This window comes from Pinus tabuliformis, chromosome 3_1 (genome assembly GCF_031772625.1).
Source record: "Pinus tabuliformis cultivar Carrire ecotype Pingquan chromosome 3_1, CPIR1, whole genome shotgun sequence".
Classification (NCBI taxonomy): domain Eukaryota; kingdom Viridiplantae; phylum Streptophyta; class Pinopsida; order Pinales; family Pinaceae; genus Pinus; species Pinus tabuliformis.
Window position 1 is genome coordinate 304744768 of NC_142301.1, and position 547657 is coordinate 305292424.

Below are 547657 nucleotides of genomic sequence, written 5' to 3' on the forward strand. Positions count from 1 at the left end.
GTGCAACAACACACAACAGCCACATATTCTGCTTCTATTGTAGATAAGTCAATGGAACTTTGCTTCTTATTGAACCAAGATACCAATCAAGGCCCCATGTAAAATGCACCTCCACTAGTGCTTTTCCGGTCATCAACATTTCAAGTGCAATTTGCATCTGTGTATGCATGAAGGGTAAGATCTACATCTTTAGGATACCATAGACCAAAGTCTTGGGTTCCTTCGAGATATTTGAATATTCTCTTTACTGCCTAAAGACGTGATTCCTTTGGATTGTCTTGGAAACGTCCAACAATCTCAATTGCATGCATGATATTTGGTCTGGTACCTGTTAGATAAATCATACTTCCAATCATAGACTTTTACTCTGGTTGGTTTATTGCGGGAGAATCATCATTAGAACTGAGGCTACATCCTGTCATCATGGGAGTACATACAGGTTTGCAATATTCCATCCCATACTTCTTCGGAATCTACTTGAGATATTTTGTTTGTGAGATAAAGATGCCATATTTTGCTGGTTACACTTGTAGACTGAGAAAATAGGTTAGTTCCCCAAGTAAATATGTTTCAAATTCTTGCTACATAACAGAAGTAAAGTTTTGACTCATAGATTCTTCATTACTGCCAAAGATGATATCATCAACATAAACAACAATAATTAGCAGTTTATCATCCTCAATTTTTGTGTACAAGTTGTTGTCTATGGATCCTTTTGTGAAACCTTGTTGTTGAGGATATTTGTCAAGACAATAATACCATGCTCGCGGAGCTTGTTTTAGCCCATATAAATCCTTTTTGAGTTTTCATACAAGGTTTTCGTCATTCCCCAAAATGAATCCTTGTGTTTGTTTCAATATATACTTCTTCTTCTAGATCTCCATTAAGGAAAGCATATTTTACATCCATTTGATAAACTTGGAAATGTTGAAAAATTGAAAGTGCAAGACACATTTTTATTTCTTCAAGTCTGGCTACTGGTGCAAATGTTTCTTCAAAGTCTAAACCTTCTTGTTGAGCATAAACTTTACAAACAAGTCTAGCTTTATTCCTAATGACCTCTCTGTTTTCATTCAACTTATTTTTGAATATCCACTTTGTCCCAATAACATTTTTATCACGAGGCCTTGGAACCAATTCCCAAGTATCATTCTTTTCAATTTGATCAAGTTTTTCATCCATGGCCTTAACCCAACATTCATCTTTACTAGCTTGATCTACATTTTGTGGTTCAATGGTGGATAATAAAGCTAGATAAGTAGGAGATCCTACAAGGGTTCTTCTTGTTTGTACCCCATATTCCTTTTCTCCTAGAATTTGAGTTTCTAGATGATTCTTTTGAACATACCTGGATGGAGCCTTTTTTTTACCTAATGTGTCTTCTTCTGCTTCTTCATGGGTTTCTTATTCTATATCATTGTGATTTGATATGGGAAATCATTCATCATCGCCATCCTCTTTTGATGATGTTACCATTTTGGGATTTTTACATGCTTCATCAATCACAACATCAATGCATTCAACAATTTTTCGAAGTCTCTTATTGTAACATTTGTATCCTTTGCTTCTAGATGAGTAACCAAGAAGTATTCCTTTATCTTCTCTAGCTTCAAAATTACCAAGTTTTTCATCATTATTTTTTATGAAACATTTGCTTCCAAAAACTCTAAAATACTTTACAATGGGAGGCTTACCATACCAAAGTTCATACGGAGTTTTATCGCTATTCACACGAACATGAGCCTTGTTGATAATATTCACTGTGGTATGTGCGGCTTCACCCCAGAAGATGTCAGGAGTTCCAAACTCATCAAGCATAGCACGAGCCATTTGTTGAATAGATCTATTCATTCTTTCTGCCATGCCATTTTGTTGAGGAGTTTTAGCTACAGAAAATTATCTTTTTATGCCATGTTGTTCACAAAAATCAAAGAATTCATATTATATGTATTCTCCTCCTCGGTCATATCTAAGACATTTGATTTTTAGATCTAATTCATTTTCAACTAATGCTTTTAAGACTTTAAATTTATCAAAGTCTTCATCTTTTTGTTTCAATAAACTAATCCAGCACATTCTAGAAAGTCATCAATGAATAATATATAGTATTGTTCTCCACGAGGTGACTTTTTCCTTACTGGTCCACAAAAATTAGTATGTATAAGTTCAAGAGTCTTACTTCCTTATCCTTCTTTGGCATTGAATTGACATGACTTACATATGGTACTTTCTGGTAGGGTGATGTTGGGTACATCACAAACAACTTTGAGCCTGCTTGATTTGCTTATTTGAGAGAAGCTTAGATGTCCCAACCTTATGTGCCATAACCATTTTTCCTCTGCCTTGCCTAGGTAACATTTTTCTTGGCCACGTTTCAATATATATAGATTGCTCAGGGTTCTTGTTCCTTTTATTATGGTCTTTCCTGCATCAATTTCACGAACCACACATTCTTTTGATCAGAAAACCACCTCATTTCCTTGGTCACACATTTGGATAACACTCAACAAGTTATGCTTTAATCCATCAAAATACATAACATTACCAGCTTTAACCCTTTCTTTTAGAAAAATAGAACCTTTACCCTTAATGACAGCAGGTGATTCATTTCCAAAAGTGACATTCTTTTCTTTCTCTAAAGCATTGTATGAAATAAGTTTATATTTATCACCTGTCATGTGTTTTGAGCATCTGCTATTAATGTATCATTGATTTTCTTGTCCTTCTGCAAACAATGCTATGCCAAAGCTTTCATACTGTAACTCCTTCCTTTTCCATACCTTAGAATTTGTTAATATTTTCTCTTTTTGAGATGTTGCCTATAATTTTCTCCTACATTCAGATTCTTCATGTCCAAAGTTATTGCAAAATGAGCATTCAATTTCATATTTAAGAGTTGAGAATCTATTATAAGTGTTCTTCTTGACTCCTATCTCTTTCCTTTGTTTTCTTGCTTCTCTAGTCATGATGGTTTTGTATGCAACACATTAAGCAGCCTTATGACCAAAATTATGACATGAGAAACATTGTCCATTAAAGAAGAAATTTTTGTGATCATAGAATCTTCTGGTGTTGTTTACCTTTTGACTGATGCTTCTGTTGTTGTTCATCCTTGGATTAGAGTGAACATGATTTACCTGTGGAATGCCTTTATTCTTTTGTTGAGGACTGAAGCTTTGCTGACTGGTTTTTGCTGCATTTAGATAGATTTTGGTGGTGGTTGAAGACTTTTTTGTTTGAGATGTTTCTCCAGTGTATCCAAGACCTATCTTCATAAGAGGAGAGCATTGTACCTTGATAATTTCATCTAAGGTTTTAGATCCTTTAGCAAATCTAAGATTCAGAGTTTTTATTTTCTCAAGTTCCTTTCTTAGACTTACTACTTCACATTCTAACTTCTCATTATGCTTTTCCTTTTCTATGAGTTGATGCTTCAATGTATCTATGGCTACTTTGTTTTCTTCCAAGAAAATTTTGAGTTGAGTAATTTCTTCAAAGAAATATTTTTCCTCTAAAGCATCCACAAATTTATCATTAGACTCATTAGTATTTTTCTCAAAATCCATGAGTAATTTAAGATCTTGATCAGATTCTCCTTCTTCACTATTTGACAAGCCATCACTATCTTCATGAGTATAATAACTTATTCTATTGTCAAATTGTCTCCTATTACCTTTTGTAGTATCCTTCCCTTTGTCATGGTTTTCTTTATGAGGACATTTAGCAGCATAATGACCAACTCTACCACAAGCAAAAAATTTGAAGGGAAGCTTACCTCTGAACCTTCTGGTGCCCAGTTGAAGTTTCTTTACAAAGTTCACCTCATCTTCTTTTGATATATATCTTGATTCCTTGTGTTCTTCCTTTTCTTTTCCTTTTGCAAATGCTTTAAATGCGGCTTCCTGACTTCTGAGGGACCTCATTTCCTCATTTCAAAATCAGTCAAGATCTCGTGAAGCTGAACAACAGTAAGAGTCTGCAGATCCTGCTTCTCTTCAATGGCAGACACTTTTAAATCGAATTTAGGATTTAGATATCTTAAGATTTTAGCTATTAAAGTGGTGTCCTTTATTTCTTCACCCAGATTTTTCATGCAATTTACAATCTCATCTATACGTAGAAAGAAACTAGCAATACTCTCATCATTATACATTTTGAGAGTTTCATATTGAATTCTGAGAGTTTGGACTTTAGCACTTTTTACCTTGGTATCACCTTCAGAGCTTTGAATGATTTTGTCCCATATTTATTTTTTTGTGTTTAATTGCATAACTTTGACAAATTCTGATTCTCTAAGACTTCCCAATAATGCATTGACAGCTTTAGCATTGGTTTCATACGTCTTTTTTTCTGCTGCATTTGTGGGAACTATCGCTGGATTTTGGTAACCTCTTTCCATAACTTTCCAAACATATGCTCCAAGGGACTGAAGATAGGATCGGGTTCTTGTCTTCCAATATATTAAATTATTTCCATTGAAGAGTGGTGGTCTGATAGATGTTGTTCTGTCTTGATTGCTCATCTTGGGAGATCTTCCTTCAAGCAATCAAGCTTCTTTTGAAGGACCTTCTCTTATACCAATTGTTGGGAAAAATACCAAGAGGGGGGTGAATAAGTATTTTAAAAACTCACAATAATAATTTTCTTTTTTGAAATATGTACGCAGTTTTACTAAACCCAACTCGAGTATGTACGCAACTGTTGTAAAAGAAACTAGCATATGTTTAGTAAACATGTAAAGCAACTATTTCTTTATCTTTTAAAATTAAACCAAAATGTAAGAGATTTATCAGGCATTAGATAAGTAGTAAGCAGGTGTAGTAAGAACAAAATAAAGTATCACACATAAGCAACACACATGAACACCAAGATTTAAGGTGGAAACCCAATGTGGGAGAAAACCATCGTTGTTGTCGTCTTAGTATTCAAACTTATTAATATCAAAAACTTCTTACATTCTTGTACTGGTGCAAACTCATGCCAGTACGTAGGAACCCACCTGCTAAAGGCTACAACCTTCACTCGTTCTCCAGCTCCTACTAGAAGGGATCTCCAACCCCCTGATCTAATTACTAGCTACTACTGGCAGGAAGCTTCAACTTCCTCACTGAAGGCTCCAACCCCCTAATCTGATTACCAGCTGCTACTGGCAAGAATCTTCAACTTCCTCACTAAAGGCTCCAGCCCTCAACAACATCCCTAGACCATGTTTCATAAATTTTCACACTCGATCCACTTGCTTTAATACATCACAACTTGTAGATCAACTAAAGCAAACACCAACTTAATCCAAACATAACAATGAGATCATTGTAACAATAACACATAACTGAACTCAGAATACTGCATCAACACACAGAATCAACTGCAACCCTCATCATTCATATGCCAACATGAATACACTACTTCACTTAAGGAAACCCGTGTTTATACACACTTTTCTGTAGAGAAACCTACGTATAGATCTCAATATACTAAAACCTTGTAATTCTGAATCAGACACAGAGTTGACCACAATTATTCTGAAATATTTTGTTAGCTTACAGAACCCTCATATAGTTAGCAGCATCAATAATGTTTTCAACCAATCAACATGTAAACAAATTCAATTTCATCTTTCAATCAGTTCTACTTTAGAAATTATCACTCAACCCAGATTAGCATGAGGACATCATTGACAGACAATAGAGATACATCATCACTAATTAGGTTGATCAGTCATTTATGAACAAAAACCCTTCCTTTATGTACGCAACTTTGAGGAAACGAACCCGCATGTATACGCGACTTAACCGAGACAAACATGCGTACATATCTGCAAATTTTGACCTAAAATTGTGCAGCTCTTCATAACTTCAGAAAGACCCAGATCATAATATTCAGAGATAAAAACATGCGTCAATACTTAGATCTAGTCAATCCATGAGCAGATCATACAATGGAAAGTCATTTCAGATCTCATGATCCTGATCCATCATTGTATTCATCGGTGCATAATTATTTTAGATCTATGTGTCAACTATGGCCCTTATAATGAAAATATACTTCAAATTGAAGTAATCATCAAAAACCCTTTTCACATGCACACTTAGCACTTTGATCTTCACCTCCTTATATAGTTAGAGCCTTAGCCAATACCATAAGTCAAAACTACACTAGTGTCAGTGGTAATCTTGGATAGGATCAAGTAATCGTTACTGGCTCAATATTGTGGTCTAATACCATGGTAAGGACCCTTGGTATTCTTAAATTAGTGTGCCAACATGTACACAACTTTTCTTCTTTGTACCTGCATGTATACATGACTTTGCCTTGATGGACCCACATATAGATCTTCAACTATTCACCTTTATCAAACTTTTGATTCTAATCTGTAAACCTCTCTCCCATGATTCTATTATTATGTTCCATCACTCTATCACCTCTGAACTGACCTATGGATTCATCTAGTTACCATATACTTGTTCTATTACAAGTGAGTTGCCATCAGAAATAACACATGCATCATAATGCCAACAGAAATATAGTTTTTCATGCTCTACTCAAGATAAAAATTTGGTAGGTTACTTTATTTGATGTTTCTTTGGTATGTTACTTGATTTGAACCTACAAATATTGGCTCAACAGTAACAACGGAAATGTAAACTAACCTACAGACACAGGTTGACAAGACATTCCTATAGAATGGAAATCTAGTTCAAAATCCATTGTAAAAGAAAATAGTCTAACCAAAATCCACGATAAAAGAAAATCATCTAGCCAAAAAAAGAAAACCACATCAGAAAAGGTATTGAGTGTATGTTCTTCATATTGTTGCAGATAATGGAGAATATGTAATTTAGGAGAGAGTCAGTTCACTGGAGCCTTAGATTACGAGTTAGTTCCTACTTCTTAGGCAGTTGTTCTAACTTCCCTACTTGTGTGAAAACTATATATATATTTTATTGTAAGGTGAATGGGTGTAGAGTGTTCTGCTAGAGGTTGTCTCCAGGTGGAGCTCCTCACCTATGAGCTGCCCAGTTCGATTAATAAAGTTGATTCTTCAATTCTTAACATGGTTTCAGAGCTCTGGGGCTAGTGAGTCAAAGCCAATACACTTTGATAGCTGAGTGAGTGTTTAGGTGGTGGAAGAGAGGCCCCTAGTGGTTGGTGTGAAGAAGGCCTCGTATGGTGAGGAGGTAGAGCATCAAGGATTTTTTTTGTTTGAAGATTACTCACATCAGTGCTTTTCCTCAAAGAAGAAGGGTCTGATCAACAGACGATTAGGAGGGAAAATTGCGGATCTGAGAGGGAAAATCGTGCTGGTGCTGGTGAGGTTGTCGTGGTTGTGGATGCCTGTCAAAACAAAAGGAGAGGCACAAGAAAAAGAAAAGGTCAAATTGGTTGAACAACCACTTCCTGGAGGAGTTTCTGTTGTGCTTCATGGAGGTTGTCATTGGAGGAGCTATGTGGAGGTTACGAAATCACTGCCAAGCCCTGCGTGCTCTCTGTGGGAGCTCTTTTTTGAAATTGTATTCTCCGTGGGAGATCTAATCTAATCTGATCATTTTTTAAATCGTGGAAGTTTGTCGTGGTTGGAGGAACTGGTAAGCAGAGCCAATTGCTAGAGGTGATCTGTGAAGTGGTTGACGATCCAAAAGTGGCAGTCAACATAGTGCCGCGATTGAGGATCTTCCTACGGCAATTGTTGGGGGAGATTCGTCTGACTGCGTGTGGTGGAAATTGTTGGGAGGTAGATCACAAAACTCATGTGGTGAAAAGCATTTCTGAAGCAGCCCAGCCCAGTCTGATTGACGTGTTGCATGTGCACACACAATTTTCAGTGGTGCATTGGCGGAGGCTGAAGTGCATTGTTATGTGTTGCTCAAAGATGAAGTGCGTCAAAGTGCTGCTCAAAGCCAAAGTGCGCCGAAGTGATGCTCAAAGCCGAAGTGTTGATCCTAGTGGCAACTCGGATTGGTCATTGAACCTTCGATCTCGAATCATGGTGGAAACTCTCTCGGTGGTGCAGTGTGGCCATGGTATGTGATCACTTTTGTTTTTGATCCAAAATATTTTTTGTCATATTTTGTTGAAAGGGGCGCATTCAGAAAAAGGGGAGTCATTCTTTTAAAGAATGGAGAGTTTTGTTTAAAAAAAACAAAGGCGCTCCTTTTTTAATTAAATTTAAAAGGGTTTTGTTTTAATTAGATTGAATTGGGGCATATTGGCTTCTTCAATCAAGCTTGCATTTTGAGAAGGTGCCTTGAGATCGTTTGTTGTGGATCTGGGATAGATCTGGTTTTCTTTTGTTGGAGGTCATTTTTTTTACTGTTAAGATGAAAAATCATATGGCAGAGTCTTATCTGAACAAGAGCAATAAGCTTAACAGTTCCAATTACTCCAATTGGAAATTTAAGTTGCAGACCTTGTTGGAGGGGAAAAATGCATGGGTGATTGTAACTGGTGATGAATTGAAGTGTTGGACACAGATTGTCATTGATGTCAATATGACAATATTTGAGGAGCAAAAGGAGCCAAGAGGAGTAGAATAGAGGATGCAGACAGCCATTGCAGTAACAGAGGAACAAGCAGAGCTATAAGGAAGCAGACATAGCCATCAGAGGAGCAATGGGTGCATTTATATTATCAGGATCTATCGGGCCACAAAAGAATTATATGTGTGAAGATACAGGAGGAGGAGCACATATCATACATATGTGTTTTTACACTATCAGAGGCACAAAACCTTATATATATATATATATATATATATAGATATATATATACATACATTTATAATATCAGGTAGTAAAACCCATGTATGCATGCTTTAACACTATCGGCGGACAGAAAGCCCATATACATAGGCTTAACACTATCGGAGGCAGAAGACTTGGCTCTAGGGAAAATACACTATTGGAGGTGGATTGCAGACTTGAAACTCTATACATGGGAGTGTTGAGTTGTATCGGGTCCGGCACATTGCATCGCTATGAGGGGTCTACATTAATGTCGAGCCCTGACCCTGTGCGACTTTCGATCGCTGATAGCGAGTATCGCATCGGCACTTCGGAAGTGGGAGCTACAATATGTCAAGCGGTCCATTGCGATCGTCGATAGTGATATCGCATCGGACCTCCGCCAGGGGCAACTCCCGACTGCGATGCATATCCACGTGGACCCACCGCACATTACAAATATGACTTAATCTATGATCGCATCCGTCACATATCGCAAGCCGTAAAGCCTTGCCACATTGGAAGCACCCACTGTGATAGGCTGTGGACCCAATGGGCATATTAACTATGGTTTAATACCATATCACATCTAGTCCATTAGAGCAGTGGAGGATCAGCCGTCGACCAACGGCGGAGTCATGGGTCCAATATATAAAGGACCCCCGGGAGTCACGAATCACCGATTGCAATTTAAGCGAGGACCCAATACAGGAATAAGTGTGATTGTAATATTTCCTGAAGTCTGCCTTTTATTCTGTTTGACTGTTTTTTCTCATATTCTTTGTGTAATGGAATGTCTGGCTTGCGCGCGGTGTTTTAAGTTGAAAGGCTTACAATGGCTCTTCCGACGGTTCAGAAGGCTGAATGTCAGTGATAAGGGGTGAATCATGGCAATTATGATTGCGATTGGGACAAAACATCTCCGTTTAATTGAAAGAACTCTGTGTATGCTGCAATCATTTCCAAAAGGAGCACTGTTACGGTAAACCGGGAGGATGTGTTCTCCGTGGATCATTTGGACCAGTCTAATGAATCTATGTATCCCCAGAAATTCATTGAACTTGCATAGCACAGAGGAAACCGCAGCGACTGAGGAGGAAGCCTAAGAGGCGGTGTAAGCGGAAACGAATGGACAGAGGCATGGGAATGTATAAAACAATAAAAACGGAGAACTATTCATGCTGTTGTTGTGGTGAAGAACCAGAGTGTGAGGTAGCAGAAGCAACAGAGGTAGAAGAGGTAGCAGAAGCAGCGGAGGCTGTAGAGGCAGCAGAAGTAGCAGAGGCAAGAGAGTAGGAGTGAGAGAACCTTAGCTAAATAGAGTGTAGCAACATACCAGTTTATACCAAGGTTGGATTGGAGCCCAAGAGGTTGGAGCCTCAAAACTGAACAGGACTGAAGTCATTGGGGGTAGGTGCTCCTAAGTGCAAAACCACTACAAAACAGAGTTGGTGTTCTGGAGGTTGGAGCCTCACTAAATTCCAAGTTGGAGCTTGGCAACTATTCACAATCAGATATATACTTATATTGTATTTATTTCATTGCACTGTCTTGAGTTTTAATAAAAGCATTAATTCCAGCTGTTGATTTCTGTGTTCTGTGTATACATATACATATCTATATATGCTTTTGGAAATCACTAGAACAATTTAAAAAAAAATAAGAAATACTAATTCACCCCCCCTCTCAGTATTTCCAACAATTGGTATCAGAGTTGGCTTCTTCATACTAGCCTAACAGCTTGAAGAAGGATCCACAGCCATGATGAGAAATCACGAAGCATCAAGAAGACCTCCTTTGTTCGATGGAACTAACTTTGGTTTCTGGAAGAAAAGAATGACCTACTACTTAATGTCCCTTGGACCTGAAGTTTGGCATTTTGTTCAAAATGAATACCAAACAACTTCCACTCTTCCAACAGACCCAAACAAGAGGAAAGCCTACATCGCAAATGCAAAGGCCTTGAACTCCATCACTAGTGGAATCACTGATTCTGAGTTTACAAAATTCATGCACTGTACCTCTGCCAAAGAAATGTGGGAGAAGTTAGTTGGCTTGTACGATGGAGACTCAAAAGTCAAAAAGGAAAAGCTTCAAACTCACAGATGACAATTTGAAAGTTTGAGGATGGACGATGAAGAAGATATTGCAACATACCTCCTTTGAGTAGCTGAAGTGGTAAATTCCCTGAAAGGATTGGACGAAAAAATTGAAGAAAGTACCATTGTTCAAAAGGTATTAAGGTCTCTTCCAGACAGATTTGACTCCAAAATAAGCGTTATAGAAGAAGAAAAAGATCTAGATGCCCTCAAAATGGATGAACCCCATGGAATTCTCACTGCCTATGAAATGAGGAAAGGTGGCCCAAGGTCCAAAGATGCAACATTCAAGGCCTCAAAGTCAAAGAAGGGGAAAGAAAGGAATGACTGTAGTGATGAGTCAGATGTGGAATCCGAATTGGCTCAATTTGTACGAAAGCTAAAGAGAGGATGTAAGATTAAAGGCAAGTATCCTCTTATCTATTTTAAATGTGGTAAAATAGGTCATTATGCAGCAAGATGTCCTCATAAACATGACAGTGATGATGAAGGAAATTCTAAAAGAATGGCACACAAAAAGAAAGGGTTCAATAAGAAAAACTTCTTCTCCAAGCAAGATGAGTATGATGAGGATGAGTTTATGGCCATCAAAAAGAAATTAGATGAGGAAAGTGATCATGATGAAAGCCAAGAAACATTATTCATGGCACTCGCAGATGATGATGACTCAGGGCTGGAAAGAAATGTAGATGAACTGTTAATAAGTGCCATTGAAGAAAATGAGAAACTACGGAACAAAATCATTTCTCTCAAAGTGGAAAACAAGGAAATAAGAAGGAGAGAAGATCTCTTAGAAGCAAAGCTTAAAGAAAAAGAAAATACTTGTGAAGAACGTGGGGCTGAAATAGTGTCTCCGAGAAAGGAGTTGGAGCAAATTAAAAAGGGCTGTAAAAGCTCTCAAATACTTGAGACTATTCTGAAAAATCAAAAACCTCATCATGACAAGTCTGGAATAGGTTTCAAAGGAGAATCCTGAAGCACTAAGAACAGTGCAAAAAGCTATGTCGATGCACTTTCCTGCAATCCAAAAGATGAAAAAGTGTGTTATCAAAAGTGCATCCCAGATCCCAAGAATGAAGAGAGAATTACTCCAAAGAAGAATGTGGAGTTGAATCATGGACACTACAACAAATACAAACATGTACTCCACCAAGGGCCCATCGCAAATCCAAAGAATGAGGGAGGAGTAATTCCCAGGAAGGAAATCAACTCAAACCATGGTTGCTTCAACAAGTACAAAACCATCTTTCTTGGACACTGCTTTCACTGTAAAAAATTCGGTCATCAAGCCAGACATTGTATGGCTCGCAGAAGTGAAAAGAAAAAGCTAAAGGACCGAATAATCAACTCATATGCCCCCAAAAGGCAAGGACAAATCAAAACCTTCAATTCTTTTGATCCCTTGACCAAATTTGATCTAATTTGCTCTTTCTGCTACAATAATGGACACTATGAACAAGACTACCCACTCAAAGGAAGAAAGACGAGTAGCAAGAACTCCAACATGGATAAATGTAGCCTGGCTCTGTATGCTCAAAATAATGGAAACCAGTGGTTTGTGGATAGTGGGTGCTCCAGACACATGACAGGAGATAGAAGGAAGTTTGTCTCACTGAGAAAAAAGGAAGGGAATGTTTCCTTTGGAAGTGGATCTGGTAGAATTGCACGAAAAGGAACAGTTATTCTGATCAATGGAAAAGGAAAAGCTCAAGATGCTCTGCTAGTTGACGGACTCAAACACAACCTCCTGAGTGTTAGCCAAATCTGTGATCAAGGACATAAGGTTGTTTTCAGCACCAAAGACTGTGAAATAAGGAACTCTGCCTCAGGGGAACATGTGGCAAAAGGGGTGAAAACATAAAACAACATTTACATTCTGAACAAGATTCAAGAAAATAAATGCTACTTGAGTCAGACAAATGAGAGTTGGCTGTGGCACAAGCGACTTGGACATACAAGCTTCGAAAATCTGATCAATATCAGCAAGATCAAAGCTGTACGAGACATCCCAAGGCTGTTCAAACCAAATCAAGGAGTATGTGGTCCATGTCAACATGGAAAGCAGACCAGAACCAGCCACAAGACAAAGGAGCTCTCTACATCGAAGCCCTTGGAGATCATCCATGCTGATGTGTGTGGGCCAACTAGAAATCAGGGACTCCAAGGAGAAAGGTACTTTGTGTTATTTGTTGATGATTATACTAGAATGATGTGGATATATTTTATAAAGTTTAAATCTGAAACTTTTGAGTGTTTTAAGAATCTAAAAGCCCTTGTAGAAAATGAAAAAGATTCAAAAATTAAGTGCCTCAAAATAGACCAAGGGGGAGAATTCACATCAAACGAATTTAGTGAGTTCTATAATATTCATAGGAATTCTTTGCTGCCAAAACACCTCAGCAAAATGGGGTAGTTGAAAGAAGAAATCAAACAGTCCAAGAAATGGCAAGAACAATGCTATTAGTAGTAGACTTACAGCCTAGATTCTGGAGAGAAGCAGTAGGGACAACTATCTATACATTGAATCAAACTCAATTAAGACCAAATTGTGAAAAAAATCCTTATGAGCTATGGAAAGGAAGACCTGCTTCGGTGAAGTACTTCAAGATCTTTGGAAGCAAGTGCTTCATAAAAATAAATGATGGCTCACCCGGAAAGTTTGATTCTCGGGTTGATGAAGGGATATTTCTTGGATACTCTACACGGAGCAAGGCTTACAAGTGCTACAATTATAGAATGAAGAAAATAGAGAAAATTCATTACCCTCTTATCTATGATAGAACCAGAAACATTTGCAGAAGCAAGTAAGGATCATCATTAGGTAAAAGCCATGGAAGAAGAAATGTCCCAAATTGAGAAGAACAAGACATGGGAGCTGGTATCTCGTCCAAAGGACAAAAACATAATAGGAACCAAATGGGTGTTCAAAAAATAAAATGAATGAGGAAGGACAGGTTATCAGAAACAAGGCAAGACTTGTCTGCAAAGGCTATTCACAGATTGAAGGAATTGACTTTGAAGAGACATTTGCACCGGTGGCCCGTATGGAAGCTATCAGGATGTTCTTGGCATTTGCTTGCTCAAAAGGATTCAAAATCTATCAAATAGATGTGAAATCAACATTTCTAAATGGGGAACTCAAGGAGGAAGTGTACATGGAGCAGCCAGAAGGTTTTGATCTAACAGGAGGAAAGGACTTAGTCTGTAAGTTGAAAAAGGCTTTATATGGGTTGAAACAAGCTCCTATAGTTTGGTATGCAAGATTGGATCACTACCTACAACAACAAGGCTTCAAAAAGGGAGTGGATGGAAGTAATCTATACATAGAGACAGATGAAGGTAAGTTACTAGTTGCTCTTGTTTATGTCGATGATCTGATTTTTGCTAGTAATAATGATGAAATGAGCCATGAATTTTCTCAAAGCATGTCAAAAGAGTTTGAGATGTCAATGATAAGAGAGCTATCCCACTTCCTTGGACTTCAATTATCTCAAACCAAAGCAGGATTGTGTATATCTCAAACCAAATATCTAAAAGACATGCTCAAAAAATATGGAATGGAGGACTGTGCACCCATGAGCACACCTATGACCACAAACTGCAAACTAAGCAAAGATGATGACTGTGCTCTAGTAGATTCAACTCATTATAGGTCAATGATTGGAGCCCTTCTATACTTAATAGCTACAAGACCCGACATAATGCAGGCAGTAGAAATGGTGGGAAGATTTCAATCTGCTCCCAAACAATCCCACTTATTAGTTGTAAAAAGAATTCTTAGATACTTGAAAGGAACTTCTAATTTCGGTCTTTGGTACCCAAAGAGATCAACACTGACTGTCATTGCATACACTGATGCTGATTGGGCTGGAAGTATAGATGATCAGAAAAGTACTAGTGGAAATGCATTCTTCCTAGGAGACTGTTTAGTATCCTGACTCAGCAAAAAACAGTGATCCATATCATTATCCACGGCCGAAGCCAAGTATATTGCTGCAACAAACAGTTGTACTCAGATACTATGGATGAAGGAAGCTCTAAAAGATGTCGACATATGTACATATCAACTGATTACCATCTATTGTGACAACACAAGTGCTATCAGTCTCAGTAAAAATTCAGTGATGCACTCAAGAACCAAAAACATACCAATCAAGTATCATTTCCTCCATGAGCAAGTAGCTAAATAAAACATTGTCCTGGAATATATCAGTACTAAGGAGCAGATAGCTGATATTTTCACAAAACCTCTTCCTTGAGAAGCATTCGAACATCTGCGTCAAAAGATGGGGGTTATTTCTTTATCATCACTCAAGTTCATTCATAAAGATGTAGCAGGACAGGGGGAGCAGTTTGACAGGGGGAGTCCATATGCATTCCTTTGCCATTGATGTCAAAGGGGGAGAGCAGAAGAATATTGCCATCAATAACAAAGGGGGAGATTGTTGGACACAGATTGTCATTGATGTCAATATGGCAATATTCGAGGAGCAAAAGGAGCCAAGAGGAGTAGAACAGAGGATGCAGACAGCCATCGCAGCAACAGAGGAACAAGCAGAGCTATAAGGAAGCAGATAGAGCCATCAGAGGAGCAATGGGTGCATTTATATTATCGGGAGCTATCGGGCCACAAAAGAATTATATGCATGAAGATACAGGCGGAGGAGCATATATCATACATATGTGTTTTTACACTATCGGAGGCACAGAACCTTATATATATATATATATATATATATATATATATATATATATATATATATATATATATATATATATATATATATATATATATATATATCTATATATATATATATATATATATATATATATATAGAGTGTTGAGTTGTATCAGGTCTGGCACATCACATCGCTATGAGGGGTCTACGTTAACGTCGAGCCCTGACCCTATGTGACTTTCGATCACCAATAGCGAGTATTGCATCAGCACTTTGGAAGTGGGAGCTACAATATGTCAAGCGGTCCATTGTGATCGCCGATAGCGATATCGCATTGGACCTCCACTAGGGCAACTCCCGACTGCGATGCATGTAGGAATGTACAGGGTAAGTTCCTCAGAAAGAACACCAAAAGGATACCGCTCACAACCAGATCACAGATCAATACACCAGTATTTTTGACGTGGTTAAAACCCTCAAAGAGGGAAACAGTCCACGGCCTGTGCCAACGTGGCTACTATAGGCAATTTATTAATCAAAGAATGAAAATTTACATAAGCTTCTCTCATGCACGGATTACCCGAACAATGACCCTCCATGCGCTTTAAATAGAACTCATGGACCAATTGGGTGTCAAGCCACGGATCAAGTGTCAGTAATACCGAGGAGAGAGTGAACCGTCGGATCACTACATATCGTGACCGTCGAATTGTAAGTTACAAAATGTACAACGGTAAAGAAACACACTTTACCTAACTCTATACCTAACTCTATACTAGACCAAGTTGAACTTAACTATTTCCTATGTGTCGGAATATCCTAACATCCCCCCTTAAGAACAACTTGGGATAGGATTGAAGGATTTACAAATATGACACAATAGGAGAAGGAAGGAGGCACTAGAGCCTATCCCCCCTTAGTGACAACTTCCTGAACTCCAAGCATATATCGAAGTTTAGTGAACTTCGCCTCTGTGAGAGCCTTTGTGAAGATGTCTGCAACCTGATCATCTGTTGAACAATATTGCACTTCAAGAACATGGTCATGAATGAGCTTTCTGATGAAGTGCATGTGTAGTTCAATGTGTTTGCTGCGCTGATGCTGGACTGGATCTTTTCATAGCTGAATGGCACTTTGATTATCACACCAAAGTGTGGTTGGATGCTGTTGCTCAAAGCCAAACTCTGATAGGATTTGACGAAGCCACAAGGCTTCCTTACTAGCTTCCACGGCACCACGATACTCTGCTTCTACTGACGAAAGAGAAATGGTAGCCTGTTTCTTACAAGCCCATGTAATAGGTCCTGAACCAAGAGTGAAGACATAACCGGCAGTAGACTTCCGATCATCAGGGTCACCAGCCTAATCAGAATCAGTGAAACCAACTAATAGAGGAGCTGCTTTGGCACTGTAATGAATCCCAAACTGTACTGTACCTCGAACATAACGAAGTATTCTTTTAGCTACTTTCCAATGACTTTCACGGGGGTTTTGCATAAAACGAGCAACAAGGCCAACAGCAAAGGAAAGGTCAGGACGAGTATGGGTTAAATACAAGAGTTTTCCTACAAGTTGACGGTATAAGGTAGCATCAACTTCAGGAGAAGTACAAGAGACTGAAAGTTTGACTCCAGACTGAAAGGGAGAAGGGGCTGTCTTACAGTCTTCCATGTGAAAATGACAAAGAATATCACAAGCATACTTGGACTGGGAAAGGGAAATACCCTCCTTGGATTGCAAGACTTGAAGACCGAGAAAATAGTGTAAGTGTCCTAAGTCTGTCATTTCAAATTTCTTTTTAAGGCTAGACTTCACATGGTTTATAAGGTTGGGATCACTACCAGTAAGAATAAGATCATCAACATAAAGAACAAGGATGATAAGAGAGTTTCCCACTTTCTTGGTGTAGACAGTATTGTCAGAATAACACCTAGAAAAGCCAGATTCTAAAAGAAAGCTATCCATTTTGGCATACCAAGCCCGAGGAGCTTGCTTGAGACCATAAAGAGATTTCTTAAGTCGACATACAAGGCTGGAGTCTGTTTGGATGAAGCCAATGGGTTGTTCCATATAGATTTCTTCATGCAAGCCCCCCTGCAAGAAGGCAGATTTAACATCCATCTGATGGACTTCCCATTTTAAAGAGGCAGCAAGCGAAAGAACAAGGTGGATTGTCATCCTCACTTTCATCATCTAAAGAAGAAATGTTTTCAAAAATAGAAGAGATAGGAAGAGGTGGCACATCCGCCGGACTAGGCTCCCAGGCCGATTTATTTTCATCAAATTTTACATCTCTTCTAATGATAACAATTTTGGACTTAAATGGAATAAGTCTATAACCTTTTACATCTTCAGAATATCCAACAAAAGTACATTTCTCACTCTTAGGTTCTAAAGCTTTATGCTTTTCATCTGGAATATGGGCCCATGCTTCACTTCCAAAAACACGAAAGTGACTTACATCTGGTTTAATGGAACTCCAAGCTTCTTCTGGAGTGATATTCTTTAGAACCTTAGTAGGAGTGCGATTTATTATATAATTTGCACAATTAATTGCTTCGGCCCAAAAACTAAGACTGAGTCCTTTAGATTGCAGCATACAATTAGCCATTTCCTTTAAGGTGCGATTTTTCCTTTCAGCTACACCATTTTGTTGTGGAGTGTATGGAACAGTATGTTGCATTTGAATTCCATTTTCGGTGCAAAAGTTGATGAATGTGTTTTTAACATATTCTCCACCATTATCAGTTCTTAGCTTAAGAATTTGATGTCCAGATTGTTTTTCAACAAAGGCTTTGAAGGCCAAAAAAGTGTTAAATACTTCGCTCTTGAGTTTTAAGAAGTATACCCAAGTGCGTCTGGAGAAATCATCAATGAAAGTTAAGAAATACTTGCAGCCAGAGAATGAAGCAACAGGAAGTGGACCACATAAATCACTGTGCACAAGCTGTAAAGGGGCTGAGGCGTGCCAAGAGGCACGTTTTTCAAAACTGTCCCGATGATGTTTTCCGAGTACACATCCGGAACAAACACCATCTTTGCAAGATACCATAGGAAGACCTATCACCATATTTTCTTTACATAGATGTTGAAGGGAGCGATAGTTTAAGTGACCAAATCGCTCATGCCAAAGTTTGCTCACTTCATCATTATGAGCAACAAATACTGAGGGAAGATTTGATGACCCAAAGTTCTGAAACTTATACAACCTTGTGGAATCATCAGCAATACCAGTAGCTAGAATCTGTTTAGGATCTCTTAGATCCTTGATTACAACATCATGAGGTGAAAATTCAACAATTTTTCCTTCACCTGAATGAGTTATCTGATATACAGATAGAAGGTTGCAGGATAAGGTTGGAACACATAATACATCATTAAACTGACCATTGTCTAGATGAACAGTTCCAGTCCCTACAACATTAAGAGATCTATCATCACCAACATATATATTTTTGGTGTTACAATCATTTAAAGAAGAAAACATGGCTTTGTTTTTGGCCATGTGATAAGAGGCTCCAGAATCAATGAGCCACTCATGAGAATGAGAAGAAGAAGATACATTTAATGCATAACCAGACTGAGATGATTGACAACGACATGCAGAAAGTGCCATTCCTGAAGATGAAGTTGAAGTTGAAGTTGAAGAATGCTCCACATGGATGTTATGTTTCTTCATTGCGGCTTCCAAGGCTTCCATCTTCTTAAAGCATTTAGATTCTAAGTGGCCATCTCGATTACAAAAGTTACAATGTCTATCAGTCTTCTTCCATTTGTTTTTATTGGTCTTATCATTTTGCTGAAATGATCTTTCATTTTGAGGGTGAGTTTGCTTAGGACCCTTGTTTGGTTTAGGACCATTCTTTTTAGGATATGACTTCTTAGGATTCTTTGAATTTGGTTGTTGTTGGGCGGCTAACGCTTTCTTGGAAGAGTTTCCAAGATTAAGAAGACCAAGGTGTAAGAGTTTTTCTTGTTCTCTTATTAAAGAATCACAAAAAGAGTCAAAGGAAGGGGCCTTGTAGTCTTTTCCTTGACAAATGAAAGCTTCCCTTGTAGAATGGAAGGTGGAAACAAATACAGAGTAGGCTGGTCCCAACTTAGTAAGGATGGAGTAAATAAGGTTACTATCTTCTTTCTTAACCTTAACACCTTCCAAGAGATATCTAAGGGTCTTGAATTTGGACAAGAAATATTCAATGCAAGAAAAATTATTAGGATCCAATGTAAGCAACTCATTTTCAAGTTGATGGGCTCTAATTTCATTTTTAATCCCAAAAACTTTAGTGATTTGTTCCAATGCTTCATGAGGAGTATCAAGTTTTGCAATATGGAATCTAAGATCAGGAGAAATAGACATTCCTATCAAACCACATGCTTGATCTTGTCTATTTTCCCATTTTGCAGCCTTGTCTTCATCTTTTGGTTTCTTCTCTTGGCCTGTGGCTATTCTGTAGAGACCTTTACTTCTAAGTAAATCTTCCATGTAGGCTATCCATTGGAAGTAGTTAGTGCTGTCAAGAATGACTTGGCATGGACTTTCCATTTTTTTTTTTTTTAAATTGAAGCTGAAGATGCTGAAAGTAAGTGTTCCAATGGATAGATCTCGAAAAATTAGGCTGTTTTAAAAAAAACGGCTCTGAAAAAGGCTTCCGGATGAAGAAGTTATGGCTTTTTGAAAAAAAATTGTTGAAGTTGTCGGCAAAGTGCGCGAATGTGTGGGAATGAAAAAAAACACCCCCACAAAATGGAGATTTGAACCCAAGACCTCTACTCTCTTAAAATAGCTTTGAACCAATTGAGCTATACAAAAAATTTGAGAGAGAGAGAGAGAGAGAGAGAGAGAGAGAGAAAGAGAGGGGGGGGGGCCTTGGGTTGCGTGCTTGCCTTGAGAAAGCTCTTTTTTCCTACAAAACAAAAACACAAAACCCAACACGAATATGCAAAGAAAAAACAAACCTTACGGCTCAAAGTTAGCTTTACCCAAAAAACTAAATATTTTCAAAAAATTGAACCTTGCGGCTTAAAGTTAGCTTTAGCCGAAAAACTAAATATTTTTCTCAATGTTTCTGATTTTCCGAGATCACACTAAGGTGCAGGGAAAAGAGCATACGCATGAGAAAAATCCTTCCTTTCTGTTTCTGATTTGCCCAGATCGCACAGAGTCGCAGGGCAAAGAGCTTACGCAGAAATGAAAGATATAGATCCGGTTAAAAAAAGCTAAATAAACAGAAACAGAAATAACCAGAGAGAAAATAACAGTAAACTGCAGATAAACATTGTATACCTCCAGATCTTAAAAATGACGCAGATAGGGCTACCAGAAAACTTTTCGTGTGAAATGAAAGGGGTTCCTCACTGGAACAGATGCTTCGAACACAATAGAGCAGTCCTCTCGGCCCGAAAGCAGTCAGAAATAGTAGATCTAGGAAACGACAGCCGCATGCAGTTCTACCGGCTTCAGATTTGGATCACCAACGGACGCGGCCCTCAAATAGCTCTGATACCATGTAGGAATGTATAGGGTAAGTTCCTCAGAAAGAACACCAAAAGGATACTGCTCACAACCAGATCACAGATCAATACACCAGTATTTTTGACGTGGTTAAAACCCTCAAAGAGGGAAACAGTCCACGGCCTGTGCCAACGTGGCTACTACAGGCAATTTATTAATCAAAGAATGAAAATTTACATAAGCTTCTCTCATGCACGGATTACCCGAACAATGACCCTCCATGCGCTTTAAATAGAACTCATGGACCAATCGGGTGTCAAGCCACGGATCAAGTGTCGGTAATACCGAGGAGAGAGTGAACCGTCGGATCACTACATATCGTGACCGTCAGATTGTAAGTTACAAAATGTACAACGGTAAAGAAACACACTTTACCTAACTCTATACTAGACCAAGTTGAACTTAACTATTTCCTATGTGTCGGAATATCCTAACAATGCATATCCACGTGGACCCACTGCACATTACAAATATGACTTAATCTATGATCGCATATGTTGCATATCGCAAGCCGTAAAGCCTTGCCACATTGGAAGCACCGAATGCGATAGGCTATGGACCCGACAGGCATATTAACTATGGTTTAATACCATATCGCATCCAGTCCATCAGAGTAGTGGAGGATCGACTGTCGGCCATCGGCGGAGTCATGGGTCCGATATATAAAGGACCCCTGGGAGTCACGAATCACTGATTGCGATTTAAGCATGGAACCGATACAGGAATAGGTGTGATTGTAATATTTCCTGAATTCTGCCTTTTAGTCTATTTGACTGTTTTTTCTCATATTCTCTGTGTAATGGAATGTCTGGCTTGCGCGGGGTGTTTTAAGCTGAAAGGCTTACGATGGCTATTTTGATGGTTCAGAAGGCTGAACGTCAATGAAAAGGGGTGAATCATGGAGATTATGATTGCGATCAGGACAAAACATCTCTGTTTAATTGAAAGAACTCTATGTATGCTGCAATCATTGCCAAAAGGAGCACTGTTACGGTAAACCGGGAGGATGTGTTCTCCGTGGATTGTTTGGACCAGTCTAATGAATCTACGTATCCCCAGAAAGTTAGTGAACTTACACAGTGCAGAGGAAGCCACAGCGACCGAGGAGGAAGCCTAAGAGGCGGTGTAAGCGGAAACGAATGGACAGAGGCATGGGAATGTATAAAACAGTAAAAACAGAGAATTGTTCATGTTGTTGTTGTGGTGAAGAACCAGAGTGTGAGGTAGTAGAAGCAGCAGAGGCAGAAGAGGCAGCAGAGGCTGTAGAGGTAGCAGAAGCAGCAGAGGCAGGAGAGTAGGAGTGAGAGAACCTCAGCTGAATAGAGTGTAGTAGCATACCAGTTTATACCAAGGTTGGGTTGGAGCCCAAGAGGTTGGAGCCTCAGAACTAAATAGGACTGAAGTCATTGGGGGTAGGTGCTCCTAAGTGCAGAACCACTGCAAAACAGAGTTGGTGCTCTGGAGGTTGGAGCCTCACTGAAGTCCAAGTTGGAGCTTGGCAACTATTCACAATCAGATATATACTTATATTGTATTTATTTCATTGCACTGTCTTGAGTTTTAATAAAATCATTAATTCCAGCTATTGATTTCTGTGTTCTGTGTATACATATACATATCCATATATGCTTTTGGCAATCACTAGAACAATTAAAAAAAAAAAATAAGAAATACTGATTCACCCCCCCCCCCCAATATTTCCAACATGAAACTGACCCTAGCTACAGGTGGAACAACAGCAACAATCCAGGACTAGGAAAAAAGGCAGAATAAGGCAAAGGTGCTGCTCAGATTGTTTGTGAAAGATTGCATTATTCCTCATATTCGTGAATGTAAATCTGAAACAAACATATAGACAAATCTCAAGGACCTGTACGAGATCAAGAACACAAATCACTTGTTGTTTCTAAAGAGAAAGATTCTCTCTATTAAAATGGAGGAGAATGAATCAGTAGCAGCGTTCATCTCTCGTATCAAGTAGCTTAAGAATAAGTTGGGCGACATTGGTGAAACTGTGTCAAACATTGATTTGGTCATGATTACCATGAATGGTATGACTGACAATTACCAAATGTTCATCACTGGGTTGAATGTGAGAGAAAAATCCCCCAACTTTGAAGAATTGACAGGGATCCTAATTGAGGAGGAGGAAAGGCAGATGATCTTGAAGCCCCAAAGCTCAGATCTTGCCCTAATGGCAAAGAAGAAGCCCTTCAGAGGAAAGGCAAATGCAGCACTCAAAATCAAAGGAACCCCACAAAGAAAGCCACCTCCATCTCAAGATATGTCTTCAAACAGAAGTTATTTAAGACCAAAATGTTTTTATTGTGGTAGAGTTGGTCATATAGCTAAACATTTCCGGAAGAAGAAGTTTGATGAAGGTCAACAGAGACACAAGAAGCATGCAAGTCATTTTGTTGATGAAGAACAAAATCAAAATCTTAAATTGTTCATATCTGATTCTGCATTTTCTGCTGAGGATGATGAAGCAGAAACTTGGTTTGTGGACTTAGGAGCTTCCACCCACATGACAAGAAACAGGCATTGGTTTGAAAATTTCAAAGAGACTAGCAGTGGAGCAAACATCTATCTTGGCAATGATAGAGGGTACCAAATCAAAGGATATGGTAATGTTCCTGTTGTTTTGCCTAATGGAAATATTAGGCATATTCAAAATGTAATGTATGTACCCGGAATAAAAAAGAATTTGATCTTTTTTTTGATGATAACAAATCAAAATCTTAAGGTACAATTTTTTAAATCTTATTGTTTTATTAAAGATCTGTTGGATCGTATGAAGCCAATTGCATCAGGTGTTCATGTGGGATTTCTGTACAAGCTACATGTGAGAAGTGCACCACACCAAGCATTGACATCATCAGCTATGAATACAGAAGATTTATGGCATCAAAGATTCGGCCATATTAATTTCAATGACCTACAACTACTTATAAAATGAGGTACGGCCAATGGTCTCCCTAATTTAAAAAAATTTCATGTTGATTGTAAAGCATGTGCTCTTGGGAAGATGCACAAAGATGAGTTTCCTATAAATGTAGATAGAAAGAAGAGAGATATACTAGAGCTAGTGCACACTCATTTATGTGGGCCAATGCAGACGAGGTCATTGGGAGGTGCCTATTATTTCTTACTATTTGTTGATGATTGTACGAGATTCACTTGGGTATATTTTCTCAGAAAAAAGAGTCATACTTTTGAATACTTTAAAGAATTCAGAAGCATGATTGAGAAGCAGACAAGAAAATTCATCAAGATTCTCTGCTCGGACCAAGGGGGAGAATACAAGAAGGTTGGTTTCATCAAATATTGTAAAGACCATGGGATATTGCAATAGTTTACAGCACCCCACACTCCTCAACAGAATGGGGTTGCAGAGAGGAAAAATAGAACCCTTATGGAGTGTGCTCGCAGCATGCTAAAAGGTAAGAATTTGTCTAATGGATTTTGGGCTGAAGCAATAAATATTGTAGTATATTTGAAGAATAAGAGTCCAACAAAAGGTCTTGATGTGAAAAATCCTTGAGAATATTCACTAGGTTTTAAGCCTGCAATTAATCATTTAAGAGTTTTGGCTCAAAAGATTTTCTCATGTTCTAAAGGAGTATAGGAAGAAACTAGATTCAAAGGCCATTAAATGCATTTTTGTTGGGTACTGTACAAATTTTAAAGTTTATAAATTGTTTAATCCCTCTACTCATAAAGTATTTGCAAATAGAGATGTAGTATTCCATGAGTATGTTAATGATGGAAACCATGAGAGTGCTAATGAAGAGTGGCACATGCCTTTGCTGATGGAAGAAGAGAGTGATGAAACAGGAGACAGCCATGAGCAACATCAGTAGCAGCAGAAAAAGGAAGTGTATGGTACAGATGAAATTTCCAAGCCAAGCTCACTAAGGGATGATCATAATAGGTTTGAAGCCACTCCACCACTCAAGAGATCAGGTAGGAAAACTTAGTTACCAGCAAGATATAGGGAGAATGCTTTTATAACTAGTATGTTAAATGTTGTTGAACCCTCTAGTTATAAAGAAGCTAGTCAATATAATGATTGGAGGGCAGCCATGGAAGAGGAATATGAATCAATAATTAAAAACAATACTTGGTATTTAGTTGAATTACCTGAAGGAAAACAACCCATAGGTTGTAAATGGTTATACAAGCCTAAATTTAAAGTAGATGGGAGCATAGACAAATATAAAGCTAGGTTGGTTGCAAAGGGGTACTCGTGGAAAGAAGGTATTGACTGTGAGGAAACCTTCACCCCTGTAACTAAATTAAACACAATCAGAATGTTAATTGCCTTAGATACCAAACATCATTGGACAATACACTAGGTAGATGTGAAAGCTACATTTTTAAATGGGGAATTAAAAGAAGTGTATTTAGTGCAACCTGAGGGGTTTATTAAACAAGGGAAAGAACATTTAGTCTGTACATTGAAGAAAACATTGTATGGACTAAAACAGGCACCGAGGTCATGGTATGATAAAATTGATTCATTTTTCCTATAGCATAGTTATAAAAGAAGCAAGAACGACCCTAATCTGTATACCGTGTTTAACAAACAGGGGTGAATTGTTTTGATTTCTTTATATGTAGATGATCTTATCATTATAGGAAATGCAAATGAACTCATTAAAGAAATCAAAGAGCAGATGTCACAGGTTTTTGAGATGAAAGACCTTGGAGAGCTACACTATTATTTGGGTCTGGAAGTCTGGAGGGATTATGGCCAGAATTTTTATCATAGGGTAAGTATGTTAGGAGTTTACTGAAAAAGTTCAAAATGGATCAGTGCAAAGTTGCAGTAGTGCCTTTACAGAAAAATACCAAACTTCAGAATGATGATGGTTCTAAGGAGGCAGATGCAACATTGTATAGACAATTGGTTGGGAGTCTAATCTATTTGACTACAACTAGGTCAGATTTGGCTTATGCAGTCAGTGTATTGAGCCAATTCATGTCAAATCCTCTTGAGAGTCATTAGTTCCTACTTCTTAGGCATTTGTTCTAACTTCCCTACTTGTGTGAAAACTATATATATATATATATATATATATATATTTATTGTAAGGTGAATGGTGTAGAGTGTTCTGCCAGAGGCAGACTCCACGTGGAGCTACTCACCTGTGAGCTACCTAGTTTGATTAATAAAGTTGATTCTTCAATTCTTAACAAATATTAAGGTATTGAGTGTATGTTCTTGATCTTACCCAAGTTTATTAGCCTAAAGCCTATGGGAACCCACTCTTAACTGACCCCCTACCCTAGTCACCTGAATGGCTCCACTTCTAGCTCATTTCTCTCTAGGGTACGTCTATAGATGTTCTACTTGATCCTTCTGCAACGACTAAGGTGTATTTTACAATACTAGAGCTTGACTGCATGCAAGGAAGGAAATTGGCTACAATGCACAAGGATAATATGGATACTGAACAAGGAGGATATGGAGAATATTTTGGATATAATGATAGTAATAATGACCTTGTAATAATATTGCGAATATTTATTATTTAAATATAAAATGTGACATCTAATCATTCATAAAATCTAATGTTTAATGTAGCCAAGATGTTAAAGGTGATTAAAATTGATACACCCTATATTGATTAATTAAATATATAAGTTTTCATCCAATCATTCATAAAATCTAATGTTTAAGGTAGTCCATATGTTAAAAGTGATTAAAATTGATACATGCAATTTAAACTAGGGTGGTAGAAAATTAGTAATGCAATGGGATCCTATAACAATATATGTATTAATTATTTGAATATAAAATATATGTATTAATTATTTGAATATAAAATATATGTATTAATTATTTAAATATAGAATATGCCTTGTAATAGTACATTGAGTTAAATATGCTCATTAGAAAAAGCACCAAGAGCATCCATTTCCATCTTGTCAACTTGTGTAACATGGTTATGTTTGGTTAAAAAAATATTTTCCTTTCATATCTACAGAAATAGTCAAAGAGGCAAACTCAAATAGTCTTGCTGACAAGAATCACAAAATTTTATTGATAAGCATTGCAGGTGGGATGGGGAAGCCATCAACACTTCCTATTTGTAACAGGTGTATGTAACAGTGCACTGAATTACCTTAAAACAAATAGATGTAAAAAAATAAACTAGTGACAGCAAGAAGAAAGAAAAACATATGCTCTCACTGCTTGGAATTCTATAGCCATTGCTAAAGAACAAGGAGGATGGGGCCTTAAAAATATAATATGGTTAGAAAAAAATTTAGTCACAAATGGAATCTAGAAGCTTTCAGCAAGTGTGAAGCCTGTACTGCTTACTATTGGGATTTTCATTTATTTGATGATGAGAAAATTTGGTATTTGGCTAGGCAGTGACCTTAAAATTAGAGGATTATTATTATTAATTATTTCAAATGAATAGTGTAAATATAGCAACAAAAATTATGAGGGAGAATTTCTTAGGACTGTAGCAATTTATTTTACTTGCACAGTAGAAAACATCCAACAATGTGTTGTAGCTAGGAAAGAATTGCCTTGGAGTTTAGTTCTCTGGAGTTTGAGTTCTCCCAAAAACCTCTAGTTTGCACAGTAAACAATCCAGGAACAATTTTCACACAACTTTTGATAATGACCAAAACTTAGACTCTGCAAACCTAAGTATTGGTGTTATATTTACTATGCTTATGCACAGAATTCGGTGGTCTATAGCAGACCCTTTCATCAATTTGGTTGACTTTTCTCAGCTCTCTGTTGTATGATGTATCTTGTTGGAGGAAGACCTTTTCCACAGTTTGGTTGACATTACTCAATGCTTCTTTGTATCTTGTTGTAGGAAGATATATTTGCACTAAATATCAATTTCACTATGGAAGTAGTTGGAGTGCCACGACTCATAACTTTGTGAGAGAGGATGTGGTGAGGATTCTATGATTGTATTTTGAGCCAGTTCAAACCTCATTCAAATCCATTAACTCAGATGAGCAGATAATTATTGGTATGGTCAAGGATGTTTGAATCAAGTTGGGGGAATGGATCAGAAGGACAAGTCTCGCCATTGTTCTATTGGATGACTATTAGGTGGTGTTTGGACAAGATTTCATGCAAACAAAGAAGGAAGTTCCCATTCTGCACTTAAATAGAATGTGGATGCAAAGTTTAAATCCCAACCATGGCACATGGTAGCCTTATTTCAGATGTGAACACAAAAGATTGTTATGGTTTAAGAAATTTCATGTTCATGGTATACTACGAAGTGTAATAGTTAGGTATATTCTATATTATAAAAATGAAGTGTGATTGTTGTGTTGATGTCTCATTTGTTGTTAATGAGTTAGTAATAGTTTTCCCACATCATCTGCCACGTTTACTTCCCCAAATTGTTGAGTACTCCTAAGCTACTAATGCCAGAAGTGAACACTGAGAGGATGTAATAGGATCTTAATCCATTTATAACAGAGTTCATAAGAATTTTCTTATAGCAACACAATTAGAAGCATACAAGAGCAATTTAGTTTTCAAACAGTTGTCCCAACTCATAATTCTACAAGACAAAAAAACATTGCCACTTATTTCTACTATCAAAATGAAGGAGAATAACTTCACTGACTAGAATTTTAGAGAATGGCATATTAGATTGTATCTCCACTTTTCACAGTTATCCCAACTCATACTTATATAGAACAAAGAAAATTGTCACCTATTTCTAGTATTGAAATGAAGGAGAGTGACTTCAATAACTTGAATTTTAGATAATAGCATATTGGCCTACGTACTTCATAGTCTATAGGTGAGGATGTTGATAAGGAATGTTGGTGGTAGTTCAATATGTCCATGCATCAAGAGTCAAATTTATTAAAAATTAGAATTATTCTAAAAAATCATCTGAATATACCTTACAAATTCAAGTGAAATCCTTTAGTTACAAAGGCAATATGAGCATCCAAAGACAATGAATGACTTACGGGTATCATAGAGCCTTTTTCTCTTTAAACCTTGAAGCTAGACATGGAATATTGTAAGGTACCCACAAGATATCTGAATGTACCCACAGGATTTTGGGTCAACAACCTTCACACAAGGAGTGCCTTAATGAAACACATTGTTGCCAATTTATCTACAACTTATAGTGGTATGGGGGTATGCTATTGTAGTAGAATGACTTCTTATTATTATGGACATTTGATATATAATAACCACAAGCCAAAGAGGGCCCAAAAGGCATGAAACAATATTCACATGTATTTTTTCACCAGAAACAAAAACCATAGGGATGAATATATGAAATGTGCATCTTTTCAGTCACTGTATGGTGGGGATACATTAAGTAAATATCTATTTATGCTTGAGTATGTATAAGTTGGTTTATAAATACATCAGCCTTGAAAACTGTATAGTGGAAAACTATAGGTGCAAGAAACACCTATTCTAATTAATATTTGATCTTGGAGAACATTCTCACCATATATATATATATATATATATATATAGTCTTTGGATGGAGAGGCGTTTTGCAAAGGATGTGTTATCACTCAGGTTGTCCCTTTTGACTCATAAAGGGATACGGCCGAGGTAACCACAAACCAACTTTGGACTGCAGGCCCTAACCTGCCTGCAGTCAGAGAGGGCTCTCTCTTTATGATTTAGCTTTGTTGAAGGGGTGATTTTAGGCTAGTTATGATGCACAGGGGTTTGATTGAGTTTTTGGCGGGAAAACTGACACTTTCAGATAGAGAGGCTGAGTATAGTCTGAATGTTTCAAACCATTGGGCGTGGAGTCGAGGAGGGGAACTGCTGGTGTTTTTCCTTAATAACAGTGAGGGGGAAATGGAGCAAGATAACTGAAGCAGAAGCAACTTTCAGGTTCAAGGGATGGCAAGAATGCTAAAGAAAGAGAGGCAGTTAAGAATCTCTCCAACAGATTAGCAGAGGAAACAACAAGGCGCTACCTAGGAGCAGTTAAGAATCCCTAGATAATTGGTCGGCACAGGTGAACTGGGGTAAACATGAGCCAGAAGGAATTCAATGTTCATAACCAATTCATTTAGAAGAAAACATCAAGAAACAGCAGGAATTGAGCATAGAGAGTAATTAACTAATTCTAGGCTATTCTTTCTTCCTGCTATTTAGATAATGGCAAACACATAAACAGAGATAAGAGGCACTTATTGCTTCAGGCCGCAGCGCAGGAATTCCATCTCCAACTCTTCAACACATTCATCAACAACAGACAGTTCGCTCTCCAAGCTTTAAGCAATCTTTGATTACAGAAAAGTTCAGGTATACACAGCGAGTCTCTAGTGAAAATTATCAATTGACCAACCCTTAAAACTATACAGAGGGTGGTATATATAGAGCAAAACTCTCTGCAGAGTTTCCTTTATTACATCTTGACCTAATTAGGTCATAAAAATGACTACTTGACCTAATCCTATCTAGAAATAAATGCAAAGAATGTCTTGGGCCGTGCTCAGGGCCGATGTGTCAAAACTGAATGAATGGTGCTGTCCTCGGTGGCTTGCTGTAGTGCTTTCTGCAATAAATGGGTATGGGTCTCTGTTTCCTTGCTGTCTTGGTGCCTTAAATGTCTTGACGGTGATTTGAAGGCAAGGATGGGCTGATGCTTATTGATTTGATTTTCTGGGGGCTTCATCAATGTTCAGGTGCCTCGAGCCCCTAAAAAATCATGACTGATTCTTTCTGGCGTCCTTTCTTCCACTGATACTCTCTGACAAAATCTGGGTTGCTGATCTGCTGTGCTGCGTGTCTAATCACCAGTAAATGGACGTTGTTCGGCCTCTGTATCATCTGGAATTGTCTTCTGATCATTTTGGTATGTTCTGTGAAGAAAACGGATCATTTCTGCGCCTTTTCGGGCTTCCTGGGGCTGCATGGAGCGAAGATTCCTTGAAGATTCCCTAAAGATTCTCCATTTTGGCCCAAAAAATCCTGCGATGAGCGATTTGCGCTACGCAAATCGCTCATCAAAAACTACCTCAGAATTCGATTCCGGGGCTCTGAAGTGCGATTTTCGCGCCTCTGCATCCAAAAAGGGCTGATGACGTCAACATGATGTCAGCATTGTACGGCGGGTGACGTCAGCATGATGTCAGCATGGTGATGTGGCGGGATGACGTCAGCATGACGTCATCACGTACGGTCGATGACGTGGCAGGTACGGTGGCGGGACACATGGCAGTGATGTGGCAAGAGGCCACGCAGGCGGGTGACTGTACAGGGGGGTGACGTGGGCTGTTGACTGTGCAGGAGGTGACGTGGGCTGTTGACTATGCAGGGGGTGACGTGGGCTGGTGACGTCACCAGGCGGTAAGCGGTATGTGGCGCACCGCTTATGGAGGATGGTGGTTTCGGGAGGAGGGGCTCCGCCACAGCCCGGCGTCTGATGCGTGGCGGGAGTACGGCGGCAAAACCGCCGAACTCCCGGACGTTAAAGGCCGGGCGCGTCGGAGATAAGGGTGCCCGCCAGCCGTAGATCTGCGGGGCTGTGGATCGGACGGCTGGCGGCGGACGCGACGGGATATGGGGTTAACGGGCGGGAATATTCACAGGAATATTCCGAGTTTAATATGCGCGACGGGTGGGTTAGAACTTAGGGAAACGGGTTTAGGGGGTTTTTACAGCGGTGGGGTGAAATTTTACAAGGGGGAAGGTGAAAATATGGGTTTTTTTGGGGGTCTTCGGGGTTAAGGGAGAGGTTACTAGCTGACCAGATGTCAAACTAGCTCCTTAATGACGCGGATGGGCTAAAAATAGTCCCAGATGGACTGAGATTTCCCGGACTTAGTATAATTATGGCTATATTGCCAGGGAGGGGTATTTACATAGGGGGATTTATATACATGATGTTAATAGGGGAAGGGAAAAACTAATAGGGAGTTATATAATAAGGGTGATGAGAAAAAGAGAGATGTTAGTGAACTCCAGCCTGGGTACCTCCAATTGAAAAAAACTGCCTCAAACCAAAAATGGATTTCTTTATCAAAATTGGAACACAGTAGTGGCCCTTAGACCAGCCTACTCTTATGGATACTCTTTGGCCATCTGTAGCAAATATGGAGCATTGCAGCATGCATAGCACGACATATTTGGCATGTAAAACTGTCGATCATGAAAGATGATTAACCTGCTGCAGCAGGAGGCTAACAGTGGCTCCACTTGGGGATGGCTTTTCCTTGTGAAAAGTCAAGAACAGCAGGTCAGACTTCCTTGTATTCAATTGGTACTGTGTTCTGCAAATTTCTCTTGGCTGGCTGCCTTATTGATCCCACCTACCTACCTACCCTAACCAGCACTCACTTTGCTGTTAGGTAAAATGAAATAACCAATGCAGCCACTTAAGTAATAATAACATGAGTGGGCTTTGCTGCTTCTGCTTGCTAGTGATGCCAACTGAGATTTTACACTTTGTTATGGCTTTGTCAATCTTTGAGAAGATCAGGAAGCTACTGACCTCCTTTGCGGTGTTTAAATACTGTACAAAACTATCCTGCAACATGTATATACAATTTTTTGGTCGAATTAAAGAACTGTACAAAGGTTCAGGAACACTACCATGCCTTGGAGTCGGGAGATCATTGACAACTTGATACTGAGACTTGCAGCCTGTTGATGGCGATGTGCATTGATTTCTTTCATTATTCTGCCTGCCAGCGGATAGGTCATTCAGTACTTGCATAGGTGCTTGTAATTTATTACCATCTGGCTCGAATAGGGCCTGACTGATCTGTGCAGGCTGCAAAACTAGAGGCGATACCTTTGGAACAGTATCTTGATTAACCTCCAAGTGGTCAATAGCAACAGGTGGTGGCACTTGATCATATATAGCATGATAGTTATCCTTGATAAATTTAAAAGATTCAAAACAAAACGGTAAAGTTCCTTCACTGAAATCGGCACACTTTGCGTTTTCCTCCTTTTCTTCATAGCTGAGATAGGTACGCTGATCATTGGGTTCAAGTTGCTGAACCTGAACACTGCTTCCTGCCAAAATAGGATCTGATTCCTCTGCAAGGCTGATTTGGTTGTTAGGCTCATAATCATCATCATACAGATCGTACTTGGGCAGACAGTTGAAAGAAGAGAAGCTATTATATTCACACAGTATATCAGGAGACTGCTCCATCATGTATGGCTGGATGAATATGTCATCTGTTTTGTGGCAGGTTTGTTCATGAATGTCACTACTTTCCTGATGTGAAACAGATCTGTTCTGGTGCTCTGAACTTTCTACTTTCATTGTGATCAGCTACATCATTTCCTCTATCTTTTGTAACACGCTATGAAATCTTTCTTCTTGCTCTGCTTTGCGCTGTTCCTCCCTCCTTTTTAGATTTGCCTCCACGTCCACAGCTATGTCCTGCATCTGTTTCAAAGTGGACGGGCATATTTCTCTTAAACATAATTCCATTTCTGCGTCAAACGCTCTAGGATATTGCAATAGAGCTAAATCAAGGGGAGATCTTATATTTAGAGGCATGGCTTGATAAACTTGATTGAATCTGTCTGAAAACTACTGAACAGATTCATCTGGATGCCTTTCTAAATGATTGTATTCTTCGACGAGCAAGAAGAGATTACCTCTGATCATCCATTTATCAAGGAAAATCTTAGCACACTGCTGAAACTTAGAGATGCTCGCCTCAGGCAACGCTTTAAACCAAGTCCTAGCTTCGCTTTGCAAAGAAAGGGAAAATAGTCTAAGACTGACATCTTCATCTTCCACTTCGAATGTATTAAGATAGTCTTCAAAAGCCTGGATATGTTTCTGGGCAGTAGTGCCATTCTCTCCATCAAATCTAGGGAGATATTCAGGATGATTTGTCGGCAAGGGACCAAGCACAGGAGGCAAAATGAGCGGTTTATATCTTTCAGGAACTTTACGAGGCACAGGAGTATGTACAGGAACTAGAAGACTGGACTCTATTTTTGGTTCTTCCTTGACTGTATGATGCTCTTCAACAACATTTGAAAGCTGCTGCTCTGATGTGCAAGGAGGCTTTTCAACAATATTTTCCAAAGGAAAAACACGAAAATCTGACATAAAATCACTTTTAAAGTACAATATGCACAGCAAAATTTGGTGCAAGAGAAAGAACATGGTCTCTTGGATGATCATCCAAATCAAGAGCCTGATCTGCTTATATAATTCCTTCGGGTTCATTTCTCCAGCGGAGTCTTTATTATGAGGGTGATGTGGAGTCGCCAGGTGGATGATGTAACCTTAAAGTGTCTAATCTCTGTCCACCGTCACAGATCAGAGCTGAACATGAAAAATCCTGAAGAAAAGGAACACTTTCTCCAGAAAACGAGGCGAACTGGTCAAAATTGAGGATTTGCACTAATAAACACATGATTCATCTCCCCAGTGGAGTCGCCATTATGTTATCACTCAGGTTGTCCCTTTTGACTCCTAAAGGGATACGGCCGAGGTAACCACAAACCAACTTTGGACTGCAGGCCCTAGCCTGCTTGCAGTCAGAGAGGGCTCTCTATTTATGATTTAGCTTTGTTGAAGGGGTGATTTTAGGCTAGTTATGATGCACAGGGGTTTGATTGAGTTTTTGGCGGGAAAACTGACACTTTCAGATAGAGAGGCTGAGTATAGTCTGAATGTTTCAAACCATTGGGCGTGGAGTCGAGGAGGGGAATTGATAGTGTTTTTCCTTAATAACAGTGAGGGGGAAATGGAGCAAGATAACTGAAGCAGAAGCAACTTTCAGGTTCAAGGGATGGCAAGAATGCTAAAGAAAGAGAGGCAGTTAAGAATCTCTCCAACAGATTAGCAGAGGAAACAACAAGGCGCTACCTAGGAGCAGTTAAGAATCCCTACATAATTGGTCGGCACAGGTGAACTGGGGTAAACATGAGCCAGAAGGAATTCAATGTTCATAACCAATTCATTTAGAAGAAAACATCAAGAAACAGCAGGAATTGAGCATAGAGAGTAATTAACTAATTCTAGGCTATTCTTTCTTCCTGCTATTTAGATAATGGCAAACACATAAACAGAGATAAGAGGCACTTATTGCTTCAGGCCGCAGCGCAGGAATTCCATCTCCAACTCTTCAACACATTCATCAACAACAGACATTTCTCTCTCCAAGCTTTAAGCAATCTTTGATTACAGAAAAGTTTAGGTATACACAGCGAGTCTCTAGTGAAAATTATCAATTAACCAACCCTTAAAACTATACAGAGGGTGGTATATATAGGGCAAAACTCTCTGCAGAGTTTCCTTTATTACATCTTGACCTAATTAGGTCATAAAAATGACTACTTGACCTAATCCTATCTAGAAATAAATGCAAAGAATGTCTCGGGCCGTGCTCAGGGCCGATGTGTCAAAACTGAATGAATGGTGCTGTCCTCGGTGGCTTGCTGCAGTGCTTTCTGCAATAAATGGGTATGGGTCTCTGTTTCCTTGTTGTCCTGGTGCCTTAAATGTCTTGACGGTGATTTGAAGGCAAGGATGGGCTGATGCTTATTGATTTGATTTTCTGGGGGCTTCATCAATGTTCAGGTGCCTCGAGCCCCTAAAAAATCATGACTGATTCTTTCTGGCGTCCTTTCTTCCACTGATACTCTCTGACAAAATCTGGGCTACTGATCTGCTGTGCTGCGTGTCTAATCACCAGTAAATGGCCGCTGTTCGGCCTCTGTATCATCTGGAATTGTCTTCTGATCATTTTGGTATGTTCTGTGAAGAAAACGGATCATTTCTGCGCCTTTTCGGGCTTCCTGGGGCTGCATGGAGCAAAGATTCCTTGAAGATTCTCCATTTTGGCCCAAAAAAATCAAAAACTGCCTCAGAATTCGATTCCAGGGCTCTGAAGTGCGATTTTCGCGCCTCTGCATCCAAAAAGGGCTGATGACGTCAGCATTGTACGGCTGGTGACGTCAGGATGAAGTCAGCATGGCGACGTGGCAGGATGACGTCATCACGTACGGTCGATGATGTGGCAGGTACGGTGGCGGGACACGTGGCAGTGATGTGGCAGGAGGCCACGCAGGCAGGTGACTGTACAGGGGGGTGACGTGGGCTGTTGACTATGCAGGAGGTGACATGGGCTGTTGACTGTGCAGGGGGTGACGTGGGCTGGTGACGTCATCGGGCGGTAAGCGGTATGTGGCGCACCGCTTATGGAGGAGGGGCTCCGCCACAGCCCGGCGTCTAACGCGTGGCAGGAGTACGGCGGCAAAACCGCCGAACTCCCGGACGTTAAAGGCCGGGCGCGTCGGAGATAAGGGTGCCTGCCAGCCGTAGATCTGCGGGGCTGTGGATCGGACGGCTGGCGTCGGACGCAACGGGATATGGGGTTAACGGGCGGGAATATTCACAGGAATATTCCGAGTTTAATATGCGTGATGGGTGGGTTAGAACTTAGGGAAACGGGTTTAGGGGGTTTTTACAGCGGTGGGGTGAAATTTTACGAGGGGGAAGGTGAAAATATGGGTTTTTTTGGGGGTCTTCGGGGTTAAGGGAGAGGTTACTAGCTGACCAGATGTCAAACTAGCTCCTTAATGACGCGGATGGGCTAAAAACAGTCCCAGATGGACTGAGATTTCCCGGACTTAGTATAATTATGGCTATATTTCCAGGGAGGGGTATTTACATAGGGGGATTTATATACATGATGTTAATAGGGGAAGGGAAAAACTAATAGGGAGTTATATAATAAGGGTGATGAGAAAAAGAGAGATGTTAGTGAACTCCAGCTTGGGTACCTCCAACTGAAAAAAACTGCCTCAAACCAAAAATGGATTGCTTTATCAAAATTGGAACACAGCAGTGGCCCTTAGACCAGCCTACTCTTATGGATACTCTTTGGCCATCTGTAGCAAATATGGAGCATTGCAGCATGCATAGCACGACATATTTGGCATGTAAAACTGTCGATCATGAAAGATGATTAACCTGCTGCAGCAGGAGGCTAACAGGATGCTTAAAGTTATTGAAATACTTTAGTGTTTTGTTTAAAGCTTTCAAGTGTTCATCAGGTGATTTGGAGATATGAATTAATTTAATGGAAATTTTTATATATTTTACATTTGAATGATGTTCTTTGTTTTATAGATGATGAATCATGATGTTATTTTTTTGCGTATAATGATTTATTTTTGCTTTTGGGCTTGGCATAACATTTTAATAAAAAAATTGTTTAATGGTTTTTGTGAACATTACACTTATTTTACTTTGAATGCTACTTACAAATCTAGTAATTCTCAACTCTTGGAAACTATTGATGCAGGTTTCTAGATTGATTTGAAATTTTACTTGTGGAATATTCAGTGAGATGTCAAAATATAATCATGGGAAGAAACCATCAAGGAAAATGGATGTATTATCATACTTTCAAAAGCCTCCATCCAAGAATACACATTCTCATGTGAAAATGCATTTGATATCATATGTTGTATGAAAAATAGGTTCCTCAAGTGATCAAGGTGAGATAAATGCAGTTTCAACATAAATTGGTGATGAAAATGTTGAATATTTTTCCTTGGAAGGTGACACAATCCATTCACAGAAAAGGAAAAAGGGCCAGTGGACCAAAGGGAGACAATTCCAAGAAGATTGGGTCTCAAGTTTTCCATTTATTGAAGAAATACCTCCTACAAATGAGAATGAGGTTTCCACAGAAGTTAGATGTAATTCATGTAGTTGGAAAACTCGCAAGGTAGTGAAATTTCAGATGAAGCTAGATATAATACAGAAGCATGCAGGAAAGTTGTATGAAAAGAAAATTGTAAATGGTGAAAAAAAACTATTCTCAGATGGAAATATTCTGAGGAATGTCGACATATCCAATATGCAGAAGAATAAAAGAAATATTTAATAAGAGAGAGAAAACTTGAGGCAAATGGAGGAACCATCATATCTCTATTCGAAAAGACAATGGAAAGAAGTTTTTTATCCAAGACGATATAATTGAGCATTGTATTTCACATATTATCTAAGGGTCGTCCTATGACAGATTATCCAGATCACATGAAATATCTATCTTTTCTTCAAGTGTCAAACTTTCCATCTTTTCATTGGTCTATAACCAGTAGTTGGGAATGGGCAAGATATATAGCTCAAATAGAAAAGGTTGATTTGAAAGATAAGATTGCCAATGCTAGGTTTTTGGCATTTTCTTTAGATGAGGTTACGGCTATAGATAATACTTCATGGATCTGAATGAGAATTTGTATGGTTAATGACCATAATAGGCATTCCTATCTACTTGGGATTAAAAATATGACAGAGACTTCTACAGCTAAAAATATTTATGAACTCGTTCTTAATAGTTTGAAGGAAAGTGGTAAGAATCATTTAATTATTGCAAAAACGTCAGTATGTGTTGGAGCAGATGGAGCATCAGTAATGCAAGGAAAAAGGAGTGGCCTTTGTGTTAGACTACAATTATTAGCTTCACCATATATTCTTAATATTCATTATATGGCTCATAGGATGAATCTTGCATTTAAAATAGTAAGCAAGTTTCCACTAGTTTCAAAAGTTGAAGATCTTGTACGTGAGACTCATGCATACTTTTCTCGTAGTTCCAAATGATTTTTAGAGTTTCAACAATTTGCAGATGGTGTTACAGATAAAAAAAAATATTGAAAGATTTTGATACAACATGGATCTCATTGAATGGACCAATTCAAATACTATTTAGTGAGTTCAAATCTTTGGTAGGATTGATGTATGAAAATCTCTACAATGTAGACAAAGCTCAAGATATTCTTTTTTGACTAACTGATATAGATACATTATTGACATTGGATGGAATTATTCTTGTGCTACATGTTAGGTCCCTATACTACTAGTGTAACCCCTTAATGTTATTAGTACAACCCCCTTATTATTGTTGTGCCCATGTAGTCCCCATATTGTTATTATTGTGTGATGCAAGAGCATTCAGCTCAACAATTTCATTACATTTTAGTTAACTTAGGGGGTCTTGTGTTTTCAAGGAAGCTGGATTCCTATGTACGTAATCATTAATGTTTTGAGTGAATAGAATAGGAATTAATTAGATATTGTGAGGATATTTGTAAATGCTCTTGAATGTAGGAGAACATGAATGATGATGAGTGATGACAAGAGAGTTGGAAATCAATTATAAGTCTTAGACTAGAAAGTGGTGTCATGATTTGTGGAACTAGAGAGGATTCTTAGGGATAACTGGAGTTAAAATTGGACTTAGAGGATATTCAGGATTTAGTTCAGCAGATTAAGGATCTGAACCAGAATTGGTTAAACAGAACCTTTTGTATAAATGTAAGCCTAAAAGGCATAGTAGAGAGGTAGAGAGTCAGTCAGTTAGTTAGAGTGAGATTAGATAGGTTTGACTGTAAGCCTACGGGCAGGAAATAAAGGCCACTGATATAGAAGATCAGGCCAAGGAAGAAATTCCTGTGTAAATGTTTGTTTATTAATATAGATAACTTGATTCTGATTTTGTGTGATGTGTATTTGAATTATAAGTTGTGTGTGAACTTGAGTAATTCTACGTAACATAGGTTGCAGGTGTACAGAACCAGAGAAGAGGTGTAAAGAGGAGTGTTATGGCTTTACACATAGACAATACAGGAGGAAGCCTTTAATGTTACAGCGAAGGTGAAGGAAGTGTAAAGGTGTGAATCGTCAGGCAGGAGCAAATACACAGGCAGAAAGCTGAATGAGCTGTTACACAGAAAGAAATAGAAGAACGTAGTAGAGAAGCACAGTCATTGGATCAATTAGATAAACAAACAAGAGTGAGGGAGATAGATGGCTAAGATTAAGTCGTGCAGAATAAGTCAAGAAGATGGACGACAGAGATTAAACCCACGTGCTAGAAAAGGATGAAGCGGTCTCGCAAAGGGTAAGCAGTTTCTCACGCGGCCTAAAGGTAGTAAATGGTATTTCAGAATTCTATGTGATTAGCCTTAGCAGCTGACACATAGCACACGGAGGAAAGAGAAAACCACTTTTTTCACATGCCTTCATTCTGATATCAATCATTCTTAATTCTGCACAAGATTGTGCGATGACCATTAGATCAAGTGGGATTGATCAACAATGGAGATCAGCCAAGCTTGTTGGTGATGAGGTGATGTGACAACCATTGGATCAGATGAAGAAGATCAATGGTGAAGATCGTCCAGGATAGTTAATGATCGGTTGATGCGACAACCATCGGATCGAGGAACGAGATCAACGACAGAGATTTAATGCGCAAAGGAGAGCATCAATATATGTGGAAAAGGTTTGAAGAATGGCAGAAAGGTAAGGTTTAAGTGTGTTTATGAAATATTTCTATTATACGAGAATTATAATAGAAATAAGCGGAATCAATGGATTATGGTTTAAGTTTGGGTTAAACTGAAACGAGAGTAAAAGGGGTATGGTTAATATGCATGAGTAATAAAAGTTAACCAAAGATTATGAAGGGTTATAAGGTTCCGCTCAAAGGGTTGTTAAAGTCTAAACTTGGGATAGTTAGATGAATATATTTCCACTTAAAAACTTAAAATTTGATAAAGTGGGTTTTCATCAGATGTTATATTTCCGCTGGTTAAACCTTGATTTAAGAGAATTTCCTCTAAGTATGGAATTTCATAATTCTTGGGACACACATAGTGTGACATGTAATTAATTTGCATACTATGGGTATATGCGACTTACGCTGCATCATTGGAGTATATGCAGCTTAGGCTAGCATCATTTGGTATCAGAGCAAAACAAGGAAGTTCTGCATGTAAGAATTCTTTGAGAAAAATTAGAACAAAGTTATGTTGTAAAGGTGTGTATGCAGGCAAGAGGAGATCAGATTTTAAATCTAACAAACAGTAGGCACATAGAGATAAAGTGTAGCAGAATTGCAGATGCAAAGGAAGCAAAGAACAATCCATTCAAGGTACAGGTGAATGGTATAACAAGATCATGCGGAGGTCTTGAATGTAGTGGCATAAGAAGGTGAGAAGATTGGAGAAACCTAGAGCAAGGAGTGCTCAATTAGTTCCAGAGGAGAGAACCAGACAGATGCTAAAAGATTGAGCTCAGAGGAGAGAAGCTTAGTGAGGATGTGGGTAGAATTGCTAAGGGATGAAGAAAGCTGGTAAGATTTTCTGAATGAAAGCAGAATGTGGCAGAACCTTGAAGAATTATAATAGAGGTAAGATAAAGAGGACAGTTTTGTTCTTAAAAGGTGAAGATGAGTTGAAGCCTAGAAGGAGGAGAGAGAAGTGCTCAAAAAGGTTCCAGGGAATAGAGAACCAAGTGCTTGCCAAAAGACCAAGTATAAAGGAAAGTATGGTGAGGTGAGTGGCAGCAGGGAGGAATTGTTGTTGCAGAGGCTTTAATGCAGCTCATAGTAAGCGAGTAAGGAACTCATGAAGATAGAGAAGAAGATGGCTACTGATAGTCATAACAGAGATAACAGAGGTTCTAAGGAAGACCACAACAGAAGAAAAGTGAAGAAGGAGGATGCCAAGGAAAATGGAAAGAGAATGAGTCAAGAGGAGCGTGACAAGGAGATTGCAGAGTTAAAACAACAACTCAATGTATTAAGGATGATACTAGAGGAAGACCAAAGACAAGGTTGGGTCTTGAGGAAAAAGCCAATGAAGTGGTATAAGTTATAGAGAAGGCTACAACAGAAGCAAGTGAAGTGGCTGGTGGAAAAACTTAGAGAAACTGAGTTGGAAATGGAAGTTTCTATTTGTGAAGCAGAATAGGGTGAAGTTCTGGGTAAAGATGAAGACTGGAGATCTATGGAAGATCTTATGAATTATTGTGAGAATTCAAGACAGCAAGAAGACTTGAAGATTGAAACTTCAAGTGAGACCAAAAGGTCACATGATTTTAAATTTGATAATTTGTGTATGATTGCAGGTGAAACATGTGAAGAAAGACAATTTGTTGATATTGTCATAAAGGAGGAAGAAGACAGGAAGAATCTAAATTTTGTTCTGAAAGAAGATGAGATAGATAGGTCTCATGTAAATTTCCATACACAATTGGGAACAAGTTTTACTTTTCAGCATATTGCAAGGACTGAAAGCAGAGGAAGTTTGACTCATGATGATGGCCAAAAGCAAGAAGAAGTAGGGAAGGATATCAAGCAACCAAGTGAAGGATTTGAGGAGATTGAAGAGAAGACCATCAAAATATTTCTGAGTCATGTAGAGGGCTTGGAACAACAGGAGGACTTGGTGATCAAATCATCAAGTGAGATCATGAGGTCTTGTGGTTTTAAATTGACAAGTTGTGTGTGAATGCAGGTATTGCAGAAGACAAACCATCCTATGGAATTGTCTTGAGTGAAGCTGAAAGTTGCCAAGCAAAGTATGATGATGACTGTCTTTCAAATGAAGATCAAGTTGAGTTATTACAGTAGAAGGAGTTCATAAATTCCTTGCTTAGTGAAGGAAATATCTTCAGTAGAGATGAGACAGTTATATCTTATGATAAGGAATTTGTTATTGGTAAGGAAAAAGAGAAATTGATTTTCTTAAATGGCCAAAGGAAGAGTGATGGACAGACATCTAAAACTATCACAAAGATGGAGGATCAGAATTTTATTCTGATCAAGAATGAAGAAGTAGTGTCACCAAGAAATTATACTTGTGACAAAGAAGAAGATAGTGAGGATTGTACAGAGATTCTAGGAGAAATCCCAAGTGAGATGGCAAATTTATGGCATGAGTTAAGTCTTTTGGAGAAAAGGCTAGAAAACCAAAGAGTAAGTGTTCAGGTTGTAAATGTTAGAAAATTATATATTACGGAGCAATGGAACACATAAAATATTTCAGAAATATAAACACAGAAAATGCATAAAACAAGAGAGACATAGATATATGTGGTTCACCCAATTTGGGCTACGTCCACAGAGAAACAACCAGTCCTTCCTTTTATATTATCCAGCAAACTGAAGAGATACAACCTACAGCAGATCCACTGTAACACCCTCTTCGCTCTCAATCTCCTCTCTCTTTCTCACTCAAAATACAAATCTACACAGATGCAATACAATTCCCTCATATATAGTGAGGGGTTTCCTTCTAGGGAAAAAAACCCTAAATTAAACATAACTTCTACTGTCAGATCTCTGCCTAATGAACCGCCCAGATTGACTAGAAATTACTATACTTTTACAAGGAAATTTTACATCTATTCTTAGCTTCAGGGGCGCTGCCCCAAAAACCCCCCGCCAGGTGTTATAGACATTTTTGGGCACTGCAACCCCAATCATAAATGTCCATAAACCAAGGGCTCTTAAGTCCCTAAAAGTGTTGTTCCAACCTCTAAAAGAACAAGGTCAACTGATTACATCTTCTCCCAGAAGTTCTCCATGAAAAACTACTCAGAACTGGTCAAAACTAGACCATCTCACCTGCTCCATGGTCAAAGTGCGCTGCATCCCACCTAAATACTCATGGGAGGTGCGATGCATCTTGAAAAGCCCTTCTATGGGGTGCGATGGGCGAGAGTGGACAAATGGCAGGGTCAATCTGCAAGGTGGAGGATCATGGAATCTTCCAAAAACTTCTCCTGTGACACTTGCCTCTCTGCATTCGCCCAGGGATGAGTAAGAGATCATCAATCTCCAAGTGGAATCAAGAACTATCAGAGAGAGGACACTAATCAAATCTCAAAAGCTGACTCACCCCCCTTGCAAACATCTATATATGGATCCCTCATCCTAGAGATCCGGGGGCTGGAATTTTGTATCTTGCAAGGAAGTGCTGCTAGTTTCTTGGTGCAACATCATAGTGTTGGGTGATCTAAGCTTTTCATGAGGTGAAGAAGGGCTTTCTTGCTGAGAGGATAATGCTGGGTCAGAACAATTGGTTGTAATCCTCTTTGTTATTCTTGATTATTAATAAAGCTATTCAAGTTTTCCTCCACATTCTTGTATGATTGATGATATATGCATTTGTGTGGTCAATATATATCTGGTCCTATATTGTTTATGATAGTAGATCTATGTTCTTGGATAGTGTTATGCTACTTTGATTCTACAGGTGCTCTTTGAAGCTGGGTAGACGAGGAAGTGGGTGGCAAAGATCTATCAGAAGGGAGAGGAAACAAGCAAGGAACCAAGCGCAAGACAGAGGTTGGTCTCCTTTATTCCCCTCTTATCTACTTCTCATAAAGGAAAACGAAAGTGGTTTTAGTTTGTTTGTTTCTAAGGTAGCTACCAGCCTTAGTGGGACTAGCAGCTCTGCATAGACACTAGATTTCCCGATAACAAAATGGCGACTCCGCTGGGGAGCGAATAGATTGTTTGTTTGTCTATATTTGTTTTCTTTATAAACTTACAGATGGAGCCTGAAGTCAAGCCAGCTAGCCTTCGAACTGCATTTGCTCTGCAAGTGCAAAGTAGATCAACGCTGCTTTAGTCTATCTCCGGGTTTTGTTTATGAACTAAACAATTGATTTACAAGCTCTCTAATTTCCCTTGTGGTGGCTCTAGTAACCTCCTTAGATCTACCCCTATGATTGATTTACTGATTACCACTTGCTCGGCCTAAATCCCTGAACTGAGCTGCAAACTGTGACCCGGAACCCAGTTGAAGTCTCGTCCCTAGATCATCGCACTGTCTCTTCTCTGGAATCTGGATGCATCGCACTTCCCGAGTGTGGTAGGTGCGCTGCATCTCACTTTCCCTGTGTTACAGGTGCACTGATCAAACAGGACCTCTTCTGCTCTTAGATTTGGTTTTTGTGTTCACTCTTTTCAACTTTATTCAGGAGTTTTGCTGTCTGTAGTCGGTATACCTCTGCTGAAACCCCCTTCCTTGCCATTATTCCGCCTCTATTGTGCAAAGAACTGTAAATGTTTTTATGTATTGTGATCCATTTTCAGTTGTCTTTTACAAAGAAGTAGCGTAATTGAACTATCGTTTCTTGATTTGAAAGGGTCGCAAGTGTCATTTTCAGTCATAGAAGAGAATCCGATTGTTCTTGATAGTTGATTACACTGTTACTCTTGTATTTGATTTGAATTAGTAGTTTTTCAAGTGTCGAAAACAAGTTTTGAATTCCAAATCGCAAAGTGTCATCATTGTCTTCATTTTGTCTTGAAAAGAAACTTGTTAGTAATGTCGCTTTGAAAAATAATTCAGATTTGCGCTTAGCTTTCTTTTTATCATTCACACATTAAGAAGGCTAAAAACAAATACATGCATGTGCATTTGCATTTAGACTGTTTGTTGGTTTGATTTAGGACAGTGCATATAGTGTGTGCTCTCTGCTCTATGTTGAAAGAATATCATCTCTCTTTCCTTAGTAGCTAGGATTTTCATTGCAAAAAGAAGATTAAACTATTGTTTATCATCTTAGATTGCATTTTAGGAATTGTACATCTACATCACGCAGTGAACCTGAAAGGCAAATTTCTTAAGCAAGATCAACTGTAAAATAAATTTAATGAACCTAAAAACGCTTTGGAACCTAACGCACAACATTTAGAAGTCTAGGCTAGAGACGTATTCCGACATCGTAAAGCCTGGTAACTGTTGTTTTCATTGATGGTTGGGTAATTCCTCCACCTTGAGACGATAAGTGCCAGTACGGACTTGTGCTCCCACGTACCGTCGAGTATATATTGGGAGACCACAATAGGCTTTATCCTTTATCCATAGGAAGCCGTGTCTGCCGCTCTATCGATCGCAATGCACTGAACACAGCATTCGGGAAGATTGACTGTCGTACCATAAAAAGTATTCTGTAGTTTTGCGATTGGTTTGGTAATCCCTCTGTCTATATTTCTAGACCAGTCTCTTTCGTTCCTTTTCAAACTCCTTAAAGGAAAAGGTCCATCTGAGCACTTGTCACTTCAGGATCATTAAAAATCGAAGGCGACTAGAGTCATCTTTTGTTTTTTCTCGACTCTTAAAAATTGAAAAAACAAGTTGTGTCAAAGCGTCTAAAATTTATTTTAATCGGAATACATATCACCTTTCCTACGTTGGTCTTAGGTTGAGGAAAATGGAGTCCACCAACCAAGGAGTTCCCCTTGGAGGAAATCCTAGTCCTTTCTCCTCTTGGGGAGATGTTGGTGCGCCCCATATGGCCACCTTGTCGCTTCCAGGATTGACAATCGACTTGCCCATATGGCTCTTCTCAACCTCTGTCGTTCAGAACACCGTGATTCCTAAACAATCAAGTCAGCAACTAAACGATACCAGAGTTACCCCCCAACCTTCTACTTCATCCAATTCTTCCTCTCCTCCTTCCTCTTCGCTTGATGAAGCTGGTAAAGCCAAAAATCAAGTAACCGAGAAGAAGGAGAAGAAGAAGAAAGAGAAGAAGAAGAAGGAGCCAAAGGCAAAAAGGGGCAACCAAGCATCGTTTAGCGAAAATCCACACACTGCACTGTCCAGGCCTAAATTGCCATGTGTCATTTCCAAAGGAGACCACTATCATCAAGATTGCCCTTGCATCCCTCGGATCTTAAGGGACTGGTCTCCTCGTTTTCACAATCCGGTGTCATCAACCTCTGATGATCATGTTGAAAGTACACCGTCAACTAGTGAAAGTGAAGCCCCTGGACAAAAAGGAAGATGTAAATTTCCTTGTAAACTGTGTGAAGGCGATCACGCCGTCCACCGTTGTCCCTTCTTAGACGAGGCTAAAAGAGTTTTGGACGACTGTCCGGTTTCACCGTTATGGCTTCCTCCTGGATATAAGAAGCTCTTGCCAAGTCCGTCACTAGTTGAAAATCCGGCTGACACGCCCTTGTGGTCGGCCGAAGCATCTATCATTGAAGATAAACCATCTAAATCCACACCAGACGAAAGTCAAAAGGTCGAGGTGGCAGTTGACCCGGTCTTGCCTTCAGAGGATCCATCTTCAGATGATACAGTCACCGGAGAGAACAAAAACGACACCGTCCAAATTCTCTTCGTAAGCACAGACTCCGATGAACATGGGGGCAGTATACCTGTTCCTTTACCGTAGAAGGGAAGTTCGTTAGAGTCATATCCGGCCATCTATTCGGTCCCACCTCCAAGCAACCTAGTTGTTTCCTTCAATTGGAATCTACTAGGCAGACCCCATTTACCGGCTAGTGTACCATTTCGAATCATTGCTCAGATATATAAAATGGTCATGGCCGGTACCATCATAGATGAAGGGGCTTCTGTGAGTATCCTTTCCTCAACTGCTTGGAAAGCACTTGGTTCGCCACCGCTTTTTCCTGAAATGAGAAATCTAACAGGCTTTGACAAAGGAACCAGTCGACCATTAGGGATCCTTCCCAATGTGCCGATAACATTGAGAAGGAAAACCGTTCACATGAACGTAATGGTAGTCCAAGGACCCCTGGATTATAATATACTCCTTGGACGCGACTATATTTATTACATGGGAGCCATTGTCTCCTCACTCTTTAGAGTAATGTGTTTTCCGCATGAAGGAAGAGTGGTCAAGCTCATAGACCAGCTTTCATTCCCTGGTTCACACATAGCAAATAGTCATATACCAACCCTGAATGGTATTTTCACGCAAGGAATGTCTCATCAATCCCCAGTCCGTCCTCCTGATGAGCGCGAGTGATTCGGAGGATATGACTGAAACCCAGGGGGCATGCACCCTGGCCTGTTTCGACAGGAAAACCTTTGGTATAGGGTAGGTTTCCGCGGAGGATATATGACTGGCTGACACACCCATCCATTTTGGAAAATGGGATTAGACCGGAATAAGATACCTTCGTTAGAAGGTAGGCCTTTCCCGATAGAACAAATGTTTTGTCTGCAAATTGAAAGGTAACCTGGAAAAGGTAGGCCTTTCCCGATAAAACAAATGTTTTGTCTACAAATTGAGGGGTAACCTGGAAACTCTGCTTCACTATACCTGGGGGCATGCAGACCTTTTGGCATGCAAGCGAAGAGCGACCATTTATTTTTTTAAATTTGTAGGTCCTCTAACCCTCTAAACTCGTAGGATTGGTCATTTCCTAACTTGCATAAAGAAAGGATGCGGGGCAAAGCTTTAAAAAATACCATTTTTAATGAGACATCCTTATTATACGATTGGATTAATCGAGCAGTTTTAATGCGGAATTCAAGCTCGTTAAAAAATAAACATAAGCAATGAGCAAATGTTCCCCCAGAGTTTAAGCTCATTAAAAAATGAACCAATTTCCGGTAAATAACCATCGTGAATGTATTACCATCAGCCTTTGAAGCCTTGGTCGTGTTCTCATCATCACCTCCACTCTGTATTGGCCGATCATTCACCTCCATTTGATTGTTTACCCTTTTTGAGGAACAGCTGCGAAGAGTGATCCTGTTAGCCATCCTTGTGACACTGCCGTGATTGGAAAATTCCAAACCTTACCTGGAATCAGCTGCTACCCGAATTTATCACTCGTTCCTCAAAAAACGAGTCTCCTTTAAGCTCTTTTCAACTGACTCGTAAAATATGAAAAGATTGCCGAGCAATTGGCCTCTCCAACTCGTTAAAGGGACCGGAAGTGCTATCCCTCCTTTAGATTTTAATCTTTTTGGACTTGAGGGATCATTACACAAAAAGATCGAGCGCTTGTTTTGTTCGGCTCGTTAAAAGTACCGAAAATTCATCCCTTTTGTATTGTTTTATACTTTTTCGGACTCAAGGGATTATATGACGAAAAAGGATTATTGGAGTTTTCTTTACATCCCTTTTTCAGACTCTCTAAAATTGAAAAGGACCGAGTTATCCTTGTCGTTAAACTCGTTAAAACCAAATAGCGACAAACTTGTCCATACAGACAAGAACGAGTTTCACTATCTCTAGGCTCGTTAAAACATAGCGATGGGTTTGCCCGAAGGGAAAATTATAGAACAAGCATATGTTATCCTCCTCAATATTGACAAAAATAAAGAGGTACTGGTCAGCAATGACTGGGGAAAAATTGGGAAGAAAACTTGAAGAACCTTTATTGGTAGCAAGTCGCTCTTGAACATGACACTTTCACTCCGCATCCGAGTCGGGTTGGGTTGTTCCGTTCACTGGTCATATCCCCATTGGTCCATCACACCATCCATATTTGGGGTTAACGCTACCAATCCATCATGTCAGTGTCGTCGATATGTTCAAGAGAATTCGCTCAGAGAATTCACCTGGGTCTCATCCACTGCAATACATTTACGCTCCATTCTTTCATGACCACCACCCTGAATCTTATGTCGTCAAATCATTTTCACCTCCATTAAAATCATTTTCTCCGTTCTGTGTCATTGATGTGGGATTCACTAAGGCCCTCCTATGACAGATGGCTTCTTGTCGACATCAGCTCATTATCCAAGAAGTCGATCTAGGAACAACCCTTTCAGTACTTTGAAGCTTACATGCCTCAATGGAAAGTTTCTCACTTCCGGCGACAGGTTTACATCAATGGCCTTCGACCGAAAGATTTTGCGTGGTGTTCGACGCCAAGTCCCTTATTCACACCACGTGAATTGTACTGTAGTACCTTGAGGGTCATCATCATTATCGGTGATTCCTCTCACACCTGTTAACAGCTTACATCATTGGCTGGTAATCAAGCGATGTCTTTCCATGTTCGACTCCAGAACATCTCTCACATGGATCGACTTGTACTTTGAGTGAAGATCGAACGAGATTGAAGACCCCAGATCTAGTTTCATCCATCCGGGCTGCGATATATATTCAGGAAAATAAAGACATCAAATGTACATCATTGCTGCACAGATAATCATCCAATCCAAGGGATGATGGCTCTACCAAGATCATCAATCTACACTCAGACGATTGTCTATCTTATGTACATGTTATAGAAATTTTTGTGCCTTACAGCATAGAGCATGAAATGTCAATAATCTAAGGGATCCAAAGTCCCTAAACATGTTGTTCCTACTCCTAGAGGAACAAGGTCAGCAAACCACAGCACTTCAGATCAGTTCTCCACTGAAAAACACTCAAAAACAGGTCAATTTTGGATCAAAGTAGCTGCTCCACTAAGCATCTGCGCTGAATGTCAAAAGCTATATGGTGTACCTGCACTGCATAGCAAGTGCAACAAAGGCTACCTGCGCTGGGCGTACTTTGACACGTGGAGGAATCTTTTCTCAATGTGCCAGTGCCCAGGAAGCTTCCAAAATGACACTTGGATCAGAAGATTCGCCTAATGATGAGTTAAGAGCTTCTAAAACTCCAAGTGGAAGGTAGAAACTCCGAGTGGACTCAAGGACTGAAGAACAACTGGAGTTGAAGAGGACAACAAGTCACACATCAAGCTGACTTATCTTCACTCCAAAACTCTATATAAGGATCTCATCCCATGGGATCTGGAGGCCGGAATTTAGTGCAAAGAATTGTTGTTGGTTTACAGTTGTGAGTATTGGGTGATTGCTTGAGGGAGGTGAAGAGGAGATTTCTTTCCGTCGGGAAGGTGATGCTGGATTGGACCTCTCACGGTTGTATCACCGCCTGAACCTTACTTCCTTATATTAATAAAGCATTTGAGGTTCTTCTATTCGCATGTGTTTCAATGGTGTATTGTCTTACTTGCGTATTTGATTCATGCTAATCCTTGAATCAATTATGAATGCATGCTCCTTGTAGTTTCCTTTTCTTGTCTTGTTCGCAGGATCTCGTGTAGCTGGGCCCGTGAGAAGACTTGGAGCTGGGAGCAAGCGGCAAATAGAGGAGATTGGATCGACCATTTGCGCAAGACATCGGTAAGTGGATCTCTTCCTTTCATCTCTTGCATGTCATAAAGAAGTAACTTTAGATAGCTTTGCTTCAGCTGTTGCTAAGGAACTATCACCCTTAGAGTGGGATAGGGTCATTCCGTGTTGGATACTTTTCCCCACAACAGACTGGCGACTCCGTTGGGGATCGTGTCTTGTTGGTAGCTTGTGTTTCTTGCTATTCATTTCTTAAACAAAGGGAGTACCAAATCGAACTGCATCCGAATCCTTCGAATGCAAAGTAGAGGGCAACTACTCTAGCCCAGTGCTGGGCATGTTTATGATTTGAAGAGCTGATCCACAAGGACTCTTTTTAGCTCTTTGTGATAGTGTATATCTTCCTTAATCATCCTCTAGTGTATACTTGGCTGACAGCCTCTGATTTGGCCAAAAACCATTGATTTTTGAGCAAACTGTGACCCGGAATCTGAGAGAGACGAGAGTTGTCTCTTCAGTGCAGCTGCAGCAAAGGCTACCTGCGCTGCATGTCAGATTGACAGTGCAACACCTGCGCTGATCCAGTTTTGCCTTGTGCAACTGGGGTTCCCTCCTGTCTGTTGCCCAGTTTTCAATATTGTTTTTGCAGCCTGTTGTCAACCTGTATACCCAGCTGAAACTACCTTTCTTTGCCTTCATTCCGCCTCAGTTGTATGAAGAAACCGTGATTGTTCTTATTGTATTTCTTGCTTTCATTCACAGTTTCCCATAGCGAAAGTGAACTAGTCTTGCTGTGACCTCTTGGATCTAGACCTGTGAGAAAGTGTCGTTGTGATTCTAAGAGCTAGTTTATTGCTATTCATAGCTGCTTGAGCATTTGCTTTCGTTATATGGTTTGGATTTCAGTATTTCTCGTGTTTGAAACGAGTGAATCTTAAGGTGTTCTTTTCATTATTGGACAAAAACTTGTTTGCTTTCGCTTGAAATTGAATTCGAAATTATACAACAACTTTCTTTTTGTAATACATCAACATTAAGGAAGAAGAAAAGAAATACTTGCATTGTGCATGTGCATTTTGACAGTTTGCATGTCGATTTAGGAAAGTGCATCAGTGTGTGCTCTATGATCTGTTTGAAAATATGATGTCTTTCTTTTCCTTCAGTAGTTAAGATTTTCATAAGTTGAAAGAATTGAAAAAGCTTGCTTATCATTCTTAGACTGCATTTAGGAGTTGTATCATACATCACGTGGTGATCCATAAAGGCAAACTGCTAAGCAAGATCAACCTAAAAAGAACTGAATTTATCTAACAACGCTTTGAAACATAACGAAACACAGTAGAGGTCTAGGTAGAGACGTGAACCGACGTCGTTAAACATAGTGACTGTCGATCTCTACGAAGGTGGGTGATTCCTCCTGAGGGACGATAGCACTAATACGAACTTGTGCCCCCGCGTACCGTCGCGTATATTGGGGGACCCCTATAGGAACCGAGCCTTTATCCATAGGAAGCCGTGTCGGCCGCCCTACTGATCGTGATGCAGTGAACACAGCATTCACGAAGATCGACCACTCGTACCGTAAAACGTATTCTGTGGTTTCGCGAAAGGTTTGGCACACCCTCTGCCTAGAACTCCAGAGTAGTTTCTTTTGGCCTTTTTCAAACTCTATAACTGAAAAAGTCCATCCGAGCATTTGTCACTTCGGGCTCGTTAATACATCGAAGGAGACTAGAGTCATCTTTAGCTTTTTCTCGACTCTTAAAAAGTGAAAAAGCAAGTTGTGTCTTTTTAAGCGTCTAAAATTAATTCAATTCGAAAACACATTTTACCCTGTGCATTGTTGGTTGATCAAGTAATCCGCAACCGTGGAAGAAAGTCAATCGATGAACCGTCGTTCGCGGAGGCGTACGAGTCAACCGTCTTTGTCTCCGGAATCGAAAACAACTTGGGCAAAGCGATCTCGTTCAACTGGTTCCAAATCTCCTGTCAAAGTTAGAACAAGTGTTCCGACGACATCTGAGGTTCCGGTTACTCCAAACATTTCTGGAAACCCTGCCCCTATTGAAGAAGTTCAACAGCCCCAGAAGGACAGTAACACTGATCCTAGTCTGAGAGCAAATACTTGTGTTACTGAATCAGTTCCATCAGTGATCAGTTCAGAGAGTCTTGCTCCTCAAACAACTGTCGCTGTCGAAACAACCCCTTCTTCGGCACCAGAAATATTCTACAGACCTGACGGTCTTCCTCTTCCACCCGGTCTGATCGCAATAGAAGAAATTGTAGAAGATCCGCAAGCAACTACTCCAACACATTTTGGAGCAGGGATCACTCTACTTCCTACTGCATCAGAAGCTAGCCTATCACCCAGAGAAGTTCCTGAAGAATCACTAGGCAATCTATTGGATAGACTCAAAATGTCTGAACAACCGTCGACATCTAGGACTGTGCCAAACGACACAGCGACAGCAGAACTCCCTGCAATCATTCCGACAATGTTCGTCGGCATACCATCTGTCCCTAACTCTCAACAGCTGGAGGGGGTCCCTTCAGGGGCCATGACGACAGTATGGTCTGTTCCTGTTTGTTCTCCCGGGATAATACCCGGTAACTCCTATGTTGGAACTCAACAAATTGATCCTTTCGGGAATCAGTTTGGGCAATCCGGTCCTCGAGGTGTAATGAATCCTCTCGGTTCCGGACCACCACCGTATGGGGGGCAATATGCTTTTTCATTACCCCCTCCGGGAGGTTACCCATACGGGAGTTCACAACCATATTCAGGTTATACTGGAATAACTACAAGTGGTTGGATACCTATGCTACCCCAGCAACCAAGAGTTGTGTATTCTATGCAACAACAAATGCCTGTGACGAACATCCCGACGACACCAGCGATTGTAACCGTGTCGCAAGTTCAAACGGTGCCTGTTGTATGTCAACCTCAGTTTCCTCAGGTTGTAATGCAACAGCCCCTTGACCCTGCGACTCAACCACAATCGCCAGCTGGCGAGGCGGCACAAGCACAAACGGGTACCATTACCCCTCATCTTGGTCCAGTGGTTAGTATAGCACAACAACCCATGGCATCACAACCATGGTTGGTGCAGTATCAACAACCACAATTCCAGCAAGTGTACCAAGGTACCGAGCAGCAGATTTTTGCGAACAGTGGACAACCGTACATACAAAACGGTCTAAACCAACCACTTTACAGTGGGGTAGTCCACCAACCGTATCAATCGTACCAGCATCAAATACATTATGCCGGTATGCAAAGACCAACTGCTCAAGCGATCCCATCGTATCCTGGGTACGCTTCGCCTAACCTGAGTCAACAGCTGCCATTCGTGGCAACTCTAGAGTTACCCAATTTACATCGGTTGACGAACGATCCGATTGCTTATGCCCCTTGGTGGCCAGCGATTCCTCACAAACTTCCCTCGGACATTCCTAAATTCAATGGAAATCCAGTTGAAGACCCGTCGAATCACGTCATGACTTTTCATCTGTGGTGTTCATCGAACACTCTGAACGATGATTCGATAAGACTTCGCCTCTTCCAGAGGACATTGACAGGTCCGGCGGCTAAATGGTATATAGAATTGCCAAGAGCCTCTTTCGACAATTTCAGCTCCTTAGCCACGACTTTTTTAACCCATTTTCAACTACCAATCAGGTATGAAACAGGAACCGAGATACTAACCAACTTCAAACAGACGACAGCTACTCACATATCAGATCATATACATGAGTGGCGTCGTCATCGCAGGATGGTGAAAACATACGTTCCTGATCAGCTATTAGCTGAATGGTTTATAAAGTCATTACTTCCGGCTATAACGGAAGATGTGGCCAAGGGGGGAGTCATAACAGAGGAGCAAGTCATCGCTCGTGCTCAATATTTAGACTTAGTATATACTCAGTCTGGCACGCTCTACGACAAAATACCTGACGCCCCTAGACCTGAATTTTCAATTCCTCCCCCTCCTAAATCGAATATTGACTCTCATGCTGGAGATGGCGTGATTGGCACTGCAAGCGCGAAGTCGAAAAAGGCGTCACCTCAGAAAGCCCGTAAGACTTCAGATCGAAATGCCCATGAAAAGATTCTTGCTTCGGAAGTAAATGCCATATCAGCAGATAAAGGCAAAGAAACCAATCAACCAGGAAGCAAGAAGAAGCAAAACAAAGGGAAGAAGAAGCAATAGGATGATCCGTCACCTGAAAAAACTTCTTCGAACTCTCCTGAGAAAGGGAAAAAGAAATGGCCCTGTATGATATGTGATGAAGATCACAAGACAACAGATTGTCCATACAAAGCTGAGCTCAAGAGATTCTTTAAAAGTCCAAAGAACCCAGCTGTGTTGACTAATCCATTTCCCAATCCAGGTCAAAATATGGTTGATAGTGGAAATGCTTCCCCATCACAAGTGCTAATGTTATCGATCTCCAAGCAGCAAAATGATGCTTTGATTTCGACAAGGAACAAAGATTACGGAAATCCGCAACTGTCAAACGAAAAAGGTAAAGATCAACCTAGTAGTTCGACAACAACTTCGACAGAAGTTGTCCCACCCATAATGCCAGAATTAATGATAAAACCACCTAAGGGGGTAGTACACACGTCGACTTTTAATCCTCGTGCCAGAGCAGCGCAGCATTATAACATAGTAGAAGATTTGGCTCAATCGCCATCCGCTATGTCGACTCTAGAAGTACTACAAAATTGTCCATCCCAAAGGCAGGCATTGTTATCGGCAATAGGGGGGGTTGATCCTAAGGATTCTAATCTTGTGTCCTTTGATCACAAAGGGTATGACCCTCAGTTACCCGCTCAACTAGCTTTCCTTATTCAAGTGAAAGACCTCAACAAAACTGTTCATCGAACAATTATTGATGAGGGGGCATCGACATGTATTATGTCGATGAGTTGCTGGAAAACATTAGGGTCGCCAACCTTGTCAAGATCGTCGACAACACTAAAAGCATTCGACGGTAGGACATATACCCCTTACGGTATTCTAAGTAACTTAAAGGTTGAACTAGGTGGAAAAACAGTAGAAATTGATGTTGAAGTCATAGATGGGAATCTGGATTACAACATCCTACTGGGAAGACCATGGATTTATGCCATGGTAGCTGTTGTGTCGACTTATTTTAGGAAGATCGCTTTCCCGTTTGAAGGAGGGATTACGGTCGTCGACCAACAGAACTTCCTCCTTAATGGTTCACAAGTTACGGGAAGCATTCCCATGATCCATGAAAGCGACCATTCAATTCAAGATATAGGAGTAGGCCTGCTGAAAGACCCCACGATGATGGGGACTTTCTCGCTACCAAATCATATGTACATAGGAAATGTACCATTGGTGGCTACCTGCAACATGATATCCTCCACGAAGGTTGCAAAAGACAAAGTCGTCATGGATCGGGCAATGGTCTTGCACCCGAGCCCAATCGAAATATTGTAGCAATCAATGTTTCAGGCATGGGAGGTGAGCCCAAATCAATGCTCGTCAAGCGTTTGGGTAGACAGGTCAGGAGAATGTGGTACCCCTTTGGATCCTTGGTCACGAGTGCATGCAAGTTACGAAGGAATCCTACAGTCAATGTTGATTGAGGGGGCACCATGGGATGATAACCACCATCGTTCCCTTCCTCAGGAAGATACTCAAGGCGACCTATATCACCCTTCAGTATTTGAATTCCTAGCAAATACTGTAAATACGGTGGATTCCGAGAGAAACCTATCCAATATAGAAGAGACTATAGCCATAAATATCTCGACCAAAACAGACATTGTAGAGAATATTTATGTCGGCAAAGGTTGTTCCCCTTCAGAACAAGAAATATATAAAGCTCTTTTCCGCTAATTTAGAGATGTCTTTGCCTGGTCATATGATGAAATGCCAGGCATCGACTCGAGTATCGTTGAACATGAAATTAAGATGTATCCTGATGTCAAACCAGTAATACAATGGCTTCGGCAGGTGCACCCCAAGAAAGCCGCTGCTATTAAGGCAGAAGTTGAAAAACTCCTCCATGCTGGTTTCGTCTACCCGGTTCCTCTAACCGACTGGGTATCGAATATTGTCCCTGTTATGAAAAAACAAGGAACAATACGAGTGTGTGTCGATTATAGGGATGTAAATCAAGCTTGTCCAAAGGACAACTACCCTACACCCTTCATCGACCAGATAATTGATGAATGCGCCGGATGTGAAATCTTTTCGTTTATGGACGGATTTTCCGGGTATAATCAAATTAATATCCGCCCACAGGACCAGTCAAAGACTGCATTTATTTGTCCGTGGGGCACATTCGCTTATCGAAAATTACCCTTTGGTTTAAAGAACGCAGGGGCGACGTTTCAGAGAGCAATGAATTATGCTTTCCATGACATCAAGAACATCGTTCAACCTTATCTCGACGATCTCCTGGCTCATTCGCAAAAGCAGACTGATCATCCGCAACATTTAAGAGTGATATTTCTACGTTGCCGACACTACAAGATAAGACTCAATCCGCACAAATGTGTGTTTTGCGTCGGTTCTGGTCGTTTACTTGGCTTTATAGTCTCCAAGGATGGGATTCGTCTCGACCCTTGCAAGGTGCAGGCAATCATTAATTTGCCTCCACCTTCGAACTTGCTTCAGATTCAGAAATTCCAAGGGAAAGCAAACTTTCTGAGGAGGTTCATTCCGAATTACGTAGAACTTGCTAAAGGTTATACCCGTCTCTTAAAAAAGGATGTGCCTTTCGTCTGGGACTAGGTTGCGCAAGCTTCCTTTGATGCTCTGAAAGAAGCGCTAGTAAAAGCATCATTAATGTACGCCCCGGACTATCAAAGAGACTTTAACCTGTATCTGGCTACAGCAGATACAACCATTGCAATGGTTTTAGTTCAAGAAGTCGACGGAATTGAACACCCTATATATTATTTAAGTAAAAACTTAAATGATACAGAAAGTAAATATTCTCATGTTGAAAAGCTAGCACTAGCTGCTGTTCAAGCGATACAAAGGTTTCAGCATTATGTCCTCTTCAGGAAGACCACCGTATTGTCAAATTGCAACCCCATGACTTATATACTGTCGCGACAGTTGCTTGGGGGCAAATATTCAAAGTGGATAGCTATCCTTCAAGAGTTTGATCTAGAATTTGTGAAATCCAAATCAAAGAAAGCTTTAGTTTTCGCAGAATTATTATGCGATCTCCCATCATCGTCCAACGATGAAACGTCCAAAGAATCGATCGTGGACGAAGGTTTGTTTCTGATATCAGCAAGTGATGAGTGGTATGGAGATATAATAGTTTATCTCCAAACCCAAAAGTTTCGGCCAGACACCTCTCACTCAGAACAAAAACGCATTCGATACCAAGCAAAAGACTACATGATCGTCGGTGATACGCTTTACCGTCGTGGTGTCGATACGGTCCTGAGAAGGTGTCTAACCCATGAGGAGGCCGAAAAATCCCTGAATGAATGTCATTCAGGCACCTGTGGGGGGCATCAATCTGGATATGCTACAGCACAAAGAATCTTACGAGCAGGATACTTCTGGCCAACCATGTTCAAAGATTGCATAACCGCAGTTAGAAGTTGCCATGCATGTCAGATTTTTGATAGCAAAACCAGAAGACCCCCCGCTCCTTTACAGCCAATAATAGCTGTGGGGCCTTTCGCCAAGTGGGGCATCGATTTCATGCAATGTAACCCCACCTCGACCGGGGGGCATGGGTATATTATAGTCGCAGTTGACTATTTTACCAAATGGGCCGAGGCGATGCCTACATTGGATAACACTGGTGAAACAACAGCCCTATTCTTTTTTAATCATGTAGTCGCCAGATTCGGCGTACCACAGGCCATAGTAACAGATCATGGATCGCATTTTCGCAATCACATGATGGTTGAATTAACTGCCAAACTAGGATTGTCTCACAACAGCTCTACTCCGTACTATCCGCAAGCTAACGGACAAGTTGAAGCAATCAACAAGGTCCTGAAGCGCATGCTGCAAAGGATGGTTGGGGTTCACAAAAGAAGATGGCATTTGATCCTGTACTCGGCTTTGTGGGCCTACCGAACATCGGTAAGGAATGCCACTGGGTTCACACCGTTTCAACTGGTATATGGCCTCGAAGCAATCCTACCGATCCAGTGTGAAATTTCGTCCCTTAAACTTGCAATTGATCTCCTCCCCGGAACCTTAGAAGAAGAAGCTCGTTTCTTGGAGTTAATCCAGTTGGATGAAACCCGTCGTGATGCCGCCTTGGCCAACGAAGCCCATAAGAAACAAGTCAAAGCGCAATTCGACAAAAATGTCAAACCCCGTGTCTTCTCGGAAGGTGATTTGGTCTTGCTTTATGACCAAGAATCTGATAAATTGGGAGCTGGGAAATTCAAGTCCTTATGGATGGGCCCTTATATTGTTAAAAGTGTGTTAGAAAAAGGTGCCAACGAGTTGGTAGATTATGATGGAATTCCACTGGCGCAACCCCGCAACGGGTTGTACCTTAAGCGTTACTATGCCTGATAGTAACCTGTATGCTTTTGTTACATTTTTGTTTTCGCTAAAGCGTTTGTTCCGGTTTAAGTAATCCGCTTTTTAAACTTATTGCAGATGTCAAATCCATTGGAACCGTGGGTTGGATATGCTGACGGAGCGAGTCGTAGTTCGAGGAACCTATCCTCTGCAGCATGGGCCATTTTTGACCCAAGCGGCGAGTTAGTGAGTTTCAGGGGGGTATGTATTGGCCAATCAACGAATAACATCGCTGAGTATAGCACGTTGATAGAGCTCCTCTCTGATGCCATCACCCATGGCATACGCCGCCTAGTCGTCAGGTTAGACTCACAGCTCGTGGTACTACAACTCAATGGTACCTACTCTGTCCGAAATCCAGCTATTTATCGCAAGTTCCTAAGAGTTAAAATCTTGGAAAGACAGTTTGATTTTATCCAATATCAACACATTTCCAGAAACTTAAACACATTAACCGACTCATTAGCAAACTATGTGTTAGATAGACATTTGCAAAATTGATAAAAAGAGAAGCATCGTCGATGTTTCATACATGGATCACATAAAAACTGGAATAAACCCCGAAAATCAAAAATATATATAACTGTTTACAGTTTACATATAATGTTCTGTAACCAAGACAAAATCGGTCATACGACCCCAAAACTCAAAATGGCTAGGGGGCACCCTAGCCTAGTGATGCTCATGATAACATGCCACGGCCTGTGTGATCATGCGCAGAAGACGAGACCATCATCTAGGAACACCAGCAGTATGTCGCTGCAATCGCAAAGGCAACTCGTCAATCCGTACATCCGGAATCCCAAGGGTAAGACCCTCAACCTGTTCCTGCACAGCTGCAAGAGTCTCGGCCAAGTCAAGGTCACGGAGAATAGCTCTCCCTGGAGCCTCCCCTGCTGGGGCAGCGGCCGGAGCTCTCGGACGAACTACTGGACGAGCGGGACCAACATCTGCATGCACACATGAGTTTGATTAGAGTCTTGATAGAGTAAAGCACAAGGACATTATAAATAAAAAACAGTAAACAGTGATAAGGTCAAAATATTTACCAAGATCACCCCACTGCTCGCCATCCGATAGTACCAAATCCGGATCACCTCGAAAATCCATACCAATATATGGATACTCGGAAAAAGCCATATCCTGCCGCTCGAACCACCTAAAGAAGGCATCAGTAAAAGTAATCTGAGATTGACCTGCATGTCTAGCCATGTGGTCGACCCACCTCTGCATGCGTGGCTCAGTAGGAGATGGCAAGTCGAGAACAATGTACTGAGGTTGCATCAGGGGTATCTTCTCCAAAGCGAAGGCAGTCAAAACTGAACCGAAGCCAAAATTATTCAGTTTCCCGTCCTTTACTTTGGTCAACTGGTTTTTCATCTGAACCAGTACTGTGTCACACCAGTTAAAAACTTTCGGCTGAAGACATTCCAGGGCGTGCTGCACATAAGACCTGTTGGCAACATGAGGGGATGCGCTGTCGGCCATCCTACAAATCGTGTACAGAATAGACCTGAGAGACCTGTCAGTGATATCACGGATAGAAACCTTGCCGTCTCTGCTCAGCTGGGATCCCTCCCTACAATACTGACGGATATAATCTTTCACGGAATCGCTCCCTCGGGCCGAACCGGACAAGGAAATGGGGGCACCCTGCCTTGACAACCCAGTCAAGAAGTAAATGTCCACTATGGTCAAAGGGATGGACTTGCCCCTAATCTGGAACACTTGGTTAACAGGATCCCAAGCATCAAGCAGGTACTGCAGTAAACGTATATGTGCCCTCATGCTAGATATACGGAAGAATTTTAGCAAGCCACAGTTCCGCAACGCGCTCACGGTAACAGGATCATGGAGGGCAATCATGTCCTCCTCTTCATGCTCTCGTTCTCGCCACGTAAGAGTCATTCTGCTCCAATAAACTCTGCAAAAACAAACAAGAGGAGGAGTAAGATCCCTGACTCGGTAAAGAAAATGGCAAAATTCTCATGAAAAAGTATGCAACCAAAAAGTTTTCTGCGCCCAACGCAGGTAGGGAAGGGTCTCACCTGCGTTGGGAGACAAACTGCCTTTGAAAATGAAAACCCCCAACGTAGGTTTCGATATGGGGCACCTGCGATGATGGCAGAGCGCCCTAGAGAAACCCCAAGGGCTCATGGGGGCGGGAAAACAAGCATAAAACTGAGAAATAAGACCATGAAAAGATAGAGCTAGGGTTTAGCTCCTACCTGGTGGAAACGGTGCTGAAAATCGTCCACAGAATCTCCCGAAATCAGCTGGTGAAAAATCGAGAGGAAGAGGCACCTCCAAAGCTCCAACAAACCAAATGCACATGAAATGGTAAAATGAAAGGTAAAAACATCTTTTAATTGCTTTTTACGTAGTTCAAAGTAAAATATTAGTATTTTTACTTCATGTTATCCGTTTCTAACAAGTTTGTTGCAGCAATTGATGAAACAGTACTATCTCTGGAAAAGAAAAACTAGTCATGGTAAAATATGAATTTGACCTTATCAAACGAGCAGTTTTGGCAGAGTTCATGCTCGTTAAAAAATAAACATAAGCATGTGAGCAAGCTTTCCCCCAGAGTTCAAGCTCATCCAGAAAAAATGAACTGGTAAATAACCATTTGAGACTGTAAATTCATCAGCCATAAAAGCCTTGGTCGTGTTTATGCACCGTCACCTCCACTTTTCATTTGGCCGATCATTCACATCCACTTGATTGTTTACCTATTTTGAGGAACAGCTGTGAAGAGTGATTTCACTTAGCCATCCTTGTAATACTGCCGTGATTGGAAAATTCCAACCTGTACCTGGAATCTGCTGCTATCCCTGTTTATCACTCGTTCCTCAAAAGACGAGTCTTCTTTGAGCTCTTTTCACTGAGCTCAAATTTTGCCGAGTTTTGGCCTTCCAGCTTGTTAAAAGGACCGGAAGAGCTATCCCTCCTCTAGATTTTAATCTTTTTGGACCTGAGGGATTATTGCACAAAAAGATCGAGCGCTTGTCTAGTTCGGCTCGATAAAGATATCGAACATTCATCCCTTCTGTATTGTTTTATACTTTTTCGGCCTTAAGGGATTACATGACGAAAAAGGACCCCTGGAGTCCACTTTATGTACGCTTTTCAGACTCTCTAAAAATGAAAAGGACCGAGTTGTCTTTGTCGCTAGGCTCGTTAAAAATATTGAATAGCGACAAACTTGTCTTTAGACGAGAACGAGTTTCCCTATCGCTAGGCTCGTTAAAACATAGCGATGGGCTTGCCCGAAGGGCAGGTTATAGAACAAGCATATGTTATCCTCCTCAAGCTTGACAAAAATAAAGAGGTACTGGTCAGAAATGACTGGGGAAAAATTGGGAGAACCTCAAAGCTTAATGGTAGCAAGTCGCTCTTGAACATGACACTTTTGCCTCCGTAAATATCGGGTTGGGTTATTATCATTCACCGGTCCCTTCACCATGGTCTCGCCATACCATCCATACATGGGGTAATGCTACCGATCCATCACATCAGTGTCGTTATATGTTCAAGAGATGTCATTCAGAAAGTGTCAACCGGGTCCCATCCACTACCATACATCATATTTCATCCTTCCATGACCGCCACCCTGAATCATATTTCACAGATCGTTTTCACCATCATCACTAGCTCCGTTCCGTGTCACTGATGTGGGATTCATTAAGGCCCTCCTTTGATGGATCACTTCTTGTCGACATCAGCTCATTATCCAAGAAGTTGATCTAGGAACACCCCCTCAGTACTTTGAAGCTTGCATGCCTCAATGGCAAGTTTCTCACTTCCGGCGATAGGTATACATTAATGACCTTCGACCAGGAGACTTTGCGTGGTGTTCGACGTCAGATCCTGTATTCACGCCACGTGAATTGTGCTGCAATACCTTGAGGGTCATCATCATTATCGGTGATTCCTCTCGCGCTTGTTAACAATTTACATTATTGACTGGTAATCAAGCGATGTCTTTCCATGTTCGACTTCAAGAAATTCTCACATGGATCGACTTGTACTAGAGTGAAGATCGGACAAGTTTGAAGACCCCGGATCTAGTTTCATCCATCCGGGCTGCGATATATATTCAGGAGATAAAAAACATAGACATGTGCAGCAGATGATCATCCTACTAAAAGGATGATAATTAAAAGCAGAGAATTATCAGTCTATTATCAGACGATCGTCTGTCTATGTACAACAAATGTATTTATAAAGCTGAGCATGGGAAATGCCCGCATCAGCTAGATCATGAAAAGAAAGTATGAAAAGATAATGTATTGTATTGTATTTTGTTACAGGTCACCTCCCGACGATTGAATGAACTTCGGATCCTCCTAATAAAGCATTTCACCCGATAAACGACCTCATACTTTAGGGGGCAACTGTTATAGACATTTTTGTGCCTTACAGCATAGAGCATGAAATGTCAATAATCTAAGGGATCCAAAGTCCCTAAACATGTTGTTCCTACCCCTAGAGGAACAAGGTCAGCAAACCACAGCACTTCAGATCAGTTCTCCACTGAAAAACACTCAAAAACAGGTCAATTTTGGATCAAAGCAGCTGCTCCACTAAGCATCTGCGCTGAATGTCAAAAGCTCTATGGTGTACCTGCGCTGCATAGCAAGTGCAACAAAGGCTACCTGCGCTGGGCGTACTTTGACATGTGGAGGAATCTTTTCTCAATGTGCCAGTGCCCAGGAAGCTTCCAAAATGACACTTGGATCAGAAGATTCGCCTAATGATGAGTTAAGAGCTTCTAAAACTCCAAGTGGAAGGTAGAAACTCCGAGTGGACTCAAGGACTGAAGAACAACTGGAGTTGAAGAGGACAACAAGTCACACATCAAGCTGACTTATCTTCACTCCAAAACTCTATATAAGGATCTCATCCCATGGGATCTGGAGGCCGGAATTTAGTGCAAAGAATTGCTGTTGGTTTACAGTTGTGAGTATTGGGTGATTGCTTGAGGGAGGTGAAGAGGAGATTTCTTTCCGTCAGGAAGGTGATGCTGGATTGGACCTCTCACGGTTGTATCACCGCCTGAACCTTACTTCCGTATATTAATAAAGCATTTGAGGTTCTTCTATTCGCATGTGTTTCAATGGTGTATTGTCTTACTTGCGTATTTGATTTATGCTAATCCTTGAATCAATTATGAATGCATGCTCCTTGTAGTTTCCTTTTCTTGTCTTGTTCGCAGGATCTCGTGTAGCTGGGCCCGTGAGAAGACTTGGAGCTGGGAGCAAGCGGCAAATAGAGGAGATTGGATCGACCATTTGCGCAAGACATCGGTAAGTGGATCTCTTCCTTTCATCTCTTGCATGTCATAAAGAAGTAACTTTAGATAGCTTTGCTTCAGCTGTTGCTAAGGAACTATCACCCTTAGAGTGGGATAGGGTCATTCCGTGTTGGATACATTTCCCCACAACAGTACATGAAATTGAATTTATAAAGCTGAGCATGGGAATGCCTGCCTCAGCTAGATCATGAAAATATTATGAAGATAATGTATTGTATTGTATCTTATTACAGGTCGCCTTCCAGCTTGAAAAAACTTCAGATCCTCATGATAAAGCATTTCACCCGATATCAACAGATTAACGACCTCATGCTTTAGGGGGCAACTGTTATAGACATTTTTGCGCACTGCAACCCCAATCATAAATGTCCATAAACCAAGGGCTCTTAAGTCCCTAAAATTGTTGTTCCAACCTCTAAAAGAACAATGTCAACTGATTACATCTTCTCCCAGAAGTTCTCCATGAAAAACTACTCAGAACTGGTCAAAACTGGACCATCTCACCTGCTCCATGGTCAAAGTGCATTTCATCCCACCTAAATACTCATGGGAGGTGCGATGCATCTTGAAAATCCCTTCTATGGGGTGCGATGGGTGAGAGTGGACAAATGGCAAGGTCAATCTGCAAGGTGGAGGATCATGGAATCTTCCAGAAACTTCTCCTGTGATACTTGCCTCTCTGCATTTGCCCAGGGATGAGTAAGAGATCATCAATCTCCAAGTGGAATCAAGAACTATCAGAGAGAGGACACTAATCAAATCTCAAAAGCTGACTCACCCCCCTTGCAAACATCTATATATGGATCCCTCATCCCAGAGATCCAGGGGCTGGATTTTTGTATCTTGTAAGGAAGTGCTGCTGGTTTCTTGGTGCAACATCATAGTGTTGGGTGATCTAAGCTTTTCATGAGGTGAAGAAGGGCTTTCTTGCTGAGAGGGTGATGCTGGGTCAGAACAATTGGTTGTAATCCTCTTTGCTATTCTTGATTATTAATAAAGCTATTCAAGTTTCCTCCACATTCTTGTATGATTGATGATATATGCATTTGTGTGGTCAATATATATCTGGTCCTATATTGTTTATGATAGTAGATCTATGTTCTTGGATAGTGTTATGCTGCTTTGATTCTACAGGTGCTCTTTGAAGCTAGGTAGACGAGGAAGCGGGTGGCAAAGATCTATCAGAAGGGAGAGGAATCAAGCAAGGAACCAAGCGCAAGACAGAGGTTGGTCTCCTTTATTCCCCTCTTATCTACTTCTCATAAAGGAAAACGAAAGTGGTTTTAGTTTGTTTGTTTCTAAGGTAGCTACCAGCCTTAGTGGGACTAGAAGCTCTGCATAGACACTATATTTCCCGATAACACCAGGGGGGGGGGGGCTCCCCAAAGGTCGTAGCCACCCCCCTGGACCCCCCCTGCAGCGAATATTTTACGGGCGGCGTTGCTGCTCCATTTCGAACTGGGGTCCAATGTGGCGATACCTTTGAATACAAAAGATAATCAAGCTCCACACCCAACAGTAAAATCAGAGCTAAATGAGAATGAAGAAGTTCACTACAATGGATAAGAGCAGAAAGACATCATTGAAGCAGATGGTGTGGAAGAGAGACTTACTGACAGTATTGAGAATCCTTTGAAGGATCAGCATGCTGATGCGCTGATCAAAGAGGAAAAATCAGAGCAGCATACTGAGATGTTTCCAGAGAAGGAAGAGGTAAAGAGGCCTTATATTTTTAATTCTAATAATTGTTTTATGATTACAGGATTTGTTGAAAATGAGACAGACATGTTTCAAATTGAAGAGTCAGTTTTAGAACTGCAGAAGATTGGAAGTTGCTAAGACAGACATGCTGATAAGGAAAAAGGAAAGCATGAAGATACCATGCTTGAAGAAGTTAAATTGATTGTCAGAATCAGTCAAGGAAGTGAAGGACAATTACTGAGGGTTGTCAAAGAAGAGGAAAGAGAGTATGTTGGAATTGGAAAATAGCATAGTGATGTATTTGAGAGGAATCAAGTACAAAGGAAATTGGGGGACAATTTACTTTTTGAAAGTAAATTTCCAGATATTGAATAGAGGTTTTTTGGAAAGCAATAAGAGGGTAAGGATGAAAGGGCGGTAGTAAGAATCCAACAACTTCAAAGAGAAGACAGTAAACAACAGTTTGAAGATGAGTGGACAGAGTACAAATGGAAAATTAATTATGAGTTAAAAGTAAATTCGACATAGAGATTGAAAAAATAATAAGATTGATGATGAAAGTGCCTCAGAAGAAAACAACAGTAAGAAGACCAAGGAGTAGCAGAAAGAGAAAGACAGCAACAGAATGTGACAGCATAGTTAGTGGAGCAAAGAACCATATAGTGTGGAAACCTGGATGTTAAGTTTTGGTATGTTCTATGCTAGAGCAATTTATTTAAATTTTCATAGTTAGCAATCACATCAACATTAAGATAAACTGTAGATAGAACATAAATATAAATCGCAGAAGACAAGCCAAGGCAAGAGGACACAAGATATGGCACGAGCCAGGGACAAACCCCACAATGTGTGGGGAAACCCTTTGATCAAATCTTCTTTTATCTTCAAAGTTCAACAGAGAAAGAGAGAGAGAATACATTTACAACAGAAGTCAACACTTTGACTTATCTAGATCTGAGCATAGATCATCTCCTATAATGATGAGATCAGTTGAAGACATTCTACTTCAACTGATACCTATCATCGTGTTGCATCTCATCCATTCATGCTGCTCATGATCTCATAGATCACGCTACCCATACATCATGTTGTCCATGATCTACATCATACTGCCCATACATCATGTTGTTCCTTACTTAACTTGCCCATCATGCTGCATCTTTACTTCATCATTCCTTCCGCTCCTGGATTTGCTTCATCAATGGTGTGCCAAGACATTAAGACTGGGAGGAGGCAAGAAGACCAAAACTCCATGAGCGTGTAACTGTCTTCATTAACTGTGTATATGAGTCTTTATAACAGCGTTTAGTCATGCCTTGACCCAATACCTCTGTGGCTTCATACCTTGGCTGCGGCTAACTACGTTTACATACGTGACTGCGTTTCCATATATAACTGCAGGTTCTATGACTGCGTTCCAAACAGTGGGTTTCAGATATGACTGCGTGTTCCAAACTGTGGGGAACATATATGACTGCGTTTTCATTCCAAAGATTGCGGCTTCATTAACTGTGCGTATATATGTATGGACTGCGGCTTCATTAACTGTGCGTAATATATGTATGGACTGTGGCTTCATTAACTGTGCGTATATGTATGGACTGCGGCTTCATTATCTGTGCATATATGTATGGACTCCGGCTTCATTAACTATGCATATATGGACTGCGGCTTCATTAACTGTGCGTATATATGTATGGACTGCGGCTTCATTAACTGTGCATAATATGGACTGCGGCTTCATTAACTGTGTGTAATATATGTATGGAATGTGGCTTGCTGCGGCTGTTCCTTTTATCACTATGGCTGACTGTGGCCTAAAAACAACTCCACACCAGAAGCAGCGCGCAACAAATCACATTGTTTCGGTCAACGTTGCCATGCCGCTCCATCAGAACTGTCGTGGTTAATTACAACCTCCACTGAGACTTTGGACCCTGATCCAACCCTATTAAACTTCTTGTGTTGATGACTCTACACTTCGAACAATAGCAATCGTTCCCCCTGATATACTTCATTGTTGTCCCACAAGAGCCCATCAATACACATGTAGCTGAGCAACAACTACGAGCAGCTCGATACGTCCCCTGGATGCCCATTCACATGCACTCAAACTTGATCCGTCGCCATACATATTAAATCAACGCAAAGGTCGTCATGAGGGTCCATTGATTGCCCGTTAATTATGCTCAACGCATTTACACTCTCAATTTGGACAAATATGTAGATCACAGTCCGACTGCTACAGTGAAGGAAAAACAAATGCGCTGATCAATGTCAAAGAACTGGTTAATAATTTTAGCTTTGATCTCTAAGCGGAAGTTTGGCATTCCAATTCTGAACAGTGGTCTTGCCTTCAAACTGGACAGTTTGACGCCCCCCTTCAAATATGTTTGTACTGCAGCTAGGGCATTATACACTAGCATATACTCTCAACGTTTCTCCTTTTCCAAAAACCCAGACGTGGAGAGGAGATCACATGAAGAGTGTGTCTCAATGACATCAAATCCTCTTATATTTATACTAATGTGTAGATGATGAATAGACATGACATTTGGGCTTCTAGAGCCTACATAAGTGCTGGTCGGCTTGATAATAATTACATAAACAAAATAAATTCATATCTCCATAAATACTTATCGGAATCGAATGATCTTTGGATCAATCCTACACCTCTCGACGAGAGGGATCCAATAAAAATATCAACTGCCAGAAATAAGCTAACCCACATGGAGTTTGGCCCTAGTTGCCAATTTAACACTCCCTCTCAACTAGGGAGAACTCCATCCACTGATCCATATGTACGACTGTACTATCTCTGTCATTAGTGCCTTGCACTACTCTGCCTAGCTTTGCTGGCTCTACTCAGTTCTGCTGGCTTTGCTCTACTCTACTCAGCTCTGCTGGCTCGGCTCTGATCTGCTCAGCGCTGCTGGCTCTGCTAGCTCTGCTCTGCTCAGCGCTGCTGGCTCTGCTGGCTCTGCTCTACTCAGCTCTACTGGCTCTGCTCTGCTCTACTCATCTCCGCTAAACTATGAATAAGAAGAATTGATCGAGAATGAGTCATATCATTCTCCACTGACCTGAAGTCAGTCTCAGAGTGCATACCACTAGTCCCAGACCAGTCTCAACTGACCCGAAGTCAGCTTCATAGTAAGTACCACTCCTACCACTGGTCCCAGACCAGTATCACAATCTTAGAGAGTGTACCACTGGTCCCAGACTAGTCTCAACCGACCCGAAGTCAGCGTCATAGTATGTACCACTCTCACTGGTCCCAGACCAGTACTGCACTGACACGAAGTCAGTCTCGGAGTATGTACCACTGGTCCCAAACCAGTCTCAGCTGACCCGAAGTCAGCGTCATAGCATGTACAACTCCTACCACTGGTCCCAGACCAGTATCATTGATCCCAGATCAATGGAGGACATCCTAGCGTAGGGAGTAATGTAGATACAACGATGCGTCCATCGGTACTACTATGGTCCCTAACTTCATTTCCCTGCTCATTGATCAGATGAGAGGTACTTCCCATGAGTCCTAGACTACATGGGTAGGATGCCTCGACAGGAGAACTTAATCAATCCTGTCCTCACAGGAGAACACATCAATCCTGCTACAATCGCCATGGAGAACACATCAATCCAGGCTGCCATGGAGAACACATCAATCCAGGCCTCACAGGAGAACACATCAATCCTGCTACAATCGCCATGGAGAACACATCAATCCAGGCCTCACAGGAGAACTAATCATCCTGCTACACAAGAGAGCGTATCATCTTGTCCCACAAGAGAGCGAATCATCTTGTTCCAGTACGCACCACCAGGGGAGGGTGAGTCACCCTGTGGTCGTATGTTGCTCCAATAGAACTGCAAGCCCCCCAGAGCTCCCAGAGCTCAATGTATGCAACATGCAGGACCCTTTTACAAAGGTCTCTCGATGACTCCAAGTCGTTCGGGAAAATCACAAATTTGATCTTTCCTCAGGGCTTTGTCCTGTACATCATCTTAGTGCGATGGAGCCTCCTTGATCATCGACTTACCATATCCCAGATAAGGCAGTATTTGATGTCTATCTGCTGGAGCAATTGTCGAATATGAGATTCCTCAATAATCGAATCCCACCTCTAGTTGTCACAGAGAATCACAGTGGTATTCATCATGTGTACAAACAGCTCACTGAAGAGTTTCAACAACCAAACTGCCTCACAGAAGGCCATACTATCAGCAATGTATTCTACCTTGGTGGTGCTCAGAGTCACCGACTTCTGCTTCCTGCTCATCCAGGATATCGAGGCAGATTCCAAAGAGAAACAGCACTAAGAAGTGCTCTAGTGATCCTCCATACTGTCTGCCCACTCATCATTCGAATAATCATGTGGTTTCATATTTCCGGCAATGTATCTCAATTCATGATAGATTGTGCCCTGAAGATATCTTAGAAGATTCTTGACACCAATCTAGTGAGGCTCAACCAAATATGAGCTCACCATGCTAACTGCAACACAGATGTCCGGACGGAGGTTCTCCAAGAACATCAATGCGAATGAGTTTATGAAACTCAAAGGCATTTCCCAAATCTGGTACGACATCATTACCATATAACTTCTGAAAGTTAAGATCCTCGAGGTAGTCACAAGCTTGCAGCTTATCTTCCCACATTTTGAATCCAACTCCCTCTGTCTCCTATAAATGAGAGGGTCTGCACCTGTCTGACATAGGTGCCGGTACGAGAGGTTTATCATCCACAACCTTCGAGTAATGGTTTGGATCGGTTTCACTCCTAGTGAATCTCAGCTGCATTAGACAGCTATCAATCCTCTCATATTATGCCTGAGGTGTTTTTCTTCAAGCCATAGGGGGCTTTCTTCCACCTAAATACATGAGATTCCTTGATCATGATTCTCAAACTCCTCGGGTTGTTCCAAACCTGTGAACCTGCTGCATGAGGGGAATGGTACCCTTATAATATTTTCCTTTGGTACATTTCAGACATGTACCTTCATGCTTCCTTTTGAATTCAGGCATCCTCGTCACCATTTGACTCACAGACCTCTAGAGCTGAGTCAATGGACATGGTCCCCAGTGGACTTCCTGCAACTTGATACAACCCTGAACTCAAAAACATCTTTAAAAGATCTATTTTCAAACACGTACCTTTCCATCGATAAGTGCCACCCTGCAACCTTTGACTTCCATTTCCAAGATGGACATCAGGTTCGATCAGGTACATAAAAGAGATTTTGGGGTTCCTTGCTTTCGTGGTAGAGTTGACCGTTTCCTTGATGACCTGCATTACCAGTCATTCTTTTGATCATTGAAGATGTCCCAGGAATGATTGTTATCTTCATCAAGAGATGTGTCTCTGCCATTCGGACACTCCTTCGCATAACGGCCGAACTTATTTCAACAAGGCATCCGCCTTTCCTTCCACCCTTAGATCCGAACTTCCCAATGAAGTGATCTTCAGATGGACCATAAAAATCTTCCACTGCGCCATTCTGATAACATTCTTTGCTTTGAATTCACCCTCGGTGAATTATGAAGAACCCATTGATCGTTCTGTCTTGTCCCAACTGTCTTCGGTGATTTCTATTTCACTCTTGCTTGGGCATTGTCTTCACCTCAGCTCTGATACCATGTTAAGTTTTGGTATGTTCTCTGCTAGAGCAATTTATTTAAATTTTCATAGTTAGCAATCACATCAACATTAAGATAAACTGTAGATAGAACATAAATATAAATTGCAGAAGACAAGCCAAGGCAAGAGGACACAAGATATGGCACGAGCCAGGGACAAACCCCACAATGTGTGGGGAAACCCTTTGATCAAATCTTCTTTTATCTTCAAAGTTCAGCAGAGAAAGAGAGAGAGAATACATTTACAACAGAAGTCAACACTTTGACTTATCTAGATCTGAGCATAGATCATCTCCTATAATGATGAGATCAGTTGAAGACATTCTACTTCAACTGATACCTATCATCGTGTTGCATCTCATCCATTCATGCTGCTCATGATCTCATAGATCACGCTGCCCATACATCATGTTGTCCATGATCTACATCATACTGCCCATACATCATGTTGTTCCTTACTTAATTTGCCCATCATGCTACATCTTTACTTCATCATTCCTTCCGCTCCTGGATTTGCTTCATCAATGGTGTGCCAAGACATTAAGACTGGGAGGAGGCAAGAAGACCAAAACTCCATGAGCATGTAACTGTCTTCATTAACTGTGTATATGAGTCTTTATAACAGCGTTTAGTCATGCCTTGACCCAATATCTCTGTGGCTTCATACCTTGGCTGCGGCTAACTACGTTTACATACGTAACTGCGTTTCCATATATAACTGCAGGTTCTATGACTGCGTTCCAAACAGTGGGTTTCAGATATGACTGCGTGTTCCAAACTGTGGGGAACATATATGACTGCGTTTTCATTCCAAAGATTGCGGCTTCATTAACTGTGCGTATATATGTATGGATTGCGGCTTCATTAACTGTGCGTAATATATGTATGGACTGTGGCTTCATTAACTGTGCGTATATGTATGGACTGCGGCTTCATTAACTGTGCGTATATGTATGGACTGCGGCTTCATTAACTGTGCGTATATGGATTGCGGCTTCATTAACTGTGCGTATATATGTATGGACTGCGGCTTCATTAACTGTGCGTAATATGGACTGCGGCTTCATTAACTGTGCGTAATATATGTATGGATTGCGGCTTGCTGCGGCTGTTCCTTTTATCACTGTGGCTGACTGTGGCCTAAAAACAACTCCACACCAGAAGCAGCGCGCAACAAATCACATTGTTTCGGTCAACGTTGCCATGCCACTCCGTCAGAATTGTCGTGGTTAATTACAACCTCCACTGAGACTTTGGACCCTGATCCAACCCTATTAAACTTCTTGTGTTGACGACTCTACACTTCAAACAATAGCAATCGTTCCCCCTGATATACTTCATTGTTGTCCCACAAGAGCCCATCAATACACATGTAGCTGAGCAACAACTACGAGCAGCTCGATACGTCCCCTGGCTGCCCATTCACATGCACTCAAACTTGATCCGTCGCCATACATATTAAATCAACGCAAAGGTCGTCATTAGGGTCCATTGATTTCCCGTTAATTGTGCTCAACGCATTTACACTCTCAATTTGGACAAATATGTAGATCACAGTCCGGCTGCTACAGTGAAGGAAAAACAAATGCGCTGATCAATGTCAAAGAACTGGTTAATAATTTTAGCTTTGATCTCTAAGCGGAAGTTTGGCATTCCAATTCTGAATAGTGGTCTTGCCTTCAAACTGGACAGTTTCACGCCCCCCTTCAAATATGTTTGTACTGCAGCTAGGGCATTATACACTAGCATATACTCTCAACGTTTCTCCTTTTCCAAAAACCCAGATGTGGAGAGGAGATCACATGAAGAGTGTGTCTCAATGACATCAAATCCTCTTATATTTATAGTAATGTGTAGATGATGAATAGACATGACGTTTGGGCTTCTAGAGCCTACATAAGTGCCGGTCGGCTTGATAATAATTACATAAACAAAATAAATTCATATCTCCATAAATACTTATCGGAATCGAATGATCTTTGGATCAATCCTACACCTCTCGATGAGAGGGATCCAATAAAAATATCAGCTGCTAGAAATAAGCTAACCCACATGGAGTTTGGCCCTAGTTGCCAATTTAACACTGGAGAACAGCAACAAACAACAACAACAACCAAAGAAAAATTACATAACAAAGTATGGGATCCAGGAAGACAAAGGTCAGAAGCACATGATCAGGAGATCGTGATTATTTTAACCTTGGGAGTCTGATGCAGGAGCATTCAGCTCAGCAATTTCATTACATTTTAGTTAACTTAGGGCGTATTGTGTTCTCAAGGAAGTTGGATTCCTATGTATGTAATCATTAATGTTTTGAGTGATTAGAATAGGAATTAATTAGATATTGTGAGGATATTTGTAAATGCTCTCGAATGTAGGAGAACATGAATGATGATGAGTGATTACAAGAGAGTTGGAAATCAATTATAAGTTTTAGACTAGAAAGTGGTGTCATGATTCGTGGAACTAGAGAGGATTCTTAGGGATAACTGGAGTTAAAAGAGGACTTAGAGGATATTCACAATTTAGTTCAACAGATTAAGGATCTGAATCGAAATTGGTTAAACAGAACCTTTTGTATAAATGTAAGCCTAAAAGGCATAGTAGAGAGGTAGAGAGTCAGTCAGTTAGTTAGAGTGAGATTAGATAGGTTTAACTGTAAGCCTACAAGTAGGAAAGAAATGCCACTGATATAGAAGATCAGGCTAAGGAAGAAATTCATGTGTAAATGTTTATTTATTAATACAGATAACTCGATTCTGAGTTTATGTGATGTGTATTTGAATTATAAGTTGTGTGTGAACTTGAGTAATTCTACATAACATAGGTTGCAGGTGTACAGAACCAAAGAAGAGGTGCAGAGAGGAGTGTTACGGCTTTACACATAGATAGTACAGGAGGAAGCCTTTAATGTTACAACAAAGGTGAAGGAAGTGTAAATGCGAGAGTGGAGATCGAGTTCAGAACCAATGAAGATCGTCAGGTGGGAGCAAATACATAGGCAGAAAGCCGAATGAGTTGTTACACAAAAAGAAACAGAAGAATGTAGCAGCGAAGCGCAGTCGTTGGATCAATCAGATCAATGAACGAGAGTGAGGGAGATAGACGGCTAAGATTAAGTCGTGCAGAATAAGTCAAGAAGATGGACAGCGGAGATTAAACCCATGTACTAGAAAAGGATGAAGCGGTCTCGCAAAGGGTAAGCAGTTTCTCATGTAGCCTAAAGGTAGTAAATAGTATTTTAGAATTCTACGCAATTAGCCTTAGCGGCTGACACGTAGCACATGGAGGAAAGAGAAAACCACTTTTCTCACGTGCCTTCATTCTGATATCGATCGTGCTTAATTCTACGCGAGATTGCGAGATAACTGTTAGATCAAGTGGGATTGATCAATGGTGGAGATTAGCCACGATTGTTAGCAATCAGATGACGCGACAGCCATTGGATTGGATGGAGTAGATCAACAGTGAAGATCATCTGGGATAGTTAATGATCAGGTGACACGACAACCGTCGGATCAAGGAACGAGATCGACGATGGATATTTAACGCGCTAAGGAGAGCATCGATATATGTGGAAAAGGTTTGAAGAATGGTGGAAAGGTAAGGTTTAAGTGTGTTTATGAAATATTTCTATTATACGAGAATTATAATAGAAATAAAAGGAATCAATGGATTATAGTTTAAGTTTGGGTTAAGCTGAAACCAAAGTAAAAGGGGTATGGTTAATATGCACGAGTAATAAAAGTTAACCAAAGATTATGAAGGGTTATAAGGTTCCACTCAAAGGGTTGTTAAAGTCTAAACTTGGGATAGTTAGACGAATATATTTCCGCTTAAAAACTTAAACTTTGATAAAGTGGGTTTTCATTAGATGTTATATTTCTGCTAGTTAAACCTTGATTTAAGAGAATTTCCTCTAAGTATGGAATTTTCAGAATTCCTGGGACACACATCGTGTGACATGCAATTAATTTGCATAATGTGGGTATATGCGGCTTAGGCTGCATCATTGGAGTATATGCAGCTTAGGCTGGCATCATTGTGCCCCATAGAAGCCCACTATTGTTATTGTTATGCCCTTACATTATTATTGTTATGTTGGCTCTGATTACGTTATGACCCCTTGGACTCCTATATATAGCAAGGAGGTCTTGTCATTTGTATCATCCAAGAATTGTTCATTCGTGTAATGTAAAGGAGGTTTCCCCCTAAAAGAGGCTTATTTTGAAAGCGTTTATCTATTTTTTCTATCTTTTTGTGAGATGGTTTCATAACATTTGGTATCAGAGCTTGGATTCTAGGGATTCGCCACTCCAAACAGGTCTTCGTGGCATTTTTGCCATAATTTTTTTTCTACGACGTGTCAGAAGCTAACAAAAAAACCCATTTGAGCCGCAATCCCTCTTAATCACGGGTCTGAATTTCAGATCTTGTCTTGCTATATTTTCGGAGATATGATTTGAGGACGTTAGGATTTTTGCAAGCTCCAGAATTCTATTTCAAACAAGTCATCGTGGCATTTTCTCTATACTTTATTTTCTACAAAGTTGTAGATTCTGCACTTAAAACTCATTTGAGCCACAATCTTGGTGAAGCTTGGGCTCAAATTTCATATCTTGGTTCACTATATTTTCGAAGCTATAATCCAAGACATTTAGGGTTTCAACAAGCTCCTAAATTACATTCTAAACAGGTGACCTTGGTAAAATCGTCATAACTCTCTCTCTGAGCATCTTATTCAAATTTCATCAAAATTAACAAAAAACAGACGTGTTGAAATGTGGTGACAAGAATATTCCAATTTTAGTTTGTCCTTGAATTAAAATTGAGAATTAAAATTCGAATTTAGTCTCACCGGTTGCTTGGAAAATAATTAATTAATTCATCTTGAGTTAATTAGTTGGAGAAATTCAAGCTAGAAGTCTTTGTGAAGTCATGCAATAGTTATCCCTTAAATTAAGGAAGTTATCCCTTAATTAAGGAGATAAGGATGAGTTGTATTTGAGTTGTAATTAGTTAGCTTAGTTAAGTCCAGTTAAATTAGTTCCAAACAATTTGAGGAACTAATTGTGAGTTCAGTTAGTTAATGCATGCATGCATGAAACTAGTGCACTCCAAATAACTGAATATTCTCTCATAAATAACTCATGCATGTCAGTTCAGACAAAGACCCAGTTGAGATTAAAGGCAGGGACAATGTACTATCAGTTGCAAGAATTTTCCTATAAGAAAATCTCTTGCATGTAGAAGGAATTCATTCCTTGAGATTTGTGCAGTTTTATAGTGTGTTGGATTAGTGTGTGAGATCAGTGTCACACAAGATTATAGCTGGAACACCCAGGGAAAATAGTGCAAGGAAATAGGAGGCTTGGAGGGCAGAGGAGAAGGCATATAAGCAGTCTATTTTGTCTATGAGCAGTGTAAGGGATTGTACTGAGAGCTAGATAGCTGTGAGAGCTAAAGTTGTGTGTAATCCTGAGATATTTCCACTTGTATGATAATACAGATAGAGGGGTTTTTTAGCTAAGGCTTTCCCCAGAGTATTCTTCTGTGTTTCATAAGTATTGATTCTTCTTCTCTGTTATATGTGTTCTGCTTGATATTTCTCAAATTGACTCATCTTCCGCAAGTTTGATTGTAGAAGTAGATTAAGTATTTTTCTTTAGTTATATTGCATAATCAGGTTAATCTACAGTGAGAATTTCTACATGGTATCAGAGAAAAGGTGATCAGAGTTGTGAATAGTATACTGAGAAGGGAAATTCGAAGTTTGAAGTTCTTGGTTGTAGGTGAAAAATCAAATTCTTATCACACCTCAAAGTTCACCAATGGCGTTCAATGACTTGAGACTCGAGTATGCTCTGGATGGTAGCTTGAATTACATAGCATGGAAGGATCGCATGGAAGTGGTATCAGAAGACAATGGTTTGAAGGATTTCATTGATCAATAAATCCCCAAGCCAACTGCAGCTAATGCACAAGAATTGGCTTAATGGAAGAAGTGTGTGGCGAAGGCAAGAAGGATTCTTCTGGAGGGAGTTCAAGACCATATTGTCTTGAGTCTCCATGGGAAGGAGACTCTGTTTTCAATGTGGAATACATTGAAGTACCTATATCAGAATGATAGCGACTAGAGGAAACTAGAGCTCAAGGATAAGCTTCGGAAAATCAAGATGGATAAGGGCGATACTATTTCTACATATCTAAACAAGCTCACCACCTGCAGAGATGAGCTTGGTAGTGTAGGAGTAACTACAATCGATGATGATATGGTGAGCCTCGCTCTTGTCGGCCTTCCAAAGAGGTGGAATAGCTACCAGGACTCTGTGAATGGAAGGGAGAAACTGTCGGATTGGGAACGACTGTGGTTGGATTTGATGCAGGAGGAGATCAGGAGGAGCACAAGAGATGGTTCTTCATCTAAGCATGATGATGAAGAAAATCTGGCCTTAGCAAGTAAGGCAAGGAAAGGGAAAGGGAAGGCTTTCCATTCCAAATCGAGTTCTTCTCATGGATGGAAGAAGATTGACAAATCTAAAGTGAGATGCTTTAATTTTCATGAGATGGGCCATTATGCAACTAATTGTCCATTGAAGAAATCCTAGAAGGGATCCTCGAAAGGATCAGAAGGTGAGGCAATAGCATCTCAGTTCGAATTGGATTTTACCCTCATCACATGCATGGTTTCATTGATGGTGGGTTGTGTTTGGTATCTTGACAGTGGAAATCATTCCACATGACTAGTGATAAAAGTCTATTCAGTACCTTGGAGGAGAAAGACCTCAAGATGCGCATAGAGATGGGTGATGATGGAAAGTACTATGTTTCAGGAGAAGGCACGATTTCTTTTTAGAGGGAGCATGGAGCTCCTCTCACCTTGACTGATGTAAAGTATGTGCATGGATTGAAGAAGAACTTGGTATCGGTCGTGATGTTGGAGGACAAAGGTTATGATGTTGTTTTTAGTAAAGGAAAGGCATTCCTGAGACACATAGCCACGGGTCAGACCAAGAGGATTGGGATTTGAGTAAAGAATCTCTATAAACTAGAGGTAGATGATTGTCCTGCATTGAGTTCGAAAGCAGAATTGGTGTAAATCCAAGACATTGGCGAGTTATGGCATAGGCAGTTGGGCCACTTGCATATGGGGCCTTGAAGATAATGCAGTAGATCTCTACCAGACTTCCCAAAGGTAAACCTAAGAAAGTGGACACATGCAAAGGTTGTACCTTGGGAAAGTATGCCAAATCTTCCTTTCATGATCGAGAGAGTCAAGCTGAAGCGATCTTAGAGTGAGTTCATACTGATTTGTGTGGACCATTCTCGACAGCATCCACTGCGAAGCAAAGGTATTATGTGATTTTCATTGATGATTTCTCTCATAAATGTTGGATTTATTTCATGCAGAAGAAGGATCAAACCTTCTCAAAGTTTTGTGAGTTCAAAGCTTTGGTTGAGAAAGAGTCAGGGAAGAAGATCAAAGCCTTGAGAAGTGACAATGGTGGAGAGTATGTCTCTCAAGATTTTAAGGAATTATGTGTAGCTTAAGGAATTAAACAGGTGTTGACGACACCTCATAACCCACAGCAGAATGGGGTGGCCGAGAGGAAGAACAAAATGATTGTGGGGGAAGCTCAGGCGATGTTGTATGACCAAGTCCTACCACTTCATTTGTGGGCTGAGGCATGCAACATAGTGGTCTATTTGTAGAATAGAAGCCTACATCACATAATTGGGATGAAGACACCAGAGGAAGCTTTCTCCGGGAAGAGACTAGATGTGGGTCACTTCAGGATCTTTGGCTCATCGGTATATTGCCATGTGACCAAGGATGCCCAAAAGAAACTTGAGCCGACAGTTGAGTTGGGGACACCTGTGGGGTACACTGATACACCCCACAACTATTAGGTGTACTTGCCTACCATTCGGAGGACAATGGTTTGCAGAGATCTCAAGTTTGATGAGCAGAAGGCCATGCGAGTTTCCCTTAAGAGGGAGCTTCAACTAGGGGCTGTGGAGGAACTGTTGGTTCCTAAGGAGGAGGAACCTCAGACTGATGCAGAGCAGCCGCATGCAAAGGTTCCAGGAGTGGAGACATCCACTCAAGCAGAGTCTTCCAGAGAGGGACAGAAGCGCACAAGAGAAGCTGATATATTGTTGGCAGATACAAGAGAGAATGTGGGAGAACCATCTTCTCAGCGCAGATAGAGGAGGTCACCTGAGAGGTACATTGGATACATGGCCCTTGTTGGGGAATGTGTTGATACCAAGCCATCTTCCTTTGAGGAAGCAGTGCAGCAGCCGATTTGGGTTGATGCTATGGTGGAGGAGTGTGACTCCATAATTCAAAATAGTGTTTGGGATGTGGTTCCAAGATTTGAAGAACAAATCAGTTGTGAGTTCCTGTTGGCTTTACAAGTTAAAGAAAGCTACTGATGGTAGTGTGGAGAAACATAAGGCAAGATTTGTTGCCCATGGTTTCTCACAGGTCGAGGGGATCGACTATGATGAGACTTTTGCTCCTATAACAAGGTACTCATCTATCAGATCAATGTTGGCACTATCAGCACATATGGGTTAGAAGATCCATCAGATGGATGTGAAGATTGCATTCCTCAATGGCAAGATTGAGGAAGAGGTGTACATAGAGTAGCCGAAGGTTTTGAGACCTTCGATCATGAGTCGCATGTGTGTCGATTCAAGAGGGCTTTGTACAGGTTGAAGCAAGCACCTCATGCTTGGTACATCAAGATTGACAACTACTTCACCAGGTTGGGCTTCACAAAGAGTGAAGCAGATGCGAACCTGTACCACATCATGGTAAAAGGTAAGCAATTGATCATTGTTCTTTATGTTGATGATCTCATATTGACAGGTGATGATCAGTTGATCATGTCTTGCAAGGAGGACCTTGCAAGAGAATTCGAGATGAAAGACATGGGTCTCATGCACTACTTCCTTGGCATGGAAGTGTGGTAGAAGGATGGGGAGTTGTTTGTGTCTCAGGGAAAGTATGCCAATGAGATACTCAGGAGATTCCACATGGAGAAGTGCAAGCCCATGCAGACTCCTCTAGCAGGTAACTGGAGGAAGGAGGATGCTACTTCAGGAGTAGTAGAGGCTACTGTGTATCGGCAGCTTGTGGGTTCACTGATGTATTTAGTGAACACACAACCAGATTTGTGCTATGCAGTGAACTAGCTGATTCAAGCTATGGTTCAGCCTACCAAGATGTTTTGGAAGGAAGCTAAGCATGTTTTGAGATACCTCAGAAGTACATCTCAATATGGATTATTGTATAGACGAACAGAGGGAGTGAAGCTACAGGGCTTCACTGATGCAAATTGGGTAGGGAGTCCATCAGATCGGAAGAGCACATTAGGAGGAATTTTCAACCTTGGGTCAGCTGCAGTTTCTTGGTACAACAAGAAACAGAGGTCAGTTGCACTTAGCTCAGCAGAGGCTGAATACATGGCTGCAAGTTAGGCAACATGAGAGGCCATTTGGATGTAGAAAATTCTAGTTGGTTTGCTTGATCAGAGGATGGATCCAACTGTGATCTATTGTGATAATCATAGTTGTATCAAACTCTCTGAGAATCTAGTATTTCATGACAGTTACAAGTACATCGACATTTGGTATCATCATCTTAGAGACTGTGTGGTGAGGAGGATCATGTTGTTTCAGTATATTTCGACCGAGGAGAAAGATGCTGACATTTTGACAAAGGCATTGTCAAAGTGTAAATTCAAGTTCCATAGAGACAGGATCAAGGTGGCAGATAATCCCTCTCTTGTTGAGAGGGGGTGTTGAAATGTGGCAACAACAATATTCCAATTTTAATTTGTCCTTGAATTAAAATTGAGAATTAAAATTCGAATGTAGTCTCACCAGCGGCTTGGAAAATAATTGATTAATTCATCTTGAGTTAATTAGTTGGAGAAATTCAAGCTGGAAGTCTTTGTGAAGTCATGCAACAGTTATCCCCTAAATTAAGGAATTTATCCCTTAATTAAGGAGATAAGGATGAGTTGTATTTTAGTTGTAATTAGTTAGCTCTATTAAGTCCAGTTAAATTAGTTCCAAACAGTTTGAGGAACTAATTGTGAGTTCAGTTAGTTAATGCATGCATGCATGAAACTAGTGTACTCCAGATAACTAAATAATCTCTCATAAATAACTCATGCATGTCAGTTCACACAAAGGCCTAGTTGAGATTAAAGGCAGGGACAATGTACTATCAGTTGCAAGAATCTTCCTATAAGAAAATCTCTTGCATGCAGAAGGAATTCATTCCTTGAGATTTGTGCAGTTTTACAGTGTGTTGGAGCAGTGTGTGAGACCAGTGTCACACAAGGTTACAGCTAGAAGACCCAGGGAAAATAGTGCAAGGAAATAGGAGGCTTGGAGGGTAGAGGAGAAGGCATATGAATAGTCTTTTCTGTCTACGAGCAGTGTGAGGGATTGTACTGAGAGCTAGATAGCTGTGAGAGCTAAAGTTGTGTGTAATCCTGAGATATTTTCACTTGTATGATAATACAGATAGCGGGGTTTTTTAGCTAAGGCTTTCACCAGAGTATTCTTCTGTGTTTCATGAGTATTGATTCTTCTTCTCTGTTATATGTGTTATGCTTGATCTTGCTCAAATTGATTCAGCTTCCGCAAGTTTGATTGTAGAAGTAGATTAAGTATTTTTCTTTAGTTTTATTGAATAATTAGGTTAATCTATAGTGAGAATTTATACAAGACAGACTGTAGTTTTTTGGGTATCACTTTCAGAACCTAAGGTTGAAACAGTGACGCGTGACACGTCGTACAAGTTCACTCAACTAAACTAGTCTATAATTTGGTCATCGCGGGAGATTGGGCATAACACTTTCTTCAGGAATCCAATTGTGATCAGACTTGTGGGGTTAGAAAGAGGACTCGGAGAGCTATCACAAGCCGAAATTGCAGAACTTAAAGATCCGAAATTACAGAGTTACATTCGTTTCAAGATCGTGCTCCTAAAATCAAGAAAAAGTGATATGAGGAAATTTGATGGCAAGGATTCGGTAAATTGGATACTACAGATGGAGAAATATTTTGATCTACATGAGGTGAAACTGTTACAAAAGGTACATATTGCATATTTATATTTAGAACCCAATCAATTTTTATGGTATAAAGGGCTTTGTTCTCGTAAACCACTTGTCACGTGGTCAATTTTCACAAAGGAAATGATAGCACATTATGAGGATACAAAGAGAAACACCTTATTTAGTCAATTGATAAATCTCAAACAATAAAGGGTTACACTAGTGGTGAGCCCATAACCCACAGGTCCCAGGATCCGGTAAATTGGATACTACAGATGGAACAATATTTTGATCTACATGATGTACAACTATTACAAAAGGTACATATTACATCTTTATATTTAGAATCAAATCAATTTTTATGGTATAAAGGGCTTTGTTCTCATAAACCACTTGTCACTTGGTCAATTTTCACGGAGGAAATGATAGCACACTATGAGGATACAAAGAGCAACACCTTCTTTAGCTAATTGATAAATCTCAAACAAAAGGGTTCAATGGCAGAGCACATTGAGGACTTCAAAAAATTGAATATAAGGGTAAATGATATTCCATAGAAGCAAAGGATTGATGTCTTCATAGGGACTTTAAAGGATAACATTTAACATGAGGTTCGTCTTTGGGAACCTGATTCATTGGAGAAGGCATTCAGGTTGGCAAGAAAAATTGAAAGCGGAATTATGGAAACAAGGAATCCTACCACTCACAACTATAAATATGGAAGTGTTTTTACTCTTAGCCTTCCACAACCTACAAGTTTTACACCACAACAATTGGAAGAAAAAAGAGAAATAGGGCTTTGTTACATTTGTGATAGCAAATACACTAAAGGTCATAAGTGTGCTGAGAAGAAATTATTTTACATAGATTGTGAAGAGGAGGAAGAAAAGGATCAAGAAACATAAAAAGACAATGATATACACCAGGAACCAACCCCAGAGAAAGAATAAATGAATTTGATCATATCGTGTAAAGCATTGGCAAGAATTACCACTCCTCAAACTCTCAAGATAGAAGGACATATCAAGAAGAAAAAGGTTCAAGAAGTTAAAGATCACATCATGTTAGGTCCCTATAATACTAGTGATTCCCCCATTACTATTGTCGGTGTATCCCTTATTGTTATTGTTGTACCTCTATTGTCCCCATATTGTTATTATTGTGCCCCATAGAATCCCACTATTGTTATTTTTGTGTCTTTATATTATTATTGTTAGGTCGGCTTTGGCTATATTGTGACCCCTTAGACTCCTATATATAGAAAGGAGGTTTTGTCATTTGAATCATCTAAGAATTGTTCTTTTGTGTAATTTAAAGGAGGTTTCCCCCTCGAAGAGGCTTATTTCTAAGCGTTGATCTATCTTTTCTATCTTTTTGTGAGCTGGATTCATAACATTTGGTATCAGAGCTTTGGATTCTAGGGTTTCACTGCTCCAAACAGGTCATCGTGGCATTTTCGCTATAACTTGTTTTCTGCAATGTTTCAGAAGCTAAAAAAAAACCCATTTGAGACGAAACCGTTTTGAACTTCAAGGCCGAATTTCAGAGCTTTTCTCACTATATTTTCGGAGATATGATTTGAGGAAGTTAGGGTTTTTGCAGACTCCCAAATTACATTCCAAATAGGTGACCTGGGGAAAATCGTCATAAATTTGGTTTTGAGCATCAGATTGAAATTTCGTAAGAAGTTTCAGAAAGAGGATGGCCTATTATTTTCTGTATATCAGTTTTAGGTACTAAGGTCAAAACAATGACACATGGCACTTCGTACAAGTTCTTTCTACTGAACTAGTCTATAATCAGGTCACTGTGGGAGATTTGGCATAACTCTTCCTTGCAAAATCCAATCTTGATCAGACTTGTGGGGTTAGAAAGATTACTCAAAGGGTTACCATAGGAAGAAATTTCAGACCTTGGAGATCCAAAATTATAGAGATACATCAGATTCAATATCGAGCTCCTACAAAGTGAAAAAAGGTGTGTAGTTTTTTTTAAATTTTTGCATAAGCTTGGTTTGAAAAATTAGTTTGAAGGAATTCAAAGGGCATAGTGAAGAATTATTATTAGTAATTGATGCCCCGAAGAAATAAAATGGAAACACCTAGTAAGCAACCTGAAAGCTCTAGCATGACTCATGAAGAAGAGGAAGAAATGCAACATGATATATCAAAATTACGAGACCAAGTGCAACAAATTTCACTCGCACAAAAAGTAACAAAAGCTAAGATGGATGGTTTAAAGAAAGACGTAGAAGTTAAGATGTATGGCATGGAAGCTAAGATTGATGGTTTAAAGAAAGGCATAGAAGCTAAGATGAATGACGTGGAAGCTAAGATGGATGGCGTGGAGGCTAAAATGGATGGCATGGAAGCTAAGATGGATGATTTAAAGAAAGGAATGGAAGATTTGAAGACAGATTTGACAAAGTTTATACAAGAAATGCTTACTAATGGCAAAAGGGTAGTAAAGGAAACTCATCATGAGAATAAAATAAATGTTAATCATGACTTCATAGACTCTAATGTTGGATCGAAGAACCACCATGTTCCAAAGATCGATATGAGGAAGTTTGATGGCAAGGATCCTAGAACATTGATACTACAGATGGAGCAATTTTTCGATCTCCATAATGTGCAAAACACACAAAAGGTATGCATTGCAACTTTATATTTGGAACCAAATCATTTTGTATGGTATCGATGGCTCTGCTCTCGTCAACAAATTGTCACTTGGGCTATTTTTATAGATGAAATGATAGCACATTATGAGGATACAAAAAGAAACACTTTTTTTAGCTAATTGATAAATCTCAAACAAAAGGGTTCAATGATGGAGCACATTGAGGACTTCCAAAAATTGAATATAAGGGTAAAAGATATTCCATAGAAGCATAGGATTGATGTGTTCATAGGGACTTTAAAAGAGAACATCCAACATGAGGTTCGCCTTTGGGAACCAGATTCATTGGAGAAGGCATTCAGGTTGGCAAGAAAAATGGAAAGCAAAATTATGGAAACAAGGAAGACTACCACTCACAATCATAAACATGTAAGTGTTGTTGCCCCTAGCCATCCACAACCTACAAGGTGGACACCACAACAATTAGAAGAAAAAAGAGCAAAATGACATAGTTACAGTTGTGATAGAAAATACACTAAAGGTCATAAGTGTGTCGAGAAGAAATTATTTTACATAGATTGTGAAGAGGAGGAAGAAAAGGAAAAAGAAACATCAAAAGAAGAGGATATACACCAGGAACAAACCCTAGAAAAAGAAGAAATGAATTCGACCATATCTTGTAATGCATTGGTTGGAATTACCACTCCTCAAACTATCAAGATAGAAGGGCATATCAAGAAGAAAAAGGTAATAGTGTTGATTGATTCGGGAAGTACCCATAATTTTATTCATTGTACAATAGCCAAGGAATTGAATTGCTTCCTATATCCAGCACCAGAGTTTCAAGTGATGGTTGCAAGTGGAGGAACCATAAATTGATCAGGAAAGTGCCATAATATCAAGCTATCCATGGGAGAATATGTATTGAATATCCCAATGCTTTCCATTCCAATGGGTGGTGCTGATGTTGTATTAGGAGTCCAATGGCTACAATCCTTGGGTATAATAGCTTTTAATTTTCAAGAACTTTTCATGAAATTCTATTCAAAAGGAAAGGAAGTTGAATGAAGGGGTATTGCAGGGAAACCAGGAAAGATAATCAGCTCTAACGGAATGACAAAGCTTCTAAAGAAATAAAAATGAGGCATAATTGCACAATTATGTTCACTAGAGGTTTCCATATCAAAATCATCCATTTCTCCACATCTCCAAAAAGTCTTGGACAATCATTCCAAGGTATTTGAGACTCCCAAAGGCCTCCCACCTATTCGTGATCATGATCATGCTATTAATTTGATTCTAGGAAGTGTTACTCCAAACATCAGGCCTTACAGATATCCCTATGTCCAAAAGAGTGAAATTGAACGTATGGTTGAAAAAATGATAGAGGCTAGTATAATTCAACCTAGTCAAAGTTCTTTCTCTACTCCAGTAGTATTGGTTCACAAGAAGGATGGATCATGGTGCGTGTGTCCAGATTATAGGGAGCTCAACAAGCTCACTATTAAAGATAAATTTCCCATTCCTGTCATTGATGGATTATTGGATGAATTTCATGGATCAATTTACTTCACCAAGTTGGATCTTCGTTCAAGATATCATCAAATCAGAATGAAGACTGAAGACATTCCAAAAACAACATTTAGAACTATGAGGGTCATTATGAATTTTTTGCCATGCCTTTTGGCCTTACTAATGCACCTTCTACATTTCAAGGTTTCATGAATTCCATTTTCAAACCCTTCCTTAGAAAATTTTTGTTAGTATTTTTTGATGATATACTAATCTACATCAAGTCTTGGAAGGATCATGTCCAACATGTTGACATGGTGCTCAAACTATTGGAGGAGAAACAATTATATGCAAAAATATCCAAATGTTTCTTTGGAGTACAAGAGGTGGAATATTTGGGTCATATTGTATCTCACGAAGGTGTTAAGGTAAACCCTAGCAAAATTAAAACCGTTAAGGAATGGAAAATCCCCACATCCATAAAGCATCTACAAGGATTTCTCAGGTTGACAGGGTATTCTCACAAGTTTGTTAAGAATTATGGGAGAATAGAAGAACCTCTAACAACATTATTGAAGAAAGATGCATTTTCATGGACTCCAGAAGCAATGAAGGCCTTTGAACATATTAAAGAGACAATGTGCCAAGCACCAGTCTTAGCTACACCGAACTTCAAAAAAACCTTTATTGTGGAATGTGATGCCTCAGGAAATGGAATTGGTGTTGTTTTAATGCAAGAAGAAAGACCCATTGCTTTCGAAAGTCGTCCAATCAAAGGAAAGTATTTACACAAAGCTATTTCTGAGAAGGAAATGTTGGCAATACTAATGCACTTAAGAAATGGTGACCCTACCTAATGGGAAGACACTTCAAGGTATAAATATATCATGATAGTCTTAAATACTTTTTAGAACAAAGATTATCTTCAGAAGAGCAGCAAAAATGGGTCTCAAAGATGTTGGGTTATGACTTTGAAATCGTCTACAAAAAAGGAAAGCAAAATGTTGTGGCAGATGCACTCTCAAGAAAGGATGAGGATGTGGAAACATTTATTTGCGCCATTTCTATTATCCAATCAGATTGGATAAATGAAGCAAGGGATGAATGGAAGAATGACGAGGAAGTGTGGGAACTCGTTCAAAAGATACAACAAGATCCCAGTACATCTGATACATTTAGCTGGAAAAATGATTAGTTATGGTACAAGGATCAGTTATACCTATGTAAGAATTTCCAACTCAAACAAAAGATTCTTAGGGAATTGCACACCTCTCCCTTAGGAGGGCACTCAGGATTTCTAAAAACCTACCACAGGTTTAAGAAGGATTTTTTTTGGGATGGCCTTAAATCAGATATTCAAAATTTTGTGGCAGAATGTTTGGTTTGCCAACAAAATAAAGTTGAAATAATTAAGACCCCAGGACTATTACAACCTTTATCCATTCCAAGCCAACGTTGGGAGGAGGTTTCAATGGATTTTATCACAGGTTTACCCAAGTCCGAAGGAAAGAGTGTTATCATGGTGGTAGTTGACAGACTTACCAGGTATGCACACTTTTGTGCTTTATCTCATCCATTGAAAGCGAGTACAGTTTCTACTGCATTTATGGAAACAATTCAAAAGCTACATGGAAACCCAAAGATTATTGTAAGCGACAGAGATCCCATTTTCACTGGAAATTTTTGGACAAAATTATTTTCTTGTCTTGGTACTCAGTGAGCTCATAGCTCATCTTATCATCCTCAATCTAATGGGAAAACTGAGATCGTAAACAAATGTTTGGAAGGATATCTTCGTTGCTTTGTATCTGATAAACAGACATAATGGGTCAAATGGTTGCCTCTGGTTGAATGGTGGTATAACACTTCCTTCCATACTACAACAAAAATGACCCCATTTATGGCACTTTATGGATATCATCCACCATCCATCACATCATATTTAAGAGAAAATTCTAAGGTTCAAGAAATGGAAGATCACATCGAGCATCAGCAACAAGTTCTCCAACTCTTAAAGGATAACCTCACCTTGGTGCAGAATAGAATGAAACAGCAGGCAGATCAACATCGCAGCGAAAGAAGTTTTGATGTAGCTGATTGGGTATTCGTATAGCTACAACCATATAAACAAATGTCCCTCAAGCAAGCTAAGAAGGATAATAAATTATCACCAAAGTATTATGGTCCATACAAGGTGTTACGAAAGATAGGTACTATGGCATACAAATTGGAGCTTCCTGCAACTTCTTGAGTGCACCCAATTTTCCATGTTTCATGCTTAAAGAAGGTTATAGGTGACAAGATTCCAAATCAAACAATATTGCCTGAACTTGATGAGGAAGGAAAAATCATATTGCAACCTGAAGCAGTCAAAGAAACAAGAACTCGACAACTATGAAATCAATCAATTTCAGAGTATCTCATCAAGTGGAAGAACTTACCCATTGAAGATTCCACATGGGAGGATGAAAATTTTATACAGAAGCATCCTGAACTACTCAAGGGTTGAGGACAACACTTTTTTGAAGGAGAGGGGCATGTTAGGTCCCTATAATACTAGTGATTCCCCCATTACTATTGTCGTTGTATCCCTTATTGTTATTGTTGTGCCCCTATTGTCCCCATATTTTTATTATTGTGCCCCTTAGAATCCCACTATTGTTATTTTTGTGCCTTTATATTATTATTGTTAGGTCGGCTTTGGTTATATTATGACCCCTTAGACTCCTATATATAGAAAGGAGGTTTTTTCATTTGAATCATCTATGAATTTTTCATTTGTGTAATGTAAAGGAGGTTGCCCCCTCGAAGAGGCTTATTTCTAAGGCGTTGATCTATCTTTTCTATCTTTTTATGAGCTAGTTTCATAACACATCGAGCATTAAGAAATGAATCTGACCATATATTGTAATGCACTGGCAGGAATTACCACTCAAACTATCAAGATAGAAGGACATATCAAGAAGAAAAAGGTAATAGTGTTGATTGATTCAGGCAGTACCCATTAAGATATCGAAGGAATTGAATTACTTCCTATATCCAGCACCAGAGTGTCAAGTCATGGTTGCAAATGGAAGAACCATAAATTTCTTTGAAAAGTGCCATAATATCAAGCTATCCATGGGAGAATATGTTTTGAATATTCCAAAGCTTTCCATTCCAATGGGTGGTGCTGATGTTGTACTAGGAGTCCAATGGCTACAATCTTTGGGTATGATAACTTTTAATTTTCAAGAACTCTTCTTGAAAAATTTTTTAGAAGGAAAGGAATTTGAATTAAGGGGTATCGCAGGGAAACCGGGAAAGATAATCAACTCTAATGGCATGACAAAGCTTCTAAAGGAAGAACAATGTGGTGTAATTGCACAATTATGTTCGCTAGAGGTTCCCACATTGAAATCATCTATTTCTCCAGATATCCAAAAAGTCTTGGACAATCATTCCAAGGTATTTGAGACTCCCAAAGCCCTCCCATCTATTAGTGATCATTATCATGCTATTCATTTTCCAGGAAGTGTTCCTCCAAACATTAGGGCTTACAGATATCCCTTTGCACAAAAGACTGAAATTGAACGTATGGTTGCAGAAATGCTAGAGGTTGGTATAATTAAGCCTAGTCAAAGTTCTTTCTTTGCTCCAGTGGTATTGGTACCAAAGAAGGATGGATCATGGCACATGTGTCCAAATTATAGAGAGCTCAACAAGCTTACTATCAAAGATAAATTTCTCATTCATGTCATTGATGAATTATTGGATGAATTACGTGGAGCAATTTACTTCAGCAAGTTGGCCCTTCACGCAAGATATCATTAAATCAGAATGAAGACTAAAGACATTCTGAAAACAACATTTAGAACTTATAAGGGTCATTATGAATTTTTGGTCATGCCTTTTTGCCTTAGCAATGCACCTTCTACATTGAAAGGTTTGATGAATTCCATTTTCAAACCATTCCTTAGAAATTTTTTGTTATTATTTTTTGATGATATACTAATCTACAGCAAGTCTTGGAAGGATCATGTTCAACATGTTGATAGAGTGCTCAGACTATTGGACGAGAAACAATTATATGCAAGAACCTCCAAATGTTTCATTGGAGTACAAGAGGTGGAATACTTGGGTCATATTGTATCTCATGAAGGTGTTAAGGTAGAACCTCAACAACAACAAGTTATCCAACTATTAAAGGATAATCTCACTTTGGCATAGAATCGAAAGAAACAATAGGCAGATTAACATCGCATCGAAAGAAGTTTTGATATATGCGACTAGGTATTTTTACGAATACAACCGTACAAAAAATGTCCCTCAAGCAACCTAAGAAGGATAATAAATTATCACCAAAGTACTATGGTCCTTACAAGGCACTGCAAAAGATTGGTACTATGCATACAAATTGGAGCTTCCTACATCTTCCCGAGTGCCCCCAGTTTTCCATGTTTCATGCTTAAAGAAGTTTATAAGTAACAATATCCCAGTTCAAACAATATTATCGGAACTTGACGAGGAAGGAAAAAACATATTGGTACCTAAAGCAGTCACGGAAACAAGAACCCGATAGCTACGAAATCGATCAATTTCAGAGTATCTCAACAAGTGGAAGAAATTACCCGCTGAATATCCCATATGAGAGGACGTGAATTTTATACGAAAGCATCCAGAACTACTCAAGTGTTGAGGACAACACTTTTTGAAGGAGAGGGGCATGTTAGGTCCGTATACTACTAGTGTAACCCCTTATTGTTATTAGTATAACCCCCTTATTATATTGTTGTGCCCATGTAGTCCCCATATTGTTATTATTGTGCCCCATAGAAGCCCACTATCATTATTGTTGTGCCTTACATTATTATTGTTATGTCGGATCTTATTACATTATGACCCCTTAGACTCCTATATATAGAAAGGAGGTCTTGTCATTTGTATCATCCAAGAATTGTTCATTTGTGTAATGTAAAGGAGGCTTCCCCCCTCAAAGAGGCTTATTTTGAAGGCAGTTATCTATTTTTTCTATCTTTTTGTGAGTTGGTTTCATAACACTACATGAAATGAATGTCCTCGTGAAAATGTCTCAGAATCACACAATGTATATTGCCAAATACACAAATGCAAGAAAGTCAACATGCCTTGCATTGGATAATTTGTATATGATGCCAAACTCTTTTACTTGTCAAAAGTTTACAAGTTGGACTAAGATCATCAATATAGAAAATACTGAAGAAGAAAAAAATTGACGTTTGATGAAAATGGATACCATGTATCATAGTGCGTGGGTATATGGTTCCATTTCATTATATTAGTAGTAAGGGATGAATCACCAAAGATTTCTCTATGTCAAGAGACCAATTTGATAATATTGTGATTTTGGTGAGACAGAATTTGATAGAAATTGCAAGATCACTATCATCAGAGATAAGAAAATGATTTTCTCGAGATGAATTGTTGGATGCCATGTGTGTGTTATACCCTCAATATTGGAACAATTTTCAATGTCCAAAAACTTTAAAATTTTGATTTTCAAAAGGAGATTAAAATGTTTAGTAGACCACTTTTGCAAGAAAGTCTTGATACATGGAGAACAGATTGAAGGTATTTTAGATTCATCAAAATTATATCAACAAAGTGGATGCTTTGCTGAAACAATTTTGAAACAATAGAATTTTTTGGATAATATTAATAAAAATGGTGTTGTAGCAAGATTATGGACTACTTTAAGTGCTAGCCAATACCTGCAAGAAAACATATCAGAATATTTCAAATTAGTATATTTGTGCCAAACCATGATTTTTGGGATTAGCGGAAGATGAGAGAATTTTTAGTGCACTATCATTCTTGAATTCAAGGTTGAGGAACAAGCTCGATCAAAAATGTGGATACATGTGTAATATTATATGTAACAAAGTATGACATTAATAATTTTCCATATGAAAGAGCATTGGCTCTTTGGCGATCAGATTATGATAGAAAGGGGAGAAAAAAATATAACAAATTTCTCTAATGAACTTGATATAGAACATAATGTTTTGGAGGCTAATAATGACATTTCATTTGGAGAAGATCATGTTCACGATGTGGAAAATGAGGATCAAGATGAGAACTAGGAAATTGAAATACTCTGGGACTCTTATTTTGGTATACATGTTCCATTGATCATGCAAGATTACTATATGTCAAATTCAGGTAAAAATAGGTTCTATATTTTGTATTTTTCATTGTAAAATTGCAGCTACATTTCTTTGATGTGTTTTATTTTAAGATTGATGTTTCATATTTAATCATTACGTTGTTTGTTTCTTATCTATGACGGGAAATGAAGCTGGATTTGATGAGGTTGAGACCTATTTCTTTTCACATAGATAGTGTCTGACTAGTATTAAATGATAAATAACTAATTGAACAAGACTAACGCAAAACATCAATGGGCTCATTCAATTACATGAAACTACCTTGATGTCTAGCTCTGATATCTTGTAAAATTTTAATGGTTTGTATGTTGCTTGTGTTTGGGGCATTTTGTTGAGTTTTGAGTTTTGTTTTGGTCAAAGATTATGTTAGACCCTTGAATGCTTTTATTTCTTACTGCATGCTTAGATTCATAGATCTAGTTTTATAATTATGACCATTTTCTTTATATATTTGGTTCTTTGAAGAAAGTTGTTTTTATTTCCTTTCACTTTGTGGCATGACTTTAGCATCTTCACTTTTACAATCTAGTAGACTACTATGCTTATTTTATATTTTCTTGGAAAATAATAATTGATATTTGGAAATGGAAATGAGCCATGGGTAGCTAAGCGAAGAGAAAAAAGGTTTATGTGCTAGGTTCTTGCGCATTCATCATAGGAGACCTATTGACATGAGATCGACATTATTTTGTATAGAGTCTTATTAGTCATTTGTTAGTCATGCTTTCAAATCTTTCAGGTACTAATTTGTTAAGGTCTCCACATGTTGTTAGGACCATTAAGGGATGAGATATCATGATTTAGTCCAACTCATGCCCCGAATCTACTTTTTACCTATTGATGTAAGTCTTTTGTTACCACTTCTTATCACCAACAAAATTCTACCATAACATAACCCAACTTGAAGACAACACTTCTCATCTTCCTTTTACATAAATGCTCTATGGATCTCCCTACTATACTTTCCTGAGACCAATGTCCCTTCTTGGTAGGTCTCTCCACCATACCACTAATCACACAATAGACACACACTAGTAACTACCACATTCTATAAATATCTCTAGTCTCAGTTATTGGTGTCCCTGTCACACTCAACCAATATAGTCTTGCAGGTCTATTTTTTGTCATATCTTTATTTTTTGTTATTTTGTGTCTTTAACTTTAGCACCATCTTGTATTTCAACATTTTTAGGTAGTGAGCAATGGTTACTTTGACACAACACTAGCAACTCAAGTGTCAGCATAATTATTGATTACAAGAATGTGGCATTCAATATCGCAAAAGGAGTTAGTGATTTTTCTTTGTTGCATGAAGGTTGATTGAACTAGCATTGAATTGTTTCCTATCTAGTAGTGTTCATATTTAGTATTTAGTGTCTTACATGATCATGTTATATTTTTGAAAAGTTCAATTTTTGTCAGGGATATCTTTTTGTTGGGCTATGAAAAGGATTATATGAGGGGTCTAAGTGGTTAGGTGTTAAGATTTATAAAGGGTGTGATTTTATATTGGTACTAGAAATGAAGTTGGATTTGATCTTTGACTAGAAATGAAGTTGGATTTGATGAAGCTAGGACCTATTTCTTTTCACATAGATAATGTCCTAGTATTAAATGATAAATAACTAATTTAAGAAGTCTAATGCTAAGAAACAATGGGCTTATTCAAGTACATGAAATTGCATTGATGTCTAGCTCTGATATCTTAGAAAATTTTAGTGGTTTGTTTGTTGCTTGTGTTTAGAGGATTTTGTCGAGTTTGAAATTTTTGGTTTGTTTTGGTCAAAGTTTTTTTAGTCCATTGAATGCTTAGAGTTCATTTCATGCGTAGGTCGATAGATCTAGTTTTTTTATTATAATTATTATTGTTTTCTTTATATATTTGGTGGTTTGAGGAAAGATATTTTATTTCCTATCACTTTGTGGCATGATTTCAGCATCTTCACCTTTTAGAATATAGTAAAATATTATTCTTATTTTATTTTTTCTTGGAAAAGAATTATTGATATTTGGAAAGGAAAATAAGCCCTGGGTAGCTAAGCGAAGAGAAAAACAGTCTATGTATTAGGTTCCTATGCATTCATCGTAGGATACATATTGGCATGAGACTGACATTCTTTTATGCAATTACACTTTTGATGCCAAGGCAGAGCTGATTTTGCTGACCTGGGAAGAACAATGGCAGCTGATCATAATGCTAAGGAGGTTAGAATGTTGGTTTCACCAACAGTTGACCATGCCACCAATGGTAGTGGAACCAAAGGTCCTTGATCATTTCCTTCCATAATATTTTGTGATATTTTTTGTTCTTGTGTGTGGTTAAAGAAGTGCAACTTAACTCATGTTTCAATCATGTTGTTGTCATCCATATGCCTTGCAAATTTGGTCTCATGAAATAAATTGGGGTTTGATATGCATCTTGAAGTTGAGAGCTCAATCAATGCATCATTACACAAATATACATGCACAAATACAAAGAGTTGATGAGTCACCCAACCTTCATCTCTAGCTACAAAATGCAATGCACCTCACTTTTCACATTGCAATCACATAGGCCTTCATATTTTCATTCAATTTTGCAGAAAATGGCCACTCATCTGTAATACAATTTTTTTTTTTCCTTTTCCATTTTGTCTTATTCAAGATTTTGATTTTCCATTGGTTTGTATTACTTTTCTTTTCCCAATTTCTGATTCCCATTTGCTCTCAAGATTCTCAACATGTGATTCACAATTCCTTTGGATGCATAATATCTAGTTCAACTTCCTGAGTCCATCAAAACAAGGTAGGATAAAGACTTGTGATCCAAATATTGGGATTTGGCAAAGCTTCACTCAAACTATTGATCAACAAATTGCAGGGAACTTCCCAGGACACAGGGAGGATGAGGGTGTCTAATAAGCACCAAGGCCAAGTTTGAACCCCGAGCTTCACTAGGTAAAAATAAAAAGGTGTTATTCTTTTCAAAATGAGTTGGATATAGATTTAGTTATTTTTATACAAAAGATGAAAAGAGAGAGAATTATAAATCCATGTATTTGTATAGGGTGCCATATTCATTTTTTTATTTGGACCCTTTCAGAGAACAGCTACAGGAAATCAAAGCACTATATGTATTGTTCCATTTAAAAGCATTGCAAATTTTACATGTCTTTTTCTTTTTTTTAACTCACATGATTCTCTTTTTCCTGCTAGCTTCATATTTCCCCAAGACTAGACAACGTACTTGCATTATACACTTCAAGGTGAGCCTAAAACTAAGTTCATTGAATACTCTATTTAATTGTAAACTTTCTAGTTGGGATTTATCATACCATCTTGACAGTGCCCACGAATTGTGTTTTCCATACGGAAGATGTGCATAAGCTCCAAAAAAAATAGAAATATCAACATCCTCTTTCAGAACTTCTGCAGAAGCAAGAAGAGCCTTTTATGGCAATGGACTTTCTTCGCCAATGACATATTTGCAAGAAATTTCAGTCAGATCATCACAATTACATATCAACCTCAATGGATGTGCTTTCCTCTACTAGTATCTCAGAAGGGAGTGGCATCTTAGATTCTAGAGAGCTTAAAGGAAATATTTTCATTTCAGAGGAAAAGTGCCCCCGTGGTTACTTTTCTTTTGAGATTGACCAATGGTGATGGAACCAAAGGTCCTTGATCATTTCCTTCCATAATGTTTTGTGATATTTTTTGTTCTTGTGTGTGGTTAAAGAAGTGCAACTTTACTCATGTTTCAATCATGTTGTTGTCATCCATTTGCCTTGCAAATTTGGTGTCATGACATAAATTGGGGTTTGATATGCATCTTGAAGTTGAGAGCTCAATCAATGCATCATTACACAAATATACATGCACAAATACAAAGAATTGATGAGTCACCCAACCTTCATCTTTGGCTACAAAATGCAATGCACCTCATTTTTTACATTGCAATCACATAGGCCTTCATATTTTCATTCAATTTTGCAGAAAATGGCCACTGGTCTGGAATATAATTTTTTTTTCCCTTTTCCATTTTTCCTTATTCAGGCTTTTGATCTTCCATTGGTTTGTGTTACTTCTCTTTTCCCATTTTCTGATGCCCATTTTCTCTCAATATACTCAACATGTGATTCACAATTCATCTGGATGCATAAGATCTGGTTCAAATTCCTCAGCCCATCAAAACAACGTAGGATGAAGACTTGTGATACAGATATTGGGAGTTGGCAGAGCTTCGCTCATATTGTTGATCAAAAAATTGTAGGGAATCTCCTAGGACACAGGGAAGATGTGGATGTCTAATAAGAACCAGGGCCAATTTTGAACCCCAAGCTTCACTAGGTCAAAATAAAAAGGTGTTATTATTTTCAAAACAAGTTGGATACAGATTTAATTTCTTTTATACAAATGACAAAAAGAGAGAGAATTATAAATTCATATATTTGTATGCCATATTCATTTTTTGATTTGGACCCTTTCAGAGAACAACTACAGGAAATCAAAGCATTGTATGTATTGTTCCATTTAAAATCATTGAAAATTTTACATGTCTTTTTCTTTTTTTTTTAACTCACATGATTCTCTTTTGCCTGCCAGCTTCAGATTTCCCCAAGACTAGAAAATGTACTTGCATTAGACACTTCAAGGTGAGCCTGAAACTAAGTTCATTGCATACTCTATTTAATTGAAAAATTTATAGTTGGGATTTATCATACCATCTTGACAATGCCCATGGATTGTGTTTTCCATATGGAAGATGTGCATAAGCTCCCAAACAAATAGAAATATCAATGTCCTCTTTCAAAACTTCTGCAGGAGCAACAAGAGCCTTTTATGGCGATGGACTTTCGTCTCCAGCGGCATATTTGCAAGAAATTTCAGTCAGAACATTACAATTACATATCAACCTCAATGGATTTGCTTTCCTCTACTGTTAGCTCAGAAGGGAGTGGCATCTTAGATTCTAGAGAGCTTAAAGGAAATATTTTCATTTCAGAGGACGAGTGACCTCGTGGTTACTTTTCTTTTGAGATTGATCAAAATGGTAAAGCTAAGGATTTTAATCATTGCCAACAAAATGAGATGAATGAATCTTCAACAGGAACCCAATTATGTGATATTACTTGTTATGAGTTTGAAGCTTTTGTTGTGACAAAAGAGACCATTCAAAAATATTGCATACATTGCTGCTCCAAATCAGTGGCCAATATTACTATGAATTATGTTGGTGTGGGGAGTGTGTATGATATGATGAGGTCACCGGCTAGACTCCATTCTGGCTATTTTGAAGTTGAGGTGAGTGTTATTTCTTTCATGGTTCACTCTGGTATGTGAAGTTTCTTGACCAACATTTTTATTTTTTCCAAAAACATTCTCAAATGTGGTTGAGAAGATATCTTTAGATTCTGGAGATCTATAAGATGCAAGTTTTAACAAATGTTTATGCAGCTACTGAATAGAAATTTTTTGAATGGTCGTTGATGTGCTTGGATCATCACCATCTACTCTATATCTCCCTATATGTTTGAGGTTTTGTTTGCACTTTATTTTTCTTTACAAATGTTTGTTTGTAGGAATTTTTTTTACTAGTTTCCAGAATCAACCCGTTTCTTTTGGGTTGATAGATATCATGTGTTGCTCTTACATAATGCTAATATCGTGAAAGGAAAAAAGTGACAGCATCCAAGGTGAAATTTTAAGTTAATATATTGCCAACTTTTAGTAACTTAAAAATAAAAATAAAAACCTCTCAAATTTGTTTGATGTAAGGTGAATCTATCAATAATGCTTTTGTAATACCCTCCTTTGGCACTAGTTTTGAAAGAGAATTTCGACATTTACCAATGATCGTATAGTAATGAAATGATTTGGAGTGTTGTTGGCCAACTGTAGATGATTCAATGAGGGAATACCCACCAATATTGGGTTTCACTATATTTTTTGACCCGCCAATTTGCTCCTTGGTTCTAGAGAGCTATGGGAAGCATGCTTACTAGATTCAGCCCCAGTCTACCTGGACTCATGAGTCTAATTCAATTGAAGTCAACATTTGGTGTTAGAACAGGAAAAGTTTGGCATAAAATCAATTGTTTTGTTGTGCCTGAAGAGTTCACTTGCCAACAATTAGGGAGTTAATTCAATCAATGTTTACATAAGGGAAGAAACTGCCCATAAGGTCATTTATGCATCTTCCTTTTCCAATTTTTGAGATCCGTTGTGGTATTTATCCAATATACTCAATCCATGCTTGACATGTAGCCCTGGCACACCAACAATGTTCTTTATTTGCATATTTTGCACCACTTTTACCTTCAGAATTTCCTCATACTTTCATAGTGTTAGCTAGGGCACATGAACAAGAAATTTTTACCAAATTTTCTCAGTTGATTTTCAAAAAGAAGGGGATTGTCTTCAACTGAAACATTTGGGAATCATATTTTTCAGAGCTAGGGAAACTTTTTCCTAGAATTTATGAGTATTATCCCAAATTATTTAAGTAGAAACTGTAGTTTTTCTAAGCACTTTTCTAGATTTTTGTTAGTTTCTTTTACTTGCAAAATGTCAATTGAAAGGGATTTTTATCGAAGTTATTGCACACCAATCAAATGGGTCAAGTGAAATCTATCTTTTGTAAAAAAGAAATTGTACAGAGTTGCTTCATGGTGTTCAACATCAATCTAATCTAGCCTAGAAGCCATTAAGGTGGAAGAAAATTAGAGGCAAAAGGTTGTTGGAAATACTGAGATAGGGGTGAATCAGTATTCCTTTTTAATTGTTACTTTTACCGGTTAAATCAATTATGTTGGGAACACAAAATGAACAATAGGAATAAATGATTTTTATTAATATAATATTTATAATAAATCAGGTACAATATATATATAGGGCTCCAACCCTTGATGAAGACATCGATCTTCAATATTCCAAGCTCCAACCTATTGCCAAGCACCAACTTGGTCTTTTGTGAGGCTCCAACCTCTAGGGCACTAATCCTACCTTCTCAAGGCACCAACCTTGTGTTTAGAGGCTCCAACCCTTCTTTGGTATAGGCTCCAACCTAGTTTCTTGAGGACACTGATCCTCTAGGGCTCCAAGCCTATCCTTCAAGTAACCTACCTTGTTTGTTCAAGGCTCCAACCTTCAGGGAGCCAACCCTCTAGGCTCCAACCCACTGTTATATTTTTTCTAGATATGTTTTGATATTAATTCTCTGCTCCCAAAATCTTTTTCGTTGAATTTTATCAATATACAGTTTCAATGTAGTCTCCATGCTACATCATCAATGACAACTTGTCTTCATTTGAAGGATTCTTCACAATTCTTCATACTATCCAACAAAGTTTGCAAAGTTTACCTCATGATGATCTCAACAATGCATCATGATCTTCAATAAAGTCTCCAAGATCTGCTGATGTTTTTCAATAAGATATATGTGCTAGGTCTTTGCAACAGGTCGTTGTTTGTGCTATGGCTTCACTTCGGGTCTGATCCTTCCAAGATGAATCAGGTCAAAAGATTGTCCTCCCACTCTATCTTCAGCTTCCTTCTTCGCTTGGTCTTCGGCTTCTGTTGCACCTTCTGCATCTTCTTGACCTTTGACTTCTCGACCTTCAGCTTCCTCTGTATCTTCAAGTTCATGAATTGTGAACTTTCCTTATGCTCTATTTTTATGCCCGAGATCGATGCTCAGAAGTGAAGCGTTTTAACTCGTTTTTATACAAATTTCACCAATACTCAAAATATATGTTCATTTGGAAGGAGAGGCCGACTTATGGATATTCATCCAATTACTCATAAACTTGTTTTATTTATGGAGGATTTCATAGGAGAGACCATACCCAAAGAGGTCCCACATCCATGTCATCAATCGCAATTAAAACTTTCGGAGGTCTCGCAATCGCAACTCTTAACATCACTAATGTAACATGGCTGATATTCATACTGCCGATGAAATGGAAGTGATATAATATTAAACCATCGTCAATAGATTTATCGGGTCCATAGCCAATATCATAATCAGTATTCGGGTTCACAAGACTTATCGCAATTGGCGGTCGGGTTCACAAGTCTTATCGCAATCGGCAATCCGGCAGTGACAACCCTTATGATGTGCGTAACTTCCCTGATACCTGGACATGATATTACATAAAGGTATATTCTATGGAGCTATCAAGTCCGCATATTATATTGCAATCGGTGTTTTGACATCCCTTTGAAACTTGTAATTACTACGGATGCGATATTACATTAAGTCATGCTATAATGGTGCAGTGGGTCTGTAATGTTATTGCAATCAGAGGATTTGGATATGCATCCCTTATGATTTTTGATATGAACGTTCTGATAGGTAGACACGATATTTCATTAAGGTGAATTGTAATGGTCCAGCAAGTCCACATATTATATTGTAATTGGTAGATTTGTATGTGACAAGGTTTTAAGGTTAGCGATATGGCAGATGCGATATTTTTTACGGTGTGTTGTAATGGGACCATAGGGTCTGTAACTCATATCGCAATCAGGGGTTTGAGCATATTTTACATATATTAATATAATAGAACTGCCGATAAGATTTCTGTCGATGTTATATACTGTCGAAAGGGTTCCCATGGTTTATTACTTCCTCCGATATGGATCCTCCTATGTTCTCTTCTTTTCTCCTCCAATATCGTTGTTGCTTTTTGTTCTTCCGATAGCACTTACCCTTGGGCATATGCAATAACCTGCTTCCTTGATGGCTTTTGATGAACTCTTCCTCTTACTCTTTAGCTTCATGACTTCTCCTCTTTACTCTTTCTCCTCTTCTAATGGCTTCCAATATCTTTCCTCCTCAGTTACACTATTTCTATTATATATGTATTCAATCCTTGGATCCTCCATGAGCAGTATTATGATCAATGGACATCAATGGGCAACCACACATGTCACAAGAATTTTCCATAACAAATACTTCCATATTGACATCAATGACAACCTAGATTAACAATATCCCCCTTTGTCATTTATGGAAATATTCTTCTTCTCTCCCCCTTTAACATCAATGGAAAAGGAGTGCACAAGGACTCCCCTTGTCAAACTTCTCCCCCTGTCAAAATACTTATGTTCTTTATGACCAATAGATTTTTATGGGTATGTTACTCCCCCTGTCGTGGTGCATTTCTTTTTACTTGAGATAGAAGGATTGTTGCCTCATCATTAGCTAGCACATTATCCCCTCTTCATATCTCAGAACTTCTTCATCATGGCTTCAATAATGCTTAAAGATGCTCCACTTCAATGCTTCAAAGCAGACTCCAACTAGTCATACACTAAATGTCCAAGTCCAATTTTTGTACTCTTATACACCGTATTCTATTGTCTCCATAATCAAAATTAAGAGGCCTTCACAATCTAAATCAAGAGAAAATGCCACTGAAATTTTCATTCTCACTATCTTTATTCAAATCAGGATTCCTTTTCAAACTGATAATTTCTTCCATGGCGGCCATAAGTTTAGTGAGGAGATGTTCTTCGAAATCTTTTTCATTCTCTTCACCTTCTAGATATTCTTTGTCTTTAATGTCATCATTCTTATTTTTAGATTCCATGATGGGTTCTGGATTTCCTTCTTGCTTTCCATCATCTTCTTGATTAGTGGTCATGGTCAATGCTCCTTTTGAGTGAAGGTCATGAAGTTTGTCCCATATACCCTTTGTTGATAAACACTTTTCTAAATTGTCCTTTATAGAATCTGGTAACCCATTCAAGATTTCCTTCCTTGCTTTTTTATTGTACTCCTTGGATTCTTCATCCATCATGCTATCAGCAATCACTGATTTCCAAACTTCAATGCCTTCAATATTTAAGAAGTTCCTCATTCTTGCTTCTCATATATCAAAGTTTCCATTGAACCATGGAGCCTTTACAAATTGATTGATTTCAACTTCAGTGGTTGAGAGAGACACATCTTTAGGAGGATTGGAGACTTTCTTCCTTATTTTTTCCATTTGTGTTCTAATTGATCAACCTTCAACATGTTAGGCTTTTGAGTGAAGATACTGGTTCTGATACCAATTGTTGGAAATATTGAGAAGGGGGATGAATTAGTATTCCTTTTCAAATGTTACTTTTACCAGTTAAATCAATTATGTTGGCAACACAAAATGAACAATAGGAATAAATTCTTTTATTAATATAATCTTTATTATAAATCTGGGACAATATATATAGGGCTCCAACACTTGATAAAGACACTGATCTTCAATCTTCCAGCCTCCAACCTGTTGCCAAGCACCAACTTGGTCTTTTGTGAGGCTCCAATCTCTAGGGCACCGACCCTATTTTATCAAGGCACCGAGCTTGTGTTTAGAGGGTCCAACCCCTAGTGCTCCAACCCTTCTCTGGTACAAGCTCTGACCTGGTTTCTTGAGGACACCGATCCTCTAGGGCTCCAACCCTATCCTTCAAGGCACCTACCTTGTTTGTTCAAGGCTCCAACCTTCAGGGCACCAACCCTCTGGGCTCCAACCCACTGTTATATATTTTCTATATATGTTTTTATATTAATTCTCTTCTCCCAAAAAAAATTTCACTGAATTATGTCAATCTATAGTTTCATTGTAGTCTCCATGCTACATCATCAATGACAACCTGTCTTTATATGAAGGAGTCTTCACAATTGTTCATAATGTCCACCAGAGTGTGCAAAGTTTTCCTCATGATGATCTCAACAATGCATCATGATCTTCAATATATTCTCCAAGATCTGTTGATGTTTTTCAATAATATATATTTGTTAGGTCTTTGCAACAGGTTGATGTCTGCGATATGGCTTCACACCGGGTCCGATCCTTCCAAGATGAATCAAGTCAAAAAAATTTCCTCCCACTCTATCTTCAACTTCCTTCTTCGCTCAGCCTTTGGCTTCTGCTACACCTTCTCTATCTTCTTGACCTTCAGATTCCTCTTTCTCTTCAAGTTCACGAGTTGTGAACTTTCCTTATGCTTTATTTTTATGCCTGAGATCAATGCTCAGAAGTGAAGCGTTTTAACTCATTTTTATACGAGTTTCACCAATACTCAAAAGAAACGTTCATTTGGAAGGAGATGCTGACTTATGGATATTCATCTAATTACTCATAAACTTGTTTTATTTACGGAGGATTTCATAGGAGAGACCATACCCAAAGAGGTCCCACATCCATGTCATCAATCACAATTGCAACTTTCAGAGGTCTCGCAATCACAACTCTTAACATCATCGATGTAACATGGTCGATATTCATACTATCGATGAAATGGATGTGATATAATATTAAATCATGGTCAATAGATCCGTCGGGTCCACATCTAATATCATTATCGGCGGTCGGGCTCACAAGACTTATCGCAATTGGCGATCGGGTTCACAAGACTTATCACAATCAGCAGTCGGGTTCACAAGCCTTATCACAATTGGAAGTCTGGTGGTGAAAAACCTTATGATTTGCGTAACTTCCCGAATACCTGGATGCAATATTACATAAAGGTATATTCTATGGAGTGATTAGGTCCATGTATTATATCGTAATCAGCATTTTGATATCCCTTTGAAACTTGCGATTACTGCAGATGCGATATTACATTAAGTCATGCTATAATGGTGCAGCGGGTCCGCAATGTTATTTCAAACGAAGGATTTGGATATACATCCCTTATGATTTGTGATATGAATTTTCCAATAGGCAGACGCAATGTTTCATTAAGGTGAATTGTAATGATCCAGCGGGTCTGCATATTATATTGCAATCGGCAAATTTGTATGTGACAAGGTTTTAAGGTTAGCAATATGCTGGATGCGATATTTTTTAGGGCATGTTGTAATGGGACCATCAAGTCCGTAACTCATATCGTAATCGGGGGTTTGAGCAGAGTTTACATATCTTAATATAATAGAACTGCCGATAAGATTTATGTCAATATTATATATTGTTGAAAGGGTTCCCATGGTTTATTACTTCCTCCGATATGGCTCCTCTGGTGTTTTATTCTTTGCTCCTTCGATATCGTTGTTGCTCTTTGTTCTTCCGATAGCACTTACCCTTGGGCATATGCGATAGCTTGCTTCCTTCATGGCTTTTGATGAACTCTTCCTCTTACTGTTTCTAGGAAAACTAGTTTCTTGTCGAACGACTAGCCCTCTAGGTTTGGCAGCTACTCTAGAAACAATAGTTTAAAGCAATTCAATGATTTCTTCTATGTGTAATAGATAAGAGAAAGATAATGGAACCAACCTGGAACTTCCGCTTAATCCCTTGCTTGATCTCTCTCCCCCTTGACAGAGCTTGCAACTCCTCTCCGTACTTAACCCGCTTGGAGAGTACGTGCACAAGTATAGCAACAAAGAACTGTCAAAGCATCATGATCCACTACAACATAAACATTATAGAATAAGATATATAATGAACAAATGATAGCATTCACAAATGATAACATTCACAATTGCACAATCATATGGAAGAAAACTTGAAGAACTTTATTAATAGAAGGGAGAAATACAACCCAGTTGTTTGATCCAGCATCATCCTCCCAGCTTCAATCCCTCTTCACCTCATGAAATTGCAAGATCACTCCAATAATACAATGCTCTTTCCTCAATTACAAACTATCAACGCTTCCTTACAATTCACAATATTCCAGCCTTTAGATCTCTTAGATGAGGGATCCGTTTATAGATGTGTGCAAGGGTGTCAGTCATCCATGGGGTTTGATTACTATCATTCCACTTGTTACAATTGGTTCCACTTAGAGATTTCTTGGATCTCTTACTCATCCCTGGGTGAATTCAAAGAGGCAAGTGGCATAGGAGAAGTTTCTAGAAGATTCCATGAGCAACCACCTAGCAAACTGTCTTGGACATTTGTCCATCCTCGCCCATCGCACCCTATAGAAGGCCTAATCAGTATGCATCACACCCTGGCAGTGTACCACTCAGTATGCATTGCACTTTGCCAGTGGAGTAGTCATTATGGTTCAGTTTAGCCAATTTCTAAATGGTTTCTCAGATGGAACTTTTGGGGAATGATGTAATCAGATGACTATGTTCTTTTAGGGTATGAAAAAAAAATTTAGGGGTTGATGAGCCCTAGTTTATCGACATATAAGTTTGGGGTTGAAGTGCCCAAATATGTCTATAACAGTTGCCCCCTAAAGCATGAAGTCGTAAATATTGATGTCGAGTGAAATGCTTTATCATGAGGATCCGAGGTTTCGAACTGGAAGGTGACCTGCATAAGTTACAATACAATACATCATCATAATATAAATTTCATGATCTAGCTAAGGTAGGCATTCCCATGCTCAGCTTTATAAATTCATTTCATGTACATAGATCAGATAGTCGTCTATAGATGCAGACTGGTGATTCTTCAGATGTAGAGTCATCATCCATGGTTCGAATGACCATCTGTGCAGCACCTTTCTACATTTGATGTTTTTATATTCCTGAATATATCACAGCCTAGATGGATGAAACTAGATCTGGGGTCTTCAAACTCGTTCAATCTTCGCCCAATGTACAAGTCAATCCATGTGAAGAGATGTTCTGAAGTCGAACATGGAAATACATCGCCCAATTACCAGCCAATAATGTGCGCTGTTAATAGATGCGAGAGGAATCACCGATAATGATAATTACCCTCAAGGTACTACAGTACAATTCATGTGGTGTGAATATATGATCCGATGTCAAACACCATGCAAAATCTTTCGGTCAAAGGCCATTGATGTCAACCTGTTGCCGGAAGTGAGAAACTTGCCTTTGATGTATGCAAGCTTCAAAGCATTGAAAGGGTTGTTTGTAAGTCAACTTCTTGGATAATGAGCTGATGTCGACAAGAAGTTACTCGTCATAGGAGGGCCTTAATGTCTCCCACATCTATGACACGAAATGAAGCAAATGATTTTTGGAGGTGAAAATGAACTAACGACATAAGGTACAGGAATGGCAGTCATGAAAAAATTAAGGTTGGAGGTATTACAGTGGATGAGAATTTAACTGGATGGTGGTTTCTCAACTGAATGACTTCTCTTGAACATGTCGGCGACACTGAGATGAATTGGTAGCGTTAACCCCAAAAGGTGGATGGTGTGAAATACCAATGGTGAGATGATCGGTGAACGGAATAACCCAACCCAACTCAATAATGGTGATGAAGTGAAAGTGTCATGTTCAAGAGCAACCTGCTACCATAAGTTCTTCAAGTTTTTTCCCTTTTTCCCCAGTCATTGCTAACCAGTACCTCTTTATTTTTGTCAAGCTTGAGGAGGATAACATATGCTTGTTCTATAATTTTCCCTTCAGGAAAACCTGTCGTTATGTTTTAACAAGTCTAGCGACAGTGAAACTCGGTCTCGTCTAGAATGGAAAAGTTTGTCGCTATTGTTTTAACGAGTTTAACGACAAGGATAACTCGGTCCTTTTCATTTTTAGAGAGTTTGAAAAGGGACGAAAATAAAACTCCATGAGTTCTTTTTCGTAAAATAATCCCTCGAGTCTGAAAAAGGATAAAATAATACAAAATGGATGACTTTTCCGATCACTTTAACGAGCCGAAAGAGACAAGCTCTCGACTTTTTCTAAAGATAATCCCTCGGGTACGAAAAAGACAAGTGCTCGACAATCTTTTCATATTTAACGAGTCTGAAAAGGGTTTAAAGGAGACTTGATTTTTGAGGAACGAGTGGTGTCTAGGGTAGCAACCGGTTCCGGAGAATTTGGAACTTCTCAAAACATGGGGAATTCTATGAAGAGGCTGGCTAATAAGACCACTCATCGCAACTATTCCTCAATAGGGTAAAACAACCAAGTGAAAGCGTATGATCGACCAAAGGAATGGTGGTGATGGGATGTACACAACCAAGGCTCAAAACGTTGATAGAATGGCAGTCACGAAGTTTATTTAGTTGAATGTGGGTTCAATTTTTTTTTTGACAAGATTGAACCATGGGGGAACTATGCTTGGATTCAGTTTCATTTTTACACAAGCTTGAAACGAAAAAACTATGCTTGGAGTCAATTTCATTTTTACACAAGCTTGAAATGACAAAACTATGCTTGAAAATGAAAATTGAAAATGGGTTCATTTTTTGACAAGCTTGAACCATGGGGGAACTATGCTTGGATTCAGTTTCATTTTTACACAAGATTGAAATGAAAAACTATGCTTGGAATCAGTTTTATTTTTATGCAAGCTCGAAATGACAAAACTAAAATTGAAAATGAAAATTGAAAATGGGTTCATTTTTCGACAAGCTTGAACCATGGGGGAACTATGCTTGAGTTGGTTTGAATGCCCCCAGCATGATGAAAGGGAGAGTCTCTTGTAACCAGATGGAAATCACTGCGGTGAAGTAAGATGGTTTCATCCAGAATAGACAAAGGTGAATGGTGTGTCAGACCAATCACATAACCTACGGGAAACTTATCTTTACAACTAGGTGCATGCCCCCCAAGCTTCATTACATTCACCAGGCTACTCATGGATATCAGGTGGATGGAATGAAGGTTATTTTACGAGATCAAGTGAAAGACTCGACTAGAATTTTATGAGATCTAATCAAAGACTCGAGTTCGAACTTTGCTCCAAGGGTCCTTGTTTCATTTTTTAACGAGCTTGACACAAGACAAGGAACTCTGCTCAGATCCTTGGTTTCATTTTTTTACGAGGTTGACACAAGACAACGAACTATCCTCTGGGGATCCATGCTCACGACCCATAAGAGGTCATGAAGGAGAGATCTGGTTCCAATGCCCTCGGTACATAATGTACAACATCATTGAATTGATCGTCAGTTGATGTAGGTATGGAACAAGTTGCCACATAATTAACCTGTGGCGGGAATGATACCATTGTTATAAATGGACCATTTAGGGACTGTGGAGTATTGAAGAAGGTATGTTTTCATTGACTGTTTTGCCATATTTTCTCTAGAACTCATAACATCTTTGCATCATGAACTAGGTAGGTAATGGAGAATCATGACAAAATCTATAAAGATTTATATGCAACATAAAAACACTAATAATTACTATTTCTTATGCAGGAAAAAGGAAAAACTAAAGATTGCCGCTCCAAGGAAAAAGACAGGGCAAGCTAACCGTTGTCCCTTTGGCAGGGAACCATATGCAAACGAGACGATCTAAATTAAAACGTCTCAACCAAGGAAAGGAAAAGGAGATATCGACTCGACATAAGAAGACGACCGGATAACTGAAGGATTAACAGCCTGGCGAATCCCTCAGGATCCTTTGATCCTGAGGGATCACTGCTTTAACTAAGGGATCACTGCTTTAACTATTTTTGCATCCTTGATATCTCTGCTTCAGCTGTTATAAGTAGGGGCAGCACTGCTAGCCGGGGGAGACTGTTAATTTATCATGTAACTTTGCTTTGTACTTGAACTTTGATCATCGACTCTCGTCGAGAAGAGATTTACTGTAACTCTGTTTCAATGCTTTAATATAAATCTAGTTGTTGTTCTATCTGTGATTCTAGAATAACTTCAAGCGGTGTATCCCTGGAGGCTAAGGGCCCGGCCCTGGTGGAACACTTGCTCCTGTATTATTATCTTTGGTTCGTGTGTGGTTTGTATTATCAGCTTTAATCGGTAATTTGGTGTGCTTTGTTATCTTATATCGCAGCTCTGTTATATTTTACATATCGCTCTCTGCAACAGGAAAGTCGTATCGTGCATTCTGATCTTATAACGCATTGTTGTTCCTTTAAAGTCATTAATGTAACATCGTTGTTCTTTACAGAATGCTATTGCTGCTCAATTGCAGAGTAACCAAGCTGTAATCTTCTTAAATTGGTATTACTGTATTCGTCTATGGTTTATACTTCATACGATTGTTGTTCAATTGACATTGTTGTTCCATTATGAATTGTGATCGTTGCCCTTTCTAACCGGGATCAGTACTCATGGTATCAGACTCAGATTACTGTTTTCCCTAATATTTCTGTGTGTTGTATGTATTGTCTATTCTGACACTATGTATCTACGATTGGTACTACACGCTGTTCTATATTTTATTGGTACTTGGTTGCCATTCCATTTCTATTTGTTGTCTGATTTATCCTTTGAGTAAAGATTGATATTTGATTCCTGTAGGATAAAGTTTTTATACTCATTTCTGTAGATTAAGGTGTTGTTGTTCCTCAGACTTAGTTGTTGTTCCATTTCTTAGTTGCTGTTCCATTTCTAGTTATTTGCATTACTGATTGCTTCGGTGTGCAGAATGATCTGAAACTGTAGTGGGCATTGGAATTTGCTGTCTAGTCCCCAGATTGATGATCTGTTCCTTGATTACTTTTAGTTACATCAGTTTCCAAAGGGATGAGTTATTGTTACTGGACCCTTGACTGATAAATTGCTTAGTTTTCTGAATGAATGATTTAGGCTTCAAGGTATTTTGCTGTAAGTAGATTTTCTTTCAAGCATCCGTTTACTCTTGTATTTTCTTGAGCACTATACTACTAGCATTACTCTGACAAATGACAGCCTCAGACTGAGTACACTCTTTGAGATAACAAATCGTTCCTGGATTGACAAGTTAATGTGAGGTAATTAGAGGTGAAAAAGACCCTTTTTACGGCTCAACATTTTGGCGCCGTTGCTGGGGAAGAGTGTAGCCATTTGTTTCTTTTCTAGAGTAGTGTAAGAGCCTGCTAGGAAAGAGCTGGGTTTTAAAGACGGAAGGTAAGAACCTGCGTGTGGAGTATGTAATAGCCCTACTCCCCTGCCCGCTTTCCTGCAGATTTGTTACTGTTTGTTTGGGTAGAACCTAGCAGTTGATTTGTGTGCATGACTAAGCAGAAAAAGCCAAAAAAGAATCCCAAACCTCTACCCAAGCCTGATAAAGCTAAGGGGCTGGTGACCCTTGGCCAATCGACCTTTATAGACGAAATCCTTAAGAAAGCAAAATCTCAGCCTTCAGTAGGACCTAGAAAATTTATTTCTAGACAGCCTACTAGTTCCCTTCAGGCCACAGGATCATCATCTGTAGCCTTTGCTGAGGTGCATAGTCAAACCGAAGAGCAAGATTTTCAAGAAATTGAAAACTCTAGCTCTAAATCATTGCAATAAGGGAACCTTAGCAATCTCTGTGAAGGGGAGAAACAGGAGAAGCAGAAGAACCAAAATCTCCTCTTAGGGTAATTCAGCCATTAAGCAGCCCAGATAAGGGAAGTGCTACAAAAATCATTTATAACGAAATTCAAGAACCCGAACCCCCTCAGACATTAGGCACTCTCATCATTCCAGATAAAGGAAGTGCTGTCAAGGCCATTCCCATTAGAGCCATTCCCTCTCGACAACCTAGGAATACCCTCCTAGATATCCCAGAAGGCTATTGGCACATATTTGACCAAATGGCCCAGAATCAGCCTAACACCCAAACCTCTACTCTGCAATACCCCATTGTGGATACTGCAACCAATGCACCTATGAAAGCAATTCCTCTTCAGCATATCCCTACATTCCATGGCCTTACATCAGAAGATCCGGATGCATTTCTGTTTGAATTCGATGTGCTGTGTAGAGGATATGACTATACCACCGATCCCCAGAAACTGAAATTATTTCCTTCTACATTAAAAGGAGCTGCTTTGAGATGGTTTATGGGATTAGGTGGTGGTGTTATAAATAATTGGGATCAAATGAAAGAGTCTTTTCTAAAAAAGTATCAGGACTATTGCAGGTCTCGAGAATTAAAAGATGAAATATTTCAGATGGTAGCTAAACCAAATGAAACATTGGAAGAGTATGTTGAACGATTCCAGTATAATCTTCAAAGATCTCCTTATGCATCATTACCTTTACCTGATAATGTATTAAAAATAACATTAATTAGGGGAATGAAGGAACAATGGATTGAGACATTAAACATTATGGGGAAAGGAGATATTTATCAAGAAAATTTTGCTAACATTATTGATTTATGTATCAGGAGTTCGAGAGGCAGCACAAGACTAAAACTAGTAGAGCATGATCGATTTGTAAGAGATAATAGAATTTCGGCAGAAGGAGTAACTCGTGCAGAAATTGGAAATTTATTAGAAAATTTTAAAACTGACATATTGGGGACGCTGACAACACAACTTGATATTATGCAGGCTAAACAAAAGCAAGTAGAAGCAGAATAGAATTTGGCAATCTTCTATCCTAGATGCAGGAAGAAACACAGCCACAAGGAGTGTCCATTAGATGTAGTTCAATTTTTCACCATTTGTACAAAAGACTACTCCACAGAGAGCTGCCCCTCACTTCCTGGATTGAAAGCAGTATACAAGGAAGCAGAAGAAGAGCTAGAACCAGTGTATCTACTTAATCAGCGCCGTCAGTGGTAGCCGCGACAAACAGGTATGTTTTCAGACCTAGCTTCTTCTTTCCAGCCTCAGCAATACCATGCTCAACAATATAACTCAATGTGGCAAAATCAACCTCCCTTCCCGAATTGGTCACAGCAGTCATGCCCTTCATCATCTACATGGTTGAGTCAAGTAAGCCAACCCAATTGGCCAAATTTTCCCTATACCCCACCATATTGGCAAAACAATGTTTTTCCACTGCAATGGACTCCTCCTACTTCACAGAGTCAAACCTAGCAGACAAACTGGCAAAGACCGATGAATCAGCCAGTTGGAACTATCTCGCTCCCTCAACCTACACTGCCAGCTCTACAACAAAATCCCCAGTCTAATTTAAGGCCGCAACTCCCAGCCCAACCCAACCCCAATCCAAATAACAGACCAGTCCAGACCATTCAAATAATCGAAACATCAGAGACAGGAACCGATCTAAAGGAGTGTGATGACCTTCAATTAAGATCAGGGCATATCATTGAAACAGAGGGAGATAAAATAGTCCAAGTTGAAAATTAGTTACCTGTAGAACAACCGTTACAGGAAGAGGACGCGCCCAGACAACAAATTCATGATCCAGCAACCACATCCTCTCCTCCATTCCCAAAACTCTTAATTATACCCTGACCTATACAACATCCGGATTTTGACATTCTGGGAGAATTACAAAATTTGTACATAAAAATCCCACTCCTCCAAGCCATTCAAGACATTCTGATATATGCAAAGACTATCAAAGAACTATGTATAAAGAAACCAAGGAGGACAATAACAAATAACCCAAAATTCCAAGTAGTTGGCACTTTATCTGACTTACTATCAGGAAAAGAAACACCCGTTAAATATGAAGACCCAAGAAATCCAATAGTAACAGTACAAATCTATGGTCAAACCTTCTCAAATGCCTTAGTTGATCTAGGAGCTGCAATTAACATCTTAACAACCACTACTTGCCAAAAACTGGGCATTACCTCAGTAGAACCAACCTCCACTTTATTAGAACTAGCTGATCGATCTGTAGTTAGGCCAGAGGGCACACTACAAAATGTCATGGTATTTGTTGATTCCTGGGAATATCCGGCCGATTTTCTGATAATAAACCCCAAAAACCGACTTGATGGACACCCATTGATCTCAGGCAGACCTTGGCTCACAACCGTCGATGCTTATATTTGCTGTCAACAAGGAAATATGACCATTTCTAGGGGGACAAACATTAAGAATTTAGCTTTATACCCCCCAGCGCAGCCAAGTGTCACCATAATAAAAACTAACAAGCACCCCGTATCATACCTTACAGAAAATATTAGATCTCCATTAACCATACAAGAGGCCCTCGATTTCAAGGACCAAACAGAAGACGATGCCATTAATAATTTCATTAGCCAAGCCGAACCCAGATCCCACGTACAATGTCACATGATAGAAGCGGCATTTGATAATGAATTAGAAGAGGACCTTCTTAAAGACACGCATGATCATCCAATACCTACTACCTCTGTCTCGAATAGAAAAATTGTGGAAATTAAGCCAGGAAAGACTTTAAACATCAATGCCAACCTGACTTTAGAACAAGACAAGAAACTCATCCAGTTATTGAGGAAACATAAAGAGGCATTTGCATGGGACTACCCTGATATGAAAGGAATTGATCCCCAGTTATGTACACACTGCATTTATATAGAAAAGGATGCGAGACCTATTTGCCAACCACAAAGGAGACTTAATCCTCATCTAAAAGACGTTGTAAACGCTGAACTCCAAAATCTTTTAGATGTTAACTTCATCTACCCTATCTCCGATAGTAAATGGGTCTCTCCACTTTTTGTGGTACCGAAAAAGAATTGGAACTGGAGAATTTGTGTAGACTATAGAGAATTAAATAAAGCAACACAAAAAGACCACTTTCCCCTTCCATTCATCGATCAAGTATTAGACACTTTGGCAGAAAAGAAATTCTTTTCTTTCTTAGATGGCTTCAGTGGATACAATCAGATTCAGATTGCCCCTAAAAACCAAGACAAAACTACTTTTACTTGTCCTTGGGGAACATTTTCCTACAGAGTTTTACCTTTTGGCTTATGCAATGCTCCTACCACATTTCAAAGAGCTATCCTCAGCATTTTTTCAAACCTAATAAATGAAGGGCTCGAAGTCTATATGGATGATTTTACACCATGCGGAGATGACTTTGATCCGGCATTGGACACACTGGAAAAAGTCTTGCAGTGCTGCATTGCCACCAGGCTTTGCTTAAGCCATGAAAAATGCTATATGATGATGATTGAAGGGCTTATTCTAGGCCATTATATCTCAGCAGCTGGCATACAAGTAGATCCAGCCAAAATTCAAATAATTTTGCTAATTCCCACCCCTACCACTCAAACAGAGGTACGCAGTTTTCTTGGATTCTCTGGTTATTATAGAAGGTTTATAGAACATTATTCACATATTGTTGCACCTCTATATGCATTAACAGGTAATGTTGACTTTCTTTGGACAGAAAAATGTGACCGTGCTTTTCAAGATCTGAAGAAGCTTGTCTCCACAGCTCCAGTCCTTCGTGGACCAAATTGGAACCTACCATTCCAGATTTCGTCAGATGCCTCAGATACAACTATTGGAGCAGTCCTTGGGCAGGAAGAAGACAAAAAACCATACGCAATTTATTACATTAGCAAGAATCTATCTCCTGCTGAATTGAATTATACTGTTACTGAAAAAGAATTTCTAGCTGTAATACATGCTATCAATAAGTTCAGGCATTACATTACTGGATATCCTGTTATTTTATATACAGATCACTCTGCCATAAAATATTTAGCAAATAAACCAATCACAACTGGTAGAATAACTAGATGGCTGATTTTGTTGCAGGAATTTGATATTACAATCAAGGATAGACCCGGAAAAGAAAATCCTGTAGCTAACTTTCTCTCACGAATGCCAAAACCAGTGGATGCAACAACAGTTGAAGATCAATTCCCAGATGAGCATTTGTTTGTTGTCACTGTTAAAACACCCTGGTATGCTGATGTTGTGAATTACTTAGCAGTAGGTAAATTACCAAAACATCTGACCCCCAATGAACGAAAACAGATTGTCTAGAGAAGTGCTCGATTTTCTTGGATTGGGGGCTACCTGTTCCATACAGGAGCAGATATGCACATCAGGAGATGTGTCCGGGAGGATGAAATTTTTGATATTTTGAAAGCTTGTCACGACGGACCATGTGGCGGACACTTTTCCGATAAGAGAACTGGACATAAGGTGCTCCAAACAAGGTATTATTGGCCTACGATCTTCAAAGATGCAAAGGAGTTCGTTCAAGCTTGTGACAGTTGTCAAAGAGCAGGACACCATGATCAGGCCGATGAAATGCCCCTGAACCCACAACTGGTTATTGAACCATTTGAATGATGGGAACTTTATTTTGTTGGTCCAATCAACCCATCCTCGAATCAGAAAACATATATTCTGGTGGCAACAGAATATGTCACCAAATGGGTTGAAGCAGAAGCATTACCGAGAGCTACAGAGGATTCTGTCATACAATTCCTGTTTCACATATTTGTGCAATATGGGCTCCCAAGAGACATAATTACAGACGGTGGACCACAGTTTGTTGGTAATAAGATTGCTGCAACACTTAAAAACTATCATATCCAGCATAAAATTACTACTCCATACCACCCACAAGCAAACGACCAAGTAGAAAGCAGCAACAAAATAATAGAAGCAATCCTGACAAAAACCATTGCATCACATAGACGCGATTGGGCTGCAAGACTACCAGAAGCCTTGTGGGCTTACAGAACAACATGGAGAAGCACTACTGGCTATTCGCCATACCAATTGGTGTTTGGAAAGCAACCCATTTTTCCCATAGAATTTGAAATCCAAACACTGCGAACAGCACAAGAAGTCGGCCTAGATCTAAACGAGGCACAGATTAATAGATTACAACAGATCAATGAGTTAGATGAAATCAGGCTCTCTGCCCTTCAACATACCACATTAATCCAACAGCAGCGAGCTAAATGGCATGATGCTCTCATTAAAAACAAAGTCTTCCGCGAAGGGGACTGGGCACTCTTATACGATTCCAGGTTTCAGGATTTTCCCGGGAAACTTCAAACTCGCTGGTTGGGGCCATATGAAATCCAGAAGGTACATGATAATGGCACCTTAACTCTAGTCACTATTGATGGATCTGGACATACCTTTAAAGTAAATGGCCACCGAGTTCGATTATACCGCAAACCACTTACTCGGGAATCCTTCTGTCAGCAACTATGCGAGGACTCCGATATGCAAATTCTACAGGGGGAAGAGCAATCTTCCTCACCTGTGATTCATTAAGTGATTCACCTTTTTTATACTTTGTACATAATTTCTTTGTTCTGTATATATTTTTGTATTTCCATTGTTTTTCCTGTTGTTCTTTTTCTGAAGAAACAACATTTGTGTGCACTTTTGTCATTTTTGTTGTTCCTTTCCTAAAGAGACAGCATTTTTGTTTGCTATTCCTTTTTCAAAAGAACAACACCTTTGTTTCAGCCGTTTCTTTTTCTTTTTCATTTTGTTGTTCCTTTTCTAAAGGAACGGCATTTGAGTGTTCTGCTATTCCTTTTCCAAAGGAACAACACTTTTCATCTTTGCTGTTCCTTTTCCAAAGGAACGGTATTTGTGTGGTCTGCTATTCCTTTTCCAAAGGAACAGCATTTGAGTGTTTTGTTGTTCCTTTTCCAAAGGAACAGCACCTTTGATTTCCACTGTTCCTTTTCTAAAGGAACAGCACTTTCGATTTTTGTTGTTCCTTTTCCAAAGGAACAACATTTGGGTTTTCTGTTGTTCCTTTTCCAAAGGAACGACACTTTCTATTTGCATTTTCTTGTTGTTCCTTTTCCAAAGGAACTGCACTTTTCAGCACTAGCGTTTCTGCTGTTCCTTTTTCAAAGGAACGGCCCTTTTGGTTCTCTACTGTTCCTTTTCTAAAAGAACGGCATGTTCGATTTTTTGTTGTTTCTTTTTCAAAGGAACGGCACTTTCAGTTTTTGTTGTTCCTTTTTCAACGGAACAGCACTTGAATTCCTTTGCCCTTCCTTTTTCAAACAACAACATTCTTGTATTCCTTTTACTTATGCTTATAGATCCCTGCTGTTCCTCTTGTTTTAGGTCTTTTGGAGCACAGCTATACACTCATGCAATGGATACAAAGCTAGAGCATACTGAAATCAACAAATTATGTAAAATCGCTACATTTACAAGAAATTGTTGTGAAGTGATAAAGAGGAATGAAGAAAGGACACAATTATTCATTACTTTTGCTGTCATTACCCTACTAATACCGACATGATTGGTCATCTTTATCATGCTGGTTCTTTTTAAATTCCCATAATCTTCTTTGATAATTATTAAGGAATAAGAACAAAGGGGTTATATTTTTCTATTGAGATGTTAAGACTTCTTCCACCATTCCTACTCTTAAGGAGAGCCGAAACACCCTTTGTGTGTAAATAGGAAAGCATGTTATAAAAATAAAAAAAAGACGAATGTTTTGAATTGTCAAATGCAGAATAGGGGGTCTCATCAAGAGCCAGCCTACCATGATCATAAGGAAGAAAGTGAAGTGGAATTCCTACTATGGCCACCACACCAGGGATATGGTCCAAGAGGCACATCAGAAAAAATAAAGAGTCCTTGGAACAAGAGATCTCATCACGAGCCGGCCTGCCCACCTTTCACCCCTTCCTAGTGAATGGCATTATGACTTAACTGGTTACCAAGCCAGCATAATGACCTCCATTTTGACACTGAATAGAACTTCCTACGCATACACAAAGGATCATGGTTCCATGGGTGAAACAAACAACTCTGCCAAGGTTATGGACACCTGTTGGCAACAGAGCTCTGTTAATGGCATTGAAGTCACATTTCTTATACACCAATAGTCATCATTAATACCCTTCTTTGTCTTATACCTTGGTAATCTGTCAAATAAGACTGCATATCCCTTCTCCGAACCATTAAACACATGAAAATCCATTATAACCAATCATGACGACAAAAGTAGACAATGACTGCATTACACTCGTTATGCACGTCAGTTGTCCTATCCTCCCAACCTCGCATCATGTAACCACATTTTCTTATTTATGAAGCAACCCTATTATACACCTCAATTTCGGTAACCTGCTACCTTTGTAAACATGGCATCCTTGCATATGTTGTTCCTTTATGACCCTTGTACCAGAACAGACCGGCCCGCCGCTCCTTCATTTGACGACCGAGGATGGCCTATCACATTGCGGAGGGGGAGGGCTGACTTCATAATTTACGGATATACATGTAAAGCTATTACTCGTCAAATTATTACTCGGGAATAGCAAGGCTTAACGGTATCTTGTTTTGCATGCCTTGCTATTCCTAAGATATTTTCGTCTGTAACAATTAGTAAGATTTGAACGAGCATTGCGATTTTACTATTTTCTTCTGTGTTGCTAACAGTTCGAACAGCTTGTTGTTCCATTGCCGTTTCTGTGTTTTTACAGTGAGCTAAAGCATGGGAGGAAGGTCAATTCGAAGAGAACCACAGGTATTGACAGTTTCTGACGCTGCACGGGAAATCCTGGCAAAGGCAGGATGGTTAGTCTATCTTAATCGCGTACAGGAATCCAACGAGACCGTGGCAATAGAATTCTTGCAGAATTTACAAGAAAATCACTCCACAGTAAGGGGAAAACATATAACAGTCACCGATGACGTAATTGCAGAGGTCTCGGGACTGCCAGCCACTGGACCTGTGTGGACTCTGAAGAAGGAGAGACTGCAAAAGATCATGGAGATCTTCCAGGATGAAGGCCAGAACCTGACAGTCAGAGGAAAGGGAGAACCATGGGCAGAATTGGCGAGGATCATCTAGAGCTACATCACCTGTGAAGGCAGGAAAGATGTGGTAAGACCACGACACCTTAAACTCTTAGCTGTATTAAAAGAAAAATGCTCTGTGAACCTACCTGCATTTTTAAATTCATTACTGCATGATGTTGCCCAAAGCATGAAAAAGTCACAACATGTGGAATCGGTGGTGAGTCACCATGGGCTAATACGGCTGATAGTTAGCCACAGTTTGGCTCAGCAACAGAGCAGCTGGGAAGAACTACTTGCTATAATAGATGGGGCACCGACTCCGCCAGCCCCAAAACGCAAACACACTGTCAGTACACCAACTCGACCATCAAAACGGAGAAAATCAGTTAGATTGGCACGAATTAGAGTAAGGTTGGAAAATCCCCAAGGGGGTACCAGCCAACCTGTGGAGATAGACGACTCAGGGGATGAGCAATCCCTGCAATTGGAAGGAGAAGAGAATGAGAAAGAAGTAGAAGGAAATGAGGAAGGAGAGGCAGAGGAAGAGACCGAGCAACCTGAGCAGGTGGAGGCGGAGGCAGAACACCGTGAAGAGAATCCATTGCAAAAGGACGAATTGGCCAAAATTTTGGCCAATATGGGCAAATATGGCCAGCCTCCCAGCCCACCAGGCCTCTAGACTGAGGAAGGACCGAAAGAGCATTCTACTCAGGATAAAAATGCACCCAAGGAATTGTGCGACGAGGAAGAAAATGGAGAGAATAATTCAGTTCATGATGAAAGCATGACAGGAGAAGGAAATGATGAAGACATAGAAGGGGAACAATCCGCCCCCATCCAGACTACACCAGAAGAATTGTATGAAGAAGAGGGGTGGACAAGGAAGTTACCCAGGAAGTAACAGAGCCAGCTAGGGTTTCTACTCCTGAGAATCCTGAACAAAACATTGAAGGAGCACCCCAAGAGGAAAACCAGGGAATGGGTCAAGGTGATAGTCCAGGCCCGAAGAAACAGATAACTATTCCTTCTAAGGAAGCAGAGGAAATCAAACGATTACAGAAAGAACAACAAAGGTTGCTAAATGTGATAGCTCGACTTCGACAGCAAATCAGGGTTTTGAGAATGGGAAAGAGAGCAAAAAGAACTTTAGGGGAAATACATGTGGCTACTCCGGTGAGACCCCCCAAGAAAAAGATTCGAAAGACCCCTGTTCATCCTGCTATTCAAACCGCTGTCGAAGAACAGTCTGCTGGAACACAGTCTATTGTTAAAATTGCTGTCGACAAACGGTCTACTGTTCAAACCGCCGAAGAACACTCTACTGTTCAAACTCTTGTTAAAGAGCAGATTGTCATTCAAGAGCAAAAGGAACAGCATTCCACTGTTGCTCATATTGAAGTACAAACGGACGATATATTGGCCTGTGACAAGGAAGTTCAGACAGAGGCACAGCCCTCTGAAAGGATGCAGACTATGAATACAAGGCAACTCAATAGGAAGATTCAAGTAAATCTTCCACTGGCCACAACAAGTAGTTGAAAAACTCACGGAACAAACAGTTTCTCGAGAAAAGTATGAAGAATTGCAACAACAGCTAAGGAATGTCAATTTATCCGAGAGCCAAGCCTTTGAAGGATGGTGAAAAGAACAAGAAAAAGTCACAAAGGTAACTCATAGATTAGATGTAGTTATCAGACAGATGGATACCTTATGCTCTTTGTACACTGACGTCCTAGCATGTAGAGCCCCTGCCAAGAATTATGCCTTGTTTTTAATGGAACGATACTTGCAATTGAAAATTAAGGCCATCAAAGCAGGAGCCCCTATCCAAATTAATACCATTGATGATTTTATAAATTGTTGTAAGCATTATGGAGTGAAGGTTCAAATATTACTGTGTGAATTCTATCTGCATAACCTTGTGCTAGACCAAGACACAGAGTAGAACCCTGGCCCTTTCGTTGGGGATATCCAACTGTAGGCATTTATTTCATTTGGAGTTAATCAAATTAAATGGCTCAAAGCCTATAATGCCTTCCAAAGACAAGAAAACGGATTAGACTTATGGGTAAGAGCTGAGCCTAGAGATCCATTACAGTTATGGAACAAACATAGGAGCCTTATGAGGACTCCAGGCGTGATTGACGCGTTAAAACCCATTCATACAGCAATCAATCGGCAAGGGATAGAATACTTCTTTACCATTAAGGACCTTGCCGTTGCAGCTGCTAAATTTCGATATCAAACCTCTAATCCGAACATCCAACTCAGGGAACCATTTAATTACGAGAATTTTAAGTTAACCGCTGATTGTCTGAACCTCTATGGAGAAATTATCTTGAGGGCAGGGCCATCTTGATTAGGATATAGGTTTCGAAGTCCGATTATTTGGCACCCTGCTCCTGGATACCAAGCCCTGTATGAGATGCCTGAGGGTCAGACAGGCCATCTTTTTGAACACCTAGTTAGGCATCATGGCTGTAGGCCACCACATGAGATCCCATCTCTAGCCTACTCTCTCACTGCCTTTCATGTCAACCACAATGTTTTCATGAGGGCATGAAAAAGGGTAAGTAGGGGGGTGTGTGGAGTATTGAAGAAGGTATGTTTTCATTGACTGTTTTGCCATCTTTTCTCTAGAACTCATAATATTTGCATCATGAACTAGGTAGATAATGGAGAATCATGACAAAATCTATAAAGATTTATATGCAACATAAAAACGCTAATAATTACTATTTCTTATGCAGGAAAAAGGAAAAACTAAAGATTACCACTCCAAGGAAAAAGACAGGGCCAAGTTAACCACTGTCCCTTTGGTAGGGAACCATATGCAAACGAGACGATCTAAATTAAAACGTCTCAACCAAGGAAAGGAAAAGGAGATATCGACTCGGTGTAAGAAGACGACCGGATAACTGAAGGATTAATAGCCTGGCGAATCCCTTAGGATCCTTTGATCCTGAGGGATCGTTGCTTTAACTATTTTTGCATCCTTGATATCTCCGCTTCAGCTGTTATAAGTAGGGGCAGCACTGCTAGCCCGGGGAGACTGTTAATTTGTCATGTAACTTTGCTTTGTACTTGAACTTTGATCATCGACTCTCGTCGAGAAGAGATTTACTGTAACTCTGTTTCAATGCTTTAATATAAATCTGGTTGTTGTTCTATCTGTGATTCTGGAATAACTTCAAGCGGTGTATCCCTGGACGCTAAGGGCCCGGCCTTGGTGGAACTCTTTCTCCTGTATTATTATCTTTGGTTCGTGTGTGGTTTGTATTATTAGCTTTAATCGGTAATCTGGTGTGCTTTGTTATCTTATATCGCATCTCTGTTATATTTTACATATCGCTCTCTGCAACAGGAAAGTCGTATCGTGCATTCTGATCTTATAATGCATTGTTGTTCCTTTAAAGTCATTAATGTAACATCGTTGTTCTTTACAGAATGCTATTGCTGCTCAATTGCAGAGTAACCGGGCTGTAATCTTCTTAAATTGGTATTATTGTATTTGTCTATGGTTTATACTTCATATGATTGCTGTTCAATTGACATTGTTGTTCCATTATGAATTGTGATCATTGCCCTTTCTAACCGGGATCAGTACTCACGGTATCAGACTCAGATTACTGTTTTCCCTAATATTTCTGTGTGTTGTATGTATTGTCTATTCCGACACTGTGTATCTACGATTGGTACTACACGTTGTTCTATATTTTATTGGTACTTGGTTGTCGTTCCATTTCTATTTGCTATCCGATTTATCCTTTGAGTAAAGATTGATATTTGATTCCTATAGGATAAAGTTGTTATACTCGTTTCTGTAGATTAAGGTGTTGCTATTCCTCAGACTTAGTTGTTGTTCCATTTCTTAGTTGTTGTTCCATTTCTGGTTATTTGCGTTACTGATTGCTTCGGTGTGCAGAACGATCTGAAACTGTAGTGGGAATTGGCATTTGCTGCCTACTCCCCAGATTGATGATCTGTTCCTTGATTACTTTTAGTTACATCAGTTTTCAAAGGGATGAGTTATTGTTACTAGATCCTTGACTGATAAACTGCTTAGTTTTCTGAATGAATGATTTAGGCTTCAAGGTATTTTGCTGTAAGTAGATTTTCTTTCAAGCATTCATTTACTCTTGTATTTTCTTGAGCACTATACTACTAGCATTACTCTGACAAATGACAGCCTCAGACTGAGTACACTCTTTGAGATAACAAATCGTTCCTGGATTGACAAGTTAATGTGAGGTAATTAGAGGTGAAAAAGACCCTTTTTAAGGCTCGACAGGGACGATGGTTGACTAGGAGCTATATTTGGACCGGGAAATGAAAGCTAGTCAACGGTAACAATTTTGCCTTCATGTGGGAAACAAATCACTCGAAAGAGTGTTGAAACAATAGCTCCCATGTGATAAACATAGTCACGCCCAAGAAGTAAATTGTAATCTAAAGGTCCTGGGACTACCATCACGTTTAGATAAACGATTTTTTCTCCCAAAGTGATTGGTAAATGAGTAAGGATCCCTATTGGTCAACTGGTTCCTCTGTTAAAGCCCAACAGATTTTGTGTAACAGGCACAATCGGTGGCGAACCTAGCGCTTGCCAAGCAGTCGAGGAAAGGATACTCATTGATGCACCTTCATCTATTATAGTGCCAGATACAATCATATTACAAACATGTACTATGATATGGAAAGGCATATAAGAAGGAAGGTGGGATCCTGCCAATCGATTCAAATCAAAGGAAGTGACTAGACTACTTGGAGGGGGTACCATAGAAACGGGAGAATTAACCCCTTCAGTTATGAGAACTGGGGGATTTTCCTCCTGTCTTGATGGAACTGGTGGATTGCCTCCAAGCTCATTTGCATCTGAAGAAACAAAAAGAACTTGAGCAATATCATTTTCACTCTCTTCGGGAAAGGTACGATTAGTTGAAGGTGAAATCGAGTCGACTGCTGCCTCGACCTATTGATTTTGGTCGGGCATAGACTCATAGGATTCACTTTCAGAGAGAGTGGTTTCAACCGACGGTTGATTTAAGTCAGTTGGTTCATCACCTAGTGAAGGATTCAGGGAAAATTTCTTGTAATTAGATGGAAGTCGCTGCAGTGAAGCAGGATGGTTATCCAACACTCTTTTGGCTTCATCCAAATGGGGACAAAGGTGAAATGGGTGTATACCTTCACATAACCTACATGGAAGCTTGACTTTTCCTTTTTTTCCATGAACTTTACTATCACTAGTTGATGTTGTGTTACCAACATGATCTCTAGAGGTTGATGACATGGGATGGTGTGAACGGGAAGACCATTCTTTCAAGATCCGAGGAAAATAAGGACAATCTCGATGAAAATGGTCTCCCGCACAAATTATGCATGGATATTTAGCTTTGGGAAGTTTAATGGATGGATTTTCATCAGATGTTGCATTCAAAGCAATGGTTGCTTGGTTGCCCCCTTGCTGAATTGGCTTCTTCTTCTTCTTCTTCCCTTTCTTCTTCTTCTTAGCCACCTGGTTACTAGTATCACTACTTTCACCAAGCGAAGAGGAAGAAAGGGATGGAGAAACAAACAAGGAAGAAGGCAAAGGGTTAATTTCAATATCATTTGGAAGTGTACTCGATTGCAGGTAAATCATGGCATTTTGAACCACAGAGGTTGAAAACATCCATACTAGTAGGCCAATGGTAATTCTTGGAAGGGACAGTGTAGCCATATAAGCAGCACCAATATTTCCCCAAGAAGGAAAAGGACTAGGATTCCCCTAAAAAGGGATTCCTTGATCAGTGGACTCTGGATTCGTCGCCATATGTCTCAACCTCAGATCAACTAAGGAATAGGGATGTTATTCGCAGTTAATTAATTTTAATGACGCTTTGACACAACTTTGCTTTTTCAGTTTTTAAGAGTCAAGAAAAAGCTAAAGATGACTCTGGTATCCTTCAATTTTTAATGAGCCTGAAAGGACAAGTGCTCAAATGGACCTTTTCTTTTAAAGAGTCGAAAAGGAACGAAAGTGACTACTCTAGAAAATCTAGACAGAGGGATTACCAAACCAATCGCAAAACTGCAATATACACTTTGGTGATAAATTAAAGAGAAATTACCAAGGACTTATATATGGCAGTCAATATTCCTGAATGTTGTGTTTAGTGCATTGCGATCAATAAGGTGGTAGACTCAGCTTCCTATGGATAAAGGATATAAGCCTATTGTGGTCTCCCAATATATACGCGACGGTACGGGGACCACAATTCCATGCTAGCACTTGTCATATCAAGGAGGAGGAATCACCCAGCCTTCAATGAAAATGATAGTTACTAGTTTTTACGATGCTAGAACACGTCTCTAGCCTAGACCTCTAGATATGTTGCGTTAAGTTCCAAAGCGTTGTTAGGTTCATTGAAATTTATTTTAGAGTTGGTATTGTTTAGAGTTTTCCTTTCAATGGTTCACCGCGTGATCATGATTTTGAAATTCCTAGAATGCAATCTACAATGATAAACAATCTTTGTTTATTTTGAGCAATGAAAATCCTAGCTACAAGGGAAAGAAGATTATAATTCTTTCAAACAAAGAGTAAAGAGCACACACTAGTGCATTTTCCTAAATCATTTTTTCGCACACAAACTAAAAAAATGCTAAATGCAAATGCATTTATTTGTTTTTATTCTCCTTAATGTGAAAAATGCCAAAAAGGAAAACTAATGCAGCAAACATCTGAAATATTTTACTCAAAATGACATTTTCAACAATTTCTTCTTCAAAAGAGAAAGGAAGACTCCACAACACTTTTCAATTTTGAATAAAAATGCTTTCGACACTTCGAATAAAAACAAATCAAACCAAATACATGAAGAAAATTTCAATCGACTCTCAAGGGAAGGAAGAATCGATGACACTTCTCTTTTTGACAAAAAATGACAATTACGATACTTTTTGTACCAAAGCGACAAATCAATTTAAACAACTTTTTGACAAAGGATTGTAAATGATGAACAAATACACAAAAACATTCACTAATCCTAATCTAATGGAGGCTAATCTATGTGATGCAAGTAGGCTTCAGTAAGGAGGCACTGTTCATAAGCAGCAAAACAACTAAACAAAACTGAAAACAAGGTCAAAAACCCCCAATTTCTAGAATGGAAAAAGGGTTCAGTCAGTCATTGCACCTGGGCTTCACAGAAATAGGGATGCATCACACTTACTACACTCAGGAGGTGCGATGCATACTGGGTTATAGTGGAAGACAGTGCGATGGTCCAGGGAGCGCAACTGAAATGGGTTTTGGCTCAAATGTGCAGCTGTTTTCAATGAGTTAAGCTGAGCTTTGATGGACAGTAAAGAGCAAAGTATAGAGGAATGTCTTGAGAGGTTACTGAGCTACCAAAAGGGCATCTAGATGTGCTTGTAAGTTGAATGTTTAATTCATAAACTAAACCATATATTGACTGAAGCAGCATTCATCTACTATGCAATTGCAGAGCAAGAACAGTTCAAAGGCTACTTGGCTGACTTCAGACTCTGTCTATAGTTTATAAAACAAACAATAATAGCAAACAAACATCTATTCATTCCCCAGCAGAGTCGCCAATTTGTTTATGGGAAAACTAGTGTCTTGTCGAACGATTAGCCCTCTAGGTTTGGCAGCTACCCTAGAAACAACAGTTTAAAGCAATTCAACGATTTCTTCTATGTGTAATAGATAAGAGAAAGATAATGGAACCAACCTGGAACTTCCACTTAATCCCTTGCTTGATCTCTCTCCCCCTTGACAGAGCTTGCAACTCCTCTCCATACTTAACCCGCTTGGAGAGTACCTGCACAAGTACAGCAACAAAGAACCGTCAAAGCATCGTGATCTACTACGACATAAACATTACAAAATCAGATATATAATGAACAAATGGTAGCATTCACAAATGATAACATTCACAACTGCACAAACATATGGAAGAAAACTTGAAGAAAATTATTAATAGAAGGGAGAATTACAACCTAGTTGTCTGATCCAGCATCATCCTCCCGGCTTCAATCCCTCTTCACCTCATGAAATAGCAAGATCACTCCAACAATACAATACTCTTTCCTCAATTACAAACTATCAGCGCTTCCTTGCAATTCACAATATTCCAGCCTTTAGATCTCTTAGATGAGGGATCCGTTTATATATGTGTGCAAGGGTGTGAGTCATCCATGGGGTTTGATTAGTGTCATTCCACTTGTTATAATTGGTTCCACTTGGAGATTTTTTGGATCTCTTACTCATCCCTGGGTGAATTCAGAGAGGCAAGTGGCATAGGAGAAGTTTCTAAGAGATTCCATGAGCAACCACCTAGAAAACTATCTCGGACATTTGTCCATCCTCACCCATCGCACCCTATAGAAGGCCTAATCAGTATGCATCGCACCCTGGCATTTTACCACTCAGTATGCATCGCACTTTGCCATTGGAGCAGTCAATATGGTTCAGTTTAGGCAATGTCTGGATGGTTTCTCAGATGGAACTTTTGGGGAATGATGTAATCAGGTGACTATGTTCTTTTAGGGTATGAAACAACTATTTTAGGGGTTGATGAGCCCTAGTTTATCGACATATAATTTTGGGGTTTATGTGCTCAAATATGTCTATAACAGTTGCCCCCTAAAGCATGAAGTCGTAAATATCGATGTCGGATGAAATGCTTTATCATGAGGATCTGAGGTTTCGAACTAGAAGGTGACCTGCATAAGTTACAATACAATACATCATCATAATATAATTTCATGATCTTAGTTGAGGTAGGCATTCCCATGCTCAGCTTTATAAATTCATTTCATGTACATAGATTAGATAGTCGCCTGTAGATGCAGACTGGTGATTCTTCAGATGTAGAGTCGTCATCCATGGGTAGGATGACCATTTGTGTAGAGCCTTTGTACATTTGATGTTTTTATATCCCTGAATATATCGCAGCTCGGATGGATGAAACTAGATCCGGGGTCTTCAAACTCATTTAATATTCGCTCGATGTACAAGTCAATCCATGTGAAGATATGTTCTAAAGTCGAACATGGAAAGACATCGCCCAATTACTAGCCAATAATGTGAGTTGTTAACAGACACCAGAGGAATCACCAATAATGATCATGACCGTCAAGGTACTATAGTACAATTCACGTGGTGAGAATATGTGATCTGATGTTGAACACCACACAAAATCTTTCAGTCGAAGGCCATTGATGTCAACCTGTCGCCGGAAGTGAGAAACTTGTCATTAATGTATGCAAGCTTCAAAGCACTGAAAGGGGTGTTTCTAAGTTAACTTCTTGGATAATGAGCTGATGTCGACAAGAAGTGACTCGTCGTAGGAGGGCCTTAATGTATCCCACATCTACGACACGAAATGAAGCAAATGATTTCTAAAGGTGAGAATGAATAGACGACACAAGGTTCAGGAATGGTCATCATAAAAAAATGAAGGTTGGAGGTATTGCAGTGGATGAGACGTTAACTGGATGGTGGTTTCTCAACTGAATGACTTCTCTTGAACATGTCAGTGACACTAAGATGAATTGGTAGCGTTAACCCCAAAAGATGGATGGTATGTGTTAGGTTCCTATACCAATAGGTGTCATATTTCATGATTGACTGTGCAAATGCCAAATATGATCATCCTTTCCATGCTGCAAAGGTTCCATATTTTCCAAAAAAACAAAAAAAATTTAAAAAATTTAAAGAGGGTATGCCTTAAAAGAAAAATCAAAAGGCAAGAAAAATGAATTGGTCAAGAAAAAGAAAGAAAATGAACCCCAAAGAAACACCAGGAAAGTGGCTAGTCAAAATGCCACTACTATACTACTTGTTGCAAAGAATTTCAAATCATGTAATCAGTGAATTTATCACACTTGATGGATGGCCCAACAGCTCAATCTTGGCCAGTCCATGTTTAAATTTCTTGTTTCAGCATTAGAGAATAAGGTATGTTCAAACAGTTCAAGCTTGGCAGATCACTAGCTAGGTAGAGGAACAAGGGTGCTCAACAGTTGAATCTGAGCCCCTGGAAGAGATAAGGGCAGACTTAGATAGGAAGGCAGTCAAAAGAAAAAGAAAGAAAGGATTTGCTAGTTCAAATGCACCCAAACAAGATGAAGAAAAAATGTTAGGTGTAGCAGAATGGGTAGGTAATTCTGGTGTTGCAGAAGCAGGTTGATGATCAGTTTTAATGTGATCTATCTCATAAGTATCACAAACATCATGGCAAAGTGGCTAAACAGTTGGAGCATGACTAATTTCCCCTCCCATTTCCCCAAGAACACTTACTAACATCCCCTCAAGGACATTGGGATCTGCTCAGTGGTCCTAACTCATTTCATTTTATGAGAAATACTAAGTGAAACTTTGTGTTCACTTGGTCAAAACAAGCCACATTTCTTGTGTAAAATAATCACTTCATTTCCCTTTCATTTCCCTAAAAATCTAAGTTTAACCTTATAAACTTAGCATTCTCCTATCATTTGTCATATTAACACCCTGACTTTATTGTATAACTCCTATATAAAAGTTTCCCTACCCCTACTATGTATAAATAACATAAAAACCCAAAAAACATTATAAATATCCCGCCCCGACCTAATATGGCTATATTTTAATTTTCTCGGGAGTCATTGGTCCACCTGGGGCCAATAACAACCCACCACGTGTTCCACCGGGATTTGTTTGACCTTTGGTTTAACAAATAACCATAGCTCGCCGCGCAATAGCAGTGGGATTTAATTAACGTTCGGTTAATTAAATAACCATACCCGCATACCCCGATAACCAAAGTTTTATAACCCGGCAATACATATAAAACGTTAATATTTGGTGGGTTCCCGCGCCATAACTGCCCGCCACCTTACCGTTCCGTCAACCGTTGGATCGGGCCCTCCCCATCCAACGGCTCTCGTTAATATCGGAGCCGCTCCAACGTCCGAAGATTAGCGCCCGATGAAAAGCGGATTTCCCGCCATACCCCGAGGCGCGTGTCATCAGCCCATTGCATCGGGCCCGTTCTGCCAGAAACCGCTCCCGTACATAATGCAGTGTGATAGAAACCACAAACCACCCCCGCCTCCCGCTAACCACGTCATCCGCCCACGTCAGCGCCCGCGTCACTATTTCGTCCACCGTGTCTGCCATGTCATCTACCATATCATCCGTCCACGTCATCCGCCACATCACCTTCCATACCCCGCTACAGGACAAAGTTACGTCATGATGACATCATCCCAAAAAAGTGCCAAAAAGCCCGAAAAAGCCCAAATTTGTTAAAAAGTCGTGAAAGTGATGGTTTTTTGTTTATTTCTATTTGTTGTATTGCGGAGACTGTGCATGTGAATTACGTCCAATTCGCCACCAACACTCCAGTCCGCCACCCAGGCGAATTCACTCTACAAACCTGGCCCCCTCAGCTCAGTCTGCAACCACATTTCGCACCACACGCCTGTAAAACAGGTATTTACTCGATAGTCGCCCATAAACCCTGTTTTTACGAAATTTCTCTGTTAAAAATCACCTGAAGAGCTAAATTCGAATCAAATGCACTGTTGCCTGCAAACCTCTGCACTTTAAGTCACTGTTTGACCATTGTTACCAAAGAAAGCCCGCAAATTCTGTTTTCCTCTACAAATTGCCCATTAGACTGCAATTCAAGCCCATTTTCGCCGGCAAAATTTCCAAAAAATGCCTAAATATTGACTTAAAATTGTCAAACTCACTTACAAAAGAGCACCATTTCCTCTGTTTTATCCAGCAACTGATTAAACTCTACAGACCTTGTCTTTTCCTTTGAATCTTACCCAGTGAGGCCATTTTTATACAAAATCAGTTTGCAAATTCCTGTGAAAAACCACAGAGCCACTCCTCTGTTGTTCTGTTGTTACACACCCCAAATTCCAATTAAAAACACAGACAGTGAACCATGGAAGCTCCAGTGGCCTTGAATGTTGCCCCCTTAAATGCACCACATAGGGAATTGGAATGGATACCCCTTGCTGACAGGGATTTCCAGATTAAGGATATGATGGGTGAGAAACCTCACCTGCAAGCCTTTTGTGAAGTTAGAAACAGCTACAGAAGCAATACTGATGTCTTGGGAATTTGGGAATCCAACATGCCTATCTATTACCTCCCTTCAGTAAATGTGCTCCCTGATTTCATCCATTTATGCTGTGAAAATTATGAACCCACACAAAGAGCAGTTATGGCTCCATCTGGGACTGTACTCTTCTATATCACTTCTCAATCCATAAATGAGATGCTGAACTTTAAGCCCACTCAGTCTCTGGCTCCTCTCACCATGAAATCCTTGCCTGACCAAGATGCCAAACTGCCCAGTTCAGAGATTACCAGAATAGCTCAATTATTCATGGGACCAGAAAGCCAGCCCAGGAATCTACCTCCTTTTAATCAAGTCCGGTTCAATGAAGCTGGTATACTCATTACTGATATGATTTCCTATATTCTGGGTTTCAAAACCAATGAGCATATTGATGAAACTGTTTTAACATTAATGTCCATATTCACCCCAGGACAGCCCCCTGCTGTCAAGTATGATTATGCCACCTTCATAGCAAATAAAATCCATGAGAAATTCATGAATTTGGAGAGAGAAAGAGTGTTCAAATACACATCCTACATATATCATTTGTTGTTGTACTATCAACCTGATAGTTTCCAAGTTCCTCTTAAAAGATTGGACCTCAAAGGAGAAAGGAGGTCTGTGATTTTCTGGACCTTAGTTTTCCATGAAGTCCACAACTCCCCATATACATATTGTGAGTTCATAGACCTGTTCATATATCCAGCCACTTCTTTGTTGATAACAACTCCTCCTGCCAGGCTCTCTGCTGAAATGCAGAAAATTTTACATCTCTCAAAGGAATACAGTATTGGTGACTGGTATTTTTACCAAAACCACACAGTGATCAGAATTTATGGCTATCAATTAACTCCCTACAAGCTGCCGAAGTATGTCCCTATGAGACTCTTTGCCCTGGAATACTACCAGCAATTTAGTAGTTCAGACTTGACTAATTTCTATGGTGCTAGGAAAAAAGCATAGCATAGAATAAGACATCAATTGGGCCCTTTTATCTTCAATAAAAGGGAAGAAGCTTGGGAAGAAGCAGATAAGATATTGAGAGATCAACTTATGCTGAAACAGAGTTTTCATTGGTCACCATATGACCCTGAACATTTTATAGGTTTTAGAAGAGTCAAAAACAAGCTTACAGGATATGTGCACCACAAAATCCCTGAAATTGAACAATATGCTAATCAACAGGAATGGGTAGAAGGCACACTAGTTGAAGAGCTTATTGAAGAAGAGAAATTAGAAAAAGCAATGAAAGAGCTTGAAAAAACACTTGACCTGGACTCTTTTGGACAGGTCCCTTTCACATTGCCTCAACACATTGGAGCGGGCACATCATCTGCCACAACTTCACAACAACCTGCCCAAGAGAGTGCTCCACCTGTAGGGAAAGGCAAGGAAGTACAGCATTCACAGCAGCAAGATACAATGGCAGACTGGCTAGATACAGCAAAGGAGCAAAGTCAAGGGCAAGGTCCTTCGACACAAACAAAGGCACCTGAAATCCCTGTGTTACAAACTCCTCTCAATGAGGAAAGAGCCAAGAAAAGGGACAGACAGGAGGAGACACCTACAGGTGGATCGGCAGAACAGCAAGGGGAAAAGAGGCAAAGGTTGAATCCTTACTCTGAGGAAGAATTGACAGAAGAAACAGCAGGCAACTTAAGGGGTGAGGAAACAACTGAATAGCAAGCTCCTCCAATTTTGGAAACATCAACTAGCTCATTCCAGCAAGAGCAAGAGAGGCAGCATGGTGTGGAGGTTACATCCACCAAGCAACAGAGCAAGCAAGGCTCAGATATCAAAAAATCATTTACTGAAATAAAGGCCAGAAATGAGCCAGTAAGGTTCCAGCTTTATAATCAATTACTGAGAATGGATCCCACCAATCAGCAAAGGCTAATGGCAGCCTATGATATCCAAGAAGGGAAAATGATCCTTAGTCACTTCAGGCCTACAACGCAACAGCCGCAGTCAGCTGCCGATTATATCAGGACCAATCTGGAATTCCTCGCTAAAGACATCCACCCAATGGACCAGATTGAGTTACATAAACAAACCGGAGAAATGGTATACTCTACCTTGGCAGACAAAGCATTATTGGCTCACAGACTATAGAATTCATTGCACAATACTTCTGCCCAATTGGAATTGGAAAAGGCCTCCTCATTAGCCAATGATAATAGAATTAAATCCTTGGAGGAAATTATTATCGAGCTAGGACATGATCCCAAGGATCCCAAGGGCATACAGGCCTTAATAAAAAAGAAAGAAGAAGACATAGCAGCCCTCAGAAAGTAGTGCAAGCTACCAATTACAATGCATCCTTAGACCACAGAAGTTGCACAGCAGAAAGAAGAGGAGGATGTGGTAAGTTTGCTAATGAGGATGAATGAGAGACTGGCAGAAACAGAGAAAGCCTTGGAGGTAGCACTGCAAGGAAAACAGGGAGAGTTGGCCTCTCAGCCAGCTCAAACAGCTCCAATTCTTACAACTGCTCCTCCTACAATCACCACAGCAGTCCCTCCCATTGTCCCAGAATCAACAGCAAGTACCTCAACTACAGCAACAACTATAGCAGTACCAGACACCAGCCTGAGCATGGAAGATATGATGAAGGAAATAAAGGCTCTAGAACTCCAAATGGCAGAGTTAAAAGAAGCCAAAGAAAAACTGGCCAAGATAGAGGTGAATTATGATAAATCAAAAATAACTGTGGCTGAAAAAACAAGAGAAGTGAAGGCCCTAGAGAATAAGGTAAAAGCCTTGGAGAATGACCTTACTCTTCACAAAACTCTGGCAAAAATCAAAACAATCTTATGGACTAAAATTGGCCAGTCCATCACTGAACAATGGACATCAATACAGACTATTCATGACCAGATTGAATTGATAGGGATAGCTCAATTTGAGACTCAAAAAGCCAGAGCATTATTGGCAAACAAGCCCGAACAAGCCAATAAACTAATTCATTTTTTGAATACTCGTACCAGAGAGCAGCTAGCAACTCTAGATATTCAGGACAAAACAGGTACAATTTTGATAGTAAAAAAGGTGCTAACCATGAGGAATTTTGTGCAGACTTTAGAAAGAAAGTGCCAAGAAATGCAGACAGAAATAAATGCCTTCAGAGAAAAGTTTGCAATGTTGCAAAGCAAAGGGTTACCCAGCTTATTGACCAGCAATGGGAGACTATTGACACATGAAAAATATGCTCACAGGGTAAATACCTATGTTACCAATCAAATTACAGCATCATCAAGCAGCACAGAAGAGACAGTACCTCCCTCTGGACAGAGTTTATATGACAAATTAGAAAATTTGTTCTACATTGAACATGAGATGACACATCTTTTTGAAGTCCAGCCCAATTACTACAGGTATACTGAAGCTGATGAGACATTAATTAAACTACAAAGACACCAGTTGCCAACAGATCAATGGTGGCAGGGCATGCTTGAGGTTTTACCAAGGTAATTTTGGTTCTCTTTCTTTGATCATCTGCATTAAAGCAAATTACAATATACGGGTCACCTATCAGAAAACCAAAATAACAAAGGAAGGAATTCACGCTAGAATGCGTTAAGGCAGAATCAAGCACAGGTGACAGGGCCGTGACAGCAACTCGGGAATGCAAATCAAAGAGACAGCTATCAGCCGACTAATTGGGTCAAAAAGTCAAGCATAGCAGACCACCTAAGGCAGCCAGTACAACGTAGTTACTTCTTCATTCATTACGCGTTGTTTTCAACATCATTTATTGCCTTTGAAGAAGTAGATGGATAAATTTATTGCCTGATATTTTCCCTATGGGATATTTTGTAACTCTTTTTTATAAATACCTCCTTAAGAGATGTATTGTTGTTGGCTGGTGAATATCATTTTGGACCTGCGCTGTAATTTTGAGAAACTTTCTGAATAAAGATTGCTGGAATGCTTTGCTGGTGAATTTTTTGGTGGTGGAATTAATGGCAGAAGAATATGTTGCAGAATTCTCGTGTTACTTCATGGATCAATAAGTCCTTTTACCTTTGTTTTAATGTTCCTATGTTTATTTATCATCTATATATCATGTTCTAATTGCAGGAAAAAAAAGAATAACCCAGAATTTACTTTGCTGTACTATGTGTTCAATTCCTGTCAATTTTCATGTTTTCTCTAGGACTAGCATAGGCAAGAATTCTTGACTACTCTTGTCTCCCTGGTTCTTACACTCTAAATATCATCAAGGAATTCTTAACTGCTCCCTGATAATGTTTATTCAATTTCCCTCTGTTAGCATAATGAAAGATTCTTGATTGCCTTTCATTCCCTGACTTCATTTCATCTTATTCCAGCCTGAAAGTTGTTCTGTGTTTAATTATCTTGCTTTGTAGTCCTCCTTTTGCCTAAGAAACCATTCCAGAGGTTTATTTTCAACTAACTCCATTAACCCAATGGTCTGAATTTCTCTTATCTTGCAGCCCTGTTCTACTGAATGTCACCTTCCAAACACCAAACAAATACCTGTGCTTCATATCTAGCCTAACATATAACAAAATAAATCTAAATCATAAAGAGAGAGCCCTCTTTGGTTGTAGATTGGCTAGAATCTGCAACTAAAAGACTGGTTAGTGGTTACCTCGGCCGTATTCCCTTTTCTCAAGATCTTTTAGGGAACAACCTGAGTGATAACATCATTGGCGACTCTGCTGGGGAATTGAATGACTGTATTTGTTACAGCTATCTATTTTCTAAAGCTACAGATGGAGCCTGAAGTTAGCCAGGTAGCCTTTGAAACTGTTTTTGCTGTGCATTTACAGGAGTAAATAAAAGCTGCTTCAGTCAATCTCCAGTATAGCTTTAGGCTTTAAAACAGCTGTCTCAAAAATTCAATCAAGTTTCCCTGTATTTCAAAAAAGATCTTTAGGAAAGTTCAAAACTTTTGCAATTCATACTTTCTCAGAAAAATATTGTAAAAAACAGTGTCCTTTAAACATTTCTAGAAAATACCAAAAATAGATCTAGAAGCTGGCTCCGAAGAAGAAAGTGCATTACACTAGATCAAATCCCAATCCTGACCCTCCAGCTATTTTTGAAAATCCTAACTTAATCTCCAAGACCTTAAGAAGACAAGAAAGTCTAGAAAATTTTGCTGATGTAAATCTTGATATACTTCAGAAAAATTTGATCCAATCTCCTCCTGGAAAGCCACCAGTCCTTTCTACTGTTGCTGCAGCTTCTTCCAGTTCACCGTCATCACTTCAAAGCACCTCTTCCACTCCCTCATCCACCCCGTTTATCCCAACTGTTATCCCTGTGCTACCAGTTGTCCCATTTATACCTGTAAATATGGCAAACCGTTATGCTCCTCTACAGTTGCCTGCAAACCCAGGGGCAATGCCTCAAGACTATCAAAGCAAAATAACATATTTTGATGGCACTAGCTCCTATACAGCCCAGCAACACACTAAGAAAATGATGGACTACTTTGAGAACTATGAAATTGATGACAACGATGTCAGAATGAAAATTTTTGTTCAAAGCTTAACTGGTGAAGTAAGGACCTGGTTTAGGGCACTTGGTGCAAACACAATTGCTGATCTGGATGCCCTGTACCAAACCTTTTTGAACAGATGGGAAAAGAAGAAGGACCCATTGCATATCCTATCAGAGTATGACAGTTTAAAAAGAGGCCCACAAGAAACTGTCCAAGACTATTGTGCTAGATTCAACAATGTGTACAATGCTATCCCTCAAAACCTTAGACCTCCACCTGACTTAGCCTTAATCAAATTCCCTGATGGATTTGACTCTGACATGGCATATCAGCTAAGAGAAAGAGCTCCTGCCAGCTTGGAAGACATGCAGAGCATAGTTGTTAGTGTAGAGGCAAATCTGATCTCTAAAAGAGCCCGAGCTAGAGCTGAAAGAAGGACTACTTTCAAAGAAGAGCCTTCAGCATTTGAACAAAAACTAGATGCAATCATCAAAGGCATGGATAGACTGGGTGATAGAGTGGAAACCATTGAAAGGAAATCTTCTTGGGAGGGTCAACCAAGTAACACCACTAGGAATCCAAACTTTAGAAAAAATCAAAATCCTAACACCGGGAAGGCTGGCCCTGATCAGAATATCAGACCTCCATTTCAAGAGAACTATGTCGAAGCCTCAACCTCTAGTGAGCCAACAGAGGACACCCAAATCAACCTAATGGGTTTAAACAGTGAGCAACAAATATTTCTAACACAAGATGACCAAGAGGCTCATAATTTCAGTCAATTTCAAATCAAGTCCTGAGAATCATTTGATTTCAGAGAAGGTTATGATGCAGTGGTCTATAAGGTCCATAAACAATACAAATTAAGAAGTAGAATGGTAGATTTGCCTGAACCTAACAAGTTGAAAGATACCAAACAGCCTAAGAAAGCTAAGGATAAAACTGTGCTAGCAGAACTCCCTGTTAAAACAGACCTCAACCCAAAAGAACCCACAGTTGAGGATATATCAGACTTACAGCCCTCAAAAAATCAGCCATCTACATCCTTTCCTTCAAAATAAAATGTAAATAGCTCTCCTGAAAACAATTTCAAAGCAGATTTAGGTCATAACAGCACTCATGATGAAGAAAAAACCACTGAGAACACAGCAAGAAAGGAAAACCTTGCTGCCTACAATACAAAGATTCAAGTGGAAAAACCTTTCAACCTAGAAACAGAAATAGGCAAGTTAAAAATAGCAATTCCACTGTCCGAATTGGCTAAACATGAGGTTTATAGGGAACAAATCAACAGGTCACTTCAAATATCAGAGAATAGAGATGCAGTCAATGTTTTAGATGACCAACCAGAACTAATTTTTGGTCCTGAGGTAAATGGTAAAACAGTAGATGGAGGAGTTCCTCCATTCTATGTGAGCTTAAACATTCATGACAAGGTGTTGCATAATGCAATGTTTGATTCAGGAGCTTCCCATAATCTAATGCCTAAGTCTGTGATGGAAAGATTGGACCTAGATATCACAAGGCCATACAAAGACTTGTTCTCATTTGATTCCAGCCAGGTCAGGTGTCTAGGCCTAATCAAAGATTTGTGTGTATCTCTAGTGCAATACCCTGCCAAGACAATCTTGATGGATGTGGTGGTAGCTGACATCCCACCTAAATATGGCATGCTTTTGTCCAGATCTTGGGGTGCAAAACTACAAGGATCCTTGCAACTAGATATGTCCTATGCCACCATTTCAGTCTTTGGCCAGCCAAAGAGATTGTACCGGGAAACATTGATGAAATATGTGGTCAGTAGTCAAGAGAAACCCCAAAACTTCCCCATTTATTCCATGCATTCAGATATGGATTCATTCATCTTATACAATGCTGAAAGGTGTCCCAAAATTGATGTCAAACTCCTAGAATCAGCACAAGCAAAGAACATAAATGAACAATCCAGTGCTCAAGATCAAAAAATTGTTGAAGTGATTGATGCAACAAATGAACAAGACATACCATATGAGCTACAAAATCCAAATCTGCCCACTGAGCAAGTTTCCAAAACTCCTAAGGCTAGTGGTAATCAAGAAATCTTATGGTACTTAGAGTTTGATGGGTCAGTGAACAAATTAGGAGCAGGGGCAGGGGTTTGGATACACAACATGCAAAATGACCATGCTCAAGGACATGCATATAGGCTAAATTTCAGATGTACAAACAATATGGCCGAATATGAAGCCCTTTTGCTGGGACTCAAACTGATTAGAAGTCTAGGGGCAACTAAAATTTCAATTCTAGGGGACTCAAATTTGATTATCCAACAGATAAAGGGAAACTTTGTTACTAATGATCCTAGGCTGAGAGCTTATAGAGGGGCAGCCATTGAAATACTCAACACCTTCTTAGAATTTCAGCTCACCAAAATTCCAAGAAACCATAATTTACATGCGCATAGTTTGGCAACTTTTGCCAGCACTTGCAAGCTGCCATTTGAGCCCAACCACCACTTCACTGCTGAGATCAAACACAGACCTGTTGTTCCAGATAATGTAAAAAATTGTCAAGTGTTTGAAAATTATACACAAATCAATAATTTCTTGACTTTGAAAGAGGAATTCTCAAGTACAAATATAGACACAAGCACCCTTTGTGATCAACAGCAAATAGACAAAATTGAGCAAAATATATCAGCTGAAACAGCAAATCAGATTTTGCATCCAACAATTTTTTCCAACAAAAATTTACAAGAGCTGAAACAAATGGACCTTGATGAAATTACTGAAGGAGAAGCTGAAGTAATTGAACTGAAAGATAACTTTTTTCCCACAGGCCTGACTCCCTTGGAGGATATATTTGATTCAAATGATATTCCAAGAAAGCCAAAAATGTAGCCTCTAAATGCAGAAATTGAAGACTGTAACATAAGAACTGCACAAAATCCTAAAATGATAAAATTGTCCAAAGCCTTGCCCCTAAATCAAAAACTAAAATACATTGAGCTCTTTAAAGAATTCCAAGATGTCTTTGCATGGAGCTATGAGGACCTCAAGTCCTATGATACTTCGGTCATCCAACACACAATACCTTTAAAAGAAAATCAAAAGCCTTTTAAACAAAAGCTGAGAAGGGTTAATCCAGTCCTCCTTCCTCTCATTGAGAAAGAGGTCAAAAGAATGTATCAAGCTGGAATAATTGCACCTATCAGGTTCTCAGAATGGATTTCAAATCTAGTACCCACTAGGAAGAAAACGGGAGAGATAAGACTGTGTGTTGACTTAAGAAATCTGAATAAAGTTTCTCTCAAAGACCATTACCCCTTACCCAAGATGGATCAGATTTTACAAAGGGTAGTAGGGGCCTCTAGGATCTCACTGCTAGATGGATTCTCAGGATTCAATCAGATCTTAGTTCACCCAGATGATCAAGATAAAACTGCCTTTACAACACCTTGGGGAACCTTCAAATATGTCAAAATGCCTTTTGGACTTAAAAATGCAGGGGCCACATTTCAACAAGCAATGGACATAGCCTTTGCAAAAGAGATTCATGACTTCCTAGTCATATATCTTGATGATCTCACTGCTTTTTCTAAATCAGATCAAGAACATTTAGAACATTTAAGACAAGTGTTCCTAATTTGTAGAAAATATGGCATATCATTGAACCCGAAGAAATCATTGTTTGGCCTAGAAGAAGGAAAACTCCTAGGTCACATAATTTCAAAAGATGGCATCAAAATTGACCCGGACAGAATTCAAGCTATCCTCCAAGTGCCTCACCCAAGCAACATCAAAGAATTGCAAGCTTTCCTAGGGAAGATCAAATTCTTAAGAAGATTCATTCCCAACTTAGTTGAACTAATAAGACTGCTAAATAACATGTTGAAGAAAGATTCTAAAGTCAAATGGACAATAGAAGCCAAACAAGCCTTTGAGGAAATCAAAATAGCTTTGACTAAAACACCTATCCTCACAAGCCCTAAGTTTGATAGAGATTTCATAATCTTTTCCTTTGCATCTGAGCATACTATTGCTGTTGTTATATTAAAAAAAGATGACCAAGGATGTGAGAAGCCCATTGCTTTCTTCAGCAAAGCACTTAGAGATGCACCACTTAAATATCAAATCATGGAGAAACAAGCTTATGCCCTTGTAAAGGCCATCAAGGATTTCAGAGTTTATATCTTATACTCTCATGTGATAGCCTATGTCCCAAATGCTGTGGTCAAAGACATTCTAACTCAATAAGGAATTGAGGGTAAGAGGGGAAAATGGATAGCCAACATTTTGGAATATGACATTGAAATCAAACCAACAAAGCTGATAAAAGGACAAGGTTTAGCTAAATTGATGACTGAAACCAATTTCCAGGCCCTTGACATCAATGAACTGGATAACGAGCAGGAGATGGCAACTCCACATATCAATCAAGCCTTCTTACAATCACCTTGGTATGCTGATATAGTTTATGTATTGTTAAACCTGCAAGCTCCTCCAGGGTTATCCAGAACTAAAAAGAGATTCTTAAAAATGAAAGCTTCAAAGTTTTGTATTATAGACAATGTTTTATTTTGGAAAAATCATGAAGGTATTTTGCTCAATTGCCTAACACAGGATGAAACTGACAAAGTGCTCAAGGAATTTCATGCAAGAGACTATGGTGGACATTTATATTGGAAGTCAACAGCTGATAAAATTCTAAGAGATGGTTTCTATTGGCCCTCCCTGTTTGCTGATGTGAAAAAATTTGTAGTTTCTTGCCATAAATGCCAAATCTTTGAAGGCAAGAGAAAGTTGTTACCTTTACCTCTAAAACCCATTTCCACAGAGAAACCATTTCAACAATGGGGTTTAGATTTTATTGGAGAAATTCATCCTTCCTCCTCTGGCCAACACAAGTGGATTTTAACTGCCACAGACTACTTCACCAAGTGGATAGAAGCCATCCCTTGTAGGCAAGCCAATGACTCAATCATCATGCAATTCTTAGAAACCAATATCCTATCTAGATTTGGTTGTCCAGAAAATATCATAACAGACAATGCTGCTGCCTTTAAATCCAAAAGAATGATCAATTTCTACCACAAGTACCATATTACCTTAAGCCACTCCACAGCCTATTACCCTCAAGGTAATGGTCTAGCTGAATCATCCAATAAGAGCTTGATCAACATCATAAAGAAAGTATTGGAGGAAAACAAAAAGCTTGTTAATGCACTTTGGGCAGACAGGTTAACTACAAAAAGATCTATTGGAACAAGCCCATATGAATTGGTTTATGGCATGGAGGTTGTATTCCCTTCATCCTTGGGAATCCCTGTGATCAAATTGCTGCAAGAAATACAAGCAGAACCCAATGATATCCAAAGAAGAATCAATCAAACTATTCACTTGCAGCAGACTAGAGAGGAAGTGTATCAGAGAACTTAGGTTCTGCAAGACAGACTCAAGAAGATTTTTGACAAAAGAACAAAAGCAGAGGATTTCTTCATAGGAGACAAAGTACTGAAGTGGGATTCTAAGAGGGAAGACAAAGGAAAACATGGCAAAATTTGATTTCCTATGGAAAGGCCCTTTTGTCATTCAATTTGTACAAGGAAATAACACCTATTTTTTGAGAAGTTTGGATGGTACAGAAGCTGAGGAAGGGCCAGTCAATGGGCGAATGCTCAAGCATTATTTTGATCCTCTTTTTTAACATAACAGGACTGTATTTTGTACACAAATAATGTCTATTTTAGCAGTTTATTACAGCAATAAGATAGGGAATAGGATGCAACAAATTTTGAGGAAAAGGGCAAAAAATTGTGCCACCTTTTTGTGTATATTTTGAGTTTATTAGAAGAAATCAAGAAGAAAACTTGGGAGCTAAAAAATGATGACTAAATACTCAGACAAACTGTCATATACAGAGCTGTAATTGATCAAATCAGCTTATGAGAAGGGGCATGTAGATTACAAAGAAACAGTTTGTTGGTCTACAGCAGAAGGAAGTTTCAGATTACAGCAAGAGTTGAAAGTAAGGCCATCTGACCTGCTATTCTTGGCTTTTCACCTGGAAAAGCCATCCCCAAGTGGAGCCACTGTTAGGTTCCTATATCAATAGGTGTCATATTTCATGATTGACTGTGCAAATGCCAAATATGATCATCCTTTCCATGCTGCAAAGGTTCCATATTTTCCAAAAAAACAGAAAAAAATTAAAAAATGTAAAGAGGGTATGCTTTAAAAGAAAAATCAAAGGGCAAGAAAAATGAATTGGTCAAGAAAAAGAAAGAAAATGAGCCCCAAAGAAAGACCAGGAAAGTGGCTAGTCAAAATGCCACTACTATACTACTTGTTGCAAATAATTTCAAATCATGCAATCAGTGAATTTATCACACTTGATGGATGGCCCAACAACTCAATCTTGGCCAGTCCATGTTTAAATTTCTTGTTTCAGCATTAGAGAATAAGGTCTGTTCAAACAGTTCAAGCTTGGCAGATCACTAGCTAGGTAGAGGAACAAGGGTGGTCAACAGTTGAATTTGAGCCCCTGGAAGAGATAAGGGCAGACTTAGATAGGAAGGCAGTCAAAAGAAAAAGAAAGAAAGGGTTTGCTAGTTCAAATGCACCCAAACAAGATGAAGAAAAAATGTTAGGTGTAATAGAATGGGTAGGTAATTCTGGTGTTGCAGAAGCAGGTTGATGATCAGTTTTAATGTGATCTATCTCATAAGTATCACAAACATCATGGCAAAGTGGCTAAACAGTTGGAGCATGACTAATTTCCCCTCCCATTTCCCCAATAACACTTACTAACATCCCCTCAAGAACATTGGGATCTGCTCAGTGGTCCTAACTCATTTCATTTTATGAGAAATACTAAGTGAAACTTTGTGTTCACTTGGTCAAAACAAGCCACATTTCTTGTGTAAAATAATCACTTCATTTCCCTTTCATTTCCCTAAAAATCTAAGTTTTACCTTATAAACTTAGCATTCTCCTATCATTTGTCATATTAACACCCTGACTTTATTGTATAACTCCTATATAAAAGTTTCCCTACCCCTACTATATATAAATAACATAAAAACCCAAAAAACATTATAAATATCCCGCCCCGGCCTAATATGGCTATATTTTAATTTTCTCGGGAGTCATTGGTCCACCTGGGGCCAATAACAACCCACCACATGTTCCACCGGGATTTTTTTGACCTTTGGTTCAACAAATAACCATAGCTCGCCGCACAATAGCAGTGGGATTTAATTAACGTTCGGTTAATTAAATAACCATACCTGCATACCCCGATAACCGAAGTTTTATAACCCCGCAATACATATAAAACATTAATATTTGGTGGGTTCCCGTGCCATAACTGCACGCCACCTTACCTTTCCGTCAATCGTCGGATCAGGCCCTCCCCATCCAATGGCTCTCGTTAATATCGGAGCCGCTCCGACGTCCAAAGATTAGCGCCCGATGAAAAGCGGTTTTCTCGCCGTACCCCAGGACGCGTGTCGTCAGCCCATTGCATCAGGCCCGTTCTGCCAGAAACCGCCCTCGTACATAAGGCGGTGCGATAGAAACCACAAACCACCCCCGCCTCCCGCTGACCACGTCATCTGCCCACTTCAGCGCCCGCGTCACTATTTTGTCCACCGTGTCTGCCATGTCATCTGCCATATCATCCGTCCACGTCATCCACCACGTCACCTTCCGTACCCCGCTACAAGACAAAGTTACGTCATGATGACGTCATCCCAAAAAAGCGCCAAAAAGCCTAAAAAAGCCCAAATTTGTTAAAAAGTCGTGAAAGTGATGGTTTTTTGTTTATTTCTATTCGTTGTATTGCGGAGACTGTGCATGTGAATTACGTCCAATTCACCACCAACGCTCCAGTCCGCCACCCAAGCGAATTCACTCTGCAAACCCGGCCCCCTCAGCTCAGTCTGCAACCACATTTCACACCAGACACCTGTAAAACAAGTATTTACTCGATAGTCGCCCATAAACCCTGTTTTTACGAAATTTCTCTATTAAAAATCACCTAAAGAGCTAAATTCGAATCAAATGCGCTGTTGCCTGCAAACCTCTACACTTTAAGTCACTGTTTGACCATTGTTACCAAAGAAATCCTGCAAATTCTGTTTTCCTCTACAAATTGCCCATTAGACTGCAATTCAAGCCCATTTTCGCCGGAAAAATTTCCAAAATATGCCTAAATATTGAGTTAAAATTGTCAAACTCACTTACAAAAGAGCACCATTTCCTCTGTTTTATCCAGCAACCAATTAAACTCTGTAGACTTTGTCTTTTCCTTTGAATCTTACCCAGTGAGGCCATTTTTATACAAACTCAGTTTGCAAAATTCCTGTGAAAAACCACAGAGCCACTACTCTGTTATTCTGTTGTTACACACCCCAAATTCAAATTAAAAACACAGACAGTAAACCATGGAAGCTCCAGTGGCCTTGAATGTTTCCCCCTTAAATGCACCACATAGGGAATTGGAATGGATACCCCTTGCTGACAAGGATTTCCAGATCAAGGATATGATGTGTGAGAAACCTCACCTGCAAGCCTTTTGTGAGTTTAGAAATAGCTACAGAAGCAATACTGATGTCTTCGGAATTTGGGAATCCAACATACCTATCTATTACCTCCCTTCAGTAAATGTGCTCCCTGATTTCATCCATTTATGCTGTGCAAATTATGAACCCACACAAAGAGCAGTTATGGCTCCATCTGGGACTGTACTCTTCTATATCACTCCTCAATCCATAAATGAGATGCTGAACTTTAAGCCCACTCAGCCTCTGGCTCCTCTCACCATGAAATCCTTGCTTGACCAAGCTGCCAAACTGCCCAGTTCAGAGATTACCATAATAGCTCAATTATTCATGAGACTAGAAAGCCAGCCCAGGAATCCACCTCCTTTTAATCAAGTCTGGTTCAATGAGGCTGGTATACTCATTACTGATATGATTTCCTATATTCTGGGTTTCAAAACCAGTGAGCATATTGATGAAACTGTTTTGGCATTAATGTCCATATTCACTCCAGGACAGCCCCCTGCTGTCAAGTATGATTATGCCACCTTCATAGCAAATAAAATCCATGAGAAATTCATGAATTTGGAGAGAGAAAGAGTGTTCAAATACACATCCTACATATATCATTTGCTGTTGTACTATCAACCTGATAGTTTCCAAGTTCCTCTTAAAAGATTGGACCTCAAAGGAGAAAGGAGGTCTGTGATTTTCTGGACCTCAGTTTTCCATGAAGTCCACAACTCCCCATATACATATTGTGAGTTCATAGACCTGTTCATATATCCAGCCACTTCTTTGTTGATAACAACTCCTCCTGCCAGGCTCTCTGCTGAAATGCAGAAAATTTTACATCTCTTAAAGGAATACAGTATTGGTGACTGGTATTTTTACCAAGACCACACAGTGATCAGAATTTATGGCTGTCAATTAACTCCCTACAAGTTGCCAAAGTATGTCCCTATGAGACTCTTTGCCCTGGAATACTACCGACAATTTAGTAGTTCAGACTTGACTCATTTCTATGGTGCTAGGAAAAAAGCACAGCTTAAAATAAGACATCAATTGGGCCCTTTTATCTTCAATAAAAGGGAAGAAGCTTGGGAAGAAGCAGATAAGATATTGAGAGATCAACTTATGCTGAAATAGAGTTTTCATTGGTCATCATATGACCCTGAACATTTTATAGGTTTTAGAAGAGTCAAAAACAAGCTTACAGGATATGTGCACCACAAAATCCCTGAAATTGAACAATATGCTAATCAACAGGAATGGGTAGAAGGCACACTAGTTGAAGAGCTTATTGAAGAAGAGAAATTAGAAAAAGCAATGAAAGGGCTTGAAAAAACACTTGACCTGGACTCTTTTGTACAGGTCCCTTTCACATTGCCTCAACACATTGGAGCGGGCACATCATCTGCCACAACTTCACAGCAACCTGCCCAAGAGAGTGCTCCACCTGTAGGGAAAGGCAAAGAAGTACAGCATTCACAGCAGCAAGATACAATGGCAGACCAGCCAGATACAGCAAAGGAGCAAAGTCAAGGGCAAGGTCCCTCGACACAAACAAAGGCACCTGAAATCCCTGTGTTACAAACTCCTCTCAATGAGGAAAGAGCCAAAAAAAGGGACAGACAGGAGGAGACACCTACAGGTGGATCAGTAGAACAGCAAGGGGAAAAGAGGCAAAGGTTGAATCCTTACTCTAAGGAAGAATTGACAGAAGAAACAGCAGGCAACTTAAGGGGTGAGGAAACAACTGAACAGCAAGCTCCTCCAATTTTGGAAACATCAACTAGCTCATTCCAGCAAGAGCAAGAGAGGTAGCATGGTGTGGAGCTTACATCCACCAAGCAACAGAGCAAGCAAGGCTCAGATATCAAAAATGCATTTACTGAAATAAAGGCCGGAAATGAGCCAGTAAGGTTCCAGCTTTATAATCCATTACTGAGAATGGATCCCACCAATCAGCAAAGGCTAATGGCAGCCTATGATATCCAAGAAGGGAAAATGATCTTTAGTCACTTCAAGCCTACAATGCAACAGCCGCAGTCAGCTGTCGATTATATCAGGACCAATCTGGAAGTCCTCGCTAAAGACATCCACCCAATGGACCAGATTGAGTTACATAAACAAACCGGAGAAATGGTATACTCTACCTTGGCAGACAAAGCATTATTGGCTCACAGACTGCAGAATTCATTGCACAATACTTCTGCCCAATTGGAATTGGAAAAGGCCTCCTCATTAGCCAACGATAACAGAATTAAATCCTTGGAGGAAATTATTATGGATCTGGGACATGATCCCAAGGATCCCAAGGGCATACAGGCCTTAATAAAAAAGAAAGAAGAAGATATAGCAGCCCTCAGAAAGCAGCTCAAGCTGCCAATTACAATGCATCCTCAGACCACAGAAGTTGCACAACAGAAAGAAGAGGAGGATGTGGTAAGTTTGCTAATGAGGATGAATGAAAGACTGGCAGAAACAGAGAAAGCCTTGGAGGTAGCACTGCAAGGAAAACAGGGAGAGTTGGCCTCTCAGCCAGCTCAAACAGCTCCAATTCTTACAACTGCTCCTCCTACAGTCACCACAGCAGTCCCTCCCATTGTCCCAGAATCAACAGCAAGTACCTCAACTACAGCAACAGTTACAGCAGCAACTACAGCAGTACCAGACACCAGCCTCAGCATGGAAGATATGATGAAGGAAATAAAAGCTCTAGAACTCCAAATGGCAGAGTTAAAAGAAGCCAAAGAAAAACTGGCCAAGATAGAGGTGAATTATGATAAATCAAAAATAATTGTGGCTGAGAAAACAAGAGAAGTGAAGGCCCTGGAAAATAAGGTAAAAGCCTTGGAGAAGGACCTTACTCTTCACAAAACTCTGGCAGAAATCAAAACAATCTTATGGACTAAAATTGGCCAGTCCATCACTGATCAATGGACATCAATACAGACTATTCATGACCAGATTGAATTGATAGGGATAGCTCAATTTGAGACTCAAAAAGCCAGAGCATTATTGGCAAACAAGCCCGAACAGGCCAATAAACTAATTCATTTTTTGAATACTCATACCAGAGAGCAGCTAGCAGCTCTAGATATTCAGGACAGAACAGGTACAATTTTGACAGTAAAAAAGGTGCTAACCATGAGGAATTTTGTGCAGACTTTAGAAAGAAAGTGCCAAGAAATGCAGACAGAAATAAATGCCTTCAGAGAAAAGTTTGCAATGTTGCAGAGCAAAGGGTTACCCAGCTTATTGACCAGCAATGGGAGACTATTGTGTTGGAAATAATACTGAGAGGGGGGGGTGAATCAGTATTATCACATTAATAAAACTTTTTTTTTTATTTCCATAATCAGATTCATATATGCTACTTCCACAACTTCTTATGATTAAGTTAATTGATCTTCAATGAGTGCATTAGAACATTATCAACCATATTATCAGTTAACAGATGCAGTAACATAGAGTAGATCATCACACATAAGGCACACACATGAACACCATGATATAAGGTGGAAACCCAATGCGGGAGAAAACCACCTGCTGCAAGTCATCTCAATCTTCTTCTTAATAAGAAAATCCTTTTACAATATTTTGTACTGGTGCAGTCTTATACCAGTACGGGAGCTACAACCCCTTTGCTCTTGTACTAGCCGATCCATTTACTAGTACGCAGGCTGCTACCTGCTACAATGCTCCAAAGATTTCCTTTAGCTCTTGTACTAGCTTAGATACTAGTACGTAGGTGCTGGCCTACAATCTTTTCTCCTCCAGGTACCACATTTCATCAATTTTCAGACTGGATACACTGAAGCACAACACATAATCTGAAAGGCCACATTTCATCCAATTTTCATACTGGGCCCAACAACATTGAAGCTCGTAATCAAACAACCTTCTGAATCACCCAATCACTAGATCAATACATATACAATGAGAGTTATCAATCAGATCTAGTCCACCAGATCATATAAGGATAAGTCATTATGAACCTAATCCATTCATCTATCAATACATAAACATTTAATCATTCACTGCTGTTATCAGATCTTAATACCAGAAACCAGACATCACTTCAAAACCCAGAACACAACAATAAATAGGGGCAGCTAAATAGATTTCATGAGAAGTACGCAGCCTCACCCATATAGCACCTGCGTAGAAGTACGCACTATTTCCAACTGCGTTCCTGCGTACCCACGCACTGTGCCTCACGGACTTCCTGCGTACCTGCGCTTTGTGTCCAATGAACTGCCTGCGCACCTCCGCAATTGCAGCGCTTCTGCGCCTGCGTATCTACGCACCTGCAGCGCTTCTGTGTCTGCGTATCTCCGCACTTTTCTTTCATTGTACTTGTGTACCTGCGGGTATAGATAATTTCAAGACTTCAAGAATAACCCAGACTGTCAGATCTACAGATCTGAACATGCGCTGAGGAGATATCAACCCATTAGTAGATCCGACTTGTAGTTCTCATTTTTCTCCTTGATATTGATTCAATTCTCTCTCACAAACCAATTACAAGAATTTCAGATCTAGCTTCACTTAAGATCTTCTAATTTCACAAGTGTCTAGCCAAATGATCTCCTTTGCTTTATATAGGCAAGCTCTCCCTAAAATCATGGATCAATACCATAGATAACCAAAACATGGGGCTCAATAATAATAATAATAATATAAAACAATACCACGGGCCAAAACCATAGAATCAAGAACGGCGGGCTAAATACCACGGGCCAAACATAAGAAACCCCACGTGAGCACGCTTCTCTGCCTTGAAGTGAGTGAACTGGGGTCCGCACCTTTTACATGGTGTACCTGTGGGTATGTACGCACTTTATGTATGACATGCCTGCGGGTCCGCGCCTTTTGTACTGTGTACCTGCGTACCCCTTATTTTCTTCAATATTTGAGAGCTGATCATCAATCTCTGCTACTGTCCTGAAGTACTGTGATCTATCACCTGTATGGGTTGCCATCAAGGGCAACACTTTAGCCATAATGCCAACAATCTCCCCCTTTGGACTTAATGGCAAAGCTTACTTGTGAACTGTCATCTGATCCCTTTGAACTGTCCTACATCCATCTCTTCTGTGGATTCATCTGAATGTATACAAGTGAGATGATCTTCTATGAGAGGGTTGCCATCAAGTACAACACATGCATCATAATGCCAACAATCTCCCCCTTTGGACTTGATGGCAACAACACCAAATCACTCTCCCCCTTTGACATCAAGGGCAAAGGGTTTTGCTCCCCCTAAGAACATGCTCCTCTTGACTATAAACCAGATCTGTTGAAATCTCTGAATGAGCTCCCCTTTTGTATATGCCATGGTGCACCAATCTGATAATGCTCTTTCTGAGAACAAGCTGAAATGTCTGCTTTGCTATATAGTGTTGTTCATGCTCAAGCTCCCCCTGACTGTAAGCAAGGTCTGCAAAAAGATGTTCTACAAGAAGAACATGACTCTATATATCATAAAAGACCTTCCTATCACCAAAGACTTAATACATACATCCATCATCCAACCAAGTGGGGATACATCAGGAACTAAGTACATTACATCTTCATCCCAGGAATAGTGGGGAAACCAACATAGGTCGTTGCATGACCTGAAGAGATGACTACAATAGATAGAGACACACTATTACATCATGAGTTGTGATATGACATTTATAACAAAGACCAATCACCTAAGATAAACATCAGCAACAACACTGTATGATCTGCTCCATAACATCTTTTATCATAAGGAGAAACACCAAAGCCATCCACATCATCATTTGGGAATATCTGCATCAATCAACATATGTACGAAACAACCTATCATCATATAGGTAAGAGCTTATCATCATCATGTCTCCAACAATGCAACTTTGAATAATCAACCATGAATCCAGCCAACAATCCTCATCCATATATGTGCCAAGAACAATAAAGACTCCATGCAAGCACCATTAGAGAATCAACCACAAATCTAATCCAAGAACCATGTGAACAACTCATAGCAAGATGAATCATAAGCATCGTCACCAAGTACCATAATGCCAACAATGCATTAAGAACATATGCTCCCCCTAAACTGGTGCCATCTGTCAGATCTTATCAACAAGAAAAGTCAGCCAATAAATGCCTTAAGACAGATACGCAGTTTCTCATTATATGACCTGCGTGGCTCCCCACTTCGTCTTTCGCTCCTCTGCGTATCCCCGCACCTGACTTTCTATGATTCTACGTATTCACGCAGACAGCCTTCTACTACAGTGCGTACCTACGAACCTGTGCCATCAATCACACCGCGTACCTCTACTGTGGCCACGCACCCTCAGATGCTATTGCGCCGTGTATCTTTACTGTGCCTCCGCACCTGTACCTCTATCACGCTGCGTACCTACGCACTGGGACTGTACCTTCGCTGCGTATCCTCACACTTTCACTGTGTATCACCTGCGTTCCTCCACAAAGGAACTTTCGCTCTGCTGCGTACACCTGCACTTTCACAGAGAATCGTCTGCGTACCTCTGATTAGGACCCAATTAAGTGGTCCTCCAAGGTGCCTCTGACAGCTCGAGAGATCATACTTCATAGACTCACTTCCAACTTCACTTTCCCTACTACCTTTCTTCAAACAATCATATACGCGATTGCGCAGTATCCAACTCGTGTATATACGCGACTTTCCTTTATGGAGTTTGCATATGAGATTCAGGACACTGAAGTTTTGTATTTTCAGCTCCCTCTGATTCTGGTATGTCTGTACGTTGTGCTGTGCCGCCTTTTTCTTACTGTACTTCCTTTTTCCTCCATATCTTCAAGCGTGATGATGACATTTTCTCCTTTTGATATGGTGCCCACACTTTGTTCCTGCATTCCTTAGCTATATGTCCAAGCTTGTTACATGCATAACATCTTACATGTTTCATATTCCTCCTGTAACAGTCAGCAGCTTTATGACCATACATATTGCAAGCAAAGCAATATCCATTAAAGTACCTTGAATGTGATGATCTTTCTGCATAATGGTCTTGAACCCTTCTTCTTCTACATCTAGCTGCAACATGTCCAAGATTATGACATACATAACATTCAACGTTATTCATAGGAGGAATAAAGGATTTTCTTTGAGGAATCTCTTTCCTTGGTTGATGATGAGATTGATCTTTCATTTCTTCGTTGATCACTTTAGATTTCTCTTTAGAGTTCCTTGCCTCACCTTGTGAACTAGATTCACCTTCAACAGATTCATGGAAACCAAGACCAGTCTTTATAGCAGGAGACCTTTGACTACTAAGAATATCATCCAAGACTTTAGAACTATCTTGAAATCGTAAAAGCTTATCCTTTTCTTCTAATTTACCTTTCAAGATATTTACCTCAACTTGAAGTTGTTCTTATTTTTCTAGATATTGCTTCTTCATGTCTTCTTCAGCTTTCCTTTCTTCTTCCAACTGATGCTTTAGCTTGAGAATCTCCTTTTCTTGTTCTTCATTCAGATCCTGTTGCATTTGACGAATTCTGAAGGCACATTCTAGCTGAGATTTTAAGCTGATAACTTTGTTTCCCTGTTTTTCAATATCTTGGACTAGATCTTTATTCTGCTTCTTTGATTCTTCAAGATCTTCCTTTAGTGAGCGGATCGTGGCTTCAAGATTTTCATAATAACTGGATCGATCTCTGAGCTCCTTGATTGTTGTGTTCTTTTCAATGACTTCATTTCTTAGTGATGTTACTTCATCCAACAACTTTTGATCTTTGTCCTTAAATAGCTTCCTTACCTTGCTTCCTCTCTCTTGATGAGCTTTTAATTCGGCAGTTACCCTTTCAAAAGCACAGTTCCTTTTGTCCAACAGATCTTGCTGAGTTCTAATTTTGTATGTAAGACTTTTAAATTCTGCCTCAATTTGATATCTTTCTTGCTCACCCATAAGAGCGAATTCAGTAGTCTCACTATCACTTTCATCTTTTCCAAAAGGAAAGATATCTGGAACATCAAAGGATAGTAAATTCATACCTGATAGTTCATCTTCATTCTGAAATGATTCTGAATCTAATTCTGAATCTGAAGAGCTTCTTATACCTAATCCCCAATCGATTCTCCCACTGTCATAGTTCTTCTGAGATGTCTTCTTCTTCTTAGTTGCTTTCTTCTTAAGCTTCTTTCCCATTGTTCCACGGATCTCCTTCAAGCGATCAAGCTTCTACCAAAGGACCTGCTCTGATACCAATTGTTGGAAATAATACTGAGAGGTGGGGGTGAATCAGTATTATCACATTAATAAAACTTTTTTTTTTTATTTCCATAATCAGATTCATATATGCTACTTCCACAACTTCTTATGATTAAGTTAATTGATCTTCAATGAGTGCATTAGAACATTATCAACCATATTATCAGTTAACAGATGCAGTAACATAGAGTAGATCATCACACATAAGGCACACACATGAACACCATGATATAAGGTGGAAACCCAATGCGGGAGAAAACCACCTGCTGCAAGTCATCTCAATCTTCTTCTTAATAAGAAAATCCTTTTACAATATTTTGTACTGGTGCAGTCTTATATCAGTACGGGAGCTACAAACCCTTTGCTCTTGTACTAGCCGATCCATTTACTAGTACGCAGGCTGCTACCTGCTACAATGCTCCAAAGATTTCCTTTAGCTCTTGTACTAGCTTAGATACTAGTACGTAGGTGCTGGCCTACAATCTTTTCTCCTCCAGGTACCACGTTTCATCAATTTTCAGACTGGATACACTGAAGCACAACACATAATCTGAAAGGCCACATTTCATCCAATTTTCATACTGGGCCCAACAACATTGAAGCTCATAATCAAACAACCTTCTGAATCACCCAATCACCAGATCAATACATATACAATGAGAGTTATCAATCAGATCTAGTCCACCAGATCATATAAGGATAAGTCATTATGAACCTGATCCATTCATCTATCAATACATAAACATTTAATCAATCATTGTTGTTATCAGATCTTAATACCAGAAACCAGACATCACTTCAAAACCCAGAACACAACAATAAACAGGGGCAGCTAAATTGATTTCATGAGAAGTACGCAGCTTCACCCATATAACACCTGCGTAGAAGTACGCACTGTTTCCAACTGCGTTCCTGCGTACCCACGCACTGTGCCTCACGGACTTCTTGCGTACCTGCGCTCTGTGTCCAATGAACTACCTGCGCACCTCTGCAATTGCAGCGCTTCTGCGCCTGCGTATCTGCGCACCTGCAGCGCTTCTGTGTCTGCGTTTCTCCGCACTTTTCTTTCACTGTACTTGCGTACCTGTGGGTATAGATAATTTCAAGACTTCAAGAATAACCCAGACTGTCAGATCTACAGATCTGAACATGCGGCGAGGAGATATCAACCCATTAGTAGATCCGACTTGTAGTTCTCATGTTTCTCCTTGATATTGATTCAATTCTCTCTCACAAACCGATTACAAGAATTTCAGATCTAGCTTCACTTAAGATCTTCTAATTTCACAAGTGTCTAGCCAAATGATTTCCTTTGCTTTATATAGGCAAGCTCTCCCTAAAATCATGGATCAATACCATAGATAACCAAAACATGGGGCTCAATAATAATAATAATATAAAACAATACCACGGGCCAAAACCATAGAATCAAGAACGGCGGGCTAAATACCACGGGCCAAACATAAGAAACCCCACGTGAGCGCGCTTCTCTGCCTTGAAGTGAGTGAACTGGGGTCCGCACCTTTTACATGGTGTACCTGCGGGTATGTACGCACTTTATGTATGACATGCCTGCGGGTCCGTGCCTTTTGTACTGTGTACCTGCGTACCCCTTATTTTCTTCAATATTTGAGAGCTGATCATCAATCTCTGCTACTGTCCTAAAGTACTATGATCTATCACCTGTATGGGTTGCCATCAAGGACAACACTTTAGCCATAATGCCAACAATCTCCCCCTTTGGACTTGATGGCAAAGCTTACTTGTGAACTGTCATCTGATCCCTTTGAACTGTCCTACATCCATCTCTTCTGTGGATTCATCTGAATGTATACAAGTGAGATGATCTTCTATGAGAGGGTTGCCATCAAGTACAACACATGCAGCATAATGCCAACAATCTCCCCCTTTGGACTTGATGGAAACAACACCAAATCACTCTCCCCCTTTGACATCAAGGGCAAAGGGTTTTGCTCCCCCTAAGAACATGCTCCTCTTGACTATAAACCAGATCTGTTGAAATCTCTGAATGAGCTCCCCTTTTGTATATGCCATGGTGCACCAATCTGATAATGCTCTTTCTGAGAATAAGCTGAAATGTCTGCTTTGCTATATAGTGTTGTTCATGCTCAAGATCCCCCTGACTATAAGCAAGGTCTGCAAAAAGATGTTCTACAAGAACATGACTCTATATATCATAAAAGACATTCCTATCACCAAAGACTTAATACATACATCCATCACCCAACCAAGTGGGGATACATCAGGAACTAAGTACATTACATCTTCATCCCAGGCATAGTGGGGAAACCAACATAGGTCGTTGCATGACCTGAAGAGATGACTACAATAGATAGAGACACACTATTACATCATGAGTCGTGATATGACATTTATAACAGAGACCAATCACCTAAGATAAACATCAGCAACAACACTGTATGATCTGCTCCATAACATCTTTTATCATAAGGAGAAACACCAAAGCCATCCACATCATCATTTGGGAATATCTGCATCAATCAACATATGTACGAAACAACCTATCATCATATAGGTAAGAGCTTATCATCATCATGTCTCCAACAATGCAACTTTGAATAATCAACCATGAATCCAGCCAACAATCCTCATCCATATATGTGCCAAGAACAATAAAGACTCCATGCAAGCACCATTAGAGAATCAACCACAAATCTGATCCAAGAACCATGTGAACAACTCATAGCAAGATGAATCATAAGCATCGTCACCAAGTACCATAATGCCAACAATGCATTAAGAACATATGCTCCCCCTAAACTGGTGCCATCTATTAGATCTTATCAACAAGAAAAGTCAGCCAATAAATGACTTAAGACAGATACGCAGTTTCTCATTATATGACCTGCGTGGCTCCGCACTTTGTCTTTCGCTCCTCTGCATATCCCCGCACCTAACTTTTTGTGATTCTGCGTATTCACGCAGACAGCCTTCTACTATAGTGCGTACCTACACACCTGTGCCATCAATCGCGCCGCGTACCTCTACTGTGGCCACGCACCCTCAGATGCTATCGCGCCGCGTATCTTTATTGTGCCTCCGCACCTGTACCTCTATCGCGCTGCGTACCTACGCACTGGGACTTTGCCTTCGCTGCGTATCCTCGCACTTTCACTGTGTATCACCTGCATTCCTCCGCAAAGGAACTTTCGCTCTGCTGCGTACACCCGCACTTTCACGGAGAATCGTCTGCGTACCTCTGATTAGGACCCAATTAAGTGGTCCTCCAAGGTGCCTCTGACAGCTCGAGAGATCATACTTCATAGACTCACTTCCAACTTCACTTTCCCTACTACCTTTCTTCAAACAATCATATACACGATTGTGCAGCATCCAACTCGCGTATATACGCGACTTTCCTTTATGGAGTTTGCATATGAGATTCAGGACACTGAAGTTTTGTATTTTCAGCTCCCTCTGATTCTGGTATGTCTGTACGTTGTGCTGTGCCCCTTTTTCTTACTGTACTTCCTTTTTCCTCCATATCTTCAAGCGTGATGATGACATTTTCTCCTTTTGATATGGTGCCCACACTTTGTTCCTGCATTCCTTAGCTATATGTCCAAGCTTGTTACATGCATAACATCTTACATGTTTCATATTCCTCCTGTAACAGTCAGCAGCTTTATGACCATACATATTGCAAGCAAAGCAATATCCATTAAAGTACCTTGAATGTGATGATCTTTCTGCATAATGGTCTTGAACCCTTCTTCTTCTACATCTAGCTGCAACATGTCCAAGATTATGACATACATAACATTCAACGTTATTCATAGGAGGAGTAAAGGATTTTCTTTGAGGAATCTCTTTCCTTGGTTGATGATGAGATTGATCTTTCATTTCTTCGTTGATCACTTTAGATTTCTCTTTAGAGTTCCTTGCCTCACCTTGTGAACTAGATTCACCTTCAACAGATTCATGGAAACCAAGACCAGTCTTTATAGCAGGAGACCTTTGACTACTAAGAATATCATCCAAGACTTTAGAACTATCTTGAAATCGTAAAAGCTTATCCTTTTCTTCTAATTTACCTTTCAAGATATTTACCTCAACCTGAAGTTGTTCTTCTTTTTCTAGATATTGCTTCTTCATGTCTTCTTCAGCTTTCCTTTCTTCTTCCAACTGATGCTTTAGCTTGAGAATCTCCTTTTCTTGTTCTTCATTCAGATCCTGTTGCATTTGACGAATTGTGAAGGCACATTCTAGCTGTGATTTTAAGCTGATAACTTCATTTCCCTGTTTTTCATTATCTTGGACTAGATCTTTATTCTGCTTCTTTGATTCTTCAAGATCTTTCTTTAGTGAGCGGATCATGGCTTCAAGATTTTCATAATAACTGGATCGATCTCTGAGCTCCTTGATTGTTGTGTTCTTTTCAATGACTTCATTTCTGAGTGATGTTACTTCATCCAACAACTTTTGATATTTGTCCTTAAATAGCTTCCTTACCTTGCTTCCTCTCTCTTGATGAGCTTTTAATTCGGCAGTTACCCTTTCAAAAGCACAGTTCCTTTTGTCCAACAGATCTTGTTGAGTTCTAATTTTGTCTGTAAGACTTTTAAATTCTGCCTCAATTTGATATCTTTCTTGCTCACCCATAAGAGCAAATTCAGTAGTCTCACTATCACTTTAATCTTTTCCAAAAGGAAAGATATCTGGAACATCAGAGGATAGTAAATTCATACTTGATAGTTCATCTTCATTCTGAAATGATTCTGAATCTGATTCTGAATCTGAAGAACTTCTTATACCTAATCCCCAATCGATTCTCCCACTGTCATAGTTCTTCTGAGATGTCTTCTTCTTCTTAGTTGCTTTCTTCTTAAGCTTCTTTCCCATTGTTCCACGGATCTCCTTCAAGCGATCAAGCTTCTACCAAAGGACCTGCTCTGATACCAATTGTTGGAAATAATACTGAGAGGGGGGGGTGAATCAGTATTATCACATTAATAAAAAAAAAAAAAATTATTTCCATAATCAAATTCATATATGCTACTTCCACAACTTCTTATGATTAAGTTAATTGATCTTCAATGAGTGCATTAGAACATTATCAACCATATTATCAGTTAACATATGCAGTAACATAGAGTAGATCATCACACATAAGGCACACACATGAACACCATGATATAAGGTGGAAACCCAATGCGGGAGAAAACCACCTGCTGCAAGTCATCTCAATCTTCTTCTTAATAAGAAAATCCTTTTACAATATTTTGTACTGGTGCAGTCTTATACCAGTACGGGAGCTACAACCCCCTTTGCTCTTGTACTAGCCGATCCATTTACTAGTACGCAGGCTGCTACCTGCTACAATGCTCGAAAGATTTCCTTTAGCTCTTGTACTAGCTTAGATACTAGTACGTAGGTGCTGGCCTACAATCTTTTCTCCTCCAGGTACCACGTTTCATCAATTTTCAGACTAGATACACTGAAGCACAACACATAATCTGAAAGGCCACATTTCATCCAATTTTCATACTGGGCCCAACAACATTGAAGCTCATAATCAAACAACCTTCTGAATCACCCAATCACCAGATCAATACATATACAATGAGAGTTATCAATCAGATCTAGTCCACCAGATCATATAAGGATAAGTCATTATGAACCTGATCCATTCATCTATCAATACATAAACATTTAATCAATCACTGCTGTTATTAGATCTTAATACCATAAACCAGACATCACTTCAAAACCCAGAACACAACAATAAACAGGGGCAGCTAAATAGATTTCATGAGAAGTACGCAGCTTCACCCATATAACACCTGCGTAGAAGTACGCACTGTTTCCAACTGCGTTCCTGCATACCCACGCACTGTGCCTCACGGACTTCCTGCGTACCTGCATTCTGTGTCCAATGAACTGCCTGCGCACCTCCGCAACTGCAGCGCTTCTGCGCCTGCGTATCTGCGCACCTGCAGCGCTTCTGTGTCTGCGTTTCTCCGCACTTTTCTTTCATTGTACTTGCGTACCTGCAGGTATAGATAATTTCAAGACTTCAAGAATAACCAAGACTGTCAGATCTACAGATCTAAACATGCACTGAGGAGATATCAACCCATTAGTAGATCCGACTTGTAGTTCTCATGTTTCTCCTTGATATTGATTCAATTCTCTCTAACAAACCGATTACAAGAATTTCAGATCTAGCTTCACTTAAGATCTTCTAATTTCACAAGTGTCTAGCCAAATGATCTCCTTTGCTTTATATAGGCAAGCTCTCCCTAAAATCATGGATCAATACCATAGATAACCAAAACATGGGGCTCAATAATAATAATAATATAAAACAATACCACGGGCCAAAACCATAGAATCAAGAACGGCGGGCTAAATACCACGGGCCAAACATAAGAAACCCCACGTGAGCGCGCTTCTCTGCCTTGAAGTGAGTGAACTGGGTTCCGCACCTTTTACATGGTGTACCTGCGGGTATGTACGCACTTTATGTATGACATGCCTGCGGGTCCGCGCCTTTTGTACTATGTATCTGCGTACCCCTTATTTTCTTCAATATTTGAGAGCTGATCATCAATCTCTGCTACTGTCCTGAAGTACTGTGATCTATCACCTGTATGGGTTGCCATCAAGGACAACACTTTAGCCATAATGCCAACATATTGACACATGAACAGTATGCTCACAGGGTAAATACCTATGTTACCAATCAAATTACAGCATCATCAAGCAGCACAGAAGAGACAGTACCTCCCTCTGGACAGAGTTTATATGACAAATTAGAAAATTTGTTCTACATTGAACATGAGATGACACATCTTTTTGAGGTCCAGCCCAATTACTACAGGTATACTGAAGCTGATGAGACATTAATTAAACTACAAAGACATCAGTTGCCAATAGATCAATGGTGGCAGGGCATGCTTGAGGTTTTACCAAGGTAATTTTGGTTCTCTTTCTTTGATCATCTGCATTAAAGCAAATTCCAATATACAGGTCACCTATCAGAAAACCAAAATAACAAAGGAAGGAATTCACGCTAGAATGCGTTAAGGCAGAATCAGGCACAGGTGACAGGGCCGTGACAGCAACTCGGGAACGCAAATCAAAGAGACAGCTATCAGCCGACTAATTGGGTCAAAAAGTCAAGCATAGCAGACCACCTAAGGCAGCCAGTACAACGTAGTTACTTCTTCATTCATTACGCGTTGTTTTCAACATCATTTATTGCCTTTGAAGAAGTAGATGGATAAATTTATTGCCTGATATTTTCCCTATGGGATATTTTGTAACTCTTTTTTATAAATACCTCCTTAAGAGATGTATTGTTGTTGGCTGGTGAATATCATTCTGGTCCTGCGCTGTAATTGTGAGAAACTTTCTAAATAAAGATTGTTGGAATGCTTTGCTGGTGAATTTTCTGGTGGTGGAATTAATGGCAGAAGAATATGTTGCAGAATTCTCGTGTTACTTCATGGATCAATAAGTCTTTTTACCTTTGTTTTACTGTTCCTATGTTTATTTATCATCTATATATCATGTTCTAATTGTAGGAAAAAAAAGAATAACCCAGAATTTACTTTGCTGTACTATGTGTTCAATTCCTGTCAATTTTCATGTTTTCTCCAGGACTAGCATAGGCAAGAATTCTTGACTGCTCTTGTCTCCCTGGTTCTTACACTCTAAATATCATCAAGGAATTCTTAACTGCTCCTTGATAATGTTTATTCAATTTCCCTCTGTTAGCATAATGAAAGATTCTTGATTGCCTTTCATTCCCTGACTTCATTTCATCTTATTCCAGCCTGAAAGTTGTTCTGTGTTTAATTATCTTGCTCTGTAGTCCTCCTTTTGCCTAAGAAACCATTCCAGAGGTTTATTTTCAACTGACTCCATTAACCCAATGGTCTGAATTTCTCTTATCTTGCAGCCCTGTTCTACTAAATGTCACCTTCCAAACACCAAACAAATACCTGTGCTTCATATCTAGCCTAACATATAACAAAATAAATCTAAATCATAAAGAGAGATCCCTCTCTGGTTGCAGATTGGCTAGAATCTGCAGCTAAAAGACTGGTTAGTGGTTACCTCGACCGTATTCCCTTTTCTCAAGATCTTTTAGGGAACAACCTGAGTGATAACAGTATGAACGACCAATGGTGAGATGACTGGTGAATGGAATAACCCAACCCAAATCAATAATGGAGATGAAGTGAAAGTGTCATGTTCAAGAGCGACCTGCTACCATAAGTTCTTCAAGTTTCTTCCCTTTTTCCCCAGTCATTTTTTACCAGTACCTCTTTATTTTGTCAAGTTTGAGGAGGATAACATATGCTTGTTCTATAATTTTCCCTTCGGGCAAACCTGTCACTATGTTTTAACGAGTCTAGCGACAGTGAAACTTGGTCTCGTTTAGAATGGACAAGTTTGTTGCTATTGTTTTAACAAGTTTAACGACAAGGATAACTCGGTCCTTTTCATGTTTAGAGAGTTTGAAAAGGGATGAAAACAAAGCTCCATAAGTTCTTTTTCGTAAAATAATCCCTCAAGTCCGAAAAAGGATAAAATAATACGAAAGGGATGACTTTTCCGATCACTTTAATGAGCCGAAAAAGACAAGTGCTTGAATTTTTCTTAAGATAATCCCTCGGGTCCAAAAAAGTATAAAATCATACAGGAGGGATGACATTTCCAATCATTTTAACAAGCTGGAAAGGCCGACACTCGACAATCTTTTCATATTTAACGAGTCTGAAAAGGGTTTAAAGGAGACTCGATTTTTTAGGAACGAGTGGTGTCTAGGGTAGTAACGGGTTCCGGCGAATTTGGAACTTCTCAAAACATGGTGAATTCTGTGAAGAGGCTGGCTAATAAGACCACTCATCGCAACTGTTCCTCAAAACGGGGTAAAACAACCAAGTGAAAGCGTATGATCAGCCAAAGGGATGGTGGTGATGGGAGGTACACAACCAAGGTTCAAAAGGCTGATAGAATGGAAATCACATAGGTTAATGGGTTCATTTTTTGACAAGCTTGAACCATGGGGGAACTATGCTTGATGGGTTCATTTTTTTTTTTTTACAAGCTTGAACCATGGGGGAACTATGCTTGGTGGGTTCATTTTTTTTTTACAATCTTGAACCATGGGGGAACTATGCTTGGAGGGTTCATTTTTTTTACAAGCTTGAACCATGGGGGAACTATGCTTGGATTCAGTTTATTTTTACACAAGCTAGAAATGACAAAACTAAAAATTGAAAATGAAATTGAAAATGGGTTCATTTTTAGACAAGCTTGAACCATGGGAAACTATGCTTGGATTCGGTTTCATTTTTACACAAGCTCGAAATGAAAAACTATGCTTGAGTTGGTTTGCATGCCCCCAGCATGATGAAAGGGAAAGTCTCTTGTAACCAGATGGAAGTCACTGCGGTGAAGTAGGACTATTATCCAACAGCTCTTTGGCTTCGTCCAGAATAGACAAAGGTGAATGGTGTGTCAGGCCAATCACATAACCTACAGGGAAACTCATCTTTACAAATAGGTGCATCCAGAATAGACAAGGGTGCATGCCCCCTAAGCTTCGTTACATTCACCAAACTACTCATGGTTACCAGGTGGATGGAATGAAGGTTCAAGTGATACTGTTGATGTAAATGGACCATTTAGGGATAATGATTGACTTGGAGCTATGTTTATACAGGGAAATGAAAGCTGGTCAACAGTGACTTTCTTGCCTTCATGTGGGAAACACATCACTCGGAAGAGTGTTGAAACAATAGCTTCCATGTTAAAAACATAGTCGCGCCCAAGAAGTAAATTGTAATCTAACGGTCCTGGGACTATCATCACATTCAGATGAACGGTTTTCCCTCCCAAAGTGATAGGTAAGTTAGGAAGGATCCCTAACCGCTGACTGGTTCCTTTGTTAAAGCCTAACAGATTTTGTGTAACTGGCATAAGCGGTGGCGAACCAAGTTCTTTCCAAGCAGTTGAGGAAAGGATACTCAATGATGCACCTTCATCTATTATAGTGCCAGACACGATCATTTTAAAAACTTGTACTATGATCCGGAAAGGTACATAAGAAGGAAGGTAGGATTTTGCTAGTCGATTCCAATCAAAGGAAGTGACTAGACTACTTGGAGGGGGTACCGAATAAATGGGTGAATTAACCCCTTGAGTTACGAGAACTGGGGGGTTTTCCTCCTGTCGTGAAGGAACGGGCGGATTGCCCCCAAGTTCATTAGAATCTAAAGTAACAAAAAGAATTTGAACGGTATCATTTCCACTCTCTTCGGGAAAGGTACGATTAGCTGAAGGTGAAATTGGGTCAACTATTACCTCGACCTGTTGACTTTGGTCGGGTATAGACTCATAAGATTCACTTTTAGAGAGAGTGGTTTTTACCAACGGTTGATTTAAGTCAGTTGGTTTTTCAACTAGTAAAGGACTTAGGGATAGTTTCTTGTAGCCAGATGGAAGTTGCTACGGTGAAGCAGGACAGTTATCCAATACTCTTTTGGCTTCATCCAAAAGGGGACAAAGGTGGATGGAATGGTTACCTTCACATAACCTATATGGAAACTTAACCTTTCTCCTTTGTCCATGAACTTTACTATCACTAGTTGAAGGTGTGTTACCAACATGATCTCCAGAAGTTGATGACACGGGATGGTGTGAACGGGGAGACCATTCTTTCAAGATCCAAGGAAAGCAAGGACAATCTCGATGAAAATGGTCTCCCGCACAAATTATGCATGGAAATTTAGCTTTGGGAAGTTTAATGGGCGAATTTTCACCAGATGATGCCTTCAAAGCAATGGTTGCTTGGTTGCCCCCTTGCTAAATTGGCTTCTTCTTCTTCTCCTTCCCTTTCTTCTTCTTCTCAGCCACCTGGTTACTAGTATCACTACTTTCACCAAGTGAAGAGGAAGAAGGGGAGGGAGAAACAAACGAGGAAGAAGGCGAAGGGTCAACTTCAGGATCAACTGGAGGTTGATTTGATTGTGGAGAAATCATGGCATTTGGAACCATACAGGTTGAAAACAGCCATACTGGCAGGCCAATGGTAAGTCCCAGAAGGGATAATGTAGCCATATAAGGAGCACCAATATTTCCCCAAGAAGGAAAAGGACTAGGATTCCCCTCAAAAGGGATTCCTTGATTGGTGGACTCCAGATTTGTCTCCATATATCTCAACCTAAGATCAACTAAAGAACAAGGATGTTATTCACAGTTCAATTAATTTTAAAGACGTTTGGACACAACTTTTCTTTTTCAGTTTTTAAGAGTTGAGAAAAAGCTAAAGATGACTCTAGTCTCCTTCGATTTTTAATGAGCCTGAAGTGACAAGTGCTCAGATGGACCTTTTCTTTTAAAGATTTGAAAAGGAACGAAAGAAACTACTTTGGAAAATCTAGATAGAGGGATTACCAAACCAATCGAAAAACTGCAATATACACCTTGGTGATAAATTAAAGAGAAATTACCAAGGACTTATGTACGGCAATCAATCTTCCTGAATGTTGTTTTTAGTGCATTGCGATCAATAAGGTGGCATACTCAGCTTCCTATGGATAAAGGATATAAGCCTATTGTGGTCTCCCAATATATACGTGATGGTATGGGGAGCACAAGTCCGTGCTATAACTTGTCATATCAAGGAGGAGGAATCACCCAACCTTCAATGAAAATGATAGCCACTAGTTTTAATGACGCTGGAATACGTCTCTAGCCAAGACCTCTAGATATGTTGCGTTAAGTTCCAAAGCATTGTTAAGTTCATTCAAATTTATTTTAAAGTTGATATTGTTTAGAGTTTGCCTTTCAATGGTTCACTGCATGATGAAGAAAAGTTCAATCGACTATCAAAGGAAGGAAGAATTCACGACACTTCTCTTTTCGACACAAAACGACAATTACGACATTTTTTGTACCAAAGAAACAAATCGATTTAAACAACTTTTCGACAAGGGATTGTAAATGATGAACAACTACACAAAAACATTCACTAATCCTAATCTAATTGAGGCTGATCTATGTGATGCAAGCAAGTTTCAGTAAGGAGGCACTATTCATAAGCAGCAAAACAACTAAACAAAACTGAAAACAAGGTCAAAAACCCCCAATTTCTAGAATGGAAAAATGGTTCAGTCAGTCATCGCACCTGGGCTTCACAGAAATAGGGATGCATCGCACTTAGTACACTCGGGAGGTGCGATGCATACTGGGTTACAATGGAAGACAGTGCGATGGTCCAGGGAGCACAACTGAAGTGGGTTTTGGCTCAGATGTGCAGCTATTTTCAATGAGTTAAGCTAAGCTTTGATGGACAGTAAAGAGCAAAGTATAGAGGAATGTATTGAGAGGTTACTGAGCTACCAAAAGGGCATCTAGATGTGCTTGCAAGTCAAATGTTTAATTCATAAACTAAACCAGATATTGACTGAAGCAGCATTCATCTACTATGCAATTGCAGAGCAAGAGCAGTTTGAAGGCTACCTAGCTAACTTCAGGCTCTGTCTATAGTTTATAAAACAAACAATAACAACAAACAAACATCTGTTATTCCCCAGCAGAGTCGCCAATTTGTTTCTGGGAAAACTAGTGTCTTGTCGAACGACTAGCCCTCTAGGTTTCGCAGCTACCCTAGAAACAACAGTTTAAAGCAATTCAACGATTTCTTATATGTGTAACAGATAAGAGAAACATAATGGAACCAACCTGGAACTTCCGCTTAATCCCTTACTTGATCTCTCCCCCCTTGACAGAGCTTGCAACTCCTCTCAGTACTTAACCCACTTGGAGAGTACCTGCACAAGTACAACAACAAAGAACCGTCAAAGCATCGTGATCTACTACAACATAAACATTACAGAATTAGATATATAATGAACAAATGACAGCATTCACAAATGATAACATTCACAATTGCACAATCATATGGAAGAAAACTTGAAGAACTTTATTAATAGAAGGGAGAATTACAACCCAGTTGTCTGATCTAGCATCATCCTCCTAGCTTCAATCCCTCTTCACCTCATGAAATATCAAGATCACTCCAACAATATAATACTCTTTCCTCAATTACAAACTATCAACACTTCCTTGCAATTCACAATATTCTAGCCTCCAGATCTCTTAGATGAAGGATCCATTTATAGATGTGTGCAAGGGTGTGAGTCATCCATGGGGTTTGATTAGTGCCATTCCACTTGTTACAATTGGTTCCACTTGGAAATTTCTTAGATCTCTTACTCATCCTTGGGCGAATTCAAAGAGGCAAGTGGCACAGGAGAAGTTTCTAGAAGATTCCATGGGCAACCACCTAACAAACTGTCTCGGACATTTGTCCATCCTCGCCCATCGCACCCTATAGAAGGCCCAAACATTATGCATCACACCTTGGTAGTGTACCACTCAGTATGCATCGCACTTTGCCAGTGGATCAGTCAGTATGGTTCAGTTTAGGCCATTTCTGGATGGTTTCTCAGATGGAACTTTTGGGGAATGATGTAATCAAATTACTATGTTCTTTTAGGGTCTAAAACAACTCTTTTAAGGGTTGATGAGCCCTAGTTTATTGACATATAAGTTTGGGGTTGATGTGCCCAAATATGTCTATAACAATTGCCCCCTAAAGCATGAAGTCGTAAATATTGATGTTAGGTGAAATGCTTTATCATGAGGATCTGAGGTTTCGAACTGGAAGGTGACCTGCATAAGTTACAATACAATACATCATCATAATATAAATTTCATGATATCGCTGAGGTAGGCATTCCCACACTCAACTTTATAAATTCATTTCATTTACATAGATTAGATAGTCATCTGTAGATGCAGACTAGTGATTCTTCAGATGTAGAGTCATCATCCATGGTTCGAATGACCATCTGTGCAGCAACTTTGTACATTTGATGTTTTTATATTCCTGAATATATCGCAGCCCGGATGGATGAAACTAGATCTGGGGTCTTCAAACTCATTCAATCTTCGCCCAATGTACAAGTCAATCCATGTGAAGAGATGTTCTAAAGTCGAACATGGAAAGATATTGCCCGATTACCAACCAATAATGTGAGCTGTTAACAGACGCGAGAGGAATCACCGATAATGATAATTACCCTCAAGGTACTACAATACAATTCATGTGGTGTGAATATATGATCCGATGTCAAACATCACGCAAAATCTTTCGGTCGAAGGCCATTGATGTCAACCTGTCGCCGGAAGTGACAAACTTGCCTTTGATGTATGCAAGCTTCAAAGCAATGAAAGGGTTGTTTGTAAGTCAACTTCTTGGATAATGAGCTGATGTCGATAAGAAGTGACTCATCATAGGAGGGCCTTAATGTATCCCACATCTACGACACGAAATGAAGCAAATGATTTCTGGAGGTGAAAATGAACTAATGACACAAGGTACATGAATGGAAGTCATGAAAAAATGAAGGTTGGAGGTATTACAATGGATGAGAATTTAACTGGATGGTGGTTTCTCAACTGAATGACTTCTCTTGAACATGTCGGCGACACTGAGATGAATTGGTAGTGTTAACCCCAAAAGGTGGATGGTATGAAATACCAATGGTGAGATGACCGGTGAACGGAATAACCTAATCCAACTCAATAATGGTGATGAAGTGAAAGTGTCATGTTCAAGAGCGACCTACTACCATAAGTTCTTCAAGTTTTTTCCCTTTTTCCCCAATCATTGCTAACCAGTACCTCTTTATTTTTGTCAAGCTTGAGGAGGATAACATATGCTTGTTCTATAATTTTCCCTTCGAGCAAACCTGTCATTATGTTTTAACGAGTCTAGCGACAGTGAAACTCGGTCTCGTCTAGAATGGACAAATTTGTCGCTATTGTTTTAACGAGTTTAACGACAAGGATAACTCGGTCGTTTTCATATTTAGAGAGTTTTAAAAGAGACGAAAAGAAAAGCCCAAAATTTCTTTTTCATAAAATAATCCCTTAGGTCTGAAAAAGGATAAAATAATACAAAAGGGATGACTTTTCCGATCACTTTAACAAGCCGAAAAAGACAAGCGCTCGACTTTATCGTGAGATAATTCCTCAAGTCCGAAAAAGTATAAAATCATACAGGAGGGATGACATTTCCAATCACTTTAACGAGCTGAAAAGGCCAAGCGCTTGACAATATTTTCATATTTAACGAGTTTGAAAAGGGTTTAAAGGAGACTCGATTTTTTAGGAACGAGTGGTGTCTAGGGTAGCAATTGGTTCCGAAGAATTTGGAACTTCTAAAAACATGATGAATTCTATGAAGAGGCTAGCTAATAAGACCACTCATCGTAATTATTCCTCAATAGGGTAAAACAACCAAGTGAAAGTGTATGATCGGCCAAAGGAATGGTGGTGATGGGATGTACACAACCAAGGCTCAAAACGCTGATAGAATGGCAATCACAAAGGTTATTTAGTTGAAGGTGGGTTCATTTTTTTTCGACAAGCTTGAACCATGGGGGAACTATGCTTGGATTCGGTGTCATTTTTACACAAGATTGAAACAAAAAAATATGCTTGGAATCAGTTTTATTTTTATGCAAGCTCGAAACGACAAAACTAAAATTGAAAATGGGTTCATTTTTTGACAAGCTTGAACCATGGGGGAACTATGCTTGAGTTGGTTTGCATGCCCCCAACATGATGAAAGGGACAGTCTCTTGTAACCAGATGGAAATCACTGTGGTGAGGTAAGATGGTTTCGTCCAGAATAGATAAAACACCTCTTTGGCTTTGTCCAGAATAGACAAAGGTGAATGGTGTTTTAGACGAATCACATAATCTACAAGGAAACTCATCTTTACAACTAGGTGCATGCCTCCCAAGCTTCATTACATTCACTAGATTACTCATGGTTATCAGATGGATGGAATGAGGATTCAAGTGATATCGTTGATGTAAATGGACCATTTAGGGATGAGATTGACTTGGAGCTATGTGTGCACCGGGAAACGAAAGCTGGTCAACGGTGACTATCTTGCCTTCATGCGGGAAACACATCACTCGTAAGAGTGTTGAAACAATAGCTTCCATGTTAAAAACATAGTCGTGCCCAAGAAGTAAATTGTAATCTAACGGTCCTGGGACTATCATCATGTTCAGATGAACGGTTTTCCCTCCCAAAGTGATAGGTAACTTAGGAAGGATCCCTAATGGTCAACTGGTTCCTTTGTTAAAGCCTAACAGATTCTGTGTAACTGGCATAAGCCGTGGTGAACCAAGCGCTTTCCAAGAAGTTGAGGAAAGGATACTCACTGATGCACCTTCATCTATAATAGTGCCAGACACGATCATTTTACAAACTTGTACTATGATCCGGAAAGGTACATAAGAAGGAAGGCGAGATCTTGCTAGTCGATTCCAATCAAAGGAAGTGACTAGACTACTTGGAGGGGGTACCGAAGAAATGGGAGAATTAACCCCTTGAGTTATGAGAACTGGAGGGTTTTCCTCCTGTCTAGATGGAACAGGCGGATTGCCCCCAAGTTCATCAGAATTTGAAGTAACAAAAATAACTTGAACAGTATCATTTCCACTCTCTTTGGGGAAGGTATGATTAGCTGAAGGTTAAATTGGGTCAACTGTTGCCTCGACCTATTGACTTTGGTTGGGTATAGACTCATAAGATTCACTTTCAGAGAGAGTTGTTTTGACCGATGGTTGATTTAAGTCAGTCATTTTTTCAACTAGAGAAGGACTCAGGGTTGATTCGGGTTTGCTGCCCAAGCCCAAAAAATTGATTGCTACAAAGATTCAATGGGGCTTGGTGGCAATACCTCGCAATGATCCTCACTATCAAAATGATCGGAACTCTTCTTAAACTCAGACGATGTAAAAGAGATCATTTGATAGGTTTCCACTATGTCCACTTCCGCGAAACTAGATGGAGGTGGGAGGGAAAAAGTACCCATTAAGGAAGCGTCTTTGAGGAGACCTACTCCAACATTTTGAAGTGATTGTGAACTCCCATGGATCAATGGAATGCTTCCAGTAGCTTGTGAATTTTTGGGAAAAAAGGCTAGTTGGTCAATGATTGTTATTCCACCTTGGAAGGGAAATGCAATATTTCTAAAATATGTAGACACAACGGCAGCCATAGCATAAATCCAGGGCCTTCCTAGTAAAATATTGTAATCAAGGTTTCCATCAATGACCTCGACTTCAATTTCTAATGTCTTGCCCCCTAGTTCAACTTGCAAGTTAATTAAAATCCCATACAGAGTGTACGTTCTTCCATCAAACGCTTTTAATGTTGTTGATGATCATGACAAGGGTGGTGAACCAAGAGTTTTTTAGCAACTCATTGACATAATACAGGTAGATGCTCCCTCATCAATGATGGTTTGATGAACATTTTTATTGAGGGCTTTTATCTGTATAAGGAAAGTGAGTTGGGTCGGTAACTGAGGCGTATATCCTTTATGATTAAAGGCCACAAGATTGGAATCCGTTGGATCGATTCCACCTATTGCTGATAACAAAGCCTGCTTTTGGGAGGGACAATTTTGCAATACCTCAAGTGTCAACATAGCAGATGGTGATTGAGCCAGATCCTCCACTATATTATAATTTTGAGCAGCTCGAGCACGAGGATTAAATGTCGATTTATGTACGACTCCCTTTGGTGGCTTTATAGTTAATTCAGGAATAATGGGTGGAACAACTTCTGGCGAAGTCGTTGTCGAACCACTAGGTTGATTTGTAGCCTGGTTGTTTGACAACGATGGATTCCCATAATCTTTATTCCTTGTCGATATCAAAGCATCATTTTGCTTGTTTGAGATGGATAGTATAAGCACTTGGGATGTGGAAGCATGATCGATAACAACCAGATTAGTTTTTGGGTTTGGAAACGGATCAGTCAACACCGCTGAGGTATTCGAAGCCTTCAAAAGTTTTGAAACCTCAGATCGATGTGGACAATCTCTCGTATAATGCTCCTCGTTACATATCAAACATGGAAAACGAGGAGGTTTCTTTGGCCTAGTAGGGTTCTCAGATGATTTTTCAGGAGTTGAATTCTCCTGTTTCTTCTTATTATTTTTCCCTTTCTTCTTGCCCCCTGGTTGCTTTGGATTTTTTCCTTTGTCAGATGACACGGAATTAATCCCCGAGGCAAGAGTTTTGTCATTTTCATTCTGACTAGAAATAGCAAGAGCTTGACCAGATGGACCCCTTGCGGTTTGCGTGCTTGAGGCACCAATCACACCGTCACCGGCATGAGAGTCCCTATTTGATTTAGGAGGAGGTGGAACAGAAAATTCTGGTCTAGGAGCGTCAGGAATTTTTTCGTAGAGTGTGCCAGACTGAGTATAGATCAAGTCTAAATATTGGGCACGAGCAATGACTTGCTCTTCAGTGACAACTCCTCCTTTCGTCACGTCCTCAGTGATAGATGACAATAAGGACTTAATAAACCACTCAGCTAAAAGCTGATCAGGAACATACGTCTTTACCATTCGATGACGATGCCGCCACTCATGAATATGATCAAATATGTGAGTGGTCGTGGTCTGTTTAAAATTGGTAAGGAGTTCTGTTCCAGTTTCGTACCTAATGGGTAACTAAAAGTGGGTTAGAAAAGTAGTGGCAAGGATGCTGAAGTTATCAAACGAAGTTCTAGGCAATTCAATATACCATTTCATTACTGGACCAGTAAGCGTTCTCTAAAAAAGGCGAAGCCTAATCGAATCATCATTTAGGGTGTTAGATGAGCACCACAAATGAAAAGTCATTACGTGATTCTATGGATCTTCACCCGGATTTCCATTGAACTTAGGAATATCGAAGGGGAGTTTATGAGGAATCACTGGCCACCAAGGGGCGTATGCAATTGGATCATTCATCAGCAGGTTCAAATCTAGTAATTCTAGATTTGCTACAAAAGGAAACTGTTGATTCAAGTTAGGTGAAGCATACCCAAGATAAGATGGAATCGCTGAGCAGTAGGTCTTTGCATACCAGCATAATGTATCTGATGTTGGTAACTTTGATAAGGTTGTTGGACATAACCGGTATAGTGTGGTTGCTGATAACCGTTTTGAAAATGCGACTGCCCATAGCCTATAAAGCCTTTTTTCTTAGGTCCTCGATAGGCTTGGTATTAACCAAGCCTAGTTTGAGCCTGTAAAACGAGCCCAAACTGAGGTTGGGTTTACTGGAATTATGGTTGTTGGTATTGTACCAGCCATGGTTTTTGGACCATTTGCTATTGCCCAATACTGGAAGATTGACCAAGATGAGGATTGACAATACCCGTTTGTGCCTGAGTCGTTCCAGATAAAGAAGCACTAACCTAAGGTTGTGATTGGGCCATAGAGACAAGTGGTTGTTGTATCACAACCTAAGAGACTTGAGGTTGAGACACAACAAGTTGTGCTTGTGCTTGCAACACAGTCATAATAGCAGGTGTAGTGGGAATATTCGACACAGGTTGGATCGGTTGTGTTGAATATACAACCCTTGGTTGTTGTGGCAGTATTGGTATCCAACCACTAGATGTAATTCCAATTTGACCTGAATTTTGTTGGAAACTCTCATATGGTTGTTCCCCAGGAGGAAACAGTGAAAAGGCATACTACCCTCCATATGGCGGCAGTCCAATGTTTAAAGGATATATCGGTCTTTGAAGACTAGTCTACCCAAATTGATACTGGCATGCAAGATCAAATTGCTTAGTTTCAACATAAGAAATACCAGATGGGACTCCAGATGAATAAATAGGAGCAGACCATGTTGCCGAAGCAGCCCCTGAGTGGACTCCAGCTAGTGATTGATAACCAGCCGGAACAGATGGTATACCAGCAAACATTGTAGGAATGGCAACAGGAAGTTCTGTCGTAGCTGCATCAGATGACACATTCCTAGATGTTGATGGTTGCTCAGACATGTTTAGTCTATCCAAAATACTTCCTAGCGATTCGACAGGAACTTGCAATGAAGGATGATTAAAAGGACCAAACTCAGGAGCAGAAGGATACGAATGAATCCCAGTTGCAAAATGTAACGAGGTACTAGATGGGGGATCCTCTACTATCTCCTCTATAGAAATCATACTAGGTGGAAGAGGTAGACCATCAAGTCTGTAAAATATTTCTAGAGCCGAAGAAGGTATAGCTTCTGTAGTGACAGATACTGAAGGGGTGACACCTTCTGAATTCTGAAACTCAACTTCCAGATGTTCAGGTAAGTGAACTTCAGTCTCAAAGGGAGGTTCTTGAACAACTACTGGTTAAAATGTAGCCTCGGTTTGAACTAAGATGGGTTCTGGATCAACTCTAGATGGAGTTGTTTCAGGTACATAAGTGTTTATTGCTACACAAGGATCAATTCTAATGTCCTCTTGTAACTGCGGAACTTCTTCTCTAAAGGCAGATATACCAAAAATAATTGGAGTAACTGGAATCTTTGACGATGTTGAAACCAAAGTTTCAAATAAACTAGATGAATTAGACTCAATTAAATGAGACTGCTTTGTCTAGATTGGCTTCACTTTTGGAGTCAAATATGGTTGACTCGCTAGTCTCCGCGAATGACGAGGTTTTATCAACTCAAAATTAAGGGGAAAATGATGTTATTCCAAACTCAATTAATTTTAATGACGCTTTGACACAACTTTGCTTTTTCAATTTTTAAGAGTCGAGAAAAAGCTAAAGATGACTCTAGTCTCCTTTGATGTTTTATGAGCCTGAAAGGACAAGTGCTCAGATGGACCTTTTCTTTTAAAGAGTCGAAAAGGAATGAAAGTGACTACTTTAGAAAATCTACACAGAGGGATTACCAAACCAATCGCAAAACTGCAATATACACCTTGGTGATAAATTAAAGAGAAATTACCAAGGACTTATGTACGGCAGTCAATCTTCCTAAATGTTGTGTTCAGTGCAGTGCAATCAAAAAGGCAGCAAACTCGGCTTCCTATTGACAAAGGATTTAAGCCTATTGTCATCTCCCAATATATATGTGACAGTACGGGGAGCACAAGTCCGTGCTAGCACTTTTCATATCAAGAAGGAGGAATCACCCAACCTTCAATGAAAATGATAGCCACTAGTTTTAATGACGCCAGAACACATCTCTAGCCTAGACCTCTAGATGTATTGCGTTAAGTTCCAAAGCGTTGTTAGGTTCATTGAAATTTATTTTAGAGTTGATCTTGTTTAGAGTTTGCCTTTCAATGGTTCACTACATGATGTTGATTTGAAATTCCTAAAATGCAATCTATAATGATAAACAATCTTTGTTTATTTTGAGCAATGAAAATCCTAGCTACTAGGGAAAGAAGATTACAATTCTTTCAAACAAAGAGCAAAGAGCACACACTAGTGCATTTTCCTAAATCAACTTTTCGCACACAAATCTAAAAAAAATGCTAAATGCAAATGCATGTATTTTTTTTCATTCTCCTTAATGTGAAAAATGCCAAAAAGGAAAAATAAATGCAGCAAAGATCTGAAATACTTCACTCAAAGCGTCATTTTCGACAATTTCTTCTTCAAAATAGAAAGGAAGACTCCACGACACTTTTCAATTTTGAATAAAAAATGCTTTCGACACTTCGAATATAAACAAATCAAACCAAATACATGACGAAGAGTTCAATTGACTATCAAAGGAAGGAAGAATTCACAACACTTCTCTTTTCGACACAAAATGACAATTACGACACTTTTTGTATCAAAGCGACAAATCGATTTAAACAACTTTTCGAAAAAGGATTGTAAATGATGAACAAATACAAAAAAACATTCACTAATCCTAATCTAATGGAGGCTGATCTATGTGATGCAAGTAGGCTTCAGTAAGGAGGCATTGTTCATAAGCAGTGAAACAGCTAAACAAAACTGAAAACAAGGTGTAAAACCCTCAATTTCTAGAATGGAAAAAGAGTTCAGTCATTCATCGCACCTGGGCTTCATAGAAACAGGGATGCATTACACTTACTACACTTGGGAGGTGCGATGCATACTAGGTGACAATGGAAGATAGTGCGATGGTCCAGGGAGCGCAAATGAAATGGGTTTTGGCTCAGATGTGCAGCTGTTTTCAATGAGTTAAGTTGAGCTTTGATGAACAGTAAAGAGCAAAGTATAGAGGAATGTCTTGAGAGGTTACTGAGCTACCAAAAGGGCATCTAGAAGTGCTTGCAAGTCAAATGTTTAATTTATAAACTAAACCAGAGATTGACTGAAGCAACATTCATCTACTATGCAATTGCAAAGCAAGAGCAGTTCGAAGGCTACCTGGCTGACTTCAGGCTCTGTCTATAGTTTATAAAACAAACAATGACAGCAAACAAACATCTAATCGTTCCCCAGTGGAGTCACCAATTTGTTTGAACGGTTGCTAAAGCGAACTTTTCAACATAAGAGTACTTGCTTTCTATATCATTAAGATTGCGACTTAAATAATATATACGATGTTCAATTCCGTTATCTTCTTGCACTAAAACCATAGCGATGGTTGTATCTGTAGTGGCGAGATACAGGTTGAAGTATTTTTTATAGTCAAGAGCGTACATTAATGATGCTTTTATCAGGGAATCTTTTAAAGCATCAAAGAAATCTTGCGCAACATGATCCTAGTGGAAGGGTACTTTTTTCAAAAGACGTGTATAACCTTTAGCAAGCTCAGCATAATGTGGAATGAACCTCCTCAGAAAGTTAGCTTTCCCTTGGAGTCTCTGAATCTGAAGCAAATTTGAAGGTGGAGGCATGTCAAGGATTGCCTGAACCTTAAATGGGTCAAGTCAAATTCCATCCTTAGAAACTACAAAACCAAGCAATCGACCAGAACCAACACAAAACACACATTTGTGCGGATTGAGTCGTATCTTGTAGTGTCGGCAACGTAAAAATATGGCTCTCAAATGTTGCGGATGATCAGTCCGTTTTCACAAATGAGCAGGTAGATCATCAAGATATGGTTGAACAATGTGTTTGATGTCATGGAAGGCGTAATTCATTGCCCTCTGAAAAGTTTCCCCTGTGTTCTTCAAACCAAAAGGTAATTTACGATACGCGAATGTGCCCCACGGACATATAAATGCAGTTTTTGACTAGTCCTGTGGGCAGATATTGATTTGATTGTATCTGGAAAATCCATCCATGAATGAAAATATTTTGCATCCGGCACATTCATCAATAATCTGGTCGATAAAGGGTGTAGGGTAGTTGTCCTTCGGACATGCTAGATTTACATCTCTATAATCGACGCACACTCTAATTGTTCCTTGTTTTTTCATCACAGGAACAATATTCGATGCCCAATTAGTGAGAGGAACAAGGTAAATGAAGCCAACCTGCAAAAGTTTTTCAACATGAAGTCATGGAATCTTCTAGAAACTTCTCCTATGCCACTTGCCTCTCTGAATTTGCACAAGGATGAGTAAGAGATCCAAGAAATCTCCAAGTGGAACCAATTGTAACAAGTGGAATGACACTAATCAAACCCCATGGATGACTCACACCCTTGCACACATCTATAAACGGATCCCTCATTTAAAAGATCTAAAGGCTGGAATATTGTGAATTGCAAGGAAGTGTTGATAGTTTGTAATCGAGGAAAGAGTATTGTATTGTTGGAGTGATCTTGCTATTTCATGAAATGAAGAGGGATTGAAGCTGGGAGGATGATGCTGGATCAGACAACTGGGTTGTAATTATCCCTTCTATTGATAAAGTTCTTCAAGTTTTCTTCCATATGATTGTGCAATTGTGAATGCTATCATTTTTTCGTTATATATATGATTCTGTAATGTTTATGTTGTAGTAGATCACGATGCTTTGACAGTTCTTTGTTGCTATACGTGTGCACGTACTCTCCAAGCGGATTAAGTACGGAGAGGAGTTGCAAGCTCTGTCAAGGGGGAGAGAGATCAAGCAAGGGATTAAGCGGAAGTTCCAGGTTGGTTCCATTATCTTTCTCTTATCTATTACACATAGAATAAATCATTGAATTGCTTTAAACTGTTGTTTCTAGGGTAGCTGCCAAACCTAGAGGGCTAGTCGTTCGACATTTATCACACCCTATAGAAGGCCTAATCAGTATGCATCACACCCTAGCAGTGTACCACTCAGCATGCATTGCACTTTTCCAGTGGAGTAGTCAGTATGGTTCAGTTGAGGCAATTTCTGGATGGTTTCTCAGATGGAACTTTTAGGGAATGAAGTAATCAGATGACTATGTTCTTTTAGGGTATGAAACAACTCTTTTAGGGGTTGATGAGCCCTAGTTTATTGACATATAAGTTTGGGGTTGAAGTGCCCAAATATGTCTATAACACTTACTCTTTGGCTTCATGACTTCTCCTCTTTACTCTTTCTCCTCTTTTGATGGCTTCCGATATCTTTCCTCCTCGGTTCCACTATTTCTATTATGTCTGTATTCAATCCTTGGATCCTCCATGAGCAGTATTATGATCAATGGGAATCAATGGGCAACCACATATGTCACACGAATTTTCCATCACAAATACTGCCATATTGACATCAATGACAACCTAGATTAACAATATAGTGAATGGATCTATGCCCATAGTGTTTTCTAAAGAGCATTCTTTCATCATTATTAAACATAATCAAAATTGTGCTTTCATTGTAGATGGTTCTATAGTCGTGTTTGTGAGAGATAATTTTTTAATCCTAAGAATCCAAGTGGGGAAAAATAATGTAGTGTGTGGCACTGCGATAATGCTTTCTGATCTTGATGAGAATCAGAAGTATGCTTTCATCATTCAAGGTTCTATGTTTGTGTCTGTGAGAGAAATTTATTTAAGCCTTAAAATCCAAGTGGTTAAAAACAATATGTGAGTGGCATTCTACCCATAATATTTTCTAAAGAGCATGTTTTCATCATTCTTAAAACAGAATCATAATTATGCTAGTATTGCAGTTGCTTGATTGTATATTCTTGATTACCTAATTAAGAGCTTTTTTAAATTACACTAGAATTTGGTTAGGTGATGTGTGACTTTTTTAAAATTAGTGAGTTCTATACAAGCAAACTTTTCTAAGATTTGGAATTAATTTATATTTTAACTACTTCAAGAGAAACCACGGTTGTTACTTCAGTGGATCTGCAAAGTCATTTTCTTCCAATTATTTTCCTTTCCTTTTTGAAATTAGGAAAACATGTATTGGAGATCAAAGTTATGAAAGCTTATAAAATTGATGTTGTTTCAAAGAAGTATTCCAAGAGGTTTTGTTCCATTAGGGGCCTGGAACAATTCAGCACAAAAAAAAAGGTCCTTTTAGTGGGTGGTCTCACTTAGGTTAGTTTTACTATTTACATAATGAATTGTTATTTTGTCATTCATTTGACATTTTTGTAGCATTTTATGATACCATTGAACAATTTTTTTCTTGTATATTCATGAGTTGTCCGCCTTGTTAGCTTTCCTTTTCCAAAATGTTGTTTATATAGTCACTTTCTCCATTTCCTGTTTTAATATGGTTGTTTCATTCATTTTGATAGAAAGTTTACTGTTCAATTCTTTTTTTGAACTTTTATCATAGAATGATATAAGATTTTATTACCCAATTGCTCATTGTCCATCTTATTTTTTATTGTTTGTATCTTTACAAAATCTTTTCAAACATTCAAGGCATCTTGTAGGAAATCATGGTATATGGTTGGCATAGGTATCGTGTTGTCATCAATGATTGATTAACAATTTGGAGGCTTTGAGACTATCTTTTGGACTTTATGTAAATTATAGTCAAGTGGACTCCACATTCATGTTGTCTTTGCCCTGCCATATAACTTAGCGTATTTAAATTGAGTTGAAATAGTTGGCTACTGTAGATGTATCTGGAACAGTGCATGCGTAGTGCTTTGTATTGAAAACTGCTCAAATTGGATGTAAGGAAATGGGAGGCTTCGATATTATTTTTGTATTTTGTGTCAGTATATCCAAGTGGATTCCACCTTATTTGGTAGATACATGTCTAAATTGAGTTGAAGCAGTTGACAATGTTTGATATTACAAACTTCTCAAATAGGATGTAAGAAATTGGGTTTAACGAAGTTATTGTATATCTTACATTGCATCTTTCATATTTTGTGTTGATTCTTGACATTTACTCTTACATATTTTAGGTTTTATTAGATCCTTTGGATCCAATCATCTACCTTCAGGATTAGTGTTAACTTTATAGGTTACCCAACACATGAAAATTGCATACTCTTGTGTAGGAAGTTATGTGATATGAGCTAGATTGGAGATCCTCTTGCATAGGAAGGTAGGTGATATGAGTTAGAGTGGATTGTTGTTTGTCATTGTAAAATATTATCAATACATGATGTTCCTATCAACCCACAAGTCAAATTTGTGAGAGTTTCCTTGTGTGGAAATTAGATAGAGCAAAGAAAAAGGTTTCAGTGTGAAACAACTTTTTTAGAAGGATCTCACAAAAATTGTATGTGTAGTGCAATGAGCTACTTAGGTTGATTCTATTATTAATTATTTTTTTGTGGTTACCCAAATGACCTATGGTTAGGATTCTGGCCTACACCTCTCTGAATGTATTCATTTCAAGGTCCATGTTCAACCCATGTTATAATAATTAACTACAAAGGTAATCATGAGAAGTTTAGTGAGTAATGTACCATTAGTTTTTCTTTTAAGCCTATTGCAATTTTACAAATCACTGAGAAAACGAAGCCTGAGCTATACCATTCGAAACTGGTTTTACCCAATTTGGTTTATAGGGTAAAAATCTCTTTTGTGATGTTGTGAAGGCTTCAATTATTCCTCTGTATGCTTGTGACAATTATGGTTTAATCTGTTGTTATGATTTAATTAATTTCTAGTTGTGATAACCATTTAGTATTTGCTAGTGAGGATTATAAGAGTTGAACTACATTATCAATAGAATCTTTATTTGTGGAGTGTAGAGTGGGTTTTGAAGCCAATTTCCAACGAGTTGGATTGTTGAGCACAAGGATTCTTGTGTGTGGTGTCATTTACATATGGCATCTTTCAATTGGACTTCATCCATTCACAATTCAATTACCCACAACTCATTACCTTTTTCTTTGACTTGTGGATTCACTGGATGGTTGTTGAGTGCAGCGTTGGGTTTCCCACAGTGTCCATAGACTCTGTCTCACAGAATGATTTCTCTTTCACTAGATCGTGGGCTTAGTAATCGATTTTTATTCTTAATTGACAGATATCTTTATTCGTTGGTTAATTATAATTATTTAGCACAATCCCAGGCTGCTTTATTGATGACAATTACCTTCTTTCTATTATTCTTGTTGATCTCAGTTCGAACAAATTTGTTAGAGATGCATTTGTTGGGCTTGATCCCACCATTGTGGAAACCTTCAATGAGAGGAAAATTGCATCAATTAGTGCAAAACATGATATCATGGATGTAGCAAAACTCATGGATAGTTGAGAATGCCAAACACATTCTTGAGGTAACTCTTACCTCTAGCTGTTATCGGGAAAACTAGTGTCTATGTAGAACTGCTAGTCCCACTAAGGCTGGTAGCTACCTTAGAAACAAACAAACTAAAACCACTCTAGTTTTCCTTTATGAGAAATAGATGAGAGAAGAATAAAGGATACCAACCTCAGTCTTGCGCTTGATTCCTTGTTTGATTCCTCTCCCTTCTGATAGTCCTTTGCTACTTGCTTTCTTGTATACCCAGCTTCAAAGAGCACCTGTAGAATCAAAGCAGCATAACACTATACGAGAACATAGATCTATTATCATAAGAAATATAGGATCAGATGTATATTAACCACACAAATGCATAAAACATCAATCACACAAGTATGTGGAGGAAAACTTGAATAGCTTTATTGATAATCAAGAAAGAGCAAAGAGGATTACAACCAATTGTTCTGACCCAGCATCATCCTCTCAGCAAGTAAGCCCTTCTTCACCTCATGAAAAGCTTAGATCACCCAACACTATGATATTGCACCAAGAAACCAGCAGCACTTCCTTACAAGATACAAAATTCCAGCCTCTGGATCTCTGGGATGAGGGATCCATATATAGATGTTTGCAAGGGGGGTGAGTCAGCTTTTGAGATTTGATTAGTTTCTTCTCTCTGATAGTTCTTTATTCCACTTGGAGATTGATGATCTCTTACTCATCCCTGGTCGAATTCAGAGAGGCAAGTGTCACAGGAGAAGTTTCTGGAAGATTCCATGCTCCTCCACCTTGCGGATTGACTCTGCCATTTGTCCCTTCTCGCCCATCGCACCCCATAGAAGGGTTTTTTGACATGCATCGCACCTACTGTGTGTATTCAGGTGGGATGCAACGCACTTTGCCTATGGAGCAGGTGAAATGGTCCAGTTTTGACCAGTTCTGAGTAGTTTTTCATGGAGAACTTCTGGGAGAAGATGTAATCAATTGACCTTGTTCTTTTAGGGGTCGAAACAACACTTTTAGGGACTTAAGAGCCCTTGGTTTATTGACATTTATGATTGGGGTTGTAGTGCCCAAAAATGTCTATAACACTAGCTCAAGATTGTTTTCTTCTTTTGAAAAGAGAGAAGTCAGTATTCTAGGGCTATTAAGGTATTGCAATTATCAATGTATGTCCATATTATAAAGCTCTGAAAGCTCTAATGGTTTCTTACATATTTTGGGGACTGGCATTAGACATCCTCTTTGCATTGTTTGACTTATTTTCCTATATATTTCCATCTAAATTAGCCTCCCATGGTCTTTTATATCTTTATAGAACTCACATTTAGATATCCCCTTTATGTTGTTTGTATTTTTTTCCATATAATCTTTCATTTTTCTCTCCCCCCTTCAAGAGTTTGCATTCAAAAATCTATTTTCTTATTGATTTTGTTTTGTTTCTTAAACAATGTTTCCTAAGGTTTAGTTTTGTCTGAGTTTTGCAGTTTGACATGTTTTCTTTTGGCTCTATTCAGATTGAATAGGAATTTAGCTCATTTGAAAGATACACATGGGACTTCGTGAATTTCAAGCCCATTGTGAACAAAGACAAGTATGCAAGGACCATTCCTATGAATTCATCCAAAGCAGAAACTATTAGCAAGGGTCTAGTGAAGCGAAATTTCTGATTTATTGGCCCAACAATCATGTACTCCTTCATGCAAGTTGCAAGTCTAAATAATGATCATCTTGTAAATTGCTCAGACAAGAAGAATGCCTTAGACTATCCCAGCAAGGGTGCTACAACTAGAGTGAATTCCAATAAGAAATGTTACAAATTCAGCTAACTGTAATATTTTTAACTAGGCTATTGTGATGCTTATGACAAAGATTGCTCTTAGTGAAGATCCATCTCCATATTTGAACAAATGTGAGTGGAAACCCAATGATAGAAGCAGTAGTTGGTGTGCATTCTTTGATTGAATTCTTTGTATATATTAAGTGTTTTACTCTATACAAAAGTAATTTAAAACAGATATCCATATCAATGCAGTAGAAGCTCTGAATAAATACAACAGTTTCAGTTGTGTTTATTTTTGTTCTTTTAAGATTTTTACAGCTTGTTCTCTTTAAACCACCATATGTTGGGAGAGGATCTTCAGTTTCACCCGTGTGTCGTAATGGTGGGGATGTAGTAGTGCTCTTTACCACTAAGGAAATGGAATTGTACTTTGTTGATGATAGAATTGGTTAATCTTATTTCTATGAATGGTTTTTACCATAATGAATATGGCCTTATTGTCTTTTCATGTGTCTTATGTTCCATAATTGCTCTGTTTTCCTTTTAAAAGTTTTGTTTAGAGCTTTATCACTGTTAAATTGATTTTTAGCTCACAAAGCTCTGAGCTCAAACAAAGATTCTTAGTTCGCAAATCTTTGAGCTCAAATTTAAGGCCATTTCCATGAGAGATCTTAACTATACCAACTACATAATTCTCCATCATTGCTAAATTGAACTTTAACTCACAAACCTCTAAGCTCAAACATAAGGCCATATTCATGTATTAGGTATTGAGAGATCTTCATTATACGAACAGTACAAATCTATCAATGGAATACATAACGAATTTTTATTTTTTACTATTCTTTTCTTCATACAAACATAAATCCATGCTCTTGGAAGTCTTCAAAGTACCAACCATACAACTTTGTCAATGTACCAAGCATACAAATCTGGCAATGCAAAAGATAGCAGATTTCTAATATGTTTTATTAGATACTAACTTGCTGTCAATGTACCACCTATATAAAACTGCCAATGCAAAAAGGAAAATTTTTTATATGTTTTATTAAACATTAAAATTCCTTATATGTTTTATTATCCTTGAATTTGTGAGGTATTTGTCAATGTCCCAAGTGCCACCTTCAGTTGTACCTATAATACCACTTAAACTCTCATTCCCCATAAACACCAAATGATTCAATCCTCACTGCTATAATTTCATAAAGAGGCTTTATTATCATATATTGAACAATGGCAAATTTAACAAATTGGAAGAACCACTGCCCAAGCCTCCATGGCTTAAAGAAATATTTCAGAGGGAAGGGTTGCTTGAATTCCCCTGCCTCTTCATGAACTCAATAGTTATTTCTTCCCCATCTAAGCAAGCTATGAGATATATTCCAAAACAATACATGGCAAAGGACTCATAGCAGTCTTGCTGGATTTCAACATCAACATTAATTGCAGGTTTCGCTAATGAGGAAAATGATTCAACTTAGGATTCATGTAAGCTAACAGATGCTCAAAGAGAAGAAAAATTGAAAGAGAAAGTGCAATAAGTACATAAGTGCTAGTAACAATGATTTCCCACGTGTGGAATGTATTCCCTTCTCTACTGAAAAATAATTCAACAATCTTCAACGAATTTGTATATTTTGCAATACTTCCCTTGATTATGTAAAATTACCATTCCCCCCTCCCTCCCATTGAATCAATTGTTCACAAGTCAATCTATTTAGATGCACAACTCAATTTCATTATTGACCATAAATATTTGCGTTGCCTTAAACCAAATTGTACATTGAATATTAAAAGGGGTCACCACAATTTTTTTATTTTTGACTAGAAAAGTTAGCTTATATTTCAAAATCCTTGCAATAATACTTGATCATTTATATTCAATACATCAAAACAAACTAGTTGGATTTTATTTCTGGTAAACCATCAATCTGTAATAACCCTAAAAAAGTTAGAAAATATGGCAACTTCTACAATAACCTTCTTGTGTACATAGGTCTAATTTGGTTTTTGACTGCCACCATAGCAAGAATGAAAACAATACAAAGCACCTACAAAAAGAGGCCATGAATCCACATATATATGACCAAGGGCAATGGTATTACACACATAACAATCAATTGTTTTGGAGATATATCTTTTCCTTTTTTTACTTGGAATGAAAGAATGGAAAACCCCAGAGTACTTCCACTAATCCACATCTATATGACCAAGGGCAATGGTATTACACATATAAGAGAGGGAACAACATTCAATTTTTTTGGAGATATATCTTTTTTTTTCCTTGGAATGAAAGCATGGAAACCCTGGAGTACTTCCCCACATTTCATGGATGGTAAACCGGGAAAACCATTGGTCCTAATCATGGGATCTCACCCCAATGGAATTGAACAGAGTTAAATCAACAACAATAGTAAATAACTTCATATGACACGTCTCACTCTACTCTAGACGACCGATCCAACACTTGGGGTTAACATTTTGGAGATATATCTATAAATAAATCCTTTCCATTACCCTACATGTTGTACCCTTTAATTATGGTAGTCCATGATGTCACATATGTGTAACTATTCGTCAAACAATATCGGTGTACAAAATTCATATTCCCATATTTAACATTTATGCCAATGAGTGTATTCTCAGCGAAAACATTCAGCGTGATCTTATTCTTCAATTTGATCTGAGAGGCCACATGACCCTGTAATATGGCAGACCACATGCAAGGTAGTTGATAGCTTGCCCATATTTGAACATGGTTTGTCGTATATCTGTTGAATCCTAACCCTTTTATTGTGGGGTAGGAGGGCATTGAAGTATTATTTCCAAGCAGGGCGTGCTCAGGAAGATACAGAGGGTAAACCCTGATATCTGAGAAAGGACTAGTGGTATTATCTAGGTTAATGCAAATTATGTATTAATTTCTTGCAAGCTACAACAAGGAAACAACAATGCTTGGTACAAATTGTTCTTTCCAAGTAGTCTGAGTTCAAGAAGATATGAAAGGTAAACCCTAAGATTCGAGCTAGGACTAGTGGTACTAGGTAGGTCAATGAAAATTATGTATTAATTTCCTGCACGCTATAGCAAGGCAACAATAATGCTTGGCAAAAATTGTGGCTACATCTGAGAGGCCACATGCCCCTGTAATATGGCAAGCCCCATGCAGGGTAGTTGATAGCTTGTCGGTATTTGAACTTGTTGTGTTGTATATCTGTTGAACCCTGGCCCTTGAATTGTGGGGGAGAGGAGGGCATTGAAGTAATCTTTCCAAGCAGTGTGAGTTTAGGAAGATATAAAGGGTAAACCTTGAGATCTTAGCAAGGTCTAGTGGTATGAGGTAGGTCAATGAAAATTATGTATTAATTGCTTGCATGTTACATCAAGGCAACAACAATTCTTGGTACAAATTGTTCTTTCCAAGCAATTTGACTTTAGGAAGATATGAAAGGTAAACCCTGAGATCCGAGCAAGGACTAGTGGTACTAGGTAGGTCAATCCAAATTATGTATTAATTAGATGCACACTATAACAAGGCAAAAATAATGCTATGCACAAATTGTGGCTACATCTGAGAGGCCACATGCCCCTGTAACATGGCAGACCCCATGCAATATAGTTGATAGCTTGCCAATACTTGAACATGCTTTTTTTATTAGATTGATAGTCTGTATCCATAAAAAAAAATTAGGGGTGAATCTTAGCCCATGGGTGAAATGACAAACACTCTAACTTGGAACTAAACCACCCATTGCCTTACCAAAATTATGTGTGTTGGTACCAAGTTGTAATAAACACACTAATTATAATATAACAAATAAAACAATAAATGAATTGAAACATATTTACTAAAGTACCTGACTAACCTCTCAACCATTGTGACCAGGCAATGTTAAGTACACCATCACATGGCTTTGTAATTATATCATTCATCTCATATCCTCCCTTTTTTTTAATACATGAGAAATATCTTTATATTCCATATGAGGAATATACATATTTCAGTCCTCGAGGGATTGCTTAGACAATAAGGCTCATAGTCATTACAAGAAATACTCATTATGAGTTGAACACGTTTTCACATGTAGGAATTCTCCCTACCACCTACGCTAAACCTAATTGACTTTCCATGAGAAATATCTTTATATTCCATATAAGGAATATACTTGTTTTGGTTCTTGATGGATTGCTTAACAAGTCTTGAAGTCATTACAAGAAATACTCATTATGAACATTGTTAGCCCTTTACAAAGTCTTTATTATTCAGTGAAAGATTTGCCAAGATCCTACAAGATTTTATAATTCAGTGAAAGATTCACCGTGATTTTACAAGATAAGATAATTTGGTGAGAGATTCACCATGATTTTACAAGATAATATAATCTTGTGAGATTCGCCAAAAAATATATATATATACATATTATATTATTGATAAAATCGCCTTTCATGTTTCCATGTATCAATGGGGATTCACCCATTTATTATACATATAAATTTAGGGGGTTTCTTAAAATTTTCTATGGAGCTTAGGTGCATTCCTTCTGTAGGAATGAGTACATTACTTTATTGGAATAAATAGGTCCTCCCTAATTAAGAGGGGGAGATAGACACATCATTATTGTCGTCACTTGGGAAGACAAAATAGAAGATAGGGTAAAAATATGGCATCTGATGCTCTTTGAGGATGTATTAGGGCATCCAAGATAAGAGTAGTCGTTGAGGACCCATATTCTTTGAGGACTGGGAATCCAAGATAAAATAGTCCTAATGGAACACACCCTAAGAACCTGGGTGGGGTATGTTCCCAGAGAGACAATGATGAGGGTGTTTATATATCATTGGTCTCGTTAGCATTATGCTAAGATATCGTAGAGAGATAGATTTGTTAGTCAAGGCCTTGCTATATGACAATTTTGGTTGATATGATGCTAAACATATGGGTTACCAATCCAACTCTTCTTATGAGAAATTCTTTAGATTGAGAATGACCAAGTACCATTATGAATACCTCCCTAGTTAAGAGGGAGTGTTGAAAAGTAACTAGGTTAGGTCTTCATAATGACGTTTAACTATGATTTTATGTAATTTATGTAAAGAAGAAAAATAAAATTATTATTGTAATGCTTGTCTCATGGGTTTCATGAGCAAGGAATTTATTTTTAGTGTGACTCCCATTGCGAGTCCTTAGGATTGGTCATAAAGTCAAATTGAGTCAATGTCATGTATGAAGGACCCTTCTTGGGTATGTTACATTTTTGTATGAGTCATTCAAAGAGTCAAAAGACCCTCCAAGACAAGCACAAGCAACTCCTAGCAAGTCGACTTCAAGATGAATTAAATGATCTCCTCAAGTGACATGTCGGCTCACACCCAAGTCAAGTCGGCTTATTTTGACAGGAAACAACTATAAATATGAGTGCTCAGCATCATTTCAGAGGCATATTTTTGATCATCACAGTCTAAAGTGTGAGGTACAACAAGTCTGCAATAGGAAGTGTGAAGTCTCATTAAGGAAGCCTCTCCCCAAGCGAAGAAGGAAGGACTAGAAGACAAGGTGTTTTTGAGTTGATATCACTTCACACGTGCAAGATTGCAGGACTATTTTCTACAGGAAAAGGATCGAAATACTTCAGTCATCTAGGTAGCTGAATTGCAAAAGGAGAAGTCAAGTTAAGCAAGGAAAGGTCTCTACCCTAAGCGAAGGAAATTAAGGCACAAAAGAAGGCCAGCTACATGTACTAAGGCCTTTGAATTAGGGTCAAGGAGCTACAGGTCTAAAGCAAAGATAGGGAATCCGAGATCTATAAGGTAGCTGAGACAGAAGTAGAAGGAGAAGGCAATTGATTATTTTTTGTAGAAATTCCTTGTAGATTCAAACTGCAAATTGTAATATGCTAAAACAATTGACTTGAATCTACTCTACTCACCAGCAGAAACAATAATGGATCAATGAAATCACGAAGCATATGAGAGAAGGAATTCAATCAACACATTACACAATGATTTTCTCGGGAAAGCCACAGCTAAAAACCCTTGTTATCTTTATATTGCATTAGTCAAAGAATCTGGATGAATACAATATGCTCTGCTCAACCTGCATAAGTATTTTCTATCCTCTACCTGACTGATTATCTTTGGCCAATACTTAGCCAAATTCCTAGCCTTCCAAGCTCCTACTTCCTTTCCCTCACAAGCTCCACACACAAACTTGTGCTTCCTATTCCTTGGTCTCACCAACTCGTGCTCACCGAAACAATAATTAAGCTTGTGCCTGTATTCCTCCTTTTAAAGGCAATTCAAATGGCTAAAATTAGTGAGTTTTCTAATTAAGGAATGACTTATTTTAGGCCTTTTTCTGATTGGATGCACCATCTGTTTAATTTAGATGATTTTACAATTGATAGTACATTATCCCTAAACTCTAATCTCACCTGGGTCTTTCTTTGATCTGACATGCATGAGTTATTTATGAGTGAATCTTCAGTTTACTGGTTGAGCAGTGTTAGTTACACGCCACTACTACAGGTTACACCCCACTATTGGATATCCCATTAATTCCTCCATCAGTTGGAACTAGTTAAACTTAATTAAATAATTACAACTCAAAAGAACTCAACCTGGGCCCCTATAATTTAAGAACCACTCCACATGACTCTAAATGGACTCCCAACCCAAATTAATTGAGCCAGCTAAATCAAATTAACTTAGTTAACTATTACAAGTTGCTATGAGAATTAGAATTACAATTTAATTCAAGGACAAATTAAATTATGATTTTTCTTAATATTATTTTTAACATTTCTTGTTGCTATTTTCAACACTCCCTCTCAACAAGAAAGGAATTCAACTTATATCCCGATCTGGTACCTTTGGAATGTTCTGCATGCAACTCTTCTCATTGTTGTTGTTGCTATTACACCATCTGAAACCAAAAAGCATCCAAATAAAATAAATTGAATCAATTGTGTCTACAATTGTCTACTGGGAAAACGGTGATGTTGATGACTATGCTACTGAGCCTCTTGCTCTATTGTTAACACTGCTCTACACTCCTCAGAATATAACCGACACTGATCCTCCTGCTACTAAATATTGTGGGCCCTCGTAGTAAGGTAATAATCCATGAGACAAACACACCTCAATGGACCCTGCCCAATTTCTGGAACTCTTGGACTAAGGTTTCATATCGCCCTACTTCACACCTAGAGGTATGGCTGCATGTGCTCCCTCTGCCCACTTGGCTCAAAATTTCCCCCTACTTGAGGTCTCCACTTGGTCTCCTCTCTGCTTCTCCAATTGTGGCTGCTCCACAACTTGTTAAGACTGCTTCTATGGGTACTTATGCACTGTTTCCGTAACTACTGAAATAATGAGTCTGATCTCCCCATTTCGTGAAGTACTAGCTTCCATAGGTATACTCCCTCTGAGTCTCGATCTCTCTATGGGAAAATCTCTCTAATCCCTCCTGGCAACTTGCATTGTCCTGCATATTGCCACTGGGCAATTTGCATTGCCTGTGTCATTGCAACTAGTTCTAGAAGTGTCTCTCAGGTACTAACTACAACTAGTTATGAGTTGTCATCTGGATGATTGCCTACACCTACTGACACTGAATTTGCTTCTATGATACTGTCAGCTCCTATAGCAAAGGTGGCGGTCCCGCTACAACAATCTGAAACTTATCTGACTAATCTCCTTGTTGCAACTACGTTGGACCCTACCCAAATCTCTGCACTTCTGGGACTAAGAATCTACATCGCTCCACCCCACTCCTAGAGGTATAGGTGCATGTGCTCCCTCAACCCAATTGGCTAGAAGTCTCCTCTTACTGGAGGTTTCTGACAAGTGCTCTTCATCATCATCCTCCTAGTTAGCCCAACTCCCAACTTGTTGTGGCTTCCTCTTGAGAGCTAAATCATGCTCCCTCTCAACCACAACATCTCTAATCCCTGCCTTGCTCCTCAAGGTTATGCATGCCTCTTCCTCTAATGTGTAGAGGCTCTCAACCCTGACACCAAATTTCTTGAGTTGACATGAAGCAAGATGCTTGAGGTAGGCCTTCCCATCTCTGAAGACTACCTCATACCCATTGTTTTCAACCCTCAATTTCTTCATCCGTTCAAGTTTCTTGGTTTCATGGCTATTACCGAATAGCTTATTGAGATTCTTCCACATAGAAAAGGGAGACTCTTTGCCATGTAATTTCAATACTATGTGATCTCTCACACCCTCCTTGATGATTCTCCTGGTTCTTGCTACACTCTTCTTCTAATCTACTAGATTCTAAGCATCAGATGTTGGAGGCTTCAGGATATCATGATCTATGAATTCCTTCAGTTGATTATCATCCAACACTGCCTCCATCATGTCCTCCCAAGCAATGTAATTCGAGCTACCCTCAAGGACATACTCGAAGTTCAATCCATAGCACAACATCCTGCTAACTCTAAAAAATGATTCTGCAAATTCTATTCACCTGCAATGACAACTTCAGATTCTTCTCTTATATCATGATTTCAACTCTGATACCATGTAGAAATTTCTACAAATCTAGCTTTGATACCATGTAGAAAATTCTACAAATATAGCTCTGATACCATGTAGAAATTCCTTGTAGATTCAAACTGCAAATTGTAATATGCTAAAACAATTTACTTGAATCTACTCTACTCATCAGCGGAAACAATAATTGATCGATGAAATCACGAAGCATACAAGAAAAAGAATTCAATCAACACATTACACAAGGATTTTATGGGGAAAGCCATAGCTAAAAAACCCTGTAATCTGTATATTGCATTAATCAAAGAATATGGATGAATACAATAATATGCTATGATCAACCTGCATAAGTATTTTCTATCATATGCCTGACTGACTGTCTTTGGCCAATACTCAACTAAATTCCTAGCCTTCCAAGCTCCTACTTCCTTGCCCTCACAAGCCCCACGCACAAACTTGTGCTTCCTATTCCTTGGTCTCACCAACTCGTGCTCACCAAAACAATGATTAAACTTGTGCCTCCATTCCTCCTTTTAAAGGCAATTCGAATGGCTAAAATTAGTGAGTTTTCTAATCAAGGAATGATTTATTTTAGGTAATTTTCTAATTGCATGCACCATCTGTTTAATTTAGATGATTTTACAATTGATAGTACATTGTCCTTTGTTAAACACACACATGGCAGCAACAGAATATTAAAGATAAGCAGGAGAGTACATTTATTATTAACAAATGATATACATTTATAGTACATGGTGTGACCCTTGGATTCATATTCCAAGTGGTCTCTTGGACTCCTTTTGGTTGTTCAGCTTCCACACCAACCCTTAGAGAATTAGGTGTCCAACATTCCCCCCCTTAATCCGAAGGGTTATGTGTGAGTCCAAGAAGAGAGCTGTAATACAAAATGTGCAAAAATGCATGGCAGCACTAGGCTAAATGTGCTTTTTGAAATGTTGGTATAAAGGGAGGTGGTTTAAGGATGACCACCAACACTGGAACGCTTAGTGTAGTTCCCAGAACTCTTCCAAGTCTGGCATGAAGCTCAAGTCTTCTGCTAGAGGAAGTGCTCCTAATGTTTCGAAGAGGGAAACCTTCAACCATGAAAGGGAGGTCTCACCTTGCATAAAAGGAAGAACCTCAACCTAAAAAGGGAAGTCTCAACCTGTGATGGTTTAAGGATGACCAACAACTCTAGAATGCTTAATGCAATTCCTGGAACTCTTCCGAAACTGGCAAGAAGCTAAAGTCTTATACTAGAGGAAGTGTCCCCAATTCTTTGAAGAAGTATCACCGACTGAAGGCATGCTCAGGGGCATCTTTGTCTCTGGCTACAACTCTAAATCTGGTATGGTAGGTTGTGGCTCAGGCTCGCTTGATGTGACTTTGAAGCTTGTAGATGACCATCATTTCCCCCTTGTCAGATACAAGGTGAGATGATGAAGAAAACTCAACTACAAGATTGTTCAATACTCTAAAACAAGTTCTGACATGTGACTAAAATATCTTCTTGGTTGTTGATGCCCACTGCCAAGAAGTGATCCATCCAAGATGAATCTTTGTTCTTGCAGGAGTGTTATAGACATATTTGGGCACTGCAACCCCAATCACATATGTCCATAAAACCAAGGGCTTCTAAGTTCCTAAAAGTTTTGTTTCATATCCTAAAGGAGCAAGGTCAGCTGATTACATCATCTCCCAGAAGTTCTCCCTGAAAAACTACTCAAAACTGGTCAAAACAGGATCATACAGACTGCCCAGTGCTAAGGGTGCAATGCATCTCACCTGCCACATGCAAAAAGTGCGATGCATACTGGAAAGCCCTTCTGTAGGGTGCGATGAGTGAGAGTAGACAAATGGCAGAGGCAGTTGGCTAGGTGGAAACCCCGAGAATCTTCTAGAAACTACCCATTTGACACTTGTCTCTCTGAATTCGACCAGGGATGAGTAAGAGATCATGAAATCTCCAGGTGGAATCAATAATTATCAGAGAGATGACACTAATCAAAACCCCAAAAGCTAACTCACCCACCTGCAAACATCTATATATGGATCCCTCATCCTAGAGATCCAAAGACTAGAATTTCGTATTTTGTAAGGAAGTGTTGTTGGTTTCTCTGTGCAACACTGTATTGGTGGGTGATCTAAGCTTTTCATGAGGTGAAAAGGGCTTTCATTCTGGGAGGATGGCACTAGGTCAGACCAATGGGTTGTAATCCTCTCTTCTACTACTTCTATCAATAAAGCTATTTGAGTTTTCCTCCATATTCTTGTATATCTCTAAATCTTGTATTGGTATATGCATTTGTATGGTTAATATACATCTGATCCTATATTGTTTATGGTTATAGATCTCTATGCTTTGATGGTATTATGTTGCTTTGACTCTACAGATGCTCTTTGAAGCGGAACAAGTAAGGAAGGAGTGGTGAAGCTCTGTCAAAGGAGAGAGGAAACAAGCAAGGAGCCAAGCGAAAGACTGAGGTTGGTACTCTCTGCTTCTCTCTCATCTATCTCTCATAAAGGAAAACATAAGTAACTTTAATTTGTTTGTTTCTAAGATAGCTACCCGTCTTAGTGGGACTAGTAGCTCTGAATGGACACTAGTTTTCCTGATAACAAAATGGCAACTCTGCTGGGAAGCGAATAGCTTATTTGCTTGTTTATATTTGTTTGCTTTATAAACTACAGATGGAGCCTGAAGTTAAGCCAACTAGCCTTCGAACTGCATTTGCTATGCAACTGCAAAGTAGATCAATGTTGCTTCAGTCCATCTCTGAGTTTTGTTTATAAACTGAACAACTGACTTGCAAACATCCTAAGTGCCCTGGTGGTAGCTCAAGTAACCTCATTAGATCAACCCCTATACTTTGTGTTTATTGCCTACCATTTGCTCAGTCTAAACCCCTGAACTTAGCTGCAAACTGTGAGCAAAAACCAAGCTCAGTTTCGTCCCTGGACCATTGCACTGTCTCCCATTGGCAGTATGGATGCATTGCACCTCCCGTGTGCTGTAGGTGATATGCATCCATGTTTCCCTATGTTACAGGTGCGATGATCAGATAAGACTGTTTCTGCCTCCAGATTTTGGTTTTTTCTTCATTGTCTTCAGCTTTATTCAGTAGTTTTGTTGTCTGTGATCAGTATATCACTGTTGAAACTCCCTTCCTTTGCATTATTCAGCCTCCATTGTATAAAGAATTGTGAATGTTTTTATGTATTTTTTTCCATTTACAGTTCTCTTTTGGCAAACAGTAGCTTAATTGAACTGTCGTCTTTTGATTTGAAAGTGTCGCAAGTGTCGTTTTCAGTCAAAGAAAAGAGTCTTCCTCTTTCTGATAGTCGATTACACTTTTGCCATTGTATTTGATTTGAATCATCAATTCTTTGAAGTGTCGAAAGTAGTTTTCAAGTTGAAATTGAAAGTGTAGCTCTTAGTCTCCCTTTCATTTTTCAAATTCGAAATCGCAAAGTGTCGTCTTAGCCTTCCTTTCGTTTTTTGAATTCAAAATCGCAAAGTAGTCTTCCTTTTGTTTTTTGAATTCGAAATCGCAAAGTATTGTCTTAGTCTTCCTTTCGTTTTTTGAATTTGAAATCGCAAAGTGTCGTCTTTGTCTTCCTTTCGTTTTTGAAAAGAAAATTGTTAGTACTGTCGCTTTGAAAGAAAAATAGTTCAGATCTGTACTTAGCATTCTTTTTGTCATTCACACATTAAGAAAGCGGAAAACAAATACATGCATGTGCATTTGCATTTAGACTGCTTGTTGATATTGATTTAGGACAGTGCATCTTAGTATGTGCTCTCTGCTCTATGTTGAAAGGATTTTACTTCTCTCTTCTTAGTAGCTAGGATTTTCATTGTGAAAAGAAGAGTAAATGATTGTTTATCATTTTAGATTGCATATTTAGGAATTGTATATCTACATCACGCGGTGAACCTTAAAGGAAAACTTCTTAAGAAAGATCAACTGTAAAATAAATTCAATGAACATAAAAGCGCTTTGGAACCTAACGCACAATATTTAGAAGTCTAAGTTAGAGACGTATTCCGGCATCGTAAAGCCTGGTAACTATCGCTTTCATCGTAGGTTGGGTGATTCCTCCTCTTTGAGACGACAAGTGCCAGTACAGACTTGTGCTCCCATATACCGTTGAGTATATATTGGGAGACCACAATAGGCTATATCCTTTATCCTTAGGAAGTCGTGTCTGCCGCCCTATCGATCGCAATGCACTGAACACAACATTCAGGAAGATTGATTGTCGTACCGTAAAAAATATTCTATAGTTTTGCGATTGGTTTGGTAATCCCTCTGTCTAGATTTCTAGAGCAGTCACTTTCATTCCTTTTCAAACTCCTTAAAATAAAAGGTCCATCTGAGCACTTGTCACTTCAGGCTCATTAAAAATCGAAGGCGACTAGTGTCATCTTTATTTTTTTCTCGACTCTTAAAAATTGAAAAAGCAAGTTGTGTCAAAGCGTCATAAAATTTATTTTAACCGGAATAACGTCACTATTCCCTCATTGATCTTAGGTTGAGAAAATGGAGTCCACCAATCAAGGATTTCCCCTTGGGGGGAATCCTAGTCCCTTCTCCTCTTGGGGAGATGTTGGTGCACCTCATATGGCCACATTGTCCCTTCTAGGACTGATAATTGGCCTGCCAGTATGGCTTTTCTTGACCTCTGTCATTCAAAACACCGTGATTCCTGAGCAATCAAATCAGCAACCAGATGATACTAGAGTTACCCCTCAACCTTCTACTTCGTTTGTTTCTCCCTCTCCTTCTTCCTCTTCGCTTGGTGAAGCTAGTGAAACTAGAAACCAAGTAACTAGGAAGAAGAAGAAAGGGAAGGAGAAGAAGAAGAAGAAGCCAACGGCGAAAGGGGGCAACCACGCATCATTTGGCTAAAATCCACACACTGCACCATCCAAGCCTAGATCTCCATGTGTCATTTGCAAAGGGACCACTATCATCAAGATTGTCCTTGCATCCCACAGATCTTAAGGGACTGGTCTCCCCGCTTGCACAATCTAGTGTCGTCAACCTCTGACGATCATGTTGAAAGTACACCATCAACTAGTGAAAACGAAGTCAATGGACAGAAAGGAAGATCTAAATTTCCTTGTAGACTGTGTGAAGGCGATCATGCCCTCCACCATTGTCCCTTCCTGGACGAAGCTAAAAGAGTCTTGGACAACCGTCCTGCTTCACCGCAGCGACTTCCTCCTGGATACAAGAAACTCTTGTCGTGTCCATCGCTAGTTGAAAATCCGACTGACACACCTTTGTTGTCGGCCAAATCACCTATCATTGAAGATAAACCCTCTGAGTCCAAATCAAACCAAATTCAATAGGTCGAGACGGCAGTCGACCCAATCTTGTCTTCAGAGGATCCACCTTCAGATGATACTGTCACCAAAGAGAATGAGAATGACACCGTTCAAATTCTTTTCATAAACACAGACTCCGATGAACATGGGGGAAATCTACCCGTTCCTTTACCGCAGGAAGGAAGTTCGTTAGAGATTTATTCGGTCCCACCTCCAAGCAATCTAGTCATTTCCTTCGATTGGAATCTGCTAGGCAGACCCCGCCTACCATCTAATGTACCATTCCAGATCATAGTACAAGCTTACAGAATGATCATGGTTGGTACTATCATAGATGAAGGGTCTTCTGTGAGTATCATTTCCTCAACTACTTGGAAAGCGCTTGGTTCGCCATCGCTTCTTCCTAAGATTCGAAATCTGACAGGCTTCAACAAAGGAACCAGTCGACCGTTAGGGATCCTTCCAAATTTGCCTATAACTTTGAGAAGGAAAACCGTTCATCTAAACGTGATGGTAGTCCAAGGACCTTTAGATTACAATCTACTCCTTGGGCGTGACTACATTTATAGCATGGGAGCTATTGTTTTCTTGCTCTTTTGAGTGATGTGTTTTCCACATGAAGGCAGAGTGGTCTAGCTCGTAGACCAGCTTTCATTCCCTGGTTCACACATAGCTAATAGTCAAATGCCATCCCTAACTGGTATTTTTACGCAAGGAATGTCTCATCAATCTCCAGTCCATCCACCTGATGAGCGCGAGTGATTCGGTGATTGTGACTGAAACCCAGGGGGCATGCGCCCTGGTCTGCTTCGGCAGGAAAACCTTAGGTATAGGGTAGGTTTCCGCGGAGGATATATGACTAGTCTGACACACCCGTCCGTTTAGGAAAATGGGATTAGACTGGAAAAGGATTCCCTTGTTAAAGGTTATGTGATTGGAACTGACAACAGTCACCTTTGTCCATTTCGATGGACATCGCCAAGGAAGTGTTTTGTCTGCGACGCGGATGGAGCAATCTTGCTAATGCAAGAACTTCCATATGGTGACCTGGAAACTCTACTTTATACCTGGGGGCATGCAAACCTTTTTGCATGCAAGTGAAAAGCGACCATTTATTTTCTTAGTTTGTAGAATCTTAACCCTTTAGACTCATAGGTTGGTCATTCCTAGCTTGCATAACGAAAGGCTCCGGAGCAAAGTTGCGGATGGGGCAAGCTCCCTAAAAAATGAGCCTACTGATGAGACATCCTTATTATACGACTAGCACGAGTAGTTTTACACGAAGTTCAAGCTCGTTAAAAAATAAACCTAGCAATGAGCATATGTTCCACCAGAGTTTAAGCTCATTAAAAAATGAACCCACCTTCAGTAAATAACCATTGCGATCGCATAATTATCAGCTTTTAAACCTTGGTCGTGTTCTTACCATCACCTCCACTCTTTTTTAGCCGATCATACGCCTCCATTTGATTGTTTACCCCTTTTGAGGAACAGTTGCGACGAGTGATTCTATTAGCCAGATTCTTTACACTGTCGTGATTGAAAAGTTCCAAACCTTACCGGAACTAACTGCTATCCGAAAACATCACTCGTTCCTCAAAAAACGAGTCTCCTTTAAGCTCTTTTCATCTAACTCGTAAAATATGAAAAGATTGTCGAGCAATTGGCCTCTCCAGCTCGTTAAAGTGATTGGAAGTGCCATCCCTCCTCTAGATTTTAATCTTTTTGGACCTGAGGGATTATTACACAAAAAGATCGAGCGTTTGTCTTGTTTGGCTAGTTAAAACTATCGAAAAGTCATCCCTTTCGCATTGTTTTATACTTTTTTCGGACTTAAGGGATTATATTACGAAAAAGGAATACTGGAGTTTCCTTTTCGTCTCTTTTTAGACTCTCTAAAATTGAAAAGAACCGATTTATCTTTGTCATTAAACTCGTTAAAACAATAGCAACAAACTTGTCCATGCAGACAAGAGCGAGTTTCACTGTCGCTAGGCTCGTTAAAACACAGTGACGGGTTTGCCCGAAGGGCAAATTATAGAACAAGCATATGTTATCCTCCTCAAGCTTAACAAAAATAAAGAGGTACTGGTGAGAAATGACTGGGGAAAAATTGGGAATAAAACTTAAAGAAACTTTATTGGTAGCAGGTCGCTCTTGAACATGACACTTTCACTCCATCACCATGATTGAGTCGGGTTGGGTTATTCCGTTCACCGGTCATATCACCATTGGTCCTCTATACCATCCATTTTCGGGGTTAACGCTACCAATCCATTTCAGTGTCGCCAATATGTTCAAGAGAAGTCACTCAAAGAATTCACCAACCCAGCTTATGTCTCATCTGCTGCAATACCTTCATGCTTCATTCTTTCATGACCGCCACCTTGAACCTTGTATCATCAGATCGTTTTCACCTCCACAAAATCATTTGCTCCGTTTCGTGTCGTAGATGTGGGATTCATTAAGGCCCTCCTATGACGGGTCACTTCTTGTTGACGTCAGCTCATCATCCAAGAAGTCGACCTAGGAACAACACTTTCAGTACTTTGAAGCTTGCATGCCTCAATGGCAAGTTTCTCACTTCCAGCGACAGGTTTACATCAATGGTCTTCGACCGAAAGATTTTACGTGGTGTTCGACATCGACTCATGTATTCACACCACGTGAATTGTACTGCAGTACCTTGAGGGTCATTATCATTATTAGTGATTCCTCTCGTGCTTGTTAACAGCTTACATCATTGGCTGGTAATCAAGCGATGTCTTCCCATGTTCGACGTCGGAACATCTTTTCATATGGATCGACTTGTACTTTGGGCGAAGAACGAGTTTGAAGACCCCGGATCTAGTTTCATCCATCCAATCTGCAATATATTCAGGAAAATAAAGACATCAAATGTACATCATTGCTGCACAAATAATCATCCGAGCCAAAGGATGATGGCTCTACCAGAATCATCAGTGTGCCATGTTATCACTCAGGTTGTCCTTAAAGCTCCTTAAAGGATACGACCGAGGTAACCACAAACCAATCTTTGGACTGCAGGTCCTAGCCTACCTGCAATCAGAGAGGGCTCTCTCTTTATAATTTAGCTTTGTTTTGGGTTGATTTTTAGGCTAGTTATGATTTTCTTGGGTTTTGTTTTGATTTTGATGGGATGGAGGATTCTTTCAAACAGAGTTGGGATGCATAGTGTGAGAAGTTCAAACCATTGGGCATGGAGTCGTGGATTAGGCGTGCTGTTGCGTTTTCTTGGTCACAAGAGGAATACAGAGCAGAATAGCTACACATAAAACAATATCTAGCTAGAATAAGGATGGAACGAAGGTCAGCGAATGAAAGGCAACTAAGTAGCTCTCATTATGCTAACAGAGAGAAGGTGAATGAACATTTATATAGGAGCAATCAAGGATTCCTAAACAACATTCATATATGAAGGACCTAGTGTAAATATGAGCAAATCAGTATTCATATTCAGGACTAATTCAGAGGAAAACATAGATAAATCACAGAAATTGAGAACAGAATACAACTAAGTGAGCTCTGAACTATTCTTTCTTTCTGTTATTTAGATAGTGAAACGATGATGGCATAAAACATATAAACTGTAAACAGAGATAAGAAACACTTATTGGGCTATGTAGAAGCGTTAGGATTCCATAGTCACTCTTCAGACATTAAAACACAACAGTTAGTTCATCTCCCAAACATTCCAGCGATCTTTGATTATAGAGACTCTCAGAAAATACAATGCAAGTCTAGAGGAAGTTATCGACCAACCAACCCTTTTTTCATAACAGAGGGTGGTTTAAATAGAAAAAATATCTACAAACAACAGATCTGGGATAGATCTCCTCAAATAAATGCCTTTAACCTAATTTGTACAGAAGTAAATGGCAGAAATATCTATCTAACAGCTGCGCTGGGGCAACTGGCATCTCAAAATATCTATTACAGCAAATCTTAGGCAGATCTTAGGAAAATGAGTGCTTTAATCTATTTTATCTTGAAGTAAATGCTTAAAACATTTATCTAAGTGCTGCGCTGGGGCAGCTGCCTCAAAAATGGATCAACATTTGTCCTTATGGCTCTGTGCTGGCTCTTTTAGCCATAAGTGTGCTTTAAATTCATTCATCTGCACCTGCAAGTGGTTCTGCTGCCTTAAGTGGCCAAAACTGTGAGTTGGTGAGCCTTTATGGCTCAAAGCTGCTTTATTGACTTTGTTGGGAGGCTCTTTAATGATTTCCTACTTTGGGTTCAAAGTTTGCATTGAACACCTTCACTGATACACTTTGTCGCATCCTGATACACTTTGGCACTGAATCTGGGCCTTTTCTCACCGCTGATACTCTTTAAACTGTCCCATCGCCCCCTTCTGCCTTTTAATGCAAAAATAACTGCTGCTAATGTCCTCCGTGGCCTTTGGAACACTATCGGCGCTGGCCGATCAAAAATGGTACTAAAAATGATGAACAACTGCTAACTGGCGGAAGACTGGATGCTGGAGGCACGCCGAGGCCAAAATCCTGCAATTTGGAGCTATTTCGGGCCTGGAGCGATCAAATATGGACTAAAGAATGCCATGTTTCTTTTGGAGGCGGGGCGGGCACGGGCACCGAACTGTTTAAAAGAAAATGGCCCTTTTCCCTCTTATAAGGCAAAAAATGCTTTAAACGTGAAAATCCATCAAAATTGGGGCGGGAGTGATTACTGTTCATAAGATTGAATGCTGGTCGTTGGATCCGGCACGGGCCGATCCAACAGCTGGCGATAAATCGCATCGGGGCAGACCATTGGTCCCAACACATAAAACCTTCGAAATGCCGCAGACCCGAAATGCATTATAGGCTCCCTTTTGATTTAGATCGGGTCCGGCCCATCGGCGAACCCAACTCGGCGGATTTTAATAAAAATGATAAGCGGACCCGAAATGCTTTTACAGGCCCACTTTATCTCTTTTCGGGTCCGAGCCATCGGGACCCGCATATCGGCGGATTTACAATTGAAGCAGGTCTGCAGACCCGAAAACCCTTAACACTGCATTTATATACCATTTTGGGTCCGACCCATCGGGAGCCTTCTTTTCGCTGCACTAGGGGCCCTTACGGACCCGAAAAATTTATAAGCCGCGCCTTTATAATATTTCGGCTCCGCTGGTCGGAGCCATATACATGGGGTGATCGCCGATATAATATGGGTCGTTGATCTGGGGCCCAAAAATGGATGGTTGTGATTAATTCGGGGATTCGGCAATCGGCGGGGTGGAGGGCACAGCCTTTACATATTGCGATCGCCGAAATGGGCGATCGCCGAAATGAAACAAACTGTGGATGAGTGGGGGCGATGGACGGCTGTGATCCAGTCGGCATATCGGCGATCGGCGGCCCATTATAACCCATGCCTTAACCCCGAATATTTGCGATATGCCGATAAGCGATATCGCATCGGCCATTGTTGATCAGACATGCAAAAAATGTTGTTGTTTCAACACAAGACCTCCCTCCCGACTGCGATATTGCATCGGAGGGGTCCAAAAGACTCTTTTTTACATCGGAGCAATTTATTATAAAAAAAGGCAAGGCAAATGAATTCGGAGGTGTCTCCTTTGGCATGTTAAATGGCTTATAAGGCATCGGAAGGGGTCCGATGGCCCAAAAAGGAGGAATTCATGCCTTGGAAGGATTCCAAAGGCACTTGGGAGGATTTCAAATGGATTTGAGAAGGGTTTAATGGCCAAAAAAGGGGTTTATGCCTTAAAAAGGTAAAACAAGGCCAAAAGGATGATTTTTATACATATGAAGGGAAACTATGCAAAGGAATGAGTCCTTATGCATTTGGGAGATGGTTAGAGGGGGTATTGAGGGCTCTTGCTAAGTTTCAGATAAACTTAGCAATTCTCGAGGATGTATATGGTTATCTTTCAACCAGGGGGAGGGGATAAGTATATAGGGGAGTAATATACATAGTTTTAGTAGGGGAAGGGGAAATAGATAGGGAGCTACATAGTAAAGTTAATAGTTAATATGACAATGATGAGAAAAAGCGCTAAGTATGATGTCTTAGGCTATCAATGGGGGAAAATGACTCATAGAAGCAGTATGGACTTTCCTTGAGTGAAGCAGATCTTCACCAAGGCAAATGATATGGAGAATGATGAAACTAAGAGGTATCAAGCAGATCTTGACCTCTTTAGGGGAAGTTAGTGAGTGACTTGGGGAAAAAGGAAGAAGGGAGGAGTTAGACATGCCTCGCTTGAAGTCCTCCAAATGAAAAATGCCTCAAACCAAAAATGAATTGCTTATCAAAATTGGAACACAACAGTGGCACTTAGATTAGCACACTTTCAAGGACAGTTCTTTGGCCATCTGTAGCAAATATGGAGCATTGCAGCATGCATAGTACGACATATTTGGCATGTAAAAATGTCGATCATGAAAGATGATTAACCTGCTGCAGCAGGAGGCTAACAGTGGCTCCACTTGGGGATGGCTTTTCCTTGTGAAAAGCCAAGAACAGCAGGTCAGACTGCCTTGTATTCAATTGTTGTTGTATTCTGCAAAATTCCCTTTGGCTAGCTTATTGATCCTACCTACCTACCTACCCTAACCAACACTTACTTTGCTGTTAGGTGAAGTGAAATAGCCAATGCAGCCACTTAAGCAATAAAAACATGAGTGGGCTTTGCTGCTTGTGCTTGCTGGTGAGACCAACTGAGATCTTGCAATTTGATATGGCTTTGTTAATCTTTGAGAAGATCAGGAAGCTACTGACCTCCTTCGCTATGTTTAAACATTGTACAAAACTGTCCTGCAACATATATATACAATTGCTGGGCCGAAATAAAGAACTGTACAAAAGTTTGGGACAACTATCATGCTTTGGAGTCGGGAGATCATCAACAACTCGATACTGAGCCTTGCAGCCTGCTAATGGAGAAAAGCGTTGATCTCTTTCATCATTCTGCCTGCCAGCAGATAGGTCATTCAAAACTTGCAGAGGTGCTTGCAATTTATTACAATCTGGCTCGAATAGGACTTGACTGATCTGCGCAGGCTGCTCCTCTTCTTCTTCTTCGAATAACTCAGATGGCTGAAAACAAAGAGGCAGGGGATCCACTTGGATCATTTGATCATATGCTGCTGCTTCTAAGTCTTCCTCAATCTGATATTCGATGGCTCTTTGGGGCTGCAAAACTAGAGGCAATACCTTTGGAACAATATTTTGATTAACCTCCAGGCGGTCAATAGCAACACAAGGTGACACTTGATCATACACAGCATGATAATTATCCCTGATAAATTGAAAAGACTCAAAACAAAATGGTAAAGTTCCTTCGCTGAAATCAAAATTTTCTGCGCTTTCCTCCTTTACTTCATAGCTGAACTGGGCAAACTGATCATTACATTCAAGCTGCTGAGCCTGAACTTCGCTTCCTACCAAAATAGGATCTGATTCCTCTGCAAGGCTGATTTGGTCATTAGGCTCATAATCATCATCATACAGATCATATTTGGGCAGACAGTTGAAAGAAGAGAAGCTATTATATTCACACAGTATATCAGGAGACTCCTCCTTCACATATGGCTCTATGAATATGTCATCTGATTTGTGGTAGGTTTGTTCGTGAATGTCACTACTTTCCTCTTGCACAACAGATGTGTCCTGGCGCTCTAAACTTTCTACTTTCATTGTGATCAACTGCATCATTTCTTCTGACTTTTGTAACACACTATGAAGTCTTTCTTCTTGCTCTGCCTTGCGCTGCTTTTCCCTCATCTTCAGATTTGCCTCCACGTCCACTGCTATGTCCTGCATTTGTTTCAAAGTGGACGGGCATCTTTCTCTCAAACGAAATTCCATTTCTGGATCAAAAGCTCTTGGATATTGCAATAGAGCCAGATCAGGGGGAGGCCTAATATTCAATGGCATAGAGAGATAGACTTGATTGAATCGATCAGAAAATTGCTGAACAGATTCATTTGGACGCCTTTCTAACTGATTATATTCTTCGATGAGTGAGAGGAAATTGATTTTAATCATCCATCTATCAAGGAAGAGCTTGGAACACTGCTGAAGATTAGAGATGCTGGCCTCAGGCAATGCTTTAAACCAAGTCCTAACTTCGCCTTGCAAAGAAAGGGCAAACAGTCTAAGACTAACATCTTCCTCTTCCACTTCAAAGATATTAAGATAGTCTTCAAAATCCTAGATATGTTTCTGGGCAGTAATACCATTCTCTCCATCAAATCTAGGGAGATACTCAGGATGATTTGCAGGCAGAGGATTAAGCACAGGAGGCAAAATGAGAGGCTTATATCTATCAGGAACTTTACGAGACACAGGAGTATATACAGGAACTATAAGACTGGGCTCTATTTTTTGTTCCTCCTTGGCTGTATGATGATCTTCAACAGCATTTGAAGATTTCTGCTCTAATGTGCAAGGAGGCTTTTCAACAACATTTTCCAAAGGAAAATCATAAAAATCTGATATAGAATCGTCTTTAAAATACAATATACACAGCAAAACTTTATGGAGAAAAAACATGACCTCTTGGATAGTAATCCAGGTCAAAAGCCTAATTTGCTCATATATCTCTTTTGGGTTCATTTCTCCAGTGGAGTCTTTATTATGAGGATGATGTGGAGTCGCCAGGTGGATGAATTATCCTTGAAGTGCCTGATCTCTATCCACCATCACAGATCAGAGCTAAACATGAGAAGCTCTGAAGAAAAGGAACATTTTCTCCAGAAAACAAGGCAAACTGGTCAAAATTGGGGGTATACAGTAATAAACAAATGATTTCAGGTCCCCAGTGGAGTCGCCATTATGTTATCACTCAGGTTGTCTTTAAATCTCCTTAAAGGATACGGCCGAGGTAACCACAAACCAATCTTTGGACTGCAGGTTCTAGCCTACCTGCAATCAGAGAGGGCTCTCTCTTTATAATTTAGCTTTGTTTTGGGTTGATTTTTAGGCTAGTTATGATTTTCTTGGGTTTTGTTTTGATTTTGATGGGATGGAGGATTCTTTCAAACAGAGTTGGGATGCATAGTGTGAGAAGTTCAAACCATTGGGCATGGAGTCGTGGATTGTTGCGTTTTCTTGGTCACAAGAGGAATACAGAGCAGGATAGCTACACATAAAACAATATCTAACTAGAATAAAGATGGAACGAAGGTCAGGGAATGAAAGGCAACTAAGTAGCTCTCATTATGCTAACAGAGGGAAGGTGAATGAACATTTATATAGGAGCAATCAAGGATTCCTAAACAACATTCATATATGAAGGAACTAGTGTAAATATGAGCAAATCAGTATTCATATTCAGGACTAATTTAGAGGAAAACATAGATAAATCACAGAAATTGAGAACAGAATACAACTAAGTGAGCTCTGAACTATTCTTTCTTTCTGCTATTTAGATAGTGAAACAATGATGGCATAAAACATATAAACTGTAAACAGAGATAAGAAACACTTATTGGGCTATGTAGAAGCGTTAGGATTCCATAGTCACTCTTCAGACATTAAAACACAACAGTCAGTTCATCTCCCAAACATTCCAGCGATCTTTGATTATAGAGACTCTCAGAAAATACAATGCAAGTCTAGAGGAAGTTATCGACCAACCAACCCTTTTTTCATAACAGAGGGTGGTTTAAATAGAAAAAATATCTACAAACAACAGATCTGGGATAGATCTCCTCAAATAAATGCCTTTAACCTAATTTGTACAGAAGTAAATGGCAGAAATATCTATCTAACAGCTGCGCTGGGGCAACTGGCATCTCAAAATATCTATTACAGCAGATCTTAGGCAGATATGAGGAAAATGAGTGCTTTAATCTATTTTATCTTGAAGTAAATGCTTAAAACATTTATCTAAGTGTTGCGCTGGGGCAGCTGCCTCAAAAATGGATCAACATCTGTCCTTATGGCTCTGTGCTGGCTCTTTTAGCCATAAGTGTGCTTTAAATTCATTCATCTGCGCCTGCAAGTGGTTCTGCTGCCTTAAGTGGCCAAAACTGTGAGTTGGTGAGCCTTTATGGCTCAGAGCTGCTTTATTGACTTTGTTGGGAGGCTCTTTAATGATTTCCTGCTTTGGGTTCAAAGTTTGCATTGAACATCTTCACTGATACACTTTGCCGCATCCTGATACACTTTGGCACTGAATCTGGGCCTTTTCTCACCGCTAATACTCTTTAAACTGTCCCATCACCCCCTTCTGCCTTTTAATGCAAAAATAACTGCTGCTAATGTCCTCTGTGGCCTTTGGAACGCTATCGGCACTGGCCGATCAAAAATGGTACTAAAAATGATGAACAACTGCTAACTGGAGGAAGACTGGATGCTGGAGGCATGCCGAGGCCAAAATCCTGCAATTTGGAGCTATTTCGGGCCTGGAGCGATCAAATATGGACTAAAGAATGCCATGTTTCTTTTGGAGGTGGGGCGGGCACGGGCGCCGAACTGTTTAAAAGAAAATGGCCCTTTTCCCTCTTATAAGGCAAAAAATGCTTTAAACGTGAAAATCCATCAAAATTGGGGCGGGAGCGATTACTGTTCATAAGATTGAATGCTGGCCGTTGGATCCGGCGCGGGCCGATCCAACGGCTGGCGCTAAATCGCATCGGGGCGGACCATTGGTCCCAACACATAAAACCTCCGAAATGTCGCGGACCCGAAATGCATTATAGGCTCCCTTTTGATTTAGATCGGGTCCGGCCCATCGGCGAACCCAACTCGGCGGATTTTAATAAAAATGATAAGCGGACCCGAAATGCTTTTACAGGCCCACTTTATCTCTTTTCGGGTCCGAGCCATCGGGACCCGCATATCGGCGGATTTACAATTGAAGCGGGTCCGCGGACCCGAAAACCCTTAACACTGCATTTATATACCATTTCGGCTCCGGCCCGTCGGGAGCCTTCTTTTCGCTGCACTAGGGGCCCTTACGGACCCAAAAACTTTATAAGCCGCGCCTTTATAATATTTCGGCTCCGCTGGTCGGAGCCATATACATGGGGTGATCGCCGATATAATATGGGCCGTTGATCTGGGGCCCAAAAATGGATGGCTGTGATTAATTCGGGGATTCGGCAATCGGCGGGGTGGAGGGCACAGCCTTTACATATTGCGATCGCCGAAATGGGCGATCGCCGAAATGATGCAGACCGTGGATGAGTGGGGGCGATGGACGGCTGTGATCCAGTCGGCATATCGGCGATCGGCGGCCCATTATAACCCATGCCTTAACCCCGAATATTTGCGATATGCCGATAAGCGATATCGCATCGGCCATTGTTGATCGGACATGCAAAAAATGTTGTTGTTTCAACACAAGACCTCCCTCCCGACTGCGATATTGCATCGGAGGGGTCCAAAAGACTCTTTTTTACATCGGAGCAATTTATTATAAAAAAAGGCAAGGCAAATGAATTCGGAGGGGTCTCCTTTGGCATGTTAAATGGCTTATAAGGCATCGGAAGGGGTCCGATGGCCCAAAAAGGAGGAATTCATGCCTTGGAAGGATTCCAAAGGCACTTGGGAGGATTTCAAATGGATTTGAGAAGGGTTTAATGGCCAAATAAGGGGTTTATGCCTTAAAAAGGTAAAACAAGGCCAAAAGGATGATTTTTATACATATGAAGGGAAACTATGCAAAGGAATGAGTCCTTATGCATTTGGGAGATGGTTAGAGGGGGTATTGAGGGCTCTTGCTAAGTTTCAGATAAACTTAGCAATTCCCGAGGATGTATATGGTTATCTTTCAACCAGGGGGAGGGGATAAGTATATAGGAGAGTAATATACATAGTTTTAGTAGGGGAAGGGGAAATAGATAGGGAGCTACATAGTAAAGTTAATAGTTAATATGACAATGATGAGAAAAAGCGCTAAGTATGATGTCTTAGGCTATCAATGGGGGAAAATGACTCATAGAAGCAGTATGGACTTTCCTTGAGTGAAGCGAATCTTCACCAAGGCAAATGATATGGAGAATGATGAAACTAAGAGGTATCAAGAAGATCTTGACCTCTTTAGGGGAAGTTAGTGAGTGACTTGGGGAAAAAGGAAGAAGGGAGGAGTTAGACATGCCTCGCTTGAAGTCCTCCAAATGAAAAATGTCTCAAACCAAAAATGAATTGCTTATCAAAATTGAAACACAGCAGTGGCACTTAGATTAGCACACTTTCAAGGACAGTTCTTTGGCCATCTGTAGCAAATATGGAGCATTGCAGCATGCATAGTACGACATATTTGGCATGTAAAAATGTCGATCATGAAAGATGATTAACCTGCTGTAGCAGGAGGCTAACATGCCACACAGACGGTTGTCTGTCCTATGTACATGAAAATGAATTTATAAAGCTAAGCATGGGAATGCCCACCTCAGCTAGATCATGAAAATATTATGAAGATAATGTATTGTATTGTATCTTATTACAGGTCACCTTCCAGTTCGAAAAACCTCGGATCTTCATGATAAAGCATTTCACCTGACATCAGAAGATTTACGACCTCATGTTTTAGGGAGCAACTATTATAGACATATTTGGGCACTGCAACCCCAATCTCATATGTCCATAAAACCAAGGGCTTCTAATTTCCTAAAAGTGTTGTTTCATACCTTAAAGTAGCAAGGTCAGCGGATTACATCATCTCCCAGAATTTCTCCTTGAAAAACTACTCAGAACTGGTCAAAACAGGACCATATAGACTGCCCAGTGCTAAGGGTGCGATGCATCTCACCTGCCACATGCAAAAAGTGCGATGCACACTGGAAAGCCCTTCTGTAGGGTGCAATGAGCGAGAGCAGACAAATGGCAGAGGCAGTTGGCTAGGTGGAAACCCAGAGAATCTTCTAGAAACTGCCCATTTGACATTTGCCTCTATGAATTCGACTAGGGATGAGGAAGAGATCATGAAATCTCCAAGTGGAACCAAGAACTATTAGAGAGATGACACTAATCAAAACCCAGGAAGCTGATTCACCCACCTGCAAACATCTATATATGGATCCCTCATCCTAGAGATCCAAAGACTGGAATTTTGTATTTTGTAAGGAAGTGTTGTTGGTTTCTCTATGCAACACTATATTGGTGGGTGATCTAAGCTTTTCATGAGGTGAAAAGGGCTTTCATGCTGGGAGGATGGCTCTGAGTCAGACCAATGGGTTGTAATCCTCTCTTCTACTACTTCTATCAATAAAGCTATTTGAGTTTTCCTCCATATTCTTGTATATCTCTGAATCTTGTATTGATATATGCATTTGTATGGTTAATATACATCTGATCCTATATTGTTTATGGTTATAGATCTCTATGCTTTGATGGTATTATGCTGCTTTGACTCTACAGATGCTCTTTGAAGCGAGACAAGTAAGGAAGGAGTGGCAAAGCTCTGTCAAAGGAGAGAGGAAACAAGCAAGGAGCCAAGCGAAAGACTGAGGTTGGTACTCTCTACTTCTCTCTCATCTATCTCTCATAAAGGAAAACACAAGTAACTTTAATTTGTTTGTTTCTAAGATAGCTACCCATCTTAGTGGGACTAGCAGCTCTGAATGGACACTAGTTTTCCCGATAACAAGGAGGTTTGTTTCTAAAGCATTTGTTTGAAGAATGAGTGGTTTTATGACAGTGCTTACATGGATGAAGATCAAAACAGTGATCTTTCAGATGGCCAACTCGGTCACAGTGTTGGCATTTCACAATCTGTCGCTGTGGAAGAGGGGCAGAATCTAGAACAGTTGAAGGTGAACTGTCATGAAGGAATCCAACACTCTGAAACTGGATGGGCGTTGAGTAATCTGGAATATGAAAGGACACATCCTTGTCATATCTAAGACCAGTTCTGTGCTTGTTGTGGACAAGCTCTTCCCAAGGTCTGATGATTGGCTTGGGAAATGCAGACTGAATTTTTGCTTCTACATGTAACTTTGTTGCTTTATTGGTCACTGGATCTGAATCAACTTGCTGCTTATGGGAGTCTATTTCATTGTTCTGAACAGAAACAGGTTCAGAATGATGACTCCTCTGTTTTAATTCTTCTTGTTGTAGCTGAGATTCAAGCTCCAAAAATTCTATCTTTTCTTGTGTATACTGCAGATAGGTTTGGATGTCAAAGAGAGTGTCTTTGCTGACTTTAATTGTGCTTTCACCAGTAGATAAGATTAGAGTGCTTAATAACTCTAATAATCCATGAATTTTCTCCATTATTCAAACAATCAAATCAATAAATGACCAAAAATGCACTTGTAGAAACAATAATGGTTTTAGAAAATTAATTTGCCAACTTTTCAACATAAATTAATTTGCATTGATGTCTGCTCATGTTCTCACTTCACAATGTCTTGTGCCTCAATTTCTACACAGCAAGCCTGATATTGTTTCCTTAACAGAATGTCCAGCTTGACAGGTTTGCAGCCCACAGGCTCTTCTTTTCCAGCAATAACAAGACCCCAATAGAAATGAGATTAGCTTCTATATTTCATCGACCATACACCATATAACACTAACACTCGTGCACAATAGCCTTCAATGCATTCAAAGTAGCATACAGTAGTTCCAGGCCGTGGAATTTCAATCTTCCCCACTCAATTTTGAATAAAACATAAAACAACATAATCCATACCTTTCCACCTATTCTCTAGGCTCTGCTCATTCCCCGAGATTACCTTTATCGCAATCGCTCATCGCAGTCCACCTTGGTCACACCACATCTCACCCCTTCCGCATTCGATATGCGACTATCAGAAGTGTTTAAATAACGCTTAAGGCTTTAAAACGAAATCACTCAATCTTTAACACATTTGCCTTTAAAACCCGGGACACACCACTTTATCGCAATACATAGAAATACACTGGAAAACAAAGGAAAACCCCTCTCCGGCAGCATAAGCCGGACTTCAAAATTCATACACTCGCTTCTATAAATATCGTTGAGTCTGTCTCTCGAAGCCTTTCCGCTGCACCGCTACCCCCTAATTTCGATCTCCGATCAGCGCTTATCGCTATCGACTATCGGCTATCACACCGTCCACACCTGGCCTCTTCCATTTAAAAGTTCCAATCTGACATGACTTATGGACTCGATGGGTTCCAAGTTGCAGTGTATAATTTGTCGAGTCCGCTCCTAAATCACATGTCGCATATCGCACTTAGCTCAAGACTAATGTCTCCCTTTGATGTATTTCAATGCAATATTACTTGTTCCACTCTCGCGATTTAATCATGACCGTTGATCTTCCAAATCTAACAATTGCTATGCATAAACTCTTCACCTCTCCACTCTTCTCTTTGCTTATGTTTTACGCTATTTCTTCAACGTTTCACTGTGCACTCCCTCCTGAGCTTGGACTTTGATTCTTCTAATGGATTCATCGATCCATTATGATCCTCCTCTTCATGTATCTCTCTCTGTGTAATCGCCGAACTTCACCTGCACACATCTGGAGCAGCCTTCTTTGCAGCTGGCTTCTTTGTTGGGGCAGCTAGTTTAGCAGCCTTGGCTGGCTTGGCAGTAGGAGCCTTTGTAGACTTGATGGATGGAGCAGCATTCAATGGATACCAAAAGTTTGAAGCAGAGACCACGAAAACGTTTTAATTCCCAAAGAACCTGGTCAATCAACCAATAGCAGAATACACGTAAACTTACCTTTTCACCAATTCACAGCTTTCGCACAGTTTATATTGGAGTCGTGCTTTGGAGGAGCTCCGATACCGAAGTGTGAACAGAAGTGGTAGGGACCAAAGTGTGAACGAGATAATACTACGGAGGAGACAATGATATAGTTAAGCTCAACAGATGACACATAGGCTAGGGCAGGCAAGGAGAATGTGTGGCGTTTGAGTTTCAATAGGATTCCCAGGTTTGAAAGTGAAGAAAGACCGAGGCTGTGGTGCCATTCATGGGTGAATCGATTTCGATTTCGGATGGGACTCTTTCAACTTTTTTGTGGATATGAATTTGAGACTGATTCATTCAAGGCTTTGAAGACGCCTCTTCCAGCGTAGGTACGCTTCTGTATTCAAAAGGAATGCTTGCCATTACCAGAGGAAAAATTCAAGGTTGCCTTAGAGGTAATAGACAGATAGGCTTAGATGGCAGAGTCCTAAATTTGACGAGACCACAAGTCAATTCCAAACCAAACTCAAATTGGAGCAGCTATGAACCAGATGATATAGTGCTCACAATAATCTCAACGGATATATAAATACAACCGAAATTTACTGCAGGAGTAACGCTATAACTCAACATATAAACTTTGAACTTCAATTAACACACAGAGAAGAGTGTATATACCAGGATTTCATGGGGCAGAGAGCCAAATTTATGTCTTGCATTCCAATCGGATGCAAATAGATTCTGGAAAGCATATTAAAGTGGTTCACGAAATTCAAGGTATGGTATAACATTTAACTCTCGACCAACTCATTCGACAACAGAGATTTTATAGAGATGGCAGTCTAGAATAGAGGTACAAGACTGACATGTATAGAAAGGCCACAGAACAACAAGCTCACATAAACAAGTGGCTCATACTTGAGTAGGGCAGGAGATCGCCTGCTTTGATACCATGTTAAACACACACATGGCAGCGACAGAATATTAAAGATAAGCAGGAAAGTACATTTATTATTAACAAATGATATACATTTATAGTACATGGTGTGACCCTTGGATTCATATTCCAAGTGGTCTCTTGGACTCCTTTTGGCTATTCAGCTTCCACACCAACCCTTAGATGATTAGGTGTCCAACATCCTTGAACTCTAATCTCAACTAGGTCTTTCTCTGATCTGACATGCATGAGTTATTTATGAGTGAATCTTCAATTTATTGGTTGAGCAATGTTGGTTACACATAACTACTGCAGTTTACACCCCACTACTAGATCTCCCACTAATTCCTCCATAAGTTGGAACTAATTTAACTGAATTTAACTCAGTTAAACTTAATTAAATAATTACAACTCAAAAGAACTCAACCTGGGCCCTTAAGATTTAGGAACCACTCTACATGACTTTAGATAGACTCCCAACTCGAATTAACTGAGCCAACTAAGTAAAATTAACTTAGTTAACTATTACAAGTTGCTATGAGAATTAGAATTACAATTTAATTCCCAATTTAATTCAAGGACAAATTAAATTAAGATTTTTCTTGATGTTATTTTCAACATTTTTGACTTTAAATAGAGGTCAAAACAAGAAGATTGGTGTCTTGGTCTTGGAGAGGTTGAATAGGTCAAGGGTCTTGCTATTTTTCAATTGAAGTCTCTATAAAAAGAAGAATTTGTGCAAGTTTTTCTCTCAAGTGGAGAGGTTTTGGCCGTGGCGAATAGCCTATATTCTGTGTCTCTTGTCTCTTTAATGTTTATGCATTGGTAGCAGTTTGATGAAAGAAGAACACAATAATAATCTAAAGAGAAGAATCTAATCTAAGAAGTAAACAACATTCACAAACAGTTATCTCTCATAGAAATCGCTTAATATTTGATGCCCTAAATTTCTCAACAAATATATCTACCATGTTTGCCATTCGATAGAAATCCTTGTAGAAATCTTTGTCATTCGCTGTTGTCCTTCATCGTGTTGCATGTTCAATCTTTGGTTATCATTCACAATCGCAATTCACATCAGCAAGAAGACCGCTCTGATACCAAACATGATCTGGAATCTCTTATTTACCAGCGTTATCCAAGTAATTTCTTCAATTGATGTTAGCAAAATTGCATGAAAGAGTATGTAAAAACCACATGTGCAAACACTTAAACATGAAGTAACATAAAGGAGACCATAAATACAATGCACACAAAATTTTGATAATGGAATTCATCTAATGTGGACTACGTCTTTGGGCCCTGCTTCAATAGTGGGAAGGTCGATTCATTCATCTCATAAAAAAGAAAGGCAAGTACATGGCAAAAAAAAAAATCATTATACTTCCAATTATGTGAGTAACTTGAAATTTGACTGCTCAAATAACAACAATGACAACTCCAGCAATTTTGTCTTGCCCTCCTCAAACTTTTGACTGTAAACATGACCTACTTCTGAAAGGCACATTCTTCTCTCAAACTTTGTCCCCAACAATTAATGAAGAAGGCAAGTTTCTGCCAGAACCCCTGAAATATGCTACTCATATGCAAACACTAATTGAACCATTGCTATCCTTGTGAAATTTTGGTTAAAATAAGTATAAACTCAACCCCATTCTGACATTGTCAATTATGGCCCCTTAGGGACTCTTCAAGACTCCTCATAACATCTAAAAAAATTATTCTTGAGAATATTTTAAGAAATGTTCCCTAAAAATATTTCCCTTGATCTACACACCGCAAGATTCCTCCTACCCCTGGTTCTAGCCCTATGTCAAGGTTCCACTACCCTGAATTCTGGCCTCCCTCTTACATTGGTCGAATAACAATTAAATAAAGATTAAATATTGTTTGGGCATTGCACTTTACAAAGCCCGCCCGCGTGTCATATTGGTTGGCATGTTTTAATTAAACCATTTGTTGGGAGGAGGTCCCGAGGTCAAGCCCACGGGCCTCCCCCATTATAACTTTGTTTTAATATGGCTTTACCATATATATGATATGTTACCATCTAGTTTTAAAAGCCAAAACATTAACCTTTTGCCTCAATTTTTTTTTCCTTTGGTAGGTTTTGACTTTTGGTTTTATATGGGTTTGTTGGACCATAACCATTTTAGTAATCATTTTTATAATAACCATGGCATATGGTTATATAATAATCATTTTTATAGTTTTAAAATGTTTTTTTTTTAAATAATAATATAATCATATTTGTTTTCATATGTTTTTTTGTTATATATAAGATTTTAATATTAATATTTTTTTTTAAGGAGGGCATCCAATAGGCAAGAGTAGTTGAAGAGATTTCTTGAAGATGTGTAAATCCAAAAAAGAAATGGTCCTAAATCCACATACCTAGCGAACCTCCAGATGGGGTATGTGCCTTGAGAGACAATGATGAAGGTGTCTATAAATTATTTGTCTCCCCAGCGTTATACTCTAATATAGTGGAGATATAGAGTTGTTACTGAAGGCTTTGCTATATGACAATTTTGGTTGATATGATGAGATGCACTGATATAAGTTGAAAGATAGCTTATGAGATGGCTTACCAATCCAATTCTTCTTATGGAATTCTTTGGTATGAAAATGTCCATGTACCTTCTATGCATTATGAATACCTCCCTAGTTAAGAGTATTGAAATTTATAACTAGGTTTGGTCTTCATAATATCTTATGTATTCTTGATTTTATGTATTTGATGTAAAAGAGAGAAAAATTATTATTATTATTTTATAGCATGGGTTTCATGCTCTAGGTCAATTTGTTTTTAGGTCAAGGACCCATTATGTGCTTCTAGGGTTTTTTTCATAGAGTCAAAAGAGTCATTGTTGTATGTAATAGACCCTATTAGGCATCTTGTATTAAGTCATTTTGACAGAGCATTCAAGCAAGTTCAATCTAAGGAAGGAAGAAGAGTGAAGAACAAAAGAAGGCTAGAAGATAACAAGAAGAACCAAAATCTGAAGTTTCTCTATCCATCTCTCTCACACATGTGAAGAACTAGGGCATCATTTTGTTGCAGCAAAGTCCAAATTGCAGTCATCTAAAGGAGCCAAAGTTTGGTATCAAAAGAATCAAGTTTGGACGTCGAGCTACTAAGAAGAGAGAAGCACTAAGCGAAGGGAGAAGGAGACCCATTTTACCATATTACTTCACACGTGCGAAATTGCAGCGACTACAAAAAGGCCAAAAAATTGCAAATCTGAAGAAGGGAGCGAAAAAGTGTTGCACTAGTCGAAGTTGAGGATTTGGATAAATTTGACTATAGTTGACTTTATTGAAGCTAAAGTGCATTGAAAGGGGTTTGACTTGGTCTTGCAGGGGTCTATGTCTTGGGTCTAAAGGTCTTGGAATTTGTCATTTGAAGATTCTATAAGAGAAGAATTCTTGTGGGTTTTCCTCTCTAGGAGAGGTTTTCATTTGTTTGATAGTTGTTTGATGATTAGAAAATTATAATAACACCAAAAGAGGAAGCTAATAATCATAAGAACTACAAGTAGAAGTAAAAGAATATCACAAACAGTGATCAAAGTTAAAGAAAATCTCCCCTAATCTAGCTACCCTAGATTTCTCAATAAATCAAGCATAATCACCCTGCAGCCAATCAACTATGTGGGAGTTCAGGGCACTACCTATGTGGAATATGAACATAAAAGTCTGCGAAATAGCTTTATATTATGAATATCATAAAGATAATAAAAGATGTCAAACCAAACTGCCTACGATTTTAGAGCATAAATAAATTGGCAAATCCAAATCCGCTCAAAGCGTAAAAAGCAATCCATTGTATGTGATGGAAAGGTGTTATAAATCAATTCCATTCACATGATAATGTTTAACTACTTGCTTTTTCTCTAGCCTTTTTCTTTTTTTATATTTTATGCCTTCTTTCAAACTATTTCATACATTTTTTCAAAGGCCAGCCGGAGAAAAGAAACGCTCAAGAAATTGTGTTTCTGTATTATTTTATTTCTTAGAAAAATAGCACCCTTCCGTAATGTTTCTGGTAACATAGCAGCAAATAATCTTCTGTCGTTTCTTACATACCATAGAGTTAAACTACCTAAAATTGCCAAAGATCATCCAAGAAAGGCAATGAATCCACCTAACATACATATCTTCAACAAGCTAGGTCCAAAGGACATCCTAGAAAGGCAATGTAATCCACGTAACATACGCATTATCTTCTTCATTGAGTATGGAAAGCATTTAGGCAAAAGCCTTTTTTTTCGTAACTATGCAGTATCCTATAAAGCTACTCCATAATTTCATCACAGGACGCTTGTCGTAGACACCAAGTTCTTAACAGAGAAAACCTGAAAGGTTTCGTTTGGGAGAAGTTAGACTTCAATTTATGAGACAAACAACCACTAGTGCACACATTTAGCTGATCACTCACAGTTATCTCCAAAACGAGACCTCTTGAATCAATGAATAAATTAATAACTGTTTGCGTAACAACCAAAAAGCAGCATTTAATTTCCGAGAATAAATGAAAAGGGTTAGACGGGCAATCCATTACATATTCTCTTTTCGAAAGCCTAACCAAGAGGACTGTACATAAATGAGATGATGCATATAATTTATTAAAACAATTAACAATAAGCTCTTTTCACTGATGCAAAAATGCAATCCACACTTTGAATGGATTGCATTAAAATCAAACTGAATCCTGGACAGATGGAGTCCCTGCAATCCAACTCCAAACTCCACCCGAGCTTCGCTTCTGTGTAGCACGTGCAGCAGCTTCATCCACTGCAGACTTTTCACGTCGAAGCAACTCTACCTCCTTCTGTAAACCTTCAATTGACAGCAGCTTTTGCTTCAGCTCTGCAACATCAACCTGCATTGAATGAAAAAAAATGAAAAAAATCATCTATTGGATCAGGCATTTGAGTAGAACACATAGCAGCCACTCAGATGTTAATAAACGTGATAAGCCATCTTGATTATTAGATGACAATCCTGTAAGTAAATTAGCATACCTCTAGTTTGAAGCACCTTGACTGTTCAGTAGCAAGCTGTCCACGTACAGATTGCAATTCCTGATGAAGAAGCACAAATCCATTCAATAAAAACCGAATGTTTCCTTTTAAACTGAACATCAGGGAAACACCACCATGTGGCATCATCGTCAACCAGAATTGACATGCAAATCAAAGCATAATAAGAGAAGGAGAATTGATTTTCTTTTACCTTAATTAACTCATCGTGTGTAGCTTGTGCTTCACTAAGCCTTTGCCTGAGGCCAGAGTTCTCTGTTTGCACAGTTAAAAGTGTGGCTTCCAAGTCCTCTTTCTCTGCTTTTAATGTTGCTATATTCCGTTGTCTTGTTTCATCATTCCTTTGATGCTGCATGCGCTTTCAAAACCAGGCTTAATTATGCAATCAAAAGACCAAGGAATGAAGTATTTGCAACAATAAATCACCTATTGTTTTACCAGCGACTCTAAATTTGATTTGTCCATAAGGATCTCCCTAACTTTGCTTTCTTGCACCACAACTTCAGCATCTGGACGCCTGATACCATCCAATCTTGGCACTACCACTTTGGGTACTGCATAAGCAGCTGCAACTGATGCAGCCGCAGCGGCTGCTGCTGGGGATTCTACAATCTTAGGCTGTGCTGTCCCCTTGTGACTTGGTTTTAAAATGTTTACCTACAACCAAAGTAAATTCAATTCCATTAGCATCTAAAACCCTGGTCAACTGTAATGTAAGCAAACTTTGCAAGACTAGAATAATGAAAGCTCTTTGCTCCCTCTTTAACCAAATCATTTGTCCAAAATATCAAATCGAAAAGAGGAAATAAAAGACTTATCTCTTAAATAGCATTCTCAATGAGAAAAAATAAAATCAGGCCTTAAGATCAACCAAACTTCTATCAAACAAGAAAACAACATGTCTGAGAAGACAATCAAATAACCATGCCTCATGGATTATAAAACGCTGTTCAAAGCTAGATGTCAGCAACATACATATTCATCATTGAAGCATATGTGATCCAGAACCTTGATACTTCAACAAGATGATGGCATCACGACATAAAACGAAATTAATTCATTTTCCCTTCAAATAGCTAGCAAAATTTCAATGATCAAGATTGAAAATCATACACTTTAACTTTGTTTTTTTTCTAACACATTAAATTAACATATGAACAAAGCTAAGTTGTCAGGGTATCTGGGTGTGCAAGAAGGTGTCCAATATGGCACTTTTGAAACAGGGGGCAGGGTAAGTCAATGCATAGATATAAATTTAGCTATGTGGAAAAAAAAATAAAAAAATTGAAGTTAAAATAAAAACCTGACATACCCTTGTCCCCTGTTAAAAATAAAACCTGTTGTTGGAAGCATTGGATTCATTCAACAATTTTGGCTGCTCGATCTACTTCATCCTAAGCATGGGAGGACTTTGTTGGTGAAGATGTAGTCAGAAGAGTGACATCCATGGGGGTTGTTGGTTGGAACCCCGAACACGTCTGAAAAGGGCAATGGCCAATAGAGTTGTGAAGAGCTCTGTTGTAGCCATCTTGAGCATATGGAAGGTTTTCATTCCAGGTATGTGGATGTTTGACCTGGAAGTGTAGAGGCACCCTTCTAGGTGAGGTGAATGTCTCTGGACAAGCTTGTCCACATGTTTATATTTTTGTAGAGAAAGCTTCTGCTAAAGCTGTGGTGCTTATAATGACCTTTTGTTCTCCTTCTGGCCAAACCATGAAGAGGGCAAAGTTGGACGCATGAGAGACTACTTTTTGGCACTGGTTTGTTGATATCAATGAAATTGTGGTAGTCACAACTACCGTTGGTACCCTATAGAGCTGACCCCCTAGAGTAACAATGACACTACGTCGATGGGACTCATAGATAGCATGACATTTCCATATATAAGGTTGCCCTTGAAGAACATCACAACCTTCAAGTGGGGCAGCATCACATAGTACCTTATCTTTGAAGGGCTTGATGTCATAGGACAAGCGGCATTGTTGGCTGACACGGATGTCTCATCCATGGCTCAACCAACCAATGGTGTATGGTTGGAGGCGTGGCATTGTTGGGATCTTCAATCTCTCAATGACCTTGGTTGAGATCGGGTTCTTCTGGCTCCCACTATCAACAATGAAATGTAGTGGGGTCCCTTCACCCTCATCAGTGAATGGAAGAGGCACTCCCCTCCTCAAGCTCCTCTAACTCTTCTAGTTGGATCTCCGCAATTGCAATGGTAGCATTGGGTTCTGCATCAATGATCAACTTTCCTTTATCCTGTTTTGAATCAGAAACTAAGCTAATGTCGGTTTTTCTCTCTTTAAGCTCAGCGTACAATGATTGTTTCAAGTAGCATTCATCAGTGTTGTGCCAAGGCCTTTTGGGGAACTCACACCACTTTCCAATGTCCTTCAACTTCCCATTACCCTTCTTTGTCTGTGACCTGGGTTGGCTATCTTGAGGTTGGCTCTCCTTGCTTTGTCCCTTGTTCTGTGAGTTATGGCCTCCTTTTCCAGGCTTCTACTGCAGTGGATTTGCAAACCCAAACTCCCGCTTATTCCTTTGGTTCAATTTTTGCTCTAGTTTGACTACATATCGATAAGCAGCTCCTAGTGAGGGCATATCCAAGAAATCCATCTCCATTTGGATGTACCGATGCAAGCCATTACGGTACTTTAAAACTAGGTGTCCCTCAGAGTCTTTGATACCAAGCTTTGAGCGCAAGGTATGGAAAATATTAGTGTACCCTAGCACTGTCTAGTCTCTCTCTTATCATAGAATTGTCCATCACATGTAACGGTTATCAAAGTTTCCTACAAGGTAGAATTCCCCCTTAATGGCACTAGCAAAAGCGGCCCAAGTGGAGCTTGCATTCAATATCCCATACCCATCTTCATTGTGTCCCTCCCAGTAACCTTCCCACCAATCTTTTACATGGGGAAGGGCTTTCAAAAGCATGAGGGTAATCTTCTCATTGTCAAAAAAAAAAAAAAAATATGAAAAGAGTAATAGCCTTCTAACAAATTTAGCCATTTCTCCAAAGCATTTGCATCTACTTTCCCTTCAAATGAGGGGATATCATATTCAACTAGTACCTTGAAGGGTGTTGCACCTCTAAAATTGCCACTTGTTGAAGATGTCTCAGTCATTGTTGGCAATCATCAAAGGATTTGGGCAAAATTGTCCATCATCTCATTCCTTTGTTGTGTGAGTGCTTCCTTGAGAAACAACTTGCTAAGATCTCTTGCTCTGTTACTCCTCTTTTGTTTCACCATGTGAGGTCGCTTGGGTTGGCAAGAGTGGTTGCCCTCGAGTGAAACTAGCTTGAGATTCAACTCTCTATACCCTGACCATGTTGGGGACATGTGCTGGAAAATGACAACGAGCAGATTGCTCTGATACCACTGATATGAGTTCTCTGATGAATGAGACTAAATATTGACAATAGATAACATCACAATTGCATAAAAGAAATAATGTAAATGAAAAAAATAATATCAGAAGAGCTTAATTATTCTTATTAAAAGGTAAAAATGTCATAAGACCACATCATGCGAAACTTCCTGCCTTTTATAATGGTGAAGGCATGTATTTATATTATTTAAATGTGCCTTTCTACCTAGTGTCATGCACTTTTGTTATATTTCAAATACCATGGGTATTTACTAGTGGTTACAAAAAACCATGGGTGAATACCATAAATCACTATGGTAAAAACCAATGAATGGTTGTATATGGTAAATGCTAATTGTACAATTAGATTTTTATTTTGTTTTCTTCCACCTTTGGTTTACCCAAACCATGGGCTTATAAACCACCAACATTAGAAAACAATTATTGACAATGGTGATTCACCAACATCCACGTAGATCAAGATTGCTTCTCACTTCAATCTGAAACTGAAATGATAAAAATAAAGTTTATTTTTGTGCTTTTGAGTTTATGAGAGTTATTAAGTAGTTATGGATTAAGGTTTTGTAAGATGGACCTTGTAGCATACCCATCCAGCAACTCCTAGCCACATGGTGAAGAGCCATTAAACGAGGCATTAAAATTCTGGCCCTCAAGAGACCTGTAACACCTTGTTTTCTCTCATTCTGTAATTGTAATTATGACTTAGTGTCATGTAAATCGTGGCATCGACATTTTGGTGATTTTGTCTTGATAGACTTTGATTTTTAAATGGCCAAAGGTCGATATGGTCAAAGACCATAACTGGCGAAAATCTGAGTAAGTTATGGTTGTGACCAAAAGCCAACGAATATGTTGCCAAGGGCAACAAGATTTGACCAAAGGACAAGATCAGAATTTGCTCTAATACCAAAATGAAACAAACTAGTTGATTCATATCACAAATATCCAAAATAAATAGAATAGTATAAAAAATCCATCTAGATCAAAATATTACACTAAATAAAATATGAGCCATGCTGATAAAATATAATGAGTGTTAGTTTTCCTGCAAACCTAGCTCCCAGCACATAATTCCTAGCAGATCACGATCACTGATCTATTGATTAATTGCACAGCTAGGTTCCTAATACCATAAATTCAATGAAAGCAAAAGTATACCAATCTCAATCACAATTACACAACAGATTCTGCCCAATCAAATCAGTTCATCACTAACTTGATTCATAACCTACTTGGGCTCCCGTTATGGGATAATGGGCAAACTCGGGAAATACATGTACAACACTAGAACTACTTCAACTAATGAAGCCCTCCTTAGCTGATTTGGATCTTCTTGATACCCCCTTCCTCGAACCCAAGAAATTTAAGATGTCTCTCCCAATATTGTTCTATTGTATGGTGTGTCTCTCCCTCTCCTTAGCCTTGCTTTTAATCTCCAAAGTGATTGACGCCCGAGATTAGATCTTGCCTCATTTGAGATCTATGTTGTAGGAAACGTGGGCCAGGGATCGTTTCCTCTTGAAAACTGGGATGAAATGTTGAAACGCGTATGGTACGGGCCTGAAACACAATTCAGGCCTGTACGGCTGCGTTTTTGGCACAAAACAAGTGTTTTTAATCTAATTTTTTCTTTTTTCTTTTTTACTTTTTTATTTGGAGATTAAATTAATTTGTGGATGTTTTTAGATGTCTCTTGCAAGTTATGAAAAGACTCTCACGTCATTCACTCTAGGGCAAAAAACTCTGAATTAACATCACTTCTACCATCAGATCTTCCACCTAATGAATGTGTTGGAAATACTGAGAGGGGGGTGAATCAGTGTTTCTTAGCAATTAGTAACTTATTAATCTTTTCAGAGCATTAATTAATCTTTGGCATCAATTCAAAACATAAATAAATAGTAGACAATAGACACAAGAATTTTTAGGTGGAAACCCCTTCCGAGATAAAAACCATTGAATGCTTCTCTAATAATTTATGAGTACATCAAATGCTTCAGCTCCAACTGAAAAGGGAAGCCCCAACTCCCTAGTACTCTAGAAAAGCGTTCAATTTTCCATCTCCAACTGGAAGGACGCTCCAATGCCCTAGTTTTATCAGTAAATGCTGAAAGGATGCTCCAACACCCTAGCAAGCTTCAACTTGCCCTAGCACCACCCTACCACCCTGAAGTGTTTTCAGGCTCCAACCTGAAGGTGACTTCAACCACCTGCCTAGCACCACCCAACCACCTTGAAAATAATGATAAACTTGACAACTATTGCCGGCTCCCGTACCAAGGACAATGACCCACTTACAATGATTTTCAATAAGACCCTTTCTGCCAATACCTCTAATGATAAACAGATGATAAGGTATGGAGCAAATTTAAATCCTTGATGCTAACATACTTCAACTGTGAAGACTTTACTATTGAACCACCTAATGATTGAACTGCCCTTACTTCTGATCCTGTTCTAAATATCTTAAGGCTTGGGTTTACCGTCAAACTGAACTCTTTACTGCAAATGATAGAACAAGACAACCTTTGCTGCTATATTGAGCTGCTACTGAACACCTTGAGGCATACTGTCGTAAAATGATGTAACACTAAAAACCAACCAAAACAATCCCTTACCAAAAATGTTGGACAGTGTAATGGTTGTAAGAAGATGACCAGAAGAAACCTTCACTGCTTCATAATGATTGAAGATGAAACTCCTGAACAATAATGAGAACCCTTTCTGATTGCTGCAACAACGGTATTATATGGAAGCCAACTAGTGATACAATACTGCCAAGTATACTCTGTTGTAGGTGATGCAAGCCCTTATGAACAGTCCCTAATCGCTGATTCAACCCTCCAAATGATTCTATTCCAGAATGCCTATTGTAACAACATTAATGATGATGCCCAGATGATATCCTTCCAGCTGTAAAACCTTTCCACACTCTGTTCAATAGTGTTGCAAATGCAGAGTGACACTATATATTGTACCATTGTTCTTTCACTCATAATCAACTTGAATTTCAGAAATTAGTTCCCAAGATAAACATTTAGTATACATAATCTTGCTGCAACAAATGATGACACTTTTCCTTTGCTTCAAGATGATGAAAATACTTGACAATACTACTAAGCATATACTTATGATCAATCTCCAAACACTGAGTCAGAACTTGATTCCTCTGTCCTTGTTGTCGGTGGTTTGTCCTCGGAGTTTGCATTAATAATGTCAAGTGTAATTGCAGCTACAAGACTTAATAAGGATGGAGCACACCTTTGGAGATATAAGCTTTGAGGAACAGGTATGTCACTATAAGATGTAGAACGCTGCTTAGTGAAAGTGACAGAGGTCGGCTTATCTTCTTCTATAGGGTTGAGAAAGTATAAATATAATCCTCAAAAACACCCGCATCCATCTTATTCACCCATACGACGGCGCCTTTAAAGTTCTTACCATCATACTTCGGTAATTCATTTTTGATTTTAAGATGGTTCCTTCCGGAAGAATGAGTATAATATTGGCTTCCTTCGAAGTGAATTTGGGGTATTTGTTGCTTCTCACGCCTCAGGAAGTCATGCTCTAGAGAAGTCTCCCCTTCTGGAGTCTTGGGACTTTGTGTAGCTAAAGGTGGATCGGTCTCTCCGAAGCGTCGGCTCATCAAGTTTTTTAAGAGATATCGTTGGCCATCTGGTCCTGCTTACTAACTGACTTCTCGACGCTATCCAGGCGTTTATTTAGCTTGTTGATGTCCTCTTGGATCTTTTTCATACCGTCATTGTTGTCGCTCGTCATTTTGTTCCGATTTTTTTTTGAAGACCCAATTTTTTTTTAAGTATTAATAATAATAATAATAATAATAATTTTTTTTAATTAAAGATATTAATTAATTAAATTACAATTACATATATATATATATATAAATTTTATGTGATTATATATTATATACGTATGTATTATATAACTTTATCGCATATGTATAATTATAACTTTATCGCATATGGTTTGATTAATTTTTAATTAACCCCACTTCGCTGAATGATCACGTATGGTTTGATTAATTTTTAATTAACCCCACTCCGCTAAATGATCACGTCACCCGGTCCCCGACGGTTGACCCTACCCTCAGCTCGGATATCAACCACGACTGCAACCCAACTCGGCCACAGCAATCGATGGCGGTCGCAGGTCAACCCTCTGCGTGGATATCAAACCACGATTGCAACACCAATGCAATCGACGGCAGTTTAGAAAACCTGTGACGGCACAATGGTTGGCGGTTTTAGTTTGGCGTATGCTCAATTGACCGCAGTAAATTTTCTCCCCACGCTATTTTTCGTCCACGCCGCAAAGCACAGGGATTCCAATGGTTCCTACAGCAGCAACCGCGGAGCAAGCCGAGGATTGGAGGTCGTAAGGCCTAACGGCCAGTGGACTGTCTTGGGCGTCACCAGACGGTTTTGGCTCTGATACCACTGTTAGAAATTTAATTCTAAAGTACTGTAGACTGATAATAAAACACCAAGTAAATTCTGAATGTAATATGTTTATATATATATTGATAAAAATTGAATGATGTTTACAAGGCTGAGGCAGTGCTCCTTAAATAGGAGTTGGCTGGCCATGCTTAATCAGAGAGACATGTCCCTTGGGGACTAATGTCTCTTCATGTAACTAATTATTTTCTAATTAATTGATTATAACTAATAATTTATTTATTTAAATAATATTTTAATATTTTAATATTTTATTTAATTGTCATGACTTTAAGTTCATATCAAAGTACAGTCTCAACACATACAGATCATCAACTGAAAGAAAAACAAGCACACAAGTGACAGTTATTTTTGGACTAATGTCCCCGGAAAAACCCAATGCGGGAAAACCGGTGTAGCTACCTAAGGGTTTTATTATTAAGCAGTTTCAGAATACAATCTGGGTGCCAAAAATGGCTCACCCAACAAAGAGAGCCCTCGGCAGTAGTACCTCTCAGTCAGAGATAGATATCAGCCCCAATCTGCCCCACGAAATCTCCTAGTGTCAGCCTCTAGGGTCTGTGTCAGCCTCTCTGGCCCAGCGTCAACCTCTCGGGGCTTTGCGTCAGTCTCTGGAGCCTCAGTGTCTCCCAAGCTGGCCCTCCTCAAACTCTGCACAACTCCTCGCTGCCTCTGCGTGGCCTCTGGTGGCCTCTAGCTGGCTTTGCGTCAACCCTCTCCCAGCTTCTGCATTAATGCTCCTCGTACTATCTTTGCCTCTCTGCTACTGCATTCACTAGCCCTCAACTGCAACTTTGATCACTCCTTCGATTTCTTCAGCAAGCCTTGCCCCAGAAAATCGAATTCTTGATCAACTCGATGTGTTCTCCAAGTGACCCTCAAGCCTCCTCTTATACTTTTCTCGTTGAAAATTCAACGGCTGAGATTAAGTCCCTAATCAACGGCTAAGATTAGATCTGGCTTGATCCATGACTTTTGGACCATTCTAACTCAGTTTTATATTAATTCACATTAATATTTTATTTTCCCTAAGTTTAGACTTAGGGGCCCCATTAAAAATATTAATTATTTTAATATCTCCCAAACTGGTTAGATTCTGCCCAAACCAGTGTTGCGGGGGAGCGCCTCCCCCCGATCCCGCTCCCAATCCGCGCTTCGGGCAGGAGCGACTCGGGAGCGCGCTCCCTAAAAAGAAAACGCTCCCTACCTTTAAGGGAGCATTTTCGGGAGCGTTTTTCCTTTTTTGTAATTTTTTTTTTTGTAGTGATGTTCCAAATGCAATTTTTTTTCAAAGAAACAAATAAGTTTTGAGTGGGGCAGCTTAATGATCAAGTCTATGGCCCTAGTATTGATATGCGATTCATGGTGATGTTAAATTCTTAAAGTAAAAGTGACATTCTCCTTAATCTTCATTTTCATCCTTTTACTTAAATTTTTAACATTACCATGAAATGACTTAGGATGTTTGAGAGTGGTTCCAACCTCATTGGATTTCATATGGAGAAAGTAGAATTTTAGATTTCATTCAAAATCCAGCAGACTTACCAGTTTTTCAGGATTTCAGAATTGCAATGTTTCCATTGAATTTTGTCATGTATTAGGGTATGGAACTCATATTTAATCAAGAGCACCAATCCCTCTATGTACCCTGATGTTAGTGACATTGGTTGTCGAACTCCTCTATCATGACCCTCCTAAAAATGTACGCATCACTCAAACAAAATCTTGACTTGACATGCTATGCTTTTTCTATCTTATGTTAATGCTTAGAGGGTGATATTAATGACAAAGATCCCTATACAGATACAAAGCTAATGATAAAGATACCTCTGGATATTAATGCTTAGAGGGTGATATTAATGATAAAGATCCAGATTTTCCAACAAGACTAAAAAATTAGACATTTCTCGTGGTGGCAAGAGGCCCAAACATAAGCAATAGATAATAGATTTACTTGTCTTTTCTAGTTTCTAGTAGTTTTTATAACTATTGACTCTTTCATATTTATTATGATATTTTTTTAAACAATGTATAACAATTTAAGTTTGAAGATGGCAATTATAACTCATTAGTAATGAATTATGAATATGATGCTTCATGAAGGTTGAAAGTTGTTTCATTTCATTTTATAACATTTCATTTCATGTTAGATATTATTTGTTGTAATGGTTACAATTAGCTTACAAGTACAACTTTGGTGATCAATGATGATAAATGTTATATATTGAATTTTGAAAGCTTGAAACTTTAAGATTGATGAATCATGAGACTCAATATGTTGTATGTTACTAACTTGTGGACATGGTTGATGAAGATTATAACTTCTAGATGATTGTTGTTATATGGTCAATCTATGGTTTTTTATGTTTTTTTATATCTAATTCATCATTCTACATGTTTTTGTTGACATGTATGTATCAAAATATAAAAATATATATATATTATATAAAAAAACGCTCCGGGATTTGCTCCCAAACCGGGAGCTTCTGAAAATGTCGCTCCCGCACCCGTTTTCGCTCCCGCTCCCCGCTTTCGCTCTCGCTCCCAAGTAACACTGGGGCCCCAAACCATTTCTGGGTATTGGAGATCTCACGTGCTTTAGCCTCTCCACCAATTTTCGTGGCTAGAGCACATCCGATGCTACCCCAAATCAACAATGGCAACACATGTACTCCCTCTGTGATCACTGCTCCCCCTGACTCCATGCCTTTGATATTCCTAATCTGCTTCCTCTCCCCCTTTGGCATCAATGGCAAAGGGTGACTCCCCCTGACAATTTTCCTATAGTTGTGAACCTGTAACCTGCCTTTTCTCCCACTGTCTACTTCATTGAATAAGGAGTATTTCAATGTGAGCTTGGGAGAATCCCAAGCTTTTGTCAAAGATACTCAAATGTCTCACGCAATAATGGTTTGCTGAAGATGTCAGTTATTTGTTCCTTTGTCCCAATATAAACCACTTTAATGTTTCTCTCTGCAACCTGTTCTTGAACAAAGTGATATTTGATAGGAATGTATTTCGTTTTTGAAGGCATGACGGGATTTTTGGAGATGCTTATTGTGTTTGTGTTGTCGCAGATTATCGGAATGGGCTCATTAAACTCCACCTGAAGATCCTGCAATGTTTGTTTCATCCATAGAACTTGAGTAGAACATGTTGTTGCTGCTATGTATTCTGCTTTTGTTAGGGATAAGGAGACTGAACACTGCTTCTTGCTTAACCATGAAACAAGAAATCCACACAGATAGAAAGCTACTCCACTGGTGCTTTTGCAATCATCAAGGTTGTCTGCCCAATTTGCATTTGTATAAGTTGTGATGGTTAAGTAACAAGTTATTCCATTTTGGATGTCGTAAGCCAAAATCTGTTGTTCCCTTGAGATATCGAAAGATTCTCTTCACTGCAACGACATGAGATTCTTTCGATGTTGCTTGGAAACGTTCTATCTGTCCAACTTCCTACATCACGTCTGGCCTGGAAGTTGTCACATACAATAGACTACCAATCATAGATCTATGCATCCTCTGTTTTGCATCTTTGGATATATCATCCATGCTCAACTCGCAACCAGTCACCATTGGGATGCTAATCAGTTTGCAATCCTCCATCTAAAGATGTCTTCCTGAGATATATGAAGTCCCAAGAAGAAAGTCAACTCACCAAGCAAAGACATCTCAAACTCACTTTGAATATCTAGTGCAAACCTCTTGCTTAACCTATCATCATCACTACCAAAGATAATGTCATCCACGTATACTTCAATCATGGTCAAACTGTCATGTTCAGCCTTTACATAAAGGTTGTTATTGGCACTTCCTCTTTTAAACCCTTGTTTCTGCAAGTACTTGTCAAGACGGGCATACCAAGCACTTGGAGCTTGTTTGAGACCATATAATGGTTTCTTCAACCTGCAAACATAATCCTTCTTGTCAGTGAGCAGAAATCCCTCATGTTGTTCTATATAGACTTCTTCTTCTAATTCTCGATTCAGAAAGGTTTTTTTTACATCCATCTAATACACCATGGTCTTCCCCGGACATGCATACGCCAAGAACATTCTAATGGCTTCCATCCTGGCGACAGGTGCAAATGTCTCTTTGAAATTTATTCCTTCAACCTGTGCATACCCTATGCAGACCAATCTTGCCTTGTTCCTGGTAATCTATCCATCCTCATTCAGCTTGTTGCTGAAAACCCATTTTGTGCCAATGATATTTTTGTCCATTGGTTCTGGAACCAATTCCCAAGTATCATTCTTTTCAATTTGACCCAACTCTTTGTTCATAGTTGCTACCCAATGTTCATCATGACTAGCTTCTTCAAAGTTGCTAGGCTCAAATGTGGCCAAGAGCACAAGATGGGCTTGTTCTGGCATGCATATTTGTTGGTTTCTTCCAATACCTATGCCTTCATTCATGTCCCCACTGATCTGATTTGAAGGATGGTTCTTTTGATACAATTTCTTGGGAGTCTACGAAGGTGTTTGTTGTTCATTTCTTGTCTCTTCCTGGTTGGCAATTGTTTCCTCATTTGATTGGGCTTTCTCTTTGACCTTTTCTAGTTCTACCTTTCATGTCTTTGGTTTGCCTGAATATAAGCTTCCTTGGTTCAATTTTTGGTCCACGAGCTTCACCAAACATTACATTGATACTTTCAACTATCCGGTTGAGTCTCTGATTATAACATCTGTATGCTTTTCTTTTGCATGAGTAACAAACACAGATGCCTTCATCTACCCGAGAGTCAAATTTTCATGGCGTTTGGTCTTCCCTTTTAATGTAGCATTTGCTTCCAAAGACTCAAAAATGTTTGACATAGCTAGTCTTCCCCTCCATAGTTCATATAGAGTCTTATCACAGTTGTTTCTAAGCAATCCTCTGTTCAAAATGTATATTGTGTTAGAAAATGTAAAGCGGCAGCTATTATATCTTATTTTCCTTAACCTTGATAGTGCTTGTGAATCTTTAGTTATCTTCTTTAGTTAGATATTTCATCAAACAATATCAAGAACAATAACATCAACAAAAAGAGGACACAAAAATAGGCTCTATTAATTTTAGTTAACAATGGCATGTTCTATGCTTAGCACAATTACTTCAATGTTCCTTTAGCAACCCGATGACAACTTCCAAATTAGATTTCCAATAGAAATCACATTAACCATTAATCACATTGACAGTAAAAGTAAAAAGAACATAAAACAATATGCAGAAGACAAGCCAAGACAAGACAAGAGAACACCATATTGGCGAATGCCAGGGAAAAACCCCAAGATGGGGAAACCCTTTGACCAAATCTTCTTATTATTAAATCAAATGTTCAGCAGAGAGAGAGTACAGAATTCAAATTGACTTGCCAAATTCAAAGTCAAAACAACCCTGTCAAAATCTGCGGTCAACTGCAATCAAATCAACCCTAACCAAAAAGTCAAAGATGGTCAAAGCAGTAATAGGATGTCCTCAAAACAGCTCGGTCTTCCCCAGTCAAAATCGGCCTAATCAGGAGGTCAAAGTCAGCCCAAAACAGTGACAAAGTCAACAATCAAACTTGGTCAAACTGTTGTCCTAAAATTTGTGGCCAACCTACAATTTGGTATGTGGTCAAAGTGCTCAGATTACCTCGATTCTTGTGCCAAAAGATGCAGCCTGCCCAAACAGATAATCTCCCAAAAGATTGAAGTAAAACTCTCTTTGGAAGGTCAAATTCAATGCTTTTCAACACTAGTCACACTACAGAATTTTATGAGATTTTCTGCCACACAATTTAGCTTTGAAATTCGTCCTCCTTGATCCACACGTGTGAGAGAGAGAGAGAGAATGCCCAATGTTGTACGAACCAATGAGAGAAGGAGAGAGAATGTGTGAGTGATTATGATGCCAAATGAGGAGAAAGGTCACTTGTATTTATACAAGTCGTTGAGGGTGAAGTGACACATCCATTGGGCTTTCTGCGCCTACATGATGATGTGGCTGACCTTGACAATTTGCACATGTGTGGGCATAAATTCAAAATTACACTTCTGCTTGTCCAAATGAGATGATCTTTATATCAATTTTGGTCCTCTCGAAAAGAGGAATTTAATGCAATCATCATCTTCATCATATGAGTTGTCCCAAGGTGGAATTTGGCCCCAGCTGCCAATTTTAACACTCCCACTCAACTAGAGAGAATTCACCCTACCAATCATTGATCATCATACCATCCTGTCGTCATGTACCATCTTTCTGTTTCATCTCATCTCTACTCTACTGAACACTGATATGAATAATGAAGAAGAATCGATCAAGAGTGAGTCACAAGACCTTACCACTCTCCACTGGCAAATGTCAGTCTTGATCCCAGATCAAGTTGTTGAACACCATGCATCCTAGACATAGGGAGTACGAAAGTACACGATGCGCCCAACAGTAGTGGTATGGTCCCTATCCACGTTTCCCAACTCATTGGCCAGATGGGAGGTACTTCCTGTAAGTCCTAAACTACATGGGTAGGATGTATGTTGGGGCATGAACAAGAGAAGGTGAACCATTCATCTTGCACATATGCCATAGGAGAAGGTGAACCACTCATCCTATGCATATGTCAATCATAGGAGAAGGTGAACCACTCACCCTACACACAATCAACCATCATGGGGTATCACAAGGGAAGGTGAACCACTCACGCTGTACACAACGTACCAATAGGGGAAGGTGGACCACTCACCCTACACAAAGTCAACCATCACGGGGTATCACAAGGGAAGGTGAACCACTCACCTTGTACACAACGCACCAATAGGGGAAGGTGAACCACTCACCCTATGGTCGATAATAGCTCCAAGAAGTACCTCAAGCCCCCAGGAGCTCCCAAAGCTGAGTGTCCAAACTCAAGCAGGACCCTCCTAGGAAGGGCTTTCACGATTCCAAGTCTCTCTCGGAAGGCTAAGAATTTGACCTTCCCTAAGGTCTTCGTGAGGATGTCTGCGACCTCGGACTTGCTCATCAGTTATGATGTGTTGGAGCCTTATTGCTCCCTGTTGTAACATATCCGGGATAAAGTGGTACCTTATATCAATGTTCTTGGAGCAGTCGTGGAACACGGGATTCTCCGAAAGGCGAATCCCACTTTGGTTGTCGCAGAAGATTACGGTGGTATCCAGTACGTGCTCAAATAGCTCACTAAAGAGTTTCCTCAACAAAATAACTTCACAACAGGCCATACTAGCTGCAATGTATTCAGCCTCGTCGGTGCTTAGAGTAACCGATTTATGCTTCCTGCTCATCCAGGAAATTGAAGCAGACCTTGATGAGAAGCAACATCCAGACGTGCTCTTACGATCCACCACACTTCCATCCCAGTCAGCATTAACATATCCATGTAGCCTCAAATTCCTAGCAGTGTATCTTAGTCCACAGTTGATTGTGCCACAAAGATATCTCAAGAGATTCTTAGCAACGATCCAATGTATGTGATGAGGCTCAACTATAAATTGACTCAAAGTATTCACACAGTGAAGCATATGTCAGGACAGGAGTTTACCAAGAACATTAGGGGCCCCACAAGTTGTCTATATTCAGAAGGGTTTGCCAATTCAGGCCCAACAACACTTCCACATAGCTTCTTGAAGTTGAGTTCCATCGGAGTAGACACAGACTTGCAGTCCACCATCCCACATCTCTCGAGCAGCTTCACAATGTATTTTCCTTGAGAAAGGAAAATCTCACCTGGCTTTTGGTAGACCTCCAGGCCTAGGAAGTAATGCATCAAACCTAGGTCCATCTCGAACTCGGAAGCCAACTCCCTCCTACATTGATAAATGAGAGGGTTTGCACCTATTAGAAAGAGATCATCCACATAAAGGACCAAAATGAGAGGCATGTCCTTTTCAACCTTGAATTATAGGTTAGCATTAGCATCGCTCCTTGTAAATCCCAGCTTCATAAGATAGCTATCAATCCTCTCATACCAAGCCCTAGGGGCTTGCTTCAACCCATAGAGGGCTTTCTTCAACCTGCACATGTGTGTCCTTCGATCTTGTACTTTGAACACCTCAAATTGTTCTATGTAGACTTCCTCCTTAAGTGAGCCATGTACGAAATCAATTTTAACATCCATCTGGAGTAGGCTCCATCCTTGAGAGGCAGCTAGAGCAATAATGGATCGAATAGTGGTATATCAGGCAACCAGTGCAAATATCTTGTCATAGTCCACTCCATTTTGAGAGAAGCCTCGAGCAACGAACCTGGCTTTATATTTTTCAGCACTCCCATTAGCTCCATGTTTGATTTTGTAAAGCCATTTAGAAGTAACCACAGACTTGTCCTTGAGTCAAGGAACCATGTCCCAGACATCATTCTTCATGATAGATTCATATTCCTCATTCATCGCATCCTTCCAGACTTGGTGTTTTATGGCTTCGTCGAACGTACATGGCTCAGATCAAAGTTGCGGGGGAGCACTCCCCCCCCCTCGCTCTCACTCCCAATCCGCGCTCCGGGCGGGAGCGCGCTTCCGATAAAAAAATTTCCGCTCCCTGCCATAATCGGGAGCGTCGCCCCCTGAGCGAAAATTACAGCTCGGGAGTGATCAGGGAGCAATCGCTCCCGACCGCTCCCAAGCTTTAAATTTTTGTTCCGAGAGCGATTCGGCCGACGACGGGAGCGATCCAGCGGAAAGAAAGAACAAAGAAAAAAAAAAATCGCGGATGCCAAAAAAAATCAAATTTAAAAAAAAAAATTATGTTTTAAAAACACAATGGGTTAAAAAAAATTTCATTATCACTTGAATGAGAGCAAGAGCAAAGGAGTGAGGAGAAGCGAGGAGCAAGCGCCGAGGAGCAAGGAGCAAGCCTGCAAAGAGGTAAGTAACTTAGTAATTTAGTTAGTTTAGTTAGTTTAATTTAGTTAGGTAGTAATTTAGTTAGTTTAATTTAGTTTATTTAGTTTATTAACTATATTTAGTAAAAAAATCATAAATATAAATTAAATTAATAAATTAAATTAATTTGCAGATTCAAAAGCCTACAAATATCAAACATCATGGACTTGGCTATATTTCTTGGCATTTTCCTCTTCTTCGTCCCTTTTATAATTATTATGGTGCTAGAGAGTAGGAAACGGAGGGGCCAAAATGAAGAGGGGGATGAAGAAGCTGGAGAAAGTGGATTTGATGAAAACCCCGGTGAGGAGGAGCTGGAGGAGGGTGAACATGACTCTCAAAAAACTAAACAAGACCAAACCCCATTGTGGAAATATGTTAACAGGCCTGAAGCAGGGAGAGGGGGTGGAACCACTAAATTTCATTGCCCCCATTGCAACAATGATTACACAGGTTCATATACCTGTGCCAGAAAACACCTCTGCGGGAAAAGGCCATGGGATGGAGACAAACAAATAGGAATCAAAACTTGTCTAGCGGTGTCAGCAGCAGATAGAGCCAAATACATAAGGGAAGAGGAGGAAGCCCAATACAAATCAAAAAAATCAAAGGGTTTCTTTGAACCAAGCTCACAATCACAAGCACAAAGAACTCCTTCAGCGTCCTCCCAAGGCAGTGGATATGGAGGCACAGGGTCATCAGCTTTAAGGCGTAGAACCATATCAGATTTCCTTGATGAGGGGTGTAGGAATGATGTGGATTCAAAGGTTTACAGGTTTCTCTATGCATGTGGGATACCATTCAATGTTCTTCGCTCACCTTATTGGCACGAAATGGTTTCTGCCATAAATGATGCCCCTAAAGGATACAAGAGCCCTGGGTATGACAAGGCAAGAACCGTTGGACTTGATCATGAAAAAGCGAAAATATCACATTCTTTGAATAGAATGACAAGTTCTTGGACTAACCATGGGGTGTCCATTGTATCTGATGGATGGACAAATGTAAAAGGCAAGCCATTGATAAGTGTTCTTGTTGTCTCTGTTAGTGGTGCCATCTTTCTAACTGCACATGATTACTCAGACAAGTTCAGGACCGCCATCAACATTGCAGAAGCATTACTTGAAACAATTGACCGTATTGGGCCATACAATGTCATCCAAGTCATCATTGATAATGCTCCTAATTGTAAGGCAGCGGGAGCAATTATTGAGGATAAATGCCCCAACATATTTTGGTCTGGATGTTTGGTTCACACATTGAACCTTCTGATGCATGATGTTGTCAAGAACAAAAATGCACAATACAAATGGATTGGTGATTTGTACAAGAAAGGCAAACAAATGATAAAATTTATTACAAATCATAGCAATACCCATGGCTTTTTCCACAGTCACTCGAGATTGGAGTTGTTGAAGATTGCGAAGACCAGATTTGGTAGCTATTACCTCACCTTTAGGTGCCTTTTGAAGGTAAGAGAGTAATTGGCTAGCATGGTATCAAGTCCACATTGGCAGGTATTAAAGGAAAGGGCTACAAATGCAGCTGACAGGCGAGGTTTTGAACTAGTGGAGGAGGCCGCTCTTGATGGTCAGTTTTGGACAAGTGTGAGGCAAGTATTGGATTTCACCAAGCCCATTTATCACATGATTCGGTTTGCAGATACAGACAAACCAGTGATTGGCAAGGTGTATGAGCAGATGGATAACATGTTGGGGCAAATAAAAGATATTGTTCATAACAGAGATCTCGAGTTATACAAACTGATTCATGATTGTGTGCGTGAACGGTGGAATAGACTTAATCTTCCACTACATTGCTTGGCGTATATCCTTACGCCAAAATACTACTCTACATCTTGGTTGGGCCAACCTGCACTAGGCGGTGGGATTAGGACCAAACCCCATTTAGATGCAAAGGTAACTAGTGGATATTTGCAAGCATTAGAAAATTTGATACTTGACAGGGAGGAATGTGCAGCTGTGCGCCTTGAAATAGGCAAATACTTCAGTGGCACTGGTTTGTTTGGTACCTTCCATGCAATGGAAGACAGAGACAGATTTGATGCTCTCACATGGTGGGAAACATATGGCGGCCATGGACTTTTGCCAAAATTGGCAAAAAAAGTTCTATCACAGGTTGTGAATACTTCTTCTGCAGAGAGGTGTTGGAGCACCTACAGCTTCATACACAATGTGAAAAGAAACAGACTCAATGAAAACCGAGCAGAAAGCTTGGTTTATGTGCACTACAACTTGAGGTTGTTGAGTCATTACTGTGATCGGGCTTATGAGGATCCCACATATAAAATTTGGGACAATCACCCAGAGGATGACAATTTGGAGGATGGTATAGTGCATCTTGAAGAACTGGAAGAGGAACTTATAAGGGATGAAGATGAAGCAGCTGCAGCTGCAGCAGCCATGCCACCTCCACCTCCACCATCCAATAGCAGTGCTTGAGGTCCGAGTCTTGTTCCTTTGCTGTCGCCACCTCCATCTACACCCTCACGTGGAGGGCATGTGCCTTCTATTTCTAGTCATCGATCTGTGCGGGAGACTCCTAGAAGACCACCACAACCTGCTTATACTCCTGGAGACTCTCGTGGCAAGGGCCACATGTAGATTTATAGTTTACTTGTCTTTTCTAGTTTCTATTAGTTTTCATAACTGTTGAGTCTTGAGTCCTTGACTCTTGACTCTTTCATATCATAATGATATTTTTTGTAAACAATATATGACTGTGACAATGAAAATTTGAAGTTTGAAGTTGGCAATTATAACTCATTGGTAATGATTGTGAATTATGAATATGATGCTTCGTGAAAGACTAAAGTTGTTTCATTTCATTTCATTATTCATGTTTCATTTTATAACATTTCATTTCATGTTAACAGTTAGAAGTTAGGACTTAGAAATATCTAAGATATTATTTCTTGTAATGGTTAAACTTAGCTTACAAGTACAACTTTGGTGATCAATGATGATAAATGTTATATATTGAATTTTCAATTTTGAAAGCTTGAAGTTGAAACTTTAAGATTGAATTTGATGAATCATGATTCACGAGACTCAACATGTTGCAGTTGTAATATGTATTTTACTAACTTGTGGACATGGTTAATGAAGATTATAACTTTTAGATGATTGATGTGATATGGTTCAATGATCAATTTATGTTTTTTTTATGTTTTTTATATCTAATTCATCATTCTACATGTTTTTGTTGACATATATGTATCAAAAATTAAAAAATATAAAATATATATATATATATATATATATATATATATATATATATATATATATATATATATATTTTTTAAAATCGCTCCGGGATTCGCTCCCAAACCGGGAGATTCTGAAAATGTCGCTCCCGCTCCCCGCTTTCGCTCCCGTTCCCAAGTAACATAGGCTTAGATTGAATAATAGTACTCATAGCAACTAAGTACCCTTGATACATGTTTGGCTTCTTGCTTTCACGGAAAGTCCCTCTTAGAGCAATATGTTTCTCAGCATCTTCGAGAGTATCTTTGAGCCACAACGGTCTTTTCCTTGAGGTAGAGGGATCAATAGGTGGGGGATCAATGGGATCCATCAGGCCTTCAACATCAGGCATAGGTTCATCTGAAGGAGGTTCATCTTGTTTTTCTGCAACATCATTATTATTGTCCTTCCTTGGAATGGGGAGATCTCGGGACTTCCCAAGGGCAGTATCTTCATCGAAGGTGACATCAAGGCTAACTTCCACATCTCTTTGTCTAGCCACAGATTCTATATGCTTTTGAATTTTCATTGTAGCCCACAAATATACCTTTCTTCCCAGATGCTTCCAAATTGTTTCTTTTCTCTTTAGGCACATGCAAATACACGGAGCAACCAAATATTCTAAAATGAGAAACATAGAGTATCTTACCAGTGAAAACTTCTTTAGGTGTCTTAAAAACCAGTGCTTGATGCAGGCTCCTATTATGAACATACACGGCAGTGTTGGCAGCTTCTCCCCATAAAAACTTCAATCAACTTTGATCATGGAGCATGGCATAGATGGCTTCCATGATTGTTCGATTCTTCCTTTCAGCAATGCCATTTTGCTCAAGAGTGTATGGAACGGTAGTCTCCCTCTTAATGCCAACCTCTCTGCAAAAATCGTTGAATTCATTTGATTCATATTCGGTTCGATTGTCAATCCTCAATATCTTGATCTTCTTCCCTGTTTGATTTTCCACCAAGGCTTTGAAAGAACGGAACCATTTGAACACTTCGTCCTTCTTCTTCAAGAAGTAGATCCATCTTTTGCGAGAGAAGTCATACACAAAAATTGCATAGTATAAGCATCCTCCCAATGATGTTACAGGAAACATACCAGATAGGTCAGAATGGACCAATTGAAGAATATCGAAAGTTTTACTTTCACTTCAAGGGAATGGTCCCCTTGTAAGTTTCCCAACTGCACAACCCTAACAAACTCCTTCATGGTTCATGTTGAACTCGGGCATACCTGTGACCATCTTCCTTACCCCAGGTAAGGCATTGTAATGAAGGTAAGACTTTCTCAAACTTGATAGAGACCTTCAACCCTAAATCCAAGTATAACCTTTCCATCCATGAATGTTACCTTGAAGCCCTTATCTTCCATCGTAGAAATAGACACCAAGTTCTTCTTTAAATCGAGCACATACAACACTTCTTGTAGATGAATGGTTTGACCTTGATTCAAGTGAAGAGTGACAGTACCTATTCCTTTCACCAGATAGGCAGCATTATCTCCGAGTATGATTTCCAAGTCAGTCTTCTTTTCAACCAAATTTGAGAGGGCCTCCTTGTACCCAATGAAGTTCCTTGATGCTCCACTATCAATGAACCAATGATCCAAAGTATCCGAAGGAGAGGCAATAGATAAAGCGGAAATAAGATAAAATTATTTTTGTTCTCCTCCAACATTACTTTCCTCATACCTAGAATTTCTTGTCCTTTTGAGACATCAACCATTTCCATCTCAAGCAGTAGGAGCATTCCTTTTCCCTTTGTTGTTGAACATGTTGTTCCTTTGACTGCGATTACCTTTGTAATTGTTGTGATTGTTGTTGTCATCATCCCTTGGAGTATCCTTCTTTTGAGGACACTCTCTAGCATAATGGTCAAACCTGTTGCAATTGTAGCACCTTCCTTTTCTTCCTTCTTTGAATCCCTGCTTCAATTCTTGACCTTGTCTCTTTGGACCAACATTGTTCTTCCTTTTAGCATGAGAGGAGAAAGCAGAAGGTTCATTTCCATTTGAAGGCTTGTCTCTCTTCATCATCCTCATCTCTTCTTGAGTGCATCTAGCCAATAATTCATCGAAACTAGGAATCTTGTCATTGTTGAGAATGGTGGTGTTAAACACATCCCATGCTCTTGTAAGACCTTTGAGAGCAATGAGAGTGAGCTCCCTGTCAGCAACAACTTCTCCAATAGATAGAAGGTCATTCTTGATTTCTGTAATCCTCATGAAGTAGGATTGGATAGACTCCCCTTTGTCCATCTTGATATCCTTCAACTTGTTTTTGAGAAAGAGGATTTGATTTGCATTGTTCACTTTGAACATCCCAACCAACTTATCATACATCTCCTTAGATGTTTCTAAATTAGAAATATAAGCAACCAAATGCTTTTGAATAGAGTCTATAATGATTCTTTTAGCTTTGACCTCACCTTTCTTGTATTTTGTCTTTGTAGCAACAGGTGCATTTGAAGGAGGCTCCACCACTCTTCCCTTCACATAGTCCATGGCATCATGCTCTTCCAAAGTCAATTCCATAGTCATCTTCCATGAATGATAGTCAGATTTGTCCTTGAGCTTATCCTCGTTTGAAGTAAGATGTAGAAGCCATTGAAACTAGATCAGATAGATCTCTCTTAGCGATTGCTTTTCTCTCTCTCGCTTGGGCTTTGTCTTCACCTGTGCTCTAATCCCATGTTAATTTTAGTTAACAATGGTATGTTCTATGCTTAGCACAATTACTTCAATGTTCCTTTAGTAGCGCAATGACAACTTCCAAATTAGATTTCCAATAGAAATCACATTAACCATTAATCACATTGATAGTAAAAGTAGATAGAACATAAAACAATATGAAGAAGACAAGCCAAGACAAGAGAACACCAGATTTTGCGGATGCCAATGAAAAAACCCAAGACAGGGAAAACCCTTTTATCAAATCTTCTTATTATTATATCAAATGTTCAGCAAAGAGAGAGAGTACGAAAGGCAAATTGACTTGCCAAATTCAAAGTCAAAACAGCTCTGTCAAAATCTGCAGTCAACTGCAATCAAATCAACCCTAACTAGAAAGTCAAAGATGGTCAAAGTAGCAATAGGATGTCCTCAAAATAGCTTGGTCTTCCCCAGTCAAACTCAGCCTAATCATGAGGTCAAAGTCAGCCCAAAAAAGTGACAAAGTCAAGGATCAAACTGTTGTCCTAAAATCTGTGGTCACCCTGCAATTTAGTCTGCACCCAAAGTCCTCAAATTACCTTGGTTCCCGTGCCAAAAGATGCGGCCTTCCCAAACAAATAATATCCCAAAAGATCAAAGTCAAACTCTCCTTGGAAGGCCAAAGTCAACACTAGTCAAACTACAGAATTTTCTGAGATTTTCAACCCTGCAATTTAGCTCTGAAATTTGTCCTCAATCCACATGTGTGTGAGAGAGAGAATGTCCAATGTTGTACAAACAAATGAGAGAAGGAGAGAGAATCTGTGAGTGATGATGATGCCAAATGAGGAGAAAGGTCACTTGTATTTATACAAGTCATTGAGGGTGAAGTGACACATCCATTGGGCTTTCTGAGCCTACATGATGATGCGGCTGACCTTGACAATTTGCACATGTGGGCATAAATTCAAGATCACACTTTTGTTTGTCCAAATGAGACGATATTTATATCAATTTTGGTCCTCTCGAAAAGAGGAATCTAATGAAATCATCATCTTCATCAAATGAGTTGTCCTGAGGTGGAATTTGGCCCTAGTTGCCAATTTTAACAAGCTCTCGGTCAGGGCAAAACCCCTCCAAGGGGAAAACCCAGAAACTCTTCTCTTCGTAGAATTTGCTTCAAATGAGATACAAAGACCCTTCTCCCATTACCAAGTCATCCCTTCTTCAAGTCCTTCCGTTTGAAAAATCTAGGGCATAACAATTAGGTAATTTCTCTTTTAATGATAATTGCTTGTGAATGCTTTTTAATTCTTTAGATTAGGATCTTCTCTTTACTTAGATTATTATTGTGTTCTTCTTCATCGAACAGCGACCAATGTATAAACAATAAAGAGACAAGAGACACAAAATGCAGGCGATCAACTAGGACCAAAACCTCTCCAACTTGAGAGGAAAACCCACACCGAATTCTTCTTCTTATAGAGACTTCAATTGACGAATACCAAGACCTAGACCCTTGACCAAGAGCCCTCCAAGACCAAATCAACCTTGCCTCTGATATTTGCACCTTCAGCTTCAATTCTTCCTTGACTCTACTTCGACCCTTTCACTGCACTTCACTTCTGCAATTCTGAAATTTTTGGATTTGTAATTCATACTACAGAAACCCTGGATTAATTCGATCATGGACAAAACTTCTTCCCTTCTCCCTTGCTTGGATGTGGGTTACTTGTTCTTCAATTCGGCTTCCAATAATGATCCTTTCTTGCTTGATTTCGGCCTTCTAGGACAGTTGTAGCATCTCGGTCTAGACTGTAGTAAGGAGATACCTTAACCCTTCGCACGTGTGGGAGATTTAATCCAAAACAAGCCCAAACAATTTGGTTTTTCCTTCTCTTGTGCTTCTCCTTCCTTCGCTAGGCTATAAGACTTCCTTTTATCCCTTGATCGAGTTTCTCTTATGCTTGAGTATGTGTCTTTCAAATGAGGTCAATGGCTCTATATAGGCTTCTTGACACATCCTTTGAGGTCGACTTGAAGTGTCCTTAGGCCGACTTGCTGCTCCATGAGGCTAACTTGTTTGTAGCACTTGGATTTGGTCTTGGAGGATCTTTAGACTTTTACAATGACTCCAATAAATATGTAGCATGCCCAAGAAGGGTCTTCCATACATGACATTGACTCAACAGACTTTTATGACATGATGACTCATCGTAAAGGCTCACAATGGGAGCCTTAACTAAAAATAAAATTCCTTGATCATGAAACCCATGATTCAAGCATTACAAAAATAATTTTATTTTTCTTCTTTACATCAATTACATAAAATCATAATTACACATGTCATTATGAAGACCGAACCTAGTTACACTTTTCAACACTCCCTCTTAACTAGGGAGGTATTCATAATCCATACAAGGTACTTGGACATTCTCAATCTGAAGAATTCTCATAAGAAGAGTCGAATTGGTAACCCATCTGTATAGCATCATATCATCCAACATTGTCACATAGCAAGGCCTTGACTAACAGCTCTATCTCTCCACAAGATCAGAGCTCAATGCTGGTGAGACCAATGATGTATAGACACCCTCATCATTGTCTCTCCCGGAACATACCCCACCTAGGTTCTCTTAGAGTATGTTCCACCAGGACTATTCTTATCTTGGATTCCTAACCCTCAAAGAATATCGGTCCTCTATGACTACTCTTATCTTGGATGCCCTAACTCATCCTCAGAGTATCGAATGCCAGATGTTTACCCAATCCTCCATTATGTCTTCCCAAGTGAAGACAAGAATGATGTGTCTATCTCTCCCTCTTAATTAGGGAGGATATACCTATTCCAATGAAGGAATGTACTCATTCCTATGGAAGGAATGTACCTAAGCTCCCTCTTGGCTTAGGAATTTGCTTCCAAGTTTCTACCAAGTTAGAAACTTGTTTCCAGACTCCCTCTTAATTAGGGACCTACAGCAGCTCTCTAGGTGGAGATGATGGGGCAACCAATTGCTTGAAGAACTCATGATGTCATGAAATTCTTTTCTTTATTCAGGAGTCTTCATGTTTTGGGACTTTTTCGTAGGGCACAAACCATCAGCCATGTCATGATTCCTTTCATCGAAAAGTGATACATCAATTCATATCTGCCATTCCTTCATGCCATGTTGCCTTCTTCATGCCATGTTGCCTTCTTCATGCCATGTTTCCTTAAGGATCTTTCATCCTACTACATGGACATCCTTGGTGGAAGATATCCATAGCTCTTCCCTTGGCAACCCCGCATAAGCCCATTCAGATATCATTCAAAAAATAAGGAATGAACATTAAATCAAAATTATCATGACATTTTCTAGTTCGCATCAGCATCATGTATACACATTGACACATCTCCAAAAGATATATACTGTCAAGGGTCTCTTTCTTTTTCAGACTTCATCAAAGTATTCATATCTTTCATGGAGATATCCTAGTCAAATTTCTCAATCCTCGGATGTTGATTTCCTTTTCCATAGTTGCATATTTCATGATCTCTTCCTTTCTTTCTTCACACATTTCCTTCTAGGAACTTCCAGTCATAGTTCCTTCAATTTTGTCAACCACCTCATATACCATATGAGGACATATTATGTTGATTTCATTCAGACAATGTGTGACCCATGCCTTTATGCATCCTTTCAAAGGAGGAGATCCTTTCTTTTGATCATGCTCTCGAGATAGAGCATTTATCCATGCTACCTGCAACCATATGACATGACTCTATAATATCGAATACAAGCATACATACCTCATTTTCCTTTATGTCATCTTAGACTTCCTTTCAACAGCTTCCTTGATTGAAAGAACTTCAATCCCTTGATCTGCTTCACCTCTTTTGTCATCATACCATCATCCCATGAATTCCACAAGTTGGAATTCTTGATGAAACCCTTGCTTCCTTTTGATTGGCGAACCTTTCAATGAAGATTCCAATAGAGGATCCTGAGTATCCTCATCTAGAAAATGTTCCCTTTTGACTGATATATGATGAGCTTTGTGCTGGAGGACCTTTTTCTTCTTTTCCCATAAGTGTTTCTTATGGTTCTAATGAGGTTACCAAGAGCTATATCCTTCCATGGGTGACTGCCATAGACTTCAGCTATCTTTCATGCTTTTTTATGATGATGTCACGAGCTCTTGCTTTTAATGCTTCTATGATGTCATGATGCATCCTATCATTTTCCTTGGTGATTCATGATAGCCATATCTTACAACATAAAAACTTGAAAACGGGAACTTGAAAAGAACTAGGTGAGGAAGACTATCTCAATCATAGTAGAGATCTCTTACTTCCTCTTTCTTCAACTTCTTCTTTTCAGCTTCCTCCACTTCTTCAGTGAAATGGGTTTCTTCTCTAACTTTTTTGTTATTGTCCTTCTTAAGCTTAGGACAATCTCTTTTGTAATGCCCATATTCTTGACATCCATAACATTGAACCTTGGCCAGGTTCTTCTTTTTTCTGAGGACCAAATTTTCCAAACTTTCCTCTTCTCTTTGTAATAGTAGCATATGTTTGATTTTGCTCACTTGATCACACATCAGTTTTAGCCTTCATCTTGGTTTCTTCAATCTTGCATAATGACCATAGATCCTGGAATGGAGTAGCTTCTTTCTTCCCATAAATACTTTAAGTGAAGTTACCCCACTCCTCTGCGGGTTTTATTAATATGTAGATTTCTTGACAACAACTAGGGTGCCAACCTGGCTCACCCAACAGAGATTTTTACACGGCAGTAATACCTCTTATGGGAGACAGATATTCAACAAGTCTGCCCCACGAAAATCCTTCTGGCGCTTCTCCAAGGCTCTGTGTCAGCCCTGCTAGCCTTAGCATAGCTCTAGAACCCTCTGCATCAGCTTTTTGCCTCTCTGCGTCAAGTCTCTACCCTTCTGCGTCACCCACGGAGGCCCCTCAGCCTCTGCACAGTCTATAGCTACCTCTATGTGGTTCTTGTTGCCTCTGTGTAGCCTCTCTATCTCTACGTTGACCCTCGGGCACTATCTTTGCCTCTCTGTGATGTACTCACTGCCCCTCGCTGCATCAAATCACTTGTTCAAATTTTCTCAGCAATCCCCACTCCAAAAAATCGAATTGACTGACCAATCTTGGTGTGTCTCCAACTGACCCTCAAGCCCCCTCCTATACTATTCTTGATGAGTCTTCAACAGCCGAGATTAAGTCCCTAATCAACGGCTAAGATTAGATTTGGCTTGATCCATGTCATTTAGAACATTCTCACCCAGTTTCATATTAATACTCATTAATATTTTAATTTTCCTAAGTTTAGACTTAGGAACTCTATTAAAAATATTAATTATTTTAATATCTCTCTAACCAGGTGGAATTTCCCCAAACCATTTATGGGTCTTGGAGATCTCATGTGCTTTAGCCTCTCCACCAATTTTCATGGCTAGAGCACATCTGATGCTACCACAAATCAACATCAACCTTTCCTCTGATATGTGCACCTTCAACTTCAATTATTCTTTGACTCTACTCCGACCCTTTCACTGCACTTCACTTCTGCAATTTTGAAATTTTTGGATCTGCAATTCATACTGCAGAAACCCTAGATTAATTTGATCATGGACAAAACTTCCTCCCTTCTCCCTCGCTTGGATGTGGGTTGCTTGTTCTTCAATTCGGCTTCCAATAATGATCCTTTCTTGCTTGATTTCGGCCTTCTAGGATAGTTGTAGCATCTCAGTCTAGACTGCAGTAAGGAGATACCTTAACCCTTCGCACATGTGGGAGATTTGATCCAAAACAGGCCCAAACAATTCGGTTCTTCCTTCTCTTGTGCTTCTCCTTCCTTCGCTAGGCTATAAGACTTCTTTTTATCCCTTGATCGAGTTTCTCTTATGCTTGAGTGTGTGTCTTTCAAATGAGGTCGATGGCTCTATATATAGGCTTCTTGACACATCCTTTGAGGCCGACTTGAAGTGTCCTTAGGCCGACTTGCTGCTCCATGAGGCCGACTTGTTTGTAGCACTTGGATTTGGTCTTGGAGGGTCTTTTGACTCTTACAATGACTCCAATAAATATGTAACATGCCCAAGAAGGGTCTTCCATACATGACATTGACTCAATAGACTTTTATGACATGATGACTCATCCTAAAGGCTCACAATGGGAGCCTTAACTAAAAATAAAATTCCTTGATCATGAAACCCATGATTCAAGCATTACAAAAATAATTTTATTTTTCTTCTTTACATCAATTACATAAAATCATAATTACACGTCATTATGAACACCGAACCTAGTTACACTTTTCAACACTTCCTTAAATCTGCATCAAAGTGTTACACACTACCAGCTACAACATTACTACTCGATCTGCAACTTCGACCCTGCAATTTTGGCCTTGCAGTTACTAAAGAAACCATCAGCGCCCTCCTGGGACATTCCAAGAGCAAGACAGTTCTTCCTAAGGTCAGCGAGGTCTAGACAAAGTTTCTACTGCAACTCGGTCCTGTAAATTTGGTCTCTTTTTGCAGCCCAGAAACCCTAGAATTTCACACGTGTCAGAGAGAGAGAGCCCAAAAACCAATAAAGTTCTTCCTTCTTCCTTCTTCCTTCTCCTTGATCTTCGTTCTCCTTCTTGTAGCTACCCAACTATAGATCAAACTTGTGAGTGAGTGTGTCACAAATGAAGTCGAACCGATCCTTTATATAGCCTTCTCAAGGGGTCGAATTCCCTCCTTTAGGCTGACTTGATGATCCCAGGGCCAACTTGTACTCTTCAAGATTCTAGGACTTTCTAGACTCAAAAATAATTCTTTTTACTATTACAAATTGCCAAGAAAGGTCTTATAAGCATGATGTTGACTCCATTGACTCATGACAATAAATCTTAAGACCTAATAAAGCCTAGAAGCACAAAGAACATGCTTTTACCTAGAAGACCATCAATAATGGACATGAAACCCATGCTTTAACAATAATAACTTTCTTTCTTCTTTTCCTGTTTGTTAAATAGGATACATATTGAAATGAGCACAACAATTATGAAGACCGAAACTAGTTACATTTTTCAACACATTGTCGTATCAACTGCTTGAACCCAATATTTGTTGTCCAATTTTGAATCATTCAACATTGTTTTGGTCATTTCTTCTACAGTTCTATTTTTCCTTTTGACGACTTCGTTTTGTTGTGGTGTCCTAGCTGTTGAGAACTCTCTTTATTCCATGTTCCTCACAGAAGTGTTGAAATGCTTTGGAGATGAATTATCCACCGTTATCCGATCTCAAACATTTGATCTTCAAATCAGTTTCATTTTCAACCATTTCCTTGTAGATTATAAAACATTCAAATGCTTCTGAATTTTTCTTCAAAAAGCTGACTATTGTCATCTTAGTATAGTCATCAATCATTAGCATGAAGTACTACTTACCATTTAGTCCTTTAGTCTTCATCAGTCCACATAGATCAATGTGTATCAATGGTTTTGAAGTAGAGTGTTCCTTGGTCTTGAATTCAACTCTTGTCTGTTTTCCATGCTTGCAATGTTTACATGTAATGCTGGTTGGTTTTGAGATGTGTCGCTTTTCTCTCATAGTGTCCTTTTTACTGATTCTAACAAAGTTATCAAAGTTTATATGTCCCATCTGTCTATGCCAGAGCCAACTTTCATCTTCTTTTGCCAAGAAACAATCTTGTCAATAGTCTCGTACAAAGTATATATGTTGTTTGGAGTCCTAGATCCAACATTTGACTTATACTCAGCAAACTATGATTCATATTTTCAATGAGAAGGACATCCTTTGTTGTAGCATCCTTGCCTCCAAGCTTGATTGTACCTGTTTCTATAACGTTTGCAAATCTGTCATTTCCAAAAGACAATGTTCCATCCTTTCCTTTTTTCAGAGATATACATTTATTCCTGTCTTTGAGCTCTAAAAATCCCTGCCCAGAATTTATTTGCAAAGCTTTTAAAGTCAAATCAAAATTCAACCTTAAGAGAAGGACGATTTTTGAACCCTTATAGCTTCCTTAAAATTTTCTTCTTCTAAATCTTTGAGCCTATGGCTGGGTGAGATCAAAGCCCAGGCCTGCGGATTGGTAAAATTTGAAAGAAATTTCCCTTGAAGTAATTACCAAACTCAAAAACCTCCCAGCATTTTCAGAATTTCAAGCTGTGTCTTTAAGCTTTTCAGCTAGAAGAGAAATAATTTCACACTGTGCTGTCTTCACAGAAATTTGTATTAATCGGGTCAATGCTTCAAACTACGATTTCTTGCCCATTCCAACAATGAAAAGCCCTCGATTCCTTCAGATCCACAACCAGCGAACCTGCAAACAAAAAGAATTTGAAACCTTACCCTTTCCTTTCTCTTATGCTTTCTTTTCTCGGCACCTGTTGAAGTCACAAAATAGCTAAACGAAAATATATATACAATGAAGAATGTTTATAAAGATTAAAAGTATTTTTGCAAGTTTTAAAAATAAAAAATTTAACATATATATACATATATATATATATAAAATTTAATAAAGTATTTCAAAAAGATCGTTTACAAGATTTTACAAATATTCTCAAAATATATATATATATATATATTTTAAACAAAATATTGAAGAAAATATATTTAAAAAATTTTAAAATAAAATAGTTTACAAAATATTATTTATAAATATTTACAACTATAATCTACAAATCTAATCTATGGGTATGAGGACATCTCCGCCCATGGATCAGATAAAATAGCTCTAGAAATAGCAAATAGATCATTTAAAGCTCAATAAGTTAAAAAATTTGAAATATAATTTTTTCTTTTAAAATGAATGGCAAAGAAAACTCCCCTTTAAAATTTCCAAATGATCAAGACCTCAAGATATCCACCACGAGTTCTCAGTCATTACGTGCTAAGTAAATGGGTGGTTCAAACAAGAACTTTCCCAAATGCCCAGCTCGATTACTTGGTTGATTCAAGCAAGAATTTCCCCAAGTCATCGATATCTATTTGATTTCTACCAAAACAACTTCAACGAATCTTGTTAAAATTCAAAAGGAATAATTCACACAATGATAGAAAGCCCTAGAGATTCAAACAAGAACTCACTAGGTCTAACTAATCAACAATGCTCAAATCCAAATATAGATGCAAACAAGCAGTTATAGATCAAAATAGCTAATGAATTCAACAAGCATTTAACACCAGGTAGAAATTATAAGCACATGATGATACACATTACCATAATAAACTGAGAAGACACCGTAGTATAACCCCAAAGTCTTTGCTTTTATTGCACAAGAAAAATTACAGAGCTTCAAAGCCAGTACATTGTCCAAAGATCAGATGATTTACAATGAGGAGCATATGCTTCCTTATATAGAAAAAATGAGAGCTCTAGAGACTCTTCCAAGTGAAAAATGGCTAGATCCATGAAGGTGCACAAATTTGACTTGATCTTGGTTGATTAAATGCTTGATCCATGTCGAAATAATCTCCACCGTTGATTGCTTAAGAAAAAATTCGAATTCCTTAATGAAGGCCTTTTTCTTGGTCCAAAAAATATTTTTCCCGACTTTTTCTCCATGAAAAAATCCCATTCATTTAACCAACTTGGACCATAAATTCGATTTTTATTAAAAAATCAATTTTTCTGGGAATTAATTCCTATTTTCTAGACCAAAAATATTTTCTTGAATTTTTGCTTGCTTGATTTGTGGAGATTCCTTTCTTGGAAAGTGCACATTCCCTTTTTTAATATTTTTCACTTGGAGAGAATTTATTTTTTCTCTCATTTTTATTTTCTGACCATTTTCTAGCTAATATTTTTGTCGTTTTTTGCCAGAAAACCGAAAATAAAAAATAATCATTTTTTACTCAAAATTAATTAATTTTCTAGCTTTAAGATTTTAATTTATTTTGGTCAGAATAATTAATTAATTGACACTAAAGGGTATTAATAAATTTTTCCACCCTTAAATATTTTAGCCATGGTGTCTAAATATGAGGGACCATGCACCAAAATATCTTTTTACATCAAGATATTACAATTTCAACCCTCAAAGGGGGAACACCCGTTCGTTATAGACCCTCAATATAATACCCAATTTTGTGACTCAATATAATTTAGTAGACCAAATGATTTGTAATAAAATAATTTAACCAATTAGCTTAAATTATTCCCAAATCACTTTTACAAAAGACTCGACTAGAACACTAGGAATCACCTAAGATCTTGACGACAAATTCCACCATATCTTTGGGGTGAGGCTGGAAGGAAAAACTATGTTGATCATTCGTGTTTAGAAACACACATGAATCTATGAGATGAAAAACCTCCTAGGGTGAAAATCGTCACTAATATAGTAGGGTCACCTACATACACATGGTCCTATTAGCATCATTTATTTTAAAACATTTGCATAATGGGTTTACAACTCTAACAAACTGTCGACTGATGATGATGAATCCAGGATGATCTGAATACTCTAGCATGATGGACTTCCTTTGCGAAAATGTGTACTGCTATAGGGTAGTTGACACGGAGTGGTCAACAATTCCCTTGGGGGAGCGATTAGTTTGCAGTCTTTAGCCAAATGTCCTAAGTTATTGCATTTATGGCATTCTACTTCATTGCTTAAATATCCAAACCTGTTATAGTTTTGCATGTAGTCCTCTCGAAAATTTATGGGATATCATTCCTAAATGACCTTCCAAAATTGCTTCTGTTCCTATCATAGCCCTGGCAGTTTACAGCTTTATGTCCAAAATTTCCACGGGAATAACAAACACCAAGAAAGATGGTTTGATACCTGAGAGGGGGAGACCTCCTTCGTGAAACTGTTCTCCAAGAGCCTTCTTGTTGATTTTGTGTCTCTTGATCCTTTTATTCTACTAGACAACCTCTTTTCTTCTTGATAGATCCTTTAGTAATCTCTTCATAAGATTTATGTCCATCTCCTTTTTTTGTCATAGCGGAGATAGAGCCTTTTACGAATGTTTCCATGTAGCCCAATCATGTCTTGTCATTGTGCAAACTTTGACTGTTGATGAGTTCATCCAATGCTATGGAGATATTTGCAAAGTTTTGTTGAACATTTTTTCTTTCCTTTCGTAGAGAGACAGGTTTTCCCTTGCCTAGTTGCTTTCTTCGAATGCTTTCCTGAGTGATTCTTCAACTTTTCTAGCTTCTTCCAACTATACTTTAAGGCTAATGATGGTTTCATTCAATTCTTCATTATTCTTGTTGAGACTTCTAGCCTGTTCTTTTACTTCTTTTAATTTAGCTTTCAGAGATTTGACGTTTCCTCTTTCAACCTAGAGATCCTTTATAATTTTGGCCATCTCGTTTTGAAATTTGACTCCAACTAGAAGGACCAGGGTTGCAGGGGAGAACCCACCCAGCCCCCAGGAACCCACTCTCGAATTGCACTCTGCTCGAAAGCGGATAGGGAGCGTGCTCCCTTAAAAAAAAAAAATTGCTCCCTAGTTTTTAGGGAGCAGTCGAGGAGTGGTCAGGAGGAGCAATCACTCCTGACCGCTCCCTGTTTTAATTTTTCGCTCCTGTCGGCGAAAAGGTCATGTGGCGCAAGGGGGAAGGTCGGGCAGCGGACAGAGAAGGACAGTCAGTGGACAGGGAGGAAAGGGAGGGAAGGGGATGGGTAAAAAGGTTAAAAGGCCCTCTCCCCTCCCATTATTTATCATTTGTCTTTGTTGGAGAGAGCAAGAGAGAGTTTGGAGCTTGGAGAGAGCAAGAGAGAGGAGCTTGGAGCTTGACTTGAAGAGGGAGATTGAAGGAGCTTGCAAGAGAGATTGGAGCTTAGGATTGAAGGCCAAAGAGGTAGAATCTACACTCTAATCTAGCATTTTTGTTTTTTTATATGTTCATTGCTAAATAAAAATGTTCTCTTCTCTATTTCCCATTCCCATTCCTCCATTTTTTGCAGACTCAAAACTTCAAACATCATGGCTATATGGCTTGGCATTCTCTTGTTGTTGGTTCCTTTTTTTGTTATTATGGTGTTGGAGAGTAGAAGGAGGGTTGATCATGATGAAGAGGATGAAGAAGTGGGTTATAGTGGATTTGATGAAAACCCTAGAGAGGAGTACCTTGGTGAGGAGGAAGAGAGTGGAGATGATGAGGGCACAAAAACTAAACAAGACCAAACCCCATTGTGGAAATATGTTTCTAGGCCTGAAGCAGGGAAAGGGGGTGGAACCACTAAATTTACATGCCCCCATTGCAAAAACACTTACACGGGTTCATACACTCGTGCCAGAAGGCACCTCTGTGGGAAAAGGCCATGGGATGGAGATAAACAAATAGGAATCAAAGCTTGTGTAAGTGTGTCAGCAACACAAAGAGCCAAATACATAAGGGAAGAGGAGGAAGCCCAATACAGATCTAAAAAATCAAAGGGTTTCTTTGAACATAGCTCACAATCACATGCACAAAGAACTCCATCAGCATCCTCCCATGGCAGTGGATATGGAGGCATAAGAACAAACATCTCTTTAAGGCGTAGAACCATATCAGATTTCCTTGACGAAGGGTGTAGGAATGATGTGGATTCAAAAATTTACCGGTTTCTCTATGCATGTGGGATACCATTCAATGTTCTTCGCTCACCTTATTGGCATGAAATGGTTTCTGCCATAAATGATGCCCCCAAAGGATACAAGAGCCCTGGGTATGACAAGGCTAGAACCGTTGGACTTGATCATGAAAAAGCAAAAATAGCACATTCTTTGAGTAAAATGACAAATTCTTGGAATGAGCATGGGGTGTCCATTGTATCTGATGGATGGACAAATGTAAAAGGCAAGCCATTGATAAGTGTTCTTGTTGTGTCTGTTAATGGTGCCATCTTCCTTTCAGCATATGATTACTTGGAAAAGTTCAAGACCGCCATCAACATTGCAGAACCATTACTTAAAACAATTGAACGTATTGGGCCATACAATTTCATCCACGTCATCATTGATAATGCTACTAATTGTAAGGCAGCGAGAGAAATTATTTTTCTCTAGGTATTTGGTTCACACAATGAACCTTTTGAGACATGATATTATTAAGAACAAAAACCAACAATACAAATGGATTGGTGATTTGTACAAGAGAGGCAAAAAAATGATAAAATTTATTACAAATCATAGCAACACCCATGGGATTTTCCGCAGTCGCTCAAGATCGGAGTTGTTGAAGATTGCGAAGACTAGATTTGCTAGCTATTACCTCACCTTCAGGCATCGTTTGAAGGTAAGAGAGTCATTGGCTAGCATGGCATCAACTCAACACTGGGAGGTATTAAAGGACAGGCTTCCAAATGCAGTTGACAAGCAAGGTTTTAAATAAGTGGAGGAGACCTCTCTTGATGGTCTGTTTTGGGCACGCGTGAGGGAAGTATTGCAATTCACCAAGCCCATTTATAGCATGATTCATTTTGTGGATACAAATAAACCAGTGATTGGGGAGGTGTATGAGTAGATGGATAGCATGTTGGGACAAATAAAAGATATTGTTCAGGAAAATGATCCCAACTTGTATACAATTATTCACAGTTGTGTGTGTGCATGATGGAATAAACTTAATGTTCCACTACATGCCTTGGCGTATATCCTTATGCCAAAATACTACTCTCCATCCTGGATGGGCCAACCTACACCTGGGGGTGGGGTTGGGATCAAACCCCATAAGATCCAGAGGTATCTAAAGGATATATGGAAGCATTAGGCAAGTTGATCCCTGACAAGGAGGAGTGTGCCAATTTGCATCTTGAATTAGGCAGATACTTCAGTTGCAGTGGTTTGTTTGGTTCTTTGCATGCAATGGAAGATAGAGACAGGTTTGATGCTCTCACATGGTGGGAAGCATATGGTAGCATGGGACTTTCGCCAAAATTGGCAAAAAAAGTTCTCTCACAGGTTGTAAATACTTCTTTTGCAGAGAGGTGTTGGAGCACCTACAGCTTGATACATAATGTGAGAAGAAATAGACTCAATGAAAATCAGGCAGAATGCTTGGTTTATGTGCACTACAACTTGAGGTTGTTGAGTCATTATTGTGATCGAGCTTATGAGGATCCAACATATAAGATTTGGGACAACAACCCAGAGGACAATAATTTGGAGGATGGCATTATACATCTAGAAGAATTGGAAGCAGAACTTTTCAGAGATGATGATGAAGCAACAACAGCCATGCCACCCCCACCATCCAGTAGCAGTGTCAGTGCTCAAGTTGCAACTATTGTTCTTTTGTTGCCGCCACATCCATCTACATCCTCACATGGAGGGCATGTCAATGTGCCTTCTAGTTCTGGTTGTGCGACTATGCAGGAAGAGACTCCTAGAAGACACCACAACCTGTTCAGAAATTAGACATTTCTCGTGGTGGCAAGTGGAAGCTGTAGATAATAGATTTACTTGTCTTTTCTAGTTTCTAGTAGTTTTTATAACTATTTGCTCTTTCATATTTATTATGATATTTTTTGTAAACAATATATGAAAATTTAAGTTTGAAGTTTGAAGTTGGCAATTATAACTCATTGGTAATGAATTATGAATATGATGCTTCGTGAAAGTTGAAACTTGAAAGTTGTTTCATTTCATTTCATTTTCTAACATTTCATTTCATGTTAGATATTCTTTGTTGTAATGGTTACACTTAGCTTACAAGTACAACATGATGATAAATGTTATATATTGAATTTTGAAAGCTTGAAACTTTAAGATTGATGAATCATGAGACTCAATATGTTGTATGTTACTAACTTGTCGACGTGGTTGATGGATATTATAACTTTTAGATGATTAATGTTATATGGTTCAATCTATGTTTTAATGCTTTTTATAACTAATTCATCATTCTACATGCTTTGTTGACATATATGCATCAAAATATAAAAAAATATATATTATATAAAAATTCACTCCCAGACTGGGAGCTTCTGAAAATGTTGCTCCCGCTCCCACTCCCAAGTAACCTTGGGAAGGACGCTCCAACCAATGTTTTAAAACTCCGACTCCGACTCGGAAACGGTCGAGGGTCAACTCTGACTCCGACTCCAACTTGGTATCGACTCCGCCGATCTGATTTCAATGACTCGGTCATTGTAAAAAATACATTAAATATTTTTTTTATAAAAACAGAATTTTAAAGATTTTCATTCACGTTTCCAAACACAAAGCTTTAGAATATAGAGAGAAGACAACATATGATCAAAGTAGGCTCATGAATATATCCATTATATCAAAATGGCACCCAGTGCACTGTCCAATACAAAGTTCATACTTAGCCACCAATGCCAAGATTCTTTTCTGCCTCAGCCTAAGGACAATCACTAGACTACAACAACAATAATACCAATTCTCTGCCCCTAATGAAGTCTCAAAACCCTTGATTTAATTTTGGTCAAGCTCCAGAACAATCAGAGGTAAATATGTATTTATTAGTCCATTGCCAGAACGTTTGCCTTTTTAAAAACATTGTATGGCTCAATGCATTGTTTCAGTTTTCTAATTCATGCCACTAGGATAACCATACTTTGGCCTTGTAATTTTCAAAACTTTCTCACAGTGATAGATTACTTTAGGGCTATAAATATGCAATAAACAACAACCCAACCATTGATATGTAGGAGGCAGAACAACTTTTGACAAATGTGCTTCAGGATTTTTGTCAAAGAGCCTAGTCGACCAAGTTGTTATCGAGCCGACCGAGTCATTACCGAGTCGGCCGAGTTGTTACCGAGTCGACCGAGTCAATGACTGGCTCAGTAATAACTCGGCCAGCCGTTCCGTTTCGGCCACCGAGTCGACCCAGCTAGGCATTGGCTTGATCTGACTCGACCGAATCGGAGTCGACTCGGCCGTTTTTTAAAACAATGGCTCCAACGCCCTAGTTTTATCAGCAAATGCTAAAAGGATGCTCCAACACCCAAGCAAGCTTCAACTTGCCCTAGCACCACCCTACCAGCCTCAATTGTTTTCAGGCTCCAACCTAAAGGTGACTTCAACCACCAGCCTAGCACCACCCAACCACGCTAAAAATAATGATAAACTTGACAACTATTGTGGGCTCCCGTACCAAGGAAAATTACCCACTTACAACGAATAAGCTCCTACAAATTTATGTGGGATCTCGTACCAGGGACAATGACCCACTTACAATGATTTTCAACAAGACCCTTTTTGCCAATACCTCTAATGATAAACAAATGATGAGGTATGGAGCAAACTTAAATTCTTGATGCTGACATACTTCAATAGTAAAGACTTTACTGCTGAACCACCTGATGATAGAACCAATGTTGCACTAATCGTTATTGGGATATTATCGGCGCAGGGAAAAAATTGGAAAAAATCGTAAAAATTGGGAAAAAATCGGTAAAATCGGGAAAAAATCGTAACATACAAAAATATTCATTTTCTTGCAATTTTTTTAATATCTAAAGCATCTACAACATAAAATAAATACATTGACACATAAATATGATAAAAGAACTAATATATAAGATGTTTAATATCATTTCTAGTGCCAGATCACACATAACAGTGAATCATGTCCTGAATAGTAAGTCCTGACTCATGACTCAGAACTCAGCCTCAAAATATCAACAAAAAATATAATAATGTATCTCATATCATGAGTCATAATGTCATATACAATGAAATGAACCAAATAACTAAAGTCTAATACCACTGATTTCCTTTGCCCCTCTAGATGTAGATGTCGGTGGAGTTGGCAGTAGACTCTGTTGTGCTCTAGAAGCTGAAGAACTAGGAGCTACAGGAGGTAGACCACATCCTCTACTTGTGACAGGGGTAGCTTGGGTCACCTCCTCCTCCTCATAAAAAAATAAAATAAAATTTCCCACGATTTTTTCCCAAAAAATCGCGATTTTTTCATAAAAATCGGCAAAAAAAAACCCCAATTTTATCTTCTTTTTGAAAAAATCACGATAAAACGATTTTATCACGATTTTTTGGTGATTAGTGCAACACTGGATGGAACTTCTCTTACTTCTGATCATGTTCTCAATATCATAAGGCTTGGCTTGACTGTAAAACTTAACTCTTTACTGCAAGTGAAAGAACAACACAACCTTTGCTGCTATACTGAGCTGCTACTGAACACTTTGAGGCATACTGTTGTAAAATGATGTAACACTAAAAACCAACCAAAACAATCCCTTACCAAAAATGCTGGACAGTGTAATGGTTGTAAGATTATGACTGGAAGAAACCTTCACTGCTGCATAATGATTGAAGATGAAACTCCTGAACAATAATGAGAACCCTTTCCTGACTGTTGCAACAATGGTATTATAGGGAAGCCAACTGGTGATACAATACTGCCAAGTACACTCTGCTGTAGGTGATGGAAGCCCTTATGAACAGACCCCAATCACTGATTCAACCCTCCAAATGCTTCTATTCCAGAATGGCTATAGTAACAACCTTAATGATGATGCCCAGATGATATCCTTCCAGCTGTAAAACCTTTCCACAGTCTGTTCAATAGTGCTGCAAATGCCAAGTGACACTATATACTGTACCAGTGTTCTTCCAATCAGAATCAACTTGAATTTCAGAAATTTGTTGCCAAGACAAACATTTAGTATACATAATATTGCTGCAACAAATGATGACACTTTTCTTTTGCTGCAAGATGATGAAAATACTTGATAATACTACTAAGAATATACTTATGATCAATCTCCAAACACTGAGTCAGAACTTGACTCATCTGTCCTTGTTGTCAGTGGTTTGTCCTCAGAATTGGCGTTAATATTGTCAAGTGTAATTGCAGCTACAGGAATTAATAAGGATGTAGCATACCTCTGAAGATATAAGCTTTGAGGAACAGGACTGTCACTGTAAGATGTAGAATGTTGCTTAGTGGAAGTGACAGAGGACAGCTTATCTTCTTCTATAGGGCTGAGAAAGTATAAATATAATCCTCAAAAACATCCGCACTTCAGAAACCGGTTACTGTATCTTCTCAAGTGAATGACGAATTAATAAATGACCCCCTGATCCTTGACGTTGGCCTGCAATGAGGAAGTATGCCGAGCAATAAACAATGCAAGCAATTTCCCAGAGCTCAAATTGCTTTAATCCACAGGTCGAAATCATTTCCAGGGCTTATACCTCAGCAGGGTTCCATTTTCTTGAAGAGGTCAGACAGTAGATAAGTACCACCAAATATCAAGATTGGTAGTTCAGCCGGGCTCCTTTTGGGTTCAAAAGTTGATGATCGCAGGATTTCAGAAGTCTTCAACGTAAACCAAGATTTTCTGAGATATAACTTTCTCTGCTCTTGACTGAAAACAAGAATTCTAGCTCATCGAAGTCTCTCTTGTGCTTAGAATTGATGACCGCAGGGACTTCTGGAAGAATTAAACAGATCAACCGAAAATGTGACGTTCTTTGCAAAAGATACCTAAGTAAAGCCGAAATTGCTGATGAAAAGGGCTACATTAGATCTTCAAACAAACCCAAATGAATCCCATAAGATATGTCAATAAACCCTCACTGCTTCTGAATCAACAGACCTGCAATTAGTTGCCCAAACGAATCCCAAAACTAATCAAAAACAAAACAAACCCTAGCCTCTCATTAGATAGATCTTTCCTCCATAGGGCCAAGTACAAATTCAGAGCTTGATCACATAAGAATGTTCATTAAGGTCATATCCTTTAGAGGAGGGAATAATGCCTTTTTATAGTTTTCTCATGGATAGAAAGGGGCTTACAAAGGAGAGTCGTCGGAGGAATTTTAGGGGCATAATCCCTTTTGAAATTTTGACTTTTATTTAAAAATGAAGCCCAAAAGATGAGGTTGCTACCCTTTTTGGAGTTAGGATTTAATTCTTCTTTGAAACCAAGACCCCTTGTAGATAAAAAATAGTCCTTAAAGCCCTTCAAGAAATATGTTAACTTTAAAATTTGATGAAATCCCAACTCCCTTGATGTGAATGATATGTTGGCCAATGAAGGATTGCCACATCATCCTCTTGTGGGGCTTTTGCCCACAACTTGGGTCCTTCTTCAAATTGGCATAACTCACAAACCGTGTGAGCTTTTAGGGCGTGCCACATACCACTGGAATCAGCGTGACGAGGAGAATCCAATAAGGATGATCCGGATTGGAGACATCATGAATTTCCATGTCATTTTGGTCGACAAAGGCAGGGCATCTCCTAGTGCTACTTGGGTTGGCATCAATGACAACTATATATCAACAGAACGGCCCAAATTGACTACGAAATTACAATATTTTACAAGGCAATTTTTCTGTAATTTTTTATTTCGAGGTCTAAAGAGCGGGGGTAGCTATTCTTTGGAGCCCCCCCTAGCACTAGTGGGGGGAAGCCCCCCCACACACCCCCTGTCAAGGACTGGGATCCAAACGCGGGTAAAATAAGACCTTTGAATCAAGAAGATAATTAGGCTCCACACCCAAATCTATATATATACACGTGTTTCCCCGTTTCCAAAATTTGTGGGGGTCATGTTTCGTACCCGTACATGTTTCCCCATATCATGCAATTTAGCTTGAGATCAAGGGCTAAGATTAAAACATAATCACTAAAGTAAATAATTTATTTTTCCTAAGTTTAGAGTAGCTCCAAAGCCAACATAATAATTATGTGTTTGTCCTAAGTCTAACTTAGGCTAAGTTACAAATGCAACTTGCTCACACTAGGGCAAGTGTTCTAAGGAGATCTTTGGCAACTTATGCATGCCTAGACACTTAGGCTTATGTAGAAGTACCTGCCCAAGCTACAAACATCAACACTCCCTCTTAGCGAAGGAGGTACTTTTGCCACCTAGAACTGACTTCGATTATGGAACTGCATCTATTGCATCTGATGCTGAACTAGAAGCCTTCCCTACCATTTGGTCTTGAAACATCCTCGAAATCCTACTCTACTTGGCCTAGTTTGTTATGTATAAAATTACTCTACTAACTTAATTAACTCCATTTTTAGACTAAGGGGCACGATCAAAGATCATGCCCCCTCATGTAATGGCTCTTGGGCTATATTTAAGCATGAGCCCTCATTCACTGTAATCATCCTTCAATTATTAATAAAATATATATGTATTTATGTTTATTACTAAGCATGTTTACTCCATTTGGTATCAGAGCAAGTTCGATCTCCTCATCAGCTGCAAAATCACTCAACCACTCACTGTTCATTGACACTCCTGTCTAATGTCATCCCCACCAATTTCCTCATTTGTCTCGTTCATTTCCTTGTCCGAACCATTGTTCACGTTGTTTGACCTCGACCCACAGCATCGCCAATCTACCCAGCACACTTCCGCCCGACGCTAACCATGTTCTCCTGTTGTTGTGTCATCTTCGTCCTTGTTCACTGACCGTCACCAACACTTGACTAATCTGTCGCTAACTCCTTTCTCGTCTGCCGCAACCTCTATCCGACATCCCTACTCGACCGTTGTTATCCTCGTCCACCGCAACCCCTGTCTGACATCCCCAATCCCGCACCAATTGTTGTTCCGACTGGCCATCAACTAGCCGCCATCCTTATCGACCTGACACCCCTAGACCGGTTCACACAGGCAGTCGCTGAGATTCTCGAGTCGTTGTTTCATCTACCCCGTGTCTGGCCGCTAACCGACGTGGTCGTTGACCCTTCGATCTTGTCTATCCACCTACCACCCATTTCAGTTAATTCAAAACATATGCGGTAAATTTCATTATATAGTTGTTATATAAATTTTAATTAATGTTTATATAAATATTATATAATGGAAGGACTTAGCCATTTCCGAGACAAAATTTCTAGCAGTTAAGGAGAAGTTAGAAGAAACCCAAAAAGTCTTTTAAACATTAAAAGAAAATCTAAGTATTGCAAGTAATCACATGAAGCAGCATGCCGACCGACACAGAATAGAGAGAGAATTTGAAGTTGGAGAATGGGTATTTGTTAAACTTCGGCCTTACTAGCAATTATCCCTAAAGCAAAAAAAACAAAAAAACAAATTGGCACCAAAGTTTTATGGACCATATCAGATTAACAAATAAATCAGCCAAGTAGCATACAGCTTAAGCCTTCCGAATAATAGTCGAGTTCACAACGTTTTCCATGTATCTTGTTTTATAAAGGCAGTGGGCAACAACAATCAGCACAGACAACGCATCCAATATTGGATGATGAAGGCAAGTACATCTTACAACTAGAAGGAATTGTTACCACCAAGGAAAGGAAGTTATGATCTCAAGTAATTAAAGAATACCTGATCAAGTGGAAGAACCTACCAGAAGAAGAAGCATTTCGTCAACAACACCCATCGTTACGCATGCTTTGAGGACAAAGCATTCTTTTGAGAGGCAATGTTATGTATAAAATTACTCTACTAACTTAATTAAATCCATTTTTAGACTAAGGGGATCATGCCCCCTCATGTATTGGCTCTTGGGCTATATTTAGGCTTGAGCCCTCAATCATTGTAATCATCCTTCAATTATTAATAAAATATATATGTATATATGTTTATTACTGAGCCTATTTACTCCATGGTTCCTAGAAGCCACCTACTTCTAAGCATCCCGTACGGACATCTCATACCAAGAGACCTTCTTGACAGATTTGGAGGAATCTATCGACTACTCCTCCCCTCATGAACCTGAAGGTCGATTCCCTCTAAATTGTGCAACATTCGACATTTCCCATTCCTTATCCTTTGTCACCTCTCTGCTTCTTCTTATGGTCCCCATGCTAAGTCCTTCTATCACCCACAAGAAACCTACGAGTTATAGATCTGCAAAATCTTCCTCATGGATCTGTCTCGGTCCTTTGAGATATCCACAAAAAAATTTGCTCCCAAACCCCCAACTAGTACAATCTCTGTCTCTCCCTCTGAGCGCTAACATCCGCCAATCTTGTTGGCAAGCCCCATGGGTATTGTCTTTCATACCACACTCTATCAACCATTACCAACTCGTGCCCGATGCGGTAGATTGCCTACCCAGTGACTTCTTTCTAGCCACGTAGCTACTTGACCATGCCCAATGCGGTAATCTACCCATGGCACGATCATTTGCATCCTGACTACTGCACCCAGGGAAACTGTTGACTTACTGCCAACATCTTACCCCTTCACACCCTCCTACACATGTTGACTTGTAGCTCTATCAGCTCTGGCTTCCTGTTGGCTAAACCATGGTGCTATTTGATCCCACAACAACACCTAACTCATGACTATGACGTCCACTAGTAGCCTGATACCTAAGTCACATGACACGAGACACGGAGGACACGTAAATACGAGTATTCAATACGAAACACAGCGACCTGGAAATAGGACACGAGGGACACGTTTTATATATATTTAATAAATATATATATATATATATATATATATATATACCGAAATATAGTTTTTTATCCATATTAAATTGCAAGTTGCAGCTTATCTAATCAAATTAAAATATAATTACTTCTCAAAGTTCATAGTTCACTTTAAAAAAATAAATAGAATCAAAATTTACTATTTAGAAATTAGAATGTGATATGCTTGGTCTTGATTCTTGAATATTCAATGTTCATTGTTCATGTACAACTTACAAGCACATAAGAAAATAACTAAAGTCTAGTCCTATTGATTTCCTCTGCCCCTCTTGCGAGAAAATGCCACAACTTTCCCTTTCCCTCTAGATGTAGATGTTGGTGCTAGTCGAGTTGGCAGTGGAGTTTGTTATGCTCTAGAAGCTGAAGAACTAGAAGTAGGAGCTATAGGAGGTAGACCACGTCCTCTACTGGTGGCAGGGGTAGCCCGGGCAGGTGGTGTCACCTGGGAACATTACAATCTCCCAATCCTGAAATCCTGAAAAACTGATAAGTCTGCTGCATTTTGAATGAAATCTAAAATTCTACTTTCTCCACATGAAATCCAATGAGGCCGGAACCACTCTCAAACATCCTGAGTCATTTCATGGTATTGTTAAAAATTTAAGTAAAAGGATGAAAATGAAGATTAAGGGGAATGTCGCTTTTACTTTAAGAATTTAACATTACCATGAATAGCATATCAATACTAGGGCCTAGACTTGATCATTAAGCTGCCCCACTCAAAAATTATTTGTTTCTTTCAAAAAAAATTGCAGCTTATGCAGGCAACATTTTCTATCAACGGAATACGCGTTTTCCAGAAGCAGGACACGACGAAACTGGCGAATACCTTTTACATTTTACAGGACACGATGAAGAATGTTTTCGACATGTTTTAGGGCCGTTTTCGTGTCCAGCATGTAAAATACGGGACACGGGACCTTGGAGGACGTGTCCTGTGACTTAGCCTGATACCTATTAGGCACATTCCTCGCAAACCTGCACTCGCACAACTCGTTGCAACCTTGCTTGATGGTGGATCTATCTCCAGTGTTGTCCACGTGTGTGGCAATCCTCTACACAACTCTGATTGAGTAGCGGCTATGTCCATGACACCCAACCCTCTCTGCCCCAACTGTTGCAATCTATAGCACTTCATTCCTTGTCTGTCAGCCTGTCAGTCTTCTCCCTACATGACCACCCTTAATTTTATACCATCTAGGTATAACCAAATGCATGGAAACACACGAGGCAAGACAAAGTGACCTTGAACCTGAGACTCGTACGAATCACCTGGGACACCACAAATAAAAGTACCAAAGGTATCAGTGCACATGGCAACAAGCTGACAACCCACTGTGACCAATGCACATTATTCTTTCAACCTCCCTGCAACTCAAACCCCTATTGTGTCCCTGTGCATCAACTCTACTTCCCACCTGCGCACATCCTTTCCTCCACAGTCTGATGTTCCACACAATCTTTCAAATCACTCTGCGCTCTTATTCACGCTTTGTCATAACTTTGTGGCCTGTCAACCTTAGCCTACCACTCAAGCCTCCTACTCATAACACACTCATTCAAATGAGATACAAAGACCCAATATCTAGACCAAGTCTTTCTCTCAGCACTAAGTCGTTCTTCAAGTCTTTCCTTGAATCTGCACCAAACTGCTACATACTGCAACTTCGACCTGCCAGCAACAATACTGTTATTCGATTTGCAACTTCGACCCTGCAATTTTGGTCTTGCAACTCCTGAAGAAACCCTAGACCAGTGTCTTCCTGGGACCTTCCAAGAGCAAGGCAGTTATTCCTAAGGTCAATGAGGTCTAGGCAAAGTTTCCTTCCTCCCAGCCACAAGATGTTGCACTTCGTCCTACTGCAACTCGGTCCTGCAACTTCGACCTCTTTTTTGCAACCCAGAAACCCTAAAATTTTGCACGTGTGAGAGAGATAGAGCCCAAAAACCAATAAATTTTGCCCTTCTTCCTTCTCCTTGACTTCCGCTCTCCTTACAGCGACCCAATGATAGATTCAACTTGTGAGTTTGTGTGTCTCAAATGAGGTCGAACTACACCTTTATATAGCCTTCTCAAGGGGTCGAATTCCCTCCTTTAGGTTGACTTGATGATCCCAGGGCCAACTTGTACTCTTGGAGATTATAGGACTTTCTAGACTCAAAAATAATTCTTTTACAATTACAAATTGTCCAAAAGGGTCTTATAAACATGATGTTGACTCCATTGACTCATGACAATAAATCCGAAGACCTAATAAACCCTAGAAGCATGAAGAACATGCTTTTACCTAGAAGACCATCAACAATGAGCACGAAACCCATGCTTTAATAGTAATATTTTTTTTCTTTTTTCTTTCGTTGTTTATTGCATAGGATACATATTGAAATGAGTAAAACAATTATGAAGACCAAAACTAGTTACATTTCTCAACACTTTGTACAACATTCCACCTACAAATAAAAATTTTCTATCTCATACAATCATGGCCGAACCAAGCCTTGACAGCCCTGTACGAACTTGGCTCCTTGTGATTCTAAAATCGCATACGATCACGGTCTAACTAGGCCCCGATAATCTTGTACGAACCTAGCTCCTTATGATTTTAAATCAGCTTTATCAGAGGTTACACTCTGATACCATGTTAGTTTTCCTGCAAACCTAGCACCTAGCACTTAATTCCTAGCAAATTACTAATCAATTGATTAATTGCAAAACTAGGTTCCTAATACCATAAATTCAGTTGAAGCAAAATATACCAATCTCAATCACAATGACACAACAGATTCTTCCCAATCAAATCCTACATGACTATCTGTCACAGTGGTTGCAGCCTGGTGCTTCCTCGAGCCGCCACCCTGACTAAGTCCTAGTTGCCTGCACTCACCTTATTGGAATCTTCTATCTGCCAATTGTTGTCATCTGGGTGGGTGTGACAACCCATTGAGGCTATTGACCACCCCACTATATTTTTTTTCGTTCATGCCTTTGCAACTGAAATCATTTGTATGGCCTTTTTAAAAGATTGGTCATCATACAATGTACGACCTTCGTACAACCTTCCACCTACAAATAAAAAAGATCATGGCCAAACCTAGCCCCAACAATCTTGTACAAACCTAGCCCCCTGTTTTCTCAGAGGTTACACACAAATACCATATTAGTTTTCCTACAATGCTAGCATTTGGCACTTAATTCCTAGCAAATTACTAATCCACTGATTAATTGCACAGCTAGGTTACTAACACCATAAACTCACCGGAATCAAATATACCAATCTCAATCAAAATGACACAACAGTTTTTTCCCAATAAAATCATTTCATAATTAAGTTGATGTAAAACCTACTTGGGCTCTCATCCTAGGATAATGGACCACTAAGGAAATACATGTATGACACTGGATCTGGATCAACCACACGGTCCACACCATTCTAATAAGTATAAGGAATAATCTTCTACCAAGAGATTTCATTAGTGAAGAAACATGTGGAATGCATTATCAATGTATTCTCCTCCACCATCAAACCAAAGACATTTGATCTTGTACTAACATTGAGCTTCAACAAGGCTTTTGAACTCCTAAAATGTAGCAAACACCTCATTCTTGAATTTAATGGTGTAAAATTATAGAAATCAAGACAAATCATCAATTAAGGTGAGGAAGTACTAGCTTCTAGTGTTTTAATTGAATTTATATTCAAATTTAAATCTCAGCAAAGAACAATGGAGTTTGGGCATTAAACTTTATGTGCAAAACAAATTAAAACTGGGTGGGGCTACATGACACAAATTTTCTACACTTACACAGCAAATATTTAATAAGGTGCAAAAAGTGTAACCAAAAATACCTAATATCAAAAGTCATCCTATTCCATCAAAAGGACTTACTTTGAGATTTGAAGATAAATACAATGAGGAAAATATTGGGAAAAGTGAGTGACAAAGCATGACATATTTATGGATCAACAAGCTACTTGTTTAGAGAGCACCCTACCAAGGATGTAGAGCTTTGTGCATCATGGAGGAGAGATTCAAGCCCTAATTGACATGTGGCAACTAGGGTTCCTATTTGGAGGATTGGATATAGATCAAGGATGTCTGGGATTTCATTAGTATTCTTGCAATGGGCAGTTGACCTAATGGAGTACATTGCTTTGAAGGAGAGGTGGAGTCCATGGAAGCTCATGGTGGAGTGGTGTGGACTTGCCTCTTGTAGCTACATCACCTTGGAGTCATTGTTTTGCACAACACCACCATTGGAGCATGACACTTGTATTCTCGAGAGGATGTCTCACTTGTGTGGCCTACAAGGGCTCATATAGGTTGCTTGTAAGGGCTTAGGCCCATAGAGTATTATTGGCCTCCCTCACCTATCATATAAATAAAGGAGAGTGTTTGTCCACAGCATATTCACTCACACACTTGTATTCACTCTTGCAATGAAATGAGACTAGGAAAAGAGAGTGCTCTCTCTCTCTGTGTTAAGGTTTTTCGGTCCTTTGGAATTCTTGGAGTTCCAAAGTTAGGGTTTATCCTTTAGTGATTGGACATTAGGGTTTCAAGATAAAATCTTCGGGTAGATTTCCCAAGAAGAAGAGAAGAGGAGGGTGTCTTACTTTGGAGATTGTGTTGGAGAGATTTTTGCATTTGGATCTCCCTGGTTGAGCTAAGGTTTGATGCTATGTTGCAGGAAATGGCCCCCAAGCTAGCAAACCAATACTCTAAACGCCAAAACACAGCTGAAACGCTTGGGTGGCATTTACGGATTTGGAAACACCACTCAAACATTTTGGTGGTGTTTTAGCCCAAATCTGCCCATTTCTACCTAAATTTGCCCCATTTTTGTGACTTTTTTGCTTCACTCAAGAAGGGTGTGGGGTTGTTCTATGGCCATAAAAGATTTAATATACCACTAAATTTTATCTCTAATCACTCCACAAACTAATTTGTCTTTAATCAATCCACGCTCTAGTTTTGCTAAAAAATCGCCTTGTTCTATTTTTGCTAATGTAGATGAAGAAGAGGATTATAAAATATGTAATTGTATTTCCCATTAGCTCATGTTTTATTTCATTTTCAGCACATATAGCCACATATAAAGGCTGATTTTGGATGTAAAGCCTCATGTATAAACTTTAAAGGCTGATTTTCGAAACTTGGATGTACAACCTCATCTATAAAGGATAATTTTGAATTTTGAATCATGTAATCATCTATGAGAGTTATTATAGACTGGGTTTTCTTTCTAAAATGTCATTTATGTGTCTCATTCTTTTTTTCTTGCAAGATAATATATTATTAACTTATTTGTAAAAAAAATTACATATATACATACACACATACATACATACATACATACACATATATATGATGTTTTGCCTGATGTTTCCATTTTCCGAAGGTCGAGTTTCTAGCCGTACCCGTTTCGGAAACTTCCAAACATTTCAACATTGCATGCAAATTAGGTTTGATGATTTACCCTAGCTGGGCCTTTTTGGATAGTTAGATCTGTTTGAACTAGCCTTCAAAAAGGGCTATGGTATGTACTTGTACTACATCTTGAGCTTATGAATTAAGTTTCCAACTATCCACATCTTGTGTTATTTTCATATTTGAATTTCAGCTGTATATGTTCTTTATGCGTCACTATTTAAGTAAAACGGCTAAGTGATGTGCTATTTGACATCCAAGGAAGAATACAAAGGGCTGATATTACTATTCTTATAATGTTGTAATTACAGCTATAAAAGTGCATTTTCAGTTATTGGTTGAGAAGTTGCCCTAGAAGAAGTTGAATCTCTCTTTATTTGGTATCTTTTCAACTTGAAGTGCCGGGAAGTTTGGGGTAGTTTGAAGTGAATTATTGTGATCTTTCAATTGTTGTTTTATACTCTAATTTACAGTAGTCCTAAAAGAAAACTATTCTAGGGATAAGATCTGGGAAACCTTCTAGGCAGAAGGTGAAATTTCAGTTTTGCATTAGTTGCCAAAGTGCATGAAATTTCCACAAAGGATAGGTCGACCTTCCCCTCAATTACAATAAAGTGTAATAATGGTGTAGCTACCCACCACTATGTTAAATCAGAGGACATAACCCTTACTTAATAGCAGTCTCATGCTCCTACAGGACAGAAGTCTCTCGCCCTATTTGCAGACATAAGTTCACAGTATTCCTCATCTCATCCACCTGATTTGATCACTCATCCTTGGACTATTTTATTCAGCTATGAAGGCCACATCATATGGTTCAGGTCTGACTTTCTTTAGAAGATCAGTTTGAAGTATCTCTCTCTACTGTTGATCTCTGGTTAGGGCAGAATTTGTCTGCTACGATTTGAGAACTGAATTACAGACTTGATTGAGCAGTCTCGTTGGTATTTGGACAATGGTTTGAATCATCATTCATGGCAAGTCAGTTATGACTTTGATTGTAATCTCTCTTTCTCTCTGCTGAATATTTGATTTTGATAATAAAAAGAATTGATCAAGGGTTTTCCCCATCTTGGGGTTTTTCCCTGGCTTGAGCCAATCCTGTGTTCCTTTGTCTTGGCTTGTCTTCTGCATTTATTATCTGCATTCTTTCTTTAGTTACTATCAACGTGATAATGGATTATGTGATTGCTAATGGATCTAAATTGGAATTGTAAATGGGCTAATATGAATCATTGGAGTAATTGTCCTATGCAAAGAACGTGTTAACAAAATTTAACATGGTATCAGAGGTTAGGTGAGGACAAGCCCAAGCAAGAGAGAATGCAATCACTAAGAAGTTTCCAAGGATCGACCTCTTATCTCTGAAGAGGTTAGCCAAGAATATTCGAATAGTTCGATCTTCTTTTCAAAGTTTGGTACGATGATTTGAATTTGGTTCTGTGACAAGAAAGTTCAGTTGAATTCAATCCTTAAGCAACCAAGACTTGAGTTACTGAAATAACTTTTTTACCCTCTTGAGCAAAGATCAATCATTTCCAAAATGGCTCACATACTTCAGGATTGTAATTCTTTTGAAGTCGGTATTTCTGGCTATGTTAAAATTGGCAACTAGGGCCAAACTCCATGTGGGTCTTCCTATTCATGGCAGCTGATATTTTTCTTGGATTCCTCTTGTCGAGAGGTGTAGGATTGATCTAAAGATCATCCGATTCCGACATGTATTCATGGAGATATGAATTTATTTGTGTTATGTGACAATTCATCAAGGTCGGCCTACAACCAAATTACCCCCATCTATCCTCAACGTTTTACTATAAATAGAGGTGGCCTTCAAGTCATTCAGTCACTCATCTCTTGTGATTTCTTCCTCTCCACTCGCTTGGGTTCTAGTGGAAGGAGAAGTCACCAAGAGTATACGCTACCCTAGAGGGAGTGCCCTAGGCTCTACGCTGCCCTAACGTAAAAGTCCAAACGTAGTCAATGAAGTAACCTTAACGTTGTCATGGAAGACAGCCCTTAACAAGGTCATGGAGGAGTCTAAGAAATGTTCCTACGTTGTCCTAAAGGAGAACTTTCTACGCAGCAAGGAGAAGCCTATATACGCTACCAATGGATGCTCCAAAAGGAGCCATAGCTCTAGTCTTCTTCTCACAAAGTTAGACGTAGTCCTAATGAGAGGATATACCCTAGACGCGGATAATAATGAGGGCTCTTCCCTGTCAAGGAAGGAGCTCTATAAATGCTGTCCTAATAGAGGATGATCATCACATTGATAAGAAGGCTTATCACAGTCATAGGAGAGGCTTTAACACAGGTAAGGAGATGCCCTAGGAGCAGTCACAAACTCAGATGTGTGGAACAGGTCTGGATACATTATTGAATGGATCTGACTTCTTGTTGTCTACCTTGGCATCAATGATAAGTTAACCTTGCATGACAAGTAGCAGTATCCTATCTCGGCATATGTATAGGCAGCATACCTGTAGGTGTTGTCTTATCTCACAATCAAATGGATGGAGCAGAAGGCCTTAGGACCTATAACAAGAAGTAGTATAGTCTTCACATAGCTACAGTCTTGGGTGTAAGATCTCGGTGACTAATGCAGTCACGGATGGAGCAGAGATCCATATTATAGACGACAGTTTAGGATGTCCTTCTCGGAGGTTTGATATCTCAGATGAGGTATAGTAAGGTGCATCTGCTATATCATATTACAGCTAGTTGCTTTGCTACGCTGCAAGCCATAGCAAGCAGCTAAGGTTGTTCCATGACAGTATTTCCGGGTGCAGCATGAATGGTGCAGCATAGTGATGAAGTGCATCACAATGATGAGTGCAACAAAGTGATGATGAGTGCAGCCTAGTGATGAAGTGCAGCATAGTGATGAAGTGCAGCACAGTGATGAGTGCAGCATAGCGATGATGAGTGCAACATAATGATGATGGATGCAGCATGGTGATGGACTCACCTTGGAGAATCCGTTGAAGAATGAGATCTGATAAGTGTGCCTTCACCTAAGTTCAGATCTACAGTTCTTGTCATCAGAACTATTGTGTCATCTTCATGGTGAAGATCTCAGATGTCTGATCTTCTACCTTGTCAAGTCAAAGTGTTGACTTCAAATGTATATGTACTATCTCTCTCTCTACTGAACTATTGAACAATATAAGAAGATTTGATGAAGGGTTCCCCACATTGGGGTTTGTCCCTGACTGGTGCCACATCTTGTGTCCTCTTGTCTTGGTTTGGTTTCTGCGATTTATGTTTATGTTCTATCTGCACTTTACTATCATGTTGATGTGATTGCTAATCTGGAATTGATATTGAGCTAAATGGAAAAATTGAAGTAAATTGCTCTAAGCATAGAACATACCTAAAATTAACATGGTATCGGAGCTGAGGTGAAGACAAAGCCCAAGCAAGAGTGAAAGAGTAATCACTAAAGACAGTTGAACAAGGTCAAAGGCTCAGTGGGTTCCTCATCCCTCTTCCCATCTGAAGACAAGCTCTGGTCATGGATGGAAGATGTCTCTGAATTTGACATTGGAAGAGCGAGAAGTGTTGGATTACGTGAAGGGTAAAATCCCTGAGCCTCCATAAAATGCACCAACTACAAAGAACAAGTACGCCCAGGGTGGAAGGAAAGGCAAATGCCTTGCTTACAATAATTTTGGCCATTATGCGAGGGAGTGTCCGAATAGTAGGGACACATCACTTGATGATGATAACAATCATTCCAGGGGCATCTTCAATGATCGGAGGAATGACAAGTACAAAGGCAAAGGAATAAAAGGAATGCAGGTCATCAAGGAAATGGCCAACTCTTCAAGAAAGCAAGGAAATCCACATATGAAGAATCAAATGTTGTTTCTGATAAGCAAAAGAAGAATTAACTTATATTAGCCCTCTCCACTTCTTCTCCTCTGGACTCTTTGGGAATCTGGCTTATTGATAATAGTGCTTTAAGGCACTTCATCGGATACAAGGAAGCTCTCTCTAATTTGATAGAGAAGGAGACAACCGTGGAGATTATTCTTGGAGACGATGCCACCTATCCTGGAAAGGGTGTAGGGAATGTTACCCTTCAATTGAATAAGGGTAACACGATTCATTTACAAGAAGTTCTTTATGTACCTAATCTCTAGAAGAACCTAGTGTCCATTTCGGCAATGGAAGTCAAAGGTTTCAAGGTGGCATTCATCGATAAAAAGGTACGTGTTGGAAAAAGGAATTTTCAAGATACTTTTACTCTTGGGTTCAAGGTTGGCAATTTGTATCAAGTTGCAGGAAGTCCAATGGAGACCATGTCGTGTGTCACATCTCTTCTATGGCACCGGAGATCTGCCCATCTTCATTGTTGGGCCCTACCCGATGTGAGACAGAAGGTGACAAGGATGATGCCTGAATTCAAGAAGAGCATGGAGGTACATGTCCAAGATGTACTGAAGGAAAACCTCAAGGGGAGCATTCCCCTCATGTAATAGCAAGACCATAGATATGGATCATCCTGAGGGGTTTAAGATTCATGATCAGGAATCTCATGTATGCAGGTAGAAGAAAGCTCTCTATGACTTGAAGCAAGCACCCCGAGCGTGGCATGAGAGGATTGATAGCTATCTAATGAAGTTGAGATTCACTAGGAGTGAAGTCAATCCAAACCTTTGCTTGAAGGTTGTGGATGATAGACCTCTCATACTGGTACCTTATGAGGACGACCTCTTTCTGACAGGTGTAGACCCTCTCATTTGCAAAAGTAAGAGGGAGTTGGATTCCGGATTTGGAATGGTGAACTGCAAGCCCGTGACTACCTCGATGAAGCCTAACTTTAAGAAGTTATGTGGTAGTAATGCCGGACCTAATTTTGGAAATGCCTCTGAGTTTCATAAACTCATACTAGCATTGATGTTCTTGGTGAACTCTCGTCCGGATATATGTTTTGCAGTTAGCATGTTGAGCTCATATATGGTTGAGCCTCACTGGATTGGTGCCAAGAATCATTTGAGATATCTTCAGGGCACAATCTCTCATGGATTGAGATACACTGCTGGAAATGTGAAGCTGCATGATTATTTTGATGTTGATTAGGTAGGCAGTGTGGAGGATCGCAAGAGCACTTAGGGCGATGGTTCTTTGTGGGTTCTGCTTCGATATCCTGGATGAGAAGGAAGCAGAAGTCAGTTGTTTTGAGCACAGATGAGGCCGAATACATAGCTGTGAGTATGACCTCTTGTGAAGTTATCTGGTTGTGGAAGCTCTTCTGTGAGTTGTTTGGACACGTGCTGGATACCATCATGATCTTTTGTGACAACCAGAGGGGGATTCGATTGTTGAGGAATCTCGTGTTCTATGATCGCTCCAAGCATACAAACATCAGGTACCACTTTATCTGGGATATGGTACGATTGGGAGCAAGAAGGCTCCATCACTCTGGGACTGATGTGCAAGTCGTCGATATTCAAATGAAACCCCTTGGAAAGGTCAAATTCTTGACTTTTCGAGAATGACTAGGAGTCGTGGAGAGACTCTCTCCTGAAGGTTCAGTATAATATGGACATTGAGCTCTGGGAGCTTCGGGGGGCTTGGGGGTACTTCTTGGAGAGATGAGCAACCATAGGGTGAGTGGTTCAGCCTTCCCCTAATGGTCTGTTATGTAAGTAGGAAGAGTGGTTCATCCTTCTCCTGCCGAGATACAATCATAGGGTGAGTGGTTCAGCCTTCCCCTAGTGATTTGTTGTGTGCAGGGTGAGTGGTTAAGCCTTCCCCTAGGATACCCCTAGCGACATGTAGGCAAGATGAGTGGTTCATCCTTCTCCTGCTGAGACATCCTACCCATGCAGTCTGGGACTCATGGGAAGTACCTCTCATCTGGCTAATGAGTAGGGATAGGGACCATAGTAGTACCGATGGACTCATTGTGTATCTACCATACTCCCTATGCTAGGATGATATTGATCTGGGATCAATTGGAACTGACTTCGGGTCAGTAACAGTGATATAACTCACTCCCTTTTCGAACTGATTTCCGATCAGTAAGAGTGGTATGATACACTCTCTTTATTTGGAACTGATTTCGGATCAGTAAGAGTGGTATGATACACTCTCTTTATTTGGAACTAATTTCGGATCAGTAAGTGTGTATGATACACTCTCTTTATATGGGATTGACTTCGGGTCAGTAGAGGATGGTATGGTACATTCTCGATCACTTCTTCTTCATAGTTCAGCAGAGCAGTGCAGGGCATTGATGGCAGAGATAGTATGGACTGGCAGATGGATTAGCAAATGGAGTTCTCCCTAGTTGAGAGGGAGTGTTAAAATTGGCAACTAGGGCCAAACTCCATGTGGGTCTTCCTATTCATGGCAGCTAATATTTTTCTTGGATTCCTCTCGTCGAGAGGTGTAGGATTGATCTAAAGATCATCCGACTCCAACATGTATTCATGGAGATATGAATTTATTTGTGTTATGTGACAATTTGTCAAGGTCAGCCTGCAACCAAATTACCCCCATCTATCCTTAACGTTTTACTGTAAATAAAGGTGGCCTTCAAGTCATTTGGTCACTCATCTCTTGTGATTTCTTCCTCTCCACTCGTTTGGGTTTTGGTGGAAGGAGAAGTCACCAAGAGTATATGCTGCCCTAGAGGGAGTGCCCTAGGCTCTACGCTGCCCTAATGTAAAAGTCCGAATGCAATCAATGATGTAACCTTAACGTTGTCATGGAGGACAGCCCTTAACACAGTCATGGAGGAGTCTAAGAAAGGTTCCTATGTTGTCCTAAAGGAGACCTTTCTACGCAGCAAGGAGAAGCCTATATACGCTGCCAATGGATGCTCCAAAAGGAGCCCTAGCTATAGTCTTCTTCTCACACAGTTAGACGCAGTCCTAATGAGAGGATATACCCTAGCCGCAGATAATAATGAGGGCTCTTCGCTGTCAAGGAAGGAGCTCTATAAACACTGTCCTAATAGAGGATGATCATCACATTGATAAGAAGGCTTATCGCAGTCATAGGAGAGGCTTTAACACAAGTAAGGAGATGCCCTATGAGCAGTCACAAACTCAGATGTGTGGAACAGGTCTGGATACATTCTTGAATGGATTTGACTTCTTGTTGTTTACCTCGGCATCAATGATAAGTTAACCTCACATGACAAGAAGCAGTATCCTATCTCGGCATATGATTAGGCAGCATACCTGTAGGTGCTGTCTTGTCTCACAATCAAATGGATGGAGCAGAAGGCCTTAGGACCTGTAACAAGAAGTAGTACAGTCTCAGCATAGCTACAGTCTTGGGTGTAAGATCTCGGTGACTAATGCAGTCATGGATGGAGCAGAGATCCGTATTATAGAGGACAGTTTAGGATGCCCTTCTCGGAGGTTTGATATCTCAGATGAGGTACAGTAAGTTGATGAGTGCAGCATAGTGATGAAGTGCAGCATAGTGATGATGAGTGCAGCATAGTGATGAAGTGCAGCATAGTGATGATGAGTGCAGCATAGTGATGAAGTGCAACACAGTGATGAGTGCAGCATAGCGATGATGAGTGCAGCATAGTGATGATGGATGCAGCATGGTGATGGAATCACCTTGGAGAATCCGTTGAAGAATGAGATCTGATAAGTGTGCCTTCACCTGAGTTCAGATCTGCAGTCCTTGTCATCAGAACTATTGTGTCATCTTCATGGTGAAGATCTCAGATGTTTGATCTTCTATCTTGTCAAGTCAAAGTGTTGACTTCAGATGTATATGTACTATCTCTCTCTGCTGAACGATTGAACAATATAAGAAGCTTTGATCAAGGGTTTCCCCACATTGGGGTTTGTCCCTGGCTGGCGCCACATCTTGTGTCCTCTTGTCTTGGCTTGTTTTCTGCGATTTACGTTTATGTTCTATCTGCACTTTACTATCATGCTGATGTGATTGCTAATCTGGAATTGATATTGAGCTAAATAGAAAAATTGAAGTAAATTTCTCTAAGCATAGAACATACCTAAAATTAACAGTCTATGACTTGCATTTGTTAGATTACATCATTTCTGACCCACTCCGTATTCAGACAGGGTTTCATCTCTTCAGAAACAAGCGACAGGCATCACTATATTTGGCATCAGCAATGCCTCGTTATACCTCTGTCCACGGTATCATCAATACATATTCATTCTTCTATGTTCTGTGGCTCACCAAAGTGGATCATTTCAATGGTATGGTGGTATCTCACTTTGACTACATATCGACTTCATATATACCTTCTCAAGAAATCTGCTCAAACCCCAAGATGTGATTCTTTAAGGCTTGTATTCTTTAATTTCTCTAAGTGAAGTCTCCAAGGCTAATTGCAGTGGTCAAATTACAATTGCAGCACTCTCCTTTGCTATGATGTCTAGAATTCACTAAGTATACATATATGACTGTCAGAGAAAATTGAGCCGACCTGTACTAGTCCAAAAGTGAAGCAAATATATTTGAATGTTTCGATCTCATTCTTCAGATTGGCCCGAAGTCTTTTTTTGTTGAAGACTGGACATAAGAGTTTGCAAAATCATTTCTTCTAGAAAGGATCACTGTGAACAAACTAGATTCTTATCTGGCATATACTAATGGCAACAGAAAGATCAGTATTTCTCGTTTGGGAATTCGGTCCTTGGAAGTTAGTTCAATTTGAAGGAATAATATGACACAAGTATGTTAGTAATTGTCAATGTTTTTAAAACCGGAACCGGTGACCGGACCGGTCCACCTAATGAACCGGTTTACCGACCGAAACCGGTCTAACCGGCACTGGTTTGGTCTAAACGAACCGGTTTTAAAAAAATACATTAAATAATTAATTTTTAATGAAACAAAACTATTTTTAAGATGTAAAACCATGATTCCAAGCCAATAGAGACAAAACATGCAAAGTTTGCTCATTTATATACCATGTAAAGGTGAATATATCAAAATGGCACCGAGTGCAATACATATCATCGACAAAATAGCAAAATACATAAGAAATGAGGCTCTAAATGGCCTATAAAGTCCAAAAACAATGCTTCAAGCTATGAGGCCATTGGCCTACTACAAGTCTAAGTGTACACATGATCAATCATCAAGTTCATCACCACTACTAGACACAGGATCATCATCAGGAGCTACATAGACATCATCTGGTTCAGAGGCTGAGCATAACTCAGCTTGATCTGCAACCTCAGTATCAATGCCACCAATGACAATAGAAGTGGACCTAATGGAAGCACGAGTTTGTCGACCTGCATGACTAGTGCCTTCCATTGGTTCTTTGCCTTTCCCTGATGCCGCTACTGATCCTGGTTCTGATGCCACCACATAATCTGCTTCATCCCCTGCTAAAGCCATGTCGATATCAAAATCAGCCTCAAGCACAGGTTCTTCAGTCTCCTCCACCCATTTTGATGTTGGATCAATATCGTCCAACACAATGGGATCTAGATCAGGAGTTTTGCTCATCATTTGGAGCTCCGATTGCATTTATTGTTTACCCCCAAACCATGAAATCCTGAAAACCATTAAGTCTGCTGAAGTTTGAGTGAAATCTAAAATTCTAGTTTCTCCATATGAAATCCAATGAGGTCGAAACCACTCTCAAACATCCTGAGTCATTTCATGGTAATGTTAAAAATTTAAGTAAAAGGATGAAAATGAAAATTAAAGGAAATGTCACTTTTACTTTAAGAATTTAACATTACCATTAATTTCCAACATTGTTAGGGTTGAAACACCCTTAGTTTCCCCCCAAAACCCCTAAAACACAGTAAAAAATATGCTTTTTTAACTTTATGGTGGGCATGCCTAAAACCGGCCGGTTTAGGACAGAACCGGCCGGTTTGATACAAACCGGCCGGTTCCGTCCTAAACCGGCCGGTTTTCACCGGTTAGGGCAAAAAAATGGCGAAATGGCCTTTCCAACCGGGTTTTTTGGCCGGTTTAGACCGGCGGCCTTGCTAACCGGCCGGTTAGACCGGTAACCGGTTTTTAAAAACGGTTTTGAAAACACTGGTAATTGTAAAGTATGCATTGAAGCTTCAATGTCATTTTCGTATGTGGATTGCAGTAGCTTACACTCTGGTGTAAGTTCATCTCAGACAGGGACAATCAAGACAATAGCAATAGTAAGGCACTGTCATATATTAGGCCTGTAGCATCTGTGAGAGAGAAAGTATCAAATTATTCACAAAAGTTAATTCAATGTTCCAGCAAAGAAGAAAATAAGTGACACATCATTCACCAGATCTTAAGCACTAACAATGCGGCTGAAGATATCATCCCCAGTTTTTGTACAGTTCCAAAACCAAAAGAGATAGCAGTCTTATATATTGAAGTAGGATCTTGTCATCATTTGAGAAGGTAAACTTTCTCTAATATGAAGGTTACAAGAATGTCTACATAAAATAATACTGTTCCCGATAAATAGCCTGTGCTCTGTGGTAAAGCTAGAAAGATGACAAAAATAAATGCTTTTGTTTTTGTGAAGGATTACTGTGCAGTCTACATCTTAGATTGTAAGCACATATATGTTGCCTGAAATACAGTACCTTCATCTTACATATTAAGATCATTTGAGCAGATCTAAGCATGAGGATGGCAAGGCCCTCATTAGTGCTGTGTCCGGGATCTAAGCCATTTAGTGTCAGTAATAGCTACATATGTGTCAGATCTTATTATGCAGTGAAACAAGTGGCTCTTGATGCCTTGTGTGTCAAAACAAGTAGAACTGATGATTTGCAGCTAAAGACAGATGAAGAAGGACTGTAGTATTGACAACAGTAAGGGCAACAACTGGTACTTGTTGTAACCCATGAACTACAGGAGCAGCTGGCAGTAAGAGCAGTGGTTGCAGTGGAAGTTTATATATATATTGTACTGCAATCTTGTTCACAATCGAAGCTGTGAACAATACAGTCAGATAGCTTATCTCTTGAAAATGTATCCTCTGTGTAGAAACTACAAAAGAAATTGCAGCAACCTTGATAAGCAATGCAACTCTCCTGAAGCTTTAATTTTGAAAAACAGATAGAAGAAAAAGTGCATGGCACTGTGGAATAGTCTCTTTTGTGAATACCCTCTTCAGCATGAAAGTTCATGTCAGATTCTGTCTTAACAAGTACAATAAGCAGGAGACCCTGATTTTGACATTCGGGTTGCATTAAGTCAGGACCTTGTGGAAAATAGTGTCATAGATATGGACACCTGAATACAAAAGAACCTTCCTTATAAATGAATCAGTTGTCTCGTGAGGGAAGATCGTGATTGAAGGCCAGATGATCACCTTAAGAGGAAGCTATAAAATCCCTGGATTAATAACCAGTTGCAGATGGTTGCATTGTAGGATATTCATAGGGAGCTCTGATCCGGATCTTGGGAGGAGGCCCCCAAGATCTGAAAGATTGAAATGGATCTTGGGGTAGAGACCCCCAAGATCTAAAAAATTTGAACTGGATCTTGGGGTAGAGACCCCCAAGATCTGAAAACTTGAATTGCCATAAGAAAAATAGGAGAATGCCCAATAAACAAAACCACAAAGAAACTTTTATTTAAAATAGTAATGAAAAGAAACCAGCTAGGGCGATGGCAGCTTATCTCTGAGAAGAGATGTGGTGGCTACATGGCTCTGAACTGTAAAGGCTACATTGTGGCGAACAATCTGTCTTTTTACAAAATGTGACTTGTTACTTATAGTATTTTTCAGTTACAATACCACGGGTCAATTCCATGGATGGATTTCACAATACCACGGGCCAATTCCATGGGTGAATTAATACCATGGGTGGATGTCACAATACCATGGGTGAATGAATACCATGGGTGGATGTCACTTACAATACCATGGGTGGATGCCATTTACAATACCATGGGTAAATTCCATGTGTCAATGAATAAGATGGGTGGATGAGTACCATGGGTTGATGCCATTTTCCATTCGGATCATTCCTCCCTCCTTAAGAAGCAATGGTCCCCATTGCGTAAAGTTCCCTCCTCTGAAGCCTTTGTTGAATATGAAGAGCCACTGAAGATAAGGGTTTTATGTGGTTAACCCATAACCATGATGAACGAAGATCCGAGGATAGAGATACCTTGTAATGCTTGCGACCAACTGTGATGATGACAGTGTGCGGCCTAGCAAATGGACTTCGATGAAGTGTGGGTTTGTGGATGACCCATAACCATGACAAATGAAGTGTGGGTTTGGGATACATCTATTGATGATGTCTGATTGATGACCCTCTCGTTTATAAATGTAAGAGGGAGTTGACCTTTTAAAGCCAAAATGAACATCCTAGCCCAAATGCATTATTTCCTGCACTTAAAGGTCTGATGAGAAGGGCTGCTAGTCTTCATATGAGATCCCTGATGTTCTTGATAATCACTCTATCAGTGATATGCCTCGCGGTGAAAGCTCTGAATCAATCTATGGATGAGCCTCTTATATATTGAATAACTACTTAGTGAGATGGAATCCAAGTGTCCTTGGATACTCTCACATTGGCTCAATTGGCAGTGTCATGAATGGAAAGAGCACTTCTAGTGCTATTCAGTTGCTTTGGAAGCATTATTGAGTTTATATGTATATAATAGCAAGTTGTTGAGGAAGCTCTTTAGGGAGCTATTTGGGCATGTACTGATAACCACCATTGTATAGTGCGATAATCTTAAGTGAGATTCATTTCTCAGAGAACACATGTTCCATGTCAGCTCCTAGTATTGGGTACTACCTTATTTTGATATGGTATATTGGAGAGCTACCAAGCTCGATTATTGATGAAGCAGATTTTCCTTCGTAAAGAGATTATCTTCAAACAAAGGCTAGGAGTCATGGAACGACCCTCCTGTGAGGATCATGCTTGAGTTGGACATTGAGCTCTGGTAGCTCCTGGGGTCTTTGGGTACTTATTGAGCTATGAGCGACCATAAGGTGAGTGGTTCACCTTCCTCTATTGGTGCATTGTGTGCAGGGTGAATGGTTAACCTTCCCCTGTGATACCCCATGATGGTTGACATGTGTGCAGGGTGAGTAGTTCACATTCCCCTATCGTTGATGACATATGCATAGGATGAGTGGTTCACCTTCTCCTGCAGATACCCCAGTGAGAGATGCATATAGGCATATGTTGACATGTCGGTGGGACATGGTTCATCATTTCCCCACATGTAGGATGCTCATTCCCTACGACTGGTGGTTGACATGTCGATGGGACGTGATTTATCATTTCCCCACCTATAGGACCCTTCCTATATGTTGACGGTGCTGGACCCGCCAACATATCAAGGGGATCTCCCCAGTAAGAAGTCCCAATCAGACCTCAGACCGTTTGGTGTAGGAGTCCCAGCAGTGGGTCGTAAGGTAATGCCTTGACCGCAGTGTCGCATAGAGACAACTAAGATAACTTTGTCAGTAGTAAGGGTGTCACTGATGCAGAGAGTCAAGGAATGTGTACGAGAGGTTCCAACACTTCGAAGGGAGAGGAAGATGAAGGTGAGTTCTAGGTTGAAAGGGATCAGTCCCAACTCAGCTAGGAACACACCACACAAAGGACATGCACAACTTCCGGCGGAGCAGTCCACTCGGATGCGACAATCACAACATACAAGGTACAATAACACGAACAGCACTCACGGATCAGTCTGAGACGAGTGTGACGGTTGATATAGCAAGGTTCATGAGAAAGGTCTGTCTGATGTCCAGCAGAGCAGTCGACACGGACGGTGACAACATTAATAACATATGCAACACATTAACAACAAGATTCATATAATTGCATACAAATCAATTCATACACAAGTACGTAAGTTAAACAACATATATCATTAAGGCAATCGAAACAGTCCAACTACAATAACAACATATGCATGAAAATGTGTTGGCTCTTATTATATAAAGAAGTGTAAGTCACAATCATACAATACATCCATGTAAACCTGCTAGCCCCAACAGTGGAATGTTACAGCCACATCCACCTGCTCCTCCAAAGAGATGTACTAGCTCCGTGCAGTGGAGAAGCCAAGGCGCGTTACAATACTATCCAAGCCTTCTTCAAGATAGTCTTAGTAGAAGCTTGGCTAACCAAAAGCCTATACAATGAGTTATGAGGGACTATTTATAGCAAAGGGTGGGGTGACCCTTGACATTCCCCTTTGTGATAGTTCAACTACCCTCATGACTCTTCACCTACTCTATGATTGTTACATCCAACTGTTGACACTTGACATGACTCAACATTACAATGCACATGTACTCATGTGAGACAACATGGCTTGAGCAAGCCTTGCAAGACATCACTGACACTCGGTCCGCTGTGGTGAGACCAACTCTTTGACATGCTTGTGATGGTGAAGCTGGTGAGTTGATGCCAAGCTTGGTCGTCTGTGATGGTGTGCATGCACCTCATGGTGACATCTTGCTGAAGAGAGAACTCTTGCTTTCGTTGCAACCGGTGCATTGGTTCGGCCCCTTCATCCAAGTTCCAACTCATCTGCTAACATGTGCATGGTCTTCTTGGGTGCGACTGAACTGGCAGCACACTAATGCATAATGTCCATGTTAATCTTCAAGTGTGTGCTGGTGGTCATGCGCATCAACTTGCCGAAGTACCCGTTCGGCTCCAGTTGGACCTGCTTCTTGTTTTCGCCTTGGTGAGTGTGTTGAATGGGTTGGATTGCATGCGTGCACACAATGACATGCATGTTGCTGAATCCCTTGCATGTGATCAACCACACTGCTCACCATGTCTGCTTCGTGTTAGCTGCTCGGATGGATCTTTAACTTGTTCGGGCATAGTTTCATCCGTGAGCGCACGTTGCGCCCATTGTTGTTATTGATCCTGCTGCAACTCATTCGTTTGTCTGTGCAGCTTCATGTTCTTCCTGAGTTGTTGCTTTAGTACATCCAATTCCTTCTTTGTTACATCTTCTACCTTCGCGCAATCTTCATGTCGCGCCATCACTCCATAGCCGGAGTCTCCAAAGTTGCTTTCATCATCAATGGACCTGCTTGAGCTTGCAACCTTGTTCCGCCTCCGTGTTGTCAACAACCCTCCTCTTGCATTCGTTGCATTTGGTATGCTGTCTTCAGCTGTTGTTCATGATGTTGCTCGCTATGATGTTGCCGCTTGATGTCCTTGTCTACGAACAACTTGATGTCTTCGTGAGTAGGCAAGCTCATAAACACTTGATCGACTGCATCCCCAAGCATGCTCTGAACGGTGTCCTCGTCTCTGCTCTCCTGGAAACCATTGTACCTGTACTGCTAAGAGGCAGATGAACACCTGCGATACCTGGAGACATGGCAACACTCATAGCAAGCAATCTATCAGTCGAAAACCAAAATGAACATGAGAACTGACTTGCAACATACCTGGGTGAATGATCATGAAGGTTGCGCAATTTTGGCTGGGAGGTCGGGAGACCGACTGCCAAGACTGCTCAAGGCACCGTCTAGGCTACTGGGAGGCGGTTGACTGCTGGAACTACGCAACGCACAGTCCAATCTGGCTGCTGATTGCTAGGATTGTGCAATGTGCAATTCCAACTGGGAAGGACTACTGGCCTAGGGACAGATCTGTGCAATTTCTTGGGCCAAGTAGCCACTATCCTCCAGAAATGTGCAAAACAGTCTTGGAGGCCAGTGTCGGGCAGGAATGCGCAAATCTGGAGAGGAAGGTGAGCCTTCCTTTCCCAGATTGTGCAATGCAGCCTTGGTGAAGGCAAAGCCCAGGCCAAGGTTGGCCCGACTTGCCGACAGGCGACTGAAAGCAAGCCAGTGAATGCATCGCGACACTAAGTGATAGCAAAAGTGATTGACAATGCATGAAAAACATGAATGAAAGATTCAGCAAACAGATCAACATGCATGTGGGTGAGGCAGTTCGCCGGTTGGGCGAACGTCCGTGCAAAACAGTTTCATGCATGCGACAGTAGTGAGATAGCAACGAAAACTGAAACAGAGCTAGGACAAGCTAGTATATATGTAAACGACAGCAAGCGTTCAAAGAAATCAAGCAAACAGTACTCCTACAAGCGAAAACACAAAAAGCGACAGAAATGCAGCACAAGGCATGGGAAGCGAGCTTACCCCAAAACAGTTGAGTTGAATGTGCCGACTGCTCCTAGATGTGATGTGGGATGTCAGAACTGCAAGGTTGATGTGAGGAATGAGCTCTGCAACGTCCGGTTGATGATTTTTGATAACATTGAGGTTGTGACGTGCATGCCACGAATCTAGGGGAAGCGACACTTGGTGGGAGGTTTCAGAATTGCTCCTTGCATGTAACCTCCAACTACTAAACATAGATCCCTGAAACAAGGGATGCCTTTGCATGCTGCCTTGGGAGAAGCAGCCCATGCATGCAAGTTTGTTTTGCTCAGTCCCGGAGGGAACTGGTCAACTCAGCTGCACATGCAAGAGACTGAAATACTGCTCGAGAAAAATGCGCATTTCTGGCTGGGAGCTGGGCTAGCTGCCCAAGAGATTTGCACAATTTTTGGGTAGAGTAGCTGACTGTTGCCTAGATTTGCGCAAATCCTAGGCTGAACAGCCTGCTGCTGGGAAAATTTGCGCAAATCCTACTAGGAGGGTTGGCTGGCAGGATTGCGCAATCCTGGAGCCCAGCAGGCTGTCAGAGAGGATTGCGCAATTCCTGGAGGGAAGGTTGGTTTCCCTCCAAAAATGCGCAATTTTCAAGGGGAAGTTGCTCAGCCTGCAGCTGGACCAAGTCTGGGTGAGCAGCCTATGAAGGGAAAAGATCAAATTGTGATCGGCAGGCTGCCTTTGAGCAAGAAAGACACTGAAGCTTGAGGACTTGACGAAGCAAGTCAAGTTGTTGTGAAGGTTGGTAGACCGTAGGGAGGCTCCAAAACAGGATAAGGCAAAATTTTGGAGGGTGGTTGTAACTGCTACAACACTACGATTGATTGTTGTGACTTGTGTTTGTAGGATGTGGTTTATCCTTTCCCTACATGTGATTGTAACTTGTGTTTGTAGGGAGTGGTTCATCCTTTCTCTACTCTCAGTGATTTGCATATGTAGGATGTGGTTCGTCCTTTCCCTACGTGTGATTGTGATGTGTGATTGTAGGATGTGGTTCGTCCTTTCCCTACATGTGGTTGTGAGCAGGATGTGATACATTCTTTCCCTGCTATTGATTCAATATCATCCTACCCATGTAGTCCGGGACACATGGGAAGTACCTCTCATCTGGCCAATGAGTTGGGAAAAGTGGTTAGGGACCATAGCACTACCGATGGACGCATCGGGTACTGTCGTACTCCCTATGACTAGGATGCTTGGTGTTCTTCAACTTGATCTAGGATCAAGTCTGATTGAGGTTTTACCTTTGGACTGACTTTTGTCAGTAGAGAGTGGTAAGGTCTTGTGACTCACTCTCGATCAATTCTTCTTCATTATTACTTCAGTGTTCAGCAAAGCAGAGCAAGCAAAGCAAAGCAAAGCAAAATCGAGATACAGAGATGGTTTACGATGGCATGATGATCAGTGACATAGTTGTTGGTTTGACAAGTGGAATTCTCCCTAGTTGAGAGGGACTGTTAAAATTGGCAACTACGGACAAATTCCACTTTGGACAGCCCCTTTGGGGAAGATAATTATAGCATTAAATTCCTCTTTTCGAGAGGACCAAAATCGATCTAAAGATTATCAAAGTTGGATAAGTAAAAGTGGGTTTTTGAATTTATTTTCCCACACGAAAATTATCAAGGTCAGCCTTATCTCTATATCAGCTCAATAGGTCCAATAAACACGTCTCTTAACCCTCTACTGAATTGTATAAATAGAGGTGACTTTTTATCTCATTAGACACGAAAAAATGAGCTTTTGATCTCAGAATACCTCTGCGATTCGGACAGCGAGGTTGAGGCAGTTTGAAGGCAAGGAGGTCAAGCAGTTTGAGGGGTTTCTTGGTGCTAATTTGTGATACAGGAAAGCCGCAGGCCTAGGGCATCTTCAGCAAAGGCTAGAAAGGCTGTCTGGGCTATTTTTCTTAAGAGCATTTCCATTGCCATATCAGGCCGCTGGCTTAGAGGTAAGATTTGAGACCTTTTGCGCTTGATTTATTGCTTTGAGTTTGGGCCGCAGGAAAAGGTTTTACTTCAGCATGTTTAAGGCACTTGTGGAAGGGCTAATGGGCCAATTTGGGTTCTTCATCTCAGCCACAGTTAATGAGAGAAGGCCGCAGTTAAATCAGAGGACATAACCCTTGCTTAATAGCAGTCTTATGCTCCTACAGGACAGAAGTCTCTCGCCCTATTTGCAGACATAAGTTCGCAGTATTCCTCATCTCATCCACCTGATTTGATCACTCATCCTTGGACTATTTTATTCAGCTATGAAAGCCGCATCATATGGTTCAGGTCTGAGTTTCTTTAGAAGATCAGTTTGAAGTATCTCTCTCTACTGTTGATCTCTGGTTAGGGCAGAATTTGTATGCTATGATTTGAGAACTGAATTACAGACTTGATTGAGCTGTCTCCTTGGTATTTGGACAATGGTTTGAATCATCATTCAGGGAAAGTCAGTTATGACTTTGATTGTACTCTCTCTTTCTCTCTGCTGAACATTTGATTTTGATAATAAGAAGAATTGATCAAGGGTTTTCCCCATCTTGGGGGTTTTCCCTAGCTTGAGCCAATCCTGTGTTCTTTTGTCTTGGCTTGTCTTCTGCATTTATTATCTGCATTCTTTCTTCAGTTACTACCAATGTGATAATGGATTATGTGATTGCTAATGGATCTAAATTGGAATTGTAAATGGGCTAATATGAATCATTGGAGTAATTGTCCTATGCAAAGAACATGTTCAAAAAAATTAAAATAAACCCTAAGTTGTACTTGTTGAGAAGGAAGAAAAAAAGAAACCCCTCGGCATGAGACCAAGTCAGACTTGCTAGTGGTGATTCTAGCTTGCAGTCTTTGGTGGAGTTAGCATTTTTCTTGGTTTTCCCTAGCCAGGGTTCTGGAGAGCTCACAGGGTTGTACCAGCTTGTGATAAGCTAAGAGTATATACTCAAATTTCATCTGTTATCTATATATATGAAGTTTCAGCTATACAAGATTGTGTTATCACAGATTTGAATTTTAGATATCACTGTCTTCATAGTTTGATCATTTTCAACACTTATATGTCATGTTCATTTGGCATAATTTAAGGCTGAAACCGTTAAGGAATTTAACATTTATATTGCAGATAATATGATAGATTCACTGTTGTAAATCTGCATTAATTCAATTGATTTCAGATCTAGTTTATACATGAAAAGATTGACCCAAAAATTAAAATGCTGAAACTTGTTGGCATATATTTGGTATCTTCACTGTTGGATTGCCTATTGTGATGTGGTTGATGTGAAATGAAATATTCTCTGCTCTTTGCTGCTGTAATTTATAATTCAGTTCACCCTTAAGGCTGATAATTTATTGGAATTAGATCCATGGAACCTTTAAGAAGGTGAAATTTCTGAATTAGCAAAATAAACCTCAATTCATGAAATTTCTACATACTCCTTACAGCGCACCTCATTAAGAGCCTCAACTACCCAAGGGAAAATAAGGTATGTAAACATTAAAATCAGGAATTTCCTTGCTGCAAACTTCATTTCTTCACATACCTCATTGTTGTATCTTCCATTGTACCCACCAAAAGAAATTACAATATCTTCTCCATTAATTGAAGTAGAAACAAGACTCAGGCCCTGGGAATCCAAAAAACACTTCAATAAGTCCTAAATATATAATCAGCAACTCATGCATGAATTCCTCCATGTCCAACCAGCATTTTACAATCGCAACAAACTGTACAAGTTATAATAAGGTTAGTTCATATTATAACAGTAACCAAGTCAAATCTGGGGCGAGAAGGCTGATCACCAATCCAGTAGGACATGTGAGAAGCTTTGTATGGGAATTGGGGACGAGCAGTGACAAAAACATAATGCAAATATTGGCACTGTGAAAGGGTTTAGAGTTGGCAAAAACTTTGGGTATCAAAAACCTTGTATGAATGGGATATTCAAGCTTAATTATCAGTATTATGGCACATAGAAAGAAAAAAAAAAAAAAAATTGTGCTTCTATCTTCATCACATTAAGAAGCAGATCTATAAGCCTTATTTCATACCTGTGGCCTTTTTCTGCACTAAATCAAGAAGCCAATCGGTTGATAATAAAGCAACAGACGTGGACAAAGTTCAAACAACATATACATTTAATCAACTTTGATGACTTGGACACTAAGTTAAAGCTTGACAACTTGTAGAGTGACTATGATTTCCCTGCCAGATTTCTGTTTTTCTGATTGTCTGCAGGTCTATGGCACTCCCAGCTCCAAACATTAGAAGTATGAAAATACCTCCACAATGGCATGAAGGACCAAGACTCAAAGCAATAATTTTGGAGAAACTCAAACATGTAAGGAACTAGGTGGCAGGTCAGTACAAGAGAAAACAAAATGAAGACATACAAATAGTTGTGTTACCTGATCCACAGGATTTGGACGTTGTATCTATGGATCTGCATTTCAGATCCAGACCCACCAAGATCCATGAAGGATTTGCCAGCAAGAAGGGCCGGCTCTAGCTAGAAAAGGGTCCTTGAACCCCGAAATGGATACATGTGTCTGAAAGGGATCCACATTTTTAAAATGGATCCAGCAAAAATGAAAAGGGATCCTGCTGCCAGTTAACCCCACGCCATAGTTTTAGAAACTGGAACCGAGTTTTGACCAGCCCACCTATCTAATCAGGTTTTGAACTGGAACAACATCGAACCAGATTCAATGAACCAAGTTTGAGAAAAAACCATAAAAGAATTAATTTTTAATGAAAAAAATATTTTTAAGATTTCAAACCATGATTCTAAACCATTAGAGACAAAATATGCAATGTTTGCTCATCTATATAACATGTAAGGGTGAATATATGAAAATGGCACCGACTGCAATACATATCAACAACAATATTCATAATCAATGAGGGTCTAAATGGACTCTAGAGTCCAAAAATAATGCTACAAGCTATTGGATCACTGGCCTACTACAAATCACTGATCAACATGATCACTCCTCAAACTCATCATTGATTCACCACTACTATAAAGGGGATCATCAACAAGGGCTACATAAACATTATCTGGCTCAAAGTCTTTAGATTCGGATTCCTCAACCTTATAATATGGTAGAAATTGAAAAAGCTTAACATGACTAAGCAATGATTTTGGATTGAGTGAAGGCTTCATCTCCTCAACCTTATAATATGGTAGAAAAAGCTTAACATGCCTTACCAATTATTTTGGTTTGAGTGTAGGGTACATTTTTGTTTAAGGCCATTGCAAAGGATTTCAATCAATACCACTATCAACATCAAGGTACATAAAGGGCTTCATGCCCTTGATTAAATGCCAATACCATACCCTGATACATGATAGGATTCAATAAAAATGTTGTAATCCTAACAATCTAGAAATCCTGAAAACGGCTAAGTCCACCAAATTTTGAGTGGGATGCGAAACTTTACTTTCTCCATATGAAGTCTGATAAGGTTGGAACCACTCTCAAACATCATGAAATGATTAATGGTAATGTTAAAAATTTAAGAATTTAACATTACCATTGATTGCCAGCATTGCTAGGGTTGAATTAGGTTTTATGTTTATGTTTAAGGTTTAGGGTAGGAAGGGTTGGTTTACAGCAATGGGGGGCTGCTTTGGGATAGAAACAGACCCTTGTCTCCTCCAAAACCACCTGAAAAAACTACCACTAGGGATCCCTGACTCCCCCAACACGTGAGATCTTGTTCAGGCAGTTTGGTACCTAACTAGTACAAACCAACCCTCCAACTAGGTTTTTCTACCAATTCATCACCTAGGCCTATCCAACTGACTGGTTTTAACCAGGTTACCAGTTCAGACTCGCCGGTTTTTAAAACTATACCCCACATGTGCGGATCCCAAAGCTAATTTGACTTAATTTTAGTTATTTGCAATTTTTTAAGGGTTTTGGCCCCTAGATTATTTTACAAGAACCCCTGCCCCACTTCCAGGATAGCAAAAAGTGCTCAATTGTCTCTATGAATGGTTAGACTTGAAAGTTTGAGCAGAAAGTGGTCGTTAGTCGACTCAACAGTCAACATTGAGCAGTGAATAGTGGGAAGGGGATTCATCGTTCAATTTAATCAACTATTAGATGCACCTACAGGTAATGTAGTGTTAACTCAACAGTCAACATTGAGCAGTGAATAGTGGGAAGGGGATTCATCGTTCAATTTAATCAACTATTAGATGCACCTAGAGGTAATGTAGTAAATATTAATGATACTATTCTACAATCTGAAGTTTCAAAATTTTATGCTTCATGTTTTTGTGGTTGTCAATTGTCTAGACTCTACAATGTCTTTTTGTGGCTATTAATTGTCTATATTCTACAATCTAGACTTTTGTGGCTATTAGCAATGACAAACTATTTGTTTCAATTCTTGTGCTTTTCCTTTTCCATTATATATGTGTGTGTGTGTGGATCCATGTGGATGTGCATATTCCATCTGCATAGAAGTGGATTGTCAATCATTTAGAAAGACGTGTTGATTGCCTCATGGTATCTATTTATCCATACTGAAGTTGGGTCACCCCGTGATCCTCTTATATTTGACAATGAGTAAATTAATAAGTAGATTTAGAAGGGCATTGTTGGATTGACATGTTCTCATCCTGAGTATTGTTGGATTGACATGTTTTCATTCTAACGTCTTAAATTTAAACCTAAATTCCCAAGAAGTTTGGTTAACCCATGGTTTTCTTGTTTAAAAATACTTTAATAATATAATCCACTTGGATTATGGTCTACATTTGGATATAGGGAAATTAGTGCTCAATGGATATTAATTTGCTCCCTATGGCTTCAAATCATACATGGATTAAACCAGTGTTGCGGGGGAGCGCCTCCCCCCCCTCGATCCCGCTCCCAATCCGCGCTCCGGGTGGGAGCAACTCGGGAGCGGGTCAGGAGCGTGCTCCCTAAAAAAAAAAACGCTCCCTGCCTTTAAGGGAGCGTTTTCAGGAGCGTTTTTCTTTTTTGCAATTTTTTTTTTTTTTTTGTAGTGATGTTCCAAATGCAATTTTTTTCAAAGAAACAAATAAGTTTTGAGTGGGGCAGCTTAATGATCAAATCTATGGCCCTAGTACTAATATGCGATTCATGGTGATGTTAAATTCTTAAAGTAAAAGTGACATTCTCCTTAATCTTCATTTTCATCCTTTTACTTAAATTTTTAACATTACCATGAAATGACTCAGGATGTTTGAGAGTGGTTCCAACCTCATTGGATTTCATATGGAGAAAATAGAATTTTAGATTTCATTCAAAATCCAGCAGACTTACCAGTTTTTCAGGATTTCAGGATTGCAATGTTTCCATTGAATTTTGTCATGTATTAGGGTATGGAACTTGTATTTAATCAAGAGCACCAATCCCTCTATGTACCCTGATGTTAGTGACATTGGTTGTCGAACTCCTCTATCATGACCCTCCTAAAAATGTACGCATCACTCAAACAAAATCTTGACTTGACATGCTATGCTTTTTCTATCTTATGTTAGTGCTTAGAGGGTGATATTAATGACAAAGATCCCTATACGGATACAGAGGTAATGACAAAGATACCTCTGGATATTAATGCTTAGAGGGTGATATTAATGACAAAGATTCAGATTTTCCAACAAGACTAAAAAATTAGACATTTCTCGTGGTGGCAAGAGGCCCAAACATAAGCAATAGATAATAGATTTACTTGTCTTTTCTAGTTTCTAGTAGTTTTTATAACTATTGACTCTTTCATATTTATTATGATATTTTTTTAAACAATGTATGACAATTTAAGTTTGAAGATGGCAATTATAACTCATTAGTAATGAATTATGAATATGATGCTTCATGAAAGTTGAAAGTTGTTTCATTTCATTTTATAACATTTCATTTCATGTTAGATATTATTTGTTGTAATGGTTACACTTAGCTTACAAGTACAGCTTTGGTGATCAATGATGATAAATGTTATATATTGAATTTTGAAAGCTTGAAACTTTAAGATTGATGAATCATGAGACTCAATATGTTGTATGTTACTATGTTACTAATTTGTGGACGTGGTTGATGAAGATTATAACTTCTAAATGATTGTTGTTATATGGTCAATCTATGTTTTTTATATCTAATTCATCATTCTACATGTTTTTGTTGACATATATGTATCAAAATATAAAAATATAAAAAATATATATATTATATAAAAAACGCTTCGGGATTCCCTCCCAAATCGGGAGCTTCTGAAAATGTCGCTCTCGCACCTGTTTTCGCTCCCGCTCCCAGGTAGCACTGGATTAAACATTCTAATCAGTTTCTATATGACTCACCCATTAAGCTCTTTCACTATCTTTGAGAGGGTAATATCACTATGTGATCTGTTGAAATATGTAACTCAGTTCAGTCTTCATAATGACATGTGTAATCATGATTTTATGTAATTGATTTAAAGAAGAAAATAAAATTATTTTGTTATGCTTGAGTCATGGGTTTCATGCTCAACGAATTTTATTTCTATAGATGAAGCTCCCATTGAGAGCTATTAGGTTTGGTCATCAAGTCATAAAGTCTATTGAGTCAATGCCAAGGATTGAAGACCCATTTGGGCATGTTTACATTGTAAAAAGAGAAGTTATTTACCCTCGAAGACCTTGTCACAAGTACCTCATCCAGTCGGCCTTCAATAGAGATGAAAATCATTCTAGACAAGTATGTTGGCGTAGTCACAAGATGAAGTCAGCCTATTTTGATGGACAGTCCACTATATATAGTGAGGACTCAACCTCTATTATGACACCATTCGACCAAGCATCAAAGGATAGAAAAGAAGTTCGAAGATCACAAGAGAAGAGGCTAATCTCCTAGCGAAGGAAGAAGGATCATAACCAGGTTGTTTCTGATCTGTTTCGGGTTAATATACCTCACACGTGTAAGAAGAATTGGTGCTATCTACTACAGAAGGAACTGAGATATCACAGTCACACCAGGTCAGATCAAGGGAGAAAATCAAGTTGGTTCTCAAGTCAAATTGCAGAAGGAGGAGTCTCCATCTACAGCGAAGTGAATTAAGGGGAAAATCTCTCGCACGTGCTGCAACTAGGGTTTCTGAAGAGGCCGAGAGTTACAGGTCTGATTCGAGAGTCCGAAATCTCAAGGGTAGCCATGATCCAGAGGAAGGCAAGTCAGTTTGACTAGTGTTGACTTGGGCAAGAAGAAGAAGCAGTGAAGAAGGGTCTTGTGACTTGGTCTTGGAGAGGTTGTTATGTCAAGGGTCTTGGTCTTGGTATTCGTCACTTGAAGTTTCTATAAGAAGAAGAATTCATTTGGGTTTTCCTCTCAAGTTGGAGAGGTTTTGGCCCTGGCTGATCGCCTACATCCTGTGTCTCTTGTCTCATTATTGTTTATGGTTTGGTAGCTGTTTGATGAAGAAGAACACTATAATAATCTAAGTCAAAAGAAGAACCTAATCTAAAGAAGTAAAAAGCATTCACAAGCAGTTATCATCCAAGAGAAATCACCTAATTCCAATGCCCTAGATTTCTCAACATGATCTACATGGAGTGCAAACTTTATCTGTTGTAGTCTAGCATATTTTCATTTTTCCATTTTCAGAGTTCTTTTCTTATCTAGAAAATTAATTTTATATTTTTTAACTAAAAAATAAAGAACATGTCAATAAGCATTCACCACTCAATCAGCGTATGAGTCTACATGTACAAACTAGTATGCTTGCCTCTGTTTGCCTGCTTATTGTATCATTAATTATCTATTATTTTCTGAATTATGTCAAATTGTCAAAGATGTTATAGCCTATAGGGACTACCATGATGTGTTATAAAGTTAAACTTGATCAATGATTTATAATTGATCATATTCATCATTTTCCCCACCTATGACTGGAAATATAATCTCTTTTAATTTTTTTGTCATATTGATCTTTGTTTCATAATCAAATAACCATATAAGTATTTACTAATTATCATTTGCTAGTCATCACAACATATGCTCCGTTTTACTTACAACAATTTGAAATTCTCCACATACATAGTGTTATAGACATGGAACCATTACAACAGAGTGAGGAAGCAAATGTACCGCATAATTCCACTTTCAATAAAGACCCAAGATCTCCTTTATGGCAATGCGTAGAAACTCTCAAAAAATTATGATTCATACAAATGGAGAAGCAGTGGATGCAATAATTACTAAAATGATACATACACTAAGGGTGAAGAGCCATCTCAATGGGTTGACTAACACAAGGGTATCAATAAGTGTTGGTCCAAAAGATGCAAATGGTAAGCCTAAAATATGGCATGTATATTTCCACAGTCAGTAACATAATGTTGGTGAGAATTTCTGGAATCCTGTGTATTTTGTTTGAAGAGCCCGATGTTTCAGGTGAACACTTCACCCATCTTCATGGGCAAGAAGCTTAATTGATGATAGGAAGAGTGCTTGACCAGGATATAGAGAGAATGGGGAAAATAGCCATAAGAGAAAGTGAGATTAAAGGGAACGTTGCACAAATGATAAATTTGACTAAAACTATACGAAGAGAAATAATCAATTAAAATTGAAATTAAATTATTTAATAATTTAATATGATTATTATTGAAATTATCCAAAGTTTTGTTAGTTATATTAAAATTATTAAATTGAAAAAAGAAATACATATAAATAAAAAAGATTAAAAAATGAATTAAAATTAAAATTAAGATATTTAAAAATTTTGATTGGTCAAAATTCAAAAAGGGGGTCAAACATTTGAAATGGCTAAGAATTAAAAACTATTATTATTTTATTAATTATATCAAAGGTATAATTAATTAATATAATTATTGGATTTATAATTTAAGGTTATATTAATATTATAGAATAAAATGAGAAAAATACAGAAATAAATCAAAAGGAATAAATTTGAATTACAATATATAAAAAATTTAAAATTTGTTATTTGGAGTTAGTCAATAGTCAAAAAGGTCAAACATTTGAAATGGTTAAGAAATGAAATATTATTTAAATTATTAAATACTATTATTTTATTAATTATATGAAAGATGGTTAAATTGGAAAAGGGAATTTAATAAGCAAATGCTTTAAATTAATTAAAAATTACAATGAGGAATAGAAATGACTATGTAAAGAGAAAAAAAAAATATCATAAGAAAAAATCTACAAGGAAGGGATTAGGAAGGGTTAGAATTTAAATTAGAGGGAAATGGTTTAGATGATAAGAAATGGATGGTGGGTTTCCAAGAATGGCTTAATTGGTGTCCATCATCCCGATGTTTTTCAATTTCAAGGGCTTCCCTAATGACCCTGTTGGAATGGTATGGGGCAGAAGCTAAGATTTTGGTTTTGTCAAAACAAATAAGGTGTTTGGTAGTATGGGAGTGCTCAGCAATGGCAGATTTTGCAATGCGGTTGTGGAAGGTGTCAGTCATGTGTTTTTTCAACCGAGCTTTAAAGGATCTACCGGTTTGTCCTATGTAAGTCATTCCATCGGAACAGGGGATCTCATAGACTCTGGGACCTAACATAGGGTCATTTTTATCCTTGGCTGATCTGAAGAGCTGGTTGAGGGTTTTCTGGGGCTTGAAGAAGGTTTTGATGTTCTTTTTAGAAAGGATCTTGGATAAATGATCGGTAACCCCTTGAATGTAAGGAAGGGTTACTTTGGCTAGGAAGGTTTTTAGGACGAGGATGGAAACCAGAGTGGAAAGCTTTGTTAACCTGGGAAGTGGAATAACCATTAGACTTGAGAGCTTTGCAGAGATGGGCTTTTTCCTTGGCAAAGGATTGGGAGAAGGAGATTCGAATGGCTTGGGTGACAGGGGTTTTAAGAATGGCATATTTTTTTTGCAGGATGGTGGTGGGAGTTAGCATGAAGGTACCTATCAATATGAGTCTTCTTTCAATAGACTTGGTGAGTTAGGGAACCATCAAAGAGGTGCGAGACAAGGACATCTAGAAAGGGAAGGGAATGTTCACTTCAAGCTCCATAATGAACTAGATGTGGGGGGAGATATTATTGAGATGGGAAAGAAAATCGTGGAGCGCAGGTACACCATGGGACCAAATGACAGAGGTGTCATCAAAAAAACGCTTCCAACATTTAAGTTTAAGGTGGAAGGTCTCAAGGGCCATGGTTTCAAAGTGTTCCATAAAAATATTAGTGACAACAGGGGAAAGGGATGAGCCCATGGTTGTGCCCTCAGTTTGTTCGTAACAAACCCCGTCAAAGGTGAAAAAGGTTGTGGTAAGACAAATTTTGATAAGGTTGAGAGTTTCGGGATCTACAAGCTTGGAAATGAGATCAAAGGCGTAAGGAACTAGAATTTTGGTAAATAATGAAACGACATCAAAGCTAACCATGATGTCATTCTCATCAAGCTTAAGGTTCTTGATTTGCTGGATGAAATTGCAATCTTTAATGAAGGAGGAAGAATGGCCAGAATAGGGACAAATCTTTTTGGCAAGGAATTTGGAAAGGGCATGGGTGGGACCTCCTATAGCGTTGCCAATAGGTCTAAGGGGGATATCCTGCTTGTGAATTTTAGGTTGACCATAAATCCTAGGGGTAATGGGGTTAAGGGGGATAAGAAGTTTTTGGATGGCTGGGTCAAGGGATGAGGACTTAATGGCTTTGGTGACCCTGTTGGTAACAGATTGGAGGGGGTTCTTAGTTAAAGGTTTGTAAGAAGAGGAGGAAAGGAGATCAAGCATCTTACAATGGTAATCCGAGGAATTCATAACAACTGACGCATTGCCTTTATTAGCTTTAAGAATGAGAATGTTGGGGTTGGAATTGAGCTGACAAAGGGCTTAAAAGTCTTCCTTAGTAAGGTTAGACTTAGGGAGCTAGGACTCAGGAGTTTCGAATAATGCATCCACATTCTTGCCGAAGCTCTTTCGCTACATGGGAGGGAAGGTAGTGGGAGATGGATTCAATGGAGCATATAATATCCTCAAAGAAAATGGTACGAGGAACAAGGGAAAAGTTAAAACCTTTCTCAAGAAGGCTTAATGAGGGGGCATCAAGCTCAACAGAGGACAGGTTAACCACTTTGGCATTACGAGAGGAAGGAGGGGGGTGACAGGAATTTAGGGGGGTAGAAGAGGAGGAAATATTATGAAAGGAATTAAAATAATTAGGATTTTAGGTGGTGATAGGACTAGAAAGAGGAAAGGAATTAGGAGGGAAAGGTGAGGAATTAAAATTAGAATTATCAATGGACTTAGAAATACCATTTTTAAGATTAGATGTAATATTAAAATTGAGATTAGAAGAATTATCAAAGCTAGAGGAATTAGAATGAGAATTATAATTTGGATCAGTGTTGTATTTAAAATAAGAAAAAGAATTTGAATTATGGTTATAATGAAAATTAGAAGAAGAAAAAGATTTATAAATAGAGGCATGGGGACTCAAAAAGGCATTAACGAAATTAGGATAATTATTATTAAAAAAATTGAAATTTGAATTACAACCATTTATTGAATAGTCACTAAAATTAAGGTTAGGAGAAGAATTACAAAGGGAGGACACATTATTAGCAGCAGAAATACAATAGACAGGTGAGTTATTAGGGTTGGTCGTATCCACGAGCAGAGAGGGGGAAAGATTGGACTCATTGAAGGGACCGGTGTGATTATGCAGGGAGGGAGAAGCTTTCAGGGAACTGTCGAAGGCAAGAGGATTGACACAGGATGAGGATGGGTCAGCCACAGAAAAAGAAGACGCTAAGGAATCTAGCATCCCTTGAGATGTTGGGTAACTCGACGTCGCTAGAGTATGAGCCTTAGGGCTAAGTGATGAAGGAAGAAAAGACATGGTTGATAGCAATGGGTCTGAAGATGGGCTTCCTTCATAGGAGGAGTAGTTAGGTTCAACAGGAGAGGGTGAGGGTGACGCTACAATAACTACAGATGAAGGAGGGATGGGGAGACATAGGACAAAATTGCAGAGAGAAGAATGAGGTTGTAAAGGTAAAAAGGAATCATGAGGGATGGGGGTGGAAATGATTAACAAAGATATATAAAGAAATTTACTAAGGGAATTTGGAAGATTGAGATTATCATAAGACATAGAAGAATCTTTAAATGAAGAAGGCCAACGAATCTTCTTCTGATATAAAGATTGAAATTTCCGGATTTGCTTTCTATTCGCAGATTCTTGAGAATTGGAGGCCGAGATAGCAAACCTGCCATCTATAATAACCCAGAGATCAAATTTTATGACAGACGAAAGTTTTAAATGTAACTTGTATAATTTAGATGATAAAAAGGATACAATTGACCTGATATGACGAATTTCAGCTCTGAAAATAGCGTGTTGTCACACAAAGTGTATAGGCACCGCGACAACGCTCAGAGTAAGGGTTGTCACTCTTAATCCTTACTCACTCCATTTAGACTCTCTACTAGACAAGTCAAGGGGGGTAGTCCCTAAGGTAAATGGGTGAGGATAGCCTGTGAAATACAAGGTCTAGGAGACTTAAAGATGGAAAACTTGACGAATGTAAATGAATCTCGATTAACTCAGATGAATAGATTCAACGCTAATGCAACCAAGACACGACCACCAGATAGAAATGATTATAGACCAGTGCCTTTAATTTGAATTAACCATAGATTAAGTAAAAATACAAATTATCCAGAACAATTTTCTAATATGTGACGAATAGTGGAAATCATGAATGATCAATATAAACGCCCAAAACTGTATAATGCAAGAGAAAAATGATTTTCATTAATGACCCAGATCTAGAATTTAATTAACTTTCTCCTAGAGCCAATATAAATTTTAAAACACTAGTCACACTCTGACCATAGAAAAATCATGCAAATTTCATTTAATCACCAAATAATGCTAAGGAACTTCAAATTTAAATTTTAATTATTCCTTAGGCAATAACTTCAATGTGATAAATAAATAAGTCGAACTGAATCTAAGGGCTAAATTTTAAGATTTTAATGGGCCATAGGCCACATTAAAATATTTAATGTAAAAGTGCAAATCCATTTAATTTAATTCCTTCGTTACCAAAAAAATTGTTTTTTTTTAGATTTTAAAATTTTTAGAATTTTTAATTTTTAGGATTTTTTAATTGTTTTCGATTTTTAACTTTTTAGATTTTTAAAAATTTTAGGATTTTAGATTTTTAAAATTTTTATGATTTTCTAAATGTTTTAGATTTTTTAATGTTTTTTAAACAAAAATAAGAAAAATCAAAATCAAAAAATAAAAATAAAAATCAAATCAAAATAAACAAATCGACAAAGAGAAATATAATGAAATGATTTAATGAGAAACCTAAAAAATAAAATAAAAATCTAACTCATAACAAACAAAAGAAACCAAATCGAAATTTTAAAAAAAAATGAATCTGACTAACACACACACACACACACACACACACACTCATGTCACACACTCACTCCCTCACCAATGCCGTAAGAACTAGTGTCAAAAAACCACAAGTCTTTAACAGTACAAATGAAACGGCATGATCTTGGATAAAGAAATTATAAATCATAAGTTAAAGGTTCGGGCTCATGACATCAATGTCTGTATTTTTCTAAAATTGATTGATTAACATGTGTGACTTCAAAGCTCATTCAAAAGATTAAGAGGAAAAATAGTCACAAGTTGTCTGAAATGATTCCTATGTTTTCCTATGTCCATTATTTACTGTCTTGCTATGCAAAATCATTCTCGCTTGTGCCATTTGATTTTGTCTTTATTTATATGAAAGAGCATATGGGCTGAAAACTCATGAATGTGTTGGAAAATGCAATATGGCAGATATGAGTTCAAATTTTCCTTATTCCTTAATGCTTACTTGTGAATCTTATTTATCTTCTTGTGTTTATTTATTAGATCTTTTCATCAAACAAATATCAAGATCAAAACAGTAAAGACAATGAACACAGATATTAGGTTCCAAGCCAGGGCAAAACCCCTCCAAGGGGTTAACCCAGAAAATCGCTTCTCTTATTATAGAATCTGCTTCAAATGAGACAACAAAGACCCAAACCCTTAACCAAATCTTCATCCCAACACCAAATCAGCCCTTCAAAGAGCCCTAATTAGGTCAAAGTCAAATCAAGTCAACCAGAGACAAACCCTTCTAGAACTACACCAATCTCAGAATTTCTGCCCCCCTGCAACAGAATTTCAGACCTGCAGTTACTTCAGAAATTTCAGCCCCTGTAGTTGCTCCAAAAAATGTTATGAATATAATTCATAACAAGTAAATAAATAAAATAAATGTAAATATTAAACAATCAAATATTGATTATGTTAAATAGTCATTAAGTGAAAAAGCATGTCCAAAAGACATGCCCAGTAACGATAGGACATTTGCTTAGGTATATATATGCAGGTCCTCATTGTAACATTCATCACTTGTACAATTTTGTATATAGTAAATTATTATTACAAATACCTTGTGTATTTTTACATTCAAGCCTACAAGCTATCAGTTTTGATGCTTCAGTGGTATCAGAGCCATGGCGCACAATATAATCATGCGGGTCTTTGAACGTTGTTCGCCGCACAATGTGCCATTACGTTCACATCTTGATTGCGTTGAGCAATTTAATAAAATTCAAGAAGTATTTCAGCGATTAGAAAAATCATGTGCAGAAGTTAAAGCATGTCTAAAGGAAATCAATAATAAGGAAGATGATAGCGACAATGAGGAAACAAAACAAGGTGAAGCAGGAGAAGAAGATTTTGACCAGAATGATGATAATGAAAATGAAGATGTTGCAGAAAATGATCAAGATAATGATTCCAATGAAGCTGATCTTAATGTCAAAGAGGATGAAGTTATTGAAAATACAACACTTAAACATGTAGAATCTATAAAAGAGGATGTAAATATAGTTGTAGAGGATGAAGAAATCAAGATTACTGATTTTGATGATGAACAAACAGAAACTACAGTTGAAGGGTTACCACCACCTATACGAATGCAAAGTTCATGGAAGCAAGGACTAGAACAAAAACATGGAAAAGGGAAACTTTGTGTCAATCGTTACAACCCACTTGAGGCCTATGTTGGTAGTGAAAGTATTGGTGACGAGATCATAATTTATGGATGTGATAATATGAATCGAGCTTTTGATGGAGATGTAGTTGTAGTGGAGCTCTTGCCTAAGGATTAGTGGGATGAAGGGAAAACAATGAAAATTGTAGAAGATGAAGAAGATGAAGACGAGGAGGTCCACTTAGTTCCGAATAGTGCTAATGATGCTCCTCGTGATGCCATTTTGGAGCAGAATTCCAAGGGGTTTGAAGGTCATATTACAGCCCGTCCAACTAGGCGTGTTATTGGTATAATTAAGCAGAATTGGCATTCATATTGTGGGTCTCTGGAGCCAATGCCTATGCCTGCAGGTGGTGGTGGAATTGTCAACGCTTTATTTGTATCTATTGATTGCAGATTACCGAAAATCCGAATTCAAAAGCGCCAACTAGGAAATCTCATTGACAAGCAAATCATTGTATTTGTTGATTCATGGGATCGGTATCACGGTATCCATCTGGTCACCATGTGCGGATGATAGGAGAAATAGGTGATCGTGCTACAGAAACTGAGGTTTTGCTAATTGCAAACGACATCAACACAAGAGCAATTTCTGAACAAGTTCTAGCTGGCCTGCCACCCTTGCCCTGGACATTACAACCAGAAGATTTGAGTGATCCTCACTGAGAGGACCTATGCCACTTGAGAGTATTCAGTGTGGATCCACCTGGTTGCAAGGATATTGATGACGCACTATGTTGTCAAGGACTCCCAAATGGAAATTTCGAAGTTGGAGTCCACATTGTTTATGTTACAAATTTTGTTCTCTCGGGTACACCTCTTGATGAAGAAGCTTCGGAACAAGGCATGTCTGTTTACTTGGTTGAGTGGAGAATATATATGCTCCCAAAACCACTTACTGAAGATATATGCTCCCTCCGTTTAGATGTTGAAAGATTGGCCTTTTCAGTTCTTTGGGAATTTGGAAATGACTCCTTCAGCAAATATTTTTCTGTGAGATTTACCAAAAGTGTTATCAAGTCACGTCCAACATTGTCTTACATTGGGGCTCAAGCACGGATGGATGATAGTCAGTTGGTTGATCCTCTAATAGTCGATCTATGCAGTATGAATTCATTAGCAAAGATCATGAGGGCCAGACGGATTGAAAGAGGAGCTCTGACTCTTGCATCTGCAGAGGTTAAGTTTGACATAGATACTGAAACGCATGATCCACTTGATATTGGTATTTATCAAATTCGTGAGGCAAATCAAATGGTTGAGGAATTTATGCTAGCTGCAAGTGTTTCAGTTGCTGAGAAAATATTAAAACACTTCCCTTTGTGTTCAATTCTAAGGCGTCATCCAAGTCCCACGCCAGAAATGCTTGAACCCTTGTTGTGCATAACGGCATTTGTCTATTCGTTGGGCTTTATACAAAAACAAGAGCTTCCTAAGTACTATGCGAAGGAAATCCCTCCTCATTTTCACGACAGCGTCGACGTTCCGCAGATCGTGACCATTGTACCCCTCCATAACCCTGTCTTTAGTCAATCGTATCCCTACGTCTCTCAAGCGTGGTCCCTGTCGTCGGTCAAGCGTAACCCTGTGTCGGTCAATGTGTTCCTGTCGTCGTATCATCATCATACTATATCATATTACGAACTTAATAAGTACAAGCCTAATGGGAGAGAAGATGATGATGGTGCTAAGATGTGGCAGAGTTTAGAGCGTCAGACATAATTAATTGCCCAGTTGCACACAATCATGAAAGATGTTAAAATTTTCTGTGGCACTCAGAGGAAAATTGAGAGGTTGCGACAATTACTTGCAGGTCTCATGAGTGAGCTCACCTACTTTGAGGATCCAATACCTTTACCTTTGGATCCTAAAGTCCTAATCACTGGGATAATACCAGCAGAACACAGCTAGAAACTAGTTGTGTACGATGTCACACCCTGCCCATTTGCTGTTAATTTAAAAAAAAAAAAAAAGACAAAAAACAGTTGTTGTCATCGTCACAGGGTATGCCCGCGATCAAACGTTGGATCATAGGTACCTGATCCCCGGTGATACATTAGATCAATTAAATATGGTCATGACGTAAATAAGTGGTGGTTTATATATTTGCGGTTAAATTCTACCACAATTCGATCGTTGTTCCCAACCTACGCCACATCAGTAGAGAACAAGTCCTGTTCAAACCCGTCCATTGGTCGTCCGTTAAATCGAAAGCCGATTATTGGTCAATCCAGTTCAAAGACGACTTACGACCTGGCCAACTATCGTGCACTTTGAACATTTCATATCAACATAACTTTATTTATATATATATATATAGATAGATAGATAGATAGATAGATATTTTAGATAATATATAGATATATTTTTTAATAATATATATAGTTTTTATTTTTAGTTTTAAATTTTATATAGATATATATTTTAAATAATATATAGATATATTTTTTAATAATATATATAGTTTTTATTTTTATTTTTTATATATATATATATATATATATATATATATAGATATTAATATTATTAAAAAAAAAAAAAACTAGTTCAAGACAACATTACTAGAGAATTCTACATGCTAAGGTACCAGTGACCAATTATTAAAAATGACGTGAGCCAGATGAAGACAATTATTCGAGGTTAAGGTGAAGGAAACTGCCAACAATACAACTTTGAGGACAAAGCTTTTGAAGGAAGGGGCTATGTTATGAATATAATTCATAACAAGTAAATAAATAAAATAAATGTAAATATTAAATAATCAAATATTGATTATGTTAAATAGTCATTAAGTTAAGTGAAAAGGCATGTCTAAAAGACATGCCTAGTCACGAAAGGACATCTTCTTAGGTATATATATGCAGGTCCTCATTGTTAACATTCATCACTTGTACAATTTTATATATAATAAATTATTATTACAAATACCTCTTGTGTATTTTTACATTCAAGCCTACAAGCTATCAGTTTTGATTCTTTAGAAAACTCGCACATGTGAGAGAAAACTAGGGCAAACCTTTGATTTTCCTTCCTTCCAGCTACTACTTCCTTCTTCCTTGCCTTTCTTGTCCTTCTTCCTCAACTTCACACTTTAGATCGAGTTCCTTGATTGTAGATCGAATTGTTGAGCAAATGAGGTCAAACTGCTTCTATTTATACTCTTTTGTGTGGGTCGAATACCCCTTTTTGGGCCAACTTGTCTCTGCTAGGGCCGACTTGTGCTAGGAGGCTTCTAGGACTTTTTTAACTCAAAAATAAATTCTTTTACCAGGTACATCTTGCCTGAAAGGGTCTTACAATCATGATGTTGACTATCTTGACTCATGACAATATATCCTATGACCTAACAAACCCTAGAAGCACAAAGAACATGTTTTTACCTAGAAGACCATCAATAAAAAGCATGAAACCCATGCTTTAAAATAATAACTATTTTTTTCTTTTTTTGTTTGTTACATAAGATACATATTGAAATGAGTACAACAACAATTATGAAGACTGAAACTAGTTACATTTCCAACACTCCCTCTTAACTAGGGAGGTATTCATAATTGTACAACCAGTACAACATCATTCTCAAACTGAAGAGTTCTCATAAGAAGAGTCGGATTGATAAGCCAATTGTAAGCATCAACATTATGACCAGCACTATCTTTAAGGCCTAACTAGACAAGCTCAACTTCATTCAAGAGCATTATGTTGGGAGGCTTTACGTGTGATACCGCACTACCTCTACAAGGCACATACCCCATCCGGATGTTCACAAGGTATGTCCTTTTAGGACTATTCTTATCTTGGATTTTTAACCTCTAATCCTCAAAGAATATCAATCCTCTTCGACCACTCTTATCTTGGATACCTGTCCCATCCTCAAAGAGTGTCAATACCTTTCCTTTCTTGGATGCTCTATCCTCAAGGAAACCACAAATGCTTATCCAATCCTCCACCATTATTTCTTCAAGGCCTTCACTTAGGCTTAAGATACATATTGAAATGAGTACAACAACAATTATGAAGACCGAAACTAGTTACATTTACAACACTCCCTCTTAACTAGGGAGGTATTCATAATTTTACAATTAGTACAACTATCATTCTCAAACTGAAGAATTCTCATACGAAGAGTTGAATTGATAAGCCAACTGTAAGCATCAACATTATGACCAACACTATCTTTGAAGCATAACTAGACAAGCTTAACTTTATTCAAAGGAATTATCCTGGGAGGCTTCTACAACGCACATACCCCAGGGCCCATCCAAATGTTCACAAGGTATGTACTTTTAGGACTATTCTTATCTTGGATTTTTAACCTCTAATCCTCAACAATATCAATCCTCTTTGACCACTCTTATCTTGGATACCTGTCCAATCCTCAAAGAGTGTCGATACCTTTCCTTTCTTGGATGCTCTATCCTTGAGGAAACCAAAGATGCTTTTCCAATCCTCCACAATTCTTTCTTCAATGCCTTCACTTAGACTTACGGTTGTTAGTCCTAGTCAAGTGCATGACACATGAAGAAGAGAATGCACATGTGATGTCCAACATCACTCCCTCTCAACCAGAGGATATCCCCATTCCCTCTTGATTTAGGGAATAGATCCTTGCTCCTATTCAAGGAGACTCCTTTGCTCCCTCTCAAATCTAGAGGAGATTCCAAACTTCCTTTCTATTTGGGAAGTCAACACCACAAGCCTTATAGCTTGTCTCCATAAGAGTATCAGCTACTTGTTCTTGATGCATGGCTCCCTCTTTCCTTCGCATCTCATTGTATCGAGCTTGCTTCCTTCCGAGGTATCATGGAGCCATCTTCTTTCTTTAATCTTGTGACAGGATCCAAGTCATCAATCTTGCACATCACTTTCATCTTGTCACCATCAATGAAGGCATTATATTGAGCCTTTCTAAACTCAAACTGATCATAGCTTCCTTATGAAAGTGATCTCCTTGTTGTTGTACGAACTTGACCTTCAAGTTATCTTCTCGCACTGCTACCTTTCAATCCCAAGATAAAAACATCTTGACTTCATAATTATCAGGACCATATCTTCAACTCACACAGTTGAACTTGCCACAATTGTTATCGTGTATTCCTGCAATATTCTCCAAGTAGCAAAACAATATGTTAACCAGATAACCAACAAGAAATATTAATATTAGACTTACCTCATCAAGATGACCTTCTCATCAAGGCATCAACATCTTCATGGTCCATCTCCACACGAATCTTCCTTCATGCATCAAAGTGCCCAAGGATCGAACTTGATTACCAAGTTACAATTTTCTTTCGGAGACTATACTGGATGTTGATCATTATTCTATATAATCTAGTGAGAAAGTCTTGATCCTTTATTCATTCTAGAGTAAGTCAAATTCTTCTTTTAAGCATCATATAACCATACTAAGCATATTTCATGACCAACTTCTTTTACAAGATTCTATATGCATGAATCCTACCCAAGAGTTACTTTAAATATGCAATTCTATGATTTCATTCAATCATCTAGCTATATGCCTTAAAACGATCTTGCAACTTGACCAACTGAATTTCTTCATCCTTCAAGAGTATTGTTTCCATATTATATGGAATACATACTAACCTTGTCATAATGCTTCTTACAAGAAGCTTCCAAAATGATGGTTCTTACGGGATCATGATGATCCACCTAAGCAAAACGACAACCTCTAACATAATATTAGAGAATGCCTAGAAAATATGAAAAATATTCCAATTTTAAAGACTAGATGATTCCTACAAAAGCAACTCAATCAAGTAGACTCTAAATATGCTACTATCACATGCTTCTATCTATGATGTTATGCAAAAATCAGGATTCTCTTAGAGAAAACAACAATGCATGTTACTCTAAAGGAAAGACCAACTTCTTAATGAACCTAACAGGGAGGATGCCTTCTTCAATAGTAAAGATCATTGACATCTTCTTTCTTCAGCTCCTTCTCAGGTTCTCCCATCTCCTCAGTTGTGTGAGCTTTATTTCTTTCTTTTGTTGTTCTGCCTGTTTAGACAGTCCCTTTTAAAGTGTTCATATTCATTGCACCCCAAGCATTGAACCTTGGACATATCTAGCTTCTTCTTGGACTTTCCAAACTTTCCCTTCTTCATCTTCTTGGTCCTCACAATGAAGGCTTGAGACTGCTTGTTTCTTCCAAGATGCATTGAGCCCACAACTCATCAAAAAGAGTTGAGTCTTTCTTAGAGTAGATGTTCGTTGCAAAACTGCTCCATTCTGGTGGCAAAGAATTTAGTACACATATGGTCATTTCGGAATTAGAAATTGTCTCCTCAAGCCTCTACAACTGATCTCTTATTTGAGAAATCTTCATTAGAAAGGAGGCCATATCCTCATCCTTTGACTTCTTCATTTTATATAGTTTATTTCTCAAAGACATTTTTTGACCTGATGTATTATTTCATGTTTTGTAAGTGTCAGGTCAATCCTTTTCTTTCATGCTCGGAAATTTGTTGAGCCAACGAGCTTATTTTTTTCCTTGCAGAAAGAACACATATGACCTGTAGATTCAGACATTAACAATATGATACTTACTTGTCAATCAAGATTCTTCCCTTCTCTGACGATGTCTCCAACTATCTTGAGGCTTTCAAGATCTTCAATGAGACTTTGATGATGTCCTAGAAAGATGTCTTCTAGGATACTTTCAACAACAACTTCAAAGAGTGATAAATGATACCAAGATCCTTTGGTGCTTTTTTCAAAGATGTTCTTCCAAGTAGGTTAGATCAGCAAGATTCAATCATGCATCAGCTAGCTACCAGCTACACCTTTGTTCCTCAACTTCGATCCTGCAACTTTGATCTGCACCTTTGATCTTGCAATTGCTGCAGAAACCCTACTTCTGGTACAAGATAGTCTTTAAAAGTTCCTCCTTTAAGCAAGACAGATCTTTCCAAAAACAAAATATATGCTCTTCTAGAACCTTGATACTACAACTCGGTCTCTTGCAATTCAGACTTATAATTTTGACCTTCCTTAAGGCTTGTCAAAACCCTAATTCTTCAAACAAACCCTTCTTTGTGTCCACAAGATGATCTTTCTAGCTGCCTTCTTGTTCACCTTAGCTCTGATACCATGTTGGAAAATGCAATATAATAGCTATGAGTTCAAATTTTCCTTATTCCTTAATACTTGCTTGTGAATCTTATTTATCTTCTTGTGTTTCTTTATTAGATCTTTTCATCAAACAAATATCAAGATCAAAACAGTAAAGACAATGGACATAGATATTAGGCTCCAAGCCAAGGCAAAACCCCTCCAAGGGGAAAACCCAAAATTTTCTTTTCTTATAGAATCTGCTTCAAATGAGACAACAAAGACCCAAACCCTTGACCAAGTCCTCATCCCAGCAACAAATCAGCCCTTCAAAGAGACCTTCTAATTAGGTCAAAGTCAAATCAAGTCAACCAGAGAAAAACGCTTCCAGAACTGCATCAATTTCAGAATTTCGGCCCCCCTGTAACAAAATTTTGGACCTGCAATTACTTCAAAAAATTCAGCACTTGTAGCTGCTCCAGAAAGCTCGCACGTGTGAGAGAAAACTAGGGCAAAACTTCGATTTTCCTTCCTTGCAGATACTGCTTCTTTCTTCTTTGCCTTTTTTTCCTTCCTCAACTTCACACTTTAGATCAAGTTCCTTGATTGCAGATCGAATTGTTGAGCAAATGAGGTCGAACTACTTCTATCTACACTCTTATGTGTGGGTCGTGTTACCACTCAAACTAGCAGGGGTCCTAAGAGGGGATCCTATAGAGAAACTACTAGGTCAAGGGGCAACAATGGAGCGATAGCCCACTGTCACCTCAGCTAAGGCTCCCTGCTCTTTACAGACTTTCACCAATGGGAGGAGTCCCGATATGAGAGGAATCACAAGAATAGATGGATCAATGATAAGATATGGGGTGATTCCTAAAGCCTATTCACAAGAGAGGCTCAAATAATTGGCTTGCTTGCTTTGAAAGCAAGGTGATTAGCTCTCTAAGAAGGGCTATGAGGATACCTAGACCTAGGGTTGGAGAATATCCTTTAACAAGAGGTATCCTAGACCTAAGAATCCTAAAGGAGAAATGGCTTCTATGTGACCCTTGTGGGATGTGAGTTACAAAGTTGTGGGACCACAAAGAACCCAAGTGGGCCCAAACTAGGTCAAGGATATGGAGTTGATCAACACTAGAGGGGCTTGACCTGTTTAGGGAGGAGAATAGGATCAAAGGACAAATTTTCTTTTGAAATACAAATGCAATGACCCAAGTGAGGACACTAACCCAAATCAACCTAGGGAAAGAGATGGTCTTATGGCTAGGGCTTGCTATATCTCAGGATTCCACCGTCGGATTTGCCTCAAACTTGGAGGACCTCTTGAGCAAACTCCAACGCAGTAGTGGACCAAAATTCAAGGGTTTTGGATGGCTACAAGGAATTTTGCTTGATGCCCTAGGTGACCCTCTAGGGTTAGGCCTAGAATTGGGAAAAATGAAGAAAAGAGAGGTAAATTTGACCACCAAGGGGATGCGAGGATTAGTGCCTTGCTTCTTGGGCTTAATGGAGTCAAGATACACCTAGATCGAGAATTTTCATGAGCTAAGGAGCCCTAATTGACCTTCGCTAGCCTTTCCAAGGGAAGCAACTAGGTTATTAGGGATTTATACTTCAAATTTGCAAAGGAGATAAAGTTTCGAGGTCTTTCAACCTAAGAGGTGCCTCTAGGAACATTCACCCAATCCCTCAAAGAGCAACACATGCATTAAATCACTTATTCAAGGTCTCTAGAAGAATTTTGCATTACTTTAACCCATACAAGAATAATGATAACAATAACATGCATTAGACAAGTAAGATAACAAGAATAGCATTTAAAGTTCACTTACATGAGAGAGAGAGTATATCCATTCATCAACTTCGCATTAGAAAGAAGCTCCAAAGACAATAGCGAAAATCCAAACATCATAGTGCATCAAGAAAACTCCAAAAATTTCATCCCAACAACAAGTGTGAAAATCTCTCAAGAGATACTAATCCAATCCAAGTGATGATGAGAGGAATGAATGAGCCTCTCATCTATTTATACAATCCATAAGGGGGTTTGAATAGCCTAATTAGCCTAATAATGCCCCAAATAATAAAATAATGTACAATAATGATATAACTTGGTGACAAGCCCACCAAGATAGCTCCAAAATAGAAAGATAAGCCTCTCAAGAGGGCAAAATAGTAAACATAATGAGTTGTTGGGCCATTGAGAAGGCCTAGTGGAGTCCAAAGTGTGTCAATGTGTGAGAATAGGCTCCAAACATAGTGAATGAGGGGTTGGCCCCTTGATATCCAAGCAAGTCACATGTGGTGTCCCCAAGTGGGTGTGGGGGCACAATGACATCCTCATGGGTCTCCAAGTGGATCGATAATGCCTGTAAACCATCTGCAAGGGCTAGGATGATGACATAAACCCTCCCTTTGTCTCCCGTGATGAGACACATCCTCATCTAGACCCTAGAACATTTGTCAAGCATATGGTGCAAGTGTGAAGAAGCCGGTTGGGCATGGTGATTCAGGTGCATCATCCTCATCCAAAAGGTGGAACAAGAGCAATCACTGAATGGTGTTGGGGATTCATGAAGTGCTCTCTGCTATGGTGGAGGCCCATGGCTCTCTACACTCACCCTACAAGTGCCACTATGGCCCTCTGGAGGGCTTGGACCCCGTATAGGGAGACCAAACCCCAAATGGAGACCCATCTGCAATCCTACATAAGATCCAATGCATCCCCTCGCCTTCCAATACAACAAATCATTAGAGTAATCAAGTAAAAGAGCTTACAAATCATGAAACACAAGTGGACACTTCATAATGGCATGCCCTTCCATAGTGGGCTTTGGCATGTACAGGTGTCTCCAAGCTCAATAAGGGGGTTAACCAAGGACCCTATTAGGTGGTTTCAACCTTTAAAGGGGGTGACATGTCCATGGTACATCCATCAAGAGGTAGGTGGCATGTGATATAATGATGGAATGGAGTGGAGATCAAGGGAAAGGCTCCAAGTCACATGTCATGGTACAAGGGTAGCTATAATAGGGGAAGCCCACACTTGGGTATATGAGTGTAGGAGGGAGTAATCATGGTACATAACTTACCTGACCTTTGTTTTTCCACCCTTCTTCATATGCCTTTTACTTTTGATTGATTTTTCTTCATAACTGCTCGAAGCTCCAGGAATTGAGAACATGATGTGTAGGATACAGCAGTAGATACCCCCTTTAAGGTTGGGCAGTTCATTGCCCACCAGAGGACTGGACAGTCATGGGTTCCTTAATGTGGAGGGGGCTCATCTATAGGAACCAGGGTGATGGCCATAGATACGGAGTAGAGTTCATGTTTGGCTTTTTCCCACGTGCTAAATGTGTATGTCCCGACAATCTTTTGCATTTTATGGTACAATTTCCTGTTGAGAGTGGCCAAATATGCTTTTTCTTTTGTTTTTAGCTACATCAACCTCTAGGGCATCATTCCAGGCCCAACCCAAGGTGTGGGCAAAAGGGGAGGGGGGCGGGGGGTAGGTTAACCCTTTCTAGACCCAGTGGGCAAATGTGTACCCAAATGGGAAAAATGAATAATGGGGTTAAAATGAGCGGAGGGGAGTGATGTATATGGTGTCAAGAAGTGGGACCACGCAACCAAAATCAGGATTTCCCATGTAGTGCCAGCCCTAAAGCTAATAGGCGGTAAAGGAGATCCCATGGCACTAAGATACAAGACTAACCACCAAATTGGGTAGAGGAGACAAGAGTATAGACCTAGCCCACTCTTTCTGATGAAACCCCCCACTAATCCATGCCCAAAAGTGTCCATGATATGTAAACAAAATTACTCAACTATACCAATGAAAGGCCATACCTTCGAGGTCGAGAGGCCCACCTTCAAACATATGATCATAACAAATGAGTGAGAGACCACATGGCTGGCTCAGGTGGTGGAGATAGCGGCACATTGAGCTATCCGGTGGCTACAAGGGGCTGCTAGATGTCGGTTGAGGACCATCTAGGAGAAAAAAATTATCCTATGTTACCACCCACGAATGGTAGGTAACAGTTCGAATACCCCTTTCTGGGCCGACTTGTGCTAGGAGGCTTCCAAGACATTCTAGACTCAAAAATAAATTCTTTTACAAGGTACATCTTGCCCGGAAGGGTCTTACAATCATGATGTTGACTCTCTTGACTCATAACAATATATCCTATGACCTAACAAATTCTAGAAGCACAAAGAACATGCTTGTAGAATACCATCAATAAAGAGCATGAAACCCATGCTTTAAAATAATAACCTTTTCTTTTCTTCTTTTGTTTGTTACATAAGATACATATTGAAATGAGTACAACAACATATATGAAGACCGAAACTAGTTACATTTCGTATAGAATGCAACCATCATCTTGTGATGGTAAAGTTACAAATAGACTATATAAGAGTTATGATTAACTATGTTGCTATTCTACTTCCACTCTTATATTAACAATTAATGAATAGTTGAATTGTTAGGAGTTAAACTACAGCATGTGCATTAACTCTTCAAGTTTAAACTCCACTCTTATATTAATAATTAAACTTTAATAAGTTATGTTAAACTATTAACCTTGAAATGTGTTGAGAAATAGATGCATGTAGGAATTAGGGTTTGATTCCTCTTTTCTTGATAATTACTTGTGATTTATGTTGGCTTCTTTTACTTCTTTATTATGTTATCTTTCATCAAGCAATTACCAAATTAAATGTATGAAGATCACGAGAACAAGGAACACAAGATATAGGCACTTAGCGGGGGCAAACCCCTATCTAGGGGAAAACCTAGTCCAACTCTTCTACTAGTAGATTCAAATCAAAATGAGACAATCCAAGACCTTTTTGACCCTGAAAAAATACCTCCTCCAATCACCAAGTCAGCCCTTCCTTCAAGTAGATGATCTCTGCCAAATCCTCTAAGTGTTAGCTCCCAAATACAACTTCAATCCATAATTTCAACCTCCGAGTTACCGAATTCTGGCCCTGCAGTTACTTCAGAATTTTGCCCCTAACTACTCATCCAAAAACCCTAGAAGACTTCGCACGTGTGAGAGAGAGATGCCCAAAAACTTCGATTTTGTCTTTCCTAGCTTCTTTCTTCCTTCTCCTTGCTCTTCGCTCTTCTTTCTTGTCTTCAAGTTGCAGATCGAACTTGTGAGTGAGTTGATGCCAAATAGGTCGAATTGCACTTCTATTTATACTACTTTTGTTGGGTCAAATAGCCCTAATCTAGGCCAACTTCATCAAGATATGGCCAACTTGGTGTGGAGGTGACAAGTGACATTTTTGACTCAAAAATAATTCTTTTTACATGATACAAAAGCCCAAGAAGGGTCTAATAATTGTGACAATGACTCTTTTGACTCTTGACAAAACCTAGAAGCCTTCAATGGAGGCTTTGACCTAGAAAATAAATGTAAGAGCATGAAACCCATGCTTCAAAAATAATTTTTCTTTTATAATAAAATTTATTTTGATAAATATATTACATCATGACTCAAATACAATTATGAAGACCGACACTAGTTACATTCTTCAACACTCCCTCTTAACTAGGAAGGTATTCATAATTACATATATACATAGGTACATGGAAGATCTCAAAATGATATGATCTATGAAGAGTCATAGCACACACAATGTTATAAATTAGATACCTAACCAAGGTATCTAACCAGGTGGGACTAAGGTGTGTTCCAAGCTTTGAGCCACTCTAGGTACCATCAAGCTTAAGCTCTAACACCAACCCAGGGACCTAGGTGTGTATTCAAGGTCGGAGCCCCAAGGCCAAGGCTAACGCCACCCTCCCTACCTCGAGATCTAGAGATCATCACAAGCCAATGAGATGTCGCCCCAAGATGCTTCATCTCTCCATATCTATTAAATCTGTAATATCAACCAATCCAAGCATGCTTCTGAAATATTCGAACTGCTTATTTGGAAAAGACTTTGTCAACACGTCAACTAACTATTCATCTGTCGAAATATATTGTAACTTCACAACCCCATCCTGCACCAAACTTTTAATGTAGTGGTACTTGTTATTGATATGCTTCATCTTGGCATGAAACACGAGGTCTTCAGACATCTTGATGTTGCTTTGATTATCACAATTTATCACTGTAGGATCTAGTGGCCCTCCAAACAAATCTGACAAGAGTTTTCTTAACCAAATTGCTTCTTTTCCTACTTCACATGCAGCAACATATTCGGCTTCAGCACTACTTAAAGCAATAGGATCTTGTTTTCTACTCATCCATGAAATCATTGTGGATCCCAAACTAAAACAGCCATCGGTAGTACTTCTTCCATCTGTCTCACTGCCACCCCAATCAAAGTCGGTAAAACCTATTAGTTTAACTTCCTTTCCATCATACTTCAGGCAGTGATGAATTGTTCCACATAGGTATCTCAAAATGTGCTTGGCAGTTATCCAATGGTCATGATGAGGCTCCAACTGAAATTGACTAAGAACATTCACAGCAAAACATATATCAGGTCTTGTGTTTACCAAGTACATCAAAGAGCCCACCAACTTATGATAACTTGTAGGATCAACGGGACTAGAGTCGAAGCTTCTCAACTTCTTTAAATTTGTGATCATGGGAGTAGTCATAGGCTTGGAATCCATCATACCGAACTTTTGTAACATCTTGATTATATACTTTCCTTAACCAAGATATATCTCACCGGGTTTCTACCAAACTTCCAAGCCCAAATAATAGTGCATAAGTCCCAGATCTTTCATTTCAAATTTAGTTGCCAACAACTTCTTACATTCTAGAATTTTGTGCTCCACGCCTATAATAAATAAATCATCCACATATAAAAGTATAATAACCAGTTCATTCTTCACTATCTTGATGTAGAGGTTTGCATCAGCAAAAATTTTGACAAAGCCAATCCTTAAAAGATAGGCATCCATTCTTGTGAACCAAGCCCTAAGAGCTTGCTTCAAGCACTATACAGCTTTCTTTAGTCTACAAACATGAGTTTCCCTGTTATTTATCTCAAAGCTAATAGAAGTGTACCTGGCAATGGGAGCAAAGGCTTCTTCATAATCTATTACCTCCTTTTGAGAGAAATCCCTTGCCACAAATCTTGCTTTGTATTTGTCTATGCTTACATAAACGACATGTTTGATCTTGTAAATCCATTTTGAAGTGACAACAGACTTGTCACTAGGTCTAGGAACAATTTCCCAAACCCCATTCTTCATGATAGATTGATATTGAAGCGAACAAAGTTCCTTCTATAGATTAATTATTCCAGAAGACTTGGAATATGAAGTTATCCATTGAGGATATAAATATTATATTAAATACATGAATAAGAATGAGAAATAGAATGATGATTTACAATGAGAATGAGAGGCTTGCTTATATACCAAGTAAGTGTCTCTTCATGGAGAGTCATCTCTCATTTAGACATGCCTCTTCAACCTAACTACTGATTATTATTAACTAATCATTATTTCAATTATCCTCGTTACTTATATTTATATTATTTATATATTTTATTCGTAACATTGCCTTCTTCCTCAAAAAGCTTTGTCCTCAAAGCTTGTCGATGAAAAAGGCTTGATCTCTTTTTTCAGCTTCAAATGACTTTCTCTCTTGGAACAAACATCTTTGTTGATACAAGCTGATATGATCTTCTAAGTGACAAACAAAATTTTCGCACTGAGAAGGGATCAGACCATCCCAAATTAATCTTCTTGGTAGTATTTTGATCACTAGAATTTTGTAATGACTTGTCATCATAGGGCTCTGATACCAATGAAGCGAACAAAGTTCCTTCTACAAATTAATTACTCTAGAAGACTTGGAATATGAAGTTCTCCATTGAGGATATAAATATGATATTAAATATATGAATAAGAATGAGAAATAGAATGATGATTTACAATGAGAACGAGAGGCTTGCTTATATACCAAGCGTCTCTTCATGAAGAGTCATGTCTCATTTAGACATGCCTCTTCAACCTAACTATTGATTATTATTAACTAATCATTATTACAATTATCCTCGTTACTTATATTTATATTATTTATATATTTTATTCATAACAGATATTCTTCCTGCATTGCTTTCTTCCATTCTTCTTAATGAGAAGCTTCTTCAAAGGTAGTTGGTTTTGCTTCAATTAACATCGTTGGAGCCAGCCTAAGACAGGCTCTGCGCAATTCCAAAAACCAAGACAAAGGCCTTGAGCTCCCAGATTGCGCAGTGCATGCAGTGAAGTGTGAGATCCAGGCAGGGGGAGCCTAGATCTATCCATGGGAAGTGTGCAAACAAGCAGATATGAAGGATGATGTAAGGATGAGTGCAAATCTGACTAAGTGTAGATGTATGCATGTAAAACAAGTGCAGCAATGGATCAAACTGAAGGAACAGGAGGCATGTGAAGGGAGTCGTCGCACGGCGACCATTGGTGCAAAAATGGGAAAACTCATGCGACACTTGGGGAAGGCAATGTATAACTTGAAACAACACTTCTACAAGCTAAAACAAGTTGAAACGCAAGCGGCCGTTCAAAAAAAAGTGAAATAGCACTCTCACAAGCTAAACAAACAAAAGTAGCGAAAAAAACAGCAAAAGGTGATAAAAGAAAAACTCACCCTGAAAAGTGATGAAAATGCTCTGAAGGCTCCTTGATCTCCTAGGGAAGCTAGAGCTTGATGATCGAATGTATAAGTGAGCTCTAGAGGCATCCATTACATAGATTTGAGCAAAATGGAGTTCATGACACGTATGCTTGAGATCAAGGACAACAACGACACTTGGCAGAAACTTCTAAAGATGTCAATGTGTCACCTTCGGGAAACTAATAATAGATCCCTACTTCCTAGGGATGCTTTCCTCTTAGCTTCTTGCTTTTCGGGAAAACTGCCATGCATTGCCCGGAAAGATTGCACAGTTCTGGGAAGGACCGGGCAACTCTCTGGTTCATGCACTGAGTAGTCTTCTAAGCAAAGTAGGTTTTGCGCAATTTCTAAGCTAAGTGGCTCTCAGCTGCCTCTCAGACTCTGCACAATTTCCCAGTTGAAGGCAGGCTGTCAGCTGGCTCTGCGCAATTCTGGAGCTGAAGGCTCACTTGCTGGCTTGGACTGCTCTGCGTAGTTTCCCAGCTAAAGACAAGTTGCCAGCTGGGTTTGTGCAATTCTGGAGCCGAAGCTCACTATTAGGTTGCACTGTGCATTTCTTGAGTAAGGTTGGTTGCCCTCAAGGATTGCACAGATCATCAAGGCAGTGCTAGAACTGGTTTGCAACCAAGTCACGGGGTCAGCTTGTGGTTAGACGACAAAGCAAGTAAGCAAACACAAGCTATAAAGCGAAAGATAAAACTCAATGAAAGCACAAGTACCTGGGCAGTGTAAGACAAGCTGTTGAGATTTTAGTAGGGAGGCTCCAAAACGAAGTGAAGGCAAATTTTTGGAGGGTGGTTGTCGCTACAACATTGGCGACACACTGGTAGAACTCCAGCTCTCTGTATGGACCTTGTCTCGTGTAAAGCGAGTCTAATTCTTCTGAAAGTATTGTTCGATTCTTTGATCATCATGGTTCCTTCACTAGCTTGAGTTAAAGATATAGTCCCTACCATTCTCTTGATCGGTCAGCACACATACCAAGCCAAGCCAAATGAGTTGTTTCGATTAGGGATGAGAGGTATATTGATGCACAAGTAATATAGATTGTTAGAGTTTTAGTTTCATCTCTGGTGTTGCTCCACAGCCAGCAGGCTGGACAGTACCCCGGCAGAGTCACTTCAGGAACACAAGCATCACTCTACTACCAGCGAGCCTGGATAGTACCCCGGCGGAGTTGCTTGCTTCACCTCCCTGCGCAAGAAGCCCTTCTCTTCTTTCACCTTTATTTTTTTTTTATTTTTTTTATTTTTTCATTTTTCAAAGAACTGTGATTAGGCACATATTTATTTCATGAGGCGGAAGAGGGAGGAGGTGACAGTTCAACAAATGGGTTCGCAACTTCTCCCACCTCGTCCTGCGAAGCTAGAGATGCTTGATGAGAAGAGGACATAAGGTCATTTGTGACAGCAACCTTGTCTGTCTTAGATTTGGAAGCTCTAACACCAACGTAATGTTGGGAGGGATTCGAACAATTCTAACTCATGCAGATTTTCAGATACATGGAGAAGATATTGAAACCTTTCTTCGAGAAATTTCCAATCAATTTCATCTTTAGGTATTTGAAAAGCGAGATTATAGAACCGGTCTCAAAATTGTGCAATAGATTCATCAGGTGCTTTCCGTAATTTCATAAGTTTTTTATTGAGTCATTTACAGTCATAATGATAAAAAGTACGGATTAACTCTCTGATCATGTGATCAAACGAGTGAATAGAGGTTGTGGGCAATGTGTGACACCATTGGTCAACATGCCCTTCGAACGTGTAAGCGAACAGCCCACAGGCAATGTCATCCAAAGGGACTTCATTCCTCTGACAAAAGCCTAAGAAGGCAACTCTGTGTCTCAACAAGGCTGCGTTGCCTTCACCGTTGTTTTTTATTTGTGACAAGTCATTGATGACATCCTCCGACACTTCGAAATCATGTGCATGAGAAAAACATGCCGGAGTTGAGATTGTAATGTAAGTCATGAATGATGTGTAGAGATTCAAAACAAACTTTGAGGGCTCAGTGTGTCATCTGGCCCTCCTAGCGCTAGAAATGTTGACGGTAATGGACCCGATAAAGTCCCAACTAGACCTCAAACCGTTTGCAGTAGGAGTCCCAGCAGTGGGTAGTAAAGTAGTGCCTTGACTATGGTAGCGCACAGAGGTACGTATGATAACCTTGTCGGAAGCAAGTGTGTGACCTTGCAGCGAATCAAGTGAGATGCATGGGGATTCCAAAACACAAAGGGGAAAAGGAAGTGTGTCCCTTAGAAGCTTGTACTAGTACGCAGCCTGAAAGAAACACACGAGCAGAATGACATCACAGACTAGAAGCGGAATAGTCCACAACCCAAAGTGACGGGTTAATACAACAACACGTCTTCAACAAGATTCATACAATTGCATACAAAATAGTTCATACACAAATGCGTAAGTTAAATAACAGAAATTGTTAAAGTAACCAGAATATTCAAACTACAATAACAACATATGCATAAAAACGTCTTGGCTCAGTTATATTATTAAGTGGAATTTCCATCCATACATACACCATTGACAGCCACTAGCCCCAATAGTGGAACATTACAGTCAACACCACCTGCTCCGCCAAAGAGATGTACTCGCTCTACACTATGGAGACGCCAAGGCTCGTCACAATACTCTCCAAGCCTTCTCTAAGCAATGCCTAACCAAAAGCTTGGCTCTCAAAAGCCCATACTATGAGTTATGAGGTACTATATATAACATAGGATGGGGTGACCCTTGACATTCCCCTTTGACTCTTTAACTACCCTCATGACTCTTCAAATCCTTTACAAATAACTCTTTATATTACATAGTGACTGTTCACATTCCACTAATGACACTTGGAATTTCACTTACAATATATTTACAAATAATAATACAATTTCCACATATACCCATGTGGGACAAAATAGGCTTGAGTCAGCCTAACAAGACAAACACCATCACTCGGAAGCTTGGGGAAAGACCAACTCGACAACATCCTCTTGATGGTCTTCGGTGACAAACTGATACCAAGCTTGGTATTGCGCTATTGTGTCCCTGTACTGTTTGGTGATGTGTTTCTGGAAACGGACTCTTGCCTCCATGGCTTCCGAGTATATGGTTCTGGAACATGTGTCCATCTCGTCCTGAAGCACATGCAGCATGGTGTAGACCATGACAGGACCACCAATGTGCTTCTGCATGTTTGGTGCGCTCAACTCCAAGTCATCCCTGGTGGCCTCTCACCTTAGCTGCTCCATGTACCTGTCGACCTCTAACCGGACTTGGTTCTTGTGCTTAGCTTTGGTGAGGGAACCTGCATTTGTTCACTCTCTTCCTCAGCTGTTGGCTTTTTTGGCTCATCAACCTGTATTGGCATTGTTTGCTCTGTCATTGTGCCTTGCCTTTGTTCTTCTTCCTGTTTCTACTTATTTTCCTGTTCTCTCCTTCTCAGCTCTCATTCTTCTTTCGGTTCTTGTTCTGTTTGCTGCGATCTCAGTTCTATTACCTGCAAGCTCTATTTTTTCTCTCTTCCTCTGCTCTATTGTCCATGTCCTTTGCTTCCTTTTGCTTTTGTTGTCAAAGTTGCGTGCATGAAGATTGAATCCGCTTTCGCTCTGCAGCTTTGTTCTTCCCTTATTATGTCAACAACTTCCTCTTTCCCTGATCCGGTACTGGTTTGCTACCTTCTGCCACTATTGTTGATTTTGCTGCTATGTTAGTGTTGATTCATTTTCTATAAATAGTTGAGTGTCTGCATGTATTGGCAAGTTAACTGGCGCTTGCTCAATTGCTTCCCCAATACTGCTTTCAGTGGTCTCTCTTGAAGCGAGCTCTCTTTGGTGCCATGGTACAATGATTGTTGGAGAAAAGTGCTTCAAGAGTGTGGTACCTGTGGGATAGAAACGACACTCGTGGCAAGCAAACATTAACTTTTACAAATCTAACTTCACAACATCATCAAGCAGTAATCAGGGCATCTAATGAGATGAATTGTGCAATTTTGACTGACAGGGGTGATTGACTGATTGTGGGAATTGTGCACTGTCCAGTCCCAGTAGTCAGTGAGGAAGCTTGATGACTGGAACTGCGCAATGCGCAGTTCAGTCTGGGCCAGGGCCTGGGAGAGACTGCGCATTGCGCAGTCTCAGTGACCAAGTTGGGAGACTGGCTCCTAGAACTGCGCAGTGCGCAGTTGGAGCCAGCCTAGGACAGGCTCTGTGCAATTCCAGAAGCCAAGGCAGAGGCCTTGAGCTCCGAGATTGGAGTTCCAACACCCATGCAAGCAAAATATGCCAATTCACAGCCTACATGTGCGAGTTACTAAAGAATCCCTATAGGTAACACTCTAGCTCCAAATTGGGCAAGCGATAGCTTGTTGGGAACATAGTTTTAGAAACTGGAACCGATGACCAGACCGATCCACCTAATAAACCGGGTTTCAAACCAAAACTGGTCAAACCAAGATGGGTCAAGTCCCAATGAACCGGTTTTTTAAAAATGCATTAAATAATTAATTTTTAATGAAAAAAACTATTTTTAAGATTTAAAACCATGATTCCAAGCCAATAGAGACAAAATATGCAAAGTTTTCTCTTCTATATACCATGTAAAGTTGAATATAACAAAATGGCACCGAGTGCAATACATATCATCGACAACATACATGAGCAATGAGGCTCTAAATGGCCTATAAGGTCCAAAAACAATGCTACAAACTATGAGGCCATTGGCCTACTACAAGACTACAAGTCCACACATGATGAATCATCAAATTCATCAACACTACTAAACACAAGATCATCATCAGGAGCTACAATGACATCATCAGGTTTAGAGTCTGAATCAGCCTCATTTGTAACCTCAATGGTAACACTACCACCAATAACAATAGAAGTGGACCTAATGGAAGCACGAGTTGGTCGAGTTGCACAACTAGTGCCTTCCATTGGTTGTTTGCCTTTTCTTGATGCAGCTACTAATCCTAGTTCTGATGGCACTACCAAATCTACTTCATCCCCCCTAATGCCATGTCAATATCAGAATCAACATCAAACACAGGATCTCCAATCTCCTCCACCCATTCTGATGTTGGATCAATATCGTCTAACATAATGGGATCTAGATCAGGGGTTTTGTTCATCATTTGGTTTCACCTTAGTCGAAGGTTGTATTGCATGAAAACAAGATCATTTAACCGTTTTTGTTCCAAACAGTTTCTCTTCTTCGTGTGTATGCACTCAAAAACAGACCAATTGCGCTCACAACCTGAAGCACTGCAAGTTTTGTTGAGGACTCTAATTGCAAACTTTTGCAATTGAGGACATTGGTCGCCAAATGACTCCCACCAATGTGCTGCAAAGAAAAAGACATTAATTAGTAACTTAGTTCATTTCATTACTTATTTACAAATTACAAGTATTTATAGATAATTTGAATTGTAAATTTGTAAACAATTTAACTTGAAAAGAAAAACAAATTGGAATTGCTTACTTAGTTGATCCACATCTTTGCCAAGTTTTTGCCAAAGGTACCAGCTACCATACTGAAAAGAGTAAGTTGTTTATGTATTTCCAACTGGTCTGCATGGATAGGGACCATGCGCTCCAAGCAATCAATCAATCCATCTCTGACCTCCCCATCCTACAGATCTCCTAGCCGAGCTTTATAATGATACTTTGGGTTCAAAAAATACCCAATTGCATGTATAGGACGATGGAGTTGATTGTTCCATTTGTTATCAATGATCTCCCATATACGGCCATATTTAGCTAACTTATCCTTGTAAGTTGCATGTATTTGCTCCTTTGCCTAATCCATAGCCTCATAAATGTAGCCCATGGCCAATTTTTCCCCATCCACCATCCTTAGCACCTTAACAAGGGGCTAGGTAATTTTCACAAGCTCTGCAGACCTTTTCCAAAAATAATTGTCAAAACTTTATTTTTGGTGTCTTTGCCATCTTGGCTACGAGCCCACTGAGATTCAATCCAATCATCAAAAGAAAACATTTTCTGTAAGTTTTTTTCTTGAGAATTGAGACATTGCAACGTGAGAAAGTGAGTTGCAAATCTCGTAATTGCAGGCCTAACAAGCTCTTTGCCCTGAGGGTTTTTCCTCATTAGGCTCAATACCCATGGGTGGTTGTAGATGTATGTTGTAATGCACTTGGCATGCTCTACAGTGTTTTGTACCCACTCCACTTTGCGTATTTCCTCAAGCATGAGATCTATGCAATGTGCAACACATGGAGTTCAAAATATGGTCTTATATTTGGACTCGAGCATCTTTCCAGCAAGAACATGTTGAATTTTCTAAGTTTACTTAGTTAGAAACCCTCCATGCATTTTATCTGATTTATTCCTACCTACTTGTTATTTTCCTTAACAAGTTATTTACAATGTAAATACTGAAAATAAACACTAGTGCATGCTCAACATATTACAGATCAACAACTAAAAGAAACAGAAACAAACACACCATTTGACACCATTACTTTTGGACTAATGTCCCCAGAAAAACACAATGTGGGAAAACCGATGCAGCTATCTGAGGGTTTTCTTATTAAGCAATATCAGAGTACAATTTGAGTGCCGACACTGGCCTACCCAACAGAGAATTTCCTTAGCAATAATACCTCTCAGGTTCTGACAAATCTTCTGGCTGAAACCCTGGATAATCCTTCCAATAGCCTCTCTCTGGACTACGTCAACCCCTCTCTGCGTCACGCTGGCCCTGCGTCACCCCGGATGGGTCTACGTCAGCCCTAGGATGCCCTGTGTCAGCCCTCTGGCCCTCTGCATCAGCAACGTTGGCCTCTTTGAGGCTCTATGCAGCTCTCAGCTACCTCTGCATGGCCCTGTGTGAGCCCTGGTTGGCTCTGTGTCACTCTCCTTGGCTACTGCGCTGCTCTCCCGGCACTATCTCTGCCTCTCTGTCTCTCTGTACTCAATTGCCCCTTAGCTGCATCTCCCAATCACTAATTCTATCTCTGTTAGCAAACCCCACTCTAAAGAATAGAATGATTAATCACTCTGGTGTGTTCTCCAAGTGACCCTCAAGCCTCCTCTTATACTTTTCCTATTGACATATCAACGGCTGAGATTAAGTCCCTAATCAACGACTAAGATTAGATCTAGCTTGATCCATGTCTTTTGGACCATTCTAACACAGGTTCATATTAATACACATTAATATTTTATTTTCCCTAAGTTTAGACTTAGGGACTCTATTAAAAATATTAATTATTTTAATATCTCCTAATCTATTTAGAATCTGCCAAACCCTTTCTGGGTATTGGAGATCTCATGTGCCCCAACCTCTCCACCAAATTTCGTGGCTAGAGCACATCCGATGCTACCCCAAATCAACACTCCCTCTTAGCGAGGACTGTGCTCTAGCAATACTCCTTGCTGAGTATAACTCTGATCATCCAGCATTGGTACCTGTGTTGATGCTAGGCCTTCCTGCCCAACATCCTTTGCACTGCTACCTCTTGTACTGTTGCCCATGGTTCTGCCACTGCCACTGTTGCATCTGTACAACAGCGCCCTCTGCATCCGTGCTGCCACTGGTCCTTCCTCCCAGCATTGCACCTCCTCTCATCATGTTGCATCGTGCTACCCACTGCTGCACTGCAACTCAGTTACTAAGAAGTAAGTAACTGATCTCCCAATCTAACCTCCCTATTGGGCTAGAGACACCCACTGATGTTGAAGCTCCCTCTATCGCTGAAAAGTTCTCCCTCTCTGACCTTTGCGCTGTTGCAACAACTCCCTGCATCTCACACAGTTGCACAGCTCTCTGTGTCATCCTACACTGGTGCAACACTCCTGTGCCTCTCGCACTGCTACAGCCTGCTAGCCTCGCGCTGTCTCGGGACTCCTGCACTGTAGCTCTCTCTGTCACTCCATCCGCATCCATCTCTACCTGACTCAGCCAGTCCTGCTACTCCTTGTCGGGGCTCCCGTAGCAAGGTCTAATCCAAGAGGCTGGGTACCTCGAGGATCCTGCCCCTCATCGCCTGTAGTCCATCTGACTACAGCTCGATGTCTCCCCACTTCCACTCAAGTGGCGTGTGTGCACTCATGGCACAGTCATCATCTGTCTCCACTTCCTTCTTTGCCCTTGTTGGTGTTGCCTTAGTCTCAAAAGACTCTCCCTTACTCTTCTTCCTTCGACACTAGGTCGCATAATGACCCAGCTCCCCACAGTGGAAGCACTTGATCTTGGAGAGATCTTTCTTCTTCCGCTTTTCTTACTTTCCCTCAGATGTTAGGGCCACGTCTTCATCCTCTTGCTTGACTTTGATCCCCTTGCTGCTGCTACCCGTCTTCGACTGTCATCTGATCTCTTCCTGGCGAAGAGCTGCCCACATCTCCTCCCACAGTGGAAGTGTCCCTCTGCCCAGTATACTCTGGACAAATGCCTCCCAGTCTTCTGAGACAACATTCAGGGTTGTCGTCACCATCAGCTCCTGATCCAGTGTCGCCCATATAGCAGTCAACTGGTCTCGCATCTCATTCAGTCGTCAGAGGAAGGTGTTAATCGATTGTCCCTTCTTCATCTGATACGACCTCATCTGATTCTCAAGTAGCATTCTTCTCTGCACAAAAGTATGCTGGTACAGCTTCTTGAGAGCCTCCCACATCTCAAATGTTGTTTTCTTCTCGGCTATGTGTGGTACTACATGATCCTTGACCTCGTCAAGGATAATGCTCTCGGCCCTTGCCATCGCCTCCTCGTACCTGTCATTATCACTGGAGTCGACCGGAATAGCTATTACCTTCAAGGCGAAGTTCTTGACACGATTCCTATCAAGCACTGATAAGATTCTGGCCTTCCAGACTGTGAAGTTTGATGCTCCGTCCAGTCTATCCTGGTCTCTTACTCCGTGTAGTGCCATGATGCTCCTCTACTTCCCTCCTGGAAGTTCTCTATTCGACTCCTCTAAGTCTCTACTTCCTGTCTCGAAGTTCTCTTCTGGACTCCCTTTAAGTCCCGATTTCTCTCCTGGAAATCCTTCTGCCGCTTGTCGAGATGCCCCTACTCTGATTGTCTTGTGCAACTGCACTGTTGATCCGAGTTCCTTGGCTAGAAACCCTCGGTAACAACTCCTTTGGCCCTGGTCTGTCAGGTACTGTTCTGACTACAGTACCTCACCAGCTCCACTCTGCAATATTCCTACAGCCTTCTAGACCCCAGCAACTGCCTATCTGTGGACTGCGTCAGCCCCTCTCTGCCTCACGCTGGCCCTGCGTCACCCTGGATGGGTCTGTGTCAGCCCTGGGATGCCCTGCGTCAACCCTCTGGCCCTTTGCATCAGCAACGTTGGCCTCTCTGAGGCTCTACGCAGCGCCCGGCTTCCTCTGTGTGTCTCTAGCTAGCTCTGCATCACACTCCTTGGCTTCTGTGCTACTAGAAACAGCTTCTGACACCTCGGGACAGTTGTTTTCTGCTGCTATTGCTCCGCTCGGCTGATGTCTTTTAGTCCTTCTATGATTTGCAATCACGCTCTGATACCATGTTAAATTTTTTAAGTTTACTTAATTAAAAACCCACCATGCACTTTATCTGATTTATTCCTACCTACTTGTTATTTTCTTTAACAAGTTATTTACAATGTAAATACTGAAAATAAACACTAGTGCATGCTCAACATATTACAGATTAGCAACTAAAAGAAACAGAAACAAACACACCATATGAAACCATTATTTTGGACTAATGTGGCCGGAGAAACCCAATGGGGGAAAACCGGTGCAGCTATCTGAGGGTTTTCTTATTAAGCAATATCAAAGTACAATTTGGGTGCCGAAACTGGCCTACCCAACAGAGAATTTCCTTGGCAGTAATACCTCTCAGGTTCTAACAAATCTTCTGGCGGAAACCCCGGATAATCCTTCCCGTAGCTACTCAGCACAAGTATGCCCCAAAAACCCCAGCATCAGCCTCTCCCTGGACTACGTCAGCGCCTCTCTACCTCACGCTGACCTTGCATCACCCCGGATGGGTCTGCGTCAACCCTGGGATGCCCTGCGTCAGCCCTCTGGCCCTTTGCGTCAGCAACGATGGCCTCTCTGAGGCTCTGCGCAACTCCCGGCTACCTCTGCGTGGCCCTGCGTGAGCCCTGGCTAGCTCTGCATCACTCTCTTTGGCTACTGCGCTGCTCTCCCGGCACTATCTCTGCCTCTCTGTCTCTCTATACTCAATTGCCCCTCAGCTGCATCTCTCGGTCACTAACTCTATCTCTCTTAGCAAAACCCCGCTCTAGAGAATAGAATGACTGATCACTCTGGTGTGTTCTCCAACTGACCCTCAAGCCTCCTCTTATACTTTTCTTGTTGACATATCAATGGCTGAGATTAAGTCCCTAATCAACGGCTAAGATTAGATCTGACTTGATCCATGTCTTTTGGACCATTCTAACACAGATTCATATTAATACACATTAATATTTTATTTTCCCTAAGTTTAGACTTAGGGACTCCATTAAAAATATTAATTATTTTAATATCTCCTGATCTGTTTAGAATCTGCCCAAACCCTTTCTAGGTATTGGAGATCTCATGTGCCCCAACCTCTCCACCAAATTTCGTGGCTAGAGCACATCCGATGCTACCCCAAATCAACAGAACATAGTTTGAGGCATTATCTGTGATGACCTGCACAACAGTTTCCTCCCCCACTTCCTGAATAATCTCATCCAAAAGCTCAAATAGAAGGGTTGCATCCTTCACCTTATCATATGCATCAACTGATCTCAAAAACATGGTTCCTTGAAGGCAAGAAACAAGGAAATTAATGATAGTGTGGTTCTTTCCATCAGTCCATCAATCTGACATGATGGAACAACCTGTTTTGAGCCATGAATCTCTATACTCAAGCGAAATACTCATCAATGGAAGAAATCTCTTTTTGCAAAAGAGCTCCCCTCAAGTCATGCATAGTAGGTCCTTTGAAACCCTTTCCTGTAGCTGTAACAGAGTCCCACATAGCTTGGTAATAAGGTGAGCGAGCAACATAAAATGGGATATCTGCTTCATACCATCATCTAGCAATGTATTGATAAGAAGTTTATTTACATTGTTTTTTCCAATGTTGATCCAAAGTGGGTTGACGACTTGGCTGGGAGGAAGTGGGATTAGCAGAGGCAGTGGTGGCAGAGTGTGATATCCCCAATTTGATTTTTTATTTAACAGGATTAACTAAGTTTACTGGGGAAGTGTTAAGCATAGCAAAATTTTGTAATTTGAGCATTCGAGACATTTTTGGTACATGGGACTTAGGAGAAATCGAAAACTTCAATATTAGTAGAATATGGGGGCCACCCCTCATGGAATACGCACCCCTTAGAGGAAAAATTGATTTTGTGGAAAGGAGGTCGAAATATTTGGACGAGGGACCCACAAGGAAAGGTGAGGCAACAATTTTAAATAGAGGGTTGAAGGCAGCATTGGGTACCTTTTGATAATTTGACATTAACACATCGTTGCTCTAGTTGTTCAGCTGAGTCACAAGTGTTGTTTAGCACCAGAGATTCCCAAGGGGAAATCTAACCCTCTTCTTCGGCAGACCACGAGTGCCACCCTAGGGAGGTATTGTCACGACTTTGTGGAGACTTGGGGGACTAGTCTCAGGTGGTATGACTTGCCTTAGCTTCAGCCTGGACGCAAAAGAAGAACCACACAGTTCTTGGGTGAAGTGGGGTACTAAAATTAGAGGCTATACCATTATTGGGCAATTCCTTGTCCAAATTGCAGGTGAAGGAAGTTAATTTATGGGAGTTGAGAGTGCCCTTCTCAACAAGATAGATTTCTTTATTTGGGCCTGCGTAGATTTGTCCCAGGACTATGCAATCATTGGTGGAGTTGGTTGTGGGGAGGCTTGAGAGAAGGATTTAGGAGTTGAGCTGCTGGGATTTCATTTGGAGGGCCATTGGAGGAGGATTGTTGTAGTTTGGAGAGCAGAGATTGATAGGAGCAGCCACAGTAACAGAATTCGAATTTGGTGGAGGGCCAAGGAGAGAGACGCATTAGATTTGGGAGGGGCTTCTTATTATTCATTTGGGGACCCTTGCAATTGATACCTCCCATGGGGTTAGGTGGCACGAGTTATTTAGTTGGTACCTGATAGGGTTGACTAGGTTTTTGGATACATCCATGGTCGGGAGCATAGTTCAGCAGGGGTTGTGGTTTTCTAGAGGGGCTCGAGGGTTGGATCATCGTTGGGACCCAGGTGGGACTCCCCACCACTCCATGGATTGGGTCAGTCAAGGTAGTAGCAGGATGGTGGATCCAATGATTGGAATCACCCCCATTTTCATATTCCCACCAGAGTTTTGGGCAACACCCATGATAGGTCGAGCTGACAGAGGGGCAGGAAGACTCCATGAGTTGTCTTGGCATGTTGGCCGTGTGTGGGGGCATAGGATGATCAGTGTACCTTGGTAGGAGGTTGTCAGAGGTGGTGGCATCGACAAGCCACCAGATAGTTCCTTGTATGGAGAGGAGGATTTCCCATGTATATATGGGGCACAATGGTCGCTAAGGAGTAGCACCTTAGGGACACCCCCACAGGTACATAGGGAGATTCACATGTTAGATCTCTTAGGGAGGATCAGGAGGGGAGATCCACTTATCCGAGATTATGGAGATCCATTCATTAGAGGACCTGGTGATGTGACTATAGAGGTGATGATGTCAGTCAGGTGTAAGCCAAAGCGTACTATCACAGCTTTAGGCCATGACACCCAAGGATGCGTAGGAGCATCCAACGTTGAGCAGTGGTTGGCAGGTGGACATGGAGGTGCATTGTGGTGTGTCGTAGTGTGTTGGATTGCGTTGTGGAGTAGGAGGAGCAGCTCACATCACATTGAGTACAGGGATACTTGGTGGTATGCAATGACATATGGTGCAACACAATGGGCTCTTGGAGTGTTGCCTCCAAGGAGACTTATGGGCATGGACGTTATATTTACCATCAGGAGCAGCTCACCTTGGACCAATGGGGACATTGTTGAGCATCTAGGGACAACATGTTCAGTGGAGACAGGTCTTCGATTGGGTTATCAGCAGATCCGAGGCGAAGGGAGGGACGTCCATAGGGTTACTCTTCAGTATCCCGACAGACTCTTGGTCATACCCTTGGGGACTTACCCACCTATCACGCTCCAGTATTGCTTACAGTCACAGGGCATTTGGTTGTTGCCCTTTGATGCTCTCAGTACAGGCAATAGGATATGGGAGGCTCACCCTAGGCAAATGGATGAGACACAATGTGTCATGGGCAAGAGGGAGACTCTCCAGTTGATACATTTGGTGGGTGCACAAGCCGACAGATACAAGCTTAGGGATGGCGTGGTTTACTGTCGAGGTAGCATATGTTCCACCCCTGGGCTCACACTTGGGGGAGATGATTGTGAGGGAGCTGCATGATGCACTTTCAATGAGATAGTTTGAGGCATTATATGAGCATGAGGTGTAGTGGATGATAGACCTCATCTACAGGCAGATGTTTGGACTCCAGGTAGTATCGGGGTGCGCTTTCAGGAGGTAGGATCATAGATTTCACAATGTGGCATGGCAGGCGCAGGGCAATTTTGAGTTCACCTAGTTGATTCACGACATGCAAAGTCTATACATTGATTACATATAGGGAGCAAAGATATGGAACATGAGGGTTCCAACAGTCATCAGGACTATGTCGCAGCGAATCTTGTTATGGGATCTGGGGATTCAGTCAATTGACAGGTCACTCCACTTTGTGATGATCAGAGACATGGCAAAGGGTGATCTAGTTCACCTTGGATTTGACACATGGGGGATCACTGAGACCTCCACTGTATGGCGAGGCAGATTTATCTTGTTGTTGCTCAGGATCGATATTGGCAGTGGATGGGTAGACATTGGCATCATGGAGATGCCTGGGCAAGATGAGCTTGGCCTTCACAGATTTTTTGCCATCAGGTCCCAGGAGAGGAGGGTACAGTCTAGTCATGATGGGGAGTATATCATAGTTAGAGTGGGAGATGCCTAGGCAAGAGCTTGGCCTTCACAGATTTTTCGCCATCAGGTCCCAGGAGAGGAGGGTACAGTCTACTCATGATGGGGAGTATATCATAGTTAGAGTGGCGCAACGCCAGCATGGTGGCACCCTTCTGAGACTAGTAGGGGACCCGAGCATGGAAGGTTGGTCACCAGGATGATATCTGGAGAAGCTCATGTGAGCGAGACTTTATCTCCACAGGGATTGGGTGGTATCTTCAAGAGTTTACTCTTGGAGTGTATGAGATGGACTACTTGGTAGGGTCGCTTCGTGAGGGGTTGGACATGGTGCCACATTATCATGATTCCCTACTCATTGATGGTATGCGAAGGGCTTTTGGTACTTATACCTGGTAGGGTAGTGAATGGAGCAAGGGGAGCTTCATGTTGGATAGGATGGCTTGGGATCCTGGTATTGAAGGATTCCTTCATGACAGGACAGTGTAGAGGTCGGGGACGATTCAGTGGCACATCTGGGACCCTGACATATTTTGCAGTGACAGTGGGGATCAACAACCAGAGAGCGTGCTTGTTCAAGCATTGCTTGAGGACAAGTAATTTTTGGCGGGGAGGACTGTGATATCACCAATTTTGATTTTTTATTTAACAAGATTAACTAAGTTTATTGGGAAGTGCTAAGCATAGCAAAATTTTGTAAACTAAGCATTGGAGACATTTTTGGTACATGGGACTTAGGAGAAATCGAAAACTTCAATATTAGTAGAATATGGGGGGCACCCCTCATGGAATTCGCACCCCTTAGAGGAAAAATCGATTTTGTGGAAAGGAGGTCGAAATATTTGGATGAGGGACCCACAAAGAAAGGTGAGGCAACAATTATAAATAGAGGGTTGAAGGCAGGATTGGGTACGTTTTGATAATTTGACATTTACACATTGTTGCTCTAGTTATTCAGCTGAGTCACATGTGTTGTTTAGCACCAGAGGTTTCAAGGGGAAATCTCACCCTCTTCTTCGGCAGACCACGAGTGCCACCCTAGGGAGGTATTGTCACGACTTTGTGGAGACTTGGGGGACCAATCTCAAGTGGTACAACTTGCCTTAGCTTCAGCCTGGACGCAGAAGAAGAACCACATAGTTCTTGGGTGAAGTGGGGTACTGAAATTAGAGGCTATACCATTATTGGACAATTCCTTGTCCAAATTGCAAGTGAAGGAAGTTAATTTATGGGAGTTGAAAGTGCCCTTCTCAGCAAGACACATTTCTTTGGTTGGGCTTGCATAGATTTGTCCCAGGACTGTGCAGTCATTGGTGGAGTTGGTTGTGAGGAGGCTTGAGAGAAGGATTCAAGAGTTGAGTTGTTGGGATTTCATTTGGAGGGCCATTGGAGGAGAATTGTTATAGTTTTGAACCAAAATGGATCTTGTATCAAACCTCCAAGTCTAAAGTCTTCATTTGATTTCATAGCGCAAGTGAAGGAATGGCGGAAAACAGGGTGAAGTGGACAGCGAAGTATTGCTGCACAAGAGCCATCGGATTGGCCAGATCAACAGCCCAGATCAAATCGAAGATATCGCATCGGCGGAGAGGCCAGCGGAGTACATCGGAGGCGGCCCTAAGGGAAATGCGACTGCGATCGGCGCCACAACATGGACGATTAATCGAGCGCGCAGATCAACGGCGGAGATTACATATCACATCGCAGATTTGCCAAAGGGAGGACTTACCGCAGGCCAAAGACTTTGCGATATGCGCGGACCCGAAGAGGTTTATAAATGCGGCTTTATGTTATTTGAGTTCCGAGGTAAACGGTATTTCGAGTAAGCTTCAGGCAGTAAGTGATATTGGAAGGGCTCCGCCCGATTCCATACACTGGCGGACACGTAGCACGCCGCAGGAGAGAGAAAACCGCTTTTTCGGGCAGGTAATCTCCATGCAAGTGGGCCACCCGAAATGGTTATCAGCCGTTGGATTGGAGATCGTAGATCAACGGTGGAGATTGAGTGGACTACTTGATGTTTCGGGTTGGATGCGAACCGTCGGATCAAAGGCAGATCAACGGTGTGGAATACAAAGGGATTATGACCCGTAGCCAATACGACTTGCGATTGCGACCAAGGTGGACCCAAGAGGATTATAGGGCGGACTTTATATCGTTTGAAGTCTGGCTTTGGCGTTTCAGTTGGATTTTCCACTATTTCAATGTATTTCCGTATATTCCCTGCGTAAACGGAAAAGTGTGTTCTCAGGGATTTTCACCCACGCTCGGTCCTTTCCGTTTGTAAACAAGTGGCCTGAATGCCTTGAGCGTTATTATTATGATTGTTTAACGTTCAGCAGGGAGATGAAGGGGCAGTGCCGGGAGCCAGAGAGCCGAAGAAGGGGATTGAACCGACAGTGCCGATAGGCTTAAAAGCCATTCAATGGCAAACAAAGAGGGGGCAATTGAAGACAGTCACAGAAAGACAATCAGTCAGTCAGATTGAGGCAGATTGAATAGAGGAACAGGACAAAGGGAGAGTCTATGCACTCTTTTAGACTCGAGGTTTTCGAGCGGATCCCTCTTTGATGTCACTGTTGGTTGAGACTCTGTTTTTGAGCTCACTCTTGTAATAATCTGTTCTTGAAGACATAACATAGAGGTCGACACTGAAAGCTAGACCAGGAGAGGTAGCCAGGAAGTCTAGTGAACTCCTTGATTATTTGTTGTGTTGAGATGTGTGTCTATTAAGTTTTCTGACTATTAATTGTCTATATTATTTGCAATCTTTTCGATCCGTTGCACTAAGTAATATAGGCATTTTCCTACATGAGTTTGTAATACCTTTTCTTCTTGATTTAGTATCCATTTTGGATCAAGTGGTATCAGAGCATTTGGTTTTGGTTTTGTTAAGGTTAGACAAGTTTGTGCTGGATTTTGAATACTAACTAGATTAAAGCTCAGACTAGGAGAAGGAGAACTTGTTGAGGCTAACCAGAGATTAGAAGAGTCTATTCTCATAGGAGAATGGCAGAAGAAGCTCCATTGGGATCAGAATCTCAATTTATAGAAAGTTTTATGACAATCCGAGCTATGGTGGAAGAGATGTATCTGGAGTTTAAGAAGGGTCGAGGTGAAAGCACTGCAACACCCAAACCAAACAAAGGAGCAGAGGAACCTTTTCTAGTTGCCCCTCCAGAAGGCAAAGGGAAAGGGGAAATGCCTCCTCCACCATCTCCTCCATCATCACCTTCGTCATCCTCATCATCTTCTTCACATAACACTAGCTCTTCTAAGAAGAAGAAGAAAACTTCCTTAATCAAATTAGATGTGAAGTTTGATTTGCCAATTTATGATGGAGAACTCAATGCAGAAAAGCTAGATAATTGGATAAGACAAATTGATGTATATTGCAAGGTACAGAGCATTGATTCAGAAAGGAAGAAGATTCAGTTGGCTAGCCTTCGACTTGGAGGAACTGCACTAGTATGGTGGGAAGGCAAGACACAAGTTGATCTACAAAAACATGGTAAAATCATTTCTACCTGGAATGAATTTGTTTCTGCCATCAAAAATAAATTCTATCCTTTAGCTTACATGCAGCAGGCAATGATGAGTTGGCAAACTCTTTGTCAATTGAAGGGTCAAAGTGTACAGAGTTATACTCAAGAATTCAGGAAAAGAGCTTTAACTCTAGGTATATCATTAGATTCACCTGAGACTTTATTGAAGTATATAGGTGGTCTTCATAGCTATTTAAAGCATACTATTCTCATGTTTAATCCCACTAGCTTAGATGATGTATCAGTTCAAGCCACACATCTAGAAGCTAGAGGTAAGAATGTAAACCCAGAGGTTGGGAAATCATCTAAATATTCTATAAGCAAGAATAAGGAAAAGAAGAAACTGAAATGGAAGGAGAGGAAAGCAAACATTGTAAAGAAGGATAAACCTTCATGCACTCATTGTCAGAAAGAAGGACACGATGAGGCACACTGCTGGTCTTTGCATCCAGAACGGAAACCTAAGAAGTTCAGTGGAAAGGAGAGAAAGAATGCTGCTGCTATTCAGCAGGACTTGGGATTAGATTCAGGCGATGAAACAACAGTTACAGCCATAGGTATTAAAGGTAAAGATTCTGAAGCATCCACAAGTAATTCTTCACAATCTGTTGATAATGAAAATCATGAGAGGGAAAGAAATAAGCTTTTTCGTATTAGAGTAATTTCCAAGCACAATAAGATTGATACTTTGTTTGATAGTGGATCACAAGTAAATTTGATTTCTGAAACAATTGTAAAGAAGTTGGGATTACAAACAAAACCTCATGAGAAGCCATATCCATTAGGTTGGGTGTGTGATAAAACAAAGCTACAAGTAATGAGACAATGTAAACTTAGGTTTGCTATTGGATCAACATTTGTAGTTGAGGTTGAGTTAGATATAGTTCCATTGGATATATGTGGTATTGTTTTGGAAAGTCCATACCTGTATGATAGGAAAGCTATTTTCTATAGAGCTAAGAATAAGTATCAACTCACTAAAAATGGAATAGAATACATTGTAAGAGCTCATAAACTCAAAGGTAACTATTCTCTCATAAACTCAGGGCAGATGAAAAGAATTGTGAATTCAAGTAAGCAATTTTTACTAATGGTTGTAAAGGCAAAGGATCCTGAAAATCCCAATGCATTTGAAGGTTGTGATTCTAAACAGAAAGTTGATTTAGTTAAAGTTGTTTCAGAGTATGATGTTCTATTTCAAGAACCTAAAGGTCTGCCACCCAAGCGAGAAATAGTACATGATATTTATTTACAGCAAGATGCTCCATTACCTAACATTGGAATGTACAGGTTATCAGCTTTAGAGAATGCAGAGATAAAGAAACAGGTACAGGAGTTGCTCGATAAAGGGTTTATACGACCAAGCACATCACCATGTGGATCTCCAACCATGCTGGTGAGAAAGAGAGATGGTTCGTGGAGAATGTGCATTGATTATAGAGCACTAAATAAAATAACGACCAAGAATCGTTATCCTCTTCCTCGTATTGATGATTATTAGATCAATTGAAAGACGCAGTTTACTTTTCTAAGTTAGACTTGCGAAGTGGTTATCATCAGGTCAGAGTTGCAGAACAGGATGCATGGAAGACTACTTTCAAGACAAAGCAAGGACTGTATGAATGGTTGGTTATGCCTTTTGGCTTAACTAATGCTCCTGCTACATTTATGAGAGTCATGAATGATGTACTCAAACCATTTATTGATGATTTTGTAATTGTTAATTTAGATGACATTCTTGTTTTTAGTAAGACAAGGGAAGACCATGTAAAGCATGTAAAGCAGACTTTAGATGTTTTAAAAAGAGAAAATCTCTCTGTAAAACTATCAAAATGTGAATTTGGCAGAACATCTTTAAATTATTTGGGTTATATTGTAGGGGGTGGTGAATTGAACATAGATCCCTCTAAGGTTGAAGTCATTGTGAACTAGCCTAAACCCAAATCTGCTACAGAGGTTAGGAGTTTCCTAGGGGCAGCACAATACTGGAGAAAGTTTATTGCTAACTTTTCTTTGATTGCAGTTCCATTACATGCTTTAACAGGATTGAAACAGGTGTTTAAGTGGGGAGGCAAACAGCAAAAAGCCTTCGACACCTTAAAGAAAAAAATCAGTACAGCGCCAGTACTAGCACTGCCAGATCTTCAACATCCATTTGAGATTGAGACAGAGGCCAGTGACTATGCCATGGGAGCAGTGTTGATGCAACACGGAAAACCCATATGTTATCATTCTGAGACATTTAATTTTGCATTAGTTAATTATCCCACATATGATAAAGAATTGTATGCATTAGTACAAAGTGTGAAAAAGTGGAAACATTACCTAATGGGTAAAGAAACAATCATACATATAGATCATCAACCACTTCAATATTTGCACTCACAAACTAAATTGCAGCAATCAAGACATTATAGGTGGATGGGTTTTCTACAACAATTTCATCTTGTCATCAGACATAAGAAGGGCATACACAATAAGGTTGCAGACATGTTATCAAGACCAATCATAAATGCATCTATTATAGTTAAGCATAACTCAGTAATGCATGAAAGTAACATTGAACAATATGCTCAAGATGTAGATTTTAAAGATATATATGCAACTTTAAGTCATGGCAAGCAAGTAGAAGAATTGGATTATTATGTAAAGGACCAACTCTTATATCATTTGGGAAAGTTATGCATTCCACAAACTGAAAGAGTTAACATAATTCGAGAAGCACATACTTCTCTCATATCAGGTCATTTTGGTGTAAGTAAAACAGTGGCACAATTGCAAAGGTTCTGTTATTGGCCAAGAATGCATGAGACAGTTTCTAGATATATCAAAGGATGTACTATGTGTGCTACAAGCAAGCCCAATAATAGGAAATTAGGCTTGTACACTCCACTTCCAATTCCTTTTCGTCCTTGGGAAAGTGTTTCCATGGATTTTGTTGGGGGATTGCCAAAATCTAGGAAAGGTCATGATTATTTGTATGTTGTTGTGGATAGGTTCAGTAAAATGTGTATTTTGATACCATGTAACAAGCAGGTTACAGCTGAACAAACAACAAAGTTGTTCTTTCAGAATGTATGGGTTCATTTTGGGTTACCCACTTCTATTGTATCTAATCGAGATTCTCGATTTGTTGGGAAGTTTTGGTCAAATCTATGGGAGTTGATGGACACCAGGTTGAAGAAGAGCACAGCATTTCATCCACAAACAGATGGTCAGACAGAAGTGGTCAACAGGACAGTGATCCAGTTGCTCAGAGGCTATTGCAGCAAGCATCCCAAGCTTTGGGATGAGCATTTGTGTTATGTGCAGCATGCTTACAACCGTGCCAAGCACTCTTCTACTCAGAGATCTCCTTTTGAGACTTGTTTTGGTTTTATACCAAAGTCTCCCTTGGATTTTGTCTTTGGTAAAGACATAGCAGTTGATGGACACAGTGATGTGGACAAAGCAACCAAGTTCATTGAACAAATCCAAGAAATTCACTAGGCAGTACAGGAACAGCTAGAAAGAAGTCAAGCCAAGTACAAGGCAAGACATGACAAGCATCGAGTTGAACATATTTTTCAAGTTGGTGATCAAGTCTAGTTGTACATCAGCAAAGACAGAATGCAAGGTGAAGGTAAGAAGCTAAAACCAATAAGGTATGGACCTTTCAAGATACTTGATAAAATTGGTGAAAATGATTTTCGCCTTGATTTGCCAGCTTATATGCAGATCTATTCAGTTGTTAATGCAGAAAACTTGAGATTGTATGAACCTTCATTGATTGAAGATCCTGAAGAGCAAAGTCAGTTGCCTTCTATTGGGGATTTGTTGCCTGAGTATCTCAATGAGTTACAGGAGGACACAGTTCTGGACAGGAAGGTAAGAACTACGCGTCAAGGGGATGTTGAGTACCTGAGAGTAGGACTCAAAGGTTCAAATCCAAGCAAGGCACGATGGATAGAAATTGGACAAGTGAGGGAACTGTATCCTCACTTGATCGATGCCTAAAACCAACTTTTGGTGGTCCAAAAGCTTTTCAGTGGGAAGGCGTGATCCAAAATGGATCTTGTATCAAACCTCTAAGTCTAAAGTCTTCATTTGATTTCATAGCGCAAGTGAAGGAATGGCGGAAAACAGAGTGAAGCGGAGAGCGAAGTATTGTTGCACAGGAGCCGTCGGATCGGCCAGATCAACGGCCCAGATCAAATCGGCGATATCGCATCGGCAGAGAGGCCAGCGGAGTACATCGGAGGCAGCCCTAAGGGAAATGCGACTGCGATCGGCGACACAACGTGGACCGTTAATCAAGCGCGTAGATCAACGACGGAGATTACATATCGCATCGCAGATTTGCCAAAGGGAGGACTTACCGCAGGCCGAAGACTATGCGATATGTGCAGACCCGAAAGGGTTTATAAATGCGGCTTTATGTTATTTGAGTTCCGAGGTAAACGGTATTTTGGGCAGGCTTCAGGCACTAAGTGGTATTGGAAGGGCTCCGCCCGATTCCATACACTAGCCAACACATAGCATGCCGCAGGAGAGAGAAAACCGCTTTTTCGGGCGGGTAATCTCCGTGCAAGTGGGCCACCCGAAATGGCTGTCAGTCATTGGATTGGAGATCGTGGATCAACGGTGGAGATTGAGCGGACTACTTGATGTTTCGGGTTGGATGCGAACCGTCGGATCGAAGGCAGATCAACAGTGTGGAATACAAAGGGATTATGACCCGTAGCCAATACGACTTGCGATTGCGACCAAGGCAGACCCGAGAGGATTATAGGGCAAACTTTATATCGTTTGAAGTCCGGCTTTGGCGTTTCGGTTGGATTTTCCACTATTTCAATGTATTTTTGTATATTCCCTGCGTAAACGGAAAAGTGTGTTCTCAGGGATTTTCACCCGTGCCCGGTCCTTTCCGTTTGTAAATAGGTGGCCTCAATGCCTTGAGCGTTATTATTATGATTACTTAACGCTCAGCAGGGAGATGAAGGGACAACGTTGGGAGCCAGAGAGCCCAAGAAGGGGATTGAACCAACAGCGCCGATAGGCTTAAAAGCCATTCAATGGCAGACAAAGATGGGGCAGTTGAAGACAATGACAGAAAGACAGTCAGTCAGTCAAATTGAGGCAGATTGAATAGAGGAACAGGACAGAGGGAGAGTCTGTGCACTCTTTTAGACTCGAGGTTTTCGAGCAAATCCCTCTTTGATGTCACTGTTGGTTGAGACTCTGTTTTTGAGCTCACTCTTGTAATAATCTGTTCTTGAAGACATAATATAGAGGTCGACACTGAAAGCTGGACCAAGAGACGTAGCCAGGAAGTCTGGTGAACTCCTTGATTATTTGTTGTGTTGATGTGTGTGTCTGTTATGTTTTCTGACTGTTAATTGTCTATATTATTTGCAATCTTTTCGATCCGTTGCACTAAGTAATATAGGCATTTTCCTGCACATGAGTCTGTAATACCTTTTCTTCTTGATTTAGTATCCATTTCGGATCAAGTTTGGAGAGCAGAGATTGATAGGAGCAGCCACAATAACATAATTCGAATTTGGTGGAGGGCCAAGCTATGAAGGGTCAAATTTTGAAGTTTGGAACCAAGGGAAACCCTTTCTGGGTTTTTCTAGGTTTTTGAGAAGGATCTCATATCTAAAATTGTAAAATTTTTTGGGCAGATTTGAGGGGTCAAACAGGGGTCCCAACTCAGCCAGCAACAAGAGGAGCTAGGGGAAATTTGGGCCGAAATTCCGAGGCCAACATTTGGCCAATTCCTTTGTGAGTTTTTGTGGGTTTTTGTGGGTTTTTGTGGGTTTTTGGTGGAGAGCTCGGGGTTAATTTCCCGGAATTTTCCGACCACCAAAGGAGGCCCTAGCAATAGTTCTTCACAGCCAACAGCATATTTCTTGACAATTTAAACTTGGAACCACTCTCAAACATCCTGAAACAATTAATGGTAATGTTAAAAATTGAAGTAAAATTCAAGAATTTAACATTACCATTAATTACCCAGCGGCATTTGTAGGGCCCTAGGGTTGAATATTAGACTGCCCCACTCATAAATTATTATTAAAAAAATGCATTTGGAGGGTCCTTGGTTGCATTGCACAAAACCAGCTAGTTCTATAAAATGAAATCAAGGACCCCCCAAACGCAATTTAACCAAAAAACAATAATTTATAAGTGGGACAACCTAATATTCAACTCTAGAACCGGCCAGTTCGATACCAAACCAACCTTTTCCAGTTCCAAGCCACCAACCAAATGGATTTTGGGGTCAAAACAAACAAACCAGTTGGTTCCATTGATTTCGATACAGTTCTGATAACAACATTAGGATATGATTAACAAAACGAAGAAAAAAATATCGAAAGTGGTTATAAAACCCATAGCCTTCACTACCAAATTTCACATATGTATGAAAGTTTTAGCAATGAGCAATTTCCATTATTCCTCCTACTATCCCTTTAAAGTTTCCGCTAGTGCTTCCCAATGGATGAAGAAATCTCTACATTTCTTTCTTTATGCCAACAAATATGGGAGCAAAGGTTTTCACAATGTCAATTGGAATATATGTCGTACTCCTAGATACTAGGAAGCATGGAAATAATTAAGATGCACACCCAAACCCAATCCCTTGTGCCAAATGCATTACCAAGTTGTTGGAAAAAAATGAAACCTGAAAGGTGCTTCTAAGGAATTGGACTCATCTAACTATTATATTTCCTACAAACCTAGCACCCGACACTTAAATTCCTAGCAGAAAAATTTATTTATTGATTGAAATGCATAGCTAGTTATCTAACACAATAAAATTCAGCAAAAGCAAATATACTAATCTCAATCACAATGACACAAATAGATTATGCCCAATAAAATTTGTTCATCATTAACAAGGACTTAGAACCTAATTGGGATCACGTCCTAGGATAATGGCTCAACTGAGAAAATACAGAAAACAAAATAAACCTAGATTTGTTCTAGTAGATCTACACTAGATCGGTGTTTGATATTCTCAGCAAATCTGGATCTCCAACCTCTCTAAACTCCTTCAGACCCGACACTCTAGAGTCTGGAGTATCACACTCCTCCTACTCCTTAGGCCAATGCCGCTATATGGTGTATCTTCTCCCTCTCTCTAGTCTTGCTTTTATAACTTTACATTGCGCTAAATCCCTAACCCTAATCCTAATCTTAAAATGATTAACAATCGAGATTAGATCTTGCCTCACTTGAGATTAATGGCTAAGACTAAAACAAAATCACTAAAGTAAATTACTTTACTTTTCCTTAGCTTCTTTTAGCTGAATAAACCAACATACTAATATGTGCTTTTTCTAAGTTAGACTTAGGCGGAGTTACGTTAGCAACTTCCTCACACTTGAGCAAGTGTTCGAAGGAGAATGTGGGTGACTTTTGCACGCCTAAACACAAATCTTATGCAAAAGTACTTGCTCGAGTTACAAAAATCAACACTCCTGCTTAGCGAGGGAGGTACTTCTGGAAGAAACTCCACTTGGATTTGCCTCCAATCCCACCACATCATCCACTATTGTAGCTACTCCCTCTTAACTGGAAGGCTTCCCTGCTACCTGGTTTAGAAGTTGCACTGAAGACATGTTTCTCCTAACCATGCTCCTAAAAGTCTTAACATGCTCTTGAGCATCCATCAATGTTAGCTCATACCAATTGGTTCCAACAAATGTGGAAAAGGCCTCTTGCATATCTTCCATATTAGAAAACTGAGTCCTCAGCCTCAACTCAATATTTAGAGCCTCTTGCTCATTCTCTATCACTAACATCGATCTTATGCTAAGTCCTTCTAGCACTACTATGGGTCTGTCTCAGACCTTTGAGACACCCACAAACATTGTTGCCAATCCCCCAACTGGCACAATCTCCCTCTCTCCCTCTAAGGACTAACCTCCACCAATCTTGTTGGCTACATTGTTGGTACTAACCTTCGTACCATGTTCTATCAGTTGAACCCTGTTCGTACCTCTACTCACAGCCTGTTGCAGCAAATCCCCTGCTCTGCAACTCCTTGTTGCCCACTGCATCACAAAGTTACTCGATCATGCCCAACACGGCACTCTACCCATGGCATGATCCTCTGTAGCTTGTCTTTATGGCACCACCCACATTGGACCTTGTCGCTCCCCTATGACTCACTATATTGCACTCTACATTGTGCAACCCTCTTACACAATCTCGACAGCCCTACACATATCCCTCATGCTGTCTGTCGTTGCTCGGGCTTGTCCTTGGTTGCTCGAGCTATTGCCACATGTAGATCCTTAGCCCTATTCAGCCACTGCACCCGACCCAACACCCCGCACACTTCCACAATTGTCACCGCTCAGACCCTATGGCTAAGTACTCCTTGTGGGCTCTCTATCATGGCTGCAACTAGTTTGACGCAGCCTCCTGCACCCGACCCAACAGCCCACCTGCTTACCTATGACTACAATCTATGCGCTTCCTCGCTTGTCAACTGCAGTTGCTCCAATTCTCGGCCCGATTGTGCCTGACAGCCCGTCACTGCAGCTTCAACTAAGTTACTCGACCACATGCGTGGTGGCTACTAAACCTGCATTGACGCGGGTTTGGTTGGCTCTGACAGCACTCTTCCAGACACAAACTAACTATGACGACAATTGCCCTTCTATCGGTCTTTTGTGTGCCTTTTCCCTCGTGATTTCTCAACGACTAAGTGATGTCAACTAGTCTAGCCTGTGTTGCTTCCTTCTTAGTGAGTTGCCACCTTGTGCTTCTTGTGGTTTTGTTTTCATCGAGTGCAGGCTTGCTTACGGGCCACAGTTATGCCACTGACGATTGTTGACCATACCTTCCCATATCTCCTAGCAAACAACACTCGAAACTACGTCCTCCTTCGAGATGATGCTGGCAGATCCTTTTCTGCCAATTGGACTGTCGGCCACCCCTTCTTCGCACAGCTGTGTTTTCTATTGGCAACAGGATCTGACCCTTATTTCAACCACTTTGTTTCTTCCATGACTTACACAGCCTTGTCGCGTGTGCATAATTTATTCAACCCCTAAACAACATACAAACTGGTTTGTATGACCCTTTTTCAGTCCTTAACAAAAAATGGCTTCAGGGCACTATACGACCGATTTACTTCGGTCCTTAAAAAAAATTCTTTGGCACAATCATCATCAAACCTAGCCCAATGGTCATATACAAGACCTGGCTTCTATGATTCCGAGATCAACTTTCTTCCGAGTTTTTGCTCTGATACCGTGTTAGATTTCCTACAAACCTAGCACCCGACACTGAAATTCATAACAGAAAAATTTATCAATTGACTTAAATGAACATCTATGTTCCTAACACAATAAAATTCAACGGAAGCAAATATACCAATCTCAATCACAATGACACAAACAGATTTTGCCCATCAAATCATTTCATCACTAACAATGACTTAGAACCTATTTGGCCTCTCATCCTAGGATAATGGCCCAACTGAGAAAAGACATAATAAATAAACTTGGATATGATCTAGAAGATCTGCCCTAGAAGATCTGCCCTAGATTAGTGCTTGATCTTCTCTACAGATCTGGATTTCCAACCTCTATGCACTCCCTCAAACTTGGCACTCTAGAGTATCACACTCCTCCCAAGGCTAGTGTCGTTATATGGTGTAACTTCTCCCTCTCCTTAGTCTTGCTTTTATAACTTTACATTGAGCTAAATCCCTACCCCTAACCCTTACCTCAAAATGATTAATGGCCGAAATTAGATCTCGCCTCACTTGAGATAAACGGCTAAAAGATTAAAACAAAATCACTAAGGGAAATTACTTTACTTTTCCTAAGTTTATTTTAGTTCAATAAGCCAAAAATACTAATATGTGCTTTTTCTAAATTAGACTTAGGCTAAGCTACATTAGCAACTTGCTCACACTTGAGTAAGTGTTCTAAGGAGAATGTGGGCGACTTTTGCACACCTAGAAACAAGCCCTGTGCAGAAGTACCTGCCCAAAAGCTACCAAAATCAACATTAAGAGCCCTTTGTGCAAGAAATCTTAGATAGTTCTCAATTTGAAAACTCTCTTTGTCACTCCAGCCTATGTGAAGATGAGAGGACGCTTGCTGGTTAGAGTATTAGTCCACATGCTGCAGTTGTCACCCAGCATTGTAACATTGTATCATGTATTCCTTTTGCGTGTATTATTGGAATATAAGATGCATTTTCTTTCACACGCACACAGATATATATATATAGCCCAAGGGATTCGCTCAACCACCTATCAGCAATGTTGCTGGGCACTTGGTTAGTTTGTATACCAATAAGTTTACTAGGGATGCCATCCTCAAATGTGGGGAAGAATCCCTTGAATTTCACTGTGACGTTTTCTTTGGGAAAAAGATAACATATATAGGCATGGTGAATAAGGGATACTTTCACAAAATATATTAATAGAATCAAATGAAATACAGGTAGTATGAAACCTATGGCTGGTGAGGAAGCATGGCAATCTACAAGATAAAAGTCTGCTACAAAGAGAAGGAAAGTTATCTGTTACAATTTAGGCTAGTGATAAAAACAGGAATTGTAGGGGTATGTATGTCTTAGGATAAAACAAATACACGTGGAACAAGAGTAATAAAAATAACACTTGCAAGTTGCCAACAGACACAGATTTTATAATAAGTGTCTACAAACTTTCTGGCCACACGTGAAGCAGCTATGATGTTCATATAAATAGCATTAAAACTCCTTTGTAGCTTTCAAAGAAAGGCCAAATTTCAAAATTCTTACATATGACTTGGATATTGATTAGAATACATATTTGTTGGAATTTCATGATGTGCAGTAACCTTGAAAATATCTTTATCTTTAAAGTTTTAGGCATTGATGTTACACCTAGCTAAAACAAGACCTGAGATGAGAATTTCACAGAATTTAAATAGAGATCACCTCACTAGCAATTGGTACCCTTCCTTCCACAGTTGTTACCACAGACCAAACAAGCTTAGACATATTTAAAACCAGCGTCTCAGACACACCTGTTAAGCATCAGCATTTTGAGTCTCAGGAATATATTTTGATATGAACCTAAGAGGAAGAACATTAGTCACTAACAACAAGGAAGATTATAAATAACTTGAAAATATTGAATTCAGAATACCTCAGAAAATATATGTAAATAAAATAGATGCACTATTGGGAATCAACAGGCGAATGTTTGAGATGTGGCTTGAACCTACCACTCTTATTATCTCCACCACCTACAATATACCAATTTTCACCTACTGTCACACCAGCATGTCCAGCCCTAGGAGTCACCAGATGACCCTGTAGTTGCGGTTGAGACCACTCCATCTGGTAGATAGCATCACAGCTAATCAGAATAAAGATATATTTCAATAAAAAGGGAAAGAAAAGAAAAGAAAGGAATAAAAAACACATTACATCATGACAACAGAGCTCTATCAAAAAAACAGCAAACACAGAATGAAGCATAGCAACACCATATTTCAAGACATGCACAAAATACCAAATCATATATAGGAAATGTTTAGCTGGTTTAAGTTTGGTGTCCACATTTACTCAATTTTAAGGAATCTATTTTCCTTAATATGGAAATTTTATTAAAATATATAATGTATTTAGAATTGATTTAAACAATATGTATGCAAGTGAAGAAGGCTACAGTATTTATAGTATACCCAATAAGAAACACTGTCAAAATATTGAATGTCTAATTGACAAAAATATGAAGACAGATATAAACCATACACAGACAAGACCAAACTCTTGTCATTTAACATGAATGTGTCCACCAACCTCCAATCAGCCACAGCCCTCTTCCTCTTGGCCAGAGACAACACAAGGTCCGTTATCCTTTCTCTGCTATGCTATCTCTCAAAAATCCCTCCAGTGCTCGAGTGTAGGCATGAACAGTCCGAACTGCTGATTCTCTCTGGGGATACCTGGAACCAGTAGACCTTGGTTCATTTAGTCATTTGCAATCAACAGTCAAATAAGACAAGTGGGCAATGCTAATTCAAGCTTCCTAGTCTGTCTACTCACTCTACAGCCATGAATTCTCCTGAAATGAACCTAATCTGTTTTCTACCAGCCACCAACCTGCTTTTGCCTACCACCCTACCACAGGCTCATACAGCTCTCAAGGACATGGGCTTCTTCTGCTGGTTATTGGCAATGGCAGCCATGGAAAAGCATAAAGGTTCCTTGCAGCATGAGGAACAGTAGAATAATAATAATGGAGGAAGAGACTTTCCTAATGAAACTACACATTATATCCATTCCCATGCATGAGGAATACATGTCTTCCCCAAGGATGTGACAGATTTGCTTGGTGCATATAAGTCTAAGGCAAGCGGGAAAGCTTTTTAGTGAAGCATGGGAAAAAATATAGTACTCTACCAAAGGACATGTCTCAAGGACAACTCACCCATGGGCCCCTTTTCCTCTTCCCCTCTTATGCATTCACAGTCCCTTTAGTTAAGAAATAGTGCAAGCACAACACAAGAGAATAATCAGCGGAAAAGGCTTCAAACCATATTCAACAATCTATTAATCCAATGGTATCAATATATCATACATGGATGTAATCACCTCATAAACTGAAGTGTGCCAACACAATAATAACTCATAAATAGATAAGGATGACACCTCATCAAAGATAAGGATGACAACTCATAAAAGAGGTGATTTTGAACTTTGTGATTGTCTAAGGACTCATAGGCTAACACATATGCCGCCCCTCCAGCAACCTTTTGGGTGGTTATTAGTTATTACATTATCCATTAAGTTTTGGTTATGTAACATTTAAACCTAACACCCCATAACCAAGCCCACAACTTGGACTCATGACCATTCACTAGTCAGACTTGTTACCTCCTGGATCCACACACGAGACAGTCCAATTTTTCAAGTACAAACCCTAGGGGAACTATCTCAAGTTCTACCCACTCTTACCTCAATAGAACCTGCCTTCTCTTTAGGCCAGCTCTCCTCCAGCACAAGGAGGATTTTGCTAATATCAAATGAATAATATATCTAATATCACAGATCTGAAAATTAGATTAGTGATTTGTGTTTAATGATCTTTAAAATATAAAGTGAGAACACAAGCAAAACTGGATAACTTGTCCTTTGAACAAACAGTTAAAGCAGTGTTGGATGAAGAAGCTTAAGATAAAGGAAATCAGCAAGCTATGTGTACATAAGCATCATAAATAAAATCAAAACATATTGATATGAGGGACTACATGATAAGCTCATTATGATGCTCAATCATTTCCACCTCAAAACCAACATATAATGTAATGAATGAAGCGAAGAGATCAGAAACAGCCATCAAATAAGAATGAACAGCAGTCTTTACATTCATTAGCAAACATTAATTGCATCATGGGACAAATAGGGCATGAATACCTCTCCAATACACCCTTCTCTAACACCAAAACAGCCCATAGGAAATGTGTAACATCTCTGAAAATAAATATATATACCAGCACATTTTTATATGGTAGGCCTGGCTTCAATATAGTTTATAGTATATACCCAGCACAAGACAACATAATTCACCAATACCTTTCCTTCTTCATAACCTGCAAATTCACAATGTCCTTGGCCTTCTAGGGGAGATTCGCTATAGTTGAATTTCTGCCTTCAAGGTGACAAGAGTATCCTTTTTATAGAGCTCCTCTTCAATTAATTTCCAATAAAATATTATTTGGAAATTGGGAGGCACTAGAATACTTTGAATCCATCTTTCCTTCAAGGAATTGTATTAAAATACAACAGAAAAGCCTAAACATTTTCTTGGAAGAAAGACACTCCGACTAAACAGGCCTTCACTATCAAGCCTTTAATGCCCAAATGTGTTGGAAATGTACCTTCACACGAGGTACACAACAATGATGAGAATATTTTGATACAAACTAGCTGAAATTTATCTGAAAACAAGGTTTGTACTGCTGGAAACAGCTTCCCAAAATGCCCCTGCATTTTGAGGGGTAACAGCTCCTTTGCCTTGGTCTCTAAGTTAGTAATACTTACAAAGCATATTTAAATTTTATATTATGCAGTCATTACAACTCAGCCATCCTGGCTTGATACCCATAAAATAAACCACCTCATTACACATAAAACATGATTTATCTCGATCTTACATCTCACAGGTTAGATCTGCTTTTATGCTTTTATAGGAATGGTCTTTGTGATCCCACTTTGTAAAGACACTGATGTACTTAACAGTCCCATTGACCTATTTGTGGCCATTTGCTGGACATTAATTTAAATAAAAAATGATAATTTAAAAAATAAATAAATTCTGATCTTCACTATTATAACCTAGAGATCAAACCTAGGCATTACAGTAAAGTTTGGAATTAATTAGATATCCTTACATCATTCTCAACTACCACCTTCTAAACGATCGTACATGATCTCTTACACCATTCTCCACTTTGCCCTACAATTATACAACCTAGGTACTTAATCCAAGGTATCATAAACACCCTTGATCTTGTTTTGCCATCAAATATCCAAGATGTCACCAATGTATCTATTAATAGCATCTTGTTTATATATAAAAGCATCAAGTTGTTTCTATGTAATGAACAAAGTTCGTATACACACCAGAATACTCGAAATATTTGGTATATGTAAATATCCATTATAGGATAGCAATATATTTATATAGAAATGTACAAAAGATATGAGATGATTTGATTGCAACTGAAGGTCCCGTTTATATACCTAGGTAGGTACCCATTCACGAATGGTCATGACCTTAGAGACATGACTCTTCAATACTAATTATTAATTAATTATTCATTATTTATGATTGTTATTATTTATATTTATTTATATTTATTTATATTATTTTTATATATATTTTATTCATAACATTGCCTTCCTCTTCAGAAAGCTTCATCATCAAAGTTTTTTTCGCTGACAAGGCGCACCATATGTTTCTTTCTCTTGGTAATCTATTTGTATCTTTCAGAGTTCTTCGAGTTGTCATCTTCTTTGATACATGATGATAAGATCCTCTAAGAGATAAACAAAATTGTCGCACTGATAAGGGATCTAACCATCCTAAATCAATCGTATGTGGAATCTTTCAACTACAGGAAACTTGAGACGAATTGTTATCACCGAACTGAATTGTGCAAACTTCAGTATTCTTTGGAACATAAGTTTTATGTTATGAGAGATACAAATATGCAGACTGATTGACATGTCTGCTCTTGTGATTCGGATGTTTATAAGGAGTTCTGGTGATTTGATCTCCCCTTATCATGTGTGTGGTGTTATCAAATCTATTCAAACAGTGATGGAAAATAAAACATACAGTTAAAAGACAAGCGGAGGAAACATGAAATTAAATGATTTACTGTTGAAATAGATAGTAAAAACCTAAAATATACAGTGAAGGTAAAAGGATACAATAAAGAATAGTCAAAGTGTATCATTGTTAAAGAGTATCAGATTGAAAACCAAGTCAAGTAAATCAGCTAGCATGAAGACAAACATCAGGGAAGACAGTTACAAAGCATACAGATTCATGTAAAAGTGAAGATAGATGAAAAAACAGAGCAATGAAAGCAGTGTTACAGGGGGGTGCCTCCCCCCCCCTCCCAATCCCGCTCCCAATCCGCGCTCCGGGCGGGAGCGACTCGGGAGCGGGCCGGGAGTGCGCTCCTGAAATCGCTCCTGAAAAGGGAGCGATTTCAAGAGCGCACTCCCTAAAAAAAAAACGCTCCCTGCCTTTTCGGGAGCGTTTTGCCTTTTTTGCAAATTTTTTTTTGCAATGATGTTCCAAATGCAATTTTTTTTCAAAGAAACAAATAAGTTTTGAGTGGGGCAGCTTAATGATCAAGTCTATGGCCCTAGTATTGATATGCGATTCATGGTAATGTTAAATTCTTAAAGTAAAAGGATGAAAATGAAGATTACTTTTACTTAAATTTTTAACATTACCATTGAATGACTCAGGATGTTTGAGAGTGGTTCCAACCTCATTGGATTTCATATGGAGAAAGTAGAATTTTAGATTTCATTCAAAATCCAGCAGACTTATCAGTTTTTCAGGATTTCAGGATTGCAACGTTTCCATTGAATTTTGTCATGTATTAGGGTATGGAACTCGTATTTAATCAAAAGCACCAATCCCTCTATGTACGTTGATGTTAGTGACATTGGTTGTCGAACTCCTCTATCACGACCCTCCTAAAAATGTACACATCACTCAAACAAAATCTTGACTTGACATGCTATGCTTTTTCTATCTTATGTTAATGCTTAGAGGGTGATATTAATGAGAAAGATCCCTATACAGATACAAAGCTAATGACAAAGATACCTCTGGATATTAATGCTTAGAGGTGATATTAATGACAAAGATCCTGATTTTCCAACAAGACTAAAAAATTAGACATTTCTCGTGGTGGCAAGAGGGCCCAAGCATAAGCGATAGATAATAGATTTACTTGTCTTTTCCAGATTCTAATAGTTTTATAACTATTGACTCTTTTATATTTATTATGATATTTTTTTAAACAATATATGACAATTTATGTTTGAAGTTGGCAATTATAACTCATTAGTAATGAATTATGAATATGATCCTTCATGAAAGTTGAAAGTTGTTTCATTTCATTTTATAACATTTCATTTCATGTTAGAAATTATTTGTTGTAATGGTTACACTTACCTTACAAGTACAACTTTGGTGATCAATGATGATAAATGTTATATATTGAATTTTGAAAGCTTGAAACTTTAAGATTGATGAATCATGAGACTCAATATGTTGTATGTTACTATGTTACTAACTTGTGGATGTGGTTGATGAAGATTATAACTTCTAGATGATTGTTGTTATATGGTTCAATCTATGTTTTTTTATGTTTTTTATATCTAATTCATCATTCTACATGTTTTTGTTGACATATGTGTATCAAAATATAAAAATATAAAAAATATATATATTATATAAAAAACGCTCCAGGATTTGCTCCCAAACCGGGAGCTTTTGAAAATGTCGCTCCCACACCCGTTTTCACTCCCGCTCCCAAGTAACACTAAATGAAAGTAAACATGGAGGCAGTAAGGGTTAAACAGAGATGAAAACACTTTCACCAGCAACAATGAAGTTTATCCAAAGTAAAAGTGAAAAATAGTTAAAAGAAATTTAAGGTTAAAAGATGAAATCAAAGCAGAAATGGTACATTCTTCAGAAATTTCCTGTTTAAGTCATAGTTTTGCAGAAACTATTGTGGCCAATACAAGATGCATTTGGAGAAACTGAAGGAGGTTTGTGTTCCTAACAGGCCAATCTACAAAAACCTATCTCACTTTTTAAACAGGTATTACCAAAAGTGAGATAAGTGCATGTCTTCACAACCTATTTTTCGGACTGTGTAAAGTCCTGTTTTTGACATCTTTTTGCAGAGAATATTGTGAACAGCTGGAGCTGAATTTTGGGAAACTGAGAGAGGTTTATCTCAAAAACATACTTATCTACAATAACCTCTTTCAATTTTTACATATCTATCACGGATTGAGATATACAAAGGTATCAATGGACCCTAATCTTGCAAAATTGCTGGAGCAGAATGCACAAAGAAAGGATGCAGTTAGTGATTGGGATGCCTCATCATCAATTAAGAGTTGCTATCAAATTCGACTTTCTCTTCTTTTATCACCATAAATCCATAAAAATAGTGCCAAATAGATTCATTAGTTTTGAATGTCCTTTATTTAAGTTCTATTAGTGTAAAACAGTTTAAAATATTTGTAAAACCAATCTTGATATTTTTTCAAGATATTTCAATTTAGAATTTGTATAAATACTTCTTCATTTGAAGTATTTTGTGTGGATTCAAAGACATTTTCTTCTCAAGTTAAGGAGCTATTGTAATCAAGACTGGATTGGCTTGCTGGATAAGGAATAAAGTAAAGACATTTCACAGGATTCTTGTGTAAAGCGGAAATCAAATAAGTATTCTCTATCTCATGTTTATTACTGTTTCTCTTCATGTTTATAAATATTCACATGTCTCTGTGAAATCTGAATGGTAAACAAGGAATGATATTTCAGAATTAGCTTTAATGCTCTCTGTCTTGATTGTTTACTTTCTCTATGTTTTCTGCTAAACTATCTTGGTTTGGGAATTCTTAATTGCTCCCTTACTTCCGTAGTTTTCCCCCCTAGGTCCATAGTAAAGGATTCTTAGTTGCCCTTTGCTGTTGATCTCCTTCTGCTCTTCATCTTGATCTTGGTCTAAAGATTCTTCATTGCCCTTTCACCCTGGTTAGGACTACCTCATCCATTTGAACCTACAAATTTTCTTTTTGTTGTGCTAGCCTGCCTTGTGAACTCCTCCTTTAGTAATTGATCTAATCCAGTTAAACCACTCTTTGATTGACTCCATAGCCCAATGGCTTGAAAGCCTGCTCTGTCCATCTGTTCTCAGAATTCCACCACCCAATCAAAATCAAAACCTCATGAGAACTAAGAACTAACCTAAAATCCCACCAAAACAAAGTTAAAGTATAAAGAGAGAGCCCTCTTTGGACTTAGGTTGGCTAGAACGCGAGTCTAAAAGATTGGTTTGTCATTACCCCGATGATCTCTTTCCTTAACCTTGGGAAATTATTGGGTGCTAACATGTTGCTATTTCCTTATTTACTTTAGGTGTCAATGTTGTTGAGTTGGTTACAAAACCTTTACTTGGAATGTTCAACGTCTAAACTGCAGCATCTGAGTGTGTTTTTTCTTCAACTGGCTTCTCTCCTTCTTGAGTTGTAATATTCACTGGATAAGTATTCATTCCTTTTTCTTCAACTTGAATTGCTACATTTGAAGATTTCGACGCTTCCTTCTCAATAAATTGTTGTAACTCGTTTTCCAACGACTTCGTGTCCTTCTTAAGCTTCTTAATTTATGTTAGTAATTTTTCACTGTGGTTTTTAAGCTGAGAAACTTCTTCATTTTTGTTAGCAATGATTTTTTCAACTTCTCTTTGCATATTTTGTAGTACTTTTTTACCTTCTTGAAAAATTACTTTTGAAATATCTTGTATGTCTTCTGGTGTTATTGAATTTGGCTTCAATGTAACATCTTGTAGTTTTATATTTTTTTTCAATTAATCTTGATATATGAAAATGTCAAAAACTTATTTTTCGTATTTAGGATGAAAGACCCTAGAGTTTCCATCTAGGGTGACCCCAAAATAATGTCACCTTGATAGCTCCATAAGGATCGAACTGAGAATTGCGATATAAATGTATAATCCCCAATGTTTAATTGTAAATCAGTTATGTCATATTGTTTTTTATCCCAGCATTTTAATTTTTCGATTACATTTGACTCAGGAATCACCAATTGGTTAGCAAGGTTAGGGTTTATATAATTTTTTTCTTCGGCAGGAGAGATAGAAATAGTAATATCTTTTCCTGCAAGAGTCCCCTTAATTCTAAATAGCACTGGAGTATAGCTGAGTGAGGTTTCTAAAAATATTCCACTGTTAGTCTCCATTTTACTTTTTTGAGTATGAGCTTAGGGTTTAAAAGTAACCCCTTTTAATATTTTTAACTTTATACCTTTTAACAACTTATATTTAAACAACTTTATTATTTGCTTGAAAATATGAATTCACCTTTATATCTTCTTTTATTCCAACAATTATAATAAAGCTTGATCACTTCTATCTTTGGGAGAAAATTATTCTTTTACTTTCCCCAAATAACCCTTTGTCTTTTCATTTACCATGCCTCTCCTTAACTTTTAAAAATCGTTTTTGTTTTCCAAATTTCAATTCTAAAGAGGCACAAAAATAATCCCTTTTTATTCTCTTGTGATATTTTACTAGCTAATGTGACTATACCAAACAGTCACTATGCTCCTCATAAATGGTTGTTTTTTTTTCAATCACTTTAATAACCTCATAATTCCACGATTAATTGCAGAGATTGATGTGCAAGAGCAGCAATCATACAGCTATACACAATTATGGTGGTTCGTACAGGTGTGTGTAGAGATTGATGTACAAGAGCGGCAGTCATACAACTATACACAATTATGGTGGTTCATACAGGTGTGTGCAGAGTTGGCGAGTGTAAGACTGGGCTCTGGTAAGCGATTGACATTGTTCAAGTTAGGATGCATTGAGTTTGTGCAAGGCAGAAACAGAAGAGATTTGCAATAACAGGCTCAGTGGTCGGTTTGCTTTGGCGCAGCCGCAGATAGCAACATTGTAGATTTGCAGCGATGGCCATTAGTTTCAGGCGGGCTGCAATGAGGGTTTCTGTCAAATGCATTGACTATGGCGGCAACGGTGGTTGATTGAACAGTAGCAACGATAGCATCGTGCTTGGTGACGGTTTGTGCAGCCCGTCAGCTCCAGCAGCGGTAGGTCATTCAGCGGGCTTTTTTATTTTTATTTTTTATATATGTATGTAACCTCTTGTTTTTTTTTTAATTTTTCTTTAAACTTTTTTATATAATAATAATAATAATATACATACTCCCTTTCATATATATATATGGACCTTCTCTTTTTTCTAATAAATAGTAGAATTTTCTTTCTTTCTTTTTCTATAAAATACTTTTTTTCTTTTTTTAATTCCTTTCTATTTTTATTTTATTTTATGTTTTAAACGACCAACAGCCTTATTGCAGAATGGAAAACCTCCCAAAACTTGCATAGCGAAACGCTTGACTTGCAATGGCGACGGCAACGGCAACAAAGTTGACGAAGGGTTGATGGCCAAATACCAGATCACACTGGCTCTATTCAGTGGCTAAGTTGTCAGAGGATCGGAAGTCATTGTCATAGTCTTGTATTTGATGATGAAGCCCTATAAAAGTATCAAGCACACATTAGTGCAAGTCATTTTTTGGTTGTCATTGATATAGCTCCATTGTTTTATCTGAAGGATGTAATTGTCGAGTCCATGGGATCTTTGAAGTCAGTTGTTTTCTTCAGCCATGTAAAATATTTATAAAGACATGTAATTTGTGGTCAAGTCCTTGGTCAAGAGTCAGTATTGTGATCCATGAGGTGAACCTTTCGTCAAGAAAGCCTTGTTTGCAGGTTGATGATGAAGATAATGCTCTGGGGGAGCATATCTAGCATGTGCTTGTTGATCGGGTGGATACCATGTTGTTGCTTGAGGAGAGATGCTTGATGGATGTGATTGTTGCTATGAATGTGTTGGTTGAACAGAGGACGATGTTGTGCATTTTGAATTTAGGAGAAATTGTTACTACTTTGGTTGGGAAAGTGTTGTTGGTATAGTTGTTGTTGTTGCTTAAGTTTGCTCCTGCTAAGATACATTTGTGAGTTTGATGTTGCTAAGTTGAGTGATGTTGATGTTGTTGGTGCTTACGATGTGTTGCTGCTATCTTGGTTTGAGAATGATGTTGATGTGAATGGAGTTGCTAGTTATTTTTGTTGTTGCTGCTTTAGAAGAAAGAGTGTCGTTGCTCATGTTATATTGTTGTTGATGCTCATGTTGCTGCCTTGATTGAAAGCGAGGTTGATATAGATGGAGCTATTGCTTGAGTTTGTTGATAGTATACATCTGCTTGCTACTACTACCATGATATGGATATTTTGTTGTTGTTGCTTCAGGAGAAAGAAAGCCCTTCACAAACTTATTGTTGCTACTGCATAGTGTGTTTCTATGAGGAGCGAGAGAGTTGTATTGTAGTCAGATCCAGCTTGTGTCCAGGGGGAGTTTTTGTTAGTTCCATTATTGATGGGATGAACCCTTTGCCATTGATGTCAAAGGGGCAGTGCATGAGGAGATCAGATTCAGTGGTCAGTATCAGTTGGATGGCTCAGTTGGGATTGCCATCAATGCCAAAGGGGGAGATTTTTGGCATTGATGATGCAGATGTTGGTGCAGCGTTGTTGGTTGGCATTGAAGTCAACCTGGTAGCCTAATGGATTTGTTGGTTTGTGCCACCAGTTGTGTAGATGATTGGGTTACATGAGGCTTGAGTGTATGTGTGTGCGACAAATGGCTCTAGAGTAGCTTGCCTTGTGTGTGGTTTATCTCAGATGTTATGATGTGTTGCTATGGCAAATGCTTGGCTTGTTAGTTGCGGGGTATGTCCCTAGGAGAGTTGTGGAGAAGGTTGGCAGAGGTTTTGAGCGAAGTTTCCTTGTTTTTCATATACTTTGCCAAAACTGCATGGAGTCAGTCTCATGCATGCAGTTGTAGGCTTTTAACCGCACGGATACAGTCTTATGAGTGCGGTTACAACCGAATGTTTTATGTTTTGTAAGTGCAGTTGCAGTTGTGATTAAGACTTGGTTTTTCCCTGGTACTGAGCATGATTACAACAATACCTTGTTATTTTTCCTTGGTATTAACATTACCATGGTATTGGTATGTGTGTGGAGCAGGTGGCACATGGCATTGGTTTAGAGATTACCATGGTACAGGGGTCCTAGGTATTGACATAACAATGGCATTTGCCTGTGGTATTGGTTTGGAAATTACCATGGTACAGGTGTCCTAGGTATTGGCATAACCATGGTATTTGCCCATGGTATTGGTTTGGCATTACCATGGTACAGATGTCTTTGGTATTGACATAACCATGGTATTTGTCCGTGGTATTGGTTTGGAGATTACAATGGTACAAGTGTCCTTGGTATTGACATAACCATGGTATTTTCCTGTGGTATTCACTTGGAGAATTGTTAAGGATATTTTGGCTTATACTTGTGTGAGAAAATAGTGTTGTTGAATTGATTGATGGAGTGAAAGTGTGAGTGGGTGCTACAGTTTTTGTCCAGCATATTGCATATCTGTAGTTGTGTTTGAGTAGGCGGTGCATATCAGTGTATCATTTTCAGATTGAGATCAGAGTAGCTGTTGGGTTGCTCATGTTGAGTAGATTTGAGAGCCCAGTCTAAAACATTTTGAAACGTGGTTCGCATGGAGGAGTTGGAGGCGTAGAGACTTCGTGCTTACAGAGACTAGCAAACAGTGATTAGAGGAGGAGAATCTCAATCCAATGGTAGTTGGATAGTCCAATGGTTGTTGGGCGAGGCTCGTTGGTTGTGGAGGCTTCCAGTAGATGTTTATATGTAGAGTCATGTGAGTAGGTACTTCTCAGTTGATGGATGTCAGCACACTGTTGTAGGATTCAAGTCTTTCAACTAGTGGGTGTTAGCCACTCCATGTACAAATTTGTTCAGCTATTAATAGAAAATTTGAGCAACAGCAGCAGTGAGTGGTTTTTTGCCCTAGAGAGGGTTTTCCACCAAAACACCTATGTCATCTTCTGTGCATGTTTTTGATATTGTTCATGGTGCATTTACATAATGATTTTATGTCTGGTTTATATGTTTAAATGATGGGTTAATGATTCTTGGTTGTTTTTGGTAAAAATAATTAAAAAGTTAATAAATCCTATCACTACTGATTCACCCCCCTCCCCTCTCAGTAGTGAGCATATTTCCAACAATTTTTATATATATTTTATTCATAACATTTTGAATCTTTTTCAGACTTTATTGTCTGGTTATTTATCCTATAAGACCACAACAAAGAGCTAGCAAGCAATCTTGCTTTTAATTTTGAGTTGGTCACACTCACGGCTGAATCACACATCTACACTATTTAGGTGCCTATTTTCCAACTGTAGATTTCCAGTCATCCATAAGCTGCAATGATCCAGAAGTCTCAATTCTAAACCATTCACATCACAGAAGCCTTAACTCTGAGATATATTAATGCTAAAACAGATGCTACGATGGTTAAATTCAATATCTTTCATATAGACTTGGCTGCATTCCTTGTCAATTGGGTCTAGCTCAGGTGGTTGAGAGGAAGAACAGTTATCCTCCCCACCCAAGTTTAAATCCTGCTAGTGACATGTTTACTCTTTGTGAGGCAATTGTGGTTGACGCTCTTCTTGAACCATGAGGAATATCTCACCCTTGCATAGGGGCTGGAGGGTGGAGTATATCATTGATTCATTACATCAACATGTTTATTAAATAAATATAAACTAACCTTGAGTGCATTCAAGCACAGTATAGAAACACAAATATCTGAGGACCTCATTTCTCCAAACATACATTTAATAGAGGCATCCGAGCACTGTATATAAATAGAACAATAACCGAGGACACCATTTCTCCAAACATATATTATAAAACCCATATCCTTTTCAATTTTCAAAGACCAAAATTTCTCTACTTGATATTTTGTAATTACTAGCATTAGGTGTGCCATCCAAATTAGAGGTAACAGTATTAATCACTTACAGTCTGCAAATCAAGGACATGTAGATCATTGAAACATGTAGAATGAGAACCGCCTCCAAAGACCAAAAGATATCGATCTAGGTGAACAGCAGCAGTGTGATCAGACCTTGGTGCTGGAGGCAGGCCCCTATAGAAAAGTATAAATGAGCATTAGAGAACATTCTCCCCCAAAATCTGCTTCCTAAAGGATACAAAAATATCCCAAAAAATTGAAAAAATAGCATACATATCAAAATGTCATCTTAGATAAGACAGCACATCATTAACTAGAAAGACTTGAAAAGCCTTGCTTACACAGCTTCAATGGCATCCCATGTCATCGTTTCCAAATCAAGAATATGGAGATCATTTAAAAGATGCCTCTTTGAGTCCTCTCCACCAAACATAACCAAAGTAGACCCAACAAGATTCACTGATTGCCCTCCACGTGCCAACTGAACAGATCAACAAATGCATGCACTGTAACCACTGATATTGGAAGAACATCTCCCATTATGCTTGAAATCATACAACAAACAGAAAAACGAAATAATGACAGGAAACATACTGGCGGTTTTCCATATGACTTCAATATAGACCATGTATATGTCTCTGTATCAAACGCCCTAACTGAAGAAAAAGTAATGTTAAACACAACATTAGGGATGTTTCAACTGAACTAAAGTTTAAACATCATACAGAATGACAATAAAACAACAGGTTGATAAAAAGTGGGAACTTAAATGATCTGTCAAAAACACATAACATGTCAAAGGCTATAAATAGTAAATACAACAGAAAACCTAAACCTAAAAAGTTTATTTCTAACAAAAGTAAATAACAAATAAATAAATCACATAAGTGGATCAAATCCCACCTCCATGTCCTTCAATTTTAAAATGCCCAAATGGGTTGGACCCATTGGAGAGGAGCAAGGACTTTTTCACCAATGGACAAAGTTCAATTCCCATGAGGGTTGTTCCTGGCAATGTTATCACAACGAGACCAAGCTGGTTAGAACCGGCCGGTCGGACCGGTTGGAGGAAAAAACCAGTTCTGATCAGTCAACTTGACCGTTTTTGGCCGGTTCAGTACCAAACTAGTCGATCCCTGTATAGAACCGGCCGGTTCGGTACCGAACCAGCCAGTTTTGTACAGTGCTATCAAGGATCCTTTGAAGGCAATTTTTGTTTTTTGAAGTGACTGGGGAAGCCTAGTATTTGACCATATTGCCCTACTAATGCTATGCAATTAATGGCAAGTAAAAGTGGCATTCTCCTTTATTTTTCATTTTGTATTCTCCACTATCTTTCATTTTCATCCTTTTACTTAAATTTTTAACCTTACCATGAATTGACTCAAGATGTTTGAGAGTGGTTCCAAACTCTTTGGATTTCATATGGAGAAAGTAGAATTTTAGATCCCACTTAAAATCCAGCAGACTTGACAGCTTTTTAGGATTTCAGAATTAGGGGGCTTGCAATGTTTCCATTGGATTTTATCATGTACAAAGGTACGGAACTAACATTTAATCAAAAACATCAATCCCTTGATGTACCTTGATGTTAGTGGCATTGATTGTTGAACTCCTCTATCATGATCCTACTAAAAATGTACGCATCACACAAACAAAACCTTGAATTGACATGCTAAGCATTTTCTATCTTATTTTAATGCTTAGAGAATGATATTGATGACAAAGGTCCCAATAGAAGCAAAGATTTTGATGATATGTAGGTATTTGTTGTAGCATGATTTTTTTGGATGCTAGAGGCCATCTAGGGCCTGTTGATGTATTTTTGGTTCAGAGATGGATTGCACTCGGTGTTATTTTGGTTATGTGCACCTTTACATGCTATATAAATGAGAACTTTTGCTTATTTGTGTATATTATATAAAATTTTAAATGGTTTGGATTCATATGAATGCACATGAATATATATATTTTCTTTAAAATTTGAACATTTTATGTGTTTTTCGCTTGTTTTTTGGTCCGGCTTTTTACTAGTTCCCGGTCCAGGGGGGCTCTACCAGTTCGATGACTTGTCCGGTTCTGATAACATTGGTTCCTGGAGCCATGGCATCATCTTGACGTAGTGATTGACAATGTAGTTGCACCCAAAGAGATTATAATAATCTTGTGACCTGTACACACATAAGTCGATCAAAACCCAACCCAATATCCTTCAAATTTTTAGCCCCAAGGATTAGCTCAAGTGATCATAAACCAGACATGAGATCTCTCCCCCAAGTTGGGAAGGTCACAGACTTGACTCTCTTGATCCCCTCAAGATTAGGTGGTTGGAACATAGGCACAAGAGGTTTACCCTGGGTACCACCTGTATACATAGTGAAGTCTCCAGCGCTTTCCCATCCATGATTATATGGGGAAAAAAACAAATCAACAAAAGGCTGACATATGACTGTCGAAAAATTGCAACTACAAGTTACACAGACCAGCATGTTAAGCCTTATAATAGAAGCAAAATTGTGCCAAGTTTTCACTTAATTATCTATTTAAAGAAAGCTACAAATAGACCACCTGTCACAGTATCAGAAGAATCTTTGGTGTGCCCACCCAGAGCAAGAAGTTTGGTGTCCCATCGGACCTGCGTAGTCAAATTGTTCAGTAAGCATATATAATAAGAGAGGCATCTCTTTAAAAAAAAATCGATATAGAAACACATATCCATCTTCTATGTGACACACTAACCAGACTATGCCCAGCGCAAGGAGGTAAAATTGCTTGAGAATCAGCTTCAACAGAGGGTGGAGAGCCCGGATCCACCTTTGGTTCAATCTTAGACCACCTCAGAGTCTTTAGATCTAGCATCTGCACTGGAAAAAATATCCATTAACCCATAGAAAATAGGAAGAGTTGCAAACTTTCAAAAGATGCACGACAAACATACAATTTGGAATTTTTCCCGATGCATAAATCCCTCAAAAGATAAGGTCATAATCTCACACCCCTCAGAATTCAAAAACCAACCTGAATATCATTTAGATAGCGTCCATTACAGTTACCGCCAATAACATACATTTTTCCCTGCACCACTTCTGCTGCGTGCTGCCCAAAAACAAACACTGGAGTCTCAAATAAGGGTTCGAATCAAGACCATAGGTTAGTCCAGTCCAAATTTTCCACAACCATACGATGCATCTCAAAGTAAAGGACTTGTATATTACCAACAGGCAAATGATGGCATATGTATGTGAAAAGAATAACACATATCTCTTAAAATAACCTGCAGCCCGCTACCCCTTCCCCCCACCCCACCTCCAACCAAACTCTCTCTCTAGATAGATAGATAGATATATGGAGAGAGAGAGAGAGAGAAAGGCATGTGGACATACAAGAGAGAGGTATACGCATACACCAACATCTGTATGTGCACACTGCATGCATCTCAACATGCCTATGGTGCCTGAGAAAAAAATATATATGTAATTATTCTGATGTCGACAAATGACCAAATATAGGTCGATGGGACTAGACAGTACACTGTACAACAAGTCAAAATGGCAATATGCAAGTACCGAAGGCAACCCTTAGGCACAAAAGACAAATATAAATAAAAAGAAAGAGTACAAAGGGGTAAGCACAAGAGGTAAATCCTATAAAAGAATTGGGAATAGGCAGTAAGCTTACTCACAAGACACGACAACATCGAACATGGATGACATGGAAATAAGAGTATTTGATGCAGGACACAATCCCAAAAACAGGACAAGAAGGACATGTTGTAATATATATATATATATATAACCACAAAATTGTCAATTGGGGTTATCTAGGGAAATTGGGCAGAATAGTCGTTATCTTCCCCCCCAGGTTCAAATCCCCACTAGTCATATGATGAGCTATAATGCCTTGTTAATTATTGCTGTAATGGCTTTGTGCCTAGTGAACTCTTAAGTGAGTATGCCTCTGGGCTGGCCTGGTACCAGGAACCGCACTCTAGCCCTCGAGCTGAAAGGGAGGCTGATTTCTTTCCTTGCAAAAAAAAAAAAAAAAATATATATATATATATATAACCACAAAATTATTAACAAAATTACAAATACAAAAAGGAAATATAGACATAAAGATACAATCATGTTTACAAAATAAAAAATTTACAAAACACTTGGAATCCCTTCAAATCTTGATTTTACCTTTCACCTGCACAATGAGAGACCATAAGAGCTCTTTCTGTGCAGCTGAAAGTGAGAACATGGCAATATAAAAAATATTTTTAGAGTCAAACAGGCAGGACATGTCTAGGGCATGTATCCTACACATGTTTGGTGTGTGTCCTGTCCTAGAACAGGACACATGCCAAACAAGTGCAGGACACATGTCCTAGTGTGTCACATGTCCGACATGCAGAATATGGACAAAGCACCCTGGGGGACATGTCCTGTTACTTAGGCAGTAAGCCAATGATTGAAGAAAATACAGATGGAATGGCAACTTCTACTTGATGCTGGCCATGAATTCGTCCTTTATATTAAATGAAAATAAAGCATGACAGCCAAAGCAACAGCTCAAAAGAAACATCCTTGATCCAACCTCATAGCGAACTGTTGGGGGCCGAGAAGATAAGGGTGGTGCAACCCACTGGTCATAAGCTCGGACTGATAGTAGACCTTCCAGTACAATATCCTTGTCTTCTGACTCAACAGAGTCTCCATTTTCTTTTGAAATCCCATTAGAAGCTGAAACGGAACTTTTTTCCTGTGCAGCAGAGGCTATTAATGGATTCTGTGACAAAGTATTACATGCACATCATATTATATCAATAATTTCACTTTCAATACAGCAACAAATTCCAATATGCTGACAAAATCATGTTAGTACAAGGTGATGGGTTCTCAGTCAATAATTATATAATTGATCTAAAAACACAGCACAATTCAACCTCACCAGGTACCAAGAAGACCCAAAAAAATATGGAAAAATGAATAGATTGCCTCTACTTCATCGTAGTTTAGTAATGAATATGACATTTAATAATTTTTGGGAATAAACATGCACTAGAATATTTGCTCACAACCTGTTTTTCCAACTTCAATACTTATGAAGCTTAATTCAATGAATGAAATCATTAAAATAACAACCAAATACTTGAAACAAGTTATTTATGCTTTAGTTTTCCTTCGTAAGGAACATGCATAAGGGTATATATGGTTACACTGTTACAATGAAAGTTTAATGAGCATGCAAGCATAAGAGTACCTATAGTAATTTAATTAAGCACACCAAAGAGAAGGCGGTTAGCACAAAACTGTGAATATTTCACGGCAATTCAGACGATTGATTTCGTGAACTTAAAGAGCTTTTAAATTAGTTCATCCTCTTTCTACACTGGCATACTCAAACACCTCAACATGCTTAGGCTGACAGAACGGCCCTTACTTTCATCAACTTTTTTAATAAGTATCAGTACAACATGAATCATTGCACACAACTCAGAAGTTTTGACATAGATATTTATTAACAATCAAAAAAAGCTTAAGATATTCAGATTTCGGACCTACTTCAAAGACAAGCTAAAAATATTTCTTACCATATATCAGTAATTTGAGAATTAAGTTTCTCGAGAGTTAAAATTAGAAGAGGAAAATATTCCAACCCATTATTGCACATGTGAAAAACATAAAACTGATATTTTGGGAATTGCACAAGTATTTTATTGTGATCAACAAATTTATGCTATTTGAAGAAAGGTCCGCAAGAATAAGCACCATTCAATGGCATGTAGATATAAACAAATTGATAAGTCATTTTTGTAGATTGATTATCACTTCTCCCAAGATTGCATTCCCCAGTAAATCTGGTCACATCCCATATAGAAACCCCGTTTTTCCTTCTTTTTTCCTTTTATAGAGGGGATGCCCAAGGTAGTAAGGTACTCTTTCTTTTGTTATTATTGTATTTTTAAGACAGATTTATCTCTTTTGGTCATTGGTGGACATGAATATCATCTCATTCCAAGCATATCACCGCACCCTCAGGCCAACCTCCCCTGTTATTTGCACTCAAAAGGTGGGGGGGAGAAACATGGCACCAAAGTAATAAAAGACATCTGTACCAAGGTCTATAGTTAAATAATTTCTCATTGTCTGATGTTAACGTTGAAATTTTAGTACAACAATGGAACCTCCCCCTTATTTACATTCAAAAGGTCAAGGGGAGAAACAAGGCACCAACGTAGTAAAAGACATTTGTACCAACGTCTACAGTCATAATTTGCCATTGCTTGATGTTAACGTTGACGCTTCATTACAAGATGCCATAGCTTCGCTTCAGATTCATTGACAGACTATTTTCCTTCACTGCAACAAGTTTTAAAATTCATATAATATAAAAATTTGAATTCAAAGTAGTTAGCACATACGTCAACAACCAAAATGGAAAAATGCCAAAATGAGAAAATTATTCCTATATAGCCAACCAATCCTCGTTACAAATTTCTATCGTCTCAGTGAATACTCTCAAGTCAAACTTGGCTTGGCATAGAAAGCAAGCCAAACTGGCTCTTTAGTGAGTCATACCCACTCCCACCAATTCTAATTCACCACTAGCAAGTTTGACTTGGGATTACTCATCAAGTTTTGACAGGTTATGTGCTTGTCTCAGAAGTCCAATGAAAAACTAAGTAGGCCCCTTTATAAGTTTATATAACCCCAAGAGCAAAAATAAATTGCCATTCAGCTCATACAGAATAACAGGTTCTTTCTTCAGTTTTTCCAGAGTCCAAGCCAACTTTTCCTCTATGGCCTCCCTGAGTTTTACATTGAGCCATGTTTTGTAACTCAAGTATGATACATACATACTATAAAGTAATAAACTGTTGTCTCAGATTCAAGGCTAATCCAATAAAGGCAAAGCCTCATTAGGTTAAGCTCCATCATCATAATTTTCATCATCATCTAGTCCTATGCCATCCAATGTGTGATGTCCCCAAATTTTGGATTATCTGGTGAGGTGGTTAGGAGTGTTTTCCAAAGCTTATGTCAACCTGATCATTGGAGCAGGATAACTCCATTGGTGGGCCCGGAGGGTTTTAGAGGAGTTTTATGGGTCCGACTAGGATCACTTACAATATTTCATCATCGGCATCAATTCCGCACATTTTGCTCTTGGTTCTGTTGCATTCTGACGATTTCCATAAAATGGCGTTATTAATAGGCATATTTTAATTAATTATGCTTAAGGTGTTGTTTCAGGCTGATTACTTGGAAAAACACCTTAGTGTAATAGCGCGTTGGAATCAGGGTGAAAAGATCTATAGGACAGAATGATAAAAAGGGGCTTTGGATGGCCAGTGTGACCGCAGATGGATTCCGGCATTAAAAGTCACTTTATTAATTAAAGAAAGGAAAAGTGCTTTTAAATATTTAATTGGAGGGAAAAGGTAAGTGAATTATAAGAAAATAAAAAAAAAGGGGGGGAAGGTGAAGGTGAAAAGGAAAAGGAAACCCTAAACTCATTAAAAAAGGAAAATGAGAAGACTCTCCTCATTCGTGCATTTGTGAGTTTGGAGAAAGAGCTCTTGGAGAGAGTTTGAAGGAGAAACATAGGGTTTTGGAACCCTAGCCACCATAGCAGACTTCGGCGTTGAAACTAGACACCCTAGTTTGGGGGAGAGAGTAAAATCACTCAGATTTCACCGCTGAGCTTCAATGGAGAATGAGATTTGCGAGAAAAATTGAGGTACCCCGGTGTTATCAATTGATTTTGTGAACTTATTGGGTATGTTATATTTCATTCTTTCAGGTTGAAGAAGACCAAACAGCTGCATTGAATTCCTACCCATGGAAAGGACGATTTGCTGAAGAAGTGAATAAATGAGAGGCTGGGACATATTCCCTACAGTAGCTGATTTCAAGGGCCGAAATTACTAGTCTTTCACTAGCAGATTGGAGCAGGAAAGTCAATTCAGCCCTTTGTTGTTGATCCTGTTCAAGTTCCTCTAAATTTTCTGAGTCAAATCCCTCAACAGGAAGAGGGTTTACCTTTATATTCCTCATGGTACGAGTTCTGGTTAAAGAGGTAAGATTTTCACTGTGTAAGGAAGGACGAGATTCTCATTTCTGACCGTGACTGAGTCTATAATCTTGAGGCCGAGTTTCCTATTGTTTGACTGAGGCCGTGGCTCCCCTCACGTGCTGGACAAGTTTCATTGTGCTTGGTTCTATTTGGTAGCAGACTTGAACGTGTGGGAGACTCATAGACCACATCTCATCTTCTGCCCCTGTCCACGACTTCCAGAATCAGCTTTTCAAGGGACGAGACATATTTGAAGTGCCTACGCTGCTATCATATTACTTTGCAACAGCATGTTATCTCTGAGTTGTATCTTTGTGAGTAGCTGGTAGGAGAGAAGTTCTATAGCTGTTGTTTGTGCAAGGATGTGTCTGGACCAAGACTAGAGACCAAATCAAGTTGAATATCAACCCATCTTGCTCGGAGATTGAACGTGGAAGCTGTTGGTGCAATTTGCATATGACTGGGACGAGTTTTAGAGTGAATAACACTGCTGGACATGGCCAATTAAAGGGCTTATATGTATGGTTGCTTTCCCTGAAAGGCACTGATAAGTTGGAGGCATCTTTGCTGAAGCTACATTACCAAGTTCCTCTAGTCCAATGTGTTTCCAATGTATTCGCACAGTAATGAAACAAAGGGACTGTTATGGCTCTTTTCGTTGTGATGAAGTCAATGTACCAATACTTGTAAATTTTTGAGTTGTCATAAAAAAATATAGATGTGTTTTGGTAAATTTGTGGGTTCATATGAAGTAGAGAACACATTGTCCAGCAAACAAAATTAAAAGATATATCTACAGCAGTTTGCATGTGACATGTTTGACAAAATTTCTAGCTGAGATATTCAATGAAAAAACTCAGAAATTTTTGGCCAATTGGGTAGTTTCCTTGTTTGGAATCTTACAGTGGTATCAGAGCATTGATCTTGGCTCAGCGGTGGGTTATCTTTGAAAAGCCAAGTTCGAGGGCTTTATTTTGAAGGTGCCAAGATACAATTGTTGCGTTCAAAGGGTAGATTATAACAAGGAAAAAAAAATATGCTTCCAAGTCAAAAAGAATTGTTGGCCCAAAAATTTGAAAATTATGACAAAACCTTTGCAAAGGTGATAGAGCACATGGAAGCATGGGTGTCATCAAATGCAATAAATAGAAAAAGGAATAGCAAATCCAAAGATGAAAAGGTAGTCAAGGACCAAGAAGCAAGGATTGAAGATGAAAACCATGACCAAGCCTTCCATAACAAATTGAGAAAAGTCACACCCATTAAAAATGAAGTTATCACAGATTCACCCCAACAGGTTGGACTGAGAATTTGGGATGAAAGGGAATCAGAAATTGCTACAGAATATCTGTCTTCACTTAGCAAGATTGTTGATTTAGATGAGGAATACAAAGAAAATCATGAGGCCACAACAATTTATGATGATTCCCAAGGGGTGTGCAAAGATGATAACACACAAGTGGTCGACCATGCAAATTCAGTCCCATCATTTGATGAGGTAAATGTTGCTCACCAGTCTACTTATGCCTATAACTTGGAAACCCAATTGAAGATGAACGCAGACAAGATTAAGGCAGCCACGAGGCAATATGATGATGCATTGGTATTGGTGACAGATTATTGTTGGAGAAGTGCAGTGGCACATAACAGTTTAGGAGGAGAGCCTTCACTTGCAGATTTTTAGACTCTCAGGAAGGCATTGGTAGAGATGAAATCTAACTATCTATACCTCCTTTGAGACAGAGATCACATTCATGCTAACTGAAATTTATCATGATGAGTTAGTAGGGAAAGAGGAGGAAGTCGACAGGCTTACTTATGAGCTTGAGATTTCCCAGGAGTCCTTGAAGAGCACTCAGATGGCCCTTCAAGAATCAAAGTTGCAGGTTGACCAACTTTGTATGGAGTTGAATTGTGTACATTCTTATATGGCAACCATCACACAAGAGGATGTTAGGGACACTCATGATTTGATAGAGGAGCCTCCTGTGATAATGGAGCACGAGGAGCACCCAGATGAACTGGCACTTGCAGAGAGGCATGTTCCAGAGGTTTTTGATTATACACCCACAGGATGTGGATACAATATATTTTAGATGAGGATACATCCATTTGGGATCCAGGTTCGATTGATATGAGTGGAGTGGATACTGGAGACCCTGGTTGGCATTGGGATCCAAGTGGGGTTTTCAATCATTTACCAGGTGTGAAGGATGACTATGGCATTAACAAGGTGATTGACCCAGTGACCAAACATTCACGTTCCTTCACACTTCCATCAAAGTTATGGTCAACACTAGTGGCGAGTTGGTTTGATGCAGGAATGTGCAGGCTTCAAGAGATGTCTTGGAACATTGTTCATGCATGGGGTTGCAGGGTGGTCAGCATGCCCCGATAGGAGTTTTTCAGATGGGATGGCATTTGTATGCCACCAGATAGAGTAGTATATGGGGATGATGTTCTTCCATTGATGTATTGGAAACAGGAGCCACCGAGGATCAGCACAACAGTGACATCCCCATTAGTCTATGAGGAATCATGCCACTTAGGTTTTCCAGGACAGAGAAGGAGATCTGGCTCACATCATGGTGTGTCCACTAGTAGCATGGTAGATACATTGGCGCAGGCAAGATATCAGACAGTACAGGGTGTGTCGGCAGTAGTCGGTAATACCCAGTGGGGTATAGGGAGATGCCATGGTGTGCATAGGTATGCAAAGGGGTATGGTGATGCATGGTTTTATGCAGTGGTGTATGGTGCTGCATAGTAGGATCTCAGAGCATTGCTTTTGGGGAGATAGATTGATTGGGACATCGGGCATACTAATGGGCCTGGCTTACCCAAGATCGATGAGTGGATGGATGAGCATCAGGGAGCATTACATTCCTCGAAGTTTGATCTTCGATTGGAACATCACCTAATTAGAGTCAGAGAGCAGGATACTCGCAGGACTACCCATGGGTATCCATATGGGTTCTTGATCACGCCTTTGGGATTGACCCACACATTTGTCACTTTCCAATTCGGCATATTGTTGCAGAGGCTTCTGTTGTTGTTCTTTGATGCTCTCATCACATATAGCAGGACACATGGAGGTCACCTGAGACAATTGGGTGAGACATAGTGTGTCGTGGACAAGAGAATGACTTCCCAGCTATGGCATATGGTCAGAGCGCAAGTTGACAAATACAGGGTTAGAGATGGTGTGACCCACTGTAGAGGCAGCGTATGTTCCGCCCCCAAGTACACACTTAGGGAGATGATCAGGAGAGAGTTAGTTGCATGACACACCTTCAGCGGGACATTTTGAGCCATTGTACGAGCATGGGGCACAATGGATGGTAGGCCTCTTTTATAGGAAGGTGTGTGGGCTCCAGGCAGTAATTGGGTACATCACCAGGAGACGGGATAGCATAGTCTGTTGTGTGATTAGGCAGGAGCAAGGCAGTTTAGCATGCACCGGATTGATTCATGATACATGGTGTATGTCTATTGGTTGCATACAGGGATTAGTGATAAGGCATGAATGGGAGCCAACTGCTAGTAGTAATTCGTCGAAACAGTCAGTTATAATCAGAGTGGCGCAACGGCAGCATGGTAGTTCCCTTTTGGGATTAGCATGGGACCCGAGCATTACAAGTCTCGATAGCTCAACTACCATTATGGATGAGTTGGTCTTTACAGGGGAAGACCACTCAGATCTTCCATTGGACTTCAATTTGGTAGAGAGCGTTTCACTTCTTAGCGATTCATTGATGGTATTAGAGGAGGTAGGGGTTAGTTCATGTGGACGAGGACCCTTCTCAGCAAGAGTTGGATCGTACATTTAGAAGTTCACTCACGAGGTGCATGGGATTGGTTTTTCGGTAGAGCAGCTTCTTGAGGAGTCGGTCAGAATTTCACATTTTCGAGATGCTCAACTTATTGGCAGTATGCAGAGGGCCTCTAGTGTCTATTCTTTGTTGGGGAGTGAGTGGAGAGAGAGATGCTTCACGAAGATTAGTACGGTTCGGGACCCTAGTATTGACTTGGATCAGCTTGTGGAGTGGCAACATTCGATAGCATTGCTTGAGGGCAAGCAATTTTGGGGAGGGGAAACTGTAATGTCCCCAAATTTTGGATTATATGGAGAGGTGGTTAGGAGGGTTTTCCACAACTTATGTCAGCCTGATCATAGGAGCAGGATTACTCCATTGGTGGGCCCGAAGGTTTTTAGAGGAGTTTTATGGGTCCGACTGGGATCGCTTACCATATTTCATCATCGGGATCAATTCCACATGGTTTGCTCTTGGTTCTGTTGCATTCCGATGATTTCCATAAAATGGCATTATTAATAGGCATATTTTAATTAATTATGCTTAAGGTGTTGTTTTGGGCTGATTACTTGGAGAAACACCTTAGTGTAATAGCTCGTTGGAATCAAGGCAAAAAGATCTACATGACAGAATGATAAAAAGGGGCTTTGGGTGGCCAGTGACCACAGAGGCAAATTAAGCATTTTCCAGCATTAAAAGTGATTTTAATTAGTTTTAAAAAGTCACTTTATTAATTAAAGAAAGGAAAAGTGCTTTTAAATATTTAATTGGAGGGAAAAGGTAATTGAGTTATAAAAACAAAAAAGGGGAAGGTCAAGGTGAAAAGGTAACCCTAAACTCATTAAAAAAGGAAAATGAGAAGACTCTCCTATTCGTGCATTTGTGAGTTTGGAGAAAGAGCTCTTGGAGAGAGTTTGAAGGAGAAGCATAGGGTTTTGGAACCCTAACCACCATCGCAGACTTCGGTGTTGAAACTAGACACCCTAGTTTGGGCATGAAAGTGAAATCACTCAAATTTCATTGCTAGCTTCGATGGAGAACAAGATCTGAGAGAAAAATTGAGGTACCCAGGTGTTATCAATTGATTTTGTGAACTTATTGGGTATTTTCTATTTCATTCTTTCAGGTTGAAGAAGAACAAACAGCTGCATTGAATTCCTACCCACGGAAAGGACGATTTGCTGAAGAAGTAAATAAATGAGAGGCTGAGACATATTCCCTACAGTAGCTGATTTCAAGGACCGAATTTACTAGTCTTTCACTGGCAGATTGGAGCAGGAAAGTCGACTCAGCTCTTTGCTGTTGATCCTGTTCGAGTTCCTCTAAATTTTCTGAGTCGAATCCCTCAACAGGACAAGTTCTGGTTAAAGAGACACGATTTTCACTGTGTAAGGAAGGACGAAATTCTCCATTTATGACCGTGACTGAGTCTTTAATCTTGAGGCCGAGTTTCCTATTGTTTGACTGAGGCCGTGGCTCCCCTCAAGTGCTGGACGAGTTTCATTGTGTTTGGGCTGTATTTGGTAGCAGACTTGAACGTGTGGGAGACTCATAGACCATGTCTCTTCTTCTGCCCTGTCCACGACTTCCAGAATCAGCTCTTCTAGGGACAAGACATACTTGAAGTGCCGACGCTGCTATCATATTACTCTGCAACAGCGTGTTATCTTTGAATTGTATCTTTGTGAGTAGCTGGTAGGAGAGAAGTTCTGTAGAGAAGTTCTGGGGGCTTGAAGAGAAGTTCTTTAGCTGCTGTTTGTGCAAGGACGTGCCTGGACCAAGACTAGAGACCAAATCGAGTTGAATATCAACACATCTTGCTCGCTGATTGAACGTGGAAGCTGTTGGTGCAATTTGCATATGACTGGGACGAGTTTTAGAGTGAATAACACCGCTGGACATTGCCAAATAAAGGGCTGATATGTATGGCTGTTTTCCCTGAAAGGAACTGATAAGTTGGAGGCATCTTTCCTGAAGCTACATTACCAGGTTCCTCTAGTCCATTGTTTTTCCAATGTATTTGCACAGTAATGAAATAAAGGGACTGTTATGGTTATTTTCATTGTGATGAAGTTAATGTACCAGTTCTTATAAACTTTTGAGCTGTCATAAAAAAATATAGGTGTGTTTTAGTAAATTTGTGGGTCCATATGAAGTAGAGAACACATTGTCCAGCAAACAAAATTAAAAGATACACCTACAGCAGTTTGCATGTGACATGTTTGACAAAATTTCCAGCTGAAATATTCACTGAAAAAACTCAGAAATTTGTGGTCAGTTGGGTTGTTTACTTGTTTGGAATCTTACACAATGACACACCAACCAAGCTTTTTGTAGTTATAAAATACTCTCCCTTTCACAATTCCAAATCCAAAATACTCATGCAACATAACGGCATTTAAATTCATAATTTACACAACATTAACTCATTATAAAGACAATGGACCACAATACTTATCCTTATAGAAATAAGACACCAACTGCAAATGCCGTACATTCCACCCAACCATAGACTCTGTTGCAGTTAATCTTTCTACAACAAGCCACCCCTGAGCTAGGGCTACAAATCCAGAAGGATGGTTACTCCTATGGCTTGTCTAAACCTCTCATACTACCCAATTCCAAGAATTTGCACTCCATTCATTCTTACAGAACTCCAATTCACCAGCTCCTTTCCTCTTCAACCTGTACAACCCAAAGAAGGGGATCCCCTTCTCTGCAATGCAGTCCCTCAAGCTATCCCACTTCTTTCTTAGGCTCCATTATAGACTGGCCAGTAAATCTCACTGCTAGGATCTCAAGGGATTCTCAATTGTCATTAATTGTCCTCAATTATAATAATTCTCCATGCACACAGAGCATAATCCCTCACAGGAGTTCCTTTTCCATAATTCCATGACAAATATGGCATGGTAACTTAGCATTCAGACCATATTCCCCCCATACAATGATGGACAATAATCCTTTGCATAACAAAAGACCATGGGTTATATTTGCATTCCCACAATTAACCACATGGCTCCCTAAGAAGCATATGTTACTACCTTGGCAACTCATCTCAAAGTTGATAGGACTTAGGATATCAAAAAGTCAATGACTCAGGCTTAGTATAAAATATTAATATTAATATTTGGATGAGTTCTCCAAATGAGGTCAAGTTCCTTTATATATAGGCTTCTTGTGAGGATCGAATAGCCCTAATGAGGTTGACTTCATCTTTGTAGGTGGACTTGTGTTCTTGCTGGCCGACTTGGTCTTGGGGGGAGACTTTTGACTCTTTTGACTCATAACAAATTCTTCTTACATGATACAAAATGCCCAGTAGGGTCTTTTACATATGACAATGACTCTGACTTTATGACAAACCCTAGAAGCACACAATGGGTTCCTAGACCTAAAAACAATTTGACCTAGAGCATGAAACCCATGCTAAAAATGATAATAATAAATTTTCTTTTCTCTTTACATCAAATACATAAAATGAAGATTACATAAGTCATTATGAAGACCAAACCTAGTTAGATATTTCAACACTCCCTCTTAACTGGGAGGTGTTGTCGTTGCTACAACACCCTCCAAAATTTTGGCTTACGCTCAATTTCGGAGCCTTCCTTGGTCTTGTACATTGTCATCATAAACTTTGAAACTCATTCCATATGTTTTCTTGAGGAGTTGTTGTCCCTTTTGCAATATAGGCAATATAGGCAAAATGTCGTATTTTCGCATGTTAGCTGTCGTATCATGTATATAAGCCTGTTATGGCGGTTTCAAGAGGTCACCTTTGTGTAAATGAGTTGTTCTAACCATGTAAACATATGTCGCATTCAATTCCAAAGTTTTAAGCATTGTCGCACAAGTGACGTCAAGGTCATCACAAAGTGTATCTTAAGTGTCGCACTTGTCGTAAGTTGTCGTGTTGTCGCAAAGTGTCGCACTTGTCATAAGTTGTCGTAAGTTGTCGCAAAGTGTATCTTAAGTGCATCTTGCGCTGGATTTAAGGTTAAGCGTAAATGAATGTGTATCATGGCTAGATGATTATGGTTTTCAAGTTTAACATTTTGTTTACCAGGATAGAGTTGCAGCATGGTTGGAACAATAATTTATGGCATGTGTTCTTGCCAGTAGGCGTGACCTTCTTGTTGCCATGCATGTTTCACAAGTAAGCATTGTTGTTTCTGCACAACTCTTTATGTTGGTTCTAATCGCTGACATCTTTGTCTTCGCAGGTCAGGAACTGCTACGGTGGTTGCATTGGAAGTTTGACTTCACATGACCTGACCTCCTCTCTAGTTAAATTAGGGTTTTAGGGTTTAGAATAGTTAGGTTTTAGGTTTTGCTTATTAATTTGCTAATTAGAGTTTGTTTATCATTAGAGGTTGCTTTTATGGCTAAGGTTTAGATATGCTTTGTCATGTTTTCATTATCATAGGAAGTTAGTTGTTGCATGACATTAGGAATTTAAGCATGCATTCATCTTTTGCATTGCATTCTGTACATAAGCATGGCATGGCACTCTTTGTTGCAGTTAGCTAATTTCATCCATGCATTTACATAGCATTGCATTGCATTATAACCCTGCCTGCTGCATTACATCGTGCATACATCTTCTTGCATAGCATACACTAGTTGTTGAACTTAGCCTTGCATTAGCTCTTTTGTGCATGCCACTACATGAGCCTTGACAAGCCTGGAGCTCTTCAAACCTTTGGTGTTGTGACTAGCTTTCTTACACCTGTTTGCACATGCTCAAACCCTAAACGAACTCCTTTAGCCTCTTTGCACATGATGAAACCCTAGAAAATTTTCTTGGTCACTTTGCTTTAATACAAAAACCTAACCCTGATGATTGCCTATGGTTGTGGTGCCTGCTTCAAGAGGCTCCCTCTCATAGAACCAGTAATCAAAATTGCATCCAAAACATGTCTCCTATCAGTATATCTCATTAACAAGGAAAATACGAGCAGGTACTTGTGGGGAACTCTAATTAGTTCAAATGACCTATATTTGTAACCTGAACTCTGTTTTTGGCTTGGTCTTGGATATTTCTTGGTATGTGTTCATTGTTCACTTGTCAATTGGAGATATGATGTGGAAGCAGGGCATGAGAGCAAATCTAAATCAGAAGGTCTTTCAGTTTCTACCAAACAAGAAACAACCTCTCTTGCTTGTAAAATAAGTTGGGATCCCTCATCCGCCCTAGCGCAATAAATGCCCAATAAATAATGCCAATGTGCACATGAAAGAAAATAAAATTAAATAAAGGGTAAAGGATTGAGAAAGGCTTCCTACACAAAGAGGTGATGCAACGACTCTGTCGGGATATTGTTCAGGCTTGCTGGCAGCGGCGCAACATTTGTGATTTCTTGAAGTGACTCTGTCGGGGTACTGTCGAGGCCTGTTGGCAGCAGAGCAATACTAAGAACCTATTTTAAAATTCTGAATACAATAAGCCCTCTACCTTGTTCTTTCCATCATCATTAACTAATGGCATGTGTGAACTTCTAATGCGGTGTTTAATGACTAATGGGGCCTAGTTGAAACACAGAGGAAGGGCATATCCGTAAAAGGTCAAGCAACACTAGGAGTACCCATAGTGGTTGTTCAATACTTCCTTGAGCTTTATCCAGACTCAATCTATTATAGGGACGTGGCCAAAGATGCTAGATTCTACTAGTGGTTCACCAATTGTTGTAGCCACTACAACACCCAAAAAATTTAGCCTGTATCTCCAAATTTTTTGGCCCCCCATGCTTTTCAAGGTCTCAACAAGTATCTTCATGGCTTAAACCAATCAGAACCCTTTAATAACTCAGTTATCATTGAGGCTACAATTTTTGTATGTTCATGAGGCACATTGTCTAAGCTTGTTTGTTCTATTTCATTCTCAACACTAAGGTTTAGATCATTTGCATTCATTCATTCTGCTAGGGATCTTGTAGCATTGTTCCTCCATGTCTGTTTATTTGCATGAAAAGTATCTTGTTTTAGTACTTATGTGTGCTTTTGTATGCCCCATGGTTTGGAAGAGGTTGCAACTAGATTAGGAAGTGTCATCGCCGTCAGGAGCAACTCTTAATGAGAAGCAGATATCATTATGTCAAGGTTTATAAGATGCATCATAAAGACATATGTGGTTCAATGTTGGCATACTTGTGCAGGGGTTGACTTGGCTTCATCCAAGCTTGAGTTCATAGGAAATAATGAGTTTGGACTCCCCTCCACTTAAAATATTCCCAAGCTCCTTTTCCTATGATTTCTTAAGCTTCAAATCCTCCTTCAACCAAGCCAGGATTTTCATTGCATTTTGGTAAGCCTAGCCTTAAAGTTCAAGACTTTTGTTTCGCTACCTTAGTCGCAAGTCACAATTGCGACTTGCAATGTTGGTCTCCCTAGCCATTATAATTGTGATTTGCAACCTACCTTAAGCTCCACACATCCCTTAGTCGCAAATTGCATTTTGAATTCACCATGATTTGGCATTGACCCCTAAAGATGCAACCTGTGACCCCTATTGAGCCCATCACATGTGATAGATTCAATGCACAAGTCCTAAGTGTGACCTCCTCACTGCCAACTAGTTTTGCGACCTGCGACTAACAACTGAATGTGCGACTTGCAATTTGCTTAGATTCCTTAGTCGCATAGTCGCAAAATTGCGACTGGAAAAGTCAGTAATCTCTGCGACCTTACGATCTCTCGTTTCTTGTGACCTCTCCTTTTGTGACCTCTCCCCCCTTTTGGTGACTTGCAACTTGCTTAGAACCCTTAGTAGCATAGTCGCAAAATCGCGACTAAAAAAGACGGTAACCTGTGCAACATGATCTCTACTACGACCTTACGACCTCTACTTTTGCGACCTCTCCCCTTTTTGTGACTTGCGACCTTCTCTCTCCCCGTGACCTAACTATCAAACCCCTAAGTCACTACGTCACAAATCGCAGTTGCTAAAACCAACAGCTCGCACGACCTGGTCTCTTCTGCGACCTATCTATTTATGCGCCCTACGATCTACCTCCTATTGTGATTTGCGATTGATCATTCCTTAGTCGCATAATTGCAAGATCACATCTGAGAAGGTCAACAATCTATGCAACCTTGCGACCTCTCCCCTGCGACCTATTTTTCTTCGTGACCTCACAATCTATCCTTTATTGCGACCTCTCCTCTCTATGCAACCTACAACCCACTCTCACCCTGCGAGTCCCCTCAAGTCACATTCCTACATGCGACCTGGCCATGCAAATAAAAGTTGCGACTAGTTACTAGATCTGCGACTTGCGACTAGTCATTGGTTTTGCGATTTGCGACCTCCCTATGACTTTTTTTTTGTATTTTACACCTAGACTCTATCATTCTTCATCCTTTGCGTGTCCCTCTTATGCCATCACTCTCCAAAGTGTCCTTTCCTTGCAAGCACTACACCTCTAATGCAACCTGCAATTACTTTTCAGAATTGAACCTTAACCGTTTGCCACTACCAACTAAGATAGCAACTCACACTTTGATTATGAAAATGACTCTTTGGCCCTTAATCGTTCTTTCCATCACCAATAGCCATTGCCTACCCTCTATCATTGCACCCTGCAACTAGACTTGACCATCTTGCTTCCTTAGGTCGCGAGTCACGCTTTTAGTCACTTGCACTATGACTTGAAGATGTGACCAACACTGCGAAGTGGAAATGCGACCAGCATAGTGAAGAGGATATGCGACCAGCACAGTGAAGAGGAAATGCAACCAACACTATGAAGAGGATTTGTGACCAACACTGTAATTTGAAGTTGCGACTAGCCTCTGCTAATGCAACTTGCGACTACCCTCTGCTTATGTGATTTGCGACTAGCCTCGTGTGATGCGACTTGCAACTAGCCTTTGTTGATGCGATTAGCGAATTACTCACAACCATCTACAAATGTGACTTGCGACTAGGATTATTCTCATCGCATGCAATCCAACCAAGTCACACTTTGAAACTGTAACTGTCACTAGGAAGTGCAAATGCGACCATAAGGAATATGGAAGGTCAAGAGTCATGAGGGTAGATGAGAGGTCACAGGAGAAGGTGAAAAGTCACCTTCCTTATTTCTATAAATAAACCCTCATGCCTCATTTGTAAGGGACTTTAGCACTTGAGCTTAGACTAGGAGTACATAGTTTATATGTGCTTGAAGAGCTAGAGGCATTCAGCTCTTGGCATCTAGGAGGGTGTGTTGTGGTGAGGCTAAGGATTTGCATTGGATGATGGTATGAGCAGCCCATGTTCCACTAGTGGGCTTTGAAAAATTGCAAGATATGTACTTGTATATGCAGCAACATTAATGAGATGTTCTTCATTTATGGCACTGATTCCCATGCTTACTCATAGTGGTTGTATTGGTTGTTTGATATTTTCATTGTATTTGTATGTGTGCTTTCATACAAGCAATATGTTATGGATTGGTTTGTAGTTGTTGCATGTATGTTTGCTTTCGAATCTGTGCTTACTTATTCCACGCCATATCAGTGACCTATTGTGAACTAATTTGCAATTAACCTTTAGCATGTTCTTGCTTATGTATGTCTAAGGTGGTTTTGGCTCACTGATCCTTCTCATGGCATACTTCTTCTTATGGTTGTTGTGACTTTCTTGTACCTCTTTCTACAAACTGTCGATCTTGGGCTGACCTTGTCCCATTGTTTGGGCATTTCATTCTTGCCCTCACTCCGACATCTTTTCATTTGACGGCCAAGAGCGAAACATTCATGGTGGTAGTCAAGCCCACATACCGGATGGGGCTCTTATCCCAAACAGTGTGAGGTATAATTGGGACTTCACACCGGGGAGACCCCCCTAGCTGTTGGCAACATCCAGCACCGTCAACAGAAGGTCTTAGGAGGAGGCTGGATTACAGTTTATGAGGAAGCTGCAAGGCCGAAATTGCAAGGTCAAAGTTGCAGGACGAGTTGCAGTATTGAAGCTGGCAGGTCGAAGTTGCAATATTGAAGCTGGTTGGTGCAGAATCAAGGAAGGACTAACTTGGTACTAGGAGAAGGACTTGGTACAGGGTTTGGGTCTTTGTATCTCATCTTAAGCAAATTCTAAGAAGAGAAGAGTTTATGGGTTTTCCCCTTAGAGGGTTTTTTCCCTAGCTTAGAGCCTATATCTATGTCTTCCTTTTGTTACTATTATTGTTCTTGATATTGTTTGATGAAAGATCTAACTAAAGAAGCTAAAGAAGATAACTAAAGATTTACAAGCACTATCAAAGTTAAGGAAAATAAGATATAATAGTGGTTGCCTTACATTTTATAAAATGGTTTCAGAGCTAAGGTGAACAAGGAAGGCAGTTGGAAGGACACTAGAAGGAGTTACTTGTCAAGGGGAAGGGAAAAGGAGACTCTCTAGGAAAGACTGAAAAAAGAAGACTTCAGAAGGATTGAGGACTCACTGGTAGAAGACCTGGCAGGAGGGTTTCTACCAAAGAAGATCAAGTCTACATCAAGCCCACATCAAAGGAAGATCTGGAAAAGACTTCAAGAAGAATATTGACCTCTCTCTGGAAACAGGTCCATTTGTAAGGCATCCTTAAAGGAAGCATCAAGAATCTTGGAAGTGGTTGTTGAAGGAAGCATCTTTCTAAGACATCATCAAAGACTCTTCAAAGATCTTGAAGGCATCAAGAAGATTGTTGACATCATCAAGGAGAATCTTGGTCATCAAGTAAGTAACATATTATTACATCGTGCACAAATCCTCCAGTCATATGGGTTCTTTCTGCAAGAGAGCAACAAGCTCATCGGGGCATCAAACTATCTAGCATGGAAGAAAAGAATTGACTTGATACTCACAAAACAAGAAGTAATAGAAAATGTTACTGGGGAAATTAGTGAACCTAAGAAGGATAAGACACAAGAACTAGCAAAGTACAAGAAAGGGGAAGTAGGGGCTCAAAGGATCATAGTTGAATAAATTAAGGATTCTCTTGTTCCATTTGTATTTTGAGGGTTTCCAAGGCCATGTATGACAAGCTAGTGAAATTATACTTGGTAAGTACAACAAGTCAAAAGATGTCGTTAAGGAACAACTTGTACAGAATGAAGAAACCAAAGGATGAGGATGTCACATCCTTCCTCATGAGAGTCTCTCAACTAATAGACCATCTGCAAGGACTTGGGGAACCAATTATTGATTCTGAAGTAACCATCTGTGTACTGAATGCATTGCCACTAGAATGGAGTAGCTTTGCAACAAGCATCTACTCCAAGAAGGATTCAACTCCCTTTGATGAGTTGTGGGCGCAATGCATATTGGAAGAATCATGGATCAAGGTCAAGAATGATACTGGATCTGATGAGAAATATCAAGCCTTTCTAGCCCAAGTCAAGAAGTTGAAGAAGGGAAAGTTAGGGAAGTCCAAGAAGAAAGACATGTCCAAAGTACAATGTTTTGGATGCAATGAATTTGGACACTTTAAGAGGGATTGTCCAAATAAGAAGAACAACAAGAGAAAGGAAAGGAGTGAAGCTCATGTAGCCGAGGCAGTAGGAGAACCTGAGAAGAAGGCAAAGAAGGAAGAAGTGAAGGATCTTTACTACTAAAGAAGGTTCACTGATTGTCAGGTTCTCTGCAAAGTTTAATCTTCCTTTTAGGATAGTATGTTTTGCATATCATCGTAGAAAGAAGCATATGATAGTAGCATGTTTAGAAATTACATGATCAAGTTGCATTGTAGAGATCATCTAGATAGATAGATAGATAGACCATTTTGCATATTGATCATCCATGCATTGTCTAACACTATGATAGAAGTTGTCATCCTGCTTAGTCGAATCATCATGATTCAAGAAAGACCATCATTTTGAAAGGTCTTTGGGAAAAGCATCATGACAAGGTTAGTAGACATTCCATGTAATGTGGAAACAATATTGGTAAAGGGATGAAGGAATGCAATGGGTTAGGATGTAGGCTCTTTGTGAGATATATAAATAGCTAGATGATCAGATGAAAGCATAGGAATGTGTGCTCGATATAAAACTTTGGATAAGATTCATATGTATAGAATCTTGTAGATGAAAAGTTGGTCATAAAATATGCTTAGGTATATGGATATATGATGCTTGAAAGGAATAAGATTTGACTTACTTAAGGATGTGTAAAGAATTTAAGACTTTTTCTAGAATATATGTATAATAAGGATTAACATCCAGTATAGTCTCCAAAAGAAAAGTTGTAACTTGGTAATCAAGTTCGATCCTTGGGCACTCTAATGCACGAAGGAAGTTTCAAGTGGAGATGGTCGATGAGGATGTTGATGAGAAGGTCAACATGATGAGGTAAGTCTAATTTGTTTATGATTTGGTTATCTGGTTAACATATTAATTTGCTACCTAGAAAAATGTTGCAGGAATATATGATGGCAGTTGAGGCAAGTTCAACTGTACGGATTGAGGATATTTAGGGAAGCTCAATATCTAATACCTGGCAACTGTGAAGTCAAGATATGGACATCTTGGGATTAAAAGGTAGCAATGCAAGTGTTAAAATTTGGGTACCGGAGGACAAGTGGTTCCCTAAGGCTTTGATCTTTGGCCTAGGGAAAAGTGTCCAAATATATTTGTACTTTTCTCCTAAAGTGACTTTATAAGTGGTATAGTCAATTTAATTTAAAAGTGACTTTATAAGTGGTAAAGTTACATTTTAATTTAAAAGCAACTTTATAAGTGGTAAAGTTACATTCTAATTTAAAAGTGACTTTATAAGTGGTAAAGTTACATTCTAATTTAAAGGTGACTTTATTAAACTCAATGAAGAATTAGAAAGTGAAAAAGTGACTATGGAAATAAAAGGCTAAGTGGGTCTTTATTTAAGTGGGTGAGTTAAAAAATAGAAAGTGAGAATTAAATGCACATTTATTCTCATCCCTAGATCTAAATGAATCTCAGCCATTAGATCTTAGAGTAACCCAAAAGGTCATTTAGAGAATAAAAGGAGAAGAGAAGAGGAAAAGATCATTCATTCTTTCATGAGCATTTGAGAGAAAGAGAAGAGAGAGCAAGGAGAAAATTTCTGAGCAGTGAGGAAGTGAAAGAGAGCAGCAACAAGGCATTTCAGTGAATCTGGGCAACAACATTTATTGGCACGCATCCCATGGAAAAACCGTACAGCAGGAGAACGGCACAGAAATCGAGGAAGAGGGACATCAATTTCTGGTCACGTTTTTTCGAGGTTGGACGTACACCATTTAATGTTGTTTTATTGCTGTAAAAATTTATGTTTTGGTTGTTTGCTGATTGGCACGATTTTCGAGGTGGAGTTCAAGCACGGAAATCGAGATAAGTTGTAATTTGTGGTTGCTGGAATTTTTACTGTGTATTTCAGTTTCTCTATGAAAGCATTTTAAGAAATAAAGAAGAGCTCTCAAACTGGTTTTCCCCAAGAGTTGTAGGGGGTTTTTTCAAGGTCACATTGACCTAAAATCACTGTGTTATTTTCTGTGTGTGGCTATCATAATTTTGCTATGTTTTATTTCCGCGATTTCAGCAGTTGTGAAATCTCTAAATTTGTGTTTTCAAAAAATTATTGTTATTTCCAGATTTTAGAATTTTTATCATGCTTGGATTTAAAACTAAATGCATGGAGTGATAAGGAAAACTGATAACCAGAGTGGGGGTTGAAATTTCTTCATGGTATCAGAGCTTGGTTGGCTGAAAAGCGCAGTTTGGGACAGCAAAGTGAAAATTACAGCGAGCTAATTTTTACACAGAAAACAGAAACCTTTACCACAGATTTGAAAATTTCAGTTTGGTAGGACAGTGAAACATGTCTTTGGGTTTGAGAGTTGAAGACAGGTTGGATGGGCAGAACAACTATAGTGCATGGAAGGAGAGAATCCAGAGCATCTTTGAGGAAGCAAAAGTCTGGGGCATTATGGTAAATACCACACAGAACCCAGTGGCAGTACCTGCTGACCCTGTACAGTTGGCAGAGTTTAACAAAAAAAATGCTAAGGCAAAAAGATTGATTCTGGAAGGAATCAAAGACCATGTCATTCCTCATGTGAGAGGAAAGACTTATGCACATGAGATGTGGACAGCCTTGACCAGTCTTTACTAGAGCTCAAATGAAAACAGAAAAATGGTCTTAAAGGAGAAACTGAAGGCCATTAAAATGGCTAAGACTGACAGTGCTACAGCATACCTCACAAAGATCACTTCAATGAGAGATGAGTTGGCAACCGTAGGTGAGATCATTGCACCCACTGAGTTGGTGAGAATTGCTTTGAATGGTCTTCCCAAGACTTGGGAGAATTTTGTGGATGGCATTGTTGCACACGAAAACCTTCTCGATTGGGAGAGGTTGTGGGATGATTGCATTCAAGATGAGATCAAAAAAAACCATCTTGGGGCAGCCAAACAGGTGGAGGAGGATGACAATGTGGCATTGTTAGCAAGAGGCAAGAAGGGCAGAGCAAAGAAGCAAGCTTCCAACAGTGGAGGCAAAGGCAAAGGTAAAGGCAAGCAACAGAACAAGGAGAAGGACTATTCCAAAGTCAAATGTTGGAATTGTCAAAAGTTGGGACATTATGTTGTTGTGTGTCTGGAGAAGAAGAACAAGAAAGGGAAAGACAAACCCATGGCAGCTTCTGTAGAGATAGAGAGCTTCTCAGAGAGATTTGATCGGGAGTTTGGGTTCATAGCTTGTGAGGCCACTAGTGCAGGATCACCTGCCATACAGGTTCAGAGGGAGTGTGCATTCCCGCTACTAGCAGAGCATCTTCTAGCATTTGGTATGTTGACAGTGGCGCTTCCCGCCACATGACAGGAGTCAGAGAGTACTTCTCAGAGCTTTCAGAGGGTGATACTAATATGGAGGTAGTACTTGGTGATGATAGCATTGTTAGAGCAGTCGGTGTGGGGCCATTGACATTTGATAGGGGACCCAAACCTCCCTTGAAAGTGGCAGATGTTCTATATGTGCCTGGAATGAAGAAGAACCTAATATCCGTCTCAGCACTTGAGGATAGGGGTATGATGTGTTGTTCAGGAGAGGACAGGAGCTTATTTAGGGGAACTCCAGCTTCTTCAGCTAGAGAGATTGGTGTGCGCCATGCCAAGGTGTACAAGCACTCATTCCAGCCCCTGTTGGCATTGAGTAGCAGCACCCGAGATAGGATCAACAGCAGATCTAGCAGTTCAGAGTTGTGTGAGATTTGGCACCGCAGGATGGGGCACATGTATCATGGGGCCTTGAGTACATTGCGAGAGATTACCACTGGTGTGCCAGATTTCAATTTTGATCACCTTGATGTATGCAAAGGATGTGCTATGGGGAAGTTTTCCAGATCCCCTTTTCCCAGCAGTGACAGCAAAGCGATCAAGATCCTTGACTTGATACATACCGATGTGAGTGGTCCGATGTCTCATGTATCATTGAGTGGCTATGAGTACTATGTTTTATTCATTAATGACCACTCCAGGAAGACCTGGATTTATTTCTTGAAGACCAAGAGTGAGGTCTTCAAGCAGTTTCAAGAGTTCAAAGCTCTTGTGGAGATCCAGATAGGTAGGAAGATCAAGGTCCTCAGGTCGGACAATGGAGAGGAGTATACCCTTGGTGAGTTTGTAGATTTTTGTGTTAAGGCAGGCATTAGAAGGGAGTTCACAATTCCTTACTACCCCCAGCAGAATGGGGTTGCGGAGAGGAAGAACAGATCCATTGTAGGGGCTGCCAAAGCCATGCTTCATGATCAGGGGTTACCTTTATTTTTGTGGGCAGAGGCCTGCAACACTGTTGTGTACTTGCAAAACAGGAGTCCACATCGTGCCTTGGGGAATGTGACTCCGGAGGAGGCTTTTTCTGGGAAGAACCCTGATGTTGGGCACTTTCGTATCTTTGGGTGCCTTACATATTCCTATGTCCCCAAGGAGAACAGGACCAAGCTAGAGCCCACTACAGACAAGGGCATCTTTGTGGGTTATAGCGAGACCTCGAAAGCTTATCGGATTTATATTCCTGCGCAAAGGAAAGTGGTTGTCAGGCGGGATGTGAAGTTCGAGGAGGAGAGAGCTTTCAGGAGGTCACAGGAGTTAGAGTATCCAGAGTCACCAGACCCTCAGGAGCAGCTGAGTCAATCACAGGGATCCAGTGATCAGGGATCAAGAGGCACATCAATTACAGTGTCAGGTCCATCAGTGAGCAGTGGCTCTCAGAGTCAGGTGGGTGGTTCTTCGGGCAGCATGCAGGGCAGTCCGCAAAGCAGTTCACAGGGTAGTCCACTAATGGATAGTTCGCACGGTACTTCAGCATCTACAGGCACAGGTTCAGGCATGAGGTCAATTGACAGGCCTTCAGGAGTTCAGGCTTCTGATGATGATGAGGATTCTTTCACTCCGGTGGGAGAAGTATGCTCAAGGAAGAGGAAGCCTAAGTGGCTTCAAGATACCTTGCGCGAGGCCACATCAGTTGCTGGGCCAAAGAGACAGGTTAGAGAGAGTAAACCACCTGAGTGGTTCTGTAGTTACATGGCATTGGTAACAAGCATTGTTGACTCTGAGCCTTCTAGTTATGAGGAGGCAGCGAGCCAGCAAGTCTGGAGAGAGGCCATGATGGAGGAGTATTCTTCTATTACGAAGAATGATGTTTGGGAGGTAGTGTCGAGGCCTGAAGGTAAATCATTTGTTACTTCCAGATGGCTCTACAAGATAAAGCATGTTGCAGATGGCAGCATTGAGAAGTTCAAAGCTCAATTTGTGGCGAGAGGGTTCTCACAAGTAGAGGGAGTTGACTATGAGGAGACCTTCGCTCCCGTAGTTCGGTATAAATCTATTCGTTCCATTATATCGATTGCAGCAGAGATGGGTTGGAAGATCCACCAGATGGATGTGAAGACCGCATTTCTCAATGGCTTCATTCAGAAGGAGGTTTATATTGAGCAACCGCGGGGATTTGAGGTGCATGGGAAGGCGTCCCATGTATGCAAATTGAAAAAGGCACTCTATGGCCTGAAGCAAGCTCCTAGAGCTTGGTACTCTAGGATTGATACATACTTGCAGCAGTTGGGTTTCACAAAGAGTGAAGCTGATACGAACCTATACTTCATTGTGGTGGGTGAGAAGCCTCTCATTCTGGTGTTGTATGTTGATGACTTGATCATCACTGGTGCAGAGAGACTCATTGAGGGCTGCAAGAGAGATCTTGCTTCAAAGTTTGAGATGAAGGATATCGGCTTGATGCATTATTTTCTGGGATTGGAGGTGTGGCAGGAGGAGGGGCATTTCTTCCTAGGACAAGGGAAGTACATTGTGGATATTCTTAGCAGATTTCACATGAAGGACTACAAACCCATGTCTACACCTATGATCACTAACTGGAAGAAGCTTCACGCTTCTGATTCCGAGTTGGTGGATCCTACTCTATACAGATAGTTGATTGGTTGTTTGATGTATTTGGTCAACACTCGACCAGATATATGTTTTGTAATTAACACTATGAGTCAGTTCATGTGTGAGCCCAGGAGAGTGCACTGGGTGGCTGCAAAACACATTCTTCGTTACTTGTAGGGGACTGTGGATTTTGGTCTGGATTATAGACAGGGTGATGGAGTGAGATTGGCAGGGTACGCAGATTCAGATTGGGCAGGTTGTGCTTTGATAGGAAGAGTACTTCCGGGTGTTGTTTTGGGTTGGGTTCCGCAGTTGTGTCGTGGATCAACCGGAAACAACAGTCAGTTGCATTGAGTTCAGCTGAGGCAGAGTATATGGCTACTAGTTTGGCTAGTTGTGAGGCCATATGGCTTCGCACGATGTTGTTTGGTCTATTTGGTCAGGCATTGAGACCTTCAGTGATTTATTGTGATAATCAGAGTTGCATAAAACTCACGGAGAATCTAGTTTTTCATGACAGGTCAAAGCATATTGAGATCAAGTATCACTTCATTAGAGACTATGTCCAAAAGGGAGCTGTCAAGCTTGAGTACATTTCCACAAATGAGCAGGTAGCAGACATTTTCACCAAAGCCTTACCACGGGGCAAGCATGTCTACTTCAGAGACAAGATGGGAGTGGTGAGGAACACTTTCCTCGGTAAGAGGGAGTGTTAAAATTTGGGTACCGAAGGACAAGTGGTTCCCTAAGGCTTTGATCTTTGGCCTAGGGAAAAGTGTCCAAATTTATTTGTACTTTTCTCCTAAAGTGACTTTATAAGTGGTAAAGTTACATTCTAATTTAAAAGTGACTTTATAAGTGGTAAAGTTACATTCTAATTTAAAGGTGACTTTATTAAACTCAATGAAGAATTAGAAAGTGAAAAAGTGACTATGGAAATAAAAGGCTAAGTGGGTTTTTATTTAAGTGGGTGAGTTAAAAAATAGAAAGTGAGAATTAAATGCACACTTATTCTCATCCCTAGATCTAAATGAATCTCAGCCATTAGATCTTAGGGTAACCCAAAAGGTCACTTAGAAAATAAAAGGAGAAGAGAAAAGGAAAAGATCATTCATTCTTTCATGAGAATTTGAGAGAAAGAGAAGAGAGAGCAAGGAGAAAATTTCTGAGCAGTGAGGAAGTGAAGGAGAGCAACAAGAAGACATTTCAGCGAATCTGGGCAGCAGCATTTATTGGCATGCATCCCAAGGAAAAATCGTACAGCAGGAGAACGGCACAGAAATCGAGGAAGAGGGATAGCAAGTTCTGGGCATGTTTTTTCGAGGCTGGCCGTACAGCATTTAATGTTGTTTTATTGCTGTAAAAATTTATGTTTTGGTTGTTTGCTGATTGGCACGATTTTCGAGGTGGAGTTCAAGCACAGAAATCGAGATAAGTTGTAATTTGTGGTTGCTGGAATTTTTACTATATATTTCAGTTTCTCTATAAAAGCATTTTCAGAAATAAAGAGAAGCTCTCAAACTGGTTTTCCCAAAGAGTTGTAGGGGGTTTTTCCAGCGTCACATTGACCAAAAATCACTGTGTTATTTTCTGTGTGTGACTGTCATAATTTTGTTGTGTTTTATTTCTGCAATTTCAACAGTTGTGAAATCTCTAAATTTGTGTTTTCAGAAAATTATTGTCATTTCCAAATTTTAGAATTTTTATCATGCTTGGATTTAAAACTAAATGCATGGAGTGATAAGGAAAATTGATAACCAGAGTGGGGGTTGAAATTTCTTTAGCAAGAAAATAACTTGGAGGTCAAAGGAAGATCACTTTCAAGAAGTAGCTATGATCAACTTGAAGTTTGGGAAGGCCCAATGCAATGCCTTCATATCAAAGAAGAAAGTGATGTGCAAGAAGATTGGCCTGGCACCTGTCACAAGAGAAAAAGGTGGCTCCATGATACCTTGGAAAGAGAGAGCCAAGCAGTTATGAAGAACTTGTAGTTGATACTCTTATGAAGACAAGTTCTTAGGCTTGCGATGGTGACTTCCCAAATGGAAAGGAAGTCTAGATCTCCTCTGATTTTGAGAGGTAGTAAAGGAGTCTCCTTATATAGGCGTAAGGTTCTATTCTCAAGATTAAAGGAGAATAGGGATATACTCTCTGGTTGAGAGGGAGTGATGTGGGACATCACTTGTGCGTTCTCTTCTTTAGGTGATGAAGAGAGAATGACGGAGGATTGGATAAGCATCTGCAGTTTCCTTGTGGATAAAACATCCAAAAAAGGAAAGGTACCGACACTCTTTGAGGATATGACAGGTATCCAAGAGAAGAATGGTCAAAGAGGACCGGTATTTTTTGAGGACTTGGGATTGGAGATCCAAGATAAGAATAGTCCTAATAGGACATACCTTGTAGACATTCGGATGGGGTATGCACCTTGTAGAGGTAGTGCAGTATCAGCATAATGCTCTTGATTAAAGAGAGCTTGTCTAGTTAGGCCTCAGAGACAATGTTGATCATGATGATGATGCTTATAGTATGGCTTATCAATCCGACTCTTCTTGTGAGAACTCTTCAGTTTGAGATATGATGTTGTACTGGTTGTACAATTATAAATACCTCCCTAGTTAAGAGGGAGTGTTGAAAATGTAACTAGTTTTCATCTTCGTAATTGTTGTACTCATTTCAATATGTATCCTATGTAACAAACAAGAAATGAAGAAAGAAAAGTTATTATTATTAAAGCATGGGTTTCATGCTCATTATTGATGTTCTTCCAGGTAAAAACATGTTCTTCGTGCTTCTATGGTTTGTTAGATCTTAGGATTTATTGTCATGATTCAAAGGAGTCAACATCATGTTTATAAGACCCTTCCAGGCAAAATGTAATTGTAAAAAGAATTATTTTTGAGTCTAGAAAGTCCTGGAAACTCCAAAAGTACAAGTCGGCCTAAAGGAGGGAATTAGGCCCCTTGAGAAGCCTAAATAAAGAAGCATTTCGACCTCATTTGGATTCACTCACTCCACAAGTTCGATCTATCAAGAAAGTAGTTGGGAAGCTGGAAGGAGAGTGAAGGTCTAAGTGAAGAAAGAAGGATGAAAATATTTTGTTTTTGGGCTCTATCTCTCTCACACATGCAAAATTATAGGGTTTTTGGGTTGCAAGAAGAGGCCGAAGTTGCAAGTTAGAGTTGCAGAAGGACGAAGTGCAGTGACTTGTAGCTAGAAGAGAGAATACTCTATCTAGACCTCGCTGACCTTGGGATGAGCTATCTTGCTCTAGGAAGGTCTTAGGAGGAGGTTGGATTAGGGTTTCTAAGGAAGCTGCAAGATGAAATTGCAAGGTCAAAGTTGCAAGACGAGTTGCAGTATTGAAGCTGGCAGGTCGAAGTTGCAGTATTAAAGTTGGTTGGTGCAGAATCAAGGAAGGACTTAAGGAAGGGTTGTCTTGGTACTAAGAGAAGGACTTGGCCTAGGGTTTGGGTCTTTGTATCTCATCTGAAGCAAATTCTAAGAAGAGAAGAGTTTATGGGTTTTCCCCATGGAGGAGTTTTGCCTTGGCTGAGAGCCTATATCTGTGTCCTCTTTTTGTTGATGTTATTTTTCTTGATATTGTTTGATGAAAGATCTAACTAAAGAAGCTAAAGAAGATAACTAACGATTCACAAGCACTATCAAGGTCAGGGAAAATAGGATATAATAGTTGTCGCCTTACATTTTCTAACAATCTTGATGTCACGAAGTTGACTCTTTAAGGAAATGATGTGGTTGAGATTGTTGACCTCATACATCCTAATCAATTTGTCATACATCTCCTTTGACTTCTTCAGCTTGGACACATAAGTGACGAGATGATCTTTGAGAGAATCAATGATGATCTTTTTAGCCTTGATCTCACCCTTCTTGTACTTGGATTTGGCATTGGCATTGGCATTCTCAAGAGGTTCAGCTACCTTTCCTTCAACATACTCCATCACATCATTCTCTTCAAGAGTAAGATCCAATCTAGCCCTCCATGCTGCAAAGTTGGAGGCATCATTCAACTTTTCTTCAATCTTGAAGTAGGAGGAAGTCATCTTGTCCAAGAGAGTTGATCACCAATCAGCAAGAGAAGTGTCTCAAGGATGAATTCTCTATTCTCCAATGGCTAATATCTTCACCTCAGCTCTAATCCCGTGTTAATTTTTCGCAAGTTCTATAATGTAATAATTACTTAAAACAATGTAGCATTCAATTTCATTCACCCCAGTAACAGTTAAGCAATTATAGATAGAACAGTAAACAGTAATGCACAATAGAAGATAGCCAAGCACAATGAGACATAGAGATTTTTGGTCAAAGACCAAGGCAAAACCCCACAAGGGGGAAAACCCAAATCAATTCTTCTTCTTCTTAGATATTCAATCAATGTTCAACTGAGATACATAGTCCAATTTGTACATCCATAAACATTCAAAGTCAAACTTTGACTTTCCCAAGTCGAAATTTGACTTTCCCAAGTCAACCAAGTCAAATCCAATCAAATGGAAGAGAAACAATAGAAATCTTCTTACAGTCAAAGGGCCAAATTTTAGCCTGCAACTTTCACAGGATATTCAGTCAAAGTCAATTGTCATAGCCTGCAGTCAAAGAATAGAGAAACAATCTAAATTTCGATCAACTACAGGGTCAAAGATTCGGTCAACGCAGAGAATATTCCCAGTCAAAGATTCAATCTTCTTTCCTCAATCAAAGCTCAGTCAAATAGTCCTTGCAATCCTCAGTCGAAGGAGAGAGAGTTGACCTGCGATCAACCTTAGTCAACATGCCCAAAATAGAGATGAATATGCAGTCAAATAGAGTCAACGTCTTCCTAAAATGATCAGGCTCCAAGACAGTCCAAAACCCTCAGTGAAACAGATCCAAATAGCCCAAGTCAACGCAGGTCAAAGCAAGTCAAAAAAGAGAGAAAGATGCGGGTCAACACTAGTCAGAAAGTCTCCTTGCTCCTTCGCACATGTGGATTGACCCTGTAATTTTCAAATCAAATTGTTGTGTGAGAGATGTTCCAAATCAGCTCCATCGATGCCTCTATTTATATGTGTTTAAGGAGGTGTCTTTTCACTTGTGGAGCCGACTTGAACTTCTTAGGGTCGACTTGGTCCAAGTCAAAATATGAATTGTCTCCATTAATTTGCTAATGAAAATTTTGACTGAAGTTGCCAATCTTCAACAATATCAAAGCTCCAACTCTAAGAGAAAATCATATCTAATTTTTCAGGTTACTTCAACGAGCTAGAAAGCTAAAGCTCAAGACAGCCATGTCAGTAACCAATGTGAAAGTTAAGGATAGACTTGATGGGGGTTTCAAATTTCTTGCCAGGAAAGGCAAGAATCTTAGTGATCTTGAAGGAGCAATACTTGTGGGAAGTCGAGTCCAACACATGCCTCAAGGAGCACACAGACACCTGCAGTAGTAGGCACTATTGTACAGGAAATGTGGGATAAGGACAAAGGCATAGAGGGTGATTCTTGAAGCTATTAAAGATCCTCTGATTCTGCATGTTCTAGAAAAGACCAGATCTAAGGAGATGTTTGATGCCTAGTATCACATTTTTAAAGTGATAACATGAGTTGAAAAATTATTCTCAAAACTAAGCTCAAAGAGTGCAGAATGAACACCTCTGACAATGTAACCAACTAACTTATGAGGATCACACAGATCCGTGACCAGCTTGCAACTATTGGATGTAGAGCTAGTGAATGTTGCTCTGGATGGGTTCACCAAGGCTTGGGAAACATTCATCATGATATATGTGCTCGAGAACATCTTCCCAATTGGGAGAGACTTTGGGATGACTGCATCCAAGAGGAGACTCGTGAAGAGTCTAGGACCAGCAAGCAGGGAATTGGAGCAACAGATGAAAAGTTGGCCCTGGTCGACAAGACGAAGAAGACTAAAGGGAAAGCTTCCATCAAAAAGGGTGATAATCAAGGAGAGGGACAACAATCTGAGCATAAGAGAGATATGATCAAAGATCAAATGTTATATTTGCCATGAGAATGGCCACTTTACTTCTCAGTGTCCATAGAGGAAGAAGGGCAAGGGGAAGTCGCAGACAGTTGCAGCGACAGCAGAGACATAGTTGAGCGAGCTTGCTTCCAAGTTCGAGAGTGACTTTTCACTTGTGTCTTGCCTTTCTACCAACACCATTGCTAGAAGCGCTTGGTACTTGGACAGTGGCACCTCTCGCCACATGACAGAGGCTAGAGAGCTATTTAGTAGTTTTGCAGAGGATGACTCAGGGATCCATATTGAGCTTGGCAATGATGCCAAGTATGCAGTGAAGGGACAGGGGACAATTCAATTCTAGCTTGAGTCAGGAGGGTCCTTTGATGTGCAGGAGGTACTCTATGTACCTGGCCTAAAGAAGAACCTTTTGTCCATCTCAGTCATGGAGAAGAAAGGTTATGAGGTTAAATTTCGGAGGGGCAAATGTTCATCGGCCCAGAGGGAGCTAGTCCAAAGACTGCAATGAGGATTGGAGTCCGAGAGGGGAACCTATATAGACTTCAAGGTCAGCCTACTCAGGCACTAGTGCACACCAATGAGAGCATGTGCAAGCTTTGGCACAAGAGGATGGGACATCTCCATTACTGAGACGAATAGTCACTGGGCTTCTAGACTTCAATCTAGACTAGCAAGGGGTGTGCAAATGGTGTGCAGTTAGCAAGAATGTCAAGGCATCTTTCCCTAGTAGTGAGACTTGATCCAAAGGCATTTTGGATCTGATCCATTCTAATTTAGCAAGGCCTATGTCAATATCTTCAGTAAAGGGTGCATCTTACTATGTGACCTTCATTAATGACTTCTCTAGGAAGACTTGGATCTACTTCATGAAGACCAAGGGTGAGGTCTTTAGTCATTTCAAAGCTTTCAAAGCTCAGGTGGAGAACATTAAAGGAAGGAAGATCAAGGTATTGAGGACAAACAATGGGGTGAATACACCTCTAATGAGTTCACAGATTTCTGCTAGGAGAATGGGGTTGCAAAGAGGAACATCGGTCTATCATCAGAGCGGTGAACGTTGTGATCAATGATCAGGGTTTACAGACATTTCTGTGGGTCGAGGCATGCAACTCAACCATGTATTTGCAGAACAAGAGCCCACACAAGATTTTAGAGGATAAGACACTGAAGGAAGCATTCACATGAAAGAAGCCTGAGATAGGACATCTCAGGATATTTGGCTATCCAGTCTACATCCACATACTTGTGGAAAAGAGGACAAAGTTGCAACCCTCAGGTGAGAGAGGCATTTTGGTGGGATACAGCTAGGATTGGAAGGCGTATAGGGTCTTCCTAATAGACCAAAGGAAGACATTGTTGAGCTGAGATGTCAAGTTCGAGAACTTGGCATCTCAAAACCTACCAACAGTTGGAGAGGAGCATCGGGAGGAGGAAACAAAGGAGGAGCCGAGAGTAGAGACTTCTAGTAACAGAAACATCTAGCCTTTAGTGCAAGAGCAGTAGTCAATTCCTTTGACATCGATTAGGAGGCCTAGGTGGGCGATGCTAACCTTGCGAGATGCTCAAGGGCATGTTGAGCTTCCCAGGACCACTTTCTGGGAGAGCAGACCTCTGCAAAAGTTTCTGACGTACATGGCTTTGATGACCAGCATCATAGACTCAGAGCCTTCCACCTTTGAGGAAGCAGCTAGCTAGTAATTGTGGAGAGATCCCATGGTGGAGGAGCACAACTCCATGAATAATGATGTCTGGAAGATTGTATCGAGACCAAAGGGGAAGTCATTTGTGACTTCCAAGTTGTGACTTCCAAGTGGCTTTACAAGGTAAAGCACGAGGAGATGGTAGTGTGGAGAAATACAATGCCAGATTTGTGGCTCGCGCGTTCTCTCAGAAAGAGATAGTAGACTACGAGGAGACTTTTGCTCCTGTAGCCAGATACTCCTCTATTCGAGCAATTCTTTCAATAGCTTCTGAGATGGGATAGAACATCCATCAGATGGATGTGAAGACCACCTTCCTCAACGACATCATTGAAGAAGAAGTCTACATCGAATAGCCACAAGGGTTTGAGGTCCATGACAGAGAGACACATGTATGCAGGCTTAAGAAAGCCTTGTATGGACTCAAACAGGCACCCAAGGCTTGGTATGCTAGGATTGATAGTTATCTGCAGGGCATAGGCTTCACCAAGAGTGAGGCAGATCTAAGCCCCTCATTTTGGTGTTGTATGTGGACAATCTCATTCTGACAGGTGCAGAGAGACTGATTGCAGGTTGCAAGTCAGATCTAGCGTCAAAATTTGAGATGAAGGATATCGAGTCGATGCATTACTTTCTGGGACTTGAGGTTTGGTAGCAATCGGGCAAGATCTTCCTCGGGCAGGGGGAGTACACTTTAGAGATCTTTATGAGATTCAGGATGGAGGATAGCAAATCGATGGCTACTCCAATGGTGACTAACCGGAAGAAGAACGATTCTTCAGTTTCAAAGTTGGCAAACTCCAAACAGTACAAGCAATTGATTGGCTCGTGGATGTATTTGGTCAACACTCGACCAGACATTAGCTTTCATGTTAACACCCTAAGCCAGTCCATAGTGGAACCGAGGGAGGTTCCACTGGGTTGCAGCTAAGCACTTGCTCAGATATTTGCAGGGCACAATGCCTTGGTGGAGATGGTGTAAGGTTGCAAGGGTACTTACATTCAAACGGGGTAGGCAATGATACAAATTAGAAGAGCAACTCTAAGTGTTGCTTCAGTTTGGGGTCAATAGGAAGCAGACCTCAGTGGCACTGAGTTCAGCTAAGGCGAAGTACATGGCGGTCAGTCTAGCTAGTTGTCAAGCCATTTGGCTTTGCAAGCTACTCACAGGATTGTTTGGTTAGAAGCTTGAGCCAACAGTGATCCACTACGATAACCAGAGTTGTATCAAACTCTCAGAGAATCCAGTGTTTTACGACGACTCAAAACACATTGAGATCTAATACTACTTCATCAGAGACATGTTGTTGAGGGGAGTAGTGAAGCTCCAATATATTTTTACAGAGGAGCAATTAGCAGACATTTTCACCAAGCCCTTCGTGAAGGGCAAGTTTGTCTGGTTTCGAGACAAGCATGGAGTGGTGGAAAATACTTTCCTCATTAAGTGGTTGTGTTAGTGTTTGTAGCTCAGAGAGGTATTTCCATGAGGGTGTCTACCTATGGCAATCACCATTAAAAGAATTTTATGTTTTTTCAAAAGTTCACTTTATTAATTAATTAATAAAGTGGACATTCTTTTACTAAAGTAATTTTTAATTAATAAAGTGACAATTTAATTAAAAGAGAGCCATTGATCTCACAGTCAGATCTCAGTCATTAAAGATTAGGCTTTTGGCTCATGTCAAAGTTATAAAAGAAAAAGAGGGCAAAGGACAAAGACACACTAAACATTCATTTCACAAGTCACGTGAGAGAAGAAGAATATCAGAGATCTGATTTTCAACAATTGACGAGGATTTCTGTAGTGTTTCAGCAATGAGAAGGTAGCTAGCCCAACAGAGCAAGTCGTACCATCACCTGTACGGATTCTATATCACCATACGAATTCCGTACAGCCATACGGATTTGGGGGCAAACTGCCTTGATTTCCGTGCAAACTGAAATTTTCAGGTTTGTTCTTTTGATTAATTCTCAAGCCATTTTTCCCTGTAAAGGATATCTTGTAAGTTCTGAAGAAAATTTTGAATGATGGAACTGAACTAGAAGGGAAGAAATATTTGTGTGCTGTGTGATTGCTTTTCTCGTTTTCCGCTGCATGCAAAAGTTAATCTTACCAGCAAGTAACTAGATCTGATCTGTTTGCAGAAATAGCTGGTTTTAGGATATTTTAACAAGATAAGATATTTTGCAAGGCCTCTTTAGGGCCAATATCATTAGTATGATAGTATCATTACTTCTTGCTTTCACTCTATCTTGGTTATGGGAGGAACAAGTGTCAAGAAGACTCCCACACCTCTGAGTTGAGTTGAGGTAGATCTGTGAGACAACATACTTTTCCCCACATGGAAGGGAGGAACATCATCTCTACACCACATTAAAGTTGGACCCACCAAAGTATGGCCCCCCAAGTTGTATCAGGAAACAAGACCTCCGTCATGATATTCTTCCTTAAAGCTCAAATGTTAGGGCAGAGAAAGCATCTCTCTCCGTAGCTCCTTCCAATATTGTATAGCCAAGCTCCCTCGACCTTGGGCACTCTTTGGATGACATCATCAAGCTTTGTATTGATTCCTTCGCAATTATAGATTGGGATAGGGATGCCTCTTCTTCCTGTCATTTCTTTTATTTCAAATTACAATGCTAATGTTGAACTAGGGCCTCAAACCTCTTATGGTTTTTCACTTCTCCTTTGCCTGGTGCATGCTCTCTTCCTTCTTTTAGAGTCACGGGCATCTCTTTTACTTTGACAACATTTTAGCATCTAAGAGTGTTCTTGACAGCCAGAAAATTTTGTAGCCACTAATTCTACTCTCTAGTCCCATTGACCTATTCCTTGGTCATTTGCATAACTCTAAAAATTATCTTATGTTATCTTATCTGCACAAGTCCCTATTGAGCTTGCTTCTGGCCTTACTCAATGCTCTCCATCGATGGTCACTTGCTTCATCCTCCATCATGTAGTTCTGATAGCATGTAGGATTTCACCCATGATCACAGAACTGTAATAAGCATATGAGAGAGCACAGCACGATAAGGTTTCTACCCTAGCAGAGACAGTGCACAAGAGATATTCATAGTTAAAGGCACAAGGCCATATAGTTAAGACGTTAGAGACATGATTCTACACAATAATTATCTGCATCAATAATGTTAATTAGGTATATTATATTGTTATGATGAAGCTTTGACTTTATAGCACCCCATAATATACAGTTGTCAGTTATCTATCAAAAAACTGTAAAGGGGTAAGTCAATTATTATGAATCTGCCCCTACAATTTGTACGTTTTGGTATATATAGCTTTGAGCTTTCTTCTGTGTATCTCCTAATGGAATACTGTAACTACAATGGCATCCAACCTTTACAGACGGAAACCGACTAACAATTGATTTAACAGCAGAAAGCACAAGTCGATGAGTTCTCAAATTTCAATACGCAATTCAAAAGAAATTCACATTCTTTTGAGCTTAACAAAGTATAAAAGCTACATCTGTTCTTAATGTTTGGTCTGAATCAGGATGAAATGAAAAATGGCCTGCCATGAAGACAGTTACCAACATTGAAAGCTTTGTTTTTGGTTTGAGGTTGAGCCCCCCCATTCTAGATCCAAAAAGAAACAAACTTTTCATAAAAAGCATAATTTGCTCTTATGCCATAACTCAAATGAGTGAATTCATAATAGATATGAACAATAAGAAGGCTTAAAGGCATGCAACTGGAAAGGGAGACAGCTACAAGGCAAGCATACTTGAACAAGCACTCCTGCCATTATGAATCCATATCATATCTCTGTTAAAATTTAAAACAGCATAATTTAGTGTTGCAGAACTGGGATAAGAGTCAGCGATGACCCAGTGGAGGTCACAATTCATTGACTTGGGAACTCCACAAAAAAATTGGTAAAATCAGCGAAAATCGGTGAGCATTAAAAAAAAGCACAAAATTAGAAAGAAAAAAAAACTTTTTTTCAACTAAATTCAGATATCTTTGCCATGCATTAAACACCACTTTTCCCTCTATTGGAAAACTGAGGCGATGTTCTAACTCATGGAAGTTGAAATGAACCTGCAAGTGAAAATGGGCAATACAAACCCCAAAAAGTCACTTTGAAACAGATTTCTGCCCCTCCCCAGCAGTTTTTTTTGTAAAGTTGGGAAAAATACAGTAGCTTTGTGGTTTATTGGAAGAAATCACAAGCCTGCCAATACTTTCAGAAATGGTCATTTGTTTCAGGTCAAGTACTCATTTTGGCTTGGACTCACCAATTGAGTCCTACAATACTAATATGATTAAATTTACTCGAATCCAATGCTTTCCAAAAGGGGAGCAATGCCAAAAGCCCACTCAAGTTGATGACACTTACTTCAGTTTCCACCACAGGCTCAGGAACCCTCGAGTACCATGCAGGATCTTCCTCCTGCAAAGAACCAAACAGCTCCATTTCATGTAACTCTACACAAGATCTGAATATTACACAATATCTCAGACTAACATGCAATTGCATGCTGATTAGAAACAATTACAGAGGCAAGATAAGAAAGAAACCAGACACATTGGAAAAGTAGGATCATTATCACCTCCAAGATTTTGACAAATAGCCTCATTGCCTCTGTAGAAGCCAGATTACCAAGGCCATTCCAGCTGCAAAAAATAACATTCATTGCTCCTTTTGATTAAACAGTGTAATAAAGGACAAATACCTTTTGATTTACAAAACCCATTTCCGTTACTTCACCCATAATTAATGTTCTTCTTAAATCTTATATAATAGCATGCATATTATAGAAAAAGAAAAGTGTGATCATACTTAACCCCAGAACAACATCCCTGTATAAGAACAGATTGATGAACACTAGACTAACAAAATCATACTTACCAATAAACAGTTGTGTATTTAGCTAGAACTTTTTTTCTTGTTGACTTACTTACATAACACATTTACCTGGGATGAGTTTTTTAAGAGGTGCACTAAGCAAATAATATTCTTTTCAACATAATATACAATTTAGATCTTCACCACCTCATATTAGTTTGACTAATTTAGAAATAAGAATGGTTCTTTCTTGTACATGCCCCGTAATCTCTGAAAGTGATGAAAGCAATGGCAGCTTTGAGCCATGTTGCTGCAAAATCTAGCAGGCCTTGGAGACGGGTACCCTACAAGGCTAAACTAGACCAAGTGACAACAATGGAGTTATGGCCCACTGTCACCACAGCCAAAACCCCCTACTCTTTACGGATTTTCACCAATGGGAGGAGTTTTGGTATATGAGGAGGTCATCTAGGATTGATATTCAAATGTTAAGGTAAAAGGTGATTTCAAATAAGCACTCTACAAGAAAGACACAACAATGGCTCAAGGCTCCAATTGGAGACAATTCGCTTTCTATGACCTAGGGGTTGATCGATTGGTTGAGTGTTGGAGAAACCCAAGACCAAGATGCAAGAAAAAGGTTTGCAATGATGATTTTCAATGAAACAAAGTTGCATGAAACCCTCAAACAAGCCTCTAAGTTGAAGCAACACAAACTAAGGCTTTACCCTAGGGCTACAAACTAGAGCAAAGAAATTTATGAATAAGATTGAAGTGGATGCCCACCAAAAAGAGAGATTTTGAGGCAAATATCCTCCTCTTGATGGTTAGGCTCTCCAATCCCCAAAATGTTGCTAGTTTATGAGCTTATCCTTGAAGAGGCCAACATTAGAGAGAGAAGAATTTATAGAGTGAAAAAGAGTTTTATCACCAACAAAGTAGACCAATTCCTTATCCCTTGGGAGAATGGAGTCTATGATTTGATAGGACAGCCAATAAGTTTCCAAGGAGGCCGAAATTTTGATGCCTTAGCAGCGAAAACTTCAAGCAATTACCTATGCAAAGGATAATGGATTTTTCATGGGAGTGCCAAGAAAGGTTCACCAATAGGACATTCATTCACATGTTATGCAATGAGTAATGCATGCAATAGATCATCTAGATAGCATTCAATATATCTTCAACAAATTAGGGCATAATTAGAATAACCTAGAATCAACATTATTCCATACATTAGACATAGAAAATAGATATTCAACAATTAAATTCACTTACAAGATAACATGCAAAGATTCCATCCATTAATCCAAAAATAAGCAAAATCAGCTCCAAATGTCAAAATGTACTCATAGATTCCAAGCTCTCCACAAGAAAGAAGGTCGAATTTAGCTAGAGAAGCTGAATCCTAAGTGTGTGATGATGATTGTTACAAATGACTCCTCTATTTATATGAGGAGGTCGAGTTCCTATTTTAGCCTACTAGCCCTTAAAATCATAAAATAATGTGTTAGGTCAGAGGTCGACCTAGTAGCCAATGAATAAATGTAATATTCCTAATGCAAAATAACAGTAAATAACAAAGACTTGCACTAAGCTATAGCAACAAAAATCCACACATGCATGCACAATCAGTAAACCATAGAATATGAGCAGTAAATCTAAGTTGTTTTATTAATATCCATGCTGGAACTGAGTACAAATAGAGTGGAATGATGGAACCTGGACTTGCTTCTGCAAGCATGCAAAACCCAGTTGAAAGATGTAGATCCTCAAGGCTAGAAATGGTTCAAACTGGTAACTCGCACTGCCCAGAAATTCTGTTGTTGCTGCTTAAGGTGAACTGCAGTATTGACCCTCAAATCTTCTCCAAAAATTCTGAAAAATTTACTGAAGACTCCACAAAACCCAGAAATATCTCGGCCTAATTCCTGCTGACCCAGAAGGCCCTAAGAAGTGTGAATTTCCCAGCTAGCTAGTTTTGCACCTAACAAGTGAAATACTGTTGGAAAATGGCTCAATCCTCCTACAAAATAGCTGAGAATTATCTGCAAAATCTCTTCCGGAAATGGATCACTTTCTCAGCTGCAACTCCAGCAATAACTCCAGCTCCCAACCTGTTAACCCCTGCACAATGCCAGAAATAGAAGAAATCGGACTAGAAATATCCCTCTGTCACAGCCCTGCAAAATAGTGCCAATCTCTGCCTTTTCCCAAAGGAAAATCTCCTATAAAAGTCCGGATCCTGCTACCAAAAGGAGTTGTTCCAATCAAACACTGTAAATCTTCTTCTACGCCTAGGTAGAGTGAATATCTGAGAGAAATCCCTACAATAACTCCTGTGGAAGCCCTGAAGTAGAATCTCCCAAAGCCTCACTAGGGAGACACTCAAGATTCTCCGAAGTGAGGGAGAGTTTCACTTGAAACTCTTGAGCTAAACAGCTCTGCTCCTCTTCTGCACAACAGCCTCCAAGAGAGAGATTGATCTCAAGAAATAGATGGACAAAAGATGAAAAAACGGAGCCCCCATGTGCTATTTATAGATGTTGGTCACTTTTTCCTTAGTGGGTCCCCTTCTCCACTAATTCAAACACCCTTTCTTTTCCTCCATCTTTTCCTAATGTGAATTTCTCAAGGGGGTCAAATTCCCTTTTTAAGTGGTCCTCACTTTCCACTAAAAATTAATTTCCCTTTTTCTCTAATGTTTATTTCCCCCTTTTTCCCAAAATTAAGTGTTAGTTTTTATGGTATGTTTTATGCTTGCAACAATTACTTCAATGTCTTATTAGCCCAATAATAATTCCACTTCAGATTCCAATAGCAATCACAGTAAACTTCAGTAGCAATCAATTAGCATTCACTTTAGATAACCATTGACAGTAATTGTAGATAGAACATCATCAACAATGCACAAGAAGACAAGCCAAGACAATGAACATAGAGATTTAAGCTAATGCCAGGGCAAAACCCCACAAGGGGGAAAACCCAACCAATCCTTCTTATTGATTAATATCAAATGTTCAGCAAAGAGAGAAGATCCAATTTAGTACAATGATGATAAACAAGAAGCCAAAAATTTATCAACAATAATCCTGTTCCAAGTCTACAATTTCTGAAGTAGATAGTAGCAGTCAACATGCCCTAACCAATCAAGTCAATAGCGGTCAAATCAGCTTTTCAAGAGCTCGATCAACGGTCCAGAACTGTCCACAAACTCGACCTCCAATGCTAGTCAAAGTCAGCCAAATACAATGATGTGTGGTGTGGCGGCTGAGTTCGTTGGGTGAAACCCACGAGATCAGGGGTCAAATCACATTGAGTATATTATCCTGCTATGGTGCGCGGCTCAAGGAGTAGACTCCCCTTATCCGTGGGTCTCGGCTCTTGCCAAAATCATAAGAAATTAGTATATCTGCTTGCAGGTTGTTGGATGTACTCTTGGTGTTATAGTGTCAGCTATGAGAATTGATCCTGGGTCTTCTTTAGATTAGGTTTGGCAGTTACCGATTCACCCTGTGCCTAAAAAAAAAAAGGTCAGCCAAAAAAAGTCCAAGAAATCCCAGTCAAGCTCAATCAAAAGAGAGCGAAATTCTGCAGTTAAGGTCTACAATTAAGCCTGTGGTTAATGCCAGTCAAACAACCCAGATTACCTCAGTTCTCATGCCCAAAATCGCGGCCTCACCAGACAGAGATATGCCCAAAAGGTCGAAGTCAAAATCTGCTCAGAAAGTCAAAGTCAACACTGGTCAAAGTGTTGGACAGATCAGTTTTTCAGCCACCTACAATTTTGTCTTTCTTCCTCTTCGCACGTGTGAAGAAACTCCTGCAATTTTCAGACGTATCAAACCCAAGAAGAGAAAAGAAATGTGTGATGTTGAGATGCCAAAACGAGGAGGCTTTATGGTGTATTTATAGTGATCAACTGGGGGCCAAGGGTCTTGTCTTTTCACCAATGGGGCCAACTTGTAGATGAGGCCGACTTGAAGATGAGGCCATTTGTAAGTGTGCAAAAATTCTGATTTTGGAGGAGAAGGGAGATGCCATCAAGGATGATCCAGTGTGCAATGAGACATCAAAGGAGCGGCTTCCAAGTGGGGGAATTAAACCCTAGTTGCACTCTTTAACACTCCCTCTCAACTAGTGAGGAATTCCCCCTGTCAAAATCCATCTACTGCTATGCCATAATGTCCATCATGTACCATCTTTGCAACTTGTCTTGTCTCTGCTGCAGATTGATATCATAGGCCAATAAGAAAGGATCGAAAGATGTTGGGTCACAAGACCATGCCACCCTCACCAAGAATGACAGAGGCAAGTCCTCATGTCCAGGGGTAGAACCCCTACCAGGCTTGATCCTTAGCAATCAAGCTATTGAACATCATGCATCCTAGTCATAGGAAATACACCTGACGCATCCGTTGGTAGTACTAATTAACCCTAACCACTTTTCCCAACTCATTGGCAAGATGAGAGGTACTTCCCAAGAGGCCCAAACTGCAGGGGTAAGATGTATGTTGGGGTATCCATAAGGGAAGGTGAACCACTCACCCTCTTCTCATACAGCGTACTCCATAGGGGCTATTTTCACATGTTGAGGTATGTACTCCACAGGGGAAGGTAAACCACTCACCCTGTACTCATATAGCTCCAAGAAGTGCCCTAGGCCCCCAGGAGCTCCTAAAGCTCAATGTCCAACTCAATCAGGACCCTCGTGGGAGAGTCTTTCCAAGACTCCAAGTCTCTCTATGAAGGCTAAAATTGATCAACATCAACTTAAGGGAGTCTACAAGATTGATTGTTCTTGTGGAAAAAGTTATATTGGAGAAACAGGACGTTCCTTGCAAAGAAGACTGAAAGAACATGGAGCTGACATTAAGAATGAAAGATCTCGCACTTCAGCCCTTGCTAAACACTCCTCAAAAACTAAGCACCAGATTTGTTTGGAAGATGCCAGGATCATCGCAAGGGAAGACCACTATCAGAAAAGGAAGATCAGGGAGGCGCTTGAAATAATGAAGAATTCGCAGAATCTCAACAAGAATGGTGGCATTGAGATCAGTAGAAGTTGGTTTCCTCTAATCAAGCAAATTAGTTCTACCAACTCCTCTTAGGTTCAACATCTCAGGTATAATTCTCTAACCCTAACTTATTCTCATTTAATTATTCACTAAAATAACATACAATAAAAAGCATGCAATATCATAAAATAGAGAGCATACAATATAATAATAATTAATATTAAATAAGACATCATTAAATTCATTTTTAGGTATCATTAATCATCATATTATTATAAATTAAATTAATTTCTTAGGGTATTAATAATATTACTAATAACTAAATAAATCTAATAATTAAATAATAAATTTAATAATTTAACAATATTATTGAATTGAATCTAATAATATTATTTATTATATTATCTTGTTAGGTTTATTTAGTTTTTAGTTTTATATTATTAATGATTATATTATTAATATTATTACTTTTAATAATATTAATAAGGTAAGATTAGTACTTTAGGTTTTGAGCCGACTATTTTTTGTTTTATTTGCATTTCCATTTTGTAAGATTTTTGTATTTATTTATTCATTTTCTCTCCGCTTTAGCTTTTCTTTCAAGCATAGCCCTGATGATGGATCCACTTTAGGATTCAAAACGTCGACAAAATTTGAAAAACACTGTGGATAATCTGAAATCTTCTTCTACAAAAAAATACGACATAAGTCTGAAATCTAACAATCTAAAGTACTCTTCCTATCACTAAAACCCTTTGCCCAGTCAAAGTCAACAAACACATGCAACATAAACTCAACATCCCCTGCATACCTCAAACCATAATGTATGATTCCCTTCAAGTATCAAAGCACATGTTTTGCAGCCACCTGAGAATCTACCTCGACTCAACCATATAGTTGCTCAAAGTGTTCACTGCAAAACATAAATTTGGTATGGTATTAACTAGATACACTAAAGATTTAATCAATTGTCTATACACCAAAGGATACCAAATATGAATCCAAGTAAGCAAGTAACTTCAGATTTGGTAGTGGCCAAAGGTTTACAACCCATCATCTAAAATCTTTCCAGTATCTTAACTATGTACTTCCACTCCCCAAGGAAAACCTAACTTGCACCTTGCCAAACCTCTACACCCAAGAAATAGTGCATCAATCCAATGTATTTGCTCTCAAACTCATGTGAAACTCTCCCTTGTACCATCCAATGAGCATTGACCATCTAAGTATAAAGTCATCTACATATAGTACAAAAACAAGAAAATCAAATCTATCAAATGAACAATAAATATTGAGATTTGCAATAGTTTTGTTGAAGCCCAAACATAATAGGTACTCATCAATCCTAGAGTACCAAGCATGTAATGCCTACTTTGGCACGTGATGGAATTTCATCAACCTGCACACATCGATCTCTTGCCCATGGACCTCAAACCCTCTCATTTGATTAATGTATAATTCTTCCTCAATTACACCATTCAGAAAGGTTGTCTTTACATCCATCTAATAAAACTACCAACCAAAAACTAATGACAAAGATATAGTAGTCTTAATAGAAGTATACCTAGCAATTGAGGCAAAAGCCTCGTCATAGTCAACTACCTCTCTCCAAGAGAATCATTTCACCATGAATTGAACCTTGTATTTGTCTATGCTACCATCTGCTATATGCTTCACCTTGTACAACCACCTAGAATCAACAACTAATTTCCCCTCTAGCCTAAGCACAATCTTCCACACATCATCCTTCATGGAGTTGTATTATCCCACCATGGCATCCTACCAAACCTACTCAGTTATTATCTCCTCATAACTGAAAGGCTTTGCATTAGTGATGGAAAACAATAGTGAAACATAACTGGGAAATTAATTTCTTAGGATGATGAGTTACGCAAAAAAAAAAGTTCTATGTAGCACCATCAACGTACTCCTCTGCCTCCTATAATGTTTGGGTAAAGCCACATAGGCCTCCTAGTTGTATTGGGTAGTGAAGTTGTGTTCGTGCGTGTAATAAAACTTGTCTAACATGAACACTCCATAAAACCTGTGGATCAGCACATAGGAAAGAAGAGATGTCTCCTCCTTAATCACTACTAGTAGTTCTTGGGACTTAGATGACCATGCATCCTCATCAATTTTCATACCCAAGCTCACTATAACCTTCCTCTAAGATGGAACATAGATCTTAAAAGCCTTGGAGGACTCAATGTAGCCAATTAACATACCTTTCAAACTAGAGGGTTCAAGCTTCATCCTCTTCTCCTCTCAAACATGAATGTAAGTTAGACTCCCAAACACCCTAAAATGAGAACTAACATGTTTCTCCCCTATGAAAGCTTCTTCTAGATTTGTGTCCTTCAACACTCTATGAGGACACTTGTTTTGTAGGTGGATTGTTGTACAACATGCTTCTAACCAAAGATAGATACACAAATCTAAGTCATGAACCATAAATTCAATAGTCTCTACCATGGACCTAATCTTTCTTTCTACAACCCCATTCTATTGTAGGTTGTAAGGCTATGTAAGCTCCCTCTTGATCCCTGCGTCTCTACATAAGGAATCAAAACCATTAGAGGTATACTCCCCTCTGTTGTTTAATCGCAATACCTTGATCTTCCTATTTGTCCAGTTCCCAATAAGAGCTTTATACTCTTGGAACCTATTAAAGGCCTCATCCTTGATCTTCAAAAAATATATGTATGTTTTCTTAGAGTCACCAATGAAAGTAACATAATAAAGATTACTTGTGAGCAAAGTCAATAACATAGATCCACAAACCTCTGAATGGATCGGATCAAGAATCCCTCTTGATTTGTGCTCCCTGCTTGGGAAAGCCACCCGGGCATGCTTATCGAGTGCACATCCCTTACACATTCCTCTCCTCTTCACCTTGAAATTAGGAAATTTATCCACCATATCTTTCAAAATAGCCAAATATCCATAGTTCAGGCGATTGAATCTTCTATGTCAAACCTAACACACATTGTCACTACTAGTTAACAATACTTCATGGGATCCATTGGCAATCTATAAAGGCCACCTTCTCTAACTCCTCTAGCCAAAACTTAACTACAATCAAGGTTATGACTTATGATGATCAATTCCTAACATCAAACTAAATCTTGCACTTCAGATTGTTTAGAAAAGAAACTGAAAGTAAACTTCTAGTAATATGAGGAACTACAAAACCTCATAAAGCTCCAAAACTTCCCCTACTAGTATGTGGAATAAGATGGAACCCAACCTAGTCACGGGCTACTTGCCATCACCAAGGTCCGTCATTCCTCTAACTTGAAGAAGGTCAATTTGTTTGTTGTCATATATCTTGAGGCTCCACTATCAACACACCATCCAACACCTAAAACTATGTTGGTGGAAAGGTATAACACCATGGCAAAGGTTATATCAAGCCTGGTAGTAAACTCATCCACGCCTAACATTTCTACACTTCCTACAAACTATTTTTGTTGATGTTCCTACTTACCCTTCCCCTTCTTCCTCTCTAGACACTGAAAAGCATAGTGGCCATGCTCATTGCACTTGATCTGACTCAAATCCTTCTTCTCCTAGCTGGATTCTGGAAGACCCTGTATGAATCCTACTTTGTTCCCTCCTTTCCTTGCCTTTTGATGAGGGATAGGTCTGGTACATTCTTGTAGTTGATTGAATTGTCTCTAATCTCATCTCATCCTCGACAAAGGCATCCCACAAACTTTAGAATGAAGGAAGCTTCTCATGTGCACATATACATTGTACAAATCAATGAAAATATGAACTGAAGCCATTCAAACTAATGCAAACTAACTCAATCTCTTCTACCTTGTCAACAACTACAGCGAGTTGATCTCGTCACTCTATGACCTACGTCAAATAGCTAGCTATTGTATCAATCTTGCTCATGTAAGTACTAGTCAATTTGTTCTTCAAAAGAATTCTCCTAGACATGTTCTCACTTTGTACAAGGTGACCAGGTTAGTATGCATCTCCTTAGCCATCTTCTTCTATGCAACATGATGAATTAGATGATCCTTCACCTAATCCAGAACGATTCACTTTGCTTTTACCAATTTGCTATTGTGGTCAGCCAATCCATGGGATCTATGGGAAGTACGAACTTCTTCTCCACAAGGTACCACAGTTCAACCTCTTTCAAGAGATTCTATAAACTGCACTGCCATGGAACAAAGTTAGAAGAGTCCTCCAACATATGACAATCTCGAAGATTATGATTGGTCCTAACTGTAACTCTTCAAACAAACACGAGAATAGATTAGCAACAATGAATCAACCCCGCAACCTCTTACAAGTGTGGATCACCTTTCTCATGCAAAAAAAATGACACTCCAATCATTGGATCAACTAGGGCATCACACTCCACAACCCTTCTCAAGTTCAAATCTACTACACTTACTAAAGCTCAAGCAACCCACCCTTGAAACCCTCTCACAACTCCCTCTTACAAGTTGTAATACTATCTATTACAACAAAAAATAGCACTCCAGATAATGTAAAGTCCCAAGCATCAAGAGGCTAGTTTTGAGCAACTTCGAAAGGGTACCAACTGTCACCTCAATACCTATTCCTCTCTCTCTCGATTGGCTCTTCTCCAACTAAAGGTGGGGCGAAGCTTCCCTAAATATAGAATTGCTAAGGTTATGGAGTGGGCGCTCTAGGTCATGCTTGAGGTGTAAGCCTTTACGAAACATGTGGTTGTAGAAGTGGTGAAAATATAAATGGTGTGAGAACAAAAGGTGATGGAAATCCCCAAGACTAGTGCTTACCAAATATTGGGAAAAATGGAGTCAAAAAAGGCATGGATCTAAGAGGGCTAATATATAAATGTGTAAGGCAAATAAGGGTTGATATGCATGCTACAAACCAGCCTTAGCTTTGTTAATTGAAGTTAGAGATGGAAGGGTTCTGCTAAATTTAGAAGTGCGCTAAATTTGGCAGCAGAACCCACAAATAAAGCTAGGGCGCAGTTATACTTTCACTTAATTTGACTTAGGAAAATTCCAATTTTCCTATAGTCAAAAGTAAACCGATCTCAGTAGTTCGACTTGAGTTAATGAGCCAATTCAACTTGAGTTAATGGGCCAATTCAAATTGAGTTGATGGGTCAATTTGATTTTATAAAAAAGGAAGGGCATGGACTTGGATATTATCATTACGCACTAGAGACTTGTGTGTTTTAGGCTTTAGCTCAGCAAAAAGAGATTCCAGTTTAGCGTGCCAGGGCAAAGAGACAGAGGTTGAATAGCCTCAGCGATTTCTTCAACAATGTGCTCACTTATCAAGGCTGAGTCAGCCTGCGCAAGAGGGCCGAATAGCTTGTACAAGTCTGTACAGTTGGATATGCAGAGGCCAAGTTGGTTAAAAAGATGCAGAACAGTGTGTTGAGAGACAGCGAATTGAAGGGGAATTTTTTCCCAGTGTTTGTAATCAATTTTCTTAGATTTTTGCTAAGCAAAATAATAATAAAACACACAAGTTGGCAGGGTTTCCCCAATTGGGGTTTCCTGGGTAAATTCTGGTGTATTATTTATTGTGTGCTTGTGTCTTCGTGATTTTATTTTTTGCTACTATTATTTGTTAGAATACTCAACATATTTAGTAAAAGAGTTTGGAGTTCAGTTTTCAATTTCCTCATCTCATAATTTTTATTAAATTAACAGTTGGGTATTAGAAAGCTAACATGGTATCAGAGTGGGTCTTTGATTGAAGACCAAAAAGTGTGTTATTTTCCTCAGGAGCAAGTGAAAGAGGCAAGAAAGGGAGCACAGTTCACTTCAGGGTTGTGCTAGGGTTTCTAGTTGCGTGACCAAGGCATAATATGTGCAAGGGTTATTTTTCAATGAGGCTATACGCAAGGATTTATGAGTAGATCAAACAAGCAGGATGGCATATTTAGGGGTGATATTTGAGGATCGCCTTGAAGGGGGCCTCAAATTTCTATTCTTGGAAGGAGAGGATTGGTGTAGTGCTGGAGGAGCAAGGAGTGTGGGAATTTGTGGACAGTCCACCAGCCCAACCACAAGACCCTCAGCAGCTAGCCCAGCATAATAAGAAGGACGCAAAGGCCAAAAGAATAATTCTTGAAGGAGTCAATGATCACATCATACCTCACCTTTCCGAAAAGAAGATAGCTCAAGCCATGTGCATTGTGGACATCTATCTTAAGGTTGTACCAGAGTTCGAGTGAGGCCAGGAAACTGGTACTCAGAGATAAACTCAAAAATATCAAGATGACCAAGTCTGAGTCCAATACCTTATCAGATTCACCCAAGTGAGGGACGAGTTAGCTGAAGTTGGGGAGACGGTTTCTGATAGGGATCTTGTCAATTTTGCACTATTGGGCTTTCCCAAGTCATGGGAAAACTTCACTAAAGCAGTGAGTGGAAGAGAAAAGTTTCTAGATTGGGAGCGACTATGGAGTGATTGCATGCAAGAGGAGATCTAAAAGCAAGCTAAATCTGGGTCTCATGTGAAGACTAAGAAAGAGGAAAACTTTGCCCTAATTGGCAAAGGGAGCAATGTGAAGGGCAAGAAAAAACCAGGAGGGAATGAGTCTAGTTCAAGAGGTAAGAAGAAGAAAGATCTCAGCAAAATGAAGTGCTTCTCTAGTCATTAGTTTGGGCATTACTCTACCAAGTGTCCAAACAGGAAGAAAGAATCCAAGAAGGATCATGTGGCAGCATTAACAGAGGTGGAGGAGTTCACTTCTCAATTTGAGGACTTTGCACTCATAGCTTGCATGGCAAGCTCAGTGGCCAGCAGCGTGTGGTATATTGATAGTGGAGCGTCCTATCATATGACCAGGAAGAAGGGATATTTCAGCCAATTAACAGAGAAGGATATGCAATTTCATATGAAGATGGGAGATGATGGCAAGTACATAGAATATGGCATGGGTACTGTCAAGTTTGAGAGGAAGTCTAGGAATTCTCTCTACCTTAGAGATGCCATCTATGTCCCAGGATTGAGAAGAAAAACCTTATTTCAGTCTCAACCTTGGAAAACAAAGGTTATGAGGTTATTTTCAACAGAGGAAAGGCCTTCCTCAAGCCCTTAAATTCTAGAGCTATGAAGCAAATTGGAGTTAAGGTGAAGAACCTCTACAAGTTACAGTTTGAGATAGAAGCAGCCTTGAGCAGCAGAGAGATCGGTGCACATCGCTGTGACCTTGGAGAACTTTGGCATAGGCCTATCAGTCACTTACACCATGGAACGTTGAATATTTTAAGGGAGATTGCCATAGGTTTGCCACAATATAGTGTAGATCATCAGCATGACATGTGCAAGGGCTACATGATTGGCAAGTATGCTAAGACATTCTTCTCCAACAAAGACAGCGGGACCAAGAGCATCTTGGAGTTGGCACACTTGGATGTATGCGGACCATTTTCCTCTCCATCCCTGATAGAATACAGGTATTATGTCACCTTTATTGATGACCACTCGAGAAAGACATGGATCTTCTTCATGAAAAAGAAAGATTAGATCTTCTCGAAATTCATGGAGTTCAAAGCCTTGGTGGAGAACTAGACTAGTAGGAGGATCAAGGCGCTGAGGTCAGAAAATGGTGGGGAGTACATCTCCAATGCCTTCAGAGACTTGTGTGCCAAGGAGGGAAAAAGGAGAGATCTCACTGTAGCTCATAACCCTTAGACAAATGGGTAGGTTGAGCGCAAGAACTGGAGCATTGTTGGAGCAGCTAGGTCTATGTTGTATGACCAGGGGCTACCTATGTTTTTTTGGGCAAAGGCATGCAACATCGCAGTTTTTTTACAAAACAAGAGTCCACACAAAGTTCTAGGAAAAATCACACCAAAGGAGTCTTTCATAGGCAAGAACCCTGACGTGTCTCACTTCCAGAGCTTTGGCAGCCTTGTTTACTGCCATGTGTCTTTTGATAACCGAAAGAAGCTTGACTCTAGAGTGCACAACAGAGAAGGGCATTTTCGTGAGCTACAGCGAGTCATCTAAGGCATATAGGGTGTATAATCCAGCACTCAGGAAGAATGTGATCAGACGTGATTTGAAGTTCTAGGAAGAAAGGGATCTCAAGAAGTCCTTGGAGCGTGAGCAGGGTGCAGCACAGGAGGAGCAGTAAGCTCCCAAGCAGAAGGCTCGGCCAGTTTCATCACAACCAGTTGTTAAGCAGGCCGACCAACCCGCAGCTGAGGAGAAAGCACAGGAATCGGAGGAGAGAGTAGAGTTAGAAGGGCCCACTCAACTAGTGACTCCCAGTGCAAGGAGAGGATGAGCCAAGTGGGCAGATCAGTTGATTAGGGAGACTCGGGAGAGAGTTGGAGCTCCCAGTTCCACATTCAGACAGAGTAAATAGCCACAAAGATATATCGGGTACATGGCACTTATGACTGAGGTGATAGACTCAGAGCCTTCTTGTTACAAGGAAACAACCTCTCAGCAGGTATGGCAAGATGCCATGGTGGAGGAATATTCCTCTATCATGCAGAATGATGTCTGGGAGATTGTGCCAAGACCAGTTGGCAAGTCAGTGGTTGGTTCATGTTGGGTGTACAAGATTAAGCATGCAACTGATGGGAGTGTGGAGAAGTGTAAGGCTAGATTCGTGGCCAAAGAGTTCTCTTAGGTCGAAGGGATAGACTATGATGAGATGTTCGCACCAGTGGCCCAATATTCGTCCATTAGGACTATTCTGGCGATTGCAGCACAGATGAGGTGGAAGATCCACCAAATGGACGTGAAGATCACCTTCCTTAACAGAGTTGTTGAGGAAGAGATATATGTTGAACAACCTAAGGGGTTTGAGATTTTCAGCAGAGACATACATGTGTGCAAGCTAAAGCAATGTTTTAAAACTCCGACTCCGACTCCGACTCCGACTCGGCCGAGGGTCGACTCCGACTCCGACTCCGACTCGGTATCGACTCGGCCGGCTCGATTTCAATGACCCGGTCATTGTAAAAAATACATTAAATATTTATTTTTTATAAAAACACATAATTTTAAAGATTTTCATTCATGTTTTCAAACACACAGCATTAGAATATAGATAGAAGACAACATATGATCAAAGTAGGCTCATGAATATATCCATTATATCAAAATAACACCTAGTGCACTGTCCAATACATACACGATGATGATATGATGATATAAATGGCCTCTACAACAAAAGTCTGTGACCAGTACTGGCTACTGCTAGAGTTGCCAACATCATCTGGCTCAGTGTTACTTGGGAGCAGGAGCGGAAGTGGGGAGCGAGAGCGAAAACGGGAGCAGAAGCGACATTTTCAGAAGCTCCGGGTTTGAGAGCGAATCCCAGAGGAGTTCAACAACCAATGTCACTAACATCAAGGTACACAGAGGGATTGGTGCTCTTGATTAAATACGAGTTCCATACCCTAATACATGACAAAATTCAATGGAAACATTGCAATCCTCCAATCCTAAAACCCTGAAAAAATGATAAGTCTGCTGGATTTTGAATGAAATCTAAAATTCTACTTTCTCCATATGAAATCCAATGAGGCTGGAACCACTCTTAAACATCCTGAGTCATTTCATGGTAATGTTAAAAATTTAAGTAAAAGGATGAAAATGAAGATTAAGGAGAATGTCACTTTTACTTTAAGAATTTAACATTACCATGAAATTTGAACATCATATCAATACTAGGAGAGGGGAATGGACCCCAAATAGCACTTAACCAATTTAGAAAACACCTTGGAGTCCCCAACAATCAGCTAAATGTTAAAAAGTTAAAAAAAAATTAGAAAAATCGTTGTTTCTTTGGGTGACTGGCCGAATTTAATGACTCGGCCGAGTAGATGTGGAAACGGCCGGGTTGACCGAGTCATGACTGACTCGACCGAGTCATGCAATAACTCGGCCGAGTCAGTCATGACTCGGCCTCCCGAACTGGTTTTTCTGCCGGGTCACTCCTCAAGGCTTCAACTCGGTTCAACTCGGCCGTTTCGGTTTCGAAACGGCCGGTTTTTAAAACACTGAGCTAAAGAAAGCTCTTTATGGGCTCAAGCAAGCACCAAGGGCATGGTATGCTTGGATACACAGCTACCTTCTCAGTTTGGGCTTCACCCAAAGTGAAGTTGGCCCTAACCTGTATTATATTGTGGTTGAGGGCCAACCTCTCATTCTTGTGTTATATGTTGATGATTTGATATTGACAGGGGACGAGGAGCTCATCCATGACTACAAGAGAGATCTTGTAAAAGAGTTTGAGATGAAGGATATAGGGCTTATGCACTATTTCCTTGGGTTGGAGGTTTGGCAGGGTGATGGGGAGATATTCTTGGGACAAGGTAGGTATGCACAGAAGATTCTCAAGAGATTTCACATGCAGGATTGCAAGCCCATGACCACACCTCTAGTCACAAACTGGAGGAAGGTGGATGCTACCAGAGGAAAGCAAGTGGATCTCACTCTCTATAGGCAGTTGATAGGGTCGTTGACGTATCTACTGAACACACAACCAGACATTTGCCTTGTACTCAACAACTTGAGCCAGTTTATGGTTGAGTTGACCAAAGTGCATTTGGTTGCTACCAAGCACGTGTTGAGGTATCTTAGGGGCACAGCAGATTATGCGTTGTTGTACAGGCAGGTTGGAGTAAGTCTTTAGGGATTCACAAATGCAAATTGGGCAGGGGGTTTAGCAAATAGGAAGAGCACTTCAAGTTGTGCTTTCAGTGTTGGGTCAACAGTTGTTTCTTGATTCAGCAGAAAGCAGAGATTCGTGGCACTAAGCTCAGCTGAGGTCGAGTATATGGCTGCCAACTTGGCAGCTTGCGAGACTATTTGGTTGAGGAAGCTACTTGTCGGGTTGTTCAGTCAGAGGTTGGAGCTCACGGTCATAAACTATGATAATCAAAGTTGCATCAAGCTCTCTGAAAATCCAGCGTTTCATAACCACTCCAAGCACATCGAGATTAGGTACCACCATATTAGATGTTGTGTTCGGAGGGGTAAAGTCAAACTTCAGTACGTACCTACAAATGAACAGACAGCAGATATCTTGACCAAGGCATTGGCAAGGGGTAGATTCGTCTACTTCAGAGATAAACTAGGTGTAGTACAGAAAACGTTCCTCTCTAAGAGGGAGTGTTAATTGAAGTTAGAGATGGAAGGGTGCTACTAAATTTAGAAGTGCGCTAAATTTGGCAATGGAACCCACAACTAAATCTATGGCGCAATTATACTTTCACTTAATTTTGACTTCGAAAAGTTTTAATTTTCCTATAGTCAAAAAGTAAATCGATCTTAGTAGTTCAACTTGAGTTGATGGGCCAGTTCGATTTTATAAAAAGGGAAGGGCACAGATTTGGCTATTATCATTACACACTAGAGACTTGTGTGTTTTAGCTCAACAAGAAGAGATTCCAGTTTAGCGTGCTAGGGCAAAGAGACAAAGGCCGAATAGCCTCAGGGATTTCTTCAGCAGCATGCTCACTTACCAAGGATGAGTCAGCCTGCACAAGAGAGTGAGTAGCATGTGCGAATCTATACAACTGCGTATGTAGAGGTCGAGTTGGTTAGAAGACGCAAAATAGTGTGTTGAGGGACAGCAAATTGAAGGGGAATTTTTACCCAGCGTTTGTAATCAATTGTCTGAGATTTTTACTGAGCAGAATAATAATAAAACACACAAGTTGGCAAGTTTTCCCTGGTTGGAGTTTCTTGGGTAAATTCTGGTGTATTGTTTATTGTGTGCTTGCGTGCTTGTGTCTTCGTGATTTTAATTTCCACTGCTATTATTTGTTAGAATACTCAACATATTTAGTAAAAGAGTTTTGAGTTCATTTTTCAGTTTCCTCATCTCAGAATTTATATTAAATTAGCAGCGGGGTATTAGAAAGCTAACAAGCTCGCTGAAAATTGATACAAAAAATTATCCTGGAGAGCTAGGAATGCTACTCTAGACAAAGCCATTAAAGTGATGCTATTGGTTCAAGCAACAACCCAAATTCTTAGATGCAAGTTTAATATAACAACAATGAAGATAAAGGGGATTTAATCCTCACATTACATTATCCAATGGCAGATGCTCCATGACAAGACCTTCACAGCTAGTTACAAGGTTTTCCTACAAAATATGTGAAAGAATTGCAAAATAAAATAAAACCTGACATAAAAAAGATGCAATACCTCCAAACTTCCATTAATCTTCTATTGAGGCCTCAACAACGCCCAAGTCTACCTACTTAGGAGGAACCGTTTTCTTAGACCTTATTCTTTTGAGCTTAACTAATAGCTTCTTGTCGATGATTAGACTAATTCTCAAGGAATGCATGCTAGATTGTTTTATTTCATAGTGATCTACAACATCTACATTATCGAATCATTTTGCATCACAAATTCTCTGCTCCTGCATTTGTCGCTTTGCTTGCATCACAGACCTTGTCACTCTTGCATATTTTTTGGGTTTGAATAACCATGCCCTGCATGGAAGTGTTTTCATCATCATCTAGGCTTGTCAAAGCATTTCTGCGTCATTTGCTATGTCAGAATTGTTTTTCAAGATCATTTAGATTAGGGATAAAACCATCAAATGTAATGGTTTATGTGCAAGGTCCCACACCCGGGGTTGACTTAATGGTAGTCAGGCTTCAAATATTTCCAGTTGAACTAAAAGCACAATTCAAACATCTTAATAAACAAATTGAAAAGTTACATATGTGTGATGTTGTTAAAATTGGCGACTAGGGCCAAATTCCACCTTGGGACAGCGCATTTGATGGAGATGATGATTGCATTGGGTTCCTCTTTTCGAGAGGTCCAAGATTAATATAAAGATCATCTCATTCGAACAAGCAGAAGTGTGATTTTGAATTTATGACCACATGTGCAAATTGTTCAGGTCGACCTCAGTGTAATGTAGACTCAAGAAGCCCAATGGATGTGTCTCTTCACCCACAACGAAGTGTATAAATAGAAGAGACCTCACACCTCATTTGGACATCCATCACTCACACATTCTTCTCTCTCTCTTCATCAGATTGGTTCGTACAGCTTGGGCAGCCTCTCTCTCTCTCTCTCACACGTGCGGCAAGGAGGACAATTTTCTAGGCAGAAAATTACAGGTCGAATTTCAAACTTCAGGACCAGCGTTGACGGAGGAGATTTTGACCTGTTTTGACTACGGTTTTGAGGGCAAAATTTCAGTTTCTTTAGGCCGCATTGACTAGCACAAAAATCGAGGATTTTGGAGTTGTTTGACCTGCGTTGACCACAAGCTTGTTTCACCGCAACGCTAACCGTAGGTTGACCGAGTTTGACCAAAGTTTATGTGACTGCTTTGAGTTGACTTTGACCACTATTGGAGGCCGAATTTGACTTCCTTTGACCGAGCTTCAAAGGAGGTGTTTTACTGTTGTTTTGACTAAAGTTGACTTTTTGGTTAGGGTTGAAGTTTGACTACAGTTGACTGCAAAATTTGACAGGTCTGATTTGACTTTGTATTGGGCTAGTCTATTTGACTTTTGTACTCTCTGTGCTAAACTATTGAATAATAATAAGAAGATTTGATCAAAGGGTTTTCCCCACATTGGGGTTTTTCCCTAGCATCCACCAAATCTGGTGTCCTCTTGTCTTGGCTTGTCTTCTGCATTTGTTTTATGTTCTATCTGCATTTACTGTCAATGTGATTAATGGTTAATGTGATTGCTACTGAAAATAATTGGAAATTGTTATTGGGTTGCTAAAGGAACATTGAAGTAAATTGTGCTAAGCATAAAACATACCATTGTTATCTAAAATTAACATGGTATCAGAGCCCAGGTGAAGACAAAGCCCAAGCAAGAGTGAGAAAAGCAATCACTAAGGGAAGTTGTTGGACAAGAATTTGGAGCTAGCCTCAATGACGACTACATCATACTTCAAATCTGAGGACAAGCTTAAGGACAAATCTAACTATCATGCATGGAAGATGTCTCTAAATTTGACTTTGGAAGAGAATGATGCTATGGACTATGTCAAAGGAAGAGTGGTGGAGCCTCCTTCAAATGCAACCACTGCTGCAAAACAAAGTACAAGAAAGGTGAGGTCAAAGCTAAGAAAATTATTGTAGATTCCATTCACAAGCCTTTGGTTGCCTATATTTCTGATTTGGAAACATCTAAGGAGATGTATGACAAGCTGGTTGGGATGTTCAAAGTAAACAATGCAAATCAAGTCCTCTTTCTCAAGAACAAGTTAAAAGACATCAAGATGGAGAGAGGAGAGTCCATTCAATCCTACTTCATGAGGATTACCGAAATCAAGAATGATCTCCTATCTATTGGAGAAGTTGTTGGTGATAGGGAGCTCACTCTTATTGCACTTGGAGGTCTTACAAGAGAATGGGATGTGTTTAGCACCACCATCCTCAACAATGACAGGATTCCAGGTTTTAATGAATTATTGGTTAAATGCACTCAAGAAGAAATAAGGATGATGGAAAGAGATAAGCCCTCAAATGGAAATAATCCTACCACTTTCTTCGGTCATGCTAAAAGAAAGAACAATGTTGGTCCAAGAAGACAAGGTCAAGGATTTAAGTCAGGAAGAAAAGGAAGATGCTTCAATTGCAACAGGTTTGGCCATTATGCTAGAGAGTGTCCTCACAAGAAGGATACTCCAAGGGATGGCGACAACAGCAACCACAACAACTACAAAGGCAATGGCAATCAAAGGAGCAAGTTCAACAACAAAGGAAAGAGGAATGTTCCCACTGCTCGTTATGGAAATGGTTGTCCTCTCAAAAGATCACGAAACTCCAGGTATGAGGAAACTAATGTTATAGATAAGCAAAAAGAATTTTATCTTACTTCTGCCCTCACCACTGCCTCTCCTCTGAATACATTGGATCATTGGTTTATTAATAGTGGTGCCTCAAGGCACTTCACTGGGTACAAGGAGGCCCTCTCAAATTTGATTGAAAAGAAGACAAATTTGAAGATCATACTTGGAGACAATGCCACCTACCTCGTGAAAGGGTTAGGGACTATCACTCTTCACTTAAATCAAGGTCAAACCCTTCATCTACAAGAAGTATTGTATGTACCTAATTTGAAAAAGAACCTGGTTGATCCAAAATGGATCCAAAATACCCTCTAAGTCTTCACAAACCAAAAAACAATTGCAAAGGATGAACTTTTAAAAATGGTGGATTACACTATCGGGCCTGAAAAACATGAAGAAACAATGAAAAACAGAGCTATCGGAGGCTTGAACAACAATGCACAGGAGCCGTCGGATCTGGCCGATCAACGGTCTAGATCCGATCGGCATATTGCAATCAGCGGAGGTTATCGGAGGCGGCCATATGACAGTTGCGATAGCGATTAGCGCAAGTCAACGAGGACCATCGATCAAGCGCGCAGATTGACGGCCCAGGTTAACTCGCGATATTGCATTGGCAGAATACAAAGGAGCGCTTACCAATGGCTTGGGGACTATGCGATATGCGATTGCGATATATCGCAATCGCATTATCGCATCGGAGCAATACAAAGGAGCGGGACAGATATACTTGCGACTTGCGATCGCCGGACCCAACGGGGTTATGAATGGAATTTAATATGTTTTGACTTCCGAACAAAAAAAAAAAAATGTTTTGACTTCCGCACAACAACAACAACAACAACAACAACAAAAAGAAAGAAAGAAAGAAAAAGAAAAGGAAAAGGAAAAAAGAAAAAATAATTAAGAATTAAGAAATTTTCTATGTAAAGTCGCATTTTCATTAAATAAACGAAAATCAAAGGAAATGCGAATGGAGCGATAAAACGAACCGAAAGGGTTTATACATGCAGCGACATATATTTTGAGTTCCGTAACGAGCAAGATTTCAAGCGGGCCTTAGGCGGTAAGTGGTATTGGCTGGGCTCCGCCCGAGCCCATACACTGGCCGCCACGTGGCCAGGTGCCGGAGAGAGAAAACCACCCTTTTCAGGTGGGTAATCTCCGTGCGCGTAAGCCACCCAAAATCAATAATAACCGTTGGATCAATGATCACTTGTGATAGCGCCTGAAGACGGATCCAAAAGGATTATAGGGAGAAATTGATAATATTTCAGATCCAATAAAAGGCATTTGGGCGGATTTTAACGTGTTTTTGTGTATTTCTCTGTGTAAACAGAGAACAACTATTTTGGGAATTTTAAAGGCGCCGATGGTCCCTTCTGTCGCAGAACAGGGGGCCACCATCCTTGAAGACGTTTAGCAATGATTGCTTAACGCTCAGAGGGGATTTGAGTGGACAGAGGCCGGGAGCTAGAGAGCCCAGAAGAGGAAACGAACAAACAGCGCCAATTGGCTTAAAAGCCATTGAATGACAGAGACAAAGCAAGCAGTGCTGAGACAGAGAGAAAACAAAGACAGAGAACGAGAGGGAGAGTCTGTGTACTCAGAAAGACTTGTGGGATTCAAGTAAACTCCTGTTGTTTTGTATCTGTTGCGTTGAGACTCAAATTGAGCTCACTTTTGTAAAACTCTGCTCTTGAAGACATAATAGAGAGGTCACCATTGAAGGCTGGACCAGGAGACGTAGCCCAAGAGTTTTGGATGAACTCCATATTAAACTTCCTGTGTTATGTGTGTTTTGTCTATTATGTTTCTCTAACTGCTCATTGTCTATATTATTCACAATCTTATCGATCCGTTGCACTAAGTAATATAGGCAAACCCATGCACATGAGTTTGTAATAACTTAATATTAGTCTAAGATCTCATTTTCAGATCAAGTGGTATCAGAGCTTTAGGTTTGCTAAGGTTAGACAAGCTTGTGCTAGATTCTTGAATGCTAACTAGGTCAAAGCTCAAACTGAGAAAAGGAGAACTTGTTGAGGCCAATCCAGAAATTGGAAGAGTCTATCCTCGGAGGAAAATGGCAAAAGAAACTCCCTTGGGAGCAAAATCTCAATTTATGGAAGGTTTTAAGGCACTTCAAGCCATGGTGGAAGAGATGTATCGGGAATTTAAGAAAGGCCGAGGTGAAAGCACTTCAACATCTCAAACAGATAAAGGAGCAAAGGAACCTCTTCTAGATGCCCATCTAGAAGGCAAAGGAAAAGAAGAGAGGCCTTCTCCACCATCTACTCCATCATCACCATCCTCATCATCTTCTTCACATAAAACTAGCCCTAAAAAGAAAAAGAAGAAAACTGTTGTGATTAAATTAGATGTGAAATTTGATTTGCCAATTTATGATGGTGAATTAAATGCAGAAAAGCTAGATAACTGGATTAGACAGATTGATGTATATTGCAGGGTGCAGAACATTAATTCAGAAAGGAGAAAGATTTAGCTGGCTAGCCTTCGCCTTGGAGGAACTGCCCTAGTGTGGTGGGAAGGCAAGACACAAGCTGATCTAAAGAGACATGGTAAAATTCTTTCTACCTGGAATGAATTTGTTCTACCATTAAAAAATAGTTCTATCCTCTAGCTTATATGCAGCAAGCAATGATGAGTTGGCAAACTCTTCGCCAATTAAAGGGCCAAAGTGTACAAAGCTATACCCAGGAATTTAGAAAAAGAGCTTTAACTTTAGGCATATCTCTAGACTCACCTGAAACTTTGCTGAAGTATATAGGTGGTCTACATGGCTATTTGAAGCACACCATTCTCATGTTTAACCCCACTAGCGTAGACGATGTATCAGTTCAAGCTACACATCTAGAGGCTAGAGGCAAGAATATGAACCCAAAGATTGGGGGATCATCAAAACCCTCTGCAAGCAAGAACAAGGAAAAGAAGAAGCTGAAATGGAAAGAGAGGAAGGCAAACGCTGTACAAAAAGACAAACCTTGATGCACTCATTGCAAGGAAAATGGACACGATGATGAACACTATTAGTCTTTGCATTTGGAGCTGAAACCTAAGAAGTTCAGTGGTAAGAAGAAGAAGACTGTTGTTGCTATTTAGAAAGACTTGGGGTCATACTTAGGTGATGAAAATAATGAGAGTAAAAGACATAAGCTTTTTCATATTAGAGTTATTTCCAAGCACCAAAAGATTGATACTTTATTTGATAGTGGTTCACAAGTAAACTTGATTTCTGAAACAATTGTAAAGAAGTTGGGCTTACTAACAACACCTCACAAGAAGCCATATCCATTAGGTTGGGTATGTGATAAAGCAAAGCTACAAGTAACTAGACAATGTAAACTTAGGTTTGCTATTGGGTCAACATTTGTAGATGAGATTGAGTTAGATATAGTTCCCTTGGATATATGTGGTATTGTTTTAGGAAGTCCTTACTTGTATGATAGAAAAGCCATTTTCTATAGAACTAAGAATAAGTATCAACTCACTAAAGATGGAATAGAATATATTGTAAAAGCTCATCAACTCAAAAATAACTACACTCTCATAAACTTAAGGCAAATGAAAAGAATTGAAAATTCATGCAAGCAATTTTTACTAATGGTTGTAAACGAAAAGAACCCTGATAAAACCAATGTATATGAAGGTTGTGATGCTAAACAGAACGCTGATTTAGATAAAGTTGTTTTAGAATATGATATCCTATTTCAAGAACCTAAAGGTCTGCCACCCAAAAGGGAAATAGTACATGATATTCATTTGCAGCAAGATGTTCCATTGCCTAACATCGAAATGTACAGGTTATCCACTTTAGAGAATGCAGAGATCAAGAAGCAGGTACAGGAGCTACTCAATAAAGGGTTCATAAGACCAAGCACATCACCATGCGGATCTCCAATCGTGTTGGTGAGAAAGAAAGATGGTTCGTGGAGGATGTGCATTGATTATAGAGCATTGAATAAAATAACGATCAAGAATCGTTATCCTCTTCCTCGCATTGATGATCTATTAAATCAGTTGAAAGAAGCAGTTTACTTTTCCAAGTTAGACTTGCGTAGTGGCTATCATCAGGTCAGAGTTGCAGAACAAGATGCATGGAAGACTGCTTTCAAAACAAAGCAAGGGCTGTATGAATGGCTGGTTATGCCTTTTGGCTTAACTAATGCTCTTGCCACTTTCATAAGAGTTATGAATGATATACTCCGACCTTTTATTGATGATTTTGTAATTGTATATTTATATAACATTCTTGTTTTCAAAAAAACATGGGAAGAACATTTGAAGCATGTAAAGCAGACTTGGATGTTTTGAAAAGAGAAAATCTTTATGTGAAAATCAAAATGTGAATTTGGCAAAACATCTTTAAATTATTTTGGTCATATTGTAGGGGGGTGGTGAATTGAAAATAGATCCCTCTAAGGTCGAAGTCATTGTGAACTGGCCTAAACCCAAATCTGCTACAGAAGTTAGGAGTTTCCTCGAAGCGGCACAATATTGGAGAAAGTTTGTTGCTAACTTTTCTTTGATTGCAGCTCCCTTACATGCTTTAACAGGATTGAACAAGGTGTTTCAGTGGGGAGGCAAACAGCAAAAAGCCTTTGACACCTTAAAAGAAAAAATTAGTACAGCCCCAGTACTAGCACTGCCAGATCTGCAACGACCATTTGAGATTAGAACAGATGCCAGTGACTATGCCATGGGAGCAGTGTTGATGCAACACAGTAAACCCATATGTTATCATTCTGAGACATTTACTTCTGCAGTAGATAATTATCCCACATATGATAAAGAATTGTATGCATTAGTACAGATTGTGAAAAAGTGGAAACATTACCTAATGGGCAAAGAAACAATGATACATACAGATCATCAACCACTTCAATATTTGCATTCACAAACTAAATTGCAGCAATCAAGACACTATAGGTGGATGGGTTTTCTATAGCAGTTTCATCTTGTCATCAGATATAAGAAAGGCATACACAATAAAGTTACAGATGTGTTATCAAGACCAATCATAAATGCATCCACTATACTTAAGCATAACTCAATATTGCATGAAAGCTACATTGAACAATATGTTCAAGATGTAGATTTTAAAGATATATATGCAACTTTAAGTCAGGGCAAACAAGTAGAAGAATTGGATTATCATGTTAAGGACCAACTCTTATATCATTTGGGAAAGTTATGCATTCCACAAACTGAAAGAGTTAACATAATCCAAGAAGCACATACTTCTCTAATATCAGGGCATTTTGGTGTAAGTAAAACAGTTGCACAATTGCAAAGATTCTGTTATTGGCCAAGAATACATGAAAGAGTTTCTAGATATATTAAAGGGTGTACCATGTGTGCTAGAAGCAAGCCCAGTAATAGAAAATTAGGCTTGTACACTCCACTTCCAGTTCCTTCTCATCCTTGGGAAAGTGTTTCCATGGACTTTGTTGGGGGATTGCCAAAATCTAGAAAAGGTCGTGATTATTTATATGTTATTGTGGATAGGTTCAGTAAAATGTGTATTTTAATACTTTGTAACAAGCAGATTACAGCTAAACAAACCGCGAAGTTGTTCTTTCAGCATGTATGGGTTCATTTTGGATTACCCACTTCTATTGTATATGATCAAGATTCCCGATTTGTTGGGAAGTTTTGGTCAAGTCTATGGGAGTTGATGGACACCAGATTCAAGAAGAGCACAGCATTTCATCCACAAACAGATGGTCAAACAGAGGTGGTCAACAAGACAATGATCCAGTTGCTCAGAGGCTATTGCAGCAAGCATCCCAAACTTTGAGATGAACATTTGTGTTATGTGCAACATGCTTACAACTATGCCAAGCACTATTCTACTCAGAAATCTCCTTTTGAGACTTGTTTTGGTTTTATACCAAAGTCTCCCTTGGATTTTGTCTTTAGTAAAGACATAGCAGTTGATGGACACAGTGATGTGGACAAAGCAACCAAGTTCATTGAACAGATTCAAGAAATTCACCAGGCAGTGCAGGAACCGCTGGAAAAAAGCCAGGCCAAGTACAAGGCAAGGCATGACAAGCATCGAATTGAGCATAGCTTCCAAGTTGATGATCAAGTCTGGTTGTACATCAGCGAAGACAGAATGCAAGGTGAAGGTAACAACCTGAAGCCAATAAGATATGGGCCTTTCAAGATACTTGAGAAAATTGGTGAAAACGGTTTTCGCCTTAATTTGCCAACTTACATGCATATCTATTCAGTCATTAATGCAAAAAACTTGAGACTATATGAACCTTCATTGATTGAAGATCCCGAAGAGCAAAGTCAGTTACCTTCTATTAATGAACTGTTGCCTGAATATCTCAATGAGTTGCAGGGAGACACAGTTCTGGACAGGAAGGTGAAAACTACACGCAGAGGGGATGTTGAGTACCTGAGAATCAGACTCAAAGGTTCAAAACCAAGCAGTGCAAGATTGATAGAAATTGGACAAGCGAGGAAGCTGTATCCTCACTTGATCGATGCTTAAAAACCAACTTTTGGTAGTCCAAAAAGCTTTTTCAATGGGAAGACGTGATCCAAAATACCCTCTAAGTCTTCAATAACCAAAAAACAATCGCAAATGATGAACTTTTAAAAATGGCGGATTACACTATCAGGCCTGAAAAACATGAAGAAATAGTGAAAAACAGAGTTATCGGAGGCTTGAACAACGATGCACAGGAGCCATATCACAATCGGTGGTGGCAAGCAAAGGTTATCGAAGGCGGCCATATGACAGTTGCGATAACGATCAGCGCAAGTCAACGAGGACCGTCGATCAAGCGCGCAGATCGACGGCCCAAGTTAACTCGCGATATCACATCAGCAGAATACAAAGGAGCGCTTACCAACGACCCGAGGACTATGAGATATGCGATTGCGATATATCGCATCGCATTATTGCATCGGAGCAATACAAAGGAGCAGGGCCGATATACTTGCGACTTGCGATAGCCGGACCCGACGAGGTTATGAATGGAATTTAATATGTTTTGACTTCCGAAAAAAAATGAATTTTTCTATGTAAACTCGCATTTTCGTTAAATAAACGAAAATCAAAGGAAATGTGAATGGAGCGATAAAACGGACCAGAAAAGGTTTATACATGCAGCGACATATATTTTGAGTTCTGTAACGAGCGGGATTTCAGGCGGGCCTTGGGGAGTAAGTGGTATTGGCCGAGCTCCGCCCGAGCCCATACTCTCACTGCCACGTGGCCAAGCGCTGGAGAGAGAAAACCACCCTTTTCGGGCGGGTAATCTTTGTGCGCATAAGCCACCCGAAATCAATAATAACCATTGGATCAATGATCACTTGCGATAGCGCCCAAAGACAGATCCGAAAGGATTATAGGGTGGAATTGATAATATTTCAGATCCGATAAAAGGCGTTTGGGCAGATTTTTACGTGTTTTTGTGTATTTCTCTGTGTAAACAGAGAACGACTATTTTGGGAATTTCAAAGGCGTCGATGGTCCCTTCTGTTGCAAAACAGGTGGCCACCATCCCTAAAGACGTTTAGCAATGATTGCTTAACGCTCAGAGGGGATTTGAGCGGACAGAGGCCGGGAGCCAGAGAGCCCAGAAGAGGAAACGAACAAACAGCGCCGATTGGCTTAAAAGCCACTGAATGACAGAGACAGAGCAAGCAGTGCTGAGACAAAGAGAAAACAGAGACAGAGAGCGAGAGTGAGAGTCTGTGTACTCAGAGAGACTTGGGGGATTCAAGTAAACTCTTGTTGTTTTGTATCTGTTGCGTTGAGACTCAAATTGAGCTCACTTTTGTAAAGCTTTGCTTTTGAAGACATAATAGAGAGGTCACCACTAAAGGCTGGACCAGGAGACGTAGCCCAAGAGTTTTGGGTGAACGCCATATTAAACTTGTTGTGTTATGTGTGTTTGTCTATTATGTTTCTCTAACTTCTCATTGTCTATATTATTTGCATGCACATGAGTCTGTAATACCTTAATATTAGTCTAAGATCTCATTTTCAGATCACTAGTATCTATTTCTGTGATGGAAGATAAAGGTTTCAAGGTGACATTCGTTGATGGGAAAGTACGTGTTTAACAAAGGAACTCGAAAGATGCATTTACACTTGGATTTAGGGTTGAAGATCTCTATCAGGTTGGAGGAAATCCTTTGGGAGCTATGACTTGCGATACTTCTCTTCAATCCGAATTATGGCATCGAAGATTTGCTCACCTTCATTACAAAGCCTTACCTGATGTAAGGAAAATGGTCACAAGTATGCCCGAATTCAACATAGATCATGAAGGAGTTTGTCAAGGTTGTGCAACTAGAAAACATACAAGGGGACCATTCCCTTCAAGTGAAAGTCAAACTACCGATATTCTTCAATTGGTCCATTCTGATCTATCAGGTATGTTTCCTGTAACATCTTTAGGAGGATACTTGTACTATGCAATTTTTGTGGATGACTTCTCTCGCAAAACATGGATCTATTTCTTGAAGAAGAAGGACGAAGTGTTCAAATGGTTCCGCTCTTTCAAATACTTGGTCGAAAATCAAACAGAGAAAAAGATCAAAATATTGAGGACCGATAATGAAAACGAATATGAGTCAAATGAATTCAATGACCATTGTAGAGAAGTTGGCATTAAGAGAGAAACCACTACTTCATATACTCCTGAGCAAAATGGAGTTGTCAAAAGAAAGAATCGAACAATCATAAAAGCCACCCATGCTATGCTTTATGACCAAGGCCTACCGAAGTTCTTATGGGGAAAAGTTGCCATGCTTTATGACCAAGGCCTACCGAAGTTCTTATGGGGAAAAGTTGCCAACACCATTGTATATGTTCAAAATATGTGCCCCCATCAAGCATTGGACTTCAAGACACCCAAAGAAGTCTTCACCAGTAAGAAACATGAAGTTTCTCATTTTAGAATTTTTGATTGTCTCGTATATTTTCATCTGCCGAAAGAGAAAAGAAACAAGCTAGATGCATCTAGGAAGAAAGGAACTTTTGTGGGCTACAGTGAAACATCAAAGGCATATAGAATCTATGTGTCTGGTCAAAGAAAAGTGGAAATAGGTCATGATGTCACCTTCGATGAAGATTCTACCCTTGGGAAAGTCAGAAATCTTCCTATCCCTAGGAAGGACAATGACGATGATGCGGGAAAGAAGAATGAATCTCCAACAGATGATCTGATGCCCGATGTTGAAGGCCCAATGAATCCCATTGATCCACCTCCTGATGAGCCCTCTACCTCAAGGAAAAAACCTTTGTGGCTCAAAGATACTCTTGAAGATGCTGAAAAACATGTTGCACCAAGGGGGACATTTCGTGAAAGCAAGAATTCGAATAGGTACCAAGGGTACTTAGCTGCTATGAGTACCATTGTTCAATCTAAGCCATGTACATTCGAAGAAGCCATGAAGCACCAAGTTTGGAAGGATGCGATGAATGAGGAATATGAATCGATCATAAAAAATGATGTTTAGGATGTGGTTCCTAAACCCAAAGACAAGTTAGTGGTCACTTCAAAATGGCTTTTACAAAATCAAACATGAAGCTGATGAGAGTGTTGAAAAGTTCAAGGCCAAGTTCGTTGCTCAAGGCTTCTCTCAAAAGGAAGGAGTGGACTATGATGAGATATTTGCACCGGTTGCCCGATACACCACTATCTAATCCATCATTGCTCTTGCTGCCTCTCAAGGATGGAGCCTACACAAATAGATGTCAAAAATGCTTTCTTGCATGGCTTGCTTAAGGAGGAAGTCTATGTAGAGCAACTTGAGGGGTTTGAAGTTCAAGACCGAAAGACACATGTATACAGGTTGAACAAAGCCTGCTATGGGTTGAAGCAAGCCCTTAGGGCTTAGTATGAGAGGATTGATAGCTATCTTATGAAGCTGAGTTTTACAAGGAGTGAAGCTGACCTAAACCTATACTTCAAGGTTGAAAAGGACAAGCCTCTCATTCTGGTTCTTTATGTGGATGATCTTTTTCTGATAGGTGTAGACCCTCTCATTTATCAATGCAAGAGGGAGTTGGCTTTCGAATTCGAGATGAAGGACCTAGGTTTGATGCACTACCTCCTAGGCTTGGAGATCTGGCAAAAGCTAGGTGAGATTTTCTTTTCTCAAGGAAAATACATTGTGAAGCTACTCGAGAGATGTGGGATGGTGGAATGCATGTCTGTGTCTACTCCAATGGAACTCAACTTCAAGAAGCTATGTGGAATGTTGTTGGGCCCGCGTTGGCAAATCCTTCTGAGTATCGACAATTTGTGGGGGCCCTGATGTTCTTGGTAAACTCTCGTCCGAACATATGCTTCGCTGTTGAAATTTTGATGTTCTATGTTGTTACAATCAATTAAATCCAGAACTTTTTTACGCTGCAAAATAAGTTAAGTAATTGTAGATAGAACATAAACCATATGCACAATGAAAGACAACCAAGAACTCAATGAGACACAAAGAAGTTAGGTCAATGACCACGAGAAAACCCAACCAGATTCTTTTTTATTAGAAATCAATTATTCAGCAGAGATACAAAGTACAATGAGAGAATGAAGAAGTTCACCCAAATCTGAAGAATATATTTGATAGCAATAGCTTATGCAAACACTGAATCACTTTGGCTCTCCAAGATCTGCTCTTACTCTCCAAGTCTCTCTCTCTCTCTCACAATCTCCTTCAAGTCTCTCCAACTCTCTCTCAAGTTCGAATTCACAATGCACAAATAAGTGAGGTGAGATGATATGAGACACATATATATAGGAGGGGAATGAATTATTGACATAAAGGAGAAGCAATACACATGCCTTGAGGAGGAGTTGCATATGCCAAAATAGGAGTGTAACTTATGCCATAAAGGAGAGAAGTGTAACTTATGCATTAAAGAAGTGTAAGAGGAATCTTTTTATGATGAGTCATTAAAGTGTGTAATAGAGTGTAAGAGGTGCGTAAGAGCATTAAAAAGAGAGAGGAATGAATCCATTAAGAGAGAGTAACATATGCATTAATTGAGAGGAGTTACATATGACATGATTGAGAAACTTGAATTTCTTTTTAATAATATAATAATGTCATAAGAATAATAATAATATTGATGATTAAGTCGAAATTGAACTATTAGGATTAATTGATAATCAAAAGGGATTTTCCATCAACAATGCTTGATTACCAATTGATGCAAGGTGATTTACTATTTTTGGAAAGTCATACTTGAGACTTTCTAGTTTTAGAAAGTTTATTTTAGACTTTCTATTTTTAGAAATTCTAATTTTATAAATCCATCCCTAAGCTGTCAATTTTCAACACGTTGTGAATACATTGAGTCAATTTATGGTCGAGCCTAATCACATACATTGGATTGTTGCCAAGAATCTCTTGAGATATCTCCGTGGCACAATCAACTATAGTTTGAGATACACTAACAGGAATTTGAGGCTACATGGATATACTGATGCTCACTGGGCTAGCAGTGTGGTGGGTCGTAGGAGCGCGTCTTGGTGTTGTTTCTCTTTGGGGTCTATTTCAATATCTTGGATGATCAGGAAGCAGAAATCAGTTGCTTTAAGCACCGCTGAGGCCAAATACATTGTTGTTAGTATGCCCTGTTGTGAAACTGTTTGGTTGAGAAAGCTCTTCAGTGAACTATTTGAGCACGTGCTGGATACCACTGTGATCTTCTGCGACAACCAAAGTGGGATTTGCCTTTCGGAGAATCCCATGTTCCATGACTGCCCCAAGCACATTGATATCAGGTACTACTTTTTCCGAGATATGGTACAATGAGGAGCAATAACGCTCCATCACATCAAGATGGATGAGCAGATCGCAGACATTCTCACGAAGCCCTTAGGGAAGGTCAAATTCTTAGCCTTCCGTGAGAGACTTGGAGTCGTGGAAAGGCCCTCCTATGAGGGTCCCGCATGAGTTGGAGATTGAGATCTGGGAGCTCCTGGGAGCTTGGACTACTTCTTGGAGCTATGAGCAACCATAGGATGAGTGGTTCACCTTCCCCTAGTGGTGCGCTATGTACAAGGTGAGTGGTTCACCTTCCCCTGTGATACCCCATGATGTGACGTGTGTACGGTGAGTGGTTCACCTTCCCTTACGATTGACATATGCATAAGATGAGTGGTTCACCTTCTCCTATGGCATATGAGCAGGATGAATGGTTCACCTTCTCCTGCCGATGCCCCAGCATACATCCTACTATAGAGTTCGGGACTCATGGGAAGTACCTATCATCTAGCAAATGAGTTGGGAAAAGTGGTTAAGGACCGTCGCACTACCGATGGACACATCGAGTACTGTCGTACTCCCTATGACTAGGATGTATGGTGTTCAACAACTTGATATGGGATCATTTGAGGTTCTACCTCTGGACTAACTTTTGTCAGTGGAGAGTGGTAAGGTCTTGTGACTCACTCTCAATCAATTCTTCTTCATTATTACTTCATGGTTTAGCAAAGCAAAGATGACAGAGGTGGTACATGACGACAGGATAGCATGATGATGACAAATGGATTGGTAGGTGGAATTCTCCCTAGTTGAGAGGCAATGTTAAAATTGGCAATTAGGGCCCAATTGCACCTTGGGACAGCTCAGTTGATGGAGATGATGATTGCATTGGATTCCTCTTTTCGAGAGGTCCAAGATTGATATAAAGATCATCTCATTCGAACAAGCAAAAGTGTGATTTTGAATTTATGACCACACGTGCAAATTGTTCAGGTCGGCCTCAGCTTAAATGTAGGGTCAAGAAGCCCAATGGATGTGTCTCTTCACCCACAACGAAGTGTATAAATAGAAGAGACCTCTCTCACGTGGCAAGGAGGACGATTTTCTAGGCAGAAAATTACAAGCCGAATTTCAGACATCATGACCAACATTGACCGAGGAGATTTTGACCTATTTTCACTGCGATTTTGAGGACAGAATTTTAGTTTCTTTAGGCTGCATTGACTGGCACAGAAATAGAGGATTTTGGAGTTGTTTGACCTACATTGACCGCATACTTGTTTGACCGAGTTTGACCAGAGTTTTTGTCACTGTTTTGAGTTGACTTTGACCACTACTGGCCGAATTTGACTACCTTTGACCAAGCTTCAAAGGAGGTGTTTCACTGTTGTTTTGACTAAAGTTGACTTTCTGGTTAGGGCTGAAGTTTGATTGCAGTTGACTGCAAAATTTGACAGGGCTGATTTGACTTTGTATTGGGCTAGTCTATTTGACTTTTGTACTCTCTCTCTCTGCTGAACTAATGAATAATAATAAGAAAATTTGATCAAAGGGTTTCCCCACATTGGGGTACTTCCCTGGCAGCCACCAAATTTGGCATCGTCTTGTCTTGGCTTGTCTTTTGCATTTGTTTTATGTTCTATCTGCATTTACTGTCAATGTGATTAATGGTTAATGTGATTGCTAATGGAAATAATTGAAATTGTTATTGGGCTGCTAAGGAACATTGAAGTAAATTATGCTAAGCATAGAACATACGATTGTTATCTAAAATTAACAGATGTACTACTGAAAATATTGGGAGGATCAATTCTGGATACACCATGAAGTTTCTCTTTCAAAGTCAAACAGATGTACACAAGTTTTCTTTGGGGTCATGAATCAATGGAAGCGGTCTCAATAATCAAAATGAAATTGCCTACCTTGTAAGAAAAAATCTTCAACTGGACACTTTTTCAAAATGAGAAGAAATGGCATTGCACAAAGCCACAAAAAGGGAACTAATATTTCCAGGATTCAGATAATCTACTTGATATTTGTAAGTGCCATGCCATCCAAACCAAAAGACGCTTCATCTTCTGGGAAAATATTAACACTGTGTTGTAATGGATCAAAGAATTGAATCAAAATGAGCTACAGATAACTATCTAGAAACACATCAGTGATCTGCTTTCAAGGCATCATGGTAAATTCCAGCAGTACAATGTTAACAAGATGCTTAATAGATCCTCCTATCAATATAGATCAGAAAAATATCTGGTCTTATATGTTCTAAATCGCTCACCAGCTTGACCCATCTGCAATTTTGTTTATTAATAACTACTATGTAAAAGATGGTGCCATGGAAACCCTTTGCATAGATATGGACTTTAAGCATTGCAGGGGGTTGCTGAAGTTAATGGCAAGCCAACTCCTGATCTACAGATAATTGTATATGTAACGAAAGAACTGGAGCATGGTGAGTTAGTTCATGTCAAGGCAATCCATTTGAATAGAAATCCAAGTGTGTTTACTTTGAAGCAAAGATATTAATACTCTGAAGAATCTAATTTCTTTAGGCTGTGAACATATCGCAATAACCCAAAAGATATAAAATTTATCATATTGCGAACACAACATAGGGTTTAAGAGGTTTGAGTGTCTCCATAGTGCATGAGTTGAAAATTTAAAGAGAGGTGATACTAAACATTCTAAAATCTGTGACAACATTGCATATGAACCAAAGTTACACTTTTCAACAGATGCAATGAGGGCACACTTGGACCGAGCATTAAACTGTTCAGAGGCCGCGATAAGGGCATATCAAGACACAAGTTCAAATTTCTCTTGGGATATGATAAGGCACTGCTTTATATATTTGGAAGATCAACACCATTTGGCAAATGAAGCAACAAAAGTCATGTGTTAGACACCATCTGGTAAATCAACCTCAGGTGCAAGACCTCACTTCCTATCCATATGAGGACCTGCCATTGGGACTGTGCTAACTTGTTGCGGTTCTACTAGAACAATATGTAAGACAATATTGGCAAGAAGGAGAGGAAATTACATCCTCTCGACAGTTCCCTCTACGGAGAAGAGGCTATACACAACTTTCTGATGGAATCATTCAATTATCTTCACAGAAATTTGCACAGCAGTTGGCATGCCAGTGGCTTCTATTGCACAGTATCACTGGCCAGAGGAGTGACCAGAACTGATGTCAGCGGGGGCAATGAGGAGGCACTTGAATCAAGTATTAAACTGTTCAGAGGCCATGATAACGGCACATTGAAACAAAAGTTTGAGTTTTCTCTTGGGATGCAATAGGGGCATCATCTTATATATCTAGAAGATCAACCCCATTTTGGCAAATGAAGCAACACAAGCCATGTTTTAGACACCATCTGGTAAATCAACCTCAGGTGCAAGGCCTTGCATCCTATCCATATGACAAGCTGCCATTCGGACTAAGCTAGCTTGTTGTGGTTCTACTAGAACAATATGTAAGACAACATTAGCAAGGAGAGAAAATTACATCCTCTCACCAATTCCCTCTGCAGAAAAAAGAGTTACAAGCAACTTTGTGATGCAATTGTAGGATTATCTTCACAGAAAGATTTGCACAGCTGTTGGCATGGCAGTGGCTTTTATTGCATAGTATGACCGGCCAAAGGAGTGACCACAACTGATGTCAATGCTCTTAAAATCGATAGGTGATCAAATTGTTAAATTGGCAACTAGGGAAAAACTCCATGTGGGTCATCTTATTTATGGCAGCTGATATTTTTCTTAGATCCCTCTCATCGAGAAGTGTAGGATTGATCTAAAGATCATCCGATTCCGATAAGTATTCATGGAGATATGAATTTATTTGTGTTATAAAACAATTCATCAAGGTCGGCCAGCAACCAAATAAACCCCACAAGTGCTCAAGAGAGATCAAAAGGGAGAAGCCCTAGACATAGTAAAGAAAGGGTTCTATACGCAGCAAATCAAGGTGCGCTAGACGCAATTGAAGAGAGGAACATCTAGCCGCAGTTTAAGGGGATCTAGTCATGCCCTAACCGCAGCAAAAGAAGTTCTAATGCAGTCATATATTTGCAGTTGAAGAAAGGTTCCTATACGTTGTATAGAGGAGGCCTATCTGAGATCCTAAGAAGACCTAACCGCTGTCATATCAAGCCCTAGGCTCTACGCTGCCCTATGGAGAAGCCTATACGTTGTCCTAAGGGTGGTATGGATATACCCTAGCCGCAGTAGCCTAGAAGAGAACAGGAGGACTTCTGGAGTCTGGAGAGCGTGGAAGAAAGGGATCCGAAGTCTACTACAGGAGGCCGAGTGGCTGAGGCAAGTGCAGATTGTTTTAGGGCTGGAACAGTGATGTAAACAAGGTCCGAGTTTGTTGTGTAGAGGGCCAAGAAGGATGACTGTTAGGCCGAGTTCCTAAGGGTCAAATATGTTGCTGTTTGGAAGTTGTTTGAGCACATTTTCGGAGGTCTGTTGCTACAGCAATTTGTTGTGCTAGGCCGCAGGCCATAGCACACAACTAGAGGCTGCGTGAGGGTTGTCAAGGGTGGACAATACCCTAAGCAAGCAGTGTGGGTGAGGAGGAGACCTTTGAGGGTATGCTGCAGCCCTTAAAGGGTTAGTTTGTTGACTGTGGGATGAAACTAGGGCTGCAGTAAGTGCCCTAACCAGGAGTGCAGCAAACAGCAGTGCAAACAAATGACAACAGTGTTTGGTGGAGGGATGTTGGGTCAAAGGAGTTGACCAGTTTGGATCAGTTTTCCTTGCAGCTTGTTGGAGCCAATTGAGCACATTAGTACACCAAACATGCTAAGGTATAGCATGTCTAAATGGGACAGAAATGCAGCATGGTAAAGCATGGACAGCTGCAAGCATGGTGATGCATGGAGCAGTAATGAAGCTATTGGGCCTCCAAAATGTCTTTAAAATAACATCCACTTTCACCTTTATCGCCACCATTTCACTCACATAACGCAACTCCATAACCATATAATCTTTCATTAGCCACGATTTTCATAAATATATGGGTTAGGATCCTTATTTACCAAAGTTATTTATTTTATGTGTTTAAAGTGAATTTATGATTAAAAACTAGGAAATTAACATGGTTTCATGTATCTATATATGTGGCTTGAGTTTCATGACATGTGTAAGCTATTTAGAAGCTTCCAAAGCACCCTTATGTGGCCTCCAATGCTCAAATTCAAATTCCCTTCAAAGGAGATTTGGATAATGGTCAAAGAAGGATATGTGTCCTATTTGGATTGTAACTCTACGAGGTGTCTCATCATTTCTTATTTGGATTAGAACTCTATGAGACACCTAGGGGATATGTGTCTTATTATGAGCTATTTGGTTGTAACTATATGAGATTTTAGTGGATCCTCATTAAATAGGGTAACTTCTTATGTTTTTGTATAAATAGGAGAGCCTTTTCCTTTGAAGACATGTGTAAAGTTAGAGAAATGCTCATGTTTTTAATAGAGAATTTGGAGCTTATACTTGGAGATTTGAAGATTTAGTTTTGCTTGCATATGGAGCTTCTTCACTTGCCATCCTCATACACCATTGGAATGGCCATCTAATGATTGTGAGATTTAATTGCTTTTATAAATTAAAGTTTATTTGCTTTCTTAGTATTATTTTTAGAATGACTGTAATCTTTGTTTTTCTAAAAACATTTCAATAAGGAAGATTTATGTATTTTCTAATTGGATTAAGTTTGAGGCAAGGGCTCATAGTTATTTAGTTTCCTTTCATGTTTTGTTATTTACTTTCTTAGATCAAACTATCAATTCATTGTATAATTGAATAAAGGATCAGGCCAAGAAGGTGATTTCAAATTGGGTGATTGAATGTTCAACCTATTCAATCATTGAGCTTTACTTTTTCATGCTTTTATATTTGCTTTTAAGATCCTCATTTAATTGCATTAACTGATATTCCTAAAGATCATTTTAAGAAATTGATTTAATCATATTTCAAGATTGAATGATTGAGTATTTAATACATGCAATTACTGAGTTATTTTCTGCACACTTTACTTGTTTTTCTAGGACATTAGAAGTTAAAGTATAAATAGTTGCTTACACATCATCTCAACAAATAACACTTCATAATTGAATGCTGGAGTAACTAAGAATACATTAGTTGTTTTTTATTTCATAGGTTAGTTGAATTTCATTTTCATTATTTGATTTCATAGATTAGATGAACTCGTTTTCATTATTTTGTAGTTAGATTGATCTAAACTGAAAGACAATTTCTAGCACATATAATGCACGCATGCTTCACAAGTTTACGAAACCCTTAGGTTGACAAATTAAATGATAGGCAATCACTTTGCCCCAACATTTTGGCGCCGTTGTCGGGGAAGTGTGCATAGGAACTAACTTCCAGTTTAGAGTGTTTTATTTGTTTTTGTTTTTACTAACCATTTATGGACATAGGATCTAGAATGAAGCCCAAAGACTACATTGAGGAATGGTATCAAAAAGCGGTTACGCCACAATATTCATCCATTCTTCAAGATATCCTTGTGGCAAATCAAAAGGTCAAGTCGATTTCGCATATCCCTACAAACAATCAGGTACATTTTTCAAGTTGGGATATGAGCATTTCAAAAATTCTAATCTATAAATGGATTCATTGTAAGCATGAATATACTTAAAAAATTAAAAATAAAAATAAAAATAGTTTTTAGATAAATAAGAAAAATAATTTTTTCTTTTTTTTTAATTTTTAAGATAAATTTATTGTTTTATGGTGCAGTAAGAACCACCCATCTACTAACTCTTGGTAGGAAAAATTTGCAATAAAAGAAATGATTGAGAACAAAGAGTGCAAGAGAAGATCACAAACGATAATTTAAGGTATAAGATCAAGCCTTTTCATTTTATTTTTGCAAAATTTACAGAGGAATCGATTAACAAAATCTTGACTATGCTAACAAAATAAATCTCTCAAGTATGCTCTCCTTCTGCACTTCGTGTGACCTAGAGGATCAAAAAAAGATATTGTTTTGTTAATATATCATAAAAATTATTTAGCTACTATAAGACTTGCAAATCTCTGGGTAAAAATCCTTACCTCTATGATGCAAGAGTTAGATCTTCTCTTTTCCTTTGCTAGAAGACATCCATGCAGCCAAAAGCACAACCTTCAAAACCTGCAAATCAAAAATCATGGAAACATTTCTAGAAAACACAGCAACATAGACACCCGATTTTAAAACGAATTTTCTGAGCAAACCAGGGCGAATCTGAAAAAACTGAGACATGGGTTTTCTCTAGAACAGGGGCAATTAGGTAACTTGTGAATGGTTTCCTGGATTTTGCAACCATTTAGGAGAAATCCGAAATTGATTTTTGCAGAAAACGTAATTGCCAGAAAGCGTAAATTGTCTTGACACCCGATTTTAAAACAAATTTTCTGAGCAAACCAGGGCGAATCTGAAAAAATTGGGACATGGGTTTTTTCGGGAACGGGATGAATTTAATAACCCAAAAACCGTTTCCTCGGATTCCTAACCATTTGGGAGAAATTCAGGGTTCTTCAAAGCTCCATTTTGCAGATTGCATGAGGGAAAAACGATTTGTTTTGAACTGTTTTAACATGGCAAGTTGAAAGCAGAAAAATCCAAGTGAATAACAAACTCTGCTCCACATGGCATGTGGTCTAAGAGTCCAATTAGATTTAATAAATTTGATTTTAAAAGAATCCAAGTGAATAACAAACTCTACTCCACATGGCATGAGGTCTAAGAGTCCAATCTGATTTAATAAAGTTGATTTTAGACACATATGTGTCTCATGATTAAAAATAAATAAAATAAAAACAAAACAAAAAACAAAAAAAAACATTTTCTTTATTATAATTTCTTTTTGATAAAGAAAATTAAAAAAAAAACATTTTCTTTATTATAATTTCTTTTTGATAAAGAAAATTAAAAAAAAAAAATTAAAATATATATATATATATATATATATATATATATATTTTGAAAGAGGCATTGCAATTATCACTGGATTTTGGCTCCAGTAAACCACAACATTGTTTATTGCTCTTTGAATTCATTTTTGGTTATTTACTGACTTGGGTTGTTTGTTCAGGATTTTAGCTACAGAAACTGTGCACATTCTGCAGCTATGCATTTAACTCAATAATTTATTTGTCAAACAATGAATTCTACCATAAATTCATAATCAACATGCCATTTCATCTGCTTACATCATCTTTCACTGTAGCATCATGTTCCCATGCCACATTTTTCATGACAATTTTCACTATTTCATAAAAATTTCAAAACAGTCTAACTTTCTCATACAACATCGGAATTCGATGATTCAAGCATCGTTGGAAAGATCTCGACGAGATCTACAAAATGAGGAAGCTATTATCATATTTTGAAACAGTAAAGAATGAAGATATTGCTAAAAAAAACAAGTAACTTGAGGCACTACTTTCGACACAGGTATAAACTCTTTTGGTTTTCTTTCATGAACTTGTTTAATAGTACCGATTCTTATTTTTTTATGTAAATGTCATTAACAGATAAATTGATCACCTCTCTATTTTTGATAACTTTACAATCCATTGGAGAAGTACAAGTTTTTTGCAAGTTCTAGGAGGAATAACAGATGACCATAAGCAAATAGTGTCTCTCAAAGACCACATTTATTTCACAAGAAAATGATCAGAGCAACAACAGAGATGGAACATCAATGCATGAGCACATGCTAATGCATATCAGATCCAGTATTTGCAAACCTTTCAGATGACAGTGTTTCCATTGCATCCATACTCCTTCAGTCAATAAAACCTCCATCTCATTTCCTTTGCAGTCGCATTGCATTTCACTTAGTCAGTCAATAAAATTCTCATCTCATTTTCCTTCACTGCTCATTTTTATTCATAGAAACTATATTTTCCTGCCTTGCTTTCACTAACTCATAACCCATTTTCATAAAGACATTCAGCTCGCTTACATGCTAATTTGTCATTTTACTTTCCATTCACTTGTCATTTTCCTTTCCGTTAAATAAACCTTGATCCACTGCAAAATTTTCCATTCATAGTCCTTCAAAATCATTGTTTTATGCTCGCGTTAGATGATGGAGGATTCATTTTCCATTCATAGTCCTTCAAAATCATTGTTTCATGCTCGCGTTAGATGATGGAGAATTCCTTAAGGCCTTCCTTCTAACAAGCCTTGGCCTATCAACATCGACACATTATTTAGGTTCAGGGCTAGAGTCCTCATTTGTATCTTGAGGCTTGTATGCCTTAATGACAAGCTCTCTCGCCAACGATCATGGGAATACATCAATGTCCCTTGATCATTGGATCTTGGAAGTGGCTCGACATCAGCACATTTATTCGCCCTTCGCAAGATGTACTTAGGTACCTTGGCACTCATTGACATTAATGGCGAGTTTGTCTCGCATTGGTTAATGACATTCATCAATGGTCGGTAATTCAATGACCTCTCTTCATGCTCGACACTGACACATTTATTCCCATGACTAGAGTTGTAGCATCAGTTTTATAGCAATTGAAGACTATATCATTTCAGCATTTTGCAGCAGATACAACACATTTAGCAACATAAATAAAGAATCCACTTCACAACCTCATCCACCATTTATGCAACCAAGAAACAGATGAATTCTACATTTTATTCCATGATCTAGAAGCAGCCACACTCTTCAATTTCCATAACTCATGCACATTGAAGGTAAGTGAAGGTATGTGGTTTTTTAATTTTTAGTCATGCAATTCCTTAAAATACTAAAATTGTAACTTTGGAAAATTCCTCACTTCCTCTTTCACATTGTCATATCTTTAGTTAGGGGGAAGGGACATCATTTCATATTCATATATCATACACCATCACACATTTTCATTTCATCCTAACATACTTGCCCTAATCAATTATGATTGCATTATGGTTCAAAAAGTTATATGATTTGCAAATAATATCTAAATTAAAAGCACACTATATCGCTGATTTTAAAGATGCATTCTTAAATATGTTCAGTGAATCTTGCTGCAACAAAAAGAAACAAGGTATTGAAACACAAGAACCAATACCAATTAGAATTTGGTTGAAACACAAGAACCAACCAAACATGTTGCAATTCAATGTATGACCAGAAATGCCTTCAAAATGACATCCACTTTCACCTTTATCGCCACCATTTCACTCACATGTCGCAACTCCATAAACATATAACTTTTGATTAGCCACCATTTTCATAATTATATGGGTTAGGATCCTTATTTACCAAAGTTATTTATTTTATATGTTTAAAGTGAATTTATGATTAAAAACTAGGAAATTAACATGGTTTCATGTATCTATATATGTGGCTTGAGTTTCATGACATGTGTAGGTCATTTGGAAGCTTCCAAGACACCCTTATGTGGCCTCCAATGCTCAAATTCGAATTCCCTTCAAAGGAGATTTAGATAAAGGTCAAAGAAGGATATGTGTCTTATTTGAATTGTAACTCTATGAGGTGTCTCATCATTTCTTATTTGGATTAGAACTCTATGAGACACCTAGGGGATATGTGTCTCATTATGAGCTATTTGATTGTAACTATATGAGATTTTAGTGGATCCTCATTAAATAGGGTAGCTTCTTATGTTTTTGTATAAATAGGAGAGTCTTTTCCTTTGAAGGCATGTGTAAAGTTGGAGAAATGCTCATGTTTTTAGTAGAGAATTTGGAGCTTATACTTGGAGATTTGAAGATTTAGTTTTGCTTGCATATGGAGCTTCTTCACTTGCCATCCTCATACACCATTGGAATGACCATCTAATGATTGTAAGATTTAATTGCTTTTATAGATTAAATTTTATTTGTTTTCTTAGTATTAGTTTTAGAATAACTGTGTAATCTTTGATTTTCTAAAAACATTTCAATATGGAAGATTTATGTAATTTCTAATTGAATTAAGTTTGAGGTGAGGGCTCATAGTTATTTAGTTTCCTTTCATGTTTTGTTATTTACTTTTTTAGAACAAACCATCAATTCATTGTATAATTCAATAAAGGATCAGACCAAAAATGTGACTTCAAATTGGGGGATTGAATATTCAACATATGCAATCATTGAGCTTTACTTTTTCATGTTTTTATATTTGCTTTTAATATCCTCATTTAATTGCATTCACTGATATTCCTAAAAATCATTTTAAGAAATTGATTTAATCATATTTCAAGATTAAATGGTTGAATATTTAATACATACAATCACTGAGTTATTTTTTGCACACTTTACTTGCTTTTCTAGGACATTAGAAGTTAAAGTATAAATAGTTGCTTACACATCATCTCAAGAAGGTAACACTTCATAACTGAATGCTAGAGTAACTAAGTATACATTAGCTGTTTTTTATTTCACAGGTTAGTTGAATTTCATTTTTATTATTTGATTTCATAGATTAGATGAATTGGTTTTCGTTATTTTGTAATTAGATTGCTCTAAACTGAAAGACAATTTCTAGCACATACAGTGCACACATACTTCACAAGTTTACGAAACCTCCGGGTAAATAAATTAAATGACAGGCAATCACTTTGCCCCAACCTTAAAGTGATTGTCTATCATTTAATCCCAATATTAAACTGACTGCCTATCATTTAATTTGTCAACCCGGGGGTTTCTTAAACTTGTGAAGCATGCATACACTGTATGTGCTAGAAATTGTCTTTCAATTTAGATCAATTTAACTACAAAATAATGAAAACCAGTTCATCTAATCTATGAAATGAAATAATGAAAATAAAATTCAACTAACTTATGAAATCAAAAACAACTAATGTATTCTTAGTTACTCCAGCATTCAATTATGAAGTGTTACCTTCTTAAGATGACGTGTAAGCAACTATTTATACTTTAACTTCTAATGTCCTAGAAAAGCAAGTAAAGTGTACAGAAAATAACTCAGTAATTGGATGTATTAAATATTCAATTATTCAATCTTAAAATATGATTAAATCACTTTTTTAAAATGATCTTTAGGAATATTTTTTAAAATCAGTTAATGCATTTAAATGAGGATCTTAAAAGCAAATATAAAAGCGTGAAAAAGTAAAGCTCAATGATTGCATAGGTTGAACATTCAATCACCCAATTTGAAGTCACCTTCTTGGCCCAATCCTTTATTCAATTATACAATGAATTGATAATTTGATTTAAGAAAGTAAATAACAGAACATGAAAGGAAACTAAATAACTATGAGCCCTTGCCTCAAACTTAATTCAATTAGAAAATACATAAATCTTCCTTATTGAAATGTTTTTAGAAAAGCAAAGATTACAAAGTCATTTTAAAACTAATACTAAGAAAGCAAATAAACTTTAATCTATGAAAGCAATTAAATCTCACAATCATTAGATGGCCATTCCAATGGTGTATGAAGATGACAAGTGAAGAAGCTCCATATGCAAGCAAAACTAAATCTTCAAATCTCCAAGTATAAGCTCCAAATTCTCTATTAAAAATATGAGCATTTCTCCAACTTTACACGTCTTCAAAGGAAAAGACTCTCCTATTTATACAAAAACATAAGAAGCTACCATATTTAATAAGAATCCACTAAAATCTCATATAGTTACAACCAAATAGCTCATAATGAGACACATATCCCCTAGGTGTCTCATAGAGTTTTAATCCAAATAAGAAATGATGAGACACCTCATAGAGTTACAATCTAAATAGAACACATATCTTTCTTTGACCTTTATCCAAACCTCCTTTGAAGAGAATTCGAATTTGAGCATTGGAAGCCACATAAGGGTGCTTTGAAAACTTCCAAATAACCTACACATGTCATGAAACTCAAGCCACATATATAGATACATGAAACCATGTTAATTTCCTAGTTTTTAATCATAAATTCACTTTAAACACATAAAATAAATAACTTTAGTAAATAAGGATCTTAACCCATATATTTATGAAAATCGTGGCTAATGAAAAATTATATGATTATGGAGTTGCGACATGTGAGTGAAATGGTGGCAATAAAAATGAAAGTGGATGTCATTTTAAAGACATTTTGGAGGCCCAACATACCTCCCAACTAGAGTAATTGCATGTCCTCATGCAAATATTGCATTAATTCCTTTGATTTGCTCACAACGTCTTTGCTTTTGAATGAGCTTGGCTTATATCATATGTCCTTAAACTTTGCATTTGACAATTTATTTATTTTTGCAAAGTATTCCTTGTGATACATTGAATTGCAACATGTTTGGTTGGTTCTTGTGTTTCAACCAAATTCTAATTGGTATTGGTTCTTGTGTTTCAATACCTTGTTTCTTTTTGTTGCAGCAAGATTCATTGAACATATTTAAGAATGCATCTTTAAAATCAACCATATAGTGTGCTCTTAATTTAGACATTATTTGCAAATCATATAACTTTTTGAACCATAATGCAATCATAATTGATTAGGACAAGTATGTTAGGATGAAATGAAAATGTGTGATGGTGAATGATATATGAATATGAAATGATGTCCCTTCCCCCCAACTAAAGATATGACAGTGTGAAAGAGAAAGTGAGGAATTTCCCAAAGTTACAATTTTAGTATTTTAAAGAATTGCATGACTAAAAATTAGAAAAACACATACCTTCACTTACCTTCAATGTGCATGAGTTATGGAAATTGAAGAGTGTGGCTGCTTCTGGATTATGGAATGAAATATAGAATTCATCTGCTTCTTGGTTGCATAAATGGTGGATGAGGTTGTGAAGTGGATTCTTTATTTATGTTGCTAAATCTGTTGTATCTGCTGCAAAATGTTGAAATGATATAGTCTTCAATCGCTATAAAACCAATGGTACAATTCTAGTCATGCGAATAAATGTGTCAGTGTCGAGCATGAAGAGAGGTCATTGGATTCCCGACCATTGATGAATATCGTTAACCAATGCGAGGCAAACTCGCCATTAATGTTAACGAGTGCCAAGGTACCTAAGTACATCTTGCGAAGGGCGAATAAATGAGCCGATGTCAAGCCACTTGCAAGATCCAACGATCAAGGGACATTGATGTATTCCCATGATTGTTGGCGAGAGAGCCTGTCATTAAGGCATACAAGCCTCAAGGTACAAATGAGGACTCTAGCCCTGAACCTAGATAATGTGTCGATGTCGATAGGCCAAGGCTTGTTAGAAGGAAGGCCTTAAGGAATCCTCCATCATCTAACACGAGCATGAAACAATGATTTTGAAGGACTATGAATGGAAAATTTTGCAGTGGATCAAGATTTATTTAACAGAAAGGAAAATGAGAAGTGAATGGAAAGTAAAAGGACAAATCAACATGTAAGCGAGCTGAATGTCTTTATGAAAATGGGTTATGAGTTAGTAAAAACAAGGCAGGAAAATATAGTTTCCATGAATAAAAATTAGCAGTTAAGGAAAATGAGATGAGAAGTTTATTGACTGACTAAGTGAAATGCAATGCGACTGCAAAGGAAATGAGATGAAGGTTTTATTGACTAAAGGAGTATGGATGCAATGGAAACACTGTCATCTGAAAGGCTTGCAACTACTGGATCTGATATGCATTAGCATGTGCTCATGCATTGATGTTTCATCTCTGTTGCTGCTCTGATCATTTTCTTGTGAAATAAATGTGGTCTTTGAGAGACACTATTTGCTTATGGTCATTTGTTCTTCCTCCTGGAACCTGCAAAAAACTAGTACTTCTTCTCCAATGGATTGTAAGGTTATCAAAATAGAGAGGTGATCAATTTCTCTGTTAATGACATTTACATAAAAAAATAAAAATCAGTACTATTAAACAAGTTCATGAAAGAAAATCAAAAGAGTTTATACATGTGTTGAAAGTAGTGCCTCAAGTTACCTGTTGTTTTTTTCAGCAATTTTTTCATTCTTTACTATTTCAAAATCTGATAATAGCTTCTTCATTTTGTAGATCTCGTCAAGATCTTTCCAACGATGCTTGAATCAAAAATGAGAAAGTTAGACTGTTTTAAAAATTTTATGAAACAGTGAAAATTGTCATGTAAAATGTGGCATGGGAACATGATGCCACAGTGAAAGATGATGTAAGCAGATGAAATGGCATGTTGATCATGAATTTCTGGTTAGAATTCATTGTTTGACAAATAAATCATTGAGTTAAATGCATAGCTGCGGAATTGTTTTCCAGCTGCAGAATGTGCACAGCGTCTGTAGCTAAAATCCTGAGCAAACAACCCAAGTCAATAAATAACCAAAAATGAATTCAAAAAGCAATAAACAATGTTGTGGTTTACTGGAGCCAAAATCCAGTGATAATTGCAATGCCTCTTTCAAATTTTTATTTTATTTTTTTTTAATTAATTTTTTTAATTTTCTTTATCAAAAAGAAATTATAATAAAGAAAATGATTTTTTTTTATTAATTTTTTTAATTTTCTTTATCAAAAAGAAATTATAATAAAAAAAAATGATTTTTTTTTAATCATGAAACACACAGGGAATGAGACACATGTCTAAAATCAACTTTATTAAATCAGATTGGACTCTTAGACTTCATGCCATGTGAAGCAGAGTTTGTTATTCACTTGGATTCTTTTAAAATCAAATTTATTAAATCTGATTGGACTCTTAGACCACATGCCATGTGGAGCAAAGTTTGTTATTCACTTGGATTTTTCTGCTTTCAACTTGCCATGTTAAAACAGTTCAAAACAAATTGTTTTTCCCTCACGCAATCTGCAAAATGGAGCTCTGAAGAGCCCTGAATTTCTCCCAAATGGTTAGGAATCCGCGGAAACGGTTTTTGGGTTATTAAATTCATCTCGTTCTCGAAAAAACCCATGTCCTAGTTTTTTTCAGATTCGCCCTCCTTTGCTTAAAAAATTCGTTTTAAAATCGGTGTCAAGATAGTTTACGCTTTCTGGCAATTACGTTTTCTGCAAAAATCAATTTCGGATTTCTCCTAAACGGTTGCAAAATCCAGGAAACCATTCACAGGTTACCTAATTGCCCCTGTTCCAGAGAAAACCCATGTCTCAGTTTTTTCAGAGTCGCCTTGGTTTGCTCAGAAAAATCGTTTTAAAATCGGGTGTCTATGCTGCTGCGTTTTCTATAAATGTTTCCATGATTTTTGATTTGTTGGTTTTGAAGGTTGGGCTTGTGGCTGCATGAATGTCTTCTAGCAAAGGAAAAAAGAAGATCTAACTCTTGCATTACAGAGGTAAGGATTTTTGCACATGGATTTGCAAGTCTTATAGTAGCTAAATAATTTTTATGATATACTAACAAAACAATTTCTTTTTCTGATCCTTTAGGTCACACGAAGTGCAGAAGGAGAGCATACTTGAGAGATTTATTTTGTTAGCATAGTCAAGATTTTGTCAATCAATTCTTCTATAAATTTTGCAAAAATAAAATAAAAAAGCTTGATCTCATACCTTAAATTATCGTTTGTGATCTTCACTTGTGCTCCTTGTTCTCAACCATTTGTTTTATTGCAAATTTTTCCTACAAAGGATTAGTAAATGGGTGGTTCTTACTGCACCATAAAACATCAAATTTATCCTAAAAACTATAAAAAAATTATTTTTATTTTTCCTATCTATCTAAAAACTATTTTTTCTTTTAAGTATATTCATGCTTCCAATGAAGCCATTTACGGATTAGAATTTTTGAAATGCTCATATCCCAACTTGAAAAACATACCTGATTGTTTGTAAGGATATGCGAAATCGACTTGACCTTTCAATTTGCCGCAAGAATCTCTTGAAGAATTGATGAATATTGTGGCGTAACTACTTCTTGATACCATTCCTCAATGTAGTATTTGGGCTGCATTCGAGATCCTATGTCCATAAATGGTTACTAAAAATAAAAACAAATAAAATACACTTTAAACTGAAAGTTAGTTCCTATGCACACTTCCCCAGCAACGGCGCCAAAATGTTGGGGCAAAGTGATTGCCTGTCATTTAATTTGTCAACCCGGGGATTTCGTAAACTTATGAAGCATGCGTGCGCTATATGTGCTAAAAATTGCCTTTCACTTTAGATCAATCTAACTACAAAATAACGAAAACCAATTCATTTAATCTATGAAATCAAATAATGAAAATGAAATTCAACTAACCTGTGAAATCAAAAACAGCTAATGTATACTTAGTTACTCCAGCATTCAATTATGAAGTGTTACCTTCTTGAGATGATGTGTAAGCAACTATTTATACTTTAACTTCTAATGTCCTAAAAACGCAAGTAAAGTGTGTAGAAAATAACTCAGTAATTGCATGTATTAAATATTCAACCATTCAATCTTGAAATATGATTATATCAATTTCTTAAAATGATTTTTAGGAATATCAGTTAATGCAATTAAATGAGGATCTTAAAAGCAAATGTAAAAGCATGAAAAAATAAAGTTCAATGATTGCATAGGTTGAACATTCAATCACCCAATTTGAAGTCACCTTCTCCTTTATTCAATTATACAATGAATTAATGGTTTGATCTAAGAAAGTAAATAACATAACATGAAAGGAAACTAAATAACTATGAGCCATTGCCTCAAACTTAATCCAATTACAAAATACATAAATCTTCCCTATTGAAATGTTTTTAGAAAAGCAAAGATTACACAGTTATTCTAAAACTAATATTAAGAAAGCAAATGAAATTTAATCTATAAAAGCAATTAAATCTCACAATCATTAGATGGCCATTCCAATGGTGTATGAGGATGGCAAGTGAAAAAGCCCCATATGCAAGCAAAACTAAATCTTCAAATCTCCAAGTATAAGCTCCAAATTCTCTATTAAAAACATGCGCATTTCTCCAACTTTACACATGCCTTTAAAGGAAAAGACTCTCCTATTTATACAAAAACATAAGAAACTACCCTATTTAATGAGGAACCACTAAAATCTCATATAATTACAACCAAATAGCTCATAATGAGACACATATCCTCTAGGTGTCTCATAGAGTTCTAATCCAAATAAGAAATGATGAGACACCTCATAGAGTTACAATCCAAATAGAACACATATCCTTCTTTGACCTTTATCCAAATCTCCTTTGAAGGGAATTCGAATTTGAGCAATGGAGGCCACATAAGGGTGCCTTGGAAGCTTCCAAATGACCTACACGTCATGAAACTCAAGCCACATATATAGATACATGAAACCATGTTAATTTCCTAGTTTTTAATCATAAATTCACTTTAAACTAGTGTTGCACTAATCGCGATTTTATCGTAAAATCGCGGTTTTTTAAAACCAGCAATATTATCGCTCAATAAATACAACAATTTTTTTCAGCGATTTTTTGGAAAAAGTCACTGAAAAAAAATAAATAAATAAATCATTTTTTTTCTTTTTTTCTTTTTTCTTCTATGAGGAGGAGGAGGTGACACAACCTACCCAAGCTACCCCTGTCACCAGTAGAGGACGTGGTCTACCTCCTATAGCTCCTAGTTCTTCAGCTTCTAGAGCACAGCAGAGTCCACTGCCAACTCCACCAACATCTACATCTAGAGGGGCAGAGGAAATCAGTAGTATTAGACTTTAGTTATTTGGTTCATTTCATTGTATATGACATTATGACTCATGATATGAGATACATTATTATGTTTTTTGTTGATATTTTGAGGCTGACTTGGAACTCAGGAGTCGGGACTTACTATTCAGGACATGATTCACTGTTATGTGTGATGTAACACTAGAAATGATATTACATATCTTATATATTAGTTCTTTTATCATATTTATGTGTCAATGTATTTATTTTATGTTGCAGATGCTTTAGATATTAAAAAAATTGAAAAAAGATGAATATTTTTGTATATTACGATTTTTTCCCGATTTTTACCGATTTTTTCCCCTTTTTTTCGATTTTTTCCCCTCGCCGATAATATCCCGATAACAATTAATGCAACATTGCTTTAAACACATAAAATAAATAACTTTGGTAAATAAGGATCCTAACCCATATATTTATGAAAATGGTGGCTAATGAAAGGTTATATGTGTATGGAGTTGCGACATGTGAGTGAAATGGTGGCGATAAAAGTGAAAGTGGATGTCATTTTGAAGATATTTTGGAGACCCAAGTGCTACAGTAAGTGCCTTAACCAGGAGTGCAGCAAACAGCAGTGTTTGGTGGAGGGATGTTGGGTCAAAGGAGTTGACCAGTTTGGATCAGTTTTCCTTGCAGCCTGTTGGAGCCAATTGAGCACATTAGTACACCAAACATGCTAAGGTACAACATGTCTAAATGGGACAGAAATGCAGCATGGTAAAGCATGGACAGCTGCAAGCATGGTGATGCATGGAGCAACAATGAAGCTTGATGGAGCAAGTAGACAGGACAGCAGTATGGCAACCATGGAATGGTAATATCACTAGCAGTGGGACAGCAGTGGCAGCATGAGGTCCAGCAATGTGATGATGAGTGCAACATGGTGCAGCACAGTGAGGTGCAGCATGATGACGAGATGCAGCGCAATGATGGGTGAAAGAGTCACCTTGGAGAATCAGTTGAAGCAGCATGCCTTCAACTAATCTCATGTAGAGATGATCTAGTCTCTTATCTAGAAAGTCTAAGTGTTGACTTCTGTTGTAAATGTACTATCTCTCTCTCTCTCTCTGCTGAACTATTGAAGACATATAAGAAGAATTAATCAAGGGTTTCCCCACATTGGGGTTTGTCCCTGGCTAGTACCACATCTTGTGTCCTCTTGTCTTGGCTTGTCTTCTGCGATTTATGTTTATGTTCTATTTGCAATTTACTTTAATGCTGATGGGATTGCTAATCTGGAAAAGATATTGAGCTAACTATGAAAATTGAAATAAAATGCTCTAAGCATAGAACATACCTAAAATTAACATGGTATCAGAGTTGAGGTGAAGACAATGCCCAAGCAAGAGTGAAAGAGCAATCACCGAAGACAGTTGGGAAAGGACAAAAGGATCAATGGATTCCTCATCCCTCTTCAAATTCACCTAAGGTGAAATTGAAGCAGAGAACATTATCAGAATGGCGCAGCGGAAGCTTATGATGGCCTACCTAAAGATCACTTCATTGGGAAGTCCGGATCTAAGGGTGGAAAGAAAGGCAGATGACTTGTTTATCCATTATGCGAAGGATTGTTCGAATGGCAGGGACACATCACTTGATGATGATAACAATCATTCCAGGGACATTTTCAATGATTAGAGGAATGACAGGTAATGCAAGTCATCAAGGAAATGGCTGACTCTTCAGAGAAAGCAAGGAACCCGAGGTATGGAAAATCAAATGTTGCTTCTGATAAGATAAAGTTATCTTGTATTAGCCCTCTCCTTCAGATTTTGTGGGAATCTGGCTTATTGATTATAGTGCTTCAAGGCACTTCATCGGATAGTAGGGTGCTCTCTTGAACTTGGTAAGAAACAATCATGGGATTATACTTGGAGCCGATGCCACCTATCCCGGAAAGGGTGTAGGAAATGTTACCCCTCAATTGAATGAGGGTAACTCGATTCATTTACAAAATCTCTTTTATGTACCTGATCGCAAGAAGAACTTGGTGTCCTTTTCGGCTGGAAGTCAAAGGTTTCAGGGTGGCATTCATCAATGAAAAGGTACGTGTTTGAAAATAGAATTTTCAAAGATGCTTTTACTCATGGGTTCCGGATTGCCAATTTGTACCAAGTTGCAGGATGATCCATTGGGGACCATGTCAGTTGACACATCTCATCTATGGCACCGTATATCTACTTATTGTGGGGCCCTCCCCAATGTGAGTCAGATGGTGACTGGGATGCCTGAATCAAAAAGAGCATGAAGATACATGTCTGAGATGTACCGCAGGAAAATATCACAAGGGGACCACTCCCCTCATGTAGCAGGTCCACAGGCTTGGAACAACCCGAGGGGTTTGAGATTCATCAGGAATCTCATATATGCAGGTGGAAGAAAGCCCTCTATGGCCTGAAGCAAAACACCCCGCGCATAGTATGAGAGGATTGATAGTTGTCTGATGAAGTTGAGATTCACTAGGAGTGAAGTTGATCCAAACGATTGCTCGAAGGTTGTGGATGATAGACCTCTCATACCGGCACCTTCTAAGGACGACCTATTTCTGACAGGTGCAAACCCTCTCATTTGCAGAAGTAAGAGGGAGCTAGATTCCGGATTGGGAATGGTGAAATGCAAGCCCGTGACTACCTCGATGGAGCTTAACTTTCAGAAGTTATGTGGTAGTGATGTTGGACCAGATTTGGGGAATGCCTCTGAGTTTCATAAACTCATTCGCATTGATGTTCTTGGTGAACTTCCGTCCGAACATATGTTTTGCAGTTAGCATGATGAGCTCATAAATGGTTGAGCCTCGCTGGATTGGTGCCAAGAATCTTTTGAGATATCTTCGAGGCACAATCTCTTATGGATTGAGAAACACTGCCAGAAATGTGAAGTTGCATGATTATTCGAATACTGACTGGGCAGGCAGTGTGGAGGATCGCAAGAGCACTTCTGAGTGTTGGGTCTCTTTGGATTCTGCTTCGATATCATGGATGAGCAGGAAGCAGAAGTCGGTTGCTATAAGCACCACCACGAATGAATACATAGCTATGAGTATGATCTCGTGTGAAGTTGCCTAGTTGTGGAAGCTCTTTAGTGAGTTGTTTGTACACATGATGAATACCACTGTGATTCTCTGTGACAACCAGGGGGGATTTGATTGTTGAGGAATCCCGTATTTGATGATTGCTCCAGCAGATAGACATCAGATACTACCTTATCTGGGATATGCTAAGTCGATGAGCGAGGAGGCTCCATCGCATTGAGACTGATGTACAGGTTGCAAACATTTTGTCAAAGCCCCGGGGAAAGGTCAAATCTGTGACTTTCCCAAAACGACTTGGAGTCGTTGAGAGACCTTCTTATAAGGGTCCTGCATATTGCATGCATTGAGCTCTAAGGGGCTTGGGGTACTTACTAGAGCAACACGCGACCATAGGGCGACTCACCCTCCCCTAATGGTGCATTGTGTACAGGGTGAATGGCTCAACCTTCCCTGTGACACCCTATGGCAACTGTGGAACAGGATGATTAGTTCTCTTGTGGGCAGGGATGATTCGTTCTCCCATGGCGACTGTGGGACAGGATGATTTGTTCTCCTATGGATAGGATGATTAGTTCTCCTGTCGAGGCATCCTACCCATGCAATCTGGGACTCATGGGAAGTACCTCTCATCTAATCAATGAGCAGGGAAATGGGGTTAGGGACCATAGTAGTACTATCAATGGACGCATCGTTGTATCTACCGCACTCCCTATGCTAGGATGACCTCCATTGATCTGGGATCAATGAAACTGATCTGGGATCAGTATGAGTGGTTTGAGACACTCTCTTGTGATATTGATCTGGGATCAATGAAACTGACTTCGGGTCAGTAGAGAATGGTATGAGACATTCTCGATCAATTCTTCTTCTTCATGGTTCAGCAGAGCAGAGAAGAGCAGTGCAAGGCACTGATGGCAGAGATAGTACAGTCGGATAGATGGATCAGCGGATGGAGTTCTCCCTAGTTGAGAGGGAGTGTTAAATTGGCAACTAGGGCCAAACTCCATGTGGGTCATCTTATTTATGGCAGCTGATATTTTTCTTGGATCCCTCTCATCGAGAGGTGTAGGATTGATCTAAAGATCATCCGATTCTGATAAGTATTCATGGAGATATGAATTTATTTGTGTTATAAGACAATTCGTCAAGGTCGGCCAGCAACCAAATAAACCCCACAAGTGCTCAACGTTTTAGTATAAAAGGAGATGACTTGAGAGTCATTTCACACACACTTCTCCTAAGATCTCTCTCCACTCGTCTGGGTTTTGTGGTTAGAGAGATCAAGAGGGAGAAGCCCTAGACGTAGTAAAGAAAGGGTTCTATATGCAGCAAATCAAGGTGCCCTAGACGCAGTTGAAGAGAGGAACATCTAGCCGCAGTTGAAGGGGATCTAGTCATGCCCTAGCCGCAACAAAAGAAGGTCTAATGCAGTCATATATTTGCAGTTGAAGAAAGGTTCCTATACGCTGTATAGAGGAGGCCTATCTGAGATCCTAAGAAGACCTAACCATTATCATATCAAGCCTTAGGCTCTACGCTGCCCTATGGAGAAGCCTATACACTGTCCTAAGGGTTGTATGGATATACCCTAGCCGTAGCAGCCTAGAAGAGAACAGGAGGAGTTCTGGAGTCTGGACAGCGTGGAATAAAGGGATCCGAAGTCTACTACAAGAGGCCGAGTGGCTGAGGCAAGTGCAGATTGTTTTAGGGTTGGAACAGTGATGTAAACAAGGTCCGAGTTCGCTGTGTAGAGGGCCGAGAAGGATGACTGTTAGGCCGAGTTCCTAAGGGTCAAATATGTTGCTTTTTGGAAGTTGTTTGAGCACATTTTCGGAGGTCTGTTGCTACAGCAATCTGTTGTGCTAGGCCACAGGCCATAGCACACAGCTAGAGGCTGCGTGAGGGCTATCAAGGGTGGACAGTACCCTAAGCAAGCAACGTGGGTGAGGTGGAGACCTTTGAGGGTATGTCACAGCCCTTAAAGGGTTAGTTTGTTGACTGTGGGATGAAACTAGGGCTGCAGTAAGTGCCCTAACCAGGAGTGCAGCAAACAGCAGTGCAAACAAATGACAGCAGTGTTTGGTGGAGGGATGTTGGGTCAAAGGAGTTGACCAGTTTGGATCAGTTTTCCTTGCAGCCTGTTGGAGCCAATTGAGCACATTAGTACACCAAACATGCTATGGTACAGCGTGTCTAAATGGGACATAAATGCAGCATGGTAAAGCATGGATAGCTACAAGCATGGTGATGCATGGAGCAACAATGAAGCTTGATGGAGCAAGCAGATAGGACAGCAATATGGCAACCATGGAATGGTAATATCACTAACAGTGGGACAGCTGTATGGGACAACAATGGCAGCATGAGGTCCAGCAATGTGATGATGAGTGCAACATGGTGCAGCACAGTGAGGTGCAGCATGATGACGAGATGCAACACAATGATAGGTGAAGGAGTCACCTTGGAGAATCAGTTGAAGCAGCATGTCTTCAACTAATCTCATGTAGAGATGATCTATTCTCTTATCTAAAAAGTCTAAGTGTTGACTTCTGTTGTAAATGTACTATCTCTCTCTCTCTCTCTACTGAACTATTGAAGACATATAAGAAGAATTGATCAAGGGTTTCCCCACATTGGGGTTTGTCCCTGGCTAGCGCCACATCTTGTGTCCTCTTGTCTTAGCTTGTCTTCTGCGATTTATGTTTATGTTCTATCTGCAGTTTACTTTAATGCTGATGTGATTGCTAATCTTAAAAAGATATTGAGCTAACTATGAAAATTGAAATAAAATGCTCTAAGCATATAACATACCTAAAATTAACACAAACAAATATGAATGATGTTTGTGAAGCATTAAGATGTTTGACACCTTTTCTTGGGATTTGGATGATATGCTATTGCCTAAATCAGTATACGTTTTGTTTCCTCTTCAAATGCCTATGATTCATATGCTGAATGAACAAACTCAACAGCTTGACTACCATGTAGAAGATGGTGACATGGCAGCCTTGTGCATGGATATGGACTTAAAGCATTGGACGGGATTGTTGAAGTTAATGGAAAGCCCACTCCTGATCTACATATATTTGTAAATGTAACAAAGAAACTAGAGCATGGTAAGTTTTTTCATGTGGGGACAATCCATTTGAATGGAAAGCCAAGTGTGTTTACTTTGAAGCAGTGTTATTAATATTCTGAAGAAAAAAAAAATTAAGGCTGTGAACATATTGCATTAATCTAAAAGATAATAAAAAAATGTATCATATTGTGAACACAACGCATGGTTTAAGGTTTGACAAGCATCTGCATAGTGCATGGGCTGATAGTTTAAAGAGATGCAATAATAAACTTTTTAGAAACTAGGACAGCTTTGCATCTGAACCAAAGTTTCACCTTTTGGCAAATGCAATGAGGGCACGCTTGGACCAAGAATTAAACTGTTCAGAGACCATGATAAGGGCACACATGACCAAGAATTAAACTGTTCAAAGGCCGCGATAAGGGCACATCAAGCCAAATTTTGAAATTCTCTTGGGATGCAATAGGGGCAACATCTAATATATTCAGAAGATCAATCCCATTTTAGAAAATGAAGCAACAAAATCTATGTTTTAGACACCATCTGGTAAATCAACCTCAAGTACGACGCTTTACATCTTATCCGTATGAGAAGCTTCCATTGGGACTGTGCTAACTTGTTGCAGTTATACTAGAACAATATGTAAGAGTCAAGACAGCATTGGCAAGGAGAGAAAATTACATCCTCTCAACATTTCCCTCTGCAGAGAAGAGAGTTATGCACAACTTTCTGATGGAACCATTGCATCATCTTCACAGAAAGATTTGTATAGCAATTCACATGGCAGGGGCCTCTATTGCACAGTATGACTGGCCAGAGGAATGGCCAGAACTGATGTCACTGCTCTCAAAACTAATAAGTGAGTCAAATGCCTATTATTCTTATGCTAGATAGACTCAGATGGCAGGGATCAAAGCCTTGAGGCATTTAACATTTAGTTGCTCAAGCTCTTATTGACGGTGGCAAGTTAACTGGACAAAAGCATATCCCACACATCAGTTGAGAGTATTGATCAACGTTTTGTATTTGTGATGTGTTGTATTTTGTGACAAGAAAAATTGGAGAGTAGAATGTGCTAGGGCTCGTTCAAATTGGCATTTCAGCGCAGGCTTATGATGATGGTCGACTCAAGCTTTGGACGAAGTCTTCTGATCAATAGCTGGTGCTCGATTTTCTTTTATTATTCAAACAAACCCCAGATCAAATCCTCTGGATAGAATTATAAAAGAAAAATGAACTTAGAATGATCCGAAGAAAAGGAGGCATCTTCTAGACTAAAACCCTAAATTGCAATGTGGCGAAAGAAGCAAGAAAGGGAGTTACAAAAGCATATCCCACACGTATCCCACAGTGGTTGGTTAACTGGACAAAAGCATATCCCACACGTATCAGATGACAGTATTGATCAACATTTTATATTTGTGGTGCGTTGCATTTTCTGACAAGGAAAAATGGAGAGTAGAATGTGCTAGGGCTTGTTCAAATTGGCATCTGTGCTCTGGCTTATGATGATGGTCGACTCAAGCTTTGGATGAAGGTGAAGGTCAATAGCTGGTGCTTGATTTTCTTTTATTATTCAAACAAACCCCAGATCAAATCCCATAGGGACACCATCTAATATTTTCAAAAGATCAATCCCAATTTGGCAAATGAAGCAACAAAATCTATGTTTTAGACACCATCTAGAGTAAAATCAACCTCAGGTGCAAGACCTTACATCCTATCCATATGAGAAGCTGTCATTGGGACTATGCTAACTTGTTGGAGTTATACAAGAACAATATGTAAGACAATATTGGCAAGGACAGAAAATTATATCCTCTCAACCAGTGTTGACAATATCAGCGATATATCGCCGATATTCGGAAATATCGCGATATTTTCGGGGAGCCGAAATATTGCCGATAAAATATCGCGATATTTTCACTCCCCGAAAATATCGCAATATTTCCGAGATATCGCCGATATCTCGCGAAAATATCGCAATATTTCCGAGATATCGTCGATATCTCACGAAAATATTGCGCAACGATATGAAATATCGCCGGGCGTGCTGGGCCGCGGCTAGAAAAGGGAATTATCGATTTTGTTTTGCTCATTTTTGTTTTCTGAGTGTTAGAGAAGGAAGGGGAGAGCGTAGTGGTTGTTGTCAAGAAGGAATTGAGGATCGAAAAGCCATTATCACCACCAACTACAAATTTTTTGTTGATCAAAGATTGAAGAACAGTGAGACAATCTTCATTTCTTCCATTAACAGGTATGTTCTAAAAAACCCCTATGTTAATGATTTTTTTGATAGATTTAGGGTTATTCTTGCTTGCCTCTTTGCCTACCAACATTTTGCTTCTTCCTTTTTTTTTCCATTTGCTATGATTTTCATGCCCATGAGCCAATGCAAGGGTTTTCTCCATATTTGGACAGCAAACTCCACTTCTTTTTGTCAGTTTTCAAATGTACCCTCTTATTGTCATTTTTCATTGAATTCACATTGCAAACAACGTAGCAAAAAAAATATTTTATAAAATGAGGTGGTTATTACTTATCATTTTTTGTTATGGGTGGAGTAACTTTAATCATTAATTCCAATTTTTTGTTTTTTTGGTGCCCTAGGTTTGAATTAGCTCACTACAAATATGCCAAAAGCCTTGGACCCATTTTGGGAGTATGGGGAGCCTGATGGTGGGACAAATCGGGCATATCTATCATGCAAATTGTGTGGGACCAGGATGACAGGAGGGGTTACGTGATTGAAATACCATCTGGCTAGACTCCTTGGACATGATGTTGGGCTTTGTACAGTTTCTAGTCCGGAGCTTATACAAAAAGCTCTTGAAGCAATTGATGAAAAAGACAGAAAGAAGGAAGAGGCAGAAAGAAACAAGGTTGAATGTGCAGGTAGATCTTTCGGGATATCTTCTTCTAATTTTGAGGCTGAGGGTAGTGGGAGGGGCTCCACAACATCACCTGCTATTGCTAGTGCGAGGTCATCATTTTTTGTTCCACGAACAAGACATGGAGCACAATCTTCCATAAAATCAATTGTTAAAAAAAAAGAGAAGCAAGAAGCAAATAGAGTTATGGGGAGGTGTCTTTTCTGAAGTGACTTACCTCTCAGCATCACCAAAACCAATCCATTTTGGCAGCCAATGTGTGATGCTATTGTTGTTGTGAGCCCAAGGTACAAAAGTGCTACATATGAGGAGTTGCGCGGGCCAATAAGCAAGACATCAACTCTAGATTGGCGGACTTGAAACAAACATGGGAAGTTTCTGGATGCACAGTGATGTTTGATGGTTGGACAGATAAGAAGGGTAGGACCCTTCTAAATTTGTTGGTACATTTTCCTAAAGGTACCATGTTTATTAAATCAGTGGATGCATCAACACATATCAAAGATGCAGCAACGACATGTGAGTTGTTAGATGGGTTTTTTCAGGAGATTGGTGTGCAGAATGTGGTGCAAGTCATAACAGACAATGCAGCTAATTATGTGTCTGTCGGCAGGATGCTTATGGAGAGGCACCGCACATTGTTCTGGACTCCGTGTGCAGCACATTGTATCGATTTGTTGCTTGAGGATATGGGGAAACTCTCCTTCATCAAGGAGGTGATTGATATGGCTAGGAGCGTCCCCAAGTTTATTTATAACCATGCTTTTGTTCTTAGCCTCATGAGGAGGTACACTAGAAACAAGGAGTTGCGGCATCCTACAATCACACGTTTTGCCACCAACTTTATTACTCTTCAATCTTTGCTTCAATGCGAGTTCGAGTTGAAGCAAATATTTGTTTCTGATGAGTGGCGTGATTGTAGATACAGCAAGAGACATGACGGGAGAGCCATTGCAAAAATGGTGTACTCTGACACATTTTGGCATGGAATAGAAGAAGCATGCTCAGTTCATGAACCTATAGTAAAGGTTTTGAGATTGGTAGATGGGGAAAAGCTTGCAATGGCTTATTTGTATGAGGCCATTCGTTCTCATTATGCAAACAATGGTTCTGCTAGGCTTGATAGGCATATGATGTTATGGGATGTGATTGATAGTCGGTGGTCAGGGATGCTTCATCGACCCATTCATGTAGTGGCACTCTTCCTCAACCGCGCATATTCATACAAATGTGCCTTTGATTTTGATGGCGAGGTAAAGGAACGGCTCCATTCCTGTATTCAGGGGATGGAACCTGATCCTGAGCTTTGCAGCAAAATCAATCGCAAGATATAGTCTTATTGGGATTGTGTTGGCCTATTTAGCTTTGATGATGCTATTAGCGAAAGGACCGTCTTCATGCCACGTAAGTGACAAGTCATCACTCATTAGAATTTTCAATTTAGAATTTCCTTACTTATAATTCTAGATTTTTAAAATTCAATTATGTAACTTTTATTTGAAAGTTTAATTATGTTTTAAGTTTTTGACTTTTTTATTTCTTTATTTTGTTGTATATATTTGGTGGCGAAGCTATGGTGCAAGGGCACCAAATTTGCAAAAATTGGCCATAAGAATCTTGAGTCAAACATGTAGCTCTTCAAGGTGTGAGCGCAATTGGAGTGTATTTGAGAAAATACACTCAAAAAAGTGCAACAGGTATAACTTTGAGCTTCAGCGTTCAATTGAGCAATCACATTTATTGTAATTTTAAATTTTAAATTTATGACCCTCAAGACTCAAGACTCATTAGTTTTTTTGACATTTTTACAGGTTGGAGTTCACACACCTCAATGATTTAGTGTATGTGTATTACAATATCCGACTTCGAGTGAAGCAAATAGAAGCAACAATGGATCCAGATGCCATTTCCTTAAACAATATTGATGTATTGTCTCAGTGGAGGGTGGAGTCTGAGGTGCCCATCTTGGAGGAGTCACCTTCATGGTTAGAGCCAGATGACACATTAAAACAGGGGCAGCAAGAGGAGGAGGACTCGGAGGAGGAGCAAGAGGCAAAGGAGGGGAAGGACACTGTGGGAGCATCAGCATCAACACCATCTGCTATAGATATAGGAGAGCACAGCTCCATATCTAGCATTTATTATTTGACATTAGGTGCAGAGGCAAGGCCAGGGCCTTCTACTGCTAGGGGCAGGCCTGGCAAACAGCCCATCATGTTTTCCCATAAAAGGGGGAGAGGGCACTGATTTCAGATAGATAGCTGCTAGTTTTATTTGTTTTGCTACATATAACTCATGATGATGAGATACTTTTATATATGTGATGTTATTTTGTATTGGTTCTCCACATTTGAGTCCTTGATTGGACAATTATCAGGGATCAGCAAGATTTGGTATCGCCTTTGATGTATCATTTCTATTTGACATCATATATATCAGTGTTTTCTTCATATTTATGTACCAATGTGTTTATTTCATGTTGTTATTGCTTTATATGTTTAAAAATCTGAAGAAAAAAAAATGAATATATTATGCATTTTTTATGCTTGCCGATATTTTCGCCGATATTGCCAATAAGATGTTTTCTGGACCCTCACCCATATTTTGCCGATACCGATATTATCAACACTGCTCTCAACATTTCCCTCTGCAGAGAAGAGAGTTATACACAACTTTCTGATGGAACAATTGCATCATCTTCACAGAAAGATTTGCACAGCAATTCGCATGGCAGGGGCTTCTATTGCACAGTATGACTGGCTAGAGGAATGACCAGAACTGATGTCACTGCTATTAAAACTGATAAGTGATCCTGTGATTCAAATGCCTATGATTCTTATGCTGGACAAACAGACTCAGACGGCAGGGATCAAAGCCTTGAGGCATTTGACATTTAGTTGCTCAAGCTCTTATTGACGGTGGCAGGTTAACTGGACAAAAGCATATCCCACACATCAGTTGAAACTTGAGAGTATTGATCAACGTTTTGTATTTGTGATGTGTTGTATTTTGTGACAAGAAAAATTGGAGAGTAGAATGTGCTAGGGCTCGTTCAAATTGGCATTTCAGCGCAGGCTTATGATGATGGTCGACTCAAGCTTTGGACGAAGTCTTCTGATCAATAGCTGGTGCTCGATTTTCTTTTATTATTCAAACAAACCCCAGATCAAATCCTCTGGATAGAATTATAAAAGAAAAATGAACTTAGAATGATCCGAAGAAAAGGAGGCATCTTCTAGACTAAAACCCTAAATTGCAATGTGGCGAAAGAAGCAAGAAAGGGAGTTACAAAAAAAAGCTTTATAAATGTAAATTTTTTATAAAGGGAGCTTTTTTCAGGACCCATTTTTTGGGAAACTAGTTTTTTGGGCAATGAAAAGGAAGAGGCCCAATGGCACCCCTGGACGATTTGATCTGTGTATGTTAATGCCACGGGACTGTTCTCTGCATTTTTATGCAAGATCACTATAAGAATGATTATTTATGGTAAGCTGCTGTGTATATTTGATTTATTCTTTCTGCCATTTTTAATGGTTGCTAGCTTGTGGATAGAGGACTGTAACCAGTCATTCCAATCAAGGCTAACCTTTTGTCTTTTTGGTTACTGATGATTTCTGTTGTCAATTAACAGCAAACACTTTTCTGTTCAAATGGTGGTTATTTCCTTTGGTTCTGTGTTTGCTCTTTTGTTTCTAAATCTTGTGCAGGTATTTAGATCAGGTATGCATTTAAATTAGCCATGCATCTGAGTTTATATTTTATAAATCATAAAAGTATAAATGGTGGACCAGATTGCAACCAGTGAAACTGATCATGGTTGCAGGCCAGAATCTGGATGGGTTCCCTACACCAAACAGTGAGGAGTCTGATTGGTATTTCTCACCGCAGTGAATCCCTCCTCTTAGCCCAGATCATTTTACTTGTCAATAGCATCCCAAAATGATGTACAAAGTAACTGAAAGGGAGCTTTTCAATCCCCAAATATTCAACAAACATTACAACGGAGAGAAAGCTCATCTTTATAGAGTGAGTCTCTTCTCTCATATAATAAATTATTACTATTTGCTAACTAACTCCATGACAAGTCAATCAAATATTAAAATAATGTAGTAGTTAAATCTCTCCTCAATACATGCTTGATTATGTCACATCATGTGGACACAAACTTCTCGATGACAACTCACCCCATCTAAAAATAGTAGTGAAATAACAATATAATGCTCATGAGAGGGGGACATACCACTAAAAATAGGCACCAAACCAAATCAAATTCCAAGTGTCTAGAATACACCCTCCAAGAATGCATGCATGCAAGATATAATAAAATGAGTCTTCACATAGGAGGATGTACTCCAAAGCCCACCTTGGAGAACTGAACAAGTGCATCCTCTAAGACGCATGAGAATAAACAATATAATAATCCTCCTGGGAGAATACTCCACAGCAACCTCTTCCAAAAATAGCAAGAGGTCTGCAAGATGCATGCAACCAATCCACATTTGTGAATCCCAAGGGAAACCAACTCTGTGAATGAATGTGCAAAATGCCAAGAAGATGGAGTGCTCCACGAAATGGAGTCAAAACCCCAAAATAGCAAGTTGACCATCTCCAGAAGACAAATCCAAGTAGATAAGGATTAAGGTTTTGACCATGCCAAATCTCCATGATATAATAAAATATATATCTCCAATAATATAAAGAACTGTATCCACTAGTGTCCCCTCCAAGGACATGCTCAAAATAATAATAGGACCAAGTAAATGCAAGCAAAAACCACATGTTTGGCCCTCCAAGTACACCACACTCCCTCCATAAAATCCCCCCATAACCACATCCAATAAATAATATATATGCCAAGTCAAAGAGGTGATGGCGTTCTCCAATGAAGATCAAATGATGACAAGTGTAGCTGAAATATCCATGCAATAAAGATGAGAGAGCACCTAGGAGAGGTGCACCCTAGAGAAGTGTGCCATGTAACTACCTCAACCATCCATAAATAATAAAATACTCTCCAATAAAGTGTGCCCAAGAGAATGTGCCAAGAGTGGTTAGATTCATATTGATTGTATTCTTCTTTAATCCCATTGACCTATATTTGTGGTTATTTGTTGGACATTGAATAAATTGTCTTATCTTATCTTAATAATAAAATATTACTCCACAACCAAATCATAAAGATGTCCAACCAACCTAGGAGACAGCACCCTAGAGAAGTGTGCCTACCTTTCCAAGAAAAAATATAATATTGAATGCCTTGAAAACTATGCCCAAGAGGAAGGTGCACCATCAGAAAGCCTCAACTAACTCCAACTAACGCCTTCAAGTGTGAAACGCAAGCCAATGAATTAGGGCACCCAAGCTATTAACCTTAATATGGATAAATTAGATCAACTGAACCATTGCATGGTTAAAACTTAAAACAACCTCAACATGTGTGCACAAAGGTTAATGCTGAAATAAAACCACAGCCCTCGCCAATAGCCACCAACTAATTAAATCACCATGAACATGTGTGTCAATGAGGGGCACGCTCTAATAAAGAGCTGTACCATGTAAATAAAGATTTTCTCCCTAGCAAAACCTCACCATGATAATAATAAAACATAAGGCCCAACCTAACCACCAAGGGACTATTACATCAAAATCATCATCCAACTTAGGAATCGATCACCATCAAATCATATGTAGTACTACCCCCTTCTTAACTCAAACTTAAAAAATAGCAAACGTTGAGGGTATTAAAATCATCATACACATTTCCATCTAGGATGTCTAGCAAATGTTACATCATTAAGTTATATCACTTAGGCAAATCCCACAAAGGCAACATGAATCATCCCATTATATCAGCATCATCAAAGAAGGGGACATAAAAAAGAGCTAATCCATCCAATCACTGACTATGACCCATATCACACAGCCAACACATAAGGATCACATAGACACCCCCTCCTAGTAATATCATACATCAACACACCAAGTCACTAGGAAACATCAATCAACATCATCAAACACCTTCCTTCTACAACAATCATCTAACCCCTTTGGGGGCTAGACCCATCATCCAAAAACAAGGTGTAGAACATTCAAGATAAACGTATATATATGACAACCACACCATAATAAGATAGCATGCTCCATAACCATCAAGTAAGCAACAAGGAGGCAAGCACATGTGAGAAGACCACCAAGCAGCAAGCACAATTATCTAACCAAAGAGAAGTGAAACTTCTCAAACCAAGGACCTCCATCAAGTGATCAAATACCATGAAAAGAAAGGGTCTCCATGAAAATATGCCCCCCCAAGTCAGTTTAATGCTCCAAGGAACCAATATCCATGAAGAGAAACGGGCTTCATAAAAATGTGTCCCCCAAAGTCAGTGCAATGCTCCAAGAAGCCAGCAGCAAATCTCCATCAATTTGATGAAAACTACAAAGTGGAACCTCATACATGAGTTGTAACACTATCCACACACAAATTCCTAGAAAGTTCCAGCAAACATGCTTCGATACCATGCTGAAATTTCTTAAACCATGATATGCAAATTCTAAACTCGAAGGATACCTAAACCTTAACTTAAAATTGAAACCCTATCAAAACTGCAATCTCTAAATACAAGAATCTGCAACACTTGGTGCTAAACAGTAACAGAAAATACACATAAAACTGAACTCTCAAATCTACGACGTTATTTTATTAAATTTGAAAAACAATAAACTATATGCTAAATTTCCAATACCAACCCAGATTTATTTATACCTCAACAATTTTTATTTCCATAAAATTATTAAATTAAATTTTGAATTGTTGGAAAATAAAATCACTGGTATTTAACTTCTGAGAAAAATAGTTTGCAGCAGAAAAATAAAAATAGAGAGATCAACCACATCATAACAGTAACTATACAACCATAACAATTTTCCTTCATTAATATTCTCGAGAAATTTTGGGCCTAGACCCACAAAGAAAAATACACAGAAAAATGCACCACTGGAACCTGTAACTCAGCCCAATTCTAAAAATCAGCCCAAGGAATTCAGCCTGCCTGGAAATCGACCTCTTGAAGAATTTGGCCCTGTAGAAACTTGGCCCCCGGCACTTGCAAATCATCCCTCTCTTTTCCTCCTCATACAACCCTTGCGCACTCAAAGAAACCGGCCCACTGGATGAATCAGCCTCTCCACAAATCGGCCTCCTCTGTGCTTCAGCTACTCGAACTCTAGATTTCTTAAGAATCCAGCCTCCTAGAATTACTCCCAAAATTTCTCTGCACTCTTCCTCCCTTCTCTTCAGTCTAGCAAGCCTCGCGCTGTAGAGAAAATCGCTTCCTCCCCTTGAGAAAATCACTCTCTCAATGTTGTGTAGTTGTGTTGTGTCTTCACCTCTCCATTAGGCTTCTTTTATAACTTCATTAAGCCAAATACCTAACCCTAATCTCCTAAATGATTGACGGTCGAGATTAGATCTCGCCTCACTTGAGTTCAATAGTTGAGATCGTATCTAAGTCAATTAAACAATTTTATTATTTGTCCTCGGCACTTTGGCTTAATAGTCCACAATAATTAATTGGCTTTAATTATAGAAATTTTCCTAAGTTAGACTTAGGAAAGAAGTCATAAATCACCTACTCCATCAAACAAGCACCTAAAGAGGCAATCAACCATCTTCTACATGCTAAGACACCAAGCTCGTGTAGAAGACCTTCTGAAACTAGCAAGAACTTCAACACTCCCTCCTAGCAAGGAAGGGATTCTTCACCACCCCCAACTTGTCCCTATAAAACAGGAACTTCCCCTTCACTAGAGGCTTGGTGTGAATATATAAGAAATGGAAAATTGTTTGAGACAGGTTGAAGATTGGGTATTATTGAGTCCATTAATTTTTAATTCACTTATCTGCGTACTTCTCTCTTGAGTCCTTTCATGTCAGAATCCGGATTATGGAACAAGTTTATGAATGACTGTAAAAAAGTTGCTATGGTGTTCATGTGACAGTGTCCCTGAGCATTAAAAGAGTGAAGCACTTGAGAAGTGATAGTAGTCCTCTAAAGTTCTTATAGTGTGAATCCAATATCTTCAAACTTATTACTACTCTGAAAAATATGGAACTCTTTTGGCAGCCAACTATTTATTATGGATAAGGTTGATGATTTTATGTGAAATTTTTAGAATTAATGAGCTTTGAACAACACTTTCCTCGCTAGTTTTCTTGTATTTTGACTCAATGCCCATTGGATTCAATGTACTAGTCAAAAAAACAAGTAAAAAGAACAAATTCATTCACTGATTTTTGAGTATAGTACTTGCATATCTGAAACTTTTTCTTGCGGATCTGAAGTGCATTATTGCAGACTTACAAAAGATTAATGCTGATTTAATATCTAACAAATAAATCTGAATTGTACTTGCTTTTTCCAACTTTTAGTAGCAGAAAATTGAACATTTTGAAGATTTTAGCAAGTACATGTTGCAGATTTGGAGTATTCTGCAGAGCACAATTGAATCATTTTTGTTTCATATCAATAGGGATTCACCCTAATGCTAGCAAGACCCAGCCCCGAAGTGAGAGGAATTGCATAAGGTGGCATTGGCACATTTCCTGAATGTGCATTCAACCCCTTCAGGTTTCGAGTGATAACAAAGAGGATGATTTAGAGAGCACCCCTAGTAATGAGGAGTCAGGACCGCTATGAGTGAAACCATAAATGGCTAGACCATAATAATCAAGAATTTTAATGTGGATCATGCAAGCCCCCCAAGCAACGGTGAGATCATGGGTGCCTAACAAGCATGGAGTTACAATTGAGCCCTGACGTTTACCAGCTCAAAATTATTGAAAAAAACTTGATGTGCTAGGTGAATACTTTTAAACTTTTTTGTGTCGATGTCTTGTGCTGTCAGGTAGTAGTTGCGATTGTTAAAAGTTGTGCCTACAGAATACATGATGTTCTTAAGTTGATGATCCTTGCAGAATAGAATTTCCTGTTACCAGAGGATGCTCAGAACTTCGGAAGCAGTCACATCAAGCTCTGGCATTTGTGATTGTGACTTGAGATGCTGACAAAAATCATGCAAGGAAGAACACCCATTTCTAGATCTGCCCCCGTTTCCACTTTCGTTCCCATCTTCACAAATACATTTGCAAATCACTAACCAATGTTATTTGCAAAATATACACAGCGTTCGTGTGCATTTCTCACTCCTTTCCCGTTTCCTGTTTTGTGTTCCAAGTAACATAGCCTGGTGACATCCATGACTAGTTCTCGGCACCAGATTACACAAATCAAAGTCAGATAGGGAACCAGTTAATGAAGCAAACTTCCTCCAACAACAACTAGCACGATAAAGAGACCATAAACTGGAGGAGTCTAACGAAAATCGACAAATCGCTCAATCAAGTAAAGTTCTGGCAACAGGATTCATCACCAGCTTTCTATAAATTTCCAGTTCTCTCACACCACCGAACATTCGGACTCCTATAGACTTGTTTGATTTAAATAACAATCGCAAGTTTAAATACTCCAATTAGCGATTGAATCGTTAAACGCATCCATGATCGAAGATCGCATATTACATTATTTATGATTATTTGTCTAGAATTGTTGTTTTTATGTACTGCATTTGGCTAAAAAGCCATAACCTCGAGACTCTGAGCGCAACCATATTAAACATTACAGAAGATTTTTTTTTAAATAAAAAAACCAAGAATGTAGGTACCTGGACCACTTGCTCTGCTCCGTGAGGTTATAGGCTCGAGGCTTCGGGGCATTGCAAGGTCCAACTGTCGCCTGTTACACGAGAAAAAAATAGAAGACAAAACAGCCTGTTAGTCCAGCACAGCGATCGGAACAATTTTGAAAGGGCCAGTCGGATTCGAACTGATCCCCAATTATAGACAAATGGAGGCATAATTGAACAAGAAGTGAAATCCCAGAGGCATGAATGAACGATAATTGAAATCCCATTGGCATAATTGAATCAAAATCCTACCTGCTGATAAAGGGCGTAGAGAAGCAAAGCTGTTTCATCGGAAAAACTCCTAGCAGGCTTAGCGGATTCGCCAAATCCGGCATAAGCGGCCGCTGCGTAGAATCGATCTGGATATGAAAGGCCGGATGCTGCCCTCGCCATCTCTGGAGACGGAACAAATGGTAATGGCTTGTCTGACTGGAGCGAGACCCTTACTCGGCCGGATCTACCATTACTCTTTGGTTCTGTTCTTCGGGCCGCTATTTACTGGCCTTTCCCAATGTTCAACGCATACTAACCGAGGAAAATTGCGTTTTCTTTCGATGCTGGTGTTGGGCTAGGCCATCAGTGGGACACTGAATATCGCATGCTTCGGCGCTTTTGTGTCATGTTTTGTACATGGTGTCGGTTTGTGCGTTTCATTTGCGATAGTTTTGGGAATTTTTTATTTTTTTTAAATAGAGTGGCCAATTTAAAAGGAATTATTTATTGGTTGATATTATTTTAATGGGGTTTAGGTTCAAATTATGTTAGTAGCATGGAAGTTAATGTTTTGTTTTTCATTTGTGTAGTAACATGGAAGTTAATGTTTTGTTTTTTTTATTTGTGATCGTTGAAATATTTTATTTTATTTTTAATGATAAATTTTGATAGGGAAATAGTAATTTTTCTTGATATATGCCACATATATCATAAATTCATAGTTTAGCTTGGGACTGAAGTGTTTGGAGAGCACTGGAACTAATAGATTAAAACTAACATCCCGCAACTTAGCACCTAGCAGGTAACTTATGACTTAGTAGAGGCTGAAACATCAAGAGGCACACTCTTAAAAGGGTCTCACTTGTGGAGGCATCTACCCTTCTAACATTATCACAATGAGCAAAAGTTTCATCAAAGATTTGAACCTAGGTAGGAAGAGTGAAAACCATGCCTCCCAATCATTCAAGCAAACCACCTTGACTTTAAAAACAAAAGTAAATATTTTTTCGTATAAGTAGCTTTCTTGTTCACATAATGGTTGAATGGTTGTAGGGATTTATGCTTATTTGTTCTATATTATCCTCTTTTCTCGATGCCCCTGTATATGGGAGTGATAATAATCAAATGTTCATATTTTGTGGCATCTTGGAACTGTTTTTATGACTATAATTCTTTTTCTTGTATATTTTACATTAGTTGTGAGGGTTGGCATGCACATGCATATGAACCCTAATATATTATGATATTTATATCAACCATTGTGTTCACAAAGATAGTGGTCACCCCTATTGACATAATGGTAGATTAGTTGCGAGGTTATTTTACTTATTTATACATCCTTTCCCTACTTCCTTCATGTGGTCTCCTGTTGCATCTTGGAATAACTTCCATGACTATAAAATATTCTCCTCCCTTATTCCACATTTGTGTTGAGGATTGGTTTACAATAACATACAAGTCACAATATACCATGATCCTTGTGTATTTGACTTTCCCTTGCTTCCTCGATGTAGCATATTTACATGTGTATGTGTGTGAATAATGGAAAAAATAATAACACTTGGATGCATCTACCTTGTGGCTTCTTAGAATAGATTTTATGATTATAAAATTTCCTTCCTTCCTATCCCACATTTATAGTGAGAGTTGGCCCATGGAAACATATAAGTTGTAATCCTTGTGCTAACATATAAGTTGCAATCCTTATCCTAATGGGGTTGTCCACAATGATAGTGTGTTTTCCCTTCCCTTTTTTGTGTGATATGTGCGGGTGAACAATAAGGAGGATAATCGCAATTTGATATACATATATTGTGACATCTTAAAATATCTTTTGCAAATATAAAATATCATATAAACCCTTTTTCCTATCTTTAGCTAATATAAGATATCATATAATCCCTTTTTCCCCTTCTATATGATGTCATGTCCTTTGAAACTTCTTTCTTGTTTATAACTTTATGATATATGTGATGTTTATCATACTTATAAATGTTACTATTGACCTTATATGGCCTTGTGTAGGGATTTTATAAATGTTACTACTATGCTTGTATCATCTTATGTAGGGAATTTGTTTCATGTGTTTTTTTAATCAATTTTTTCCATTACTACAAAAGATTACATTATGTTGTTTTGTGTCTCAAAAACCCATTGGCCTCACTCTTGCTAGATTTATTTGCCAACATGTCCATACCCAAGTACATAGTAAATTGGCATATCAACAACTGTTTACATAAACTAACCGACAACAAACACCAAAACACTAACAAAACTAAAAGGCAACCAACACTCATCAGGTATCATCAGGATTTACCAAGACCAAATGATCTGGAGCTGAGCCAGGGGATGGCAGGGGTTTTAAGTTGCAGTGAACGTGCCCCTCCATGTGTGTCAGCCTAGTTTCCATACAGTCAAGCTACTCTTGGATGCGTCGTTGTTGTAACACCCTCCTCCCAGGCCCACCCAAAGTAACCATGCCAACAGGGGTAAACATGAGACGAGAGGCTACTATGATCATATTCGACCTACTATGTGACCTTAAGGAAGTGGAATCGACGAAACATCCGATACAGTCATCCAACCTCATCAATAGAACCCTCAGGAGACAAGTCAACCACTCAGACAGCCTGTCCCTGGGTCCCACTGTTGTTATGGACCTCTTATGATCCGAATTTAAACAGGAACACAACAAATTATAGAGATAACCATAAACACAGAGATGCAACGGAAATAATACTTCATTTCATTAATGTAAAATATTGAAATATGCTTACAAACAGAAATGGAAATAAACCAGCTAGGGCGATGGTAGCTTATCTCTAAGAAGAGATGTGGTGGCTACATGCCTCTGAACTGTGTTACACTGAGGCTTGAAGGCCTATTTATTTTTGAGAAACAATGGAAAACCCTAAACATCCAAAAACCTAATCCTAGAAGATGAAACGCCAAACTGTGGGCCCCGTTTGGGTAAATTGGTACATCAACTTCCCAGGGTCATAACTTTGGCATACAATCACCATTTGACGCGCACAATATCTCGTTAGAAAGATCTATCCGAAAACTACAACCTTGGGGAGAGTAACATAGTTCCATGTAACCATGTTGCTCCCAATTTTCCCATAAAATGTCGTTCAGGGCCTCAAAACGGCCCCAGAAGTTCAGGACCCGAAAAACTGCTAAAACTAGTAAATTGTGCTACAATTAAGGAAACTAAAAAGCTGAAAGAAACAATGGTGGGGGTCCAAGTGGACTTGGCGGGTGGCCACCAATATCCACCTGGATCATTCCCCCCCACTTAGGAAGCAATGGTCCCCATTGCATTGAGTTCCTCCATGAGATGAGGAAACTTCTACTGAACTTGGTCCCTGGTGAGCCACTTGCCCTAGTGAAGGAGTTGGCATGCTTTGACAACTCGATACAATGAGATATTTTGCTAGTGAGTGTGCTTGATCTGTGTGTCCATGATCCGATCAATTGTAGCTTGTTCCATGCAATTTGGATTTAACTCTGTGGGTGTAAGTTGTTCTGCAATGTCGGATGTGCTGAGTAATGGTGGAAAGTATGGCCGAAGGTGGTCCACATCGAACATTGGGTGCAGGCTAAGGAATGGGGGAATGCTAAGCTCAAATGCATTATCTCCCACATCCTTGGTAACGGTGTAAGGACCATATCGGAGTGGTTTGAGTTTCCGATAGGCTCTGGTATCCCAAGCCCACCTGAAAAGGGTTGTGGCCAGTCAAGTTGTGGAGAGCCCGGTTGTAGTTGTGTTGAACATAGGGGAGGCTCTCATCCCATGTGCGTGGATGCTTTGAGTTGTACATGCATAGAATGTGTACAATCATCATGTTGACAACCTCTGTCTAGCCATCAGTTTGAGGATGGAAGGTTATGGACTTAGTGAGTTTGGTGTCCAACATCGACCAGAGACTGGACCAAAATGTACTGAGGAACCTGTTGTCCTGATCTAAGATGATAGACTGTGGGATCCCAAAGTGTACCCACACTCGTTCAAAGAAGAGTTTAGCAGTGGCTTCTGCTGTGATATTCTTCTTGCAGGCCGCCATAATGGCCATCTTCGAGAACCTGTCGACGACCACAAAAACATAGTCATTTCCACACTTAGTGGAAGGAAGGCCTGACATGTAATCCATGGAGATGGATTCCAAAGGTCGACTAGGGGTAGGCAGCGGGGTATAGAGGCCTTGCTTCTTGATGGTCGGTTTGGCAATGGCACAAGCAGTGCATGATCTGATGTACTTCCCGACATCATGTCGAAGATTTGGCCAATATAAATACTTCTGCAGTACTACCACCGTTTTCTCGACCCTGAAATGCCTAGCAGCCCGACTGTAGTGTGCTTCCCAAATCATCTTGGCACGCTCGCTTGAAGGAACACAAAGGTGACCCAGGTGGCATAACAGGGCATCCTAGAGGTGAAAATCTGGAACATGTTGACCCTCCAAGAGTGTCTAGTATGTGTGGCCAAATTCTGGGTCGCTTTTGTAGAGAAGTGGCCAATCAGAAGTCTCATGCCCACAAGATTTGAGCACGGTGGTTAACGCCATGATCGGTGGTCGACTGAGGCAATCTGCAACATTATTGGTGCTACCCTTCTTATACTTGATATTCAAATGGAACTGTTGCAGGTATGTGGACCACTTCTGATGGCAATCATTCTGCAATTTCCCTTGGGTCTGTATGAACTGCAGGGGTCGGTGGTCTGTGTGGATGACCGTTTCCTTCCCCAAAATGTAATGCTTCCATTGTCGGTAGGCCTGCACAATGGAATACATCTCTTTGTCATAAGTGGGATAATTCCAGACTGTGTCTGAAAGTGTCTCACTGTGATATGCCATTGGATGCCTGTGTTGAGTAAGGACTGCCCCAATAGCATAGTCAGAGGCATCTGTCTCGACCTCAAATGGTTGTTGCAAGTCTGGTAATGTGAGCACTGGTGCCGAGCAGAGGCAATATTTCAACTCTCTGAATGCCTTTGGTTGAGATTCAGACCAAAAGAATTTTGCTTTCACTCCTCCCTTGGTGAAAGAGTTAAAAACATACTCTATATATTCTTCGCATATATTCTTCGGTGAAAGAGTTATGAGGCTCGGTGAAAGAGTTAAAAACATACTCTATATATTCTTTGCATATATTCTTCGGTGAAAGAGTACTCTATATATTCTTCGCTGAAAGAGTTCTGAGGCTCGGTGAAAGAGTTAAACACGTACTTTATATATTCTTCGCATATATTCTTCGGTGAAAGAGTTCTGAGGCTCGGTGAAAGAGTTAAAAACATACTCTATATATTCTTGGCATATATTCTTCGGTGAAAGAGTTCTGAGGCTCGGTGAAAGAGTTAAACACGTACTCTATATATACTTCGGTGAAAGAGTTCTGAGGCTCGGTGAAAAAGTTAAACACGTACTTTATATATTCTTCGCATACATTCTTCGATGAAAGAGTTCTGAGGCTCGGTGAAAGAGTTAAAAACGTACTCTATATATTCTTCGCATATATTCTTCGGTCTGCGGGCTGGGGTGGGCACGGGCGATCTGCAGTCAGGTTTGTTGATATCAGGTGCACACATTCCTTATCTTTTTCTTTTTCTAATACATATTTGCTCATATAATTTCAAGTATGAATATTTCACCACAGTTACCAAAGATTACCAAGGGTAGACCTAGCACAGTTACTCTACAAGGCCTTTATGAGTATATAGAGTCTTTAGAGAAACGTAGAGAAGAAAGAGAAGCCAAGCTACAAAAAGAGTTAGAAGCCATGCTGGAAAATAAATTTGCATCTCTTGAAGACACGATCCAAAAACAAATAGAAACTAAAATAGAACTACTGGAGAATAAAATGGAGGCAATGGAGACTAGATTGCAGGTTATAGAAAAACAAAACCAAGATACTAACCAACCATCCCAGCAAGGAGATGCTGATACTTTAGAGAGTCTTAAAATGAAAGACATGATTAAAGAACTAGAAGAAAAAGTTAATAGCCGCCTCACCCTAAATAATGTGGTAGATAAGTTAGATACCAAACCAATTAAAGATGAAATGAAAAAATTAATAGAATTAGACCACGAACGTAACAAAAGGGCCTTGAACCTTATAATCTTCGGTTTAAAAGAGGAAGTAGATGAGGATACTTTAGCCTTAGCCCAGACAGAATTACATAATAGATTACAAATTGAAACAATGTGTCTCACAAAAGCAACAAGGTTGGGGAAATTAACCAAGAATAAAGGAAGACTAATCCGCATAAAGGTGAGCTCCACTGATCATAAGTACAACATACTTAGTAAAACCTCACATCTAAAAGGAACGGGAATATTCATAAATGAAGATCTCATTCCAGAAGATCAAGCAGAATTAAGAAAGGAGGTTCAAAAGGTAAAAGAAGCTAGAAAGGAAGGAAAATGGGCAATAATCAGAAATAGAAAAGCCTTTATTCGAGATAGAAACCAAAAAGATAGTAATCAATAGCAATTAAACATGCTCCGGATCCTTTCTTGGAACTGTTGGGGCTTCCCATGGAACAAAGGCCCCAAGCTAAGTTGGATTTCAAATGATGTTGATATTATTTTGCTTGTTGAAACTTGGGAGCACGAAGAATCTAAGGTCCCTAACATAGATGGCTTTACACTATGGTCTACTTGGAACAAGCGATCCTCCCATAGAGGCATTGGGGGAATAGCTTGTTACATTAAGAAGAACATCTCCCCCCATGCTAGGATTTATAAAAACGACCCTCACAACCAATATAGTTGGATAGAGATCAGAGACATTAATAATAAAAAGTCCTACATAGCAATATGTTATTTTCCCCCCATCAATTCTAACTTCTATAAGAAGAAGAATCTAGATAAAACTAACCCTTACAATGGTTTAGAGAATGATATTTCTAGCCTAAGGAATGACGGTAATATCCTTTTAATAGGTGACTTTAATGCTCGAACTTCAAACAACCAATCTATTATTCTAAGCAATCATTCCAACCCTAATCCTCTTTGGTTAGACGAGGACCCTACTCTGGCTAGTAGGTACAAAAGAAGCTCTGAAGACCTCGGGGAAAATTTGTTTGGGTCGGAGCTAGTCAAGCTCTATAGTGCTCAGGATCTCATAATTTGCAATGGTCTAAAGAAGTGGCCCAATTCGAGCAAGATGACCTGCATCCATGGACTTGGTAGCAGCGTGGTAGACTACATTATTTCTGATCTCCCCTTATACAATGAAATAATAAATTTTGACATCTTAAATGACCACGAACCTGACTCTGATCATAGGCCTTTACTTATAACTCTTAATTTTGTCATGCATAGAGTTCCCACATAAAATAATACTTACAACCAAAAGAACTTAATATTTGATAGAAATAAAAATGATCTCTTTCTAAATGAATTAAATACTAATTTGCTTCCTTTATCTAGTATAGACAACATAGAAGACCTCTATCATAATTTTACTACAACCCTCTCATATTCTATTAAAAAGTTCTCAATTGAAGTTTCAAATAATAAAGAAATAGCAAAACCAATCCATGGTATGACAAAGATTGTAAAAGTGCGAGGAGAGCAATTAAGGAAGCTGTTGATGAATCTCTTAAAATGGACAAGATAAAAATATATAAAGCCCTAACTAAAAGGAAAAAGAGGCAGTACATTCATCAAAGACAGGAGAATCTCTTACACCTCTCTAAGGTAGCTCCTAAGAAATTTTGGAGGCAGATTCTGACTAGGAAGACTAAAGATAATAATAAAATTGCTCTTCACGATTGGAATTCCTATCTTAAAAAGCTTTATGAATCTCCAAATGTCATGGATAATTTGGAAACCCTGCTCACAATGAAATAAGTTTTCTCTTTAGAAGACATTAAGTTTTGGGTTAATCGCCTCGCTAATGGGAAAGCTAAGGACATTGAAGGTTACCAGGCGGAAATCTTAAAAATTGGTGGTCTTGTCCTCATCCCCCACATCCACAAGCTTTTCAATCAAGCGGTCAAGCAAGGGTTCCCTAAACCTTGGACTGAGAGCCTCATTATCCCTATTTTTAAAAGTGGGGATACAAATAACCCCTCTAATTATCGGACAATTATGATCAGCCCTCTCTTAGCCAAGTTATATGGTAGTATTTTGGAAAAGAAGTTAAGCATATGGCTCGAAAGTGAAGGTAAGCGGGCTAAAGGCCAAGCAGGTTTCAGAAGGCATCACTCAACAATAGACCACCTCGTTACGCTTAGGATCATTGCAGAGGAATGTCGTAATGATAAATCCAATTTATTTTGTTGCTTTGTGGACTTTAGAAAGGCTTTCGATATAGTTCCTAGATACAACCTTTGGAATAGATTAGAAGAGCTAAAGGTTCCTCTCGAGTTGCGAGCTGTCGCTATAAGGTTATACGAGAATGTAATTGCCAAGATAAAGAGCAATGAGGGGTGGTCGAAAGATATTAAGTGTAACATCGGAGTTAAACAAGGTTGCCCCCTCTCCCCTACCCTATTTGGCATTTACATCAATAAGCTCGAAGGCTATTTAGAGGAAGCAGGATGTGATGGCACGATCTTAGCTGGGATAGTCATCATCCTTCTTCTCTATGCTGATGATATTGTTCTTTTGGCAAGGTGCCCATCTGATCTTGATAAGCAACTCATTCTTCTTAAGGATTTCTGCTCTACCATGGGTATGACTGTTAACACTGACAAAACAAAAGTTATGATTATCAAATCCAAGAAGGACACTTACGCTAATTTTATGTATGACAATAATAACTTGGAGGAAGTGTATTCTTACAAGTACCTAGGAATTGATATTCATCACAAGCTCAACTGGAACCATAGCATTGAGAAAAGGATTAATGGGGGGTGGAAAGCTTATTTTGGTCTTGAAAATAATTGTAAAACAACAAACCTTGTAATGTGGGATAAAAAGAAGTTCCTCTTTGAAACTTTAGTCAGTCCTGTTATCTTATATGGTTGTGAGGTTTGGGGTTGCAGCATCTCCAGAGAATCATGGAGAAAGATTGAGCAAATCCAGAAGTGTTTTATAACTTATAACCTGAAAATTAAAAGTAACACACCCTATCCTATTCTCCTTATAGAAGCAGGTATTTCCCCTATTGAGAGCCTAGCTATGATTAGGTTTCTGTTGTACAAGCACAAACTCAATAACATAGACGAACATAGACTTCCTAAGCTAGCTTTAAATTCCAGCCAAAACCACCTAAGGCTCAATCGGGGGTGGCATAAAGACACAAGGGCCTGGTTAAACTATTGGGAGATCAATGAGAATGATGCATTGCAAAACATAGATAACATTAAAGATATTGTTACTTCTAAGTTCAAAGAAAAAATGTGGTGTGAGAAAGATTTAGCGGCTAAAAGAAAATTAAGTTATTATAAGAAGGTCATCAACCCCACCCTAGAAGATCAAAAGTATCTCTCTATTTTAACTAGCTCAAAGAAGAAAATTAATATAGCAAAGATTAGAACGAATTCTCATGAGCTCCATAGTGAAACAAGTCGTTGGGCAGTTCCTAAAACGCCATGGATGGAAAGGATCTGCCATATATGTGAGAATAGGAACATCGAGGATGAAAACCACTTCCTCTTAGAGTGCCCCGTGTACAACCACATTAGATCTCAATTTCACAATCTTTGTTACAATACTGACCTTCCTAGCCTTTTACAATGTCAAAATTATAGTGAGCTCGGGAGGTTTCTCTCCAAGCTTTTTGAGAATAGGAATAAAATCTTAAATCAAAATAAATAATTTGTTTCTTTAGGTCCGATAGACCAATGTTTGGTCTTAGCGGACGTTAACCATCATCATCATCATCATGATAAAATCCCAACACGAACCTGCGGTAGAAGTTGGCAAGACCTAAAAAGCTGTGGAGCTCTGTCAGTATAGAAATTTCACCATAGATTAAACTGATAATGCAATATACTAAAGAAAAATACTTGATCTACTTCTACAAACAAACTTGCGGAAGCTTAATCGATTTTGGGAAAGATCAAATAGAACACATATAACAGAGAATGAGAAATCAATCACACATGAACACAGAAGAATACTCTAGGGAAAGCTTCAGCTAAAAAACCCGATCTCTGTATTATTATACAAGTGGAAATATCTCTGGATTACACAAAGCTTTAGCTCACAAGCTATCCAGCTCTTAGTATAATCCCTCAATGCTGCTCATAGACAGAATAGACACAACACATGCCTTCCTTTAGTCCTCCAAGCCTCCTATTTCCTTGCGCAGTTTCTCCCGGGGTCCAATGCTGCCACCTGTGTGAATTCACCTCTCACACTACTCACTAAACTCAGAAGTAATTGCGCAATCCCGAAGGAGATAATTCCTTCTGCATGGAAGAGTTTCCTATATAGGAAAATTCCTCCAACTGATAGTACATTGTCCCTTCATATGATCTCAACTGGGTCTCTGATTGAACTGACATGCATGAGTTATTTATGAGAGAATATTCAGTTATCTGAAGTGCAGCAGTTACATGAATGCATGCAGTAACTAACTGAACTCACAATTAGTTCAACAAACTATTTGAACTAATCTAACTAGACTTAACTCAGATAACTGAGCTAACTAATTACAACTCAAAGTACAACTCATCCTGATCTCCTTTAATCAAGGGATAACTTCCTCAATCAATGGAGAAACTGTTGCATGTCTTCACATAGACTTCATGTTTGATTTTCTACAACTAATTAACTCAAGATGAATTAATTAATTATTTTACAAACAGTTGTTAAGATCAAATTCGAATTTTACTTCTCAATTTTAGTTCAGGGACTAACTAAAATTGGAATCTATCCCGAAATACTATTTATAGCAATGCTATTTTTAGCATTTCCATTTTTTCATTCCTTGTTGCTATATCCAACACTGGTACCTGAGATGCTATTTATAGCAATTTTATTTATAGCATTTCTTGTTGCCATTTTCAACACTCCCTCTCAACAAGAAAGGCATTCAACTCGAACCCAATCCTGAACCTTTGGAATGTTCTACATGCAACACTTCTCCCTAGTGTTATTGCTCCAGCAACTCTAGAAACAAAAAAATCTCCCAACTGACCTCCTTGTTTGGCTAGAAACATCCTCTGATGTTGAAGCTTCCTCTGTCGCTGACAAGTGCTCCCTCTATGACCTCTGAGCTGCAGCAACACTCCATGCATCTCGCACTGTTGCACACCTCTATATGCCATCCCGCACTGGTGCAACACTCATGTGCCTCTCGCATTGTTGCAGCCTGCTAGCTCTGCACTGTCTTGGGATTCCTACACTTTAGCTCTCTTTGTTGCTTCATCTGCATCTGCCTCTACCCACTTAGCTAGTCTTGCTACTCCTCGTCGAGGCTCCCGTAGCAAGGTCTAATCAAAGAGGTTGGGTACCTCAATGATCCTACCCCTATTCCAACCTTCTTAGGGTTGTCACTCCACATCGCCCCACCTCTGACCTGGAGGTATGGATGCATGTGATCCCTCTGCCCACTTGGCTCGAAATTTCCCCCTACTGGAGGTCTCTGTGTGAGTGGATGCCTCCACTCGGTCTCCTCTCGACTTCTCTAGTTGTGGCTGCTCCACAACCTCCTGAAGTTGCTTCACCAATTGTGGCTCCTCCACAATTGTCTGAGACTTCTTCTGGCGCTACATGTTGAGAGGTAATGTACTCTCCCTCTCAACCACCAAGTCTCCATCAGTTTCCTTGCTCCTCAAGGCTTTGCATGCATCTTGAACCTCAAGAGCATACAAGTTCTTGACTCATGAACTGATCTGCTTCACCTGTCTCGTGGTGACGTGTCTAAGGAAAACCTTTCCGTACTGAAGACTACATCATTGCCTTTCTCTTCCAGCATTGCAATTGATACCAAGTTTTTCTTCAGTCCTAGTACATACTTCACATCTGTCAAGGTAATGTGAGCTCCATGCTCCCTCTGAAAAACAACTGTGCCTACTCCTGAGACACTATACTTTTCATCATTACCCATCGCTATGAGTATTTGGAGATCTTTCTCCTCCAAGGTACTGAACAAACTCTTATCGCCGGTCATGTGGAATGAAGCTCCACTGTCAAGAAACCAAACACATCCCACCATGGATGAAACCATGCATGCGATGAGAGAGAAATCCAACTCGAACTGTGAGGCCAGTGCCTCACCGTCTGATCCCTTCTTGGATTTCTTCTGTGGACAATTCGTAGCATAATGGCCCACCTCATGACAATGAAAGCATTGCACTTTCGATTTGTCAAACTTCTTCCCACCATGGGAAGAACTGGATTTGGAATGGGACGCCTTCCCTTTCCCTTTCCTCACCTTACTCGCTAAGGCTAGATTTTCTTCATCATCTTGCTTTGATGAAGATCCATCTCTGGTGCTTCTTCTTATCTCCTCCTGCATCAGATCCGACCAAAGTCGTTCCCAATTTGGCAGTTTCTCTCTTCCATTTACTAAGTCTTGGTAGCTATACCAGCTCTTAGGAAGACCGAGGAGAGCAAGACTCACCATGTCATCATCGGTTGTCGTGATCCCTACACTTCCAAGCTCATCCCTGCAGGTGGTGAGCTTGTTCAGATATGTAGAGATCATGTCGCCCTTTTCACACTTGATTTTCCGAAGCTTGTCTTTCAGCACTAGCTTCCTCTGATCGCTATTGTTTTGATATAGATCTTTCAATGTTTTCCACATTGAAAACAATGTCTCCTTCCCATGGAGACTCGAGACTATGTGGTCTCAAACTCCCTCCAAAAGGATTCTCCTCACTCTAGCCACACATTTCTTCCATTCTGCCAATTTTGTAGCATTAGCCACTGCTGGCTTGGGGACTTCTTGATCAATGAAGTCCTTTAGACCGTTGTCCTCTAATATTGCTTCCATGCGATCCTTCCAGGCTATATAATTTGAGCTGCCATCAAGGGCATACTGAAGTCTTAAACCATTGAACGCCATTGGTGAAATTTGAGATGTGATAAGAATTCGAATTCTATAATCAGGAACTTGAAACTTGAAACTTCTCCCTTCTTTGTATACTGTTCTTCGCTTGGATCACCTTTGCTCCGATACCATGTAGAAATTTCGCCGTAGATTAAATTGATAATGCAATATACTAAAGCAAAATACTTGATCTACTTCTACAAACAAACTTGCGAAAACTTAATCAATTTTGAGCAAGATCAAATAGAACACATATAACAGAGAATGAGAAATCAATCACACATGAACACAGAAGAATACTCTAGGGAAAGCCTCAGCTAAAAACCCCAATCTCTGTATTATCATACAAGTGGAAATATCTATGGATTACACAAAGCTTTAGCTCACAAGCTATCCAGCTCTGAGTACAATCCCTCAATGCTGCTCATAGACAGAATAGACATAACATATGCCTTCCTTCAGTCCTCCAAGCCTCCTATTTCCTTGCGCAGTTTCTCCTAGGGTCCAACGCTGCCACCTATGTGAATTCACCTCTCAAACTACTCACTAAACTCAGAAGTCACTGCGAAATCCTGAAGGAGATAATTACTTTTGCATGGAGGAGTTTCCTATATAGGAAAATTCCTCCAACTGATAGTACATTGTCCCTTCATCTGATCTCAACTGGGTCTCTAACTGAACTGACATGCATGAGTTATTTATGAGAGAATATTCAGTTATCTAAAGTGCAACAGTTACATGCATGCATTCATTAACTAACTGAACTCACAACTAGTTCAACAAACTATTTGAACTAATCTAACTGGACTTAACTCAGATAACTGAGCTAACTAATTACAACTCAAAGTACAACTCATCCTGATCTCCTTTAATCAAGGGATAACTTCCTCAATCAATGGAGAAACTGTTGCATGTCTTCACATAGACTTCATGTTTGATTTTCTACAACTAATTAACTCAAGATGAATTAATTAATTATTTTACAAACAACTGCTAAGATCAAATTCGAATTTTACTTCTCAATTTTAGTTCAGGGACTAACTAAAATTGGAATCTATCTCGAAATACTATTTATAGCAATGCTATTTTTAGCATTTCCATTTTTTCATTCCTTGTTTCTATATCCAACACTGGTACCTGAGATGTTATTTATAGCAATGCCATTTATAGCATTTCTATTTTTAGCATTTCTTGTTGCCATTTTCAACAGTTAGAGTGGTTGGAGATGGCCAATCCCGAATGACTTGGATCTTGGTTGGATCCACATGCACCCCCTGTTCATCAATAATGTATCTCAAATATTGAACCCGGGTCATGCCAAAAGTGCATTTATCCAAATTGGCACATAACTTGTGTTGCCGCAGTGTCTAGAGAACCTGTCGGATGTGGTGGAGATGCTCTTCCCAACTTTGGCTGAAGATCAGGATGTCATCCAAGTATACCACAACAAATGAGTTGGTGAATGGCTGCAAGATGTCGTCCATTAGCCTCGTGAAGATTGCAAGAGCATTCGTCAATCCGAAAGGCATAACCAACCATTCGAAAAGGCCCTCCTTGGCTTTGAAGGCAGTCATCCACACATCAGAGGGTTCGATTAGTACCTGGTGATATCCTGACTTCAAATCGATCTTGCTGAAATATTTTTCCCCCTTTAGTTGGTCCAGGAGGTCATCAATCCGTGGGATCGGGTACCTATTACGGACAGTGATCTTGTTCAGCACCCAATAGTCAATATAGAGTCTCCAAGTCCCATCCTTCTTCTGTACCAACACGACCGGGCTCCCACAGGGCGATGAACTCGGAGATGTGACCTTTCTGTAGTAGCTCCTGAATCTGCCTCTTGATTTCATCGTTCTCCAAAATGGAGTGCCGATAGATTGGTCCATTAGGCAGCGGCGCACCTGGGGTTAGATCGATGGAGTGCTTGACTTGACAGTGCAGAGGAACCCCTGCGGGAGAGGTGAAGATGTCCTCTTACTCCTCCACGACCTTGTCCATCTGTAGTTGTCATGCGGAGGGGTCCTGTCTGGAGGTCGTGGCCACCATCTTCTTCTTTCCTTGAGGGCGTATCATCAGGAAAACAAATTTCGTTGTTTTGGAAATGAGCTTACTGCATTGTTTTGTAGTAACCAAAGAGATGGTGGTAGGTGGTGCTACCTCTGGTATCCTGTACAACTTATTTCCCAAAGTAACAATAACAGCACGGGGCCTTGATTCATACACAGCATGTTGCTTCCACAAGTATGGTTATCCTAATAATACATCACAAACTTCAAGGGGAGCAATGTCACATAATACATCATTCGTGAAGGGCTTGATGTTGTATGGAAGGCGACATTGCTGGCTCACGTGAAGATATCGTCCTTGGTGAAGCCACCTGATGGTGTATGGTTGTGGATGTGTTGTGGTCAGTAAGCCCAACCGCTTCACGACCTCTACCGAAATGAGGTTCTTTTGGCTCCCGCTATCGACAATGAACTGTAGTGGGGAGCCCTTTACCCACATCTGGGAGTGGAAGAGATGCTCCTCCTCCTCTGGATCTTCAGGTTCCTCCTTCTGGATCTTCGTGGTGGCAACGGTGATGTTGGGCTCCGCATCGATAATCTGTTTCCCTTTGTCATTCCCCTTGTCCTGTTCTGACTCAGAGTCGGAACATGCATCTGATTCTGAAACCTTTAGCTCAGCTTGACACTCACTTGTGTTGTGATTGGAGCTCTTATGGAACTCACACCACTTTCCCGTGTTCCTTTTCGGCTTCATGGCGTTGTTTGTTGCTTGCAGCTTTGGTGGGTTGTCTTGGGCCACCCCGACTTGGCTTTGTCCTTTGTTCTGCAGTTTGGGGGCACCTTTCCCTTGCTTTGGATTCACAGATCCAAAGTCTCTCTTCTTCTGTTTAAACTTTTTCTCGACCTTGACGGCACATCGGTATGCTGTGCCGAGCGAGGAGATGTTTAGGAATTCTATTTCTTCCTAGATGTACTTGTGTAGGCAGCTGCGGTATTTTAGTATCAAATGCTACTCTGAATCCTTGATACCCAACTTTGTACGAAGGGTATGGAAAATATTGGTAAACTCTGGCACGTCTTAGTCCCTTCCCTACCATAGCGTGGTCCACTTTATGTATTGATCCTCATAGCTTCTGACAGGGTAGTACTGCTCCTTGATGGCGTCACAGAATGAATTCCAAGTGGGTGCAACTGAAAATAGTGAGCCTGTACTTTCATCCTTATGCTCGCAGTAGGTTTTCCACCAATACTTGACGTGGGGGGCTGCTTTGAGAAGAGCGAAAATAATATTTTCCCGACTGGAAAAATCATGAACAGAAAAAATAACCCTTTAGCAGATTTAACCATTTATCGGCGTCATCTGCATCTATCTGACCCTCGAATATGGGGATTTCAAAATTAACTTGTACCTTGAACGTTGTGCCGTTTCTAGAGTAGCTGTTGGAAGCCAATGCGTCGCCCCTGGGTAGCCACTGAAGGATCTGGGCAAAGTTGTCCATCATCGCGTTCCTTTGTCGCTCAAGGGCTTCTTCGAGCAAGATTTTGATAGGATCTCCTGCCCCCTCATCTTTCTTTTCATTCGCCATGGGAGGTCGTCGGGATTTGCGAGCCTAGTCTTGCAAAGGTTCGACCAGTTCAAGCCTTAACTCCTTATATCCCGACCTCGTTGGGGACATGCAAAGAAAAATAGAGAAAAAGCAAACCGCTCTGATACCACCGATCCAGATTTAAACAGGAACACAACAAATTACAGAGATAACCATAAACACAAAGATGCAACGGAAATAATACTTCATTTCATTAATGTAAAATATTGAAATATGCTTACAAACAAAAATGGAAATAAACCAGCTAGGGCGATGGTAGCTTATCTCTGAGAAGAGATGTGGTGGCTACATGCCTTTGAACTGTGTTACACTGAGGCTTGAAGGCCTATTTACTGTTGAGAAACAATGGAAAACCCTAAACATCCAAAAACCTAACCCTAGAAGATGAAATGCCAAACTATGGGCCCCGTTGGGGTAAATTGGTACATTAACTTCCCGGGGTCGTAACTTTGGCATACGATCTCCATTTGACGCGCACAATATCTCGTTAGAAATATCTATTTGAGAACTACAACTTTGGGATGAGCAACATGGGTGGTCCATGGACCCATGTTGCTCCTAGTTTTCCCAATAAATGTCGTTTAGGGTCTCAAAATGGCTCCGGAAGTTCAGGACCTAAAAAAACTGCTAAAAATAGTAAACTGTGCTACAATTAAGGACACTGAAAAGCTAAAAGAAACAATGGTGGGGGTCCAAGTGGACTTGGTGGGTGGCCACCAATATCCACCTGGATCATCTTAGGCCATAGTCGCTCTCATGCTATGGGCAAGGGAGCGACCAGAAACCCAAAGTCGCTCTCATAGGCCTGCATGCCAATAAATGTGGACCAAACTTTCCAGTTATGTGCCAGCAACCCCGTGATTTTAGCCACTTTTTCAGGCCCAACGCCCAGGTGACTGCCCATAATGGAATGATAGTTTGAAATCAAGAAAAGTACAGGGAAACAATGAAGCAAAAGCAATAAACTCAACAAGACCTTAACCAGACTCTACTAGCCATGACACGCATTTCGTCAAACATATCATTGACATGTAACCTACAGGTGTAAACAACATAATTAAGTGTAGGGATCTCATACTTATTTGAGAATCGCTATGAACCATTGTTCCCTCATGCCATTTGTTGCATTATCATCTATTATGTCATAGACACATTATCCATTCATGTACAAGTAAAAACATGTTGAGAGCCATACATAGTTGCTATCACAAAATGTGCATATAACCAACATAATAGGAACATAAATACCATGAACATATCAACCATCAAAATCCATATATACATAAGTACATTTTCACATGAAAATCAAGGGAATGAATTTCTCATTAATGAATGCAATAAACCAATCGGAGATGGGACTACCACGTTCCACCTGACCATAGAATGGTTGAGCTAAATCTCTCTTCAACCATTCACCCCCGTGTCATATTCCAAGCATGAATGTGGGATCTCATAGAACACATGAATCAAAACTCATCCGGGGCTTCCAGAGGCCATCCACCTCAACCCATCAAATAGTGATTCCACCTCACAGTTAGACGTCACAACACCATCATTAGATTGGTCTCCATCCAAGCCTTCTAGGGCTTCCAAATCATTTGTCCAACCAAGGCTTCTGGAACTAGTGACTCAACCCACAATTTATACAAGGCTTCCAGAGTGTTTGTCCAACCAAGGCTTCTAGGACTAGTAACTCAACCCACCAAGGGCTTCCAGAGCGTTTTTCCAACCAAGGCTTCCAGGACTAGTAACTCAACCCAAGCTATTACAGGGCTTCTAGAGTATTTGTTCAACCAGGGCTTCCAGGACTAATAACTTAACCCAAGCTAAGGAAACATGAGAACCAACCAAAAACAAACAATGAAAGTAAACCCACAATCATCATGGTTATCCAGGAAATGTCAAGGCTAGGCAATCCACTGTCAATCCAGGCAATCCTCCATGCCAATGATAGATCACAACCAAGAAACCAGATGCATGTGCCATGCATTCCAAAACTAGTGAATAAATCATACATGGAACTTGGTACCTGCAAGCAAATTTGATGTAGTTGTTGATCCTGATGCCCTCTTGCGCTTTCCTTCTCTTCCTTTTCCTTCTTTCTTCAAGAATCCAAATATGCCACACCCTCCAAGAGTGCTCCATGAAAACTCTAAGTATCCAAGAGTATAAGAGAGAGAGAGAGAGAGAGAATAATGAGAGCTCCAAAACTAAACTGACCAAGTCTTACCCACTAATCCTCAGAAACCTTTTTATTAATGAGGTCTCTATTTTCTTCATTTCCCATTATTTTCCTTCAATTCCCTCCTCACATGCAACCTATGACCTTTCACCATCCTTTTCTCCTAATTTCCATTATTTTTCATAAATAAATGTGCCAAAATACCTGTTTTGCCTCTTTAATACCTTAGTCATTGCCTTTGCCAATTTCCTTAGCCATAAACAACCAAATGAACACCCACTAGGATGTCTTGCCCACCATTCAGCTTGGAATACGTGTCCCATCAACCGTAGTTATTGTTTTTAACTTTTATTACATGGAATTTTCACCAGGGTTGTTACAAAACCCTCCCCCTGTAGGTTTTAACCCCGTACAGAAATTACTTGCATACGAATTCTAAAACACAGAAAATAGACAATGCGAGAGCATAACACATAAAACACATATACACAGAGATTTTCCCCTGGATCCCAAAACCGGGACTACCAGCTTGATTTTTCATTATATTCCTTTCAATGTTATAATACATATTTATACATATCGAAGCATCCAATACCATGGACCAAAAACCATCGCGTCCAAAACCATGGACCGAAAACCATAAGTAGGTCCACCCAACCTAATATAGGGTCCAAAAAGAAAAATTCCCCGGGGCACTGCCCCGAACCTCGTAGAGGGGGGCTACCCACCCCCCTCAAACCCCCCGGACAGGGAGGGCTGCTGCCCCCCTGCTGCGCAATCGGTGCAACGAAGGGGGGGCTCTACCCCCCAATTAACCCCCCGATTCACTATGTAGGTTAGTCATGGAAAGAATATAACACAACCCAACATTCTCCCACTTGTTGCTTTCTTTCCACAGGGGGCCACAGGAGAGCTTAGTCATTTTTCCAGCCCTGAAATGCCCATTGTTTCTCTACACCAGGAGAACTTCTCAAAGCTCACAGATTTTGTCAATGCATCTGCAGTATTCTTCAAAGTGTCCACCTTTACCAGCAACATCTTTTTGTCTTCTATCATATCCCTGACAAAGTGATACTAAACATCAATGTGCTTTGTCTTTGAATGATAAGCAAGGTTCTTTGCCAAGAAAATTGCACTTTCGCTGTCACAGTCTATCCTTATAGGTCCATGTACTAACCCCATACTTAAACACAATCTTTGCAACCAAACTGCTCCCTTGCTTGCATGAGTGGCTGCCATGTATTCTGCCTCTGTAGTTGATAGTGCCACTACAGATTGTTTCTTACTCATCCAACTGACTGCACCTCCAAATAGGTTAAACACATACCCACTTGTAGATCTTCTCTGATCCAAATCTCCAGCCCAATCTGCATCAACAAAGCCATGGATATCCAAAAATCTGTCAAATCCTGGTCTTCCTTGGTAGCACAAACCATAATCACTAGTGCCATGCAAATACCTGAAAACCCGCTTCACTGCTGTCCAATGCTCTTTCCCTGGTTTTGACATAAACCTGCTCAATACTCCCACTGCATGTGCAATGTCTGGTCTAGTATAGACCATTGCATACTTCAGGCTACCGACTGCACTTGCATATGGAACATGGGACACATCCTCTTCCTCTTCTTGTGTCTTGGGACACTGTTCAGTAGATAACTTTACACCTACAGGAATAGGAACCTTCACTGGTTTACTATCTTGCATATTAAACCTCTGCAGTATTGTCTCGACATACTTCCTCTAGTTTAACCCAGAGCTTCCTCTTTGCTCGATCTCTTTTAATTTCCATGCCCAAAATATAGTTTGTAGCACCAAGATATTTCATGTCGAATTTGGAAGACAATTGGGTCTTCAAATCCTGGATAATTTCTTTGTCATTTCCAACCAGCAACATATCATCCACATACAAGACCAGATAAATAACACGGTCACCAATTAATTTAAAATACACACAGTGATCTGCTTTGCTTCTGGTGAAGCCAAGTCCCCGTATAAATGTATCAAATTTCTAATACCACATCCTTGGTGACTGTTTTAACCCATACAAAGACTTCTTTAACTTGCATACCAGTTCTTTCTTACCCTTCACCGCAAAGCCTTCAGGTTGCTTCATGTAGATCTCCTCTTCCAGATCCCCGTGAAGAAATGTTGTCTTCACATCCATTTGTTCTACCTCAAAATCAAAAGCAGCAGCAACAGATAAAAGTAATCTAATAGAAGTTACCTTGGCAACAAGAGAAAAAATATCACCAAAATCAATTCCTGGCACCTGGGAATAACCTTTTGCTACCAATCGAGCTTTGTATTTCTCCACCTTTCCTTCTGCATTTGTTTTCTTCTTGAACACCCATTTGCTGCCAATGGATTTCCTTCCAGCCGGCAACTCCACTAGATCCCAAGCCTCATTTTTGTGCAAAGATGCCATTTCATCAACCATGGCCTCTTTCCAAAGTTTTCCATCCTCTAAATCTAGTGCTTCCTTCACAGTTCTGGGATCATCATCAGTAATATATAAAGCAAAATTTGAATAGAAAGTAGATGGACTATACCTTTCTCGCTGCCTTCTTTCTCGAACTGATCTTCTTACACCCAGAGTTTGTGGCTCTTCATCTTCTGATTCCTCCTCTGCTGTAGAGTCCGACTCTTCCTCCTTTAGCTCAAACTCTATCTTCTTAGGTTCCTTTGGTTGGACTTCATGTTTAATAACATCTTTCACCTCTCTTAACACCACATCTCGGCTGTACACAACCTTCTTTGTTGCTGGGTTCCAAAGCTTATAACCCTTTAAACCATCCTTATACCCAATAAAGATGCACTTTTCAGATTTACTATCCAACTTGGTTTGTTTCTCCTTTGGAACATGTACATATGCATCACATCCAAATAACCTTAGATGTGAAAGAGAGAGTTTATTACCAGTCCATACCTCTTGTGGAGTCTTATCCTCCAACGCTGATGAAGGTGATCTGTTGACCAGGTAACATGTTGTCTCCACCGCCTCTGCCCAGAATTCCTATCCTAACCCGGCACCATTGAGCATGCTTCTTGCCCTTTCCATCAACGTCTTGTTCATTCTTTCTGCAACTCCATTTGCTGAGGTGTATATGAAGTAGTCTTCTGCCGTGCTATACCACACTTCTTACAGAATTCTTCAAATTCCTTACTACAAAACTCTCCACCGTTATCTGTCCTCAGCACCTTTATCTTCTTCTCTGTCTAGTTTTCCACCAGAGGCTTAAATTCTTTAAACTTGTCAAAGACTTCAGATTTCTTCTTAAGGAAATATATCCATGTATTCCTTGAGAAGTCATCTATAAATGATACATAGTACACAAACTTAACCAGTGATGGAACTTTCACAGGTCCAAACACATCACTGTGCACAAGCTCTAATATTTGTTTCGCCCTCTTACCACCAGAGGGGAAACTCACCCGATTCTGCTTCCCATATACACAATTTTCATAAAATCAAAATCCAGAGAGCTATTACTCATACCTTCTACCATACCTTTACCATGAAGTATTTGAAGGCCCTTCTCTCCAATATGTCCAAGCCTTTGATGCCACAACATGGTCTTCTCTCCAGAGACCACTAGATTTTCTGCTCCACTTTCAGGAACCACAGAACTATTGCACCCATCAACAACAGTGCTACCTTGCAGCTTGTACAGAGTTCCAGTCCGAACTCCCCGCATCAATACCAGTGCTTCTCGAAGCATCTTGCAGGTATCCTTCTCGAACATTGTTTTTACACCTGCATCATCCAGTTTGCTTAGAGAAATCAGATTTCTGGCTAATGCAGGAATATGCAGAACACCCGGAAGTGTTCTAACCCTTCCACCTTGCAACTTCAAATTTACTTTTCCGCGACCAATGATTCTAGCCTTCCTATCATCCCCTAAGAAGACATCACCACCATCATATTTATCATACTCGCAGAACCACTCTCTATGGGGAGTGAAGTGAAAGGATGCACCTGAGTCAATCAACCATGCCTCATGATCTACATGTGTACTCGAAGAATCCAAGTACACATCCCCACCTTCATCTAAGGTGGTTTTCACCTTTGCAAAAGAAGCATCATCGGATCCCTTTCCTTTGTCAGGAGCTTTAGATTTATAGTCCCTTTTGTAGTGCCCTTCCTTTCCGCATTTCCAACACACCACCTTTACAGGTTTTCCTGGAGATTTAGATCTCCCTCTAGATTTAGATCTCCCACTCGATGACTTATTTTTGTTTTTGTTTTGGGACCGTCCTCGTACAGACAAGGCATCACCATTTTGGCTCCCCATATTTTTCGTCTCATCTCCTCCGTCAGCAAGGATGAGACTATTTCATCAAACTGCAAGGCAGTTGCATTGCTACCTATTGCAATAACCAGACTATCCCACGAATCTGGTAGAGAACGCAACAAACTGATGCACTTATCTTCATATGAAATTTTAATATCAACAGATAATAACTGACTTACCACAGTATTAAATTCGTTCAGATGCTCTGTCACCGAGTCTCCATCTTTCACCCTCAGGTTACACAGCTTTTTCCGTAGGAACAGTTTATTCGCCAGAGACTTATATTGGTACAAAGTCCCTAACTTGTCCCACAAAGCCTTCGTCGTAGCTTCCCCTGATACATTCAGCAATACTAAATCTAAGACACACAATCGTATTGTGCTCTTTGCCTTCCGATCCAACTTCTTCCATTCTTCATTGGACACTCCCGTTGGTTTAGTACCTGGATCTACCACGATCCACTGATCCTTATCCACTAACAGATCCTCCATCTTGAGTTTCCATAACTCAAAACTCTGACCATTAAATTTATCGATCTCTATCTTTCCACTGCTTGCCATCTTCTTTCACCACCAGAATTGATCCCGCAGATCTCCCACTGAACAGGGTCTACCACAGGCCTGAGCGAAACCCCTCAGCAACAAAGGCGTCCCCTTGAAGCCAAAACAGCTTTGATACCAAATGTAGGTTTTAACCCAGTACAGAAATTTCCTGCATATGAATTCTAAAACACAGAAAATAGACAATGCGAGAGCATAACACATAAAACACATATACATAGAGATTTTCCCCTAGATCCCAAAACCGGGACTACCAGCTTGATTTTTCATTATATTCCTTTCAATGTTACAATACATATTTATACATGCCGAAGCATCCAATACCATGGACCAAAAACCATCGCATCCAAAACCATGGACCGAAAACCATAGGTAGGTCCGCCCAACCTAATATAGGGTCCAAAAAAAAAAATTCCCAGGGTGCTGCCCCGGACCCCATAAAGGGGGGCTACCTACCCCCTCAAACCCCCGAACAGGGGGGGGCTGCCGCCCCCCTGCTACGCAATCGGCGCAACGAAGGGGGGGCTTCATCCCCCCTCTAACCCCCCGGACAGGGGGGGTTGCCGCCCCCCGCTGCGCAATCAGCGCAAAGAAAGGGGGCCTTCGCCCCCCCTCTAACCCATCGGTTCACTACGTAGGTTAGTCGTGGAAAGAATATAACACAACCCAACACCCCCTTGGGGGAACACTATCCTCAGTGTTCAATGACACCTATAACCAATAAGATTTTTGAAAACAAAACATAATGCCCATGGAGCTTTATAACACAGCGCGTTGCAGTATTTACAATTAGCATCTGCTAAAACAAAACATCATGACAACATACCACATAGTGGAGCTTTATAACGGTATTTACAATAATCACATATACACATATGTTAAACCAACTAATAAGAGAATATGATGCCTGTATCAATCAACAAGGGAATCCAGAGGCTCACACCTCCACCCTCAAAGTAGTACCAGGATTCACCTCCTTCCCAAGAAGTCCAAAATCTACTGCCACAGTCAAAGCTACATCCAATGTCTAGCACTGCAATCCCACACCACTTGTCCTCTCAGTGAACAGTTACCGACTCATTGTTCTAAGGTGCACTCCCAATGTGCATCTGATTCCATCTGGAAATGCTCATGACCAAAACAAATCCATCCCCAACCTTCCCTTCTCTGCTACACAGCCCCTCAAACAACCCGTCAACCCTTCCATGCAGTCACTCACCTTCCAAGTTCCGTTGGCACCCCCATCCCGGGCAGTCCATCCCTTGGCAAGGATTCCTCGCATCAGAAGATACAAAAACCAAGGAATATACCTACCTCAAAACCATCATACCAGTCATAGCATGCTCATGGCAATCAATGGACACAATTGGGTACCAATGTCCCACAATGGCCCTATTCCTGAAGTGCTTTACCAACATACTGTTGCATATTCCAATTCTTTTCACTGTTGCTGTTGATTCTTGCAGTTGATTTTAACCACCCAACCAGGCATTTTTGTGCTTCCTGTACCAAGCACATAACTTCCATTAGATTCAAAATAAATTGAAATAACTTCAAATCATACCTCATTGGTAGCTTGTCAATAAGGTACACTTGCAATCATGTTTACTTCTTGTCACGACAAGTCAAACTAGCATCATGTATAAAAACATCACATCAGGTTAGCTCAAAACATAACCATCATAGATCAAAATCATAAATCACATGTAACCATCATAAACCAGAATCATAGATCACATGTAATCATCATAGGCCAATTTCATAAATCATATGCATAGTAAAATTGAAATACAATACCGATACTTATCCTTCATTGATCCTTACTTATGCCTTTGTACTTTTGTACACACATTGGATCGGTTTCCACACCCAACAAACATTGAGTGCCTTCTCCTCCACTAGGTGCACATATGCATTGTGTGCATCACACATACAACCACACACACCATACGACACCATGCTACACATGCACCTATACCTGACATACAACACATACACCTACACCCAGTGTACAACACAACACAATACATACGCCAACATTCAGTGTACGACATAATACATGCACCTACACCTGATGTACACCATAACACAAATACATGTCTAGAGTGCAACACAATGAATGCATATGTCACGATACCATGAATACACAATGCACATACATAGTACTGCATGCCCGCAACACAGCATGTACAACATGCACTCAATCCCACACGTACACCAATACCACATGTACCAAGCACCACCTGCACAACGTGTGCACAACATCACATGTACATGGCACCACCTGCACAATGTGTACACAACGCCATATGTACACTGCACCATTGTACAACATGTACACAATACCACATGTACACAGTACCAAATGCACGACATGTACGTAACACCACATGTACATGGCACCACATGCAAGACATGTACACAACACCACCTGCACACAACGCCACTTGTACAACATGTACACAACACCACATGCACATAACACCACTTGTACAATCATGCACACCACACCATATGTACATAACACTACATGTACAACATGCACACAACACCACTTGTACATAGCACTACATTTCCAACATGCACATAACATCATCTGTACATAGCACTGCATATCCAACATGTACATAGCACCATCTATACCTAGTACTAAATATGCAACATTCATACAACACTATCTGTACTACACCATGTACATACCGTTAGATGATCAACATGTACACACACTAAATATACACCACACCGCATGCACACAACATCACAGGTGTAACAAGTACAACATATACAACATATGCACAATAGTCATACCACATATTCAAAACGACACTGACTCTTTACCAAGCAACCTTGCTTCTAGTGTCTTATCTATGCTTGTCCTAGCATGCCACAAACCACACTGCTTTCACTTTGCTGATGTATCCCTCGGTATAACCTATCCATAACATAAGCATAGGCATAATACAAGCATACAATATAAATTCATATTCACATGATACTGACCCCATATATTTGTCATGACTACTCTTCCCACTTAATTCCTCACAGACCATGAACCTCTTCATGTCATTTTCCTACGTAAGCAATCATTCCTCCACAAGAATGATTCTTGATGACCCTGTCAGACAATGACATAGATACATTGACACATACATACATCCTAAAATAATAATGATCTCGTTAGTCAACGTCATACATACATACATATGTACATATAAACATTAGCATAAAATAATCATGATTCATGATCACCCTGTCAGACATGACATACATACACACCTACATGTATACATATATAAACATCAACATAATCATGATCACAACAAAATTACGATATATTATAAGGTCTAGGTTAAGAGAACTTCCTTTTTCATGCAACACATGTGCAATATTGAGAACAACAGTCCCAACATAACCAAGGCATCTGACATCTCAAATCCATTTACTTTAACTTTTCTTGATTACCCTTCCCATGATGGTTATGTCATCGTCCATTTACCACAATGGACCCAACCAGTCCAACCGACTGCGCTTACTCATACACCGAGCTTCATCTGTGTCTTACATTACCAAGCATGTTTCCTGCAACTGCTCACACATGTCAACCACATGTTCCAAATATCAAGACAATCATATCTATAAACTTGAAATTAACTTTTACAAACAATCATGTCATAATCCATAGTCAACTCATAGTCATTACACACAATGCTACAGTTATGACCTACTGCACTCAAGTACATATCAATTGTCTCAACACATATGTGTTAGTAAAACCATCTTAAAGAAAGATCATTGGAACACATACTCATATTATGAAATTCATCAAACATTCAACCAACTTGCAAACATACCATGTTAAATAAATCAACTAGGCACCAAACACTCAAACACCAAATAGACGTCATAATCAAACAACCAAGCACCAAATATACGACATAAGAAAACTCATACCTTAGTGTATATCAGGGGAGGTTATCTTGTCTACACAATAAAGCTAGGTTAGCACGATACAACTTCACAACATATCAACTCAAACATAAATCATGATATCCATAACAGTAACTAACTAACATGTTCACATCATAAGCTCATAAGCATTTGTCGTTCATGCATAACAATCACATATGTACGATCAATCTAGATTAGTATAACACCATATCACAAATATGTCGGCTCATACTTGAATATCACAACCATAACCATCTGCATAGGTCAAACCAGGTTAACACAATACATATAACATCAATATCTTCAATACAATGAACATAACCATCACGCATATGACCAATCCAAATTACAACACCAAGATCTCAATGAAATAACCCTAATCATCAAGTTAATAGCACATAACAATAATAAGCTATATATCATGCTCATCAACAACATAAAACCTAATCGTGAATTTAACTATCATATAGCAACAACAAGTTAACCTATAACATAATCATCAAGTTATCTAACCTAACCAACAATAGCAATGCTTACAACCACATGTTACTATCATTCTTGACTATCCGACTCATGTGCATATGACTATGCTAATCAACTATCATCTATCAGGTACGTAGCCATAACATCAAAAGTGTTATGAAACTAGCTCACAAAAAGATAGAAAAGATAGATAAACACCTTCCAAAAAGCCTCTTCGGGGGGGCAACCTCCTTTACATTACACAAATGAACAATTCTTGGATGATACAAATGACAAGACTTCCTTTCTATATATAGGAGTCTAAGGGGTCATAATATAATTAGAGCCGACCTAACAATAATAATGTAAGGGCACAATAATAACAATAGTGGGCTTTTATGGGGCACAATAATAACAATATGGGGACTACATGGGCACAACAATATAATAAGGGGGTTGTACTAATAACAATAAGGGGTTACACTAGTAGTATAGGGACCTAACATGCCCCTCTCCTTCAAAAAGTGTTGTCCTCAATGCTTGAGTATTTCTTGATGCTTATGTATAAAATTCTTGTCCTCCCATGTGGAATCTTCAGCGGGTAAGTTCTTCCACTTGATGAGATACTCTGAAATTGATCGATTTTGTAGTTGTCGGGTTCTTGTTTCTGTGACTGCTCCAGGTTCCAATATGATTTTTCCTTCCTCGTCAAGTTCTGGCAATATTGTTTGAACTGGGATCTTTTGCAACTTTTGAATGAGTGGCCACACTTCTTCGTCCTTCTTCCATTCATCCCTTGCTTCGTTTATCTAATTTGGTTGGATAATAGAAATAGCACAAAACAATGCTTCCACATCCTCATCCTTTCTTGAGAGTGCATCTGCAACAAAATTTTGCTTCCCTTTTTTGTAGATGATTTCAAAGTCATAACCCAACATATTTGTGACTCATTTTTTCTGTTCTTCTAAAGATAATCTTTGTTCTAAAAAGTATTTAAGACTGTCATGATCCATTTTTACCTTGAAGTGTCTTCCGATTAGGTAAGGTCGCCATTTCTTAAGTGCATGTAGTATTGCCAACATTTCCTTCTCATAAATAGCTTGCTTGAGATGTAGCCGTAAAAATACCCAATCGCCTACATCAAAACTTCTTTCACTGCGATGTTGATCTGCCTGTTGTTTCATTCGATTCTACACCAAAGTGGCTTAAAAGTTGGAGAACTTGTTGTTGATGCTTAATGTGATCTTTCACTGATTGAATCTTTTTCTTCTTGATATGTCCTTCTATCTTGAGAGTCTGAGGAGTGGCAATTTCTTCCAATGCATTACAAGATATGGTCGAATTCATTTCTTGATGCTCGATGTGATATTTCACTTCTTGAACATTTTTCTTCTTGATATGTCCTTCTATCTTGATAGTTTTAGGAGTGGTAATTTTGGCCAATGCATTACAAGATATGGTCAGATTCATTTCTTCTTTCTTGATGTGATCTTTCACTTCTTGAACCTTTTTCTTCTTGATATGTCCTTCTATCTTGAGAGTTTGAGGAGTGGTAATTCTTGCCAATGCTTTACAAGATATGGTCGGATTCATTTCTTCTTTCTCTGGGGTTGGTTCCTGGTGTATATCCTCTTCTTTTGATGTTTCTTGATCCTTTTCTTCCTCCTCTTCATAATCTATGTAAAATAATTTCTTCTCAGCACACTTATGACCTTTAGTGTATTTGCTATCACAATTATAACAAAGCCCTTTTTCTCTTTTTTCTTCCAATTGTTGTGGTGTAAACCTTGTAGGTTGTGGAAGGCTAAGAGAAAAAACACTTCCATAATTATAGTTGTGAGTGGTGGGATTCCTTATTTCCATAATTTCGCTTTCAATTTTTCTTGCCAACCTGAATGCCTTCTCTAATGAATCAGGTTCCCAAAGACAAACCTCATGTTGAATGTTATCCTTTAAAGTCCCTATGAAGACATCAATCCTTTGCTTCTCTGGAATATCATTTACCCTTATATTCAATTTTTGAAAGTCCTCAATGTTCTCTTCCATTGAACCCTTTTGTTTGAGATTTATCAATTGGCTAAAGAAGGTGTTGCTCTTTGTATCCTCATAATGTGCTATCATTTCCTCTGTGAAAATTGACCACGTGACAAGTGGTTTACGAGAACAAAGCCCTTTATACCATAAAAATTGATTCGGTTCTAAATATAAAGATGCCATACGTACCTTTTGTAACAGTTGCACCTCATGTAGATCAAAGTATTGCTCCATTTGTAGTATCCAATTTACCGGATCTTTCCCATCAAACTTCCTCATATCGCTTTTTCTTGATTTTAGGAGCTTGATCTTGAAACGAATGTAACTCTGTAATTTCAGATATTTAAGTTTTGAAATATTGGCCTGTGATATCCCTCTGAGTCCTCTTTCTAACCTCGCAAGTCTGATCGCAATTGGATTCCCAAAGAAAGCGTTATGCCCAATTTCCCGGGATGACCTGATTATAGATTGGTTTAGTAGAGTGAACTTGTACGACGTGCCATGTGTCACTGTTTCGACCTTAGGTTCTGAAACTGATACCCAACAAACTACAGTCTATCTTCTTTCTGTCACTTTTTATGAAATTTGAATCAGATGCTCCGAGAGAGATTTATGATGATTTCCCCAAGGTCACATGTTTGGGATGTAATTCGGGAACCTGCAGAAACCCTAAATGTCTTGGACTGTATCTCCGAAAATATAACGAAACAATATCTAAAATTCAGTCGCGAGATTCACCAAGTTTTCGGATCAGATGGGTTTTAATTTCAGAGTTTGAAACTGCATAGAAAAACAATTATAGCGAAAATTCCACGATGACCTATTTGAGATGGAATTCTGGATCTTGCTAAAACCCTAACTTCCTGAGATCAGATCTCCGAAAATATAGCGAGCCAGGATCTGAAATTTTGACCCGAGGTTCAATGATATTTCGTCTCAAATGGGTTTTTTTTAAGCTTTTGAAACGTCGCAGAAAAAACGTTATAGCAAAATTTCCATGATGACCTGTTTGGAGCAGCGAAACCCTGGAATCCAAAGCTCTGATACCAAATGTTATGAAACCAGCTCACAAAAAGATAGAAAAGATAGATAAACTCCTTCCAAATAAGCCTCTTCGAGGGGGCAACCTCCTTTACATTACACAAATGAACAATTCTTGGAAGATACAAATGACAAGACCTTCTTTCTATATATAAGAGTCTAAGGGGTCATAATATAATCAGAGCCGACCTAATAATAATAATGTAAGGGCACAATAATAACAATAGTGGGCTTCTAGGGGGCACAATAATAACAATATGGGGACTACATGGGCACAACAATATAATAAGGGGGTTGTACTAATAACAATAAGGGGTTACACTAGTAGTATAGGGACCTAACAAAATGACAAGTACACAACCTAATGTATATAACCCTAATTCATATAACAATCCTTAACCTACATACCTGCATGCCCAATATACAAACTTGTATGACGACATGTTCTCGCCTCAAGGTCCAATGCTGCAACTTCACTTTGATGGTTTGCATCTCCTGCTTTACCTCATTCAACACATTAGCATCATAACATAACAATAGCACCATGATGACCTAAATTGCATACAATGACTTCACATGACATGTTTGACCTGATATTCAAACTATAACTAAGACCATACATGCATAACAACTGTATATAGACATATAGCAAATGAGTACCAAACCATACACACATAATTCTAGTTAGAGTCCAGTCATCAAGGCATGGCCATATTCAACTACACAAATAATGACCTCATGCATGACAACAACAACCACCTCACGTGCACTTGATAACATGTGAACACTGACGTGCATAACAATGCATAATCAACCATACATACATGAAGACATACTCCATAACAACACTTTCAAGTGACATTACTACAACCATGAAAACGCAACAAGCATATGGAATTCATGCATAATGAACACATATGAAACCAACATGAAAGCATGATCAACACACAACCCAAGGAGAGTGCAACCACACTCTGATACCACTCTATAACACCCTCCTCCCAGGCCTACCGAAAGTAACCATGCCAACTGGGGTAAACATGAGACAAGAGGCTACTATGATCATATTCGATCTCTTATGTGACCTTAAGGAAGTGGAATCTAAGGAACATCACATACAGTCATCCAACCTCATCAAAGAAACCCTCAGGAGACAAGTCAGCCACTGTGACAACATGTACTTGGGTCCCACTGTTGTTCTTGACTTCTTAGGCCATAGTCACTCTCATGTTATGGCCAAGGGAGCGACCAGAAACCCAAAGTCACTCTCATAGGCCTGCATGCCGACAACCCTAGGATTTAAGCCACTTTTTCAGGCCCAGAGCCCAGGCCACTGCCTAGAATGGAATGATAGCTTGAAATCAAGAAAATTACAGGGAAACAATGAAGCAAAAGCAATAAACTCAACAAGACCTTAACTAGACCCCTACTAGCCATGACAGGCATTTCGTCAAACATATCATCGACATGTAACCTATAGGTGTAAACAACATAATTAAGTGTAGGGATCTAATACTTATCTGAGAATCGCTATGAACCATTATTCCCTCATGCCATTTTCTTCATTATCATCTATTAGGTCATAGACACATTATCCATTCATTTACAAGTAAAAACATGCTGAGAGCCATACATAGTTGCTGTCACAAAATGTACATATAACCAGCATAATAGGAACAAAAATACCATGAACATATCAACCATAAAAATCCATATATACATCAATACATTTTCTCATGAAAATCAAGGGAATGAATGCAATAAACAAACCAGAGATTGGACTACCACGTTCCACCTGACCATAGAATGGTTGAGCCAAATCTCTCTTCATCCATTCACCCTCGTGCCATATTCCAAGCATGAATGTGGGATCTCATAGAACACATCAATCAAAACTCATCTAGGGATTCTAGAGGCCATCCACCTCAACCCATCAAAAAATGATTCCACCTCATGGTTGGACATCACAACACCATCATTAGATTAGTCTCCATCCAAGCCTTCCAGAACTAGTAACTCAACCCACATCTTATAAAGGGCTTCCAGAGTGTTTGTCCAACCATGGCTTCTAGGACTAGTAACTCAACCCACCAAGGGATTCAAGAGCATTTGTCCAATCAAGGCTTCGAGGACTAGTAACTCAACCCAATAAGGGCTTCCAAAGTGTTTGTCCAACCAAGGCTTCTAGGACTAGCAACTCAACCTAAGTTGTTACAGGGCTTCCAGATCATTTGTTCAACCAGGGCGTCGAGGACTAATAACTCAACCCAAGCTAAGGAAACATGAGAACCAACCAAAAACAAACAATGAAAGTAAACCCACAATCACCATAAATATCCAGGAAATGGGAAGGCTAGCAATCCTCTGTCAATCCAGGAAATCCTCCATGCCAATGACAAATCACAACCAAGAAACCACATGCATGCCAAAACTAGTGAAGAAATCATACATGCAACTCGGTACCTGCAAGAAAAATATGATGTATATGCTGATCTTGATGCCCTCTTGTGCTTTCCTTCTCTCCCTTTGCCTTCTTGCTCCAAGAATCCAAATATGCTACACCCTCCAAGAGTGCTCCAAGAAAACTCTAAGTACACAAGAGTATGAGAGAGAGAGAGAGAATAATGAGAGCTCCAAAACTGAACTGACCAAGTCTTGCCCACTGAACATCAGAAGCCTTTTTATTAATGAGGCCTCTATTTTCTTCATTTTCCATTATTTTCCTTCAATTTCCTCCTCACATGCAACCTGTGACCTTTCACCTTCCTTTTCTCCTAATTTCCATTATTTTCATAAATAAATGTGCCAAAATACCTTTTTTTTCCTCTTTAATGCCTTAGCCATTGCCTTTGCCAACTTCCTTAGCCATAAACAACCAAATGAACACCCACTAGGATAGCCTGCCCACCATTCAACTTGGAATACGTGTCCCATCGACCATGGTTATTGTTTTTATCTTTTATTACATGGAATTTTCATTAGGGAAATTATAGTTGTCCTCACCACAGAATGAAAATTCTGTCATGCATCTCCCACATATTTTGTTAGATATGGTTCATAAAATCAATAGTGTCGTTGTGATCATCAAGTCGACCCTAATTGAGCATATCCAATGCGATGCTCATATGTCGAAGAATGCTCACACTATTATCCATTGAGGGAGTGTAAGGGACTAGGGAAATAGAGGGTCAACGGTTTCACCTTGCCCCTACTCATGTTGTTGTTGTTGTCTTTAAACATATCTTACCTCCAACCCATGATGTGCCCAACCACACTGAGGATTCATGTTCACTTCCCTTTTTGGGCCTTCTTTTCCCAAAAATACCACCCTGTTAATGCACCGGAACACCCTGTTAAGTATATAGAGGTATACGGGTGTCCTGCAAGATACCACAAACACCCATGACCCCCAATGCACAAGACGCTTACCACAAATATTCTCACAGGTACATCGAAGGCGACTCACGAAACCACTACCAGGTCACTGCTCCTCAATGTAACCTCAAAAAAGAGAACACCCACCCACCACCTCAAACGAGGCAAAGAAAATTCAAACTAGAGGATGTAGGGCTCCAAGGCTAACAACACGATACCATTATCAGATTGCACAAAGTCCTTACTAATCTGGAAAATGATTAGTCACCCACCAATATAAATCTAGACAATTCCACTTCCCTAGTAACACATAAAGGGTGGACTATAACACCCTTTGTCAGACCAGACTACTATCTCAACCCCCTCTTCTTTGAAACTTAAACGCATGAAAACAACTAGTGAAGAGAGAATTGTTGGACGAGATGTTTTATACCTTGTATAGATGATCTGGATCTCTTCAGCTACTGGAATTAACCAAGATCTTTTACTTATGTGATGTTAGTAGAATTGCATGTGAAAGTGTATGAAAAACCGCATGTGCATACATTTAAGGAAGAAGAAAAGTAATGACGACCATCAAATCAAAGGACACACACACATTGATAACGAAGTTCACCCAGTGTGGGTTACGTCTCTGGGCTTGGTGTTAAGAGTGGGGAGGTTGGTTCATTAAATGCTGTAAAATTATGGTGATGTACATGGTATATTCTTTGTCATTACAAGGATAAATTCCCTCAACAAGAGCCATGTCTCTTGACGAGACGTTCTCCTATAGGAACTTCTCACTCATATGGGCCCTCCTTCAGCATGAAAATATAATAAATTCTCACATGACATGGCTAAATGTATCCTTCAACATAATGGTAACATAGATCTCAATAATGAAAACATCATCTCAGCAAATCAAAAGAAAAACATGGCATTATTGCATCATATACCTCCACTTTTGGGGATGGCTTGAAAATGAAAATCTCAACTGTAGAAATGGGCATCACCGTTGAATTCGTGGCACGAAATCGTGTCAAACGACTTTAAAGTTGACCCCTTTCTGACACCGTCAAATTATGGATCCTTGGGAATCTTGAAGATTCCTTCCTAGAGATGGGCGAAGAATTCGCTGCTCGGAAGAAAATTCTAAGCACACCACTACGCTCCTTGTGAAATTTTTGGAAAAATGACTATAAAGTTGGCATCATTCTGCCTCTGTAAAAAAACAGCCTTCAAGGAAATCTTTTAGATTCCTCAAGATTCTACAAAGATTCCTTACTGCTCACTGCCTGAAATTTTGCTACTCAGATGAGGAAATGGACCACACCATCACATTTTCTGTGAAATTTTGGTTCGTTTGAGTATAAAGTTGACATGATTATGTCATTGTGAAAAATTGCCCTCTAGGGAATCTTTTAGATTCCTCAAGCATCACAGAATATTCCAACAAGATTTTGTCTTGAAAAATGTGCCAGGCATGGTTCTGCCTTGGCCACTATGTTATGTTCCTCCGTCAGCCCTCATGCGCGTTGTTCTATCTCCTCTCGGCGTTCATTGCCCTAATGGTAAAAATCTGAGGTTTAAATAACATATTTGCGCAGATTTTACAAAGTAAAGCCTGTAGGTCGTTTGGTTAGGCGATGACATCAGGGGGGAGGGGGCCGGAGATCCTGAGGTCAAACTCGCGGGCCTCCCCCATGTGACATTTCATTTTTTATTTTTATTTTTAAATGTCGGAGGTAACTGTTTGAACGATCGTTGTTATGGTTTGGATGGGACCGCTGCGTTGGGTGGGCCAGCCACCTCGTCGATGCAAGTTCAAACCCCGTCGACCCCGCAAATTGTTTGGTCCATTGAATGGTGGGTTTTTATTTAGGGTTCAACGATTAACATACACGGTGGTTGCCACCGTTAATACGAAACCGTGGGCCGGTCGGGTTCGAATCCCGTCGGTCTCACCTCCTTTGGTAACATCGTTGAAATGACTTTTTAAATTAAAGTGACACGATTGGTCCTAGTTTTCTAGGTTTGACTGCCGGCCTGATATCTATATATATATATAAATTCGGTGGCAGTTTTTAAGGGTCACTAGACAAATTCGCTCGTTCCGACTGCTGACCCTTTACCAAATTGTTGCCTTGTTAGTGACTGCCACTAGGCCTAGTTTGACCAGAAATTTGACCAACTATGTCTTTAGCATATGAACTCGAATTTGAGTGTCGTTAACGCCGTTGGAATCAGAACGACGAGCACTACGATCTGGTCCTAGTGTCACTTCAATCCACCAACTCTAATTTTTGAGCTTTTCCAAAGCCACTTCTGAATTCTGAGCATTTTTGGAGCCACCTAGATCATTCTCCCCCACTGAGGAGATTTTGGTCCTCCAAAAGCATGAACATAACCTACAACTGCTGTGTTACTTTGTCTGCACATCAAATGCCCTGACAGGTCACACTTCCTTCTCCTTCACCCTTGTTCTTCGGAGCCATAAGTGATGAATCGACACCTGCATCCTCTACAAACCTGTAGTACAATCTTTGCAAACTACATGTTCAATTACATGACCAATCATGACCCAAGCATCCCCATACTTTCCAAGAGTTTATAACACACACTCTTTGGTCAAGTGTACATCATAATAGAAACCAATACCCCAACTATCAATAAAAGGCCAAAAACATCATCATTGGTTTAATAAGCGATGGAAAACACATCATCACTTTTACAATTTAAATTGCAACACATGATTTAAAAAATGCGGCCATGACAAACTACCATATCTAGTAAAACTATCTCTCACTCATCAAGGTGAATGGGTCATCTCCCTGTGGCAGATTTGCTTGTTGAAAATCTTCACCAACTGTTTCTTGCATGGGAGAATTGTCCTTAAGACGTTGCTCTAGATGGAGCCTCCAACATGTGGCTTTTTGATGTCCACCTCTGTTGCAATGATTACAAAAAGTATTCTTCCTCCATACCTGCTTTACCTTCTTCCTTCCTTGATGTGGAGAAGGCCTTTCACGCCTCATCCTCTTTCTTGCTGCCATTCTCTTCCAGCGCTCAACAACCACAAGGTTATGCAAATCACAAAAACTACATGATTTTCTATGCCATGATTCCTACCCATCATTAAGATTATGATTGTAATTAAAATGAACTTTAGAATACTAAGACTTTTTATACCTCTCTTAACTGTCTCTGGTGCAACCCTGGCAGTGAGGGCTTGCCTTAGCTTTTCCTTTGTAATGTGTACTGTCATGGGAGGATTGTGATGTGTTCCAATCATCCTCTTTTCCTGATGGCTTCGACAATGCCTTGGAAGCTTCTTCTTGTACCCCAAACCTACAAATCGAGGTCTTTGTACAATCTCCAAGGGTTGAGTCATTCCTTGGCCATTAACATCAAGTCCTCCTCCTTTATGCCCCATTTGGGTAAGGAGTCTCATGCAAGTTCCTGAAATGGGTACCTCCATGTTTTTAACAGAAATAACATCATGTGAAAATGAAACTAAAGAACGATCAACACTGTTTACCTTAGTTTTCGATTCTGAAGCAGGTGATGATGGCTTCACTAAGCCTTCGTTGCGCTTCAATTTTTCCAAGGCATCTTTCGTGGCTCATAACTGAAGCTACAATCTCTGCTTCTCCTCTTTTTCTTCTCATATAAGTCTCCTTAATTCAACATTCTATGCTTGAAGGCTCTTATTGATATCCTCATCTGAATAATGAGACACCGATGAAGAAGATGAATAATCACTAGAAGATGGAGATGAAGCATCATCATTTGCTCTTTCTTTCTCATGTTCCTCTCTTGCCATTTTCTCCTCATAATCTGCATATATTATGTCTACCATGAGTGTCATCCTGAGGAGGTCCTCATAGAGATCTCTGTTATTCTCCATTTTCCTTCTTGTTACATGTTCAATTTCACACTCGCAATTCACATCAGCAAGAACACTGCTTTGATACCAAACTTGATCTGGATCTCTTCAACTACCGGAATTAACCAAGATTTTTTACTTTTGTGATGTTAGCAAAATTGCATGTGAAAGAGTATGAAAAGCCACACGTGCATACTTTTAAGGAAGAAGAAACATAATGACGACCATCAAATCAAAGGACACACACACTTTGATAACGGATTTCAGCCAGTGTGGGTTACATCTTCGGGCCCGGTTTCAAGAGTGGGGAGGCTGCTTCATTAAATGCTTCAAAATGATGATGATGTACATGGTATATTCTTTGTCATCATAAGGATAAATTCCATCAACAAGAGTGGCATGTCTCCCCACGAGACGTTCTCCTATCAGAGCTTCTCACTCATATGGGCTCTCCTTCAGCATGAGAAGATAATAAATTCTTAGACGACGTTGCATATAAGTATCCTTCAACATAATGGTAACAAGGGTCTCAACAACAAAAACACCATCTCAATAAATCAAAAGAAAACATGGCATCACTGCATCATATACCTCCACTTTCGGGGATGGCCTGAAAACGCAAAGTTCAACTGCAGAAACGAGCATCACCATTGAATTAATGGCGCGAAATCGTGTCAAATGACTATAAACTTGACCCCTTTCTTACACTGTCAAATTCTGGACCCTTGGGAAACTCGAAGATTCCCCCAAAAATTCCTTCATGGAGATGGCCGAAGAATCCGCTGCTCAGATGAAAATTCTGATCACACCACTGTTCTCCTTGTGAAATTATGAGAAAAATGACTATAAAGTTGACATCATTCTGGCTTTTTAAAAAATCAGCCTCCAAGGGAATCTTTTAGATTCCTTAAGATTTTGTAAAGATTCCTTACTGCTCACTGCCTGAAATTATGTTGCTTAGATGAGGAAATGGACCACACCATCACGTTCCCTGCGACTTTCTGGTTTCTTTGAGTATAAATTTGACATGATTCTGTCACTGTGAAAAATTGCCCTCTAGGGAATCTTTTAGATTCCTCAAGCATCGTCTCGAAAAACTTGCCATGCATGGTTCTGCCTCGGGCACTTTGTCAAGGTTATGCTCTCGACCCTCGTGCGCGTTGTTCTATCTCCTCTCAGCCTTCATTTCCTGAATGGTAAAAATCTGAGGTTTAAATAACATATATGGGCAAATTTTACAAAGTAAAGCTCGTAGGTTATTTGGTTGGGTGATGGATTCAAGGGGTGGAGGTCTCGGGGTCAAACCCGTGGGCCTTCCCCTTGTGACATTTTTTTTTAATGTTATTTTAAAATGGCGGGGGTAGCTGTTTGAACAGTCATTGTCATGCTTTGGATGGGACCACCACGTTGGGTGGGCCGACTACCTGCCCGACGCGGGTTCAAGCCCCGCCAGTCCTGCAAATTGGTTGGTTTGTTGAACGGTGAGTTATTTTATTTGGGGTTCAATGGTTAACATACACAGTGGTTGTCATTGTTAATACAAGATCGCCCGTTTTGGCGGGCCGACCCCTTTGGGTCGGGCCCAATCTCACCTCCTTTGGTAATGTCATTGAAATGACTTTTTAAATTAAAGTGACACGTTTGGGCCTGGTTGGCCGATTTTGACCACCAACCAACCAACCTTTTATATTTATTATTATTATTAGTTAAACATTCATTAGTGGTTTTAAAGGTCACTGGAAAAATTAAAGAGGTGACCAATTTGCCCGTTCCGACCATTGGATTCCGTGCGCCGAACCTTTGCCAAATTGTTGCCTCGTTATTCACTACCATTGGGCCTAGTTTGACCAGAACTTATACCGGCTATATCTTGAGCATATGAACTTGGATTTGAGTGTCATTTGCGCCACTAGAATCAGGACGACGAGCACTACAATCCAGTTCTAGTTTCAATTCAATCCAACAATTTTGATTTTTGAGCTTTTCCAAAGTTACTTCTGAATTCTAAGCATTTTTGGAGCTACCTGGGACAATAGATTACCTTAAATAGCTCCCAAAATAAACCTCAAACGCCTGCAACAATGACATAGCCTAGTTTTTCCTCATTGGGTCTCCCACCTCTCAACACAATTCCTAAAATCTCATTGTTAAAGCTCATAACCTCTTACCTATTTTGGATCTCCGAACCAATTTTGCCCTAGAATCTCCTTATCATCCCTGAACTAAAACAAGAACATTGCTTCTTGAAGTGCTCCACCCTATGTGAAACGTGAGCAAGCAGAATAGTCATCCTTTCACCTAAATTCTCTTGAGATCTTGACCGCCATCGCATGACCGCCCACCTCGTTGCTAGTACCAAATCGACATGAGCATTGTAAATGCCATTAACTGATCTTCAATTATGGCTTGTATTCTCATGTGGGCTTGCATGTGTCCCACCCACTGTTTGATATTCCACACGATATTAAGAATGAGACATAGGGTGGCGATCCCACACTGCATTCCCTGATGATCCATGCTCTGTCACCCCTATCGGGGTGATTTTGTTTCATGTTAATACTATTCCATTAGACCCAATTAATGATATACCATTAGCACCAATTATCTTATTCATTAATAAATAGGATTTTTTAATCCCACTTGATCACTTGATTTCAATTAGTCACAAGGGAGAATCATCATTAGTTTTCAGTAATGATTGGAAATATACACTCTATTTATAGCCTCCTAATCAAAGTTATGCATAACCCCTTGATTTTCTAATCTATCCTTCAATTCATAGTCGTTGATTCTTAACTCAATATAATTATGATATCTAATATATAATTTGTCAATCAATTTAGTAGGTTTTGTATGCTATCTTCGATGTATTTAATTATACATGGACAATTAGGAATCTATAAATGTGTCTTTCAATAGTACATTATAGAGGGAGGTTGAATGTCATAAATGCAAATTGACTTGTTGTAGGATTGAAATGTTATTTTCCCTTGTGTTGCAACAATCATATACTTTGATGATGGAATATAGTTGTCACATATTTTGTACCATTTTTTTTCTTTCTATTTTTGCACATATTTTTGCATATTTATGAAGGAAAATGGAAAATATTATGTTTTAAATAATATAACAAATAAAGGCAAGGTATTATTTACTTACCAATCATTACATGAAACGTACCTCCTCTTCCTAATCATTATCTAAAACACAACTTCTCTTCCTATTCCTAGTCATTGTCTCAAACACGGGTATTCTTCCTCTTCTTTATCTTGTCTCATCTCAATTCTAACATCTATGTCTCAATTCTATGTACAAGGTAACTACGACAACATGCTCACAAACAAGTTTGCGATGGGGTGGTGAAATGGTGGGGCGATGTTGGAATGAGAAGGTGGTAATTTATGGGAGTGGCAGGAGCGAGAGGGGTTATTCTCAACCCCAATGGAAAATTTTAAATTGAGTACATTTGCAGGTTAGGCAATTGCGCAAACAAAGGAATATGGGTTATTGCAAGGCATCCTTTTGTCCAAAGAAGCAAACATTAAATATTTGGTGGTGTTGGGGGGTTCACAGTTGGTTATCCATCACCTTGTTCATGGATCTTTGCCTAAGGATTGCAAGTTGCAAAGACTTATTGATCGAATCAAAGATGAAACTATCCTTCTTTACTATTAACTTCTTTCATTTGATGAAAATGAACAATTCCTAACGCAGATGATCTTGCCAATAAAGGTGTAAACTTGGATGCAAGAGTCTTAATGAGAAATGGTATTCCTTACCTCGTAACTATTCGTTAACAATGTGTCTGTTATGCAATATAAATTTGATCTATATTTATAAGTCTTTTGGAGGATCCACACCTCCAAAGACACCGTGTCCTTTAGGATAGTAAAATGACTAATATATATTGAGAATAAAAATCGTCATGAGGTTACATGTATAGCTTGTTGGAGAATGCAATAGGGTAGCTATTAATTCAATTTCTCCTTAACCTTAATAATTGCTTGTGAACTTTATTTATCTTCTTGTGTTTCTTTATTAGATCATTCCATTAAACAATTATCAAGAGAAAAAACAATAAATACAATTGACACAAGATATAGTCTCTAAGCTAGGGCAAAACCCCTCCAAGGGGAAAACCCCAAAAAAATATTTTCTCTTCTTATAAAATCTGCTTGAAATGAGAAAACCAATACCCAAACCTCAATACCAAGACCTCCTCCAAGCACCAATTCAACCCTTCAAGACAACCTTCTTCAAGTGAGTCAAATATTAATAGAGTCAACAAAAGTCAATCTCCTTCCAATCTGATCTATTTCAGAACTTCGGCTTCCTACTGTAGATCTACAACTTCGGCCAGCAGAAATCCTAACTTTTAGCATGTGACAACCTCCTCCAAGCACCAATTCAACCCTTCAAGACAACCTTCTTCAAGTGAGTCAAATATTAATAGAGTCAACAAAAGTCAATCTCCTTCCAATCTGATCTATTTCAGAACTTCGGCTTCCTACTGTAGATCTACAACTTCGGCCAACAGAAACCCTAACTTTTAGCATGTGACAACCTTCCTTGAGATCTTCCTTTAAGCGAGATAAGGTATTCAAATCATTAGTAGTCAAACCTTATTCAAAATCATAGATTTCGGCCCTTCCTTTGGAACTTCGGACTTGCAATGATTCCAGAGACTTTGGCCTGCAACAGTCGGCCTCTTGGAACAAAGACCCTAGATTTTGCACGTGTGAGTAGAAAAACAAAAATTTCATCCTCTTTCCTTTGTTGGAGTTATTCTCCTTCCTTCTAGCCTCTTTGCTCTTCTCTCCTTGTCTTTCTTGCTTGAATGCAAATTTCAAAAGTATCTTTCAAATGAGGTCGAGATCCTCTTATTTATAGCCTTCTCATGAGGTCAAATTAGCCCTCTCTAGGTTGACATGTCCTTGACTAGGGCCGACTTGTGCTTGGAGGCATATTAGTCTTTCTAGATTCAAAATAAATTCTTTTAAATGATGCATATTTCCCAAAAGGGTCTTAATTACATGACATTGACTCTCTTGACTCATGTTAATAAATCTTATGACACAAAAACCCTAGAAGCATGAAGAACATGCTTTACCTAGAATATAAATCAAACAAAGTATGAAACCCATGCTTAAAATAATATTTTTCTTTCTTCTTTTGCTTGATACATAAGATATACATATTGACATAAGTACAATGACAATTATGAAAACCGAACCTAGTTACATTTTCTAACATAGCTAGCCTCGAAGGATTTTCATTGTACTCACCTATTGTACATGTCGTTATCTAGGTGTGAATTTTGATTTAGTATAATATTCTCATCACAGTTAAGAGAGAGAGAGAGAGAGAGAGAGAGAGAGAGAGAGAGAGAGAATGTGGTAATGTGAGAGAGAGATATCTAGGTGTGAATTTTGATTTAGTATAATATTCTCATCACAGTTGAGAGAGAGAGAGAAAGAGAGAGAGAGAATGTGGTAATGTGAGAGAGAGATATCTAGGTGTGAATTTTGATTTAGTATAATATTCTCATCACAGTTGAGAGAGAGAGAGAAAGAGAGAGAGAGAATGTGGTAATGTGAGAGAGAGATATCTAGGTGTGAATTAGGCTTCCAATTTATCCTCCAATCAAATTCAAAAGAAAATGATTTCTTTTTTTTGGAGAAAATTATTTCCTAACTTAGACATTAAATACAGTAAACAAAATTTTGACCAAAGGTAAATTAACAATGTGTCAACGATCAATCGATTACTAGAGTCCTTGCACAATCTTTGGCAAGGACTAATAAGACAATTGATCACTTTTAATATAATGGTAAAATAGATTAAAATTGTAGTCATGTTTTGGGGTATGCTTACATTGGAAGTAATTTAGATTCAGTGGAATATAAAAGTACAACAACTCCTTGCCACATATGAAGTTGCACATTCCCCATTTACCTAGAAGCCTTTTTCATGCAATGTTGAATTATGGTGGCATCTTTCATTTACCTTCACATGTCTTCCTCACCTTGGAGTTTTAATTGCAATCAATTTTATAGTTGAACGAGTGATTTAGTAAATAAGATGTGTATGGGATGGCAATTTAAAGGAATTAAAGGCTCGAGTTCAACAAATAACAAAGAGGTCTCACAAAAGATGATGTCATAAAGTGAGAATAGAACACTGAAGAGGATTAAGTGATGGACAGCATCTATCTCCATAAGGAGTTGGTGTGAGAAAAATATGAGCTATTGAATTTTAAGGCTAAATCTACTTGACTTATTAAATAGAGAGAACTTATTCTAGTATTTTGAAAGGTCAAAAATATAAGTAAAGAATTGTGAAACTATTTGACATTAAAAAAAAGTCACTACCTTTTTTAAGATACTTGCACTTTAATCATTTAATTACCTTGATTGCATGTAAATTGGATGTTGTGTAACATGTTCCAATCTTAACCACTAAATTATATTAGAGTAAATGATATTGATCTATAAACTATCATGATTTCACTAGAACAAAGATACTTGAAATACAAAAATGAAAGAACAAGCAAATGAACATGAGATGTATCTTGGGAAACTCAAAACAGGTAAAATCCCAACTGGAAGGTGACACCTATGCGCTACTCTCTTTTCTTCAATCATGACATGCAAATACAAACCTCAGTGTGGAGTTGCCTATGACACTATGTGATTTGTAAACTATTGTGGCTATTCCACTAGATAGTTCATCGCAACATATCTAATACAAATAGAATAACATCTATATTGTGAGGGTTAATTTCCTTAGGTTCCATCTTTATTAATTATTGTTTTTTTGCTTATGCATCTAATAAATAAAATGTGGAAAATAGATAACAATAAATTTCATTCACACACCAACCACAATAAACATGATATATGCTATAGGGATCCCTTATGGGAGAAAACCTAACTGAAAGATGGAATTGTTATGCTCTCTCTTTCTCTGGAATGAAAATAATGCAAGTACATAGGGGAAGCCACTCTCCTTTGTGTTTCTCAAGATCTGTGGCCTTTTATTATGCCACTGCAAAACACTGAATTCTATTTGTTATGCCATCTCACTCCTACTCCTAGTTGTTCTACTCTACTGTTGAGCAAGATACAATCGAAATATATGGAACCCGTTTTCCTCCTAGTGGATTGCTAATATAATGGTCAGGTTTGACTCCTTTAATCTCAATAAGAGTTACAACTTTGATCCTTTCTAGAGTATTCTTGATGGTCCCTATGTGGCTAGCCCTTTGGCATGAGTAATAGGGGCATCCTCTTAAACCATGGTGATCCATCACGATAGGTTAACTTGCGAGATGCATAACTTTTGAATTTGAAATCCAATTGACATGATTCTTACATTATTAAAAAGGTCCCTGAGTGCATAGTAGCATCACAAGGTCTCACACTTGGGTAAGAAAGTTTTAACCCAAAAAAACATCATTTAAGACCTAAAAATTACCTCAAAAGGTTTCAAACCCTAAATATCCAATTTCTCTCCCACCAATAAAACTACTACTTCAAGTTTATTCTTCCACTTTTTCCACTTTAAAAGCATCAAGATGGATGGAAAAGAATATAATGATCCAATGTGGATCATACTCCCCCATCCTAGGAGGATTTTAGTCCTTAAAATATTTTTCTAAATGAGGTGAGGAAAATTTTCCTCTATCTTATGAGCACCATTTTGCTTTTCTTGGATGTTTTCCTTTCAATCCAATATGTTAAAGGGTCACATTGCCCCTACCTTGTAATTTTGGACCTCTTCTAAAAAGTGTATCCTCTATCAACTTTTCTCAGGCAATTGGAACTAAATATTTTATTGAAGGTGGGACTTACTCCTCTTCTCGACTGAAAATGAAAGGCTCATAGAGTTTGAGATTTTCCACATTCACCACTAAGTAAATGCACACGTATGGGGGTAGACTGAGTCTACAAACATTGTCTCCCACCTTTTCTAATGTCTTGAAAGGACCATATCACAAAGCCTTGAACTTCTTAATAGGACCCTATATCCTCTCCTTATTCAACCACATCCACACTATGTCTCCCACTATGACTTACTTCTTTGTATTATGTTGATCATGCTTGGGCTTGTATTTTTCCTTGACTTCTTTAGCATCTCCCATGCTTAAAAATGGATGTGCCTAGTCTTTTCAACAAAATTTTCTGCTCTTAAATCATCCCTTGTGAGATCCTATCTCACTCCTCCTTTATACCCATATACAACATATGAAGGTGAAGGTAGAAAATATCCAAAACAAGTTTCAAATGCAACCTTACTAGTAGAAGTGTGAACTGCTTTGTTATCATAATGTTGTATATAGACTAGATTTTCATCCCAGGTCTTTAGATTTTTTTTTATTATAACCCCTCAAAAGTTGCACCAAGGTCTTGTTGACTACTGTCATTTGCCCATCTGTCTACAAATGGAATGTTGTAGACCTCTTTAACTTCATATCCATATTCTCCCACAATATAGTCCAAAAGGCACAAAGAAATATAGTGTCCTTGTTTGAAATAATGCTCCTTAGTATCCCAAAGTGCACCTAGACTTGTTTGAAGAACAAGTTTGTTGCTTCTTTCCCTTTGATGGTATTTTTACAGGGCATGAGAATGCATATTTTGTCAAACTTGTCAATTACCATGAATAGGTAATCATGTCCATTCTTGGTTGTTGGTAAACCTCCCACAAAACCCATGAACATGTTTTTCCAAGGATGAGTAGATAAAGGTAAGGGATGGTATATACCATGTTTCTTGTTACTAGGCATGTTGGTACAATAATGCATACATCCTATAATGAACCTTGCTAGATATTCTTGCATTTTGGGCCAATGTACCTGCCTCTATAAGTTGACCACTATCTTCCCTACACCAAAATGTGGTGCAACCTTGGAGGCGTGAGCCTTTCGGATTAGTTGCAGTCACTCACCTTTAGTAACAAAAAGTTTGTTTAATATGTAGAGTAACCTATTATTGAGATGATAGTTAACTTTTCTATCTCCATTGTCTACTTGACTCTAGCTCTACAATTGTTGAAACATATCCTTGAAGTCATCATCATTTATATATGCCTCTTTGTATGCATCACAAGTGAAAGGTTTTGCATGCACTAGAGTTCCCAAAGCTATAATTTTTTAATGTGGGTGGCCTTGAAAGTGTGTTGGCCAATTTGCTTTGTTTCCCTTATTATACTTGATTACTAAAAGAAACTATTATTAAAACCCATCCACTTGTAGTGTCTAGTATGTTATAACTTACTCCGAGCTTGGAAGAACGGTAGCAACTAGTGATCTATGTGGATGATGGTCTCCTTTCCCATCAAATAATGTTTCAACTTTTTAACTTTTTATACAAATAGTTGGTACTTATTCAAAATATCTAACACATACATCAAGTGTGAGATGTGCTCCTCCCATGTTGCACTATAAACCAATAAATCATCCAAATATATAATAACAAATGAATCTATATAACGATGCAATACATCATTCTCATGAATGTAGCTGGTGCATTGTATAGACCAAATGGCATGACTAACCCCTCAGACAAACCTTGTTTGGTTTTGAAGGGAGTCTTCTAGTTGTCTTCTTCTTTGACTTGAACTTGGTAATACCTTGATTTTAATTCTAGCTTGGAGAAATTTGCTTGTTACAACTGATCCAAAAGATCACCAATCTTGTGTAGGGCATACATATTCTTAAGCATAATATTGTGTAATGCTATATAAATAATGCACATTTTCTAAGTCCCATCCTTCTCTAACACAATTATGATGAGTGACCTACAAGGTGAGGTACTTGGTTGAATCACACCTTGCTCTTGCTACTATTGAAAATGTGTCTTCACTTTTCTTGCATCCATGATAGACTGTCTATATAGCCTATTAATTGGCAAAGGATAACCCAACAATAATTTGATTTCATGCTCCACCACCCTCTTCAATTGTAGCCCTTTAGGATCTTGGAAGACTCCCATGTATGCCTATAAAAACCCTTCTAATTATTGTTTATGTTCTTTAGTAAACCCCTCCAAGGATGCATTTTCCCTTATTGACTCCACACCAAACTAATTTTCTCTTAAAAATAGTGATACATATTTCTTGTTAGAACTAACCAATTTCTTGGCTTGGTTGGCACTTATGGATAAAATCTTGGACTTGCCTTTGTGGACATTGATGTGAATGGTTTTCCATCCTTGATGAGGCAATATTGGTTGGCTCCACCTGAATATTGTATCCTCCATATACATGTAGGAACAACCAAACATAACTCCACATACATCAAGTGGAACTACATCCAAATTTAATTTATCAAGGAAATTAACATTGATAACAACTTTTATCCTACATTGTTTTGTTGTCGAGGCCTGGAATTGATGACATTCTTGCTGTCAGTAGCTCGCTTTTGACCCTTTTAAGCCCCACAATTTTGTCCCCACACAACCCTATTTTATGCATAATTAATCATGTTAATTAGGTATCTCAAGGTAAATCCTTATCTAACATCAATTATATATGGTTTTTGAATGCATTTAAAGAGCTTAATCTTTATGAAGGTTGCTAGTGAGAGTTTGAGCAGGTCGTGTAACCCTTTAGGGTTACTACAATCGAGTTCCACATTGGATATGCAAGTGCACCTCCCACATTTGAATGTACACATGGGTTCTCTCATGGTTAGCTGAGAGAAACTCTTCCACCTACCGGCTTAGATCTTTAGTTCACATTGAGTGCATAATTTGTTAGAAGATCAGAAAGGTAGAAATATTTTCTTCTTTTGATAATTACTTGTGATTTATTTGTAATCTTATTAACTTCTTTCATGTCTTCTTTTATATTCTTATCATAAAGAAACTACCAAAACATAAATGCATGGATATCAAAACAACAAGGACACAGGATGTAGGCTCTAAGCCAAGACAAAATCCCTTTTCGAGGGGAAAACCCAAAAATTCTCTTCTCTTCTTTTATAACCAATTAAAATGAGATAACTAAGTCCCTTTGACTAAGACAAAGACCTCATCCAATCCACCAAGTCAACCCTTAAGAATATTCCTTCAAGACAAGACAAAAATCTTCCAAAAATGTCAACCCCCCAACTCGGCCTTCTGCAATTTAGCTCTATGCAACTTCTGAAATTTTGACCTGCTATTTCAGTCCTTCACATTTGACCTTGTAGTTCTTCAAACTTCTCGCACGTGTGACATAAAATGACATATTTCATACCTTCTTTCTTTTGCTTGAGGCTCCTCCTTCCTTCACTAGATATTAGGCTTTCTCTTCCTTGAATTCACACTTCTTTCTCTTCTTGTGAATTGCAGATCGAATCTTCTTGGGCTCAAATTTTATCACAGTTGCAATAACCCTAACCATTACTCACACGTGTGAGAGAGAGATATATAAACTTCAGATTTCGACTTCTTATTTTGTCTCCTTGTTTCTCCTAGACCTTCACTTATCTTCCTTGCCATTTTATTTCAGATCGAACTTGTTATTCCTTTGATGCCACAATAGGTCAAATGCTTGCTTATATATAGATTTCAAGGGTAGTTGAATATCTTCAATTAGGACAACTTGCTAGATGATGAGGCCGACTTGGTGGAGGAGGGTAAACTTTCATTTTGACTCAATTACAAATTAATTTCTCGATATACAAAGCCCAAGAAGGGTCTATTACATGATGACAAGGACCATGACTCATGACATAAACCCTAGAAGCACTCAATGGGTGATTTGATCTAGAAACAAAATAAAATGAGCATGAAACCCATGCTTATAAATAATTTTTCTTTGACAATAATTTTTATTTTTATTTTCTCTTGACAAATACATTATATCATGAGCTAGACAACAATTATGAAGACCAATACTAGTTACATTTTCAACATAGTTGCCTTGCCACTTCAATAATCAACCCTAATGAGATGCAACTGAGATTGGGGGTGTTCCACACATATTTCTTCAAGAAGGATGTGGTCGCTCAACCTTAGTTTGGAACTTTGTTATACCATCATTCCAGATTGGTGTTGAGGTCATTGGATCTCTTGGAGTTTACTTAGAATATGATCTCAAGCTATGAGAGATGTCAATATACTATGTACTTTATTCTATATGAAAATAGAGCTTCAAATCTTGGTCTTTTTAGCAAATAGTGGGAATAGAGAAAGGTTGTTAATTTGTAACTATAATACAATTTTGTGTTGTTTCCACGGGTCCCTTCTATATTTCTCCTCATGTAATCTGTGGATATCTTTAATAAAAGAATGTAGTTGATGTTCTAAACCTATGTTTTATTATAAATATTGATCTGAGCTAAGGTTATTTTAAGGCAATGTTGCTAGTTAACAAGGGCCCACCAACCCATTGTGTTTCTTCATTTGCTATCATGCTTTCAATACAGAGTATGGTGTGTTTGTTATAGGTTGTGAGGATACCATGTTTCATTTCCTAAATCATTTTTCTTTCTTAAGTAGATCTATTATGTAACACTTGATGTGTGAATTTAATCTCTGGCGATAACTCTGCATTACAATAAGTGTGCGGATTGAAGAAGTTATTTTCGTGTTTAGCCTATAGAATCCAGAGTTGATTCATATTGATTGTGTTTTATATATATAGTGTTACTGATCTCGTTTATTGCAACTACATTCAATATATCAATTTATGATTTGTTTTTTCATATATAAAATGCATGGATTCATTGTGTATGGTTGCAATCGAATTGTAAAGTTCAAATCTGGTTGATAATATTTGCATTCAGGAATAACACAGAGTAATACTTTGCTTTTTAACAGGGTGGATATATGAAGGATTGTGCCCTACTTATGCTTGATTTATAATACACATGTCTAATCCTCATTTTTTGTATTTTGTGTAAACAAGACAAAGAATTCCGTTGTTGCGATTAAACTGAACATAACGATTGGAAATTTGTCTTGTCAATATATATATTAGATGTATGGTAGTTTCATTTGGTTCATAGAGTATAGGTCTAGTTTGGAGTGCTTGAGTTTTGGACACAATATAGAGCAATGCTCTATTATCTAATAGATTGAATGTATGACCTATTATGCCTTGTTCACATTTGATTTGTAATACATAGAAACAATATCTAGCATTTGTATTATTATGTTAATGACACAAAGGTTTATTTGACAGTTAACATATTTGATATATCATCTTATTATGTCTTACATTCCAACCAGTTGATAGCACACAATATGATTGGTGCACGAGACAATCTTTTATTTATGAATCTAGGTTGGTTTCATTTGATAAGCTACACAACCATGTTCTGGGTTTTGTTTTATGAATTTTTCTTTGGCAGCATTGCACATAGTTGGTGGTTTTGAGTCTTTTGATGTCTTGATTCCTTTTGCTCTATTTCATATTGTTTTAACTTGCAGGAGATCAATCACTGAAGGATTCTCTTGGATCTTTGCAACGTTGTGATGTTGTAGGAACACATTCTTTCTTTGAGTGTGAAAGACTACAACACTCGAGGGAAGGACCCTACAACAAAAACCCAGTAGTCCCAATAGTCTAGGGTTTTCTATCAGATTAGTAGATTACTAAGTCTGTCATAGAAGGAGTCCAAGTGCAAGCAATTTTTAGAGGTGATTGGTGATAAATATTTATTGAGATAGTTGTGTTTTGTAGAAACCCTACAATAGGTACCCTACTGATTATACCCTTTTTAGAGTATCTTTTCAATCTAATTGTTACTGAGTTCCGAGTTAAGATCCGTTGAAGGCAAGAACTAGAAACAAGTCTGTAGGAACCATTAACCTTATAGAAGCAAGTATTTCTAAGTTTGTTTCCTAGAGACCAAGCCTCCAATACATGTTAGGGTTCTTATTGTAGTAGTTGAATAGAAGGATCACTAGTGTCCCTACCTCCACACATACTATGTAACGCCTCTAAGCTTATGTTCCCGAATTGACATATTTATGATATGAATTTATCATCAATAAACTAACCCAACATTTGTTACCTTAATTTATGCATATTTATTTACTCATTTCAATGGATATATGCTAGGATGATTTGAAATCTTCAATCCAAGTGTGTTGACCAAATTTACTACTATGAGATTAGCCTATGAACCTGAATTGAACATGGCATCATTTTTGGTCTTCTTGATTTGTATCTTATTCTGTAAGAGCTTCATCATCTCCTTCTCTTCTTGATTATGAAGGATACTCAACCTTGTTATCCACATCGGAGCTCCTTTCCACTTGATATCTTGAATCCATGGTAAAAAGATTAATTTTCTTCTCATCCTTCTTTCTATTCTTTGGGTTCATCCACGTATACAATTATAACACTTTTCCTCTATGTGGCCATCAATGTTGTGGTGATTAAAATTATTGTTAAGTTCCTTGCATTGGTGTGAAGTGGTTGTTGTCTTCTTTTATTTTCCCCCTTATTCTTTGTCCCATCCTGGGAATCTTTCTGATGTTTCTCTTTTTTGAACTACTTAACTACACTTTCATTTGGCTTATGTTTTCTAGGTATTGTACCTGTACACAAGCCTCATCCATTGTTCTTAGCTTGAGCAAAACCACATGCTTTCGTATATGGCTGCGTAGACCCCCCAGATACTTAAGAAGTATGTCTAGGCTATTAGAAGAGATAACCAATGTAGAAATATGGTGATAGAATTGCAATTGCTCAAGAAATTTTAATGTAAACAAAGAGACACAATTCTTCTCTACCGATATATAGAATTCAATTCACAATTTAGAAAAACAATCTCAGGCATGCAATAAGGAATAACACACATGCACAATATTTTTTCTCGGGGAACTTAAGTGGGAAAAACCCCTTCAGCCTCTTTGCATTAATTATATGAATAGAGATGTATTACAATTGCTTGCCTGCTCTGAGCACAACCTGTAAGTGAATAATCTATCTCTTTGCTCAATGAGAAGCTCTAACCATTTCTGTGTCTGCTTGAGCCCTTATTTCCTTGTGCAATTCCTAGACAATTAGCCTCTATTTGTTATGAATTTTTCTCTGATTGATTACGCAATTCCCAAGGCTTGATCATCTGACTGCATGCAATACATGTACATTGAAACTAGTTTACAACTGTTTGTTACACTGCCTTGGAATCTCCACCACAGTTGGGAACTCAAATTCTCTACATGCACTAGTTATTTTAGGTTGATTGATCAATTAATTGGATGATCACTAAGTTAGATTGTTGTCCCACTGCACAAATGACCTTCCACTAGTTCTATCAATAGTTAGAACTAGTTTAACTGAACACAACTGGATATAATTAAACTGGATTACTAAAATTTAGCAATCACACATGCTTAACTGAACTCGAAGCCCTCTAACTTGAATTTACTGAGCTAACTGAGTGACAAGAGCCATGTCACACAAGTTAACTGCATCCAAGTTTTCTGCTGATGTGTAAATTCGAATTTTCTCAATTTGACTAAGGCAAAATCAAATTGAGACTTTCTTATTGCACTTCTCAACAACCAACATGATGGAAATTTCCTAAATTTAGTGGTGTACACCTTTACACTCTACCCCTACCTCTACCTAAAGTAGTGCCACTGGATCCATTGGTCCTCTACATACCCAATAAGGTAGAATTAGGACTTTATGAGGGTTTTAAAATCCTCCCACTTAGTTATCGGGGAACCAACCTCTATCCTAAGTGTCTCCATATGGGTTTTCCACTAGTTAGGACATGGCCCTCTAACTTCATCCTTGTAAATGATATTTTTCACTACTCATCTATGTGGTGAACACTAAAATATACTTCTAATTATTGTAACCATTGATTCAATTTTATGGCACCAATCTCACCTTGGCATGCCTTGATGTCAAATATGAATGGTTGCTAGCACTCAAACTCAAGTTCTCTTTTTTAGGTTCTTTCTTTGACTCCTTTTATGGTTCTTCATGTTCCTCCTATTTTCCCTACATTGTGACCTCTTAGTTGGAACTTCCATCCTCTTTTATTAGTCCAAGCTTGTTATTTAGGGTTGTCATGATGAGGTTCACATTACAGTTTATTTTTATGGCTTTCACTTTCAACCATGCAAATCTCTCCTCTGTTTTATCTTTATAATTATTATGAATTGATTCTTCAACTATGGTTTGGGTTTTATGACTCTTGATTTAGTTGATTCTTGGATCCCCTACAACTAGCCACAAAATACCTAAAGAAACTTGCTAATACCAATATGATTCGCAAATTGTTGTGGATATTTCACCGAATAGTTTGTCACAATCTGGTAAATATAGATTGAAATATGTACCATGAAGGTTAATTTCCTTAGATTCTAGATTTATTAATTATTATTTTTCTACTTATGCATGTAATAGACAAAATGCAAAAAATAGAGAACAATAAAATACAATCATATACCAACCACAACAAACACAAGACATGCTTTGGGAAACCCTTACAAGAGAAAACCCAGTTGGAAGGTGAGATTTCTCTACTCTCTCTTTCTTTGTAATGGAATAATAAGAGTACAAAGGAGAAGGCATTATCTCTAAAGTACCCGATACTTATGGCCTTTTAAGCTGCTACAAAAATCTAAACCCCCTATGTTATGCTATCTCACTTCCACTCCTAGTTTTTCTTCTCTACTTTGGATCAAGATACAATCGAAATGAATAAAACCCCTTTTCCTCTTAGCTTCCCCATTAAACATAGCCTAATAGCCAACTAAGGGCCAAGTTTGACTCCTTCATCTCTCAACTAGAGTTACAACTTTGACCCTTCTGGAGATTTCTTCATAGTCCCCACATGGCTATCCCCTTTGGCATAAGTAACGAGAACTAATGTAGGATCCTCTAAAACCATGGTTTTCAACCACTATAGGTCAACTTGTGACAGTCATAACTTTTGCATTTGATTGACATGATTCTTACACTATTTGAAAGGCCTCTGAGTGTAGAATAGAATCATGGTTTAGCACTTAAGAAGGAAAGTTTTACTCCCAAAAAACATTAATTAAGGCCTCAAAATGGCCTTGTAAGTTTTTAGTCCCCAATTCTCCAAACTAGGTCCCTTCAATAAAACTACTCTTACGAGTTGATTCCTCCACTTTTTTCAGCTCTGAAAGCATCAAGGTAGATGGCAAATCATATATTGATCCAATCCAGATCATTGCGTAGCTTAATTACTTGTTACAAAAGCTTCTTCCTCCTCTATTATTGTCTTAAATACCACTCTTAGATGCTCTACTCAATGATGTAATAGGTAAAATACTAAAGAATATAACCCTTTCTCTTCCTAATGCCCTAATATTTAACATGGCCCAATAATCATATAGGGTTAGAGTTTTGCATGCCTCACCCCTTAATTAGTTAGAATTTGGGACCATTTAGAAATTTCTTGAAAGTCCAAAAGTGGCTATCTTCACACACATGAACAATGGGGGTTGATGTGGCATCCACTTAACACCATGGTGGTCAACAATGTGGTCAACTTGCGATAAGCACAATTTCCATATAGAAGCTCTGATTGAGGTGATTTTTTCACTATTGGAATTGTGTCGATATGTATAACAATTTTTAGGGGTTGAGAGTTGTTCTTACAAAGGTTTTTCTAAAAAAAGTTTCATTTGATGTCTAAAAATAGCTCTGGAAGGTTATAGACCCCAAATTTCCAAATTGGGACCTACCACTAAAATGGGCCCTACAAGCTAATTCCTTTATTTTTTCCACACAAAAGGCACCAAGATATATGAAATATTATATTATGAGTTATTTTGAATCAGATATCCTATTTTATTCAATAGGTTTCAAGCAGAAGGCCCTAATTTGTACTGACTCCTAATGTAATATGTGGATTTCGTTGGAGATATTCCTAGATCAAAGCTCAATCAAGAGGTTGCACTGGCGACTAATTAAGAATCCAAGTAGTGGGATTGGTTTTAGTGTTGTGTCAAATAATACAATAACTAACAAAAAGGTTTCTTGTTGAGTGATGTGGGGCTTATGAGTCCACGAGAGGGGAAGATGAGGGGAGTACTAGGGAATAATAATTACAATAATAATGTTGTTGCATGTCCTTTGAAGAAGTACTACTTTTTTCCTTTGTTATATTAAAGAAGTATCTTACGTACTACATACTTGAGGTGCTCTTTTTATAATTCATAGTGTATCTTGGAAGGAATACATGCCTTGCGCATTAGGAAATGTACATTGTGCAATTTTCCCTTAAGGGAGATACTTCTTCATCTTCCATTGTTCATGTTGGTGCTACGATATGAAGTGTGTTTATTTAAATGTGCTTAAAAAATATCCTTAAAAGGGCCACCAATAAGTTTCCTAAGCCTTGTAAAGAAATGTCTTTGCCATTTAAAATATTTGGGCTAAGGCCCTTAACATTCTTTGATGTTGACCCCTTATCTCCTTCACCTAATAGTCACTTCTACCACAATTAACTTTCCTTACATTTTCCTTTGGGGAAAAGGGTGAAAATAATTTCTCATTCACAACAGTTTACTTGCCCTTGTGTGAACTTACCTCCACCTTTTATCCATTTACCTTCATGCACTCACTCCATCTCGCACTCTGCATCCCCATAAACTTGGTCTTCACTCTATCTTGCCTAGGGAAAAGGGTATAGGTTCTCTCCCTTTTCTTCTCACATGCTACCTTCACCCAATTGTTCTCATTCCACCCCATGCTTCATCCACAACCTCCCCATTCTCATTCCTTCCTCAACTACATCATCCACCATTTAAATAGGATGGAAGGTTAAGGCACCATTCACTCTCTCTTTCATACTTTGTTTTTGCCACATCTAAAATCTAACTTCATTCAATAACATCTTACTCCCCCTTTCGTGTCCTACCCGCACCTTGTCTAACATCTACCTCCTTCCCTTCACCTCTTACTCCCCCTTCCATGTCTTACCTCTGCTTCAATTAACCTTAGTGTTCCTTCAATCAAAATTGTCTCACCATCCCATGTCCTACTTCCCTCTCTTCTGATTATCATCCATTTACATTCCCTTCTCCCAATATTCACTTTCCCTTAGAGTGTGGAGTGAATGAAAACTTCATTTTTCCTTTCATGCTTTTCCTCCACTCCACATAACTCTAACTTGCATGAAATAATCAATGCAAAACAAATAGGTGGCAACCAACTGTTGAGGTGGTTTTGATAAATGGCATTAGACAATAAGTTGGTGATGTCACATGTTAATCAAATGACGTTCCTTTGGGGTGAGGAGTGAAGGCACTCTTAATTTTGTCTTTCATGATTTGTTTCCACCCCACATAACTCAAACCCACATCAAAGAATCAACATAGATAAATAGGTGGTAACTAACCAGTAAGGTGGCTCGACGGATGGCATCAAGAAATTAGTGGTGATGTCACATGTCAATCAAATGATAAATTAGCATATGGGCATGACACCGACTTAACATGTTGCTATTGAAGTGTGAAATGGCATGTGGCAGAAATGGTCAAGCATCGAATTTGATGGCTAAGGGTAGATAGACACACATGGAATGGTGGTTGAGTTGTAATATTCTTGTGACCATATCTTGAAGTTAGAGGATGCTAAATCAAGCATGTCATGGTGCTTTTGAAAACTAGTGAAATGAAGATTTCAGTGGAACAATTATTATAGGAAAAAGGGATCAACCTAACAAACATTTTAATGAGAGAACACATGCTAGTGGTGTACATACTAAATACTTGATTTCTTTGGTTCAAACATTGATGCTCCTCCTCTATGCTTTGATAACAACCAAAGAATAAATTACAATTCCTTCATTACCATGTATGCATACACTTCATTATAAGTCATCGTGTATAAGCATCGTATTCATAAAATAGGTTACCTTAATGTCAATCTTCGATTAGACACCATGGAGGACACTTATTTCACTTATAGGAAAAAGTTAATATGTAACCACGAGTAGCACTAGTGGGCTTGAGGAAGATATAAAAATGATGGTATTGTTTGTAATGTTGCCTAAAAGCATATTTTAGAGCCCATGTACACATTAGCAGACCAAGTATTGATTCAGTCCATTAATAAAAATAAAGGAATTGTTTGATCCTTCTCCACAAATGCCAAGTGTAGAGGTTGTTGGAAATAAAGTGTTCCAATGCTCCTCTGAATTATTTATGTATGAAAAAGATTGATAACATTCTAATGAGGAATGCTCGTGCTACTGGAGAAATGAGATGCTCAATAAATCATGAGCATAACTTAATAAAATATGGTTGCATTTAGAGAGGTGGTTGGTTGCCCATTTAATTAAGAAAAATATTTTTCATCCACTACTAGAGGTAGGGAGGCTAAAACCTCAACCCTAGAGTCTTCTTATGGAGCAAAATTACATTTCTTCAAAGATTTCACCAACAAAATGTAAGAGTATTTCCAACCATCAAAATAACCAATTAAAAGTAGAAAAAATTATGAAAACTTCAACTTGGACTTGTCCTTGTTTGAATCCTCCCAGAGACATTTAATTAAGTTCTTGAAGGGGAAATCCCTGTCTTCCAACCATTCTTACAAATGAATTCCTCTCATCTATTTATTCCTTTAAAGCCAAACCTTATTGAATAAAATAATATGAGAAGAGAGCTAAAAACCCTAGAACTAAAGCATTCCTCTCAAAGTAGCTATGAGGGTTTGATCTAGTCACAACTAAGAAATGTTAACATCTCCTTGAGGCCACTCCAAATATCCAAAAAAATGCCTCAAATAAGTATAATGCTAAAAAAAGACCTCTTAGGATGCTTTAGATGCCTTCTCAAATAAGGTGTCCCTCATCGAGAGGGTAGCTTCATGATCAAGTGACAAATGATCATTACCGTCACCCTTGGAGTGGAATGTTCCTCATCAAATGGCCCCTTTTGACCATACAAATGCTCTTGGCTCCACATTACACCTTCTTAAGTAAATCATTCCTCCTTTGGGCTATCTTATTACCACATGTCATGCTCTATACCTCCTATAAGGTAGGGAATTTTCTCATTGGGTTGTGTTTGACCCCTAACTTTCCATAAGTCATACCTTAGATATCTCCCAAGGTAGGGTGTTCATCTTCCAAGTCTCTCCTCTAGCACACATTGTACACCCATATGGTTTCAATCCCAGGTCCAAGCCATGAATAAGGAATTCTTCCAAATATACAATAAATGATAATGTATTCCATGTAACGTGTTGTCGCCAATTTGACCCCAGTTAGATCTTGGTTCCTTTTGTATGTTGCGCCTTGCACCTCCCTCGTCAAATGCCTCCCTCTCTTATTCTTGTGATAAAAAATCGCTCCCTAAAATACAAAAGGGAAATCAATAAAAGGGATTAGAACAAAAATAAGTAGGGCTTGTAACCAAGTGACGTTAAAGAACTGTCATACTATAATATGCATATGTAATACCTTATTGTGATTCTAATTTTTTAAATCACATGTAAGTTTAAAATACAACATTTAAAATATTAACTTCATTAATTAAGGAATATCATTAAAAGTTATTAACATTTGTATTCCTGACTAAACAATGTCCACAAAATGGGGAAACTTTGTCTACGAAAAGGGGGGAAAAGATAAATATTAAGAATATTTAAAATTTCGTGCTCCAATGATTAAGAAGTTGACTTATTAAATGTATACACATATATTTGTAATATATATTACAGACATAATTTTACAAAGGTTATCATGGGTAAATTAAAAGAATTCCCAACATGTATTGAAATCATACACTTTACAATTTAATAAAATCATTGAGGACACACGATTTTAAATTCGTATTTGTAAATTTCAATTAATTAAATAAAATATCTCTCTTTTACTATTCAAATGCAATGTAAAATCACCAGTCAAAGTAATTTTGAAACTCAAGTGAAATTTCAAAAGGTTATTATTAAAATTATATAGTTTCACAACAAGTTTATTAAATCATATTTAAAATTTAGAACTCTGTAGATGTATTTCATAACTTATGATTTTATTTGGAATTTCAAGATTTTATCATGTTTACTATGCAGGTGGGTAATGCAAGTCTAATTACTAAAACACTTAAATATTTTGAAATATATATCAAGTCATTCATATAGATCTTATTGTTTTAAAGCATAAATATTAAAAAGGAAATAATAATAATAAAAAGTCTCCTCTCATTACAGTGTTAGGGATTGTAGAACAACAACCAAATTCACCTTATGATTTTTGCTTATATGAAGCTCTTATTTATCGAATATGTAATGGAGTATCACGTAAATACATTTAATGGAGGCTTTAATATTGAAATATTTATTAAAATGAACAAAGGCTTCACATTATATCAAGTTTTGCATAAGGCTCATGTTAAATATTCATTAAACATTATCACATTAAACCTAAGACAAGTATTAAATATTTCATTGAATTGACGTACGAGGCCCCACCCCACTCGTGTTGAGGTCATCGGGTCAAAGGAGGGAAGTTAATTCATCACCACCTTACCACCCGATATGAAATGACCATTGTTCGATTAAAAAAGTCTCATTGTCAAGATATCATCGGATCACGAATGGCTCATTAACCTCCCCTTAGTTCTTCACTCGATATAACATCTCAACCTTCCATTAAAAATGGCTCTAATCCCCAGGTTGGTTATTCTTGCACCTTAGCCGGGTATTCTAGTTAAAGGATTTATGTCAAGCTATGTTCACTTATGAGAAATGCATTTTAGAAACTGGAGCTTCATTATTGAGGAGGATTTATGGCAGTTTACTATGAGAAGCATTAAACAAACTTACATAAAACAAATTTTAGAATTTTGTTACTGATATTTACTGTAGGAATTAGGTCAAGAAATCATTTATTCGAGAAAGAACATAAGGTATGAGGTTTCACTCAATTATTTTCCTTATAGTGTTTTAGGAATTCATTTTAGAAATAAAGGTGCATAAAAATATATATATATATATATATATATATATATATATATATATATTACAGAAAATATTGGTGAAGTAAAGAGAGAACATTTACTTCTTCTATTTACGTGTTGCTTCTAATGATCCAAAGGATTAATTCTAATTTGTTTATGTAGGAATTGGGTTTCAGTGGATTAGCACGATACAAAAGGCACAACAATGAATTACTATTTTTCTAATTGTCAAAGACCACAGAGATAAAAGATTAAAATTTCAAAGTTATTAGGAATTATTTGTTAAACAAATGGTTATGTAACTGTTATGTAAGACAATTAACAACAATTTGTATACGAAAACCCCTAATTTCTCATTTAGGGGCTAGAGGCTGGGTGATTAGGAGAGAGAAGACACTTAGGTATTAGATGCCTGGTTGCACTCGATGAATAAGCCAGAACTTGAGATATTTTGTAACCTTTGATTATATATTCTGAATTTGATATTTCTACAATTTCCTTCTGTTTCAATTTCTGAACATGTGCTGGTTTACAACAATATTTTAAATAGTTGACATGATCGACTATCTAAAATGATTGCATTACCTAATATGTTTGCCTCTCAGATATACTTTTACTCTATATTCTATTATTTCTTTCGTTTTAAGTTGTTTGTGGAATATCATTTTTTCTTATCGTATAATCAAGGTTACAACTTGATATGATTCACTATATGTTATATAGGTTTCTCCCACCTAGGCCTTCACACTTTGTACCTCCTTGCATTATAACAATAAACTGGCCTTATTTATTTGCCTAAATTGATTAATTCTTTAGTTAATATGATTACCAGGGAATACCCCCCGTGGTGAAAGGGAGGCCAACCCTTATCACCTAGAGCGAGAGGATCTAGGATCCTCAGTGATGTGGTCTTAGGCTGTCCTCAGTTACCAGGGCAACTTGAGCCCCAGCATCTTTTAGTGTCGTTACGGGGGAAAGAATTGTTAAATTTTTGTTTTCTTGGTAACTAAAGTAATCGGTTAAGATTGTGACATGTTAGTGGACGAGGTTATAGTTGTATGCACCTTATAGGCTATCAAAGTAAATATTTCTTGTTTATTTGTTCAATTGGAGGCTCCTTAATTTAGTCACAGGGGCTCCACTAGGGGATCAATACCATACCGCGTGGGTTCATATTGGGGGATATATATTGAGGAAAAATTGACTTAATATATTGGTGGATATATAGGGGGTAAAGGGTTTTATATTAGCGGGTATAAAAAAATGGAGCTCAAAGTTAATGAAAAAATATAAAGGGGTATAAAAAATGTTAATGAAAAAATGGATACCTACAATATCTAGTGAAAGTAGGGTTTTTTTAAATTGGGGAGGTGTATTGGGTTCATATTGGTAGGGGGTTAAAGAATGTGATTTTTATAGGTATTTTCTAATATGTAGTCAAATTAGGGGTATTGTTTAGTATGCCATGAACGTAGGAGATATGTCAGAGGTTCATTGAGTGAAGCCCCTGTGAATTTAGTCTTATTGTTGATTTTGTTTCAATGGCGGTTTCATTGATTTCTTCACGTTTTTCTCATTTGGATTTTTCTGATATTGCAGGTTCTCCACATGAGTTACCAGACATAGATATATGGGATGCTTACCTGCCCCGTTTTCAAAATTATGAAGGGGACAATCCGACACAACACCTCAGAGACTTCCATGAGAGCATTCTGAAGATGGAAGTACACCATGAAGATGTTCTAATGAAGTTATTCATGATGTCCTTGGAAGGCGACACAAAGTGGTACATAAGTCTCCCTGTTTGTCCAATTTCCTCTCTCAAATATTTTCATACAAGTTTTCGCGACTATCATAGATTTATGTATCCTATAGGATTACTTGAATTTTACTATTGCGAACATAATAATGATCATAACCTTAAAAATCAATATGATGACAACAATGAACAAACCCAAATGGATTATGAATATGAAATAGAATGCAACATTAATGAATCTAACTTTGAAAACTTTGAAAAATCCCCTTCTATCACATTTATTAATGAACATGATGTGTTGTCAAACCTTTAAGATCATGGACAAGGAACTTCTCTTTCTTTAACTGAATGTAATACAACACATTTATGTTTAAAAGAATCTTTAGATTCTATAACTCCAAGTGGTTCTAATTTATCTTTATGTTTAGAAGAGGATAATAATGAAAATAATAAAGGAGAGCTTACATATGAAATATTTGATTCTACGCCTAACCAGTTAGACATTCTGTCGCATGTTCTTGAGAGTCCTCAACAACAAGTGATCAACAAAGATATTCTTCCACTTATTGATCCTATTTTTAAACCTTTTTGTGATGTAATAGGGAAGCTATTACATGAGCTTATCTTTGACTCTTTTGACTCAACTTCACCTAGTGTTCATGTTGACTTTTCCCAACCCCTTGTTTATGATCGATATGATGATGAATTGAATCGTGAAGTAGGCTTACAAGCTAATCATGAGTTTAGTTCTTGTTTTGAACATACTTTAGATATTTTTAATACTTGTCAGAATGAGGGTTGTGATAACTTAATTGAATCAATATTTCCGCAACCTGTTTATGATAACTATGAGGAAAATGAATTTATAAATGAAAATGAAATTAAACATATCAATTATTTCCTTTCATCTCCTCCTAGTTATTATAGCTATAACCGATCTAATAGCCTACAAGGTAATCATGATTTAAATCCACAATTTTCAGAACATAAGTCTTATAATGAGGAAAATATAGTTTCCCACGTTTCTAATGATGACACTTTTACTCAAAATATTGAGGTTGTATCACATAACAAAAATAATGCTTTTCATTTACAATCTCTTTCACAACATGCTAAAGAATTGAATCATAGCACTACAAGCTTTGATTTGAAACATGTTAAATTTTTCAAAGAATGCTCTTTATCTATTTTAAATCATGAATCTGAAGAATGTCGTGGGACTAACTCTATCATCATTTTGCAACAAGAAGCCCTCCTATGAAATTTTTGTTAAAAATTTCACGCTTGAAAATTTTGATCATTTAAATTTTCAAACCAGATATTATGACTTTTTGGAGGAATGGACGAATCAAGTTTTTAAAAGAACATCAATCTCATCTCGCTTTTACATCTACTTTCTTTTAGGAAGCATTTTAGTTGATGAAACCTACTTTTTGCTTCCTATATTAAATTTTTTGTTCAAAGTGGAGCCCAATGTTAGAAACTTTGCCATTGACAAAATTTCTGTTTGGTTACACTCGATTTTCGATTTCTTTGATAAATATTGTTGTTGAAACATATTCTATATACATTATGTATGCAAATAAATTTTTTATTCTTTGTAGGTTTACAATGAATAAAGATGAAGGTTTTTTGCATCTTGAAGTGCCTTTTGTGATCATAGTAGAATGAAATACACATTTATGAGTCCTTAGTATGAACTATATTAGCGATATTTTTTAATACATACTTAAAGACTTGTTTGTAAATCATGTTTGAGGGGTAAAAATATTTAAACGGCTTATATCTTAGTTTCTTAGTAACGTTACCTTCATATTGAATATTCCTCACCACATTCCTCTTCCATACTACTTACACATAAAATTCAAGGGATCACATTAAGTCATAAGGGCTAGACCTATAACTATAAGATTCAACTTTCATAAAATTAAATTGAAACTTAAGTGGAACTAGTTAGTCACATCACAACCATACATGAGACCTTCCCTTATCACAATACTACCCTAAGGATAGGAACTTATGTTTTCTTGGGTGGGGCATGCTCGTACCTCCGTCAGGGCAATAGACGCTCGCTGACAGTGAAGCAAGGCTAGTGGAATTATATTAAAATCTAGTGTGTAATCTTCCCACTCCTTCTATTGAGGTAACTTACGATGGGGCATACTGACATCTCCACTTGGGCTATGAACGCTCACTAGCAGTGGAGCAAGGTTAGTGGTATTGGACTAAGTCCAGTGCATAATCCTCCCATCCTGTCAATGATATGTTTGCTGAATAAATTGAAAGAAGGGCCTCTGACACGAAGAGAAAACAAGAATCCAGAAAGTTCCTCATCTCAGGACAATGGATGACTCCATTGGGGCTATAGACACTTGCTAGCAGCGAAGCGACATCCGATTTTGGAAACTCATATTATGGACCAAAAAGGGAACCAAAATCCTTGACGACTAGCCTCCTTAGTTTCAACAAACTCAAAAGTGTAAGTCATTCTTATGTATCTTAATTAGCTCTATGGTTTATGTAATTTCTTAATCATTAACTGTAAGTAGGTATGACTTATTATAGTGTTGGATGTTCTTTTGAAATGATACATTTATCATTTTTTAGATCGTGTGCCTTAAACATGATTATGACTACCTCGATATACTTTATATACAACCAAATATCTTTTATGTATGTAAATAGTCATTAAACTTGTTAATTTATATGTATTGGGATCTCACATTTATTCTTGTCGATTGACTGAGCCTTTAAGATGCAAAAGATTTTTTTTATTATTACTCTTTGTCTCTTCAATTTCCTTTTTCGACTCCATGCCCAATTCAAAGGATGGTCTACGTTCTTGATCCTCCGCAAGGGAGCATCATCCATAGTTGGAGCCAAATGTTGTCGTCAATTTCACCCCAATTAGATCTTGGTTCCTTTTGTCTGTTGCGCCTTGCACCTCCCTCGTCAAATCTCTCCCTCTTATTCTCATGATAAAAAATCGCTCTCTAAAATACAAAAGGGAAATCAATAAAAGGGATTAGAACAAAAATAAGTAGGGCTTGTAACCATAAATATGCATATGTAATACCTTATTGTGATTTTAATTTTTTAAATCACATATAAGTTTTAAACACAACATTTAAAAGATTAACTTTATTAATTAAGGAATATCATTAAAAGTTATTAGCATTTGTATTCCTAACTAAACAATGTCCACAAAACGGGGAAACATTGTCTACAGAAAAGGGGGAAAAGATATGTATTAAGAATATTTAAAATTTGGCGCTCGATGATTAAGGGAGTTGTCTTCTTAAATGTATACACATATATATTTGTAATATATATTAGAGACATAATTTTACGAAGTTTATCATGGGTAAATTATGATGTAAAACCCAAAAGAAAATATTTAAAATTTCACTTAAATAATTAAAGGAATTCCCAACATGTATTGAAATCATACACTTTACAATTTGATAAAATCATTGAGGACACACTAGATAGGAGGAAAATGGATTTTAAATTCATATTTGTAAATTTCAATTAATGAAATAAAATGTCTCTCTTTTACTATTAAAATGCACAGTAAAATCACGAGTCAAAGTACATTTGAATCTCAAGTGAACTTTCAAAAGGTTATTATTAAAATTATCTAGTTTCACAATAAGTGTATTAAATCATATTTAAAATACAAATGGAAATTTCAATTTACCTAGGTAGATGTATTCCAGAACTTATGATTTTATTTAGAATTTCAAGAATCTATCATGTTTACTGTGCAGGTGGGTAATGCAAGTCTAATTTCTAAAACACTTAAATATTTTGAAATGTTTATATCAAGTCATAGATCTTATTGTTTTAAAGCATAAATATTAAAAAAGAAATAATAATAATAAAAAGCTTCCTCTCATTACAGTTTTAGGCATTGTAGAAAAACAACCAAATTCACCTTATGATTTTTGTTTATATGAAGCTCTTCTTTATCGAATATGCAATGGAGTATCACGTAAATACATTTAATGGAGGCTTTAATATTGAAATATTTATTAAAATGAACAAAGGCTTCACATTATATCAAGTTTTTCATAAGCTCATGTTAAATATTTATTAAACATTATCACATTAAACCTAAGAGAATTATTAAATATTTCATTGAATTGACATACACGGCCCCATTGCAAGCGTGTTGTGAGGTCATCGGGTCAAAGGAGGGAAGTTAATTCACCACCACCTTACCACCTGATATTAAATGACCATCGTTCGATTAAAAAATGCTCACTGTTAAGATTTCATCGGATCACGAATGACTCATTAACCTCCCCTTAGTTCTTCACCTGATATAACATCTCAACCTTCCGTTAAAAATGGCTCTAATCTGTAGGTTGGTTATTCCTGCAACTTAACTGGGTATTCAGGGATTTTTATGTCCGGAATTCATTTATTCATCCTCATGAAAGCGTTTATTTAGACTTTGCTCTGGTTAAAGGATTTATTTCAAGCTATGTTCACTTACGAGAAATGTATTTTAGAAACTAGAGCTTTATTTACAGGTTGAGGAGGATTTACGACAGTTTACTATGAGAACCATTAAACAAACTTACATAAACAAATTTTAGAGTTTTGTTATAAAGGGTTTAGTGAGATTCACTACAGGAATTAGGTCAAGAAAGCATTTACTCGAGAAATAACGTAAGGTATGAGGTTTCACTCAATTATTTTCCTTATTGTGTTTTAGGAATTCATTTCAGAAATAAAGGCACGTACAAAAAATATATTATAGAAAATATTGGTGAAGTAAAGAGAGAACATTTACTTCTTCCATTTACGTGTTGCTTCTAATTATCCAAAGGATTAATTCTAATTTGTTTATGCAGGAATTGGGTTTCAAAGGATTAGCACGAGACAAAAGGCCCAACAACGAATTACTATTTTTCTAACTGTCAAAGACCACATAGATAAAAGATTAAAGTTTCAAAGTTATTAGGAATTATTTGTTAAACAAATGGTTATGTAACTGTTATGCAAGACTGTTAACAACAGTTTGTATACAAAAACCCCTAATTTCTCATTCAGGGGCTAGATGCTGGGTGATTAGGAGAGAGAAGATACTTACGTATTAGACGCCTAGTTGCAATCGATGTGCAGGCCATAACTTAAGACATTTTGTAACCTTTCATTATATATTCCGAATTTGATATTTATGCAATTTCCTCCTGTTTCAATTTCTGAACATGTGCTCGTTTACAACAATACTTTAAATAGTTGACATGATCGACTATCTAAAATGCTTGGATTACCTAATCTGTTTGTCTCTCAGATATACATACTATTAGAGGCAAATAGATAGAATTATTTCCATTGATAGAATTTCCAAATGCTCGACATTTCTATTCTGCTACAATTTTTCATGTAAATATTATTTACAACAGTTACATGTTCTTTTTGTTTCCTTTGTCATTAACTTTTCATTTATTTCATATGCTTGTATTTCATATTTGTCAGCAAGATAATAGTTTACTTGATTGACACTATTTTGTTGCAACCATCAAGAGAATTGCTCATTTATTGATATCTATATTATGAGATGATGATTTGGTCTTGATACTTTCCTTTTTGTAAACTAAGTAGAAAAGTATAATACTTGATATTGCACCTTTCACGTTTTTCATTAAGATGAGTTATTAATAAGAAGATACAAGTGTAGCAAACCCTTAAGTATTTTTATTTTATTTTATGTTTTATTATTTCTTTGGTTTTAAGTTGTTTGTGGAATATCATTTTTTCTTGTCGTATAATCAAGGTTACAAACTGATATGATTGACTATATGTTGTGTAGGTTTCTCCCACCTAGACCTTCGCATTTTGTACCTCTTTGCATTATAACATTAAACTGACCTTATTTATTTGCCTAAATTAAATAATTCTTTAGTTAATATTATTACCAGGGAACACCCCCTGTGGTGAAAGGGAGGCCAACCCTTATCACCTCGAGCAGGAGGATCTAGGATCCTCAGTGATGTGGTCTTAGGTTGTCCTTAATTACCGAGACAATTTGAGCCCCAACATATTTTGGCGTCGTTGTCGGGGAACGAATTGTTAAATTTTTATTTTCCTGGTAACTAAAGTAATAGTTAATATTATGACCTGTTGGTGGATGAGGTTACAATTATATGCACCTTATAGGCTATCAAAATAAATCTTTCTTGTTTATTTGTTCACCCGACGACTCCTTAATTTAGTATTATTGTTGATTTTGTTTCAATGGAAGTTTCATGGATTTCGTCACGTTTTGCTCCTTTGGGTTTTTCTGATATTGCAGGTTATCCACACGAGTTACCAAACATAGATATATGGGATGCTTACCTGCCCCGTTTTCGAAATGATGAAGGGGATAATCTGACACAACACCTCAGAGACTTCCACAAGAGCATTTTGAAGATGGGAGTACACCATGAAGATGTTCTAATGAAGTTATTCATGATGTCCTTGGAAGGCGACACTCGGAAGTGGTACAAAGTCTCCCTCCTGGTACAATTTCCTCTCTCAAAGATTTTCATACAAGTTTTCATGACTATCATAGATGTATGTATCCTATAAGATTACTTGACTTTGACTGTTGCGAAAATAATACTGATAATAATCTTGAAAATCAATATGATGACAACAATGAACAAACCCAAATGGATTATGAATATAAAATATAAGGCAATATTAATGAATATAGCTTTGAAAACTTTGAAAAATCACCTTTTATCACATTTATTAATGAACATGATGTGTTGTCAAATCTTGAAGCTCATGAACAAGGAACTTCTCTTTCTTTAATTGAATGTAATGCAACACATTTATGTTTAAAAGAATCTTCAGATTCTATAACTTCAAGTGGTTCGAATTTATCTTTATGTTTAGAATAGGATAATAATGAAAATAATAAAGGAGAGCTTACATATGAAATATTTGATTCTACACCTATCTAGTTAGACATTATGTCACATATTCTTGAAAGTCCTCAACAACAATTGATCAACAAAGATATTCTTCCACATATTGATCTTATTTTTAAATCTTTTTGTGATGTAATAGGGAAGCTATTACACAAAATTATCTTTGACTCAACTTCACCTGGTGTTCATGTCGACTTTTCCCAACCCCCTGTTTATGATCGATATGATGATGAATTGAATCGCGAATTAGGCTTACAATCTAAATCATGAGTTTAGTTCTTGTTTTGAACATACTTTATATATTTTTAATACTTGTTAGAATGAGGGTTGTGATAACTTAATTGAATCAATATTTTCACAACCTGTTTATGATAACTATGAGGAAAATGAATTTATAAATGAAAATGAAATTAAACACATCAATTCTTTTTTTTCATCTCCTCCTAGTTATTGTAGCTATAATCAATCTAATAGCTTACCGAGTAATCATTATTTAAATCCACAATTTTCAGAACATAAGTCTTATAATGAGGAAAACATAGTTTCCCATGTTTCTAATGATGACACTTTTACTCAAAATTTCGAGGTTTTTGTATTGCATAACGAACATAATGATTTTCATTTACAATCTCTTTCACAACATGCTAAAGAATTGGATCATAGTACTACAAGCTTTGAATTGAAACATGTTAAATTTTTCAAAGAATACTCTTTATCTGTTTTAAATCATGAATCTCAATAATGTTGTGGGACTAACTCTATCACCATTTCGGAAAGCAACAAGAAGCCCTCCTATGAATTTTTTGTTAAAAATTTCACGCTTGAAAATTCTGATCATTTAAGTTTTCAAACAAGATATTATGACTTTGTGGAGGAATGGATGAATCAAGTTTTTAAAAGGACATCAATATCATGTCGCTTTTAAATCTACTTTCTTTTAGGACGCATGTTAGTTGATGAAACCTACTCTTTGCTTCCCATATTACAGTTTTGATTTACAGTGGAGCCCAGTGTTAGAAAGTTTTCCTTTGACAAAATTTCTGTTTGGTTAAACTGGATTTTCGATTTCTTTGATAAATATAGTTGTTGAAACACATTGTATATAAATTATGTATATAGATAAACCTTTTATGCTTCGTAGGTTTACAATTAATAAAGTTGAAGGTTTTTTTCATCTTGAAGAATCTTTTGTGATCATAGTATAATAAAATACACATATACAAGTCCTTAGTATGAACTATATTAACAAGATTTTTTAATACACACTTAACAACTTGTTTGTAAATCATGTTTGAGGGGTAACAATATTTAAAGGGCTCATATTTTAGTTTCTTAGTAATGTTACCTTCATATTGAATATTCCTCAACACATTCCTCTTCCATACTACTTACACATAAAATTCAAGGGATCACATTAAGTCATAAGGTCTAGACCTATAACTATAAGATTAAGCTTTCATAAAATTCAATTGAAACTTTGGTGGAAATAGTTAATCACATCATAACCATACATGAGACCTTCCCTTATCACCATACTACCCTAGGGATAAGAACTTATGTTTTCTTGGGTGGGGCATGCTGGTCCGCTTGGGCTATAGACGCTCACTGCAGTGGAGCAAGGCCAGTGGAATTAGTTTAAAATCTAGTGTATAATCCTCCCACTCCTTCTATTGAGGTAACTTCCAATGGGACCTACTGTCATCTCCATTATGGTTATGAATGCTCGCTGGGAGTGGAGCAACGCCAGTAGTATTGGACTAAGTCTAGTGTGTAATTCTCCCATCCTGTGAATGCTATGTTTGCCAAATAAATTGAAAGAATAGCCTCTGAGACGAAGAGAAAACAAGAATCCAGAAAGTTCCTCATCTCAGGATAGTGGGTGACTCTGTCGGGTTATGGATGTTCACTGGAAGCACAACGACATCCGATTATGGAAACTCATATTATGGACCAAAAAGGGAACCAAAATCCTTGACGGCTAGCCTCCTTAGTTTCAATATACTCAAAAATGGAAGTCATTCTTATGTATCTTAATTAGCTCTATGGTTTATGCAATTTCTTAATCATTAAATGTAAGTAGGTATGACTTATTATAATGTTGGATGTTCTTATGAAGTGATACATTTATCATTTTTGAGATCATATGCCTTAAACATTATCATAGCTACCTCGATATACTTAATATACAGATGTCTTTTATGTATGTAAATAATCATTAAACTTGTTAATTTATATTTACCAGGATATCAGATTTATTAATGTCGATTGACTGAGCCTTTAATATGCAAAATATTTTCCTTTTATCACTCTTTGTCTCTTCAATTTCCTTTTTCGACTCCATGCCCAATTCAAAGGCTTCTGGTCTACGTTCTTGATCCTCCACAAGGGAGCATCATCCCAAGTTGGAGCCAAACGCTATCACCAATTTGACCCCAATTATATCTTGGTTCCTTCTGTCGTTGTACCTTGCACCTCCCTTGTCAAATGTCTCCCTCTCTTATTCTCATGACAAAAAAAATGCTCCCTAAAATACAAAAGGAAAATCAATAAAAGGGATTAGAAAAAAAAATAAGTAGGGCTTGTAACCAAGCGACATTAAAGAGCTGTCATACTATAAATATGCATATGTAATACCTTATTGTGATTTTAATTTTTTAAATCACATATAAGTTTAAAACACAACATTTAAAAGATTAACTTCATTAATTAAGGAATATCATTAAAATTTATTAGCATTTGTATTTCTAACTAAACAATATCCACAAAATGGGCAAACAATGTCCACAAAATGGGGGGAAAGGATATATATTAAGAATATTTGAATTTTGGTGCTCTAATGATTAAGAAAGTTGACTTCTTAAATGTATACACATATATATTTTTAATGTATATTAGAGACATAATTTTACAAAGGTTATGATGGGTAAATTATGATGTAAAACATGAAAGTAAATATTTAAAATTTCACTTAAAGAATTAAAGGAATTCCCAACATGTATTGAAATCATGCACTTTACAATTTAATAAAATCATTGAGGACGCATTGGATAAGTGGAAAATGGATTTTAAATTCATGTTTTTAAATTTCAATTAATGGAATAGAACATCTCTCTTTTACTATTCAAATGCACTGTAAAAGCACCCGTCAACGTAAATTTGAAACTCAAGCGAAATTTCTAAAGGTTATTATTAGAATTATCTAGTTTCACAACAAGTTTATTAAATCACATTTAAAATTCCAATGGAAATTTCAATTTACCTATGTATATGTATTTCAGAACTTATAATGTTATTTAGAATTACAAGAGTTTATCATGTTTATAGGGGGGTAATGCAAGTCTAATTACCAAAACACTTAAATATTTTGAAATATTTATATCAAGTCATTCAGATAGATCTTATTGTTTTAAAACATAAATATTAAAAAGGAAATAACAATAATAAAAAAACATCCTCTCATTACAACTTTATGCATTGTAGAACACAACCAAAACACCTTATGATTTTTGTTTATATGAAGCTCTTCTTTATCGAATATGCAATGAAGTATTACATAAATAATTTTTATGGAGGCTTTAATATTGAAATATTTATTGAAATGAACAAAGGATTCACATTATATGAAGTTTTGCATAAGGCTCATGTTAAATATTTATTAAACATTATCACATTAAACCTAAGGTAAGTATTAAATATTTCATTGAATTGACATACGAGGCCCCACTTCACTCGTGTTGAGGTCATTGGGTCAAAGGAGGGAAGTTAATTCACCACCACCTTACCACCCGATATGAAATGACCATCGTTCGATTAAAAAAGGCTAACTTTTAAGATATCATCGGATCATGAATGACTCATTGACCTCCCTTTAGTTCTTCAACGAATATAACATCTCAATCTTCCATTAAAGTGACTCTAATCCCTAGGTTGGTTATTCTTGCACCTTAGCTGGGTTTTTAGGGATTTTTACATCCAGAATTCATATATTCATCCTCATGAAAGGGTTTATTTAGACTTTGTTCTGGTTAAAGGATTTATTTCAAGCTATGTTCACTTACGAGAAATGTATTTTAAAAACTAGAGCTTTATTTACAGGTTGAGGAGGATTTACGGTAGTTTACTATGAGAACTGTTAAACAAAATTACATAAAACAAATTTTAAAATTTTGTTATAAAGGGTTTACCAAGATTTACTGCAGGGATTAGGTCAGAAAGCATTTATTCAAGAAAGAATGTAAGGTTTGTGGTTTCATTCAATTATTTTCTTTACAGTGTTTTAGGAATTCATTTCAGAAATAAAGGGGCGTAAAAAAACTATATTACAGAAAATATTGGTGAAGCAAAGAGAGAACATTTACTTCTTCTATTTACGTGTTGCTTCTAATTATCCAAAGGATTAATTCTAATTTGTTTATGCAGGAATTGGGTTTCAACGGATTAGCATGAGGCAAAAGGCCCAACAACGAATTACTATTTTTCTAATTGTCAAAGACCACGGAGATAAAAGATTAAAGTTTCAAAGTTATTAGGAATTAATTGTTAAACAAATGGTTATGTAACTGTTATGTAAGACAATTAACAACAATTTGTATACAAAACCCCTAATTTATCATTTGGGGGCTAGAGGCTGGGTGATTAGGAGAGAGAATGAGCTTAGCTATTAGATGCGTGGTTGCACTCGATGCACAAGCCATAACTTGAGATATTTTGTAACCTTTGATTATATATTCTGAATTTGATATTTTTGCAATTTCCTTATGTTTCAATTTTTGAACATGTGATGGTTTACAACAATGTTTTAAATAGTTGACATGATCGACTATTTAAAATGCTTGCATTACCTAATCTGTTTGCCTCTTAGACATACATAATGTCAGAGGCAAATAGATAGAATTATTTACATAATTTATTATTGATAGAATTTCCAAATGCTCGACATTTCTATTCTGCTACAATATTTCATTTAAATATTATTTACAATAGTTACATGTTCTTTTTGTTTCATTTGTCATTAAATTTTCATTTATTTCATATGATTGTATCTTATATTTGTCAGTAGGATAATAGTTTACTTTATTGACACTATTTTGTTGTAGCCATCAAGAGATTTGCTCATTTCTTGATATCTATATTATCAGATGATGATTTGATCTTGATACTTGCCTTTTTGTAAAGTGAGAAGAAAAGTATAATACTTGATATTACACCTTTCACATTTTTCATTAAGATGAGTTATTAATAAGAAGATACAAGTGTAGCTAACCCTTAAGTATTTTTATTTTATTTAATGTTCTATTATTTCTTTGGTTTTAGGTCGTTTGTGGAATCTCATTTTTTCTTGTTGTATAATAAAGGTTACAACTTGATATGATTCACTATATGTTGTATAGGTTTCTCCCACCTAGGCCTTCGCACTTTGTACCTCTTTGAATTACAACAAGAAACTAGCCTTATTTATTTTGCTAAATTGAATAATTCTTTAGTTAATATTACTACCAAGGAATACCCCCCATGGTGAAAGGGAGGACCTCCCTTATCACCTAGAGTGAGAGGATCTAGGATCCTCAGTGATGTGGTCTTATGTTTTCCTCAGTTACTAGGACAATTTGAGCCCCAACATAACCCCAACTCAAAATAATGTCAAATGTGCCTAAATGTAACCTCATGTGAAATATGCCTCTAGAATATCCATGAAATGAACAATGTTACTCTACACTTTTGTTCTTACCCTAGATGAAGAATGGTTTTCAAACAAGATAGGCCAAATGCATGCCTCCAAATTTCTCCCTAAAATTATAAATCCCATTGAACTCCAAAACTATTCTATTGTGCTTGGAAACAAACAAATCTCATGAAAATGTCAAACAAGGCATACATTTTTAGATGGTAGCAACATTCATAATTGACATCTTTATCATATAATCCTTATAAAATTCATTTATAAGGATAAGTGCCATCATTTAAGGTTACTTCCCTTGTCTTGTAAATGTGCAATCCCTCAAGTGAGAGGAGTAATATTGAGGTGATAAAGGATATTTCTCACATCTATGCCTTTTGGGAAATCTCTTTGAATTTTAGTGTTTCCAAGCCTTGTGAAATATAAGGGGAGTGCTTAGGGGACAATAATTCAATTTCTCTTCATGAAAATAGGTTTGGTATATTGTTCCATGGATGTTATTTTCTACAATTCACATGAATGAACCTGTGAGATCAAGTGTTGAACGAGATTGTGGTAGGCTAAGGGAGTTTGGTGGCTAGTACCAAATAGATTGGGTTGATTTATGGGGGATAATCTGTTATTGTAGAGAGAGTGGAGGCATTAAACATCTTGAATTGTCACTACCCACTTATATGAATTGACTATTAACTATGAATGAGACAACGTTTATGATCTAAGTGTCCATTTAATATTATAATCATCTAAAAAATGGTCCCAAACCATACAACATTTAAACAACTTTAATGGTCTTAGACTTTTGACACACTTTTGGAGCCTTTCCCATGTTTTTTTGGCAATTTTCACGGCCTCAAATTCTTCAATTACAAGGTACTTGAAAAACATAGAGCTCAAAATAAGCTTTGTAGCGGTCCAAAGAACACACAAAATGGAGTTTGTAGGCGAAAGCGATGGCCTCGAGAAGTTGACATACCAACTAGGCTCAAAGGGGCCCGCATTCCTTTTGCCAAATTAGCTCCTAGGGAAAAGGTTTGGGGATTTTAGGAATTTTGCCTCTCAAGTTTTTTGGCATATGATATACATAGTTTCAACATCTTGTTATGGATTGTTGCGAATGAGCATATTTATTGCATCTCTTATGAGATAAACCACCACCATTTTATCCATTTGTATTTCTATGTATATTATGGTGTTTCTCACTAGTTTATCCATTAATATATGGTTTTCATTGCAATGTTGAGTTTGTGTTATTGTCATAATATTACATGTTATTTCATTTCGTTCTCAATCTATTTTGAATCAATGGTATCCAAGTGATATGTTATTTATTGCTTTCTCGTGCATATCCTTCATTATGTTGGGGTATAGAGAGTTGAACTTGAAAGTAAGTGAGTCTAGATAAGACTCTTCTCATTCATCCATGTAGCCTCTCTTGGTAAATCAAAAGAAATATTATGGAATGAGAGACCCTATTGAGTTGTTGCTCTATGAAGCCCCAATAACAAAGGAATGAGATGATGGACCATTTTGCCTAAATCCTTTGACAACTCTTAACGAGGATAGAGATGGCATAAATAAGCAAAAATTTCAAAGGAATGACAACCTTCAAGGTACAATTTAATGTTGATATTCCTTTGTTTAAAGGCAATATAGACAAAAAAAGCTTTAGATAGATGGTAAAATTTACTAAATGGTTTTTTCTTTGTTTACAAATTTTCTAGAAACAAAAAGATTATATTTGCACTCATAAAGGACCTTCCCCATGTTAAACATTGGGATGCTATTTAATATGTGTAATAATCTAGAGATTTTGTACTGTATACAAATAATAATCACTCATGCTAGAGTTTTCTAGTACCCTCAAGGAGGAGTATTTATTTGTTAAAAACTATGAAGGCCAGTACACAAGATGGATCAACTTTTGTTAAGGTAAATATCAAGCCATGTTAGTGTACATTAATGCCTTTTGTATCTTTATACAAAGATGGGTATTTAGGACCCTAAGCAACACTTTGGTTCTAAAACTACTATAGTGGCATAAATGGATACATCCAAACAAAATTGGAGTTTTGAAACATCTATTCACTAAGAGTTTCCATCATTATGCCATCAATATTGAGACAACAACTTGGTAGAAGGGTAAGAATGAGTTTAGGACTATATATCAAACTCAAAACAAGAAGCCTAAAGGTGACCCTAACTTCAGAATAAAGGATAGATAAAAATAATTAGCCTTGAGACAACTAGTCAATGCTACATGCAAATAAGAGTAACACAAAGTTGAACAAGGATGCATGAAAGTTGTGTGACTACCACAAAATGTTGCACTAGATAGTTATTATTGGCCAAATTAAAAGGTTCAAAATTGGATTCAACTTTGATGTTAGAAAATTCCATAAATGTCCAAAAAATGGATCATCAATGTGGAATCTAGTTTTATTATTATTGCTAGAAAGGTCCAACCCAA

At 39.0% G+C, this 547657-nt stretch overlaps 1 protein-coding gene and 1 pseudogene across 3 annotated transcripts; one reads left to right on the forward strand and one right to left on the reverse strand.

Annotated features, from left to right (window-relative positions):
- Positions 1-217976: 217976 nt before the first annotated feature.
- LOC149186997 (acyl-CoA-binding domain-containing protein 4-like) lies at positions 217977-470028 on the reverse strand. Of its 3 annotated transcripts, none has more exons than XM_089411257.1 (18): positions 469629-470028; positions 469356-469426; positions 400237-400300; positions 400023-400076; positions 364299-364463; positions 362736-362813; positions 362457-362576; positions 362286-362352; positions 360312-360373; positions 360059-360198; positions 359765-359891; positions 346697-346811; positions 346407-346495; positions 288667-288750; positions 218996-219214; positions 218751-218915; positions 218540-218599; positions 217977-218397 (listed from the first exon to the last, which is right to left on the reverse strand). In XM_089411257.1, the coding sequence occupies exons 1-18, from the start codon at positions 469767-469769 to the stop codon at positions 218215-218217; spliced, it is 2004 nt and encodes a 667-aa protein (XP_089267383.1). In that variant the 5' UTR covers positions 469770-470028; the 3' UTR covers positions 217977-218214. The 3 variants fall into 3 exon arrangements, with proteins under 3 accessions (XP_089267383.1, XP_089267381.1, XP_089267382.1); XM_089411255.1 differs by having other exon boundaries at positions 364299-364490; XM_089411256.1 differs by having other exon boundaries at positions 218751-218906; positions 364299-364490; positions 469629-470027.
- LOC149186998 (exosome complex exonuclease RRP44 homolog A pseudogene) lies at positions 296534-303909 on the forward strand (annotated as a pseudogene).
- Positions 470029-547657: the final 77629 nt, after the last annotated feature.

Bases quoted from the DNA above. Each gene is read 5' to 3' on its own strand.
- LOC149186997 (XM_089411255.1), bottom strand. From the start codon at position 469,769: ATGGCGAGGGCAGCATCCGGCCTTTCATATCCAGATCGATTCTACGCA. The intron at 360,374-362,285 runs GTGGTCTATTTG...CTTTTTCTTCAG, and splicing joins TTCTTCTGATACTGTGACAG to TTAGGGCGTTTGATACAGAG. The intron at 346,496-346,696 runs GTAGGTTCAAGC...GATGCTTAACAG, and splicing joins TGGTGGAGATAATAAGAGTG to GTGTGTCTGAGACGCTGGTT.